The 576,716-nt window shown below is 35.1% G+C and overlaps 17 protein-coding genes and 5 long non-coding RNA genes across 40 annotated transcripts in view; 17 read left to right on the top strand and 5 right to left on the bottom strand.

Annotated features, from left to right (window-relative positions):
• The window catches only part of LOC130012973 (sodium- and chloride-dependent GABA transporter 1-like), a 19,567-nt gene extending 11,498 nt beyond the window's left edge, over positions 1-8,069 (top strand). Inside the window, exons 11-14 of the mRNA XM_056101244.1 lie at positions 4,706-4,806; positions 5,355-5,522; positions 6,439-6,564; positions 7,648-8,069. Coding sequence (XP_055957219.1) covers positions 4,706-4,806; positions 5,355-5,522; positions 6,439-6,543 — 374 coding nt within the window. The 3' untranslated portion in view covers positions 6,544-6,564; positions 7,648-8,069. The remainder of the gene's footprint in view (positions 1-4,705; positions 4,807-5,354; positions 5,523-6,438; positions 6,565-7,647) is intronic.
• Positions 8,070-11,513: 3,444 nt separating this feature from the next.
• LOC130010365 (sodium- and chloride-dependent GABA transporter 1-like) lies at positions 11,514-39,398 on the top strand. Its single transcript, XM_050550503.2, has 14 exons — positions 11,514-11,776; positions 12,325-12,456; positions 17,187-17,523; positions 19,336-19,468; positions 20,064-20,198; positions 21,039-21,142; positions 21,658-21,782; positions 22,555-22,667; positions 31,325-31,456; positions 33,795-33,894; positions 35,541-35,641; positions 36,190-36,357; positions 37,919-38,028; positions 38,719-39,398. The coding sequence occupies exons 1-14, from the start codon at positions 11,623-11,625 to the stop codon at positions 38,723-38,725; spliced, it is 1,851 nt and encodes a 616-aa protein (XP_050406460.1). The 5' UTR covers positions 11,514-11,622; the 3' UTR covers positions 38,726-39,398.
• Positions 39,399-53,290: 13,892 nt separating this feature from the next.
• On the top strand, positions 53,291-55,054 carry LOC130012972 (uncharacterized). The gene is made up of 3 exons (XR_008788223.1): positions 53,291-53,377; positions 54,194-54,326; positions 54,926-55,054. It is a non-coding gene; the product is annotated as an uncharacterized LOC130012972 (long non-coding RNA).
• Positions 55,055-56,177: 1,123 nt separating this feature from the next.
• Positions 56,178-63,640, top strand: LOC130012971 (sodium- and chloride-dependent GABA transporter 1-like). Its single transcript, XM_056101243.1, has 8 exons — positions 56,178-56,277; positions 56,720-56,844; positions 57,618-57,730; positions 58,153-58,284; positions 58,712-58,811; positions 61,800-61,900; positions 62,392-62,559; positions 63,463-63,640. The coding sequence occupies exons 1-8, from the start codon at positions 56,192-56,194 to the stop codon at positions 63,565-63,567; spliced, it is 930 nt and encodes a 309-aa protein (XP_055957218.1). The 5' UTR covers positions 56,178-56,191; the 3' UTR covers positions 63,568-63,640.
• A 17,404-nt stretch (positions 63,641-81,044) lies between these two features.
• LOC126821904 (sodium- and chloride-dependent GABA transporter 1) lies at positions 81,045-102,754 on the top strand. Of its 3 annotated transcripts, XM_050550519.2 has the most exons (15): positions 81,079-81,173; positions 82,387-82,424; positions 91,496-91,662; positions 93,279-93,410; positions 94,225-94,564; positions 94,914-95,046; positions 95,740-95,874; positions 96,001-96,104; positions 96,382-96,506; positions 97,676-97,788; positions 98,235-98,366; positions 99,254-99,353; positions 99,841-99,941; positions 100,150-100,317; positions 100,914-102,754. In XM_050550519.2, the coding sequence occupies exons 3-15, from the start codon at positions 91,500-91,502 to the stop codon at positions 101,001-101,003; spliced, it is 1,836 nt and encodes a 611-aa protein (XP_050406476.1). In that variant the 5' UTR covers positions 81,079-81,173; positions 82,387-82,424; positions 91,496-91,499; the 3' UTR covers positions 101,004-102,754. The 3 variants fall into 3 exon arrangements, with proteins under 3 accessions (XP_055957285.1, XP_050406476.1, XP_055957286.1); XM_056101310.1 differs by lacking the exon at positions 82,387-82,424 and having other exon boundaries at positions 81,045-81,173; positions 100,914-102,753; XM_056101311.1 differs by lacking the exons at positions 96,001-96,104; positions 98,235-98,366; positions 99,254-99,353; ... (1 more) ...; positions 100,150-100,317; positions 100,914-102,754.
• A 10,475-nt stretch (positions 102,755-113,229) lies between these two features.
• LOC126821905 (sodium- and chloride-dependent GABA transporter 1) lies at positions 113,230-140,969 on the top strand. Of its 3 annotated transcripts, none has more exons than XM_050550523.2 (13): positions 113,230-113,368; positions 125,627-125,790; positions 126,398-126,529; positions 126,911-127,247; positions 128,227-128,361; positions 128,913-129,016; positions 130,041-130,165; positions 133,445-133,557; positions 134,859-134,990; positions 138,400-138,499; positions 138,732-138,832; positions 139,452-139,619; positions 140,009-140,969. In XM_050550523.2, the coding sequence occupies exons 6-13, from the start codon at positions 128,931-128,933 to the stop codon at positions 140,096-140,098; spliced, it is 915 nt and encodes a 304-aa protein (XP_050406480.1). In that variant the 5' UTR covers positions 113,230-113,368; positions 125,627-125,790; positions 126,398-126,529; positions 126,911-127,247; positions 128,227-128,361; positions 128,913-128,930; the 3' UTR covers positions 140,099-140,969. The 3 variants fall into 3 exon arrangements, with proteins under 3 accessions (XP_050406480.1, XP_055957287.1, XP_055957288.1); XM_056101312.1 differs by having other exon boundaries at positions 127,737-128,361; XM_056101313.1 differs by lacking the exons at positions 113,230-113,368; positions 125,627-125,790; positions 126,398-126,529; positions 126,911-127,247 and having other exon boundaries at positions 127,265-128,361.
• Positions 140,970-153,768: 12,799 nt separating this feature from the next.
• On the top strand, positions 153,769-159,644 carry LOC126821565 (sodium-dependent proline transporter). Its single transcript, XM_056100943.1, has 6 exons — positions 153,769-153,895; positions 154,851-154,985; positions 157,090-157,193; positions 157,754-157,878; positions 158,303-158,415; positions 159,627-159,644. Exons 1-6 carry the CDS (start codon positions 153,809-153,811, stop codon positions 159,642-159,644), a joined length of 582 nt encoding a protein of 193 aa, XP_055956918.1. The 5' UTR covers positions 153,769-153,808.
• A 14,949-nt stretch (positions 159,645-174,593) lies between these two features.
• LOC126821903 (sodium- and chloride-dependent GABA transporter 1) lies at positions 174,594-201,098 on the top strand. Of its 2 annotated transcripts, XM_050550517.1 has the most exons (14): positions 174,594-174,679; positions 187,882-188,187; positions 188,954-189,085; positions 189,676-189,991; positions 190,659-190,791; positions 191,533-191,667; positions 192,104-192,207; positions 192,652-192,776; positions 193,040-193,152; positions 195,766-195,897; positions 197,002-197,101; positions 198,057-198,157; positions 199,065-199,232; positions 200,086-201,098. In XM_050550517.1, exons 2-14 carry the CDS (start codon positions 187,974-187,976, stop codon positions 200,173-200,175), a joined length of 1,863 nt encoding a protein of 620 aa, XP_050406474.1. In that variant the 5' UTR covers positions 174,594-174,679; positions 187,882-187,973; the 3' UTR covers positions 200,176-201,098. The 2 variants fall into 2 exon arrangements, with proteins under 2 accessions (XP_050406474.1, XP_050406475.1); XM_050550518.1 differs by lacking the exons at positions 195,766-195,897; positions 197,002-197,101; positions 198,057-198,157; positions 199,065-199,232; positions 200,086-201,098 and having other exon boundaries at positions 192,720-192,776.
• Positions 201,099-201,828: 730 nt separating this feature from the next.
• On the top strand, positions 201,829-216,121 carry LOC126821908 (uncharacterized). Of its 2 annotated transcripts, none has more exons than XM_050550528.2 (2): positions 201,829-203,798; positions 214,067-216,121. In XM_050550528.2, the coding sequence occupies exon 2, from the start codon at positions 214,083-214,085 to the stop codon at positions 215,094-215,096; it is 1,014 nt and encodes a 337-aa protein (XP_050406485.1). In that variant the 5' UTR covers positions 201,829-203,798; positions 214,067-214,082; the 3' UTR covers positions 215,097-216,121. The 2 variants fall into 2 exon arrangements, with proteins under 2 accessions (XP_050406485.1, XP_050406484.1); XM_050550527.2 differs by lacking the exon at positions 201,829-203,798 and adding an exon at positions 207,411-207,487.
• A 4,750-nt stretch (positions 216,122-220,871) lies between these two features.
• On the top strand, positions 220,872-223,722 carry LOC126821907 (somatostatin receptor type 4). Its single transcript, XM_050550526.2, has 2 exons — positions 220,872-221,009; positions 221,980-223,722. The coding sequence occupies exon 2, from the start codon at positions 222,001-222,003 to the stop codon at positions 223,030-223,032; it is 1,032 nt and encodes a 343-aa protein (XP_050406483.1). The 5' UTR covers positions 220,872-221,009; positions 221,980-222,000; the 3' UTR covers positions 223,033-223,722.
• Positions 223,723-223,978: 256 nt separating this feature from the next.
• LOC126821911 (uncharacterized) lies at positions 223,979-228,900 on the bottom strand. Its single transcript, XR_007680535.2, has 3 exons — positions 228,771-228,900; positions 227,836-227,956; positions 223,979-224,837 (listed from the first exon to the last, which is right to left on the bottom strand). It is a non-coding gene; the product is annotated as an uncharacterized LOC126821911 (long non-coding RNA).
• A 1,436-nt stretch (positions 228,901-230,336) lies between these two features.
• Positions 230,337-237,023, top strand: LOC126821910 (apoptosis regulatory protein Siva). Its single transcript, XM_050550529.1, has 4 exons — positions 230,337-230,540; positions 231,726-231,989; positions 233,287-233,434; positions 235,121-237,023. Exons 1-4 carry the CDS (start codon positions 230,423-230,425, stop codon positions 235,167-235,169), a joined length of 579 nt encoding a protein of 192 aa, XP_050406486.1. The 5' UTR covers positions 230,337-230,422; the 3' UTR covers positions 235,170-237,023.
• A 1,726-nt stretch (positions 237,024-238,749) lies between these two features.
• Positions 238,750-329,494, bottom strand: LOC126821901 (centrosomal protein of 170 kDa protein B). 6 transcript variants are annotated; one of them, XM_056101459.1, is made up of 15 exons: positions 329,359-329,494; positions 300,075-300,194; positions 288,461-288,550; positions 287,585-287,663; positions 286,586-286,716; positions 281,705-282,053; positions 279,879-279,983; positions 266,605-267,050; positions 265,189-265,708; positions 263,924-264,450; positions 247,298-247,418; positions 245,098-246,752; positions 244,077-244,265; positions 242,552-242,786; positions 238,750-241,842 (listed from the first exon to the last, which is right to left on the bottom strand). In XM_056101459.1, exons 1-15 carry the CDS (start codon positions 329,365-329,367, stop codon positions 241,622-241,624), a joined length of 4,797 nt encoding a protein of 1,598 aa, XP_055957434.1. In that variant the 5' UTR covers positions 329,368-329,494; the 3' UTR covers positions 238,750-241,621. The 6 variants fall into 6 exon arrangements, with proteins under 6 accessions (XP_055957434.1, XP_055957432.1, XP_055957435.1 ...); XM_056101457.1 differs by lacking the exon at positions 329,359-329,494 and adding an exon at positions 314,206-314,374; XM_056101460.1 differs by lacking the exon at positions 329,359-329,494 and adding an exon at positions 306,823-307,026.
• A 15-nt stretch (positions 329,495-329,509) lies between these two features.
• LOC126821906 (serologically defined colon cancer antigen 8 homolog) lies at positions 329,510-349,697 on the top strand. Its single transcript, XM_056101463.1, has 16 exons — positions 329,510-329,689; positions 331,123-331,373; positions 331,617-331,739; positions 332,319-332,441; positions 332,980-333,066; positions 333,201-333,265; positions 334,048-334,206; positions 335,013-335,151; positions 335,703-335,855; positions 337,361-337,495; positions 338,242-338,358; positions 338,771-338,899; positions 339,863-339,995; positions 343,958-344,075; positions 346,672-346,846; positions 347,750-349,697. Exons 1-16 carry the CDS (start codon positions 329,626-329,628, stop codon positions 348,011-348,013), a joined length of 2,235 nt encoding a protein of 744 aa, XP_055957438.1. The 5' UTR covers positions 329,510-329,625; the 3' UTR covers positions 348,014-349,697.
• A 19,558-nt stretch (positions 349,698-369,255) lies between these two features.
• On the top strand, positions 369,256-379,566 carry LOC126821567 (proto-oncogene c-Rel). Its single transcript, XM_050550021.2, has 11 exons — positions 369,256-369,573; positions 370,849-370,989; positions 372,482-372,666; positions 373,069-373,160; positions 373,840-373,968; positions 374,841-374,954; positions 375,077-375,156; positions 376,641-376,809; positions 377,140-377,225; positions 377,684-378,023; positions 379,559-379,566. The coding sequence occupies exons 2-11, from the start codon at positions 370,867-370,869 to the stop codon at positions 379,564-379,566; spliced, it is 1,326 nt and encodes a 441-aa protein (XP_050405978.2). The 5' UTR covers positions 369,256-369,573; positions 370,849-370,866.
• A 13,686-nt stretch (positions 379,567-393,252) lies between these two features.
• LOC126821568 (uncharacterized) lies at positions 393,253-455,489 on the bottom strand. 7 transcript variants are annotated; one of them, XM_056100996.1, is made up of 10 exons: positions 416,717-416,876; positions 413,179-413,373; positions 412,877-412,966; positions 408,591-408,701; positions 406,695-406,790; positions 405,414-405,524; positions 402,651-402,761; positions 401,602-401,670; positions 399,438-399,548; positions 393,253-396,375 (listed from the first exon to the last, which is right to left on the bottom strand). In XM_056100996.1, the coding sequence occupies exons 2-10, from the start codon at positions 413,275-413,277 to the stop codon at positions 395,470-395,472; spliced, it is 1,704 nt and encodes a 567-aa protein (XP_055956971.1). In that variant the 5' UTR covers positions 413,278-413,373; positions 416,717-416,876; the 3' UTR covers positions 393,253-395,469. The 7 variants fall into 7 exon arrangements, 6 of the variants coding, with proteins under 6 accessions (XP_055956971.1, XP_055956972.1, XP_055956968.1 ...); XM_056100997.1 differs by lacking the exon at positions 412,877-412,966 and having other exon boundaries at positions 408,591-408,698; XM_056100993.1 differs by lacking the exons at positions 408,591-408,701; positions 412,877-412,966; positions 413,179-413,373; positions 416,717-416,876 and adding exons at positions 449,819-449,922; positions 455,203-455,489.
• LOC126820364 (uncharacterized) lies at positions 434,015-437,470 on the bottom strand. Its single transcript, XR_007679934.2, has 3 exons — positions 437,326-437,470; positions 435,510-436,138; positions 434,015-434,418 (listed from the first exon to the last, which is right to left on the bottom strand). It is a non-coding gene; the product is annotated as an uncharacterized LOC126820364 (long non-coding RNA).
• LOC126820363 (uncharacterized) lies at positions 451,617-454,859 on the bottom strand. Its single transcript, XR_007679933.2, has 2 exons — positions 454,544-454,859; positions 451,617-453,999 (listed from the first exon to the last, which is right to left on the bottom strand). It is a non-coding gene; the product is annotated as an uncharacterized LOC126820363 (long non-coding RNA).
• Positions 455,490-463,144: 7,655 nt separating the features above from the next.
• On the top strand, positions 463,145-470,555 carry LOC126821686 (uncharacterized). 2 transcript variants are annotated; one of them, XR_008788320.1, is made up of 4 exons: positions 463,145-463,352; positions 463,847-463,915; positions 466,719-466,869; positions 468,975-470,555. It is a non-coding gene; the product is annotated as an uncharacterized LOC126821686 (long non-coding RNA). The 2 variants fall into 2 exon arrangements; XR_007680443.2 differs by lacking the exon at positions 463,145-463,352 and having other exon boundaries at positions 463,368-463,915.
• Positions 470,556-490,354: 19,799 nt separating this feature from the next.
• On the top strand, positions 490,355-527,070 carry LOC126821569 (uncharacterized). The gene is made up of 13 exons (XM_056100942.1): positions 490,355-490,566; positions 491,294-491,410; positions 491,661-491,710; positions 492,054-492,111; positions 493,921-493,964; positions 494,510-494,678; positions 512,648-512,797; positions 513,286-513,438; positions 521,471-521,517; positions 522,208-522,276; positions 523,232-523,483; positions 526,332-526,407; positions 527,027-527,070. The coding sequence occupies exons 1-13, from the start codon at positions 490,440-490,442 to the stop codon at positions 527,068-527,070; spliced, it is 1,356 nt and encodes a 451-aa protein (XP_055956917.1). The 5' UTR covers positions 490,355-490,439.
• Positions 527,071-530,268: 3,198 nt separating this feature from the next.
• LOC126822720 (ral GTPase-activating protein subunit alpha-1) lies at positions 530,269-545,908 on the top strand. The gene is made up of 10 exons (XM_056100789.1): positions 530,269-530,282; positions 531,896-532,003; positions 532,491-532,562; positions 533,044-533,167; positions 534,077-534,232; positions 535,045-535,203; positions 535,570-535,697; positions 536,325-536,440; positions 536,778-536,885; positions 543,280-545,908. Exons 2-10 carry the CDS (start codon positions 531,897-531,899, stop codon positions 543,483-543,485), a joined length of 1,176 nt encoding a protein of 391 aa, XP_055956764.1. The 5' UTR covers positions 530,269-530,282; position 531,896; the 3' UTR covers positions 543,486-545,908.
• Positions 545,909-564,136: 18,228 nt separating this feature from the next.
• LOC126821061 (nose resistant to fluoxetine protein 6) lies at positions 564,137-570,360 on the top strand. Its single transcript, XM_050549366.2, has 8 exons — positions 564,137-564,231; positions 564,549-564,726; positions 565,548-565,630; positions 566,084-566,185; positions 567,131-567,260; positions 568,887-569,079; positions 569,326-569,468; positions 570,217-570,360. Exons 1-8 carry the CDS (start codon positions 564,200-564,202, stop codon positions 570,325-570,327), a joined length of 972 nt encoding a protein of 323 aa, XP_050405323.1. The 5' UTR covers positions 564,137-564,199; the 3' UTR covers positions 570,328-570,360.
• Positions 570,361-576,716: the final 6,356 nt, after the last annotated feature.

The raw sequence follows: 576,716 nt of genomic DNA, 5'->3' as shown, positions 1-576,716 counted from the left end.
AACTAAAATTGGATCTTATTATTGCCAATGATATAATGTACCTTGAATTTTTTATCACGAAGTCTATCGCATCCAGATATTTAAAGCGCGTTTACAATATATTCATTTTTTTGTATCGTAAAATTCATCTTCATTTGACGAACTACACCCAAACTACAGTCAGTGTAAACACGGTTTGGAGACTGTATCTGAACTACAGGGTACATCGAACTACAGTGTACATCATGCTTAAGAGACACTATCTAATATCCAACAGGAAAAATGACGATTAATTTAATATCCGCCAATTGGTGTTGCTGCTATTTTGTATTTTCAAAATTTATCTTCAAATTCAGAGACATCGAAAACCATATAAAGGACATTGCAAAAGTCATATCTTACGTATCTTAAGAGATGCCCTTTTAGTCTACCAAATTTATGTTTTTTTTGTTAAATTGCCTTATACATGTATTACCAAATTCGGTAGCCCTTTTAAAAGAAATGCCCGGCACCACATGGAAAATACATTTCTTTAATTGATGTTTGTCAAATTCGATTTCCGCACATTTCGCGTACATAACCACGATATAATGGTCGAACATTACGTACATCAGATAAACTATTTTTAAAGCCCAAAACTGTTCAACTAGTCTCTTTTAGTTATCAAGCACCTGTTTTATGGGATAATCTACCATTTAGTTTAAGATGTTGTACATCTCTATATTCTTTTAAAAAACAACTTAAATCACATTTATTTAATGAGGCTTTTAACTGACTCTGTATACAATTGTTAACATGTCCATAATCTTGTTGTTTATTTATAATTACATTGTCACTTTGTAAAGTGCCCCTGAACATGTTTTATGAAAGGGCGCGCTATAAATATGCTGTAATAATAATAATAATAATAATATTACCAAATTTGGCGGCCATTATGAAAGAAACGCCCGGCACCATATAACAAATACTTCTTTTTTTTAATTTGACGTTTGTCAAATTCGATTTTTCGGCACATTTCGCTTTCATAACCACTCTGTGTATGAGGAATTTAAAAAGAAATCATTTATAATCCAACGAGTAAATAGTAAAACACACTGATTACGAGATATCGATCTCAGAAAATTCTCCGATTTTGGGTATGATTTTGTTTGATATATTTATCACTGAACCAAACTGCATTGGTTTCTTTTGCATTTTTTTAAGGGTAAAACGTTATATTATCCCTCAACGTCTAATACTGCAAGAAAAAAACAAATTTTGGTATGTAAACCTGTATGAAGCCATGACGTCATAGCTTTTATGGCGTCATAATTGGGACCCAAAATGGCGCCTGGAAATGAGTTGTCGTAACTTTCCCACAGTCTACTCACTCATGTGCTCATCGTTGTATACCAACTAACGTTGAAAAAATCAATTTACGTCGATTTTTGAACATTTTAAAAGCCGTAGTTCGATTCGGCGCCCAAGAAAAGATATAAATATACACCAAAAACATGGCAATCAATCAAGTTGAAGCGTTTTGGCGTAAAACATCTGTTTAGGCGAGATGACGTGTTTTTGGTGTACATGAGTAAGAAATAATGCTACCTGACTAAAATACCCCCCCACCCGCCTTTTGCTTTCGCATGTAGTCATACATATGAGTCTCAAAATAATATAATATATTGTTAAATTATGCTCTTCTCAACTCCCCCGCCCCCGCCGCCGCCCCCTGCTCAATGAGTTATTTTACTTTTATTCTGCCATCTAAATAACTCTATACCCATGACTGGTGTACCAAGTTAAATCCACATCAAAACCCCATTTGTCGATAAGTGTATTTATAATAATCACTTGAACATCCTTGGAGAATTATATCTATTTAGTGAATATTAATACCAAAGAAAGAAAACAACTCTAAATTCTGAATATAAAGTCATCAAATTCTTTTACAGATCTTATTGTGGAAACCCAAAAGTTATATTGCCTTTTTAATCACATTTTTGTTTTTAATGTCAAATACCAAACCATCTCTAATATTGTTTCATTATATAGAATGCAGTGTAATCCTAAACACTAAAGATTTGGCCTGAAAACTTGAAATAATATAGAGGGATCATCAATAATTAATAGTAACATTCGATAATTATAAAAATGTATTATTGTAGGATGAAATCAACCTTTATTTTTAAACATTTAGTGAACATTTCGGATGTTAATGCCTCTTTTATATAAAATGGTTTTATTAATTAATCAATTTTTGTTTTACAAATTTTTAATTTTCTCCATTTTGTTTGATTTTTATGCTATATTTATTTTATCTATCTATAATTATTTGCCTGTGCTTTATCTATTAGTTCCCATTTATATACTGTAGAAAATTTTGAATTCCTAATCTGTTAAAGGGACTATTTTTTCTTAAAAGTATTTCAATTTAGTGCATTATTAATGTCTTTAGTGCTTGGTTTAGTTGATATTAAATTTAGATATATTTAAAATGTATGTTTTGGGACCATGGGGTAGGGATATTGTGAACATATATATTATATTCTCAGTTCTTTTTAAGGTTAATTGTAAAAAAAAATTAAATAGCTTTTTTTGAGGGGTGGAGGGATATTGTTACTATTGAACACAATTTTATTAGTATTGAAATTAACTTTGTTGATTAATATTCCAAATGTCTCGGTGCTTTATTTTTCAATTTAAATAGCTACTTTTTATTTAATAATTGGGAATGGGGGGGGGGGTATTTTTTCATTGTATAACACAATTTTATTAGTATTGGAATTAACTTTGTTTATTAACCTTAGAGATGTCTGTATTGGTATTAATTAGGCATTAATTTATTTTTTCATATCATTTATTGAATAAATAAATAATAATTTAACAAACAAAATTATTATGTCATTTATCAATAATCACAGTTTAAACAGAACGAATGGAAGGGGTTGCATTCGAAAGGTTGCTATACTGGATATAAATTGGTAAAATACAACACACGTTTTTGTTATACACAAGTTTGTACGAAACAACACGAGTTTCAGAAATTTCAACACAAGTTTCAGAAATTTCAACACAAACAAGTTTCAGAAATTTCAACACAAATAATGTGTAGATTTTCACACAAGTTTTGTGTTGTTTCAACATTTAACACAAGTTTTGTGTTGTTTCAACATTTAACACAAGATTGTGTTGTTAAATAGAGACACCTAACTTGTGTTGAAAATAACACAAGTTTGTGTTGTTTCAACACAAGTTTTTTTTCAGTGTATGTTATAGGTTATTTTGATTATTATTCTCTTGCTATATTTAATAGTAGGCGTTTGTGAAGTTTCGTCTTTATTTGAAGGTCTATTGTGTATTTTTGTACTGGTGTATATTGTGTATGTTTGTACACCAAAGGGGTTTATTGTGTATTTCTGTACACCACAGACGAATATTCTATAATTGTTTTAATGTTTTAGTCTCAATAATCGTTCCTTGCACATTGGGCTGATTTACTATATCATTTGAAGTTTGCCAGAATATCACGGGCAGTTGTATGTTGGACATCTTTGAGCTTTTGCAGCTTGGCTCACTATATCAGTGAAAGTTCCTCTCGCCCGAGACCAAATGGAAGATCTTTCACTTCATGTAAAAGGGCAATTGTTATATTACCCTGTATTCTATAGAATCTACCCAGTTGATTGTCTACAAGCACCGTAGTCGAGCATCGAACGGATGAGTGATCTGCATATTAACATAAGAGTGGATTCTATAGAATCTACCCAGTTGATTGTCGACAAGCAGCGTAGTCGCATATCGACCGGATAAGTGATGTGTATATTAACATAAGAGTGCATCGGTCGATTAGCCATTGTGTCCCTTTCATGTATTTCATTCTCTTCAGGGGTTTGGATGTGCGGCTAACAATGCCATCAATATGTGGCTTCCATATCAGTCGTGAGTCGAAGGCCAATCCAATGAACTTAGTCCCTGATTTAAATTCTAGTCTTGTGCCGTCAAATTGAACCCCATTTTCCTATTGTTATCAATCGGATAGAACAGCACTGCTATTGTCTTTCCTTCTGATAATTTCAAACCCCAGTCATTTGCCTATTTCGAAATTTGTTCGAGAGTATATTGCAAATGTCGATTTGTTTTCAATATCTTTTGATGACACCCAAAATGTGGTATCGGTTGAAAAGAGTGCCGATTCGGCATCCTGGAGAGCATAGCTTGGAAGATCGTTTTCAATTTATTTACTCATACAGTTTCCTACTCGTACCCTAATATGTCTATGCCTTTTGTTTAGAAAGTAATCCCTCCACTTATACATGCAGCCTTTGATTTTTGCGTTGTGGAATATTTATACGAAACCGTCCACCCACACTAAGTCAGCTAAAGTAGTCTGCAGTAGACCTATCTGCACGATAGCCACTTTGTTGATTTCTAATAATGGTATTGCTTTCGAAGAAGTACTTATCATACTTATGCATAGGAATAGCTGAAGCAGTATTCCATTCTTGTGGAGTTTTTCGTTCAGAGATTAAATATCTCTAGGACTAGCGTCACTACTTTCTGGAGTAGATTTTGTAGGATTGTGTATTTAACACAGTAAAGCCGTTCTGCACCGTCGCCTTTAGCCCGAAATACTTTTTTAGTTCATCCTCAAGCGCTTACTGTGCATTTTCTGTTTTCTATAGCAACAGATTCTATTAGAAACCGGCGCCTTAAATTTGTATACTTTATATTTTTATATCAACAGGAGCGGATCGTTATTTTGGTGATATGGAAATGATGCTAGGAAAGCGGCCATTGTTCCTGTTTAAGATTCTCTGGAAATTTATAAATCCTTTAATTCTATCTGTAAGTTTTCAGATTAGGTGAACACGAACTCGCACTGGTTTGAGACTATCAGAGAACGTAGTGCTAGTCATTTTATTTATTTATTAGCTTAAAGATCATTATGTCATGGTTAGTGATAAAACTACGTGTTCGTCCATGAAATCCATATTCCAAAATGATATGTATTGTTATATTGATGATCACTTTCTGGGCTTTTTATTTATACCAGCGAAACGAGCATTTCAACCACCGTACTCTCGCACGTGTGGCATCTTGGTTCTTTATTAATTGGAAGATCAGAATACATGTACACGAATAGTTTGCCTCTGTCTTAAAACTCAAGGTGTATGGTAGTGGAATTTCCATGTTATATACTCAAGCCATGTCCGTCCTACCTCGTGGCTTTTTTCTCCGGGTCCTTTGCTTTCCTAGCACTGCCAAAAGAATCCCCCCACACCCACGCGCAAGCATGTTAGTCATGAAATGACCCCCATGAGAGCCCGTTCCATATTTCTTTCTGATTAAGATCAACGTTCAGCTGTTTACCATACCTCAATTTATGATTTCAGGTAATTCTTGTATTTACTCTAGTTCAATATCAACCACCCACTTATGGAGACTATGTGTATCCACCATATGCTAGTGCTATAGGATGGATTATAGCTTTAATATCTGCTGTACCTATACCTATATGGATGATCCGAGAATTCATTACTAGAAAAGGTCCATTGTTACAGGTATACTTAAGAACAGACTAAAAGTTAGTTAATCTCTTTGAGTGACTCGATAAATCAGACTGAAATTCAGGTTTCAATCAATTAGAAATGGGAAATAACTCTTGTGTCATTAAGGTCAATACCCACGCGGAAACAACGTGGATAAGCAATGGATTGAAATACATAAGTACTACGCAAATGTTTAGCTATGTAAAATCATAATTACGGATTCCTTACGTGTATGTATCTGTTCGGTTGTTTTTCTTGATCTAAGTTAAACTGCACATTGATCAAGTTTTTACTGTAAAATGCTTATGGTCAATATTTCGGAGGGCTAGCGACTTAACTCCCAATAAGTTATCTTCAAGTCTCCAAAGTAACTGAATATCGTTCAATCTTTCGCGAATAAAACTTCGCTTACTCTGACAGTAAGTGCAACAAGACAGTACACCTCATTACAAATATTCACAAGAAGCCAATGATACAAATAAATGTCAAATTATAATGCTTATAAAAAATTTTGTGGCCCGGTGGGTAAGGCGGTGGCTCGGCGAGTAAGAAGTTGGCTCGCTAACCTGGAGGTCCCGTGATCAACCCCGGTGCTGGCCGAGAAAGATCATTGGTGATACAGGACAGAGTGTGTGGAATTCGATTTGAGTAGGTCGTAGCGCTGCTGTCCAGACACAATTATTCCCTCATAGCACACTTTCATTAGCTTAGTCGGAGCGGGACAGTGGGAAGTAAAATCCATTTGGTTTCATTTCTGCTGATTATGTGAATAAAGGTTTACTTTGAATACCAAATAGTATTTTACTATAATATGCTTTGTCATTGTTTTCTTGGTGATTATAGTTGCGTTATTTTGTTGGTCCAACAATTGGAGGGCAAAATATTCCACCTGTCCGATTTCAGCACATGTTTTCTTTGTTTATTTCAGAGAATAAAATTATCATTTCAACCCAATGAAAAGTGGGGTCCTGCCAAAGATTATAAACTGGCAATACAATCTGATTGTAAGGAACTACAGAGTATGAAATCTTGAAATAGTACCATCTTCATTCAGGTACACAAAGACGATGTAAAAATAGAATTATTGGTTTTCCTTCCACACCATTTTTCTCTTGTTTTAATTATGCACAGATGAAAAAGTACTACGTATGTTTTTTAAGAACGCACGGTTGGTAATTACGTGATTTGATTACAGTTTTTCAAGGAATATTCAAATCAGATGTAGTAGCCGTGGTGGTTTAGTAAGTAGGACAATAGTTCGCTGCCCTATAGGTCCCGTGTTCGATCTAGGTGTTGGCTGAGAAAGTTAATCGGGATTTCGCGGCGTATATCCCCCTTCGCAGGGACAACGTGTAGCACACACGTTAAAGGACCATTGACAGTTGGTACTCGAGTAGAACCTAGTACCGCTGTCCGGGCAAATGTTTAGTCGTAGCTGACTATACGGCCCCATTTTATTTAATTTCAGATTGTATGTCAAATTTTAAATATATCGACCACGCATGCCATCGTTGAAATAATATAGACATTTTATCTCATTTTACGAGTTAAAATGATTTTTAATATTTTTTATCACCCAATAACACATTCTAGAGTAGATATCGCTTGTGTGATATATTTCATAATCTACTGCGATATCTCCTGAGGAGATATCGCTTTACATGAATTTGATTGGTCAGTTGAAAAGGAACTACTTTTTTTTATTTTCAAAGAACAGTTCATTTCTTATTAAAAGTAACTTTTTTTTTTATCAAAAATGAACTATTGTTATTCAATTGACCTTGATGGAAACACTGGGTCAATATAAAGGACTTTGCAATGGTTGAATTGCTGTCAAAAAATGATGTATCACTACGCCGTAATGTTCAGTAAAAGTGAAATCTACTGCAAAGAATTATATTTATCTATATGTGCATGTAAGTAGGGATTGGATGATAAATAAAATCTCCTTCTCGTCTTTTTTGATATCAAAAAAGACTGGTAGGAGATTCTCTATTTATTAAGTCAAAAGAAGGCTCGTGGGACGTGGGAAATATCTTCTGTAAGAAGAAGGTTATCTCGAATATAAATTATTGAAAATTAATTACATTTATTTTCTTTTTAATTTAATTTTTATTAATTATTGTTTTTATTTCAGAGAATAAAACCATCGTTTTAAAGTAATAATAAAAGAGAGTCTGTACAGGATTATAAACGGACTATAATCTTAAAATCATGTATTCAGATGCTTAAACAGAATATGAAAATTAGAATTCTCTGTTTTACTTTCATACGATTCTATGTGGCGACAAAATACCATAAAGGACGCGGTTAATAACAGAATACACAACGCCGTGTACTGATTTTAAAATGTTCGTTGTGTCTTAAATATGGGATATTAGGATCCCATATTTTCACGATAAGATATTGAATTCTACATTTAATTCGTGTTTTTAATTTCGAATATTATGAATAATATTGAGTTAAAAGTTTAGCTCTTTTAAATTAACAGTAGTGAACTTAAACCTATAAACCTCCTAATTATTACAGGAGTACGGGTTCTTCACGATATTACATTTAGTGTACATTTAATTAATAATACAATATATTATTATAAATTGATCCTTTTTTCTACCCGAGTTTTGTTCTATATTAATGTCCTTTCCATAAGAAATTTAAAAAGACCTTGAAATGGGTTTCCACTAAATTATTTCGTTCACGAACGAAACTTAACTGTTAAGTCTCTTCCGCTTCCAGCTTTGATACTGCTTCATTTTCGCTCCAGTTATGTCAATGATGACACTATATGTTGGGGAATCAAAAACAACGTGCGGTACGTAAAGGCAGGCCTACGTAATAACCATCTTCTTGGAAGAGGGTGACAGTTCAGTTCATATAGTCGCTGATTCAATAAACAGTAGTTTCCAAGTTCGATTCCTTCGTTTCCTGAGGAGGGCCAGGCAAAGAAAAGCGTCTAGGATAAGGCAAAGTTTCCCATATAGCACTCTGCATGGCATCTGTCTGTATTCAGTAGCACGGTTTGTAAAGAAATAAAATGGGATTTAACCTCCTAATGTTTTGCTCCGACTGGGCTAAAGAAGACCGGCATATGATGTGGAAATTTTACCCGGACAGCGGCGCTACGGTCTATTCACATATCGAATTCCAACTGCCAAGGGATTTTTTACGTACACGCCAATGTGTACACGGGACCTCGTTTTTCGTCCCATCCGAACGACTAGAAAGCTGTCCTTGTCATGCCCTCAGTCCTGCACCACTGACAAGGGGAAACCACGCCGGAAAATCCCGATGAACGGTTTGACAGAAAAGTAGGGTGCAAAGAAAAGTAAGACGTTAAAGTAGGATACACCGCGTCATTTTCAAATACAGTTTCGTACTTCTTGAAGCGGTAATTAAAACAGCCAAATACACTTCATTCATTATCGGGTGGGTCTCAGTTTTTTGTTCCTCTCGACTTCCTGTACATACTTTCCTTGACATCCACTGTGGGCGTCGCCCTTGACAAATGAGAGCCAAATTTTAAAAACATCCAAGATGGCAGACTTCGAACCCGAGATATTCTATCTCTAGACTACAGCTACCCTGTTCGGATTTTCATTCCTGTCCGCATAAATAAAGGCCCACTATACGGATAAGCGGTATTTTGCCCTAGCAACCTTTAAATTACAACTCTAAATGGTTCATTGTCATGTTTTCCAGATACGTATACCCAGTTTTAGTCAGAATCTCTAGGAAATACTCAGTCCCCTTTTGACCTTCAACCTAAATTACTTATTAGATACGGCAGAAGATTTTTTATGTTATAAATTTAGACACGGTTATTAATCTGGCACATTCTACGGGAAAATATTTTGTCAGATGTGGAATCGGATTCCCCAGTATTCACTAATGAACATATAATACATTTTTACAGACAATACAGGAGAATTGCAGAAAAAGACACAGCTCCAAGAATACAGTGGAATTAAATAAAGATGCCAAGAGTTAATATGCATTTAAAACCGAGAAAACTGATTGTAGAATTCTCTATGTCATTAAGTACAGAATACGCGCCATCATTTCGGAAAAATAATATCCGAGCAAGATGGCAACCCTGTCCAACTTCCTTTAATCTCTCAACATGCCGTTAGATACTTTATAATTAAATAATATATACCATAAGTTTTTTTAGCATGTGTATAGGTTTAAAGAGACTTTATAGATAATACCTACTTACATAACAAGGCTAGTATTTTGTTCTTGGGGATCAAAGTATTTTCATTTCGGGATAATCAAGCAAGATACGAGCTTATTTACACAATGTTTACCAAAGGTCTATCTGCATTTGCCATAATTCATAAAAATAATGATGGATGTCAAAGCCGAATGTGACAGATTCCACTGTTAAAATATTGATTTAATTTAAATACGCAAAACGCAATCTGTTCTGTTTCAAAAAGGAGTTTAATCGTACTGATTTCACGTTTATGTTTTGGGGCGCAAGTAAAAGAACATTTGGATTTTTAATAATCTTAATTGAAATATTTTGAGTACTAATAATCGCAATATTTTCATTGGCGATAATTTTTCGTTTATTGGTACTAGATATTACTACTAACAAACTAGTACAATTGTTGAATCTGTAAAAACCTCATCACACGTGTGTATGTGGTTCTAATAAAATACATTCTATTTTACTGTCATTTAATTTTAACATGTTTCTTATCATTCAGTGGTTAAAATCACTTCTTCTGGATCCCGAGTTCCGACTACACTAGAACACAAAAGAAAACACCAATATATAGAATACATATTGTTTAATTTGTGGTGAGCGATAAGGCGCGACGACTTGTGGAACCCCGCCGTTTATTTACTAGAATAGATTTGAATCCAATGCCGAGGTAATAATTAAACCAATTGATGTGTTACCATGTAGATCAAATTTACATTTTTTAAAACCATCCCAATAGCTGGTTAAACAAACCAAGGGCTGTTGATAAACCAAATATGACTAACAGGAAGATACTTCTAGCATCTACAGACACTCCAATACAATTAATTAATAACGGAGCCACGACGGATAAGCGAGTAAGAGGCTGGATCGCTACCCTGGAGGTCAAGGGTTCGCTCCCGGTGATGGGCGAGTAAGTTCATCGGAATTTCCCGGCGTGGTTTCCCTTGTCAGTGGTGCAATATGGAGGGCCTGACAAGGGCAGCTGTCTGGTCGTTCGGATGGGACGAAAAGCCGTGGCCCCGTGTTATGGAAGCCTATGCGGCTATTTCAGAAACACGAGGAAACAGGGCGAGAATGCGAGGATCTCGTCCCGAGAACACGAGATTATTTTCACCTCGACTTCTCGCCCTCGTGTTCTCGCCTTTGAAAATCCTCGAGAGCAAAGAAAGATTCGACTGAAGAATCAAAATCGATTACAGAAACAATACTCTCTGTGGTCACATTGGTTATTCCCCCTTTGACGACATATCGAATTTTTTTGTGCAACATATTTACTGTTCTGCCATACCGAATTTTGTGCACCATATTTACTTTTCTGTCAGTCTGTTTAGTCTATTTTTGATAAATAAGTTATTCTAAATCCATATGCACCTAACTGGCTGATGAAGACAGACATAGGCCATACATTGTGTTGTGTGGGACATTTTGCTTAGACGGTTTGATCCCACCTACTCTTATTTTATATAATTTCCTTCCATTGTCGAATGCTGTTTTACATTTTACATTGTCGACTGAAAGGTTCCCGAGAGGATCGAACATAGGATTACTTATCAATTCCCTTTAGTAATTTTACCATGGAAAATTACATAATATGTAAAATATACACTAAAGTGGTAAATTTATTTTCAGAAACATTGACATTTGTTATGAGGTATAATTACATAAACTCTGTCAAATTACACAGCATGAGTTCTTTTTTTATAATGTCATTTTACCAATAATGTAAATTAATTTAATGGTAATTATTTCTGAAAAATAGCTACGATTTAATGCATGTTAATGTTACTGGCGCTATTGTCATTTCACTTCTTTTTCTTTTCGGGTGACATCGTAGACAACCATTTCACAGGCGGTAAACTATTTTCACATAAGAATTTTTTTAGCTTCGAATCAGATAAGATGATTGAAAAAGCGGTAGTATCTATGGTAAAAACCAAACCTTACCGGTTAAAGTGGAAGAATAACTTGGAGTTTTTACTGTCCCTTATTGGATATAGTGTAGGATTGGGTAATATTTGGCGATTCCCGTACCTATGTGCCAGGAACGGCGGAGGTTGGTATTTTTTTTATAAGAAATAATAATAATAATAATAATAATAATTATTATTTCAAAAGCGAAAATTCCGTTAAATTAAGTTTTAGAATTCGGGTTTTTTTTTTATCGCATATAAAATGAAATACTTGATAGCTAGCAAAAGAGCGAACAGGCAAAATCGAGACAATCTATACGGGTACTAATATTTGTGACTAATGTTTGTTTGTCTGTTCATGGTTGACGGCTACACTAGGGCTATCCCAAGGCTGAAATTTGGTGAATAGGAGTAACACGGGCTAGGTGGCGTCGGACTTCCGGTTTTGGAGCGTGCAGTGCCGAGTCATCCGCTAGTGAATATAATAAATGTACAACCTAAATTAAAATAATTAGAAAATAACCATTACACCCACACACAAGCTAGTGCCAGGTGTCCCAGAAAAAGTAAGATTTCTGCTCCAAATTGGCCCATCAAATTAGATATCGCTTTCCCTTGATGATTTATTTTAAATGTTCGGCTTTAATACATTTGTTATACACTATCCCGTTTCGCATTTTCTTTTTTTCAGCTGTGTTCCTTATTCCGTACGCCATATTCATGTTTATAGTGGCGTTTCCACTATCATTTTTGGAACTGTCAATTGGTCAGTTTTCTGGTAAAAGTGCATACGATGTGTGGGATATCTGTCCAGCATTCAGAGGTATAATATATATTAATAACATAAATAATATTCCCAATTTAGATTCTCCTCATTTGCTGTGGTATTCTTGTTTATGTAATATGTCATCCAAGGCTGCGGATCTAGGCTGCGATAAAATGCTGGAATATATCTTTGTTATCATAGTAACTTGCTACCGTCACCCGTGTTTAAATCTATACTAATATTTGTGACTGTCGTTTGTCTGTCTGTCTGTCTGTTCGGGGTTGGCGGCTACACTAGGTCTGCCCCGAGTCTGAAATTTGGGGTATAGGGGTAGCTCGGACCAGGGAGTCTACCACTTCCGGTTTCGGGGTTATGACCCCGAGCGAAGCCGGGCATTCGTCTAGTAATAAATAATATGTTTGTTAGATCGGTTGAATTGCCATGAATGTACTTGTAAAGAACCTCTATCCACTAAATCGTTACTAGACTCATTATTAACATTGTTCGAGCCGGACTCGGAATTTATGTTTTGCCTCGTTTCAAACATTAACGCCATCTGCACATAATTATTACCTTTACAACCAGATAACTTGACTCACTTAACATTACTAGTCCGATTTAAAAAAATAAATGTTATCTGAGCATATGAATGTTAAATATGGCTGTATGGTATATGTGCTGTAACCTCTCTCTTCAAAACAATTAAACGTGAAAGCCCAATTTATTGATAAACTGAGCTAGCTCATTAAAAGAAATCTATTTGTTTACAAAGTAATTACCTTTGCTCTTAAATCGTATCTGTATAAGTTTTAATTCCATACTGGGAAATACAACTGGGAACATATTTTTGTATAAGCTCAAACAACTATTTTGTAGCTGATCCATTCACACACTGATAAATCACAGACATAATTTTGAAAAGGATGCTTTCGTTCATTGGCAGCCAATATAGTTATATCAGGTGGGTTAGTATAAGTGAATAGAGATTGATGCGATGCGTTAATATTAATTTTGCACAAATTAAAGTTTTCTAATATTAACACTACATGTAGATTTTTCTACTTACAACCTATTGCAGTAGTCAACCCTCGAAGGTAACAAAGAATGAAATGAAATTGAGTTTAACATCCTTACTTTTCGGGACAAACCGTGCTAACGAAGACGAGAATACGCTATATGGTGTGCTAAACGGGTTGTTTGTCGATTTCAAACTTGTACGTACACGCCAGCGTATACACGCGCACGTCACATCCGAGCTACTAGACGCCGCCTGGCGTGCAGAGGTTATTCAGAAATGTGAGAATAGAAGATAAAAACATAAAATAAACTCTCTGTTCAAATTAAAGATGCATTATGTAAGATTTAGATAAAGAGGTGACGGTTCTTGCTATTAATAGTTTAAAAATAGACAGTCAAAAATAAATGTTTAAAGTTTCGACAAGAATAGCGAATTATCGAAATTTCGTTAAATGATAAACCTTCAAAGGCCTAATATTTTCGCTCAGAATAAAGTTATTTGAACGAAATTTTCCATATATATTAATTTTGCATTATCTATTTTTTCAACTATTATAGCAAGGACGGCGAGCTCTTTATCTAAATCTTACATAATATATTCTTAAGTAAGCGGTAATTTAAACAATTTAATTTATTTTCGCTCTTTGATTGGGAAATAAGTAATCCTACTTTCGAGGGTATTCAATTCGCCTGCATGAAATCCGAGAACACTCGAAATTACGGGTAAACGTGTATAACCGCCAGTACGATTAGCGGAATGCGAAGTAATCAGAATGAAATAAAATGAAATGGGGTTTAACGTCCTACTGTTTAATCAGAATGAAGTTGATATAAACTACAGATATATTGTTTGACAGATTATGTTTAATTTGTAAGGAAGATCATTTATGTGTGAATAATGTTGATAAATCGGCAATATAGCTATTGTCAACTGATTCGGTTGACGGGGTATAATTATCAACAAATCCTTTCAATGTGAAATTAGATCTCGTGTTCAGTCTGCCAAAAAAATAAATGAATAGTTTGAGATGAAATCGTTTACACTTTACTTAGCGAGGTAAATCGCGATATTATAAAACAAAATGTCTAAAATTTTAACTGACTTGTTTTTACCAGTAAGAGACTATAAATTCGTCTGATTTTCTTTTCTATTATTAACTATTGCAGGTATTGAAAATTCTGTTCATATTTGTGTAGACATCTGTGTTAAATAAGATCTGAACATGACGATTATGCATGAACATATATCATGATCTGTAAATCATGTACCAGTATATCACTGGCCAAGTTCTTTTATATATTAAAATTGTATATTAGTTAATGCCTTTATTATTTCAAAACTAGATCGTTGCAATCCCCTACTGTACATATTACCAGCCAAATCCATTACAAACTAAAGCGGCCCGTAATGTTTCAGAGAATGTACTAGCCTAGTATTTACAATATTTAATTACATTGGTTGTCTGTTGTATTTAGTGTAAAATAATGTGTCAAATATAAAATATGTTTATATAATTCTGTTTGTACAGGTTACTAGATCGATGTCACAACACCCATACTTGTACCCTTTAATCTGTGTGAAAACACCAATTTGTACGTCAAAAATATAATTCGTTATTATAGTGGGGCAACAAAGTGTTACATAACAAGCAATAAAATTGCATGGGAGTCCGCTTAGTGTCATTTATATTAAGAATAGCACTTTAGCCACTAGAATTGTTAAAATGGCCACCATTTTAAAAAATGGCTGCCATTCTCGGCTTTTCTTTCACAGAAATTTAACCACTGGACCGATTGAGAGGATTTCTTTTGTACACCCACATTTACCTGTGGGCATACTATGCTGTCGCACATTTCATTCACTTATATGCTATGAAGTAAACCATTTCCGAGCTACAGTGAAAGGGCCCACTGACGTCAGAGAATAATAGGCGCATTTTCTTTAACTTTTACACAGTTTTTGAAAACAATACCCGTCAAACACCGGGGAACGGTCAGGGGGATGATTTAGCGCCACTAATCTCTAACCAACAGCATCTCCAATGAAACTGAACATGTCCAAACCAATATTTGGGCCGCGTGAATGAAAGCAGCTTATATTAGATGGACATAATGAAATACAACATCAGAGGGAATTGGGTAGGGTTGTATATATACTGAGCGCCATGGAAAATGCATCACTTTTTTTTCACAAATATTTTATTACTAGGTGGTTTTGTATCTATAATATTATGCAATACTATGAAATATTGTTTTCACACAATGCTCCCAAACGCAAAAAATATCGGCCCGTGTGCAAAAAAAAAATTGCACGAGATGCACATGAAAAACCCAATATTCACGTGTGTGAGCCCTTTAAAAGCATGTTTTCAACTTAATGTGCAGTACATGAACTGTGAAACGTCAATCTGTCGTAATTTGTTGTTGGACGTGTGAAGGAATCGAGCTAGAGATGCCGAGACTTACTGAAAATCAACGGAATGAAGCCATGGGAATGTCCAGGGCTGGCATGTCTACACGTGCTATTGCCAGACACTTCAATTGTCATCAGTCCACTATTGTAAGGTTGGTGGAACGTGTTCGAGTTACTGGATAAACACGTGATCGTCAACGCCCTGGTCCACAACGTGTTACAACCCAGGCTCAAGACCGCTACATCCGGGTCACTCATCGTGCACGACGACCTTATGTTGGAGCTATCCTCAGGGATCATCACCGTCAGCGGCGTTTGATATGAGCTCAAGGACACCAGACATGGAGACGAGTACACTGGCAAAGTGTGCTCTTCAGTGATGAGAGTCGCTTTCATCTTTATCACGCTGATGGCCGTCAACGTGTGTGGAGACGTCTTGGGGAACGTCTTGCAGACTGCTGCGTCTTCGAAACGAATCGATGGGGTGGGGGAAGTGTAATGGTGTGAGAAGGCTTCACATTTCATCACTGGACCGCCTTACACATTTGCAGGGGTCGCGTTAATGCTGTAGCCTACCGTGATGATTTCTTGCAACCAATTGTTGTTCCGATGTTTCGCGCGCACCCACAACTTCAGCACTTCCAACAGGATAATGCACGTCCGCATACCGCCCGTTTTAGTATGGACTGCCTGGCTGCTAACAACATCAATGTCTTGGACTGGCCAGCCATGTCTCCGGACATGGCACCGATAGAACATATCTGGGATGAGATTGGACGCCGTCTGTATCGGCGACCACAGATGCTTTAGAAGCTGCTCTTGTCCAAGAATGGAACAATTTGCCCCAGGCCTTCTTTCAAACATTGGTAAATTCCATGCGACGTCGCTGCACAGCGTGCGTAAGAGCCCGTGGAGGACACACGCGCTACTGACATCTGTGTCGTTCTTTTGGTTTTGACCCCTCTGACTTTGTACCGTTGATTACAGATTAAACAACCATAAGTGTACAAATGTGTTGTTATTGATGTGTTCCCATTTGAATATTGTTCACAATAAGAAGCAAAATAAATAAGATATGTTTACAGGATCATTTTGTTATACGAAAAACTAAGTGATGCGTTTTCCATGGCGCTCAGTATATAAATATAGTGTTCTAACTATCAATGTAATACAGTTTTCTTGATTTTGTTCAGCGTGCGCACTGTACGTCTTTGTTTTGAGCGTTAGAAATGTTGTTGATATTGCGATTACACGTTAAAATTTATTATACTACTTTAAAGGTGGTGGGGGGGGGGGGGGTAGAAAAGAAATTATTAAAATGAAATCAAGTTTAATACTTTTGATTTTCTCATTTCAGGTTTAGGAGTAGCAATGGTCATCGTCACAGGCATGATTTGTTTATATTATACCATGACCCTAGCCTGGATTTTATACTATCTGGTCCATTCCTTAATGTCACCGTTACCATGGACGACCTGTGACAATTGGTGGAATACAGACACGTGCTTTGTTCATCAATACAGAACCGACAATTTTACCAGCACTGGTGGGAACCACACCAATAATCTTACAAGCAGTTTACGTAATCTCGTCCAATACGCAACAAACTATTCATCATTGATGAATACAAATGTTTCTTCGACGCATGTGAATATTCCAACCATTGGTCTTACTGCACCTGAAGAATTTTGGAAGTAAGAAACGAAGGTGTGGTACACTACAAAGTGTGTTCTGCAATCATCCGGTTTATAAAATTGCAGTCGGATTTTGCTTGAAAAAGTGTTCATCGCATCATTCATATTACCGGGCATTTTTTGAAAGATTAAAAACGCAGATTGTCCCTTTAATGACCAGTAGGAACAATAATCAGTGACCAGTTAGGAAATAAACTTTCGGTGTACTGATTATCCGATATCCGAATTGATATTGAACTCCATCCAAGTCTTTCCTAGACAAATGATAAGTTTGGATTTAGGACTCCGCTTTCTGAAAATGTGCTGGGTTATATGAGATTGTGGGAGGATATCTGACAATTCAAAAAAATAATTGACTGTCACACTATAAGAAAAAACGAGAAAAATAGAAAAAGTCCGTGCATTATCATGTTTTTATACGCCCACATTTTCATGTGGACGTATTATGCCGTCGCCCCTGTCCGTCCGTCCACAATTTGTTTGTGGACACTCTACAGGTCACAATTCTTATCCGATTTTGACGAAACTTGAAATATAGGTTTATCTCCAAAAGATCTCGGCTGCTTTCGATATTGGCATGTATCGGATCGAAACTTAATGGATTATGGCCCCTGTTTGTACGAAAAATCACGTTTTTAGCTTGTGGACCCTATAGAGGTCATAATATTTATCCGATTTAAAAAACCGTATTATTATATCACCGTTACACCCTAAGGACGACTGAGTTCGAATGTCATGAAAATCGGCCCAAAATTGACAGACAAAATGGCCGCCGTTCGTTCTCAAATAGCGTAAGTATAAGGTATATCAAGGTTGTGGACCCTATAGAGGTCACAATTTTTATCCGATTTTGTTGAAAACTTGAACTGTAAGTTTATAACCCAAAGATCTCGGTTCCTTTCAATATTCGCGCATATCGGACCGTAACTTCCTGAATTATGGCCCCTGATTGTACGAAAAATCGCGTTTTTAGCTTGTGGACCCTATAGAGGTCATAATTTTTATCCGATTTAAAACACCGTATTATTATATCACCGTTACACCCTAAGGACGACTGAGTTCGAATTTCGTGAAAATCGGCCTAAAATTGACAGACAAAATGGCTGCCGTTCGTTCTCAAATAGCGTAAAAATATGGTATATCAAGGTTGTGGACCCTATAGAGGTCACAATTTTTATCCGATTTTGGTGGAACTTGAAATGTAAGTTTATAACCCAAAGATCTCGGTTCCTTTCGATATTCGCGCATATCGGACCGTAACTTCCTGAATTATGGCCCTTGGTTGTAGGAAAAATCACTTTCTTGTTAGCTTGTTCTCTATCCATCTCTCGAAAATGTGGGCGTATCCTGCCTGGCAGCCGCTGGTTATTAAGTATACAATGAATAAACACAAGGGAATGTACGGACTATTTCTATTTTTCTCGTTTTCACTTATCTAGTGACATTCATTTACTTTTTTGAATTATCAGATATCCTCTCACAGCCTTACATAACAACTTTTAGTCTTCGACGGAATTATTAGTGAGCAGAAATTCGCGCGTGTATCTGTTATCACTCGTCACTTCAGTCAGTTATATAGAAAGATAACTCGTGTTTTCCTTTTGCGTTCGTCACTTCCCTTTCTTGAAAATTTCATAATGCATCTATGGCAGCAATGATCTCTGTATTAAAATTATATTTGTAACGTGTTTAACCATTTCTATCAGTACTATCAAATATGTGATAATGACTGGCACCAGATAGGTAACAAATAGGGGTCTCCTAGCATAACAAAACTGAAGCTATGTTTCAATGTCATCTCATATTTTTCAGCTACAATGTATTAAGGATGTCAACTGGATTAGATGATTTAGGCAGTATGCAATGGCAACTGGTTGTTCCACTTATAATTAGTTGGATAATTATATTTCTCTGTATAATAAAAGGTGTCAAATCCGCTGGAAAGGTGTGTGTTTTAAATACCACTTTATCATTGACTTGTGTTTCTGGCTGTCTTATAGATTAAATTTAAAGACATAGGTTATTGTAGAGAATTCCATACCCAGTGAAACCTATGTCATCACAGACATGGGATGTACCATGCAGTAGACAATTACAATCGGCCAACATCAGATGTTGGTGGCCTTTGTTTTCAATCGTTATATTATCTAATATTATCTAAAGAGATATCGCTATTACCCGTGAAATGAAATAAATACGAGCCCATCGATATTTACGGTAGATAAATAAACAGTAATTGTCTACAGGACACAACATTTTAGACTTAAAAGCAAATACAAATTTTCAGACACAAATTGATCCAACAAATATTAATATTTCCAATTCTAACCTAAAATATGTGTATCTATAATTCCTGATAGTTCTTTACTGATTTCACGCCTCTATATTTATTATCTTTAAATCACCAGTCCACGATTGATGATAGAATGTTTCTGTGGATGAATATTAAGGTGAAGATGCTGCCTAGCCTTGGGTTACTTCACATCAACTCTATAAATTATTATTTACCTGCTGGTTTATATTTTACTATTTTTGTTTAGGTGGTATATCTGACAGCTATAGCACCGTACATCATTATTACAATCATTTTAATTAGAGCCGCTACCTTGCCTGGTGCCATAGATGGTGTGAAATTCTACATAATTCCGGATTTTAGTAAATTAGCTAATCCTCAGGTAATGTAATTAATTAAAACTGATATAATTAACAGGTCTACTTAATTTCACATTTTATAAGTAATAAATAAAACAACCATCAGTCGTCTTATGGGAAATAATTTATCATTTGACTATACTGAATATTCTCAGAACAAATACCATTCCAAACAGTTCGGGGTTTTCCTAAATTAAGTAATTCTTCCACATGATAAGGGTTGTTTTAATGCATATCTGTTATTGTTTTATTTCAAGAATTAAATAGTTAATGGATTTCTACAGGATTTCTGATTGTATATTACGTACAATATTTCCGCCAAATACCGATACCGTAATATGCAATAAGCACTAGTTTTATGCAGTTGTGTATTTATACAAAATAAAACATATTCATGATATTTAAACGGTTCATTCTTTTTTAATGCATTCTAATCAATGTAACAATGTTCTTTGTCACGACAGTAAATTGGCAAGTGTAGCACAATCATATTATATGGGCAACACTATCGACCCCGTACCATAGCTCTCAAAATTGTTTGCTTCAAGTCGGACTTCATTGTGTTCTGTTGATACTAAAAGTCAGAAGCTATAGTCTATAGGAATTCTAAATAATACCCTTTTTTCAACTTGCTATATAATTTGATATACAATTTGAAAAGCAAATTGTTTATGAAACGTTTAATAATCTTATATTGTTTTAATAGATTCTTTCATTTGAAACAAAAGCAATGAAAGAAATACATAATAGTACACAAATGAATCTATAAATGTAAAGTTTTAGAAATTGTAGGAATCGACAAGGTGTAGACCAATTCGGCATACCCGCATTGAAAAGTATCTTTATATTTCTTCTTTTTATAGATGTGGGTACAGGCGTTGATGCAAATATTTTATTCAGCGGGGATGGGGTGGGGAGCATTTATCACAATGTCTAGTTATAATAAATTTGACAACAATGTTATGAGGTAAGGATCACTCTCTTTTTTTGTATTTAAACAACTTGACTGATAAAAACCGTGTGGAAAGATGATCAGTCCAGAGTCTTCGGTATTTCCATAATCTAATATTGTTCGTTCAATAAACAAAAGTAGAGAAACATTATTGTGTTCGGTACCGTCTAGCACGTCATAAGTATGTGTTATTCAAAACTGCGCAGCCATTACCACATTGATCTGATCGCTCAGCAAAAATCACACACCGTTGTGTGTTCTGCAACTACACCGGCAATCCTACAGCTCCTTGAATACAGAAGTTCTGTCGCATGTTCTGTTAGAAGTACACCAGAACTAGTCTCTCGTTGAGTTTTAGTTACAATGTGATGGAATGTCACAATTTGTTATACTGTATCTTAAACAACGTGATTAGGTGTAATCACTAGAGTCTATATGCAAATTTAACATAACATAGTCCGGCAATACGTATTTTACTATGTTACTAGACAATTAATTAACATTTGCCACAACGGCTTGCAACATTTCAGGGATACCATCATTTTTTGTATTGTTGGAGAAAGTACAAGTTTTTATGCTGGTTTTGTGGTATTTTCTATCCTTGGCTTCATGTCCCACCAAACTGGTCTAGACATAGCCGAGATTATCCGAACAGGTAAATAATATAACAACTACCAATATTTGGAGCTTTTAACATGTGAACAAATTGTCCGACATTGAGTTAAGTTTTAAAAAATGTCGACAAATTGTCACCGACTGATAAAATGTATCCGTATATATTTCTGCCCTCAGACCTATCTCATTGTCAAAAGATTCGGCGATGATGATGTCTACCAGACACAACTCTAGGTTTAGTTGTTCATTAGATGGCACTACAGAATACATCATTTTCAAAGTCAAGAGAACTGTTAATATCTGTAAAGTACCAAATATAGAAACATTAGTACAAACTATAGAAACATTTTAAAACTTAAGTGGAATGTAGTTTAATGTCAAAGCTACCCAAAGGATTAGAACACTTTCCTTGTCAGGCTCGGAAATAAATTTGACTTAAATTTTGGAATTCAATTTTTATTCTTGGGCACATCTCAAAAACTGTTTAAGATTTCTTAATGACACTTTGTACACATCAATCCCTTTCGTAACTTGCTATACAATTTTATTCCGGGATATATCTCATAAATTATTCAAGCTTTTCAGTCTTTTGATAATAATTCTAAAAAAAAAAAAAAAAAAAATTAGAAAAAAAATTATTAATAATTTCGCGGTGATAATTTAACATTTATGTCTAGACAGCATAATACTATTTGCTTCACATGGAGAGTTTGGCTGTTGATTACCATTAACACAGATATTGATATACTAGTATCTTTTAAACCTATCAAAGTGTGCGGGATGTTGACGACTGTTTTTTTTGTTTTTATTAGGACCTGGGCTAGCTTTCATTGCTTATCCAGAGGCACTTAGTAAGCTACCAATACCTCAATTGTGGGCGGTATTATTTTTCTTGATGCTTGTTTTTGCTGCACTGGATACAATGGTAAGCGATGTGCTTTCTTATAACATGTTGTGCATATTTTTCCAAGACATATTTCTATTTTTAGAATGACAGATATGCCAATATTTATAGTTAGAAAGCCCATATAAATAAATAAAAGAATCCGTCCAGATAAAAAATTCTCCACTTTACTTCATTCTGACATACATTAAATCATATAAGCTAGCTAGCTGTCTGCCTTCTATGGGCGTCTTCAGATATTAATAATGTATACAAAATACTACAAATACGATACATATATACATTCTTAGAATAACAGATTTCCATGACAATGGATTATAAATAATATTAGATAACGTACAACAAAAGGTTTAAAAGTATATAATACATAACATGACATAAATCTACATAGTCTTCCTGGTATAGTTTGACAATGGCCAATATAGGAACAATGAGATGAAATAAAGGTTCATAGACCAATTATCTGGCTATAATAGACCAATTATAGACCAATCTGGCTATAATAAAACTTAACCTTTGGATAATTTACATAATCTTCCTGGTATAATTTGACAATAGAACCATACAGAAGTAAAGAGATTAATTAAATGCCAATAGATCAATTAGGTAATTATGCTGTACATTTATTTATATCCATCTTATTCTCTAATAAACCGATTATAGAGAAATAAAGTTATACAGGGTTTAATGGGATGATGAAATTAACAAAAGAAGACGGGATACCTAAACAGCTTTGCATCCTTTTAAATTGACCGTCCGCGGGTAGGCGTCATCAGGTAGCTTCAAACGCTATGACGCGGCTGTGTTAATTTAGCAAGTCACACAACATGTTCAATGTCTCCAAATAATCTAACTTAATTGATATATGGAAACTCTGTGAAAGTGAACCAATTTACTTCAATTACTATGTTATGTTAATTATAATCGGCCGTGTCATTTCTTCAATTACTATGTTATGTTAATTACACGGTAACATGCATAGTGTGTAGAACTGAGCTCTGATTATTGACTAACTGGCCTCTGCGTTAGAATATGCTTCAAAAGTGTAGAAATGATTAATTGTGGTTACTATTCATGGAAACTCGTGAGAAATATACGTGTTGTCAGTAGTCGCTTAAAACCGTCAGTACTTGCACCATACGTCAGTATTCCTATAAATGGTCAGTAATAATCATAAGGCGACTATTTAAGTCATTTGGTAAGTGAGAGAGAGAGAGAGAGAAATGGGGTTTAACGTCCACTCGACACAAACTAGGTCATTTCGGGACTAACATATGGTTTAATTTTATTTCAATATTTCGCTTGCGCGTAGGGGTCTTTAGCAGTGGGAGGAAACCGGAAGACACGGAGAAAACCCACGAGGTTGGACAGGCGACCCTACTCCTTGCCACGTACAACCGGGGATTCGAAACCACGCCAGTCGACTCAATGACAGACTTTATGATACAGCGCGCGCACGCTAACCATTCAGCCATCACCCCCTCCCCCATTTGGTAAGTATTCCTTACTTGTGTCAGTATACAAAAATAACAGGATTAATTAAACAAACGTGAGTTTGTCAGACGCGTGCGGGAGAAATTGGAAAAAGCTTGACTAATTAAGAAACCGTCAGTATTTAGGCTACCGTTCAGTAGCTGAGTGAAACCGACAGTTATCTTTGATGTGCGTCAGTAAGTGGAACCGTCGCCAGTAGAGCGTGAAATAGTTAAAAATATAAATAAATGGTTAGTATTGTTACTATAAATGATTATAAGTATCCTTAATAAATGAATTATTATATATTAATATTTTCGAATCGGAGGAAATTTTGTAAAAATTAATGGATGGCAGTGACCAATAGGACTATTTGTCGGCGATTTCGATTACACTGAAGATGGTTAGATAGATCGTTTCAATTATAAATATTATAAATAATTCAATTGAAACAGATAATATGATAGCAGATAACAGAAATAATGAATTTCATACACATACATATATACATACATGCATACAAGGATAAATTCTGAGCACCGAAGAATCGTGTGAATATCTATTTACATTTGAGAAATAATAACTATTAAACAATATATATAACCATGAAAATAGTAATAACATATAAGGCACCATATACAATGTTAAAATACAATATGATCGTACGTTACAGAAAAAACAAGCCAACAGTGAGGCTGATGTCCTCCGCCGAAATCCCCAAATAAATAGATGACACATATTAATTAATTGCACATCTATTTTTTTCCAAAGTATCAAGCAATCAAACTGATTATCAACTATACACTAAGTTTCATCACTCTCTATCAGATAGAATCAAAGTTATCTTGTCCCAAAGCATTAAATTGCTTATCTCTGCTTAGCTTTAGCTCGATATGTTAATCATTGAACTCAGTCAAGACGAACATCTACATCAAGTTTAAACATTCTACCTCAATTAGAAGAAGAGTTGCTATGTTCGAAAGTCTTGACCAATCAAAATGCTTATTGCTCGTTAGCCTAAGCAGAAAATTCTCATCATCGAACTTAGTCAAGGTATTGATGTAATGAAACTATACACCAAGGTTCATCACTCTCACTTAATTAGAACTAAAGTTATCGTGTTCCAAAGCATCAACCAATCAAATTGCTTATCTCTGCTTACCCTAAGCAAAAAATGCTAATCTTCGGACTCCATCAAGGCATTGACCTCATAAACCCCTACACCAAGTTTGAACATTCAAGCTTAATTACAAGGAGAGTTATTGTGTTCCAAAGTCTCGGCCAATCAAATTGCTTATCGCTCTGCTTATCCTGAGCAGAAAATGTTCATTATTGAACTTAGTCAAGATATTGATGTAATGAAACTATATACCAAGTTTCATCACACTCACTTAATTGGAACTAAAGTTATCGTGACCCAAAGCATCAACCAATCAAATTGCCTATCTCTGCTTACCTTAAGCAGAAAATGCTTATCTTCACACTCCATCACGGCATTGGCCTAATAAACACCTACACCAAGTTTGAACATTCTAGCTCAATTAGAAGGAGGGTTATTGTGTTCCAAAGTCTCGACCAATCAAATTGCTTATCGCTCTGCTTACCCTGAGCAGAAAATGCTCATCCTCGAACTTAGTCAAGGTACTGATGTAATGAAACTATACACCAAGTTTCATCACTCTCACTTAATTAGAACTAAAGTTATCGTGTTCCAAAGCATCAACCAATCAAATTGCTTATCTCTGCTTACCCTAAGCAAAAAATGCTAATCTTCGGACTCCATCAAGGCATTGACCTCATAAACCCCTACACCAAGTTTGAACATTCAAGCTTAATTACAAGGAGAGTTATTGTGTTCCAAAGTCTCGGCCAATCAAATTGCTTATCGCTCTGCTTATCCTGAGCAGAAAATGTTCATTATTGAACTTAGTCAAGATATTGATGTAATGAAACTATATACCAAGTTTCATCACACTCACTTAATTGGAACTAAAGTTATCGTGACCCAAAGCATCAACCAATCAAATTGCCTATCTCTGCTTACCTTAAGCAGAAAATGCTTATCTTCACACTCCATCACGGCATTGACCTAATAAAAACCTACACCAAGTTTGAACATTCTAGCTCAATTAGAAGGAGGGTTATTGTGTTCCAAAGTCTCGACCAATCAAATTGCTTATCGCTCTGCTTACCCTGAGCAGAAAATGCTCATCCTCGAACTTAGTCAAGGTACTGATGTAATGAAACTATACACCAAGTTTCATCACTCTCACTTAATTGGAACTAAAGTTATCGTGTCCCGAAGCATCAACCAATCAAATTGCTTATCTTTGCTTACCCTAAGCAGAAAATGCTTATCTTCACACTCCATCAAGGCATTGACCTAATAAACACCTACACCAAGTTTGAACATTCTAGCTCAATTAGGAGGGTTATTGTGTTCCAAAGTCTCATCCAATCAAATTGCTTATCGCTCTGCTTACCCTGAGCAGAAAATGCTCATTATCGAACTTAGTCAAGGTATTGATGTAATAAAACTATACACCAAGTTTCATCTCTCTCACTTAATTAGAACTAAAGTTATCGTGTCCCAAAGCATCAACCAATCAAATTGCTTATCTCTGCTTACCCTATGCCGAAAATGCTCATCTTCAAACTCCATCAAGGCATTGACCTAATAAACACCTACACCAAGTTTGAACATTCTAGGTCAATTAGAAGGAGAGTTATTGTGTCCCAAAAAGTGGGACGGACAGACGGACGAACCCATTTTAATAGTCCCCTGCTTTCTTCGAAAGGCGGGGGACAAAAAGAATTTTATACATACAAGTAAACCGAAATTATGAGCACGGAATAGTCTATTGAGTGTGTCATTGAGTAATACTAATCAACTGTCACGGGTCAATGATAAAGCCGTCGACAACTCATTATTTACTCCGAATAGTGGTGATCATTTGATATCTCATATCATCTTTAAAAAAATAATTTATAGGCCTTAAATGGAAATAAACAAAATGGCCAACAATTTTCTTTTCGAAGAGAATTTTATTGGTGGCTGAATTCCGTTTACTGTCGCTTCTTCATACGGAATGCAAACTATGGAATGCATCTTGGATATTATTGTTTAAAATTCTCTTATCACCATGGGTCGAAAAGATGCGAACGACCAACGAACCGAAATGCGACGATTCTCGAGTCTGCCATTGAGTATCATCTGAATTATGTTGATATTTACATCAAAGCCAAAATGCACGAAAGTGAACGTAAGCATTTCTTGACTATGAAATTGATATTTCTATAGGGACTCATATTTTGATAACGTCACGGTACCTGAAAATAATAATATACCTACCGTACACGCAAAATCTTATTTTAATTCACGTGTTAAATGAACACGCGTACAGCTGTGGCGGCTTTTTTTTGATGATTATCCAATCAACAATCTTAATCTCCTGACCACTAGCTGGCACTAAGGTGCTAATTAATTGATGAGATTAACTTATAATATACATGTGCACAACAGACTACTAATGTATAGATTGTTCTTCAGTATAACACTATCATGTGGATGTTGATTACGAAAGGAGTGTGTGGCAGTTTCAGATGGTCCCTGGTGTGTGATTACCGTTTGGCGCAGTTGTAAGAGTCACCTCACACCGTTACAGACGCGGTGTGCATTGACTCCTCGTGATAGGATTTCCCCTAAGATGTTCTTACGGTCAAATCAATATATTATAGACTAATATATATTTACAATATTACCAATATGTCAGACTTCGCATCTTACCGTTTCACGAATAGTCCGTGTCAAGGATATTGCAGTTCGGTTGCTTTATTCAAAAAGATAACTGATATTAAGTAAACTGTAAAATTGATCGCACAAGTCAGAACAGATGAAAAAGCAAGTTAAAGATATCGTTATTTTCTAACACTAAATCACACAGCAACCACGCCATACACTATAAACCTCAGAATGCCTCGTTCTGCATTTTTGTCCAAACGTGGCAAAACATGTTAAAATTTTGCCACATTGTAACGTGGTAAAAACAAAATGCCACGTTTGTCTGGAGTTACAAAAGTTTTTTTTTTAAATTGCCATGTTCTTGGGACGAGGTATTTTGTCCAGAACGAGGCTGTTCACAAGGTTGGATACATGATGTTACAGTTTCATATATCCACTCAATATTTTCAACAATGAGATGTAAGAAATTAAAAACAGCCACGTTCAAAGTTGAGCGAACTCAATAATTGTATTTAGGTCTTTGAACATTATTAATCACAAATATGCCGTTCCTGTTTTATTGGTTGCTCGGCCCAAATGTCGAAGATTTTATTTGAAGGGCTTTTAAAACAAAATTAAGCAGTTTTATTCTCCAAAATATAGTCCAGATCGACCCTTTAAATAAGAATCCAGACGTAGGCCGGTCACCCGAAGGATGAAAATGTAACTAGCATTCTTAATAAAGTTGTTCACTTATATAAACATAAATTGTGTCTATTTCATGTTTCGATGGGATTTAATTGGCCGTTTAGATACTACTTTTGCAATTTTTATACATACAACTAACTGAGTGACAATAACATAAAATTTCATAAGATATATTATTATATAAAAACAGGAACAGCATATTTGTAATTAATAATTTTCAAAGACCTAAAATACAATTATTGATTTCGCTCCGCTTTGAACTTGTCTGTTTTTCATTTCTCCCATCTCTTTGTTGGAAATATTGTGTGAACATATGAAACTGCAACAAAGAATGTAACAAACTCTTTTTATGCGACGAATATCATTTCTAGTCGACTTTGCCTTGTGTTTTTGTCTCTACACAATCGCTTGAAAGTGTCACCAAATAATATTATGCTGTCCTCGATACGCTCGACGAGACTGGTTTGGCTGAACCCCACCCCCAATCCTTGTGAACAGCCTCGTTCTGGACAAAATACCTCGTTGCAAAAACAGGGCAATATAAAAAAAATACGTTTCGGAACTCCAGACAAACGTGGCATTTTGTTTTTACCACGTTACAACGTGGCAAAAATTTTAACACGTTTTTGCCACGCTTGGACAAAAGTGCCGAACAAGGCATTCTGGGGTTTATAGTGATATATTTGTTAATTTTTGCTTAATATTTCTCTCGGTGTAATAATTTAGAACCAAAGAGAATAGTCCATACATTAGTAATGTAGGTCTTGTATATTAAATCTTTTATGGGAATAAATTCTGTTAATTTCACCACCACTTAATTAGCACCTTTGTGTTATAGTGCTCAAGAGATTAAGAATGTTGATTGGGTCAGTAGAGCGTAAAATCATTAACTATATAAATTTCTGGCAAGTTTATTGATAAACTGTAACATTAAAAGAACATTTGTTATCGGTGTGACTTTTGTAGAAGAACTCAAACGAAAATTTCGGATATGTAACTGGCAAATTTTAAGACATAAAAATGCTCTATTTGTTGAAAATATTTTAACAAAAGATTCCCTACAGTGTTCGTCATTTCTGTTAACTTCTCGTGCTTTGAATTGTCTCAGTTTTGAATATATAATATAGTGTAGTTATAAATGTGTGTTTTTTTTATAATTTTCAATGTGCTTTTATATGTAGTTCTACAGCCTTAGTTTAATAAAAAAAATTAATCGTACGGGATATCTACATGACTTTCGAATTTCACAAAAGAGAGATATCCCAAGATCGAACGTTGTACATGGTTTTACTATTTCACCGTCGCATGCAATGTATCGGTTATATTTATCGTGTGCTACATAAAAGAATTTCTAAAATATTAATAGACTCTTCCGTGCTCATAATTTTGGTTTACTTGTATGTATGAAATTCATTTTTATCTGTAACGTACGATCATATTGTGTTTTAACATTGTATACCGTGCCTTATTATATGTTGTTACTATTTGCATCGTTATATATATATTGTTTAATAGTTACTATTTCTCAAATGTAAATAGATATTCACACGATTCTTCAGTGCTCAGAATTTCAGCTTGTATATATGTATGTGTATGAAATTCAATATTATCTGCTATCATATTATCTGTTTCAATAAAATTAGCGAAAGCAGATTGGTGTTGATCTTTTTTTAACCATTAGTTGTCATTCCAAATTTAATAATCCATACAGATATCAAAGTGCCGCCCGCCCCAAAATATGTGCCAATCCGCACGTAACGAGAATAAGAAATTAAATAACAATACACATTGCGCCGTATTCTGCATGGGAAACCCGTTGTAAGAAAGGGAACGGGTACAAATAGTGCGACGAATCAAACCTTGCCACTGAGCATTTAAATTCATATTTAAATATGAAGGTATTTATAATAGATCGATCTATCTAACCATCTTCAGTGTCTTTTACAAACTACGGCGGTAATCGAAATCGTCGACAATAGTCCGTTTGTTCACTGCCATCCATTATTGTTTAAAAAATTTGCTCCAATTCGAGAATATTAATAAATAATAATTAATTTATTCAGGATACTTATAATCACTTATAGTACCAATACTCACCAGAAATTTATATAGTTAACGATTTCACGCTCTACTGGCGACAATTCCACTTACTGGAGCACATCAAAGATAACTGGGGGTTTCACTCAGGTAGTGAACGGTAGCCTAAATACTGACTATAATATATATATTCGGATAAACTCACGTTTGTTTAATTAGTCACGTTATTTTTGTATACCGACACAAGTAAAGAATACTAATCAATTGACATAAATACTCACCTATGATTATTACTGACCATTTATAGGAATACTGACGTACGGTGCAAATACTGACGGGTTTAAGCGACTACTGACAACACGTATATTTCTCACGAGTTTCCATGAGTAGTAACCACAATTAAGCTTTTCTACTTGCTTGATGGATATTCTAACGCAGAAGCCCGTTATTAAAAGCTCTGACACCAGTTCTACACACTATGCATCTTGTAGTGTTATAATGGGCCGTGTCATTACTATGATCTTAAATCGAAAATGCGATCTATCATTTAGATATAAAATAAGTAGTTGAATAATGCTTATATTCCCTTTCAAAAAATGAAATGAGGTTTAACGTCCTACTCTTCTGCTCCGACTGGGATAATAAAGACGGACCTTTCAGAAAACAAACCATTTAATATTTATTTCAACATGTAAGCTATATTAGCAGCAAGATTATTAACAATTTCATTTATTAATAGTTTGTTAATGTGGAAGTATGCGTAACGGCAATAACAGACTTGATCCCAAAATCAACTCCAAAACTACGCTTAATGATTACAGCAGTCACGTGTTTCCTGATGTGTTTGGTTAGTTTGATATTCACATCTCAAGTAAGTTGCATGGATTATTTAAACTGCATTTCTTTTATCAATTTCTTTTTATTCTTATATCTATAAAATTAAAAGCTCGGTTAAAAGACATTATTCACGCAACCATTTTCATGGGATCAAAATTTCAAACTTATTATGGATGCCGTACAGGACTACGCCAGATCATGGGCCAAGAGGGAAGATGTTATCTCTGATACTCTCTCAGATTGGACTAAGTCTATCAGTCCTTTACTTAAACGAAGAATTTATATGCAACGTTTGTTAGTTGATACTAGGCCTAAATCTATTTTCAATGATGTTAGCATTGTTGAAAATCTCAACGCCTTACATGACAAGTATGTCATTGTACCGGCTGACAAAGCGTCCAATAACTTAGTGTTTATATGTAAACGATATTATTATGACTGCCTGTTCAAAGAACTTATTTTCGGGAAATCAATCGGCAGTGCTACGTATAAACGCTCTACGCTTAGTAAGTATGAAATTGTATCCAATCACAGATCTGTATTCACTTCATTTGGTACTCCATGTGGAGATACCTATACAGATCTGCCCTTGTTATATTGGATACCTAAACTACATAAAAATCCCTACAAGGAACGTTTTATAGCAGGTTCATCCCGTAGTTCCACAAAACCACTTTCAAAGGTATTGACATCCATACCATACTAACGACAGTGAAAGAGGGTATTCAAAAATACTGTGACAAAATATACTCTCGTAGTGGTTTTAATCAAATGTGGATATTAAAAAATTCCAAAGAATTACTTGATGGTTTACAATCTAGATCACTTGCTTCAATCTCATCTATACAAACGTTTGACTTTCCTACTTTGTACACTAAAATTCCCCATAGTAAATTAAAAGCTCGGTTAAAAGACATTATTCATAGTGTCTTTTCATCTAAACCAGGAAATGTTAGATATCAATATTTAGTTGTTAATTACAATTCCACATAATTTGTCAAGAACCATAGTGATTCCAAAAGTAAATTCACCGCCAACAAGATAATTCAGATGTTGGATTTTTTAATTGATAATATCTTTGTTGAATTTGGAGGGGAAATTTATCAGCAAGTGGTAGGTATCCCCATGGGCACCAACTGTGCACCTTTGCTTGCTGATTTGTTTCTCTATTCCTACGAAGCCGATTACATACATGCACTTGTAAAATCAAATAAACGATTAGTCAGACATTTTAATTTCACTTATCGATATGTCGATGATGTTCTATCACTGAATAATCCAAAATTTAGTGATTATGTAGAATTCATATCCTGATGAGCTCGAAATTAAATACACCACTGACGGTGACAATTACGCTTCCTTCTTGGATTTGCGTCTCGATTTTGACAATTGCCATAATCTTGGTGTTAAATTGTACAATATACGTGATGACTTTGACTTTCGGATTGTTAACTTTCCATTTATTAGTAGTAACATTCCAATATCACCAGCTTATGGAGTGTTTGTGTCTCAACTAATTCGTTACGCGACAGCTTGTTCATTTTATTCTGATTTTTTAAGTAGATCGAGGCATTTGTCATCTAAGCTTCAACTACAGGGATACTTGCGAACTAAACTTATTAAAACCTTTGAAACATGTCTCTCGCGGCTATTATTCTAGGTATATTTAATTGAGGCGTATACTATCCCTGATAATGTATGTCTACTACATCGTTAACACTGTTCATCACGTGCATTTTGCATACCGATAGTCCATTGGCCAATCACGCTATTTTACCGAGATTTCGCCTAATAGTTTGGATGCAGCTATGGCGGGTGTGGCGCCAGGCAGGTTAATCTTACTCTTCCGAACACCTGTTACCACTGTTTGTCGCGTATTTTGTACACGGTGAACAGTCCATATGCTGATTACACTATTTTGCCTTATAACACTATTTTGTCTTTACCGTTTTTTTAGGACTTCGAATTTTGTGTGATGGTTTGGATTGTTCGTACTTGGTTTTATTTTATTCATTTCTTCAATATTATTTTATCCATTTCTCTAATGTTAAGCCCATTTTCATTCTGGAAGGAAAAAAATAAGTTCTATGGATCATTTAAATGCATCCTCTCTTATGCATTTCTTTTTATTCTGTTATCAGTTTCTTCCAATAAATTTTATTCGTTTATTGGTTTCTTCAATGTTAAGCTCATGGAGTGAATATATTCCAACATTTCCAAACCCAGTATTATAAATACATCCACTTGATTACCTGTTCACTTATTAGAGACCGCCTACGTTTACTACAGCCGAGACCAGTTGGCTTTTCTAGAGATGGTACTTCTTTTCCTGATAATTATATATTAAGTTATTACGTATTCGTTAATTCTAGGCAGGAATATATATATATCAGCTTGTAGATTGGTATATGTCAGCCGTGACTGTCTTTCTAATAACAATTCTGGAGGTTATAATTATTGGATGGATATACGGTAAGTATAGTTAAAATATTTATAATATGTATATTATGTTATAAGTTATTTTGATTATTATTCCCTTGCTATATTTAATAGTAGGCGTTTGTAAAGTTTCGTCTTTATTTGAAGGTCTATTGTGTATTTTTGTACAGGTGTATGTTTGAACACCAAAGGGGTATACTGTGTATTTCTGTACACCACAGACGAATATTATATAATGGTTTTAATGTTTTAGTCTCAATAATCGTTCCTTGCACATTGGGCTGATTTACTATATATCATTTGAAGTTTGCCAGAATATCACGGGCAGTTGTATGTTGGACATCTTTGAGCTTTTGCAGCTTGGCCCACTATATCAGTGAAAGTTCCTCTCACCCGAGATCAAATGGAAGATCTTTCACTTCATGTAAAAGGGCAATTGTTATATTACCATGTATTCTATAGAATCTAACCAGTTGATTATCTACAAGCACCGTAGTCGAGTATCGAACGGATGAGTGATCTGCATATTAACATAAGAGTGCATTTTATAGAATCTATCCAGTTGATTGTCGACAAGCAGCGCAGTCGAGTATCGAACGGATGAGTGATCTGCATATTAACATCTCCCAGTTGATTGTCGACAAGCACCGTAGTCGAGTATCGAACGGATGAGTGATCTGCATATTAACATAAGAGTGCATTCTATAGAATCTACCCAGTTGATTGTCGGCAAGCAGCGTAGTCGCATATCGACCGGATAAGTGATGTGTATATTAACATAAGAGTGCATCCGTCGATTAGCCATTGTGTCCCTTTCATGCATTTCATTCTCTTCAGGGGTTTGGATGTGCGGCTAACAATGCCATCAATATGTGGCTTCCATATCAGTCGTGAGTCGAAGGCCAATCCAATGAACTTAGTCCCTGATTTAAATTCTAGTCTTGTGCCGTCAAATTAAACCCCATTTTCCTATTGTTATCAATCGGATAGAACAGCACTGCTATTGTCTTTCCTTCTGATAATTTCAAACCCCAGTCATTTGCCTATTTCGAAATTAGTTCGAGAGTATATTGCAAATGTCGATTTTTTTTCAATATCTTTTGATGACTCCCAAAATGTGGTATCGTTTGCAAAGAGTGCCGATTCGGCATCCTGGAGAGCATAGTTTGGAAGATCGTTTTCAATTTTTTTACTCGTACCCTAATATGTCTATGCCTTTTGTTTAGAAAGTAATCCCTCCACTTATACATGCAGCCTTTGATTTTTGCGTTGTGGAATATTTATACGAAACCGTCCACCCACACTAAGTCAGCTAAAGTAGTCTGCAGTAGACCTATCTGCACGATAGCCACTTTGTTGATTTCTAATAATGGTATTGCTTTCGAAGAAGTACTTATCATACTTATGCATAGGAATAGCTGAAGCAGTATTCCAATCTTGTGGAGTTTTTCGTTCAGAGATTAAATATCTCTAGGACTAGCGTCACTACTTTCTGGAGTAGATTTTGTAGGATTGTGTATTTAACACAGTAAAGCCGTTCTGCACCGTCGCCTTTAGCCCGAAATACTTTTTTAGTTCATCCTCAAGCGCTTACTGTGCATTTTCTGTTTTCTATAGCAACAGATTCTATTAGAAACCGGCGCCTTAAATTTGTATACTTTATATTTTTATATCAACAGGAGCGGATCGTTATTTTGGTGATATGGAAATGATGCTAGGAAAGCGGCCATTGTTCCTGTTTAAGATTCTCTGGAAATTTATAAATCCTTTAATTCTATCTGTAAGTTTTCAGATTAGGTGAACACGAATTCGCACTGGTTTGAGACTATCAGAGAACGTAGTGCTAGTCATTTTATTTATTTATTAGCTTAATGATCATTATGTCATGGTTAGTGATAAAACTACGTGTTCGTCCATGAAATCCATATTCCAAAATGATATGTATTGTTATATTGATGATCACTTTCTGGGCTTTATATTTATACTAGTGAAACGAGCATTTCAACCACCTTGAAAAAAATCTAATCTCGCACGGGTGGTATCTTGGTTCTTTATTAATTGGAAGATCAGAATACATGTACACGAATACTCTGCCTCTGTGTTAAAACCAAGGTGTATGGTAGTGGAACTTCCATGTTATATACTCAAGTCATGTCCGTCCTACCTCGTGGTTTTTCTCCGGGTCCTCTCTTTTCCTAGCACTGCCAAAGACCTCTACGCGCAAGCATTTGTTAGTCCTGAAATGACCCCCATGAGAGCCCGTTCCATATTTATTTCTGATTACGATCAACGTTCAACTGTTTATCATACTTCAATTCATGATTTCAGGTAATTCTTGTATTTACTCTAGTTCAATATCAACCACCCACTTATGGAAACTATGTGTATCCATCATATGCTAGTGCTATAGGATGGATTATAGCTTTAATATCTGCTGTACCTATACCTATATGGATGATCCTAGAATTCATTACTGGAAAAGGTCCATTGTTACAGGTATACTTAAGAACAGACTATCGAGTGACTCGATAAATCAGACTGAAATTCAGGTTTCGATAAATTAGAAATGGGAAATAACTCTTGCGTCATTAACGTCAATACCCACGCGGAAACAACGTGGATAAGCAATGGATTGAAAAACATAAGTACTACGCAAATGTTTTAGCTATGTAAAATCATAATTACGGATTCCTTACGTGCATGTATCTGTTCGGTTGTTTTTCTTGATCTAAGTTAAACTGCACATTGATCAAGTTTTTACTGTAAAATGCTTATGGTCAATTTTTCGGAGGGCTAGCGACTTAACTCCGAATAGGTTATCTTCAAGTCTCCAGTGTAACTGAATATCGTTCAATCTTTCGCGAATAAAACTTCGCTTACTCTGACAGTAAGTGCAACAAGACCGCACAACTCATAACAAATTTTCACAAGAAGCCAATAATACAAAGAAAAGTCAAATTATACTGCTTATAATTAATTATGTGGCTCGGTGGGTAAGGCGTTTACACGGCGAATAAGAAGTTGGCTCGCTACCCTGGAGGTCCCGTGATCAACCCCGGTGTTGGCCGAGAAAGATCATTGGTTATACAGGACAGAGTGCGTGAAATTCGATATGAGTAGGTCTTAGCGCTGCTGTCCAGACAAAATTATTCCTTCATAGTAAACTTTCATTAGCTAAGGCCCGGTCCCAGTGGCTGATGGACACAAAACGTATGCACAAAAAACACCGCGGACGAGCAAAATTGACGAAAATTTGCGAAAACAGAACGGAAAAGTACGAACGTGGGAAGTATGTAGCGGGGATGTTAAATGGATGTTCATCGGAAGCCTAGCGGATGGAAGTGGATGACGGCTCCGACATCCTTCAATATACCAGATACATCCCAGATACAAACGCTTTGTCCGTTTTGAAAACTTTATATACGAGATGCATACGCTTACATCCTTTCTATTTCCGTGCTACCTACGATGTATAGACGTTCCATGTACCTTACCCCCCCCCCTCTTTCCGTTTTCAGCTGGAGCGGATGTGAGTTGCGAGGATGCCCAGATACAGTGGACGTTTAACGGATGATAACGGACATGGAACGTTTGGTGCTCGTATATGTCGCGCATTTACATCGTACACGGCAGAAAGTTCATCTGTTATAAAAGTTTTGTGCAGCACAAAACGTTTTGCGCGGATGAAATCAAAGTGAACGGATGTTCGATGGATAGACCGTATGGAACACGTATGCAATGAGTACACAACGGATGCATGGCGTTTTCAAACGGAGGGCACGTTTTTTTCCCCGTTTTACATCCTCTTTGCATCCGTAATTGCAGTGGGACCGGGCCTTTAGTCGGAGCGGGACAGTGAGAAGTTAAAATCCATTTCGTTTCATTTCTGCTGATTATGTGAATAACGGGTTACTTTGAATACCAAGTAGTATTTTATTATATGCATTGCCATTATTTTCTTGGTGATTATATTTGCTTTATTTTGTTGGTCCAACAATTGGAGGGCAAAATATTTCACCTATCCGATTTCAGCACATGGTTGCTTTGTTTATTTCAGAGAATAAAATTATCATTTCAACCCAATGAAAAGTGGGGTCCTGCCAAAGATTATAAACTGGCAATACAAGCTGATTGTAAGGAACTACAGAGTATGAAATCTTCATTCAGGTACACAAAGACGATGTAAAAATAGAATTCTTGGTTTTCCTTCCACACCATTCTTCTCTTGTTTTAATTATGCACAGATGAAAAAGTACCACGTACGTTTTTGGAGAACGCACGGTTGGTAATTACGTGATTTGATTACAGTTTTTCAAGGAATATTCAAATCAGATTGGTGTAGTAGCCGTGGTGGTTTAGTAAGTAGGACAATAGCTCGCTGACCTGGGGGTCCCGTGTTCGATCCAGGTTTTGACCGAGAAAGTTAATCGGGATTTCGCGGCGTAATCCCCCTTGGCAAGGGACAACATGTAGTATACACGTTAAAGGACCATTGACAGTTGGTACTCGAGTAGAACCTAGTACCGCTGTCCGGCCAAATGTTTAGTCGTAGCTGACTATACGGTGTATGCCCGTCTTCATCAGCCCAGTTGGAGGCTAAGCCCCATTTCATTTCATTTCAGATTGTATGTAAAATATATCTACCATGCATGCCATCGTTGAAATAATATAGACATTTTATCTTATTTTACGAGTTAAAATGATTTTTAATATTTTTTATCAAGTCAAAAGACGGCTCGTGGGACGTGGGAAATATCTTCTGTAAGTAGAAAGTTATCTTGAATATAATATTATTGAAAATTAATTACATTTATTTTCTTGTTAATTAATTTTTATTAATTATTGTTTTTATTTCAGAGAATAAAACCATCGTTTTAAAGTAATAATAATGAGGGTCTGTACATATTTTCATTGACATCCACGGTGGGCGTCGCCCTTGACAAATGAGAGCCAAATTTTAAAAACATCCAAGATGGCAGGATTCGAACCCGAAATATTCTATCTCTCGACTACAGCTACCCTGTTCTGATGTTAGGCCCACTGTTGAATTATAAAGTTGTTGATCTGTTGAAATATAAAGTTGTTCGGTGTATATCTTTTAAGCGGTAAATAGTTTATTGTCATGTTTTCCAGATACGCATACCCCCCTCCCCCCAGGAAATGTTCAATCCCCTTTCGTCCTTCAACCTAAGTTACTCATTAGATAGGGCGGGAGGTTTTTTGTCATAAATTTAGACACGGTTATTAATCTGGCACATTCTGGGTTTCGTTCTATTAACGGGAAACGAGTACGTTGAAATATTTTGTCAGATGTGAAATCGCATTCCCGAGTACTCACTTCATGAACATAAAATACATTTTTACAGACAATACAGGAGAATTGCAGAAAAATACACAGCTCCAAGAATATGGCAGTATATTTGACTCAAAATTCTAACATGCTGTCGTCTAATTTCTAACGTCTATTCATGTAATTTCTAACTTCTGTAGTTCTGTTCATGTAATTTCTAAATTAAGACAATGTATTATCCAACTTCTTTTTTTGTTCAGTGTCATTTCTATTATTAAGACAAAAAATGTCTACTTTGTTGTCGCTTTACATGTTAAGCATGAAAGTCAAACAAATTTATGATTTTGATACTTCTACTTAGCAACTATTATTATGACGTCGTTTGGTGTTGCCACCGTGTGATCAGGACTATTATGTTGATACCAACGACTCGCTCTTCGTCAGGTTGAATGGTTTGGCGGAGTGTTGAAATAATATGCTGATCAATGTCATTCATTAAGCCTACTGCTCAAAATGGGAAACCAGTGAGCAGTATAATTGAAAAATTATAAGATGAGTATTGCGAAATGTGGAAGATGCGGGTCCGGATAAACCTACCTAAAGGCATGCTCATTATGGTGAATGGTCACAAATGATTTCTCAATAATTTCAATACCCAGTATGTCATTTTATATTGTCTTTATATCTTCATACCACCAAAGAATTCAAAATGTCACCTTTATCTATTCGAAATCCTGAAGATTTTGACGAGCTCGATTGTCAATAAACCTGTAAGGTTGGGGAACTTGCCTAATGCACGTCGGTTTTTTTTATCATTAATATTCACTAGAACCTGAGCATGAAATGTGAAACAAATGGGAAAAAGATATAAATAATTAATAAATAAATAACACTATATTGTATGTTCAGTGTGTAAGCCACTTGCTCAGTAACTAGAAGCTCACGGGTTCAATCTGGGGGTTGGCCGAGACAGTTCTCCGGGTTTTCCAATGTCGTTTACCAGTGTCACTGCCAGTGTCCAGTCGTTCGGAGGGGAGGAAAACTCGAGATGAGATGCTAAGCTATGCAAACGTTGACGTGCACGTAAAAGAATCTTTGAAACTAGGAAATCGAATACGAGTGGCAGAAGTGTCTCTGTTCGGGCAAACATTCCCTTTATAGCAAACTGCAGGGCAATTGCTCGTCTTTATTAACCCCGTTGGTTGGGGTAGGCAAGTAGGACTTTAAACCCCATCCCTTTTGAGCTCATTTTTAGCCGTTGATTTTATCATTAAGTATTGTTTCATATTTTTATTGTGATAAATAACAATAATAATAAAAAAGTGTATTGACTAACTCTGCTTCCGATATGAATGGAATCAATGTGTAATAATATATAAGGGTTGTAGATACGATACTGTTAGTGTCCTGGTGGCTCGGTGAGTAAGACGTTGGCTTGCTAATCTGGGGGTCTCGTTTTTCATCCCGGTGTTGGCTGAGAAAGTTCATATGATTTTCCGGCGTGGTGCAGGACTGAGGGCATATCGTGTTGTGTCATAATGAATCGCGCAGACTATATCTCAGAGGCAGAAAAACAATTAAGTAATCCTATACATTACACTAAATTAGACCAACCCATCTTTAAAGACACCGCAACTTTAATAAACAACATCTTACATGAATTGCAGGATAAGGAATACATAACAGCAAAACAATATGATTATCTATCTGCTAAATCTGATTGCCGACAAAGACATCTCTATACACTACCAAAAATACATAAAAATCCAGAAACAGAATGGTTTATACCTAATAAATTACCCAAGGGACGCCCAATAATATCAGACTGTGGCAGCGAATTATACAACGTATCACAATATATAGACCATTTCTTATTATCCCTAGCATGCCAACACCCATCCTACCTTAAAGACACTAACGATTTCATTCACAAAATCAAACAGTTAAGAGTCCCCGAACACACCATTTTAATATCCATCGACGTACAGAGCATGTACACGAACATTGATAATAACACAGGTATTGAAGCAGTTAGGAAAGTATTTCTTAGGAACCCACAAGCATCCAGGCCGGACGAAGAAATCCTCAAACTAGTCGACATTTGTCTGAGGAGGAATGACTTCGCTTTCAACGACCAAGTATACCTCCAGTCTTCCGGAACTGCGATGTGAAAACGATTTGCCCCAAGTTATGCAAACCTCTTCATGGCGGAGTGGGAAAGGGAAGTTCTGCCACTCTGTCCATTAAAACCAGATTTCTATGGACGCTTTCTAGATGACGTTTTCATAGTCTGGACGTACACACTAGACGAATTTTGGACGTTTTTCAACATTTTGAACAATCATCATTCATCTGTTAAATTAACCGCAAATGTAAGTCATAACAGCACAGATTTTCTTGACACCACCGTCTTTAAAAGTAGCAACACCAAAAACACTGGCGAACTAGAAACTAAAGTATTTTTCAAAGAAACTGATACACATCAACTATTGTTCAAGAGCTCCTTTCACCCCAAACATACCTTCTCTGGCATCATAAAATCTCAGATTCTCCGTTTTCATAGGATATATACTCAGAAGACCGACTTTGAGTCAGCATGTACGCTTGTATTTAGCAAACTAAGAGAAAGAGGATACTCCAAACGCGATCTACGACGTATAAAAAACAACACTCTAGCTGAGCTGGCCGCCAAAGAAACAAATAATATGCAATCAGCAGTTAAAACCAAAACTTGTGTCCATCCAAGATGTCAAACATGCAAAATCTTAAACATATCCGACCATTTCCATAACAAAACATCTGGCACGCAATTCCCAATATTAGACCAACTTTCATGCAATAGTTCAAACATAATTTATCTAATTTCATGCAGACAATGTGACAAGCAATACGTGGGGGAGACTCGAAATGCACTTAGGGAAAGAATTAACGGTCACCGATCAGACATAGTCACCAAAAAAGACAAACCGGTCTAAATTCATTTCAACCAACCAAATCATGATATTTCTGATCTCATTGTCACGTCAATAGAAAAGACCAAGAGCGACCTTGAGACCACAGAAGAAATTAAAACCTTTAGGCTAACAAGAGAAAAATTCTGGATTGACAAATTGAAAACAACAGCCCCCCTAGGTTTGAATATTCATACGGCTATCGCAATAGTCCCTTTTGTAGTTCCATTTACCGCAAGTACATCCAAAATCATCAGAAAACACTATACTGATCTCCAAAAAAATCACCCGAAAATATTCACACAGAAACTTATAATTGCATATTCTAAAAATAAAATTTTTCTTTTTTCTTCAGAAACAATAATACCAGAACACCAGAAGCGCCATCCAAGGAAGACCATCAGTACCACCAACATCAATAAACAGTGAAATCGCCTTTGTATACAAATCTAATGTATTGTTTGTATTTTTAATAAAACTAGGAAATATCACGAACTAACTTTTCATCATCCTAGGTCAGTGCTTATGTGGAGACTTCACCTCTCCCCCAAATTCTTAAACCTAATCTATATATAATCTCGCCAACAATCACGCGCCCTAACCTTATTTACATCTCATTGATTTAGCCATTATTTACGGTGTATTTATCTATCTTAATAGGTTCACCTATTGTAATATGCCGTTTATTTTCATTCGTTATCGTTTGTAAAACTGATTATTCATGATGTCGCTTCATTTTTAATATGCCATAAACTTTTGAATATATCAATATATTTAGGACAAGTAAAGGTCGCCTTGTTTTTGTTGGTGTGTGGTGATAGATGTGTATGTCCAAATGATTCCGTTCGTAAGATTACACGCGATTCTAAAATTTGAAAGAGCTTTAAAATGATGCGACATGATTATATGGTGTAAAATGGCTTTAATTAAATTTAAATGATTTGTTTCACGATTTGGTTTTCTGTCCACAAACACAATGGTGAGATATAACTGATTTTTATTTCAACAGTCAACAGTTTCCACCAACAACGAAAGTACAGTTGATTTCCGGTTTATTTATCGAAATGCTCAGATCCATCTAAATCAATATTTTAGTCGAGTTAATCAAAGAGGGTTAACTCCTTTAAGGTCAGAATAGAAAGCTTCGTTTCGTTTTGAGGTGTGTAATCGTACAGATCTACTCCACTAAGCCACGGGACTTAGACTAGTAATTATTTCCCCTTATTTCATGAATGTAGTGCGAGTTATAAATAGAAAATATTTCCCTTAATTTTTTTCACCTCTTCTTGTATTTTTGGGTTGACTTTTTAGTCTAGAACAGGAGAAAGGGACCAAATTTGCAATTTCATAGCAGTTTTGGGTAATACTGATGATATTACAGCGGAGGGATAGGGGGTGTAAAATGTCTCTGCTGAGCAATCATTGTGTCGGAAGTGAGATTTTCACCCCAGTCAACATCAAATCCCCGTAGCAAAAAATCTAAACGTTTAACCCCCTACAACATTATGATGAGCAGATTGCCAAATGTGGTCCCCATTGTTCCTATAAAGATTGGAACTGACGGAATGTTGAGCAAAACGTTGTAGCCTGTGCTGTTACAGCCATTTAACATTGAAGTCAATTGGTAAATAATAAAAAAACAGAATGAAATATCTCAGACAAAAGACCGAATAGTAATAATAATAACAAAAGTCAAACATACAGACGTTATACATAATTGAAATCAGCGAAACATACTACAGATAGTGATAATACAATTAAATATAAATAAATTAGAAATATATACATTATTTACATAAATCATTCAGTAAATGGACATGAATATGGTTATCTACCCTTATAAAATCAAACGGGAAACGACTGGTTTGTAAACCGTTTTTTGATTGGTTCGTAGATTTTAGCTACACTCAAGGCTAGGGCAGATAATTTGAAATCCTGGAAACCCTATGGATTAACTCCGGGTATAGACCCCTTAATTTCCAATTATACTGACGTCAAACTGTACTGTGCATAGCTTAACATATAATAAACCAATTCCAATTGAAATAAAGATGAAACCTTACCGAATAATTATATTATTTGATTAAATCCAACTGCTATGCGAAATTTCTATTCATTTTAAAATGCAATCCGAACTAGAATCACGCGTTTTCATGTTACTCGAAAATACAGAAAAACTGTTCGGTAAGATAAGATTTCAGTGTTACACTCTTCACGATTTGTAACATAATTACTTATTTTTATGCAAACTGTGATATGTGTTGAAAATTTTGCAATTGAACGTAATTTTACTTCCGCAATCAATTGTGGTGTATCAATTGTAGCCGTGAATAAAAATTATCACGGCTACAAATATTGCAGCTAGTTGAACCCCATTTCATTTCATTAGATTTCATTGACTTCAGTATTCGATTAAGGACACTGCTATAGTGAAACGGATCTTTAAAATATTCGACGTGACCTCCTGTGCAGACTATATAAACAACCAACAGAGCGTATTATTTTCATTAGAACAATTCTCCATTTTAGAATTGCAATTAGCAGACAGGTGAGTTGATTTGTGTAAGGTATCTGTGGATGTGTATTATTATGAAGGAGCAAACGAAACAAATATGTATATATTTCAATGTATATGGACAAAGTTTCTGTGATATAGAAAGTTTGACCAGGAAAATGAGACATACTGTCACCTGTACACGGATTTCTATGGAAATGAATATTTGTCACAAATGACAATCGCAATGGCAATATACATCCAATCGAAGGTTAGATGAATATATATTCTTCCTGTTTGCTATTATCATTAGTGTTATCGTAAAGTGCTACCATTTTGCCCAAGCGGTTGAAATGGGCGTCTTAGTTTATGTGCCTGGGATGGCACTGACGACTGGCCAATAAAAAAAGGATAGAATCCCAAAATAGTGACGCTCGGTGGGTATGGGCGCAAGTTCACTAGCATTGTTTCGTCCTTGTCAGTGGTAAAGCCGTGAAGGTGGGGGGCTGCTGCCCAGGAACATAGTCGCCTGGATGGGTCGAATGCCAATGTGGCTTCGTGGATACCACTAGCAGAAGATTTAAAAGACACCCTAACAGGTGAGAATCGAAACACGAGTAGGTCGTTTTGAAAATTTACACTACGATAACTACAGAAAAGTAAGACGTCAAACACAAAAGGCATATTGATAAGATGTTTACTTCCTGTGTTGCGAAGTGCTGACTGATACGTCTGTTTCATAAGTTACCAATTCAAACTCATTAATTTGGATTACCATCCAGTTTGTTTTATGGTTTGTGGCATCTTAGGAATTTATTAATAAATAAATACATATATGAATTAAAACTTTTGTAAATATATTTATGGCGACATTCAATTTAAGTGTTGGGACAAGATGGTAGCACTTTACAATGGGGTCATTCCGTGTCAAAATACCCTCTTTGGTATTGAAATTTGGTTTAAATGCTCTATATTGGCTCCTAAACTAACGGTTCCAAATCTACGGCCTGTCGAGTTTTGGCATTTCGGCAAAAATGAGCACGACCGCCAATATTCGGGCCCCGAGTTCACAAAGCATTCTCAGACTTAAGTTGAGAATTTACTCAAACTTGTTCACCTTATTTTAACTAAAATATAGCCCTTTATAATAATTTTGTTGTTTGAATGTATGAGATACATCAATAAGAAACTATGTGCAAAGTTTTGTGTTTCTGCATCAAAGATATTTCTCATAAACAGTGATTGAAAGTTGAGCAAATTCTCAACTTAAGTCTGAGAATGCTTTGTGAACTCGGGGCCGGATGGCTAGTTGATCAAAATGCTGAAAGGGTATTTCTCGTCAGTTAATTCATTAATACTTAGTAAAGTATGATGAAAAGAGAATGACTGGTTGTTTGAAGGAGGCCACATGTTCTTTGAACATAATCCTGCTAGAGTACTGATACGGTATCCATGATGGACTTGATTTTACTGAAAAATAAAAATAGTGTACCTTCGCATCTTAGTGTGGGTGTATTTTTTCGTCACCAATGTCCGTCAACATTTGCGGGGGGAGGGGTTAACGCATGCGTGTTGTATCGTAAGGTCTGTTATTGGGTCAACTGGTGTGGTTTCGATTTCCCGACTGTACTTGACAAGGAGTAGGGTCGTCTCTCCAACTTCGTGGGTTTTCTCCGGGTCCTCTGGTTTCCTGCCACTCCAAGCGAGTTATTGAAATGAAATTGAACCATATGTTTATCCTGAAATTAACAGATTGTTTTCAAGATAGGACAAATCATATCCGCTCCTTTTCCGAAAAACTTGTTAACGCGATAGAGATTACAGTTTTAGCGGAGTTTCTTCAACTTGATGCTGTTGATTATTAGGGTAGTGAGAGGATTAAACCTGTTGATATTCAGCGCCCCTTTTGCTGAAAACCTTGTTAACGCGATAAAGATTACCGTTTATACTTGATGCTGTTAATTATTTGGAAAGTGAGAGGATGAATCCTGTTAATAGTCAGCGCCCCGGTTGCGGAAAACCTTGTTAACGCAATGGAGTATAATGTATTTTTCAATTTGACTGTGAAACCTTTGGGGTAATGAGAGGACAGACCCTATCGAGTTACCCTCCGAAATAAAGGCTACAGTTTTTAAACGATTTTATTTAAATTCAATGCGAAGCATTGTGGGGCCATGGGAGGACAAATCGTAACCATCCGTTCCCGAATTCAACATTCAACTTTCCAAAACTTTCCGTTCCGGAGTTACCTCACCGTTTTTTTTCGGAAACCTTTAGCGATGGAGCCTATATAATTTCTTATTATAAAGGACACGAAGGGGTGAACAATTTCGATATTCAGCGTTCTGCCGCCTTCTGTTCTGTAGTTTGGAGGCATAAAGACTACACTCATCAAACTTGGTAAACGCTGCAAGACAACTTTTCAAATCTGGTTATATTTCCCGTATTTCATTTTCACGCTAGTGTGACTATCTTTTGATATTGTGTCAATCTGGTTAAAACAAAGATCCTATTTCGTTTCGTTTTTATAGTTCAAAATTTCGTTTTACTCGTTTTTATAGTTCAAAATTTCGTTTTACTCGTTTTTATAGTTCAAAATTTCGTTTTACTCGTTTTTATAGTTCAAAATTTCGTTTTACTTGTCTTTACTACACTTGGATGTGGAAGAGTTGTTATTTAACTCGTGTTCTGAATGGTGTCAGGGATAAGCCAATGTTACGGCGAGCTTTAGGCGTGTTTTGCACGGAACTGTGGGTAATCCACTAGTAACATCAATACTGATTGGTTAATCAAATGTCTGACGTCATGGGTCATAAGTCGGTCTTTTGACCCCTGACGTGACCTATGGCTATAACTTGTCAGATCTTCATGTAGTGTAGGCCATCGAAAGTATAAAAAAACGAAACGAAATATAAAGGACACGAAGGGGTGAACAATTTCGATATTCAGCGTTCTGCCGCCTTCTGTTCTGTAGTTTGGAGGCATAAAGACTACACTCATCAAACTTGGTAAACGCTGCAAGACAACTTTTCAAATCTGGTTATATTTCCCGTATTTCATTTTCACGCTAGTGTGACTATCTTTTGATATTGTGTCAATCTGGTTAAAACAAAGATCCTATTTCGTTTCGTTTTTATAGTTCAAAATTTCGTTTTACTCGTTTTTATAGTTCAAAATTTCGTTTTACTCGTTTTTATAGTTCAAAATTTCGTTTTACTTGTCTTTACTACACTTGGATGTGGAAGAGTTGTTATTTAACTCGTGTTCTGAATGGTGTCAGGGATAAGCCAATGTTACGGCGAGCTTTAGGCGTGTTTTGCACGGAACTGTGGGTAATCCACTAGTAACATCAATACTGATTGGTTAATCAAATGTCTGACGTCATGGGTCATAAGTCGGTCTTTTGACCCCTGACGTGACCTATGGCTATAACTTGTCAGATCTTCATGTAGTGTAGGCCATCGAAAGTATAAAAAAACGAAACGAAATATAGATCTGTACTTTAATCAGATTGATATTGTGTAGAACCCGTGTTGTGTTAATATTTTCATGTAAGTCATCTGAAGGTCACGTGGGACAATGGGGCAAAGAAAGGATACTCTTTAAAACACCCCTAAGTCAAAATATAACAGAGAGCAGATCAGGGGGGGGGGGGGGGTCCAGGATTTTTTGCAGGAGGGGGTTTGCCAGGCTCCTGTTAAGGAAATTTGACAGTTGACAATGCATGCTGCCATCATCGTCTCTCAATTACGTAGGCATACATACACACTGAGCTTTTTAAAGAGAGAATCCATCATCCCGTTTGACGTCAATTTTTGTAATAAATTAATAGGATCACATTGTGATTCAATTTCATTAATTGTGATATCACACATGTCTATATCATTATTTCGCATTTGAATGCCAATCCCATCCCACCAACTAGGGATAAAGGATAAAGTACTGTTTTACATTTTTTTTTATGTAGCTGAGCAGGGTGGGGTTTTTATGTGTACGTATTATCTCGTCGTCCCTGTCCGTTAGTTCACATTTGTTTGTTGACAATAAACAGGTGACAATTTTTGTCCGATTTTGATGAAACTTAAAATATATGTTATTTCTCAAAGATCTGGCAGCAGGAGCCCTGTTTTGGCACTTGTCGGACCGTCACGTCATGGAGTATTGTCCCTGATTATTACAAAAATTACGTTTTTAACTTGTGGGCCGTTTAGAGGCCGCAGTTTTTAACACGTATCGGACCGTCACTTCCTGGATTTTTACCCCTAATTGTACGAAAATTTCATTTTAGCTTGTGGTCCACAATTTTTATTTGATTTTAAAACCATTCCAATGTACCTTCGTTATACCATAATTATAGATGAGTTCAAATTTCGTGAAAATCGTACAGAAACATCCTGACAAAATTGTCGCTCCCCTTTACGCATATAGTGCACATCATGTAATACAGAGAGTGAGTGAGTGTGTGTGTGAGTGAAAGAGAGGAGAGGCTTTAACGTCCACTCGACACAAAGTCATTTATGAATGTTAATGTTACTGGCGCTATCGTCATTTCACTTCTTCTTTTCGGTTGACATCGCAGTCAATCATTTCACAGGCGGTAAAATATTTTCACATCAGAAATGTTTTAGCTTCGAAACAGATAAGATGATTGAAAAAGCGGGAGTAGCTATGGTAAAAACCAAACCTTACCGGTTAAAGTGGAAGAATAACTTGGAGTTTTTACTGTCCCTTATTGGATATAGTGTAGGATTGGGTAATATTTGGAGGTTCCCGTACCTATGTGCCTTGAACGGCGGAGGTTGGTATTATTTATAAAAAAAAACATAATAATAATAATCATTTCGAAAGCGAAAATTCCGTTAAATTAATTTTGAAAAGTTTTTATCGCATATAAAATGAAATACTTGATAGCTAGCAAAAGAACGAACAGGCAAAATCGAGACAATCTATACGGGTACTAATATTTGTGACTAATGTTTGTTTGTCTGTTCATGGTTGACGGCTACACTAGGGCTATCCCAAGGCTGAAATTTGGTGAATAGGAGTAACATGGGCTTGGTGGCGTTGGACTTCCGGTTTTGGAGCGTGCAGTGCCGAGTCATCCGCTAGTATATATAAAAAATGTACAACCTAAATTAAAATAATTAGAAAATAACCATTACACCCCACACAAGCTAGTGCCAGGTGTCCCAGAAAAAGAAAGCTTTGTGCTCCAAATTGGCCCATCAAATTAGATATCGCTTTCCCTTGATGATTTATTTTAAATGTTCGACTTTAATACATTTGTTATACACTATCCCGTTTCGCATTTTCTTTTTTTTTTCAGCTGTGTTCCTTATTCCGTACGCCATATTTATGTTTTTAGTGGCGTTTCCACTATCATTTTTGGAACTGTCAATTGGTCAGTTGGCTGTATATATGCGCTGTAACCTCCCCCTTCAAATCAATTAAACGTGAAAGCCCAATTTATTGATAAACTGGGTTAGCTCATTAAAGGAAATCTATTTGTTTACAAAGTAATTACCTTTTGCTCTTAAATCGTATGTGTATAAGTTTTAATTCCATGCTGGGTAACAAAGAAATGAAATGAAATTGAGTTTAACGCCCTTACTTTTTGTGTGCTAAACGGGAGATTGCCCACTCTTTGTCGAATTCCAACTGTTTCTTGTACGTGCACGCCAGCGTTTACATGCGCACGTTACATCCGAGCTACTAGACGCCGTCTGGCGTGCAGAGGTTTTTCAGAAATGTGAGAATAGAAGATAAAAACGTAAAATAAACCCTCTGTTCAAATTAAAGATGTGTTATGTAAGATTTAGATAAAGAGGTGACGGTTCTTTCTATTAATAGTTTAAAAATAGACAGTGAAAATGAATGTTTAAAGTTTCGACAAGAATAGCGAAATATCGATAATAAACAAAGTCTCGATTTCCAATCTTTCGTTAAATGATAAAATATTGCGGATGTTCTAATTCAATTAATCTCCAAGCCAGTCAATGGTCTAGAGTGTTGATTATGGCCTTGTTAGATTTAACTCATGCATTTTTAAGTAGGAGTGTTTGTAGATTTAAACAGGCATTATGCAAGGGCTAAATCTGCCTATTACAGATCTTTCTTGAGGCCTGAAATGTTATATACGCTATTGATTAGACATGTATTAACATGGAAAGACCATATCCGATGCGATCGGATAGGTCCGATTTTAAGTAGATTAGAACGGTTCAGCCATTTAATGATTTAATCTAAAAATGGTGAAGCGAGCTAAGCTTCTAACAACCAGCACAAGGGGTTATAATCAGTGCATACATCTTGTCAAACCTTCAAAAGCTTAATATCTTCGCTCAGAATAAAGTAATTTGAACGAAATTTTGCATTAACTATTTTAAAACCAATATAGCATGAACGATGAGCTCTTTATCTAAATTTACATTAATGTATTCTTAAGTAAGCGATAATTTAAATCATTAAATTTAACATCACTCTTTAATTGGGAAATAAGTTAGCCTACTTTCGAGGATATTCAATTCGCCAGCATGAAATCACAGAACACTCGAAATCACGGGTAAACGTGTGTAACCGCCAGTACGATTTTAGCGAAATACGAAGTAATCAGAAGAAAGTTTATATAAACTACAGATATATTGTTTGACAGTTTGTGCCGTATTTGTAAGGAAGATCATTTATGTGTGAATTAATGTTGATAAATCAGCAATATGACAAGGGCAAAATTAGCAATGCAATATAGCTATTGTCAACTGATTCGGTTGACGGGGTATAATTATCAACAAATCCTTTCAATGTGAAATTGGATCTTGTGTTCAGTCTACCAAAAAATAAATAAATAGTTGGAGATAAAAACGTTTAACGAGGTAAATTAAACTATTGCAGGTATTGAAAATGCTGTTCATATTTGTGTAGACATCTGTATTAAATTAGATCTGAACATAACGATTATGCATGGACATATATCATGATCTGTAAATCATGTACCCGTATATCACTGGCCAAGTTCTTTTATATATTAAAATTGTATATTAGTTAATGCCTTTATTATTTCAAAACTAGATCATTGCAATCCCCTACTGTATATATTATTACCAGCCAAATCCATTACAAAATAAAGCGGCTCGTAATGTTTCAGAGAATGTACTAACCTAGTATTTACAATATTTAATTACATTGGTTGTCTGTTGTATATAGTGTAAAATAATGTGTCAAATATAAAATATGTTTATATAATTCTGATTGTACAGGTTACTAGAGATGTCACAACACCCATCAGTGTCAAAACACCAATTTGTACGTCAAAAATATAATTCGTTATTATAGTGGGGCAACAAAGTGTTAAATTACAAGCAATAAAATTGCATGGGAGTCCGTTTAGTATCATTTATATTAAGAATAGCACTTTAGCCACTAGAATTGTTAAAATGGCCACCATTTTACAAGATGGCTGCCATTCTCGGCTTTTCTTTCACAGAAATTTGACCACTGGACCAATTGAGAGGATTTCTTTTGTACACCCACATTTTCTTGTGGGCATACTATGCTGTCGCACATTTCATTCACTTATATGCTGTGAAGTAAACCATTTCCGAGCTACACTGAAAGGGCCCACTGAAGTCAGGATCAGTATTTGTTGGTTTAGTAGAACAATAGGCGCATTTGCTTTAAAGCGAGAATTTCAAATTTTCTAAGAAAGTCAAAACATTTCTATGTCTTTTGCTCAATAGGTTATCAAATCACTATTATACGATCATGGGCATTATTTGCCACCCTTAAAAATCTATGACACAGGAAATAACAACACAATTACCTCCCCTGTTTTGCTATTGACAACATGGGGCAGCCATTTTCCAACGTTGGAATTTGAAGTTAAAAATGATATTTTTGCCAATTTCTCAGCTGGCAATAGCGAATTATAGGATTATTCTTTAACAAGGTAGGACTGTTTATGGATACCATCTATTTTAAGGTTTTATTTTAATACATTTTAAAAATATAACTTGAAAATTTGCAATTTCCGCTTTAACTTTTACACAGTTTTTGAAAACAATACCCGTCAAACACCGGGGAACGGTCAGGGGGTGATTTAGCGCCATTAATCTCTAACAGCAGCAACTCCAATGAAACTGAACATGTCCAAACAAATATTCAAGGGCCACGTGAACGAAAGCAGCTTATATTAGATGTACATAATGAAATACAACATCCCAAGGAATTGGGTAGGGTTGTATATATAAATATAGTGTTCTAACTATCAATGTAATACAGTTTTCTCGATTTCGTTCAGCGTGCGCACTGTACGTCTTTGTTTTGAGCTTTCGAAATGGTGTTGATATTGCGATTACACGTTAAACTTTATTATACTACTTTAAAGGTGGGGGGGGGTAGAAAAGAAACTATTAATTGAATAAAGTTTAATACTTTTGATTTTCTTATTTCAGGTTTAGGAGTAGCAATGATCGTCGTAACAGGCATCGTTTGTTTATATTATACCATGATCCTAGCCTGGATTTTATACTATCTTGTCCATTCTTTTATGTCACCGTTACCATGGACGACCTGTGACAATTGGTGGAATACAGACACGTGCTTTGTTCATCAATACAGAACCGACAATTTTACCAGCACTGGTGGGAACCACACCAATAACCTTACAAGCAGTTTACGTAATCTAGTCCAATACGCAAACTTTTCATCATTGATGAATACAAATGTTTCATCGACGCATGTGAATATTTCAACCATTGGTCTTACTGCACCTGAAGAATTTTGGAAGTAAGCAACGAAGGTGTGGTACACTACAAAGTGTGTTCTGCAATCATCCGGTTTATAAAATTACAGTCCGCTTTAGCTTAAAAAAGTGTTCATCGCATCATTCATATTACCGGGCATTTTTTGAAAGATTGAAAACGCAGATTATCCCTTTAATGACCAATAGGAACAATAATCAGTGACCAGTTAGGAAATAAACTTTCGGTGTACTGATTATCCGATATCCGAATTGATATTAAACTCCGTCCAAGTCTTTCCTAGACAAATGATAAGTTTGGATTGAGGACCCCGCTTTCTGAAAATGTGTTGGGTTAGTCCGTGCATTATCATGTTTTTATTAAGTATAGAATGAATAAAAACAAGGGAATGTACGGGCTATTTCTAATTTTCTCTTATCTAGTGACATTCAGTTACTTTTTTGAATTATCAGATATCCTCTCACAGCCTCACATAACAACTTTTAGTCTTCGACGGAATTATTAGTGAGCAGAAATTCGCGCTTGTATCTGTTATCACTCGTCACTTCAGTCAGTTATATAGAAAGATAACTCGTGTTTTACTTTTGCGTTCGTCACTTCCCTTTCTTGAAAACTTCATAATGCATCTATGGCAGCAATGATCTCTGTATTAAAATTATTTTTGTAACGTGTTTAACCAATTCTATCAGTACTATCACACATGTGATAATGACTGGCACCAATATTGTCCTTATAACCATCAGTGAAAAACTCGTTTTGTCATCACAGATAGGTAACAAATAGGGCTCTCCTAGCATATTAAAACTGAAGCTATGTTTCAATGTCATCTCATATTTTTCAGCTACAATGTATTAAGGATGTCAACTGGATTAGATGATTTAGGCAGTATGCAATGGCAACTGGTTGTTCCACTTATAATTAGTTGGATAATTATATTTCTCTGTATAATAAAAGGTGTCAAATCCGCTGGAAAGGTGTGTGTTTTAAATACTAATTTACCATTGACTTGTGTTTCTGGCTGTCTTATAGGTTAAATTTAAAGACATAGCTTATTGTAGAGAATCCCATACCCAGTGAAACCTATGTCATCACAGACACGGAATGTAGCATGTAGCAGACAATTACAAGCGCCAACATCAGATGTTGGTGGCCTTTGTTTTCAATTGTTATATTATCTAATATTATCTAAAGAGATATCGCTATTACCCGTGAAATGAAATAAATACGAGCCCATCGATATTTACGGTAGATAAATAAACAATAATTGTATAAGCTTACAAGACGCAATATTTTAGACTGAAAAGCAAATACAAATTTCCAGACACAAATTGATCCAACAAATATTAATAATTCCAGTTCGAACCTAAAATATGTGTATCTATAGTTCCTGATAGTTCTTTACTGATTTCACGCCTCTATATTTATTATCTTTAAATCACCAGTCCACGACTGAAGATAGAAAGTTTCTGTGGATGAATATTAAGGTCAAGATGCTGCCTACCCTTGGGTTACTTCACATCAACTCTATAAATTATTATTTATGTGCTGGTTTATATTTTGCTTTTTTATTTAGGTGGTATATCTGACAGCTATAGCACCGTACATCATTATTACAATCATTTTAATTAGAGCCGCTACCTTGCCTGGTGCCATAGATGGTGTGAAATTCTACATAATTCCTGATTTTAGTAAATTAGCTAATCCTCAGGTAATGTAATTAATTAAAACTGATATAATTAACAGGTCTACTTAATTCCAAATTTTTTAAGTAATAAATAAAACAACCATCAGCCGTCTTATGGGAAATAATTTATCATTTGACTATAATGAATATTCTCAGAACAAATACCATTCCAAACAGTTCCTGGTTTTCCTAAATTAAGTTATTTTTCCACATGATAAAGGTTGTTTTAATGCATATCTGTTATTGTTTTATTTCAAGAATCAAATAGTTAATGGAATTCTACAGGATTTCTGATTGTATATTACGTACAATATTTCCACTGTGATTTTGCCAAATACCGATACCGTAATATGCAATAAGCACTAGCTTTATGCAGTTGTGTATTTATACAAAATAAAACATATTCATGATATTTAAACGTTTCATTCTCTTTTAATGCATTCTAATCAATGTAACAATGTTCTTTGTCACGGCAGTAAATTAGCACAATCACATTATATGGGCAACATGGCACGAAAACGAATATATGCAACACTATCGACCCCGTACTATAGCTCTCAAAATTGCTTGCTTCAAGTCGGACTTCATTGTGACTTCACGTTGTGTTCTGTTGATACTAAAACTCAGAAGCTATAGTCTATAGGAATTCTAAATAATACCCTTTTTTCAACTTGCTCGCCCGCGCCGGCTAAACGAAACCAACTTCAAGATTTGCCCAGCTTATCGTAATGATGCCCGAGTAAAACCCACGCGTGTGGTCTTTTAAACACCCCAAATGAGAATACGTCAGAAATGAAATGAATTCTTCCTAATATGTAAACTGTATGAACAATATATATCGAAATTCCTAGAACTAGATATCTGACTTTATGTCTGTTAATTTTCCAATTTGTTAGTCTACCCTACTGTGCTCTCTTGTTGATATATAATTTGAAAAGTAAATTGTTTATAAAACGTTTAATAATCTTATATTGTTTTAATAGATTCTTTCATTTGAAACAAAAACAATGAAAGAAATACATAATAGTACACAAATGAATCTATAAATGTAAAGTTTTAGAAATTGTAGGAATCGACAAGGTGTAGACCAATTCGGCATACCCGCATTGAAAATTATCTTTATATTTCTTTTTATAGATGTGGGTGCAGGCGTTGATGCAAATATTTTATTCAACGGGGATGGGGTGGGGAGGATTTATCACAATGTCTAGTTATAATAAATTTGATAACAATGTTATGAGGTAAGGATCACTCTCTTTTTTTGTATTTAAACAACTTGGCTGATAAAAACCGTGTGGAAAGATGATCAGTCCGGAGTCTTCGGTATTTCCATAATCTAATATTGTTCGTACAATAAACAAATGTAGAGAAACATTATTGTGTTCGGTACCGTCTAGCAAGTCATAAGTATGTGTTATTCAAAACTGCGCAGCCATTACCACATTGATCTGATCGCTCAGCAAAAATCACACATCGGCAATCCTACAGCTCCTTGAATACAGAAGTTCTGTTGCATGTTCTGTTAGAAGTACACCACAATTTGTTATACTGTATCTTAAACAACGTGATTAGGTGTAATCACTAGAGTTTATATGGAAATTCAACATAACATAGTCCGGCAATACGTATTTAACTATGTTACTAGACAATTAACATTTGCCACAACGGCTTGCAACATTTCAGGGATACCATCATTTTTTGTATTGTTGGAGAAGGTACAAGTTTTTATGCTGGTTTTGTGGTATTTTCTATCCTTGGTTTCATGTCCCACCAAACTGGTCTAGACATAGCCGAGATTATCCGTACAGGTAAATAATATAACAACTACCAATATTTGGAGCTTTTAACATGTGAACACATTGTCCGACATTGAGTTAAGTTTTAAAAAATGTCGACAAATTGTCACCGACTGATAAAATTTCTGCGTATATATTTCTGCCCTCAGACCTATCTCATTGTCAAAAGATTCGGCGATGATGATGTCTACCAGACACAACTGTAGGTTTAGATGTTCATTAGATGGCACTACAGAATACATCATTTTCAAAGTTAAGAGAACTGTTAATATTTGTAAAGTACAAAATATAGATATATTTTAAAACTTAAGTGGGATGTAGTTTAATGTCAAAGCTACCCAAAGGATTAGAACACTTTCCTTGTCAGGCTCGGAAACAAATTTGACTTAAATTTTGGAATTCAATTTTTATTCTTGAGCACCTCTCATAAACTGTTTAAGATTTCTTAATGACACTTTGTACACATCAGTCTAGTGGAGTATCTGCACCCGTTACAAATTACCCCTTTCGTAACTTGATATATCTCATAAATTATTCAAGCTTTTCAGTCTTTTGATACTCATTCTTAAAAAAAAAATTAGAAATTTTTTTTTAATAATTTCGCGGTGATAATTTAACACAATAATTGTGTTAAATTATTTATGTCTAGACAGCATAATACTATTTGCTTCACATGCAGATTTTGGCTGTTGATTACCAATAACACAGATATTGATATCCTTGTATCTTTTAAACCTATCAAAGTGTGCGGGATGTTGACGACTGGTTCTTTTTATTTTTATTAGGACCTGGTCTAGCTTTCATTGCTTATCCAGAAGCACTTAGTCAGCTACCAATACCTCAATTATGGGCGGTATTATTTTTCTTGATGCTTGTTTTTGCTGCACTGGATTCAATGGTAAGAGATGCGCTTTCTTATAACATGTTGTGCATATTTTTCCAAGACATATTCCCATTTTTAGATTGATAGATTATACTGTTAGAAAGCCCATATATATAACTTAATTTATATATGGAAACATACTTTTCTCTGTGAAAGTGAACCAATTTTCTTCAATTACTATGTCATGTTAATTAAAATCGGCCGTGCCATTACTATGATCTTAAATCGAAAATGCGATCTATCATTTAGATATAAAATAAGTAGTTGAATAATGCTTATATTCCCTTTCAAAAAATGAAATGAGGTTTAACGTCCTACTGTTCTGCTCCGACTGGGCTAATAAAGACGGACCTTCCACAAAACAAACCATGTAATATTTATTTCAACATGTAAGCTATATTATCGGCAAGATTATTAACAATTTCATTTATTAATAGTTTGTTAATGTGGAAGTATGCGTAACGGCAATAACAGATTTGATCCCAAAATCAACTCCAAAACTACGCTTAATGATTACAGCAGTCACGTGTTTCCTGATGTGTTTGGTTAGTTTGATATTCACATCTCAAGTAAGTTGCATGGATTATTTAAAATGCATTTCTTTTATCAATTTCTTTTTATTCTTATATTCATTTCTTCAATATTATTTTATCCATTTCTCTAATTTTAAGCCCATTTTCATTCTGGAAGGAAACAAATAAGTTCTATGGATCATTTAAATGCATCCTTTCTGATGCATTTCTTTTTATTCTGTTATCAATTTCTTCCAATAAATTTTATTCGTTTATCGGTTTCTTCAATGTTAAGCTCATGAAGTGAATATATTCCAACATTTCCAAACCCAGTATTATAAATACATCCACTTGATTACCTGTTCACTTATTAGAGACCGCCTACGTTTACTACAGTCGAGACCAGTTGGCTTTTCTAGAGATGTTACTTCTTTTCCTAATAATTATTTCTAATATTAAGTTATTACGTATTCGTTAATTTTAGGCAGGAATATATATATATCAGCTTGTAGATTGGTATATGTCAGCCGTGACTGTCTTTCTAATAACAGTTCTGGAAGTTATAATTATTGGATGGATATATGGTAAGTATAGTTAAAATATTTATAATATGTATATTATGTTATAGGTTATTTTGATTATTATTCTCTTACTATATTTAATAGCAAACGTTTGTGAAGTTTCGTCTTTTTTATTTGAAGGTCTATTGTGTATTTTTGTACAGGTGTATATTGTGTATGTTTGTACACCAAAGGGGTATATTGTGTATTTCTGTACACCACAGAAGATATAGTATAATTGTTTTAACCTTTTAGTCCCAAAAATCGTTCCTTGCTGATTTACTATATCAGTTGTATGTTGGACATCTTTCTTTGAGCTTTTGCAGCTTGGCCCACTAAGTTTCTCTCGCCCGAGATCAAGTGGAAGATCTCTCACTTCGTGTAAAAGGTCAATTGTTATATTACCCTATATTCTATGGAATCTACCCAGATGATTGTCGACAAGCACCGTAGTCGAGTATGGAACAGATGAGTGATCTGCATATTAACATAAGAGTGCATTGTCGACAAGCACCGTAGTCGAGTATGGAACAGATGAGTGATCTGCATATTAACATAAGAGTGCATTCTATAGAATCTACCCAGATGATTGTCGACAAGCACCGTAGTCGAGTATCGAACGGATGAGTGCATGATTTGTATATTAACATAAGAGTGTGAATCGGTCCATTCCCCATGTATTTCATTCTGTTAAGGGTTTGGATGTGCAGCTAACAATAATGCCATCGATATGTGACTTCCATGTCAGTCGTGAGTCGAAGGTCATCCAAGGAAGTTAGTCTCTGATTTAAATTCTAGTCTTGTGTCGTCAAATTTAACCCTATTTTCCTATTGTTATCAATCGGATAGAACAGCATTGCTGTTGTCTTTCCTTCCGATATTTTGAAACCCCAATTATTTGCCTACACTATAAACCTCAGAATGCCTCGTTGGGCATTTTTGTCCAAACGTGGCAAAAACGTGCTAATAAAATTTTTGCCACAATTTTGCCATGTTGTAACGTGGTAAAAACAAAATGCCACGTTGGTCTGGTGTTCCAAAACGTATTTTTTTTTAAATTGCCATGTTTTTGGAACGAGGTATTTTGACCAGAACGAGCCTGTTCATAAGTTTGGATACATGATTTTTCAAAAGGGTTGGGGTGGGGTTTAGCCAAACCAAAGTTTCGGCGAGCGTATCGAGGACAGCATAACATTATTTACTGACACTTTGAAGCGATTATGTAGAGAAAAAAAAACACAAGGCATAGTCGACTAGAAATGACATTCTTTGTTGCAGTTTCATATATTCACACATTATTTCCAACAAAGAGATGTGAGAAATGAAAAACAACCAAATTCTTTGTTGCAGTTTCATATGTTCACGCAATATTTCCAACAAAGAGATGTGAGATATGAAAAACAGTCAAATTCAAAGCGGAGCGAACTCAATAATTGTTTTTAGGCCTTTGAATATTATTAATTACAAATATGCTGTTCCTTTTTTTTATATAATAAACGATATTATATTTAATATATCTTATGAAATTTTCTGTAATTGGCACTCAGTTGTATGTATAAAAATTGCAAAAGCAATTAAATTAAAATCCATCGAAAAATGAAATAGGCACAATTTATGTTTATATAATGACATGCAAAGCGGGGCGATGCGAACAACTATATTAAAAATGATAATTACGTTTACATCCTTCAGGTAACCGGCCTACGTCTGGATTCTTATATAAAGGGTCGATCTGGAATATATTTTGGAGAATAAAACTGCTTCATTTTGTGTTAAAAGCCATTAAAATCTTCTACCTTTGGACCGAGCAACTAACTCAATATACATGATACGTTTTCATCTTAAACCCGTCGTTTATTATATAAAAACAGGAACAGCATATTTGGTTTGGCTGAACGCGTATCCAACCTTGTGATCAACCTCGTCCTGGACAAAATACCTCGTTCCAAAAACATGGTAATTTAAAAAAAAAAAACGTTTTGGAACTCCAGACAAGCGTGGCATTTTATTTTTACCACGTTACAACTTGGCAAAATTATGGCAAAAATTTTAATACGTTTTTGCCACGTTTGGACAAAAATGCCGAACGAGGCATTCTGAGGTTTATAGTGCTATTTCGAAATTTGTTCGTAAAAGTGCCGATTGGGCATACTGCCGAGCATAGCTTGGTAGATCGTTTATCATTATATTGTAGAGAATTATATTGTAGAGAATTGGGCTGATGACGGAGCCTTGTCGTGTTCCATTTCAAATTTTTCACTCATGCAGTTTCCTATCCCGTACCCTAATATGCCTATGCGTTTTATTTAGAAAGTCATCTATCCACTTATACATTCAGCCTTTGTGAAGTTTTTGTACAAAACCGTCCAACCACACTAAGTCAAAAGCTTTGGCTAAGTCATAGATAGTGTTTGACTGTAAATACCTTTGTTAAATCATGTTGTAGTCTGATAAAGTGGTATGCAGTAGATACATCTGCAAGATGGCAACTTCGTTGATTTCTAATGATGGTATTGCTTTCGAAGAAGTACTTCAACCTATTTGTGATAACGGTTTTTTTTTAAGTTTACAGAGTGCTGAAATTCGGCTAACAAGTCGATAGGACGATGTTCGTTCTTGTCCTTATCATACTTATGCATAGGAATAACTGAAGTAATATTCCATTCTTGTGGAGTTTTACGTTCAGACCATAAGAGATTAAATATATCTAGGACTGGCGTCAGTACTTTCTCGAGTAGATTGTGTAGCATTGTGTATTTAACACAGTCTAGCCTTTCTGCACCGTCGTGTTGAAATATATCTAGGACTAGCATAGCGTCAGTACTTTCTCGAGTAGATATTTTTAGCATTGGGTATTTAACACAGTCAAGCCCCTCTGCACCGCCGGGCTTAGCTCGCAATGCCCTTTTTTAGTTCATCCTCAAGCGCTTATTGTACATTTTCTGTTTTCTATAGCAACAGATTAGAAACCGGCGCCTTAAATTTGTATACTTTATATTTTTATATCAACAGGAGCGGGTCGTTATTTTGATGATATGGAAATGATGCTAGGAAAGCGACCATTGTTCCTGTTTAAGATTCTCTGGAAATTTATAAATCCTTTAATTCTATCTGTAAGTTTTCAGATTAGGTTAACACGAACTCGCACTGGGTTGAGACTATCAAAGAACGTAGTGCTAGTCATTTTATTTTTTTATTAGCTTAAAGATCATTATGTCATGGTCAGTGACATAAAATCCATATTCCAAAATGATATCTTTATACTAGTGAAACGAGCATTTCAACCACCTTCAAATCTAATCTCGCACGTGTGGTATCTTGGTTCTTTATTAATTGGAAGATCAGAATACATGTACACGAATACTCTGCCTCTGTGTTAAAACCCAATGTGTATGGTAGTGGAACTTCCATGTTATATACTCAAGTCATGTCCGTCCTACCTCATGGCTTTTCTCCGGGTCCTCTCTTTTCCTAGCACTGCCAAAGACCTCTACGCGCAAGCATTTGTTAGTCCTGAAATGACCCCCATGAGAACCCGTTCCATATTTCTTTCTGATTAAGATCAACGTTCAACTGTTTACCATACCTCAATTTATGATTTCAGATAACTCTTGTATTTACTCTAGTTCAGTATCAACCACCCACTTATGGAGACTATGTGTATCCATCATATGCTAGTGCTATAGGATGGATTATAGCTTTAATATCTGCTGTACCTATACCTATATGGATGATCCGAGAATTCATTACTAGAAAAGGTCCATGGTTACAGGTATACTTAAGAATAGACTAAAAGTTAGTTAATCTCCTTGAGTGACTCGATAAATCAGACTGAAATTCAGGTTTCAATAAATTAGAAATGGGAAATAACTCTTGCGTCATTAACGTCAATACCCACGCGGAAACAACGTGGATAAGCAATGGATTGAAAAACATAAGTACTACGCAAATGTTTTAGCTATGTAAAATCATAATTACGGATTCCTTACATGCTGTTTTTCTTGATCTAAGTTAAACTGCACATTGATCAAGTTTTTACTGTAGAATGCTTATGGTCAATATTTCGGAGGGCTAGCGACTTTACTCCTAATAGGTAATCTTCAAGTCTCCAATGTAACTGAATATCGTTCAATCTTTCGCGAATAAAACTTCGCTTACTCTGACAGTAAGTGCAACACGACCGTACACCTCATAACAAATATTCACAAGAAGCCAATGATACAAATAAATGTCAAATTATATTGCTTATAAATAATTTTATGGCCCTGTGGGTAAGGCGTTGACTCGGCGAGTAAGAAGTTGGCTCGCTAACCCGGAGGTCCCGTGATCAACCCCGGTGTTGGCCGAGAAAGATCATTGGTGATACAGGACAGAGTGCGTGGAATTCGATATGAGTAGGTCGTAGCGCTGCTGTCCAGACACAATTATTCCCTCATAGCACACTTTCATTAGTTTAGTCGGAGCGGGACAGTGGGAAGTTAAAATCCATTTGGTTTCATTTCTGCTGATTATGTGAATAAAGGGTTACTTTGAATACCAAATAGTATTTTACTATTATATGCTTTGTCATTGTTTTCTTGGTGATTATAGTTGCGTTATTTTGTTGGTCCAACAATTGGAGGGCAACATATTCCACCTGTCCGATTTCAGCACATGTTTTCTTTGTTTATTTCAGAGAATAAAATTATCATTTCAACCCAATGAAAAGTGGGGTCCTGCCAAAGATTATAAACTCGCAATACAAGCTGATTGTAAGGAACTACAGAGTATGAAATCTTGAAATAGTACCATATTCATTCAGGTACACAAAGACGATGTAAAAATAGAATTGTTGGTTTTCCTTCCACACCATTCTTCTCTTGTTTTAATTATGCACAGATGAAAAAGTACCACTTACGTTTTTTAAGAACGCACGGTTGGAAATTACGTGATTTGATTACAGTTTTTCAAGGAATATTCAAATCAGATTGTCTGTAGTAGCCGTGGTGGTTTAGTAAGTAGGACAATAGCTCGCTGACCTGGGGATCCTGTGTTCGATCCAGTTGTTGACCGAGAAAGTTAATCGGGATTTCGCGGCGTAATTCCCCCTTGGCAAGGGACAACGTATAGGTGTTGTACAGTTGATACTCGAGTAGGACCTAGTACCGCTGTCCTGACAAATGTTTAGTCATAGCTAACTATACGGTGTATGGCCGTCTTCATTAGCAATTTAATTTTTATTAATTATTGTTTTTATTTCAGATAATAAAGCCATCGTTTGAAAGTAATAATAAATGAGGGTCTGTACAGGATTATAAACGGCTATAATCTTAAAATCATGTATTCAGATGCTTAAACATAATATGAAAATTAGAATTCTCTGTTTTACTTTCATACGATTCTATGCGGCGACAAAATACCATAAAGGATGCGGTTAATAACAGAATACACAACGCCGTGTACTGATTTTAATATGTCTTAAATATGGGATATTAGGATCCCATATTTTCACAATGCCGTGTACTGAGTTTAATATGTGTCTTAAATATGGGATATTAGGATCCCATATTTTCACGATACGATATTGAATTCTACATTTAATTCGTGTTTTTAATTTCGAATATTATGAATAATATTGAGTTAAAAGAATAGCTCTTTTAAATTAACAGTAGTGAACTTAAACCTATAAACCTCCTAATCATTACATGAGTACGTGTTCTTCGCGACATTACATTTAGTGTACATTTAATTAATAATACAATATATTATTATAAATTGATACTTTATATATAAATGTCCTTTCCATAAGAAATTGAAAAAGAGCTTGAAATGGGTTTCCACTAAAATATTTCGTTCCCGAACGAAACTTAACTGTTGAGTCTCTTCCGCTTCGACCTTTGACACTGCTTCATTTTCGCTCCAGTTATGTCAATGATGACACTGTATGTCAGGGAATCAACACAACGTGCGGTACGTACAGGTAGGCCTACGTAATCACCATCCTTTTGGAAGAGGGTGACAGTTCAGTTCATATAGTCGCTGATTTACTAAATAGTATTTTCCAGGTTCGATTCCTTCGTTTCCTGAAAATATGGTTTCCACATGTTATTGCTACAGAATGGAGGGCCAGGCAAGGAAAAGCGTCTAGGATAAGACAAAGTTTCCCATATAGCACTCTGAATGGCATCTGTCTGTTTGCAGTAGCACGGTTTGTAAATAAATGAAACAAACGAGGTTGGACAAGCCACACTACTCCTTGTCACGTTCAACCGCCGAACCGGGGAATCGATGTTGAAATTGAAAACAACATCGAACGTGACATTGTTTGCAAATTGAAATACTATTTCAAATATAAGCTAAACCGCAAATGTTGGTTAGCTTGTATTTGAAATAGTATTTGCCAACCATACCCCGTTCGATATTGTTTTCAATTTCAGCATCGATTCCCCGGTTCGGCGGTTGTACGTGACAAGGAGTAGTGGGGCTTGTCCAACCTCGTTGGTTTTCTCCGGGTCTTCCTGTTTCCTCCCACTGCTAGACTCCTCCTCGCAAGCGAATTATTGAAATAAAATTGAACCATATGTATATGTTAGTAACGAAAATGGCCTAATTTTATGGAAGGGTATAATGTCGTTTCCATTGATTATATGTAAAAGGTACAATGTACAATGTCCTAATAACGATAATGATGAAGTTCAAATACCTCTAAGTCAAGAGTTAAATGTAAAACGTCAAATGTTAAGTGTTAAATGACAATTTTTTTGTGGGAAAATGCTTTTTTTTACGTGTCTACATTTTACATTTCTCTCATTACATTTCTCATTTGCGCTCTGTCACATCCCATTTGTCATTCATGCTTTCTACATAGCAACTTTCGCACAACATCAACTTTCATATGCAAATGTAGGATTTCATTTCCAGACGAAGAGAGAGAGAGAGATGGGGTTCAACGACCACTCGACACAAGCTGTCTAGTCGTTAGGATGGGAAGAAAACCCGAGGTCCCGTGTACACATTGGCGTGCACGTAAAAGATCCCTTGACAGTTGGAATTCGATATAACAGTAGGCCGTGGTGCCGCTGTCCGGGCAAAATTTCCCTCATAGCACACTGTATGGCGTATGCCCGTCTTTATTAGCCCAGTTCATTTCATTCCATGTCACATTCGATGTTGTTTTCAAATTCAACACTCCGCCAAACCATTCAACCTGACGAAGAGCGAGTTGTTGGTATCAACAGAATGGTCCCCATCACACGGTGGCAACACCAAACGACGTCATAATGATGGTTGCTAAGTGGAAGTATCAACATTCTAAATTTGTTTGACTTTCATGATTAACATGTAAAGCGACAACAAAGTAGACATTTTTCGTCTTAATAATACAAAAAAGATGAAACGGAATTACAAATAAACAAAAAAACCTAATATATCATTTCGTATGACGAGTTGGTAACATTTAAAAGTTACCATTATATGTGGTAACGTTCACTTTAAGCATCAACACGGAAATAAAACCTGATTCTAAGGTCAGTGGAACAATGTATATTTATAGACGATATCTTACAATTGAGTTCTATGGTGTATTAAGGGTAGACTGGATTCCATCACAGGTTTGTTGTTACGTTTATTTAGCGATTTATACATTCATACCGGGCTTCCATATATTATTCTTATTGAAAACGGGTCTCGATTTTAAACTGCCGAGTCTGATTGAGTCAGATGTAGGTCTACATATAGCAGTGTAAAGTGCATGAGGGAAACTGAAATATTTCGACACGAGTGGATGTCTGGTGGAAATTTACTGTAGTATGTGGCTGATTCATAGAAGAGACCATTGAACACATCGATCGGCGAAGGAACGTAACGCTGAGATATAATAAATAAATAAACACGGTAACAGCTCTTTAGAACTCTATAATTGATTTTAGACTAACGTTATGTGTAGTCACTATCTTAATGTGAGAAGGCCTATAATGCCAGTCATGTGGTGGAAATAAAATGAAATGAAATGAAATGTTGTTTAATGGCACGTCAGCTCCAACCGGGCTATATTGCGCCAAACACATGGTGAATCCAACGAGACAAACTAAAACAATATCTCATAAATGAATTTATATATGTAAATAAAAACAAATATCACAGAAAATATATTAATTAAAAACAAATATAACAAATCTTTTACATATATAAATATTTAAAACGATATACAAGATTAAATATATACAATTAAAATTGGGAATAAAAGTTTGTCTCTTTTAAAAATGTTAGCACTCTATTATATAGCTCCGGTTGGGCAGATAGCTGACGTACTGACTGGCAACGGTAGAATTTAGATCTAATATACTTGAGATGTTTGCACTCAATCAAGATGTGTTTCACTGTCAAAGGAACATGACAGTGAACACATTCCGGTTGAGGCTCTCGCTTCAAAATGAAAATGTGAGTTAAAAAGGTATGACCAATTCGAGAGCGACACAAAAAACCTCATCCCTCCTGTTGGTTCTATAGGAGTTGGGCCAATCTCCTAGAAGAGGCTTAATGTGATGAAGTTTGTTTGTGCCTGCAAGATCCCAAGACCGTTGCCAGCGGCCATATATAAAAGAATTAATGGGGGATTTAAAATCGGTGAATGATAAAAGGAATTTTGATATGGGAAGATCTAAAGCAGACTCGCCAGCTAAGTCTGCCTGATCATTCCCTTTAATATCAACGTGACTGGGGAGCCAGCAAAGGACTGTGTCCTTGCCGATAAACTCGTGTGATAGTAGCAGACGATAAAGAGGACAGAGAATCAGTTAATTTAACGTGTTTTAGAGTAGAAGATGGTTGAATGAATTCCAAAGCCTGAAAGATGGCCTGAAGTTCAGCAGTAAATATGGAAGCAGCAGGTGGAAGTCTGACAGAAATGATTCCAGATGGTGTGACGGTAGCCGAAGCTACCCGATCACCATCTTTGGAACCAACTGTGTAAATCGGAGCATAATCACCATATTTAGACCTCAGCTCTCGAAAGAGAGACTGAAACACCGTGGAACTAGTATCTTTCTTTTTGTTTTTCGTTAGATCTAAATCGATCTTTGGGGGCGATATAGTCCAAGGTGGAGTACAAAACAAAGGGGTATTCGCAATACTGTCATGACTTATGCCGGCCTCTGACAAAAGGGGTTGGATGCGAATACCGAATGATGGAATAACATTAGTTCTCAGTAAATATAGATGTTCATAATAGGGTCTAAATATGGTGTTTAATGAAATATGATTAGGCAGAGATGCAATTCTTGTAGCATACTGCAGTGCAAGTTTATCACGTCTGTCGTGCAATGAGGGCTCGTGCGCCTCGACGTAAAAACTCTGCACTGGAGATGTACGAAATGCTCCTAAACTGATTCTAAGTCCTTGGTTGTGTATGGTGTCAAGCTCTTTGAGATAAGACTCGCGGGCTCGACCCAGTCATGTGGTGGAAAGGAGGCGGGGAACTGGTCATGACAAAGTGTGTCCATATTTCCGAGGTTGGATAATATGCTGATCAATGTCATTAATTAGGCCTACTGCTTAAAATGGGGAACCAGTGAGCAGTGTAATTAAAAAATTATAAGATGAGTATTGCGAAATGTGGAAGATGCGGGTCCGGATATAATGCTGTCTCGGCATGGTTATATGTGGAACTTTTCACAGAAAAGATAATTTAAACCTACCTAAGGGAAAGGTCATTACTAAAGGCATGCTCATTATGGTGAATGGTCACAAATGATTTCTCAATAATTTCAATACCCAGCATGTCATTTTATATTGTCTTTATATCTTCATACCAACAAAGAATTCAAAATGTCACCATTATCTATTCGAAATCCTGAAGATTTTGACGAGCTCGATTGTCAATAAACCTGTAAGGTTGGGGAACTTGCCTAATGCACGTCGGTTTATTTTATCATTAATATTCACTAGAACCTGAGCATGAAATGTGAAACAAATGGGAAAAAGATATAAGTAATTTATATATAAATAACACTACATTGTATGCTCAGTGTGTAAGCCACTTGCTCACTAACTAGAAGCTCACGGGTTCAATTTGGGGGTTGGCCGAGACAGTTCTCCGGGTTTTCCAATGTCGTTTACCAGTGTCATTGCCAGTGTCCAGTCGTTCGCAGGGGAGGAAAACCCGAGATGAGATGCTAAGCTATGTAAACGTTGACGTGCACGTAAAAGAATCTTTGCCACTATGAAATCGAGTAAGAGTAGGCAGAAGTGCCTCTGTCCGGGCAAACATTCCCTTTATAGCAAACTGCAGGGCAATTGCTCGTCTTCATTAACCCCGTTGGTTGGGGTAGGCAAGTATGACTTTAAACCCCATACCTCAATTCGGCATACCGATTTCAGCCAGGGCTATGTGCCCATGACCCCTTTTCAGAATTTGCCCATCAATTTTTCTATAAATACAACATGTATATGAACTCGGAGGTTGGGTAGCCCAATGGTTGAACGCATGCCCATGAACATAAGGTCTAGCACATCTGTCATTGAGTCAAGTAGTGTGGTGTCGATTTCAGCCGGAGCTATGTGCACATGACCCCTTTTCAGGATCTATCCATCAATTTTTCTATAAATACAACATGTATATGAAAACGGAGGTTGGGTAGCCCAATGGTTGAACGCATGCCCGTGATCATAAGGCCTAGCACATATATCATTGAGTCAAGTGGTGTGGTGTCGAGTAGGATTGCTTGTCCAACCTCGTGAGTTTTCCCGGTATCCTCCGGCTTCCTTTCACTGCTAACGACACATGCGAATTATTGAAATATAATTTTGATGCATATGTTAGTCCTGGAATTAGATTGAATTATTCTCATTGAGCTCAGCAAATTTTAATTTACGGTCATTGGTTATATTTACAGAAAACCACATGAAAATAAAACTGTGTGTATTGTGATGCGTAGTGATATTTTCCTGTCAGTTACATGATTATGAATTAAAGCGATTCTTCTGCAATCTTTATTTGTATTTCGTGGTCATTGGTTACACTCAATGGGCGGTCTACGAATTTCGGGCGCATTCATCGTAAACCCGTCGTAGCCCTTTCTTATTGTACATAACAGCTTCCTTTTCGATTCTTTGGCGAATAGTGCCAAATATCGTAAACTTTTCGTGGCTTTATCGGCATCATTCGTGGATAACGTAGTGGCAGTGTATTCGTAACTGAATCCGCGGCATATTCGTAAGCAATTCGCCATATCCGTAACTCATTAATTCGTAACCGAATCGTTTCAATTCGTATAGATGATTCTTTCATTTCGGACCTTTATCATAACCTTAACCTGACACATAAGGCATATTTTGCATCCGATTACCTACGAATTATCGTAACTCTTTCGTAAACTGCTTCGTGGCTTCTTCAGATTCGCTGCGATCTTTTTGATTTTTTTGCCTAATCGCCATGAATTTGGATTCGCCACTATTCGGGGCGATTTGTAGCATTCGAAGCATTCACGCCTGACATTAATCTCTCGAAATTAACACCAGAAAGTCACACGATAAAGTGAATTCGGCTGTAATCGTAAAAAAACATCGTACCATTCGCACGTGCCGTCCGAATGGTTAGCATATCCGCCCTGTATCATAAAGTCTGGCATTGAGTCAACTGGCGTGGTTTCGATTCACCGGTTGTACGTGAGTAGGGTCGCCTGCCCAACCTAGTGGGTTTTCTCCGGGTGCAAGCGAATTATTGAAATAAAATTGAACCATGTGTTAGTCATTCCATTTCATTTAATTTATATTATTAATATACACGAGGTAACAACATGTGTAATTCATGTAATAATATTTATTGCAATACATTCACAATCTCGGACATTTATATCATAGCGAAATTCCATTGTCAGTATACTAAATGAATTTATAGTAAATGTCCATGATCTCCAACGAGGCTTCTATAACTATAATGTAGAATACTATTTCTAACAATTCTCTATCTACGATCGGGTTTGAATAAATGAGCCCATGAGATGACACGGTCCAAGTATTTGAGATACGGTACAAACGTAAAAAAAAAAGAATAGAAAGTTTGTAGAGATTGATGGGGTGGAACTAGCGTTTCTGAGTTCTAGCATATTAGATTTTGTCTTCAAAAATGACTACGAATTTGTTGGAATTTTGCATACCAATCGGTTGTTATTCTGCATTATATTGTCGTGAAATGAAATGAAATGGGGTTTAGCGTCCTACTGTTCTGCACCGACTGGGATAATGCGCCATACATTGTGCTACGAGGAAACGTTTGTTCTTTCGGCGGCACTACGGCCTACTCTTATTTCGAAATCCAACTGTCAAGAATTCATTCACGTGCACACCAATGTGAACCTTTTCTGCAAAACCCGGGACGAACACGATACCTCACAGTTTAAAGGCTGGCAGGGAGCCACGGTGGCTAGGTGGTTAAGACGCTGGCTCGCTAGCCTGGAGGTCGGGTGTTCGATCCCTGCATTGGCCGAGAATGTTCATCGGGATTTTCCGACGTAGTTTCCCCTTGTCAGTGGTGCAGAACGGAGGGCCTGACAAGGACAGCTGTCTAGTCCTTCGGATGATACGAAAAACCGAGTTCCCGTGTATATATTGGAATGCACGTAAAAGATCCCCTGGCAGTTGGAATTCGATATAAGAGTAGGCGATAGAACCGCTGCCCGGGCAAAATTTCCCTCATATGCCCGTCTTCATTAGCCCAGTATAGGAGCAGAACAGTAGGTCGTTAAACCACATTTCATTTCATTTCATTTTAAAAGCTGGCACTACCAAAGTTGAAGCAAAAAGAATTGAAACTTATAATGGGTCAATCTCATATTTCTCTTACCATAGATACATGCAAGTTTAGGTTGAAATAGTGAGGGCCAGCAGGTGCATCCCCCGCCCCTATTCTCCATTTACAAGTTCGCGGGTTCATTAGTCCTCGGGTTCATTAGTCCACCGATATCTATTATTAGGGTTAGGTTAGGGTTAGGATTCATTAGTCCACCGATATCTATTATTAGGGTTAGGGTTAGGTTTATTGATACTCATATTTATAGTATTTCTTATAGCGGCAGATAAGTGCACCCGCGGACTAGTGAACCCCTTCGTTGTTGTCTTCAGCGGTATTTATATTTACCTTTACAGTGTTATCTGATTATTACCCTGATTCTGTAAATACCAAGAAGGTTCGTGCCAGAAAGACTGCTCATGTTTACCGATAAAGGGTTAAGGCACATAAATGACATAAACATACATATTTGAATTAGATATTACGACCTTGAGTAATTTTCCAAAAGCTTTATTCTCAGTATAGATTTGTGTTTGCATTGAATAAACACGTTGCGTTATGGATGACCCGTTTCAACCCAGGGTATAACCGTCACGCTGTCTACACCTGCATAATATAATAGTGTATGGAGTAAACAGTAAGTAAATCGATATAAGAAAGAAAAAATGAAATGGGGTTTAACGTCCTACTGCTCTGCCCCGACTGGGCTAATGAAAGACAGAGAAATCGGATTTATTGCAATAACTCTGTTGTTCGTTGGGATCTTTAGCTGTGGGAGAAAACCCCACGAGGTTGGACAGGCGATCATATCACAATAACAGAACATATGATTACAGTTCACACTTTAGACCACTCGTCCCCCAACTCCTCAAAATCGATTATGGCGGTAGCCTATCTATCTCGAGAAATCCCCCTCTGGCTATTGCTGGATTGGCTTCTGATACTTGAGTTTTTGAGGGCGTGGGTCTATTCTTCCCGTCCAATCAAATCTATCCCAACTACTGCAACATGAGAGCCCTTCATTTAGTCTGGGGTCTTTGACCCCCTAAAACTTTGAACAGTGATTTAAGGTATTAAAAATTGTGAAATTATTGTTCGTTTCCAAACTGTATTGTTTACATTGTATTTGTTTTGATATCCTCGTTTGTCACGCAATTAGTTTTTCTGCAATATTCTGCTATGCACTGGTTAATTGGTCATAATAATATCGTGAGTCATGACGTAACGTTATGTAAACATATTTGGTGCGTTGTTTAAAGCGTAATGATATTGTTACGTAGTTAGCTATTGGTTAAGTTAATCGGACTATTGGCCAGTCATAATTTGGAACAGAAATTTTCTTCCTTTATAGCAGTGTTAAGTGAGATTAGGTATAATCAAACGAAACACGACGCCGTAAATATTTTTTTTTTTATTTTTGTAATAAATAAAATATGGGGTTTAAAGTTTTGTCATTGAGCACCCGCTCATTAAAACCCAGAAAAGGTGTTTTCACGTTATACTTATGCTACTCGAAGGCCATAAAATAGACATATTTTCGAACAATGTCTAAAATCATCTAAAATAGGTCTAATCAGTAACTAGCTAATTAGAGATTAGTAGTTGACTAAGTCTGGCATTCTCAAAGGTCAGATTAGCCAATCTTAGACTAGAATTTCCCTTGGTCACCGATTAAAATTATGTTTTGAAATTTGATTGTAAATCAAACATTTAAATGACTGATTTCATATAATCATTGATTAAAGAGTTTTTGTTTATCATTGACGAAAGGGACCAGAAACAGGGAGTAGATCACAAAAACATGACATTGTGTTTGAGAACCGTGTTTCCCATCCTGGGGTTCAAAGGGATCAGTAGGATGTAAGCAGGGAGAAAAAGTAAAGACATTCAAGTAACTTAGAGTATGAAATTTTTGGTATTGTAGAAATTTTTAGTATTGGGACAGTGAATTTCAGTAGTTGTTATCCGTCATAAAAAATCTCCCTGATTAACGTCCGAATTTATCTTTTTTTTATCACTTTTGTATAAACTTGCAATATTTCTATTTAAAGGGAAAATCAGGGATTTTAACAGAATCTCAGAAACAAAAGTGTACGTATGAAATTTAAGCGCCAAAATATAGAGGAATGGTGTATTTACCTTGTCTCCAACTTTAAGTTCGAAATATTGGGTCGTTTTGACGTCAATGTCCCCTTCTAAGATTTCTATTCAATTTTTTCCTTGGGTGAGACCTGATAATCTATGGCCGGTCCTTTAGAGGTCTATACAGTGCATGGTCCACGTGCTGTAGTTAGTAACGAAATGCACATTTCACCTACACGTTATATTTATAAAATAATAGTGTGGTTTTCCTCATGAAGACTGACGGGTTTAAGTTCTTTCAAAACGTATCACGTATATTGAGTTAGCTGCTCGGCCCAAAGGTAGAGGTTTTTAAGGGCTTTTAACCAGTTTTATTCCCGAAAATAAATTGAGATTGGTCCTTTAAATAAGACGCCAGCCGTAGGCAAGTCACCTGGAAGATGAAAATATAATTTTTATACGCCCACATTGAAATGTGGTCGTATATTGTCGTCGCCCCCGTCCGTCCGTCGGTCCGGCGTCCACAATTGCTTGTGGACGCTCTAGAGGCTAAAGTTAATATCCGATTGACTTTAAATTTATATACAGTTTTTATGGCCATGAGACGAAGAAGCCTATTGATTTTCAGCGATTTCCGATAATTACTGCCAGAGTTATGGCCCTTGATCACTTCAAAAGATCTTGTGGACGCTCTAGAGGCCAAAGTTAATATCTGATTGACTTTAAATTTATACACAGTGTTTAAGGTCATGAGACGAAGAAGCCTATCCATTTTCAGTGATTTTCGATAATTACTGCCAGAGTTATGGCCCTTGATCACTTCAAAAATCCTTGTGGATGCTCTAAAGGCTAAAGTTAATATCTGATAGACTTTAAATTTATACACAGTGTTTGAGGTCACGAGGCGAAGAATCCTATTGATTTTCAAAGATTTCTGATAATTACTGCCAGAGTTATGGCCCTTGATCACTTTGAAAAATCTTGTGGACGCTCTAGAGTCTAAAGTTAATATCTGATTGACTTTAAATTTATACACAGTGTTTAAGGTCATGAGACGACGAAGCCTATTCATTTTCAGTGATTTTCGATAATTACTGCCAGAGTTATGGCCCTTGATCACTTCAAAAGATCTTGTGGATGCTCTAAAGGCTAAAGTTAATATCTGATAGACTTTAAATTTATACACAGTGTTTGAGGTCACGAGGCGAAGAATCCTATTGATTTTCAAAGATTTCTGATAATTACTGCCAAAGTTATGGCCCTTGATCACTTTGAAAAATCTTGTGGACGCTCTAAAGGCCAAAGTTAATATCCGATTGACTTCAGATTGATACACAGAGTTTAAGATCTTGAGACGAACAAGTATATTGATTTTCAATGAATTTTTATGACTTGGAACAGCTAAATCCATGATACAGTATTAAAAGTTTTGTATACAAAACGTTAGCATGGAGCAGAACTTTATAAAAACAAAACAAATTCTAATGGTTTTCTGAGTTGTTGCTCTTAATCAGATTTTAGTGTATTATAAATGTTTCATTACCGAAAAAAGTAAAAATATGCGACAACTCTTGTTGACTGCCCGGACGATTTAGCTGCTGTGGGCGTATGTTTCGTTGCCTGGCAACCTATCTTTAATAAAGTTGTTCGCATCGCCCCGCTTGGCACGACATTATAAAAACATAAAATGTGGCTATTTCATACATCATATCAAGGTTGTAAACTCTCGGTCGTCACTTCAGGAACATGCATCCTTTGCGACTCGATAATTTCTTGCACTTTGTTGGGGGGGGGGGGGGGCGTAAGTCGAAATATATATAATTATAGACAGACAGCGTAAGTTGAGTATATGAAGAGTGTGTATGAATTATGGTGTTAAAAATAAAAATGGGGGGGGGGGGCTTAGTGGGTAAGACGCTGACTCGTTAACCAGGAACTCTCGTGTTCGCTCGCGTTGTTGGCTGAAAAGGTTCATCTTGATTTTCCTGCCTTGTGGATTACCCTTTGTCAGTGGTGCAGAACGCAAGGTGCGAGAAACTGAAATTCGAAATAAGAGTAGTCTGTAGTGCTGCTGTCCTTGATAAAATACTCTGATGGCAAAGTGTATTAGCCCTGTAGATGCAGATAACAAATATGTTAAACCCATTTCATTTCATTTTATTTCAAAATAAATGTTGTTTCATGCTTATTTTGTTTATAAATGCATAACTGAATGCATCATAATGGCGTATCGATGCGTATCCTTCAATTACACCCCTGAGATGACTAATATTTGGGGTGACTTGGTCACAGATTCAAGTACATACAAGTCAACGTTCCAGAATATCACATTTTATTGTATTCTCGAACAACGATTTTAATTAAAACTCAATGATTAGCAAATCAAAGTTTATAAAAATCTTAGTTTACAATTTAGTCAGATTTCAAGAATATGATTGGTCAGAAAAATTAGAGATTAAATCTATGATTAGCGCTAATCTACTTTTGATAATATAGGACATTATCTCATTTGTATCATTCCACCCATTTATTGCTGTAAAAAGACAAAATGTCACATTACAATTGTATTGTAAAAACTAAATGGATTAACAAGAATTCTCGGCAACGTTCACAAGAGAGAATGTCACAATTAAGTATTTAATAGCATTAAAATCAATATTAAGATACAATTGTTTTTGGCCGAACCTAAGCATTGTTAGTGTATTCTAAACGAAATTAAATTAACCCAATTCTGTCAGTTTTTCACCATAATGAGACAGTATGTTACATTATTTAGTAGTAGGGGATTGGGTGGTCGAACGGTTAACGCGTCCGCGTTGGATAATAAGGTCTGTCAATAAGTCAAGTGGCGTAGTTTCGATTCCACGCTTGTACGTCACAAGGAGAAGGTTTGCCTTTTTAACCCCGTCGGTCCCCCGGTTTCCTCCCGCTTGAAATAGAATTGAACCATATGTTAGTCCCAAAATGACATAGTTTGTGTCGAGTAGGCATTAAAGCAGATTTCCCACTCTCACTCTATTTGGTCGTATTTGGTGAGTGTTGGGCTAGATAAATGCATATGGCGATCACCATCTTTAAGTTCCCTGGGACATTTTCAAAAAGAAAATATATTACCGGGTAAAACTATGCTGGAAAGGTCGCAAACGAGTTCTACAAAAAATGGGACATTGACACCATAATAATGTGTTTGACTATTTTCGAGGTCAGAGACGCGACGTAAAACATGTATTAAAGATTAAAAAGTAATTTGGTGTTGACCCAGAAAGTTTATCGGGTTTTTCCAGCGTGGTTTCCCCATGTCTAGTCGTTCGGATGAAATGATAAACCGATGCCCCGTGTACACATTGGCGTGTACCTAAAAGATCCCTTGACAGTTGGAATTCGATATAAGAGTAGGTCGTAGCGCCGCTATCGGGGGAAAATTTCCCTTATAGCACACTGTATGGCGTATGCCCGTCTTCATTAGCCAGTACTCGTTTCAATCAACCAATGTCTAAGCTTCTAGTTTATTGTTAGAATTCTGAATAACAAGAACACCATTTCCATTTTTCTTGTCGGCGATATTATCCGGTGTGGAGGTGGATATTAAGCGCTAAAACGTTCAGTCATTTCAATCTGTATTATTTTACTTTACAGTGATTAGTTACACTTCCCGGGCCTTTTGGTATAGTGTCGCCCCTAAGAACATGAAAAAAGGGAGCAAGAAAAACATGGTATGTGTAGCAGTTTTCCCGGACAGCAGCGCTTTTGCCAAGGCTTCTTTTGCGCGAAAGCCGAGGTATACACAGGTTGACCCCGGTTTTCCGTACCCCCGAATGAAAAAAGACCTGTTCACCTCGACCACATCGGCCCTTCAACAGATGCGATAACGTTAACGAATACAAAATCATCGCGCAACAATATGTTTTTGGCACTTTATTATGTATTGTTTAATGGTCGAGAGAGAGACATTAAGTAATATATTGTAACAACAAGAGGGCTGTATTTGTACAATTTTTTCAGGTGGAACGTAAGTACAGAAGCGCGGTACAACGGAAAAACTGATTGACCATTCATTTTAATAGACCGCCATTTTAATTATCAATGAGAAAGAACCATCGTTAAACCAACTGTAAAAAAACTGATCGACCATTCATTTTAATACACCGCCATTTTAATTATAAATGAGAAAGAACAATCGTTAAACCAACTGTAAAGATCTTGTTCCTTTGAAGTGTTTTCCATAGAGACGATCATAAGTCAAGCGCATAAAAAATTAATTTACCAGGGGACCATGCTCAAATTGTGCCAGACTGACGTCATGGACAGTGATAATGAAGTAGTGGCGGATCTTGAATTTGTGATTAGGGGAGGGGACGATTCAAATTCTACGGCACCATCCACAATCCCACCCCACAAAGAATGTCATCAAATTACAGGCTATAACACTGAGTGCCCCGATAGCACATAGATCGTATTGCCTATATAGTTGTTCGCCGATCGTTATCTCGCCGGATGGCCGTCTTATTCAAGTTAAGCAAACCTTCATGTTATATTATGATTGTTACTGATTTTGTGAATGTTTTTGTGAACCTCCCCCACCCCCTTAAATCCGAGCCTGTAATGAAGGTATGTTCTGCAGTTTGAAGGTAGCTGAACATACCACGACATTCACCTTTAAAGATGACGTAGATAATGTTCAACGAAGACTAACAATTGGTTTTTTTTGTTTTTTTTTAAAAATACTTCTTATCCATCATATGTCACAGCTTTAATTAAGAGTCTAATTCGACCTGTTTCAAGCGGCACCATGGCAGAATGGCGGTAAAAATACGTTCTATTAAAATAGTAATGTACGCCACATAAAAATTTGATCTCGATGTTGGTGCATAAAATGTACTGCAAATGATTATAGAGGCATTAAGACGACGGTCTGCCGATATCACAGAAGCATAAATAATCTTTTGGAATAATACTGGTCGTTTTAGTTTTTGTGTGGTCATAAATTCTAAGTTTTACTTGTATCCTGGTTTGTTATATCTGTAATAGGTCCGCCTCCATTACCCAAGTTGGCACAGAAAGGTAGGACGTTAAATTTAATGTCACTCATTCATCACACTTTACCACTTCTTACCTTAAAGAATGATAATTGGCCCTCTGGCTATGTAGGACACTGATATATTCAACAAAGATATGCTCCATTAACACAGCTTTCTGGCTCGTTAGATTTTTAAGGACCCTGCTTTATTATGCATTGTATTCAAAGATATGGCCCATTAAAACAGAACATATTTAACCTGTTGAGAGCTGTGTGATCTTGTTGGACCTCACAGACCAATGTTTTAAAAATATGAACAATATCTATCTTTTTACAATTCTCATATTTTAAAATATCGTTATCAAATGAATGGTTAATTGCAGCCTTGACACAAAATAATTCAGTACATATTATCACCGTTCAGAAAATAGTTTTTTACGTACGCACCAATATTAACTTTGACTTTCTTATCCCCAAAGAACTGTAACACGAGTAATACATGTTATTTATGAACGACGTGACTATTCATTTCCTCTGGTACCGCAATTTGTTTGAATATCTTGATGGGACTGCTCATTCAAGTCGTATTCTCTATAACACAAAGGAAATAAAAAATAATTTTAATATACCATATTTGTTTTTCATACTGGTAACGTGCATTGGAGACTGAAATTAACTTTTCTGTGAAAGTTTCAGATGCAGATTTCCAGGAATGGTTAGGAGAACGGCTGTTGTAAAGCAATATGTCCGGGGCAAATCTAGTCCTCAGTGTAACGCGCGTACGCCCCATTAAGGGCTAGCCCGTTTGCTGAATAAATAAGACTTTGCACGTCCCAAGCCACAAACGGTCATCCACCAACAAACAGATCTACACAGGCGTCTGTCAATTATGTTCTGACCGGGTAATTTACCTAATATTTCGTAAGATCACGCGGTTTGCGCCTCTCTTTGCATTGCTCTTCGGGTTTATGCTTTGCGACCATATTATTCCCGAAATAAATAAACTCTCGGAACCTTGTTCGCGGCCCAATGGTACGACCCTTTCTGGTTGGTCTGAATTTTTGGAAGACGATTGGAACCAACGTTTTGTTTTAGTCGTCCCGATACGTTCGCCCCTACCCATCTCGAATCCTAGTTATTCGATGAAACGGGCAGCGACCTACATCTTACGACGAAATTTTTGGAGGCAACAACTCCCAAATACGCCATTGGAACAGGAATCACCTTGACTGCTGCAACCAGACTCCCCCGCAAATAGACCATTCTGAACATTATGAAATTGTAATCCCTTTACACAGGCATCTGAGACAGCACGTCAGATAGTGGGAACACACGGAAGATCCATCAGTACCGATACAGTGCGCCGACGTCTAAACATAGATAACATCAATTGCCGTAGACCCTACCCCTTGCCATCGACGTGAGCGTCAATAGTTTGCCCAACAACACCAGAACTGGCGACACAGGCAATGGAGAACTGTTCTGTTCACAGATGAGAGTCGGTATTGCGTATCAACTGCAGATGGCAGGACCAGAATATGGTGTCGACGTGGCCAGCGTTATTCTGACCAATGTGTCATGGAGCGAGACTCATGGGGAGGTCCAAGCATAATGGATTGGGGTGGAATCGGCCTGAACCAGAAAGTGGGTCCTGTGGTGTTCCAAAATCTTGGTCCAGGGAGAGGAGGCGGCATTGCAGCAGTGCGCTACAGCGATCAAGCTCTCAGACCCCACGCCATACCACATTTCGCACGTCATCGAAACAACGTTTTCCAGCATGACAACGCCCGCGCCCACACCGCCAGAGTTACTCGGGACTATCTATAGCAGACAGTGTCAACGTTATGCACTGTCGAGCCCTTAGTCCGGACTTAAACCCGATTGAACATCTTTGGGATGAAATTCAGAGGAGCTTTAATAACGTCGTACCGAGACCAAACACAGCCGATGGATTGCGCCAAGCTTTTCTGAGAGTGTGGTTCCATGTACCAATGGCGTTCATCAATCGTCTGGTCCACTCCATATGTACAGACGTTGCGCTGCTGTTATTGACACTCACGGTGGGCACACCAGATACTGATGTATAGACTGTGTACAGACTCTAAACCTTCCCGTAATGTCTTGGAATTGTGACGAATCAATCACTAATGTGTCAACATACTGTTCACAAAAAAATGCTTTGATCCATCTAGTAAGTCGTTTTCTAGAATGATTTGATTAAAGTGCCTCTCTGATTTTAAAATCTTACTGACGTTGTTTTTGTTGTTTTTTTTTTTTTTCTTTTGCTGTTTAGTATATAAATTATGTCAGTTCATTAAAGTACAACATCCTAACTCATTCTAAACATAACCACTCACGTTCATTTGTAGTTGTTACTCATCCATGACATAATTTTGATTTTGCGACAGTCTTGTCACACCACTCCCCGTCAACACCGGCTTCGGAGTTGGTTGTTTATTCATTCTCCGTGTCTGGAATTCGAACAAATTTTAACTTTTGCAGCTGATAACCGTGACAACCGGTGAGTTTTGTTTTCTTTCAATCTGACTGATTGCGACAAACAATGTTTCTGTTAAATTGGTCAAGATAGACATAATTAGTTTTGAATGAAGTTAATTGTGTTGCACTTAGTACGATAATAATGCCCAACCACACTACTGGTTTTACTTATGTACTTAATTAAAGTTGATTCTCATAAGATATTGACCTGTTTCGGTATCTCGTGAATACAATATTGCTTAAATCAAGCCCCGTTAATGTGGATTACTAATAAACAATCCCCTATTTCTGACAACGGGTTTGTGCGAAACATTCACCGCCCTGTAAGGTTTGTCAATACATGCGCATCACAAATATAGAAGTGACTTTTGGACGTTTTGATCGTCGGTGTGTGAATCTTTGTATTAGAGTGTTGGTATCTGCTATCTTGAAGTTCGGGGTTTATGCATAATACTCATAATATTATGTCGTAGATCGGTGTTTCAGTTTCAAATTTGACAGGAAAGGCAATAAACAGAAGATCATGATTTATTTCTAGCAAACACCGCCCAACACAAAATGGACTTATCTTTTGCGTATTTGATGAAAATTTGTAAAATCAATATTGGGTATTAATTAATCACTAGGAATCTCCAATCAAAAATTAATTAGGGAATGTGTTTTGTTACCATTGCAATGTTAGTTTATTTAACATTCACTAAAAATAAATACATTATTAGAATATAAAAATTACTCTTGAGCGGATTCATATTCCGATTCATAGAAAAACCAAACCGTATTACAACGCTATTTTTCTTGATATGCGAAATAGAAATATTTCATTTCTTAAATAATATATATGTTATAAAACTCCACATTTTCATGCTTTTATGTTGTAATAGTAGGAATTATCCCACGCTTGGTGCGTGATCAAGTGATTTTGAACAGCAGGTATTAAAACGCGTTTACAAATGCTTCGAATCGATAATGAAGCAAATGTATAATCTGTAAAAAATAAAATGACACTAAAAAGGTACTGGCGATAGTGTTAACGTGGATTTCAGGAGCCGAAATTACTTAGTAGAAGATAAGCCCTATGCACTGGTCTCCAGTACTGTCCATTGTGTAGTGGATTAAGCTGGCGAAAAAACGCCTACAAATAGCATTGTCTATAATCTGATTAAAAGCAGATCTCAGTTATATTTCATTTTATTTTTGATGTTGTTCTCCACTGACATCGGACTGTTCCACCAAAGGAGTTATTAAGATGACACTGTCTGCATCGGGAAACTGGGTGAGTTGCCTTCTGTGGACAATTATGCAGATTTAGCTCTTACATAATGCATCTTTAAGAATGACACTCATAAGTTTGCCGACTATAATATTGGTGTAATGTTTGACAACAATTTAGGTAAGGAATCTCTATGTAAACTATGTATGCCGAAGTTTGTCCGAAGGTGTCTACGAAACTTTTTCAAAGCTTGCTATTGGAACACCAAATAATGAGCGAATGGGAATTGAATATAGCTAATGATAAGCATTTTCCTTTTTCCAATCATGACACACACTGTAACTGAATTAGGTGTGGGTGTTGACGACACGGACTTTCTTGCACGAGCGCATGTGGTCGTGCCAAACTGATAGTTGTGATAATAGCATCAAACCTGAGATTGATACAGATGGAGAAGGTGATGCCGACGAGGGTGATACACACTACCTGATCTTTAAGGTGTCATAGTTTCTTCATTAACATATTCACCTTAATATAATATTATTTTTAAATGGTACGTTTTTTTATCTCGACATTGCATTATGATGCTACTATGACGTCTTAGCAACCATTTCCAAGCCACCATTCGCCATCTTGAATTGAATGTACATTTTCTCGCGCAATTCCATTTTGGTAAACTTTTGGTATGTTGATAAGTAAGTACTCTCGATACAAAACCCGCGAGATCCAGTTTTCTGCAAATGTATTACAGACAGGGGTATGTTCCTATGGAGCCGAAACGTTTCCATATTAAGAGAAAATATAAAAGTCAAAATTGACAAATTATCATAGTGAAAATGGTCATTTTCGAGATTTTTCACTTGTAATTATCACATAACACAAAATCACTATATTAGTATCAAAACAAACTAAAAAAATCTAGTTATGTTTTTTCACTTTCTACTTTTCGCCTTTGCAAATTCACTATAACTTTTTTATCTTTGCATTTTCAACCATCAGAATTTCTCCATTGTAATTTCCACCACCAAAATTTCTCCAATCGAACGGACAGAGGGCGTGGTTCCGGGTACACCCGAAGTTGACGTCATAAGTCGTCAGTATTTATAGTCTCGGCTAAAATTACTACTCCATTGGGTTTTTCTTAAGAATTGTCCGATTTTATTTATGTTTTTGGAGAAAAAAAAATGAAATAAATTCGTTGTTATGTCGAACCACTTTTTGTTTAATGAGTTATATCATCGAAATTTGAGGTTGGCTCATTCTCTTAATAGGCCGGATGAATCTTTGACAGCACATCGGCTTGGATGTGCGCGGATTTCTGGCCTATATTTGAAATAAGTAAAACTATAAAAGAGGTGCCTGGCTGCCTTAATCAATTTAAAAAAAAGCTCTACAGTTCTTAGACGATGTAATAAATTGCAAACAAGACAATTAGGGCATGGTAGAGAGTATCTGTAATACTTTTAGTAGAATTTTTGCTCGAGAAATAACATACATGTGATATGTACTTAAAATACTTAAATCAACTTAGGGTTTGAATGACATATTGTGAGCCATAACATAACTGGTTCTATGTCAACAACATGTTAACAGATATCTCATGAGAATATTCTTCATTAAAATTCCATTCCACCATATAAGGGTGGGTTGTCGACGTCATTGGGCTCAATTAACCAATCTCTATAATTATTTACATCATATTTGACCAATTTGATAATTGAATGTCCAAAACCAGTAGATACAAAATTAGGATACTCGTGAGAATTCGCCAGGCTTCTATTAGGTTCCAGAGAGCTTACATCTGAGTTCCTAGAGAGCCGCGAGGCTGGTTAGGGTAGAGAAATGGTTTTAGCTAGTATTGTTATCTATTATGCTTGTATACCTGTATTCAGCTATATATATATATATAAAATATGTAGAAGCAAACTGTCGCATTGTTATTCCTGGTAAGACAAACGTCTTAAGAAACTGTAAGAAGTAAATACACAACGTGAAGCTGAAGTAAAGACAGCTAGAGACAAATTCTAGACGATCACAAGGCTACAGAAATATGTAGTAAGAAAAGATGCATGGGTCGTATGTAGGATGTGGCGACCGGTTTCCTCGTCCGCTCTCCACGCCAGACAAAAGACCTATGGTGCTACATATTCGATTTGGTGCACGTGACTATGAGCTCGAGTATCCTTGAAGAAGATTAGAAGAAAAGGGGATTCTCCCGGCATATTTCCCACATCTAACCAGCGACTGCATAGTCTTACATATTCGATTTGGTGCCGTGCTGAAGTTTCGACCTTTGGGGTAAGAAGTCACTTTAGAAGACGAATACATATTTGAAGACGTTAAGAAGAAAATCTGTACAATCCAGCAACAGAAAAATTCTGGTGGAAAAAAGAAATCTGGTGAACATATTCGAAAAGTTGGGTAAATACATTTTGTTTAGTAAATTAAATGTGTTAAATTTGTTTACAGACCAAATAATATTAATTTAAAGTTAAAATCTGATTAGAAACTAAGTATTTAAAATATAACTGTATAGAGAATAAATTAGAGTCATTCATAAGTTGAGATTGATAGGTTTATTAAACAATATAATATCACTGGTTAGGTGTGTATATTATCAGGTTAACATGACCTGTAGTAAATTTGAGTAAAATTAAAGTTAAAGTGAGGGTCTTTAGGGAGTAGGTTTTAAAAAATAATAATGATAAGGAAACGGAATAAGGAATAAAGAAAGGAACTAATGTTCTCTCCGGATCGCAGTGGAAAGACGGCAGATCTAAGAATGACGTTTGTGAGTGATTAACTCTAGTTTTCAAGATGGCCGTACTTTCTACTGTGATTCGTTAATTTGTGTTTTTTGTTGTTTCGTATACTATATAATTTTAAGGCCCTTAGTCCAGGCCTTAGAGTTGTTGTAATTTAACTTTTGATTAAAAAGTTGGGTTATGTTAAAAATCCCATATGGTTCATCTAGGGATGTTGGTTATAGTTTTCCTGGGAAAAAACTAAAATCAAAGGCTCGTTAAATTGTGAGATTATCGCAAAGTCATTAATACGAGTTTTATAGGAGGTTAAAGTTCAGAATACGACACTTTTTAGAAAAGTGGAGATATACGGTAAATTTTGTCCGTATATAATTTTATGTAATTAAATTTTTGCTTAGAAACGTAATATTAACGTTTAATATATACTGCTAATTGCTTTAAGCTGTCGACATGTACGCAATGATTAGGAATATGTAATTTGACATGAGGTCGAATTATAATAAACAATAGTATTCATACTGTGTTAAATTTGACGGGTGTAAAAGTCACGGATTGCATTAAAATAATATACTATTCAAAAAAAGTAGGGGATATTTGATTTTGGGGGCATAATACTAAAATATCCAAATGACTACGAAAAAAGTCACTATAGAACCTAACAGAAGAAACATTTCCAGTTACATGTGACGCCCAAACGCACCAATAGCTACCGCATGGAATGCATGTGATGCTTGGGATCATCATGGGGGTCCAACCCAAGATTTGCACGACTCTGACTTTGAATGTTACAGTCATTGTGGCATTGAATTCCAGGGTGGAAACATCAGTTTAATTGTTTTAGTGACCAGAAAACAAATTTTGATATGCGTCGGCTTACCCAAAATGAAAGGTTACGTGCCCTTGGCATGCTACAGATCGGCACAACATAGGCGGTTGTGGCGCGGACGATGAATGTTTCTCAGTCTGTCATAAGCAGGCTATGGTCCAGATACCGTGATACACAATCTGTACAGGACAGACCACGTTCAGGTCGACAACTCAAGCCCAGGATCGATTTATCCGTACCTTGGCCTTGAGAAATCGTGTCATCACAGCACATCAGATCAGCGCTCGTCTTCAAACAGACACTGGTGTGAGAGTGAGTGGCCAGACGATTCGGAATCGACTGCATAGGGGTCACCTTCGCGCCCGACGTCCTCGCGTGATCCCTTGTTTGAGAGATCATCACATTCAGGCAAGACGTCGTTGGTGTAGGGATCGTCAACACTGGGATAATCGACGCTGGAGCAATGTGATGTTTTCAGATGAGTCAAGGTTCACTGTTGATTTTTTGGACAGACGTAGGAGGGTGTGGCGTCATCGAAACGAGCGCTTCCAAGACGTTAACGTCATCAGACATGATCGATTTGGGGGTGGTTCTGTTATGGTGTGGGGAGGCATCACTGTTGCTGGAAGAACGGCTTTACATGTTGTTGCAGGGCGTGTTACAGGCCAGTACTACCGGGACAACATCTTGGCAGTCCATGTTGTGCCGTTCGCACGACGTCATGGCCGCCGTTTCATCTTCCAGGATGACAACGCAAGATGTCACAGGGCCAGGATCGTTACAGGTTACCTCCAACAACAGAACATCACCACCTTGGCCAGCACTGAGTCCCGACCTCTCCCCCATCGAGCATGTCTGGGACATGCTTGGACAGAGGTTACGTCAACGTCAACAACGTTCTGCCAATGTCCAAGAACTTGCTGCTGCGTTGCAACAGGAATGGGACAATCTGGACCAAAACGACCTTAGACGTCTCATTAGGAGTATGCCACGTCGGATCAATGCTTGTTTGGCAAACAGAGGAGGATTTACCCGTTACTGACTTGGTTGTGATGCTGTGGTAACTTTGCTGTTTGACCCCGGGTATCATTTTACCCTTATAATGGTCAGTCTGTGCCTTACTTAGTCTAACGATCATTTGGAATAAATCGATGAATATGAACTTCATTTCATTTTGTCATTTGTTTCTTCATCAGTTTCATTAGGTGACTTTAATAACATTTAAAAATCAAATATCCCCTACTTTTTTTTAATAGTATATATAGGATATAGTTAACTGTATGTGTTATTAAAAGTTAGGTATGTTCTAATTGTTTTGTTTATAAAATATCGACTGATGTTCTTGGGGAGTGAGGTGCACATCACTTGCTTTGAACATGATTCTAAGTAATGTTATATAATATTGTGTGTAATTAAAAGGTATATTTTGATTGTTGTGTTTATAAAATACTAATGATGGAATAGGTACTGTAGGATAAAATGGAATGTCATTCATATACTGGCCATATTTGATTGACAGTTCTATTCTAGGTAAAATGTAACACTGGTATTGTCATAAGTGTGAGCTCAGCTTGTGTCAGTGTCAGTCTGATAGGAATGTTTATAAAAAATGAAATACAAAATTGTATAGTGACTAGGTCGAAAGGTCACATTACTGACGGTGAAATATAAAATAACAATGTAGGAATTCTAAAACAGAAACGGAAATTATAAAACAAACGTAATTATAAAATTGTCCATTACTGATCGAGTTAGGTCAAGAGGTCAAAATTAGTTTGAAGATTTATAATTAAAGGGACACATCAAAGTTTATTAATACTTAAATAAAGTTTAATTCTTATTAAGAGTAAGATTTGCTAAAAAATTTTGGAATAATATATTAATAATAATATTAGACTAATATCAAAAAAAAGTTTTAAAAAAAAATAGTAATAGTTAGTTCTTGGTCTGATGGCAATGACATGTTTGATTGACGGATAAAATTGTACCAATCATACTTAGAAGAAAAAAAGAAAGTTTCAACTTGATACTATGGTAGCTGAAACAGACCAATACAAATCCAAGAAGAAGAAATGGTTTACCAGTTTACCAAATTGACATTTCCTGAGACAGAATTTAAAGTGAAACCTGAACTTTATAAATATTATGTGATGTGTTATAGTGTTTTGAAATTAGGACACTTGAAGATTTAAAAAAGACACGTTGTGTTTTCTGTGTTTAGGCTTAGTGGATTTTCGTAGGATTTTACAGTGATAAACTTTTTGGAGAACTTTTGCATGCAACTTTTGATTTTTGATTTTTGATTATATGTGTGTTTGTGTTTTCACAGTTTTGTTATATAGTATAGTATCATTGATATTTGCCTGTTGCATGAATAATTATAGGGTTTAGCACATAGAAGTTTTAAGAGTCTCCTACCTGTTCATTTAGCATAAATCTTGCAAGTGGGGGAGGTGATATATGTTGATTTTCTAGATTTCTGCTACATTTATGAATAGTTATATAATTCTACAGATGTTGGTATGGTTATTATAAAGGATTCAAGGGATCTTTTACCCAACACCGGGCAAAAAGTCTTAAAGAAAGGGACGAATGTAATACTTTTAGTAGAATTTTTTCTCGAGAAGTAACATATTCGCATAATATGTGATAATAATATGTACTTAAAATACTTAAATCAACTTAGGGTTTGAATGACATATTGTGAGCCATAACATAACTGGTTCTATGTCAACAACATGTTAACAGATATCTCATGAGAATATTCTTCATTAAAATTCCATTCCACCATATAAGGGTGGGTTGTCGACGTCATTGGGCTCAATTAACCAATCTCTATAATTATTTACATCATATTTGACCAATTTGATAATTGAATGTCCAAAACCAGTAGATACAAAGTTAGGATACTGGTGAGAATTCGCCAGGCTTCTATTAGGTTCCAGAGAGCTTACATCTGAGTTCCTAGAGAGCCGCGAGGCTGGCTAGGGTAGAGAAATGGTTTTAGCTAGTATTGTTATCTATTATGCTTGTATACCTGTATTCAGCTATATATATATATATATAAAATATGTAGAAGCAAACTGTCGCATTGTTATTCCTGGTACGACAAACGTCTTAAGAAACTGTAAGAAGTAAATACACAACGTGAAGCAGAAGTAAAGACAGCTAGAGACAAATTCTAGACGATCACAAGGCTACAGAAATATGTAGTAAGAAAAGATGTATGGGTCGTATGTAGGATGTGGCGACCGGTTTCCTCGTCCGCTCTCCACGTCAGACAGAAAGACTCATGGTGCTACATATCATCTTTCGTCAGGAAGAGTTGATCCGCCAAAGTTATTTATTCCACAAGAACGGTTACAATATTTAGTTGATAAAGATCTGTAATTTGTAAAAAAAAAATAATTAAAAAGTAAAATATTCCCGAAAAGAGGTTTGAATGATTGTTTCACTGGGTAGGTTGCAGAATATTTTAATTCACCTTTTCAATCGATCATGATAAGGTACGGTAGTTGTCATCGCAAAACATGCAGCAGAGTCTTCCTGTCCACTGTCTATATTAAAATATAATGGATTATGCAGTTGTCATTAAAACATGACAGTAAAGACATAACATTTTTGTTCTTTTCACATTAACATGGAGTTAAATAATGTGAAACTAGAAACAAAAGTTATATTAATTAAAATACAACTAGAAACAAAAGTTGTATTAATTTAAATACAAGGCGGGCCTTATTAGGCCTATATGTACATCTCCGACAAGACTCAAGTGTTAAAAAAAAAACTATATTATTGACGGTCGAATGGTATCATGTTAGTAATAGTTATTTATTTTTAATCATTAGCATTTTATACTTTGGCAAAGCGGAATTTTTTAAAACAAGTATCCGGTAGCCCGGTAGCCAGTATGTAGGCCTAATAAGATTTATGTGGTCTTCAAGAAAAATACAGATGTGACGTCATCTTTTGATGTTGGCATACTAGTACTTCAAGTAAAGTATACCACTATGGTATCTACGATTAAACAATTGCCTACAAATAACATATTACGTTAAATATTGTTTTATGAGTCCGAATCCATTCACTTGATTTGACATGCTTATTGTTTGAAATATATGTGTAGCCTATATTGTGTGTCGTGTCCACGGGTTTGTATTGTGTAATTGTTTATGTGCTATGCGGTCCTCCTGCTCTTACTATTCTTTCAGCTAACCGAAGAACTCCAAATGCATCAGCCGCTTATATCAACGTAGATTTATGAGTCGTGTGCCCATAGTCAGGGAGCATTAATTTTAGTCCAGACGATAAAAACAGATGAGTTATGACGTCTACTTCGGCCGAACTCGGAAACACGCCCCTTTCCTTATATGATCAGTTAGATTGGAGAAATTGTGATAGTCGAAAATTCAATGGAGAAAATCTGATAGTTGAAAATGCAAAGATGAAAAATTTACAGTAAAAAAAACAAAACTAGATTTTTACATTGTTAATTTTTGTCGAGCAATTTTTTTTATGGTAAAGATCCATTAAAATGTATTAAGTGTTAAGTGATTTTTACATGTGAAAAATCTCGAAAATGGCCATTTTTACCATATTGGCTATGATACTTTTGCAATTTTAACCATGATATTTTTTCTTAATATGGCAACGATTCGGCTCCATATGTTCCGTAGATTTACTGATCTAAATTTGTATAGCATACAAGTGTAATATTTATTGACAGTCTTTCCACATTTTATAAATAACTAGCTGTTATTGACATAAAGAAAGGAAGTGAGTTAGTCGGTTCGACGCATGATCTCACATTCCATTTGGACAACAAAAATTTGTACATATACTACTTGACCTACCAGAATAAATGTTGCTTTCATGAATGGAACCTCAACAACAGTAGCAAATTCTGGTTCTTGACTAGAGGCTCTTTACAGATTCGGATACATTGAACAATTTCGATCCATAAAATAGAAACCATATACATTACAATACCATTTGGTTACGTTTATTATTTTTATTACCAGTGACAACATAACATATTTACACTATAAAAACCAGTTGTGTTGTTTTAAGTCATTGATCATTTAGAAATTTATGTCATTTAGAAATTAATTATATAGCAATAATTGTTACACGTAGGCTTTTCGTGTATAAGGACATCAGAGGGGAGTGTCACAGTTGGGACACCTTATTATTACATAATGTAAGTTAAACCTCAGAGACATATGTTACTATACAGCTTTAATCTGGAACAAGGGACATGCATTAGTCTGTTATTGAATCATCAAGTATTTCTGCGCATAATGCTATTGTGGACTAGCTACCGATAAAGTTCGGGATAATTTAGATTGACAAAATGAAATACGAACAACAGTTTGATGGTGCTGTTTTAGTTTTAGTAATAATTCGCCCGCAGTGTTATTTTGTTTTATAACAAAGTGTACCATGTCTTTTGTTTTATAGCAAAATGTGGTATTTATTTTATTTTAGTGAAAATGTGCCATCTTGTTTTAACAATTTGTTGTGATGTTCCTTTTGTTTTATAGAAAAATGAAAACTGAAAAATTTGTTGAAGATCCGGAAACGGAGAAGGAGGCACCAACTCGAATGAAATGGAACCGAAGTTTAGATTTCTTACTTTCCTTGATTGGTTATGGTGTAGGAATTGGTAATATCTGGAGATTCCCTTATTTATGTGCCAAGAATGGGGGAGGTAAAGTAATGATTCATATCTATTTCATAATACAATATTCAAAAGGGTGGCAATATGAATATAGGTTAATACACAATTACTCTGGAATTTCAGTATGGATTGTTCCCACATGAAATTATTAATCAATATGACATGTATCAATCAGCTGTCGTCCCATATCTATCTACTGGGTTTTTTTTTTTTATCAAAGTTGGCGTTTCATCATACCAACGACAGGCGGGTATCGCCCTCGAGGCAGGTTATGCGTACCTTTTTGCCAACACCTGATATCACGTTGCACTATGAACCTTCGTGTTCAGTCCACGTCTTGTTGATCCAGTTTGCCAAATATGTCCATGTTTACTTAAAATTTGTAAATACTCTTGTATATAAGTTAGCTAAAAGTATGACCGAGAGAAATGGGGTTTAATGTAAACTCGATGCAAACATGGTTCAATTTTATTTCAATAATTCGCTCGCACGCAGGGGTCTTTAGCAGTGGGAAGAAACCGGAGGACCCGGAGAAAACCAACGCGGTTACCACCCACAATCGGGGAATCGCAACCACGCCAGTTGACACAATGATATACTTTATCATACAAGGCGCATGCTCTAACCATTCGGTCATCTCCCACCCCAACCGCCACCCCACATTACCATATATGGCAGACCACTAACCATGAAGAGTTTACATGTATTAAAACGTCACTTGATTAATCAACGCCGTGACGTTAAAGTTTAAAGTGCGTGTATCATGCCCCAGAAAAATTAAAATGACAGACGCGTAATAATTTTAATAGCTTATTAAATACAACAAAATAAACACAAAAGTTCTATGAATCAACAATTACTGTATTTTAATCGGAGCCACGTTTCTGCAATGACTCTCTTGTCACTGATACAGAGCGTGTGAAATAGCTTTATTTAACGTCCGCTTCCACCTAAGTGATATCGCAGACAATGTCTGATACAGACAGGAGGAACAAAATATATACAATGTATATTCAAAACATTTGCGAAACCACTTAATATGAGAACGGCGCCATCCATTACGCATCAGTTCTTAATTGTTATCTAAGTAAATGAAATTCTCATCCATCCATCTTACACTGGGCGTCCTTCGGTGGGGGTATGACGTCGCGCTTCATTTGTTTGAGGGTGGGGGAGGAGGTTGCACGGGATATCAGTAGACCTTCTCCTCCGACCCTCTTTTCATGGCCCATATTAAAAGAAAAACATAGTAAATATTTCCCGACACAGCCGAATAGCCCAATTGCATGAATTCACCCTGAAGTCTCCTCCATCCTTTATTGTTGCAATGGACTTAAATGGTAATTGTAAGATGTAATGTTCTGTGACAAACACATATTTCTTTATAGTTTGAATGTATTTTTCAGTTCAAGATTATGAATTTCGCTTGTCATATAATTCCACACCATATTTCTTTTTAGCGCAATGGGGAACCACTATAATCCATCTAACTGAAATCGATATGAGTTGTCTACTCTTTGAAATGAAGAATATTTTGTATTTTCTACGACTTTCAATATTTACCTCGGGTTAAAATCTGAAACAACAACGTTATCGTGTTGCTTGCTGTATTCACAGTTAACTTACTGACCTTTTTTATATTTCAGCGGTGTTTCTCATTCCATATGCTGTATTCATGATTACATTAGCTTTACCGCTGACATTTTTAGAACTTTCCCTTGGACAATATTCTGGAAAAAGTACCTACGATGTTTGGGATTTGTGCCCTGCATTCAGAGGTAAACTTGTCAAATTAATTACAACAGTATGAAAACGAAACTTTTGAAATCAAGGACTGAGTGGTGCAATCAGCAACAATCAAATGGTTTTTTTTCGATAGATTGATCGGGATCTGCTTGTGAGCTAATGTTAGTTTAATTTTTGGTTTACTGTGTTGATAATTGAAAACAAAATTGGTTATATGTCAATACTGGTTTTACCAAGAGACGTAAAGTTTTCCAGAATACAAATCTTCACCCACAAATCAAACTGACCGATAACCTCCTATGAAATAGACAATTTAATTTTTGAGAAAAGAAAATGAAATGAAATGAAATGGAGTTTAACGTCCTACTGTTCTGCTCAAACCCGGGCTAATGAAGACGGGTATACGCCATGCAGTGTGCTATGAGGGGAATTTTGTCCGGACAGCGGCACTACGGCCTACTCTTATATCGAATTCCAACTGTCAAGGGATCTTTTACGTGCACGCCAATGTGTGCACAGGACCTCGTTCTTCGTCCCATCAGAAAGACTAGACAGCTGTCCTTGTCATGCCCTCGGTTTTTGTCCGATCCGAACGACTAGACAGCTGTCCTTGTCAGGCCTGCAACACTGACAAGGGGGGAACAACGCCGGAAAATCTGGATGAACTTTTTCGGCCAATGCAGGGATAGAACACCCGATCTCCAAGCTAGCGAGCAAGTGTCTTACCCACTTAGCCACCGTGACCCCCTAATTTTCGAGATATAAAGACGTCCAGTCATTTGAATCTATAACTTGGTGCAATGGTCGTTAACTATATATATTAAATTCTATCTTGTTCATTTTAAGGTTTGGGTGCTGCTGCAACCGTATTTTCCACCATAAACAGTATGTACTTTAACATGATCCTAGCCTGGATTTTATACTATCTAGTTCATTCCTTCATGTCACCCTTACCATGGACGACCTGTGATAATTGGTGGAATACAGACACGTGCATTGTTAAAACTGTAAAAGAAGTTGCTTTGAATTCATCTATTAACGGAACGGATCAAACATTCACATATGGATTAAATCAAACTTACGGAATTAATGAAACTGGTTATTTAATAAACGAAAATATATTTTCTGTGGTAAACAGTACTAATATTTCAGTAAAACATTTTACAGCATCAGAAGAATTTTGGAAGTAAGTCTAATTGGCTTTCGATTCTTGTTGACGACATAATCCGGGTTCCCAATTAATTTGCCCCCACCTCCCAAAGTTGACCAATCACAAATATTATGTTTACATTTGAAATGAACATAGGCCGCGTACATGTCACAATTTGGCAGCAATGCATTTTTCAAAACATAGTATTACAAGACATAACATGTCAATGTAGTCGACATCTTTTGTAAACAAAATAAATATCGTAAAGCGAAACGCAAAAAGAAACATGTTAATACCCTCCGACAATTGACACATGCCGGCTTTAACATTATTATGAATGCTCACATTGGTTTCTTTATATCAAAGATATTTATTTTCTGTATAGTCACAATGTACTGAGGATATCTGCTGGATTAGGAGATTTTGGTACCATGCAGTGGCATCTTGTTGTAGCAATGGCGGTCGGCTGGCTAATGATATTTGGCTGTATAGTAAAGGGTGTCAAAACAGTTGGAAAGGTCAGTCACTGGTAAAATATTATTCAAAATCAGGTCCCTGTTTCTCGAAATCCTAACTAAAGATAAAATCCAAATTTGAGTAGATACTTCAATTTTGATTGGCTAAGCACTAAAACCAACCCAATTAAATTACTAAAATTTGGATTTTATCTTAGTTAAAATTTCGTGAAACAGGCCCCTGGGTAAGGGCGTAGTGCTTTCATCTTCAGCATACATGCATGCAGTAAAATTGCATTATATTTGCAGTAGCCCACATTCCATCTACCTCATGCATTGTTTGTAAATTTTGTCACAGTCTATGCACTTTTACCCGGGCAGCGTTTCTATGGCCTACGGTTATACCGATTTTCAACTGCTGCCAAAGGATCTTTTACGTGCACGCCAATGTATACACGGAACCTCGGTGTTTCGTCACATCGAACGACTAGACAGCTGCCCTTGTCAGGCCTACCGTCCTGCACCACTGACAAGTGGAAACAACGTCGGACAATTTCGATGAACTTTCTCGGGAAATGCAGGGATCGAATACGCGATCTCCAGGCTAGCGAGCCAGCGTCTTACCCGCGTAGCCACCGTAGCTCCCTTTAGGCATTTAAAGAGGTGCTTTTTTTTACAATATAAAACATTTATATCTCCGCCATACATTTAGTCATGATCTAACTTTTATATAACCTCTATTTTGATTAATTGTAGGTTGTGTATGTGACAGCAACTTTACCTTATGTATTTATTACTATTATCCTGGTTAGAGCTGTTACACTACCTGGTGCCATAGATGGTATCAAATTCTACATTATTCCTGATATTAGTAAACTGGCCAATGTTCAGGTAATTCGAGTTTCAATATCGGGTTTGAAGACTGCTTTTTAATTATTCGCGAATCTAATCCGGATTAGGATTAGTTTAACTCACTTCCTAACATATTATGTGAACTGCGGTGCTGCTATCTTGTAGGTATGGATACAGGCACTGATGCAGATTTTCTTTTCGATGGGAATCGGATGGGGTGGTTTCACCACTATGGCCAGTTATAATAAATTTAATAACAATATATTAAGGTAAGAATATTGTAGGTGACTGCAGTAGCTTCCAGAAACTGTTGGCATCTTAATACAAATACAGGCTTGATTGTTCTTAAATTTCCTTTCAAATTTTGTCTGTTGCTATGCGTGAATTCGTTGATATTTTCAATGCGTTATTATGAATATTGATAACTCCCGAAAACTACCTATAATAAGAAATACATTACATAATTTTAGGCTCATCTTTTCCAGCTTAAAAGTTCACGTTTATATATAATGTGTATGTCTACATTAATATTTGTGTATATTTCAGAGATACCGTCATATACTGTTGTATAGGAGAAGGGACTAGTTTCTATGCAGGATTTGTTGTGTTTTCTGTTCTTGGATTTATGTCTCATAAAACGGGTTCACTGGTTGAAGATATTGTCAACACAGGTAACGTGCTCTTGTAATGACTCTCCAAAGGCCCGAGCTATTTGACAGCATCTATTAGGATTATTTGCTTTAATGGGGTGATTTCGGAGATATAATCCACAATTTGACTAATATATTTATACCATACGACATGTGCTTTTTCAGGAAAAGTAATAAATTATTAACGTTTAAAGACGCTGATCTTGGTTTAATAGTAAGTGCAGGAGAACCGCACTACGGGCCTAATTTCCTTTAGTTATATAATATATTTTAATGTCTTGACGCAACATCAGAATGTAACCAATGATTTTTTCGTGACCATATATCAACGTGAACTTTAACCGACAGGACAGCTCGCAATCTACCGTAAAGTAATTATATACTGTCATCATAAATTATCCTGAAAATAAATGGAAAAAATACGTTTCCGTGTTTATTTTTAAAGATTGTACCGCGTGGGTCCCCCTTGTCAGTCATGCAGGACGGATTGCCTCACAAGGACAGCTGTCTAGTCGTTCGGATGGAACGAAAATCCGAGGTCCCTTGACAGTTGGAATTCGATATAAGAGTAGGCCGCGGTGCCGCTGTCCGGACAAAATTTCCCTTACAGCACACTGTATGGCGTATGCTCGTCTTCATTAGCCCAGTTCGGAGCAGAACAGTAGAACGTTAAACACGATTTCATTTATTTTTATTTAAAGATGCATTATGCACGAGTTAAAGCCGCCTATTGCGAGTCCTATTATTTAGACATTTATTCACAGGACATGCCAAAAACTCTCTTGGATATCGGATTGTCGAGAATATTGTACGAATTACAATTATTCGCTCAGAATAAAGTGCTGTGTCTGAAATGTATCTATTTGTGAATAAATCTTACATAATGTATCTTTAAAGACAGTCATAGCTTAACTGTCTCGTGTTGGGGGTAGATTAGCTTGGACCCCAGGTTACATCGCGATGCACTAGACGAAAGTGGTATCTTCTTGCGGTAAATAGGCAAGACCTCGATTGATTTTATTTTCAGTCGAGTTAAAGGGACAATATTACCACAAAAATACACTCATATACACAAATACACTTACAACGACAAAAAGCGAATAGCCAAAGTATTTTTCGCGGACGCCCCAAAACTGACATGGCATAATGCATTTTACGTTCAGCATTTATAATGACTCCTTTGTTTTCAGGTCCGGGGTTAGCCTTCATTACATACCCCGAAGCATTAAGCCAATTACCATTACCTCAACTATGGGCGGTTCTTTTCTTTTTGATGCTTTTGTTTGTTTCCATAGATTCTATGGTAAGTTTTAATTCTTGGGACAAAATTTCCTCATTACATGTGGCGACACTAATTCTTATTAAGTCTTGTGCCTAGTGGGCGGAAAATGCAATTGTATTTATACTTTCACATTTGTTTGAAAATTTCAATTTTCGCATATTATATTTTAAAAAAAGGTTTAAACCGCCTGAATTGTACATTTATTTTTATTGATATTTAACATATTTACTATTAAATTTTTACATTTTTGAATTAAATTTTTACATTTTTGAATTAAATTTTTACATTTTTGAATTAAATTTTTACATTTTATAAAAAAAATTATTTTATGTTTTCACATTTAAGAAAATGTACAAAAATTATTTCATTCCTCAAGTCACATTTTTGTTTAAAGAAAGAAGTCACAATTTTTCCAAAATATATCAATTAATAATCAAATTTGGTTTTTTTTCAATTTTATTTGTCAGTTTGTTAGTGTAGAGGTCGTTATAACAACTTTAACAGATTTAATACCAAATTTAACATCGAAAACCCGGTTAATGGTTACAGCTAGTACCTGTTTTTTAATGAGCTTATTTACTTTAGTTTATACAACACAAGTAAGTAAACTTTAGTATACAATATAGTAAACATATACACGAATCAGAAAATACAGAAACTTCACTTCGTATAGCTTTAAATTATTTTTAATTATTACGACTTATATAAATAAACCTTTAACGTCCCCAACTGAAAATTAATATAACATGACTGTACATAAATATAGCATGTATGCATATTATAAATCAATGCCCAGTTACTTCTTTATTTTTACCAATCGATTCAGTAGAGTATGCTATGTTAACATATAGTTTCACGGAGACACCTTCTATAAATATATACAATTCACCGAACTCGCGACGTTTATTTTTTTTTTCTTAATGAATTTGGTCTGTGATCTCAAAATATACCAAGGTGAAAATTGGATATTGTTTTGAGTTGTATAATTTATTTTCATTGTTGGTAACATGTGATTGGAATTTAAATAGTAACTCAAACAATTTGTATCTTCATAAACAGGACTGTTGTTTTACAGGTTGCACTAGAGATTGTGCTTTGCGTTACTATGGCGTCAGAGCGCAGGTACACATATAGAGCATATTATGCACCTTCAAAAATTTGAGTTCCCATTGAGAGAGAGAGAAATGGGGTTTAACGTCCACTCGACACAAACCAGGTCATTTCGGGACTAACGTCCACTCGACACAAACCAGGTCATTTCGGGACTAACGTATGGTCTTTTAAAATTTTATTTCAATAATTCGCTTGCGCGTAGGGGTCTTTAGCAGTGGGAAGAAACCGGAGGACCCGGAGAAAACCCACGAGGTTGGACAGGCGACCCTACTCCTTGTCACGTACAACCGGGGATTCGAGTTCCCTTTGAATGTTGCTAGTGTTGAAGATACACCTTGACATTTTATATAAATATTTTTCTTCTATGTTTTAGAATGGTATTTATATTTTTCAACTAGTAGATTGGTACATGGCCGCGCTCACTTTATTTTCAATAACAATTCTAGAAAGTTTCGTTGTAGGATGGTTGTATGGTAAGTGTTTAGAATTCACTCACATTTATCCCTTTATGAAATACAAGTTATATAATTTGTACGAGTACAACTTCTGATTAGTTTGTGGATGGTTGGTTGCGCGGCATGTGTCCATATTTAACATTCTATGAAAAAAAAATGTGCGATGGATCTTTTGTATTTGAATAAATAAATATCACTCAACAAAGTGAATATTTAATGTTGAATTTTGGACTAGTGACACAATGGCCGCCATTGAAATCAATTCTGTAATCGATTAGAAAATAAGTACTCGGTGACTCTTTCTGCTTACAATTGAAGGTTGTTCCCCTTGTCTGGACAAATGAAGGCCATAAATTGACCATTAATCAATGTTCCATACATATTTTGCCATAACAATATTTTATAATTAAAATATGTTATATTATAATAAATACGCTGTCATTTAACCATGACCAAAGTGTCTAATGTGTACAATATTTTGGTACAATATTCACCCTTTCTTCAGGTGCTGATCGATATTTAGATGACCTTGAAATGATGTTAGGAAAGCGTCCACCAGTAATATTTAAATATCTCTGGCGATTTCTAAATCCAATTCTATTAACTGTAAGTATATTAATGTCGATGTATACATTATATGTAAGAAAGGGCGCGTTTCTATTTATTTTTAGTGTCAGATTGAACAGATTGTTGTGTTTTTATTGCCTACAAACATAAGATATATTGGCTATACATAAGTGATTAACTTATTTAATTTAACGTGGTTCATTTATAAATTTTGGTGTTAAACCAAATATATGTTTATTGATTTCAGGTGGTTCTTATATTCACATTGGTAAAATATCAACCACCTACATATGGAGATTATGTATATCCGAATTATGCGCCTGCTCTAGGCTGGATTATTGCCTTGGCATCATGTTTACCTATTCCTATATGGCTTGTGAAGGATATAATAAACAGAAAAGGACCATTGAAACGGGTAAAATACACATGTGTTATATTCAATATATATGGTCATATATAATATTGAATAATTGTCATATTACATTTCAGTATCTTATACTGAATGGACATAACATTTATAATGAACAGTCATCAATGGATATGCATTTATGCTACTTATATATAGAGGATATTTGTCGTTTTAGAGTGAATAACATATTTTATTTCATCGAGAAGCAAGAAAACTTATATTTTCACGAGTGCGTAGCATGAGTGAAAATATAAACGTTTTCTTGCTTAGAGATGAAATAAAATATGTTATTCACGACAAAACGACAAATGTTCTATTTATTTTATGATTTTACAATCATTTTAGGTAAAAACAACATGGACTACTGCTAGCCAGTGGAATAACACTTTTATTTCACTGATAAAACGCGGTATTCCACTACTGATCATAAAATAAATTGAATTAGATAGTCATATTTTGCATCGGATTGACATATGCTAGTTATAAATTGAATTAGATAGTCATATAATGTTTTGGATAGGCATAATACTTGTAGGGTATAAGGTAGGCATGTAGTTAAATGGTCATAGCATGCATTTAACTCTTATATGTTTATTTTTCAGAGGATTAAAACAGCATTTGAGCCCAATAAAAATTGGGGACCTGCTAAAGATTACAAACTGACTTACGACACATCAGAAACAACACTGTGAACTAATATATTTATCTTTTAAAAAAACTCTATATACGCGCAACACATCTTTAGCATACAATCAAATGCGCGTGAATACTTTTGTGGCTTTTAAAAAATTAATGTGAAGTGAAATATTTATATTTATAGGGAACTACGCATCAAGTTAGTGCTAAAACGTTTGTGGAATCTTGGTCGGAACTGGTGATGAAAGGGATCTGTCTTCTTGAAATAGTACCCATATTAAGGTGCCATTAACTATGTGCATAAGACAGTGTTTTCTAATACTTTGGGACTGGTCATGAAACGGAGCTGTCTTGAAATAATACCCAAATTTGACGTATAACGTTAATCCAGTAAAAAGAAATCGAGTGCGAAAACCAATATGCAATATGAAAACAAAATTTTAAAAAAGAAGTGTGTGCAAAATATATATCACATACTTGTCCATTCCAAACAGGGCTACATTGGTCTTGAAATATATTTATTCTCGACTATCAAGTACTCCTGAGTTGGTATCAAGTACTCCTGGGTTGGTTTAGCTTATGTTGTGTTACGTGGCAGTTTAAATGTATGATTCATGGATTTTATTTGAATTTCAGCTCTTCTTAATTGTAATATTTAATAATAGTTTGGGCTGCGATAAATCAGTTTATAGTTTACATAATAAACAATTTTATTTTGCGTTGGATATCTCTCCTTTTGCTGGTTTAAACCTGAATATATTTTCATGCAATCCTTTTATTTGATATTTATTGTTCATTTCTGTGCATTCTTATATCACCATCACAACCTTGCAGTCTAGCTTTGTGTTGTTTCCATTTACAGGATCAAATAATTTCTCTAAGGAGTTTGAATTCAACTGACTTAAAGATGACATATCATTTTGTCGATCTTAATCCGGTTGTCTTGGAGACGTATTTTAATCACTGACTTTAGTTAGACTTTTAATAGGAACGGGCTGTCTTGGTTTAGACTTATTTTAATCAGCGGCTCTAGTTAGACTTTTAAGATAACCTTTGAAGATTTAGATTGTACTACGTTGGTAACGAATCTCGAATAAATTTAAACAAACAAAATTAATTTTCTGGATTATGGCCAGCTTGCGGATTCTCCAGAATTTTTTTAGCTTGTGGATTCTCTAGAGGTCACAATTTCTTTCCTATTTTAAAGACCGTTTAAATACATCACCATTCCACCATAATGAAGATTGAATTCGAATTTCGGGAAAATCGAAATTAAACTGTCCGAAAAAATTGCCGCTCTTTGTACGCAAATTGTGTAGAAGTGTGTAATGTGAAGGTTGTGGACCCTCTAGAGGACACAATTTTTATCCGATTTTGATGAAACTTAAAACATATCTTTATATCCCAAAGATCCCAGTCCTTTTTGATATTTGCGCATTTCAGACAATAACTTTCTGGATTATGGCCCCTGATTGTACAAAAAATCGTTTTTGTTTTTAACTTGTTCTCTATCCATCTCTTGCAAGATGTGGGCATATCCTGCCTGGCAGCCGCTGGTTATTAGATGTCATTAATTAAAATATCTTCACACATGGAGAGTTTGTGATAGCCAACAAGTTACAAGAACCTTTGGTCTCAGTAACCTCACCTGTTGACACACATCTGAAGTTCTGGATAAATGAGTACATCATATGTATCTGGTATTGTATGTCGCATACGCTTCACAAGTTCTTTTAAAATGAATTTACAGATAGTAGTTCGATGTACTGTATTTCACTTTGTCATAAAATGTATTATAGACTCCGGTGTTTGTGCAATAGTGCTTTCTGGAAAAGGATAACGTCGCACGGGTCTCAATAGTGCTGCACCATACCTTGCAGAAGTACTGTAAGGTCTACGAGAACGTCAGCGGTCAATTACATCATTAGTTTTTTCTATGTTTTTGCAACAACCGGCTTATTTTATTTCACCTGCGTAATGTATTGCTCTTGAGCGCATAAACATTCCAGTGTTGCAATAATTCTTCTCTGTGTATACAATACGATTCATTATTGTAGACACATACATTTAAAAACGGACTTAATTAATACAATTTAAAATCAATATCGTGCAATCATTGTAAATTACTACAAATAAGAGAGAGAGAGAGAGAGAGAGGGGGGGGGGGGTAACGTCCACTCGACACAAACTAGTTCATTTTGGGACTAACATATGGTTCAATTTTATTTCAATAATTCGCTTGCGCGTAGGTTTTTTTTTAGCAGTGTGAGGAAACCGGGGGACCCAGACAAAACCCAGGCGATTGTACAGATGCCCAAATTCCTTGTCACGTACAACCGGGGAATCGACACTACGCCAGTTGACTCAATGACAGACCTTATGATACAGCGCGCACGTGCTAACGAGGCGCCCCCCCCCCTACAAATAACCATGATATGATCGTAGTGTTAAGTCTTGTAGCAGTATTATGTACTGTTTGAGACTATTAAACGCCACAGGAGCTTGCTATTATTGGCACCATGGATACCTGTCCTTATTATATAGACAGGCGTTAATAAGTCAGTATAATATCTCATACCGGAATCGATTCAAGCCTATAAACTGGATAAAATATATTTGAGATATATTGACCTTGGGAATTGGGACGTTAATTTCACACTCTAAAGTAAAGAAAAAATAATACCAACACGCATATCTTTTTACCGTATGTGGTACCCGCGATTCCTCAGTGAATAAGACGTTGGTTGGCTAACTTGAAGGTCAGGTGTTCGATCCCCGTGTTGGCCGAGAAAGTCCGTCGTGATTTTCCGACGTGATTCGATCTACCGTGTCAGTTGAACTTCAAAATTAAGAGTGGGCCGTAGCGCCGCTATCCCGACAAATTTCCCCTAATATGCCCGCCTTTATTAGTCCAGTCGGTTCAGAAAAGTGGGGCGTTAAACTCTATTTCATTTTATTTTATTTCTTTATTGTGTACCATATGGTTTTTAAAATATTATCCTTCTCAAAAGACACCTGCTAAATAAACAATCAGGGCAACCTTGGCACAACTTCCGCGAGCCACGTTTGGAAATTTAGTCAAATTCACGAGTGCCCGATGCTCGAGATAATCGCTCGCGATAGTGGTTTTCCATCGCAATAAAGATAAATATCCTAAAATATCATCTTGCTAACCCAATATTTATGCTTCATTGACATTCAGATCGTCTGCTTTTGCCTAAATGACAAGTTACATCCATTTAAATCCACATTTAGAGAGAACAAAATACGCCGTATACAGTTCAAGGTATAGGTGAGGGTTCTTCTCATCCCAATCGATATTCATCTTAACATCATTATCTTTTCTTTGGTTATTTCCCCTTTAAGTCGAAAAGATTCAATGGACTTTTGCTCTTTCTCGTACCCATGTACTTGTTCTATGATGGGGAAGCAATGACGTACTATAGCTACAACAATATTAATCGTGCCTTATCTTGTACAGAGAACGCGAGCTGAATATATAATATTTAGATGAGATGACTAAGGGTGGTCAAGTGAATCACAACGTGTACTTGAGGCTTAAAGAGTTGTTGCAGAATCAGGTAACTGTCTATTATGATTTCCATTCAGTTTAAGGCGTGGAATTGATTCTGTAATACCATCCCTTTTTGTTTTGCTAATTGTGTGACTCGGGACATTGTTTGCATGATTTCGTTCCTTGCACACGCAAGATGATATCGCACAAACTTCTAAAAGCATGTTTTGAATTATTAGAAAACTAAATAAAGGTGTTTAAAGTATAGCTGGGTTTGAAATATTTAATATTTAGTGGAAATGGGTACAGTTTGTATTACTAATACTACACCCGATGTAAACAACGCACGTGTTATCAACACCATGTGATGTCATACGTATAACTATACTGGGCGTGACCGTAAAGGTCAGTTATCATGTACAGAGTTAAAAGAAGGCTTTCTTATTTATTACCCATGTGAAACAGATTGTCATAGCGAAGCAATAGTCCGGTGGCTGAAGGGGCGGGGGGGGGGGGATCGCCACCCGAGCCGTGAATTTATGAGACCAAGTTTTTCTAGACCAGTTTTTCGCGTAGATTCAGAATTTGGGGGGTGATCAGGCGTTTGAGGGGGGTTTTCAAGATATGGGGAGGGGGGTTCCAATGTCTACAATTGGGGGAAAATGTAGTTATGTTGACATAAATGCTGATCATGTTATACAATTATTAATAAAACATAAATTTCCAGGACTGTCCATCTCTAAATAAGTGTTTATGATGCCCCTGGACAACTGTTTTGATTTGTGGCGAATTGGGGTGGGTGGTTGCAGGTGTGCGTGTGTGTATGGAAGGGGGGGGGGGAAATTGGCGGGAAATGAGTTCACGTCGATTTAAATGATGATTTTCTTATAGCTTGATGAAACATCTCTAAATATGTTTATAATATTCCCATTGTGTGGGGATGGACGCCGGGGTGGGTGCCCGCGGGGCTGAGCGGGTTATGGTGGAGGGGGGGGGGGGTAGCATGTTTTTTTTGTGAACAGAAATCATTTGGTTCAAAATTGACCTTAAAGGTGGTTTCTCGTTAGCTTTTTCATTCATTATCTTTTTCGTCATTCAATATATTAAATTTAAATGGTACTTTTCAAGAGATCTGGAAATGTACTGCTGAAAGTGCTTTTTCTCAGACCCAAATATGTCCGTTCCAAACATGTTGTAGGTTTCCCAAATGACTCAAACCTTCGACTCAAACACACCAGTCTGGTCTAATTAATGCTTCCACTTTCAAACGAATTCTTGTTGTTTAGCTGACGGTGCCCTAATCCTATAGAGTGACTATAGACAGACATCAATGATAGCATCTTATGGAATCGTCGGCGTATACTACACTCACGCTCATCACCGACGCGCATGATGTAGCATTGTTTCATGTGTGGACAGTACACAGTACAAGTTACAAGGCTTAAATAGTGAAGTGGGTAGGGAATTGATTCGTCTTTTTTTTCCCATCATAATACCTCGCTCGCCTTGACAATTTTCGAGTCGTATGTTCAACTGGCTTTTTTGCTCGATTTTAAGGCTCTTTTTCAACGATTTTCGAACGTTTACTTAGATGAAAATATCAGCCAAATAGCTCTTGGAATGGCTACAGATGCAAGGAAATGACAGATAGTTGTCTTGGTGCCCCCCCCCCCCCCAAGCGGCGTGCCCCGTCTCCGCGGTCAGTGCCCTCATTTTGCGACGCCCCTGTGATCTCTGATTTTGAATTTTCTGATGAAGACTAAGAATAAACTAATATCTAAACATGTCTCTAATTTACTGTGTATTTTATGTACATTTCCAATTCTCTTCAAAATTACCATTATAATTTAATATTATTATTTGTGATGATGAAATTGGTACTGAACAAAAAATCAATCTGATTAAAAATACAGATGTATATTTCGTTTCGTGTTTCTATACTTTCGATGGCCTACACTACACGAAGAACTGACCAGTTGTACCAGGAGAAAACGAGTGGCTTTTGACCCTGTGACGTCAGACATAGATTAAATTAAATCAGCGTTGACTTTTCTAGGGGTTTACCCACAGTTCCGTGCAGAGCACGCCAAGAACATGCCGTAACAGTCAGTTTCATTACCTAATTCCTCACATCAACTAGACCGCCTGTTATATAACAACTCTTTCAGATCCTAGTGTTGTGAAGACAAGTAAAACGAAATTTTGAACTATAAAAAACGAAACGAAATAGCATCTGTGTGTTTTGTTCAGATTGAACGAAAAAGCTAACGAGAAAACACTTTTCAGGTCAATTTTCAACCGAATGGTTTCTGTCCCCAAAATTACATTTTGTCCACCCCCCTCCCCACCCATACAATGGGAATTTTACACACATATTTAGAGATGTTTAGCGGAATTAAAAAGTAATGTTTTTACCAAGCTCTAAGAAAATCATCATTTAAATCAACGTGAACTCATTTCCCGCCAATTTTAACCCCCCCCCCCCCATACACGCACACCTGCTACCCGCCACGCCACCTCCCAACAAATCACCACAGTTGTCCAGGGGCATCATATACACTTCTTTAGAGATGGACAATCCCAGAAATTTGTGTTTTAGTAATATATAACATGATCATCATTTATATCAACATAATGTCATTTCCCCCAATTGTAGACATTGCCCCCCCCCCCCATATTTCGAAAACACCCCTTCAAACGCCTGATCACCACCCTGATTCAGAATCTACGCAAAAAACTGGCCTAGAAAAACTTGGTCTTATAAATTCACAGCTCGGGTGGCGATTCCCCCCTTCAGCCACCGGACTACAAAGGCCGGAAGGCAAGAAATCTCGCCCCATCGCTTTGAGTTAACAGCGCGAAGGCAATAAGGCAAGATATGGACAAGACGACTTTTTGGTTTCGCAATGATTATTTATTGCCTTCTTGCCATAGTCAAGTGAAACCACGACGGACCGAGATTAGGGCCATTTGTCGCGTTTTTGTGGCTTCGCCTTCGCACTTAATTGACGCGAAGGCAAAATGAAGCGAAAGGTTTGTTACCAGCTTCCATAATGCACAGTTTACCTTCTAATGCCACAAACAGAATTAAGTCCGCATTGCCTGCCTAAAAGTCCGCAAAATATAAGGGACATTAATAAGAGAGTTTGAACAGGGAACTGGTAGACTAGAAGAAATTCCATGTCTAAACGGAATATCAATTCAAAAATGGTCCAATTCCATTCAGAATTTACAAAGATATGATAAATTGAAAATTCGGCATCCAATGCAGACGATATAATAATAGGAATAATCGGATATAGTCAACACACGCCTATGCCTCCTCTATATAAGTTTCGCTGAATATTTAAATGGGCCTCTCTCTAATCACATTGAATCCAAGCAGGGAGAGTATCGATCGTTAATATATTTAGATTTGGGTTTCTTAATTAAATGTTAAATAATGAATTTGTGTATATGTTAGCGTGGAGTAAGCCTTGGAAAATTTTATATTTTCCGAAAAATACAAATCATGCACAGTCTTTAAAGTATACAGGGAAAATATACTGCAGAAAGAAATCCTCTACTAAATTTAAAAGAAACGAATCTTGTTTTCAAAAGGAAAATCTATACATGAATATAGGATTGAGCAAATTTTCAGATTGCATACAAGAGAATGTTCTGTTTAGCTCCCAGATCCCTTTAAATATGCGTACATGCATGTATCAATGAAAACGTTTAGTGCTTTGCGTTAGTTGTTGCCAAAATCAACCTACACAAAACATAAACGGGATTTTGTGATGTCCTCTCATACTCCAACTATTGGGTAAAATGTACTTAAGCCTCCAATCTACAAATCTTGTATTTCACTAGTTTTAAAACTGAAACCGCAAACGGGGAGATAACTCCATGAATTCAAAGTTGAAATTTTTGTGAAAACAAATTTCACAACCCAATTGAGATTTTAAAAATTCCAATTCTTTGTTGCAATAACAATCTTTAATTGGCAAGAATATAATTTTGCGATTTGCATATCTTTAAAACACTTTCAGAAAAAAGATTTATCGTCATTAAAACAGATACGTGTATTTGGTAGTTACAGAAGGGCAATAAAATGTACATTAACTTGATATAAATATAAACAGAATATCCCAATACGTACATAGAATATGTAATGGTCTATTGTTTCACCCTGGCTCTCCCAAAACCCCAATATTCTTCTATCACATCAAATATTTTAAAAAATATATATATGAATATGCACAGATGAATCTTGTCAGTGTTCAATCTCCTTTCTAACCTTACTGTTATAAATGTTTCATTTTACTATGATGTAAGATGTGGGCACCGAAAAAGGGGTGGTGGTGGGAAAACAGGCATTCTAAAAAAGTACGATATATTTAAATTCTAATCGCTGCTCCCTTTATCTTCTTTCGTATTGGACAATCTTACTACCATTTTGAAAATCTACGAAACCTATATATTATGTCGCGCATTACGTTCACATGAATTAGTAAGTATGAATGTACAAACTATCCCGATAATTCAGTGAATTCCGTGAATTTGGAATGGAGCTTCTCGATCGTCAAATTGATCCCTGAAAATCACACCATAAAATACCTTCACAAGAAATATGTGCAGAAAAACGGACGCCGGTGATAACCATATACTTCCACAATTAACATGAATCCAAGAAACATCTCAGATTCTTGCTTGGCGTCGACAGAAAACTATTGGGGTCATGCTAGTGTAGATTTAGAGACTTGGTTTCTGTGACCAGATGATGAAATTTAAAGGTTACATTTGTTATAAGTAGTCATTGACATATAGAAGGCTAGCTAATCAAAGAGATCTACTAGTAAGTGCAGGGGGATTGCACCACACAAAATGTACACAAAAACAAATACACGGACAAGACATCATACTCAGAAAAAACACAGGCTAACAATTAAAAAAAAAGTGAATGGATCCGGGGGATAGCCGTAAGCGTCCATTGCGCTGTACAGTCCCGTGATTCCAAATTACCGTTCTTTGTGGTCAATTATGTGGGGTCTTTACATAAACTACTATGGTTTATTTCACTGCAACGTTTCAACAAGATTTTATAAGTCGTTATCAAGCTCATACACAAATAGCACGGACAGGAAAACCAATTACTGACTGAAAAAAACTTTACAATAGATGTTAACCATTAGGAATTCAAAGATTCTTGTCACCTTCTGCATACTTTTGTTTGGGACAGATAGGTTTTGCAGAACGTAAGTAGAGTTGTAGTATTTGTATTTTATCATATAGTGAAAAGGAGAACTACTCGATGTTATACAACAATAATCGTGCTTTATCTCGTGTAAGGATGGGATTTCAGTATATATTCTGTCGATGAATCACGTAAGTGATATCTGTACATTGTGGTCATAGTCTTAAAACGTCTAGCAGAACCAAGTAAGTTAAACGCTTAGTTCTACCAATGTTCTTTATATATACCAACCAGTTAAGATCTAGTGGTTCTTGTTGCAATAATACTGGTTTTTGTCATATTTTTTTTTAAAAATTGACTATAAAGTTGACCAATATCTAGGAATATTAGTGGTGAGTATTTTGAATCCGAGACTGTTTTTAAAATTATTTTTCCATTTAAGAATATTTCATTGAACATAAGCGAGAACACATTGATATGCATTGTACGATAGGGAATATAAATTATAAGAACGCGAATTGAAATTTCAATAGGTTTCCTCGATATGAACATTTTTTTTTTGTCAAGAATTGTATCCGATATCGTTCACACATAAAAATATGCTCATGAACCAATTTCAACCGTTAAATTTTTTTCCAGATAGAAAGCAAACGGGGCCATGGGTTATGGCTCAGCCGCAAATAGTGATGGCAAAGTCAAGCAGAGGTCACAGGGCGGAGCTGCGGGTGTAGACGTGTTTGTCATAAATGTTGACACCACAAAACAGAACCAAGTATCACCACACCATTTTGAAAAATGCAGGTAGGTAACAAATAAGATAAATGTTACTTCCAAAACTTACCCCAGAAAATAACATACAACCATATAACCCACATTATTACCAGGAAAATGCAAATTAGCGTCATGAAATGAAATGAGATCGGGTTGTAAAATCCAATTAGTGACTTGAAATGAAATGAAATCGGGTTTTGAAATACAATCAGTGACATGAAATGAAATTAGATTTTTAAACCATGTTAACAATGTTCTATGAGGGGAAATTTTGCTCTGACAATGGCACTACGGTCCAAGTTATCTTTCATGTCCTTACAATAGTATACACGGGATCCATTCTTTTCAACGGTACTTATTTCTGAAGAGTAACACAAGGACACAGAAAGACGAAAGAATCGACGTCTCTTATTAAAGTCTCTAGTTGTCATTTAAGGGATTTTTTTTTTAAAAATCCTTTGCAAACTATATATTGAAAGTTGAATCTCTGAAAGTAATATCAGTTCAGAAATGTTTAATGTCCGTTACAAAGATATGATTAGTGATAGTGGCATCTGAAATCTGAATCTTTACATGGGTATTTTTTTTAAAACCAATTTGGTTCGCCGAAAACAGTGAGCAGTACAAATTGAATTAATCTAAACCGGATGTTCGATTTGACATTTCACTAAGCGCTGACGTTCATCGGGATTTTCCAGCATGGTTCTCCTTGTTAGTGGTGCATGATGCGGGACCTGACAAGGATAGCTGTCTAGTCCTTCGGATGTTACAAAAAAACCGAGGTCCCGTGGCGTACATATTAAAGATCCCTTGACAGTTGGAATTCGATTGAAGAGAAGCCGTGGCGCCGCTGTCCGGGCAAAATTTCCCTCATAGTACACTGTATGGCGTATGCCCGTCTTCATTAGCCCAGTCGGAGCAGAACAGTAGGACGTTAAACCCCATTTCATTCATCAAGGCGCCTTGTTACAATTTGCGCTTGGGAGCATAGAGACGACACCAATGTGTACTGGCTTTAAAAACGTTCACCGTGTCTTAAATATTGGATATCAGGAGCCCATATTTTCACAGTCAGACAATATCATCACTATTGATTGAAATGGGCCAATAACTTCTATTTGTAATGTCGAAGAGGGGACTTGGGTGGCCGGGTGGTAAACGCGTGCGCGTTGGATCAAAAGGTTTGTCACTGAGTCAAGCGGCATGGTTTTGAATTCCGCTTGTACGTGGCAAGGCGTAGGGTCGCCTGTCCAACCTCGTGGATTTTCTCCGGGTCCTCCGGTTTCCTCTCACCACTGCTAAAGACCCCTACGCGGAAGCGAATAATTAAAATAAAATTGAACCTTATCTTAGTCCCGAAATGACCTAGTTTGTGTGTGTAATGTCGAAGGGGAGTCTGGATAATATTGTGTTAAAGCATTACGACCTTTAACAGATGTGTATATTTTACATTTATCAGTCAATATACCACCCTTTATTTTGAATAAATGACAGGCCGATGAATAAACTAATCATGCATTATATATCAAAATAAATATATAATTATTGAGGAAAATATCACTAGGTTCGTATGAAACTCATCCACTACAATATTGGCAGAACATTGATTTTAGCTTATCTTTTTTTATGATAATATTGTTATATCGATCGATTTCTCTGACCTCGATGAGAACTCAAGCGGAGAGAGATAAAACATTGTTTATTAGTTAGATATGTAAGATTTTTTAATTTTTTTATTATAATGGTCCTGCTTGTTCATAGTTTTGTTTTAGGATTATTATAAACACCATGCAATATTTAGATAAGCATACTAGCTAATCGATACAAACCCATCTGAATTTGATGAGAAATCTGATTGTATCATTCGTTAGCTGAATAAACAGATGATTGTTGTATTCATATATTATCTCCGTAGGCCGGGACATTTTGGGCAAAGCACAAGACTTTAAGAAAAAATGGTTACTTTGTAATGATTATACTTAAAATCAAAGCGTGCGGTGAAAAATAACAGATTTGGTATTAAAATTCAAGTAAATTAAAATATTTAAAAAGAAAAAAAAACAAAAACAAAAATTTTCTTAAAGGATGGCGAGTGTATATTTGAAGGTTAGTATTTAATATCAATTAGTAGTTAATTCAGTGTACCGTTACCCACCTAGTAGTTAATTCAGTATACCGTTACCTACCCAACTAGAAGTTAATTCAGTATACCGTTACCTTTTTAGTGTTGCTGATTAAAATTATGATAAAAATACAGATTTCAAGAATAACCTTTGTATTGAAAATAACCTTTCTCTTTACAGACCGCCGGGACATTCCAGTCCCACCCCTACCCCCTTCAGCAAAATCTGTAAAACTAAAAATAATTTTGTGGATACCCTTACCAAACCCAAATCATCTATAAAATATCATAAAACAATAAGTTATTTTAAAACTTAACCACTTGGGCGAGAAAGGGTACGGTCAAGGGCTCTACTAACGATATTAAATGATATTTTACTTATCTCCTGAAATCAACCCGACAAAGGATTCGATAGCCATTAACCAATCAATGTGATTAATTTTTTGTAGTAGATAAATAATAAATCGATTGTAGTTATCCCAAATGTTTACAAACATCATTAATGCGGAATATGGACTGAAAGAAATACAATAATACAGAATACAGCTAATGAAAAGACGTGGACGAGCGGTTCACAAACATCATTTATGGACTGAAAGAAATACAATAATACAGAATACAGCTAATGAAAAGACGTGGGCGAGCGGTAGTAATTTTTTTTTCTGTGTTAGAATCATGTATTGACATGATATAACCTGTAATACAAACTATTAGCCTCACACTTTACTGCACTGCCATTTGGGGCTTCGAGTTTTAGCATACACGGATACGGTTGACTTCGTTGCGCACTATACGTTTAGATGTAGATTATTAGCTGAACATATTTTGGTTAACGAAGGTAGGTCTTTTCAAAACATTATTTTTACAAACACAGCATTTAAATATTGTTTAAGTCTTAGTGATTTCCATGGATGTTCTAGTTCCTAACAGAATTTTATTTTAATAGTTGTGTTACTGAATGAACATAACTATGAATAATTACTAAATGTTTTAGTCGTATAAAGTTGCTTGTACGTTAAGGGCAAGGTATATGGACACCATGTTGTCACAATACTTAGCTTTCATGCCTATACGGTTGTATGTACATGTGCCTGGGATGACGACTTTGTAATAGAATATTTACCAAATAATGAACAAATTGCTAAATCAGGACTGCGCAGCTACAAACTTTCTAAATAAAAAAAACAGGAAAATTAAGCTGACTAAAATTTGCCCAGATAAACAAACTTTACCCACACTGAGCAGTTTGAGAGGAGAGTGGTTTATTAATCGGAGCGCCCAGTGTCTGGATAATGTATCTGATACACTATACCCTCCATATGCAATCAACACATTTTCTATATGTGAAGTTTAGTAATTTATTAGTAATAACAAGTTGTGTACTCAAACCTATTGTTTGGATTTGAATATTAAAGATACATTCCTTTAAAGTTAGACATATTTAAATAACCATTGTTTATTACTATAGCCGAATTTCTGTGGAAATTATATTAATTGCTGCAAAGAACAACCTACAAGTTATGAATAGGGAATCCTAATCCATTTCTTATTTAAAGATAGCCACGGAAAGCTGTTTTTTTGTTTAAAACACAGATAGTCATAGACAGCAGAATATTCAAATGAAAACTTGGCTGTTAATCAAATTCCTTCAAGACATCTGATCTCTATCGTGTTCACAAGCTTTTCGGGACACGAAATATTTCTCCGGAACAGAAAGTCCTCGAATGCTGAAAATCAACAAGGTCTATCCTCTTGTATCACAATGCTTCAGTTCAAATTTTAAAATCAATAGGGGTCATACTTTGGCTGAAAAACAAAAGGCACATTTGCGTGCTTTAAAAAAAACATTTTAAAGTTGAAATTCGACATAAGAGTCGGTCGTAGTGCCGCTGTCCGGGCAAAATTTTCCTCATAGCACACTATATGGTGTATGCCCATCTTCATTAGCCCTGTCGGTGCAGAAAACAGTAGGACGTTAAATCCCATTTATTTCATTTGTATCTATATATATATACCTATACCATAGCCCACCACATTCACCAGTAAGAAAAGTCGTTTGTCAAGGATGCGCTTGGCATTTAAAGAGTTCATTCTTATTTTATTTATCGCGATCACTTACTTTCTATAATTCAATTTTTCGTGGTCATAGTTTTCTGTAAAAATAAGTTTTCAGTTTACAGTAGATGACCTACTAAATATTATTTTTAAAACTGTCGAACGTGGGTTCATTGGTTGCTCTAGATTTTATAAACAGTGATAAAATTAATTCATAATTGAATGGCGACCCAGTTAGGTCTAAAACAAAGGTTGGGTTGCAAAGAATTTAATTTGGTGAAAGGCCAGCTGTTGATCTCTACTTTGTTTAAAATCAATGGCCAGTTTAAATTATAACTGACGTAATAGTTATTGGTTCGATAACAAAAAAGTCTCCTAGCTTTACACAAATTATCATTTGATTAACATTTACTTTTACAAGAATAATATGTCACCCATTCTAGTGTCTGTTTAATTCAACGCGTATCTTTTAGGATAAATAATTTGGTGAATAAAATAGGTTTTAAATACATTAGTGTTGGCAAGGATATATCTGCATGGCAAATGTAGGATACGTTTTTAAAACATGAAACTCGTGTGATTTATGTTGGTCATAATTTCAATATTTAATTTCATGTCATGTCTCGCTCGATGTAGAAGATATTTTTCTCTTCATTTACCGAGCTTAAGCTGTCACAATCTTTAGTTAATTAATTTTTTCGGAGGATCTGCAGCCTCGGGGAGAATTTGAAAGATACAATGTTATGGAATGAGAGTAAACAGGGTTTACTTGAAATATCCAGACACTGTAGGTAAGCAAATTCGTCATAGTTTGACGTTGGATTAAACCCACTTTGATTTACGACGAAGAACTAGATACCAGGGAGGCAAAAAAAAAACCAAATAAAAAAACCAAAAAAACCCCAGAAAACAAAAAAAACAACAAAGAACAACAACAATATTTATATCGACTAGAGTCGATTAGTAGCATACACGTTGCCCAATGGCTGAGCGATATGCTTATGAAGTAATGGCGATTAGAACCTGCCCATAGCGTTTAAAAACCTTGTTGAAACTACGTGATTTTTGCAGTTTGGAAGAGGGCGCAAAATCGCAAGTGGGTGCAACAACTCTAAACCCATGACGCACATCACGTCATTGCCTCTTTTTCGCTTAGCCTCAGTGCCTTACAAAATCATGGACACTCAGTGTGTCATTATATATATTTGTATGGTTGCCTTGTTTATAGCTTTATCAGATAGGTACATATGACAACAAGACGGGCCAGATATGTCTGTTCACGGTCAATGATCATCAATGACCCCCCAAAACCTCATCATGTATAGGTTTCGCCGTCTTATATTACTATAATAATAGTCTTTGTTAGCTATTGATTTAAAGTGATCATATACTGTCGTTGTTCTCGCTCAATTCATTAAAAACGCATGTTTCATAAATACTAACCCTATTGAAATTCTGGGGTTTTGGGTAATTATTCCCATTAAGCAGTGATCAATTTCTCCAATGAACTTTGTGTCTGTATGCAGTTCACAAACATTAAATTGGCATCATATCAGCCCAATGAGCGTGTTGAATCAATTACATCACTTCCGGTTTTTATAAAAAAAAAAATTCTCGCTTACGAAATCGTTTTTGCCTGTGTTACAGAGGGGATTATTTCTGAATATATATTTAAGATTTATGGAAACCTTTTTGAAAATCGTTGGCCTTCCCCTTTGAAAGGGCATTATTCTAGGCCAGCGTTTGTATTTTTTCAACAGTTAGGGTTATATTTGATATTGCAATAAAACACGTACTAGATTAAATTTGATGATGAATTCTTGAGACTGCTTATGGGTCTTTAAAATTTAAATTTAACAGGAATAATAAGTTTACGTTTGCGCTCAGAATATGTGGAATTTAGATTCAGTACATCTCTTGTGCATCAATGCAATATTCCAGCGTGTTTTAAGAAATAGTTTTATTCAACTAAGATTTTAATTTTACTGAATCTGATAACAATGGGATCTGCCATGGGGCCGTGGGTTGCGAGTTTATTCGCTAAATAATATTTTTTTATGTATTCTTATTTCATTCACACAAAAATTCATTGTTCGGATTATTGCTTGTTTAGATTTAAATGGGAGTTTAGGACAGGATCGACCTTGTTTGTCATCCGTCAATGTCTAGGACCCCCACACGGTAAATGGTATATCACACTTGTTTGGGTGGTGAGTGTGACTGTGATTTCTACCTTGGCCCTATTATGGACAATTTATGTTCAGAAATAGCTCTTTTGTTGGGTCCTTGTGTTTTCTAAGGGTATTATTATTTTCATATTATTTTGGAGTATAGCGTCTGCTACATGTATTAGATGACTATCTTTTGAATGTGTATATAATAAATACATAATACATATCACCGAGAAACTAATAGCGAAGTTTGAGAAAATTAAGAAATTCGCTTGGCCAAAACATAAACTGATTCAATCTTACAAGGTCAATGGTGTTACGTCTTTATAAGCACACGCATGACTTATGCAACTAATAAAACAAATTATCTCAATTCAATCTCCAAGAATTTTGGCTAATGTATCAGCTTTATGAGACCATCACATTTGAAAGGAGATGTCTCCGGGAGTATGCCTTTTTTTAATAACAAACGGGAGCAAAGAGAATACTTGTCACAACACGTTTAGTGCGAACTTGCTGGTGTATAGGACTGAGGGCCATATAACATACAACAGCCCTGTTTAGGGATTGTATTATATATTTTATTAATGTTAATAACTTGGAAATATAACAATCTGAAATTTAGCAATCTATCATGTGCTTATTGTTATCATTATTCTGAACCTGATACAATATTTCATTAAAATACGACTACAAATTTCATAGATCAATTCAGTGAATATAATTATTAATTTCGATAGCAGTCATCCATATTGCCATATGAAATATTGTTGCCAATTTTTCAAAGACCCCCCCCCCACACACACACACACACCCACACACACACACCAAACACACAAACTATAGACTGGTGCGATGACAATGTATGTTCAAACTGAATGTGTGAGTACAAACAACACATACAATTGTACGTAATATTTATGGGAGTTCATTACGCCAGGTCAAATATGCATTCATAATATATAATCACATATAACCAACTGTCAGACAACCACATACCGTGTTACTGATAAAAAATAGTATACTGGCTGTAAAGTTAAATAAGATAGTTTTCCAGTTGAAAAGTTTAATATTGATTAGTTTATTTTATAAGGTTTTCCTGATACAAATTACATATTAAAGGGACAATCCCCATTTTCACAAGTCTCAGAAATAAAAGTCTGTGTACATATTAAATTTAAACGCTAAAATATAGGGAAATGGTGTATTTACCTTGTCTGAGAATTTCACCTCAAAATATTGAGTCGTTTGGACGTGAACCTCAAAACCACTTAGCCGAACATGTAACCCTTTTAAAATTTCGGGTCTATTTTTTCGATGGGTGACCTGATAACCTATTGCCATTTCTTTCGAGGTCTTTTCTTTGCGTGATTCATATATACTGTACTGAATAACGAATGGTAAATTTCACCTACACGTTATTTTTATAAAACAAAAGTCTGGTTTTATAAGATACCGTATAATGCAGCTTGGGACATCAGTCTCCATTACAAGATGAAGACTGACAGGTATAAGCTGTTTGAAAATGCATCATGTATATTGAGTTAGTTGCTCGGCCCTAAGGTAGGGGTCTTAAGGACTTTTAACACAAAATTATGTTTTATTCTCCAAAATATAATTGAGATTGGACTTTAAATACTAGTAAATTGTATATGTTCGAAATGAAATGAAATGAATACGGTTTAACTTCCTACTTTTGTGCTCCAAGCGGTTTGGTGGTATGAGAGATATTTTGCCAGTAAATCAACTTAATTACAAATGTCAAAGGTTCTGTTACGACTAGACACTGTTCCTTATTAGGCCCTCCGTCTTGCGTCACTGACAAAGGGGAAACCACCCTGGAAAATTCCCGGGAACATTCTTGGCCAACACTGGGTAGCCATATTGACTAAGGCACTGCGGCCCCTGAGTAATAAACTGAACATTTTATCAATTTAAAATCCCGTAGGAACAGATGTCATGATGAAATAATAATAACAACGAGATGATATTGAGTGAAAATAACGAAATATCAATATATACTCTTCAAAAAAAGTAAGGGATATTGAAATGCAAATACCTATGCAGGTTGCGATATGATAAATATAGTCATGGACATTTGGCATGCTTTGAGAGTATGTTCACAGATGAAGAACTTATCGCCCCAACAGCGCCATACACGTGGGAGGTGTTCATTGTCAAATTTGACACTTCAAGGAAGGGTTGCTGAAAACTGCCGCGTGTTGGTTTATCTATCCATGTTTGCTTTCCTATCGGTTCTTGCATAAGATTTACTGTTTAGCGTATCTTTGCTTTAGTGGGTTACGTTTAATTTGATCTGGAGAAGTGTTCGTCGACGTCAACGTCAACCGACAACACTGCAAGAATTAGCCGTGGCACTGCAAGAGAAGTGGGTCAGATTGCCCCAAATTGGACGGTTGATTAGGAGAGAGAGAGAGAGAGAGGCTCAACACAGACTAGGTAATTTCGGGACTAATACATGGTTCAATTTTATTTCACTAATTCGCTTGCGTGTAGGGGTCTTTAGCAGTGGGAGGAAACCGAAAAACCCGGAGAAAACCCAAGAGGACTCCTTCTCACGTACAAAAAGGGAAATCGAAACCATGCCAGGTGACTCAATGACAGACACTTATGATACCACTCGGCCACCCCACAACCCCCCCCCCCCCTCCCCCTACTAATTTTAAAGTAATGTTAGCATTTGTCGTGAATTACGCTGAATACATCGGTGCTGTAATGTAAATCTCGCTAGGAGCTTTTCATTCGAGGTTGAGCAGTCACAGAAGTAAGTTAAACATTTATTAAGAGGTAATTTCAGGATGTATGACTACTACTCTTCCAAGTATAGACTTGCGTGAATGAGGGGAATAAACGTAATTACTTGCACAGATTGATTTGTGTGGGCAGCCATTATCCTTGGCCACTGTTGATTATGTGTTGAGAGGAAATTTAGGAACAAACTGCAATACGAGCAAATTAATTCTACAGGCTCTTTTGACTTTATACCCAGATTGAAAAGTATATTTTTAGTAACATGAGGGGAAAATTACTGGAACTCGCTTAAATTTTTCCTCATGGGAATATGGCGTGCTTTCACGCGAGTGTAGCATGCACACAGTATGGAAGAATAACGTTGTCATTATTACTTCAATGTTCACGGTCCAAAATGCACATTTCAGCTCTTCGAAATACTTATTTTAGTTTTATAATTTTCTCCATTGCGCCACAATACTAATGAATGTCACAGTGTTAAAGTTCGTATGGCTCTATTTTATGGGACCATAAATGTCTCTAAGGCTGCTATTACATAGGGGTATATAGTATACGTGTGACAGTATTGGTTCTTAAATCGAGTTCTTGGATGACAACACTGGTATATACATCTAATAATAGTTTTATTCTGCTTCTTACAATATTAGGTACAAACATCGTGATGTAAACGACCGTAGAACTAACTATATGGAAGGAGTCATGACTTAATTAGCTTGGCTTAGCATGAGTGTGCTAACTCCAGAAGCTGTCGTCTCGTACCGTCTCGTGCCAAGGCGCCCATGGCCTTAGCTCAGTCCTGGCCGGACCTAACTCCTAGCCCTGCCTGGACCTCTCTCGTATCCATTAGGTACCTTGATCTAGGCACCCGCCTAGCATGGCCTCCTGGACCCGCCTGAAGATTCGTTTCTGTTCTGAGTTTATAAACGTATTCGAGACAAAGGAGCTCATTAGACACCTGTCTAATGTATCAAGCATCATATGAAGGTTTAACATTCAATATAGTTTATCAGAAATAGAAAGTTAGATAAGACATGCCAACAACAAGTTATAGTTACGCAATGACATAAGGAATACTACCAAGATCTCCAGCCGGGTATTGATAGCGACAGGTTTATGTTACAATCACTAATACGTATTTTAATATGGCAGGACGCCTCTATGACATAAGTCATTATGTTATATACCTCTCTTTGTTTGAATAAAGTTATGAATTATATGAAATAACTTTTAAAGACTATTACAAAATTAGATACCTATGGAGTCGATAATTACTACTCTTATAAAGATATAAACAACAATAATAATAATGAAAAAATATATAAAAACAAACAACACTCGTAAAATGTCGTATACAAAAATGTCTATAAACAAAAAGAAAAGGTAAATGAAACACACACGAATTTAAAAGTTATATATACATGTAAAATGTCATAATATCCAAAAATGAAAAGGTCAATGAAAAACACACGAACTTGAAAGTTATATACACACAATCGGTCACACACGCGAGTCAATGAAAAAAAAAAAACCAAACGAGATCCTGGAATCACAAACACAGACTACTCTTATTATTCACATAAATGGTGGAATCGCGAACACAAACTACTGTAATTATCTTCTTAGACCGATTATTTGGTGGAATCGCGAACACAAACTACTGTAATTATCTTCTTAGACCGCTACTGCACTGTCGTAGCCAACTGTAGGGGTGGGGTACATATGATGCCCTTCCTCGTTCCAGTAATGTTGAGGGGTCAGAATATTCCCTGCTCCGTTTAGTTCAGCTCTTCTTATTGACCGGTAGTCTTTTCATTTTCCATACCGTCTGGCAAAACGGCGTGTTATGACATGTGCATATGAAGAGTATTAACTGCCACCCGTGCCGAAGTTTTATCATCTGCTTATCATATATATCATGGAGTGAACTTAATTAATAGTTAATCAAATTAGCAAGTGGAACAGATTTGACTTTAGATATCAATCTAACGATATTTACAGTATTATTTACATGGATACAATTGAAATTAGGGAGTCATATTGTTTTATCTCAAGAATAATGAATGATCTGAACACATTTAACCAATCTTAAATAAGATATTTTTGAAAGAACTAACGGTTTATCTCTATAATTTTTAAACACAACACAAAATAAGACGATACGTTCGCTCTTAAATCCGAGCACAACCCTCCTGGGGTTAAACCACTTAACATAAACTTCTCCCGTTACATGTCGGGGCATTTCCCAATAAAACTTTGGGGTATTACAAATAAAACTCTCTACCGTAAATATCGGGTCTCCCGTAAACCTCGGGGCATAAATATATATAGACAAAATAACAACAAAAAAAATTATAAGAGATAAAACCGTTAATACCGTGTGATTAAAGAGCTATATCTCTCAATTAGGATACGCTTAACTCTATTCCAGATAATTAAACAATCATAAAACATTTCACTTCGCAGTTATTAGCCTGATAATACTTAGCTACTACTAAATTTAAAAGCCAAAATATGTGTTCAAAACAACCAATGATAATTCATAATCTTTTAAAAACAACATGACGCATTTTAAAACAAATAATATATATACAATTTTGTTTTAGTCATTTTCCTACAAATAGTTAAGGACTGTTCCACTACTAGCTTGAACGGCAATATATTAAATCTAGTAACTACACCATGATATTTAATAAAGCGTGATGATAAACTGCTGATTTCCCAGTTAAATTATAATACATTATAGCACAATGTCATTATTAACCGGCCATGGTAGGATTAGAAAAAGACTTACCCGTGTAGACTAATATCTGTGGCCTGTGATCTTCTAGTGGTATACGACTTTGCACGTTGCTCTGGTCTACGGCGCCAATTAATATGTGACAGTATTGGTTCTTAAATCGAGTTCTTGGATGACAACACTGGTATATACATCTAATAATAGTTTTATTCTGCTTCTTACAATATTAGGTACAAACATCGTGATGTAAACGACCGTAGAACTAACTATATGGAAGGAGTCATGACTTAATTAGCTTGGCTTAGCATGAGTGTGCTAACTCCAGAAGCTGTCGTCTCGTACCGTCTCGTGCCAAGGCGCCCATGGCCTTAGCTCAGTCCTGGCCGGACCTAACTCCTAGCCCTGCCTGGACCTCTCTCGTATCCATTAGGTACCTTGATCTAGGCACCCGCCTAGCATGGCCTCCTGGACCCGCCTGAAGATTCGTTTCTGTTCTGAGTTTATAAACGTATTCGAGACAAAGGAGCTCATTAGACACCTGTCTAATGTATCAAGCATCATATGAAGGTTTAACATTCAATATAGTTTATCAGACAAAGAAAGTTAGATAAGACATGCCAACAACAAGTTATAGTTACGCAATGACATAAGGAATACTACCAAGATCTCCAGCCGGGTATTGATAGCGACAGGTTTATGTTACAATCACTAATACGTATTTTAATATGGCAGGACGCCTCTATGACATAAGTCATTATGTTATATACGGTATTCGGTATACGTTTAGAGGTATACGCGAATACTTGTGTTCGAACAACAGGAATTTGCTTGTCGGTTTACATCGGACTATACGCGTATAGGGGCACGCTATACGCGTATAGATGGTATCGTGCATGTTCGTTCTTTTTTCGGTGTATATACTTGCTTCAGGGAGGAGTAAATTCCATGAGGTGAGTAGAAAATGGGGTATTTGTATTGTAAAAAGTTCGAATCAAAAGTTCTGAACATTGATGGGCACGTCTCTAGGCATAGATTCTCCTGAACAGTAATTTCCAGTTAACTGCCCGAGCCCAATATTTGAATAAGCCGACACAAAGCCTGACCTACACGCCACCAAGCGGCCATGGGATGTGGCCACGAATTTGACCAATTGTGTTCTGATTGAATCCTGATGGGTACCAAAATCGGTGGGGAAAATAACTGACTAGGCCAGTATACCTACGTATAGTATATCAATCTGTTTTACAGAGGATTGCGAAAGTTTTCTAATATCTCTGTAAAAGATGACTACCTTTAACACGTGACGTCTCATCACTCGGCGTCAATCACTGGCTCAATGGCGTGTGCATTGTTTACATAAGACGTTACTAGTTCGGGCGGAATGGAGTCTTTTACTCATTTTAATACCCATTTACACTAAATAGGAAATAATTTTTACCTAATAATAATAATGTTTTAGAATTTAATTTGTCGGAGGAAAAAAGTTAATATGTGTGGCTCATTAAGTCGCATCGATGTCATGCTTATCAGTGATTGTCGCGGCCTAGCGAATATTCACTTCTGATCTGCAGTGTGATAGTATATGCCGTGTAAACCGCCGCGTCCGTTTTTTGTTACTTTATCAACTTATGTTGATATTTTCTTATATCAAAAAAGACTGGTAGGAGAATCTCTATTTATATTCAAATTCGTAAAAAATAAATTTGTAATTTCTAATCTATTATGTTCGATGAAATACGCGAACAGTCCAAACTGAACGATAATTTTTTACGCCGAATTAGCCCATCCTTCATGTTTTTTAATTATTAGTTTTGTAAATCAGTCATTAGTATATACTGCCGCATTGTACCATATTTTATACTGCTGCATTGTACCATATTTTAAAACGTTCATTGTGTGGGATATTAGGATCCCACATTTTCAAGGACACATAACAACATCAATATGAATTGAAATGGGCCAATATTCAATTTTAATTTGTGTTTTTAATTTCGAATATTATGGAAAATATTGAGTTAGAGACTTGGCTCCTTTAAAATACAGAATACGCTTTTCAATAAAAAAAAAAATGCAGTGTAAGAGAGTCATGTATTGGTTATTATGCACATTACACTTGTCCGTTCTGCATTTTACATTATAGACAAGTGTATTTCGGACTTTGCATAATAGAACATGTAATAGAATTACGGCGAACCTCATTTGCATACGAACAAAAGTGTAGATTAGGACGGAAATCAATCTACAAGGTTAAGGTCAGTGACTCAGTAGACGAGGGCGTTACTCTGTTCTCTGGTTGGAGGCAGACCACCATTTCATTCTGCGCGTGAATTATACCTGGGAATTTTATTTTGCACCATGAAATAGTTACATTTAAGATTTCAAGGATTTCTAAAACTTGTTTTTTTTTTTATGGCTAAACATAGAATCCTATGAAATGTCTTCCTAATGAGTCCACACCCCTAATGAAATGGATATATTGTAGATGTGTTTTTTTGCAGCTAAATGTTCTTCATTTTTAATGTAAATCTATCATTTGTGGAGATCTTGTAATATATGGCACTTACAGAGCAATAAAATATAAATTAATAGCCTTTCCATTCCCCTTTTATGCTATGAATTATGTCATAACTGATTTTTATATTGTGGACGTTCCAGAGGCTAAAGTTAATATCCGATTGACTTTAAATTTAGACGAAGACGGCTATTGATTTTCAGCGATTTCCGATAATTACTGCCAGAGTTATGGCCCTTGATCACTTCAAAAATCTTGTGGACGTTCTAGAGGCCAAAGTTAATATCCGATTGACTTTAAATTTAGACACAGTGTTTGAGGTCACGGGACGAAGAATCTTATTGATTTTCAACGATTTCCGATAATTACTGCCAAAGTTATGGCCCTTGATCACTTTGAAAAATCTTGTGACGCTCTAGAGGCTCAAGTTATCATCCGATTGACTTCAGATTGATACACATAGTTTAAGATCTTGAGACGAACAAGTATATTGATTTTCAATGATTTTTTATGACTTGAACAGCTATAAATCCATGATATTAAAAGTTTTGTATACTAAACGTTAGCATGGGGCAGAACTTTATAAAAACCAAACAAATTCTAATGGTTTTTTGATTATTACTTCATAAGTTGTTACTCTTAATCAGATTTTAGTGTATTATAAATTTTTCATTACCGAAAAAAGTAAAAATATGCGACAACACTTGTTGACTGCACGGACTATTTAGCTGCTGTGGACGTATGTTTCGTTGCCTGGCAACATATCTTTTCACTTCATGTTGTCAGGAAGTGGATGGCATATGTTTATTTGTTACCGTGATTTATTGATAAATACCTATACCTTTACAGCAAAATGAAAACCCCAAAAGATGACGGCAAAGACAGCATCGAAGAGGAGCCAACTCGGATGAAATGGAAGAGAAGTCTTGATTTTCTACTATCGCTGATCGGATATGGTGTGGGAATTGGCAATATCTGGAGGTTTCCTTATTTATGTGCTAAAAACGGCGGAGGTGATATTTATATTTGCTAGATATTTATGTTTTATTTTTTGTTTCTGTAGAGGGTTCATACAAAAAACACATTAATCCTGTATTTAATCTTTGTGGAAAACAAAGTATACCATTTATTTGAGCTATAAGATATTGACTCTTTCCGGAAAACTGAGTTTACTATATCTAACAATGAAGAGCAATTCTTGTTTATTGAAATATTGATATGAATATTTTAATTTTTCATCCGTTTTTCTAATAGTCGGTATTCAAGATTAAGTTTACCATGTCAGTGAAAGGAGAGCAATATGTGGTTATTGAAAATCAAAGGGCGTGTGGCTCTATTTTTTGGAATCTTAAAGTAGACCAAAACGTATCTAATAGATTAATATAACATCAATGTATAATGTGATTTATATTCATTTTAAAAAAAAACAAAAAAAAAAAAAACCAATGTAAATTACACGCTGTGTCTTAAATATTGGATATCTGAATCCCATATGTTCACGGCAAGATAACAACTACAATGATGAATGGAATGGACCAATTTGTGTTTTTAGTTTCGAATATTATGGAAAATATTGAGTTACAGATGGATCTCCTTTAATAAGAATATTTTAATTTTCAGCCGTGTTTCTAATACCCTATGCAATATTCATGATTTTGTTGGCTTTACCACTGACGTTTTTAGAATTATCTATTGGGCAGTATTCCGGTAAAAGTACCTTCGACGTATGGGATATTTGTCCTGCCTTCAGAGGTAAGATTGGGTGTGAATACTAATAAATTTTAAAAAAATACATTTCTTTTACGAGTACACACCAATACTAACAAGGACAGTATCTAGCACATTGGCGTGTACGTAAAAGAGCCCTTTGTCATAGTACACGATATGGCGTATCCCCGTATTAGCCCAGTCAGTGCCGAAAAGTAGGATGTTAAACCCCATTTCTCATTTCAATATCTAGGAATAATCGTGTTGTGTCCTAATAAACGTCAAGGACGTTTTAGTGGCTCTTCCGCATTATGAGAGAAAACAAAAAGCGCTGTTCAAATGCTCAAATTCTAAAAAATCTGTTCACTCACTATACCCTGTTAAATGTACTTGATTGAATTAAGAGGTAAAAAATGACTATTTCAGGACTGGGTGTGGCTGCAACTTTTCTTTCTGGAATTAACAGTATGTACTTCAACATGATCCTTGCCTGGATTTTATACTATCTGGTTCATTCCTTCATGTCACCCTTACCATGGACGACCTGTGATAATTGGTGGAATACAGACAACTGTTTGTTACAAACCTACGTAACCGCAAATTCTACTTTAAACGAAACGAATATAATTTATCAACCTGGAATAAATGAGACTTCTGGACTTCACCAAGCGTATGGATATGGGATAAATCTAACTACGGATTCCATGACAAACGACACAAATAGTTCTATAAAACATACAACTGCTTCTGAAGAATTCTGGAAGTAAGTATAATGAAATCATATGTATATATTAGAATATGTAATACATTTTGGGAATCCGCGGTTTTTTGTTTAGCGTTTTATATTTTGGTGCTAAGATAGTGTTTTCATTTAGCCAATCAAATGACTCATCCATATTTTATGCTTTAATTTTTTTTTGCTTAAAATCAAATCAACAATATGCTGAGAACTAATGCGGATATGTATTAAGAATGGGTACTAGTCTATAAAATTCTGCGACTGTAATTTTACGATGCTGCCACCTTTCCAGGCATACTCAAACATTCATCATTTAGAGATCTTTGAAGGGAATAAAAGGGCCTCTCTTTATTTATTCTCCCATTTTGTTTGTAACATCAATTGTCAGGTGTAAGAAGTCCCCATACAAATGAGAAGTTGTACCAGATGTTCCAGAAAAAGTAACATAGCAGATATTAATATCACATTGATGCCCTTTTGTATGCATGTATTGACATGAACCTTTTTGTTCAGCCACAATGTGTTGCGGAAATCTGAAGGATTAGATGACATCGGTGCTATGCAATGGCACCTGGTTGTAGCATTGGTTGTTGGATGGTTGATGATTTTTCTCTGTATAGTAAAAGGAGTGAAATCGGTCGGAAAGGTTTGTTGGGCAGCTTACATCACCTACTAATATCTTGCAGTCCAATGATAACGTTCATAGGGTTTAAACATGGGGGTGTTTTTTTAAATTAAATGTTGTTGCTATATAGCTTTAAAGATGGATTTTAAAAATAAAAAAAAAACTGTTGTTGCTTTATCCACCTTTAAGATTTGTTTTGTGTACAATTTTATGGGTATGATTGAATTAATGCACAATAAAGCTTTTGCGATCATTATTTTAAAGTTTTAGTTTTTGTAGAGATGATGCTGACCTAAAGTTATATAATCGAGCTCTTGCTTGATATATAATATATTGTTATTGTAGCATTGATCTCAACATAGTCCTTCTTTATTGTAGGTTGTGTATGTGACAGCAACATTGCCATATGTATTTATTACTATTATATTGGTTAGAGCTGTTACACTACCTGGTGCCATAGATGGTATCAAATTCTACATTATTCCAGATTTCAGTAAACTGGCTAACATTCAGGTATCTTGAACATTTATATGGAGAGAGAGAGAGAGAGAGAGAGAGAGAGTTTAACGTTCACTCGACACAGACTAGGACATTTCGGGGCTACCTTATGGTTTAATTTTATTTCAATAATTCGCTTTAGCAGTGGTAGGAAACCGGAGGACCCGGAGAAAACCCACGAGGTTAGACAGGCAACCCTACACCTTGTCACGTACAACCGGGGATTCGAAACCACGCCAGTTGACTCAATGACAGGCCGTATGATACCAGCGCGCACGTGCTAACCATTCGGCCACCCCCACCCCTCCGGGTGGTGTCTATCTGTATGTCTCCAGTGGCCCCCGTTTCACCAACATTTGCTTCATGATCAAATCATCACCAAAGCTTGTGGTTATACCAGCATGGATGTCTCGTAGTGTCAACTGGAAAAGAAGTGGAATAGGTTTATCACTTGAATCATTATAGGGAACGAACAACAAACGAACGATAACTCAACGAAAACCTCAGCATAACATTGCTTCTTCCATGTTTCTGTAGTTAATGTACCCCAACATCTCATTTTGTAGGTATGGATTCAGGCACTGATGCAGATTTTCTTTTCGATGGGAATCGGATGGGGTGGTTTCACCACTATGGCCAGTTATAATAAATTTAATAATAATATATTAAGGTAAGAAACAGCTGGGTGTTTTATTAGAATGGAGCCAAATATCCCCAGTACTTCCTGTCTCCTCTTATTTGATCAGATGCATTTGTCTTAAAAAAGGTTTTCATTGGCACATTTCACTTTTAAGACTCAATGTTTTTATTTATTAGCTGAAATCTGAAATATACCATATAATTTTACCGTTTAGCAAAATGACGACCGCATTCGTTTAAAGTTACAATTTCATATTTTCTAAGAAAGTCAAAACATAATTATTTCTATGACTTTTGCTCAATAGGTTGTCAACTCACTATTATACGACCATAGGTGTCATTCTCACACTTAAAACTCATTTACACCGGAAATAATAACACAATTACCTCCCAATCACCCCCCTTGTTTTCTATTCTCCACCATGGAGTAGCTATCCTCAAACGTTTGAATTTGAAGAGGAAAATGATATTTTTGCCAATTTCTCAACTGACAATAGTGAATTATAGGATTAATAGGATTATTCTTTAACAAAGTAGGACTGTTTATAGATACCATCTATTTTAAGGCTTTATTGTAATAAATTTTAAAAATATAACGTAAAAATATGAAATTGCAACTTTAAGTTTATATGAATAAGACGTGAGCGTTGCAGTATATTTCAATAACTTGATAATCTGATGTAAAATATCCTAGTGAATATTTCCAATAATAAATTAGGGGCCTAGCGGTATTCTACTGGCCTCCCGGGCAATATTTTCCTTGTTCGAATCAGGATATTTCAAAGCCGTTTCTTTTTCGTGTCAGTAATACATTAGAATATGTTCCATGTCAGGAATAGTACAATATAAAATGTCCCATGTCAGTAATACCATAGAATATGTCCCGTGTCACTAATACACCTACGGAAAAATGTCCCTTTTCCATGGGTTTAATAGGAACAGACAGCCGTGGTTGAAAGTCAGGCTTATTTTGTTTTCACACAAAACTAAATACATATTAATAACAATTATAATTTTGTCGTTGTACTGAGAAAAGACTGTTTTGTATTTTATAGGGATTCAATTATTTACTGTATTGTTGGAGAGGGGACTAGTTTCTATGCAGGGTTTGTTGTGTTTTCTGTACTAGGATTTATGTCCCATAAAACCGGTTCAAACGTCTCGGATATAGTGAAAACAGGTTAGTACACATTTGTGCACTCTCATTGTAAACATATTTTTCTCGTATGGTTAAAGGGGACAACACGTCAAAATAAAAATCAAACCTTTCATAAACCGAGATTGAAATTGCCTGTTTTGTCACGTTTGTTGCCTGAAAATTATTTTCTTTATTGGGCTACTTTCAGCATGTTCTCCTATTTTACCCCCACCCCGAGGCCTGCTATGTTTCAGGAGTTCTTGCAGCCACCCGCTGAAATTGTTTCGTCGAAGTCTTCAAGTTTAATAATGAGAGTAGAACGGACGACATTTATGCATGTTATGATATTAATGAAACTAAACCTCTAATTCAGTGTCATCCATAATATTCAAAATTAAAAACATAAATTAGGATTAGACGTTAGCCCATTTGAATCGATATTTATGTTGTGATATTATTGTGAAAACATTTACAAAATGAATGTATTAAGATTGGTGGGCTTTAAACTGCATTTCTTGTATATACTGTCACGTAGATGTATTTATCACGGGCCACTGGCAAACTGTGAAAACTGTCACCTGAATAAAGGTGACTGAAAGATGTGCTCACAAATAATGCAAGTATAATTGGAGGATCTAGAGCACAAGTGATCTAACAACCAACTAAAACGGTTGGTAGTTAGATCACTTGTGCTCTAGACCGTCCAATTATACATAGATTTGCAAGAACAGATTTGACGCATAATAGAATTATAAAACGTTTAAAGAAGCTAAATCGCTAATATTTTGGACCTAGAGTCGCAACACATATAATAATGTAATATGAATTTATATAAACTGTTTTACATTCAATCGTGTCCGTTTTACTGTAAATTGTCATCAGTTATGTTCGCCGAAATACGCCAGAAGTCTCAACCGCAAGTCAGTTTCTAGCGTCTGGTTATTCCAGTCAACACCGATATTATTTATTGCGCATGCTCTCCAAATAAGAATATGATATGACTTGGGGAATATGTCTAGCCTCATTCTTTGAGCACCTTGTTACAAGTGGCGCTGAAACGCATTATGGTACACGATTCGTGAACCAATGGTAAAATGTTTATTTTGTCTTAAATATTGGATATCAGAAGCCCATCTTTTCCAGGTAAGATCACAACACCAATGCTGATTTAAATTGCAAAACAATTCGTGTTTTCAATGTCGAAGATATTGGATGATATTGAGTTACGGACTTAGCTACTTTAACATCACAAGCATTCAAACCATTATATTATTGCGGAGTTCTAAACGTATAAAGTATTCAGGTTTTTTGTATATTATAAAGAAGTGTTACATCGGTAGTGATATCTGGTTTCATAGCATTATGTAGTATACAACAACAATATTTTATTAAATAAAGGCATGTTACTCAGTCTGTATTAACAGGGGAGTAAGTTAATACTTTACATAATATAGAAAATCATAACTAAATAACATTTTTTTTATATATTCAATGTACATGAAATAGGAAGTCAGGCGGTCCGAATAATCTGTTTCATACATTAAAGGAGGCCAATCTCTAACTCGGTATCATCCACAGCCATTGACAATGCAAACACGACTTATTGGTTAATTTAAATCAACATTAATGTTGTTATCTTTCCGTGAAAAGTTGAGCTTTTGATATCTAATATTTAGGACAAAATGAAAACTTTAAAACTGGCACTCGAATGCTTTCTAGCGCCATTTGTAATAAAGCGACTCGATGAACGAGGCTTAACATATCCCACGGGAGAATATTATCGGTGTAGACTTGAACAATCAGACGCCAAAGACTGCCATTTAATTTGGACTCTTTGCGTATTTCGGCGAACATAACTGATTAGAATTTACAGTAAAAAACAGAAACAATTGAATGTAAATCAGTTTATACATCCATATTACATATGCGCTGCGACCCATTTGTGTCAATTTCTAGATGTCAAAGAGATTTAGCCCCTTTAAGACATTCCCAATACAAATTCCGTTAATAAATTGTAATAAAAAATGTATGTATCCAATACGTCTCTGTGGGTCAGTGATTCTTAACCCGGGTGTGTCGCGAGAGCTTCCTAAGTGTGCTACGAAATTTTGAACGGCGCACTAAGAAAATGTGAAAAACCACGTGATCCCAATTGAGTATTCACTGGTGTCTGCTGATAAGTTCATAGCTGTGTTTTTTTTTATTTAGTTTGAGGCATTCTACATGTATGTGTCTACGGTTGTATTCCGTCTGACTTACCAGGTTTTATTTTAAAGATTTAAATTGCCAAACAAAAAAGGTTGAGAACCACTGCTGTAGGTGATGTTTTGGGAATAATATTTAAATTAAACTAAATACTAAATTTTAAACAATTAAACAGAACGAATTCTTTTAAACAACAGAATATATATGGTTTAAATGGTCTACGTACATCACGTACATTATGGAAATAATAAATAGGATATATTTTATCTATATGTGGCGCTTTCCTAAAACACAAATACGGTATGTTTATTTATATGACATGTTCATAATACACAAAATGCGTACATTTCTTTCAATAATAATTAGGATGACATCCTCCGTGTGTGGCGCTTTCCTAAAACACAAAAGGTGTACTTTTCTTAAAATAATAATTAGGATATATTTATCCATATGTGACACTTTACTGAAACACAAAAGGCGTGTACTGTTTTGAAAAATAATAAATACGGTATGTTATTTAATTCCTAAAACACGAAAGGTGTATTTTCCTTTAAATAGTAATTGGGGAATATTTATGTAGATTTAACACTTTCCTAAAACACAAAAGACGTATTTTTCTTTAAATAGTAAATATGGTATGTTATTTAATTCCTAAAACACAAAAGACGTATTTTTCTTTAAATAGTAAATATGGTATGTTATTTAATTCCTAAAACACAAAAGGCGTACTTTCCTTTAAATATTAGATAAGGTCAGTTTATGTGACATTTACTTGAAACACAAAATGCGTACTTTCCTTTAATTAGTAAATAGGGTATTTTTTTTCCTAAAACATAAAGGCGTAGCCTACTAAAAATTTTTAGTAAATATGGTACGTTATTTAATTCCTAAAACACGAAAGGCGTATTTTCCTTTAAACACTTGGGGTATATTTATCTAGATTTGACACTTTAAAAAAATAAATAAATAAATAATGTTACGGGTATTTAATTTCTAAGACACAAAAGGTGTGCTTTCCTTTAAATAATAAGTAATGTATATGTGTATCTATACGTGCCACTTTCCTAAAACACACCTTGGACATAATTTTTCTAATATTTATAATTCTATTTACAGGCCCAGGGTTAGCGTTTATTACCTATCCGGAAGCCTTGAGCCAGTTGCCACTTCCACAGTTATGGGCAGTTCTCTTCTTTCTCATGCTGTTGTTTGTAGCCATCGATTCAATGGTAATCTTCTTTTAAACTTGGAGTTTTTTTATGTACAAAATGTCCTCTCTAATAATACTCATCATTGCCATTCAATGTTATCACTGTCTTGAACACCCAGTTTCATTGCCAATAACTGTCAGTAATAGTCACGTTTCTCATGTAATAAAATACAAAAGTATTCCTTATATATTTGTCCTCATTCAGTGTTTTAATCTTTAACATCTCAAACATATATATATATATATATATATAATTTAAACAATTTATTGACTGTTGTCGTTATAAATGTAAATGTCATTTAAATATACATTAAGTAAGGGTTAGATGAAGAGCTGGTCGTTATTGCTATAACAGTTCAAAATAGATAGTGCAAAATGAATATATTGAAAATATCATTCAAATTACTTTATTCTGAGCCAAGTTATCACTGTTTATAGTTGTGACAAGATGTGTGCATTAATTGTGTATTATCATAACCACGGTACTGGTATATTCGATCCTTAGCCTCGCTTCCCCATTTATAAATTAAATAATTAAATGGCCGAACCGTTTTAATCTAGTTAATATCGAGAGTTGATTATGGTCTTGTCATGTTAATAGATGTCTAATTAATAATTTATACAACATTTAACGTCGAGAGAAAGATCTGCAATAGGCAAATTTAGCTCTTGAATAATGTATCTTTAAAAGTACAGTGTTATACGCCCACATATTCATATGGACGTAAATTGTCGTTGCCCCAGTCCCCCGTCCACAGTTTGTTTATGCACAGTCTACAGGTCACAATTTTCATCCGATTTTGACGAAACTTGAAATATGGGTTTATCTCTCAACGATCTCAGGTTCTTTCGAAATTGGCCTGCATCGAATCATAATTTCATGGATTATTGCCCCTGATTGTACGAAAAATCACGTTTTTAGCTTCTTGGACACTATAGATGTCACACCTTTTATCTGATTTTGATAAAACTTTTGAGTCCCTGTCGATATTCGCACATGTCGGACTGCAACGTCCTGGGTTATGTCCCCTGATGATTGTACGAAAAATCTTGTTTTTGGCTTGTGGACCCTCTAGAGGTTACAACTTTTATCCGATTTTAATGAAACTTAAAATATATGCTTATATCCCCAAGATATTGGTTTATTTTGATATTGTCGCATGATTGTCGGACTGTAACATCCTGGATTATGGCCCCTGATTGTACGAAAAATCGCTGTTTTCGTTTTTCTCTGTCACCCATCTCTTGCAAAATGTGGGCGTATCTTGCATGGCAACCGCTTGTTTAATATTTTGATTTAATGTTTCTTTTATCTTTCAGTTTGTAAGTGTTGAAGTATGTGTAACAACTGTAACTGATTTAATACCAAATATCAAATCTAGAGCACGATTAATGGTTACAGCTGGCACCTGTTTCTTAATGTTTCTATTTACATTGATTTATACCACACAGGTAAATATACATGATGGTATTCATTAAAGGGCCAATCTGAATTATATTTTGGAGAATAAAACTGCTTAATTCTGTGTTAAAAGCCCCTAAAATCCCCTACCATAGGGCAGAGCAACTAACTCAGTATACATGATACGTTTTCAAACAACTTACTTCTGGAAATGGAGACCGGTGTCTCAAGCTGTATTATACGGTATCGGATAAAACCAGACTTTTATTTTATAAAAAATAACGTGTTCAGCACGTGGGTGATACACTGTATAGACGTCTAAAGGAACAGCAATAGATTATTAGGTCACCCAACGAAAAAACTGACCCGAAATCTTAAAAAGGTTACGTGTCCGGATAAGCGATGTAGGCGTTTACGTCCAAACGACTCTATATTGTGAGCTGAAATTTTGAGACAAGGTAAATACATCATTCCTCTATATTTTGGCGTTTAAATTTCATACGTACATGAACTTCTATTTCTGAGACTCTTTTAAAATCGGAATGGTCCCTTTAAACCTTACGCGTACCGTTTGTCCTGTTTTGTTGAAATATTAATTGTCAGTTAAATTGACACTGTGTATTTGTTAAGATGTCAGATTTCATTAACAGACATTTTTATTAGTAAAAGGTTTAGGTTTATAAGTCAATGTTATCAGTGTACGAATATGAACCGAGAGAGAAATGGGGTTTAACGTCCACTCGACACAAACTAAGCCATTTCGGGACTTACATATGGTTTAATTTTATTTCAATAATTCGCTTGTGCCTAAGGGTCTGTAGCAGTGGGAGGAAACCGGAGGACCCTGAAAAAACCCATGAGATTGGACAGGCGACCCTACTCCTTGTCACGTACAACCGGGGATTCGAAAACCACGCCAGTTGACTCAATGACAGGCTTTACGATACAGCGCGCACGTGCTAACCATTCGGCCATCCACCCCCCACCCCCCCAAGAATATGAACTAACGATGGTGGCGTAATACGACATCATATAACGACCTGGGGTTTTTCCGTAAGATACACCACAGGGGACAGTGATTAATAGAACAGATATTATCAAAATACTTAATATTAGTCACCTCGAACGTTAAAGATACATTCCCAGGAAATTTATCGGGTAATTATTTCCAATAACCTTATGACAAATTTGGTATAGAAAGTACAGACACTCAATCTTGCTAGAAAATTACTGGATTTCCCTGAAAAACACCAAGACCAAAATGTGTGAGTATCCCGTTAAATAAGCCTGCCTGTCTTTTCGATCGAATTTGGGGTGGTTGTGAGATAAAATGAGCGAACTAAATGCCCAGTAGACGTGAGAATAATTAGAGAAATAAACGCCCAGTAGACTCTGTGATTAAACGGCGGAAAAAGAAGTCTATGTTTCGGATGTTATCTAATTGTTTTACGGCTTGATCCAAGCTAAAAGTGTTCTCAACTTGATTATTTACGATTTAATTAAGAAAAAAATCAAAATATCATCGGTGAAAAATATAGGTGGTTCTGGCTTGATTGGCTTTATCCCGTTAATATCGCCTGCAGTAGATGCCAAAGACTGACAAATGTTCAATTCATCATATCTTTGTAAATAGTGAACGGAATTGAACGCATGTCGATTGACGTCCTTAGAAATTCAACTTTCACAATAGTGTAGTTAGCAAGACGTCACTTCCGCTGCAGACAAAAATAGAAAGGTGGATATGAAGAATTGAAGCCTAAAAATACTGATCACACGGATGTTGCTTCATGCAAAGCAATCAATAAATAAAACTAGGAATTTGAACCTAAGAAAATAACCTAGAAATCATACATTAATTTGCTCAAATTCTGATCAACTGCGAACCATACCCTATTATAGGAATATTTTCAAACTTTAGCATCACAAAATGGTAATAAAGTCAAATTTTAGACCCCGTCTCTGACTACTGAAATGATTACGGTGATAAGAGAGTAATGCGGTTTGAAGTCAACACAATTTCCGCTTTATCATAAAGTCTGTCATTGAGTCGACTGGCGTGGTTTCGAATTCCCGGTTGTACGTGACAAGGAGTAGGGTCGCCTGTCCAACCTCGTGGGTTTTCTCCGGGTCCTCCGGTTTCCTCCCACTGCTAAAGACCCCTACGCGCAAGCGAATTATTGAAATAAAATTAAACCATATGTTAGTCCCGAAATGACCTAGTTTGTGTCGAGTGGACGTTAAACCCCACTTCTCTCTCCCTCTCTCTCTCTCAACACAATTTCCCGATCATTTTGAAACGTGTTTACGTACACGTCAATATTTCAATTATTTTCCCTTCATTTTGTCTGCAGTTTAATCAAATTTACTAAAATAGACCGAAATTATAACTATAATATATTGTCTATACAAATTAGATAGTATGTCAAGTTCGAGACAAGTCTGCGGAGCATAGCTGAGTTGTAAGGATTTAACTCAATTTACAAATTTCTTTACTAATTAGTTTATTGAGTTTAAAGGCTCAATACCACTCTTGTTGTAACTGAATAGTATGTCCCAATCTTTATTCTGGTCAACAAATTGTACTATTTTACAATATTCCAGTTAATTGATGATACAAATTTCATCTTAACACACCTAATTTAAACAATTGGAAAAATTCAACTAAATGATTTGAAAAGCCTAACGTAAAGCTTTTCAAATGTGACTTGGATTTAAAAACATTTTCGAACACTCTGGACAAGTAAAATAGGATTTAATGGATAATTTACACAACAGGTAGGATACTTAAACATCTAATACTTAGAATAAGGCTATTATTTATTTTCTGGAGCTGTCAAGCCAGCAAGAGTGTTATTGTCCCTTTAATACAATAATATTCAAACTTACAATTTTTTGGCGACAATAGTAATGTCTCTTAAGGAATTAGTAACGAGATTTAATATAATGAATTCAGTATAGTGCGTATGAATAATATTATTTATTTTGATTATTCCCCTTGTATATAACCTAGCTTACTTTATAATGGATATTCCCTCGCTGTTTATCACACGATATATAGATAATACCTTTAAAGTTTGCATGATCACAATAAATTTTATTTGGCCATAATTACTTGCATACTGTTGTCACTATAGACCGCCCATAGTTTCGCATTTTTATCATATTTATTTCAACAGCGGTAATTATTGAAGGTAATATTTATACATGCATACATTTTAGTAAATATCCCCGGTTGTACGTGACAAGGAGTAGGGTTGCCTGTCAAACCTCGTGGGTTGTTTTTTCGGGTCCTCCGGTTTCCTCCCACTGCTAAAGACCCCTACGTGCAAGCGAATTATTAGTCCCGAAGTGACCTAGTCTGTGCCGAGTGGACGTTAACACCCCCCCCCCCTCTCTCTCTCTCTCTCTCTCTCTCTCTTTAGTAAATATATGTACCGTTAATTTATGTTTAAATTTTAGGCTGGAATCTATATCTTTCAATTAGTAGACTGGTACATGGCAGCTATAACACTTATTTTAATAACTATACTAGAAAGTATTGTTATTGGTTGGATGTATGGTAAGTAAAAAATAACCGTTAGACATTCCCAATGGGCAATTTCTAACCGAATTATTTGGGAGGACGATAATCATAAAAACTTTTGTAGAGTTCCTGTCCCATCTATCATCTATTTTTAAATGAATCGCTATAGTTGATGGTTAGGGTTGTGGGGCTTTTTTGGGGTGGGGGGGGGATTAGGTAATTGTTTTAACACATTCTCGCTGGTGACATTTCTAATTTTATTTTTCAGGCGCTGATCGCTATTTAGATGACCTTCAAATGATGTTGGGAAAGCGGCCGTCCATACTTTTTAAATATCTCTGGCGTTTTTTAAATCCACTTATATTAATCGTACGTTACTTCACTATATATTTTTAGCCCAACCACGAACTGGCTAATATCATACCCCTTGCCCGTTTTTGAAATCCAGTTATATTAAGTGTACGTTACTTTACTAGTCATCGAACGGACTAATATCATACCCCTTGCCCGTCGCCTGGCTACGTGCACATTGACGTGTGCGTAAATGAGGCCAAATCACAATTCCATGTATAGTGCACGTACTGCATAGCGTAAGACCGTCTACATTAGCTTGGTTGGTGCAGACAAGAAGGACTTTAAACCCGATTCATTTTCTCGTATGAGTGTTGGCTTTTTTAAAAGTTGCTTGGCCATTGTTTTCAGAGGTAATAGAACTATTTTGATAGCGACTGTTGGGCGATTACGACCCCTTTGGGCTCTTGTTTAAAACATTATATATGTCTTTGACAATAGAGATTGTACTTGTATAAAATCAACTGACGAATATGTATAAATTATTGTTACACATTATATCACGCGAATCCACGTTCTGTGTCTGATCCACTGACATCTCTTAATTGGTTTGCTGTTTTACAATTTTATATTTTATATGCTAAAATGTGTTTTGTTTGTCAAATATGTAAAGTAATTATATTTGAATTGATTTCAGTTGGTTCTGATTTCTACATTAGTTAGATATCAACCACCTACCTATGGAGAATATGTATTTCCACCATACGCTAGTGGTATTGGTTGGGTCATAGCTCTATCCTCTGCTGTACCCATACCAATATGGATTGGAAAAGAGATTATGCAACGGAAAGGTACCTTAGCTCAGGTAGGCATGTAATATTTAATTCTAACACAGACTTGTTGGGATTGTATGTCTAGATCTGACGTGGAGACGTTCAGCGAGGTTTTATTTGCGGGTTATTGCCCCTGTCTTCGAAACCTGCTAAACTGTGTATAATGACAGAATATTTCTGGGGTTTTCTTTTTTTGGGGGGGGGGGGGTTAATTTACTAGACTTGTTTATTTAATCCTAAGGCTAAACACTAACACTAACTAAACACTTAAAATGCGATGTAAATATTGCTAGGCGTATCTTTATTGCCTAACAACGCTATGTTTTGAAATTTTAATTATATTATTGGACCATCTGTGTTGTTAACACCTTAACTTAGTGGCTAATCTTTTTGTCATACATATATATTTGTACATTTTCAGAAGATTAAAGCATCTTTTAAACCTAATGCAAACTGGGGTCCTGCTAAAGATTACAAGTTGGCTTATGAATCATCAGAAACAGAGATGTAATGGTATAAACAAAAACAATGCTCACATAATCAAAGGGATATAAACATATCATATTCATAAAATTAACAGGACATCAATGAGCCATTTTGTTAATCTGACATTTTGTTAATTTGTTAATTCCGTGGGATACTAGATTATTTTTGTTTAGGTAGACGCATTTTATTAATACATGTAATATGGATATTATATTTCCAATCAATCATAAATCCTTAGTTAGACAGAGGAGGGTCAGTGGGTGGTAGAATGATCTAAACATCCGCTTTAGATCATACGATCTGTCACACGATCATACGGTCAGGTGGTATGGTTTAGATCCCAAGTGGCGTGGTTTGTGCTTGGCAAGGAATATTGTCACATGCTTTATCTCGTGGGTTTTCTACGAGTTCTCTGTTTTCCTACCATATGTTAGTCCCATAAGGAAATAGTTTATTTTCGAGTAGATGTTAAACCCCATTTCTCTTTCTCTTGTTTTTTATTTAGATAAAATTATAGCTATGCATTTATAACTAGTGGATAAAATTATAGCTATGCATTTATAACTAGTGGATAAAATTTATAAGCTTTTACACATTTTTTGTATAATACATTAATGTTATGGTTTATATTGTTTTAATTTTGAATTTAAATGTCTAAACATTATATATTTTTACATTCATCATAAATGTATGATGGAGACAAATTCCTCGAACTTGCTATGTTAATTTGTTTTGGCAATATGTATTCAAAATACTGGCTCAGAACTATTAATGTGTATCTAGAGAAAAAAATACTAACATATTTATTTCAGTTGTACTTTGTATTCACTTATTACAATGTATCTAGTAAAAATGTACCTTGTATTCACTTTAAAATAATTGAAATGTATCTAGAAAAAAATATACCCATACATTTTTCAGTTGTATTTTGTATTCACTTTAAAATCATTACAATTTATCTAGAAAAATATACTAATATATTTTTTCAGTTGTACATTGTTTGTATTCACTTCAAAAATATTACAATACATCCAGAAAAAAAAATCTAATTATTTTTTCTGTTGTACCTTGTATTCACTTTAAAAATATTAGAATATATCTAGAAAAAAAATACTAATATTACTAATATATTTTTCAGTTGTACCTTGTATTCACTTATTACAATGTATCTAGAAAACAATTATTAAATTATTTTTTTCATTGTACTTTGTATTCAGTGTATTTATAAAACGATAGCCACTTACAATGTGGAAATACACCCGCAAAGGGGCTCTTACATAAATGTTAACTAAATTTGATAAGGAACAACTTTAAGAGATTTGATCTCTGATTTCTGGACACATACTATCTCTGAAACGTAAAGTCCTGAAATGCTTAAAATCAACAGGTTCATCCCTTCTCTTATCCCAATGCATCACAACCATATCTGGTGGAATGTAGACATGTGTACACGGGAGTGAGGGTGGGGGGCATTCACCGAAATATCGCCGAACAAACAAACGTGCTAATCATTTTAGCCGTTTTTGGCTTCTAATCCTTCATAACAACTCTGTCATTTTGATGAAAATGATAAACTAATACTAAATAATAAATAGTTCCGATCAGGCCTGAAAAAGATACGATGCCAGGATACTTACACCATGCACAGTTTTAGCTGCACACTATGGCGAAAATCATAAAAAAAAACACCCCCAAAAAACAAACAAAACTTTAGAAAACAAAACGTGTCTGAAACATGTAATGAGATTCTGAATATTCGACTTATTTCAATATTTAGAATTCAGACAAATACACAACAATAGCAGGCACTGATTTATCATTAGCCAATCATGTAAATTTTGGAGGAAATGCTATGCAGGTTGTCCTGGGAAGTATTACAGCACGAAATTGGTATCCCTTTCCCCATTTGCATGGTGATCTTTGTTGACCTTTTGGTGTAGAATCGAAGAAAAGGGTTTGAATATGTGGGGCGGAAAGTTGGATGTTTACTTGTCAGTGTCACTCCTTCCAGCTTGTGTATGATAAACCTCATATGTGCTTTTGAGCATGCGGGTTACACGTGTTTCCCCATATGTGGTGTGGTAAAAGGTGTTCTACCTCGTCTAAGGGACGAGAATTGTCAATGGGGAAATCATATCATTGGTGATCTGTGGCCATACATATCGGTGCATTTCCCATTTAAGGTGTACCATATGCTCCAAGGGGATGGGGGCGTATATCTTTAGCAAATAAAAACAGACAGATTCTGCTGTTTCTGGCGATAGAAAAGGCAAATAGATACCAACTTACCAGAAAGCATGAGAGTGGAAACACAGTTCCAGTAAAACTTAAACTAAACATCACACGGGAGATAACTACATGTTGAAGCCATAGCAGTGTAACATATAGTCTCATTGCTCATTGCTTTCAATGTTAAATGGCTGTAACATCACAGACTGTAGCTTATTGCTCAACTCTCCGTTAGGTTTTGTAGGGATTGACGGCTTAGACCTTTTGCTAGCTCTGCACATAGACACTTTACACCCCCTCTCCCTCCGCTATAATATAATCAGTATTACCCAAAACTGCTATGAAATTGCAAATTTGATGATCTTTTTTCTCTAATTCTAGACCAATAACGTCAACAAAAAATACAGCAAAAGGATGGGGGTAGAATAATTAAGGAAAAATGGTTAATTTAAAACTGGAAATAATTACTAGTCCATATACATATATACACCTCAAGGGAGTCAATTACAACTGTACAATAAACCAATACCTTTTACATACCATATCTACAAATCAGTTGGGATACAAAACGATGTATTCAGATACAAATGGATATAATGCCCCCAACATCATTATGTACATGCAATATAGGTACATGTATAAATGATCGAAAAATAATACAGCCTCTCTACGCTCGGCAGTTGTAGCCTTTATTGTCAACAATTAAACACAGCAAATACCTGCTTATTATTTCTTTGGATCCAGTGCATCTAAATAAATGTTAATATTTTAAAGCGATAATTTCATATTTTCTAAGAAAGTCAAAACATAATTATTTCTATGTCTTTTGCTCAATAGGTTGTCAACTCACTATTATACGATCAAACGTATTATTCTCCCACTTAAAAATCCTTTGACCCCGGTAATAACACAATTACCTCCCTTGTTTTTCTATTACCGCCCCCCCCCCCCCCCATGGAATAGCTATCTTCAAACGTTTGAATTTGAAGTTAAAAATGATATTTTGCCAATTTCTCAACTGGCAATAGTGAATTATAGGATTAATAGGATTATTCTTTAACAAAGTAGGACTGTTTATAGATACCATATATTGTAAGGTTTTATTTTAATACATTTTAAAAATATAACTTAAAAATATGAAATTGAAACTTTAAATGAGAGAATAAAGTCTAAATTTGACGAAAGCTATGGAGCACTTTGTCACATCGTGTATACATTGGTGTTCACGTAAAAGATAATTACAATTCGACAGACCGTAGTGCCGCTGTCATAGCAAACTGTATGTCTTCATTAGCCCAGCTGGTGTAGAACAACCCCATTTCATTTAATTTCATTTAATGAAGATAGTAACTATGTTTGAATTTAACAAAATCTGAACTGCCTTCTTGTAACTTTACAGTGCGATCTGTCAGTATACGTGCAACAGGAGCGCACTACATGCGAACAAATATTATAGCACAAATCTGCAGACAGGAAGCAAACTACACAGACATTACATGAAACAAATTATTATCAAATCAAGTAATTTGACCCGCTGGCCACCAGTGAGCGTCCACTGTGCTGTACAGTCCCGAGCCTCTAGTGATACAGAATTCATTCAAAATATCAACCGCTCTTAACACACTCTGTTATTTTAAGGTCCCAGAAAATAGAGCTATACACCCTTTAATAGAAAATACAGGAGGATCGCACTACGCGCAAACTAATCTGAAAAGCCAAACTGCGGACATTGCAAACAATAACCGACAAATAAATCAAATTACAGACTTGGTATAGCGGAGTGGCTAGTTATCAGGTTGTCCGGTACTTCGGTATAAATACACAACAAAAACAAAACCATACGCGTATACTAGATATAAAAAATTATGTAGGGTTTGTTGAATAATACTCTTGCAGACATAGAGGGAGAGAAATGGGGTTTAACGTCCACTCGACATATGGTTTGATTTTATTTCAATAATTCGCTTGGGCGTAGGGGTCTTTCGAAGTGGGAGGAAACCGGAGAACCCGGAAAAAACCCACGAGGTTGGACAGGCGACCCTACTCCTTGTCACGTACAGCCGGGGATTCGAAACCACGCCAGTTGACTCAATGACAGGTCTTATGGTACAGTGCACACCCCCTCCCCCTCCCTGCAACGCAATAACTCAATTTGGAGCCATTACAAAACAGGACACGAAGTAGGTGCGTAACCGATGTGGTTTCACTCGAATATCTAAAACTGAGTACCATGTCACACTGCCACACCGGGGCTGTCCAGGATTGTCATGTTGTTATTCTAAAAGTAGTACTCTTAGGATTTGCAATTGTTATTGCATGAGGTACTACTGCACTAATAATTCCACACATTATATATATATGTACATTTGTTTGTCATTCTGAATTATTTCATCATAACAAAGTTGCTAAATATACTCAGTTTTACGTGACTATAAATAATCTAGATATGCATTATACTACATTGTACTTAAACTGGACCTGACTGGATTCGTTAACCTCGAATTAAAGAGAGAGAGAGAGAGAGAGAGAGGTGGGGGTGAGGCTAACGTCCACTTGATACAAACAAGGTCATTTAAGGACTAATAGAAAGCTTATTGATATGGAGGAACCACACAAAACATCTCAGCCCAGTCATAAATCAATTTTCCAGGAAGTAATTTCTGGCTGCCACTTAAAGCAAAGTATTGGACTTGTCTCACTAATAAAAATATCACGCTTCAATTTGAAATGTTTACGTTGTTTTATAGTTTTAAACGGTGCTTTTATTTTAATGGAAATTGATAATAGAAAATGTACATTTTTCATTTTATCAAATTTATCTTCTGCTTTCGAACGGTGGACCCTTCCATTCTTCTACGTAGACATCAATTTAAATTCGGTATTTATGGCGGCTCTGCATTGAATCTTTTAGAAAGCTATCTTGTGGGTAGAAAACAGTGTATTTGTAAATCGTCCGCTGAATCTATTTTGTCATCTGGGGTTCCTCAAGGTTCTGTTCTTGGTCCGATATTATTTACCCTCTATACATCACCATTAGGTGATATTGTCAGATAATATGACCTCAGCTTTCATTTGTATGCCGATAATACTCACTTGTATATTTCAGTTACACCTAATTTTCCATGATCTTCTTTCAATTTATCAAAATTGCAACTTGAGAACTGTATTAGTGAAATTAGAAAATGGATGCCAAAAACTTTCTAAAATTGAATGATGATAAAACCGAATATTTGTTATTAGGCTCAAGGCATCAATTAAGTAAATTTGCACATGATAACCCCTTGTTGTAATTGGTAATTGTGATGTATTTTCATCTTATTCTGCTCGTAATATTGGCGTAATCTTTGATAGTTTTATGCTTATGGGTGCTCAAGTAAATAATATATTTGTAAATTGTGCTATTTTAATATCAGAAATATAGGTAAAAACGTATATTTTAACTGTAGAGACCACAAAGTCACTTGATAATTATCTGGTCACTTCTCGATTAGGTAACTTTAATTCACTTTTAGTTGGTTTACCTTTAAGGCTTATAGATAAATTACAAAAAGTACAGAATACTGCAGCTATACTTGTTACTTTAACTAAGAAATGTGACCACATAACTCCTGTTTTATATAATTTACACTGGTTACCTGTTAAATATCGAATTGATTTTAAGATTATATTACTTACTTTTAAATGTTTAAATAATTAAGCTCCTGTTTACCTCTCAGATCTTTTAAAGCTTTATTCACCTGACCGAATATTACGTACATCAGATAAACTACCTTTAAAGCCCAAAACTGTTCAACTAGTCTCCTATGGTCAGCGCTCATTTAGTTATCAAGCGCCTGCTTTATGGAATAGTCTACCATTTAGTTTAAGATGTTGTACATCTCTTTATTCTTTTAAAAAACAACTTAAAACACATTTATTTAATCAGGCTTCTAACTGACTGTATACAATCGTTAACATGTCCATAATCTTGTTGTTTATTTATGGTTACAGTGTCACTTTGTAAAGTGCCCCTGAACATGTTATATGAAAGGCGCACTATAAATATGCTGTAATAATAATAATAATAATAATAATAATAACTATAAATACACTTCCTGCTTTACAGAAAATATAAATGGGATATACGGTCGTTGGCGTGCTTTTTACATTATTCAAGGTCTGATCGGATCATTGTCGAGTAGGAAGAGTATGATCGTTGCATCAGATTATTTAGTACGATAAAAGAAATGCCCTTCAATAACTCCCCGTAAACGTTGATAAATAGCTGGTTTGCAACGATTACGAAAATCCGAAATAGTCACGTTTGTCTAACAGCCAAACCTTTCTTCACAAATACGTTTATTCATCGTGACGTAGGTGAGACTATAAAAAGCTGAACATCAGTTTTATCTGCCTCTTTGATTTGGATGAGGAAATACCTGAAGTTGGCATACATGTATATACCTCTATCTATCCTAAACAATGTACCCATTCAGGGAAAAAATACCCCTTTGTAAAGAATAGATGGCCATGTGATAAAGGTGTTGAATCGCTCCGATTAAACACAGCTTGAACAGCTAGCAAAGCGTAATCCCGGCTTCTGAAATCAGAGTCCAAAGTGTCGCTACGTTTATTATGGGCAGTTTCTGGTGTGGTGCATGTAGCGTGGTATGCTTGTTTGTATTTAAACCACGGGGTTGTTGATTATATTAGACCCAAGATTATTTTTTTACAAATCAGCTTCTGTTGCTGTAATTCAAGTCCAAACTCCCAATCCGTTTGTCTATAGGTAGGGTATGCTTGCGCTGTCTAGAACACATGATGTTCACATAGCTATCAATTTTGGGTGAATTAAATTGGTGTTCATGATAGAGCATTAATTATTGTTTATCTCCTGTGACTGACATTAGCTATAAGCCAGTGTTTACTTATCCAGACCAAGTTGTGTATGGGGTTTCACGAAAGGCATTACTTTATTGTTTGGAAATAACTATCCTTTTCAAGTTGTGTATGGGGTTTCACGAAAGTCATTATTTTCTTGTTTGGAAATAACTATCTTTTTCAAAACATTAATTTTCGTGAAACGTCTAAACATTTAGTTTAGTATCAGGACCTTCTAATGAAATAGAGAGAGAGAGAGAGAGAATTGGGGTTTAACGTCCACTCAACACAAACTAGGTCATTTCGCGACTAACACATGGTTTTTAATTTTATTTCAATAGGGGTCTTTAGTAGTGGGAGGAAACCGGAGGACCCGGAGAAAACCCACGAGGTTGGACAGGCTAGCCTACTTCTTGTCACGTACAACCTGGGAATCGAAACCACGCTAGTTGCGAAATGACAGACCTTATGATACGACGCGCATTTGCTAACCATTTGGCCATCCAACCCCCCTCTAATGAAATAAATTCAATGGAAATAAATCTCCCTTAAAGTGGGCAAATAATATGTTTACATCGTCTTGCTATGCAAATCCGGTTTTTGATTATTTAAAAAGCCTACAATGGCTAAAACCAGTAATATTTATTAACGTTGAGTTTGATTTATTATATTCAGATCGTACAGAGACCAAGGAATTTCCTGTAGAATTCTATTCTTAGACAAACTAAGGAACGTATAGAGCAATCGTGTTCTTGTACACACCAATGCCCAAACTAGGGAAACGTTAGAAGGGCCCAGATCGTTTTGAAACTAAGGAGGAATTTATATCTTGTACAAACCGGGATCTATGAACCAATAAAGCTGAATAGTACTTCAGATCTTCCAGGTACCTAGAGAGTTCGTTCGTTCCTAAAGTTATACGTCCACTTCCACCATAGATGATATCGTAGAGAGGAGATAAGATCAAGGAATCGACAAGGCGAACTGTAAGTACGTATTCTTTAAAATTTGTTTTAGGAGAACACCGTCCATTCACATAATTTTCTCCCTAACTGTCCCCAGTTTCTTCGGTGGTGTTAGAAACTCCGTTGCTCGACTTGATACCGTCCATAATTATCTGGATTGTTCAGATTCGGGTGCTTTTCGGGGTGGGCAATTCCTAAATATCCACATTACAGAGCATTTTAAATTAGTCACAGACGTATGTTCAGTATGTGCTATTAATAGTTTATATAACATACTTAATGAATTCATTAGCATGCGTGTTAAGACGAAAGCGGACAACTGTCAATGACCTATTTTAGAGATGCTTGAAACAAGATTCGATTGCTAAGTAGTGGCGACGTGGACACCCCTATAATTTTTCTGTATTTGCAAGTCAATCTTAGCGATGCCCCAATTTTAAAGCGTCATTAGGTAAGATTAGATAAAGATTTGACAGTTTCAGCTATAATAGCTTCAAAACAGATAATAAAAAGAGAATATGCTAAAGATTTCAGCCAAAATAATTCACCCTGAGCCTAGATATTCCTATATAATTATAGTCTAGCCTCGATTGTCATTACTACCGTTGTTATGATAATAAACAAAGTCTCGATTATCCATTTTACGGTAATCGCATCGACAACTAAACGTATTTAAATCTACTTATATCGCAGTCATCCAATGGCACCGAGGGTTGATTATGATCTCGGTAAAGTAATTAATATCTAATTAATTATTTATATAAAATTTCAGGTCTAAAAAAAGACCTGCAATAAGCAGATTTAGCTTTTGCATAATGTATGTTGAGTTATAATATTATTCATAAAATGAATGTTAGCAAATTAATTTCGTTAAGCGAATATATATAGATGGCAATTATGAGCAAAGTTATCACCCTTGTCATGCTGTAAATACATCATAATCCGTCAGGAATGAGTTAAAATATTGAACACTAAACCAAATTAACACCAATCAAATAAAAACTTCCAATATACTTATATTACAATCATATTCACTATTCTACTGAGTTATGGGTAATATTCCACACTGTGGTTGCATTCTTTTTTATTTTATCTAAAGCTGGTGAATTTTAATCAAATCTGTTATGGCCTTAATGTTGCATATCAGAGTAGTGAATATGATTGTAATATAAGTATATTGGAACATATATTTGGATTATTATTGATCTCACATAAACTTTATTAAAGAAAAAATAGAGTGTGTATGGAGAGAGGGGGTAGTTTTGATCCTATAAGCTTAAACGTGACCATCCTCTTTATCCCTAATAGTCTCATTCCGTTCTACCCCATTTACACCTTGGTTAATCTATGGGGGAGACACGTCTTCAAGTTATCTGCCCTTGATGATTGTGCTATTTTTATCTACCAATACCATAATAGTTAATTGCAAAGGAAGTTGGTAAGGGGGGGGGGGGGGGTAAAGTAAGCAAAACACAAAGGTTCCCGTCCAAGAGACAATGTTATGAATAAGCCAGAAAGTAGCCTAAATGTCCACATAATACTAAATGTATTTTAACAACAAATTACAATTATTTTATAATAAATTAATGAAGACCGGGCAATGTAAATGAATTAGAAATATATATATTATTTACATAAATCATTCAGTAAATATAAATGATTTAGAACTATATAAATTATTTACATAAATCATTCAGTAAATGGACATGAATAGGGTTATCTATACTTATGAAAACGAACGCGACATGAAGCCCGTTTCATTGGGACACAGCTCAATTAAACATTTCTACGTGAAAGTGTAGGGCGAAGGTTATTTTTAGTCTTTTTCTCCTTTCCCCCTTTAGCATGGCGATTTTTGTTGACTTTTTGATTTAGAATCGAAGAAAAGGATTTGAAAATACATTTTCTGCCAGGTTTTGGTGAATATTCATGATTTTGAGGCGGAAAGATACAAGACTTGAGAGGTTGGTATGGTCGGAATGTAGGGCCGAAAAGTGCATGTTAAGTTGTCTCTACTTCCAGCTTGTATATCTCAAGTTTTTCATGGTGAACCTCATACATGCTTTTGGGCAAGAGTTTGCCACATGTTGTTCTATCTGTGGCAGAAAGCGTTCTACCCAACGAAAATTTGGGAAAAAGTTAGAGCCGGTTTAAGAGACGAGAATTAACATTAAAGTCAATGGGGAAATCATTAGTGATCTGTGGGCATTTATAATAGACTTTAACCCAGGGCAGATAATTTGAAATCGTGGAAAAACCTGCGGATTAACCCAGGGTATAGTGGAGTAGAACGGAATGAGACCACTGGGGATACCGAGGATGGAACGTGACAAAGAGTAAGATCGAATTCCAGCAGCCGACTGTCAAGGGTTCTTTTACGTGCACGCCAGTCTGTACACAGGCCCTTGACTTTTCGTCCCATCCGAATGACTATACGTCCCATCCGAATGACTATGCGTTGTCACTTGGGCTACTGTATCCACGAGCAATAAGTTAAAGATGGTGTCCAGGGTATTTCTTTTACTTTGTCCAAATTTATATCTAAAGAACACTTTTCAAACCCTTCATTTGTGGAATGTGAATGACTAAATGGCTGTAAATCTTCCAACGGATTAGGTCTTTAATGCCAGAAGTACTTTCGGTGCCCCATTATGAAATTATAATGGAAGTCATGGAATAGAAACAATCAGACGGTCTTATCTTTATTCAATAAAACAAACTAATTTTATTAGCGTTCTAATAATTTTATTAAATTTAAATGAGTCAAATGTTTGTTAGCCTACTGACGCATTGGACCTTTAACTCCAGAAGCACTTTTTGTGCCCCATTATGGAAACCATTGAACATAAACAATAAGATGTCGTTAGCGTTTAATATAACTAATTGGGCGTTATTATAATGTGGACCATGTTCATAAAGCGCAAATGAATTGAAACGAAACGCTGTTTAACGCCCTACCTTTTGCGGAAAAAAAGCGTGAATGACTATTTTATCTTTTTATTTTTTTATTTTATATTTAAATAGACGCCATTGTTTGCGGTTGAAATGGGCGTGCAAGAAGAAACAGATGTTCAAAACGGATTGCTACCTGAAGAAAATCATCGAAATGTTGTCAAAGCAAAGGATATAATTAATACCAAAAACACCAGAAAGCCGGAAAGAGTTCATTGGGGAAGAAGCCTTGAATTTTTGCTTTCGCTCATAGGATATGGCGTTGGGCTCGGTAATATATGGAGATTCCCATATTTATGTGCTAAAAATGGCGGAGGTAAAAAAATAAGTTAATAATTTTTGTGTCTTTCAGGTAAAGAAATTGAACTTCAACCCGCTTATGTTGATGTTATGACGTTATCTACCATTTTTTTAAATCAAAAATAATGTATTTGAAATGGACAGAAGACCTAGAAATGTTTTTAGCATAATACTGCTCAAATATTTTCTAATTAAAACGCATTATTTAAGATTTAGATAAAGAAAAGGGTATATATTGATAATTTCAGTCTAATTACTTTATTCTTACCGAAGTTATGACTGTTGTTACGATAATAACCAAAATCTCGATTATCCAATCTTAAATCAAATTATCAACTATCGACCGTGTATAACATTTGAGGCCAAACGAATGATCTGCAATAGGCAGATTTGTCTCTTACATAATGAATCTTTAAGATAATATCCCTTTTTTATTTAGGAGAATAAAAACAATAAATCTAGTTCAGGGGCCGGTAAAGATGGAATCAACATCTCCAGTACAAAAAGTTTGAGACCTAGAAGTAATAGATATCTGATCGGGATCCCCAAAAAATGCTGTTAAATAGATTGTTTTTAAATTCCGCCATTTCTGAATTCCTTCCACGTGTCCACAGCCGTGGTCATTTTGTAATGCTGTAATGGAGGCCCAAATCTCAGTGCAAGACCTTTATTTCAGCTGTTATGCCCGCAGAACATGGAAGCGTCTATAATCTTGGTACATCAATCTTGGATACCCATTTTGTGCTTGTATTGAAGGCATGTACTGCGATATGCATTTAAAGTGAATTGGCCGTGGCCGGAAAATGGTGACTTTTGTCCATCTCAGAAATGAAATGGGGTTTAACGTCCTACTGTTTTGCTCCGAACCATCTCAGAAATAGGTTAATTTCCAAAGTTGACCACTCAGAAGGATCCATACAGTTTTATACTCATGTTGTGCTTGTACTCAGATTTGTATTGAAGGCATATTAGGTTAATCCTCAAAATTGACTACACAGAAGAAACCAATTTGGGTGGTAATGTGAACATCGCCCCCTAGTGGTGTTCCCAACAATTGCGTTTTCGGGAGTCCCAATCAATATTTACTAATTCCAGACCTAAATGCCACTGTTGAATAAAGGTATTAATTCTGAAAGTCTTCTTGTAACATTAAACCATGCTCTCTCATCACGTTAACTTTTATTTCAGCCGTTTTCCTGATACCGTATTTCATTTTCATGGTGTTGATAGGATTTCCTCTAACTTTCATGGAATTAGCACTTGGGCAATTTTCTGGAAAAAGTGCCTACGATATATGGGATATATGTCCAGCGTTTAGAGGTGAATTGTTTTTGCTACCCCACCCCCTGTTATTAATTGTGTGTTTAATTTAATTTTATCAAAACGAAAGATATGTTAGCGAGCATACGCCAACAGTTGCTAAATCGCCCGGAATTCGACAAGGATTATTATTATTTTTTGGGGTATTTAATGGGAGCATAAACAAGGCTGAATACTTTCGTTAAAGAAGGACCATAACTCTAGAAGTATTTAACGATACGTATTGAAATTAAATATGCTTCTTCGTCTATGTATTAGAATGTATTAAATTCGCTCAAATATGTATTTTAGGACTAGGTGTTGCTATGAGCAGTGTTGCAGCTTTGTGCTGTCTTTACTACAATACGATTCTCTCTTGGATTTTGTACTACTTTGTCCATTCCTTTATGTCACCGTTACCATGGACAACATGTGACAACTGGTGGAACACAGATAACTGCTTTGTGAGGAACAAATTACAAGAAAATTCCACAATTATCAGTAATAACACACATTACTTCAGTAATGACAATGAAACTATGGTACTGCTCAGTACGGCTGATAATAACATTTCTAGAAGGATCACAGCCACAGAAGAATTTTGGAAGTGAGTTGTTTGGGGTTTTGTTTGGCAAAACAAACGGCCAAAATGAGTTGCTTTTTCCTGATCCTTTTACTCAAATAAAAAGATTTTTTAAAAACTTAGAAATGAAGTTCATTATTACAGTCACTAGCCTATAGTCGAACATCAATGCTATAATCTCGTGTAGCAGATCCTGGGCTTAATTTAGAATGGCTGTGGCCTGAAAAAGCATCTGCAGCGTTTGATTTTCTCAAATGTTCTGAGACAGGCCGATGGACCTACCGCTGTGTGCTTTTCTCACATTCTGGAGTCCCTCTTGCTGAGAAGTCGTTGTTGAAAGTCATATTTTACAACATAACCATATATTTTATAGACTGACCCATTGCCTTCATTGTCCATTTTCTGGCAAATTCTTAGCTCAAAATCAAAACCAACGGAAGCATATTAATTTTAAGCCATTTATTAATGTGGTTCTTTTTCTTTCTTTTTTTCTTTTATTAGTAACCATTTGCTAGTGATATCTAGTGGGTTATCTGATTTTGGAACTATGCAATGGCATTTAGTATTAGCCTTGATTGCTGCATGGGTCTCCATATTTCTTTGTATAGTAAAGGGTGTCAAATCAGTTGGAAAGGTAAAATTACTTTATTTTATTTACAAATTATTTAGAAACACTAACTCCATAATATCATATAGTCCACAGGGGTAGCTGATGGTGAGAGGGGTGTTTCTGGCCTTCAGAGTTTTTCAAACGAGTTCGTCAATTGGCACGGATGGACTAAATACAGCCCTCAACGAGTTATCTGTCCATAATGCATTCACACCTCAAAAATGCCGCTTCTGGACAATTTTCTCTGGGTTTTCTTTTTTGGCTTATATAGCAGTATGCAGCTTTTAAATGGCAAGACGAGTGACTCAATACAAATGAAATGAAATGAATTGGGGTTTAACATTCTACTCTTCTGCTCCGAACTGGGCTAATGAAGACGGGCATTCGCCATACAGAGGGAAATTTTGCCCGGACAGCGGCACTACGACCAACTCTTATATCAAATTCCAACTGTCAAGGGATCTTTTACGTGCATACCAATGTATACACGGGACCTCGGTTTTTCGTTTAACCCGAAGGACTAGACAGCTGTCCTTGTCAGGCCCTCTGTTCTGCACCACTGACAAGGGGAAACCACGTCGGAAAATCCAGATGAACTTTCTCGGTCAATGCAGAAATCGAACACCCGACATCCAGGCTAGCAAGCCAGCGTCTTAACCACCCAGCCACCGTGGCTCGGTTTTTTCGTCTCACCCGAAGGACTAGACAGCTGTCCTTGTCAGGCCCTCTGTTCTGCACCACTGACAAGGGGAAACCACGTCGGAAAATCCAGATGAACTTTCTCGGCCAATGCAGAAATCGAACACCCGACATCCAGGCTAGCAAGCCAGCGTCTTAACCACCCAGCCACCGTGGCTCCCATACCACCATATACTTCCTCATTGTGAAAAACTGGCAGATTGTTTGTATTATACACACAAAAAAATATTTTGGTAGTATCAGGGAAATTGTCTTGCACGTATGTCTATTGTAATTTTAGGTGGTGTACGTTACGGCAACATTTCCCTACGTTATAATAGTTATCCTGTTCGTAAGAGCCGTTACACTTCCCGGAGCAATCAAAGGTATAGAGTTCTATCTCATACCAGATTTCTCCAAACTCGTCGATTTGCAGGTAAGTTTGAACTTGTAAGTATACTATTCAAAAAAAGTAGGGGATATTTGATTTTGGGGGCATAATACTAAAATATGCAAATGACTACGAAAAAAGTCACTATAGAACCTAACAGAAGAAACATTTCCAGTTACATGTGACGCCCAAACGCACCAATAGCTACCGCATGGAATGCAGGTGATGCTTGGGATCATCATGGGGGTCCAATCCAAGATTTGCACGACTCTGACTTTGAATGTTACAGTCATTGTGGCATTGAATTCCAGGGTGGAAACATCAGTTTAATTGTTTTAGTGACCAGAAAACAAATTTTGATATGCGTCGGCTTACCCAAAATGAAAGGTTACGTGCCCTTGGCATGCTACAGATCGGCACAACACAGGCGGTTGTGGCGCGGACGATGAATGTTTCTCAGTCTGTCATAAGCAGGCTATGGTCCAGATACCGTGATACACAATCTGTACAGGACAGACCACGCTCAGGTCGACCAAGGGCGACAACTCAAGCCCAGGATCGATTTATCCGTACCTTGGCCTTGAGAAATCGTGTCATCACAGCAAATCAGATCAGCGCTCGTCTTCAAACAGACACTGGTGTGAGAGTGAGTGGCCAGACGATTCGGAATCGACTGCATAGGGGTCACCTTCGCGCCCGACGTCCTCGCGTGATCCCTTGTTTGAGAGATCATCACATTCAGGCAAGACGTCGTTGGTGTAGGGATCGTCAACACTGGGATAATCGACGCTGGAGCAATGTGATGTTTTCAGATGAGTCAAGGTTCACTGTTGATTTTTTGGACAGACGTAGGAGGGTGTGGCGTCGTCGAAACGAGCGCTTCCAAGACGTTAACGTCATCAGACATGATCGATTTGGGGGTGGTTCTGTTATGGTGTGGGGAGGCATCACTGTTGCTGGAAGAACGGCTTTACATGTTGTTGCAGGGCGTGTTACAGGCCAGTACTACCGGGACAACATCTTGGCAGTCCATGTTGTGCCGTTCGCACGACGTCATGGCCGCCGTTTCATCTTCCAGGATGACAACGCAAGATGTCACAGGGCCAGGATCGTTACAGGTTACCTCCAACAACAGAACATCACCACATTACCTTGGCCAGCACTGAGTCCCGACCTCTCCCCCATCGAGCATGTCTGGGACATGCTTGGACAGAGGTTACGTCAACGTCAACAACGTCCTGCCAATGTCCAAGAACTTGCTGCTGCGTTGCAACAGGAATGGGACAATCTGGACCAAAATGACCTTAGACGTCTCATTAGGAGTATGCCACGTCGGATCAATGCTTGTTTGGCAAACAGAGGAGGATTTACCCGTTACTGACTTGGTTGTGATGCTGTGGTAACTTTGCTGTTTGACCCCGGGTATCATTTTACCCTTATAATGGTCAGTCTGTGCCTTACTTAGTCTAACGATCATTTGGAATAAATAGATGAATGTGAACTTCATTTCATTTTGTCATTTGTTTCTTCGTCAGTTTCATTAGGTGACTTTAATAACACTTAAAAATCAAATATCCCCTACTTTTTTTGAATAGTATATTATAGCTATTTGTTAAAGAAGTACTAGCGTACTATAGGCCAGAAACAGAGTATGACGTCATCGCAGCCATCGACTGTTTTGGAAGAGCGTCGCTCCAAGAACAACACCAAGAACAAGATGGGTAGCGTTTTGGGACCAGTCCTTGATCCAATAAAATTTGAATACATTGATGCTAGGTTTGTCTTACCATTCTCTACTTCCATCAGTAAGAATAACTGATCTGAAATCTGTTTAAAGTACTCTCTCTCTCTCTGATCACATACCAAATGTTTAAACGGCATGTTTTAAGAACTAAGAATTACGATTTCAACCCCATCCCATATAATTCAAAACTCCAATCCCAAGCTAATACAGCATTACTGCTATCGTGATATGTTGATAAAATAAACTTATCTTAGATAAAGGACTGATCGTTCTTGCTATGCTAGTTTGTAAAAAGACCTGCAATAGGCATAGTTAGCTCTTACATAATGCATCTTTAAAAGGAGGCGTAACGTTGTATTTATTATAAAATATTAAAAGCTAACGATATTAAACTTAAAATTTTAGATGTGGACTGAAGCCTTACTGCAGCTGTTCTTCTCGTTGGGAATGGGGTGGGGAGGATTTATAACAATGGCCAGTTACAATAAATTTAACAATAATATCTTGAGGTAAGTAATAATAGAACGGGGTTGAATTTTGTTTGTTAGCATTGTTCTTGAAGTTAGCATGGAATAATTACACGATGGATTATTAGATCTATAGGCAATTAACTACCCCTACCCACAATGATTTCATGTTTTATACAATTTCTAAGGTTGGTAGGTTTTCTCTGGATCATCGACTTTCCTAACTATGCTAAGCACACAGTGCATTTGTTATTCCCGAAATGATCATCTTTACACCGAGTCGTCTACACCAAGTGAGTAACTTGGTTCATGGCAATTTCCTGATCTTATTGGCATTATGTTATGGTACCCATATCTGTGTTAGACTCTTTTGAAAAACATTTTATATTTCAGTTCTCGAAACGAACAATAATCAATATATCCTATATAATTTCACAAAGCAAAAAAAAAACAAAAAAATGTATTCTTCATTTCCTCAAAACGCAACATAAACATAATCAAAACATTATATCCCATATAATGCTCAAATACTTCAGGAACGCCAGGCTGATGATGATCTGCGGAGAGATCTGTATGCTAATCCATTCTTTTGATATTTTCAGAGATACTGTTATATATTGTGTCATTGGCGAAGGAACAAGTATATTGGCTGGTTTTGTGGTATTTTCTGTGCTTGGTTTTATGTCATATGAAACTGGGCTGGAAATCGTCGATATTATTAGAACAGGTGATTATTCTATTAAGACAAATTAACTTGTGTTGCATCATTTGTTGATTCTATAAATTTCGTGTATTATAAACATTAGTTTGTGTTGCATGATTTGGTGAGAATTGTTTTGGGCCTATTGATATAGGGTATAACGCATATTAGTTTGTGTTACATGATTTGTTATGATTCTATAGAAATTGTTGATAAATGTTGTGTATAATGTGCCTATTACATGCTAACTTGTGTTGCATGATTTGTTAGGACTTTATGATTCTACAAATATCATGCATTTGTTATATTGTGTATTTTGATAGAGAATATATATTTCATTACTTTTCAATATCTTTAGCACAGGTCGATGGGTTTTTGTCCGTTTATTGGTATTTGTATATAAGAAAAATATATTTCGTATATTGAACTTTTTAAATGGATATTTTTGAAGGACCTGGACTGGCTTTCATTGCTTATCCCGAAGCTCTGAGTCAACTTCCATTACCACAGTTATGGGCAGTTCTTTTCTTCTTGATGCTCTTATTGGTGGCCTTAGACACAATGGTAATAATATCTAGATACTTAACTTATTTTATAATTGTCAGTATTATACACTATTACAAGCAAAATAAACACTTTTAGACACTGGTTTAATTCATCCGATTTACTTGAAGAATCACTCTATTCAGTTCAATATGAGGTTTTGTGGTACTATATTTTACCTAATTATACTTGAAGGAAAATAGAAATATGTTTTTATATATATATTGAAATGTAAATACCTATGCAGGTTGTGATATGGTAAATAGGCATGGACACTTGACATGCTTTGAGTGTATGTTCACAGATGAAGAACGTATCGCCCCAACAGAACCACTAAGCTGCATGTGCGGCACGCAATAGCGTCATACACGTGGGAGGGGTTCATTGTCAAATTTAAAACTTCAAGGAAGGGTTGATGAAAACTGTCGCGTGCTGGTTTATCCTATCCATGTTTGCTCTCCTATCGGTTCTAGTATAAGATTTGCTGTTTAGCGTATCTTTGCTTTAGTGTGTTACGTTTAATTTGCAATGAGAGTCTTCAACATGATGAACGTCTACGTGCTATTGGCATGCTTCAAATGAGTTCTACACAACGAGCAGTAGCCAACATGCTTAATGTGTCACAGTCTGTCAGCAGACTGTGGAACCGGTACCAACAAACACAATTTTGATGATAGACCTCGTTCAGGTCGTCCTAGAGCCACTACACAAACCAAGGATGGATACATTCGTACATAGGTCCTGTAAAATCGAGGAAAACGTGTGGCTGCGTGGCACAGATAGTTCTGCCCTTTGCTCAACGTGCAGGTCGACTTTTCATCTTTCAAGATGACAAGGCCCGTGCCCACCGCGCCCGTGTCGTGAATGACTACCTCCAGCGTCACCATATTGTCCATATGCCTTGGCAAGCCTTGAGTCCTGACCTTTCCGCCATAGAGCATGTCTGGGACATGATCGGGAGACGTGTTCGTCGACGTCAACGGACAACACTGCAAGAATTGGCCGTGGCACTGCAAGAGGAGTGGGTCAGATTGCCCCAAAATAGTGATTGGACGGTTGATTAGGAGCATATGCCACGACGAATTGCTGAATGTCTGAGGATTGGTGGAGCAATTGCTCATTATTTAGACAAAAATCAAAAACGTCCATTTTCACTTTTGACAGTGTATCTGTTTGCGAGTGAAATGGGGCCGTTAGATAAGTCGCCAATATGAACTGTTTTTATGTGTAAGCAATTGGCCTGTTATTAACATACACTGGTTATCTCTAATAAAAACAGCAGTGCATTTCCGCAGTTTTGTATTGTTTCTGAATATCCCCTACTTCTTTTGAAGAGTATATTATAGTTTTATTATGTAAAATAGTTTGTAAATGTGGAATATATTTTTAAATGCAAAAAGAAATATTTTCTTTTAAAAAATAGATTTTTATGTAAATAGTTTGTAAATGTATTTTTAAATGAAAAAGAAAGTTGTTTTTATACATTTTTCTTTTAAAAATAGATTTTTATGTAAACAGTTTGTAACTGTATTTTTAAACGAAAACGAAAGTTGTTTTTATACATTTTTTTTATGTAAAATAGTTTGTTAATGTGGAAGTGGTTATTACAACTATAGTTGATTTAATACCAAATGCCACTGATAAGATTCGAATGATTGTTACTGCTGTTACCTGTTTCATCATGTTTCTCATAACCTTAATTTATGCTACTCAGGTAAGATATTTTAAATGGCTAAACTATCTTGACTTAGGTAAAAAATGAAATTCTCGATTTGATTGGTATTTCATGTTGATTGGTTTTGTGGGGGTGACAATCTGTCCTCGTTGAATATTTTACGTCTATAAATAAATAATACTGTGTCATGCTGTCGACACAGTAAGACAAAAGGGAAATTCAAATTCAGTACGCAAACGGACTTCCGTTTAGTTTTTTGAAAGTATTTTGAACTCCAAAACAAGAGCTTAGCAATATCTAGCCTTACGTTTTAGCTTTACGATTTTCACTGTATGGCGTATGCCCGTCTTCATTAGCCCAGTATAGGAGCAGAACAGTAGGACGTTAAACCCCATTTCATTCATTCATTCATTCTTTTTACGAATCTTGAATCCTTTTGTTAAGACATGTTTTGTTTAACTGGGAGACCACGGTATCAACATTTCCCGTTGACAATATGATAGATGGTAATTAGTAGGAAGAGGGGGGGGGGGGGCGAATGGTTCGCACGTGCGCGCTATATTATAAGGTCTGTCATTGAGTCAACTGGCGTGGTTTAGATTCCCCGGTTGTACGTGACAAGGAGTAGGGTCGCCTGTCCAATTTCGTGGGTTTTCTCCGGGTCATCCATATGTTAGTTCCGAAATGACTTAGTTTGTGTCGAATGGACGTTACCCCCCCCCCCTCTCTCTCTCTATTAAGTAATTAAAAGGTCGCATCCTACTGGAGTTACGTCCCTTTTATACGAAACTTTTCAGCTCTTGTATGTCTTGACTCTAATTTCATTTTTTTTATTTTTCCAAATCTACATAGCCTTGATTAGTATTACATGTAGATTATATTTTGTTGTTTTAGGCGGGTATTTATATCTTTCAACTTGTAGACTGGTATTTTGCAGCAATTACACTTTACATAATTACTATTTTAGAGAGCATTACTATAGGTTGGATATACGGTAAGTTATAAAGCATTTTTATGCTGTTTTGCGTAAATTGTGCATACGACATTAAAGAACAAGAATGAGTTTGTTGTTTAGTACTTTGTATATAAAATATATATACAAAAATCAGCCTTTTAATTAAATACTCAAAGCCATTAAAAACGCAATGCCAAATTCAAAGTTTATTTACTGCAACAACTTTTAACAAATGTACATAACAATTGACAAAATCGGGATAACAAGCATCTGTGGATAATTTCATGAAAGAATTCACTACAAATGCACAAAATCGAAACGTCAGAGAACCATGAAACAAAGCAGGGGTCAGCGGAAGTCAATATCGGTTATGTACACCCTTGGCTCTTACTTAGTTTAAACATATTTTATTGCAAATAATTTACAAAGGGATTAGGACAATTTATAAAAATTATGAACCTTCTCCCAGGGAATAGAATAATATAATATTATATAATATATGATGGCAGAACAAACGTTTAACATACAGCTATATACAATATGTACACGTATTTATAATTATCTATCATCTATTTATTGTTTTGATATATAAGAGTCAATTAGATCATTACCATTTTACTAAATTAAGCATCTAATATAAACTATAATCATAAATATGTTTTTATCTAAATAAAGTGATAAATATGAGTGTGTGATTGTGGGGATGTACATTAATCAATAAAGAATTAAAACCAAGTTTATAATATACTATTAAAACTTTTTGTGCTGGAAATATAACGTTGAAAGGCAAGAAATATTTTCTTGATTAAAATGTTGGCATGGACTGGCCCAGATGTCTCACTACACGCTGTGGGATTGTTTGCCAATGATTTTGGAGTGCCTGTACCAACTCTGCAACAGTTCGTGGTGGCACGGTTTGAGTTCAACCCCGTCGTCCAAGTTCATCCCAAAGGTGTTCGATCGGGTTCATGTCGTGAGACATAGCGGGCCAATCCATAACACGGACTTGATGATTGTTCAGAAAGTCTCTTGTCAACCTGGCAGTTTGGAGTCGGGCGTTGTCATGCTGAAAAACCATCTGTCGACGGAGGCCATGTTGAGCCAGCAATGGAAGCAACACCGGACGAAGGATGGCCTTAACATAATGTTGAGCGTTGAGATTGCCGTGGACCACCAGCAGCTGGGACAGGAAATTGACGTTGATAGCGGCCCAAACCATGACACCACCTCCCCCGAAGCTGACTGGAACCAGTTGCGCAGATGCTGTAGTCGGATGTGGCGATCTTGAGCAGCGGCTGTCACATGTGGCCCTCCATGTTGGGGTCGATCGGCAACTCTTTCAGTGGCGTGGAAGCGTTGTCTGGGGCGAGCAATGGTCGATGGGTGGGCATTGAAGTATCTGGCGACGGCTACCTGTGGAGCCCCCTGATCCAGCATGCTCTGTTCCTGTTTTCTTGTGTAATTGCGTGGCATTTTTCCGAAGTGATGAATGTTGAAATTTTTTATCTGTATTTAAAGTGCCAGAGTGCAGGGAATACACGTGCAAAATGTGTGACATGGGACTGCTTAAAATCGTGAAAAAAGACAATTGTTGCGTTTGCACGAACAAAATTCATTACCGGGAACTGATATTGGGTTCAAACCCAGAACTCCACAAAAAGAGACCCATCACAAGTTTCACCTATGTGCCATCAGATAAGAAAGCCCAAGAAAACGTTTACCAGAAATATTTCACGAATTACGCATTGCGTTTTTAATGGTTTTGTGTAAAGGATGAGTGTTGGGGATGCTCACGCTGGGCGAATTGAATTAGGTCTGTTTAATAACATAATGTATCTCCAAATTATATGTGAGATACATATAATAACAAGCGTTGAAATTGTAAACTATCAATCTAAAAATGATGTGCATGAGGAAGCTAAGAACAAATAAACAATTCCTATTAGAGTATCATGATTTAGGCAAAATGACATTTATAATGTTTATTCACTAAAATAATTAATGGTTACATATTCTAATAGGATTTAACAAGCGGTTGCCATGCAAGATACGCCCACATTTTGCAAGAGACGGGCAGAGAACAAGCTCAAAAAAGAAGTGATTTTTCGTACAATCAAGGGCCATAATTCAGGAAGTTACGATCCGATATGCATGAATATATTTTTGGGATATAAACATGTATTTCAAGTTTCATCAAAATCGAATCAAAATTGTGTCCTCTCTCTAGAGGGTCCAAAACCTTAATATACCATATATTTACAATATTTGCGCACGAGGGGCAGCCATGTTGTCCGTCAGTTTTGGTCCGAGGGATCACATCCTAAAAACGCGACTTTTCGTACAATCAAGGGCCATAATTCTGGCAGTTACTATCCAATATGCGCGAATATCGAAAGGAACCAAGATCTTTGGGTTATAAATATGTAATTTAAGTTTCATCAAAATCGGATCAAAATTGTGGCCTCTAAAGGATCCACAACCTTGATATACCATATATTTACAATATTTGCGAGCAAGAGGCGGCCATTTGGTCTGTCAATTTTGATCCGATTTCCACGAAATTGGAACTCAGCCATCATAATTGTGTAACGGTGATATATTCGAACGTTTGTTTAAATCGGTTAATAATTGTGACCACAAGCTAAAAACACGATTTTTCGTACAATCAGGGGCCACAATTCAGGAAGTTGCGATCCGATGTGCGCGAATATTGAAAGCAACCAAGATCTTTGGAATATAAACATGCATTTCAAGTTTCATCAAAATCGGCACAAAATTGTGACCCCACAACCTTAATATACCAGATGTTTACATAATTTACGTAAAAACGGCGTCCATTTTGTCTAGCAGTTTTGGTCCGATTTTCACGAAATTCGAACTCAACCTTCATTACGGTGTAACGGGGATATATTCAAACGGTGTTTTAAATCGGATAATAATTGTGACCTATAGAGCGACCCCAAGCTAAAAACGCCATTTTTCGTACAATCAGGGGCCATAATTCAAGAAGTTACATCCGATATGCACGAATGTCGAAAGTAACCAAGATCTTTGGGTTATAAACATGCATTTCAAGTTTCATCAAAATCGGATTAAAATTGTGACCTCTACAGGGTCCACAACATTGATATACCATATTTACGCTATTTGATTTTTACGAAATTAGAACTCAACCATCCTTAGGGTGTAACGGTGATATATTCAAACGTTTGGGTTTTTTTAAATTGGATAAGAATTATGACCGCTATAGGGTCCACAAGTTAAAAACTCAACCATCCTTAGGGTGTAACGGTGATATATTCAAACGTTTGGTTTTTTTTAAATTGGATAAGAATTATGACCGCTATAGGGTCCACAAGTTAAAAACGCGATTTTTCGTACAATCAGGGGCCATAATTCAGGAAGTTACGATTCGATATGCACGAATATCGAAAGGAACCGAGATCTTTGAGTTGTAAACTTACATTTCAAGTTCCATCAAAATCAGAAGACCAGCGGCTGCCAGACAGGATACGCCCACATTTTCGAGAGATGGATAGAGAACAAGCTAAAAAGAAAGTGATTTTTCATACAATCAAGGGCCATAATTCAGGAAATTACACTTCGATATGCGCAAATGTCGAAAGGAACCGAGATCTTTGCGTTATAAACTTACATTTCAAGCTTTAACAAAATCGGATAAAAATTGTGACCTCTATAGGGTCCACAACCTTGATATACCATATTTTTACGCTATTTGAGAACGAAGGGCGGCCATTTTGTCTGTCAGTTTTGGGCCGATTTTCACGAAATTCGAACTCAGCCGTCCTTAGGTTGTAACGGTGATATAATAATACGTTTTTTTTTAAATCGGATAAAAAATTATGACCTCTATAGGGTCCACAAGCTGAGAATGCGAATTTTCGTACAATCAGGGGCCATAATTCAGGAAGTTACGTCAAAATCGGATAAGAATTGTGACCTGTAGAGAGTCCACAAACAATTGTGGACGGACGGACGTCCAGACATATAAACGTCCGGACGGACAGGGGCGACGACAATATAAGTCCACATGAAAATGTGGGCGTATAAAAATTGTGACCTCTAGAGGGTCCACAACCTTGATATACCATATTTTTACGCTATTTGAGAACGGTTTTTTAAATCGGATAAAAATTATGACCTCTATAGGGTCCATAAGCAAAAAACGTGATTTTTCGTACAATTAGGGACCATAATTCTGGAAGTTACTGTCCGATATGCGCGAATATTGAAAGGAACTGAGATCTTTGGGTTATAAACTTACATTTCAAGTTTCAACAAAATCGGATAAAAATTGTGATCTCTATAGGGTCCACAACCTTGATATACCATATTTTTACGCTATTTGAGAACGATGAGCGGCCATTTTGTCAGTCAGTTTTGGTCCGATTTTCACGAAATTCGATCACAGTCATCCTTAGGGGCCATAATTCAGGAAGTTATGGTCCGATATAAACATATATTACAAGTTTAAACCAAATCGGATAAAAATTGTGACCTCTACAGTGTTCACAAGCTAAAAACGTGATGATTTTTCGTACAATCAAGAGCCATAATCTATGAAGTTACAGTTACAATAACGAAAGGAACCGAGATCTTAGGGCGATAAAACTATATTTCAAGTTTCGTTGAAATCGGATAAAAATTGTGACCTCTAGAGTGTTCACAAACAAATGAGGACGGACGGACGTACGGACAGGGGCGACGACAATATACGTCCACATGAAAACAACTAGATTGGAATTTACGCAAATAAATTTGGGGGTGAGGATGGGTATGTGACATAGACTAAATCTTGAATTTGAACACTTTTCCAGGAGCTGATAGATATTTTGATGATATAGAAATGATGTTAGGAAAACGTCCAAATGTACTACTGAAATATATTTGGCGCTTTGTCAACCCAATTATATTAAGCGTAAGTAGGTTACCATCACCTGTTATTAGTACATTATCTGAACGTATTTCTATATTAAAACTTATTCATAATGATGTAACGCCCTTCATTGTTACATTTAGTATTTTCAGAAAAGGATCGCCGCGTTATCACACAATTTCAGTTACACAATACATACCCCATGTCGGCTTATTAATATAGTGAACAAATTATAGACACACTGGCATCCATTCTGTGCGCCAGATTTACTTGGTAGGACATTAACTTCTTGAAAGGCTGTACTTTAGATATCAAAGTATGTATAATGTTGTATACATGGTCCCGTGTATGCATTAGCGTGCACGTAAAATAACCCCTGACACTTGGAATTCTACAAAAGCGTAGGCCGTAGCGCCACCATGTTCTTGCAAAACCTCCCCCACAGCACATTGTCTGATGTGCGTACGATGTTAAACACCTATTCATTTCAGATGCAGCGTTTTATTATCTATACTAGGCCTTGATCTATAAATCCAATCTTTTATCTCATGGGAAGCAACTCTGTGTTTCTTAAGAATTCGAAATTTCATGACCAGGTGTATACTTACTAGGTATGTTCCCATATACTTCAGTATCATGTTACATACGGTCGAAACTTTATTTTAACATTCAGTTGTAACTCGTGGACCGTCTGTCTAAATATTTACAAATACTTTCCCAAAAATAAAAATAAAACCTCATTTCATTAATTTTAATACCAAAAACATGTGTGGAAAGATGTACCATTTCCAAAACAGAAAATAAATTTTTTTTTTATTTCAGATAATTCTTGTTTTCACTTTAGCAACATATAAACCTCCATCTTATGGCGAATATCATTACCCAGCTTATGCAATAGGCATCGGGTGGTTTTTTGCAATTGTTTCGGCGTTACCTATACCTATTTGGTTAGTGAGAGAAGTGTTTTCACGAAAAGGTCCCTTGATAGAGGTAGGTTTCTTTTTGTTTTCCTTTTTTAAAGATGCATTATGTAAGATTTAGAAAATAGCTGATCGTTCTTAGTATAATAATACTAATGCAAAATGAATATATTGAAAATTTCATTCAAATTACTTTAATCTAAGCAAATTTATCACCGTTCGAAGTTTTGACCAGATATGGCATAGATTGTTTATTATCGTAACAAAGGTACTTGTCATTCGAGACTTAGTGTGGCTTGGCCATTTTAAAACTAAGTCATTAAATGTCAACCGTTTTTTAATCTGTCTAAATCTCCGCCATCCGAATTTATAGAGTTTTGAATATAGGCAGCTAAATAACAGTTTATATAACTTTTGAAGCCAAAAAAAAAAAATCTGTAAAAGACAGATTTAGCTCTTACATAATGCACCTTTAATGCGTTTTGATTGAAATGATATTTGGAAATGTATACAATACAAATTTAATGAACTCATCAAAGAAAATGAAATGAAATGGGGTTTAACGTCCTACTGATCTGCTCCGACTGGGCTAATGTAGACGGGTATACGGTGTGCTATGAGCGAAATTGTTTCCGGACAGCGGCGCTACTGTGTACACGGGACCTCGGTTTTTTGTCTCATCCGAACGACTAGAGAACTGCCCTTGCCAGGCTTTCCATCCCAAAGAACTTTCTCGGCCAACACCGGGAGCGAACCCGCGACCATCTGGCGAGAGAGCCAGCGTCTTACCAAATATAGAAAAACAAGAGATATATTTGGTTCTAAAATTTCTCGGAATATAATTATTGTATTGTGCACGATTTTGGTTATCACAGATAGAGTACACGTCCCGAACTAGATCATATCAGAGAAGAACACAACATATCCGTATTTTACCAATTCGGTTGCGCGCCGATTGCCTCAACTAACAGTGGTTGGAAGCCAGATAACCCGGGGTATACACACCGGGATAGGTTTAGAGCAGCCCAAGATCGAAAGCACTATTCTTGACAGGACCACTGATTAAAAGCGTACGTTTTCAACTTCTCGGATACCCATGCCTACCAAATTATATTGTCAAAGAGCAATTATCATGTTTCAAAGTCACCATGTTTGGTCTATTAAAAAAACTTATTCTAATTTACTACTCAAGATTTCTTCTGAAGTAAGATCCGGGATAATAAAAGAACACTATTTTCTGGTAATAGTAATTAATTAATTCATTAATTAAAGGCAATATTTATTTCCTTTCAGAGAATAAAAGATTCTTTTCGACCAAATGAAAAATGGGTACCTGCGAATGAATACGAACTAACAGTACAATTAGAAGAAACTGGAATATAGGAATTGATATTATTACTGTCATTTAATGAATGAATTATAATTTAAGAAACAAATTTATTGATATGTCATTTATCAAACGTCAGAGTTTAAACAGAGCAAAAAGGAGCAGTACTGCATGGGAAAGGTTGCTATACTGGATATAAATTGGGAAAATACCACACAAGTATGTCGATGGTCATACACAAGTTTGTATGGAACCACACACGTTTCATAAACTTCAACACAAGTTTATAACATTTGAACACAAGTGATGTGTAGATTTTCACACAAGCTTGTTTTTTTTTTTGATAAATTTTAACACAAGTTTTGTGTTGTTTCCACATTTAACACAAGTTTGTGTTGTTTCAGCACATTTTTTTTTCAGTGTAGAATTAATTCATTGTTTTGCTATATATTATGTCCTCCATTTTTAAATAAATTTATTGCTATGTCATTTTTCAAACTTTAGAGTTTAAACAAAGCAAAAGGAGCAGTACTGTATGGGAAGGGTTGCTATACTGGATATAAATTGGGAAAATACAACACAACACAAGTATGTCGGTGGTCATATACAAGTTTATATGAAACCACACAAGTTTCATAAATTTCAACACAAGCTTCATAAATCTCAACACAAGCTTCAGACATTTTAACACAAGTGATGCGTAGATTTTCACACAAATTTTTAACACAAGCTTGTGTTGTTTAATAAATTTTGATAAGTTTTGTGTTGTTTCCACATTTAACACAAGTTTGTGTTGTTTCAACACAAGTTTGTGTTGTTAAATAGAGACACCTAACTTGTGTTGAAAATATCCCAAATTTGTGTTGTTTCAACACTGGTTACTAGTGTAAAATTAAGTCATTGTTTTGTTATATTATGTCCATCATTTATAAATAGAAAATTTATGAAATATACTTTGAATGTAATTCATCCTGATACAATATGCATACAAATACTAAATGTACTAAATCAAAGACAAAGGGGTCATAAAGAAAAATCCAAATTTTGAAGAAAAAAAACAGTCAGCGGACTAAAGTAATATCAGGTTCCCATTGAGTAGTAATCAGAAATGGGATCTGAGTTAAAGGCCCATAGAATATAATCTATATCTAATAGATGTCGTGGAATTTGTCTCTATAAAACACAGGTTCTCGCGATTTTAACTATTAGAAAATGCACAACGTGAAGACCATGGAGAAGGTACAACATATAAGTATAAATAGATAATTCAGAATATCAAAGAAGAAACCAAGATCAACAATATCGCCTTACGAAAACGCAAGCGCGTCGGGGGGAGGAGGGCATCGCACACAAGAATTACACAAGACAAACCTATGGGTATGATTGATACAATACACAGACACCACAAACAATAAACGCATATCAGATTAAGTGAATGGATAAAAGGGGGGCAAGCCGTAAGCGTCCATACGCCCACAGGATTCACTCAAAATGAAAATAAAAAAATAATGGAGGCAAATGGAGAAAAAGGGGAATATTGTTCAAACTTGTATCATACTAGCCTATATTATGATCGATTATGTGTTACAAAAAATATCAATTTTAAAAAAAAAACTTTTATAAAATACAATTTTCGGGAAATGAAGTAAATGCCAATTAAACTTACATGGATTATATGGTAGTGAAACACTATATATTCATAGAGAGAGAAAAGAAATGGGGTTTAACGTCCACTCGACACAAACTAGGTCATTTCGGAACTAATATATGGTTTAATTGTATTTCAATAATTCGCTTGCGCGTAGGGGTTTTAGCAGTGGGGGGGAACCGGATGACCCGGAGAAAACCCACGAGGTTGGACAGGCGACCCTACTCCTTGTCACGTACAACCGGGGATTCGAAACCACACAATATATTCAAGTATATTAATTGTTTCTAATTGAGAAAAACTAATATTAGTAATACTGAATACAAGGGAGTAATCGAAAAAGACATGCAATTAATCCTGTATGACGTTACGTAAGGCGGTTGACTAACTTATAGTTGCAAAAATTGACGTAAGATATAAAAGTGCCAAGTGGGCTGTCGTGCCGCTGTCCGGACAAAATTTCCCTCATAGCACAATGTATTACGTATGCCGGTCCCCATTAACCAAGAGGACAGAACAGTAGGACGTTAAACTCCATTTCATTTCACAATGGATGACAAATTATGTATTTAACAGTATGACTTTATTTCCTCTGTTGTATGTACGACTTCGAACATATGTAACTATGGTTAAATTTGTAGTTTTCGTTAGGCGGCAATTTCGTAAAATAAAGAATTTAATTCCACCATAGAAAGTGAGACGCCTGCTATTGTGTTGACAACTTTTTTTTTTTAAGAAAAGGAAAAATGTTGAAATTATTATCGCACATTTACTTTAATAACATGTCATTTTCTTGTTCGTCAGAAAAGAGTGGGCGAAAAGCTACTAGTGAAGTTGCTGCTTATTATCACATATTTATTTTAGTAACTTGTTTGGGAATTTTCCTTTGTTTTACCTTTTCCGTATGTCAGACAAGAGGAGATGCATCCTACGCTATTGGCTGAATGGCTGAATTATATGTCGTTTAGGGTTGGAATGTAATAAAGAAAACAACTGTAACCTGTGTTGGTATCTCATTTATAAGCATTCAGGGAATATGTATAATATTTGCTGACTTTTATCAGGGAATATGTATAATCCCTGAAAATTTCAGGGAATATACATACTCACTGAGTGAATCAGGGAATATACATAATCACTGAAATTTTCAGGGATTATACATATTCCCTGATTATACATATTAACTGTAACATATATAACACTTTACTGAACGTTTCAACAGATGTCGTAGAGATGCTTCCGCGTTGAACAACAAAACAGAAGAAGAAAGAAGAAGAACATCGCGAACAATACGCGCCACACACAAAGACATCTTTAAGTATAAAAAAATAACATTACTTTAAGGTGAATCGAGGGCCGTCCTCATTAGCCGAGTCGATGCAGAAGAATGGGACCTTAAAGCGATAATTTCATATTTTCTAAGAAAGTCAAAACATAATTATTTCTATGTCGTTTGCTCAATAGGTTGTCAACTCACTATTATACGATCATAGGTATTATTCTCCCACTTAAAAATCCTTTGACCACGGAAATAATAACACAATTACCTCCCTTGTTTTTCTATTCACCCCCCCCCCCCCCTCATGGAATAGCTATCTCCAAACGTTTGAATTGGAAGTAGAACATGATATTTTTGCCAATTGCTCAACTAGCAATAGTGAATTAAAGGATTAATAGGATTATCCTTAACAAGGTAGGACTGTTTATAGATACCATCTATTTTAAGGCTTTGTTTTAATAAATTTTAAAAATATAACTTTAAAATATAAAATTGCAACTTTAAAAGCCCTTTTCATGTTCGTGAATCCATAACTGGGTGCCTCTATACCTATAAGGTTACTGGCGTGGTGAAAAATTTCCGATTGGATTGAATTTTAAAAGCAAATATGGACAGAGGTGACTTTCGAAATGGTAATGGTTTTATTGTATTTTACCACATTTTTAAAAATTACTCTAGCAACCCTACAATTACAGAATCATTGGAACTCCACACACCAGTTAACAAGAGCAGTCTGTTTATAAACGAAATGCTGTTGGTAGACTTGCAAATTGTTATGATCCGTAATTTGAATCCTAAAACATCTTTATCTCAGCAATTGATGGCCAGATGTATCTTAATTTTGGAGCAGCATAGTCATATACAATGCCCTTTAAAGGAAAATGAAATGAAAAGAAATGGGGTTTAACGTCCTACTGTTCTGCTCCTAACCTGGGCTAATGAAGACGGGCATACGCCATACAGTGTGCTATGAGGGAAATTTTGCCCGGGCAGCGGCACTATCGCCTACTCTTATATCGAATTCCAACTGCCAGGGGATCTTTTACGTGCATTCCAATATATACACGGGACCTCGGTTTTTCGTCTCATCCGATGGACTAGACAGCTGTCCTTGTCACGCCCTCCGTCCTGCATCACTGACAAGGGGAACCACGCCGGGAAATCTGGATGAACTTTCTCGGCCAATGCAGGGATCGAACACCCGACCTCCAGGCTAGCGAGCCAGCGCCTTACCCACTTAGCCACGTGATCCCCCCCTTTAAAGGAGCTAAACCTTTAACTCAATATTTTCCAAAGAATAGAACTATAAGCCTTAGAGCTATAAGCCCTATAAACCTATATTAACATTTTCATCATTTGAAACCTTTCATTTTCGAATATTATGGAAATATTGAGTTAGAGACTTAGCTCCTTTAATATCTAAAACAGTGAAGCAAACAATTGTGGTCTGGAACCAAATGGCAAACTAATAAATTATTACCTCCCGTAAATGGCTATTTAAAGCAAGTTATATTCTACTGTATCGAAACAACTATCTAACTATGCAATTAGGACGAAACGACCGCAAGCCAAACCCACTCCCCGGTTCGATGTTCCAAAAAAACTAGGTCAATACCGCGAAGTAAATAAACCACGATTTTTCAAGAGAGAAAGATTTATGTAGCTTGATCTGAAATTACATCGCACGCGGTAGAAATTAAAGGGATGACATTTCCAGGTAGGTCGCTAAGTTTTAACCACTTTAATTAAAAACTGAAGAAACAGCAAGCACTTTTCAGGTCGTAGTGTCATCTTGCACGGACTAAATTAACGCACATGCTGCTCTACTTTTTTATAACCTTATAATCAACAATTATTGGCTAAAACGTACATGTTACTGTAATATGAATGTATGAAAGTGTTTTAGGTAGAATTTCTAAATCAAATTATTGTAATTTCTAATCAATTATTTTCGGTGAAATACCCGGACAGTCAAAATTAAACTCCAGACGTTTACGTATGCTTAGTCCATTCTACACGTTTGTTTAATTATTATTTTGTCGTTTATGAATCAATCGGTACTAATTACTGCTCCACTGTCTTTTTATGATATGATTTAATTTGTTCATCACAATCTGGCAAAATACAGATCTATATTTCGTTCCGTTTTTTTATACTTTCTATGGCCTACACTACATGAAGATCTGACCGGTTGTACTGGAAGGAAGCGTCAGGGTTCGTACGAGCGGCTTTTCACCCTATGACGTAAGGCATTGATCAATCACAAAGCCGTATATATAGGGCTTTGATCAATCAGCGTTGACGTTACTAGAGGTTTACCCACAGTTCCGTGCATCAAACGCCAAGAACTCGCCGTAACAGACCGTTTCATTGACTAATCCCTCACTTCAACCAGAACGCCGGTAATATAATATCCCTTCCAGATCCTATTGTAGTGAAGACAAGTGAAACGAATTTTTTAACTATAAAAACGAAACGAAATAGGATCTGTGTTTTAATCATTGTGTTCATCACAAATGGCACCTGAAACCATAGAATACTCGACTCGAGTAGTGATTATAAATTGTTCACTATGTCTGAAATATTGGATATAAGGATCCTATATTTTCACAGCAAGATAATAACATCAATATTGGTCGAAACGGACCAATATTGAATTCTAATTCATGTTTTTAATTTCAAATATTATTGAAAATATATAGTTAGAGGTTTCGTTCCTTTAATATTGGCCCAGTTCTGTATACAAAGATATGATGAACTCAAAATATTCACCATCCTTCCCAGACTATATCGTCAAAACAAGCCAGCACCATATGTAATCTTCGCTATAATCTTTGATTTCCTATTATACCGGGGGGATCAGGTGGCTAAGTGGGTAAGGCGCTGGCTCGTTAGCCTGGAGGTCGGGTGTTCGATTCCTGCATTGGCCGAGAAAGTTCATCCAGATTTTCCGGCGTGGTTCCCCCTTGTCAGCGATGCAGGACGGAGGGCCTGACAAGGACAGCTGTCTAGTCCTTCGGTTGAGACGAAAAACCGAGGTCCCGTGTATACATTGGAATCCACTAAAAGGTTCCCTGGCAGTTGGAATTCGATATAAGAGTAGGCGATGGTGCCGCTGCCCGGGCAAAAGTTCCCTCATAGCACACTGCATGGCGTATGCCCGTCTTCATTAGCCCAGCATAGGAGCAGAACAGTAGGACGTTAAACCCCATTTCATTTCATTCATTTCCTATTATACCGTTAATATTTTGATTTTATTTTTTAAATTAATGTTCAACAATTCATTTAAATACATTTTAGCGCGAACAATGCCATGATAAAATAGATATTGTACAATAAATGCAAATTACGATCGACGGCTTTACTGTGTAACACCTTTAGGAAATTTACGGTAAATGCCTAACACGTTCTAATGACTGTCATATGTCAAACAATGAATATTTTAAGCATTGCCATTTTGTCATCATAAATACCATAAGTTCTTTTTATTTCAGTATATGACGACCTTAGCTAAGATCTAATTGTATCAGGATTATAATTTGGAACGCGTCGGTTTGTTTTTAGTAACAAGTGCTAACTCCTAGGTAAGAATATACACTTTGTTTTTGTCTAATTTCTGTGATTTCTTTCTGTTCTTGTTCAGTTAAAAATGATTTTGATCCTTTGAGTTAAAATATAGTGTTGATATGATGTATTATTGTGATAGGAGATGGTCATGTTCTATATGATTAAAACTTTTGTTCGGAAAGATTTAGCGGAACTCGGATTGCTTATGAATTTTAGATCAAATTCTAACTTAAGCGCAACATCAAAATTTAACACTTGCTTGATTGGGAATGGGCCATGTCCTATACTATTGGAATTTTTGTTTGGAAAGATTTAGCGGAACTTTTTGATCAATTTTAGTTTAAAGTTTAACGTAAACATACATTATAGGAGATTAGATAAAGAGCTGGTAGTTCTCACTATATAATAGTTAAAAACTAGATAATGTAAAGGAAATTTGCTTAAAATGTCAGTCAAATTGATCCACTCTGAACCGAGTATTTAGCGATTGAATTTTGGGCCTAGCCTCGACCATCATTACTAAAGTCGGTACGATTAAAAAAAAAGGTCTCGATTATCCATTTTTTTTATTGAATCAGAAGCAGCAAACCGGGTTCTAATCCAGTAAATATTGCAAGCTAGCGATGCCACCGAGTCTTAATTATGGTCTGGCAGATTAAGATCTTGCATAATGTATGTTTAAGCGTAACACCCAAATTTGCCCCTTTTAGCTAAGAAATATTTTCCAAAAGAAACAGATTTAAAGTAGCTTAATCTCTAAATCACTCAGTATTTTCCATAATATTCGAAATTAGAAACACGAATTGAAATTCGATAGTAATCCATTTCAATTTATATTAATGTTGTTATCTTGCCGTGAAAATATGGGATCCTACTATCAAATATTAAAGACACAATGGACATTTTATAATAAGTACACGAGTCGTGTATACTATGGTTTCGGGCGACATTTGTTGTGAAGAAAGACAAAAAGATAATTAAACTAGTGTAGAATGGTCTAATTAATCGTAAACGGCTGTCGTTCAGTTTAGACTGGGGGGTTGGATGGCCGAATGGTTAGCACGTGCGCGCTGCGCTGTATCATACGGTCTGTCATTGAGTCAAGTGGCGGGGTTTCGATTCCCTGGCTGTACGTGACAAGGAGTAGGGTCGCCTGTCCAACCTCGTGGGTTTTCTCCGGGTCCTCCGGTTTCCTCCCACTGCTAAAGACCCCTACGCACAAGCGAATTATTGAAATAAAATTGAACCATATGTTAGTCCCGAAATGACCTAGTTTGTGTCGAGTGGACGTTAAACCCAATTTCTCTCTCACTCTCTCCCTCGTCACCCAAGCTGGGGTCCTCAAATATGTTTTGGGGTCGTGACCGACAACTCTGAAACTATTGAAAAAATGTTATGTTTTCATGAAAAATGTCATTCTCTGATATATACACCTATTGCCGCATTACCAATTGTCATTCCTCAATTTTTCAAAAATGGTTTATGGAATGGGGTCGCAACCAAAAAGTTGGGAACCACTGCGTTAACCCAACTATGAAAATAATAAGGGCAACTGTGTTTAACGCCCACTTAATAAAGTTACGTATACATAAAGATTGATGAACGCAATGATTTTCACTAGTTTCTTTTTCTTCAAAAATATTAGTGTATGAAGGTAGAATGGGTTTGGGTAATGTGTCTCTTGTAGAATTTTTTCACAATACGGACAATCCAGCTACCGAACAATACAATACATGAAGGTAGAATGGGTTTGGGTAAAGTTTCTCATGTAGAATTTTCTCACTAGCCCCGGCTAATCCAGCTACCGAATAATACATTATGCGTACTTAAAACGGAGTTATCATTTTTTATAAAACAAACCACCCTCCACCCCCACTCCCATCCCCCAGCACCAATCTTCGAGAAATATTGCTAGATCGAATGCCTATTGCTCAAGATTACGGTAGCTGATTACCAAACATTTTTTTTTCTCCCGGATAAACTGACGCCAGAAGATATATAGTTGGCCCAAGGCAAGTCTTTAACTACAATTTAATTATGACATAAATATAAGGTATTAAGTTACAATACCCTTAGGATTAATTTATTTCAAGAACACCTACCGTACACATATTTACTCTAAATGTCAAGCTGGATCCAGTGCGGTTTTTTTAGTGCTTACTACATTAAAGTAGATTACTTTTAAATAACATTTTATACGCCAATAGTTCATTGCGGGCGTATTATGTCGCGAACCTGTCCGTCCGTCCGTCAATAATTGGCATGTGAATTCGTTAGTGACTTCTGCTTTTGACGGATTCTTTTCAGATTTGGTGTGAAATGAATGAAATAAAATAGGGTCCTGAAAAATAGTGGTTATAAGAGGACGAAACCTGTCGATATAGCCAGGTGGCTGAAGGGTGGGTGTGTGTGTATGTGTATGGGGGGGGGGGGGGGGGTCGCCACCCGAACTGTGAATTTTTGAGATGAAGTTTTTCTAGACCAGTTGTTTGCTTAGATTCCGAATTTGAGTGGTGATCAGGCTTTTGAGGGGGCGTTTTCGAAATGGGGGGGGGGGGGCACATATACAATTGGGGGAAATGTGATTATGTTGACATGAATGATGATCACGTTATTGTATAATAATAAAACATAAATTTCTAGGACTGTCCATCTCGAAATAAGTGTTTAAAATCCTTCTGGACAACTGTTTTGATTTGTGGCGAGGTGGGGTGGGTGGTTGCAGGGGTGCATGTGTGGAAGGGGGGAATGGGGGTAAAATTGGCGGGAAATGAGTTCACGTTGATTTAAATGATGATTTTCTCAGAGCTTGATGAAATATCTCTATAGGTGTATAAGATTCCGATTGTGTGGGGGTGGGCGCCGGGGTGGGTGCCTGTGCGTGGGGGCGGGGAAACATATATTTTTGTGGACAGAAATCATTTGGTTCAAAATTGACCTTAAAAGTGATTTCTCGTTAGCTTTTTCATTCAGTGCCTATTTCTTCATTCAATATATTAAATTATAATGGTACTTTTCAAGAGATCTGGAAATAAAAATCAAAAGCACAGTACATCAGAGACATGTTTAGATATTAGTTTATTCTTAGTCTTCATCAGAAGATTCAAAATCAGCGAGATAAATTTCTTCTTGGTTGCTTACCATCAACTTGCATATCCTTTGGATATGCTTCAGATACCAATTCACATTGTAAATCTTCATTCCAGCCATGCAGCGAAAGACCACTACGACAAGGTGGTAATAAAGAAAGGCCTGTTATTTTTTTACCCAGAAAAAGCTTTTTTCTAGCGTCATCTACTGATGTAAGTCGCCTTCAGCGACATTTTCTTCCTGTGCCCGTTTCATTATCGATCAAAATATGTATTTTTGGATCATCGTTTGCGAGGAGAATGATTGGGATGTCTTTTTCGCCCGAGCAAGAAAGCAAAATACAATTTGTTTTAGCGCCTCCATTAATTTGCAACACGAAGAGGAGTAGGTAAGCTATTTTGGTGGGTTGTTGTCAGTTCTAGGATATTCTCGACACTTTCAATACTAATCTTAATATATTTTTGGCCCAATCAAGATTAGTGTCGAGAATATCTCAGTCTGCATGCTTTCAGTGGTAATGAATATCTGTCTTGTTTTTTCAAGATAATTCCAGCTTTTTAACAATTTTTAAAGAGCTGGGACAGACAAATGATATTTCTGATAACGTAATTGCTGGCTTAGAAAAAATTGTTTGTACCATGTACGGCGAAAGGCGACTTACATCAGTAGATGACACTAGAAGAAAGATTTTCTGGGGGAATTTTAATTGTTTCCTTCTTTATTACCATTACCAGTAGTCTTTTGATGTACATTAAACGCAACAATTATGTTGCAACAATATGGAGACATACTGCAAAACCAATGACTGAACAAGATGACCCTGCGATACAAGGCTGGAATGAATGGGTATCTGAATCATTTCCAAAGGAGATATTTATCCCGCTCATATCATGAACTTTGATTTTGAATCTTCTGATGAAGACTATAAGAATAAACTAACTTCTAAATTTGTCTCTTGTTTACTGTGGGTTTTTTATTTACATTTCCAGATCTCTTGAAAAGTACCAATTATAATTTAATATTTTGAATGAAGAAATAGGCACTGAACGAAAAAGCTTACGAGAAACTACTTTTAAGGTCATGTAGTGTATGTCATCGAAAGAATAAAAAAAAACGAAACGAAATATAGATCTGTTTTAATCAGATTGCATTATAATTTAATATTTTGAGTGACGAAATTAGTACTGAAGGAAAGAAAGCTAACGAGAAGCCACTATTCAGGTCAATTTTGAACCAAGTGGTTTCTGTCCCCAAAAATACATCCGCCATCATGCTTGAGCTCTCTAAATCAAAGCGCAGTAAGGTCCTTGAATCTGAGAACACGATTTGTTGAAGCAGTGGAATCTGTCAAGGATGGACAAGGGTTGCGATAAACTACAAAACTTTGGCGATTGTATTGTGTAATGACGCAGTACAGTCGTCATTGAAGATCAAAGCGAACTGCGTGAACATATTGTAGACGTAGCCACAACATATAAAGGCGTCTTGGGGTCGCATTCAGAAATTGTCCCCTGCAACTGGCGTGCAATTGATAGCGCTCTGGATACGGATACGCTTTTTGGGCTTGTTTCAGCTGAGATTATCATGCTTGCTATACGTCCAAAGCCATGCGTTCGTGTTACAACCCCACGTCCACTGGCCCCACGCACCCGTTGGTGTATAAATACAGCATCAACGTTTATATACAATCAGTGTACATCTGCCGCTAACAGGCAGAATGTTATAGGCTGGTGTCCAGGTCGCAGGAGGCCCCATTTTTATGCACGTCGCACTGTGTAATGAGCGAGTATACTACAGGGATCCACAGCGGCGGAAACTTGGATGCACCGAGAGCACAGTGGGATCACACTGATGATCAAACTGGTGAAGCATTGAATCGCAGGTCAACCTACTGTAAGCTACCTCTTTTTATGGATTTCACAATGCGATGTCACTGTACTTTGCTTAGAAAAATACGGTCAGGAAGCGTAAAGAGGTCGACGGTAGATCGCAGCAGAGTATGACAGTTGCAATAACACCACTTGCCTTATTGTACGCTCCACTGAACATGCAACATTAAACGTTAATAGATGTTATAAATTAAGATTTTTGAAATGATCTTTTCCCCACATAAACAAGCCCTAGGGTGAATTATTACTCATTTCTGGATAATACGAAGTCATCTATGTATATTAACTGTTGTTAACATAGAAATCTATTTATTAACTTCCTTGTCGTATACTGGTCAAAAGTCTACTTGCAACTGGCCTATCCACAACGGTAAGGTATTTATTATTAATAATTTACAGCAACGTATCTGTTTTCTTTATAGCTCTAGCACAATTCAAAATATATTTAAATTTCGAATATTTATGTTACTTTTTGGAAAAAGTAGGGTCCCACACATCCAAATTTAACCTCTAATTTGGTTTTACCTGGGGAGGTGTCGACTGTCCAAACATGAATTTCTGAATGATGACGAAACAGGCATGGGGAACGTGCGAGTATTCATTCGAGCAAATATTCACTATATGTGGCCATGCACGTGGTAAAATTGAAATGAAATAGTGTTTAACATCCTACAGTGTGCTATGAGGGAAATTTTGCCCGGCCAGCGGGACTATGCCCTACTCTTATATCGAATTCCAACTACCAAGGATCTTTTACGTGCACTCCAATGTATACACGGGACCCCGGTTTTTTCGTAGGTACATATCACCATGGACCGTGTATAGATGGACAGGCAACACCCACGAAGCCTTTAGAATTCTGTGCCGCGGCAAAAGAGAGACCTGACAATCGTGACTAAATTAAATTAGCTCCCCTTGCCCAAATACCTGTATTAAGTTTAAAAGCAAGGAAACAGAAATCAATTCATAGTATTTTTATTAATCTTGCTACTCTTTTTTTTGAAACCCATACATTGATACACTACTAACTGATGATTGGGGTATAAATATATCAACACATCGTCTTTGTTTACTTCGGACGCGCCTATGTGAATCCGAAAAAAAACGTCGAGTTTTTCTTAAAAACAAATCTACTAAAACACTCTTTTAATTTTTACTTCTGCACAATTAATCATCATTCCGGACAGTATTATACCTGAACTTTATTTTCATAACTTTAAAATCCTTCATACATACGGGAATTTGGAGTATTAAGCAAAACCAAAATGCTTACAAAACCTACGAAAATATTGAAATCGATAATTTCACAATTTTCAACTCCTGCATTTGGAAATTTCAAAGTTTCAAACTGGACAAATTCGTCACTACCGGATAGGAATACTTATCAGGTTGAAAAATTACCGTGTAACTATAAGAATACCGTAAATTCCAGGGAGGAGTTCGAGAAATTATTCAGTATAAAATCCCGCAATGTCAAAAATCACATCGCTTGATTTGCCGTTGACATTGAGATCTGGACGTGTCTCGCGCGAGCGGCAGAGAATCCAACAAACGGGACTCGTTGCCTGTCCATCTATACACGGTCCATGATATCACTTACCGTCATACAGTCGAGGCTAGATGAAAGAGTAACGCAACCTTTCGAGGTTTGCCGAGTAGCCAAGTTAGAAAATTAACAAATTGTTTCTTATTTTAAATTTGCTACAGGGAATTAACCGAAACTAAGGGTAGTCTCGGTTGACCAGATTTACTGTTTGAAACTACCGACTTTTAGGGTAACGGGGGGAAACAAATTGACCGAAGAAGAACTCTTTTAAACTGTTGTCAGTCGACTGGATTAGCAGGGATGGCGCTCAACAATGGTCTATATATTAGTAGTAAAAGATGACGAGATCGTTTAAGGTGCTTATGAGAACTCTCACAAGCAAATATTGGGTTTATCGATCAAAATAGAAGTGTATGCTGAACGAAAAGGATACATCGTTTTAGTGTTTGAGGTGAAATGACTTATATGTTTTACATATTTTGTTAATCCGGTGGGCCTAGTCTGGTAGCTATTAGATTTGGTTTTGATTAATCCATTGTTGATCGTTTTGACTACAGTAGACGATAAGCACAGTGTATCAGAGGCTATAGTAGCGAGTCTATATCGACGGCTTTGCACCAATGGGCGTGGCCTCGTAGCTGAGGTCATAGTTCTGAGGCTATTCTTATGGTATTTTGTGCCTTTACATGTACTTTGTTTTGTAATATCCAAACGAGTGATATTGTAATGTGGCTAACAACTTTGGATTCCTTCCAGCATTCGGGTCAATGTAAAATAATGCATTGATGTTTATTTATTTGGCACATTGTAAGGGGAATGGTCTTCTATCAGTAAATATGCCAGCGAACAACATTATGTGCTTACGAACCACTAAGTCAAGGCCTTCTGACTTATGTCAGAATAGATTATATTACTTTGCATCATCAGAATAAGAGTAATGATTTACACATAATTCCTAGCACCTTGCACCATCAAAAAAGAGTAATGATTTCCACGTAATTCATAGCAGTTTACTTTTTTGTTGGGTTGTAATAAAAGGATCATGGAGACACGCGGTCTATTTTATTTGTATTGTGAAATCAGAACAAAATAGCATTTTTTGCTGGTTGATTCACTTGTGGCTTAAATTATATGGAAGACGATTCAGGTCTTTATTAAACAAATGTGCCATCCACCAGATTCCAAAGATATACAGGAGACCAATTATTGTTACTGATTGACTTTCAACTCTTTAATTTTCTCAGTTTGGGGGTGGGGGTGGGGGCTTTTTGAATTACGTCGCTGTCGATGAATTGGTAAGATTGGCACACGCTAAATGTACGATATATTCTAGAAAGTACCATTCACAGTCTGGGTGGGTTTTTTTTAAAAATATCTCGCTATATGGGACAGAGACCCCCCCCCCCCCTCTCCTCCCCAACAGTCATGGTGGTGGTCATTCGGGGGGCCAGATTCGGATGCTTCGGGCCCCAGTCCGTCCTAGAGGGAAGGTGTTTAATCAGCATGCTATTATACTTAAAGGGTATTAGGTAAGATTAGATAAAGAGCTGGCAGTACTCGCTATAGTAGGTAAAACATAGATAATGAGAACAAAATATGCTGAAAATTTCAGTCAAATTGCTTCACTCTGAACTGAGATATTAGCGATTTAATTTTAGGCTAGCCTCGATCGTCATTACTAACGTTGGTACGATACTAAACGAAGTCTCCATTATCCATTTATACGTTAAATCATCCATCACAAAATGTGTTCAAATTCACTAAATACCGAAGGCTAACGATGGTATCGAGAGTTGATTATGGTCTAGATAAGTTAATTCATGTCTAATTAATAGTTTAGACAAAGAAAGACCTGCAATAGACAGATTTAGCTCTTGCATAATGTATGGTTATGTTAAAGATACATTCCCACGAAAGATAGTTATTATTCCAATAAAAGTATGCACGTTTTGGTATATATGTTGAAAGTTGGGACGCCCAGTCTTACTAGAAAAATACTGGGTTCCCTGTAAATGGCAGTCCGTCTCATCAAGTGACGTAAGTAGCGCTTCTCTTGTGTTGATCTAATGGCTAATGATAAGGTGCCCCACCATAAATAAATATCTCCAAATATCTCGACAATTACACCACAATATCTATAGATACACCAAGCCTTAAATCAGTTTCAAACATTTATAGTCACTAAATAAACGGTCATGTTGTACTTAATCAGCTATGACCATTTAAACATCCATAAATAATACACTGAAAGATGGTTATTTGGCGGCCATAACAACATCCGAGCACATGTGAGTAAAAAATAGGTTACGTGGCCGTGTTTTGAAAGTAGTCTCGCTTAACCAATCTACCGACCATTCTACGTTCATTGACAGGTCGGGATAATCAAGACTACTTTTTAACTAAACATAACAGAAAGTTGGAACAAGAAATTAAATTTAGAAACACGCACGTTGGGCAAATCAACAATTGTTTTAAGAACCTTGTAAAAGTAAAATGAAACTACTGCTAGTATCATTTTCTTGCCCAACGCAAGTATTTCGGCGATATTATTAGTACTAAACCAAAAGATGCTACTCCTAACGGTACAGTTAATGATAAAGCAATTTAAAAAATAAAACGAGCGTAATTTCTAAAGCTACTGTAATAACCAATAATCTAAATATTACAGCTATTCAGAATCGTCAACAATAGATTTTTTACGGCTGTAATAGTTGATAGATGTGTAGAGAATTGCACGTGCGATGGGTATTTATAGTATCATAGACTCTACCGCTGAGTATTATCATACTGCGTAGTAACCGAGAAAACACTTCGAGAAAAGCCACTGAAGCGTGTACATTCGCCGTGTCGAGACCAACTTTCTGTACGGAAAATTTTGGGTGCACGGGTCACCCTACTAATGAATGAGGGAAATTTATGGCAATACAGTATCTTGCTAAGTTTGATCAAAGCACGTATAATACAACAACACAGTGAATGAATTGAAAATGAGCATTTATTAATATATAAGTATGATTGTAATGATTATTGAACAATTTCTAATATATTTTGAAATACGATAACATATATAATAAAAGTACAAATTATCTTATACTGTAATCATCAAAGATGGGGATAAAAAAAACGCCAATCCCTAAAACTAAAAGCTAATTAAAACTAATTAACAATTTTGTTTTAATGGTATATATATTTGTATAAACAGTATGAAGGAAAGTTGGCATTGGATAACCAAAGAATTTACTTAGGCCTCGATATGATAAATGAATAACGACTAGCAACAAATACAAGCCGAAATTGGATTCATCCCCAGTCAAGTCACGTGAAAAACAAAACTGTTTATTTCAATAATTCGCTTGCGCTTAGGGGTCTCTTTAGCAGTGGGAGGAAACCGGAGGACCCGGAGAAAACCCACGAGGTTGGACAGGCGACCCTACTCCTTGCCACGTACAACCGGGGATTCGAAACCACGCCAGTCGATTCAATGACAGACTTTATGATACAGCGCGTGCACGCTAACCATTCAGCCATCCAACCCCCATGACAGACTGGAAGATGATTATTATGGAGCGGAATTTCCCCCATAATTCTAACTCCTAACCTAGTTGTGCGTATGCTAATGCTTACTTCTATGCATGTAACTTCTTACTAACACATATTAAATTGGCTATTTACACATGTAAAAATGCTAATTTATATAACTTATTTTTTAAATATTGCAGTTAGAATTTTTATTTTGTTCTATTTCCAGTATTACATTTAATTTATTGTAGTCTGTATAATTTCGTTAACATTTTGACATTTCACAAATGTTTAGCGGTAAAGCCGTCATAATTCTAAGCTGATTAGGGACATGTAAAATCTCGCCCTTTTCATAACTCGACAGATAAAAATCATAAAATATTTTACGTACAAAAGCAAATTATTCTAGATATTTTTCAGATGAATAAATAAGCTACCTTTTCGTGCATTTGCCCTAATACGGCCTTATCGATTGATTTAGCTTCAATTGTTCATGTTCCCAATGAGCCACCATAAAATTGTAAACAGTGCCGTCGGTTACCAAAATGAGCTTAGAATTATAGCTTCTTTACCGCGAAACATTTGTAAAATGTCAAAATGTTAACGAAACTAAACTGCCTACAATAAATTAAAAGTAATAATGGAAATAGAACAAAATACAAATTCTAACTGCAATATTTAAAAAAATAAAAAGTGTTAGTAAAAAGTTACATGCATAGAAGTAAGCATATTAGCATACGCATAACTAGTTAGGAGTTAGAATTATGGGGGAAATTTCGCTCCATAGATTATAATCCATTCATGATTGAGAGATTTACTCCCACTGTGCGAGTTTTATTGTTTAGGGATTAATCAAATAATTAACGATACATCAATGGGGATTAGTTAGGGTTAAGGGTTTACCAGAGGATTAACAGTTTAATTTAATATTAAAACTGACACAGTGGGAGTACCCCGATTGAGACTATTTGTGTTTAACAAGACATTATCAAACAAACATCCACAGTAAATCTACTCATTATCATTAACGATATCATAATTTCGTACACACTTTATTTTTTAGCGAATGCTATTTCCTCTTTCACATTAAACTGTTTTCAGTAAAAAAAAATATGCTTAATGAATCAAACTAGGATATATGGACTTTTGTTCATTGAGGTAGACTGGGGTGGGGCAGGGGTGTACAAGAGTTGCATCGCGCATCTGAATCGGTGGGTGAGAGCAAATGTGGAAGGTATGAAATTATGTGTTGAATAAGGAATTTGTCGCAATAGATGGTTGACTAATTAATTGTGATAGATAATCAATGTAAGCATGTAATTTGTAATCTACATTATTTACTAAACCAACCGTGTGTACAAGAGTTGCATCGCGCATCTGAATCGGTGGGTGAGAGCAAATGTGAGAGGTATGAAATTATGTGTTGAATAAGGAATGTGTCGCAATAGATGGTTGGCTAATTAATTGTGATAGATAATCAATGTAAGCATGTAATTTGTAATCTACATTACTTACTAAACCAACCGTGCTTCCAAATGTCTTTAAATGGCAGTTCGAGAAGAGTGTGATTTGGCATTTTGAACCGCGATAGGCGGGATTCTTCTTCACATGTGCTCCTGTAAAAATAAAAATAAATTTCTTAAGATTCAAAAACCGCAGCGTTTTATTATGCTGTGCACAGAAGTTAAATAATTTATTTTATCACCCAATAATACATTCTACAGTAGATATCGCTCGTGTGATAAAATTCATAATCTACTGCGATATCTTCTTTACATAAATTTGATTCATCAATCAAATAGGACCTACTTTTTTATTTTCAAGGAACAGTTCATTTTTTATTAACAGTAACTTCTATCTTATTAAAAAGTAACTATGTTTATTTAATTGACCATGATAGAAACACTGGGTCAATATAAAAGATTCTCTATGTCATTGATATAGCGAGCGGTGTTATTTAGGCTAGGAAACCAAGTCCAATTTATCGTTCTATTATGGAGTAGACACTTGAAAACTATTCTCGTTTCAGTAGGGATAGGTCTGTGTATGACAAGTGAAACTGGACAACAAAGTCTTTTCAATTCCATTTGTATGGTCTACACTGTAACAAAAACAAAATCGGTAAAAAAAAAGAAACGTAAAAAGTTCCGTAAACAAAAATTGACAGAAAATGTTTATTCGTATTTGTTTTTCCTGTAATTTACAGAAATTCCTTCAATTAACATAAATTCCATTTTCAAATATAGAAAGAAAAATCCTGGCAATTTTTGTTTCCAGAGCATGAAAGTGAAAAAAAATGGTATCGAATTAGAGGCAATTAACTCTTCACTGTTGTAGCGTGCCCCAGGGCTTACCATTGACTTAAAGGACAATATTGGTGCCAGTCATTATCACATATGTGATAGAGCTGGTTGAACACATTCCAAATATAATTTTAACACAGAGATCATTGCTACGATAGCTGAGTAATACGGGTTTCCTGAATCGGAAGTGACTAACGCCAAAGGAAAACACGAGTCTATATAACTGACTGATGTGACGAGTGATAACAGATACACGGTCGAATTTCTGCTTACTAATAATTCCTCCCAAGACCAAAAGTTGTTATATGGGACTGTTAGAGGATACCTGACAATTCAATAAAGTAATTGAATGTCATTAGTGAAGAGAACACGAAAAAAATAGAAATAGTCCGTACCTTCCCTTGTTTATATTCATTCTATACCTTATAAAAACATGGTAATGCACGGACTTTTTCTGTTTTTCTTTCGTGTTCTCTTATCTAGTGGCAGTCAATTCTTTTTATGAATTGTCAGATATCCTCTCACAGTCTCACACAACAACTTTTTCCTTTGGCGTTCGTCACTTCCGATTCAGGAAACCTGTATTACTCAGCTATCGTAGCAATGATCTCTGTGTTAAAATTATATTTGGAACGTGTTTAATTAGTTCTATCAAATATGTGATAATGACTGACACCAATATTGTCCTTTAATACGCAACCTCTTTCCGCTAACAGAAGAATACGGAATATCCTAGTCCTGTTCGGTAGACGAGAGCAAGGTATATAGACCTGTTTCAGATATATGTAAATGCTATAATCAGACCTCAAGTCAGGACACACTTAAGATGTAATATTGTTTCTATATTTATTATTATGCATTCTACTTTATAGGTATCTGTGTTTACAACTAGTTACTGTTTATACACTCTGATGTTCTAGTAATATTGTGGCTACCAATTTAGTATAATTTATATTTTTCCACAATGGAGATACAAAGGGAAAAGTTTGAATTATTAACAAACACAGATTACCAAAATGGAATTCCAAATGGATACAATTTGGAAACTAAGAACAACGAGAGCCCCAAAAGAATGAAGTGGAAGAGAGGGATAGAGTTTTTGCTTTCTCTCATTGGTTATAATGTCGGACTGGGAAATATTTGGCGATTTCCATACCTGTGCGCCAAAAATGGTGGAGGTAAACTCATATATATTTTTTGTGTCATCATACAACTGTGTTCCAAATTTTCACCTCCTAATATATATTTTTTAAAGTGGGAGTAGCCACAATGTTATATTTAAATGAACTGGGGTTTAACGTCCTACTTTTCTGCATCAACCGGGATACTGAAGAGGGGCATATAAGATTCAATGTGCTATTGGGGTGGGGTGCGATAGCCTTCTCGGTTGTTTTTTTTTCAATTTCGAACTATTAGGTCTATTTAACGTGTTGCCAATGCTCTTTTGGTTAATGAGCTAGTACCATACCCATCGAGTGCTGTAAGACAATATTATTATTTTGCGAAGTACAGAACAACAGCATTATTATTGTGTCTTGGTTACGTGATCGTGTTTTCTTTATCGGACATCGGAAACAGGTTGTTTTTTTTTTTTTAAAAATCCTATATGATTTGATTTATACAGTTAATATGTTCATGTTCAACTAGACAGCATTAAAACTTGTATCCGCCAATCTATCGCTGGAATATTTAGATGTTTTAATGTTCAGATTACGAGTAGTATTTTAGAGGTTTTCTGTAATTATAAATCTGTCGTTATTTTGAATATGCATATTTTTTTTTACTTAAAGTAATAATGTGTTTTGAACAGTGCTCCATATAATTCCATTACCCAAAAGGGTCCGAAATGACAAAAAATCTACTAGGTTACAATTCAGAAATTATAAGTTATTTGTATCATATTGAATCACAATTTTTCTGATAATATATGTTTTCTCAATTCAGCTGTATTCCTTATTCCTTACGTGATTTTCATGTTGGTCGTAGCATTTCCGCTAACCTTTATGGAACTGACTCTTGGTCAGTTTTCAGGAAAGAGTGCCTATGACGTGTGGGATATATGCCCAGCACTACGAGGTAAATATATAATTAATATAAATATAATATCATAAAAGAGTCAGCCATTAATATATTTATATACGAGTTGCGTGTGCATATTACGTTATACATGGACAGAGCGGTCTGGTTAGTCCGAATGGGCTAAGGCCTTCAATATTTATTTATCATTCGTGCACTGCAATCTAGAAAAGTGGACATACATTCGTAATTAAGTCCGTCGTATCAGATGAGTTTTTGCCTACCATTACGTTGTCTGCAGTTCCACCATTTCGTTCTCCACAAAGGGGTCGGGTGTTTTAGTGATGTAAGGCGTGCGCGTGAAATCACAAGGTCTGCCATTGAGTCAGGTGGCTTGGTTTCGCCCCCCCCCCCCCCCCCCGCTTATACGTGGCAAGGAGTAGGGTCGCCTGTCCAACCTTGTGGGTTTTCTCCGGGTCCTCCGGTCTCGCCCCTCCCACTACGCACAAGCGAACTATTGATATAAAATTGAACCATATGTTAGTCCCGAAATGACCTAGTTCTCTCTTTTTTAGCCCGAAGCGTTATACATTCGCTTAACCCGACATCTTGGATTACATAAATCACATAACATGTTGTTAACGTTTCAGGTGTGGGTGTATCTATGGCATGTGTTGCGACATTGTGCTGTCTATATTTTAATACCATTTTGTCGTGGATATTATACTACCTGGTCCATTCTTTTATGTCACCACTACCATGGACAACTTGTGGAAATACATGGAACTCAGATACGTGTTTCGTGCGGCACAAAATTCAAGACAATTCAACGATGAATCGTAGTTATATAATATTTAATGAAACACATTTTAATAACGAAACTTCAACAAACTTCAGCTATGTTAATGCTTCTGTGTTGGACAATAGTAGCTCTACATTAAACACTGCCCCCGAAGAATTTTGGAAGTGAGTTGTTTTTAGTTTTGTTCTAAAAGATGCATTATGTGAGATTTGGATAAAGAGCTGGACGGTCTTGCTATAGTAATTCAAAATAAGATAAAGAAAATATTAAAAATTTTAATCAAATTACTTTATGAGTATTTGAAGTTTTGACAAGCTTTAGCTTAGCCTAAATAGTCTTGATTGTTTTGAGTACCATTATTGCGAGGATAACAAAGTCTCGATCATCCATTTTAACGTTAACTTATGAAATGGCCATCCGATGATCTAGACGTGTGAATAAATAATTTATGATCACGATTGTCCATTTTAAAGTTAACTTATAAAATGGCCATCCGTTGATCTAGACATGTGAATAAATAATTTATATACCATTTGAAGCCAGAAAAAAGGCCTGCATTAGAGAGATTTAGCTCACACATAATGCTTGTTTAAGATTATCCAACAATTAGAAACGCAACAACAACCAAGTCTCGTCCGGTTCTCCGGCTCTTCAGACTGATAATGACCCTGGCGGTGCCCAAGCAGTTATTGAAATAATGCCATACATTAGTCCCTAAAGTATCTCATTAGTGTTAAGTGGACATTAGCCTCACCCCTCTTTCTCTCTCTCTCTCTCTCTCTCTCTCGAACCTGTTGATAATTTTGTGTAATCCACTCTTGTTCATTTCAGTAACAATTTGCTTGTAATATCCAGTGGACTAAGTGATATTGGAACCCTGCAATGGCATCTAGTACTAGCATTGCTTGCAGCATGGGTTATTATATTTCTGTGTATCATCAAAGGTGTCCGATCTGTCGGGAAGGTAATTTTAGATATTATGTAAGTTTGGGAAATAAAACCCCAATGCCATTGTTAGGTATGCATGTCAAATGATTTTCAGCAAAATCAAGTGTATCATGATTATTATTGTTAAACTTAGTACTATGGTAAAAGTTAATTTTCATACTGTCGGTACTCTATATGTTAGTTTGGAACTGTCCCGTGTACAAATTGGCGTGCACGTAAAAGATCCCTTGGCAGTTGGAATTCGATATAAGAGTAGGCCGTAGAGCCGCTGCCCGGGCAAAATTTCACTCATAGCATACTGTATGGCGCATGCCCGTCTTCATTAGCCCAGTTTAGGAGCAAAACAGTAGGACGTTAAACCCCATTTCATTTCATTTTCATTTAATTTGGAACTTCTACTGCCCTCATTGCCACGGTGATCCATGGCAGACAATTTCCTAATCAACTTCTATATGTCACATGTGACATTATTCTCTTTATACTCCAACCCGTATGTTCTTTTATTAAAAAATACAAATCGTCTTAAATAAATTTTGCAATTTCTAGTTATTCTGTGTTCATTCATTCTATAATATTGTCAGAATACATTATAGTGCTCGCAGTCTGTCTAATAGCTTATAATAATGTTAATTATATATATTTTGTTATGCAGGGAGTCAACATAGTTCCATGCCAGTTCTCTAATCCAAGTTCAGTTTTTTTAATAACAGTATTGTTTATAAGAAAATAAATTTATACATTTTGCAATTATATTTAGGTTGTATACTTCACAGCGACAGCACCATACATTATTTTAACAATAATATTAATTAGAGCTGTAACCTTACCCGGTGCTCTCAGAGGTATAGAATTCTACTTGATTCCAGATTTCAGTAAACTCATGGATATACAGGTATACTAGTTTTACTGATAAATCTTGAATACATATTTATATACCATAATTTGTTATCCGGAAGATGATTACTAAAATGGTTTCTTAATATCCAAATACTGTGTTGGCAAATATAAATTAATTCTTTGGAAATTAATTTTTTACAAAAATCTATGCCGATATTTGTGACTGTCGCTTGTTTGTCAGTCTGTCTGACTGTTCAGGTTTGGCGGCCACACTATAAGGCTGATCCGAGGCAGAAATTTGGTGTATAGAGGTAGCTCGGACCCGGGAGCAGCACAGCCCTGGTGGCGATGGCCTAAAACTTCCGGTTTCGGAATTATGCTACTTCCGGTCAATGACTATGCCCATGCTACACCGGGTCAACCGCTAGTATAATTGCAAATGGCTGGGACGTTTTCATTTTTTATCATTCATTTACATTTTATTATTCTAGATATGGACTGAATCCTTGCTACAGCTTTTTTTCTCAATGGGTATGGGATGGGGAGCATTCATCACGATGGCAAGTTATAATAAATTTAACAATAACGTTATGAGGTATGTTGGCAAAATGTGGATGAACAAACTTCTGAGAATTTGGAAAATGTAACAAATAATATCCGTCAGAGAATGCGACCACAGAGAACAAAATTGCTGTTTTCTGTTACATTATTGTTCGATGAGTATGGTACATTCACTAGCTAGGAGGTATCGGATTAGATCCCGGTTGTCGGCGAGAAAGTTAGTTGATTTTCCAGTCTGGTCTTCCCAAGGAATTATGTTTTGTCGTTGGGGTTGGACAAAAAACCAAGGTCAACCCATGTACAAATAGACGCACACTTCACAAAACCCTTAACATTGCATGGCACGCCCGATTGGTGCACATATTTAATTTCAGATAAAGGCAGAACTACTAATTGTGTGGGCAATAATCGACGTATACTTGGAGCTTAATTATATTTCTCTTTTTACATGAAATGAACACCGTTTATTGTATTTCAGAGATACTATAGTATTTTGTATTATTGGCGAAGGTACAAGTTTCTTGGCCGGTTTTGTTGTATTTTCAGTATTAGGCTATATGTCCTATGAAACTGGATTAGAAGTCGCGGATATTATAAGAACAGGTATATATAATCTTTTTGATCCTGGCAAAATCAGTCTTATTAACTATACAAACAGTTCATAAAATGTGTAATTTATGAGATAGGATTTCTCTTTCACCTTACTGATCTTAACTAAATACAATGGCGAAAGGTAGACTTGAGAAGAAAAGACGCATCCGTTAAGGAAGACATTAACAAAAAAATCAATTTGACATTGTGTTGTTTCTTTTGAAGAAAACTTTGTTGAAAGATGAACAAATTAATGTACATTGTAACTATTACAGGCCCAGGTCTGGCTTTTATAACATACCCAGAAGCACTCAGCCAACTTCCGGTGCCGCAACTGTGGGCTGTACTATTCTTTTTGATGCTTTTACTTATGGCTTTAGATAGTATGGTAAGTTTTGGAATCTTCAAGGAAAATATTGGTGCCAGTCATTATCACATATGTGATATAACTGGTTAAACACGGTCCAAATATTATTTTATCACAGAGATCATTGCTACGATAGATGCGTAATCAATGTTTCAACAATCGGAAGTGACGAACGCAAAAGGAAAACACGAGTTATCTCTCTATATAACTGGCTGATAAGACGGGTGATAACAGGTACATGGGCGAATGAGCAGAAATTCGCCCATGTATTTGTTATTACTCGTTACTTCCGTCAGTTATATAGAGGGATAACTCGTGTTTTCCTTTTGCGTTTTTCACTTCCGATTGTTGAAATGATCTCTGTCTTAAAATTATATTTGGAACGTGTTTAACCAGTTCTATCACATGTGATAATGACTGACACCAATAATGTCCTTTAAAACGGGAGAGGTCTGGCGTTTAAACGTCAAGAAGGTGTGGCTAAATACATTTCGTGTACAACAGCCATTCGAGATACAGGACATAAAAGCACTAGTATGGGGTTGACATGACCAATGCTCATCGCCTCTCTCTCTCTCTCTCCCTCTCTCTCTCTCTCGCTCTCTCTCTCTATCTGTGACATATGATTAGAGATGTTTCTCACAGTCTCATATTACTATATACCGCTCCATGATACCAACTGTTGGTTTCCATAGTAACGCCAGTTCTACTGCTTGTTGCGTAATATCAAGTAGCTGATATTACTTATACACATCTGACTCTGTATCAAAGTACTTTACCAGAGGTACATAACTGCTGACATGTGCCGATATGAGTACCTAAAACTACTTATCTTCTATATCAAAATATTTTACCCGAGTTACGTAATTTTGGAAATCATATTCGAACGGCCCAGTATCTACAGATATGTTCTCTTGATACATTGTGGCATTTCAAATAAATATTTAAACATTTTTATCAACCGATATACAGTGGAATCGGGATAATCGCCTTTAATTTAGCAATAAGCATATTTACTGTATCGGGTGAAATCCAATACAGCTCTATAATATTTTTTAATACTTTAGTTTATAAAAAAAACGAAACGAAATAGGATACATATTTTAAAAGATTAGGTCAAATCGTATCTCACTTTAATCACTTAAACTGCATTCATTGTGAAAGGATTTTATATTTTTAAGACGTTCGGAATGTTGACTTATATAAAACACAGTGCTTTATATTTGTTGAAAAGGTTCTTAATGCACCATGATTATATTTCTGATGCATTAGATTAATTGCTAATATAATGTGAAATTTAGAAAGAAGAAGAAAAACAGCTCTCATAAAGGATAAATATGGTAAAATAATATGTTTTAAATGACACTTTGAAAGAAAGTAGGCTATTGAACTACTGAAGGCATGGTTGCGTTTTTATATTATGGCATTGCTATTAAACATACATTATACAAGAGCTAAATCTGCCTATTTCAGGTCTTTCTTTAGGCCTGAAATGTTATCTAAATTATTAATTAGACATTAATTAACTTATCCAGACCATAATCAAGTCTCTGTGCCATTGCTAACCTGCGATATTTATTGGATAATGATCTGATTTGCTGATCAACTTTCATTCGTGGATAATCGAGACTATGTTTTTTATCGTACCGACTTTAATAATGATGATCGATGCTAGGCCGAAAATTAAATCGCTAAATTCTCGATTCACAGTGGATCAATTTGACTGACATTTTCAGCAAATTCCTTTTACATTATCTAGTTTTTAACTATTACAGTGAAAACTGCCAGCTCGTTATCTAATCTCCCATAATGTATCTTTAACCATATTTTTGTAAAAGGATTCAAGTAGTAATATTTTTTTCTAGGCGCTGTGAAAAAAAGCGTTGTAAATCATAGCTGCGACAAATTTTTTTGTTATCTAAACAATTTATCAACTGATATAACCTTGTATCTCAACTAGTTTTTCTTCGTACGTTTTTTTATATATTATTTACTTTCACTCTAGAAAGAATAGCATTGTTATTAAAATGTGATTTGTGTAAAACAACAAACAACTGTTGTGATGGATTAACATAGTGATATTTTCTCAAGAGTATTTTATTTATACTGGCCGGCGACCTTTCTACCGAATTCCAACTGTCATTTTTCCTTCACTACTAATTATTCTTGTCATCGAACAGAGCTAAACACATAATTTAGTTTTAAGTAGGAGTTGAGGAGAGAGAATTGGGGGATTTGCTCTGAGGACCTTTTTGTTATATATAGACCTGTGTTAGTCTATTCCAATATTACACAAATTGATTATTTAACATTTAATTAAGAAAACAAAATCAAAATAATTTCCTAGCTTGGATGCAAACATGCCTATGATTAAATTTTCATGAAGAACAAAATGACGGTGGGCTTATTACATAGCGAACAGCCTAGATCGATAAAATTTCAATTTCACATATCTTTGTAAATACGGGACGGAAATGAACCATTTTCGGGCTGATATTCGTATTCTAGATTTATATTTCAGAATATTGTAGTTTGCAAGGGATTCCTATAGCACTAAATGACGCACCCAGAATATATGTATAGCATTACGGGCGTTCAGCCCCTTGTTACAATTACGATGATGATGTTTTGTAGTTTGTTAATGTGGAAGTCTGTGTTACAACTATAGTTGATTTAATACCAAAGTCAACTGATAAAACAAGAATGTTTATCACTGCTGTTACCTGTTTCGTCATGTTTCTCATAACTTTAATTTATGCTACTCAGGTAAGAATTATCTAATTTTAAAAGTGCAGTATGTAAGAGGTACATCTGCGATATTCACATGACAAGCCCATAATCATCAACGTAGAATTATTAACACGTACATGTATAAACTAATATTTAATGAATTAACCGAATAGAAGACTTGCCTGTAAATGACATTTGAAATACACGCCTTCTCGTACTCGTATTATCAGCACATTGCATTTTTACGTTTCGTTATGAATTTCCCGGTAGTTCTGAGTTTTGCACCAAAATAAAAAAAAAAAATTCACGGTAAATAAAGGAATTATGATCATCAAGTCGCATTATCCCTATTTTTTGACGTTCGCCATTCGCCGTTTTAGGAAAATCACAGCCACCGAATCAGACCCCGATAAGCACACCGAGCAAGTATGTATTATGAACCCTGCCTTGTGTAATCCGCAGTAAGCGGTCAGAAATGTTGGATTTCAGTGAACAATTTCCCCCAAAATATGTTGCATAACGTTTGGGGGAACCTTCAACGATTTACTCGCCGGAACATAAAGGGGGGTAACTCCAAAACTTACAATCGAAATTCCATAATAAAAATGGGCTAATGAAGACGGGCATACGCCATACAGTGTACTATAAGGGAAATCTGAAACAATGGTTGGGTTTTTTTTGTGTGGCATTTCGGGTGCCACTGAAAATTCCACTACACTTTCTCGGCCAACACCGGGAGCGAACCCGCGACCTCCAGGCTAGCGAGACACCGTCTTGCTCACTTTTCTTGCGTGGCTCCCGAAATGCCACAATAAAAAATCCCACCATGTTTTCGGAATTTCCATCCAGAGCTTTATCCTCTGTCACCTATTATGGGATAGCATATGCATGTCGTACTTATTGCACACAGTTACAGGAATCAATCGGCATGCTTCGATATATTCCGATTTTTTTCTGCATGTGCAGAATATATTTGATCATTGCATAATAACAGAATAGTATGATACAATTTATAAAAATACTAGTGTCATATATTTGGAGATATGTTTTTAAAAAAAACCTATTATATTGACCGTTGTCTGAGATAAAAAAAAAAACAGAATCCACGGTACCTAATAATATTTTATTTTATGCTTTCAGGCAGCAATTTATATTTTTCAATTGGTAGACTGGTATTTTGCAGCTATAACTCTTTATCTTATTACTATACTAGAAAGTATTGTTATAGGTTGGATATATGGTAAGTCAGCTTTATAACTGTATTAGAAAATATTGTTATAGGTTGGATATGTGGTAAGTCAGTTTTATAACTGTATTAGGGGGTCACGGTGGCTAAGTGGGTACGACGCTGGCTCGTTAGCCTGGAGGTCGGGTGTTCGATCCCTGCATTGGCCGAGAAAGTTCATCCAGATTTTCTGGCGTGGTTTCCCCTGCAGTGATGCAGGACGGAGGGCCTGACAAGGACAGCTATCTAGTCGTTCGGATGGGACGACAAACCGTTGTCCCGTGTACACATTGGCGTGCACGTAAAAGATCCCTTGGCAGTTGAAATTCAATGTAAGAGTAGGCCCGGGCAAAATTTCCCCCATAGCACACTGTATGGCGTACCCCCCGTCTTCATTAGCCCAGTTTGGGAGCAGAACAGTAGGACGTTAAACCCCATTTCATTTCATTTTTATAACTGTATTAGATATTAGAAAGTATTGTTACAGACTGGATATGGGATACTACAGTTTTGCTAATATTGTTATCTTACAAAGGTGTCAATGATCATAACGTGGCAATTACTGATTTTTTAACCTCGAAAGTGTGTTAGTGACCTTAACCTGGTATTTGTTACTTGTCTCATATCTTCATTAAATTCCAACAGCCAATGGTTCTTTTACGTACACGCCAGCGTGTACATTGGTCTCTTGACCCATTCCAACAACTAGACACTGTTGTTATCTTACAAAGGTGTCAATGATCATAACGTGGCAATTACTGATTTTTTAACCTCGAAAGTGTGTTAGTGACCTTAACCTGGCATTTGTCACTTGTCTCATATCTTCATTAAATTCCAACAGCCAATGGTTCTTTTACGTACACGCCAGCGTGTACATTGGTCTCTTGACCCATTCCAACAACTAGACACTGTTTCTTGCAAGCCCCCCCCCCCCACCCGTCCTTTCCCACTGATTGCTTTAATGTTTCAGGTGCTGATAGATATTTTGCTGATATAGAAATGATGTTAGGAAAACGACCGCCTATTCTATTAAAATACATATGGCGTTTTGTCAACCCAGTTATACTAGTTGTAAGTTATGCTAAATAATTACTGATTGAATAGTAAAACATAATATTCCATAAACAGTACACAGTAATCATTACTTATGACAGAATAATATACTAGTTGTACGGTATGCTAAATATAATTACTGACAGAACAGAGAGAGAGAGAGAGAGAAATGGGGTTTAACGTCCACTCGACACAAACTAGGTCATTTCGGGACTAACATATGGTTTAATTTTATTTACATAATTCGCTTGCGCGTAGGGGTCTTTAGCAGTGGGAGGAAACCGGGGGACCCGAAGAAAACCCACGAGGTTGGACAGGCGACCCTACTCCTTGCCACGTACAACCGGGGATTCGAAACCACGCCAGTCGACTCAATGGCAGACTTTATGATACAACGGGCGCACGCTAACCATTCAGCCATCCAACCCCCCTGACAGAACAGTAAAACATAATATTCCATAACCATTACACAATAATATTATTATACTGTTGAACAGTAAAACATAATACTCCATAAACAGTACACAAGAATTATTATAATACTGTTGGACAGTAAAACATACTATTCTATAAACAGTACACAATAATTATCAGTATACTGTTGAATAGATAAACATAAGCATGTCATGAACAGAATAATTATACTGTTTAACAGAAAAACATAATATGTCATAAACAGTACACCATAATTATTATTATACGGTTGAACAGAAAAAACGTAATATGTCATAAACAGTACACCATTATTATACTGTTGAACAGAAAAAACATAATATGTCATAAACATTACACAATAATTATTATTATACTGTAGAAGAGTAAAATACAATATGTCATAATCATTACACAATAATTATAATTATACTAGAACAGAATATTTTATTGTTTTCTTTTTATAGATGAAATTACATATTTCATGTTTCAGACTATTTTAGTTTTTACGCTGGTTAAATACAAACCGCCATCTTATGGTGATTACCATTACCCTGCTTATGCTAGTGTCTTTGGCTGGATTTTAGCTATCATTTCCTCCATACCTATACCCATATGGTTTGTTAAAGAAGTCTTTTCACGAAAGGGTTCAATAATCCAGGTATGTAGTATTTGAACTAAGCATTTACATATTCATTGATTAAAACTAGATCAATATCTGTCTATATACCAAGATTTTAATGTAGTCGTGTATTGCCGTGTCGCATGTTCGGCCATTTGACGTCCACATTCTTGCGAACACCTGAAATGCATATTAATTGTGCATTTTGTCATGAATTTGCATGAACTATTTATCTTATCAAACTATTTCTGATATGATTTTTATGACTTTGCTTGATAAAGACGTGAGATCCCTCGTCGAAACGTCTCATATTATAGTAATAAACTCAGTAATTCTGTTTCCATTAAAGTTGCACCTTGTGTTCTGTAAATAACTTGGGTTTGGTGCTTTATATTGAATTGAGTATGGCTGAACCAGTTGATGATCTATCTCAAAATGTGTCTCCCACATAAAGCTTAATTATTGGACACCTTATAACTAATGAATCAGCCGTTACACTGGCCAGATCCTTAATAACAGTCAGCGATCTCTGGTGACCACTATCATAGGTATCCCCCTTTTATATTGACTCATGCTAGTACAAAACAGGTTACAATGTTTAATCTATTCTTCTGAATATATTCTGAAATGCCCAACTCCGGTGATTTCAACAGTAATACATCTTTGTTATGAAATCCTGCAAGCGAAAAAAAAAGCTATACAATTATAGTGTAATAGATTTCCGTGATTTCTTGTGAAGTCTTCTGGAGTTCGGCAACTGAAAGTTGTGTGAAATAGAAACTAAACCATTGACAATGATTGAAAGGAATAAAAAGAGCTAAATATATTTGATATAGAGAAATGTATAGTAACATATAGTAAATATATAATAACATATAATTTTTTTTTTCAGAGAATCCGTGACTCCTTTAAACCCAATGAAAGATGGGGTCCTTCAAATGATTACAATCTAACCAAGAACACACCAGAATCTCCGTTCTAAATTATAAATTATATTAAAGATACATTATGGGAGATAAGATAAAGAGCTGACAGTTCTCGCTATAATAGTTAAAAAATAGATAATGTAAAGGTAATTTGTTGAAAATTTCAGTCAAATTGGTCCACTATGAACCGAGATATCAGCTTTGTAAATTTCCGCCTAGCCTCGTTCATCATTACTAAAGTTAGTACGTTAAAAAGCATAGTCTGGATTATCCATTGTTTTGAATTAATTATCAATGAGCGTTTGCAGCAGATAGGAATCTAATCCAGTCGATATCGAAGGCTAGCCTTGACATCGAGAGTTGATTATGGTCTGGATAAGTTAAGAAAGACCTGCGATAGGCAGATTTAGCTCTTGCATAATGCATGTTTAATACTATTATTCTGTATATTACCATCGATTATGAGCGGGGTGGGGGATATCATGGAAGTTGTTATACCGGATGAGAGAGAGGGAGAGAGAGAGAGCGAGAGAGAGAGATAGGGGGTAACGTCCACTCGACACAAACAAGGTCATTTCGGGACTAACACACGGTTCAGTTTTATTTCATTAATTCGCTTGCGCGTTGGGGTCTTTAGCAGTGGAAGGAAATCGGGGGACCCGGAGAAAACCCACCAGGTTGGACAGACGAACCTACTCCTTGTCACCTGACACAATGACAGACCTTATGATGCAACGCACACGCGTTAACTATTCGGCCCCAATCCCCAACCCTCAGTAGGGAGACAGAGAGCATTCGATGGGTTGTCTTGTTTGTATGATTTCTAATTCATGCCCGTTTACTTCATGATACCCCCATCTCATTAATGTGAGTCTTTACTCAAATATGTCGGAAAATGATAATTCAAATACTTTACTTCGAATCTAGACCAAACAGTCAATAAATATTACCCTGGTAACCTGTTCAGGGGAAATAATTACTAATCGTAGTCCATATTAGGATGCAGACCTCTTTTCGTTTCTGTGTTAATCTATGCCTGCCTGGGTTTGTTTTAATTCCAACCACAGCAGGCGGAGATAGCATGTAACAAGGCTAAGCACGTATATCACCGTAACAAACCTTTAACTGTGTTATCGTCACGCCCAATATTCACCACATCGGTGGTCTGAATCATATTACATGTATTGAAATAGTACTCTCCCCTTCATCATATATTACTGAAATGAAATTAAATGAAATGAAATGAAATGGGGTTGAACGTCCTACTGTTCTGCTCCTATACTGGGCTAATGAAGACAGGTATACGCCATGCAGTGTGCTATGAGGGAAATTTTGCCCGGGCAGCGGCACTATCGCCTACTCTTATATCGAATTCCAACTGCCAGGGGATCTTTTACGTTCATTCCAATATATACACGGGGCCTCGGTCTTTCGTCCCATCCGAACGACTAGACAGCTGTCCTTGTCAGGCCCTCCATCCTGCATCACTGACAAGGGGGAACCACGCATATATTACTAAAATATATTACTGGTCGAATGAACACAGGTATGTGCCATACAGTGTGCGATGAGAGAAATATTGCCCATACAGCGGTGCTACGGTCTACTCTGATTTTGAATTCTAACTATCAAGGGTTGTTTTTTGTTTTTGTTTTTTTTTTTGGGGGGGGGGGGTTAATGTGCATGGCAATGTGTACAACGGGACCTAAATTTTTCGTAACGCGCGAACGAGTACACGTTGTCAGGTGTCAGGCCTTCCGTTCTACGCCATTGACAAAGGAGAACCGTGCTGGAATATCCCAATGAACTGTCTCGACCAACACCGGGGTCCAACACTGAACTTTCCCACTGAGCCACTACGGCTCTCTATATTATTGGATAAAGACAATATTGTAAGAGGGGTAGAAAACAAACATGCATCTACTTATAATAGACCGGGGTTATTTATTGTCAATTATAGTGTACGACTGTTTTGTTGGTCCTGCAAGTTCCCAGATATGGCTTTTCGTAAGGGATTAAAAAAGGTTGAATATATTATTAATTATTCAGGACTTGAGTATGCTGTTTGTCAGTGTGAGATACATTAAAAGAAAATTAATCATTTTGGCTGAATGATAACATGAATGGCAAGTTGATGCAACCGGAGTACCTTGTCCAACGTCCAGCGATCGTGCACAAATGTTCAATAAAAGTAATATTTGAGCGAAACATACACACATTTTGTTGAGGCGCATTAAAAGAAATGAAATGAAATGGGGTTCTGCTCCGACTGGGCTAATAAAGACGGACATACGCCATGCACTGGGCTATCAGTCAAATTTTGCCAGGGCAGCGGCACTATGGCCTACTCTCATATCGAAATCCAACTGCGAAGGGATCTTTTACGCCAATGTATACACGGGATCTCGGTTTTCTGTCCCATCCAAACGACTAGACAGCTGCCCTTGTCAGGCCCTCCATCCTGCACCATTAACTTCCTCGGCCAATGCAGGGATCGAACACGCGACCTCCAGGCTAGCGAGCCAACATCTTACCCACTTAGCCATCGTAGCCCCGCGTATTAAAAGGGCAGTATTTTTTCAAAATATTCGAAATTAAAAACACAAATATGAATTCTATATCGGTGAATTTCAATCAATGTTAATGTTGAAATCTTGACATGAAAATATGGTATCCTAATATATAAACAAGACAATGCGGAAGTAATTAGTAATGGCTAATTCACAAACGACAAAATAATAACCCAACTTATTGTAAACAACAATAAAAGTGAATGATAATGATGTTACATAGTAAAATGTGACTTTGTTCTTCGAGGAGTCGCGATCTGATCCTGGATCTCGAATGGGGTCGCCACCCAAAATAGGTTGGGAACCTATGCTCTAGAGCATCGGATGGCGGAGATTTAAACAAATTGAAATACGATCGAACTTTAATAATTTTATTTTATTGCTACGCTAATAAACAATCTGCGCTACATCTTCCAACACCCATAACTTCACTCAGAATAAAGTAAATGGAATGAAATCTACAATATATTCATTTTTCATTATCTTTTTTTGAACTATTATAGCAAGAACGGTCATCCCTTTATCTAAATCGAACATAATGCATCTTTAAAGATCAGTCAAATGCATTACTATCCTATAAAGATTGATTTAAAATATCGCACCAAATTTGTTACCCAATGACACGTACCGTCAATTTGTTACCCAGTGATATGTACCGTCAATTTGTTACCCAATAACACGTTCCCTCATGGTTGTTCTTTTGCTGTCCATGCTGAATCTACCTTTAGAGTTCTGGAGTAAGTTTTGATCGTCTCGCAACATTGTAACAAATAAATGGTTTCGTTCAACCAAGTAGAGCTAATAGGGCAATGAAACACCTGTCGTACTGTATAATATAGACCATTGTTCTCACTAAAAAGGTTTTTAAGTTGGTGTTTATAAACTGTACGTTCACCATGAACTGAATATTATATATGAAATAGAACATCGACGCCATATTAGCTTCTCAACTTTATACTCTAAATCAAATATTGTTCATTCGTTGTACGCACTGGTTGCAGATGTACGAATTTCAAATTTTCCAAAAGAATCAATATTTTCTATTGACATGTTTATAAATTATAGATTGTTTGTTGTCGAGTATTTAAATTTAAGGAAGAACGAGAAAGGTATAGTTCAGAATCTTTACAGAGATTGATTGAGCTTTCTGTTATCTATATTAATATTTATGACTGTCGATGGTCTGTTTGTTTGTCTGTCTGTTCAGGGTTGGCGGCTACACTAGGGCTGTCCCGAGGTTGATTGAAATTTGGTGAATAGGGGTAGCTCGGACCGGGGAGTAACATAGGTCTGTTGGCGATGGACTACCATATCCTGTTTCGGAGGTATGCTATTTTCGGTTCATGGAGAGAGAGGGGGTTGGTTGGGGTTAGATGGGGTGGGGGGGGGGGCACTCAAAACAAACACTAAGCAGGTTTAATTTCCACTCAACACAAAAGCTTGAACGTAGTAATGTTTTATAAAGAAAAATTATGGGCACATTTCGTACAATCTCAAAATTTGACTGAATGGTTGTATAAATATGATACTTTTTCTCGAACGAAATTTGGTTATCGTGATATTGTATGTAACGGTTAAATTGGTGTGTAAACATATAAAATATAAAGATGCAAGAAAGATTCATTTGTCAGCTGTACACGTCTAGATTGCAACATGGTAACAGGTGTAGCCATATACTGTTTTATACAAACTATTGAACAATAAAAACTGATATGAATGGAATCAATGTGTAATAATATATAAAGGTTGTAGATACGATACTGTTAGTGTCCTGGTGGCTCAGTGAGTAAGACGTTGGCTTGCTAATCTGGGGGTCGTGTTTTTGATCCCGGTGTTGGCCGAGAAAGTTCATATGATTTTACGGCGTGGTCCCCCCCCCCTTGTCAGTGGTGCAGGACTGAGGGCATATTGGGAGAGAGGGAGGGAGGGATACGACCACTCGATATAAACTCCACTAAGTTCAAAACAGGAAAGATCTATCACCCAATTATTCACTGGTTAGCTAAGGCCAACTTCAAGTTTGGTCAAAGGTCACGCGTTGTAAACCCTAACCTTGGACCAAGCCCTAATGCATACCCCAACCCTGATCTATAATCTCGCCAACGTGCCCTAACCTTATTTACATCTCATTGATTTAGCCATTATTTACGGTGTATTTATCTATCTTAATAGGTTCACCTTTTTTAATATGCCGTTTGTTTTGAGTCGTTCTCGTTTGTAAAATTGATTATTCATTATTTCGCTTCATTTGTAACCGTTTGTTTTGGGTCGTTATCGTTTGTAAAATTGATTATTCATTATTTCGCTTCATTTGTAATATACAATAAAATTTTGAATATATCAATATATTTAGGACAAGTAAAGGTCACCTTGTTTTTGTTGGTGTGTGGTGATAGATGTGTAGTATCCAAATGTTTCCGTTCGTAAGATTACACGCGAATCTAAAATTTGAAAGAACTTTAAAATGATGCGACATATATGATTGTGTAAAATAGCTTTAATTAAATTTAATGGTGAGATATAACTGATTTTTATTTCAACAGTCAACAGTTTCCACCAACAACGAAAGTAAAGTTGATTTCCGTTTGTTTATTCGAAGTTCTCAGATCAACCTAAATATTTTAGTCGAGTGAATCAAAGAGGGTTAACTCCTTTAAGGTCAGAACAGAAAGCTTCGTTTCGTTTTGAGGTGTGTAATCGTCCTCGGTATCACGAGGGGTATCGTACAGTTCTACTCCACTTATGTAAGCCATGGGTCCATTCACGGGGTCTTCACTAATTCAAATTACTTACCAGTTTTAACGTCATTGTTTAAGTTCACCACAATAATCTGGACTTAGACTAGTAATTATTTCCCCCTATTTCAGGAATGTAGTGCGAGTTATAAATAGACAATATTTCCCTTAATTTTTTTCTCCCCTTTTCTTGTATTTTTTGTTTGACTTTTTAGTCTAGAATTGGAGAAAGGGGATCAAATTTGCAATTTCATAGCAGTTTTGGGTAATACTGATGATATTACAGCGGAGGGATAGGGGGTGTAAAGTGTCTCTGCTGAGCAATCATTGTGTAGGAAGTGAGATTGTCACCCCAGTCAACATCGAATCCCCGTAGCAAAAAATCTAAACGTTTAACCCCCTACAACATTATGATGAGCAGATTGCCAAATGTGGTCCCCATTGTGCCTATAAAGATTGGAACGAACGGAATATTGAGCAAAAAGCTGTAGCCTGTGCTGTTACAGCCATTTAACATTGAAGTCAATTGGTAAATAATAAACATAACAGAATGAAATATTTCAGACAAAAACCGAATAGTAATAATAATAACAAAAGTCAAACATACAGATGTTATACATAATTGAAATCAGCGAAACATACTACAGATTTTGATAATACAATTAAATATAAATAAATTATAAATATATACATTATTTACATAAATCATTCAGTAAATGGACATGAATATGGTTATCTACCCTTATCAAAACAAACGGGAAACGACTGGTTTGTAAACTGTTTTTTGATTGGTTCATAGATTTTAGCTACTCAAGGCTAAGGCAGGTAATTTGAAATTGTGGAAACCCTATGGATTAACTCAGGGTATAGTGGAGTAGAACGGAAAAGTACACTGCTGATACAAAGGATGACCTGGCATTTGAAATTCGAAATAAGAGTAGGTCGTAGGGCCTTTTTCCGTGTAAAATTCAACTTACAGCAAACCAGTCGGAACAGAACAGTAGTGGACCGTCATAAGGTCTTCCTTTGAGCTCCTTTGAGCATGTTTTGTAGTCATTTGACTACAAAAATGTTACTGACTTATAGTCTAGACCCCGTAATTTCCAATTACACTGGACCCAAACTGGACTGTGCATAGCTTAACATATAATAAACCAATTCCAATTGAAATAAAGATGAAACCTTACCGAATAATTATATTATTTGATTAAATCCAACTGCTATGCGAAATGTCTATTCATTTTAAAATGCAATCCGAACTAGAATCACGTGTTTTCATGTTACTCGAAAATACAGAAAAACTGTTCGGTAAGATAAGATTTCAGTGTTCCACTCTTCACGATTTGTAACATATAGAGAATCTTCTACCAGTCTTTTTTGATGTCAAAAAAAGACGAGTAGGAGATTTTATTTATCACCCAATCCCTTCTTACATGCACAAATAGATAGATATAATTCTGTGCTGTAGATTTAACTTTTACTAAACATTATGGCGTAGCGATACATCATTTTTTGACAGCAATTCAACCATGGCAAAGCCCTTTATATTGACCCAGTGTTTCCATCAAGGTCAATTGAATAACAATAGTTCATTTTTAATTTAAAAAAAGCTACTTTAAATAAGAAATGAACACTTCTTTGAAAATAAAAAAGTAGTTCCTTATCAACTGACCAATCAAATTCATGTAAATATATCACACAAGCGATATCTACTGTAGAATGTATTATTGAGTGATAAAGTTACTTATTTTTATGCAAACTGTGATGATATGTGTTGAAAATTTTGCAATTGAACGTAATTTTACTTCCACAAAACATCGAATTGTGTATCAAGTGTAGCCGTTAATAAAAATTATCACGGCTACAAATATTGCAGCTAGTTGAATCCCATTTCATTTCATTAAATTTCATTGACTTCAGTATTCGATTAAGGACACTGCTATAGTGAAACGGATCTTTAAAATATTCGCCGTGACATCCCGTGCAGACTATATAAACAACCAACAGAGCGTATTATTTTCATTAGAATAATTCTCCATTTTAGAATTGCAATTAACAGACAGGTAAGTTGATGCGTGTAAGGTATCTGTGGATGTGTATTATTATGAAGGAGCAAACGAAACAAATATGCATTTCAATGTATATGGACATAGTTTCTGTGATATAGAAAATTTGACCACGAAAATGAGACATACTGTCATCTGTACACGGATTTTTATGGAAATGAATATTTGTCACAAATAAAAATCGCAATCGCAATATATATCCAATCGAAGGTTAGATGAATATATATTCTTCTTGTTTTCTATTATCATTAGTGTCATCGTAAAGTGTTACCATTTTGCCCAAGCCGTTGAAATGGGCGTCTTAATTTATGTGCCTGGGATGACACTGACTACTGACCAATAAAAAAAAGAGAGAGAGAGAGAGAGAGAGAAATGGGGTTTAACGTCCACTCGACACAAACTAGGTCATTTCGGGACTAACATATGTTGTTAAATTTTATTTCAATAATTCGCTTGCGCGAAAGGGTCTTTAGGAGTGGGAGGAAACCGGAGGACCCGGAGAAAACCCACGAGATTGGACAGGCGACCCTACTCCTTGTCACGTACAACCGGGGATTCGAAACCACGCCAGTTGACTCAATGACAGACTTTATGATACAGCGCGCACGTGCTGACCATTCGGCCATCCACCCCCCCCCCCCCCCAAAAGGATAGAATCCCAAAATAGTGACGCTCGGTAGCTCGATGGGCATGGGCACAAGTTCACTAACCCGGTTCGATTCTAGCATGGTTTCGTCCTTGTCAGTGGTAAAGCCGTGAAGGACGGAGGGGCTGCTGCCCAGGAACTATGCCTAGTCGCCTGGATGGGTCGAATGACAATGTTGCTCCATGGATACCACTAGCAGAACATTTAAAAGACACCCTGACAGGTGAGAATCGAAACACGAGTAGGTCGTTTTGAAAATTTACACTACGATATCTACAGAAAAGTAAGACGTCAAACACAAAAGGCATATCGATAAGATGTTTACTTCCTTTGTTGCGCAGTGCTGACTGATACGTCGGTTTCATAAGTTACCAATTCAAACTCATTAGTTTGGATTACCATCCAGTTTGTTTTATGGTTTTGTGGCATCTTAGGAATTTATTGATAAATAAATACATATATGAATTAACACTTTTGTAAATATATTTATGGCGACATACATTTTAAGTGTTGGGACAAGATGGTAGCAAATTTGTTTTAGTGGCATTTAGTAACTGGATGAGAATAACACATGACACAATTATATGGAATACAAGTTACTTGAAGAGTTTATTACAGCGACGTTTCGACGAGGATTCTCCCGTCTTTATCAAGCAAAAAATAACCATCATAGTGCAATGAGGATATATATACAAAATATGGAACAAAGACAAACATCTATATACAATCAGAGATAACCATTTGGAAACCATCAAAGGGGGTGGGAAGCCATAAGGGTAGGTCTAGTGAACTATGTACAAAGAAAACATGGTAATAAAGGCAGCTAGATTGGTCGGTGACTATGCTTTCACAGAACGAACCTACTAAAGGACCATATAGAGAAGCCATATTGTGAAATAACATGAGATTATCCGGTACAAATCAATTAGGCATTTAAAAAAAGTTGAATGCATGGTTTTAACAAAATTGATATACATAAATTGTCTTTAAAAAATCCAGATTTATGAATATGTTTAAGAATTGTAAAAAAAAAAAAAAAAAAATTAAACCTATAACATATAAAGGATATACCAAAAAAGGTTGAGTGAAATTGTTAAGATAGACGTGAAAAGCATTGGGTGTTAAGAAATTCAATAAGTATATGTATAGTACTTAAAGTACAAAGTAATTATGCAAAAAAAACATGTGAAGATTCATTTGCAAAAGCATTTTTGAACATTATTCCCCCAAGACATTTATGGATTTCTTTACACTAGTAAGCCACAGGCCCCTATTTCCCATACAGTTACATTCACAATAATAATCCTGGTTATTTTTTATATTTATGAATACGGTTTCTTTTATTCATTTCTCACAGCATGTATGCCCTATGTTCATAATTGTTCCACAATGTTCAAAAATGCTTTTGCAAATGAATCTTCACATGTTTTTTTTTGCATAATTACTTTGTACTTTAAGTACTATACATATACTTATTGAATTTCTTTTGCATAATTACTTTGTACTTTAAGTACTATACATATACTTATTGAATTTCTTAACACCCAATGCTTTTCACGTCTATCTTAACAATTTCATTCAACCAACCTTTTTTTGTATATCCTTTATATGTTATAGGTTTCATTTTTTTTTTTTTTTTTTTACAATTCTTAAACATATTCATAAATCTGGATTTTTTTAAGACAATTTATGTATATCAATTTTGTTAAAACCATGCATTCAACTTTTTTAAATGCCTAATTGATTTGTACCGGATAATCTCATGTTATTTCACAATATGGCTTCTCTATATGGTCCTTTAGTAGGTTCGTTCTGTGAAAGCATAGTCACCGACCAATCTAGCTGCCTTTATTACCATGTTTTCTTTGTACATAGTTCACTAGACCTACCCTTATGGCTTCCCACCCCCTTTGATGGTTTCCAAATGGTTATCTCTGATTGTATATAGATGTTTGTCTTTGTTCCATATTTTGTATATATATCCTCATTGCACTATGATGGTTATTTTTTGCTTGATAAAGACGGGAGAATCCTCGTCGAAACGTCGCTGTAATAAACTCTTCAAGTAACTTGTATTCCATATAATTGTGTCATGTGTTAAGATGGTAGCACTTTACAATGGGGCCATTCCAGTCCTTTATGTTTATAAAATTGTGCGGGAGACATAAAAAGCTCCTGATACCTTGAATATATGCAGTTTAAAAGTAAACAAAAACGTGAAAGTAGTTTATTAATCTCAATATTTAGGAGAGCGATTTAGCTTATTTGCAGGAGTATTTAATGACTCCTTCGAAGGAAAGCCGACGTGCGTCGAGAGGAGCAGGAGCGAAAGCTCCCCCTAAACGTGAAGGACTGTCATTCCGTGTCAAAATACCCTCTTCGGTTTTATTGAAATTTGTTTTAAATGCTTTATTTTGGCTCCTAAACTAACGGTTCCAAATCTACGGCCCGTTGAATTTTGGCATTTTGGCAAAAATGAGCACGGCCGCCAATGTTCAGATGGCCAGTTGATCAAAATGCTGAAAGGGTATTTCTCGTCAGTTAATTCATTAATACTTAGTAAAGTATGATGAAAAGAGAATGACTGGTTGTTTGAAGGAGGCTACAGTTTCTTTGAACATAATCCTGCTAGAAGTACACTGATAAGGTATCCATGATGGACTTGATTTTACTGAAAAATAAAAATAGTGTACTTTCGCATCTTTGTGTTTTTTGTACACAAATGTCCGCCAACATTTGTGGGGGGAGGTGGTGTAAATGGTTAACGCATGTGTGTTGTATCGTAAGGTCTGTTATTGGGTTAACTGGCGTGGTTTCGATTCCCCGACTGTACGTGACAAGGAGTAAGGTCGCCTCTCCAACTTCGTGGGTTTTCTCCGGGTCCTCAGGTTTCCTCCCACTCCAAGCGAGTAATTGAAATGAAATTGAACCATATGTTTATCCCGAAATTAACAGATTATTTTCAAGATAGGACAAATCCTATCCGCTCCTTTTCCGAAAAACTTGTTAACGCGATAGAGATTACAGTTTTAGCGGAGTTTCTTCAACCTGATGCTGTTGATTATTAGGGTAGTGAGAGGATTAAACCTGTTGATATTCAGCGCCCCGGTTGCGGAAAACCTTGTTAACGCAATGGAGTATAATGTATTTTTCAATTTGACTGTGAAACATTTGGGGTAATGAGAGGACAGACCCTATCGAGTTACCCTCCGAAAATCTTATAAAGGCTACAGTTTTTTTAAACGATTTTATTCAAATTCAATGCGAAGCATTGTGGGGCCTTGGGAGGACAAATCGTGACCATCCGTTCCCGAATTCAATTTTCAACTTTCAACAACTTTCCGTTCCGGAGTTACCCCACCTCTTTTTTCGAAAACCTTTAGCGATTGAGCCTATATAATTTCTAATCATAAAGGACACGAAGGGGTGAACAATTTCGATATTCAGCGTTCTGCCGCCTTCTGTTCTGTAGTTTGGAGGCATAAAGACTACACTCATCAAACTTGGTAAACGCTGCAAGACAACTTTTCAAATTTGGTAAACGCTGCCATGGGTATATGTCCATGGGTGTATTTAACAGTAGAGCGTTAGACCGTATTTCATTTTCACGCTTGTGTGACTATCTTTTGATATTGTGTAGGACCGGTGTAGTGTTAATATTTTCATGTAAGTCACTTGAAGGTCACTTGGGACAATGGGGCAAAGAAAGGATACTCTTTAAAACACCCCTAAATCAAAATATAACAGAGGGCAGATCAGGGGCGGATCCAGGAATTTTTGCAGGAGGGGGTTTGCCAGGCTCCTGTTAAGGAAATTTGACAGTTGACAATGCATGCTGCCATCATCGTCTCTCAATTACGTAGGCATACATACACACTGAGCTTTTTAAAGAGAGAATCCATCATCCCGTTTGACGTCAATTTTTATAATAAATTAATAGGATCACATTGTCTATATCATTATTTCGCATATTGAATGCCAATCCCATCCCACCAACTGGTGATAAAGGATAAAGCACACGACCGTTACACTTTTCTCATAAAGTGCTATTTTACATTTTTTGTATGTAGCTGAGCTGGGTGGGGGTTTTATGTGAACGCATTATGTCGTCGTCCCTGTCCGTTAGTTCACATTTGTTTGTTGACACTCCACAGGTGACAATTTTTGTCCGATTTTGATGAAACTTAAAATATATGTTATTTCTCAAAGATCTGGCAGCAGGGGCCCTGTTTTGGAACGTGTCGGACCGTCACGTCATGAATTATTATCCCTGATTATTACCAAAATTTGCGCGCGCTGTATCATAAAGTCTGTCATTGAGTCGACTGGCGTGGTTTCGAATCCCCGGTTGTACGTGACAAGGAGTAGGGTCGCCTGTCCAACCTCGTGGGTTTTCTCCGGGTCCTCCGGTTTCCTCCCACTGCTAAAGACCCCTGCGCGCAAGCGAATTATTGAAATAAAATTAAACCATATGTTAGTCCCAAAATGACCTAGTTTGTGTTGAGTGGACGTTAAACCCCACTTCTCTCTCTCTCTATTACCAAAATTACGTTTTCAACTTGTGGGCCGTTTAGAGGCCGCAGTTTTTAACACGTATCTGACCGTCACTTCCTGGATTTTTACCCCTAATTGTACGAAAATTTCGTTTTAGCCTGTGGTCCACAATTTTATTTGATTTTTAAACCATTCCAATGTATCTTCGTTATACCATAATTATAGATGAGTTCAAATTTCGTGAAAATCGTACAGAAACTCCCTGACAAAATGGTCGCTCCCCTTTACGCATATAGTGCACATCCTGTAATACAGAGAGGGAGAGTGAGTGAGTGTGCGTGTGTGTGTGAGTGAGTGAGTGAGTGAGAGAGAGAGAGGAGAGGCTTTAACGTCCACTCGACACAAATTAAGTCATTTCGGAACTAACAGATGGCTCAATTTTATTCCAATAATTCGCTTACGCGTAGGGGTCTTTAGCAGTGGGAGGAAACCGGAGGACTCGGAGAAAACCGACGATGTTGTACATGCGACCCTACTCCTTGTCACGTAAAGGATCTTGTGGGGGTTAATTTTGGCGTGTTCCAGTTTTATGCTCGCTTTTCCGAAGGCTATATTTTTAAACAAATTCCTTTCAGGTTTTGTTTGAAGCATTGGGGTCATAAAAGGGCCAACCCTAACGATATTTCGTTACAGGGTTATGTCCCCTTAGCCGAAAACGTGAATGCGATCATGGTCACCGTTTTTAGCAGATCTTTTTTAGATTAAGTGTGAAGCATTGGGTTCATGAGAGGACGAACTCTGTCAATATTCATCGATCTGCAACCTTCCGTTACGGAGTTCGTCCCTTCTCCGAAAACCTGCTTAATGCGATAGAGACTGCAGTTTTAAACGGATTTATTTCAAATTTGTGTAGCATTTGGGTCGTGAGAGGAGACGAACTCTATCGATATGCAGAGATCCATGACATTCTGTTTCGAAGCGCCCCCCTCTCCTTTTCCGAAAAACTTGTGAACGAGATACAGGTTATAGTTTTAAACATACTTTCTGTAATTATATGTGACGCATTGGAACAATGAGACGATGAGACTTTTGGTTTCCTTGTTCTTCGTCCATGCATTGCAAAATGTGGACGTATCTTGCATGGCAACCGCGCTTGTTCAATTTTGGTGTAAAGAATTGGGGTTATGAGAGGACGAACCCTATCGATAATTATTCACTCTTCGCCGAAAACTGTCAACACGATAGAGGCTACGTTTTTAACAGACTTTGTCAAGCTGATGAACATGATAGAGAATTTTGGGGAGGCATAAAGAAAGGATCCTTATCAAATTTGGTCAACATCCCAACATCTTAAGAAAATATGTTAGCTATTAAGTGAAGTTCCAAAATTAAACTTTAGATGCTATACTAATAAATGGGTGTTTTCTTCATTACAGTTGTCGTAAATACAGGATGATTGACAAAAGTGGTGTTCCAGACCGTGATGGTCAGCCAAAGTCGATGTACCTATATCTAGCAGCAGTAGATTTCGTAGCTTTAGCTGGATTGGTCGGGAATATATTTCTGTTTTTCCTGATGTTTCGTTCCGTGTTAAAACATGTTTCGTTCTCGGTTTACCTGGTCTACTTGGCCGTTGTACAAAGCATTGTACTCTTGCAAACATCCATGGAAGACACTCTCGACCACGGATTTAATGTCCTGGACCAATTTATGGAACCTATTTGTCGACCGTGGTTGCAGCTGTCGGACACGACAAGATTTGCGTCAACGTGGCTGGTACTTGCTTTGACTTTGGATAGATGTATTGCTTTATTTGTCACTAAATACAAGGCTGTCTTCTGTACTAGAAAGGTCAGTCATGGAATATGCATATTTACCATTGCGGTTTGTTTTGCTTTAAGTCTTCCAGGCAATGTGACTCCAAGAATTAACCATGGCAACAGCAGTGATTACAATGACGACGGTGACGATGTTGACTCTTGTCCAAACGATCTGTTGGTTTATAAATTTGTTACAGCCGGCATTTTCCATACTCTTGTTCCGGTTTCAATCTGCTGTGTTTTGGATATCGTCATATTGATTCTACTGAAGCGTGTCGTGCTCAACATAGATGTGGACCCCGAGGATTCGGCAGCCGTATTGAGTGCCAACCAGGCCGTAAAAGTTAAACGATGTCTGGTGGCACTCTGTTGTCTGGCCGTGCTAACGCTAGTCCCAATCGCCATAGTCGAATCTATCGAGAGCTTTTCTTCCAACGAAACGGCAGTGGAGAATGCAGGGGAAGCCTGGAGATTTTTTAACATTATTTTGCTTGTCAACTACGGGCAGAATTTCTACATCATTATGGCCATGTCCTTGTATATGCGATGTCTATTTGAGCAAATGATATGCCGCGATAAAGCTCGTTATAAACAGCAAGAAGAACTAGTTATGATATTATCACCAAATGACAATGCTTTTCTTTAGATTTTTATTTTTATGGGGTATAAATGTTACGGTTTAAAGGTATGTTTAACAAAATTTCATAACAAATGAAATTTAAAACGCTGTTTTAAACACGGGTTAATGTTTAGGCCAAGTGCCGATATTTTACTGTTTAAGGTTTAATTCCAGCGCGATAGCGTTTATGTATTTTAATTGGTGTTGGTAAATATAGAAATTCGTACAATTGATGAAGAAGAACTGTGTATATAAATACTCTCGAGGAATAAAGGAGACACCTCTGTTATTATGGTACTTAGTGTGTCTTCATTTACCTCGTTACAAGATGCATTAGAAATTGTTTTAATTACTAATCATGCGTGTTTCTAATGGATGTGTTGAAGTTATCGCTTCTCTTGTAACCTATGGAACTGATATACATTGTAATATGGTGTAAGGTTATATCGTTTACTGAATATAATTCCTAATAAATGCAAACAAATTAAACATGGAGAGATAGGGGGTAAGGTGGGGAGGATGTATAACATAGTGCCGGCTTTTTAAAACGAAAATCGCCTGCGCACAGAGATCTTCAGAAGAGTGTATGTGTGTTTGGTTGGGGAAGGGGGGGGGACATCCTGTTAGACTGGCGACACTAATCTTCGCACGTACGAATCTGAGTTGAAAGAATGCTGGGACTTATGCTACAGTGCACGCAGAGCAGTCCCTATACCGCCCGTCAAGAAGTAAAATTGTATTCGTAGGAATCGTTAATAAATTTAAGCAATAATAATTGGAATAGTGGCGCCCTTTGCTTAACACCTGTTACATTTTTCAGGTAACTAGTATAATAACTTTCATAAAAAAATACATCGATTTTATCATAATTAAATTGTAACAACGTAGATTGGTCAAATTTATACAAATTTATATCTACTTTGCCCAGTTTTAAAAAGCGAACTATTGTTATTGGATTATATATAAAAAATAAATACACTACACTTAACGAACACAAAACAATAGCAGTAATATTAATATTGCAATAAAAGGTATCTATTTTTTTCGCAACATATTCTATTGATGGTGAATAATTTTATATAATGTAAAAGATAATAATTATATCTGGTGTATGATGACTATAAATATGATGATTTAAATTTCCAACATGATCCATCAATATATTTGCATTAATTTATGAATTTCCTTTATTTAATTAAAATCAATATTCTGCATATATTTTCCAGTATAAGCTTAACACTTGCTCGACCTTGACCTTTTGTCTTGTTAACGTTTATGTGAAATGAATATCATGGTGGATATGTATGAACCCTGATAGTCAGAGCATATCAATATTACTAGTTTCCCATTTCGTGATATTCTCAACAGAGACATCCAACCATATCATTTTTCACTACTTGGTGTCTATAAACCTTTTGATTAAATTGACAAAAATGTGAAATAATAGAAGCCAACTTCTTGTTTTATAATAGCAGAATATATTAACCACACCTCGACTTTCTGAATCCAGACCCGATTTTATACTAAAGTTGTATTGCCGTCGCAAATATTTCACCATAGATATATTAAAAGAGAAATTAATTTCATCATCGGTAATTTACCCGTCAATTACATCCGAAACTTAATTATCATTAGACAGTAACAGCATGATGCGGTCTTCAATTGTTTTGTCCTCCGATAAGTTAAGTTATACCATTTCTTCATCTACCCATATATTAAAGGGCGCATGGCTTCATTCTTCGGAATCTTAAAATAGGCAGAAATGGATCTAAAAGTACACTAAACAAAATTTGAATGTATATAAAGTGATTTATATTCTATTTTTAAACAAGATATAGTAATTTCTAATCAATTGTGTTCGGTGAAATACAATCCAAATTGAACGAAAGTCGTTTATGCCTACTTAGTCCCATATTCCTGAAGCAATGGCCCGAGAAATCCCTCTCTAACGATTGCTAGATTGACTTCTGATACTTGGGCTTTTGAGGGAGTGTGTCTATTCTTCCCGTTCAATCAAATCTATTCCAAGTACAGCAACATGACAGTCCTTCGTTTAACCTGGGGTCTTCCCTAAAACTTTGAACAGTGATTTAAGGTATTAAAAATGCGCATGACTTAGTCCATTTTCTTTATTAGTATTTTGTTGTTTGTGATCAGCCATTACTAATTACTTTTGCATTATCTGTGTTCATTACAAATGGTACCCGAAACCATAGAATACACGACTTGTGTACAATTATACAATATTCATTATGTCTTAAATATTGGATGTCATGATCCCATATTTTCACGACAAGGTAACACCATGAATATTGATTGATATGGATCAATATTGAATTCTATTCATGTTTTTAATTTTACGTATTATGGATAATATTGAGTTAGAGGTTTGGCTCAAGTTTTACCATTTTATCGTATATCCATAAATTAAGATTCATCGTTTTATTTACACATGTGTCAAGTATTTCTCAATTTCATCATGTATCGACACACATAAGATACCCATTTCATCGTTAAAGGGCTAGTCACTGCACATGACCGAAAATGGCGCCAATGGACAAACCCAAACCCGTGAAGTATCCTATAGCCCACGAACTGACTATGACGTCATCACAGCTATTTTAGAAGTGACATCAGGTCGGTCGGAGCCCTGGGACTTTTTTTTTCGAATTGTATCGGCTCCAAGAAAAACAAGAAGAAGAAAAGGTGAGTAGCAAGGTAACCAGTTCCTGTTCCAATACGTTTTTTTCCCTATCTCACTTAAATTTCGTCAGTTTAGTGTTGGCCTTCAATGGTATTACGCCCTTTAATAATGTAATACCACAAAAGTATTCTTCTTTTAGGAGTAGTTACACATCTGAATAATTATTGAGACGAGAAAGAAAGGATAGGCCTACACCCCCATGGTTATAACCCGCCTAGCGAATATTCACTGCTGATCAGTGTGGTTATAACCGCCAAGGCCTATAACCTCCGTTTGAACTGTAGATACGCAGGGAGAAATAGTAATCTATATAGACATTAGCTTTTGATCCTTGTGATTACGTTGGAAATCGTTGGATGTAACAAAGTATGACTCGACTTTATAATCTATTCTTCACTCCGATAAGCCGTATACCACGTAAGATGGCCTATGATAGTGTCAGAAATCAAATTGTTTCTATTTGGCTAAAACATGTTTGATTCAGTACAACAATGCCGTTCGAATGGTGATCTGTAAAAATCTGAGATACTTAAACCTTGAATCTATTTGGGCATAAGGCGACTCGTGTATAGGAAAACGCCACATTTTATATATATAAAAAAAGAAAACTTCAAGTTCATAAACTAGAAATGAGATCGTCTAAATGAAAATTTAATTCCTAAAGCATGGCTAAAGCTTTTTAATATATTTAAGCCCAAAACATGCCAAAATAAGTCCTATTGTTTATACAGATCGGAGTGGTATTTGATTGAAAGTAGTGCCGACTCTGGGTCCTTAAACCAAGAATTGCCTTCTCAGCCAGATCGCATGCACAAATTACTTGGTAGAGACCATCCAGCTTCCGATAATACAGGTGGGAGCGGTCACATCTTACGGTCAAACACGTAGTTGACCGTATAATTAAACGTAGTTAGACGTCGTGGTTAATCGTATTTCAACATAGTCATAGATGTAATTTTGACTTCAAGAAACCCATAATTTGACCGTGATAAGCACAAACATTTTCAACTTGTTCAAAATATCTTAATGGTGATCTTGGATGAAACGACCCTACCGTGACCGTAGTTTGAAAGTAGTTGACCCTAGTTGACCGTAATGAACCTTACCTTGAACGTACCGTACGTGACCGTAGCAACATGGCACTACCGTTGACACTACGGTCAAATGGGATCAACAACGGGCAACTACGTGCGAGACCGTAAGGTGCGACTGCGGCTTTAACCAGAATTACATATAGATTTTCTACTATTTTTTATAGTTTGTTGAAGACAGCCCTAAATCGTGAAAGGGGGAGCGAGGGTGGGAAAGAGAAAGGGGATGCTACAAGAACTTAGAAGATTTGAAATTCATCATAATTCTAGCAATACCGTGAGGGGAGAGAGAGATCGGGTTAACGGTCACTTGACCCAAATTAGGTCTAACAATGATATGGTTCATTTTATTTCAATAATTCTCTTGCGAGTATGGGTCTTTTTGCAGTTGGAGGAAATCAGAGGACCTGGCGAAAGCCCACCAAGTTGGAAGGCAACCCTACTCATTGTCACCTACAAGGCGGAATCGAAACCACACCACTTGATTCAATGCCAGACCTTTTGACCTAACGCATTTAACCTAACCATTCAGCCAACCAACCGCATGATCCCGAGAATACCATGTCTCTTTCACCCGCGAACGACAAGAATGGTTATTAATTTTAGAATGAATATTCTTCAATGATTATTTATTTTTGCAAGAACAATTATTCATTTTTGCAAGAACAATTATTCATTTTTGCAAGAACAATTAATCATTTTTGCAAGAACAATTAATCATTTTTGCAAGAACAATTAATCATTTTTGCAAGAACAATATTTCATTTTTGCAATAACATGCAGGAACAATTGTTCACTTTTTGCAAGAACATGCAACAACAATTATTCATTTTTGTAAAAACGAGTTTTCATTTTTGCGAGAATAACTATTTATATTTGGAAGAATGATTATTATTTATTTTTCCAAGAATTGTGGGTATAAATATTAATATTACGATTCGTCGTTTTAAATCAAATTTAAGATAAGATCCCTATATAATTTATTATCGTACTTAAAATGACATCAATTGGGTCAGTGAACAATGATAATACACCTGAACTATAAGGATTCTTTAATGTAAACATTGTAGCCATATATTATATAAGGGTTTACCTTTAAAGGCTAACTATATCACCACGTTTGACAAGTTGTATAAAGAACGAAAAATGAATGGCGGGTACATTTAGATTTTGGAGAGTTTAAACTAAATTCCAGAAACTTAGCCGGGTATTAAGACGTGTTTTCCCTTAATATTACTTCCCAGGAGCCCCACCTCGTCGGCGAAATAACGCATCATCTTGAAATGAAATGAAATGAAATGGCGTTTACCATCCTACAGCTCTGTTCCGAATGTGCTAAAGAAGACGAGCATAATTCACCCAGTGTGCTATAGGTGAAGTTTTGCCAGGACAGCGGCGCTACGCATACTGCCAATGATTCTTTTATGTACACATTGGTGTACACTGGCCCTTCTTTTTATCACCCATCTGAACATACATGTATATACGTTGTCCCTTGCCAGGCGCTCTGTCCTACATCACTGGCACCCTCATCTTTCAGGCTGATCACGCCACTACTAGGGATTTGCAGATCATTTCACAGTGGTTAAAGGTTATTTTATGTGTACATCGGTGGGTGTACCTCGCGTCTCTATAGATACTATAATGGTTTTCTCGGCCTACATAAAATTGTGGATGAGAACACGAGGGATTCTTGTCCCTAGATTTCGAACCGCTCGACCACAAATTATAGTTTTCAATCCATTTCATTTCGAAGATGGAAAAACTCGTTTTGACACAGTGAGAAGGGTTTATGTGATATAACACTGGCGACCCGGTGATGTGCGACGTATTTGTAGAAAAAATTTCTTTATTGAGATAAAAACTCTTGTTCTTCACAATTGGCAAGAAAACTCTTTGGTAAGATCATCCCTGTTTACAGATGACTGAGTTCTTTATTTTGCGTTTAACCTGTCGTACTAAAGAGGGCCTTTAGTGGTTCACCCAAATGTACGTACGTAGAGAGTCTATAGGAAGACGAGAGAAATCTTTCCCCGGGACATAGTCTTTAGTTATCGTAGCGTGATCAAGGCTATGTGCAGAGATTTTTTTGTCACTCAGCTTGTTACTTGTAAATACCTTTGTGTGATTTAAATAATAAATAAGGTAAGTAATTTAACAATGAAAACTACCTATATTTACATAATTGTTGAGTGAATTACACATGCACACTCACGATTGATGCTCGGGTGTTTTGCACGCATTGGGGTCATTGACAAGGGGCCTTATGTGGGATTGACATGATGACATTACATACTGAGGATGGACAGTCGTAAAATATGTTATGGTCTATAATGTTTGGGTGCAGAGCTAGACGCAGGATTTTTATGACTGCATTTTTTATTGTTGTTTCTATCTTCTTTCTCAGTAAGCCTAACATAAGCATGTTAATCTTTTTAGCCATTTGGATGGAAAGGAAAACGAGTCCGTGGTTTTCAATTGGTAGCACGTTATAAAACCACTGCCTTTTGGAACTGGGCATAAGAGTAAGCTGCTCTTGAGGCAGCTTTCCTGGCATGGCTTATACCTGCCTTCATCGGCTCGAGCAGTAGTGCGATAAACTGGTGCCTTTCCCCCTCGAGTCCCATGAATAAGGAACAGGACTAAATCGGCTATAAGCTCAAATATCAACACTGTGAATGCTTGCATGACAAAATCTAAGTAGGAAGGACGGTATCGGGATTAATTTGAAATAAAATGGGGTTTAACATCCTGCTGTTCTATACGAGAGAGAGATGGGGTTTAACGTCCACTCGACACAGATTAGGTCATTTCGTGACTAACATATAGTTTAATTTTATTTCAATAATTTGCTTGCGCGTAGGGGTATTTAGCAGTGGGAGGAAACCGGGGGACCCAGAGAAAACCGGGGATTCGAAACCACGTTAGTTGACTCAATGACAGGCCTCATGATACAGCGCGCACGTGCTAACCATATACCCCCCTCCCCCGAAATAATGCAATGATGAAGATGGTAGAATTAATCTAAAGGCACGCTTCGATATTACTCGGCGGTTCTTTACAATTATCTAAAATGATTTTAATTATTACTGTTCTCGTTTTCATTTTTTAACAGCTATTGTGAATACCTTAAAGTATGAATAATACAACAGATGCTCCGGACTTCGATCCTAATAATGGTAGAAATGAGCCGGATTATATGTACGTATATCTCGCAGCAGTAGATATTGTGGCTATAACCGGTTTAGTTGGAAACATATTTTTGTTTTTCATGATGTTTCGCTCGGCATTGAAACACGTATCTTTCTCGGTATACTTGAGTTACTTAGCTGTGATACAAAGCATTGTACTACTGCAGATAGCCACAGAAGACACCCTGGATCACGGATTTTATATCCTGGATGAATTTCTAGAACCGATTTGTCGTCCATGGGTACTGCTTATGGACACCACCAGGTTTGCCTCGACATGGTTGGTTCTGGCGCTGACCATTGACAGATGTATAGCCATATTCTTTACCAAATATAAAGAGGCCTTCTGCTCCAGGAAGGTTAGCCATGGAGTATGTCTAACAATAATCGCAATCTGTTTGTTGTTGAGTCTTCCTGGAAATGTGACCCCGCGGGTTCAACACGATAATAGTACTGATCACGAAGAAGACGATGGTCCAACAACATGTCCGAACGATTATGAGGTCTATAGATTTATAATGAGTGGAGTTTTTCACACGCTTGTTCCAGTTTTGATCTGTTGCGTGCTGGATGTCATCATCTTGTTCAAAGTAAAACGAGCTGTTCAAAGAGTGGCGGTAAACCTCGAAACCCCACCGGAGGCGGTAGCAGTCAACGTCAGCCAAGCTGAGAAAGTCAAATGGTGCTTAGTTGCTCTATGCTGTTTAGCGGTAGTGACGCTGTTTCCAATCGCTATTATCGAATCTATTGAGAATTTTTCTTCGGATGAAACAGCCGTGGAGAATGCAGGAGAGGCTTGGAGGTTTTTCAACATCGTTTTGCTCATCAATTATGGCCAGAACTTCTACATCGTCATTATCATGTCCCTTTATATGAGGTGTCTCTTTAAACAGATGTTATGCGGTGAAAAGGTTCGGTATAAAAGACCACAGGAATTTGATACGATATTGTCCGCTTCAGACAACAATTTTCTTTAATAAAAAATTGTTTCCGGCTAACAGTTCAAGTACATTCTTCAATTTACCAAATAAATGATCGTAACAACACAATGTCCAAAATCCGAAAAAAAGTTGGTTACTGTTATTAGCAAGAGATGGACTCTTCTGTAATTACTCAAAGTTACTACTTATAAGATTCATATTTAAAGCAATATGTACTATTCTATTGAAGTTTAACTTCCTCTCAATAGAATGAAGTCATGGAATATTTTTTATTATTTTGGATCTGAACAGTGACAACATGGCGTAAAATCACAGGATCGAACAGACGTATACATGGATGATAGACTTGTGAACCGCGACCAACGCCTTATAGCCTTCTCGATTGACAAAGAACACAATCTGATGATTAATAATTCTATATTTTACAAACGGGAATGGTTATTTTAAGTACTCTGAAATTTTAATAATAGTGTTAAAACTAGTGATTAACAGTTTTTGATATGAAGAGTATATAGGACCTTATACTTAATAACCCATGTAATAAAACAGTATATAGGACCTTATACTTAATAACCCATGTAATAAAACATCAATATATTATAATTATAGCAATAATATTCACATGACCGTTCAATAATCCATGTAATGAGGTAGCTATACTTTTGTTATATTTTAATGAAAGTGATAATATGCACACTATCTTTATGTTTAATAACCCATGTAATGAAGCAGATATACTGCTGTTATATTTCGATTAAAGTGATAGTATTCACAGGAATTAAGCATTGTTGACTAAGAATTTATTTAATAGAACGGACGTACAGGACGTGCCATAGAACGTCTTTTTTTTATTATTAATTAGACATTTATTAAAGTTACAATTTCATATTTTCTAAGAAAGTCAAAACATAATTATTTCTATGTCTTTTGTTCAATGGGTTGTCAACTCACTATTATATGATCTTAGGTTATCTTTCTCACACTTAAAAATCTTCACACCGGAAATATTAACACAATTACCTCCCTTGTTTTCCTGTTCCCCATCATGGAATAGCTATCTTCAAACGTTTGAATTTAAAGTTGAAAATGATATTTTTGCCAATTTCTCAACTGGCAGTAGTGAATTATAAGATTAATAGGATTATTCTTTAACAAGGTAGGGCTGTTTATAGATACCATCTATTTTAGGGCTTTATTTTAATACATTTTAAAAATATAACTTAAAAATATGAAATTGTAACTTTAACATGACAAGCCTGTAATCAACTCCCTAATCCATGTGTGGAACTAATCTCGGTCACGGTATCTGTTTGATTCTAGTTCAGTAATATGAAACTTTTATATCGAATTCTGTCAAGGGTTCTTTTACCTGCATGCCAACGTCCCATCCGAACGACTAGACACTGTCCTTTTCATTTAACCCAAGCACTAGATATATGCTCGACTATCAAATAATAATATTGGTAACTAACTACATAATGTGAAATTACATTTAAAGCAATAAACAAAAAGGGGGTCAACGCCATGGATTTTTAATATGGAGGATTTAATATTTTATTTATTTCTTAAAGAGTTTTTCGAACACGGCATGCAATCTTGACTGCTGTTCGAATGCTTGATCTGCTGCTCTCTTCGGCCGCTCATATGGATAATCCGGTAGAGTTACAGCTGACATATCCGCGTTGTTTTCGGAAACATCTTTTGCTCCATTTTCATTCAGGTCTCGTCTTTTCCGGTCACGTGTTGTTCTACAGCTTAAGTCTACTGTTTGACCAGTTTCCAGTATAAGTTCCAAGCATTGGTCTGTTATTTCAATGCAGTTTTCACCATCCAGTTTACCACTGAAATATAATTTGTTAATATCTATACATTGTCCGCGTGCTGCTTTTCCTTTGGGGTTGGGGGGTATATAACAAGTTTTCAACACAAACATAAAAAAAATGGCCAACGTTAACTCAGTTAGTGGGCGCTGGCTCACTAACCAAGAAAGTTCCAGGAGATTTTTCTGCCTGGTTTTCCCTTGTCAGTTGTGCGGGGCAGAGGGTCTTGAAAATTAGAGCGTCTATTTGTATAGAGGTACTGTGTATATCAAAACAGTAGGTCGTAGCACAGGGTATGGCAGTGGTTCCCATCATTTTGTTGGTTGCGACCCCATTCTAGAAACTATAGCAACTCATCGCACCCCCCCCCCCCCCCACGAGATTATAAAATGCCCATAGACAACTCTTGTAAAACGGGGGGTCGGGGTGGCCTAGCGGTCTAGAGTGTTGAGCTTGGATCTCTAGCTGGCCGGTGACCTCTGGCTTGCGCTCCCTGGCGTGAACGTATGTGGCTTGGAGACGCCTTTTCAACCTCGTGGGTTTACCCCTGAACCCCCGTTTCCTCCCATAGAAAAGCCCCTGCGCGTGTTCTAAGATAATGAAAATGAAAATAAGAAAACTTGTCTGCGATATCACTTTCGATGGAAGCAGACCTTAAACACTAAGAACAACAACAACTTGTAAAACAATGGCCGAAGATTTATAGAGGAGTGCTATTAAGTGATAAACAAGTATGGTTTATGGTTTAACCATACAGTGCCTGTGCGTCTAAATGGGGCTTAGTACTTATTGGCTAGATTATGTTTAACAGTTTGGTGAACTGTTATATCGACGGCCGTGTAATTAAATACATCGTGCCTGGATGACTATATTACTTTTCTTTGAATTAAACACAACCATGACACATATTTTTCTCTATGACAATAGTATACTATCCCCTATCACAATAGTATACTATCCCCTATCACAATAGTATACTAGCCCCTATCTTCATCTAGTTATAATCTAATGGCGTCGACAATATAAAATATGGCCATACTAAAAAGCTAATAAATAAAATGAAATTACATATAACTAAGTTAATATATGATTATATTTAAGTCAACATTTGAGTAAATGGTCATTTTAACTTATTTAATGTAGTGTCGAGTCAACATTAAATTGAGTTATTGGTAATGAAACGAAACAGAATTTATATTTTAACCTTCCGTCTTTATTAGCCCAGCTGGTGCACAAACACAGAATGTTAAACTACATTTCATTCAATCATTCCCACTCTACTTTGTCAACTAGTCTAATATTGAATATCCCATTTAATGTGCTATTAGGAACATTTTGCCCAGACAGTGATGTTTCCGCTCATCCTTCATGAAATGCTAAAGAGTACAAAGGTGGACCTCGGCTTTTTGCCCCTCCGAAAGACGACGTTTTTTCCTTGCCAGACCTTCCATATCATATCACTAATAAGGAAAAATTTCTCGGTCATCATAAGGACCTCCTGATTAATGAGCCAGCGTCGTAGTCACTTGAATCCCCCCCCACCCCACCCCTCTCTCTCTCTCTCTTCCTCTCTCTATCTCTAGCTGGCCGTTTTAACGCATGCTTCCATTCTAGTGATATCGCAGTCATCGTGGCTTGGGGGGGTTACATTTTAGGATTACTCCCTGCGAGAGACCCAGTGGTGCAAATAAAATAATTATTTTGTGTATAATCGGTTATCGTCTTATAATAATAATAAACTCCTTTGAGCTGATGTATACTCATGATGGATTAATATTACTATAATATATATAAGTATTCAGGTTTCTATATACAAGAGGTAACTGACCCGCTACAATATTATTTTATTATTTTGAAATGCAACATCTGGAAATAGACATTGTTATATTTGGGAGATATCCTTTGTCAACAATGTTTTTTAATTTTAATATTTAATGATACATAAAAGTTACCGATAAAACGCCGAAAATGAAACATAAAGTCAATTTTTTGTTTAAAATGTTGATTTTGTGCATAAAATGTTGACATAAGGATGTAGAAACAAGAATCATTAGTTTAGAATGTTGCGTTCGTGTCTAAAATGTTCAAACTGGAATGTAGAAACTAGAATCATGGATAGTGTCCCATTTGGTCTTCCATAGGATTTAGTCATAGATTGTAACCACCTGAATCGATTACAGATAAAACTCATTTGTCACACAACTTGTCCACACAGCTTCGCTTTGATAGCTCAGTATATGAATTTGGACAAATTTTATCTTTAAATGAAATGGGCTTTAACGTGCTACTGTTCTACTCCGACTTGGCTAATGAAGACCGGCATACGCCATACGGTGTACTGTGAGAGAAATTTCAGTAACTTTTTAATTAGAAAGCCTAAATGTAGACCACACCTTCCCAATATTGAAGGTTTATCCAGATTTTCCTCGGTTCTCAAACCGAGAACATTTTGGCGGAAAAGGCGGTAGTCCACGGTTTGACTACGGTAACACTACCGTTTACAATGGTGGAAGCACTGTAACTTCTGCATATTTTGTTCACAGGCCGTCGGTCGGGTAATGGTGAGTTTTACCCCGTGCTGCCAGCACCGCCGTTCCGTTCTTGTGGACAATTCGTTTATCACCAAAACAACTGATCATGACAAATAGAAACCACGAGGTTGTTCTATGCGTAGGCTTAATCGAACTTATTTTTCATAATAGAACATGTACAGGATATATAAATTTCTGCTCGCCCTCCCTCACGAATCGTAGGGGTTACAAAATATGGTTTTAATTAATTGTAAATGGCTAAATCTATTTGTTAAAGCCAGCCCAATTTTTGTCAAGGCCGCCTAGATGTAAATAAGGTTAGGACACGTGATTGTTGGCGAGATTGTAGGTTAAGCATTGGTTAGGCACAGGGTTAGATTTAGGATTAGCGCTAGCCCTGTTTACATCTCGTAACCTATGACGAAAAATTGAGCTGGCCTTACCATTTAGCACTAAACATTGTAAATACAGCTGATATTTATACACACCTGCAACAGTACCGTTTATTATTTTTACACATACAGGTAACACCACATTGTTCATCAGTTATACCTCCTTCATCTAATGTATGGGCTGGCATTAAACACGTCATCTGGGCATGGTTATTAACTGTAAAAATAAATATATTTGAAAGAATAAATTATAAGTGGGTAACCGTGTTTTTTTTTGTTTTTTTGTTTTTGTGGGCAACCATAATAACCCCTTGTTAAACATACATTATGCAAGAGCTAAATCTGCCTATTGCAGGTATTTGTTATCTAAATTATTAATTAGACATTAATTAACTTATCCAGACCATAATCAACTCTCGATTTCATCGCTAGCCTGCGATATTAACTGGATTAGGATCCAATTTCCTGCTCAATTTAATGGATAATTGAGACTATGTTTTTTTTATCGTACCGACTTTAGTAATGATGATCGAGGCTAGGCCGAAAATTCAATTGCTAAATTCCGGTTCTGAGTAGATCAATTTGACTGAAATTTTCAGCAAATACCCTTTACCTTATCTAGTTTTTAACTATTATAGTGAGAACTGCCAGCTCTTTATGTAATCTCCCATAATGTATCTTTATACTTGTACAAATAACAAGTATCATAAGATAAAACAATATTCAAAAGAGTTACCCCACACTCCTTTATTTAGATCTGATGTGTTATCTGAACCTCTTTTGTGACGACAAGAGCGAGCCACAGTTTTGTAATTCCCAAATCGATTTATATCACTGATCATGTCGGAAAATCGTGTGGGCTTTTCTTTAGTTCGCGTGTATTGATCAAGAATCATCAATAGTATTTTGCAGAAGAGGGGAGCAGAGGTCTTTTACAATGGTGTGTTTGCAAGTAATTGCTATGGCACTAAAATGACGCATCGAGACTTTAAAGAACTAATATGGAATTCCTAGCAATAGAATAATCTTACCTTTCCTTAAAGTTGATAAATACTGGAAATGACAGCCATTGTGGTCACTTTTGGTCAGCTCACATTGAAGAATAAGAACAAGAAGAAACTCAAAAATTCTTGCCATCGTCGCCTTTGTGCTTTAACAACGTTCTAAATAAGTTTACAGAACCGGGTATGTATTATGTATTTTATTTTCAGAGACGGGGACATATTGACTAATTGACAAGAAAGAGGTATTATATTCTATTTAAGAATCCCGTTAACATAATAACTTAAAATTAATATCTACAACAGATGTGAACAAACAACTTAAAATGTCATAAACCTCCAAACGCGAATCTTGATGTTAGAGCAGTTGGGGATCAATCACATATACTCTGCGAAATTTAATGCACATCATATTGTGGGTAGGCGTACGGTATATTTTTTATGTTGTGATCTTACCGGGAAAAGATGGGCTTCTGATATCTTTTATTTAAGACAAATTAAACATTAATTTACCACCGGTACACGAATCGTGTACCATACTGCCTTTCAGCATCATTAGTAACACGGGATTCGAAGAACGGTGAAAGACATTTTCCACAAGTCATGTCAAACGTTGACGCTATATTCGTATCTGGAAGCATGCCCAATAAATATTATCGGTGTAGACTGGAATAACCAGACTCTAGAGATTGCCATTCCATTGAGACATAACTGATTAGAAATTATAGCAAAAAACAGAAACGATTGAATGTAAATCAATTTATATACATTCATATTAGGCTACATTATTATATGTGTTGCGACCCATTTGTGTCAATTTCTATGTCTCAAACATTAGCGATTTAGCTCCTGTAACTGTCAAAGGAAAGTGCCAACCTCCCCCATGTAGGCAATAGGCCTATACTGCATCTAAAGAAATCAACGTGGAAGCGCGCTTGATGGTGGGGGAACTTAGTTAAAACCTAAAACATTTCTCGTCTTGCTATCCCCAAATGCTAAGCCTATAATCCTTTCATAAATTATTTTATTTTTTATAATTTAATAATATTGTTTAATTTTGGCGACAAATTAACTGCCTTGTTAATGCAGAAGATTAAATAAATACGGTATCCAGAAAAATTCATTTCAATGTTTAAATATCCAAGACAATTAAAGCAAAATTCGTTTATAGACCAATTTCTTTTTTTTTCTTCTGAAGCCACCTAGGCCTACCTGAATGTTAAAACACAACGACCATTTATTTTACGGTATGGAATACAAACAGGCAATGATTTATTATACATTTAGCCGGCAGAAAGGTTCGTTTTTGTTGCGATCATGGCCACGTGCCTACTGAAAACTGAATTAATCGATTTACTGAAATGATCTCTATTTTTGCTTATTAATATGAAGAAAACAATTTCTTTCAAAATTATTTCTTTCTTTAATCGAATTATTTGAATAGGCCTATGGCCTGTACTATCATAGAAATATATTTCTATGTGTGCTATCACAGAGTAAAAATACACTTTTACTCTCTGGTACTATCACCAAACTGCGATCCTCGGCGTCTGGATTGTTATGAGAAGGGAGGTAATTCTGTTTTACGGGCACCGGAAGAAGCTATTCTTGCAGCTCGAGAATCTAAACACTTCTATTGTTTTTGAGAAACAACAGGGGCTTGTTAGGGTAATAAAGTCAAGATGCCAAAGAGAACAAATCCATTTGGTGACAGCTCACCACTACAATTTAAGACTCATGTGGGAACAAAAGAAATTGACATGGGCGTGTGTCATCAGCAGAATATGAAGCAAGTCTATGGTAATATATATGGGATTATAATCATAATGTCATTCACTCACTCCGACTGACATTTCATAAAGTATTTTTATAAAGAATAAAGATACAGAACTTTTCTAATTGATGATGCTGATGTCTGTCTGATACATGTAGATACATTATGGCATGCAACTTATGAAAGATAAATATATAATTGATGTCCAGGAATTTAAGCCGTGGGTGAGAGGCGTCCGGGTGGAGGTGACGTCAAGTCTGGCGTGAGGTCAGGGGGGGGGGGGGGATTATAGGCCTACCCGATAATTTTATTGAATGAGAAGCGCTGAGTATTTAGATGTATAAGGTGGAGGGGAGTGAGGCGAAATCAGCAATAATGCTTTACATGTTAATTGTAATTGCATGACATTTTTTCGATGAATGTAAGGGAAAGATAATATGCAGGGGAGGGTCAGGATTTGTCCACTCAACAGACATCTGCATATAGGTCCAATGAGTTCACAGTAATTGGAATATACAAACAAATATATTAAATGATCAACAAAAACTAAATTGCATTCCACTTTCTGACTTTCCCATCACAGATGTGGCCAGATGTGTCATGTAGAGTAAGCTAACATTGAGTGCCTTGGTTCTGTGTCCTGGTATTTTAAGCTTAGTTCCCCGTGTAATGCTATTTTACACTTAGTTTCCCATATCTTTTGGGTAGCCTATCCTATGGTACCATAAACAGCTAGCCGGCTGTTTTCATTAGTCACTTGCTTCAAAGTTGTTTACTGAAATGAAATTAGGTTTAACGTCAAACTGTTCTTCTCCGACTGGACTATTGAAGATGTGCATACGCCATACAGTGTGCTATGAGGGAAATTTTGCCCTACTCTTATATCGAATTCCAACTGCCAAGGGATCTTTTGCGTGCATGTCAATGTGTAATGGGAAATTGTTTTTTTTGTGCCATTCAAATGACAAGACAGCTGTCCTTGTCAGGCCCTCCCTCATGCACCACTGACAAGGGCAAATCAGTTTGCTGGAGCATACTCCATTTTCTTCAACTGAAATGGAAACTTGTCTTTATTATACTGTTGTAGCATTCATATTGTTAGCACTATCACACTGTATGGAATTATTTATGGTAGAACAAGACTCTTTGAACAATTTTGTAATGTTTTGGATTCTGAAATTATTTAGCCAATCTACCTTTTTTTTTTGCAGAAAAAACAAAAGATTTATTATTCAAAGGTGCACAAAAACAGGAATCGGTGTATAATATTGATGCTAACTCCAACCATATTTTAGAACCAGAACCGTTACAAATGACAACTGATCTACCTGCCGGTCAAATGTGTTTTGATAAAGATGGTCAATTAACAACTACCTCTACTGTTAATCAAAGTCACTCTATAGATTCTAATATGTGTATGTCCATTGAAAATCAGTCAAATCAATTTAAGTTTGGTAAACAGAAACAGTCACAAGGTAAGTGCTGCAATCTTTTTCAAATAAAATCATAGTGGTCTGAAAAGCCTTCTAAATTGGCATAACTAATAGTTGTTTTAGGTAATTTGATGTGTACTAAATCTTTTAATTTGCTAAATACACAGCGAAATCCTTAAAATTAGTCCCCCAGTGATAAACATTTTAAATTTCTAAATGCATATCAGAAAGAGAGACAATCATTGTAATTCTTTATTCTGGCCAACCAGACACTTGACAATGCAGACTTTAAATTTGGATCTCAAAATATAGTAAATAAGCCTAGTTGCAATACAAGTGAAATACATGTATTGTGTTCTGAAAGATAAGCATACTGGTACCCTGAACACGACCTGCAGAAAAATTATTTCCTTAAATGGGCATTATGGAAGATTAGAATAAAAGCTGACAGTTCTCGCTATAATAGTTAAAATATAGATAATAAAAACAGGATATGTTAAAAATTTCAGTCAAATTGCATTGCTTTACTCTGAACCCAGATATTAGCAATTCAGTTTTGGGCTAGCCTCAAACGTCATTACTACTGTTGGTACAATAAAAAACAAAGTCTTGGTTATCCATTTTTACGTTAAATCAACCGTCATTAAAGATATTCACGTTGATTATGGCCTCGATAAGGTAATTAATGTTTAATTAATAATCTAGATAATGTTTCAGGCCTATAGAAAGACATGCAATAGGCAGATTTAGCTCTTGCGTAATGCATGATTAATAATCAGAAATGATCACTTATATGATATTTGGATAGTCCAATAAAAATAGTGGGTTTATGGATTTAAGCTAATGGCCTATTTATCTTGTGTAAAATTTTTATTTCAAAATATTCAGTCTTTTGGAAATAATGACAAGGGTTACATTGTAACCTGTTTAAGAAATTTCACTCATCAATTGTAATCATCCTGAATGATGTCTTTCTATTTTCACCAAAGCAGTACCAAAGTTATGGCCCATGATTGATACAATTGATAACAAACCCGTGTTAATCAGACTCACTATACTTTTTATATACACAGTTCAAGTATTTCCTGATTTCGTATTACTTTTTGGGGATTTTTCCTATCGAGTTTGGATGTTTTCAGAGTTATTGCCCATGACTTATGATTTTTAGTTAAAGGATATTATCTTATTGTACTCATTGGTGGTTTTAACAAACACTCACGTAAAATAAAGTAGTTCAATTCTTTCTATATTTAGGAAATCTAAGGCTATTTTGTTACTGATATTATACATATTTTTTTCTCACCTATATTATTAGTTAAATTGATTATTTCATTTTCAGATCCCAATGCCTGTTTTAGTTGTAGAAAGCCAGTTATACCTCATCTTAAAATCCGATGTCATTTCTGTGACAAGATTGTATGTTCTACATGTAGCAGAAACTGTGATGACTGTACACACACTTATTGTCAGATGTGTTCTGTATTAAAGTAAGTTAATTAAAGATCCATTATGTAATATATAGATAAAGAGCTGGTCGTTCTTGCTATGATACATATAGTTCAAAAATAGATAACGAAAATTTCAGTCAAATTATTTTCTTCTGTGCAAATTTATGAGTGCTTGAAGTTTTGACCAAATGTATAGCACAGATTGTTTATAATGGTAGGAATATAATGATGGCCCATAGAGTTATTATGGGCTTGTCTTGTTAAAGGGCCAATCCCGATAATATTTTGGAGAATAAAACTGTTTAATTTTGTGTTAAAATCCCTTAAAATCCTCTATCCTCTACCTTAGGGCCGAGCAACTAACTCAAGTTATGTGATGCGTTTTCGAACAACTTAAACCCGTCAGTCTTCATCTGGAAATGGAAATACGTGTCCCACCCTGTATAATGCGGTCTGGATAAAACCAGACTTTTATTTATAAAAATAATTGTATAGGTGAAATTTACCTTCCGTTATCAAGTACAGCACATGGGTCATTCATTGTATAGACCTCTAAAGGAACGGGAATCGATTATCAGGTCACTCAACGATAAATTTGACCCGAAATCTTAAAAGGGTTACGTGTCCAGATAAGCAGTTTTGACATTCACGTCCAAACGACTCAATATTTTGAGCTGAAAGTTTGAGACAAGGTAAATACACCATTCCTCTATATTTTGGCATTTAAATTTCATAAGTACTCAGACTTTAATTTTTGAGACTCTGTTCAAATCGGGATAGTCCCTTTAATAAATGTTTAAATAATGATTTTTATAACATTTATAACAAGAAAAAAGACCTGCATAATGCTTCTTTAATGAAGTCATAATTCAAATTATTTTCTTCTTTTGCTTTTTTTCTGTTGCACAAAATGAGATTTGTTATTATCTTTCATTAAAGATTTAAAACAAATAATAAAGTTGGTATTTTTGATTAAAGATAATTATAAAAATGTTTTTACTTTTACTTAGATTTAGTTCTTAAATGATTTAAATTTTTAATGTGTTGTGTATACCTATTTGAAATGGGCTTTACCGTCATACTTTCTATGGTAATAAAAATTGACAAGCACCAAGTACTGTGTCCTATGAGGGAAATTCTGGCTGGACAGCATCATTTCCACTTCTTCATCAAATTTCAACTGTCAAGTGTTCTTTTTCAGGCGTCTGCTCAACCTCGTGGATTTTCTCCAGATCCTCCGGGTTCCTTCCACCTCTAAAGACCCCTACATGCAGCGAATTATTGAAATAAAATTGCACCATATGTTTAGTCCCGAAATGACCTTGTTTGTGTTAAATGGACATTAAACTTCATTTCTGTCTGTCTATCTTTTCTTATCGGGCACTGCAACATAAAATAATAATAATAATTGATCATTTATATAGCGCCGAATATCCAACACGAGACCTCAGTTTTCTGAATGACTTTCCTTGCTCAGCCCTTCATCCTACACCACACTTGAATATCCTAGGCATTTTCTCAGCCAACACCTGGTTCGGTCCTTGGAACATTTTTTCGCTGAGCTACCATGGCATATATATAATCAAACGCTAAATAATTAGAAAAAGGGAAATAACTGCATTTATCTTTTTCATTATGAAGTATTTTCTTATAATTTTAAAAAGAATTTCACCTTCTTTGAAACCTTGTATCTCAAAGTACAACAATATTTATTTATTATTTCAGTTATGATGAAGCTATGGAAAGGGCTTTCTGTTTTAATTGCTCATCATGAAATGACGTGGAACAGTTGGGAGTAAAAGGAGTGGATCTCAAAGTGCTGTAATTGATAAATGTTGAGAAATGACATGTGCAATGTCCAGTGCAGATTTTTTTTTTCTACCATGAGCACATTATCTCACAGAAATGAAATTATTATTATTCATTAATCATATGACAGTTGTGTTTGATGTTATTCACAAAAATTCACAAAACTCAGCCGTATACTTATATCATTATTACTCGTCTTCTGCTTTCATATAGTTATTTTGAGACGGGACGATTTACCCAATAATACCCAATACTAATTAAGTACTACCACATTATCGTCAAAAACTAATATAATACTTCAATTATATAAAAACAAAATTGAGTTAATTCGTGGAAAACATGCAAAAAAATGTACGACAAACGTGATTGTCAATGTCTCGCTATTATCCCCATTGATCCCCCAATACTTACAAATATTAACTCATGCTATCAAGAAACAATCCATTTATGTAAAATAATAGGCCAATATTACAAAAAGATGAGATAAAAGTACAATTAATTGGATAATGATTTGTTAGTTTATTTTAAAAAAATTATTTATTCAATGTTTAGCCATTTCATTTATAACTAATACTAATTGATATTTCAAATGTTTACACATTTTATAGGAATTATCTCATTGATATTGAAGTGATTGAAGAATTTTGTCAGTTTTGGATAATCATAAAGTAGTATTTTGTAGTATTAGTTTAGAACTGGGAGGTATTTGGTCATATTTTGCGAGTCTTTCAGACAGTTGTGCTACTGGGTACTGATACTATAAATAGACTCTTCCAGTTTATTGTAAATATTTGCTAATTCCACAAATTATGTGAATTTTGTTTTTGCATAATTCAACAAGTGTGCTAGTTTCTCTCAATAATGAGTTAGTATGTGGTGGTATTTAGTAGTATTTAATTAATATTGGGTAAATCGCCCTGTCAGTTATTTTGTAGCAATATACATGATGTATATACTAGTCAAACTATTCAGAAATTTACAGTGTTCATCTTCTATTAATTAACAGTTTTAATGCTCTAATCCACAATATTAGTTGGTTTGTTTTGGTGATAAAACTTTGTTGTGATAAAACAGAATTTCAAGTTTTGATACAGTTTTCAAAAATTAAAAATCTCATTTAACAGAATTCTTAGCTGTCTGAAAAAGAAATAAAATATAAAAAGACGGATTGTCCAGCCAATGCTGATGAAAACAACCAACAAGGGCCATAACCCTGGCAGTAATTATCTGAAATTGTTGAAAACCAATAGGCTTCTTTATTTGTCTACTGACCATAAACAGTTAAACACTTTATTAGTTTACAGTGAATTGGATGATAACTTTAGTCTCTAGAGTGTTCAAAAGACTTTTCAAAGTGATCAATGGACATAAATATGGCCGCCATTATCGGAAATTGCTGAAAAATCTACCAGCCTCTTCGTCTCATGATCTTAAATACTGTGTAATTATACCATAAAATCAAAGTAATTTCAATGTGGGCGTAGAAAAATTGTTCTTTCATGTGCATTTGATCTTTACATTTTCCTTTATTATAGCTCATAATTTCATGTAGAAAGTCTTTATATAATGTACTGTAGCTTTAAACTATTTTCAAGCAATGTTTTAATGCATCTTATTTCCACCAGTAGAATTGTGAAGGGGAGATAACTTAGAGTTTAGAGAAAAACGGTTGTTGAATGATACTGTACTATACATTGAATTTGTTGATTTATTTTTTTTCATATTTCCATACAATTGTACATATATGTATATATATAGTGTACACCATTTATGAATTCATAATAAAAGTTCAAATTTAGTTTTCTTGAACAAATTTAAATGTTTCACTTTGTTCTTGTATTCATTATTCAGTTTGAAAAATACAGAGTGGATTTATTGGAGCACGAGAATACAACAGGATCAGGACCATAGCATTTGCTTCTGTTTACATAATCAAATTGAAGAGACTGGATAATCCATATTGAATTGGAAATAAATATTGTCCGAAAAAGTTACTCAAATTTATACTACATAAAACATTTAAATGCATACATAAACGCATAGTAAATAGATTTTAATGTTTTAATTAAGAAACTACTTATTTTTATTTCTTTATCAATGTAAAATCTAAGTGTTCAGGGCTATTTCTAATGAATCCTGTTCTTCAGTATTCTTAGAGACACATAGAAATGTACTAACATTCAAATACTAAGCTTGCCCTTCATTGTATGCTACAACTGTATCCAAATTAGGCACAGATACATCTAGTCTGAACTCCATATATTTCATACTGGTTAAGGTTACCAGAAAATATTATTCTATATTTCATAATGGTTAAGGCTACCAGAAAATATTAACTAGTATGTCAACCCATTTTACTGTTGTTCTGAAGTGAAATGGAGTTTAACATCCTAATTTTCTGGATATGAAGGAAATTGTGCTATCAGGGCCCGGGTTGTGGCATTTCTGCCTACTCTTCATTCAAACTGTCATGGTTTCTTTTACATGTATGCCAACATGTACACAGGCCCTCCAGTTTTACGTTCCATCCAAACAACTTTACACACTGAGCCAATGTGCCTCCCTCAAGTAGTTCTATTAAGCAGGTTGACTTTTCTTAAATTACTGTGTTCTGGCCTCACTTTTTCCCTTCCTGTTAAACACGCATTATGCAAGAGCTAAATCTGCCTATCGCAGGTCTTTTTTTAGGCCTGAAATCTTATCTAAATTATTAATTAGACATTAATTAACTTGTCCAGACCATAATCAACTCTCGATGTCAAGACTAGCCTTCGATATCGACTGGATTAGAATCCTATATGCTGCAAACGCTCATTGATAATTAAATGAAAACAATGGATAATCGAGACTATGCTTTTTAACGTACTAACTTTAGTAAAGATGAACGAGGCTAGACGGAAATTTACAAAGCTGATATCTCGGTTCATAGTGGACCAACTTGACTGAAATTTTCAACAAATTACCTTTACATTATCTAGTTTTTAACTATTATAGCGAGAACTGTCAACTCTTTATCTAATCTCCCATAATGTATCTTTAAGACAGTACCTCTACTTTCTGAAATCAAGACAATCATTAGGTTCCAGAATTAAATTTTACCCAATCAGGCAAAAGGTTTCAATTGTGTTGCGCCAGCTGAATATGTTCCTATCTCAATGAATCAACATAGCTGTAAGACTAGATTATGTCACGAGGAACGTTCCAGATTAACAATTTAAGTAACCCCCAAGGTTATGAAGACAGGCATAGACCATTCAGTGTGCTCTGACTCTGAGGACAGTTTTGTAATTGAATTTCAACTGTCAAGGGCTCTTTTCTGTGCACGCCAAGGTGTACAAAGGATCCATTTTTTTCATCCCATGCGATTGACTAGACACTGTTCCTTGCCAGGCCCTCCGTGCTTCACCTCAGCACCTTTCTCGACCAACACCAGGTTGGAACCTGAGACCTCCAGGTTAGCGAGTCATAGACCTACCCAATGAGCCACCTCGACTATCCAATTCTGATAAGCCAAATTCATAATTGACAAAAGAATTACAACCACATTATGGTTTTATTTCATAATTTAATGAATCTTTTGTTGCAATTGTATCACTGAATTAAATTTTAACAACACTTTATGAATGAATGTTTTTTTAAAAGCGGACTATAAACTGTAATTATACAACAGACATGAAGCTAAACAAAACAATTATATACATCTAATACATACATACATACGTATACATTATTAAACAGTACTTGAGCCAGGCCATGGAATGGATTACTTGCGACATACATGGGCATATATTATACATTAAACACTTGGGTCTTATGAAAATTTAATCTGACAATTTAGTGGTTGGTACATCAAGCATGATCATATTGGTTTGTGATAAAATGAAATGAGGTTTTAAGTCTCACTTTTCTGCACCAACCTGGCCAATGTCGACGGGCACGTCTTGTATTGTACTATGAGAGAGGAAATGTACCATAACAGCAGCAATACGGTCAACTATTATTTCTACTAAAGACTGCCAGGGATCTTTAACGTGCTGCCAATGATATTCAAAGGACCTTGGTTTTTCATCTCAGACAAAGGACAAACCAGGCTGGAAAATCCGGAGAAGCTTTAACAGCCAAAACTGGTAAGGAGTAGCGATTATATTGTTGAGAAATGAAGACCACTGTTTTTAACTAGCAGATTATTTAATATCTATGCATACTGAATCTAATATCTAATGCATTCATTAACAATAAAACTGGTTACTTATTTAATGTCACAGTTTAAAGATTTATAATAAATCCACTTCTTGTACATAAATAAATATACATTTGCATACTTGTGATTACCCCACATAATAATTCAATTAAGAATGTAATGGAAAATATTACCTTATGAAGGAGTTATCTCCCCTTATCCATAATCAGTACATGAATTTAAGTATTTATACAAGATATCAGCAGGAACCTCCCATTCTAAATGCTTTATCTTCTGTACACAATCTGCGGATTGTTGGTAAGGGATCAAAACCAAAATTTTTTCTATACAAGGGCAAAACACAACCATTTATAAGTTTAGCCTATTGTTTTTGTAATTTTTAAATCAACTTCACCGATACCAGTATATTTAAAATTTCCAATGGACACCAGGATAGTGTTTAATGGGAAATGATTCACCGTACAAGTGATCTTGTACAGAATATAAAACATAGAATGAGGCTGTCCACCTTATAATAAATATTACAAATTGATAAGGATTAGATATTTCCCTTTAATCAGAGGCGTTTTTACGAGAAAACAAATTGGTTTCGTTTGCTTTTTCTCGTTTTGTACATGATTAGGTATCAAGTTGGTATTCGAATCGGTTCTTGCAAACGCGACGAGTTGCCTCACAAGATGGCTGAAGACTGAAAAATTGAGAAAAAATGTAAAAAAATTCATTTTTCTAGATTCTGTTCTTGAAAACACAGCCCTCCTCAAAAAAAGAGAAGTTGTACCAGTTATCTGTTCCCTAACGCCCCATATTCGTATTAGAAATTACATGAAAAGGGGGATTTTTACGTGAAATTCAAAGAAAATGAACTAATCATCAATCCCGCTGGTGATCAAGTTGGAAGATTTGCACAATTAATTTGTAAATCATCGTGGTAAAATCATCGACAGTTATGTTAAACCAATCAGTATAATTTTTGCCGTAAACGTGATTGAATGGGATTTGCAAATTGATTAACCATAATCATTAGCTCGTAAAAATGCCTCATATTTCTCATTCCTGGCCGACCTAAATAACAAATCTTTTAAAAGAATCCTAATAATAATAATATCAATAATAATAATTATAATAATATAAAACTATCACAGAAAGACATGGGGAATTTCTTTTCTCTCATATACAAGTAACTTAAATATAGTATAAATACACTGACAAATTACTATCAATTGCACAATCTGACTTGAGTTCCTTTCTTTTTAAAATAGGTTTCTTTGTCATCTATACACATTGTACTTTCAATTAAAGGGCGACAAGACATTATCTTTTAAATAACAAACTGTGACAATGGGAGCTTTTAAAATTACTTATTTTTTGTGGGATCAATAGAACGGGAAAACCAGACTTAAACTCAATAACTGCACTTGCGCAGTGCCACAATCTGTTTTCTCCAAAGAAATGGGTACTCACAAAAATTAATTTCACCATTATCATGAGGATTGAGGATCATATTGCCTAAATCAAGATTAAGGTTCACATTATTTTGGCAATATGGTGGAAATATTATATTCAAGACCTGTATTTATTGCCGCAGGAAAACGGCTCTCCTACTGCCTTGCCACCCTTTTAAAGATACACAAATGACAAAAATCATTAACAAAAACATATATCACAGAATCCTGTGGGTGTAATAGTCATTAAAAACTGGGTAGTATATATATACCTACTTTTAATATCAATATTTGCAGACTTAACAGGTTTACAGAAATATCTAATATCGGAATATGTAAAAATATTTTCATAAATTACAACAATAAATAGCTTTAAAAGCAGTGAAGAAAAAGCTGCTATGTTTGCAGACATTGGGGCAGATTGAATAAAGTTCCCAACATATAATAATCATTATGATACACTTGACCTTTAACCCTACACAAAATGAAAGATATGCTCGATTTTTTCAGATGATGAAGTGGTATTGATATCAATTACTATTAAATTATGCAAGACATAACATTTACAGAAATAAATTTGATCAATCTTGTTCACCATTCAATATATTCTTATCCCATACTCAAAACGACATTATAAATGTTTTAAACAAACAAGCATGAAATGAAGATGAGAAGCCATTTACCTGAGGTAAATTGAAGCCATTTTAAACTGAAGACATGAAATACATAGACGTGAATACATTAACCGGTTTATATTAATAGTTGTTTAAACATTTAATAAAATTCTTCTTCTTCTACTTCTCCACATTCGGCCATATCGGGAGATTCTGTGTCCTCGTCAAAACAATTATCATTTGGGTTGTCAATCGGTTGAAACTCAGTAATTTCTCGACTAAGTCGGTTGATCTGTTGAAAATACTTTTGTTTCTCTCGATGCGACACACCAGAAATATCTGCTACATTATTTTCATCAGGGAATAGAACAGCTTTCACAGCTAAAAATAGAAATGACAAAGATGTTAATTTCATTTGATTTATCGGTGTCTGGCTGTCTAAAAGATACTCTTTATTTTGATCAGACAACTATTGGGAGTAACTGAAGTATAATTGTTAAGTGTCAAGGAATGAAACTTTTGTCAATGTTATAAAAAATGAGTCTCACTTCCTATATTATCACAAAATTTAACCAATTCGACTAATAATAATATTCATTTTTTGAGCCAAATCCATCCACAAGCATGCTCAAAGTGTTTCAAAGTAAATATATATATATAGAGAGAGAAATGGGGTTTAACGTCCACTCGACACAAACTAGGTCATTTCGGGACTAACATATGGTTTAATTTTATTTCAATAATTCGCTTACGCGTAGGTTCTTTAGCAGTGGGAGGAAACCGGAGGACCCGGAGAAAACCCACGAGGTTGGACAGTAAATATATAGAATTTTGTCTAGATAAAAGGTTGTTTGAACACATTAGTTCTTTATTGTGATTTGAAACTTTTGTTTTCCTATTGTGAATATGTTGAGGTTAATTGTTCCACAGCTCTGGTCTAGAATTCCTTCTAAGTAGAAATAAATTATTCCTGAATTTCAGAATTAAATGTTAATATCCGTCATTGTTTGAAAATGGCAAATTTAAGCCTTTTAATCTCAAATCAGCCAAAATTGTCTAAGAGATTATAAAATACACAGGTATTACCTACCATGATTTTGGTGTTCAATGCGTCGTAGGTTTTTCAAAATTCCTGCCAATTCTTGATTAGCTGACTTCCATGCTGGAAATTCACTTTTACCAGGTTGATCAAGGAAATCATCAATAGGAGAGGGTGTAGATGTCAATCTATTGTCATCTTGTAATTTGTGAAGGATTCTATCCATATCGGTTTTCATTTTAAGTGAAAGTTGATATATTGATGTGACCAGTAATGGATTATAAGACTGAAAGTACACAAATAATAATAATAATACATTCTGACAGAGTTTAACATCCACATGTTTCAATAATTCATGTGCACACAGTAGTCTTTAGGTGATCAAGGAAACAAGAGAAAATCCATGTGGTTAAGCATTAGAACCTTACTGATCTGAACAGTGCATATAATTTCGAGCAGATCGCATGAGAATTTTGTCGAGCATTTACATGATTATACAATTTAAGCAAAGTGCTAACACTATAGAAGTAATTAACAGAAATTGTTGAAATTTCATAGACTTCTCAGTCCACTGATATAAAATTTGAATAGCTCTAGTACACATATAAATTTTAAGCAGATCACATGTTAACTTGTCAGTAGAGCATTCACAAGATTCTATACAGTGAGCAATCACTCTAGAAGTAATCAATGGAAATGGTTACAATTTCATAGGTTTCCTCGTTTCCCAAATATTAATTTGAATAATACAAATTTCAAACAGATCTTGGACAATCATCTAGTACTTTACTTGAACAAGAAAATATTTTATAGATCACTATATTAGCATGCACAATAAAACAACACCCAAACTGAAAAATTCAGAACTTGATGATAAATACCAGCAGATGTAAAAAAACACACTAAAAAAAAATGATCTAAATGTAGTTGGTTTTTTTAACAGCAAAGTACCAACATTCCCACATAACATGCATAAAATAATATTAAAATATTAAAAATCTCCAGTGTATTGAAATAGAATAACATTATGAGTAAAATAACGTCTCCCGGATGCTGTGGATTATGGCCCAGGGTATATTAGAATTAGTATCATCCATCTTAATGATATATTCGTGCTGTGACATTAAGTTTTTACCAATACTTCAATAATGTCCATTTTTTGTTCATGGTTATACAACGATCCATTTATTTTTTATTATACATGGATCCCATGTACTTTTTGTTAATAGTTATACATGGATCCCATTTACTTTTTATTAATGGTTACACATCAATCCCATTTATTTTTTGTTAATGGTTATACATCTATCCCATTTATTCTTTGTTAATGGTAATACATCGATCCCATTCTTTTGTTGTTAATGGTTATACATCGATCCCATTTATTTTTTGTTAATGATTATACATTGATCCATTTATTTTAGTTTTGGTTAATGGTTATACATCAATCCCATTATTTTTTGTTAATGGTTACACTTTGATGCCATTATTGATCCCATTATTTTTGTTAATGATATACATGGATCCTTTTATTAGTGTTAGTTAATTAGTTTAAAGTTTCGAATTTGAAACCAACCTCTGCACGGTGTAAGCCATTTTGTTGGCTACTTTGATCATTGTATTCAATAGCCCCAAACGTACTTCTGCGACTGCGTGGAAGGGATGGAGATCTCTGTAAGGGAGAAGCTGACATCTGTTTAGGGGAAGGTGTGGTGAAGGCCGATTTACGAACATTATCGGCTAAAGTCATACTTCGACTCAATTCCTACAACACAACACAATATCACACAAAATGAGAAAATAAAAAAAAATAAAACATAATTATGATGATGAAAACATAATAAAACTAAAATAAAATATTATGGAACAAAATTAATAATAAATGAAAAGAAAACTAAATTTTTGATATAAATAATGGATGCCATAAATCACCTAGTAAGACAACATAGAAATCTAAACTTCTTTCAAAAATAGGAAAATTGTATAAATTGATCACATACATCTAAACAGTAATTTTTGCTTATAAATTGATAATAAATGAAAAGGAAACTAATTTTTATTATTGATAATGGATGCTATAAATCAACTTTAGTAGGTACAATGTAGATAACACAAAAATTTAGATTTCTTTCGGATCCTATAAAACCAAAACGAAAATATTGTACTGATGATTGAATACATCTAAAAAATACATCCAAATTTTTGATATCGATAATGGATGCTATAAATCATCTCATAACAAATATGTCAACATAGAAATTTAGATTTCTTTCACATCCCATCAACCGCAAAATTGTACCAAGTGATCAAATATATCTAAAAGGTAATCTTCTCTAAGAAATGAATCATAGTAAAATTTGACCTCTAGCTCTACGTAGTATTTCCGGTCTTTTTAGATACTAAACTTAAAAATCCAACCAAAACAGCGTAAAAATTTATCTGTGGTTATATGGCGTATTAAAAGCGTGATGAAAGAAAATAAAAAATAATTGGGCAAACTTGCTGAACTCTAGGCTACGATTAACACACACAATAGTCCACCCAATACTACACACAAACAATATATACCAGTAGTACGTATATAATAGATAACTTACCTGTGCTGAATGGGAGGAAAACTCCTCTTCATCGGCACTATGAGACATCCGATCACTACGAAGAGTATTACCAATAGGAATGAAAGCACAGCGTACAGCATCCTCATTAAAATTGTCTATGGCCTCATTGGCTATTGCACTCACATCTTCTACACTTGATGTGGATTCAGATCTATATGTTCCCTTCCTCACACGACCAGATAGTTCTGCGGCAGTTGTAAATGATGAGGAGCGTGTCATTCTACTGAGAGAGGTTGTGTTATGCTCGTCATTTGTCTTAGTTTTTGCAGCTTTAGATTTAGCCTTGGCGTCTGCTACTGCCTTCCTTGGGTCGTAATCCTTCCGCCTTTTCCATGCAGCGGTTTTAGGCGAATTCGTCCGACTGGCCGGTTGAGACTGGCTACCAGCTTTACTTCCTTTCACTGACAGGTCTGTCTTCTTTAGCTGGGATTTCAATGTTTTAAGATCCGCCCGGCGTTTGCTATTTTCAACTGGTGCTGGTCCTGAAGCAGTTCTCGTCAATCTCAGACTATGGCGTCCACCATCACTTCTTGTCAGATCTGTTTTAGATGAATTCGTCGATGATTTCACATTCAGACTTTTACGGGAATTAGTATCCCTTTGGATTGATTGTGAAGCTTTTGCATTCGCTTGACTCTTTTTCACAATGTGAGCTCCAAGACTGGCATCAGTTCTGCTGGTATTAGGACGAGAGGTTGATTTACTAGTGGTTGCAGAGCGGGCTGAGGAGGTTGTAATACTAGATGATGAAGAGCGAGTGGTGTCACTGGGTGTAGTTGTAGTTTCAGAACCCATCGCTCTACTTCTACGTAGTAGAAAAGATCGATTTGGTCTTGTATGACTCATAGGTGCCTTGTTTTGGCTCTTCAAACTCTCTGTGTCCGAATCCGTTCTGACGCTCTCTGAATCGCCAAAGTCACCAAGACTGTGTCTTTGCATCAAACTTTTAGATCGTGGTGTGCTTGTCAATGATTTGGTGCGAAGTGGTGGTTTTTTAGCACTAGGACCTGATGGTGGTTTACTATAACTAGATCGTTCTGTTGGACTGGGTGTGTCTCTTGGACTAGATGTTGTACAACTAGATTGATAAGAATCGCGGGGGCTAGAAGTTTTCTTTTCCGATAAACAATTTCTAGGACTTTTATAGTCAAATGAATTTCGTTTGTAACTTTCATTTCCATTCACCAGAGCAACGGTACTAGAAACATCAGTGTCTGAATCATACTCAAAACTATGTCCATTAATACGCTTCGTAGCCATCCGTGCCTCCATGGCAGCCATGACAGTTTCAGTGTCTTTTAAAAGTGTTTGAGTATCCAAACTACCCATTGATCGCGACGAGTCACAAACACTGTAAGATTTTTTATCCTTGCCAGACTCTGAACCACTATCACTGTGAGTTCTGGACATGCTGCTGATATTTGGATGCGAGTTCCTCACAACTGCAGGACTGGATATTGTGACGGTTTTACAACGTTCATTAACATTAAGTCTAGGAGTATCTTCTCCTGACAAATGACTAGATTCGCTTCTTACAGAACTAGTATCACCATAACTAGTTGGAACACTTGGCAGACGGCGACCGGTACCGGGACGTTTTCTACTAATCCCTTTAACTGCTGAACCATCTTGACCTACAAGAAAAAAGAAATATGAAAGAACTTACACAGACCTTGCCTGCTGTAATTTTGTTTTTAAACTAAATATAATACTCCGGCAGCTAGCAGCTTTGTATTTGTTTAAAAAACATTATCACCTGAAACTTGTCCCGCAGCAATAAGTAAATAACCTAACCTGTCCTTGAGAAAGTGCATCATAAAACTTTTAGATCCATTCTTGCGTCTGGAGTGATATTGATATATACTTAATGCCTGGGAGCAACTCAGTCATTTAACAAGTTCTGAGGTTACGTATTGTTGGCTCAATACTTGTCAAAAAAAAACCATCAGTCATGTACTAACTTTTAGTCTTTATACAATAAAACTTGAGTCACAAAGTGAATAAAAGATGAAAGCCATTAATTCAAATATATAAATCAATGTATTACCTACAGGATAAATATTTTTAAATAAATACTATCCCAAAGTTCAACAATCAGACACCCAAAATAATCTCTTTCATATCTTATCTACTTATCGAAACATCAGATGTTCAAAAAATTAATATGCAATTTTCTTACTGGCTTCATGCTCCAATCTCTCCGAACTGATCTTGTTAGCAGATTTTTGATTGGTCAGGTTAGCTAACTGTGACATCCAAATGGGTACTTCTCCATCTTGTACTGACGCCATCTTGTACTCCTATTATAAAGAAATAAATCATGTAGAAATATGATGACTTTATAGTTTATACTATATAGAAAATATCAACCATAACATAACATGTCCATCCTTTCTTGTCATGTCTATTATACTACACATCATGTATCACACTTAGCACACACGCGGTACAAATTTCCTTTTTTTTTTTATAAAAAACAATAAAGAAAGAACATCAATTTGATCATTTAATTGTAAAGTTGAGTCACATTTTTGAAGACTTCCAGTCTGGTGTTTATAATATTAATAATATTATTGTTGATGTTATTTTTTATATGTTATTCTATATGTTACATCAAACAACTGAACCAATGTCAATTACAATTATTCAGATTGACAGCTAAACCATTATCAATTATTTAGATCAACAGCTAAACTATATTAATTATTCAGATCAACAACTAAACCATTATCAATTACAATTATTCAGACCAACAGCAGCTGAATCTGAATGTGAAAAACATTTTATACAATTTGATTTCTAATCAATTAAAAGACATTGAAGTGTTTTGAAAACCATTTCTAGTCAGTAAAACTATAATTTAAGATTTGTCGCTGTTTGAATATACAATTGTATTAGAGTTGTTCAAATTAAATTGTATGCAAAACTTGTGACTAATCTTCCAATTCATGTCCGAGACATAGATGTCTTTAAGATTTATTACAACTTGTAGATTATAACAGTTTTCCAAGAGGTAACCAAGATTCTCATGGAAAATGATTTGCTTGAAGAAGGCTAATTCTTGATTTTTTTTTTATAATAAAGGGAATTGTGGGTGGTTTTGTATATGATGGTAATTAGTAATTACATTTAATTTTTGAGTTTTAAGTGACAATGCTGCTTTATATTTGAACCTCTTCCATTTTCTTTTGTGAAGGTTTGATTTTTTGAATTGTGCACATTAAGTATACCGGTATTTAGTTAAACAATATTTGATAAATTTCACCGGTAAATACAACTCAAATATTTAAATGAATGGGAACTCTTGAACTCTCTACTCCTCTTAATTCACAATTCGACAGTTTGAACGAAAATTAATGGGCCAGTAAATTTTCTCACAAAATTCAATACTTTTTTTTGTTTAGTTCCACACAATTTGTTCCTTTTGCTTGAGTACAATTCAAACGCCATTGTCCATTTTTTATTATATTTACTTGTACTGATGATATTGTATATGTGTGGGTAGAAACATCAAAGGGCATGGGGGTCTATTGGTATTCTATTGAATATGGTAAGTATATTGTTGTTAGTGAATAATACGTACAACATTCCCGTTTAAAGGATATTGACATTGACGACACTTTGTCGTAAATACATAACTGCTTCCTACACAAATACAGCGTTCTTCCTCTTTGAAATTTGAGTGAACTGAACTGAACTGATATTTCCCCTTTGAATATTTTCTGTAGTCAAATTAATATTCTTGGTAACATGAAAGCTACCAGGTAATGGGTGTCCCTTTTTCGCCACTGTTGAACTCATTAAAATGTAAGTGACAAACAGATGGTGACAATATTTAACACAGAGAGAGAGAGAGAGAGAGAGAGAAAGTTTAACAGATTACTCAACACAAACTAGGTCATTATGGGACTAACACATGGTTTATTTCAACAATTTGCTTGCACGTAGGGGTCTTCAGCTAACTGGATGCAAAACATCCGATCGAATATTTGCCACTGTGGGACATAATTTGTCAAACTAGTCCTTGTAATGAATCAGAATTGAACATGGGTATACATACAGTGTGGGCAATTATGAACCTTTATTCCTGATAACGATGATACAATTTTTAAATTGCCTGTGACATACCTAGAACCTCCTAATAATGAAATTGAGCTAAGCCCTCCTAGAAGGGCCAGAACATCATTCATTTCTTTAATAACTAACAGTTTGTTCTTTGTCACTTCAACAGATTTGGTTAAAATATATCAATGAATGGACCTAGTGTATGTATTCTTATTTGATTTACTGGTATGTAAAATATATTCATAACCCATCAATGGGGCCATGTATGTCTTATTTCTTTCTTTATACAAGTGATTTCTAGCCAACACCTTCATTCATTTCACATGTTATTATACTGTATGTTATTATTGGAATCTGTTCATTAATATAGCCAATTAAAAAGTTGGAATGTTACAAACTTATAACATGTTTGGCACAACATTCATCATGTTCATTATACTTTATGTTAATTAGTAGGTAATTAGTGTCATGTCTTTGATTGGTTATCATTAACTAAGTTGTTGTTATTGTTGTTCACATTAAATGACAATTTAGTATAGTAGTGGTATAACATTCATAATAACACAACTTTATGGATTTTCTACCTGTAAGAGATTTGAAACATAGCATGAAATAAAGTCAGGAGTAGTAAATAAATCCATAAATTTATGTTATCATGAATGTATATAATCTCCCATCATTTGTTTTATTAATGTATCGGATCATTTGCTTGATAAAAGACTACAGAATGCTGGTCGAAACATTGCTTAGTAACAAAGAGTATAAATAGATGGAATCTCTAATAAGAATATCAGTCCAAAAAATGGTTTAATTCTGTTCAGTATTTACAAAGTTATGAGGAATTGAAATTTCACTGATTTATGCTGCTCACTACATCAACATAAGCACTGCTGTCATTTTGTTGTCCACATAGGTCTGTTTTAATTCTGATTGCATCCAAGCCACGAAATAATCTAGTGTAGGTATTTTGTTTTTGTTTTCTTAATTAAATGTTAAATAATCAATCAGAGTACATATTGGCGTTGATTAAGTTGTAAGAAATTTGATATTTTAGTAAAAAATAACCAATTGTGCATCGTTACTTTAAAGTAATTCACTAACAGAAATCTATAATTTAATATCAACTAGAAATCTGTATCATATCAATATTATCATAAGAAATATATGACACCCAAAAGATTTAACCTTTTCACCCTACAAACATACTTAACCAAATAAAAATGTCAACCATCTATAACATACAACTTCTTATTTATTTAATTATACACTTACCCTACACGCTTGATATATTCAAAATGGTGTCAAACAGTATATAAGTGGAATTTTAATTACAAAGTTTGACATTCAATATACTTTAAAGGAAATTAAGATAAAAAGAATCAATTTGATTTTCAATAGAATTTCACCCATTTATCTCGAGCAATTTAAGGTGTAAAAAATCTACACATCAATCATATAGAAGTGTTCATTGGTTATTTCTATTACCACTGTTTAATTCACACATCAGTGGAAATTATCCCTCAATTTAAACTAGGTAAACTTTTCTGTTTATATACCGGAGCTCACATTTTAATAGTACATGATTTTATTTCCCAGTTCAGATTGACTGGTATAGAACTTGACCTTGCTGACAATATACTAGTCAGTCAATATACATGTGAAATAACATAGTTTTTGAAAATTAAAGCATAAACACTACAAACTTTTAACAATCTAGCAAGTTTTCAAAACACTTACATACAAATAAAATGAAAGTTCTTCTGGTCAGTAAATAACCATCTAACAATTCGTAAGTTTATAAAAGAAAAGATGGAAATGGACAGGAGGAAAACATTATAAAAATACCCTTAAGATGGACAACATGAAAAAGAGGGAGACCATAAGCAACTTTGAGAAGGACATAAAATGTAGGCGTATAATAAAAGTTCTTCTATTTTCAAACATTTTTCCTGTTTTAAATGTTGAGTTTATCAAATATGCAAAAATATTGTCTAGCTGGCAAGATTTTAAAGTGAACCCCTGTTGTTACCTATCTTAATAAAGGGTCAACAACTCCTAACCTAATTATTCTAAAACCACACAATTATGACAGTTATAACAGTTATAACGGTTAATGGGTTAAATAAATTTTATGAATAACATATCAATTTAAAGATATAATTCCAAGTAGTTATTTCCTGTTGTTTTCCTGTAACATACATCAACATCACATGATGGCAACCCATCAAATTACTACTTGATTCATAAAATAATCAAACTATTGTTACGGAAATATGGTAGTGTGTCACTTAGTAAGCAGTATATTGTTTGTATATAACATAGTTGTAATCAAGTCTACCAGTACTTAAAGCCAACTATTTAAAACTCAAAATCAGCACCAGTAAATATGTAACCATATACATATATAATCAGCTTGAAAATGTCTATTACAGACACTATGCTCTGCATATTCCTGAAGCAATGGCCTGAGAAATCCCTTTTTCAGTGGGATTACGTCTAATCAAACGAAACACTGCGAGGAATGACAAAGGGTTTAAAACTATAAAATGAAATGAAATGGAGTTTGTATCTCGTCAACACAATAGTTTGATCAAATTGAGAAAGAAATTTGGTAATATTTTACATGCACAACACAAGCAAGGAGAATTTTGCCTGGACAGTGACATTTCCGCCCATTCTTCATCGATTTATGTGCTCTTTTACATGTACATGCATGCTATTAATGTTTACATGATTTGGCCTACGTTTTCCCTTTGTTCTAAAGATTAGGCATACTTTTCTTGTCAGCTCTGGATGCTTAAAACTATAGAGTATATTTATGAAAGATTTAAATAAAGAACTGTGTCTCTTTATAAAATTCAAATTCATACCTGTTTGGTCAAATTCCCAGTTTAAATTGAGTAAGTTAGAATATATCTGTCTGTGTAGCTAACTACCCATCTATCTAAAGACATCACCTTACTTATTGTATACACATGACAACCACTACATTAATCTTTCTCCTCACATATCTTACACCACCATTAACATTCAAAGGTCATCATTATAAACCCATTTGTTTTAGTCAACTCTTATTTACATATCATTTCCATAGTATACAATATAACTAGCCATTTCTGTATTCCAATTTTATAGTCTCTTAATGACTTTCTAATAAATTTCTAAGTAACTGACCATTTCTGTATTAAAATCTGATTGTATCTCATTGACTTTTGTGGTAAATAAATTTCTTCTAAATAACTGACCAATTCACCTATTTGACCTCACAAATACCTGGTGCACCTGTTCACTAAGAATGTCAAAGAAATAATAGTACCTATATGTAAAACGCGAAAATACATTAATTATTCTATGTTTCACCTATATCCATGTCCGATTTATCATGTAAATGTAAATCATCTCTAATTTCTATTCATGATTTTGATGATGCCTCTAGCAATATACATATAGATAACTCAAAATTTATTCACTATATTTAATAAGATAATCTCCAAAGATATTCACCATAAATATTCAGAGGATCTCAAAAGATATTCACCTTAAATAATCAGAGGATCTCAAAAGATATTAACCATAAATAATCAGAGGATCTCAAAAGATATTCACCATAAATAATCAGAGGATCTCAAAAGATATATTGATGAGGAGTACAAGACGAAGGTCCAAAATACGCAGAAACAAGTATTGACTTATACCTCGAAAAATACAGTACCAGCTTGCCAGAATAAATATTAAGAGTTTAAGACAAACCACAATCAAATGTACTTGGTTCTTGAATTGTTCAAATCAATTTATTTTTTCTCAGGTTATGCCATTTAAAATTTACATTTCACACCACCATCTTTGTGTGTCTTATAATAATTCTGCCATCTTTTTCATATTGGCTAACTCATTCTTTACAATTATACCAAAATTTTTACATGAAAATAATACATAATTTAGACTATGTCAACTATCGTGAATGTTGTGCCTTTAAAGTTATTTCAAGTAATCTTCATAAATATTCCTTAAAAAAATTTAAATTTGGTGGACGATTTGATGATATACCAAGTAAGAATTTCAGCGCCAACTCTTGCAAAAAATCTGCATACTGTGTGCATCATTTGGAGAATTAATTCTATTTTCAGCATAGTAACAGTAACTGTAGAACTCAATAGCATGTAGCATGAGAACCTGCATAGAAATGTCACCAAAACATAGGAACATGTAGGATGAAACTATATCTATCTTGAATGAGTCAGCCAAACAATCTCACTACATAGTTTTATACATGTCAGGGTAATCATGGAACAGAACAGGATCTGATCCTTTCAAATCAAAAACATATTTTATTTTTTCATCAATTTAAAGTAGTATTTACTGATAGGTAAATCAGATACTTATGCTGTTCAACAGGTTAACTACCTATACTGGTCTTCAAGAAGGAATTATAGTTTTTTTAAACAATTAGATAAATCAAGTTAAAACAAAATCTTTGTCAGGTTTATTTCTTCAAGTTTTATTAAAAAGAACATAACCTGCAAGTTAAAATTCTATCTAAATCAACATCCATTCAAAATAAATGTTTGCAAACATTTCTATCTTATATAATGAATAATACAGTAGTAAGAAGACATTGTAAAAATGTTGTCATTAAGTAAATAAACATAATAACTTGAAACCCAAAATATACTTACACCATATCGTAATGAAGGAAACATCCTATTATTCCATATATAACAACTACACTAAATGTATATTCCAGAACACTACCACTGTTTAACACCCATGTATAAAGTATGTTTAAATTATAAATCACATGAAGAAGGCCATGTACTATAACTAGTTAAACATGTACCATACTAGTTAGTATAATCTTGTCTTTAATACAACATACTACAATCATGCTATAATTACCTTTCATGCTTAATCAGTTTAACATGATTTAATCAGGTAATAAGCTAGCACTAATTACTACGTGTAGTACATGTAATTATTATCACACCTAATCCCAGCTAATCTCTAATATACATTAATCAAATGTACCATAATAGTCCCCACTTCAAATATCTTATATACTTTACTTACAATAAATCATTTTCAGACATGTATTTATGTAAATAAATTAAAATGAATCAAATTCCTCCAGATAGCAGAATCTCCATCATCTCTTCTTAAACAATACAGTCAAAGAATCTATTACTTGTACAATACTCACAATTTAAATGCAAACTCTTTCTATAACAAATTTCATGGAATGTAGACATACAATAGTCAAATTCTGTACCAATTTTATAACAATAATAGTCTAAACGAGTAACAGAAGTAATAATATCAATCACAATATTTTAAAATATGCATGAGGAAACAACAAAATATAAATTTAACGGCATAATTTGCTTATTTCTACACCTTAATTTTCATACACCTTTAGCTTTAGTAAAATAATTCTAACATCCTTATCAATCATCTTTATTCATGATAAATACAACTAGTTGTTTCTTATAACTGTCATAACTTCACATTCACATTCTACAAGTTTTCATTTGACATTTAACCTACAACCTTGTAAAATCAATCTCAGATACATGCTTACTAGCATAAATATATCTAAAATAAATGCAATGTCATTTGGTTGTAAAATTTAACACATATGTACATTTTATGGTCTAATCCTTCAATTCTCACATTACTCACAGTATACCATTTTTAAAGATTGAATGTTATATAAAATAACCTTTACCTACTTCATAATACATAAAGGGAAATATTATAAACATTATATTATTTTCTTAAAGATGCATTAGGTAAGAATTAGATAAAGAGCTGGCTGTTCTCGCTAGAATACTTCCAAAGAAGATAATGAGAAATGAATATATTGAAAATTCCAGTCAAATTATTATATTCTGAGCGACGTTATGAGTGTTTGAAGTCCAGAAGTCCTACGGAGTTGATTATGGACTTGTCATGTGAATAAACGCCTAAAAGTTAATTCATTTAACATTTGAAGCTAGAAAAAAATCTATTATAGGCCTAGGCAGAATTAGTTCTTCTTATATAATTCATCTTTAAGATTAAAAATCAGGAATGATATATGACAATTAAGACAAACCCATAGAATATGCAAAGTACATGTCTACTTACTTCATCCTCTCTTAAAGTTATAAAACATATCTAAGAAAACTGCAAGCCAAACAAATTTGACCGTCTGCCAAAAAGTTGACAACAGATGGCAACAACCCAATGATACACTTCACTTATTTTATCTATCTTTATCTTAAACGTGGGTCACGATAAATCAATTTCCACTAATCCTTTAGTCCACAGGGTTTTCAATTTACACTGGGAGAATGACTAGAGTTGACAATGTAGTGGTTAAAAGCTCTCGCTGGCTAACCCAATATACTTCACATCCATTTTAAGACCCATTGTTGTATAAAAGACCTCCAATGATTTATTCATTTTTACTGTTAGCCTTTGAAAAATTAGCTACTTGGAAACCAGTTGAGTTGTCCAAAATTTATGGAGAAGGTCCACCTATTTCTATAGATAGATATACTAGATAAACAATGACAAGTACTAGAATCAACTTTCAAGATGTCACACTCAATTAAAGATTGTGTTCATGACAGAACCCAAACTAACAATTGTCAATTAGAAAGGGCAGAAACATGTGATAGATATTTTTGACATGCAAAATAAACAAATTTTACCGATTTTTACACTTGGGGACACCATATTGGAAGATCTAGTAGTACTGATGATGATGATGTCCCCAACATATTCTTTAATCTATGGTAACATCCTATCTATATCTATCATTATCTATCCATTGTTAGATTATAGAAACTGATAGATTATTTTCTTTAAAAGTAAACAGAAACATACTGGGCAATTGCTTAAGAAGAAGAAGTAATGAAGACATGTTCACTCCTTTGGGTCAATTGTCACATAATCATGTTTCTTTAAATTACAAAACCAGCAAAACTAAGTCAATAGAAAAGGTTGTCTTATTTTTTTTCAAATTGCCATCTAGACACTCCAAGGAGAAAAACAAGAAAAATCTAAATTTGAATTATTAATTTATAAACCATGAGCTCCTCAAATATAAATTCATAGGTCTCTATTTATTAATAGGTGTTCGCATTAAAACAGAAAATTACGAATCCAAATAAAAAAAACAAAACCAATTTATGGAAGCTTACCCGTAATTTCTTATATTTCTCCAGATTACACAAACGTCTGTTGTTCATGATGAAAGCTTGGTTGTAACTCCTATTACTACTACTGCACACAGAGAGACACGGAATGTGTGTGCACCAGCTAAAAGTCGGCCTTCAAAAAATTGTTCACAGAGTTTCTCTCATGTACAAACATTTAGAAGCGAGCAAACAGATGTGGTAGATAATCAAGCCAACAGTGTATGATGGGACTATAAGATAGAGTATGAACTATAAATAAATAAGTTCCAAGTTAACAGCCTACCTTTTTAACAATATAATATTAACATGTACCGATACATGTACAACCTATAAGGCTAAGTATTTCCCATCCCTACACGAAACTAAATCCTGCAGATGTGAAAAAATACCCGAACCTTTTGCTTAGAAAAACATGTACTGCGCACTGTACAACTTCACAAGCATCCCTGTGGATATTAAACTTCTCCATAATATATTATCTAAAATTCTGTTAACCATATTTAATGATATGATAAGAGTTATTTGATATACATGTAAATAGTATGTACCATATAGATATCAAAATATTCAATTCTGAATAAAAAAATTCAAATTTATTTCGCAATTTACTGTGATTCAATCAAAAATTTACATTATGAATCCAAAATTTTAGTTTGAAGTAAAATTTATATAAGCAATATTGTTTTTATAAAAACCAACAATGTCCAGAGTTAAAAAGTATCTTCTACAAATTTATTGAATCTTACAAACCAAAGAAAAAATGTAGGGGGTGCCCAAGTTCAGATTTTGTCATTGATACCGTATGGTAAAAAGGTTTTCAATCTAATGATCCAATGATAACTGGACAAATCGCTTATTTTTATCTACCAAATTTTACAAACCTATAAAATTTCCTACTTCTTTTCCTGGTAAAATGTTTGAAATTTCCATTTGCCTAAATTTAAACCTGACATCAGATAAATCCATTTATTTTCTTATGCATAGTGGAGTTTAAAAATTGACATACACTTGAGAAAAAAAGCCCACATCACACCATTATCTGCACAGAGGAAGTCCTGCAAGTTTTCTTCAACTAACACATGCTGTTCGTATATCATCTATTAAACACTGCTTTAAACATATTATATATTAATCATTCAGTCATATTTTTAAAGTGATGTGATGATTCACCATCCTGAATAATTATGACAATTCCAATTGAACTTTGTAAATAAAACCATGGCATTAATAAACCATGTTGGCCTACTGTAGTATTAACAAAGAAATATTATTTGATCTTCTCAAATAAAAGTTGCATCCGATGTTCTAGAAGCATGAAGCGTAAAATGTACCACACTGATCACTACACACAGCTCAACCCAGCAATGGTTGTTACTTGTATAAATAATTATTTTGTTTTATTTTCCTTCTACTTGTAAATTATTCTAAATAAAACCTGTAACTTGAATAAAGTGAGTCAATCTGTACTGTTGGTCAACATTAAGAAAAAAAATACTTAAATATTCTGAACAATTAGATTCAGCCTACATCCTCATCCATTATGTATGTACGTACGTAAGCCTACTTGGTCAAACAAGGATGGAGTCGAAATGACTGAAGTTTGCTACTATTTACTTTTTGAAATAACAATACTACGCTTTGTATAAGAAATAGTTTTTCAGAATAGAAAACAACTTTATCCTTTTCAACTCATTCTAAATATCAAAGATCAATAAACAGACAAATGTCATTTCACATTTGCATGAAAGATGTCCTCACATAATGCAATTAAGAGCATAAAAGAACACTTCAACAAATGTTTAACATCTTTTGTTTCAACTGCTTCAATGGCATTTAGAATTGAACTGAACATGCTGGAGACAATTCTATGGAATATAATTACTGTTTAAACCAGTTTTTCAAGCAAATGATAGCCATAAATATTCCGATGCACAGGGTATATCATGGTTCAATATGAGAAAAATCAAATAGTTCAGATTTTCCAACATTTCATAAAGATAAACAAAGCTTGACATATCTTGAGACATGATTGGCGTTTAAAGATCATCAATGATCCCTAATCAATGTCAAGTTTCTAAGAGAAAGTCTATTGATTTAACATCGCCATATTTATATGTCTTAGGTGAATAAAGAAAATGTAATGATAATAATTCTGCAATCCTTTTCATACATGTCAGTCCATTCTTTATTAATGTGTTTTAAAACTTTCATATATTATATAATATAACTACAATCTTTACATCATACATAATTTGGACTTTTTATATTAATATATGAACAATTTGCCATGTGCCTTTAAGGCATGTATGTGTATCTGCAAGTATTTGTGATTAGTTTTCATTCTAAATATAGATACACAAATTCTTCAGAGCAATTGTATTAAAAGTAATGGAGAGTGGATATTTTAGAAGGTGATAAGACTGAGTTGTCCATCATAACCTTTTAGCCTTTCTCCAATTACCAGTCATACTTTATCAACATCCAAATCTCCTTTTATATTTATCCACACAAAGAAATGTCAACCAATTGGAACCAAATACTGAGGTGACTTCACGCCAAGAAAATGTTAATCTGGTGTGAGATTAGAAAGGAAAACTGTATAATTATACCACACCATATCGTTCTGTCTTCTTGTGTTTACATTAATCTAAGGTTTATTGTTGTCTATTTATTTAAGCCTCATAAATCAGGAATTAAGTGAACTTTTTATTATCTATTTATATAAACATACCTATATCATTATTTTACCTGGTGATTCACCATAAAACTATTTCTAATCTAAATCAAATCATTGAAGTAAATTATAAAATGAAGCCTTTTGCCTGTAATCGTTTTTTTTTTTCACAGTAGTTTATTTCTAAAGTTTTATTGCTTAAAGCCTCGATGTGCCAGATGGCTAATTGTCAATTTCCTTTTTAAAATTTAAAAAAAAAAATATAGGCTGAAATGTTTTCTTTGGATAGTAATCTTGACAATTAAATTTTCAAGAAAAAGGTTTATTAATGCTATCTTGACCTCAATGTTCATGGATACAAATGATTTATCCTTATTAGCAGACTGACGTTCTGAGACGAGAACTTTAGATAGCCATAATGTATGTTAAAATTTAATGAATTTAATCATCTTGTATATTGTACAAAAAATTCAAATGATGCTCAGTAAAATTTCAGTAAAACTGATTTTATGTTGGTATTCACAATAATTTATTTTTCTGTCTTAATTGAACAAATCCTGAGTATTTAGCAATTTTGAATTTTAAATTAAGTATAAATAGAAAATGCAGAGACAAACTTTTACCACACCAAAGACAGAACAGACAATACTAGAATATAGAGTACACTGATGACAGTAAGCTACATAAATTAATTACAAACAGGTTTTAAATAAAGAAAGTTCAGCAATTTTAACTAACAGTTGATGTACATACCTTATTTTAGAAAAGTTTCGAATGTCAAACTTGCACTGTAAATGTTATTCCTAAAGTAGAATCTGTGATTCAGAAGTTTTATCCTTCTACTAAATCTTACAAAAGTCAAACTGGATTAGAAGCCAGCAGAAACACTTGCCAATTTTCAACTCCCCTAGTAACAGTATAGTTAAATAAATTAACGGACTGGGTTGGTCCAAGTCTTACTTTCACACTATCCCTATTGATGTCTATTTAAAACCACTTGCTATCGGGCAGTAGTATAAAGAGCATAGATCACACACAAAATACCCATTCAATGAATTAGTTCCGGCAAGATTTTAAGTGGTGGGAACAGATAAAAAAAAAGAAAGCCTTTGACAGGAGCGAGACCACTGGTTACAATACCTTTACATACCCTACTTAACACTTAAATAAAGACAAGCTTACCTTATCAATACAGAAAAAGGAGTTAAAAAGGTAAATACCTACAGGTATATCAAATCGTCAACTATTAACCTTTAAGGGACTGTTTACATTGTAAATTAAAGTCTGACACATAACATAGTACACTACATGTTTGCACAGAGTTTATCCTAAATATCCCAACAAATTTACATTTCTTCTTACCTTGTAACATCATATAAGTACTTTAATCTCTCTATACATGTAATTAGAATAATATTTTCACATGTATATCAACTTGATATATGAAGTGTCAATCATCAATCATTAAGAATTTGTCAATGTCAATTAAAATGGTAGTAAAACACTATATAATAAATCCTTTTCCGTGACATTTCGAGGACCTCACATACACATTTTCCAATTGACCCTAAATTGAAAATCTTGAAATTTCCAAGAATAACACATAGTGATAACAATTACTTGAACAAACAGCTATTATGGTTAAATTTATACTTCAAAGATATGTTTATTAAAGTCTCTAACTCAATATCATCCAAAGTCTTCGACATTGAAAGCACGAATTATTTGTCAATTTAAATCAACATTGATGTTGTGATCTTACTGGGAAAAGATGGGCTTTTGATATCCAAGATAAAATAAACATTTTACCATTGGTACACAATTCATGTGCTATAACGAGTTTCAGCGCCATTCGTAACAAGGGACTCGAAGTACGAGGCTAGACATATTCCACAAGTCATGTCAAACGGTGACGTCATATTCTTATCTAGAGAGCATGCGCAATAAACACTATCTGTGTAGACTGTAATAACTAGACGCTAGAGATTGCCATTTGATTGAGACTTCTGGCATATTTCGCCGAAAATAATTGATTAGAAATTACAGTAAAAACAGAAACGACTGAATGTAAATCAGTTTATATACATTCACATTACATTATTATATGCATTGAAACCCATTTCCGTCAATTTCTAGGTTCAAATTTCTTTTTTCTAACGAACTCTTTTTATACTAATACAAATGGAATGCATCTGTCAAAAAATATCTTCAAACAGTAAACAATTACCTGAACTCTTAATACATGTAGGTAATGTTGAGTGTTGGGACAGATTCTAGTCTAGCACTAGTAACCTCAAATAAATCCTTTATTCTAAAAGGTCTAACACACTCTGGGAAAGTACATGTATAGTCATTAAAATACTAGAAACGTCTGATCAAAATCTATTTTCAGTCTTCAATAAAAGCACACAGGCAATTATTGTTTTTATTATCCGAGACGGTCTTCTATAATTAAATGCAGCTTGATTGATCTCAGAACTGAAGATTTGATTGGCTTTCGACAACAAAAGCAAAAAAAAATTTTACAGTGAAAAGTGGTCGGTAAAAAAGATCTGAGAAATTAGGCCAAGTACAACTTTTTGGGAATTCAATGTTAAGTTCTAGTACATACCATATGACAGAAATAAATTCTTTCTCCAATATAAGTATAATATATCCTAGAAAGTGGACTATCCAGGTAATTACAGGATGGTGTTACATACTATAATACATATATAAGTGTAATTACCTGTAACTATGTAATGATAAAACTACTGACAACCAAATATTTATGGTATGTAGTCCACTGGGTCATTCAATATAGACCATCTGTGAAATCAGCATTAGGAATATTGAAATCAACATTTTAATATACATGTATACTGCAATAAATATTGTATAAACACAATGTATGTATATCTTGTATCTAAGGTATGTTTGTAAGTATTGATCATACACTATGTCTTTGATGGCTTAATATACATAACCTTTATATACAGTGTTGACATTATGTACTTATTTACCTACATAAATATTTAAATCTAATCAATATCTACCTGGCAATAGAAGAATAATCTATATTATTATTCCATCAGAAAACTCAACACAGAAAATCTTGATAAGATACAACTGAGCACGTTAATAATCGATTAAAATCAAATCAAATGAAGTGTATAATATCTTATGTTTCCTTTGAATTCATTTAAAAGTAATAAGCTTTTAGGATAGATAGGATCTTCTAAAGCAACCTTTTAATCATGTCTATACACTAAATAAAGGGACAACACACCAGAGTGAGATTTAAATATCGCGATTCTTAGTAATCCTACTGTAATTACCTGTACATTCATTTGAAGTTTACATTAATTTCTTTTGATTTCACATTGTCATCTTGTGTGTCTAATATACATAATGTACTAATGAATGGTTAGCAGTGTGTAACTAAATTATTCAATTCATTTTACTATCTAAGTCTATAATTTTATTTTTCCTGGTAATTTCAGATAAAAGTAGGTTTTATGGGTCGAATAAACAGGTTAATTTATCTTTTAATATTTACGACTTAACACCTGATAATGCCCAGAACTATAATTATTTTTGTCCACATCCTGTTTCACAAAAGAATACTCTCTGGTTTCACAATTATTGTCTTGTTTAAAGGGGTCAACAAAAAATTACGCTTTTTGAATAAAATCACTGCTGACAAAAAAGTTGTCATATTGCCAAGACTTGTAGACTATTATAACTCAAAGATTGATTTGTTTTAGTTTAGTGTCTACAGTTTTTATATAAGTTTAGTCTCTATGTAAAATATTATTTTCTAATTCCCCTCTGTTATTTATCAAAATGTGTGAGGTATTAATTATTTTTCACTTTGTGTATACCTGTACTGTGTTCACCTCTTGTAATTCAAGGCATTACGCCATTAGCGAATGAAGTAGGTTATTGTTTCAAGGCCCAATATTAAATAAACAGTAAACATAGACCACACACAATAAAAAAAATATAGGTTGTGGTCTTTACAGAAAACATATGTCCAAAAGTTATCAAAATCATAACATAAAGGTCACACTACTTTGTAATGACTTAACACTGTCATATTAATTTCTCTTATAATAGTAGGCTGACATCTGAAGAATGACTCATTTCGATCCACGAAATCCTCAAATATTGAAGTCATGATAGCATCTAATCCAGCTTTTTTTTTGTATAGGTGTCTAAATTATTAGCAAAACCACTTTTTGGCCCTTATTTTAGTTAAATTTAAACATGCATTATGCAAGAGCTAAATCTGCCTATTGTAGGTCTTTCTTTAGGCCTGAAATGTTATACTGTAAACTATTAATTAGACATTAATTAACGTATCCAGACCATAATCAACTCTCGATGTCAACGCTAGCCTGCGATATTTGTTGGATTATGATGCGATTTGCTACACAACTTTCCTTCTCGATTTAACGATTAAATGGATAATCGAGACTATGATTTTTGTCCTACTGACTTTAGTAATGATGACCGAGGCTATGCGAAACTTTCGTTCGCTTATTTCTCGGTTCAGATTGGATCAATTTGACTGAAATTTTCAACAAATTGCCTTTACATTATCTAGTTCTTAACTATTATAGCGAGAACTGCCAACTCGTTATCAAATCTCCCATAATGTATCTTTAAAAAATGAAAATGTTTATTGGACTTCTGTTGCATTCTTCCTTAAACAGAATTTTCCAATACTTATCAAATCTGTAATGTTCCATTCAATCTTTAGAAGCAATTTTTTTGGTAGAAGCGTTGATATAATGGTATACATGCTCAATGTTCTGTGACTGATATGGAAGATCATCAATATCGGCTAAAACCACACCGCATCCTGAAATCTCAAAAAATAATTTTAAACAGTAAATCTTACCTCAATAATAAGACGTTGGTCTTCATAAATTCCATTACACAGATCTTCAGGGTAGCTACCATCTTGAACATCCAGACTCATCTGTCTAGTAAATTCATCTGTTGGCGTGCTGTTTTGGGTACCGGTGCCATCAGAAACATTGACCTCTGTGATCTGTAATTCATTATCTCCTATAACACCAGACATCTTCATCCATTCCTCTTGGTCTATAACACCAAAAACTTCATCAATCCTCCTTCGAGCAGCTTCTTCTTCGTCTTTAGCTTCCTCTGTTTCTATGGTATACGTTCCTGCATCGCTTAACTTATCTTCTGGACTAGTACAGGAAATTCTCTTTGGTTCTTCGTCATTATTTATGGATATATCATCACCACTTTTCACACCAACTGCAGTTTCTTTGGTCCCTTCGAACATTTTATCAATAAGATATGATGTGGTGTCAGAATAATTAGAAGGACTGATATTACCGCCATCCACGGATCTCAATACTGGCGATTGTTTAGAGGTGGACTTTACTGGTCTGGATCCTAAATTTGGAAAGAACAAATTTAGTCACACAGCGCTTTCTCTTGTTTTTCCTTGTTAGATCCATCATCCCACACCACAAAGGGTATTCCAAGCATCATAAGACTTTCTCTTTCAGCATTGGATTGAACAGCATGGTTTCCCCTTATTAGTTGTGCAGGATGAAGGACTGACAAGGACAGCTGTCTAGACGTTTGGATAGGATAAAAAACTGAGGTCCTGTGTACACATTGTCGTGCACGTAAAAGATCCCTTGGCATTTGGAATTTCATATAAGAGTGAGGGTAGCGCCGTTGTCCGGGCAAAATTTCCCTCATAGCACACTGTATGGCATATGCCTGTCTTCATTAGCCAAGTCGGAGCAGAACAGTAGGATGTTAAACCCCATTTCATTTTATTTGACTTGGATTGAACCAGGGACCTTCTGGTAAGTGAACCAGAAACATACTCCATGTGGCTTCTGCTAAAACTTATGAGACATCAATTTAATTCAACAGTTTAGTATAACATTTCTACAACATTGGTATATCACAGCCTACAAAATTATTTATTATAAAAATAATGATAGTATACCATTTCTGCCCCTACCCTTCTCCTCTAGTTGTGTTTTACAGAACACAAAAAAAGAGAGTTGCCTCCCTTCACACATTTGGCTGGAATAACCTAAACAGTATATCAGGGGTGCTGTGGTAATTGATAATAAATTTTATTACATGTATAACACCTATATGAACACTTACCAACATTTCTATTTTCATCACAAATTATTCTTTCTTGCTGAGGTGACTTCCGCCTGTCTTGTTGAGGTGATCTACGTCTGTCTTGCTGTGGGGATCTCCGTCGATCTTGTTTTGGGGATTTTCGTACAGATAATTCACCTTTAACCTCTTCAACAGGGGATTTATGTTGTGTCCGTTTTGATCTCTCGGCTAATGGAGACATTCTCGTATTCTTTGTTCTTGTCTCGTCTACAGAAGATTTTCTTGCTTTTGTCCGCGCCTCTTCAAGAGGAGATTTACGAGTAGAACTCCGTAGTTCCTTTCGAGTCATACTTTTATTAGAATCCTCCTCAGATTTTGGGGTTGAACTTTTACCCCTGGATTCCTCACCTACAGATTTCCGCCGTGAGTAAGGTTTCTTTTGAATGTCTGATTTGCGAGAAGCACTAATTTGCTCGGAAGATTTCCTGGATTTTTTAGACTCTGTAAATCCACAAACATCTTCTACTTTTTTATGCTGACTAGACCCAATCTCCGAATCCTGAAGAAAATAAAACGTATATTGGGAAAACTGGTATAGATAAAAGAAATTTCCTCCTTTAATTCATCAAAATGTACACTCAATTCAGGAAGTGAAGAATCTACTTAAAGCGGAAATTGCAAATTTTCTAAGAAAGTCAAAACGTAATTATTTCTATGTCTTTTGCTCAATAGGTTGTCAACTCACAATTATACGATCATAGGTGTCATTCTCACACTTAAGATTCATTTAGACAGGAAATAATAACACAATTACCTCCCAATTACCCCCCTTGTTTTCTATTCCCCACCATGGAGTAGCGATATTCAAACGTTTAAAAAAGAAGAGGAAAATGATATTTTTGCCAATTTCTCAGCTGGCAATAGTGAATTATAGGATTAATAGGATTATTCTTTAACAAGGTAGGACTGTTTATGGATACCATCTATTTTCAGGCTTTATTTTAATAAATTTTAAAAATATAACTTAAAAATTTGCAATTTCCGCTTTAAAGTCTTACTTGGGAGTTTTATTTCACATAGAAAGATCCTACAAAATCGCATACAAATGGCTACTTTTCCAGCCTCGTACAATTCCTAATTAATGAGGAAGAAGTCATATTTGCCCAATTCTGGTAAAAAATTACTTGGGATAACAGAAAATATACTTCAAATTTATACTACATTGACATATCTTAATGAGAAATTTTGGAGTAATATTGGAAACAAATTTTCAACATTTTATCATGAAGTGGGCCTATAAAATTTAAAGAAGACTTCCTTTGATGCATGTTGATAGTAATGTTTAACCAAATTTGTTGATTTTCTCACAATGATATCATTGATGATCGTATCAAAGACATTTGTTCGGATCACTGTACATGTAAATATATAAAGTATGGGTATGTTTAAACTTACAGGTGACTTGTTTTTTTCCTTTCTTGCATTAACTTCACTCTGACGTTCCTGAAATCTTTCCTTTAATCTAGAGGGCATTAAATCACTCAAATTCCCCGAATTTTTATTCTTTTTCTGTTTTGTGTCCTCTCCAAAGTCTATTGTAAACACCATGCTAGAATCAACCGATTTGCCTTTTGTCTTTTGTAAAGTTTTATCTTTATTATCCAACTCGTTGGTATCTGGAGGTGAAAGCAAACTGTCTTTAGACAGTGACGATGCAACACTTTGTTGGGGCGTTTCATTCTTTTCATCCACTAAATCATTCATTGGTATCTCCATGTAGGTCTGTTGATATCGTGGATCTGTTTTATATTTCTCCATTTTGGCGACTTCTATCTCTCTCTGTTTTTTTTGTATCTCTAAACTTGAAGGTCGATCTGATGAATCTTTATTCTCATGGTCATCTGAAATAGATAAATATAAAGTAAGATTTAAAAACATCCACCATCTACAACCATTTAAAGACATTCATGTCAAGTTCACAAAGCAAGTTAAAGCATATAACTCCTTTTGGGTTCTATTACCATTTTGGGTAAAATCAGAATTTGAACTGAATGTGGCATCAATTAACAGTAAATTACAGGTTACCACCAAAGAACTGATCCATATCAACCACAACCCAGGTTATCACTGGAACATAATTGCATTACATAAAATCAATGTGATCAGTTATATAAAGTAGAAAGTTATAGGATTATCAAGACACATGTCTATAAATCAATTCAAATTATATCTATTCTAGACAAAATGATAAACTATATGATTTGGTAACACAGATTTTTGTAATTTAAATAACATAAATATGAAACTTATCATCCATTATAGTTCAACATTAACTTATAATATACATTTAAAGGTTAAGTAAATTCCAGCGTCACTATATAATGTAAGTTTACATTGTGGCTACTCATTGGTAAATATTCAGAATTTTCACCTTTAAGTAAGTATGATATTTCTAGGTAAAATCTAATAGTTTATTATGTTTTATCCAGTTTTTATTCTTGAAAGGAATAGATTAGATGAACACACCCTACTATCAAGGTATGCCAAAGTATCGTATGACAATTATGACAAAAATTTAACAACACATTTTTCTTATTTCTCATTACTACTGTACATTCATTGACAAACTTCATTATTCAAAAAAAAACTTAACAAAACACAGACCCAGACAGATGAATGTTTAACGCTAATTGGCGCCGACAATTCCAATCCATTTTAAAGTAATTATTGGTCTTCTGACAATGATGAAATGTAAGAATTTTTTCTGTAAATTATCCTATAAACTTAAACTACTGCCATATGGAATTCTGCCAAATCTTTGTATTCAACACCCAAGTAAAACATTTTATACGGATTTGTAAAATAAAATAAGTAGACAAGGATTTGATGTGATGGTGACTCACAACAAGTTTTAGGTAATAATCTAGTCAAATGGCTGAGGAGACAGTTCCATCAATTTAAATTGTCCCCAGTTCTCTTTTAAATAAAAGTAATACTGCATGAACTGACAGCGATCAATGAGCAAATAGGATTCCATGCATACCAAAGATAAGGCCAAATTGATTTTTAGCTCTTCAGAATCTTGATAAATTACCTTGTGTGAGGGCTATTTGTATATTAAAATTTAAGCTTGAAAACTTGAAGATCTGAGCTATTGAAAAGAGAAACCAAGGTTTTTTAAAACTTTTTATTGCCCAAAAGAAATAGGAAGAAAAATTTAAATTTGAATATGCGTCCTCGAATAATTAAAATATAGCACCATTTTTATTCCTATGTGTCCAAGAGATAAAGATGGCTGTCTGATATTAATGAATAAAAACCAGAATAAATGTAAAAGGACCATAACTTAGAATTGATCAATTTGAATAATTCTTTGGGCCATATTGTTTTAAAATAAAAGTATTTTTGACTTTGTATTGTCTAAACTCTATATTTAACCCCTTATTCTAGCACGTTGGGGCATGAATTTTAAAAATAATCACTATAGCCTGAAATAATTTCTTCATATTCTGCTTGGTCTGTTGTTATATATAATCAGAGTACCCTACACTTAATCCAACTAAAATATAGATTTGTGCTTTTATACCAAGTCATATAACCAATAAAACTGTGGTTTAAAGCCTTCTCTACTTTTGTTTTCTTCACTACCAAACTGTTAAATATGGATTATGTATTGCAGGTCTTTTTTCCTGACTTTAAAAATTATTATCTACACATTTATTCACATGACAAGCCTAGAATCAAATCTGGAGTCCATCGGATGGAGGAGATTTAAATGTATTTGAACACCTGCAAGATTTTTAATGATAAAATGGATAAGCTAGGTTTAGTCAAGTACCGTTGCTACGATAATAAACCATCTACGCTATACATGTATCTTCCAACACCCATATTTTGCTCCGAATAAAGTAATTTGAATGAAATTTTCAATATCGATTTTTTAACTATTATTTATAGCAACACCGGCCAGCGCTTTTTCTAAATCTTACATAATGCATCTTTAAATAAGTGCAAATTAAAAAGAACATACAGCAGAAGTGAAGCAACCCCAGGGATATATCAATAATCTAACCTCTCTGATATATAACAGTCTGCCAACATACGATCACTAATATTGGCAGCTTAATGCACACACACACACAAGTCTAAAAGCTATTTTCACAGATAAATTTTTTCACCACCTTCCCAAAATATCTGACGTGTGCTTATAGCAATAAATGTAACATACTAGATGGGAGATGAAACTAAACAATCACAGACGTAAAAGTTCCTTCAGGTCGGCTGACAAATTATAGAATTTCTTCAAGTAAACATTTTTTCCCCAATCCCCACAATAAAAACCAACAATGATTTATATTCCTGTTTGTTTGAAGTTAAAAGGGAAATTATGCATAGTAAAAAAAATATATCTTTGAATAAAATCTGAAGAGTTATTGTTACTGAAACTTGAAATACCTGTTCTACCAGTATTAATGAAATGGAAAGAAATTTAAGATATAACTCTTGTCTGAATACAATAAATCTGAGATATAACTCTTGTTTGAATATAATAAACAAGAGATATAACTCTTGCCTGAATATAATAAACCTGAGATATAACTCTTGTCTGAATATAATAAACCTAAGATATAACTCTTGTTTGAATATAATAAACCTGAGATATAACTCTTGTCTGAATATAATAAAACTGAGATATAACTCTTCAACTCTTGTCTGAATACAATTAACAGGAGATATAACTATAACTCTTGTCTAAATATAATAAACCTGAGATATAACTCTTGTCTGAATATAATAAACCTGAGATATAACTCTTGTCTGAATATAATAAACCTGAGATATAACTCTTTTTTGAATATAATAAACCTGAGATATAACTCTTGTCTGAATATAATAAAACTGAGATATAACTCTTCAACTCTTGTCTGAATACAATTAACAGGAGATATAACTATAACTCTTGTCTAAATATAATAAACCTGAGATATAACTCTTGTCTGAATATAATAAAACTGAGATATAACTCTTCAACTCTTGTCTGAATACAATTAACAGGAGATATAACTATAACTCTTGTCTAAATATAATAAACCTGAGATATAACTCTTGTCTGAATATAATAAACCTGAGATATAACTCTTGTCTGAATATAATAAACCTGAGATATAACTCTTTTTTGAATATAATAAACCTGAGATATAACTCTTGTCTGAATATAACAAGCCAACAGTGAGGCTGATGTCCCCCGCCGAAATAGGAAAATAATTAGAGGACACATATAAATTTATCACAAATTATCTTTTACAAAGTATTGAACAATCAAACAGTTCAACCAATCAAATTGCTTATCTCTGCTTACCCTAAGCGGAAAATGCTCATCTTCGAACTCCATCAAGGCATTGACCTAATCAACACATACACCAAGTTTGAACATTCTAGCTCAATTAGGAAGAGAGTTATCGTGCCCCAAAGTATCAACCAATCAAATTGCTTATCTCTGCTTACCCTAAGCGGAAAATGCTCATCTTCGAACTCCATCAAGGCATTGACCTAATAAACACATACACCAAGTTTGAACATTCTAGCTCAATTAAAAGTTATCGTGTCCCAAAGCATCAACCAATCAAATTGCTTATCTCTGCTTACCCTAAGCGGAAAATGCTCATCTTCGAACTCCATCAAGGCATTGACCTAATCAACACATACACCAAGTTTGAACATTCTAGCCCAATTAGGAAGAGAGTTATCGTATCCCAAAGCATCAACCAATCAAATTGCTTATCTCTGCTTACCCTAAGCGGAAAATGCTCATCTTCGAACTCCATCAAGGCATTGACCTAATAAACACATACACCAAGTTTGAACATTCTAGCTCAATTAGGAAGAGAGTTATTGTGTCCCAAAAAGTGTGACGGACAGACAGACGGACGGACAGACGGACAGACAGACGGACAGACAGACAGACGGACGAACCCATTTTAATAGTCCCCTGCTTTCTTCGAAAGGCGGGGGACAATAAAACTGAGATATAACTCTTCAACTCTTGTCTGAATACAATTAACAGGAGATATAACTATAACTCTTGTCTAAATATAATAAACCTGAGATATAACTCCTGTCTGAATCGAATAAACCTATCAACTTGAATAAGATGATCTAATAAATTTTACAAGGTATTTGTTCAATTATTTAACTAACTTGCCTGGAAGTTTCTATTTGTATTTGGTCACCAAAATGGCTTGAATGGGGTTCTTTGCAATTCAGAACACTTCTTCTACAATATCACCTGATGAGAGCGACTGTTTAATGCACGAACTATCCCATTATACAGCATAAGATTAATATACAGAGATACACTTAACCATATTATACCTGAATCTACTATGATCTAAGAAGCAAAAACTCTTTGATGTTTTAATATCACCAATACCCACACCATACACTGTAGACCACGCTTAAACATATAGGGTTAACACACCTCGGTCATATTGTGGTTAAAACAATAGACACTGACACCTATCTCAATGATTTACATAGTAGGTGAAATAGCTACAGTAATATACAGAGTACCTGGCATACCAATACTGTGTTACTCCCTTTAAGATAAACAAATTAACTAACATATGCTGAACACAATGCCTCTATATAACCCTGACTTATATAATTAGTGACCATAAGGGACTTACAGGTTCCTTCAACTATGGTTCACTTATTTCATTATAGATAAAACTCTAAACACTCTATCCAAAAGAAATCAATGTATTAGTGGGACCATATGAGATCCAATATTTTGTTCTTAAAGATCATCAGTGCTTCAAGATCGTCAGATCAGAACATAATGACCATAAGAGAGGCAGAATACAGAATATCAATGATAAACCATAACACAGAACTTCAAAGTTGCACCATAACACAGAAATCCATTGGGGATATTGAACCATAGAATTTCAATGGTGAACCATAGAATTTCAATGGTGAACCATAGAATTTCAATGGTAAACCATAGAATTTCAATAGAATTTCAATGGTGAACCATAGAATTTCAATAGAATTTCAATGGTGAACCATAGAATTTCAATGGTGATCATGAACCATAAAATCATAGAAATTCAGTTGGGACACATTGTGAATCTTTAGGGTACATAAAAAGAACAATCTTTATACTGTATCACATTAAAGGTGCGTTGACAAGATTCTCTAACATACAGTAATGACTTTTTCTAATGATCAGAAATGGTTAAAATTCTGAATAATGCTTATAAATATCAACTAGAACAGGTGATAAGTTACAAAGAGAACAGGGTCCATAATTCTAGAAGTCATTACTGGAAATTGTTGAAATTCATAGAATTCTTTGTTTTGGGTATTTGAACAAGGGATATAAATGTCAAGAAGCACTTTCATCTTGGCATGCCCTATTGTAATTACCCCCATACCATTGGCAAATAGATATATCACAACTGGGTACCTGGATCTATAATGAATTATAGAGTGATCAAACCCAATGAAGTGGTGCTCTCAGTGGTGCTATCACAATTTGTCTAACACATCAACATTAAGAACACATTAAATATCCATGGTGTTTTACATACAGACTACAGCATAAAATATACTGTTATTATAGAGAAGCTCCTATTGCTGTCTTAACCTGGTTTACAAACATTCAAAGACACATAAACTTAGAATTTACAGTATAAGCTAATCAGCCATCACATGCCTCCCATCTCTAAAAGAAATATCCCATGTGAAGTCTTGACATCAAAGAGAAATGTAAAATCAAACAAAATACCCTTAGTTGTTGTTGAATTTAAGGAATTCTGTTAAATGTAAACATTTATTTCTGAAGCAGTGCTTGAAATATTTGCAAATTACCTACATCTATATCTTAGTTCACTTAAAGTGGTTGACATGTAATGACACACACAAGGAAACACTTAAGCTATGTTCACACTGATTTTACCCTGAACCAGACGAACAAGCCTGGAAATCTGGCATCCGTCACAAACATTGCCAGGGACAAATTTAGGTTTTCCCAGACACAATCCCATTGGTGTTTGTCATTTTATCCAGCAGAGAATATAGGTTTAAGGTGTGTGAGCATTAATTTGTTTCATATAAAATGTGGGATCTAGATCTAAAGCCTCAGGTAGTAAAGTAAACTCAAAGCAGACTGCAGAGACTCCTTAATCCATGTTTCAGACACACTGCTTGCAGCAAGGTACATACAACACTGACTAGAAATGGATAACAATAGATCTTCACATTCCAGTTCATGCAACATTTAAGCATCACTTATCTATTTTGTCTGCTTAAATAAATTCTAATCTTCTGAATGTGAACACAAACATTGATCCGAACCTATATACTCCAGGTAATTATTAATATGAACACAGCCATAGATCAAGTATATGGATGTAGCTAAAATTCTGTAAAAATTGGTCATCGAGTAAACAAAGCTTATTATGTGTCAGTAGAGTAAAATAGAATTTGAGTAGAAATCTAACCTTTAAAATTGTCGACTAACAGATGCAGATAGTTAAAGGTTGTTATATCAAAAAGGTCAGAGGTCAGTATGATCGGATAATCTTACAGACTAGTGGTTGTACAATATATATTATATCTGTATGAGGACGATCTGACATAGCTCGATTATTCTAACACTGATCAATATTTTGTAGCAGTTGCGGCTCATCCTATTTCAAAATATCAAACTAAATACCTTATCATTTTATGGCTAAAGAAAATATCATGGAAAAAAAATATTTATCGGAGCACTAAAATATGTAGGATTACTGTCTGTCTCTCACCTATCTGTTCACGTCCTTCTTACCACACTTTCTCCAAACATCTTAAAATAATGAATCTCTAATCCTTTGATGAAGAGATCAATTAATTCCTGCACCACAACTGGATGGTAAATACATAATATAACTCAGCACTCAATACATCATCAACATGTGCGTATTTATGATACTAATCTTTCACAGTTCTATTTTTGCCTGCAATATTTATTGTGTCTGTAGAATTTTGGCAAAGCCATCTGTAGATCTATTTTCGACAATTCATAACTGTATATTATTATAGTAGACATGCCAACAGCATTAAACAAATCAATATTAAAACTAAAAGCTCAGATATTTCAACAATATGCAACAGAATGTTTATCAGTAGAACATTTAAAAAATACACATCCATGCTTCAAAGCACCTATTTATTCAAATATTACATTTAATATCTCATCAACAATATACATGTAGATAGTGTGATTCAAAAGTCTCATCACATAAAAACTTTGGAAATGATGTCCATATGATTGATTTTTTTCATTCACCCTCATAATATTATGTTGCTGTAACTATACAAGTTATTTTAAAATTATATGAACATTCAATAACTCACCATCTATATACAGTGCAATTCAAAAGTCCATAAAAACAAAACTTTGGAATTGAAGTCACACTTTGATTAATTTTCTTCATTTTAATAACATGTCCATTATCATCTTGCAGTAACCTGTACATAGCATGGATACTGTGGTCAAGTCATTTAAAAATTTGAAACAGATTCCAAGCAAAATGTTGCTTCGTTCATTGTTCAATTAAAATATATTATAAAACATAATTATTGAGCTTTTCGCCTGCACTTTTACACTATTCCATCTCCAAAAAAATACCTGACATAACTCAGAAATAAAAACAACTTCATCTTGTATTATTTATAAACACACGGCAGTCAAGACATGCCTCATTACAATTAGCTAACTTCATATCAAGATGTAGAAAATCAATCTTCTCCGCCGTAACTACGTAATTTACAGGTAACACAAGGTTATAAGTACGAAGCTTCATGGAATTGTTTTTCATTAGGTGATGAACTGAAGCAGTTGCCAAAATTATCTTCAGTCAGTAGAGTAATTTACAAACTTATTTTCTCATTATCTTAATTAAAACTCATGATAAAAAAAAAATATCGAATCTGTTTTCTATCTAAATCTGAAAGCCTTAACAATCACTTCAGCTAAAGGTATGATATTGAGATGGAATGGGGAGCCAGATCAGTTCAATTATTTTCACCAATTCTCCAGAATACACAACACTCCAACATTGATTGCTAGAGATATTTTGGTTGATAATACTGGATAGTGAATACAGCATAAAGATTATCATAAAGACAACATGTCAAACCATTTATAAATAAACAAAATAAGCAAGGTACAAACACCAACCCCTGGTTAACTTCATGTTTTTCATCAAGTTTCTGGTAGTTTATCTATACTTTATGGTTTATTATCAACATTACATCAAATTATCACCTTAATGATGTGTGATATAGTTTTCTCTATGATGTTTAGATATAGTCTTTATGGTAGTTTAGATTACAGAATCTGATAACAACTGGACATACTCATCATATCATGATACATTTGTAGTCTACATGAAAGTAAGTTTACACAAAAAAAACAGCAGGTGTAATATGCCCCTTGTTTAGCAATGGCACCAGTATTTAACTCATCAAATAAAAAAGTAATGTAAAATATACAACAAATGATGACATTTTGTCAATTGAGAAAAACTTAATCTAAAATTTAATTAGAATCCATGACATCTTATTTCAATTTTTTAATTTTTATTGCATTCAAAGGCCAACATTCCAGAGGCCAACAATATTTTCTTAGATTACAGATAATGCATGAACTATAATCAGTTTCTATACACAAATATTTTAATTTAATTCAATGTGGTTATATTCCTTATTAATATCTTAAGTTACATACAAATCATTACAAGTTCTTGAGAAAGATGCATTTCATGCAAACTTTTCCCATTAATGTGCTAAACCATTTGAAAGGGTGACACATTTGATCTTGTAGATAAACCCATTGGATAACATATGCATGATTTCTACATCACACACCTTTGAAGTTCATACCTCTCTGAATACATGCTGACAAGTTTTAAAGGTGCAAAGCTGTCTAAATTCCAATTTTTTTCTCTTGTTAATTTCTACGTTTTAAAATACTGTAGTGCAGTTTGTAGAAATTGAATATTTTAATATATAAATAGACTTGTCAATAGAGTTATGTTTCTTGGCTCTGCCATGTTTATATTGATGGAGTAGTGCCAAGTAAAACAATTAGACGGCTGTTGATTAGGTTAATACAATTATAACATGTACGTGATGAGCTCCATAAAACATGTACCTGTAAGTTAATTAATAGCCCTTGACATATTTTAATACAAGTCATCACAGCACAGACCAACCTAAAACCAAAATAAATCATCTTCAGAGTTGAAAATGTAGAGGCTGGAGAGATTGAACTACGTATATAATTTGATTTCACCCTTTCCATGCTATGAAGACTTTGACTTTTACCATTTTATCCTAGGCACAAAGCATGTCTTGACTTTTAGCATTTGGATAATTTAATCGCATCTTAGAATTTGTATCTATCCCATCTGTAACCACAATTAACTAACTTTTCTTACATCTAATAATATAAATCCTAATGGCAAAAAATATGCCACTAGAAAAGCCTATGAATTCAAATGGATCACACTTTTATCTATTTTATGTTATCTGAGTTTAGCTTCATGCCTAATAATATTTCTATTATTAATTTAATAATAAATTTATCTAATCAATATGTTATACGTCCACAATAGATATAAAGGGCATTGAATAAAACTATTTTGTAAATATCAATTATTAATATCTTACATTATATGCCTACATAAAGTGCATAAAATTTGAACATTATGATAAAAATATCAAGTCAATTTGATCAAGTTTATAAAAGAAGCACACATGATCACAAAATAACAATAGATGTTTAAAAGGATCACACTGGGTTGTTTTCTTTTTTTGATGCATGATATCTAATTCAATATTGACTATTTCAACATTACACCTCGTGAACTTAAATTAAGCAAATAAAATTTATATATAACACAATTGTATATAAACAAAGAGATTTACTTACTTAATAACAACAGGTATTATTTACACTGAACATTGACTCCTAATGTTTTTACAAGTCAACTTAACTTAAAAATAACTGGGAGTTCTGTTACTGTTCCACACAGAAGCACATCCTTAAACAATCTAAAACGCAATAACGCTGTTTTTAACACAGTATAGTCAATATAAAATGTGTGCCACTATATACGCTGACTCTATAACTACACTGATTAGAAGAAAATCCTGGCATTCTCTTGGAGGTTAACTCGACACTAACAAGGTGCCAGTCCTGAAAGGCTTCCAAATATTTACAGAATTAATGTGTAATTCTCCCAGAGAACTTGAACAAACAAAAGTTAATGTATAAACACTGTGAAAAATATCTACATTATATTCCTGCCACCTGTTGGCTGCAGAAACACTACAAGAACTGGAACCAAATTCTAAACTTTCATGTATTCTCCAATTTATATTACTCCACTCCTATAGAATCGGTCAGCCTGCTAGCTGGAAAATTACATCCAATATGAGTCAGCCACTTGTGCCAATAAAGATGTCATCAATGTAGCTGAAAATTTGAAGCAGCCACATGTTCTCCTCTACCACCGCTGGGTCTGTTTGTCAGAGTGGTAATAATGTGTCAGTTCTAAATATATCCCAATTATATCATAAACAGTACAAGAGGTTTCTATGGAATGTACATGTACAATGCTCCCACTTGACTATAGTGTATCCTGTTTTGCAGAATAACTATTTATATTAAAGGAGAAAATGGAAGGGAGAGAGAGAAATGGGGTTTAACGTCCACTCGACACAAACTAGGTCATTTTGGGACTAACATATGGTTCAATTTTATTTCAATGAGAAAACCCACGTACAACCAGGGAATCGAAACCACGCCAGTTGACTCAATGACAGAAGTAGTGATACAACGCGCACGCGCTGACAATTCAGCCACTTAATAGAACTAAAGGACTAGCATCCTACTTTTCTGCACCAGCGAGGCTAATGAAAATAGGCATTTAGCTTGGACATTGCCATTTCTGCTTGCTCTTTATCAAATTCCAACTGTCAAGGATTCTTTTATGTGAACTCCATCGTATACATGTTTACAATCATGACTGCAAAAGATCTTGAAGAAACACTCAAGATCAAGCAGACGGTATTAATCGTCCCAAGAATGGGGTTAACCCAATCTGATTAAAATACAGATCTATATTTCGTTTCGTTTTTTTATACTTTCGATGGCCTACACTACATGAAGATCTGACAAGTTATAGCGATAGGTCACGTCAGGGGTCAAAAGACCGACTTTTGACCTATGACGTCAGACATTTGATTAACCAATCAGCATTGATGTTACTAGTGGACTACCCACAGTTCCGGGCAAAAAAGGTCAAACACTCGATTCGACAGACACTTTGATTGGCTGACCCCTCATTTCAAGCAGAACACATGTTAAATAAGTCTTCCAGATTCAAGTGTAGTAAAGACAAGTAAAACGAAATTTTGAACTATAAAAACGAAACGAAATAGGATCTATGTTTTAATCAGATTGGGGTTAACCCACAGTGCAGCATTTTAGATCATTGGAGACCCATTCTACAAAATATCTACCGAAATTCAGATTTGAAAGTACAGAAATTCATCATATCCAGGCCAACACAATTATGGCTGTGTGCCAATGGCAAGACAATGAATTTGCAAATAAATACTATTTTATATGAAAAACACATGATTTAAATAATATATTTCTATTGCTAAAAGGTATATGGACAATGTATTTTGTCCCATAGCTAAACAGACAAACATGTTGTTATTAGTAGGCTACCTACTGGTATATTCTCACAATATCAAATGATTACAATCATCAAATAATGTTGATACCAAATCATCCACTACTGTAGTTCCTATACTAAATTGTAAATACCAATATTTATTTTGTAATTGAACTGGATACATGTATATACAGGACACAAATTAAATGGGGTTTAACGTCCTACTGTTCTGACACAGGACACAATAATATGGAATAATTTATCCCCTAGTCTTTATCAAGCAAGCATAGTCAAAATTATATTCCATAGAATTGATACCTGTGTATATCTTTTGTTAACAGCAAAGTTCAATGACCTACGGTAAATTGTATATATTCTTATAAAGTATATCACAGGGGGGAAAAATGTATTATATACAAATATCAAAGTGAAAACCTAAATAACCAATATCTAATTATCACATAACCAATAGTAAATAATATAATAATGACACCTTATATCACACAGACGGCTGATTCTATTACCTTTATATTATTATTCAATAAAAGTAATAAAATATAGTATATCATACCTAACATCTAGTATATCACTGGTCAATGAAATGCTTGAACAAGAGCCAAATAAAACTAATGTTGACACTTGCTTGCCTGTGATCTGGTCTCAGTCAATAGAACATTGTAACTCTGAGCTACCATTCAATTCTTATAGAAGTCATTGATTTTTGGTTAGTTTTCAGCCTTGTTAGTCCACAAATTCTAAGCATTTCAATCAAATGTCTATTGAATATCTACACATAGTGGGTAATATACTTACTTACATCAGACCTACAGCAGTGGTTCAATATAAATACCTCATTATCTATTCACTCACACTAAACATCACAGGACTGATACCAGTTGAAATGATAAGATAGTCAGGTCCATGGTGACAATAGATTAAATACAATTAAATCTACATAAGAGTAAGACACTGCCCTCAAGGGGGGTAGCTTACCTTCTCTCTTGGGGTTCAGGGTATTGCCATTGCTATTTATTTCATTTTCTCCCCACCAGTCTGGCTGGCCATATAATGCACTGGTTTTCTTGGCTGTTTCCAACTCTGTCAATGCAGAAATGTACACAGGAAGTTAACAACGAGCATGCTCACAGTCTACAACGTTAGTCATAAAGACTTCACAGACTATGGTTATTTGAGCTACATGTAAAGTCTGCCACTGTGCTGTTCTCAAATGACATGCAGTGGTTTTTTACTGTAAATTCCTCAAATTGGTTCGAACTTTTCAGAAATAAAACAATTCACCAGAGTAACATGTATTGATCAAATTCTAACAATAGGCCAAACGTCAGTCGCTAATCAATATATGATAAGTATATATATACATGTTTGTATATTAATCGATTAGTTTTATTGTGACACATACAATAAAATATTTTAACATGAATCATATAAACAAGACTGATATATTATTGAAAATTAAAATTTATCATGAGTCAGTTTTATTGACTTTTTAAAAGATAAAATTTAGAATTATTATGACAGTCATTATAATATCTGAAAAGCTCCCCATAAAATATTCCTGCAAGTTCAGGCTAAATCCATCAAATCATTTTCTCAATATATGCTAATAACTACAACACTTCTCTGTAACATTATATCAAGTGGACCTAATTTTAAGTCAAATTTTGTTTTTAAAATTTAAAATAATGAAGAAATGAAAACATGCAAGTCATAGAGTGATGAGTTCATATGATGTTTAATGGCCTTAAAATACACTTTTTAAAGAGATATTGTCACGTACTCTCACCCAGCAAATAAATGTTCTTAATTTTGATACTATCAAATTCAGAATAATTCTTGTCACACCTAATTATTGAGAATAAAAGTACGGCCCCAATTAGACAGTTTTTTTTTTCATGAGAGTTTGTTAAACTCCTTAAAACTAAAAAGTCTGTATTTCTATTATAGTAGTAAGTGCAGGGGGACTGCACGACACACAATTTACACAAAACAAATCTAGCCGTAAGCATCCATTGCACTAATAGCTTAGCCGATTTATTCAATATTTTACATAGAATCTAAATCTGATAATGCTTGACGTAACTGTATAGTCAAATCATGTCTAATCTAAAACTATTTGCTCAACAAACCCTGATGACCCCCAAAGTGCTTGTGCTTTTTAACTCAAGTCATTGGAATAACATTTTATTGATATATAATCCAAAATAATCTTTTGTGTGTTTCTTATCAAAAACATAATCCATTGTCTTATCACAAGAGAGCAAATTCTTTGGAGGGCAAGACACTTTGTTTTAAGATCAGCTTCTAATATAATGCTCCACAACAATCATGAATTATGAAAACATTAGCTGGCAAATTTACAGACTACTGATAGCAGCAAAAAGCTTTATAATTTAGAATTTTGAAGGTGTGGCAATCAATGACTTCGGACTGCCTAGAAATCATTAATGATGTTCCCTATCTGAATGATGTGACTTCTTAAAATCTTGTGAATGATGATGCTTTTATTTTTTATATTAACTGATTGACGATTCTTTTTCTCATCCTATTTAAATGATGTCGCTCTTTTTATTTATCCTATCCTAATGACATTTGTTTTTTAATATCCTATTTGAATGATGTGACAAGTTTTAATCCTACATGTATCTATCTAAATGATGTTGCTTTTTTTTTTTAAAAAAATCCTATCTGAACGACGTTGCTTTTTTTTTTTATCCTATCTGAACAATACTGTCTGTGCCCTATGTATGTTGTATACATCTTTAAAGCTCTATTTCAAATTACAATTCTAAATGTCTTACCTTCAAGAATAATTTTTCCATGAACATGAGAAATACCATTTTCCGAGGTGGAATCCTGGTTTAAGTACACATCATATTCATAAGTTTTTGATTCTGGTTTGTCAGCAACAGTGGTGTAAGTAGGTGGTACCGGGTCAGGCACTTGATTACACAGTGGCATAAACTCATGATTGTAATTATCGTTACTGAGAGGCACTGGAAAGGTTGGGTCAGATGAGACAATGTTATATCCATTATTTTCTGGCATTATCCCACCAGCATTGAGGCGTCGTAACTTCACTTGCGGCCAGGTTAAGGCAATATCCGGGTGACCTTGAACTGTCATACAATTTGGTCCATCAATTATACCCTGAAATATAAAAATTTGTTAGTTAGGTGGATCTGGGACAAAACAGTTTTTAAAAAAATGTCACTAAAATCTGTAAGTGACAAAATCTTGTTTTTTTTAAAATGTCGCTCGAATCTGAGCTTCGAATATTGTGGTCTTAAAACTTCTCAGACAAACTCTTTCACACCTGAACAATACACATGATGCTGATCATCATTAGCTTGCGATTTTCAAAAAATCTGAAATAAATATATCTCTGAATATAAACTTCTTAGTTGCTCGAGCGCAGATTTGAAACTAATTTGAAGAAATAGGTATGGTAAAGGATGGCCAATTATTCACCTGCGAATGATATCACCATGACATCATATATATTTAAAAGCTGTCACGATTAGAGTAATGAGAAAATATAAACATGCATGATTCACCAATCTTAATCAATATTACCACAGTTGAAATCAATCAATATGTTTTTAGCAACATCACACCAGTCTCCAGGCAGTATAATATACCATAACTTATCAACATATTATAATAAATATAATGTAGATTTCTATTCTTGATTATTGTCTACATCGATGACTTCAGGCTAAAATTTAAACTTTCGTTTTTGAAAATCAACTACATTCTCCTAGCTCTTTTTTAAACTCAAATGAAACTCGGATAATCATTGGGTCCACAGCTTGATTCACTTTATTGGATTGCCTGTACGTACATGCTATATTAATGTATTGTTTGTTCCATGTTTTATTGAGCAATTAACATCACTTAAAAACTGTGAAAAGTTACACAATGTCAATATTTACCATTGTACCTATACTGGAATCTATGGGTTATAATGGAATATTGACTTGGGTCTGAGTTTAACAATCCTGGAGACCAGTAATAAACTGTGCAACATTATTATTTCCCAAAAAAATATACGTCATTTTCATATAATTTAATTTTAGATGGATAAATATAAAAACATAATGAAATAGATAATAGGTAGCCATAATGTGGCATACCAGGGATATATTGTAAAGCTGACAATGAACAGTTCCGTACAAATTTAACCTAAAATCCTGGTGTCATTCACAAAATATTTAACATCACATTACTATAACTGATTCAAACTTTGTAACTTAATTCCTATTAGATTTTGTGTAATTTGAAAAGTTTCATATTCAAATTATTAATTCCTACCTGTTGAATACACTATGAGTATGACCTTTCAATAAGCCAGGTTTATAATAACAGATCCAAGAAAATCTGGTAGTATATTATAGTTTGTAATTATAAACAAAGAATACTATATACTATGAATAGTATATTGTTTACAGATTAATCATTAAACTATGTGATCTGGCAACATCAACAGGGATTAAGGATAATCAGACGTTCCTTTCACAGTGATTGAGAGCAGATTAACGGATTAGAAACAGGCTTATCAATCATTGTATTCATTAATCAGTAGACTAGATCAAGTGTCTAGTATCAAGTAGACTAGATCATATCAAGTGTACATTTGTATTCATTAACCCAGTAGACTACCAATAGATAATGTGTCTGGGGGTGGGCATAAAATTACCATATGTATTCATTTGCAATTAGACTAAAAGAATTGTTAAATTCCGTTTTGAGTCCCATCACCCCATTTGCTAAGTTTTATTTATGTTATTGTATGTTATATTGTGATTACGAATATATGAACTATACTTTATCCTACTAATAATTACATTTTAGTGAATCATACTCGGTTTTTAGTTTGTTTTTGTTTTTGAAGTTAAATCAATATTAAGGAAGGTGTGTCAGTATTTTTTGTAATTAAACAGGCATTATTACTTTAAACCTCCATGAAAATATCCAACTGAAATGACTTTAAGCTGATCTAAATAAAGCCCCAATGTGCATAGAATAAAAAATTAAATAAAGAGTTATTCAAATAGATTAATTTTAACTTAACTTATGGGCATTTAAAGTTTACATTGGTTTCTACAGATTTTACTCCACCATCTTAATGTGTCTTAGATAAATTTGTGTCTTAGATAAATTAAGTAACAATAATTAAAAAAAAAATTATACTCAGATGTGCTTAATTACATAACAACATGTGTTTGACTTTAAATTTATATGAACAGTTTGGCTTGTTGTGCCTTTAAAGCAATACACATTTATTTTCAACTCAAAAAATCTAAAAATCTGAACATTGATTTGATCAATTTGAACAGAAAACATATCAAAGCAACGGATAGAGATTTGTGATTCAAACAGTAAAGTATAGATGAAATTGAAAAATATCTTTCTATCAATAGGCAACAATCTCCATGAAGTGATACTAATTACTAACACTTTTAAAACATGATTCATGTTGTAAGGATCACAAAGAATGGAGCAGCATTTCAATAGATGCAACATGTGTAAAGCAATTTAAATGTATGTCATTTAATGTTCTGGAAAAAACTAAGTTTTTATTTATAAAGGCGTCTGCAAACATGACAAAATCTTCTTTTCAATTAAATGTTAACTTAAATTTGGGATTAACTAATAGAACAACATTAATTCATCAATAAACACAAGCGAATTGTGCACAGATGTCATATGACGTCATTCTGTAGTTATTTATTTTTTCTATCATGAAAATGTTTAATGGTTTTTCTGGATACATCATCTACATACAATTCACTTTATTGACAACTGAGTCATTTGTAACAGTTGATGATAAATGAATTTGATTTAGGTGAAAAATGAAATTGTAGTTTAACAACGAAAAATTAAAAGCACATTCAGTTGCCATATATATCCAACATAATCTTTTGATAATTATATAACCCCTAGGTTCTTCAATAACTAATAAGTCTGGAATGGTTTTTCAATCTTTTAATTACTGGAACTTATATTTTATAAATAACAATAATTCAATACATAAAATGTACACTTCCAGCACAGTGGAGGACCAACCTCGCTGCTACTAAGTCGGGTGACCTAATGACTTGCCTATTGATGTACATTAGCCTTTTTACATTGTAACTATAAATGGATAAGCTAAAGATCAAAACATATATTATACAGGATTATCACTAGAGACATTAACATAAATAAACTAATTAGCTTCTACCCTGATCGATATTAACCATATCACATTACTAAATACCATCTAAAACTGACTGGTCATAATTAATTGAGAGTAAATATTTCTTTCTTTCTAAGGTATAAAAGTGTATAATTTATGATTTTACAATGTATTTATATTTATGTAAATTAATTCCGAAGATGAATTTATATAAGCTCTGGTTTGCTTTCAGATCCAATAATTATATATTTTATATGTAAATATTTATTGAATAAATACTGTTATGAAAAAAGAGGATAAATTCTACGATTTGTGGATAAAGACCATGAAATTTGGTTCTAAATAGCATAATAATATATCACATTGTATTTCTTTAACATTTGAAAATGTGATCTTAACCAATTGTTGCTTGATCTTGTGTCCACATATATGTATAAAATTACCATGTATTGACAATAAATGCAAATATAATTCTTGTTAGTTCTTTTTATAAAAGAAAATATCTTAATTGCTAAATTTTTTAGATCCATTGACTAATTATCTACTTTATTCTATAACTCATTGTACTGATCAAGCCAATTCTTTCATCGATGTCTGTGTCCTTCAATTGTTCAGCTAGCAGCAAGTCTCTTTAAGTGCACGATTAAATGGTGTGGTTTGATTTTCTCAGCCTTGTCTGGCTACCACAGCCACTTAACATGTAGTTAACGGTATAGTATATTTTCTTGTGACTATATTGACCGATTGACTGAAGTAATAGGGTGAAAGTGAGATGTTTAATGTGAGGGCGAGGCATATTTGTTTTATTCTTCACGTTCTCACCTTTTACCACGACTAGCATGTGACCAGACAGGCTATTGTCAGTTTAGCTCGGTCAAACACAGGCTACACACACATAACCTCGTTAAAATTCATCACAGAAATAATTATTATAATTTGACAAGAGTATGTGTAAATCCAACAATAATCAACTGATTATCTCCCCATTCAATAAATAGGTGATATGTACATCCAGGAAAACTTCATTACTAAACACAGATAAAAAGACTATAACAATAAGCACCCAACCAAAGCCAAATCTAAATGTCAAGGTTGATCAAAAAAACTAGAATTTAACATCGAGGGTCCATTCAGATGAAACTGGTGGTAAGTGACAGTAGAAAGTAAGCATGCCCTGTATTGTGCATGACTAAATGATCATCAGAAATTTCATTTACACACAGAAAACAATTTCTCTTGCCTTCCCTCTCAATTAAGGTTCTGATACTCGCTTTTTATATCTAATTTGATCTAACTTAATTAACGTCAGTGATAAATCGTACATCCTTGTTTGATTTTATAGCAGTATAATGTTAGGTCAGAGAAAATTACTTGATTCTTCTAGAGAGATATCTACTTAGACATGGCTATTTAAATGCTGGCAGATCATGATTAAATAGTCTAGATTACCTGGTAGTGTTCTGGCGTGATGAGATATGTATAGAAAACATTTTACACTTACCTGGGTTGAGTTTCTTACAGAAGGATTAGTGATAATGGCTGCTTTATTATTCGAATTAGGCACACGTCCTTGAGTAGTATCACAGGCACTATCCGGGTGACCACCCTGCTCCACTCTATATATTGGTGAATGTAAGTTTGTCAAGGAAAGTAAAATTATTGATGAAATTCAAATTAATTTATTGGCAATCTGATATAAAATTACAAATATTTCAAACCATATTCATTTGACAAAGATGTATTGTTGAAATTTTAAACATCAGATTTTAGTACCAATTTTGGAAGTTCATTAAAAAAGAAAGTTACCTTGAATGTCAAGATTGAAATATCAATATCTAGTAATACATGCTGTAATGAGAAATTCAAAATCACATAAATGAGCTGCCAGTTGCATAATTTTATGAATCAAAAGCTCTCATGTGGAAGACACTCTGAAACCTTTATGCTAATCCTATGCAACTATATGCAGTCATGTGATACAATTACCTAATTCCATGCTATAAGAGCCTAGATATAGACATGTCTATATAAAATGCTTAAGTTATTGGGGTAAAAGATTGTCTCAATTACCACATTTTAGTATGGTTGAAAAATATTTCCCTTAATTGCATATTCCCATTAAGCAAAGCAAATCTAGAGATCAATTCCGGGCAGCTCAATATTTTGCTGTAAGACTATTAGTCAAGCTATTTGGAATATTTATTCACATTTTAACTTTTCAATTGTACTACTATTGTAATAAAAGTAACACAATGTAATACTGTAATAAAAGTAAAACAATGTAATACTGTAATAAAAGTAACACAATGTAATACTGTAATAAAAGTAAAACAATGTAATATTGTAATAAAAGTAACACAATGTAATACTGTAATAAAAGTAAAACAATGTAATATTGTAATAAAAGTAAAACAATGTAATATTGTAATAAAAGTAAAACAATGTAATATTGTAATAAAAGTAAAACAATGTACAATTGTAAATAGTAATAAAAGGATATCATGACCAAGTTGTACAGTATCCATGTGATTTAAAGTCACGTATTCTTGTTCTTGGATTCTTGTACTATTTACATATGTCTGAAATAAAGATAAGTTGACAGGCATTGAAACACATTACTAACAGCAGCTAGGTAGCCCAAAATGGTTGTCGCATTTCTATTCTTAAAATATTATATACCGCACATACAAGACACTTGTGCTATCATAAACAAAACATGTACCAACAATCTTTAACAGTTCAAATGTTAAATCATTGTAAATCAATAGGATCTGAGGTCTGATAAACATAAACACTGTGTATAAATTTTTTAGGAAAGTAATCTGGCTGATGGACAGACGTATGAGCAGGGGCAACAACATAGCAACCACACTGCAAAAGTACTCAATAATAATACTCAAGATTTATAAAACTGGAAATTTTCATTGATAAAGAGAGAGAGAGAGAGAAATAGGGTTTAACGTCCACTCGACACAAACCAAGGTCATTTCTGGACTAACATATGGTATCATTTTATTTCAATAATTCGCTTGCACGTAGGGGTCTTTAGCAGTGGGAGGAAACTGAAGAACCCGGAGAAAACCCATGAGCTTAGACAGGCGACCCTACTCCTTGTCACGTACAACCCGGGAATCGAAACCACGCCAGTTGACTCAATGACAAGACTTTATGATATAGCACGCACGTGCTACCCATTCGGCCATTCAACCCCCTCAATGATAAACAGGAAAGCCTAATTATACAATCAAATTTTCAAACATCAGAATTGAAAAAAAGATAAAAATAGAAAGATACAACCATTTTCTTTGAATACAGACAATGTATTCTGACCAAAATAGTTTCTTAGTTTATATCCAGTTAACTAACTTAAACTTACCTTATTTATTGAACTGAGATCTTTAATTTTGAACTTAGAAAGGAACACATCATATGTTAACACAGCATGTCGTTTATCAACTGTGTCCGACTGAAAAATAAAATATAACACACAAATAAGTTACGACTTCAACATATATTTTCAGCTAGACATTTTAATACACATTTTCCATAACAAGATTATTAGCCCAAACCAATCTAAGTTGTTTGCATTGTATATAATGCAAATTCATATATGATAGGTAAGTTTATATTATTCCACCAGGTACATATGAACGAAACAAGAGCCTTGACACAGATACAGGTATTTTGTACGCCTAGCCCTGAAAACATTTCGCACAAAATTTGGCACAATATACCTTGGTTTTCAGAAAGAAAAAAAAAACTTTTTACACTCTGTCAGGTCAGGCAATACACATTGGTAGTGCTTGAGACAAAATTGTTTGGTTGCGTCGGTACATATATTATTACCTACAATTATACCTCACACATCAAATATTAACCTCTTAAATCGTTTACAACAATCAATATCTATGCAATCTTATATTAAATATCTAGTAGCAATAAGTAATCGAGTGTTGATTTAATAAACCCAACCGTTTTGTTCAATATGAAATCCTATCATAAAAGTAAGTCTCACATGTACATGTATAATATCTAATTGAATTGGCTAGTAGCCAGTTTAGGTCATCAGATGAAAACCAGTCTAGCCTCGGTCATAGCATAATATCAATAATGTACGATTGTATTCGATTACAGCTGCGTTAATTCAATTTCTTGCTATGTCCAATTGAACGTCTTACATACTATGGATTCAAAAGTTACATAAATTGTTGCAGAAGGACTTTTATTAATGTAAATGGAACAGAGTGTTACATAACCCCATTGTTAACGGAATACTTATGTCCATATTACTTTTCTTATGATAATCTATATTAGGAAAAACATAATAGAATTTTTTGCCGAGTTCATATGTTCTTATTATTTTTATCTGTTTAGGTGAGGATATTAACTTGCATTCAAATTGGTGAATAAACTTGCTTAGTGCAGAGGTCTTAAAGCTATTATGCTTCACAGGACTTTTCAATAGTCTAACAAAGCTAAAGTGAGAATAGAGAATAGAATTTCATAGCGTCACTAGTGGCAAGTGGCAAGTTATTAGATTATAATCCTGTTTTATTTCCTGTATATGGGTGAAACTTTTGGCACTACTTTTCAAACGATTTCTCAATATCAAAAAAACCTAATATTTTATTTTAAACTTTTCCTTCAAAAACTTCAAGGAAGAATCAGTTATCAACATCATATCATGAGGCCTTGCATACCAAATCCAAAATGTCAAATTTGTTTCCATGGAAACACAAAAACTATTAAATCGGAGAAATGACTATTCAGCAAAAGGTACAACTACTATAATATGTTGATGTTGTTTATAAGTTTCACTAAGATACAGCTTAAAAATAACTTACAATTTAAATGAACATAATGAGAATTTACAGCAATACCATTAGTTTATCAGAGATTTTTGTGACTAAAACAGTTTTGCATTGTATTAAACTAAAATTTACTGTAATGGTATATACAAAATAAAATGTCGTCTCCCTCAAAGTTTCACCTACTCAACATTGTAAAATACTGCCACTACGTGTACAGGTCTTATAACATGTATGGTAAAAACTCAATCCATCATTTCAACACAGAGATTTTTGTGACTAAAGCTGTTCTATGTTTAAGTGTATGTACAAGATGGTATGTCAACTCCTCCAGAGTTACACCTATTGTCAAATATTGGAGACATGTAGCTATCTTATAGCATGTACGATTAAAACTTGAGTCTGTTTTAAACTACTTATGCATGTCTTAAAAGTTTGTGTGTATCCACCCTGTCTTATTTATTTAACTCACCTATTCCATCAATATACACAGTATACAATGATGGCAACTAGTTTAAATGGCTGCACACCAAAAAACAAAAAATTCAAATAATTTACTTTAACTTTAATACGTATTTGTTGACATGTAAAACTAAACTTGGAGAAACATTTCTTTTTTCCTGGTGAATTTGTCAGGGGGACTCTAATACAGTGTCATTTTTCAGTTTTCTACTAAATGCAGAATACACAAATAACTGTCAGGCAAATTACGATGTTAGAGGTGTTAACGCATCAAACAGTAGTACTTGTAGGACTTGCAAGTAAAATGTTGCCTAGTTGTACGAACACATTTGTGTGCGGATGGTATTGGATGAAGAGTTGGTGGTAACGCCACTATACCGAGGCACAGCTCTCTTCTTTAGAATCACTAAATGACCATTGAAAAAATAAATGAAATGAAACAAAACGGAGTCTAACATCCTACTGTTCTGATCTGACTGGGCTAATGAAGACAGGCATACGCCATGCAGTGTGCCATGAGGTAAATTTTGCATGATCAAAAATTGTGTTGACGAGACGTGTTAAACTCTATTCTTTTCGTTTATCAAACAGTGTTCATAATAAATGGGATCCTTCCTACACAAGTGTTGCATCCATTTCAGAAAGACTTTTTTTCTAAAAATGTTATAAAACAGGAAATAAAGATCTCAACTCAAAATATTTATCAAGTTATTAGAGATGCATTATCATGCTCACCAAGACATTATATGTAATTAAACATATCATATTCAAAATAACCTAAAACTATTGAAATACTATATGAGCACTGACTTTTTTGTGTAAGGTATTTTTCAGACGTGTTCGTTAAATTACTTAAAACCACTAAACATTTGTATGACTTAAAAGTCTAAAAAGTTAAAGCAAATGTAACTTAAAAGTTTAAAAAACTTAAAACAAATGCAATTAAACAACAGCTTAAAAACCACAAAAAATTTGTATGCCTTAAAAATTTTAAAAGTTAAAACTGTAACTGAACAATGCCTTAAAAAACATCATAAATTTGTACGACTTGTAAACTGAAAGTTAAAATGTGTACATCTTTGAGGTGACTTGGAGAATTTATCTCATATTTTGTATGCAATCTCTTGTAACTGTCTGGTCCAATCAGAGCAAATCAAAAATTATTTTTTCACCAACCAGCGAATCTCTAATGCTTTCCTTAATCAAATTATAAGAGTTTTCTAGTAAATATTTACAGACACATAGCAAAGATAAAACACTATTAAGTATTAGTACAGTATTGTCTATATACATATTGTTAACTACCAGAATATCAGGTGTTCTATGACCCTGCTTCGCACACAACACATGGAATAAAATGATGGTTTAACATCAGACTTTTCTGCACCAAATGGGTTAATGAAGACAACAATATACCATGCAGTGTGCTAAAGGAAGGAAATTTTGCAGCGTTTCCACCTACTTTTCATCAATTTTCATGCACTCCAGTGTACATGGGACCTCATTTTTTTTTATCCCATCTAAACAACTAGATGCTGTTCATTGGCAGGCCCTCGGTTCTGCAACAATGACAAGGGGAGAACACACTGAACAATCCTGAGGTACTTTCTTCACAAACACTATGATTTAAACCATGATGTTCTGGTTAGGGAGCTAGTGCCTTACTATACGGTACTGGAGTGATAGTTTAGACTTGATTGTAGCAGACTAGGCAAAGTCCGCTGAAAAAGTCACTGTCCATACATGTACCAGTTGTTAACTACATGTACGTGAAATTTCAAAATAATAATTGAAATGTAATCTCAGGCATTCTAGAACGAGTAGAAACCATTAAATCTTTACATCGGTGAGAATAAAAAAAACAAAAAAACCCATCAAAGTCCACCCGTCTGTGTAAATATTTTTCATGCACTTAAAGAACTCTTGGAAGTTGGAATTCAATGAAAAATATGTAGAAATGCCACTGTTTAGGCAATGTTCTCACCATGGCATTGCACATTATAATGGAACATACCATATGTTAATCTCAAAATGACCAAAGTAATGTGCTGATCAGATATTGAACCCCATTCCAATCCATTCTATACATCTATGATTATAATTTCCTTATACATTTTGATTCCATCCTATATTCTTCTGACCTCCATGTTAGTACATGAATTCCAGTCAGTATAATGACAGACATTGACACGTGTATATCTACAAGATGACATGTTTAATTACACTATTATACACTGACAAGTTGATGTACATTTCGTGGTAAGAATTCTGTCAATCTACCATCTTACTACAAATGTTAAAACCACTTACCTAAACCATATACATTCCTTCACTACGCCATACAAAGTCTTAAAACCTGTGTACAAAAATACCCACAAAATAGCGAAACGAAAACAGGATCAATCTCAAAGTGGAGCTGGACTCGTCTGAACTAGGAAAGGAAACAGACTGAGAAACTGGATCATCAATAACCAAACGAAAATATAGAAAGTGACTTTGATGGTTGCCAAGAGTCTAAATATCAAGCTCTCTGTGAACACCTAATATCCAAGGTGGGTTGTTATTCTTCTTTTTATCTATTTCTGACGTAGAAAAACAAGTTGTATTTTTGTCCATAGGTAAAACAGTATATATCATTTGATTATTACTTTATGATGGCAGTTTATGTGGCATTAGAGAGAGAAATCATACATTAATGTTGCTGGTTTATTTAATTCACCACCAGAGTCTCAGCTAAATTTATCTTAACTAGTAGAAGGCAGTTTATTTATCTGTTATATTTTTTCTTTGTTGAAATGTGAGAAACTAGAGTTTCATGCTGTGTTTTTGTTTAAAGAGATAAATATATCTTACTATGAAGATTTATAGTAAGTAAAACTTATCTTACTAGAGATTTATAATAAGTAAAACGTATCTTCTTAAAACATGCACTAGTTCAACTTTGACCCCTCTCTTAATCTTGAAAATACATCTTAATCTGTCAAATTAACTACTATAATCTTTACAACCTTTCAACTCCCCTCCATGACTACCCGTCAATTACTAAAATGCTTTATAAATATTTTATCTTTACGGCTACTAAATTATAAAGTATACAATAAATTAATGAGTCACAACTATCAATATAAGTATTGGCAAAATTATTTTAGGGGAGCCACAGCGGTTCGGTGAGTATAACACTGGCTCATTAATCAAGCCGTCCCAGGTTTCATCCCAGGGTTGTCTCAGAAAATTACCTTGGATTTTTAAGCCTTGTTCCCCCTTGTCAGAAGTGCACAGTGAAAATCCAAGGTTCACCTGCATACCTTTAAGTTTGAAATGAAATGGGGTTTAACATCCTTCTGGGCTAATGAAGATGGGCATACGCCATACAGTGTGCTATGAGGGAAACTTTGCCCCGACAGCGGCATTACAGCCTAGTCTTATATCGAATTCCAACTGCCCAAGGAATCTTTTACGTGCACGCGATTGTGTACACAGGACCTTGGTTTTTCGTATCATCCAAACCACTATATGTTGTCCCTTGCCAGGCCCTCCGTCCTATACCACTGATAAGGAGGAGAAGTGTCATAAAATCCTGATAATCTTTCTCGGCCAATGCAGTGATCAACACAGGACATATTTATTTAATCTACTGCGTAGAGATAAAGTGGGATTTATTGCAGGAGGGGACATACAATCTGCAAAAAAAGTCATGAGGTTAGGCAGGTGACCGAATAATCCTTGTTATATACAAGTGTGGGTTCGAACCAGTGATGGGATTTCAAAATTTTTCTTGTCGGACATTTTACCGAAAATAAAGGGGCATAACTCTTATCGTTATTTAAGCAGACGAATTCGTACCACAATCAAAAGTCACATGTCAAAATATTCAAATCCCATACGTAATAAAAATAGGTGAACCTCGCTATTTTTCATATTTAATTCCCGTACAGTATTCAATTCATACCACAATTAAAAATCACATGTCAACAAAATATTCAAATCCCGTACGTAATAAAAATTGGTGACCTCGCTATTTTTCACACTTAATTCCCGTACGGCATTCAAATTTATGTCAGTAAATGTCCTACAAAATTAAGCATTTTCGTAATATGTTGAATGAAAGCTTGCCGATCCTGCTTCGGCATCAAATTCACAACCATAGTATTCCTTTAGAATTACGTGTCTTCGTTTATACGGCAGCAAATGAATGCAGAACTTCTGAAAAAGTTAAATCACTTGTAAACAGGCATTCGCTAACTTCAGCGAATAACACTCTTTCATAGTCACGACAGAGTGACGGGCATCATTGGCAACACAGCAGAATGATTGACATGCTTCTTAATTCCCGCCTACAAATACGTTAGAATTTCTGCTCATATAGCTCCTCCCCTTTTTGTTATTTTGCTGGGTGCGGTATAGCATCAGCGTACGGCGTACTAGTCTCGGTCACCCAGAAACTCCTAGTCTTCAACATATTCGTAGAATATTTTTCTGGATAATAGAGACTAATAGCCTACGTGACTCACATCACACAGCTTCATAGGAAGCACTGCCTAATAATATTATGTTAAGCAATATTCGTGCCGCGCTCGAGATCAAGGGAAAGTGCCACTGTGGATGAGAATTTCTATATGGATTCTTAAAAGACGTAAAAGATATCATAGACAAAATGACTCTTCCGATATGTGACATCTATGATTAATTTATTATAGATGCTCTCGGCTCACATCAATGCGATTAAGATGCCCGACAATTGAGAAACCACGCGGTAAACGGTGGACTAAAATTATAATCATTCTTATTGAATTGATGAATAGTCCGACAAAAGGAAAGCAATGACTTGTTTAAGATTAGATTGATGAATTGTCCGACAAAGGATTAAGTCAGTCAATCAAGGCAGATTAAGTAGTTAATCAAGGTAGGTTTAGACGGTATAACACGATAAATACGTTAATCACTTAATTACCTAATAAACCCAGCGTATTATCGACGATAATCGGGTTGAGTGGTAGTTATACACTCAGTAAACTATCTTAATTTCGGAATTTTGAATATTATTCACCATGTCTTGATGTCCGATTGGGCATATTCCCGGTCGGACAATTTTGGGCGTTTGGAAAAAAGATTCGGACAAGTCCGGAATATACGGGCAAAATCCCATCACTGGTTCGAACCCATGACCAGCATAGATAACAGGCCTTTGTCTATTCGGCCACCCAAAATCTCCATTTAATTTTAATTATTGTCCCATCTGAATTTCCAATCCACCAGACTAGTTTGTAAGACTATAATAAAACCATTCTGTCCAGATTTAAGGGAAACATAATGAACAATCCCATAACCCCTAATCAACATTCTGATATCCTAATCAAACCTGCGTTCACAGCTAGACCTTGGATCCAAATTTTTCACCAGAGGATGTGAATTTTCTAAAATTTTATTAGTCTTTCAATACATCAAACATGTTGATAGAGTGAATCGTGACAAAGCAACATAGATGGCAATTCTATTGTGTCAACATCCAAATGTTTTTCCTTCCACAACTCATAAAAAATTCAAGGGCTTACGATAAATGTTATCAACAAAAACCAGAGAAACGATTATCAAGCACAATTTTCTCTCGTTTGTCATTTCACGTTGACCTCAGAAACTAAAGCAAGTATGTGAGAATCAAACTATCACCTGAGATAAAACAAGTCCTTGTGGCTGTGTTAACACATCTTTCCGTGTCTTAAACAGTATTACACCCACTATTTCCTGTTGGTACTTTGACCGTCTGCCGACTATAATCACACCAGTTAATGATGACCACAATCCCTTGCCAAAAGTAAACATTGAAAATTTTTCTGTATAAATAAAGTAGACTAGTCAATTATACATATGTTTACACAAGATTTTGTGATTTTTCCTGTTGTCTATACATTTACATACATGTATCAACAATATCAACACATTTACATATCAACAATGACAACTTGTGTGGATCTGTTAATAGTTTGAACATTTTGCAAAATCAAAATAAATGGTTATTATGTAACTCAAATTTTTGTCTTGGTGTACATACCCACAGGTTCTCTTCAGTAACTTCTGTGAAACCAAAACCATTACTTAATTTTGATTAATCAATGGAATATTTTCATTCACAAGATCTTTTTAGAAACAAATTCTGAACACACACTATATAATATTAAGACAAGCAGGATAGCTTATAGCTTCATGCGCTTATGGAATTCACCATGTTGGAGGGCCTATTAAACTGAATTAGTTGAAAATAGACAAAGCTGTGGTCATTAAATGCAATGAACACCTTTCCCTGTCTGTCAAAAGAATGTCCACACGGTGCAGAAAAGCAGGACGTTAAACCCCATTTCATTTCATTTCATAAGAATGTTGATACATGTACAAGAAAATTTCATCAAACTATTCAATGTTCATTGATTATTTAGTGATTTGCCTAGAAGTAGGTAGAACCTATAAAGCAAAGAATACCCAGTCCTTAGTCTTAATCCCTTCTACTGTCAAGAAAAACCCTTCCACCGACATGATATCAAAGATAAATTCAAACATACTGGAAAATACCAAAACTCATAAATTGATTTCAAAAATTTGAATTGACATAACTTTACTAAATACTGTTACAAACCCTTTAATATCAATTATATCAGAAACAGAAACTTTTATCAAATCATACACAAATAGCCCTCCCAGAAAACTCTCTATCAGTATTAGTCTGGCTAAATTCTTACTTGGTCTTGATGATCTGTTTACACTTAGGGGTCATACATCGAAGGTCACTCAACAATAAGGTATCGAGTATAAAAATCAATCAGTGGTTAGTGAGATATATAAGAGGATCGTATCAGTTTACACAGAATCATATTGATTACTAACAAACACTGGACCTAGATACACGCATCACATGTAATCCAATCATCCCTTCTCATTCTTCTTAATGCATTTTTTTTAAAACCTTTATCCACAACATCAACATAGACAACATACTTATGGATATGCTCAGATCCATTTGAAACTTAACAAACATTGTATATATCTAGCAAATTGTTTGGCCGGTTTGGAGTGTACCCTACAACATGAACCTTTCTGGAATCAACATTTCTATATTTCTATATATATATGCACATTTTTCATACATTAAATTAGTTTGCATTAAATTTACTTGAATACAAGACTATAGACAGGATGAACTGACTTCCTTGCAAGGTGCCATTGGAAACTCTTTAGCTCAGATTTTCTTTTTCAAAAATCTTGCTGGAATTATTCAACTACCAATGGAAGGAATCGTCATCAAATTTAATTAATATTTAATTGTTACATTGGGCATTTTAATCTGACGATGCATGAAATTCACAGATTTGAGATGTATTTATTGTCGTATACAATAACTGCACAAAAAAATACTGACAGAATACACAATACAAAATATATAACAGAAACATTAAATGGTTGGGGGAAGAGATGAAAAATATTAATCTTGTACTAATATTCCACCATGGCATGAAAATATGTCAGAGATGGTTCATTTCAATTTCATTGTATGGACCTGATTGGAAATTATGACTGAGTAGATAGCCCAGCAAGTTCTCTAATCTTACTTTCAGGAAGAGGGGTTTCCCATAAGCCTAGTCTATTTCCCAATCATATTTCAGATATTCTACGCTACTCAACAAAAGAAATTGTTGATGTCCCTCCCATTTGTTAAACTGTCTGGACCTGATCAGAAATTATGACTAACTTGATAGTCCAGCAAGTTCTCTCATCCAAGATACTTTTAGGAAAAGGGGTTTCACATAAACCTAGCCTATTTCCCAATTGTATTTCAGATATTCTAGGCTACTGAAAAATTGTTGATGTCCCTTCCATTTGTTAATAACTGTCTGGACCTGATCAGAAATTATGACTGAATTCATAGCCCATCAGGTTCTCTCATTTAAGATACTTTTAGGAAAAGGGGTTTCACATAAGCCTAGCCTATTACCTAATCATATTTCAGATATTCTAGGTTACTGTAAAAAAAAAAATGTTGATGCCCCTCCCATATTAAAGAAGATTTGGTTGATATTTTCGGCAAACATACAACCAAATAGACTAAATATATATACAATTCTATAACATGTCAGTAACAGCTGGAGAAGCCTGTCTTAAAAAACAAAATATATCAATAAATATGTAGAAATAATCAAACCTCCAATACCTTTAAAACGTCTTACTATATCCTTTTAAACCGGAGTCACGATTAATAATGAATACAGTCTATTTAATGACATGGGTTGTCCCCTCTAGTAAGCATCATGAAGTATTGTTAAAGGGGGGACATCTCAAGTCAAGCATATAAAAGACCTAACTGTGTAAACAAACGAACATGTAGATCTAGCTATTATACTAGGACTATCTGTATATCTATAAGCTACCTGTCAAGTTAAACAGGTTTCTATAGATAGTATAATATACCTCTAGGTCATTCTACATTATATCACAGGTAGCAGTAAAGGGAAATAACCACTATTTATTAAGTTCTTTGACATCCTTGGTACAACATTAACAACCATACATGTACATGTATGTACCAATACATCCCAAGTTCATTCTTTTATTATTGTCTGAGTTGATGATTTTAAGAAAATGGATATATATATTGAATTTGTATCAGAAACTGACTATAAAACATCTAACTCATGCAATAATCGAATAAAATGGTGTTTAACAAGTCTTATTGCTCTACTCAGACTCGGCTTATGAAGACGGGCATATGCCATACAGTGTGCCATGAGAGGAATTTTGCCTGGACAGCAGTGCTACGGCCTATTCTTATTACAAGGATTCTCTTATGTGCATGTCAATGTGTACACAAAACCTCAGTTTCTCGTCTCATCCGAACGACTGTACGTTGTCCCTTGCCGGGCCCTCTGTCCTGCATCATTGACAAGAGGAAACCATGCCAGAAAAACCTGATAAAACTTTCTTGAACAACACTGTTATAGACCATGGGACCTCAAGGTTAACAAGCCAAAGTCTTTCTCACTTAGCCAATACCTCTCCCACAATAATCAAACACTGCTCCTTGGTTCTTCGTAGTATAAAAAAAACGCCCCAAAGATGCAAATGCAAGTTCGGTAGGAATTTGAAGCAAAGGAAGAAAAACGTAAAACAAATTATTTTCTCAGAAATTGAATGACTCTCACGCAGGCAATACCCTTCAGTTCACAAGGCTACCGATTCCGGTCTTGAAACTTATGGAATTTGTATCCTCGATAGTGTCAGGATGAACATGATGGTTCTTTTTTATCCACTAATGAACAATCACACCAAAGACATGGGGGTGATTGTGCAACATGCTATCTGAATATCGATCAGGGTCTATCTCATAACTATTTTCAAAAGCGATTTGATCATGCTTCAACATTGTGGAATATTGTTTATAATTTTAACCTACACACTACAATCAACACAATTACATGTACCGTACATCAATACAAGACTTTCAACCTCATTTTTACTTCAAATTTTTGGTAGCAAACAGTGTTCTAAAACAGGAGAAAACTGACAAAATTGCAGTTGTAACAGACCAAAGAATCGCCCCCCCCCCCCCACCCAAGCAGATGATCGGTTAATTTGGTATAAAATGTAAGGCAAATTAAATGTTGTTGTAGGTAGTTGTAGCATAGTTTCATTTTATTGCAAACCTTTCCCAATAACGCATAAATCTGAATAACTTACCTTGACTTGTACGTCACAATGTTCTCTTCCCATGAATAACATTGTTCTTGGTATACGACTTCTGTGTCCATTACTCTCTACAAGATACCAATCATCAGGCAGCGGTTCCTGGTCCAACTCCTGAAATTATAACATATCATTCCAATTACTCCAATATTCACCATAATATACAAAATACAGAAAAACCAGCCAAATATACATATGATTCCAATCAATCAAATATTCACCATAAACACATGGAAAACATAAAAATTCTAACAATCTCACAGGTTCTCCATGCCATCTGCTATCAACATCTAACTGGAATATTTTTATCTAGTAATTCTGAGACATGTATTCATGATCCATTACGTTAATCAATCAATCTCATAGGTTCTGTCCCCTCTGCTATCAACAACTAACAGGATAATCTTTATCTGGGACTTCCCGAAACATGTTCATCATCCACTACATTAATCAATCTCATCATAGGTTCCATTCCATCTGCTATTTACAATAAAGTGAAATGTTTTTTTTGTACTCTGCGATCTTTATGCATGGTTAAATGACTGAAGTATATACCATACGGTTTTGAAAATTTAATTTTAATTTGAACATCTTAGAATTCAGTTCAGATAATTTGATATAACTGATTATGGCAATTTTTTTAAATGATATCGTAAAAATAGCAAATCACCAACATACTTTTAACTGAAATTCAGGTGCACTCAGCAAGTGAAAAATAAAATCGATTTTTAACAGCATGATACGAAGAGACTTGGCTGTTTCGTTTTGGTAAAACTCCAAAAATTTCAAACGAAAGTCAATCTGTTCAGAACTTTTCCACTGTTGTACAGGTGAGAAAAAAAACAGCTCATGGACGTCTGTGCAGACATGACTTTAACCACAATGTCCATCGTATGACAGGTCCAACAATAACCCCTACATCTCTCTTCCTTGTACTAAACTGTGGCTTAAGACATGTTTTAAAGAGGACGAAATATTGAGTGTGTGTCTTGGTGAGACAAGACATTTGATGTAAAGGCATGAAACAGGTCATTATGCTTATTTCCTCTCGTTAAGTAAGAAAATGTCAACATACTCATTGCATGCACTAATTTTTAAAACACACTCTTCACGCACACAATTACACTTTCACAAAATACAGTCAAAATATCTATAATGACTCACAAATTACACAAGTTAAATTATATCATGAATGAGTTCTACTGGACAGTATTATTATACTATCAATGTTTAAATAAAGTAAGTACAGTATTTAACGATATCAACAATCATCAAACATTTTTATTCTATTTTAAAACTTTCTCACAGTCAATTTGGTATAAAAAATGTATGATTGCGCTATAGTGTACAAATGGTACATAGAGTGTGATTATTCACCTACAGTATTTATAGACAGTGTCTGACATTAAATTTCAATCAAAATTCTCTTTTCTTAGATCAATAGAACACATCTAGTCTCCTGTTAATTATCGCAGGATAATGATATACTAATTAATGTCAACTGGGCTTAAATCCAAAAATTAATTGCATAGAATTTGCTGTACAAGTTATCCATAATGATTTACATGTGGCTTGATGTAAATAACTGATTAGTAGACCTTGTCATAAGGAATTATGAGGAGATCATTCGATCAAGGTGTGTAGTCGAGTTGAGTCGAGAATGTGTAGAGGGCCACTGTGGGTGAAAAAGGCACTGGCTCACCCACAAGAGTTCAATTATGGTGTTGGACAGGGAAGTTCCTTTGGACTTTTCAGCATGGATTCTCCTTGTCAGTGGTACAGGAAAGAAATCCTGGCAAGGACATTGTCTGATGGTTGTGTGCACATAAAACAATCCATGGCACATAAAAGAATAGTAGGCAGAAACACCACTGTCCAGGCAAAATATTTTTCATACCCATCCTCGGTATCCACAGTGGTCTCATTTCATTCCACTCCACTTACCCCTGGGTTCATCCATGGGGGAGATACGTATTCAAATTATCTACCCTTGATGACTGTGCTACTTTTATTGACCAATCATAGATAATTTCTGGCTTGGATTCAATCGGATTAAAAAGAAACTACAGTTTATATCCTAAAATAATGTTTGCAATGGATGCTGAATGTTGACAAATATTCAATTCATTATAAATATTGAATTGAATTTAACCACTTTTGGAACAATATTCAGTTTAGAGATTCAATTTTCATGGTATTACAGTTTGCAAGGGATTATCAATCCCTCAAATGAAATTCAGAGATTTAAGTTGAGGGAAAGTGTTTACAGAAAGGTCTGAGTAGTGAAACTTACTAAGTTTAAAGCTTGTGAAAAGCTTGTGAAGAGAATGTGGTTTATGTTAGCAACCAGGAGTAATTAGTAACCAGAAAACTAAGACATTAAACCCCATTTCCTTTCATTTCTTAATAAAATGAAATGGGGTTTAACGTCCTACTGTTTTGCTCCGAACTGGGCTAATGAAGACAGATTTCTTAATAAACATCAAAAATTTTGACACAAAAATCACAAAGTCAGAATATGTTCTGATCAAAAAATATGCATTCATTGTAGGTATATTTATTTCTTATTTTAAAATACCTATCTATATCATGAGAATATGAATATTTAATAGATTGTTATTATGCATGTATATCATATCAATAATATCATTCATTTGTTGATTATTAAAGATAAAGTATAAACCCCATGTATTATCTGATAAACCTAAGGTCAAGAATGTAGTAAATATTTAGTATAATCCCTCAGAACCTTATCTATCTATGTTTACCTACAGATTATCTCTAATAAAATAAACCAGTCTTTATCTACTGATTCACAGTATTACAGACTTGTATATTACAAAGCTTTACTTATTCAGTTTCAACAAATTGACATTTAAATGGGGGGCAAATATAAAAGAACAAATGTTATTCACACATACTTTTAAATATTAAAGATACATTATAGGAGATTCGACAACGAGTTGGCAGTTCTCACTATAATAGTTAAAAACAATTTTAAAGGCAATTTGCTGAAAATTTCATTCAAATTGATCCACTATGAACCGAGAACTAAGCGATTGAAATTTCCGCCTAGCCTCGATCATCATTACTAAAGTCAGTATCATAAACAGCATAGTCTCGATTATCCATTTAATCGTTAAATCTTGAAGGAAAGTTATGCAGTAAATTGGCTCATAATCCACAAAAGATCGCAGGCTAGCGATGCCATCGAGAGTTGATTATAGTCTGGATAGGTTAATTAATGTCTAATTAATAATTTAGATAACATTTCAGGACTAAAGAAAGACCTGCAAATGGACAGATTTGCATAATGTATGTTTAATCATCTCTTCTGCATATAATAATATAATACAAGTAGTTGTCGAACCATACATGCTAAAATCCAAGATCTTTGGGATATAAGCATATTCGTAGTTTCATCAAAATCCGAAAAAAATTCTGACCACAAATATGAATGGACAGAAGCAACGGCACAATATACATGTACTTCCACATGAAAATGTGAGCGTATAATAAGGATGGTACAATCTGTTTCATGATCTAATTCCACTTTTTACTAGAATCTGCTGGGGAAAGAAAATAGAGAATCAAATCCCATACCAGTGTACAAAATTAGCATCAAAGAAATCTTGAGTCTGACGGCCAACTACATTTTTTTTGTAAAAAAAGATGTCAGATATTAATGTTATCGCACTGCAAATAACATCCAAATTTCATCTGCTAAATAAAACCAGCACTGTCTTTATTGAATGTAAATATAGATGCAAGGTTACTTGGTTTAAAGAAGCTAAATCGCTAATATTTGGGAACTAGAAATTGACACAAATGGGTTGCAACGCATACAATTATGTAATATGAATGTACATAAACTGATTTACATTCATTTGTTTCTGTTTTTACTGCAGTTTCTAATCAGTTAAATTATGTTCGGCGAAATACACCAGGAATCTCAATCGAATGGCCATCTCTAGCGTCTGGTTATTCAAGTCTACACCGAAGGTATTTATTGCGTGCATGCTCTCCAGATAAGAATATGGCATCACCGTTCGACGTGACTTGTGGAATATGTCTAGCCTCGTTCTTCAAGTCCCTTGTTACAAATGGCACTGAAAAGCATTATGGTACACGATTCATGTACCAATGGTAAAATGTGACTTTTGTCTTAAATATTAGATATCAGAAGCCCATCTTTTCCCAGTAAGATCACATCAATGTTGATTTAAATTGACAAATAATTTGTGTTTTCAATGTCAAAGACTTTGGATGGTATTGAGTTAGAGACATAGCTACTTTAAATTGTGTTTCTATTCATATTACATTATTTGAAGCCCCCAGAAAGTCCTGTAGCTGAAAAGGCAGATTTAGCTTTTGCATGATGGCATCTTTAAAATCAATGAAAATTCTGTTTTCTAGAATTATTTTAGGTCAAACATTGAGGAATTTTATTGAAGGTTGGTACACTAGTGCTTGGTATGTCCAAGGCAGTCACAATACGATATGTATTGCAATTCAGCTGCTACGATATGATACGATAACCAGGTCAATATTTACCAAGGAAACAACAGGATAAATGAACAATTGATATTTTTAGTATTGCAGATGTCAAAGAACTAAAACTGTCTCAAATCACGCTATTGATGTGGATCAAAAAAAGGACCAAATCAATTTACCTGTGTTTGTGTACCCACAGTACCTATGGATAATGTGTGATGTGGATAATTAAGAGGGACAGGTATTTACTGAAGCGACAAAAAAACATAAAAAAAAATCGCGATATATCTATTGATCAATACGCGAATTGTGAAAAGGCGAATCTCGATACATCAATTCAACGATATATCGTGCCAGGACTATGGTACACTGCTGCATAAAACATAGTTATTTATCAAGATTTTTGGCAAATTATTTATTTTACTTTTTCATCCAGTTATGACAAACTTGTCGCCCGGCCCCTGTACCTATATACAGAGTACACCAATAACATATTTAAATCGTACCAGTTTCTAAAGACCTGATAAAAATAATGAATGTAGTCATTGTTTTAAACCATGGTGATTCCTGGCATGATCGAATGAAAATATTAAATAACTTGTAAATAAATACTGTATTCTACACTGATTGCCAATTGCATTTTTTGGACAATATTTAATCTCACGGCTTAAGATTCAGATTAAAAATCAATTTCAGTAAAAATCAAAGGTGGTGCTGGCTTGTGTTGACTATATATACATGTTTATATCCAATATGTCATCTGCAGTGGATGTCAAATGTTGACACATTTTCAATTATCATAATTGAACCATTTTTGGATTGATATTACCCTACTTTTAGAGATTTAACTTTCACAACATTGTAGTTTGCAAGGGATTAACAAACGTGCAGCTCAGTGGTTCTGTTGGGGCGACAAGTTCTTCATCTGTGAACATACTCTCAAAGCATGTCAAGTGTCCATGACTATTTATCATATCACAACCTGCATAGGTATTTGCATTTTAATATCCCCTACTTTTTTTTGAAGAGTATATATTCATATTCAACAGTCGAATACTAAATATAGAATCATTACTATTGTATATTTATCAACTAAATGTTGGAGTTGTTTTTCCTGATATATCTCAAGGAGATTAACTCCACATAACACCCAAGGTTTTATTTGTATAAGTTTTAAGCAATTAACACAATCAATAGGGTGTTGTCATACATGTATGGTAATGAGTTTGTTGGTGAGTTGTTTTTGCTTGTGAATCAAATATCAGACTAGTTTCTGTATCCTGTCATCGAATATTTAAAACCAAAGATGATGTCACCGTGTTAGAAGAAACAACCCAATCAATTTAGTTTTCCCATATCAGATGATTGATCTATAAAAAATACATGAAGTATAGAATGTGTATTTTTATCAGTTGTATATAGATGTAGATAGAATCGGCCAGTACAAGCGATGGAATTCAGTTGGAATTCAGTCGTACACACACTGTAAAACACATTGATTTTTTTGCTGCAATTGTGTCTCGACCTTTGGATAATAGAATATTCTGATTTCTATGAACAAGTAACAATCCTTTCATAATAAATCCCATTTCATGTTGTTAAAATAATTTACAGTTGTAATTCAAAGTTGTATCCTATAATTGGTATCATACAGATGTATTTAACCAAGTCATTCTTTATCTACATGAGGCATGTATGACAATTTGGGTGTAGTTACATTTGTACTTTAAACTGTACAATCCACATTTGTAAAACTGACAGAAGGATCACTACCTGTAATCATGTACATATATAGAGCTAGTCTAAATCTACTCTTTCCTGGCCCAAGTACTATAGGTTTATTATTTCTACTCTTTCCAAGGATTCGGATGACCCTGGGCCTGTCAGTCAATAGGTGCATTACTGTGCATAGCCTGGTGTATTACTGTGCAGGGACAGATCCCTTGAGACATTTTAGGAATATCTGAAGACCCCCTTCATAAGCGTATTTATTCTGTTCAATCATATTTCCCGTATTAGCAGCATTCAGACCAAACGTGCATGCCACATTGTTCAAATAGGCAAATACCAACAATATCTTACTGAATTTTACTCTCAGATCCCATTTTTCCTGTGGACCTCCTGCAGACCTCTTTGACTACAGTGCACAGACGCCCCAATTTTTTCAATGCCACCCCAGGTTAAGAAACACCAATCAAGAGACTACTATAGGACATTGATAAAGGTCTACGAGAAGACAATAACTTACCATATTCTCACTGAATTAACGTGTATTATTATATTCCAACAGTTATATAAACAGGTAGTTTTATCTAAATATAGATGAATACAAAACATCCCACACAAAAAACACACTAATCTTCAATTTCTATGGAATCTGGAATATCCACTGGCAAATTAATATCACATTAGCTGGAACACACATGTTGCTATCCAAATAATACACACATTGTACGCGATTACTCTCAGGTGTGGGCTAAAGACTTGCATCATTAAGTTAAATAAGCCATCAATCGAGTCTTTCTCATACATGAATTATTAGAAAAGCTTGTGCAGTGTTCACTTAAAAGTAATAGAGAACTAACGGATTCGATATCATAATATACATGTATGTAAAGCACTTACGTTTAAAAGCAATATAAAGTTTAAATCATGTTTACCCATAAGTCTTGATCTACTTAATATATATATAAGCTTGTACTTATCAAACGATTAGTGAAAGATTTGAGGTATTTGATTGCTTCACCACTGTACGTGTGTTTATAATATATAAAGGTAAAATGTATGTTTATTATGACTACATGTGATTATGATTTATAATAAGTACACTCCCTTGAAATTTGACGTAACTCACTTCTGCTTAGTTAACAATTGTCAACAACAAAAGAATATATACAAGTATCGCATAGTGCAGTATTTTGAAATGCACTGTTGTACAATTTGAATTGAAATCAAATGGAGTTAAGGTCATACTTTTCTGCCATGCAGTTTGTTACATGTACATATGAATGAGGAAAATTTTGTTGGGATAACAACATCTTCATTGAGTTAGAACAGAGAGAGAGAGAGATGGGGTTTAATATACACTCAACACAAACTAGGTCATTTCGGGACTAACATGGTTCAATTTAATTTTATAATATATCAAATTCATGTCCCATTTTCTTTAATCCGATTTTAGTTTCTGCATTATAAATTCTTAAGATTTAAAGTCTATACAGCCTAGGATTCATTCTAGCATACAAAACAGCACAGTGACTTTTAATCATTTGTCAACAATATTCATGTATGTAAAATATGGAAATTATAGGGAGTGATTTTCAAATCAAGATTCAAGTATTCGAGCTTGAACAAGCACCTTTAAAAACAATGACTGGTGAAACACTGAAACAGATCATTTCACTGTTTCAAATAGGGACACTACTAGGGTGACTATTTACCTTGTCACATGATCTGAAACTAGGGGGGGAAATAGAATGCAACACAAGAATTTATCTTACATGTACTTTGAATGTAATATTAATATATAAAGAGAATTATAACCAAAGCTTGAAGTCGCTGATTGTTATTTGCATTTTTTGGGCAATATATAATTTTTTAACTCCCTGAATCCACACTAAAAATGTACTCAAATTGATTATTTAAAGATACTTTCCCAGAAAACTATTTATCGGGTGTTTATTTCAATGAAAGTATGTCAAATTTGGTAAATATGGAAAGTACAGACACCCAATCTTACAATTTGTAACAAGGGACTCAAAGAAAGAGGCTAGACATATTCCACCAGTTATGTCAAACGGTAATGATATATTCTTATCTGGAGAGCATGCGCAATAAATACTGTCAGTGTAGACTGGAATAACCAGACGCGAGAGATTGCCATTCGATTGAGACTTCTGGCGTATTTCGCCGCACATCACATAACTGATTTGAAATTAGAGTAAAATGGAAACGATTGAATGTAAATCAGTTTATATACATTCATATTACATTATATATATGCGTTGCGACCCATTTGTGTCAATTTCTAGGTCCCAAATATTGGCGATTTAGCTACTTTAATACATGTATATCTCTTGTCCATACAGAAAGAAGCCACGGTTGCTCAGTGTGTATGGCACTGGCTCATTAACCAGGTGGTCTGGGGTTTGATCCCAGTTTAGGCCAGGAAAGTACTTCAGGATTTCCCTTTGTTTCCCCTTTCCATGGTGCAGGATGGAAGGCCTGGCAATGAACAATGTCTAATCGTTTGGATATGATGTAAAACTGAGAATCTGTGTACCTTTGGCCTACTAATATAGCACACCGCATAACTTATGCCGACCCTATGTTCATATAGCCTGGTTGTTGCAGAACAGGTAGGCAGTTAAACACCATTTTACTTCAATTACAGAATAGCCTCCATTAATCAGCACCATATTTAATCAATAAAAGTAGATTAAACAATGTTACATCATGCATGAACATTAAAAGGTCAATGTTATGTCAACTTTGACACATAAATTCCATGTATAGGTCAATACTCCTTATTTCAGGACATATATCGCATCTGAGCTGAATTTCTCACTGTTCAAACATTGGGTTTTTATTTTGTATACATATTGTAAATAGACTTACAAGTGTTCAATACATGTGGAATGTTAACAATGTCTGTAAGACATTTCTACTGTAAACAGTCTGAAACAGTAACAGTTTTTAAATGAATGAAATGGGGTTTAATGTCCTTACTGTTCTGCTCCTACTGGGCTAATGAAGACGGGCATATATACAGTGTGCTATGGGTGAAATCTTGTCCGGGCAGTGGTGCTATGACCTACTCTTATATCGAATTCTAGCTGCCAAGGGATCTTCTACGTACATGCCAATGTGTATACAAGATCTCAGTTTTTCGACCCATCCAAACGACCATACATTGTCCCATGCCAAGATCTCTGTCCTGTACTATTGACAAGGGGGAACCACGACAGAAAATCCAGATGAATTTCTCGGTCGATACAGCGACTGAACACAGGACCTCCAGGTTAGTGAGCTAACATCTTACTCACTGAGCCACTGTGGCTCTGTAAGAATTCTATAAGAATTACATCACATACATTTACATATTTAGAATTTTTAGGGTTTCATATAGATTAACACTGTTGTTTCATGATAATGAAATAATTACATGGTAAATTTTTAGTGGGTTCTAAAGGGATACCCCCATGGTTATTTATAGATAAACAAGCAGATACTTCAATCTACTATATCACAGTTTGACCTCACCCATGAACTCGGATAAGATGTCAAATAGGGAATAAGCATGCGAAGAAAATACTTTGCACCTATTCAATTTTTTTATTTACTGGCTTATTTCTCTTTTATTAAAACTGCTGGTCATCCCATGCAAACTAAAACATTACTAATGTTTAACCTATAAAGGTATATCAGTTACAGCATTGTTGATATCCACTCAGTATTTATAAAGATGAATTGAAATTTCTTAATACTAATATTCAGCATCATCTGCAGATGAATTTTTACATTAAAACTCAAGATATATTTGTTCTATATTTCCCTTATTCAAATGTTCTTCTCATATATGTCACAGACAGAAATTTACATGGTAGATCAGTCTAGTTTTACCAATAACCGCTCACATGAAGAATGTATAAAGTATGTTTCTCATTAATACATATGAATGACAGTTACATGTACCCGGATCAGCTTTTAGAACAATTCTAGACACCCCTGTTTAAGCACCACCCCACTTTAAAGAATGCATTCATGTAAGTGACATCAATATCACCTGATGTTTCAACATGGCGTCTCCAAGCTTAAAACGACAGATCAACATTGTTGTGTTTTTGTCCCTTTAAATTGACAATCGTTAGTTCTGGTTCTAACAGTAACGTTGTGAAAGTAACTTTTAAATTTAAACTATAAAAATAAGTGTACCATCACCTTTAAAGTTTCTATCTACGTGTACATTAAGTTCGGTTTATGGAGATGTTTACAGACATACATCAAATTTTTAATACAATCTTTTAGTATAGCATCAAATTTGTTTTTGGATCCAAATACAAGAAATATATTATTTTATTTATTTACAACTGAAGTATATTATGTACACAAGGTATATGATACATTATCTGGAAGTGGGAAACAGGAGAAGCTGACGATTAAAAATGGATACAAAAATAAATGTATCTTTGAGATGATTAATACATGTATACACCCAGGTTGTGAGAGTTTGTTGTATATATAGAATACCTGTACAGTGTCTTGTAAACATGAACTAAATAAGATATAGATAGTATATATAAAATGATTCAGGTGTTACAATATCTCACCTGTCTTATACCGTGTCATATGGTCGTAAAATATACTTAACATCACATAAAATATATACTCTATTTCCTCCTATATTATACATTTCAATGTCATTCACAAATATAATTCGCTTTGTGAGGTGTGTTTCAAGTTTATTTTTTCGTCACCACCAATAGTATTTTTTCAACATTAATTGAAGAAATTAGTAAATGGATGGTTGCATGTATTCACTGATTATATATCAAATACATATTAACTATATTTAATACAACTTTAACACAAATATATATATTTTTTTCATTTTTTAAAGAAAACAGTAAAGTATGTTAATGATGCCATAAAAATTGTACTTAACATTGGGTGGTATTCATTAAAAAATAGATCAAAGACTGGCCATTTTCATTTTTTTGTTCTATGTTTCAATAGGTTTTGTAATGGACACAGCATAGTTTGGTCTGTATAAAGTAATGACATTTTAAAACATGACTGTTAATGTATATATACATGTTACCTTGTGCATACAGATTTTGATTATGTAACAAAAAAGGAAATGTTAGTGTAATTTGCGTAACATTTAAATACGGAGAGCAATTCTCTGTTACAATTTCCATAACAAACACACATTGAAAACTTTATTCAGATCAATTAAAAGGTAACCGCTGACACATCTGTTACTCTATGACAGATTATACATGTAGATTACGTCTTCATTAAAATCATTATTTCAATATTTTCTTGACTTTTAAGATTCTCAACAGAGGTTAACCTGTGTTCGAAATGAAATAAAATGAAATGAAATGAGGTTTAACGGGAATAACGTCCTACTGTTCTTCTCCGAACTGGGCTAATGAAGACGGGCATACGCCATACATTGTGCTATGAGGGAAACTATGGCCTACTCTTATATCGAATTCCAACTGTCAAGGGATCTTTTACGTGCACGCCAATGTGCACACAGGACCTCAGTTTTCCAACCCATTCAAATGACTAGACAGCTGTCCTGGCATGCACATAAACAAAGTTGACAAGGAAAGTGTTGCCTTGTCTTCCAGATGGGATGTAAAACCGAGGTCCGTATGTGTACACATTGGCATGCTCAGAAAAGATATCTTAAAAGTTGGAATTTGGTGAAGTATATATATACAAAAAATGAACGGCATCCAGTCTTTGTTAAAGTAACAGTTGTAGGTGAAGATGGCACTGTACAGACAAAACTCCTCCAGCCTAAAATTTCACATGTGACCACAAAACATGGACCGTGTGTGATTATTAGCCTCAAACTGACAAAGACATAAAACTTCATTTCTTTCCTTTGCTGTTTAGAGAAAGTTTATTTTTCACAGATCACACGTACCCAGTAACATGCATTAAACTCAGAATAACTTTAATTCCATGTAGGTGTAGTGTAAACATGTAGTGCTGTGTTTATATATTAATATCTTATGTTTTCAATGTCATAGTGAACACTCTATATTTACATAGCTACCCTACCTACACAGGTTTAAACTTTAAACACTGCCTCAAGGTAAATATGTGCAATATCATTTACCATTTGCATTCTAATCTAAATTAAATTAGATAATATCGGTAATAATAGCTCAAAGCTTTCATCTTAAACATGGTGGTTTCTTCTAAAACATACATAACCGTATTATACTCATGACAAGACATCATAATTTATAGTCATGTAAACTGGTATCAAATGAGTTTTGTATTAAAATAGAAATATGTACAATACTGAATCCATATTCTACTACTCCCTTCCAATTTTTATGTACTTTTTATCTATGGGATCACTCCCAACTCAATTAAAATGGCACATGTTTTCTTAATTCAATCTTATCCTTTTCAATTTAAAATTCTTGTTGACCATGATATTATAAATTAAATGTCACCACCTTTAATCATGTATGAAGAGAGATACAGTGTCATTGAGTATAAAAGTTTTAGATAAGATTAAGATTTCAGGACTTATAGAGTGACAGTATGGTTATTTTGACATTTATATACACACAATTGTCTTCTTTCTCTGAAGAATATTTGTGAAAAGCATGAAATTTTTTATTTTGTGTATTTCTAGTAGTAGTCCACAGTCATTAAAAACAATAGCAAAACAACAAACAATTAATAAAGATGCATTATGTAAGAGCTAAATCAACCTATTGCTGTTCTTTATTTTGGCCTCAAATGTTATATAGACATTTATTCACATGACAAGCCTATACTCAACTCTCTAGACCATAGGGTGGTGGAGATTTAAATGAATTAATTTAAAACAGTCACCATTTAATCATTTAATTTACAGATGGCAAATTAAGGCTAAGTCTTGAATAACAAGTACCCTTGTTATGATAATAAACAATCTACACCATATCTTGTCAAAACTTTAACGGTCATAACTTTGATCAGAATAAAGTAATTTAAAAGAAATTTATCACAAGGTATGTGTAATTTTTGCCACACGTATTTGGTTTCATTGCTCAAGTCATGCGGGTTGTTGTCCAATCAAATACTGGATAGACAATCATTAGTGGTGTCATGTACTTAGCTATTTTTGGTGAATGATAGGTGACGCTCGATTCACAGTCCAGAACGTCCCGAATTGACAGAAATGCAATCGAGTGACACAGAATTCAGTCCTGTCACCGTTCTGTCAGTCCCGACTACGGAGGTGGTGTGAGTAGAATCATGACATTGTTAAACGCAACGAATATGTTTCGGCTGCATAGTTGGTTGAGATATTCAGTCGACGCATGCTTTGTAGCCCGAAATAACCCTTTTCACTCGATTGTCACTATTTTTAGGATTGAGAGAATTCAATTCCGGGACGTTCAATCAAGTACCCGCTTTTTGATGTGCAACATTCTGACAAATAGGTTCAACAGAATTGACAGAAATGCAATCGAGTGACACAGAATTCAGTCCTGTCACCGTTCTGTCAGTCCCGACTAGGGAGGTGGTGTGAGTAGAATCATGACATTGTTAATAAACGCAAAGAATATGTTTCGGCTGCATAGTTGGTTGAGATATTCAGTCGACGCATGCGTTGTAGCCCGAAATAACCCTTTTCACTCGATTGTCACTGTTTTTAGGATTGAGAGAATTCAATTCCGGGACGTTCAATCAAGTACCCGCTTTTTGATATGCAACATTCTGACAAATAGGTTCAACCTTTCTGGGCAGATAAATTTGAGGTCATGGACTGTCTGGCAAGCCCACAAAACATTATCAAAACAACAGTCATAGTTTATAACATCCTTATTTATACTCATTAATAATTGTACAAAATTAACTACGTCACAAAGTTAAGCTGTCAACTTACCTTGATTTCTTGTCTTATTTTCAATTTATTTGAAACGCCGTATTTTTCTTGCAGCTTCACAATTAATTTTTCAGCTTTTTTGCGGATACCCTCCATTTTTCTATTAAGTAACAACCATGTTATTCATGATTCAGAATACAACATGGAGGCTACACTTCTGCTTGAGATGTTCATTTTTGACACAACATATATATATATTTATTTAAAACAAAGATTGACTTTATGCAGCAATAACTTTCTAAATGTACAAAAATCCAAGAATGAATAAACATATCCGTCATAATTTTAACATCTCATGAAAAAAACGTCCTCAGAAAGTGCAGACAGCTAAGACAGCCATGAAAACATAATCCTGGCTAATATATATTTTGATAACATCCAACTGTTCACTTATTTTAAGCAACATAATGTTTATAAATTATGCTTCAAAGTTTATGTTATGTTCATCAGATTTCTGTTTTCTTTGAGCTCATTAATAATTTATATCACATTTCAAAAGTTGGTAGTAATTTTCACGGCTGCATTCATCACTGATTACTCCGATTGCAAAACAGTAGTGTTGCGTTCATCTCAAACTTGTTTAAACATATTCCTTGATGTTGCATGTAGGAAATTACAAACTACAAGAAAAAATGCCTGTCAACCCTGAAAAACAAATCCTTCGACCTCCATGGAGAATTTATTCAAGGCCAGTACAAAATACACTTCAAAAATCAATAACAAACAGAGTTGTGTTGCCAAAAAATGTCCTAAACTTTGTTTCGAAAAATTTACTCAAAATTTAATAATCCACCTGTATCTCACCTCTATCCTATAGAGATCAAACATTGGACAATCAAATCAAATCAAACGTAATACGGTAATAATAAAAACCCAGTCCTATTGATTCTAGTACCATCGAAAAATTTCAAATGCACTAGAATGACAAGACAGGTCAAATATTAAGGTCAGCAGAAGTATCCAATCATTTTTTACCTCCTAAAACTTTTAAGCTTCACATTATCCAAGAGAAACAAGTCCTGGCAGTTTAACATGAACTCTAGTTCAAATTCCTAACATACACAGAGACCTACACAAACATCACTTTCAGCTTGATACAGGTATAATCAAGTTAACAGCTAATTATTAAACAACAGATTATGAATTATAATATTCATAATCCCATTAAGTTTCATTGTTATTATAAGCTATCTCTTCATATAACCTGTAATCCTTGAGTCTCACTGAATTAGATACTATAGGTAACTTCTCACTGGCAAAGTACTCTATATAACAGTTTTCATGTACCTTCTGCTATGCTCTTTTACACTTTATAAAACGAAAACATGTTTAAATGACAGTCTTTCCAAGAAGATCAGCACCTTGGTTTTTTGCTACCATCGAAAGTTAAACAAATCACCATTCCTAGGTTCAGTTAAAATCCAAAATTAGCCGACAGATTACAAGTGCGAAACGAAAATCCTTCCTTAGGTATGTTCTTGGTAGCTATGAAAACAATGTCATCACCTTATAGTACCCAAGTTAGCCATCAGCTTTCACCTTACGGAACACTATTCAGTTATTTAATACAGCTGAGAAAAATAACAGGTACCGGTACACACATTATAATGTTAGGATATATACATGTAGTTCTGACAGAGACAGGTAAAAAGATAATCATAGCCGGCTAGAAATACACACTTCACAAAAAAACACACCTTCACGTACATGTCTACAGCACTAATACAAGAAAGCTTACAGCTCTATTCTACCTATAGATAACCATCTTTTACTTCAATTACACGTTTAACAAACACACACTAAAATCCAGAAATTCCACAGCACCCCATACCTGCTAATAATATTCCATATTAAATTTGCATATTACTCTCATGATGATAGTCTTATTATTAAACAGTCATAAATTCTAATTCCGAAACAACGGCAACATCAAAGCATTCCTTTCTTTTACTATAAATCAAAGTACTTTTTGCACCGAAACCACTAATAAAAAATTTCTAAGAATGGAATAATGACTGTAATTAAACGCCAGTAGTAATAATTCGGGTAATTAGATTTCATTTAAGCATATATTTTGTCTCCTAAGCAATAGTAGGTGGTTAATGGCTGAACCCTGCTGTCTACCAATACATGGCTGTCAAAATAAACCTACAAAATCTTTAACATCTTTTCATTAACATTTTTAATATGAATTAAAGTTATTCATACTTGATATATAGAACATAATTAAACCCAAATATTTTCACAGACTATTAAATTATGAACTGCCGTGTTCGCACAATACGCTGATCTACAATTCTATTTGTATTTATAAATGCTCATTTAGACAGATTATATACCACATTTAGATCTATTATTTTTACCAATTAGTAGAAGTTAATAGGACAAATCGGCTAGCCTACCAATACCATAATTGTATATTACATTTCTAACTCATTTAGTCCATAATCCATATTAATTAATTATGAGATAACATCCTATTCCTTCATTGGATAACTATATATGAATATTTTTGTCGTCTACCTGTTGTAATGATTGGTATATTGGAAAACTGAAGATACAGGTCACAAAGGTACAAGAACTCCCATCTGGAGACATCCAATCGAGTTGAGGATTACTCAAACTTAAAAGCTATACATGGGTGTGACGTTCTAAACAATACATTTGTAGATATATTTGCCAACACTTATCTGCAAATCTTCAAGCATGCTACTTGAAAGTAACCACCTTTGAATCATTTTGAGACTTTAATACACATCTATCAACAACAATTTTCAACGGATCACCTGGCCAAGTACATACCAATACATATCCAGCAGATTTTTAACAAAATAAACAATGTATGGACAGTTTACAGCAACCAAGACCAGCAGTTGAGTCAGGTAGGACAAGAGTTTTTGATTATTTCCATACAGTGTACCAGGTACATATATAAATAAGATAGATATCTATATCCATATATTAATAAACCTATTTGTAAACTATAAGTCAAGGATGAAGAACAATGAGAATCCTAAACCGCTGACCAATAAAAACCAGGTTCTTCTCTCTATGCCTCACTTGACATCAATACAATCACATATCACATCTTCTGTTTAAATAGCAGTTCAATTTCTTTTTATGGGTACCGGTATTAAAATCTATATTCATAATTATATTATCGGTATGCTCTAAGTTTTAATCATTTCTACCACTATTTCTCACATTCCAATCTGAGGATATTAGAAAGTTTAATAAAGTAAAAAGATTAAGACTAAAATAAATAATACTTTACTAGACTGCACCTGCATTACTAATTAAAAACGTAATAATAAAACTTATCATTTCAACTTTTAGTTTGATTGCCTTGACTAGATTTATTCATCTTGTATTCTGTTTCATTGATGGAAACATAATACTTTAAACTGGAACACCCTTTCCTTGAATCAGTATTCCACACAAATACTAGAGGCAAAATAATACTTTTTAACAAGAAATCAACACTTACTTGCCTATTGAACAAAGTTATACCAACCCTTTAACATCAAATGGCTTAGTCACATCTGCTTCAGCGTGCACAGAATTTAAACTAAAAACTGCATTTACTTGATTGAGAATTAAAATTCCAGTAAGATTCAATGACTTATCTTTACCAACTAAACTTAAATTTGTAGACAGAATCCGAGACATTTACTTATTAGAAGTGTTTGCATAAGTACAGAAGCCAAACAGTGATACATGTATATATGATGATTTTTTTTTAAAATTCATTCAACTACAATTACAGCTATACGTAGTATTTTGAAATTTTAACCTGAAATTTCAAGATAATATGGTGGTAAAGAGGCAGTTGCAATACAGAAGGACGATTTACCCAATACTACCCAAACCCAATACCACCAAATACTAATTAAATACTACCAAATACTACCTTATTATTGTTAAAAACTAACATAATAATTCAATTATATAAAAAAAAAAATTGAAACATGTACACAGTCTTTCCTCACTTGTTACTGATAATTTCTCCTCCTGCAAGCCATACACATAAAAAAATTGTATATTTTTAAACAGTTCTCAAACTTAAACTTTACAGTACACACCAATAACGTCTATCTATACTATTCCATAGATGTACATATACATACTGTATACATATACAGAACTTGACCACACAAACAGAAAACAAACAATATTTATAAACAGCTCTAGAAATACTATTCCAAAGCAAAATCTCATCGGAATAAATCCACAACTATGAATTGCACTGTACATTTGATGCAAATTCTTTACATTGACTACTAATCGACTAATTAGTTTAGGTCAATTGATAGAAATTAAGCACAGCTGTCATCTAGTTCTGTAAATATAACAACACTATGTATACTGATCTCCTATTGAGTTACTATATGTACCAACATTCTTGTGTAGGGAAAGAGATGACAGTTACTGAAACTACTATATTATCCTATTAGGGGTGAGTATGTGGTGGAGGCCACCCACACACACAGAATTTGGTACATTAAATACAAAGAATCGAATGGAATGGGGTTTAATGTCTTGTCAGCACTATAACCGGGTCATTTTCAGACAAACTTATGGTCATTTTTTTCTATAGTTATACATATGTGCAAACAGCAGCATTTATGCCTTCTCTGCTTCGACTTCTGTCAAGGGTTCTTTGACGTGCACGGCAATGAGTACATGAATATCAGTTTTTAGTACCATGAGGATGACCAGGTGCACCTTCTTTGTCAACCTTGCAGACTCCACCCTTGAAAAATTATGATGGTTCTTCTCAGTCCACAGGGACACTTAACTGCATGTACCATGACCTCCATTAGATATTTATCTGACATGTACGAATAATAAATCAAAAATTATCATTGCATCTACCTACACATTCATTGTACAGCAACTCAATAATAAATGTTAACATATTCCAAATAAATCTTGAACCTTTTTCTGGACTGTTTTAGTTCTCAAGAAATTCCATGTTCACTAAAAAAACTAGCTTAGTTCAACACAGGAACACACAAAAAAAAGAAATCATGGGAAAATGTTGAGTATGTTATCTGTAAATGTGAAAACATATCCAAACATACATACATGTACTACCAGTACTGATCAATTACAAACATTTGTAGGTATATAAAACATACAATATAAGTAAAAGGAAGGATCTATGTATTGTATGGTAAATGACAGTATACATGTAGGGGTGATCTGTATACAAATAGATTTGATCCTATCTTTTATCAATTATAATGATAATGGAGGTATATATATGGCCTTAATACCAATATTACTTAATACTATTATATTATTAGTAGTAATATTACTTCATACAGTTATATCAATTTAACACTGATGAATGGATTATGTACATACCATAAATTTACACTTTTTTCTGTCAAATCTCAAGGTGAGAACAGCAAATAGATAAAATCTGGACCTCTTGTCTCGAGTACATTAACTTAAAGAGTCCGTCCAAGATTTCACAAGAAATCATAAATAAAAGTAAATCAAACACCAAAATGTGACAATTTTGCCTATTTAATTTTATACCAAAATATTGATTTATTTGGGAATGATTGCCAAATAGACTTAACTATGGTGTTTTATTTCAGCCACTTTCCACTTCGACTTTGAAAAATGCATAGCGCAGTGTAAAGTTCACGTCGCACATTGCTTTTTTCAATGTTAAAGCCATGTCGACTTTTTAACACATCGCCCTTTAAAAAGCACTGTGTAGCGTCGCCTTTTTTTAATATACACAGTTTTTTAAAATTATATTTTATGTATAGATTGACTTTCCTTTTCAAAGGCTACTTGGGAAATGACTGGAATAGAACACTATACTTAACAGTCATAGGGAACTTACATGTATACATGTACGGGGAATATTATTCTTTCATTATATACATGTAGCACTTGGACTTTATGACCAGGGCTGTCGGTAATTTTTCACAGTTGATTAGCAGTTTTTCAGTGTCAACATAAAACACCTAAATAACAAGATATTACTTTTGTTCAAAACACATATGATTAGATTCCATTCTTAGATTTTTTAGCACTGCCACAAGTATTTGTGATAGTTTGTGAATGTGATGTAGACATTTAGTTGGGTCTTATGTATGAAGCCAATTCTTGACAGTGACTTCCGAAGCCCCAATCATTTTAATTGTTATTTTTTCGTTACGTTAGAAATCTTCGTTAGAAAACAATTTCGTTTGCTTTTTATCGTGTATTACTATTTTTGTTCAATCAGGCGCACCTCGATTAACTAGACACACGCGATATAAACAATAATATTTTACGGGAATTTTTACTTTGATTTATCATTTTACAATACGCTAACATATATTTATTTTTTTATATTTTATTTACAATACGTGGGGGAACACTGGATTTATTTCTTTCAAAATGAATATGATATAATTACTTGATGTCTCACAACGTGAGTGGTACTACTTGATTGCCTATTTCCGGTTTAATAGTCCCTATTCATAGAGTTATGTCCATGTATTATATAGTACCGTATAATGAATTGTGTCTGGGTAGTTCGAGAAGAAAATGTCACACGGAGAATTGAGTTTTGTTTATAAAATTTTATTCAACATTTTATACACGTTGAAAGTGTTGAGAAAGCCTTCTAGTCTTCAAATGTGGATTATCCTTGTGTCAATATCCAAAATGACAGGCATATTAATGATTTAGCAACGGACAAAATATGTATCGCAAATTGCGCTGCGATACTGGTTGTCGGCAGCCCTGTTTATGACTGCAGTGAGCATTGACTACTATAGAAATGGTTATCCTGGTATTTGTATTTACAGTGTAGAATTTGGGGATTTACAGCCAACCTCTCATGGAAGCTCCAAGTTTCAAGTCCTTTGAGGAAAATATTCAAGCTTCAAATAATTGAATAGGATTGCATAGATAATCATTATTGTAAATACCGGTAATGTTTTTTGTGGGTTTTTTTATCCAATCAGATTATTCCATTTTTAACTAGTTTTATTCATTAAAATATATCCCTGCTCTCTCCTTTTAGGCCTCTGTAGTATTTTGGATATTTTTTTAATGCAAGGATACAAAAACCCACTAGCATTTTAAATATTTTTATTGTGGAGTAATTGTGATACGAGTGCCATCCAGAAAAAAAAACAAGGGCAGAGTTTGACATGTAAATGATTATAACTTGTTGGAGATAAATAACATGTAAATAACATTAGTACAATGTTCTATCATTTTCGTAATTCCATTTTTACATAGTTAAACATCTAAATGTAAATAATATCTGATAATGTTACATAGTAAAAGTATATTACGTCCCATGTTTTTCCAGTTCAATTAATTACAATCTGACTGGTTCAATTACTAAATGCAGGCGAAGCATAGGTGTATATATTTTCTTTTTTTTAGTCAATTAGTGTTGATACTTGACAGTTAACATAGAGGCTAATTACGGTTCAAACTTAATCAGTACTGATCATACATGTACATAAAGGCTCTGATCAGTTTCAACAAATATTTATGTATAAAATGTCTAATTCATCAGATACACACATCATCAATAATAATCATTATTATAAATTCTTCTGCTACATGTATCTACCTTATTGGATACCAAGTTCCAAGCATATAACTCTGTCAAGAATAGGCTAAGCATGTTATTCTTTATCAGGGCACAGTGTAAATGGGGCTTAAAGCTGCTCGTCAAGATATTGTCACTGTCAGTCATGTCATAGTTAGGGAAATACCAGATATGTCTGTATATACCAGATCATTAAATCTAGATGCTGATTTTACATGTAAATAAATAAAGATGAAATATCTTGACAGTTAGAAAATGTACATACCGGTACACAGTTTTTCTGACATGTACAGAAGGAGAGATGGGGTTTAAAGCTTACTCAACACAAACCATGTCATATGGTATAAATTTATTTCAATAATTAAAATGCATGTACACTTTAGCATTGAGAGGAAACCAGATGACCTGGAGAAAACCCACAAGGTTAGGCAGGCAATCCTACCAGTTGTCCCTTCGGATCGAAGTCACGCCACTCGACTGAATGTTCTAAAGCCCATGTGTTACACCATTTGTCCACCAAACCCCCTTTTCTTAAAGATACATTACCGGCTACAAACTGTGTGATTTGATGATATATTTAGACTAAAAACATATTCAAACTAATTAATTTATCATAATTTAGCTTCAAATCCTTCTGAAAACATTGCAATTGTCAGGGAATACCTGGCTATAAAAACTCGATCAAAAGCGGTCATGTTTGTGTTACGTGACACAACGGGTGTGATGTCGGAGGAGAATTCATGGCATGCAAAAGACGATGTTGCCTTTATCACTAACTATTTATTACAAATATCGAAGCCTAATTAAATTCTTGGATTATCCACTGCCCGTGTCTTTTTCCATGTTTTTTTATCTCAGAAAGTGTTGTACGTCTAACTCTTCATAAAGTTTATCAACATGTACATCAAGTGCTCAATCTCCCAGGCAACCTTCGACGTCACGCTTGCAGACACTCCTAATCTTCGGTCTTTCGGTTAGGGAACACGTACATTTTTGTCCTGTATACGCTCCATGAGTGTTTTTCAGGGAATCCAGTATTTTTCTAGTAAGATTGGATATTTCTACTTCCATATACATGTATACCAAAATTGCCATACTTTTATTGGAAATAACCACCTGATAAATGCTTTTCTGGGAACGTAGCTTTAAAGGTAAATCTGTCTATTCATACAATATATTTTTGTTTAGGTTAAGTTACCCGTACCATTACATGTATATTGTATCAACTGTTATAACATCACCACAACCTTAGAGTACATATTATACTGCTTTAGGCAGGTTTATAGTCATAAAAATATTCTGTACATAGACTGTATAACATGTAGACTTGCAAGCACACTGTGTTTACTATATTTTACTGTTTCTATATACAGGTAAACCTTGTTCACATATATTTTTACCTGAATATATTTTTATCTACACTACACTATTCAGATCTGGGTTCATTCAAACACTCATTGCTGTTGGACCTCCTATTAAGCTTACTTTAATCTTTAAATTGTGGGCATTGTGATGAATGGGTAGTTTATAGTTTCTAAACATGGATCCTTAATTCTGTCTATCCAGCAGATAACCAAATCCCAAGATAATGAAATGTGTTGACAACACAGTAATATATTTTTAGAGCAATATACTATATATAATTCAAGCTTTTACCGTAACAGCCCTTCTTCATTAGCCATGATGGATCATTAAAGTATGTTGATAAAACCCATTTGAACCAATCCTGGAAATCAGGCACCTGTCACAGACAATGGCAGATACAAATTCTAAGGTGTTTGACATTTTGTCTAGCACTGATTTGTATTTTTTCTGTGTTTTTATTGATATTTATAATACATGTCGATTCCAACATAAATGTCCAGTAACTAGTTCATTTGCGTCTGACTTTGTATCAGGTACATGTACATCTAAAACCGTTATTTCCAGGTCGAACCATTTTATACCTAAACAGTGTGAAAAATTTTTTTTGCATGGGTTATATTCTTTTCTTGTTGTGTAGTACAAGAAACAGATTCATTTTGCGATGACAATTAAACCTAATGGAATGTGATGAGTTTTTTTTGTTTTCTATTTAAATATTAAATAACATTAATCCGATCAAAGAATATTAAAAAAAAAAATAAAAAAAGAGATACATTGTATGGAAAATATATTGATCCTAAATATTTGCCATCTCTAGAGATATGAAAAATCACCCAAAATAATGCAAATATTTATTACTTAAACAGAATCAAATATTCAAATAGCATGATTGAATAATACTTTGAATATTCAAAGAGTAAAATCACTATTCGACCAAACCACTACCGGAAAGCTTCATCCAAGTTCTGCTTTCTGTACACATGTACATATACTTTACATACCTATAATTTATAATAGAGGGCTAACTAACACTATGAAACTTGTAACGCTTGTACATGTATAGTTGCAACATTCAAAATTATAAGACTGGTTTTTTTTGTATGTCTTGCCTTTATACTTTATGAGATTGTACATACATGTATTAACTGTAAGCATTGTACATTTAGGTATTTATAGGTATTTTCAGTTTGAATATTTCAATTTTAAAGCATGCAAATTGAATGAAGGGTATTTCTCAGTCATTTTTTTTTTTTAAAAATGTCTGTCAATTAATGACTGGTAAAAATGACTGGAAAAAATGGTTGAAATAAAAAGCTAGGAGTGTTTAGTATAGATATTAGACTAAAATATAAACAATCACCTACCATTCTCATTCTAATGTTTCCATAAAAATATATATTTGTGAGACTAGCCATTAGATTTAATATAAATCACATACATGTTGTGTTAAAGCTGGTAGAAACATTTAATCATTCTAGTAACAAGTTCAGGTACTACATTATACACTAAACATGACATATCTGAGAGGTCACTGGTCTAGACTTTATCAGGTAAAATCAAACAACCATGACCACTAATTGCTAGTTCCTATCATAATTAGTCACACTGACCATGAAATTTGTCACACATTGGTTTCCCCTCTTATTAAAAATTTAAGAGAAATAAAGTTGGAATATGTATTCAGTTTTATTTGAGACATGAAGAATGTTTGAAATATACATGTCAACAAAAGTAACAATTTACACATTACATGTACTTTGTACTTTATGTCTGTTTGCAATCAGTTATTGTATTTTAAGGCAAGCGATTGCTCTCGAGTGCCTGTCGCTGCTCACCTGAATGTTGACCGAGGTGAGGTTTTTCTCCCTCCCCCTAAAATTGAAAATCGCCCTCCTTTACAAAGAAAGTCATCGGGGGTTTATTATCATTTATGAAACCAGGAATGACCCCATGGCATTACACGCAGTTATTGATCTTCAGAACCATTTCCCCACACACACAACTACATGTAATATCAGATCACTCTCCTTAATTTTTAAATCACTCTTATCGATACTGGAAGAGCTTTTTTAGGGGAGCGATTTTTTCAATTGTTGACTGAGAGGAGCTGTTTTTCGACTCTCCTCTAAAATACAAACAACGACTATTGCAATAAGGAAAGAATTACTACTAATTATAAGGTCACAGTTATATAATTGATCCAGAAGTGTAACTGCAAGTTATTCTGATTTTATCCAGGCCTTCATGTACATCAACGTCATCAACTTCTACAAAACATCTGTTTTTGAAAATCAAAAGATGGGAGTGGAGGTGTGTAACGGCTGGAGAATACATGTAGTTGGTACCGGCCCTGACTACATGTCTACAGTAAAATTATATTTGAGCCAGCATTAATTTGAATATTTCTGCAAAATACTATAGTTTGTTTCAACTTTCGAAACCAACCAAATAACAAGCAATTCATCCTTTTTACATACAGTTTACACTGAAAATAAATGTTCTGTAACTAATGACTGACTTGTCCTCACAAGCATAAAACTGAATGACACAAATAAATCAAATTTTATAGTACTTATTGTCTCCAATTATCTATAATAAATAATATTGATATACATTTCTTTTTATTCTTACATACAATTATCATTTAATCAATGTAATTTTACCGACATACACATCGTTAACAAAAACTTTTCAAGTAGGCATTATAATATACATGGGGGTAAGAACATCCATTAAGAGGGAAAATATTATTATTAGGTTAAATGGTGACAACAATACCCTAACTTGTTAGGATTAGCATCTTGTTATGTACAATCAATCATGCTTGAATATAAGATATTGTTGTATATGGTTGAATGGGTTAGACACCTGTATAAACCGTATGAGTGAACTTATCCCACTCCTTACAAATGGTCACCTATATGTATACCATAATGTCTGTAAAAACATCATCAAAATAATAATGCTTTAATTTTTCATTTTATACAATCCTGTTTTCATCTGCCAATGAATTATGACAATATTTTTTTTAATGCAGTACTTTTAAAGATACATTCCCGGGTACAAACTGGCTGATTTGATGATATATTTGGATTAAAAACATATTCAAACTAATTAATTTATCATAATTTTGCTTCAAATCCTTCTCAAAACATTGCAATTGTCAGGGAATACCCGGCTATAAAAAATCAATCAAAAGGGGTCATGTTTGTGTCACGTGACACAACGGGTGCGAAGTCAGAGAAAAATTTGTTGCATACACAAGACGATGTTGCCTTTATCGCTGACTATTTATTACAAATATCGAAGCCTAATTAAATTGTCGGATTATCCACTGCCGCGTCTTTTTCCATGATTTTTACCTCAGAAAGTGTTGTACGTTTAACTCTTCATAAAGTTTATCAACATGTACATCAAGCGCTCAATCTCTGCGTGCAGACACTCCTAATCTTCGGTCTTTCGGTTAGGGAACACATACATTTTTGTCCTGTATGCGCTCCATGAGTGTTTTTCAGGGAATTCAGTATTTTTCAAGTAAGATTGGATATTTCTACTTTCCATATATACCAAAATTGCCATACTTTTATTGGAAATAACCACCCGATAAATACTTTTCTGGGAAAGTAGCTTTAATAGTAATATCGTACTAAAGTCCAGACATTTATAATGGCTTTGAATGTAACTTTTTTTTAAGATTTACTTTGATGTACTTGGTTGATCAAAAGCTGACAAAAGCTTCTAAAAACAAATACATTTTAAATTGTATCCCACCTTTTGTTAAGAGTTATAGCTTTCTCACAGACTAATGCCAATTAATTTCTGTTTCAGAAGAGCATATAACAGTAAGCACATACATGTACTGTTATGTAATTTAATAACATGTATATGATATCAATAGTTGGTATTATAATTACAAAGTCCAAACTTTCTTATGAAAAAGGAAAATAATGGATGTTGGTCTGTACAGTCTACACATAAATAAACATGTGCATTCACTTGTCTACTACTGAATTAACTTGATTAAATTTTAAAATTCATTTAAAATTAAGTATAACTTCATCAAACAAATAAACAATGAAATCAAAGATACATTGTACATTGTTTAAGATTTTAGTTTTGAAACTAAATTTCAAGTGAAGACTAAGTAATTTTTTTAATGTACAGTATGGTATTTGTATGTGGTAAAATCAGCGAGAAACCACTCCACTCAATAAAGATATAAGGAAGGTATAAGAAAGACAACCACTTATATGCCCCAGTGCTCTAATATAAACTATAAAACCTATCTCTTTATTTCTGTCTGATTCTCACTGTTTGCCAGAAATTTAACGCTCATATTTTATATAATACTATCATTAGATAAACTCTCACTTGACATGATAGTAAGTTTGATAAGACACAGGCCATACTCTAGAAGCTAACTTTACACTGAATTAAATCTGACTGGAGCAGCCAACTGGGGATAAAAATATATCTTAATCTTCTCTAACTCTTATCAATCCATTTCCATATGTTTGAAAGTCAATCTTTACAATAAATATAAACTATCATTTTCCATTTCATCTCATAAAAAATTGTTTTCTTGCTTTAGACACATGAAGTAAATGTATGATCCATTTGAATGAAATGAATTAATTTAAAAAGCATAGGCCAAGTTGATTTTTAAAAGAGTGATCAGAGACTTTTTCACTAAAATCGCAATTTGTAATATTCAATTTATGTTGATAAATTGATAAAATTTACAACCATTCCATTTTAATCCACACATCTACAAGCAGACCTTACTTTATATAACAATAGTGTTACTATTAGATGACTTATTTTTTTTTAATTTGGGGGAATTTGTTTTCAAGTTACCCAGTAAAAATTATTATCTAACTAAATCAACCATCAAGATTTCTTCTGGAGAATTTTTCACCAAAAATCTTCTTATGTCAGGAATTGCCCATTCTGTGCAATATTTGACATTTACTGCAAAATAAAACACGTTCTTTGGTACATAAATATATGTTCATGTACCTTATGCTCAATAGCTTATTACATTATACATGTATAGCTCAAATTTAAAATGTATAGCTCATTTATCAATTATAAAAATTCAAATTAAAAATTGACTAACAAAAAATAAAATTGGGTTATGAATCAATTTTAATTTGCATAACCTTTTTAAATTACATGTAAGTCACCCGGAGAAGACTGGAAGCACTCAGAACTACTTACCATTATAATTATCTGCAATTAAGGATACCCGTACTGTACTATGAAATGGAGACATAAGTTTTGCCAAGTTCAATTTATGACCCTTCCCTTGATGTGGGAGTATTATTTTAATCTTAAAGAGGATTATCTGAGTTGATTAACAGCTTAGAGGTAGACAAAGAAGCAATACATGTATAAATCAAATCTAAACAGATTAGCCTATATAATTGTGGCTGTTCTTTTTATTTACTTTCTTACTGAAACATAAGGTTTAAATTTGCTTGGGTTGACCATTGTACAATAATAATCTCTTAGTTATTTTGTATGCAGTTCTTTCTACTACTATAGAATATTGATTTCTCTGTTTTTAGGTTAGTCAGTCATGCAATCTACTAGGATTGAGTCAATAATGAGTGAATGATATAGCTGACTATCTCTTCAAATAGGCAGTACACTTACGGGAATGGGTATGGGGCCTAGGGCACATGTATTGCTCTTAATTGATATGAATGCACTAAATTATGCATTCTATATATTATAAATAGGGTCCATGCTTGTACAATTACTAATTCAAATTAGACTCTAATACAAATATATTAAGCAATGTATGTTTTGTTTTGTTTCTCTCGATTCTCTGGCTTTTTTTTTTTTTGGCTTTTTTTTAATTTTAAATAAAGCAAGACATGATTTTGTTGTCTCAACAAATGAATCAATTCATTGACAATTTGCCAAATCCTAAGTATATACATTGGCTTCTTCAACAAGTGGTTCCCCATACTGAGATTCGTGTGTGACACAATACACCACACTCGATATTCATTTTTCAATCCACAAGTTGCACAAGACAAGAGACAGTCATTGAATGATATCATCATTGTCTCTGAGTCTGATACAAGCTGCTTCTACTCGACTGGATTTGGTTTATTTTTTCACTCTAATATTTTGTCAATCCCAAATATTTGTCTCTCAATATGTTATCAAACTAAAACAAGGTTAAAATACCCACTAACCTCATCCATTGTCTTTCATGCAACCTATATTTACAGCTAAAACGTGCCAATTCTCTTTCCTGTCCAAATACAGTGGAGTATCCAGTACGGTATCGACTTTGATGCCCCGCCTTCTTTCTTTCAGTCTGTCTGCTCGTGCCACATTTAATCCTTTACGCATGTCTGTTGACGGATGTAAACTTCCGGTATCGAATTTGCCGGATGGAAAAAAAAACGTCTGTGATCACAAAAATTCACATTTACTTCTAATGAGTGGATTTTAAAAATATGTACAGTTTTGAAGAATACGATGCAGATGATGAAGTTCATAAATATCAGCGCTCGATAAGAGGTTGAGTATAATAGGCCTAATTAGTTTTACTTCAGATTTGTTCACGTAAAAAAGTTGAGTAAATGTAAACATGTCAAAACATGACAAATTCAAACTGAAATCATCAATCGACCAAAAGATAAGGTAACGCATCCCTGGACCTGTCGTGTTTCGAATTAAGGAATACAATGGCATGTTGGTGCTATCTGGCGTAATCTTCGTGAATCTCGATAACTTAAACTGAACAAAAACTACCATATTTTTCTCTCAAACAACTATCTGAGTATCTCACCTGGCATCTGAGACTGAGGTCTGGTTCCACCCATGATCAGACCCATGTCACTGTCAGAGACAATGTACATAATATAATACTTAAAGAAGCTAAATCGCTAACATTTGGGACCTAGAAATTGACAAAAGTGGGTCGCAACGCATATAATACTGTACTATGAATGTATATAAACTGATTTACATTCAATGGCTTCCGTTTTTACTCCAATTTCAAATCAGTTATGTTCGGCAAAATAAGCCAGCAGTCTCGAGCGAGTGCAAATTTCTAGCGTCTGGTTATTCCAGTCTACATACGCCGTTTGATTTGGTGCAGTGTGTCTAGCCTTGTCCCTCGAGTCTCTTGATAGAACTGGCGCTGAAGCGCATTATGGTACACGATTCGTGTACCAATGGTAAAATGTTTATTTTGTCTTAAATATTGGATATCAAAAGCCAATCTTTTTCCGGTAAGATCACAACATGAATGTTGATTTAATTTGACAAATAAATCGTGTTTTCAATGTTGAAGATTTTGGATGATATTGAGTTAGAGACTTAGCTACTTTAATAATAGTCATTTGGATGGGACATAAAACTGTGATCCTGTTTAGGCAGTTAAAATTTGAAATAAGACTAAGATTCCTGGGCCAAGTCAGTGAAGAACTGATGGAAGTTCAACCTCATTTCATTTTTTCATTTCATTTCGATAACAAAAATGAATATTATTACCGATGAGGATTTGTTCAGATCTCATGCACAGTAAACCATGTATGGCTTATATGCCATTATTATTATAATACAAGAGACTGATCAGTAATGATAAGGGATTTAGATCTGTTTTTTTTTTTAACTCAAAATGACACCCTGTTATTTTTATTTGACAAAATAATGTGATGAACCAGGGAAATATATATTGCCAGTATTAAACCACTGATACCGTCTGGTGTAACTTGAAATAGTGTTTAATTGTCATTCTAATGCCCAGGTATTGCAGCAACTCTGTACAATGTACAGTGTACATACAGTGTACACTGTATTTGTATGTTTTAGTGATTGTGGAAGAGAAATGTATTAGGTTGTTTGCTGTCTTTGTAGAAATATAATATAAAAGAAATATGTGTACATTTTTCTAGCCTACAAAGAGTCATAGAAATTATTGATATTTATACTTTGATATATTCCAGATAGAGCCAATGACAGCATAAATGAGTTGAAAGAATCACTACATGCAACACCAAGAAGAAACCTTTCTCCTCCTAGAAGTGCAAAGTCTCCTACCCATGGCTCAGCAAGACATGGTTCTCCAATTAAAGCTAAAGATGATTTGATAAAAGCTGTTCATCCTAGAACATTGACATGGCATGACCTGGAAAATCGTCCACCAAAATATCGAGATGCTGCTCAACAACTTCGTCAAATGTTACAAGATAAGGAGGTAACTTTGTCATTTCTCTTTGGCTCAGGTGTGTCTTAATAGGGAGAAAAATATTGTTTAACATGATCTACTTAACAGACTCTAGGTCATTTGTGACTAAAAACATATGGTACATCTTTATTTCATGAATTGGCTTGTGCACAAACCTTGTTAATCTTCATCTTTTAGAACTAACTATACATTATTTATTATTATTACATTTATTTATTTAAAAATGATCTCTAATTCATCTCTACTTCTTAGGTCCCAGAAAAAGAGAACTCCATACCACGTGGACCTCTTCCAACTGCAGAAGAAGCAGCACAGATATTACAGAATCAAGTTGGCTATACCAATCAACTTGAAGCGGAAAACAGATATATTAAGGTAAACTTATACAGACAAAAAATTCACAAATACATATAATAACGATTTAAAATGAATTCAGCGGGGCTGTTGAAATAGCAGTCCCACCTTGATGACTAGTGAAAAAACAATAAGACCCAGACAAGTAATTTTTATCAGTATATTGTCCGCTGGCACGTTAATACTACTTGATTAGAAGCATTTGTGAATTTTAAATCATGTCACTGGATGTACAGTGTAATATTCTTTAATAATAGCCCTGAATATAATTAATATTTGTTAAGAAAGACTCTTCTGCAAATGTCCTTAATGAAATGGCAACAGGAATGAACTGTGGTGGTCTAAGGGGAGATAATATGACTTTAGGGTGCTTAAGTTTGAATTACTTCCCTTTAATTCACACACTCCCACATGATTACCACCTGATAGAATCAAGCATTTCCCATACATGTATTTAGGTTTTATAGAATGTATTTTAATTTCTGGATAGAATAATAACATATAAAGAAGCAATTTTCAACTTAATAAAATATGAGAACCAAGTTATTTTGCTGACGAAACTAGCAAAGCATATACTGGTAATTATTTTCATTAATTCAGGAAGAGTTGGCGGTTTTACAACTAAAATTATCAGAAATACTAGAAGAAAATAAGAATCTTCATCAAGAATTAAAAACAACAGTTATACATGAGATCATCAGGGAAGGTGGTGATATTAATAAGGTAACTTCTCTATTTTATTATTTAACTCACTGTTTAATTGGAATCTCAGTAGCTGTGATTGAGGTCATGCACATAGAAGGGTATGCATACACTTTGAAAATACATGATACCACATTCCAAATATGATTGTTTTCTGTTTGAGAGGTGATGTTTAAAAAAATTGCACTGTTCTATGGTCATAGTCTCCTTTCCTTAGTATGTTCGGTTGTACATTTTGATGTAAAAGTATGACTTCTGATGATTACATTTTGTAATTTCCCAGTTCTCGTTTTTCAGGGTGTGTCTACATTGCTTACAAGGATAGAATGTCTAGTAGTTTGATAAAAAAGAGAAACGTTTAACCTATATACATAATAGCGTGCCTGTATAGAACTCATGGAAATTCTACCCATTCACATTTCTCACATAACTATTGACATGAAATTTATGATAAATCAGTCTCAAACGGATGAAATTAATATTTTGATGCTTTAAACTTCATTTCATTTCATTCTAACTGATTATTTGATTGTAAAGATTAGTTATTGTGTTTTTCAAGTTAACTGGAGCTTTAGATGACGTTGTTAAAGATGTTATTAATACAGGAATGTCTCGTACCGACTATAAAAGATGGCAAATTGAACTGGTAAGTTGTAATTTTGTGTGTAAATTTTTAAAAATGTATTATAATGGTAATATGGAGAGAAAAGCTATTAATAATTGAAACTTTATTTATATAACAGTATCAAACTCTGAAGTTTTATTAACTTTTTTTTTCAGGAAAGATTGAGTTCCTTGCATGCTGCAAAAACAGAACGGTTAGAAACACAGTTACTACATGCAAGGTAGGTTGACACCAAAATGGTAATTGTTAGTTACTTTTTTTTTTTCATACTTATATAATCTTCAATTTTTCATCCGTAATAAGTGCCCCTTGATTTAGTAAAAGGATAAGTGCTCATGCCGATTGGTTAGTACGTGCGCGTTGTATCATAAGGTCTGTGATTGAGTCAACTTCCATGGTTTTGATTCCCCGGTTGTACATGACAAGGAGTGGGATCGCCTGTCCAACCTCATGGGTTTTTTCCGGGTCCTCTCATGCTGTTAACATTAAACATGGTAGATTTCTTAAAACTTATAGATGATGAAATAAAACTACTCAACAAATTAAAGAGTACATAATACAGCATAGGTAACCCAATATCATATCAAATCAACCTGACTCACGAGACAGCTTTTCTTATATTCAAAGATATTTCTTTATATTATCATGTTTTTTATTATGGAATGTTTTATATACCACAGGTTTCATGACAAAGTGTTGGAATGCTCTTAACAATAACAGTATAAAATCATATAAAACAAATGGTTTACAAAAATATGGCATCTCTATAAAATAATAAAACAGATAAATTACACTAAAGCTTGTAAAAATAAGTGATTTCAAAGTTAATAAGATATGACATCTGCGAATATAAATCGTAAGTTCGAACGACAGCAATAAAGTTTGTTACGAGAAGGATCTTTCTCCATATGACCTTAGTCAGATATTTGTTGATTTCTTTGTTATTTTTGCTTGTATTAGAAATTCAATTTAATTTGTTTTTGTTCTGTCATTTTGTTTTAGAAATGAAGTCCATAAATATGAACAGACTGTTGAAGATTTGAAATCTCAGATTAGAATGCATGATACAATACCAACACATGAAAATGGTTTGATAGTTAATACTTTTCTCTCTGATACACAGAGAAATTTTCATCAACAAGCTATTGATAGAATTACAAAGTAAGTTGCCATTTTGATAGCTAATACTTTTCTCTCAGACACACAGAGAAATTTTCATCAACAAGCTATTGATAGAATTACAAAGTAAGTTGCCACTTTATGACTGGTAGATCAAGTAGTAATAGGTCATTAGTTCCAAAATATAGATAACTTAGTTCGCCTGAAAGATTGAAATGTGCTCAGTTGTCTCGACACAGGCCTGACATCATGTCACTGAACGGTATTTCACCATACGAATATTCAAATAACCAGCTTTGGTTAAACTAACCTACTATTGGCCCTACAAGATTGGTTACCAATTTGAATTAATTGGAATTTTTCCACCCAATCAAGCTTCTAGTGATTTTCGGGATTAAATGGACATGTATGGTGATCAAATTGTTATTTCAAATGTAAGATACTTAGGTTAAATTTGCACTAAATTTTGTCTACAATTTGATTTTACATTAATCGAAGAGGCTTTGCACCTTTAATTGGATAGTAGTAACTGCATTGTTAAGAAATGAAATGGGGTTTAACGCTTTGTGGAAGATTTTGCCTGGACAGCAGCTCAATGACCTACTCTTTTTTGGGATTTCCAAGTTTAACATGCTGCCAATGGTATTCGCAGGATGTTTTTTTTTTATCTCATCCAAATCACTAGACACTACTGACAAGAGGAAAACAGATGGAAAGTTATGTCAGGAGCTCATGGTTAGGCAGCCAGGACCATATTGAATGAATCACCATGTGTCCTCATTTTTTAAATTATTAAGATTAACATCTATTACTTTTTTAAGTATATGATGTATATAAATGTTTTTTAGAGAGAGAGATGAATTAATGGAACATTGTATGAGTTTAAAAACTAGATTAACAGATATGACGAGAAGAGAAGAAGAAGCTTATCAACAGATGAAGAAAGGAATAGAATTAGTAGAACAAGCTCAATTAGAACAAACAGAGGTAAATTATCATAATATATTAAACTTTATTAATATTAAGTAATGTGTACAGTTTTTAAGATTTTTGACAAATGACATATCTAATACAGTAACATAACATCAAAGGGAATGCAACTGGTCAGTCATGATTCATAGGGATGGCCAAAATCACTCTTTGATATTTTACAGTTTAAAAAAAAATTCCACCAGTTTCTAAGGTCTTTTCTTATTAGCAATGGCCATACTGTATTGTATTAAATTAATTGTGATTGGGTGACAAAATGGCTTTTGTGCTACACAATTACAGATTCTTACACATTTCCCGTCTTTCACCTATTATATCTTATAGAGAACTATCATTGTATTTGTTATCACTGACACTTGTTATTTTATACATGTGTTGTTCTTATGTTGATGTATTAAACTTACAGATAGTGTAACAAATGGTAACAGTTGGCCAGATGCTCTCTCTCAAATATAAGGCTTTGCTGTTAACCATGCTGATTTAGTAATATTTTGTTGAAATATTAATGTATAAGCCCATATTGATATTTTATTTGATTTGAATTTCAGGCTTTAGTACAGAAAGAACAGTTTGCTGATGAGTTAAGTAATATGAGAGATAGATTTGAAGCTCATGTAACAGATACACATCGTAAGATGGAAATGGAGAGACAATCTGCTAGAAATGAAAATAAAGCTATCATAGATGATTTAAATAAAAAGGTACAAATTCTATAAAATATAATGTATGTTAGGAATAAAATGAAATAGGTTTAATGTCTTGCTCTTGAAGATGGGCGCATGCCATATAGTTTGCTATGAGGAGGAATTTTTGACCAGACCCGAGTTCACAAAGCTTTCTTAGACTTAAACATACATTATGCAAGAGCAAAATCTGATTATTGCAAGTCTTAATTTAGGCTTCAGATGTTATAGAAATTATAAATTAGATCTTTATTTAAACAACAAGCACAAAATCAACTCTGTATACCCACGGATGGCTCGGCTACAGCTCGGATTTAAATAGGATTTCACTTATCAATTAATTCAAATATGGCGCATCCTGATGAGAATACGTCAGTTAGATCGAGGCTAAATGATAGAGTGTACTAAGCGAGGCCGCTGTAGAGCGTTTCCGCGTGCCATTGAAAACTTTACTTGATAATCACGATCAGCCACGGTGAAGGCACATTTCACTACCATTTCTAGTCAAATATTACAACGATGATAACTATGTTCAGAATAAAGTAATTTGACTGAAATTTTCAAAATATTCATCTTTCATCATCTACTTTTGAACTGTTATAGCAAGAATGGCCAATTCTCTGTAAAAATCTCCCATAATGTATCTTTAATTTAAGAATTTACTCAACTTTCAATCACTGTTTATGAGAAATACCTTTGTTCCAGAAACACAAAACTTATTGATGTATTCGATACATTAAAACAACAGAAGTTTTATAAAGGGCTATATTTTTAGTCAAATTAAGGCAAACAATTTTGAGAAAAATTCTTAACTTAAGTCTGATGATGCTTTGTGAACTCTGGGCCTGGTTTTAAAAATCCAGCTCTGACAGAAGGGCAGCCATGCTGGATAATCATAAAAAACTTGAACTCTAGACCTCCGGGTCAGTGAGTTAGTTCTATACTCACTGAGCCACCATGGCTCCCTCTGTAAAATATGTTTTGGATGCAAAGAAGTGATTTGTTTTAATGATGCATTATCACTTCTGCTGAGGTCTTCACTTGAGTTGACTGTATGGTAACATCCAAGATAAATCTGTGAGTCACTGTAAATATGGAGATGTTTAAAGTTGCAATTTACATAGTGTACACATTTTTTTTTTGGTGGTGACAAATTTTAATCGATGCTTGTTTAAAATACCTTAATCTAAGTAGGCCAATGCTTGAATTTTTGATAACTAGTTCAGCCAAAGATTATGGTTTATATCTTATTAAACAAATAAATACATTTATTTTCTTGGTGAGAGTGATAAAGTCTCTTTAAGTTGGAAAATCAGAGGCAAACTTTAAGACTATTACAGCATGACTGGATCGTTGCTCTTCAACTTTCCATATTCATGGTTGGGGGTTGGGGAAGTGTTTGCTCAATTTATTACATAACTAACTGACCACTTTAAGATATTACATTTTCTATGGGTCAGGTTACTACACCTTGTGTATTTCTTATGTAAATACTAGTCAACACATAATTTTAATTACTGTAGTTAAAAGAAGTAACAGAACATTATACTGTATTACAACATGAAATGGAGAGAACCGAGAGACAGAAAACATCTTTATCTAATGAACTTGATGAAATCAAGGCAGAACTTAGAAAATGTGATAGAGAAGTTACAATGGTAATACACTAGTTCAATTAAATAATATTTGTAGTTTAGTCTCCTACTACCAGAATTTATTGATTCTAAAAACTATTGCTTAGTCAGGAACACAAGATCATTGAAGCTACACAAGTCATAAAATTTCTTAAACTCATGACCCAAAAAGCATCCCAAAAGATATTTTTGAAATTTACGTTGATGAATAACTTCACTAGTTGATATAGAATTTAAATTGTACTGTAACCTCACCTGTTGCTTAATTAGTTAAGTTGATAAATTACTTCACTTATTGCTACCTGACTAATATTTTAGGTCAGTGCCTAACAAGATTGGGGCAGTATCTTCCTCATAGATTGAAAATATAGTATATCAGTAGCAAATATCTTTCTTAGATATCGATGTTCTGGAAATTAAGAATACATCATTGATAATTGCGTATAAATGATCCATTCCCTGGTTGTATGTGACAAGGAGTAGGGTCGCCCCTCCAACCTTGTGGGTTTACTCCGGGTCCTCCGGTTTCCTCCCACTGCTAAAGACCCCTACGAGCAAGCGAATTATTGAAATAAAATTGAACCATGTGTTAGTCCCGAAATGACCTAGTTTGTGTTAGTGGACGTTAAACCCCATTTCTCACTATCTCTCTATAAATCATCCCTTAAGTTTACCATTTTCCATCATATACACATCTAAGTGAAATTGCTTAGTAAATTTTTCTGATGTAAACTTATTGATGGAGAATAAACAATGTTGTTGTGTTGTAGATGTCTGAGATGTATAGAACGGAAACAACTAGTACATCTATACATAGATCAACAGCTGTACAAGATGCTGCCAAGATGAGATGTCAACTTGATCAATTACATAAACAAAATGATGAGGTTAGTATCTTTCATTATACACTAGAAAATCTCTAATTAATGGTTAATTAGGACATATACTCTAAATCTCTAAATCTAAAATTTAATGTTATCTGAAAATATGCTTCCGAAAAATTAATAACTATTTTACTTGATTTTAATGAAATAAGAAGTCTATCTCAAAATACTAGATAATGGATTTCAAAAATATACTTGACACTTTATGACAATAACCTTTATTTCTATTGCAACCCAGATGTATTGATGAATAAATCATAAAAAATCTACTAACTCAATTTTCAAAGAAATTATAAAACTATATTTCAAATATTAGAAATGTTGAATATATTTGATTTATTGTTTTTCCTTCAAATATCATTTATTACTACCAACCTATCATGATATCATCAATTTTATCATGATATACGTGCAGGAAAAGAGTAGAAAGAAGACAGAAATTGATGAATTACGCAGACGTTTAAATACCGCTGAAAGAGAATTAGTAAACGCTAAAGAAGAGTGTATTCATCTAACAACTAATACTCAAGCTTTAGAACGAGAAGTAAGTTGTATTTCACAGATAAATATTGCATTCATATAAAGCAGTTTTGGGATTCAATTATTTTATTTGTGTGCTGCCTTCTGTCTTGTCACAGTAAGTTTGCTTCTAATAGAGGTATAATACTTAAACGTGGTGAATGTCTTGACTGAGTACGATGATAAGAAATTCCTGCTAAGGCTGTACAGAGATAAGCAATTTGATTTGTTAATGCCTGGAATATGATAATTTTGATTTTAATTGAGTGATAGTGATGAAATTTGGTGTATTGTATTGTTACATCACCACCGTGGCCAAGTTCGATAATGAGCATTTCCTGCTCCGGTCATGTACAGTTTTTTATGAGTGTTATCTGTTTAGTTTTTAAGTCTGACTGAGGGTATGAAGTAGCTATACAAGTTGCATTAAAATCTCATTAATACTGTATGCTGTTACATCCGGATTTGGTCTATTATAGAAATGATTCAATCTGTTCAAACCTTACCAAATACCAGTTCAGTATAGTTAAAGATACATTATGTAAGATTTAGACAAAGAGCTGACCATTCTTGCTTTTATACTTAACAAATAGATAATTTAAAATGAAAATATTGAAAATTTCATTCAAATCACTTTATTCTCAGCCAAATTATCACTGTTTGGGACTGGTATATTCAAGACTTAGCCTCGCTTTCCCATTTTTAAATTAAATTTTTGAATGGTGAACCGTTCTGATCTAGTTAAAATCTCGAGTATCCGATGCCATCGAGAGTCGATTATGCTCTTGTTTTGTTAATAAATATCTAATTAATAGTTTATATAACATTTCAGGCCTAAAGAAAGACGTGCAATGGGCAGATTTAGCTCTTGCATAATGTATGTTTAAAGGTTTACTACTAATGATTATATTAAGATCAGTTTCAAGCTTGATACATACAAGTGTGTATTATGAAAATATTTCTATCATGTATTTTTTTTTTTTTCTAGTTACATTTAGCCAAACTATCACGCCACAGTGTAGAACAAGGTAGAAGTGAAGATATGAAGGCTGTATCTAAACAAGCTAAACAACGAGAAAATGAATTAAATAGTGTTATTGCTGAAATGGAGGATAAAAATTGTAAGTTCATCAGGTTTCTGCTCTATTAATATATTTACACACCTCCAGACTATATCTCCCATAGCAACTATTAATGTGTTATGATGTTTATTCCCCGTATCAACCATCTGTAAAGTCATTATTGGTTGATATTGATTTAATAATTTGAATTTCATGTACACAAAATGAGCAGTGGTTGATATTGGATAACTATCACTCACAAGTGGCGATATTCTAGTTTGTGTCGAAGTGACAATAATCTAGTTTGTGTCGAAGTGACAATAATCTAGTTTGTGTCGATGTGACAATAATCTAGTTTGTGTCGATGTGTAGTCAAATAGCAACCTATTTCCATGAAGCCTGCCGGGTTTATTTCGAATAATAACATGGAAAATGGTTGCTATCTACAACATCCAGATACAAGGGGAAAAGATTGTTTCTTTTTCCGATTCCCCGGTTGTACGTGACCAGGAATAGGGTTGCCTGTCCAACCTCGTGGGTTTTCTTTAGGTTCTCCAGTTTCCTTCCACTGCTACGTGCAAGCAAATTATTGAAATAAAATTGAACCATATTACCAAGTTTGTGTAGAGTGGACGTAAATCCGATTTCTCTTTCCCTCTCTTGTGTTGTTTCTTTTTCCCAGCTTCATTGTTGATTGAAAATCTTGATGAGAGGACCAGACAGGGGGGTTCTATTTCTAGGAACATGACAAGGAGTAGACCGGGTCGTCTGTCCAAGTTCATGGGTTTTCTCTGGGTCCTCCAATCTCCTCCCATATCTAAAGACTCTTACGTGCAAATGAATTATTGAAATTAAATTGAATCATAAGTTACTCTCGAAATGACATAGTTTGTGTCAAGTGGCGGTTAAATACCATTTTTCTCTTATTTCTTGAATCATCGTGTTCAGCAATTGGGGTTCCAAAACCATCTCGTTCAGCAATCTTATTTATGGAAACATGTCAAGTTTTTCCTCATATCGTCGGTGAAGTGTCAAAAGGGTGTATCTTGGGGAAATTAGTCAAATTCACTTTTTTGCATTTTGTAAATCTCCCAATTAATATGCACATTTCTGTCTAAGCTGTGTATCTCTATACCAATTAGAACTGTTCTGGGTATCATGTGTCTAAATTTTGTATCTTGATTTGTGGAAATTTTGAAATGCAAAAGGTTCTATTTCTTAATCTTTAGAAATTCTTAGATACACCCTTTTGACACTTCACCGACGATATGTGTTATTGGATGTAAAATGTGTTTAACTATTATAGTTAAAGATGCATTATGTAAGATTTAGATAAAGAGCGGGCCCTTCTGCTATATAATAGTTCCAAAATAGATAATTCAAAATTACTGCATTGAAAATTTCATTGAAATTACTTTATTTTGCACAATGTGATCATGGTTTTGACAAGATGTGACATAGATTGTTTATTATTGTAGCAACGTTACTTGTTAATCGAGACTCTGCCTTGCTTCCCCCTTTTTTTAATAAAAATCATTAAATGGCAATCTCTTTTCAATCCATTTAAATCTCCACCATCTGATGTGAATAAATGTCTAAATAATAATTCATATAACATTTGTAGCTGAAATAAAAACCTACAATAGGCAGATTTAGCTCTTGCTTAATGTATCTTTAGCATAGTATATATTTTTTGTCCCCCGCCTTTCGAAGAAAGCAGGGGACTATTAAAATGAGTTCGCATGTCTGTCAATCCGTCCGTCCGTCCATCCGTCACACTTTTTGGGACATAATAACTCTATTTCTAATTGAGCTAGAATGTTCAAACTTGGTGTAGGTGTTTATTAGGGTAAGCAGAGATAAGCAATTTGATTGGTTGATGCTTTGGGGACAATAACTTTGGTTTTAATTAAGCGACAGTGATGAAGCTCCGAGTATAGATTCATTATATCATTACCTTGACTAAGTTTGATGATGAGTCTGTTCTGCTTAGGCTAAGGATCTATAAGCAATTTGATTGGTTGAGACTTTGGAACAGAACAACACTGCTTTTAATTGAGGTAGAATGTTTAAACTTGATGAAGATGTTTATTAGGAGAATGTCTTGACTGAGTTCAATGATCAGCATTTCGTGGCTAAAGGTAAATAGAGGTAAGCAATTTCATTGGTCGATGCTTTGGAACAAGGTAACTTTGATTCTATCTGATAGAGACTGATGAAACTTAGTGTATAGTTGATAATCAGTTTGATTGCTTGATACTTTTGAAAAAAAATAAATGTGCGTTTAATTAAAATGTGTCATCTATTTATTTTGGGATTTCGGCGGGGGACATCAGCCTCGCTGTTGACTTGTTTTTTTTACTTTTGTGAATCATTAGAGATAATTACATGATGTATTTTTACGTTGCGTTGAGACCCCCAAGAGTTCAGTTCACCATGACCTGACATCATCTTCTGATGGACTAGTTTAATTATTCATTGGTTGCGATTTAATGTCATTAGAAAGATTTTTAACCAATTAATTCTCGAGTTCCTGAAACTTAGCAGGCATCCACACAGGGTTTCCCATGTCGGAACATAAACCAGTGAATGTCCTGGCCAGAGAACTAGCTACTTATTTTATTGTATTACAATGTTGCTTTCTTGGATTTATCTTCAATATTCAACCGTGTATATGTACCAGAAATCAATGTGGCTCAGTGAGTAAGACACTATCTCGCTAGCCTGGAGGTACCGGATCCACTCTGAGACGTTCCTCAGTTTTATCTGCCTTGGTTACCCCTGGTCAGTTGTGTAGGACGGAGGGCCTGGCAAGGACAGTGTCTTGTCATTTGGAGATCCCAGGTATACATTGGCGTGCACATAAAAAATACCTTGACAGTTGGAATTTAATATAAGAGTATGCTGTTACACCACTGTCCTGGCAAAATTCATAGTTAGTTGGGTGGCCGATTGATTTACACATGTGCGCTGTATCATACGGCCTGTCATTGAGTCAACTGGCGTGGTTTTGAATCCCCGGTTGTACGTGACAAGGAGTAGGGTCGCCAGTCCAACCTCGTGGGTTTTCTCCGGGTCCTCCAGTTTCCTCCCACTGTTAAAAGACCCCTGCGCGCAAGCGAATTATTGAAATAAATTAAACCATATGTTAGTCCCGAAATTATCTAATTTGTGTCGAGTGGACGTTAAACCCCATTTCTCTCTCTCTTTTTGTTTGACACCTTCATCGCTGGCATTGTTAATGGAGCTAAATCGCTAATATTTGGGACCTAGGAATTGACCCAAATGGGTCGCAACGCATATAATAATGTTATCTGATTGTATATGAACTGATTTACATTCAATTGTTTCCGTTTTGACTCTTAATTTCAAATCAGTTATGTCTAGCGACATACGGCATGAGTCTCAACCAAAGGGAAATTTCTAGCATCTGGTTATTCCAGTCTATTGCGCATGCTCTCCAGATAAGATGTGGCGTCACCGTTTGACATGAGTTGTGGAATATGTCTAGCCTCGTTCTTTCTGGTCACTTGTTACAAATGATGCTGAAATGCACTATGGTACACGATTCGTGTACCAATGGTAAAATGTTTAGTTTGTCTTAAATATTGGATATCAGAAGCCTACCTTTTCCCGGTAAGATCACAACATCAATGTTGATTTGAATTGACAAATAATTTGTGTTTTCAACGTGTAAGACTTTGGATGATATTGCAATCAAGATTATAAATGTACTTAGCAAATGCAGCCACTCATGTTCATGAGTAATTCAGAATGACAAGCAATCAGAATATTGTAATGTGTACTTGGGCATCAACATGACAATTAATGAACCCCCTTGATATACACATTATCCTTCAGCTGATCCCCAGCCATTAAATATTTGAATAAAAAAAACAAGATTATGCTTTCTCTTTTTGAAGTAGGACAAAGCCCACTCAGCCTTTTGATTTCATACAATATTACAAGTTTTTTTTAACTATAAAAACTCCTCATGATATTGTTGAATAATTTCTTAACAGCTCAAGTGCATGCAGAAATGGATACTATGCTGAATAAACAGAATAGACTGATTCTTAAATTACGAGATGAATGTAGAAAACAGGCCACTCAACTGGATAAAATGACCAAAAAACACCGGTAAACATGACATTTTTTTTATCTCCTTTATGTAATGATTAGTATTGTTAACAAGCCCACACTTAGATTATGATGTAGAAGTCTTTTCAATGATTTAACCTTTTTGAATTATTGAAGGTAATATTACCACAAAATGCTTTCATGTTTTAAGTCCAGACCCCCAAAAAAGGAGATTATATTTTTTCAAATAGCTTTTATTTTCCCAGACAATGTCAATAATGTCATTGTAAAGTTTGAGAAAGTTTTTAACAATTACCAGTGAAGTACTAAATCATTCTTGGATTGTCAGATGGAATGTCGCAAAAGAATAGTTGTTTTATGGATTTTTCGATTGCAAGGTAAACAGTCCTCTGCATAAATTTGATACAAAGTGAATCTAAGAGTCTACATAGTATAAATAAGAGATAATATTCAAATGTTTTTGAGAAAAGGATTTTTGGGGTGTTTTGTTCTGACCTAGGGGATTATTAATTATGCAGACTATATAAATATATATTATATAAATATATATTAAATGTCAAATATTTCTATATGTTTTGCCAACTTCCAACATCATTGATAAAAAAAGCTATACATTGATTTTTTTTTTTTTTGGCCTAACGGGCACATGTATTGTATTTAAAGAGGCATAATTCAAGGAATAAATCTTTCTTTAGGTCTTAAATGTTATATCAGTTACTAATTAGACATTTATGAACATGACAAGAACATAATCAGCTCTCAATGCCATCGGATGGATCTAATTTTAAGTAGATTAGAACAGTTCAGCCATTTAATGATTTAATTTAAAAATGAGAAGCGAGACTAACCCTCAAACAACCAGCACCTTGGTTACAATAATAAATAATCGATGCACACATCTTGTCAAAACTACAAACATTGGTAACTTCGCTCAGAATAAGGTACATGTAATTTGAATAAAATTTTCAATAGTTTCATTTTGCATTATCTATTTTTGAACTAATATAGCAAGAACGGCCAGAACTTTATCTAAATCTAACATAATGTATCTTTAAATGTCAAAATATCACTTTATGTTTTGCCAACATCGTTGTTTGAAAGAGCTAAACCTCTTGGATTTATTTTGTTTTGGCCTGATAAGCTTTTAATTACCATTATGTAGGCCATGTTTGCCAACAACTACCGGTAAACCTCTTTGAATTTGGTCAAAATATAGGATTGGATTGATCTGATGCAAATTTTAGATTTGGTCTTAAACTATCGACAATGGTTCTAGCTTTACGCCAACGTAAACCGTTTTCTATATTCCTCACACTAATCTGTTATTATAAGGGAAAATATTATTAACTATAGACGATGACCTCTTTTCTATAATAACAGTAAATGTCTATCCAACCCTTTTTATACGCCCACATCAAAATGTAGTCATATATTGCCGCCACCCCCGTCCGTCCTTTGTTCACGATTTCTTGTGAACACTCTACAGACTACATTTATCATCTGATTGTTATCATATTTATATGTTGTTTACATTAGTGAGATGAAGAATCATCTTTCAGTAACAAAAGTTATCATCCGATCTGTATGAAATTTATGTGCATCATTTACATTAATGAAACGAAGAAGTCGATTGAATTTCAGCAATTTCTGTTAATTACTTCTAGAGTTAGGGCCCTTGTTTTACTTTGTGGAGGCTCGAACGACAAAAGTTATCATCCTATCTGTATGGAATTTATATGCATTATTTGAATTAATAAAACCAAAATCCTGTCAAATTTCAACATTTTCTGTGAATTACTTCCAGAGTTAAGGCCCTTGTTTCAGGTTATAGTACCTTGTGAACCCTCAAATGACGAAAGTTATACTTTGGTCAGTGAATCCATCAATGTATGATCCAGTTATTATTTTAATATCTACCAGTAGGCCTACCTGTAATACATACTGAGCATGGAAGACGCTCGATTGACAAACATGCCTAGATTGTCTTCTTTCGCCACAAGTGTTAATTTTTACTAAAGCAGCTTACTAAACCTGTTATGAATAATCAGCAAGCTTGTTTTGTTTTTTACCGGATTATCAAAATTACCTTTTAATGTACTAATTAGGCTACACAGATTATGAACCAAATTGCCGATTCTCCCTAAGGTATGACTGTTGTTCTAGCCAACAAGCAAGTTGATTTACTTCTTAATTAACAAGTAATAATTAACCTGTTGTAATTTAGCCAGAAGTAGATTGATTTAAGATACCATAGTGGCTGATTCATTGTTTTACCAATCGGCTAGATTAAACATCAATCAGCTCAAGCCGACAAAAAAAAAAGCCGATTAAGAACACTGGTCTGATCTGTATGAAATTGTCTTGTCAGCCCCCATTACCTACAAGAGAATAAATATGCAATTTGGCTGCTGTTGCCTTGCCACCTATCTTCTAAATTCCCTACACTTACCTGATTGGGACATCACATGATAATCAAATAAAATATAGTTTTATAATCATTAATATAGATATTGTGCAATATGTTCCCTACATTTGATGTGACATTTTCAAATAAATACATCATCCTTTGTTTGTCTTTGATTTCTGTTGGTGTATTTTAAAGACTTTACAAAATGTTTTTTTTCCTTGATTTTAGATCTGAAGTTGGTAAATTATCGCGTGAAAATGAAGAAATGAGACTGAGATTAGAACGTAGTGTAGCTAGACTATCAACATTAGATGATCAATCAGATCAACATGCTCAAGTTCATGATAAAATGTCTGAACGGTTAAAGATGATGGATGAACATGCCCAACATCAGTCACAACAGGTAAATATATACCTTATTTAATGTAATTAACACCTCTGTCTTGTAAATATATACCTTATTTAATGTAATAAACACCTCTGAATAGTTGCGATATATATAGTATCATCTTCTGTGGGTGCATGCCTTTTCACCTAAAATTCTTATTCTTACTTGATTGAGTATTCCATAAGTCACAAGTTATATTGATATCTTTTAAAGTCAAGGAACATGGGGGTAGGAAGCTTAATGATCGGTTTAAGACAGTGTACTGCTGCAGATCACAAGATTATTTTCAGTATAAGCAGAGGAACTAATCTTGTGATTTTATGCTGCAAAGAATAGTGTTGTCTGCCTTACTCGTTGATGATAAGTTTAATATTTCTTCGTTTACTGTTGTACATTTACCTGTATGCAATTTATATCTATATGTCTAGTTGCGCATAAACTTTGTTCTATTTATGGTGGTGGGGGTGGATGGTCGAATGGTTAGCACGTGCGCACTGTATCATAAGTTCTGTCATTGAGTCAACTGGCATGGTTTTGATTCCCAGCTGTATGTGACAAGGAGTAGGGTCGTCTGTCCAACCTCATGGGTTTTCTCCGGGTCCTAGACACCTACACGCAAGCGAATTATTGAAATGAAATTGAATCATGTGTTAGTCCTAAAATGACCCAGTTTGTGTCAATTGGACGTTAAACCCCATTTCTCTCTCTCTCTCTCTCTCTCTCTCTCTCTCTTTCTTTGTTTATGGTGGTATGCTAATAAAGCTGTTCAATGACTGTGATTATGTTGAGTTTAATAGTTGATTCAGTATGGGTACATGTATCTAATTTCCTCCAATGGTCAACCTTTTTTAGCTGCTTTATTCACACTGGTAAAAGCTTTGAAGTGAGTCACTTATTTTCACACGTTTTGTCTTTCAGTTAATTCAGATTCTCGCCAAACAGACGCGTTTAATGAGAGATCGACAGTTATTAGCTCGTGAATTAGACTTTTTACGATCACAGATTGGTCAGTTAGATAAATATAATACAGTTAAACTGAGTTCATCTTGTGTTGCCTTGGTAAATGAAATATTGGATGGTATCAGTAAAGAAGAAAGACTTGGTGGTGGATTAACAATCGACTCAGAATTTATTCGACCAACAGCTTCCTCAGATCAAGTTGATATTGATGAATTAATGTAAAAGTTAAAAGAGAAAAATTAATTTAAATTAAGAGTAACTATTTACGTTGAATGAAGATGATCAATAAGGCAATGTTTTACTGTTTTAACACCAGACATTCCATGGAGTTTATTTCACAAATTTAAATCCTGTTGAAATTATGGCTAATGAAAACAGGCATATGCCATACAGTGGTGTGCTGTAAGGGAAAGTTTGTCAGGACAGCGGTGCTACAGACTACTCTTTTTTTCGGATTCCAACTGTCAAGAGTTGTTTTATGTGCACTCAATATGTACTCATGACCTGGGTTTTTCATACCATCCGAACAACTATGTCCCTTGTTAGACCCTCCATCTTACACCACTGACAAGGGGTGACACTATGAAGTAGGACACATTTATTTCCCCTCATTTCAGTACCTATGAAGATAGTACCAGCTATTTATAGATAATTCTTTCTCCGATTTCTCTGTCATGGAAGCAGGTGTTAGACACCTACAAGCAATCTTATACATGTATCTGCCCTTTTACATGCCAATAGAATCAATAAAAAAGCTTTGAGTTTTTGACAGATTTTGCTTGATATTGATAATTTTATGATGGACAGATAAGAATGCAAATAGCTTGATCTTTCACTAGGACAATTCACAAAAGCACTGTTTTAATCTGGGATTCTGTTTCCAAATTTTGCATGTAGGCATTTATAGTTGGGGTTAAAAGAGGCCAGAGTTATGTCACCAGAATTCGTCCACTTCAGTAAATATGGTCATTAAGCTTCCATTCATTTATTGGACTTTAATTACAAATATTTCTTAGGTCATTATGTAGCATATCGTGTTCTGAATAATGTCTATGATTAGTATAAAAAAAGTAAGTGCACCTTGCTATTTTCCATATTTAATTCTTGTACCTGAATCAAGTTCATGTCAGTAACATTTCTGAATAATTACATTGTACGATAGAAAATGAAATCAAAATGTTCATGATAAGTAAACACTGTTTGTTTTCTTTATAAAATGCTATTTTAAAATTACATCGGTTGTTTAATCACTTGTAAAAAGTCATGGCCACTTCTGCGTATTACCAGGTCTGTCATTTGCTTACTTGATTTTGACTTGTATTTCAATCCATTTTACTAGTGCTTGATTAATGTAAAGGCTGTTGTTAATGTGTAATTAAACACATTGATCAGAGTATTAAAGAAAAGCCTTAAAAAAAAATGAACCAGCTTGCACAAAAAATAAATCAGATTTATTGTTAATATATTTCACTAAGATGGCAGTTTGAAACCTGTGTTTAAGTTTAAAATTTATTTTTGAACCAAAAATTTTTTTTTTTAATATAAGTAAATCTGATTGTGCATAGTCTCAAACTTTATTTGGACTCTTTATTCAGGTATGTTGAGGTAAACATAATTATTAAATCCATACATTCAGGATATATTTGAAAATTTTATTGCATAAATATTTACAAAATAAAGCAACATCTATAAAACCCCTAAAATAATGTGTCTATATGGTTATATCACAATATCAGCTCCTTCTTTAAATATACAAAAGTGTACTATAAATACTCTTATCTATACAGTTTTGTCAAATGATTTCTATGTATATGTTTATGAATGTGTATAAATAAGTGAAATTGCCGTCTATACTGTGATATTTATTGTATTTATGTTTTTATTTATTATATTCTATTATATACATGTATTATATTTGTTGACATGTAGATTAAAGATAATAAATTATTAGACAATAGTAATACTTAAAGCCACTGATTTTCAATCCATTGCAAATTATAATATTTTGAAAGTTGGATTTCTAAAAGGAACATCATCCAAAGAATGGTTCAATTGCAATTCAATATTTCCAAAGATATGATAATTATGTTTGCAACATTCAGCATCCTCTACAGATAATATAAACAATCCAGTGCCACCTTTAAAAGTTGAGTAAAACCTTTTGGGTCTCGTAGATATTATGGTTTTGCTTTCTTAATTAAATGTTAAATAATCAATTTGAGTACATTTTAACATGGATAACATGTTGAAACTTTAGATATTTAATAAAAATGAACGATTAGGATCGGAGACATTGAATCACCGCGAAGCCTGACGGACAATAATTCTACAACAATACAAATTTTCTTCATGGCAGAGTTTTTCATTTTGGTTTCGAGAATGCCTGGTAAAGTTTGTTTCAGAATGGATCGTAAACCTTTAAAATAATTTCTTTGGATCATATCAAATTCATCATTTTTTTATTTGAATTGGAGTAAGTAGGTAACTTTCATTCTATGAATACCTGTATATGTGACGTATTATTTAGCTACAGACATCTTTCTGACAGTTATTTTATGATAATCTATATGACTCAAGAATATAGAGATGCTTATAATACAATAAGGTGTGTTTCATTGAAAGATAGCTGTCAAAATAGATTCCATGGGCGTTATAGTGAAGCCCTTCAATCTAATGAAATGAAATGGGGTTTAACGTCCTATCTGCACCAACTGGGCTAATGAAGACGGTCTTAAATCTAAGATACAGGGGACTTGCTAAAATGCAGGTGTACATGTACTTCCATCAAGCTCTTTATGTAATAGAATTATTATTGTTTACATTTAGTTCATCAGATTTTCTGGCGTGGTTTCCCCTTGTCATTGGTGAAGGACAGAGGACCTGACAAGGATAGCTGTGTAGTCGTTCGAATCGAAAAAAAAAACCTGAGGTCCTGTGTACATATTGGCTTGTATGTAAAAGATCCCTTGGCAGTTGGAATTCGAGTAGGCCATAGCACCACTATCCGGGCAAAATTTCCCTCTTAGCACACGGCATGATGTATTCCCGTCTTCATTAGCCCAGTAGGAACAGAACAGTAGGACGTTATATCCAATTTCAACTGTTTATTATTACTCCCTTCTACATCACACAACTGCCACATAAATGTGCATTACATAGAACAAGACATTATAACATTTACATAATAAAATTACATAAAGTTCATACTTGATAAAAATATAAATAAAAAAATTGTTATTCAGATAATATGACATTTAATTAAAATTAATCTACCAATTTAAAAGGTCGCTGGATCACACCCAAGACCTGGTCATACCAGACTATTAAAAACTCACTGAAAAAGGATCAGTTCAGTTCTTTATTTATTTTGAGTATAAATCTCATCAGTATGGCACTTTAAAGATGCATCATGTAAGAGCTACATGTATGGTATATCTGTCTATTGAAGGTTTTTTGGCCATAACCAACCCTCTAGTGTATAGTATTGATTTTTAATGGATTGAAACTTGATCACGATTTAATAATTTAAAGAGCACATCAAATGAGAAAACATATATACGTGTAGCCAATGGTTACTATGTACACATTAGGCAAGTTCACGCCAATCTGATTATAATTGTGTGTGTGAAATAGCTTTCTTTAACGTCCGCTTCCACCGAGGTTATAATTATTCGACATATATGTTTAAATATCGGACACACAAAAAATTTTCAATTTCAACCTTAATCCGGGTGATTGGCTGGTGACTTCACAAGGACCACACATAGAATACACTATTTTGAACGTATCGCTGTCTATACCCACCGCCAGTTGACTAGTGTTTATTGACGGCTCAATTAACTGACCTAACCAATATTTCAATATAATTAACTACATCAGCAGCTACATCACTCAAAGTCAAAGAATTTTACGAAATAAAATGGTTACAGATAAACATGGTGTGGCGGCACAGAACTCGGACCCAGCGGTCAAGTGTGTGACAGCATCGTCACGTTCACGCTTGGTAAAGGACTGCAATGGGCAGTAGATAAGTATCGCGAAGTATTTTGAACGTTATAAGTACTTCCATTGATTTGGGGTGTTATATACTAATAGGATTTGACTTGTTTCTACATGCTGTCGGCTGACTTCAAGGAGATTAAAATGTCCGACAACGGAGAAACCTTGAGGTAACCACGTAGATTAAAGATACATATGGGAGATTTTTATAAGGAGTTAGCCATTCTTGCTATAACAGTTCAAAAATAGATGATGAAAGAAGAATCTTTTGAAACTTTCAGTCAAATTACTTTATTCTGAACATATACTATTCAAAAAAAGTAGGGGATATTTGATTTTGGGGGGATAATACTAAAATATACAAATGACTACGAAAAAAGTCACTATAGAACCTAACAGAAGAAACATTTCCAGTTGCATGTGACGCCCAAACGCACCAATAGCTACCGCATGGAATGCAGGTGATGCTTGGGATCATCATGGGGGTCCAACCCAAGATTTGCACGACTCTGACTTTGAATGTTACAGTCATTGTGGCATTGAATTCCAGGGTGGAAACATCAGTTTAATTGTTTTAGTGACCAGAAAACAAATTTTGATATGCGTCGGCTTACCCAAAATGAAAGGTTACGTGCCCTTGGCATGCTACAGATCGGCACAACACAGGCGGTTGTGGCGCGGACGATGAATGTTTCTCAGTCTGTCATAAGCAGGCTATGGTCCAGATACCGTGATACACAATCTGTACAGGACAGACCACGCTCAGGTCGACCAAGGGCGACAACTCAAGCCCAGGATCGATTTATCCGTACCTTGGCCTTGAGAAATCGTGTCATCACAGCAAATCAGATCAGCGCTCGTCTTCAAACAGACACTGGTGTGAGAGTGAGTGGCCAGACGATTCGGAATCGACTGCATAGGGGTCACCTTCGCGCCCGACGTCCTCGCGTGATCCCTTGTTTGAGAGATCATCACATTCAGGCAAGACGTCGTTGGTGTAGGGATCGTGAACACTGGGATAATCGACGCTGGAGCAATGTGATGTTTTCAGATGAGTCAAGGTTCACTATTGATTTTTTGGACAGACGTAGGAGGGTGTGGCGTCGTCGAAACGAGCGCTTCCAAGACGTTAACGTCATCAGACATGATCGATTTGGGGGTGGTTCTGTTATGGTGTGGGGAGTCATCACTGTTGCTGGAAGAACGGCTTTACATGTTGTTGCAGGGCGTGTTACAGGCCAGTACTACCGGGACAACATCTTGGCAGTCCATGTTGTGCCGTTCGAACGACGTCATGGCCGCCGTTTCATCTTCCAGGATGACAACGCAAGATGTCACAGGGCCAGGATCGTTACAGGTTACCTCCAACAACAGAACATCACCACATTACCTTGGCCAGCACTGAGTCCCGACCTCTCCCCCATCGAGCATGTCTGGGACATGCTTGGACAGAGGTTACGTCAACGTCAACAACGTCCTGCCAATGTCCAAGAACTTGCTGCTGCGTTGCAACAGGAATGGGACAATCTGGACCAAAATGACCTTAGACGTCTCATTAGGAGTATGCCACGTCGGATCAATGCTTGTTTGGCAAACAGAGGAGGATTTACCCGTTACTGACTTGGTTGTGATGCTGTGGTAACTTTGCTGTTTGACCCCGGGTATCATTTTACCCTTATAATGGTCAGTCTGTGCCTTACTTAGTCTAACGATCATTTGGAATAAATCGATGAATGTGAACTTCATTTCATTTTGTCATTTGTTTCTTCGTCAGTTTCATTAGGTGACTTTAATAACACTTAAAAATCAAATATCCCCTACTTTTTTTGAATAGTATAGTTATCACCAGTGTAATTTTTGACTAGAAATGGGATTGAATTCCATCTTCACCGATTCTTAGTATGGCCGATCGTTTGATTGACAGGCGTTAACTCCACCTACATAATCTCTGCTGTCTTTTGTCTGCTGTCATATCCGAATTTGTGTTTTACCTTTTTGGATTTTTATAACAATAGGACAAAATGAGTGAGAGGGTAAATTTTCATTCTTACTTGTATTTTGGGCATGCATTAACTCAATTGAATATAGGACATAATATTATGATAAATCTATAGGCCTACACCAGTGGCGTCGTGCCTATTGGGGAAATAACAATATTTTTATTGATATTATTAAGACAGAAGACCTGTCCGTCTGTCATCAAACGGTCTACAGGAATTGTATAATTTGTCATTATCTGTGTTTAGTTTATTGAACTTTAAATAGTTTAGATGTCATTTATTAAGGCATCGCCCAATGTTCAGCGGCCTCGCTTCGTACACTCTCACTCGGCAAACCTCGGCAGATTCCGGTACCCTACATCTAGCCTCGGCTGTATGACAGTAAGTGATATGTACCTACGCCTATACATTTGCGATGCGGCACCGGTTTACTTATAAGGGAAACTTGCCCGCGTTTAGAAAGAAGTTCTCAAAATTGTGTCGTTCGAAGAGTGTGCAGAATTTTCAGTGCAAATTTGTCCTTGTCTAAAGAAAATCGGATAAACTTGAAAGAAAAACAGCTTCAAACTTTGAAAATTTTGTAAGATAAAACATTCTTCAAATACGTCATCAATGACGTCATTGGTCGTCATGGACAACGTCATTGTAATCCGGGAACTTGAAAGTAGTTCTAATGGCGGGCTTTGTCATACAGCCGAGATTAGATGTAGGGTACTGGAATCTGTTGAGGTTTGCCGAGTGCGTACACTCTATCATTTTGCCTCGATCCGGGAGTATGACGTCAACGTAACGGTTAATCTCCGCTCACGACGCCATTTAAAATTAAATCAGTCAACGAAATCCCGTTTAAATCCAAGCTGAATCCAAGCTATCCGTGGGTCTACAGAGTTGATTTTGTGCTTGTTGTGTAAATAAAGATCTAATTTATAATTTTTATGACATCTGAAGCCTAAATAAAGACTTGCAATAATCAGATTTAGCTCTTGCATAATGTATGTTTAATTGTTTTATTTAATCAGGGGATTACGGAATCCGTCATCGCGGCGTGTATAACCGTTCCTACTATGCATTCGGTCACTGTGACGTCACTTTCGTCTGGGGGGGGGGGGGATTAAGAGTGTTTCGATAATTGGCAAAGACGTTTTTACCGGGGATCTATATTTATTTGCAACTTTGAGTGAAGATGGCTCAAATTGGTGTGAACTTGCCGTAACGTGTATAGAGTAACCACTGGCTATACATACATGTAACATTGTTTTCTCACTTGATGTGCTCTTTAATTTCAACATGAATAATTGAGACGTATTATCGTAGCAATGAAAATTGAGATAACAGTGTTACTATCAAAACTTCAAACACTCTAACTTGCCCAGAATAAAGTAATTATAATAATTTGAAATATTATAATAGAACGACCTGCTCTTTATCCAAGTCTTACAAAATGTATATTTAATTAAATGATATTTTTTATAGTGACAAAATAAAAATATTGTTACCCATTTGTATATAACCTCTTGTAACATGTTTGATTGTATCATTGTTTGATAACGGTGAGTGGTTAAGACGCTGGCTCGCTAGCCTGGAGGTCGGGTATTCGATCCCTGTAATGACCGAGAAAGTTCATCGAGATTTTCCGGCGTGGTGTCCCCTTGTCAGTGATGCAGGACGGATGAACTGACAAGGACAGCTGTCTAGTCGTTCGGATGGGACGAAAAACCTAGGTCCCGTGTACGTAAAAGATCCCTTGATAGTTGGAATTCGATATAAGAGTGGGTCGTAGTGCCGCTGCCCGGGCAAAATTTCCCTCATAGAGTTCGGAGCAGAACAGTAGGACGACGTTGAACCTCATTTCATTTCATTTCATTTTGATAACTGTGATAGTACCTTTATTGAAACTGTGCAGTTAATAAACCTAGTGAATGTTATCCATAAAGCTGTTTGTTATTAATAAAAATAATAACACAACATTTTTCTTTTATCTAACAATTTTGATATAATTTTTAAAAAATCACTACCCCAGTTTAGAAAAATTTATTCTGCAACTTTGTGACCTATTCATAAAAAAACTCAAACATCATCGAATTAATAATAGCCCCAAAACAGCCATATTTAGGTTGAATATTGGATATATCTCAAGTAAGTCTGTAATGTGTAACATATATGAAGCAGTATGTATTTTTTTGTAGCGGATAGTATTTTTAGCTTTTAAAGTTCTTACTCAAAAACTCCTCGATACCTTATTATTTGATCTTAATAGTCCGTATTGATTTTTCTATTATGTTCCGTGGTTTAAAAGAAAAGTACCAGAATGTCAGAGGCGAACCTTTTATATTTAGAAATATGAATTGCTTTCGTTTATATTAACTTCCTTGAATGACATTGTATTATTCAACGCTGGAAAAAAATCTTCAATAGACAAAGACAGTGTTAAAGCAATGTTTTTGGTTTCTTGAGACTCAGAATTGTAGTACTGTATAGCCAATCAAATTTTCTATACACGGATTACAATAATATTACGATTACTTTAAGAGTACACAAGAAATTATAATATAGATATTAGTCTATTGGACAATCAAATACCCCCACCCCCCTCAAAAAATATATAAGAAATATATAAATCTTAATAAGTTGGTCTGTATTATTAATTTTGTCCGTGAATCTTCCCGAACTCCAAACTGATCCAGTGCCAACTATTGATTCATTCTCTGTCCTATTTGCCAGAAGCATCATTGTCCGCTGACAAGGAATATTTTCACTTGGTACACATTTTGATTAGATCAAAGTTAGACTGCTTCGGAATAAGATTTACCCGAAAAATTAATTCTCACGGAAAATGGCTTAGAAATGTCTATAAATTAGGTGTAAGGTGGTGTACTCGCTTGTATACAAAGGTGTAGTTTAAACCATTTCACATCTATATAATATTATAAACCTTTTAACAGCAACAGTAATCACCAAGTCAGTTGTTCATATTAGCAATTGCATGAAGCATTCGGGAAAATCCATCAAGTCATTTTTCACTTAATTCTATGAAGAAGTACATGCAAAATGAACAAAGGCGGTGTTGCCAGTATGATTTGTACAGGGCTGGCAAAGGTTTTGAGTAGTGTCGAATGAAAATTCGTTGCAGGAATCGTTGAGTGTAGATCTTCCACAGCTGATCATGTTGTTTACCTGAGCTTCATAACCTGTCAGTGATTTGTTAGCTGTGCAGGAGATGGATCTAGTGGTGGCAATCATGTAGACTAATCCTACAATAGAGGAAGAAAGGGAACAAACGTTAATCAATTTATACAAATGAGACTCAAATGGCAAATTAAGTGACATTTTTATCGACAAAAGAGTTACAAGGGTATTTTCTGCTGACGGTTATTACCACACTGATCAGCAGTGAATATTCGCTAGGCCTCTACAATCACTGATAAGGATGACATCAATGCGACTTAATGAGTCTCAAATATTAACATTTTTCCACCGATGAATTAAATTCTAAAACATTTTTTTGATGTATTAGAAAAATAAATAAAGACATTTGACGTATTTGTAGATAACAATTATTTCCTATTTAGTGTAAATGGGTATTAAAATGACTAAAAGGCAGAATTCTGACCGAAGCAGTAACGTCTTATGTAAACAATGCACGCGCCATTCAGCCAATCTTGACGCCGCGTGCTGTGACGGCACGTGTTAAAGACAGTCATCTTTTACAGAGATATTAGAGGACTCGTAATTCTCTGTGAAATATTAGAGGACTCGTAATTCTCTGTGAAACAGATTGGGTTATTACATTGCCTGGCTGCGTGATTCCATAAAGGGAACTTTTGGTAAATTGGTCCTGATGAAATCCATTACCTACATTTACCCTTTAACTTTTATCAGATCATTTAAACCGGATTTGGGAAGTTTTCTCTATCGTAGCCTTAGACAACAATAATTCCTATCATTAAAGCTGAACTCCGATTACAAAACTAGTTGTATTTGCAAGAACATTCAAGAATTGGTCAATAGAAGGGAAAAATATTATAAGTGTAGTTGGCAAAATAAAGTTCCCGAAGTTCAATAAAACATTAATTTTGGTTTTCTTTTTTATTAAATACCATGAATTTGCATCGACACGACTATATGGATTAAAACATTTTGCCTGGAGCCACAGCTGCTTGACAAAATATCGTCTTGTTGGCAAAATAAAGTGTCAGAAATAATATAATAAAACACTAATTTTACTTTTCTTTTAATGGAATTCAGCGACTTTGTACTGATTGGAATTCGGGCATAGACTATAACGTTGTGTATGTCGAAAATAAACCATCTCTCCCTCGGATTGATATGATAGAGTACACTGCAGGTAATTTCTTTCCTAATCTATTAATATCACCGGTCTTGTTATTTTCCAAATACCATCTTTCGCTTTGAAAGTAATCAATTTAATTTTTTGAAAAACAAACATTTGACTACTGGGCGCTAGACACTTTATAAATACCCCCCTTTCAAATAGCATGTTTTAATTCAATTTATCTGGAATGAAACAGAATTGATTATATCTTTAGAAGTCAAAGACATTACACGCGCTCTTACACACATCCGTCAAGAAAAGTCTTTTAAATGGATAAAGTTCTATACCTCTGTATAAAAATAATAGATTTGTTATGAAAGTAAACGGTTATGTGACAAATGAATTTTCAGTCCACACTGGTACTAAACGGAGCCGTGTCCTTTGCTTGCATTCTGCACACAGGGAACTATCAACTTTGAGAATAGATCTCTGTCCTGAATGACCTTCAATTTGAAAAAATTAGGGTTCTTATTCTATGCTATTACATCGTTCATACACATAAAGACTAAATAAACATTCTCAATTTCATTATATGGAAATGAAAGTGGAATAAATACATAATACATAGTGTTTTCGACTAAAATCGTCGATGTAAGAATTAAAATGTCGGTTAACCAGCTTCGTGGCTGTTCCCAGGCGGGGCTAATTGTAAACAGCACAAGTTTCGTTATACTGTATATGCTTTGCTCGAATATAATATTATTTGAAATTAAGACCCACCTGGAAGCGGATACAGGAATTCTGAAAAGGGGGCGGAGTGGAAACGGGTTTGGTATACCAAGCAAAGTGATGCAAAAAAAATTGGACCTTTATCTGATCATTTTTTACTGAATAAAGTGAACTGAATAGTGTAATTTGTTAAATTTTGTGAAATTCTTGGAATGCCACGGCTAGCATAAATTCGGAATTCCTAACTTCGACACCTAACCAGTAACATCCCTGAAGAAAAAACGCATATCTGTAACGCTATTAGTTATTACAAAGATCAGTTTCGTACATACATGATTTATTTACATCGGAGGGTGGAGGGGGGTGGATGGCTGAATGGTTAGCACGTGCGCGTTTGATCATAAAGTCTGTCATTGAGTCAACTGGCGTGGTTTCGAATCCCTGGTTGTACGTGACAAGGAGTAGGGTCGCCTGCCCAACCTCCGGTTTCCCCCCACTGCTAAAGACCCCTACGCGCAAGCGAATTATTGAAATAAAATTTAAAAACATATGTTAGTCCCGAAATGACCTAGTTTGTGTAGAGTGGACGTTAAACCCATCTCTCTCTCTCTCTCTCTCTCTCTCTCTCTCTCTCTCTCCATCGGGAACAGAATGTGAAACAGCTACATAAATACAACAGGAACATCCATACATCAGGAACCTAAACCAAACATGAACATGGTATATCAAAAGTTCTAGATAACCATTCAGCCCTTAAAATCTGTCACGGCAGCGGTTGAACTCAGCCGCCGGTGGTTGGAGGGGCAAAGCTGGGGCAAAGTCCAAGGTTAAGGGGCAAAAGGCGCGAGCTTTAACTAGAGGTGGGGGGGGGGCTGCCCCGGAAATGTTTGAAAAACAGTCTGTCGGAAATGCAGTCTAGCAGTATTTCTGGCACTGGTCGCCGAGGTAAATAGATCTGACCAGATACCACCTGTCCTCTGACCGACCACTAGTTTATCCGATCAGAGTGAAACTTGTCAAATGAAGGGACTTGCCAGACCGTTTCATTGGCTTATCCCTGACACCATACAGAACACGAGTTAAAGGCTCAATACCACTCTTGTTGTAACTGAATAATATGTCCCAATCTTTATTCTGGTCAACAAATTGTACTATTTTACAATATCCCAATTAATTGGTGATACAAATTTCATCTTAACACACCTAATTAAAAAAATTGGAAAAATTCAACTAAATGATTTGAAAAGCCTAACGTAAACCTTTTCAAATGTGACTTGGATTTAAAAATATTTTCGAACCCTCTGGACAAGTAAAATAGGATGTAATGGATAATTTACACACCAGGTAGGACACTTAAACATCTAGTACTTAAAATAAGGCTATTATTTATTTTCTGGAGCTGTCAAGCCAGCAAGAGTGTTATTGTCCCTTTAAATAACAACTCTTCCAGATTCAAGTGTAGTAAAGGCAAGTAAAACGAAATTTTGAACTATAAAAACGAAACGAAATAGGATCTGTGTTTTAACCAAATGTAGTAAAGACAAGTAAAACGAAATTTTGAACTATAAAAACGAAACGAAATAGGATCTGTGTTTTAACCAGATTGATATCTTGAGAATATAGACTCGAATTCCCGAGGCTGTTAACTCAGGATGGAACTATCTCAGGAGAAATTATCAGGAGATCCCGAGAATATTTAATAGAGATTTCGAGAAAATTACCAGTTATCACGGGATTTCGCGGAAGAATCACAGTATCTCGACACCTTCTACAAGATTTTGCATGTAATGGAGCACTTTGTCGCACATTATCAAGTAAAAATCCTGACGTATTTCATTTTAGTGAATAGAAAACTATTTACAATCCACTGAAATAAATTATCATTTTATCGCTATTTAGATCTCTTTTTTAAAACACAGTTTATGTGTTCTTTTTTATTACAATAGTACCACATTAATATTGCACGGCATTCTTCTTGTAGGCTTTTATTGACTGTCACGCTTATAGCCATACTTGTCAGCCAACCAGCAGTTAAACAAAAGAATATACTCATGCAATGGCCATCTCTTATCTGGCGTAGCAAATAGAGAGAGAGAGAGAGAGAGAGAGAGAGAGAGAGAGAAATGGGGTTTAACGTCCACTCGACACAACTAGGTCATTTCGGGACTAACATATGGTTTAATTTTATTTCAATAATTCGCTTGTGCATAGGGGTCTTTAGCAGTGGGAGGAAACCGGAGGACCCGGAGAAAACCCACGAGGTTGGACAGGCGACCCTACTCCTTGTCACGTACAACCGGGACTTCGAAATCACGCCAGTCGACTGAATGACAGACTTTATGATACAGCGCGCGCACGCTAACCATTCAACCATCCCCCCAGCCCCGCGTAGCAAATAGAATCATTTTGTAAGTTTTAGACATCAAGGGGTTTTTTTAACCACAAAGCGAAAATGAAGCATTTTGTTCATTAGATTATTTTATATGGGGCGTTGCTACTGTCGCCTGGACCTTCTTCGATAACAAATGATATTTCTCCACCCTCCTTGTTTCGAGATAATTATGAACGTCCGAATCAATTTTGATAAAAAACATCGCTTGATTTATTTATTGTCAATATTTGCTGATAAATGAATGTTGTTTCAGTAGACTGAACTGCATATGTGTAATAAGTACTAATAGTATAAAATTAACTTATTTTTAAGATGGTACATACATTAATAAAGAAATTGAGTTTGCCACTTGGAACTAAAGGCATCCAATCGTAGCTAAAAACAAGCACATCAGTATATCTCAGCGTTTTTAGTTACGTTCTCGTAGCTAGGACCTTCCATAATCCCAACCTCACCCCACCAACCCTCTTGATAGGGCTGTACTCATATACGGAAGGGTTCATTTGAAGAGTTCGGTTTGCCGGAAGATGGTAAATAACAAAAGGTTGAAAGCTAATAAGCCTGGAAGAACGTTGCATGTAAATTCAATCTGATTAAAATACTGATCTATATTTCGTTTCGGATTTTTTATACTTTCGATGGCCTACACTACATGAATATCTGACCGGTTTTAACGGTAAGTCGCGTCAGAGGTCATACGAGAGGCTTTTGACCCTATGACGTCAGACCTTTGATTAACCAACCAGCATTGACGTTACTAGTGGATTACCCACCGTAACAGACCGTTTCTCTGGCTAAGCTCTTATTCAGAACACGACAATGATAACAACTCTTCCAGATCCTAGTGTAGTCAAGACAAGTAAAACGAAATTTTGAACTATAAAAAACAAAACGAAATAGGATCTGTGTTTTAATCAGATTGTTGTAAATTATAAACCTATGTCGTTTAAACCAGATAATTATGTTGTAGTCGTCTATCATGGTATAATCTCAACCATTTTGCTTGATAAAGCAGATATTATGCGTATAAACCTGGGGTTGGGTGGCCGAATGGTTAGCGTGCGCGCGCTGTATCATAAAGTCTGTCATTGAGTCGACTGGCGTGGTTTCGAATCCCCGGTTGTACGTGGCAAGGAGTAGGGTCGCCTGTCCAACCTCGTGGGTTTTTTCCGGGTCCTCCGGTTTCCTCCCACTGCTAAAGACCCCTACGCGCAAGCGAATTATGTAAATAAAATTAAACCATATTTTAGTCCCGAAATGACCTAGTTTGTGTCGAGTGGACGTTAAACCCAATTTCTCTCTCTCTCTCTCTCTCTCTCTGTAGATAAATATTGTCCCATTTGTGGAGTATGCGTATTGTTGCAGCTTATTGCGGCATTAAATCTGACTTCAAAATCGATATCTAATCATTATAAACTTTATTTTTTCCAAGGACACGATCCTTTTTAGAGGCATATTATTCATTACGAGAACCGTCGTTACCAAGGAAATACTCAGGGATACCACGTCGAGCTCTATTACAGTCAGTTCTTTTGTAATATCGCTTGTTCCGTCAAAGGCTTCCAGCGTGTAAACAACCATCAGTAAAATAACAAAGGAATAAGCGGTTTTGCAAGGCAGTGCTATTTAATAAAACATGGAAAACATTAGCAGGACTGTTCGTTACTTGTGATGGAACTAGAACTTTAAACATGCATTATGCAAGAGCTAAATCTGCCTATTGCGGGTCTTTCTTCAGGCCTGAAATGTTTTCTAAATTATTAATTAACTGACCCAGGCCTTAATCAACTCTCGATGGCATCAGATTTCTCCGATATTAAATAGATTAGAATGGTTCAACGATACTTTGATTTAATCAAATGTGGAGGACCGAGACTTAGCTTCGATCAACCAGTACGGTGGCTGAAATTATTGCACACGTCTGTCAAACCTTCAAAGGCTAATATCTTCGCTTGCAATAGAGTAATTTGAATGAAATTTTCAAATTATTCATTTTACATCATCTACTTTCGAACTATTATAGCAAGAATAGCTAGTTCTTTATCTAAATCTTACATAATGTATCTTTAATAAATCACAAATAGTACATAAATGGCCACACTAAAAATTTAATGTTTTCGATCCCAGGGTTGAACGGACGTTAAAACGTGTTATAGTTTATTGCTCTATCCAGTTACTAAATGCCTCTAAAAGATGACGTTTCAAAATAATATTATTAAAGGGTAATCTGTTTACATTTAGTTTCATTTTTTTGGTTACATCGGTTATATCTTAGCACTGGTTTTTTTTATCTTTGACGCTAGATGTATAACGAAGGCAGATTGATACCCCACATAAAAAAACAAGACATAAAAGCCATTAAAAACTGACATTTGTTTTTATTCTAGACTCAAACCAAAGAGGTCTAATGATTTTAAAGGGACACTAGCCCTACGATTATGGTTATACTACGTGTAATGCGAGATAGTTTCCGCCTACTCTACATCTTTCAAGGGTTCGTTTACCCTTGAAAATTGAAGTTAAATGCGATTGAATACAAATTTTGCAAATAAATCTTGAATGTGTCTGACAGAACTTAACAAATGAAACCATGTTTTACTAGCAAAGACACCCATATCGACAGCGTCTATATAAATGGCATGATTGAAACACTTGGCTTATAATCAAGACCCCAAAACGGGACATCCATCCATGAGTTTGCTTACTAAGTGATCGCAGTCTGATGGTACATAAGATTCCTGCTTGAAAATAAAATCAAACCAAAATTATAACAAATAGTCATTTTATGACAATGTATAAAAAAAACCAGGCGGATAATTTATGTCAGTTTCATTAAAATTTACTTGTTGCAATATGATTTTAAGAACGGAACTTACCTGTGCACATTAACATCAACATCAAGGTATTTACAAACAATACTCGCAACATTTTGGATTTAATCGGGAGTTTATAAATCTTTTCAATTTAGATTTTAAGTTTATGAAACGTTTATATCTCTTCTCGGATGGAAAATTTGCGAGTTAATGTCGACACGAACGTTAATATATATGTATATCGTATGTAGGCAGGCCTATCGGTTGTCAGGATGTAATCACGGTACGTCCTGTCAACGAAAAATCAATATATCACCGTGAAACCCGGCCTACAAATGTCATTGTTTCGCTAGACTTAATTGAAAAAAGGAGCTTTTCGAAATGCTATATCAATATTGCTTATATTTATAATGAATGAGAATTTTGCTTCAAACAAAAGAAGCTGTTGGTTTTTGTCACAAAAGGTGTCTTTTCATAAACAGATATACAAGTAGGGAATATTGGTACTGGGTGCTGCTCCAGATTTATTTAAAGCCATTCTTGTTGCCTAAACTACAACATCCCTATAACCTACAGCAGTATCTGAAATCGTACTAAATTAACAGTGAATTTATCAAATTGTGTTTCATTTCATCTCAATATTTGACCATTTTTAACACAAATGCGTAACATGAAAAGAAAACGCACAATAAAAAAAGAAAAAAAAAAGAAACAAAATAAAAAAAAAACGCATTGTCTTCGTCTCACCGTATAGATTATTTTAATCTCTCCTATATGTGAGCCATGCATTTGTGACAGCTATTATTATAGTATGCAACCATATCATATGTATATATAATAAATACCAACGACGAGCACGGAGACGTGGTTTATACAAGGCACAGAGCATATCAATATCTCCCATAAATTTATTATAAACTTCAACTATATGGGGTCCTATTACGTCAACATTAGTTTTATTTGACCTGACATACCACACTTTTTGGTTCTATACCAACATAATTGCAAACAAAATTTAGGCCTACAGCCTTATTATCATACCATCAATCATATAGTGATAACAGCCTTAAAGGAGCTAAGTCTCTAACTCAATATCATCAAAAATCTTCAACATTGAAAACACGATTTATTTGTAAAATTACATCAACATTCATGTTGTGATCTTACCGGAAAAAGATGGGCTTTTGATATCCAATATTTAAGACAAAATAAACATTTTACCATTGGTACACGAATCGTGTACCATAATGCGCTTCAGCCCCAGTTGTATCAAGAGACTCGAGGGACGAGGCTAGATACATTGCACCATATCAAACGGCGTATGTAGACTGGAATAACCAGACGCTAGAAATTTGCACTCGCTTGAGACTGCTGGCTTATTTCGCCGAACATAACTGATTTGAAATTGGAGTAAAAACGGAAACCATTGAATGTAAATCAGTTTATATACATTCATATTACAGTATTATATGCGTTGCGACCCACTTTTGTCAATTTCTAGGTCCAAAATGTTAGCGATTTAGCTCCTTTAACAGTGTCAACTCTATAATCAGTAGAACCCCCTCCCTTTTTTCTTTAGTTCTTTTTCGGGGAGAAGCGTGCAATTTTTTCATTCTGTTTGCCCTTTTTGTACCCACATAAAAAAAGCCATTTGCTTTCAGTTCTTCTAAAAGAGGTAAACCAGTGAGAAAACTGCGAATATTTTAAAATTACGTCTATTTGGAGGTGATTTTGTTAGACTCAAGACTATCTCCCCTCCCCTTCCAAATAATGATGGTTCAGGGGTACCAGTGTCAGGTCTTCTGTCCTGATATACCCCAAAATCACAAAGGAAACCAGATACACCGCTTCCGCCCCTCATCTTAAAACCTCATGTGTGTGACTTACCTGGCACGCACTGCTTCATATTTGAGCGACCTTTAAAGGGGACGATAATTTCGTCAACTGAATGACATTCTTTGGGTGTATTTTTCAGGCAAGAAGTCGTCTTTCTGTTGTTGAATCTATGGTCGAAATTTCCAAACTTTGTCAGCTTGTTTCTCGCTATCAGTGACATTATTATCTACAAAATATATATTTGTCATGAGGATTTGAAATCTCGAACGAGATATGACATCTACAATGGAAGCATAGTGGAATTTTTGTTGCCAATAGCAACGAATGTTGCCAATCTTAACTAAGCTCATGATAGATAAACCCCCAGAAATTGCTCTATTATGTATTCACAGAAACTATTTTTTTGTGTACTATATAAATTAGTTTAAAAGGTCAGAGTCTTGCATGCTGTCAGTGACGTAGTCTTTGTAGTACGAGTATGCAGTTTTGTTCATTTGGGGATTGGGTTCTAGGATTTCATCAGGAAGAAACGTAGTTTCCGGGGGTTCTAAATCAACTTTTCCCCAATGATACCGATCATTTATTGTAAATGCTGCTGATTCTTCATCTGGTTCGCTGTCTGAAGTATCATCAACGATATTCGATTGAGCTAGGTTGTCATGTATTTGAAATTCTCTGTGATTGGTCACCTAAGATCACTTTTGTCTGCATTTAATTTTTCAAGAAAATCTTTTACTGTGAAAAATCGGGGCTGAGTGAAAACAGAAATGTTATGCTTGGAGGTGATTCGTGGGTGGGTTGGGGTGCATGAAACAGAAATAAAGCTAACGAAGTCGGTTATATGCGCTACGCAAAGGACTATGAGGGAATTTCTGTTGCTGGAAAGTCAATTTCATTATCCGTTAGCAAACGAACAGATAAAGTTAATCCAAAAGAAGTCTGATTGTTCATTGGCTGAATTTTTAAATCCAAAGTACATGTTTAACAACTTCATAGAAGTCAGTATTAACAAGAAACTGCAGACAGTGGGACAACTGTGCAATCTGTTCGCAAAACTTGATTAAAGACAAAAAGATAACTGTAGAATTTACTACAGAAAACACTATAAAAAAATCTTTAGGAAAAATCATGGGATTTGCACTACAGAAACTGTAGAATATTTGGGACCATTATTTCCTACAAGACCCCAACATTTTGTAGAATACTATAGAATTTCATCCTATAGAAAATGGAATAGCCTCCCATTGGTCAAACCCTCTAGAATGTTCTATAGAAAATTACACTGGTAGTCCATGACATTTCGCTAAGGCTATATCTAATGCCATCGTTAAACAGATAGCGGAGAGAGAGAGAGAGAGAGAGAGAGATGGGGTTTAGCGTCCACTCGACACAAACTAGGTCATTTCGGGACTAACACCAACAGATTGTGTGGTTGAGGGCCCACCTGCCAGGAGTCAAAGAGGGCATATTTTACATCATTTAAAATGGTGAATTTCACAAACACTTTAGGAAGGGGCTCCAACTGACACCCGTCCCTAGGTGAGACTGGGTGCCAGGTGTCACGTTCCACATGATGATCCCGGACTGCTGTTTTACAGTAGGTATTTTAGAACTATCGTCGGCTCATTCGCCTGTGTTTAAATTAAGCCCTATTGGTTCAATTTGCAAAAAATCAGAATATAGTCTATTACAATTAAAAATTTAATGATTAATTAAAAAGTAATTCGTTAACTTCTTATCTTTTCCAGTGTATAATAAATTGTCATCTAACAAAATGCCACACCCACCTCCCAAATGTTTTTTCGCTAAACACCATGTACCTTAAATTCTATTGGCTGAAAACGGTGTCATATTTTATTTAAAGGTAGTCTAATATTATTATATTACATCATGGATCGTATATATGTACCTGACATCGTTTCTGGCATATAGCCAAAATATAGGGGAATCCCCTTACGCGCATTGCACACCCGTATAGTGAGGCCTCGCAATCGAGTGGGTCATTCCGTGTTGAGCTGCTGCACATGAAGGAGATTTAACGGTTTGAAAGAAAAACGATGTTTGATAGATAAGAAACTATTTTTCATTCATATAAGGTGAGTAAATAACCATTTTTATTTTAGATTGAACAGGGAGCTACAGTTTGAATTGCTTTATTTGACTTCCTATCAGAAAATGGCCACCGAACTTTGCTTTGGGGTTGTAGTAACAAATACGCAAGTTATTCAAAGAGAATTATATTCCAAGGATCCATGGCCTTTATTTTATTAATTGCGAAGATATTTAGATGTCTTTGAAAGTATTGGAGACTGAAAATATGAATAATTCACATCTCTATGAAAATAAATCGGGTTTCCCCAGTAATTCATTGTATACTCAGTGAAAATATTACATTACAAATTGATCCTGAAAGAACCGCTGATTCAATGTCCAAACAAATGAATAAAGTGAAGTGGAGTTGTTAATGATTTAGCATTGTTTATGATCGCCAGGGTATTAGATATTTTTTAACAGTACTGAACGTTGTTTGTGTATCTTGTGCTACTTTTCTACAATTAGAGAGGGTATTTCCGAATGTGTATCTTGTGCTACTTTTCTATAATTAGAAAGGGTATTTCCGAATGTAGGACGTTTCGACCAGTTGAGATTTCCTTAAAGACATTTCGGCCTAATATATTTCGTGCTAGAATTTTTCGTCCACTCTTTTTTTTTTTTTTAAAAAATAAGAAGATAAGAAGACGTTTCGGCCATTTGTTTTATGTATTCTTCAACAGATTCATTTGTTTTTATTTTCTCATCAAAAGATTTATTTGTTTGTTTTCTCCTACAGATTTTTTCTTTTGTGTGTATTATACTTTAAGTGGGCTTGAGTATATCTGTGCAATTACAAGCTCAGCCAAATATTGAGAAATTATATTAATGTAAAAACTAAATCTTTTGAAACTTTAGGATAAAAGTGGTTGGTCTTGTTTGATGTCTTAATTAATTAATCAATCAATCATAAATTAATTAGTTTTTATTAACTATGAATACTATTGTCTAGCAAAATTTAGTAAGCATATAGCTATTTCCGGTACGCCCTATAAATGCTTCAAGAACTTACTTCACTCACTTTCAAAACATTTTTTTCATAAATAATAATAATAAAATAAAAGAATTCATTAATTTTTGAGATGAACACTAAAAAAAGATAAAATTTGAATTCATTGGTAAAAAATTTTCTACATTGTTTTGTAAAATTGGCCGAAACGTCTGTTAGCCGAAATGTCTATAGGCCGAAATAACTCAAGCCGAAACGTCTAGTGACCGAAACGTCTATCCACCGGTATTTCCAATTCAATCCACTGCGAAAGTGCGTGTTATTTATAGACCGCCACCTTTCTCACTCTTTCTCGTTTTTCTTGCCTTTTGCGTAACGACTTCTGTTGACTTTTGGTGGGAATCAAAGAATAGGGTTTGATTTGACATTTTCTGCCAGGATTTGGTGTATATTCATGATTTTTAGTCGGAAGAATAACGGAGTTACAGTGCAGGTTCATTATCATCCATGATGCATGATGATGTTCGACGGCCTACTTCAAATTTTTGTATGATCGCAAAATTACCATGGTCAACCTGACATAATTTATTGACAAAGGGATCATATTATTTGTATACAGCTAAAACAGAAATAAGACTTGAGTTTTGTATTGGGAATTCCAAAACAGACGGAACTGGCCGTGAATCTATAATTAGAAAGGGTAATTCCAAGTTTTAAATATTTATATCTCTGTATAACATAACAATCAGGTAAGAGTAAAGGAATGGAAGGTTTTGGTCGGATTCCATAATCGTCCACCACTCACATTAACAGCATAGCATCAACAGTGCAATGATTTAATTAGTGCAGTCTGATATAGATACATGTGTAGGCTATATAAAATACATGTATGTCTATGTTACCTATGTATGTAAGATAACTTTTATCATGCTCTTCTCAAATAAATACTGTATGATAAATAACATACCATGTACTCATTTAAAGGGCGTATGGCTCTATATTTTGGAACCTTAAAATAGACAAAAATGACTCCAAAAGCACATACTAATGGTGTAATATGAATGTATTTAAAATGATTTGTCTTCAAGTTTTGAAAAAAATATTGTAATTTCTAATCAGTTATGTTCGGTGAAATACGTGCACAGTTCAAATTGAACGACAGTTGTTTACTCCTGCTTAGTGCATTTTAAAATTATTTTGACGCCTGTGAATCAGCCTTTACTAATTATACTTCCACATTGTGTTGTAGGATATGTTTTTATTTGTCCATTACAAAATGTCACTCGAAAACCATAGGGTACTTTCGTGTACTGATGTTAATTGTGTCTTAACTATTGGATATTATATCAATTCTGAATTCTAATTTGTGTTTTTTAATTCAAATATTATGGAAAATATTGAGTTAGAGACTTGGGTCCTTTCAGTAGGTGAGCATATGGATTTGTGATAATTAAGATAATATCAGGAAGTTTTTGGGGGTATGATCAAATGATTAACATTTATGTTCTTGGTTGGAATAATAAATGCCCCTACTTACTACTGAAACCTCGTTAGTTGTTAATATTGAATTAAAATTTGGTTAAAGTATTAGAATAAACTTCACAAAATAGAGAGAGAAAGAGAGAGAGAGAGAAATGGGGTTTAACATCAACACAAACTAGGTCATTTCGGGACTAACACATGGTTCAATTTTATTTCAATAATTCACTTGCGCGTAGGGGTCTTTAGCAGAGGTTGGACAGGCGACCCTGCTCCTTGTCACATACAACCAGGGAATCGAAACCCCGCCAGTTGACTCAATAACAGACCGTATGATACAGCGTGCACGTTCTAAACATTTGGCCATCCACCCCCATCTTCACAAAATAGTTGACACATAGGTCCCTCCCAATTGTGGACATTAATTTATTTAGGATACATCAATGTGTACAGTGTAATTATAAGTGCTGGTGAATGATGTAGGCTTTCTTTTTAGAACCAAAGTATTTCAAAGATGGCAGATGAAAAGAAGATATTTATTGAGCTGGGCAGAGACTGTCGGTATCAGAAGTTCAGATACCCGACTGAAAAAAGAACGGGTAAAAAACAACATGCCAATAAATTAATGACCATTACAGTAAGTAGACTACTTATTTCTTATGTAGACTATACACTATCTTGTTTTGTCATACTTTTTTCGTTTATTTATTTTCATCAGAATTATTATTTCAGATACAGCCAGTACATTATCCACAGGAATCTGACCTTCTTTCTGTATATATGTATACACAATACCCAACTAAACTATATATGATATATTTATTATTTATTGTTTAGTTGTGTATTGTGTATGAATCTATACAGATAGAAGGTCAGATTCCTGTGATTATTTAGAGGCCCATGAAGCCCCAGTCGGCCCATTTCAGATATATTATAGTTCAGTGCACTTATAGTAGATTATTATTGTATGGTCTCAATGTCGTTGCACGGGGGGGGGGGGGGGGGGGGGGGGGGGGGCACATAAAAATTCTCTCAGCGGCCCTGTTGTAAAGCCACAGAGAGCAGTCAACTGCAAACTGACTGAAAGAATTATTATTTATTATTAGAACCATGTTCAAAATAACACCACATATAGGCCTATTTACAATATGAATCCCATTTGTCTTGTTGTCTTGTGAGTTAAATTTGCTAGATACACTTACAGATATACAGCAAAACTACAAACCATGGCATTGAATAGTAGCCACTCCTCAAAATATTTATGATGAAAGGGAGATAAATCCATTGAATCTTTGTATACCACAAACCAATTTAACAACATTTTTCAAACAGATATTATGTGGGCCTACATTTACTGACATTATTTAATGTAGGGTACTTAACCAAAATACAAAACATTTTAATGCTAGTTCTTCCTTTGGCCTTTTTATCATATTAACCAAATGGAAATGTCTTTGAAAGTTTTTAATGGCACACTCATGGTTAAGTTCTGGACCTTATGCACAGTGTATTAATAATGAGTGATATACTTCCTCACAAGTCAATCAATTATTAGGACCATGTAAATACAGATATTTGTTCGCAAAAACAGTATATTTTATAAGATAATTCAATCCATGCACATTTTTTTTAAAGGGGGGGGGAAGGGATGGCCGAATGGTTAGCATGTGTGCATTGTATCATAAGGTCTGCCATTGAGTCAACTGACTTGGTTTTGATTCTCCGGTTGTACTTGACAAGGAGTAGGGTCGGCTGTCCAACCTCTAGTTTCGATTCCCCGGTTGTACTTGACAAGGAGTAGAGTCACCTGTCCAACCTCATGGGTTTTCTCTGGGTCCTCCGGTTTACTCCCACTGCTAAAGACCCCTACGCCCAAGCAAACAATTGATATAAAATTGAACCATATGTTAGTCCCGAAATGACCTAGTTTGTGTCAAGTGGACATTAAACTCTCTCTCTCTCTCTCTCTCTCTCTCTCTCTCTCTCTCATTTTTTGATTAATTCAAATGTTAACAGATGCCATTATAATGTAATAACATGTATGAATTGAATTATAAAAGTTAAAAAATGAATATATTTTCTATAAATAAGCTATGTACATAATGAGTAATTTCTTTCTTTTGTTTCAGTTAAAGAATATACAAGAATCGGATGTGGAAGACAAAATGAAAGTTTCAATATTTTGTGTTACTGATGATCAAGAGCACCGACTACATCCTAATACCTTATTAGGTAAAAACTGCCAGAAGGGTTTTTACCAATCTGCATCTAAAACCAATATAGACAAGAACAGCGAAAGAGACTATAAATTTGAGTAAGTTACCTTTGTTCCTCAATGAATTATAGGTCAGCAAGTGACATTTCGTTTTTAAAAGACTGGTCCCACTTGTCAGGGGTATTGTATGCGGGGGTGTCATGTCAAGTGTACTATTGTCCTCTAATAGGAATTGTCATAAAACAAGAACTCTTCTTGTTTCTGTCATTGCATAATATGTGAAAATATTAAATAAATTGAAGGGTCTCAAAATGGTTGAGGTGTTTACTCCATTTCTTTGCTTTTATTACCCAGCTTTACCTTCCGCCCATTAATTCCTATACCTGATTATTGTTTTATTTCATGTTAAGTAGTAACAGGTGTTGTGTATACCACTTCTAGAGTATTTGAGAAGTTCATATATAGCTAAAAAAATTTGATGTTTTCCAATATCTCTTCTAGTATACCATATCTGTACATATTGCGAACCAAGAATAATGAAAAGATGAAAACATTGAGTGAGACAGCAAAATTATTACCTGAAACTTTTAAAAGTAAGTAATTATTATGTACATTTGATAGACCTATTTAAAGATGCATTATGTAAGAGCTAAATCTGCCTATGGCAGGTCTTTTTTCTGGTTCAAAAATAAAATTATTATTTAGACATTTATTCACATGACATGCCCATAATCAACTTTCTAGAGTATTGGATGGCTGAGTTATTGAATGGATTAGAACACCTGCACCAATTTAGTAATTTAATGTTAAAGTGGTTTATTACCGTATCAACTATCAACAATACTTGACAATTGGGACTATTTAAGCTACATGTTGTCAAAACTTCGAACACTCATAACTTTGCTCAAAATAAAGTAATTTTCATTCTATTCATTTTGCATTATCTATTTTTGAACAATTATAGCAAGAAAGACCAGTTCTTTACTGCGATATTACTGAAATTTTGAACATCACAATAACCGTAGCGACCCTAGTGCATAATTTGAGTAATCATATGGTAAATACATCATTACCTGTTACCGGTATTCATTTTTTTATTATAAAAGTTAACTTTAATCAGGGTTTTATGAGGCCTGTCATAATTAGTAGCAAGGTTTAGAAGTTTGTTTTCGAAATAGCCTCTAAATTATGAGATTCCATACAATGTTTTCATCCAAAAAACATATTTCCGACTTTCGGTATATTTATTTAATGCTATGTGCTTACTTTCAGGTAGTTTTGTTGATGATAAAAATTTCTATAAAGAAATAAAAACAGATAGTGTATGTTTAAGAGTTGTGGTGGAATTTGGTGACACAGTGCTGTCCGAATTATCTGAAAGAATAACTCACCATGATGGCGGTATGTTTTGGATACTTCACTAATTATGTGATTTAATAGTTGTTTTTAATCGGAATTCAGTATGCATGATCTTTCCAGAACATCTTATATTATTATTGTTGTATTATATCTATAAACTCCTGATTTTATGTTTTATCTATGAATGTACATTTTACTATCCTTCTATATGCTTGGGTGGTTGGATGGCTGAATGGTTAGCATGTGCGCGCTGTATCATTAGGTCTGTCATTGAGCCAACTGACCTGGTTTTTCTCTGGGTCCTCCGGTTGTACGTGACAAGGAGTAGGGTCGCCTGTCCAACCTCGTGGGTTTTCTCCGGGTCCACCAGTTTCCTTCCACTGCTAAAGACCTACGCACAAGCGAATTATTGAAATAAAATTGAACCATATGTTAGTCCCAAAATGAACTAGTTTGTGTGGAGTGGATGTTGAACCCCATTTATCTCTCTCTCTCTCTCTCTCTCTCTCTCTCTATATATATATATATATATATATATATATTACTTGCATTCTAAATTTAATTGGGGCATTGGTTCCCCATACATATTCTGGATATTTTTGGTCTCATACATGTAGCTGCATATTGTGACAGATGACATGCATGGGGCAGGGTATGCTTTAGTGTTACTATCATTAGACTTTGAAAGTAATGATGTCCTGTGGCAGGTTCATGTTGCTGTTCTGGGTTAATTTGATCCATTAGATTATTTTTTATTTCAAAAGGCTTTGCCATTGATATTTATTGCCTTTGTTCTTCCTTGTTTTTATTGGGCCATGTCCATTACTGTTACAGTGCATTTTTCCTATGCATGGCAATTCCATTTTATTTGGATAAGTGTTTTGAAGAATAAATGACTGAATTTTTTCCTTAAGGTGAAAAAGTGAAGCTTAATATTATAAAAGTTACTCAGTATTCTTTTGAAGCTGCCAGTGGAGGAGATGTGGATTTGTTCACAGAAGATAAGATCGGACCAAATATTACACCAGGTATGCATACATGTATAGTAAATCTAATTCATGACAATTTATAACAATTAATATTGTTTTATAGGTTATCTTGGTATAGTATATTTATAATAGAGTTTTTTGTCTTTACTGATATATTGCAGGAGATTATGAGGTACGCGTAAAAACAAATAAATGGGAATCAGAATGGAAATCTTTGACGTCTGAGGACATTCTGTATAAGGTAGGCCTACTATTAATTAAAGATGCATTATGTAAGATTTAGGTAAAGAGCTAGCCATTCACTCAGAATTGAACTTAAAGATACATTATGTAAGACTTAGATAAAGAACTTGCTGTTCCTGCAAAAATCGTTCAAAAATAGATAATGCAAAATGAATATAGTGAAAATGGTTGGTAGAAACGCAGCTGTTTGGTCAAAATTTCCCTCTTAGCTCCTTACAGAACAGTAAGTAAAGCCTGACGCAGACGATGGAATATTTTACCCGAACAATTTGTTCACCGTCTGCGGGTTAAAAAAACAGGATTAAAAATGTTCCAACAAAATGTTTGTGAAAACAAACTTCTTAGATATTTGGAAATTGTTATCATATGACATTCAAAATGGCAACCATTACTGAAGAAATTTGGACCCATGTTGTCCAACATTGCCGCCCTATATAATTATTATAATCCTAACTCTAACCCCAATTTGAAAATAGACTTATTACCTCCGATCCTACTGAAACGGCGACTTGAGTGAAATTTTGGTTGGCGGAAAAAGAACAAATTATGCCGACAGAAATAAAAAAGATTCTGATTTTATGTGGAGCTTGTTTGAGCTAAAACACTTGTTTGCTTGCGGGCAATGGTTGTTGTCTGCAGACAACATAAACACAAATGCACCCTTATCCGCATTAGGCTTTACATGTAAAAAATTTGTGAAGGGAGACAACTTCATTTATAGACGTATTGAAATTAGTTTCACCTATTTCTATTACACTGGTGTCACACTTGGCTCCTGTCTTTGCCTATATGAAGGGAAATTTGTTAAATTCTATGCTTAAATGTCTTTCTAAAGATTTAATGTAAAATGCAAACTGTAAAAGTAATTTTTTAATTATACCAGCTGAAACTTTTATAGGCCATACATCTATATTAGACAACTTTACAACATTAATTCAACATTTCTGTGACATCCCTCATTTGTGTGTGGTTCATATGATGATATTTAGAAAAAGTAAAAGACAAATATGATATGTGACTTGGTGCAAATATTAAATTTAAGGAATGCTTACCCTTTCTAGAACACCTTGTAACACTTCTGCGGGGGGGGGGGGGGCTTGTTCAGGAATTTCAGCAGGTGATGTTGGGGGTCCAAGATGGAGAAAACATCTAGTTTTATAAAATTAGAAGCTCTGAGACAATACTTCTTCTCAATTAGGTACACACTGTACACATATAGGATTAGACAGTATTTGGGCCAAAATGGTGGAAATGCTTCGCACTTTATTTTGATGAATGCAGTAGAAAACAATAGCTCTGTGTAAGCATGGAGGGGTCCACTATCCCCCCACCTCTGGACATGAGTTCTGACTGACAAACAGTTGCTATACTAAGTATTATTTACAATCTCAGCTTACTTACATAAAAATTTTGCAGTTTATTCTGAAAATTGTAAACTTCAGTTCTGATGTGTGATTCCGTTTGTAATATTTTTTTTTCAAGAGGGTGGTTAACTATAAAGTTCCACCATATAACAATCAAGAAAGAATTAGTGAAGATGTGACAGGAGAAATAGAATTAAAGTGTTTGAAGAATGGCACCTCTTGCCAAATAGACATAATCTACAGACCATGTCATGCTGATAGAAAGAGGAAGATGCTTCCTTATCCAGGTTTGATAAAATTATCTAATTGTGCACTGAGGGTTTGATTGATCGTCTCTCTGTTTGTCACACTTTGTGTTATATACACATCCGACAGTCATTTCACAAGAAGTTTAATTAAAACTTCTGCCACAAAGATCAAAAAATATAGAAATCCCCCAGACCAATGTTGATATTTTTACCATATTTGAAACACCTGGTATCACTTTCCCTAATGAGGACTTCAGCTGCATGATTTTACTGAATTTTTAATTGCAGATTATAAACAATAAATATGCACCATTTTTTTTTAAACCTGCGAAATCCAACTTATTAAAGATACTCTTTGTGTATTTTCAGATAATCCTGCGGCCTGTAAAAAACCTCGTATAGGTACGATATTTTTATTTTTGCTATTTATAGACCAGCCATATACAACCAAAAATGTTTGATGTTCTTGTCAACCATGGTCAGGGAGTGGGGTGGGGTCATGTGGTATCTACATGTGCTTTATATCATAATTGTAAATTGTTAGTCCCAAAATGACCTAGTTTATGGATGTTATGTTTTACCCAATTTCTATCCCTCTTTTTTAACATGGTGAGTAGTGAAATTCCAAAGTAAAAACATTTATAAAACAGATCATTTCAGTATTTTTTATTTTAAATCTATTTTAGGTAAACAAATATATGAATATATTTCTGATTCTGAATCCACTTCGCCTGCAGAACCAGATGATGTTCCACAACTAGCAGGTTCCAGTGTTGTAGAACATAACAGAAATCATATTGCAACAGATTCTGAAACTGGATCCAGCTATTTTGTTTCCAATGGCATCGAGATACACATTCCACCTGATTCTGACATATTGGAAGTGGCAAGTGGTTCAAATATATATTTACAGGATGAAGCTCTTAGCAGTGTAAATAAAACTATTATATTATTTGAAGCTCAAGATAAAGAAGCTACGGTGGAAGATGGACAAACTTATTTAGTGAATAATGGTGGTAGAAATTTTCGACATGGAGCAGAAGAACAAACTCATGCCCGGTCTCATATAACAGAATCAGAACAAATGGATACCAGTGTTCAACTACCAAACATTCCATCCCTCACTGACATAGATAAAGAAAAATATCCTTCAATGGAGCCTCCAAATGAACATCAGCAAGAAACACAGAGAATGGAAGAAATTTCGATGCAGAATCAGGTCTGTTTGAATAGTACAGATTTGTCAATGATTGGTAATTCTGCTACTTCATGTTTAAACTTAGACAGTGTAGACTTACAGAACGGTTGCAAGGATTTAGTACAGTATATACAAAATGTACGGAACTCTACAGTAAAAAGTTGATCTGGGCAGTTAGAAACATAGATATACTTTGTATTACCGTAAACAATATTATTGTTAACATTAGGTAATCAAGGGAGATAACTGATATGGTGTGATGAATATGTTTCTTTACGTAACTGTAAGTATTCTGTAATCAATAGCCTACTTTTTGTGAACATGTTAGCTGTACAAAATGCAACTGTTCTGTAATTAAATCTTCAGCAGGAATTTAGCTAGTTAAAAGAGACCATTTTAGTTAGTAATAGGTTGCGCTACCAACAACTTGGGTGGACTTTTGTCATTCATGCAAAATCATGTTGACGAAATCTGGATGATAAAACCTACTACTGCTTTAAAGGTAGGCTAATATGATGAAGTGAGAGTTTGAAATTAAGCTTGGTAATAATAATACATACATTATGTGGATCGTAGACAATCTGAACACTTATCCATATAGACAGGCCAGGAATAACGATCTTTGATTTACCAGACCAAATATCTGGCACTGTTGAAAACATTTTAATCTTTGTGCCAGATATTTATTAAAAAATATCAACCACAGAAAAAAGAAAAATTGTTGTTTGAAAAAATGACATTCTCCAGAAGAATTGTGCCAAATAGCCTGAATTTGTGCTTGACAGTGACAGGTGTTATATATAAGTCGCAGAGTATTCAAAGTTATTTATGAGTGAATTGTTGTTTTGTTCTGCACTGTGATAAGTGCCAGTAGTGATTACAACATTATTAATATATACCAGTATATGTATCATTGTCTTGTGAAATTTATAGAAGCATACAGACTAGTGCTGAAAAATTTATGTTGAACAAAATAAATTGGATGAAAATGAGACAGTTAAAATGTTCTAAAGAAAGAGATATTAAATAGTGTTCGGATATTATTTTGACAAGAAATAAATTTTTGTTCCTTTAAAATAAGTTAATTTTGTTTTAGTCCCATGTGATATTTGTGTAATTCAACCTGTTTTCTGCTGCATGTATTTCTGCTGTCTCATTTCTGCCATTTTTGATTGTCTGTCTGGCAGACTCTGTCATGTATTTATTTTATATTTTGTTCGGCAGCTATGTATATAATTATTACGTTTACAGTATTTTGTTTTAAACATATACCGTTTGGATACAAAAATAAAGTGGAAAACCCCTTCTGAGGAGAATGAGAGCTTAAATTCCCACCATTTATATTCCTAGATTTTACATAATACTTCAACAGGTGTAAATAGTTTTAAGTGCTATTAGTAAATTATATATTTGGATACTAAACAAAAAGTGTTTTTAGTAAATTATATATTTGGATACTTAACAAAAAGTGCTATTAGTAAATTACATGTCTACATATATTTACTATAAAAGTGCTATTAAGTATTAGTAAATTATATATACCGATACCTGCTTAGTAAAAAGTGCTATTATTATTTGCTTTTATTTTAGATTGTTGATTATTTAATGTTTTTATCTGCATTTTTGTTAGCAATTAAAATGTTTTAAAAAAATATATGATCTATATTTCCATGATCTAAAACCATGTTTTTTGTAGTTTAAATGCCCATTTTGAGTTTAATTCATACATGTACATACACAAACAAATCTGATCTTTGAGTTTATATTACTTATCAATTGATGGAAATGATGTCAGATTGGGTACAAAGAGAACTGTTTTGTTGAATTCGTAAATTAATTTGTAAAGCAATCAAATTAAAAATGTACCATTATTAATACTTAAGTGCCATATAATGTATATTTTATTAAATTGTTAAAACATGTATAGTTACATATCACATTTTTTAATTATTAAAGATGTATTTAACAAAAAATAACAAATGTAAAAAAAAATTGGAAAATAGATAGAAATGTATATTTTTAAATTGAAATTGTGCAATATTTCTGTGCAATCCAAATACAAATTTAAGACAATATAGTTGATCAAATGGTTCAAAACTGGTTTGAACATCGAAAACCAGTACTTTTATTTAATTAATAATTGATAGAAATGATAAGGAAATGAAATATTGAATATCATTATAAATTATAGGTAAAAATAGATCCATTAAATCTTAACTGGGTACATTTTGAAAATAAATGCCAAATGCCATATATTTTTAGAAGTGGCATAGAACAAATCATGACTTTTATAAAGCCATATTACTATAGCCATGTGTATAGATTACTGTATCTCTAATTTCTCGCTAGTGACAATTAAAATAGTTTTATTACAGTAAGCCCCTTTATCTTGATTTTTTTTTTTCTTTCTTGAATTTAGCATTTAAACTGGCCAAATCCTTTAGCATGTTGAGATATGTTTGTACAATGCGTTTTGTGGCAAGCGTTGCATGTTTATTCTTTGTTGCCCTTTTACCAAACTGCAATGTGATAGAAGTTTTACACAACGCTCCTGCAACTGCAAAGTCTTTTTTCATTATCCATTTAACTTTCAATTATTCACTTGTATTGTTTTATGTTTGAGGCTTTTTATACTTCGGTAAGGTTTTCGTTGTTTACTCGCGTCACTCGAGTCGACTCCATTGCCGAGTTTACCCGGGTGAAACATCCCGAACGGTCCGAGTAGTTCGAGTAGTCACATGACATCAAAACAGTTAAGACGTCAGTATGTGATCGAGAGACAGGCTTTTTTGCATATAGGATGCCATATGCGACTCGAGTCAGTCATGTGACCAACTCGATTCAAAACGCGAACGGTCTGGTGTCGACTCGAGTGACTCGGGTGAACAACGAAAACCTTACCTTAATGTATTTTAATGTATATCTAATGATAATAATTATAATATGTGATATATATATGCTGTATTGTATATTATTTGAGCTTTTAAATAACACTGTATATTTAGAAGCAGATATTAAACATTTTTATTGGTATGCACTGTAACAAGAAATCTATGAAAAAAAATATTAAAAGTTACAGAAACAAAAATTACCAGGAGAAAGTTTTATCTATATATTTGTTTTTCATGTAATTTACAGAATTTCCATTTTCAAATTAATAAGAAAAAAGAAATTCCTGGTATTTTTTGTTTCCAGTACATTTTTAAAAAATACATGTAGGCCTATTTCAAATTCCAAACACCACAAAATAGCCCTAAATTAAAAAATTATTAAGACAAGTAGGGCTATTAAAAGTTTGAGTCATTGTAAATTTTAAAGCACACGAAAAGATGATTCTTAAAAAAACCCAGCATGCTTTGAACATGGTACATTATAAGAGAGGAAAAGAAAATCATCTCAAATATTTGATACTGCAGGGAGCCATTAAAATTTAAAGGTGTGATATAAATAGGCTAAGACTTGAAATATATTAACTTCGAACAAATTCACTCACTTCTCAACAGAATAAGCCACATTGAACACTTTGCGTGTGGTCTTCGCATATGCAAACAGAAATAATTTGTAAATTTTTGGACATTCCGATATTTATTTACATAAAATACAGTATTAAATCCATTATAAAATGAAATGAAACATGTTGTCCCCAAAGTTCACAGAAATTTTCTGATTAATACTGAATACTCCATAGAAATACACCTAATGTGAGGATAAAATTCACACTTCTAACATATTTTCTAATAAAAAAAAGAAAACAATGATTAAGAAAATTAAAAGAGTTAAATAACGGAATTCAGCCACCTAGGAAATGGATAATTTTTACAGTGTAAGCTTACTCTGTCAAGAAAGGCTTACCACACCTTTGTTAAAGATGTAGACAAGTACTATTATATATTTAAATATTTTTAGCTGGAGGTACAATATTGTAGTACAGAGCCCTGTTACTGTCACATTAATTGGCTTTTGTGTTTGAGTGGTATTGAAATTGACTGGTTAAAGAATTTACCCATCAGATTTCATAATATTAGGTAGGCCTATTTCAAAGAATTTAACCGTGAACAAAATACATGTATTTAAATTATTTTTTAAAGTATAAAACCACTTTAAAAAATGGATTTATAAATTGGGATTAGGTTCAAATGGTCTTTTTCTTTGAAATAAATGTCTTTGAGATGAATTTGAGATGGACAAAATATTTGAGAATTGACTTACATGTCTAAATATGAAGAACAGTAATCATCTGCTATAGATTTGTAAATATATAGTTAATTTAATCTGTACAAACTTTGTGTATTTATTTGAATATATATTAAAAATAACACCAGGTTTTTAACCAAATTTCTCAGAACTAGATCATGATTGGTTCAATTTCGTAAACTACTTTTACATAAATATAATTTAGAAATTATTTCACATTATTCAATTAGCATAATATATATTTGAACTTATTTCACAGTTGCATATATTGCTCAATTGCAGCTACCATTTCCGCAAATAGGGCCTTTTCTTTTGAACTACAAGATAGGGAGATAGCTGGTTTATATACCATAAAGATATAGGTTGTTATGTTTTATACAAAGATATAAATTGTTATGTTTTCAATATATTGTTAAAAAGATACATAATGTAATTAAAAATTTTAAAGGTCACTGGATATTACCAAATTTATATATTGTCCATTACAAAAAATATTACATTGTTTCCGAGTTTTACTGCTATAAGACTATTTGGAAAGTTTTAAAGTAAGATTTAAGTACAAGCAGGTCTAATCCGACCAGGAGTCTCATTTTCTTAAGACAAACAAATCTATCACAGACAGCTGGGTCAAGTGTCAAAATTACTTTTGATTCTGTTCATACACTTGACCATATGTTGCAGATGTTTGTCATTTGACTATGGTTGTACAAAAAACTTTATGATATCTAAAATAAAGACTTTAAAGTATTCTGTGTTTTATTTTTCGTACTGACAACACTATGACACCCCAATCCCAAAGTTTATTCCAAAGATCAACTGGAGTTAGTAGGACTGTCTGGTTTCGAGTTTTAGTTTGGACTTCTTGTATTTGGACTACATTAGTTTAATTACACAGACTTGCCAAGCTCCAGTGAAGAAAATTCTTGAGTTTGGCCGAGTGCAGACGGTGAAAATTGCGCGAGACGCATTTCCAGACAATAAATTTCCATAAGAGATTTTGACAATTTGTTATATTGCAGCTCAATTTATGAGAAAGAGTAAGCTTCAGAGTAAAGCCCCGTTTACACTTGGCCGCGATAAGCCTGCCGTTCTGGGCACGGTACCAGGCCGCGATAAATTTCAAGAAATTGACCTGTTTACATTACTCAATAAAATAACCGGTCTCAGAACCGTGCCAAGCACGCTAAATGTGGAACTCTTCGCAGAAAAGTTAATTTCAGCCCCTATACAAATTTCCCAGATGAAAACAATTATGATGGTTTATTTACTTTGAGCAGCCATTTTGACAGGTCAAGGTTCATTTGGCGCATGCGCAGTAATCCGTGCTCAGACTGGTTAGCGAAAGAGAGAGAAATGGGGTTTAACGTCCACTCGACACAAACTAGGTCATTTCGGGATTAACATATAGTGGACAGGCGATCCTACTCCTTGTCACGTACAACCGGGAATCGAAACCCCGCCAGTTGACTCAATGACAGACTTTATGATACAGCGCGCAGAGACCGGTTAGCGTTTACACTACAAAAATTTAAAGCGAGCCGGTCCTGGTACCGTTCCGAGACCACCTCATTTCAGAGGGCCAGATTGGCACCGTACCTGGCGCGGCACGCTTAAGTTTAACCTGTTTACACTACAAAAAAGCGAAGAGTGCCGTGCCTGGTACCGTGCCTGGTACGCTTAAAATTTGTAATATTGACGTGTGTGTAGGCCTATGTATCTAGTATTTGCAGATCTAGGCTTTTGAGAATGTCGTGAGATTTCTAAAATCTTCGGGATATAGTCCATATTTCGTGAGATTAAAGAAAATGACAGAACTGCTAAAACGATAGAAAACCACATTGTTTTAAATCTTTATTTTGGCAATGACATTCTTGCAATTTTACACATGATATTTTCTCGTAAGATGACCAGGATTCGGCTTCATACAAAATATTCGTGATCATCTTCAGCTTTGTTCAATTTTGCAGTTTAAAATACACTTTCCTGTAGCCGTGAAGGTGGGGGATATGGAGGAACCTAATAAGGACCTACGTCATCTAAATCCGGCACTGACTTTCTAGGACTGTGACTGTCTCGGAAAGGGTGTAAAACCTAAAATACTTTATGGGTGTACGAACCTAATAATAAAATGGTATTATAAATCGGTTGATAATTACGGTCTGTAGCCGCCAGGGTTTTCAAAAATTCTTATCTAGGAATGCGGATAGGAATTCGCGCTCTATCTCGGGATTCCCCAAAACGATGATTGTAAATAGGCGCGATTCTCACTTGCTGCGGAATATGAAGTTATAAAGCTGAATTAGTTCGTGAATTCAGTTAGGCAGTCGGGGAGCCCTGCCACCCTACTTCCTACCAGCCCGCGTACAACCATACAACTTTAAGCCGTACAGGTAATTTTGATGCGCCGCCAAAATGTAGCCTAGAATTCCTGTCTAATTATCCGACGTAGTTTATAAGCAGACAAGAAAGATAGGCGTAACCAAAGCCCTATGTAGGGAAAGTTACGACAACTCATTTACAGGCGCCATTTTGGGTCCCAACTATGACGCCATAAAAACTATGACGTCATGAAAGAGTGTTTTATTTTTTTCTTGGTATAAAGTTTTACGGGCTATAATTTATCCTAAAAAAATTGCAAAAGAAACCAATGCAATTTGGTTCAATGATAATATGTCAGACAAAATCAAGACAAAATGACACGATTAACGTAATTCAATTTGGCGTTCTTCAGGAATTATCGAGAGCGCTATATCGTAATCAGCGTCTTTCAGTGGTGGTAGGATAAATAATTTATTTTTAAATTCCTCAAACACAGAGTGGTTATGCAAGCGATGTGTGTCGAAAAATCGAATTTGACAAACATCAATTTAAAAATGTATTTTTCATTTGATTTTTCATTTGGTGGAGGGCATTTCTTTCAAAATGAGTTGAAGTGAGAAAAGCACCCGATAAGCCCCGGGTTGAAGTGAGAAAAACACCTGATAAGCACTGGGTTGAAGTGAGAAAAACACCCGATAAGCACCGGTTTGAAGTGAGCAAAACACTCGATAAGCGATGAGTTGAAGTGAGAAAAACACCAGATAAGCACTGGGTTGAAGTGAGAAAACACCCGATAAGCACCGGTTTAAAGTGAGCAAAACACTCGATAAGTGAGAAAAACACCTCCTATCCTATGACTTCTATTCCATGTCCGTTTAATCTTGTAATAATTTCACGATCTTCAATGTAACTAGGCAAGTTCATAAAGGATACAACAACCGTAGTTTGACATAATCTATCACATAGAAATTTATCATCACCAATGTTCAAACCCTCCCATAGCAACTTAGAATTTTCCTCGTTATTAACCGTCACTTCATAATGTGTTGGAGATCTCGGGATACAGGCAAAACATGATCCTTCACCACAAACATTTTCTACTGCCTCGATCAAATCCACAATATTTACTTTCGAAAAATTTGAAGTTCTTACTTTCACAACACACTCCTTCTTAAATGAGCGCTTTTCACCACCATTCGATGATGGTTGAACAGGGCGAGACAAAGACATATCTGAGTAGACTCACAAAGAGTCAGGGCCAAACCACAATTCCTGCTGTTGGGACCAATCTATTGAAAATTCTGCTGTGATAGCTATTCTGACGAAAAAGTCCGCTTTGGTGGTTATTCTGCCGAATAATTCTGTTGTGATGGATAATTCCTGATATGATTGATAATCTAATGAAAAATCTAACCACAATTCCTGCTGTGGTAACCAATCTGAAAACAAATTCTCCTGTGGTGGTTATTCTCCCGAAAAATTCTGCTGGGCCAAACATTCATACATCAAATAAACTACTTTTAAAGGCCAAACCTGTTCAGCTTGTCTCTTATGGTCGGGGCTCTTAGATTTCAAGCGCCTGTTTTATGGAATAATCTTCCATTTAGTATAAAATCGTGTACATCTCTATATTCTTTAAAAAAACAGCCTACCACGTTTATTTAAACAGGTTTTAACTGGCACTGTATACAAATGTTAATATGTCTATAATGTTGCTGGTTTGTTCCTTGAATGACATTTAGAAGTAGAGGTACAATATTCATAATAACACAACTTTATGGATTTACTACTTCTTAGTTATTCATTATTGATCATTGCTTGATAAAGATACTTGTAAGAGTATTGAAACGTTGCATGTAATAAACTAAGAAGTAGTAAATCCATAAAGTTGTGTTATTATGAATGTTGCTGGTTGTTTTTTTTATTGTTATTTTTATATGATTACATTGTCACTTTGAAAAGTGCCCCTGAACACGATTTATGAAAGCGCGCACTATAAATATGCTGTAATAATAATAAATATGCTGTAATAGTAATAAATATGCTGTAATAGTAACCTATAGAAAATCTTATTGTTGGGACGAATCTATAGAACATCCTGCTGCGAGGGCCAAACTAAACCAATATAAATCAGTCCTGCTTTGGGGGATGGGTGGGTGGTGTCAATCTATAGAATAATGGTGTGGGCACCAATCTTAAGAAAAATTTGGCTGTGAAAGCCAAACTGAACAAAACTCCCGATGTGATGGATAATCTAAAGAAAACTCCTGTTGTGGGGGCTAATCCGAATAAAAATGCTGCTGTGAGGGGGGCAATCTATATAAAATCATTGGGTCCATACAAATACTAATATTATTATAAAAATATAAATAGACGGGACCGTGCAATCCTTACAAAATCGTGATGTAAGCGCTAATCTACAGAAAAATCCCGCTGGGGGTAATCTGAGCAAAATCCCCGCCGTGAGGGATAACCTAAAGAAAAGTCTGTTGTTGTGGCCGATGAAGAAAATCCTGCTGTGACACCAATCTGAATAAAAAATCTTGTCTTGGGGTCAATCTAAATATAAAAAAATCCTACTGTGGGAGAAAATCTAAGATATAAATATGATGTGTGTGTGTGTGTGTTGGGGGGGGGGGGGCGTTTGTATATGGTGTATATCGAGGACACACATCTGAATACACACCTTCTAATCGTGGACCCGTGTCAACTGAGGACGTCCTCTGTTCAACCGAGGACTTTTTAAAATAAATCCAGGACTGTAACGATGTTCAGAAGCCCGGATCTAATATAACGTTTGATTTTAAGGTCCCACTGCTAAAGACCCCTACGCGCAAGTGAATTATTGAAATAAAATTAAACCATATGTTAGTCTCGAAATGACCTAGTTTGTCTCTCTCTCTCTCTCTCTCTCTCTCTCTCTCATATAAGATTATTGACGAAATAATAAGGATAAAATAATAAATAATCAACAATTGAAATATTAATAAGTCGCGCAATTTCAAGTAGTGACACTTGTTACAAAAAAGTAGGAGATATTCAGAAACAATATACAACTGCGTAAATGCACTACTGTTTTTATTAGATGTAACCAGTGTATGTTAATAACAGGCCAATTGCCTACAGTTTAACATAAACAGGTCATATGGGCGGCTTATCTGACAGCACTATTTCACTCGCAAAGAGATATACTGTCAAAAGTGAAAATGGGCGTTTTTGATTTTTGTCTTAATAATGAGTAATTGCTTCACCAATCCTCAGACATTCAGCAATTAGTCGTGGCAAGCTCCTAATCAACCATCCAATCACGATTTGTGGCAATCTGAACGACTCCTCTTGTAGTGCCACGGCCAATTCTTGCCATGTTGTCGGTTGACGAACATGTTTCCCGATCAAATTGAACGTAACACACTTAAGCAAAGATTCGCTAAACAGTAAATCGTATGCAAGAACCGATAGGAAGGCAAACATTGATAGGATAAACCAGCACGCGGCAGTTTTCATCAACCCTGCCTTGAAGTGTCAAATTTGACAATGAACCCCTCCCACGTGTATGGCGCTATTTCAGTGGGTCTGTTGGGGCGATATGTTCTTCATCTGTGAACATACCCCCAAAGCATGTCAAGTGTCCATGACTATTTATCATATCGAGCCATGTGGACCCATCGGCAGGCCACGGGAGAACTTCGAAAAGTTTCAATGCTTCTATTGTCAGGAAAACAGATCGGAGAGGTATGAGGGAAATTTTGCCCGGGCAGCGGCGCTACGGCCTACTCTTATATCGAATTCCAACTGCCATGGGATCTTTTACGTGCACGCCAATGTGTACACGGGACCTCGGTTTTCCGTCCCACCCGAACGACTAGACAGTTGTCCCTGTTAGGCCATCCATCCTGCATCACTTACAGGGGAAACCGCGCCGGGAAATCTGGATGAACTTTCTCGGTCAATGCAGGGATCGAAAACCCGACCTCCAGGCTAGCGAGCCAGCGTCTTACCCACTTAGCCACGTGATCCCCCAGATCCACAAGGAAACTCTGGAGATGATTCCCTGGAGCTTCCGCGAAATATTTGTTTCCCCGGGGCATTGCCGAAGCATCGGCGATGTCTTGCTAGTTAAATTGGGAATGCCTCGGTGAACAAGTATTTCGCGGAAACTTCAGGGAAGCATCCCCGAGTTTCCCCGTCGGGAAAACATCGACAAATTTTCAATACAAGCTTTGAGAGTTTTCGCAGTTATCCCGAGGCCTCCCGATGGTTCAATACATAATAGTTAAACTCGTCTTGTTATGAAAATCTTTTAAACATTTAGATTGATAACAAATTTCTTTTTAAATTCCTAAAACACAGAGTGGTTAAGCAAGCGAAATGTGCCGAAAAGTCGAATTCGACAAACATCAATTTAAAAAATATAATTTTAATATGGTGCCGAGCATTTCCTTCAAAATGGCTACCAAATGTGGTAATATAATGTCATATATAGAGGTTATGCAAGCGAAATGTGCCGAAAAATCAAATTTGACAAACATCAATTAAAAAAATGTATTTTTTATATCTTTTAAAATGGCTGCCAAATTTGGTAATGTAATGCCATTTAAAAATACACCATAAATTTGGTAATAAAGGGGCAGCGATAGTCTCGTAAAATATGAAATGAAATGGGGTTTAACGTCCTACTGTTGCGTAATTTATTACTTGTTGGATATTACTTGTAAAATGTCATTTTCACGGTTTTCGATGTTGCCGGGTTCAATACTGATCTCAAAAATGAATCCTTGATGGCAGAAATTCAAAATGGCTGGCAAAATCTAATCCCAATTTTTGTAATATATCTTATATATGTATTGGGTTTAACTCTGATCTCAAAAATAAATTTCAAATATTCTCGATTGCAGAAATTCAAGATGACCGGCAAAACGAAATCCAAATAGGTGGAATTTTAATTAATCGTCATGTTTTTCCGTTGGATATGGCTTGTAATATGTCTTATGGGTTTGGTGGTTGCTAGGTTCAATTTCTTTCTGAAAAAATAATTATGAATGGTCCAGATGGTGTAAATTTAAAACGACGATCAAATTAGAAACCAAAATGGCGATGTGTGTCCTTTTGGATATTGCTTTTAAAATAAGGGTTTTAAGGTTACTAAATTCAATATTGGGTTCAAAACTTAATTTCAGATAGGATTGTCACACACCAAATTTGTGCGGAAGCTAGAAACATCAGGACAAATTACAGAAAACATTTTTTACGGTCAGTTTTATAAAAGCAAGGAGATAACTCCCTCCCCAAATAGAGTGGGAACCCCTCGCGGGGCCTAGTTCATGGATCTCGACAAATGAATATGATTTTTACGATATGTTAATCCCGAAATGACATAGTTTCTTTTAAATGAATATATTCGTAACGCGCTTTAAATATCTGGATGCGATAGACTTGGTGTAGAAAATTCTAGGTAAATTAAAAAGGTTCGTTCTCACTTTCCCAGCAGATTTTCCTACTAATAAAGCGGATTAGGGATTAGTTATAGATTAGTAAGTTATACTCTGTTTTAATTATTGCATGAACAGTTCAATTTAATATTAATATGAAAAAGACTATAGTTTTTAACACCATTGTTACCCTAATTAGTACTGGTCTAAATATTTTACCTGGAAAACAATAGCTGCTGCGAAAGTGAGAACACCCCATTAAAATGTTAGCAATAATAAATAGCAACACACTGTTAACCAACTATATTTTTGACTCAGATTTAGACACAGAAGATGATATTGTTTGAGGTAAAAATCAATGTGGAATGTAGGCTACTCATCAATATCTATTAGTTGACACAGCCACTTAGGGTGACCTTGGGTTGAACCCTGGTGGTTGAGGGAGATTAGAATTAGATGCGAGAGAGAGAGAGAGAAATGGGGTTTAACGTCCACTCGACACAAACTAGGTCATTTCGGGACTAACATATGGTTTAATTTTATTTCAATAATTCGCTTGCGCGTAGGGGTCTTTAGCAGTGGGAGGAAACCGGAGAATTAGATGCCCATGCTTAACCATTTTGTATCCTCCAAGAATTAGCATATGGGTTGACATATTCATTATGGCATGTTGTTCGTCTTCGGTACTGCTATCAATATAGTGGCTAACTTTGGTGCTCCCTTGGTATTAAGGTGTGTTAGACCATTATAGAGTGATTGTTCAAATTCATGATTGACATTATTCAAGAATAGATCATTTGTTTTAATTAATTATATACACTGAACATGGTGTTTAGGCATACTTGATGAAGTGCTTTGTTGAGTTCCGTAATGCCTTTATTTTCCTGTGGGTTTCCTCTTGGTAGGAGCTCTATAAACTTCACATCAGCCTGGGGGAACATTATATTTGTAGTTCTTATTAAAAATATTTCTATTCTTTATAAAATCATTTCTAGAACAAACACAATTATTATTAAACCATATATTTTGTCCCCCGCCTTTCGAAGAAAGCATGGGAGTATCAAAATTGGTTCGTCAGTCCGTCTGTCTGTTTGTCCGCCACACTTCTATTTGAGCTAGAATGTTCAAACTTTGTGTAGGTGTTTATTAGTTCGATGCCTTGTTGGACTTCGAAGATGAGAATTGTCTGCTAAAGGTAAGCAGAGATAAGCAATTTGATTTGGTTGATGCTTTTGGACACGATAACTTTGTTATAATTAAGTGAGAGCTATGAAACTCCGAGTATAGATTCATTATTATCATTACCATGACTAAGTCTTATGTTTATGAGGATAGTTTGCTTAGGCTTTAAGGAGCAACAGTCAAGACTTTGGAACATAACAACTCTGCTTTTAATTGATTCAGAATGTTTAAACTTGATGTTGATGTCCATTAGATGAATGTCTTCACCGAGTTCAATGATTAACATTTCCAGCTAAAGGTAGGCAGGGCTAAGCAATTTCTTTGACTTTGATTCTATCTGATAGAGAGTGATGAAACTTAGTGTATAGCTGATAATAATCAGATTGACTGCTCGATACTTTTGAAAAAAATTAACGTGAAATTAATTAGTATGTGTCATCTATTTATTTCGGAATTTCGGCGGGGGACATCAGCTCCACCTTTGGCTTGTTATAACTATGATATTTGTGATAGGGATTCCTCTGATTTGTTTTTGTGGAACCAACAACGTTATAACTAGACTCAAACAACTTTGAAGACAGTCTATTGTTTTTGTTATTGATAGTACCCTGGTTTGGAATAAAATACTCTTCGTTTAATACATTATCAAATACATTCAAATTGTCTGTTATGGTTGACCGTAAGACATCGAGCTTGTCCTGACCCCATTCAAGATAAGGGGTGTAACTCACAATGTTCTCTGTCATACAATGGGGTCTTCCCATATCGCCGACTCACCGAGTTTTGGAAAGTCGACCGCGGCACCCTTTGATGGGATTAAAACGGATTAAAAGCGTTAATGTGGCATGGACCAGTCATTATTAATATAGTTCACTGAAATTGATTTTTATCAGAAGTCGACTCACTCACTAATTAATAAAATTAATTGGAAAAGCTCATCCTAATATTTTTGAAGTGAGGGCATTTTTGCAAGAAGAGCAAAAGACGATTGAAATTCAGTTACTGCAGTATGCAAGTGGCCAGCGACAACCACCCAAAAAGAAAAAAAATACACCGATATCAACAGGAAGATTGAAGATTCCAAGCATAGCTATGAACAAGGAAGACTGAATTTATTAGAATTTTTGGACTATGTTGGACACTTTATGCGTGCAAAAATTTAAAATTGTGTTATGTTAGGTGTTAAAGATTGTTATAAATTTTAAAAAAAAATTAATGCTCCCAAAATTATCTGCTTAATGAGGTTTTATCCTTCAGCTTGGGTCTATCTTAGCCACTCATTCCCATCACGTCGACCAAAATTTTTCCCCTAAAACTCGATGAGTCGGCGATATGGGAATGAACCCATACAATATGAGGTGAGGGGCCTTTTTTTACATTTAAACAGAGATGTAGTGAAGCGTGATCAGAAAATTTTAAAAAATCTAGTACAATGAAATTATTAACATACTTCAATGAATCAGCATTTATAAGAAAATAATCAATTAAACTACTTCCGTTTCTAGTACAAGAAGTATATTTATCAGACTCTAACCGTCCATTCGGGGATCACGTGGCTAAGTGGGTAAGACGCTGGCTCGCTAGCCATGAGGTCGGGTGTTCGATCCTTGCATTGGCCGAGAAAGTTCATCCAGATTTTCCAGCGTGGTTTCCCCTTGTCAGTGATGCAGGACGGAGGGCTTGACAAGGACAGCTGTCTAGTCGTTTGGATGGGACGAAAAACCGAGGTCTCGTGTACACATTGGCGTGCACGTAAAAGATCCCTTGGCAGTTGGAATTCGATATAAGAGTAGGCCGTAGTGCCGCTGCCCGGGCAAAATTCCCCTCATAGCACACTGTATGGCGTATGCCCGTCTTCATTAGCCCAGTTTAGGAGCAGAACAGTAGGACGTTAAACCCCATTTCATTTCATTTCTTTTCTAACCGTCCATTCAATATACAGAGTTCCGTTTATACATACTTGTCAGAGCTTTTTTTTCCAAAATGATTTAACACTTCATCGTGAGAAATTCGTTCAAGTAAGATTAACTCTGTGTACAAACAGTCGTGCAGATGATTATTATAAAGTCACCGTTAGTAGCTGTTCTTGAGAATATTCCAAATCTGGAGTAAAAAGATTGTAACCGGTCTATCTCATCAAAGAAATCAACATCGTTCGTGTGAAAGAATATATCTTTATATACATTCATATTGCATTAATTGTCGTCTATTTCAAGCTCTACATTGCATTTAAAATTTCAATTATTACCACATACTTTTACCTTTTGATGTGCATGTTATGATTAATTTCGGGGTGGCCGACAGCTAAAGATCTCTGAGACTTTGGCTCATTGTACCTGCATCCCAGGGGTTACAAAAATCATTTAATTGTGTATAGCCCTGTTCCTTCGAAACTTATAGTAGCTAAGTCCCTAACTCAATATCATCCAAAATCTTCGACATTGAAAACACGAATTATTTGTCAATTTAAATCAAAATTGATGTCGTGATCTTACCGGGAAAAGATAACCTTCTGATATCCAATATTTAAGACAAAATAAACATTTTACAATTGGTACACGAATCGTGTACCATAATGCGTTTCAGCGCTATTTGTAATAAGGGACTCGAAAAACGAGGCTAGGCATATTCCACAAGTCATGTCAAACGGTGACGGTATATTCTTATCTGTAGAGCATGCCCAATAAATACTATCGGCGTAGACTGGAAAAACCAGACGCTAGAGATTGAAATTTGATTGAGAATACTGCCGTATTTGGCCGAATCTAACTGATTAGAAATTACAGTAAAAACAGAAACGATGTTATGTAAATCAATTTATATACATTCATATTACATTATTATATGCGTTCCGACCCACTATGTGTCAATTTCTAGGTCCCAAATATTAGCGACCTAGCTCCTTTAAAATGGAATGGGGTTTAACGTTCTACTGTTCTGCTCCTAAACTGGGCTAATGAAGACGGGCATACGCCATACAGTTTGCTATGAGGGGAATTGTGCCCGGGCAGCGGCACTATCGCCTACTCTTATATCGAATTCCATCTGCCAGGGGATCTTTTACGTCCATTCCAATATATACACGGGACCTCGGTTTTTCGTCTCATCCGAAGGACTAAACAGCTGTCCTTGTCAGGCCCTCAGTCCTGCATCACTGACAAGGGGAAACCACGCCGGAAAATCTGGATGAACTTTCTCGGCCAATGCAGGGATCGAACACCCGACCTCCAGGCTAGCGAGCCAGCGTCTTACCCACTTAGCCACGTGGTCCCTTCACTGAAATATAAATGTATATAAACTGATTTAGACGTACATTCAATTTCTATACGCCAACATTTCAGCGTGTGTGTAGTGTAGTCTCCCCTATCCAACATGATTCAAGAATCAAATTTATGGAAATATAAATGCACATAGAATCACATTCAACTGATATATTACTAGTTGGCAACAAAAAGAAATACAACAAGAGCGAATAATATTATAAATCGGCACAACATTTTAATAGCCCGGTCTCCCGCAAGCAATAAATGAACCTTTATAAAACATAAAAGCAATAAAACCTTTACAATAAATGGTATGAATTTAGAATGGACATATAGTAGTGATAACCCCGAGCATCACTGACAAAGGGAAAGAAAAACGATCAAATTCGTGTGGTACAAAACTATTAAATGACGGGGGTTGGGGTATTTAAAGTGAACACACCTGTCTTAATACAAATTCCAGATATTTTACGTATCACTAAAAAGTACGTTCACTTCTCTTTTCAAATATTTAAATAATTTGCTGGCACATTTATATTTACATATTTTGAAAAAATGAAATGAAATGAAATGGTGTTTAACGTCCTACTGTTCTACTCCGACTGGGCTAATGAAGACGGGCATACGCCATACAGTTTTGTATGAGGGATGCACCACCGACAAGGTGAAACCACGTCAGAAATTTCCGATGAACTTTCTCGGCCAATACAGGGATCGAACACGCGACCTCCAGGCTAGCGAGCCAGCGTCTTACCTACTTAGCCAGCGTGGCCCCGGTGATATTCCAGAAGAGGGCAGGGATTGCATCTACGTCTTGTCTACACTAGGGACATTATCTAGTGATTTTTCCGAGAAAAAAAAACCCATTAGCAAAGTCGATTAAAATGGACAATTTGTTAAATTAAATCAGTTTCCGTTTCATAAGTTCGAGCAATATTACGGACAGTGACCTCGAATAGGTCACATGTCGCCAGTGTAATTCTGACATCGGCTAATGATTAACCGAATAACTACTATCTTGTTTTAGCTATCTTTTTCACGAATCCTCGTTTATCCTGATGATGTTCTTGAAGGCAATGGTGGAATAGGTTTGAATTGATAAGGATGGCAATGTTTATGATGGTTTGAATGTTGAAGTAGTATAAGTGGGGATAGCAGAGGATTTCGATAGAATGACGGATTTATTGTACGAGCGATGACAGAGGAATCCTAAATAAAACCAATCACCTGATCTATGAAGCTGTATTTCTACCGTAGGCTTAAAAAGTGCTCGACCTACTTTGGAATAAATAGCATAAATCACTTGTTGATCTGTATTCATTAAAGATTGTTCCAACAGTATTTCTACAGAGTTCTTAAAAATACGAATAAATTTCTTGGTTACCTCTTTACTAGCTAATGTCATTCCTCCTCCAACCCACAAGCTATTCTTCAGAAAAATAGATGACAGTGTAATATTCTGATTAAATTCACGGACTTGCGTATACGAAATTTTTGTTTTGTTAAAATTATCTGGCAACACTAATTTGAAATCCTTTTTGCACCCAACTATGTCACGAAAATATCCAATATCCAACCAAGAAAAATAAGGGGTGGAGAAATAGTCTTTTGAAATGGCATTATGTAGACATTCATATTTAGCATGTTGGGCACATGAATACTCTGGAACCACAGTGTTAGGGTGGAACTTGGGATAGGATTCAGGTGAGTATATTTGTTCGATTCTGTTTTTAAGCCCAAATGACCACATATATTTTCTGTCCAGTACAACAATTTTTGTTATATTCATTAAATGTTTTCTTAGATTCTTGAAGATATCTGCCGTTTTCTGTTCGTCGACATAAACAACTAGAGGGTTGTTTAGGTACCGGAAAGATGTCATCCACTTTAGGTAACGGTCTGGAGTAAATTTAATAGCCGATCCTTTGATGAAACTACCAATATTGAAATAGGCTGTTACTACGGTGATTTCATTTTCTGGTTGTGTGCTGAGAAACCATTTGGAGTTTGGACAATACTCCTGAAAGATAAAGATATGTTGGCTGAATTACCATCACCCTATTGTGCTACAATATGATACGCACACATTTTGCAAGAGATGGACAGAGAACAGGCTAAACAAAAGGGGATTTTTCATACAATCAAGGGCCATAATCCAGGAAATGGCGGTCCAATATGCGCGAATATCGAAAGGGACTGAGGTCTATGGGATATAAACATATGTTAAGTTTCATCAAAATCGGATAAATATTCTTACTCTAGAGGGTTCACAACCGTGGCAATACATACTTTTACAAGGTTTATTTGAGTGGTAGACAGATTCTAAGCCTAAAATATTAAGTTGAAATACAGTTTTTCCTAAGTTATATAATTCTGGTTTTAAAGGCTATTAACGGATGCTCTTGATATCAAGTCTCCGGTCTTAATAGAACCAACGGCTGCCAGGCAGGATACGCCCACATTTTGCAAAAGATGGACATAGAACAAGCTAAAAACAAACGGGGCAATACTCCAGAAAGTTATGGTTTGAAATGCGCAAGTATCAAAAGGGACTGAGATCTTTGGGATATAATTGTGACCTCTAGAGGGTCCACAACCTTCGTATTGCATACTTTTACACAATTTGCGTACAAAGAGCGGACATTTTGTAGGGCAGTTTCATTTCGATTTTCCAGAAATTCGAATTCAACATTCATTATGGTGGAATGGTGATATATTTAAACGTTTTTTTAAAATCCGATATATTGGAACATTTTTTTTAAATCGGATAATAATTGTGACCTCTAGAGGGTCAAAAGCTAAAAACTGATTTTTCGTACAATCAGGGACAGGGGCCATAATTCAGGAAGTTATGATCCGATACGCGCGAATATGAACCAACATTTTGGGGTTATAAACATGCATTTCAAGTTTCATCAAAATCGGATCAAAATTGTGACCTCTAGAGAGTCCACAACTTTGATATACCAGATGTTATACACTACTTGTGTAAGAAGGACGGCCATTTTGTCCGGCAGTTTTAGTCCGATTTTCACGAAATTGGAACTCAGCCAAAATTACGGCGCAATGGTGATATATTTGAACGTTTTTATAAATCGGATAATAATTGTGACCTCTAGAGGGACCTGAAGCTAAAAACGCGATTTTTCGTACAATCAGGGGCCATAATTCAGGAAGTTACAATCCGATATGCGCGAATATCGAAAGGATCCGAGATCTTTGGGTTATAAACTGATATTTCAGGTTTCAACAAAATCGGATAAAAATTGCGACCTGTAGAGGGATCAAAAGCTAAAAACGCGATTTTTCGTACAATCAGGGGCCATAATTCAGGAAGTTACAATCCGATATGCGCGAATATCGAAAGGAACAATATCTTTGGGTTATAAACTTTTATTTCAAGTTTCATCAAAATCAGAAGAAAATTTTGACCTCCAGGGAGTCCACAACCTTGATTTATCATATTTTTACGCTATTTGAGTGCGAGGGGCGGCCATTTTGTCTGTCAGTTTTGGTCCGATTTTTACGAAATTCGAATTCATCCATCCTTAGGGTGTAACGGTGACAGATTCAAACGTTTTTTTTAAATCGGATACAAAATTATAACCTCTATAGGATCCACAAGCTAAAACGCGATTTTTCGTACAATCAGGGGCCATAATTCAGGAAGTTACGATCCGATATGCGCGAATATCGAAAGGATCCGAGATCTTTGGGTTATAAACTTATATTTCAGGTTTCAACAAAATCGGATGAAAATTGTGACCTGTAGAGTGTCCACAAACAATTGTGGACGGACGGACGGACGACCGGACGGACAGGGGCGACGACAATATACGTCCACATAGTTATGAGTGTAAATCGGTAAATAAACCCCAAATATCTACAATCCTGTAGATGTTGCCGCAGGCGAGTAACTTCACAGAAATTGAATGTTTATTTGGAATGTTTATATTATTACATTGCATTATGCAAAATGGCCGTTGGAAATATACATAATCCTTGCGATGTTCCGTGTAGGACGGTTAATTTATCTGTTTGACAGAAAATGGTAATGTACTCTATAAGTCTATTAGATTAGGAGATGTCAGTGTTGTGAACATTGGCTGCATGCTCTGAAATATATTTATCGAATTACCAAATGAAGACAACCATATCACAAATAATCAAATTGTTAGCTATGTAACCAACAGCAACATATCTTGTACGCGTCATTAGAAGGGTCTTCAAAATCTCCACCAGGGAATACGTCTGGCATGGTTTTTAGCAAGATAGGACTGAAATCTGCGGTCGTAACTAAGCATCCATTAGTAGGATGAAGGCAAGTTTTTGCTCTAGGTAACGGATGCACAGACTGGCGGCTTCTAAATACGGGAAGATCAGCCTAACCTCCCCTAACGGTAGAGGCTCGGTCATGGTGTTGTAAGTGTCTCGCACGATTGCAAGCTGGATATGTTTACCGTACCAGATACGCTTACAGGCGCCCAGTACATTCACTTTGTCATGGAATCGCTGGTTATCCCCCATTTTGACAACCACGCACTCGCCATAAGGCCTGTTTACATGCACGACATCGCCAAACCTATCGTTCTCGGGCACTACTGGTCTGTACGTAACAAAATGTTGTGACGACTGTACCATGGCTAGCCATGAATCTGGATTTAAATGGAGCAAATATTATGTACAAGCAATGTACAAAATTTGAAAGATTTGGAAGCAGCATTATACTGGGAGTAGCAACAGTTGCCGACGTTTCAAAGTAGGGGTGAGGCACAGGCTTGAAGCCGCCACCCAGACATGGTAAGTCTACACACTACTGAATCATTAGGACATGGAAGTCATAAAGGCAAACAATGTGAAATCACAAGAGCCACCTTGACGTGCTTAACGCACTCTTAGAATTTTTTTTTTTATATCAAAAACATCGGTTCCTTGGCAATTTCATTACAACATCAACGTATGTGTATGTTGATTAGCATATTGTTGTTTTGGCGATTAAATTCATATCAATAATTCGAAATATTGAGGGGGTGGGGGGTGTATAATAATATGTTCTCTAGGATGTATTGGCAGATATATCACCTTTCTAATTGGTAACGGTTCTATGTTCTGTTTCGAAACTGTCGTCGTCACAAGGGAGTAGTTTCTGGCGACTGTAAAATTACTTTCATTATTTTCTGCAATAACTTTCCTCTGAAATAGAACAAAATGGATGGACCACTATGAAGTTTCAGTGTTAACCGCGTTATCGGTCTTAAATGACAATGTTGGTGTCAGTCAATATTACTTATGCGATAGAACTGGTTAAACACATTTCAAATATAGGTTTATCCGTAACAAAGATTTCAAGAACCAGGAAGTGTCGCAAAAAAGGAAAGCACGAGTTATCCTTACTATTGAAGTAGGGAGTGATGACAGACACACCACTAATCCCACATCCCCACTCAGTCACAAACTTGCAAGTTGTAGAGCATTTCCGACAGTCTATTTTTTTAAATTTTAATGGCGAGGTCCCCAACGGCCTCGCTACTTTGGCGCTCACAAGGGGAATTCGTTGAGGTTCGCAAGTCTGTTCGTTTGACATTTTGTTCTCTAGTCGGATAAACTAGTGATCAGGCGACGGACAGTATCTGGTCAGATCTATTTACCTCGACGTTCGGTGCCTGGAAGAATACTGTAAGACAGCATTTCCGGCAGTCTATTTCTCAAAATTTTCTGCGTGGGCTTCGTCGTGATTCGTAAGTCCGTTCGTTTGACACTTTACCTCATCGATCAGTGCCTGAAATACTGCCAGGCTGCATTTCCGGCAACCTGTTTTTCAAAATCTTCTGGGGGAGGCCCCCTACCCCTAGTTGAAGCTCATGCCTTTGCCCCCTTAACCTTGGACTTTGCCCCAGCTTTGCCCCTCCAATCACCGACGGCTGGCGCCGCCACTGGCGCATGCGCAAGGGTCTTTTCTTTGGTTGAAAACCGGAGTACCCGGATTAAACCCACGAGGTTGAGAAGGCGCCAATATCTCCAACAGTTGTTTCTACTGACGATGTTTTTATATTACACATTTCTATTGAAGTCACAATATACTCGTACCCTGGTTCAAGGTCAAGCATGAAATCCTCCAATTGACTAAATTACTTTCCAGATTAGCCCAACAATCCCAGCAAATATGAAAGTGTTTCGGCAATATGGGAATGCCTTGACAAAAAAATAATTTCGACGGGGTTCCTTCTAATGGTTAACTAAATATTCTCAAAACAAATAATCTAAAAAAAACCCTCCTGGCTGCAGAGTTGTTGCAAATATGGTGAAGGACAAACGGTATGCCGTCGGCAATGGGTGACGACAATGGACTACCGCATAAAATGGGGGCGTACAAAAATAACAGCGCAGACAAAAATGTAAAACGTGATTAGTATTTACTAAATTTTAGACAATTGCTTTACATTTAAGTGCATAATTAACCGGAAGTACATGATCCAGTATATAGGCTAAACCGTAATGGCAGATGTAGATGTTCAAAATACATTTCTTCCATTTTCAGTACGCCGGTTAATGGTGTATATTCAAGTATAAATTCATATTCAGCAATAATTATAGTTCTGGAAAACGGTTGCAACATGGACAGTTCTGTATACTAATCTTCCAAACAGAACTCCGGTCTTAATAGAAAAACTGAAATGACAAAATTGTTTACATAGCTGTTCTTGGATTAACTGATCAGTTAGAATTCATCCCCGATGAAGATGAAGAGTACGTGTTAAACTGTTAATTAGTTTAAAATAAATAAACATTATTTCTCATCAATTGCTGTAATGATCCAGTAAATAAAATAGGCCGAGAGAGGTTATTATAGCAGTTAAAGGACAAATTTCATACCGTCCTTACTGATTGAATAGAATATTGCACACATAACTCAAAAAGTGCAAAACGTGGTATAGACTTGAAGGTATTGGGTTTCAAAACCAAATCCATTCCTAACATAGTTATGAGTATAAATCGATAAATAAATCCTTTGTCAAGAAAACGATTTTCCCAAATATCTACAACCCTGTAGATGTTGCTGCAGGCGAGTAACTTCACAGAAATTGAATGTTTATTTGGAATGTTTATATTATTACATTGCATTATGCAAAATGGTCGTTAGAAATATACATATTCCTTGCGATGTTCCGTGTAGGACGGTTCATTTATCTGTTTGACAGAAAATGGTAACGACTCTGAAACATAAACTATAAGTCTACCGGCCTACCTTTGTTGGTGGTGTTAAATTGTGTATTAGATTATGAGATGTCAGTGTTGTATACATTGGCTGCATGCTCTGAAATATATTTATCGAATTACCAAATGAAGACAACCATATCACAAATAAACAAATTCTTAGCTATGTAACCAACAGCAACATGTCTTGTACGCGTCATTAGAAGGGTCATCAAAATCTCCACCAGGGAATACGTCTGGCATGGTATTTAGCAAGGTAGGACTGAAATCTGCGGTCGTAACTAGGCATCCATTAGTAGGATGAAAGCAAGTTTTTGCTCTAGGTCACGGATGGACGAATTAGGGGGTGGATGCACAGACTGTCGGCTTATACACACAGGAAGATCAGCCTAACCGCTCCTTACGGTAGAGGCTCGGTGATAGTGTGGGCATATGTCTAGCACGATTGCAAGCTGTATATGGTTAAAATACTATACTCTTACGTCTTACAGTTGACCACTACATTCACATTGTCATGGAATCTGTTGTCATACCACATTTTGACAACCACGCACTTGCTATAAGGCCTGTTTATATGGACGACAAGGCAATACTGGCCTGCCTAACAAAATGTTGTGACTACTGTATCGTGGCTAGGCATGAGACTAGATTTAAATCCAATGGAGCAAATATTATGTACAGGCAATGTACAAAATTTGCAAGAGGTAGAATCAGCATTATACTGAGAGTGGCAACGGTTGCCCGACGTTTCAAAGGAGTAGTGAGGCACAGGCTGGAAGCCGCCACCCAGACATGATGAGCTACACACCACTGAAGCATTAGGATACGGGTGTCATGTAGGTAAACAATGAGACGTTTAACCACAAGAGCCACCTTGACATGCTTAATGAACTCTTAAAATGTATTTGATTTTTGATGGAAAGCAGTGCCATCGGTTCCTTGGCAATTTCGTCATTAAAACATAAACGTAACTAATAACCGTCCTTTATGTTGATTAGTATATTGTTGTTTTATCGAATAAATGCATATTTATCATTCGAGTTGTGTGTGTGTGTGGGGTGGGGGGCGATAGTATATCACCTTTCTAATTGGTAACGGTTCATTATTCGGTTTTGAAATTGTTGTTGTTCCAGTGAAGTAGCTTCTGGAGACTGTAAAGTTACTCTTATATTTTTCTGCAAAATCTATGCTCTGAAAAAGAACAAATTTGAGCGTATAACATTTTTGATTTGCCCACCTTGAAGTGTCAATGCTCCGCAAGTGTCCGGTCTTAATAGAAAAACTGAAATGACAAAACTGTTTACATAGCTGTTCTTGGATTAACTGATCAGTAAGAATTAATCCCCGATGAAGATGAAGAGTACGTGTTAAACTGTTAATTAGTTTAAAATAAATAAACATTATTTCTCATCAATTGCTGTAATGATCCAGTAAATAAAATAGGCCGAGAGAGGTTATTATAGCAGTTAAAGGACAAATTTCATACCGCCCTTACTGATTGAATAAAATATTGCATATATAACTCAAAAAGTGCAAAACGTGGTATAGACTTGAAGGTATTGGGTTTCAAACCCAAATCCATTCCTAACATAATTATGAGTATAAATCGATAAATAAATCCTTTGTCAAGAAAACGATTTCCCCAAATATCTACAACCCTGTAGATGTTGCCGAAGGCGAGTAACTTCACAGAAATTGAATGTTTATTTGGAATGTTTATATTATTACATTGCATTATGCAAAATGGTCGTTGGAAATATACATATTCCTTGCGATGTTCCGTGTAGGACGGTTCATTTATCTGTTTGACAGGAAATGGTAATGTACTCTGAAACATAAACTATAAGTCTACCGGCCTATCTTTGTTGGTGGTGTTAAATTGTGTATTAGATTATGAGATGTCAGTGTTGTATACATTGGCTGCATGCTCTGAAATATATTTATCGAATTATCAAATGAAGACAACCATATCACAAATAAACAAATTGTTAGCTATGTAACCAACAGCAACATATCTTGTACGCGTCATTAGAAGGGTCTTCAAAATCTTCACCAGGGAATACGTCTGGCATGGTTTTTAGGAAGATAGGACTGAAATCTGCGGTCGTAACTAGGCATCCATTAGTAGGCTGAAGGCAAGTTTTTGCTCTAGGTAACGGATGGACGAATTAGTGTGTGGATGCACAGACTGGCGGCTTCTAAATACAGGAAGATCAGCCTAACCTCCCTTAACGGTAGAGGCTCGGTCATTGCAAGCTGGATATGTTTACCGTAACAGATACGCTTACAGGCGCCCAGTACATAAACTTTGTCATGGAATCGCTGGTTATCTCCCATTTTGACAACCACGCACTCGCCATAAGGCCTGTTTACATGCACGACATCGCCAAACCTATCGTTCTCGGGCACTACTGGTCTGTAACATGGCTAGCCATGAATCTTGATTTAAATCCAAAGGAGCAAATATTATGTACAGGCAATGTACAAAATTTGAAAGATTTGGAAGCAGCATTATACTGGGAGTAGCAACAGTTGCCGACGTTTCAAAGGAGGGGTGAGACAGACGCTGGAAGCCGCCACCCAGACATGGTGAGCCTACACACTAATCTGGTCTGCCCTCTGTTTGCCCCCCCCCCAAAAAAAAATTAGGAAATTAAAAAAAGTATTTGTGATACGTTTCGGTGAATAAATACCACATCCCCACTCAGTCATAAACTTGCATGTTGTAGAGCATTTCCGACAGTCTATTTATCAAAATTTTCTTGGCGAAGTCCCCAATGAACTCGCTACTTTGGCGCTCACAAGGTGAATTCGTTGAGGTGCGCAAGTCCGTTCGTTTGACATTTTGTTCTCTAGTCGGATAAACTAGTGATCAGACGACGGACGGTATCTGGTCAGATCTATTTACCTCGACGATCGGTGCCTGACAGAATACTGTAAGACAGCATTTCCGGCAGTCTATTTTTCAAAATTTTCTGGGGGAGGACTACCTACTTTGACGCTCTTGAGTGGGCTTCGTCGTGATTCGCAAGTCCATTCGTTTGACACTTTCCGGCAACCTTTTTTTCAAAATTTTCTGGGGGAGGCCCCCTACCCCTAGTTGAAGCTCGTGTCTTTGCCCCCTTGACCTTGGACTTTGTCCCAGCTTTGCCCCTCCAATCACAGACGGATGGCACCGCCACTGGCGCATGCGCAAGGGTCTTTTCTTTGGTTGGAAACCGGAGTACCCGGATTAAACCCACGAGGTTGAGAAGGCGCCAATGGCTAACTAAATATTCTCAAAACAAATAATCTAAAAAAAACCTCCTGGCTGCAGAGTTATTGCAAATATGGTGAAGGACAAACGGTATGCCGTCGGCAATGGGTGACGACAATGGACTACCGCAAAAAATGGGGGCGTACAAAAATAACAACGCAAACAAAAATGTTAAACGTGATTAGTATTAACTAAATTTTAGACAATTGCTTTACATTTAAGTACATAATTAACCGGAAGTACATGATCCAGTATGTTGGCTAAACCGTAATGACATACTTTCCACGTTCGTTCTTTTCCGTTCTGTTTTCGCAAATTTTCCTCAATTTTGTCCATTTCAGGAGCGGATGAAAATGGATGGAGCCATCCCCGAAAGTTTGCTCGTCCGCTGTGTCCTTTTTGCATACGTTTTGTGTCCATCGGCCACTGGGACCGGGCCTTTAATGGTGTATATTCAAGTATAAATTCATATTCATCAATAATTATAGTTCTGGAAAACGGTTGCAACACGGAACCGTGTGGACAGTTCTGTATACTAATCTTCCAAACAGAACTGGGGTGTAAGGGCATATATATATATATATCACCTTTCTAATTGGTAACGGTTCATTATTCGGTTTTGAAATTGTTGAAGTTCCAATGGAGTAGTTTCTGGTGAGTGTAAAATTACTTTTATTTTTTTCTGCATTAACTATAGTCTGAAAAAGAACAAAATGGGGCACCATTTTCTGGGATTAATTTATCAGTAAGATATCATCCCCGAGTGAAGATGAAGAGACCGAAAATGGTAATGTACATGTACTCGGAAATATAAAATAAAAGTGTAACTGCCTACCTCTGTTGGTATTAAATTGTGTATTAGATTAGGAGTTGCCAGTGTTGTATATAGCGGCTGCATGCTTTGAAATATATTTATCGAATTATCAGAAATAAACAAATTGTTAGCTATGTAACCAACAGCAACATATCTTGTACGCGCGATTATTTGTTGGTCATCAAAATCTCCACCAGGGAATATGTCTGGCATGGTTTTTAGCAAGATATGACTGAAATCTGCGGTCGTAACTGAGCATCCATTAGTAGGATGAAAGCAAGTTTTTGCTCTAGGTCACGGATGGACGAATTAGTGGGTGGATGCACAGACTGGCGGCTTATACACACAGGAAGATCAGCCTAACCGCTCCTTACGGTAGAGGCTCGGTGATAGTGTGGGCATATGTCTAGCACGATTGCAAGCTGTATATGGTTAAAATACTATACTCTTACGTCTTACAGTTGACCAATACATTCACATTGTCATGGAATCTGTTGTCATACCACATTTTGACAACCACGCACTTGCTATAAGGCCTGTTTATATGGACGACAAGGCAATACTGGCCTGCCTTACAAAATGTTGTGACTACTGTATCGTGGCTAGGCATGAGACTAGATTTAAATCCAATGGAACAAATATTATGTACAGGCAATGTACAAAATTTGCAAGAGGTAGAATCAGCATTATACTGAGAGTGGCAACGGTTGCCCGACGTTTCAAAGGAGTAGTGAGGCACAGGCTGGAATCCGCCACCCAGACATGATGAGCTACACACCACTGAAGCATTAGGATACGGGTGTCATGTAGGTAAACAATGAGACGTTTAACCACAAGAGCCACCTTGACATGCTTAATGAACTCTTAAAATGTATTTGTTTTTTGATGGAAAGCAGTGCCATCGGTTCCTTGGCAATTTCGTCATTAAAACATAAACGTAACTAATAACCGTCCTTTATGTTGATTAGTATATTGTTGTTTTATCGAATAAATGCATATGTATTATTCGAGTTGTGTGTGTGTGTGTGTGGGGGGGGGGGGGGTAGTATATCACCTTTCTAATTGGTAACGGTTCATTATTCGGTTTTGAAATTGTTGTTCCAGTGGAGACTGTAAAGTTACTCTTATATTTTTCTGCAAAATCTATGCTCTGAAAAAAAAAACAAATTTGAGCGTATAACATTTTTGATTTGCCCACCTTGATGTGTCAATGCTCCGCAAGTTTCCGGTCTTAATAGAAAAACTGAAATGACAAAATTGTTTACATAGCTGTTCTTGGATTAACTGATCAGTTAGAATTTATCCCCGATGAAGATGAAGAGTACGTGTTAAACTGTTAATTAGTTTAAAATAAATAAACATTATTTCTCATCAATTGCTGTAATGATCCAGTAAATAAAATAGGCCGAGAGAGGTTATTATAGCAGTTAAAGGACAAATTTCATACCGTCCTTACTGATTGAATAGAATATTGCACACATAACTCAAAAAGTGCAAAACGTGGTATAGACTTGAAGGTATTGGGTTTCAAAACCAAATCCATTCCTAACATAGTTATGAGTATAAATCGATAAATAAATCCTTTGTCAAGAAAACGATTTTCCCAAATATCTACAACCCTGTAGATGTTGCTGCAGGCGAGTAACTTCATAGAAATTGAATGTTTATTTGGAATGTTTATATTATTACATTGCATTATGCAAAATGGTCGTTAGAAATATACATATTCCTTGCGATGTTCCGTGTAGGACGGTTCATTTATCTGTTTGACAGAAAATGGTAACGACTCTGAAACATAAACTATAAGTCTACCGGCCTACCTTTGTTGGTGGTGTTAAATTGTGTATTAGATTATATTTATCGAATTACCAAATGAAGACAACCATATCACAAATAAACAAATTCTTAGCTATGTAACCAACAGCAACATATCTTGTACGCGTCATTAGAAGGGTCATCAAAATCTCCACCAGGGAATACGTCTGGCATGGTATTTAGCAAGATAGGACTGAAATCTGCGGTCGTAACTAGGCATCCATTAGTAGGATGAAAGCAAGTTTTTGCTCTAGGTCACGGATGGACGAATTAGTGGATGGATGCACAGACTGGCGGCTTATACACACAGGAAGATCAGCCTAACCGCTCCTTACGGTTAGGATGAAAGCAAGTTTTTGCTCTAGGTCACGGATGGACGAATTAGTGGGTGGATGCACAGACTGGCGGCTTATACACACAGGAAGATCAGCCTAACCGCTCCTTACGGTAGAGGCTCGGTGATAGTGTGGGCATATGTCTAGCACGATTGCAAGCTGTATATGGTTAAAATACTATACTCTTACGTCTTACAGTTGACCACTACATTCACATTGTCATGGAATCTGTTGTCATACCACATTTTGACAACCACGCACTTGCTATAAGGCCTGTTTATATGGACGACAAGGCAATACTGGCCTGCCTTACAAAATGTTGTGACTACTGTATCGTGGCTAGGCATGAGACTAGATTTAAATCCAATGGAGCAAATATTATGTACAGGCAATGTACAAAATTTGCAAGAGGTAGAATCAGCATTGTACTGAGAGTGGCAACGGTTGCCCGACGTTTCAAAGGAGGGGTGAGGCACAGGCTGGAAGCCGCCACTCAGACATTATGAGCCTACACACTACTGAAGCATTAGGATACAGGTGTCATGTAGGTAAACAATGTGACGTTTAACCACAAGAGCCACCTTGACATGCTTAATGAACTCTTAAAATGTATTTGTTTTTTGATGGAAAACAGTGCCATCGGTTCCTTGGCAATTTCGTCATTAAACCATAAACATAACTAATAACCGCCCTGTATGTTGATTAGTATATTGTTGTTTTATCGAATAAATTCATATTTATCATTCGAGTTGTGTGTGTGTGTGTGTTGTGGTGTGTGTGTGTACTGGCAGATATATCACCTTTCTAATTGGTAACTGTTCTGTCTTCTGTTTTGAAATTGTTTTCGTCACAAGGGAGTAATTTCTGGCGACTGTAAAATTACTTTCATTTTTTTCTGCAATAACTGTCTTCTAAAATAGAACAAAGTTGGATGGACAGGTATGAAGTTTCAGTACTAACCGCGTTATAAATCTTAAAGGACGATGTTGGTGATAAAACTGGTTAAACACATTTCAAATATACTAAACAGCAAAAAAAAAAAAAAAAAAAAAAAAAAAAAAAAAAAATTACGGCTAATTGCTTTTCATTAGTATTGCTACTTTACATAATTTACTGTTCAGAAAGATCCCGTGTTTCACTTTCCTTATCGACACAGTTGTCATATACTAATCAGCAAAAAAAACAAAACAACGTCAGTACGATTTCAAAATCAGAGAGGCACTTTAATCAAATCATTCTATGAAACGACTTACTAAATGGATCAAAGCAATTTTTTGTGAACAGTATGTTGACACATTAGTGATTAAACATACATTATGCAAGAGCTAAATACGATTATTGCAAGTCTTTATTTAGGCTTCAGATGTCAAAGAAATTATAGATTAGATCTTTATTTACACAAGCTCAAAAACCAACTCTGTAGACCCACGGATGGCTTCGATTCGGCTTGGATTTAAACAGGATTTCATTGATTGATTAAATTTTTAAAAGGCGTCGTAAGCGGCGATTAACCGTTACGTTGACGTCATACGTTGACGGAAATTTTAGATCGAGGCTAAATGTTAGAGTGTACGAAGCGAGTCCGCTGTTGAGCGAGGCCACTTGTCAGTCAGTTTGATTGAAAGTTCAGTATATACGGCCTTGATATTATGTTTAGTTGTGGTTAAAATGGGAGTTTGGATGTCGGTATTATACGGTATTATGTCGGTTTTGGTCTCGGTACGACGTTATTAAGTCTCATCTGTATTTCATCCCAAAGATGTTCAATCGGGTTTAAGGGCTGGCAAGTACATAACGTTGACACCATTCTGCTGTAGGTAGTCCCGAGTAACTCTGGAGGTGTGGGCACGGGCGTTGTCATGCTGGAAAACGTTGTTTCCATAACGTGCGAAATGAGGTATGACGTGGGGTCTGAGAGCTTGATCGATGTAGCGCACTGCTGTGATGTCGCCCCCTCTCCCTGGACCAAGATTTTGGAACACCACAGGACCCACTCTCTGGTTCAGGCCGATTCCACCCCAAACCATTATGATCGGACCTCCCTATCAGTCTCATTCCATGACACATTGGTCAGAATAATGCTGGCCGCGTCCACGCCATATTCTGGTCCTGCCAGTTCTGGTGTTGTTGGGCAAACTGTAAACGTTCACGTCGATGGAGAGGGTTGAGGATCGGTTCACAGTAAGGTCTACGGCAATGGATGTTCTCTCTGGTGAGACGTCGGCACACTGTATCGGTACTGATGGGTCTTCCGTTTGTTCCCACTGTCTGACGTGCTGTCTCAGATGCCTGTGTGAAGGGATTCTGCACGTGTTTTCGCACAACATGGCGGTCTTGTCGCCTTGTGGTAACTCTTGGTCTACCAGTTCGGGGGCGATCATCCGCGGTGTTGGTGGCCCGAAAGCGTTGCTGAAGCCTATAGATGGTCCGAACATTGACCTGGAAGTAATTGGCAACGGCGCCTGGTTCCTCTGAGCTGTCGTGAGTCGTGACATGCTACTGACGTTGTAGTGTGAATGATTCAACCAGGTATGGGGGTGCATTTTATAGGGCTGGTCCCGGTGAACAGCACGTGCAGCATGAGAACACATTACAATCTCAGAAGTCAGGTTGCGTTTTTGATGACATTTCCTGGGTTCAATTCTGTGTTTGGGAAGGTGTGATCACAAATATACAATAAAAACATTGGCAAGTTTCATGCAATGCGTCTATTCAGAGTAACATACCAACCTGACGTTTCTTTTGCTGCTTAGTATCCGTAACAAAGAATTGAAAAATCAGGAAGTGACGCAAAACAAGGGGTTATCCTTACTATTGAAGTAGAGAGCGATAACAGACACATAGTTTTAATCATTAATAAATTCCTTTTCTATCAACTCATCGCGTGACTTGCAAACAACTCCAACAAAGGTCAAATACTTGGACGTGACCCTACTCATGTGTTTATTCAACAAATAGAATCATTTAGAGAGCAGGGAATTAAAATATATTATTATAACGTTATAGACGTTTTGAATACAAAATTTAATGACACATAACATAATATATACACGTCTATCATATATGGAATTTAACTACCGTATACCTTATTTGTCATTTTAAACTCTAATATAATGACTACACGGATAATCTCGCAAATTTATCGCGTCATTTATTTCAATTCCTCTGTGAGAAAATGTCCCCTAAATACACCTACACGCATCCACGCCACATATACACATATACTGGCACTTCGTTTTCCAGAACTTTAACCGTATACTCAAAGATTAAATAACTCATTTTAGCCTTAACTTGGCTAACATCATAATTAAGACCTATACACAAAGTCTTAAAACTCAACTGTATATATAGACAAAAAAACCAACATAATACAAAATTCAAATCTTGACTAAGTACTTCAAGACTATAATAACGAACCTAGCAGTCTGGTCGTCTATGGTTTACTGGCGTGGATACTTTTCGAGGTCTCTACTCTTAGATTTCACGTTGTGTACTTAATTACAGCAGCCAAATCGTATGTTTATCAGGAACAACAAGTGGTTCTTATATACGTTTTTATATCCAAGCAATAGTCTACATAATACTTAATAATAACAGGTCTTTCATTCTCTCAACTTACGCCTGCAAAGTCTAGCCAGTGTAGCTAGACTTCTGGAAACACTATGCCATGGTCTTCTCCGAATCCCAATGGCATCTGATTTTCTAAACTTAATTTTGGCCGTTTATCTTCCCCGATTTCTCCTATGAATTGGAAGATTGGTCAATCAAGTCCAATGACGTAGGGAATAGCCAAATATGGACAGTAGGCTTGAGAGAATATCCGGTAAATTTCGTTTAAAGTGCAATCACAAAATCAGTTGAAAACAGATATAATGTGTTTAGGACAACCAAAAAGATAAATTCCCCCCTATAGGTTATTTTAAGATATCAAAGTTTCGTCTATTTCCGTTGGATTACGTGACGTCTAACTTGTTTATGATTTTAGAACCAATATTAGGTCGAGGCCATAATATTGTTACATATAATCCATTCATAACGGTATATTATCACAAAGTCATGTTAATTATAATTCTACAGTCTACGCCACCTAGAATGGACATAGCAATCCTCTGTTTGACTATATGTACGCGATCTTTATTGTAAGCTATCCAGATTGTATTTCAGACCTGATTTGCACATATTAAGCCCCTTTGTAATTTTCGTTTTCGTGGGTGCGGTATTTCAGAGAAATACCTCATATCACTTCCCATGTCAGGAGTTAACATGCATAACCAGTTTTTGTTTTAGTTTTGTATATAAATATAATTGTTGATGAATACAGATAGTCTGGTTTGCGAAATTCCATTTTTGCGCAAATCTGACAACTTTTAGACTTCAACGCAATTATCAGTGAGATGAAAATTGACTGCGTATCTGTTATCACTCTCTACTTCAATAGTAAGGATAACTCGTGTTTTACAGTTTTGCGTCACGTCCTGATTCTTCAAATCTTCGTTTCAGATTAACCGTAGCAAATTATATATTTGGAATGCGTGTTTAAACCAGGTCTATTACATATGTAATATTGGCTGGCACCAATATTGTCCTTTAATAGAAAAATTGAAATGGCCAAATTGTTGTAATGATTATATCAACACTATTATTATCTGCTAGGCTATAAGTTACATAAGAAATGAAATGAAATGTGCTTTAAAGTCCTACTTTTCTGCTCCGACGGGGCTATGAAGACGGGCATACGCCATGCAGTGTGCGATGAGAGAAATTTTGTCCGTACAGTGTCGCTACGGCCTGCTCTCATTTTGAATTCCAACTGTCAAGGGTTATTTTCGTTTTTTGTCCCATCCGAACGACTAGATACTGTCCTTCTTAAGCTCTATGCCCTGCACCATTGACAAGAGGAAACCGCGCCGAAAAATTCCGAGCAACGTTCTCGGCCAACACCGGGTTCCTGAGCTAATGCGAGACCTCCTGGTTAGCGAGCCAGTGCCTTACCCACTGCGCCACCCCGACTCCCTAAAGTTACATAAAAAGTTTTACAGTTTTATGGTAGTATCATTGTCCAGTATATTTGTTACGTAAATACCACCTTTATAATTAGATTATTTGGTTTTGATCTTGTGGTGCCAATGGAATGGTTTCTGCTGACTGTAAATTTACTTGTTTCATTAAATATGCCCTAAATTGGAAACAAAAGTGGTTACTGTTACCCTAACGGTTAAAATATCTGGGCGTATTAAAATGAATAGGTATTATGTGAAATTAAGTGGGCGTATTAAAATGATTAATTATTATGTGAATTAAGGTTTTAAATCAAATGAAAATTTAGTTTTTGAAATATAAAATTCTGCTCGATCATTAAAATAATCCAAATTCTAATAATGTACTTACCATATCTAAGATAAAACCAATAATAATGCTTGCTGTCGCCAGAATAAACAACAACCGCCATGCTGATTTGTTCTTTACTTTAAATTTAGACAACGTCATTTGAATTTCAGTCTATTAAAAGGAGAGCGGATACAACACACTCTGTAGAGCTGTCACCAATAAATCCTTCGTTTAAATCCAGTTATTGGTCGATATCTAACTTGTGTCAAGCAAAAACATAAAATAGGAAAGAAAAAAACATTTCACCCAACTGCTCCACCCTCGTAGAGCAGGTCTCATCACGCAGCGATTATCCAATCCAGTCCTAAATAATGACAGGGGCAAAAGCTCTCATACTTTTGGGGTTACCGCTTTTGCCTGCATAAAATCTGAATACAAATTTTTCAACGCTATATATGTTACAATCAATGTCTACAATCAGGCAATGTGTACATTGCCTAATGAGGCCAGTCATTGTGTACATTGCCTAAAATTTCCAGGCATTGTGTACATTGCCTGATTAATTAGCCCAATTATTGTACACATTGACTGATTGTTGAAGAGCGGTTATTGAGAAGACTAGATTACCACAGGTTTCGTTCTGTGATCACATCTGCGTTAGTCTACCACTTCGGGTTTCGGAGTTATGACCCCCGAGCGAAGCCGGTCTGTTCGGGGTTGGCTGCTACACTAGGTCTGTCCCGCGTCTGAAATTTGGGGTATAGGGGTAGCTCGGACCAGGAAGTAACATAGGCCAGGTGGCGTTAGTCTACCACTTCCGGTTTGGTAGTTATGACCCCCGATATGACCCTCATATCAACCCGAACGCGGGTCACATAAAAACAACTCTTCCAGATTCTAGTATAGTAAAGACAATTAAAACGAAATTTTGAACTATAAAAAACTCAAAAGAAATAGGATCTGTTTTTTAATCAGATTGTGTTAAGCTTGTCTGAAAATTTCAACTCATAATATTGAGTCGGTTTACGTAACCGGTTTACGTAACATTTTTAAGATTTTGGGTCAAAGCTTTCGTTGGGTGAGCTGGAAAACATAACAATTCCATACCAAACGTAATCTTTTAAATTGAAGAGTTATACAAATTGAGTCGTTTGGGTTTAAAAAAAAATTTGTTTTTTTTAAACAATATTTTTATTCAGGTTGTCTGAATGGGATTGGGGAATAGGCTTAGGCTATGTAAAACCCCTCTCCCTTAGTTATCACGTATAACCATGGCCAAACGTTGCGGATCTAGAAAGACACATTTATATACGAGACGATGGCAAATTATATGGAGTATGTCCGTTTTCATTAGCCCAGTCGGAGCGGAGCAGTACGTTAAATAAACCCAATTTCATTTCTCACCCCCACCCTCCCCCTTAAGCAATGTATATCACGTATGTGTTTAGTTCAGTAAACTAACCCAAGTCAAACTAGGGAAAAAGCAACATTTTCAGGATAACCAACCCTCATGAGTTATTGCAATATAAGAGTGTTTGAACATTGATACCTTGTATATACGGGAGAATTCGCAACAACGCTTGCTTGAACAAATCAATGTCCGAGTACCCACCAAGTACAGTCCCGGCAAATTACAACAAAGAATTCTATCAATGAGGTCCACAAATCTAGAGCATTGTCGTAAATTCTAATAAAGTGAGAATTCAATTACTTGAAAAAGTTTAAACCGTAGGTTCCAATTAGGACCTACACTGTAGACTTTCAACTAACAGTACGTTTTGGGTATTTGTCTCTATAATAATGTATACTTTCGTATAGAGGACAACAAAATAATAATAAGGAAAACAGATATTTTGTTGGGTAGACTTTCAACTAACAGTACGTTTTGGGTATTTGTCTCTATAATAACGTATACTTTCGTATAGAGGACAACACAATAATAATAAGGAAAACAGATATTTTGTTGGGTATAACGAAGTGAGATTTTTGTTTTTGTTTTTGCCTATTCTCTGTGATTAATAAGGGGTGGTTGGTGTGTGTGTGTGTGTGTGTGTGTGGGGGGGGGGGGGCGTTAGTGCGGCGTGATAATTACTGTTTAGTGTGTGTCCTTTTAGTGTGTAATACTGCTTATATTGTAGTTACGTATATATAAATGTACAGTGTATTTCAATAAATAAATAAAGAATTCAATTTCTTAAAATTAAAGATGATTGTATCCAAAGTAGGGCCACGGGCCTAAAATAATACCGTGTATTCCAAAAACTTGACTTGAAGATATAATAAAGGTAACACTTGGAATATTTCCAACCACTTTGAATAAAAAGCCTGGCGGTACGGAGAAAGCTTGACACGCCTAGCTTCCATGAAATATGAAATACATAAGTGTTTAGATAACCGATGGTATATTAATAAGTCACGCGTTACAATTACGTATCGGGTTTCCCCAGTAAATATTAAAGATGCATTACGTAAGACCTAATTCTCCCCATTATAGGTTTTCATTTTGGCTTTAAATGTTATATAATTACTATTCAGACATTTATTTACATGAAAAGCCTATAATCAACTCTCTAGCTCACCGGGTGGCGCAGATGAACAAATGGATTAAAATACGATTGCCATTTAATGATATAATTCAAAAATGGGGTAGCAAGACTGGGTCTCGATTAACAAGTAACGTTGCTAGGATAATGAAGACTTAAATGTTGAAAAATAAGAATATGTTAGATATATATATATATAAAATGAAATGAAATGAAATGGGGTTTAACGTCTTACTGTTCTGCTCCTAACCTGGGCTAATGAAGACGGGCATACGCCATACAGTGTGCTATGAGGGAAATTTTGCCCGGACAGCGGCACTACGGCCTACTCTTATATCGAATTCCAACTGCCAAGGGATCTTTTACGTGCACGCCAATGTGTACACGGGACCTCGGTTTTTCGTCCCATCCGAACGACTAGACAGCTTTCCTTGTCATATATATATATATAAACAGGATTACAATTTTAAATGGCACTTTTACTATAGATGCATTAATATATGCACATTTATTAGATAAAGTGCTGTTAGTTCTTACTATAATAGTTAAGAACTAGATAATGTAAAGGAAATTTGCTGAAATTTCAGTCAACTTGAATTAATCAGAAGCAGCAGACCGGGTTCTAATCCAGTAAATATCGCAGGCTAGCGATGACATCGAGCGTTGATTATGGTCAAGCCAAGTGATCTAAATACCGACTTTATCGTCTTGATAACTTTAAACATCATTTACTCAAATTATATTGGAACCAAGATTTCTATAAATTAGTGTAGTAGGAAGTGATTCAGGTTGTCGAAATGGATTATTATTATCTTTATATATGTTTGGTTGGTTGGGTGCAAGATGGAGGGCCATAGATTGTGAATGATCCAAGTATACATGGATTAATAATTCAGAAAGTCATAATAGAATTTCGCTTTTGAAAATATTTAGATCAGTAAATGTTACTTTAAATATTAAAGGGACTTTTCCGATTTGAACAGATCGTCTCAAAAATAAAAGTCTGAGTACGATTGAAATTTAAGCTCCAAAATATAGAGGAATGGTGTGTTTACCTTGTCTCAATCATTCAGCTCACAATATTTAGTAGTTTGGACGTGAACTTCACAAATGCTTATCCGGACACGTAACCCTTTTAAGATTTCTGGTCATTTTTTCGTTGGGTGACCTGATAATCGATTCCCATTCCTTTAGAGGTCTATACAATGAATGACCCATGTGCTGTACTTGATAACCGAAGGTAAATTTCACCTACACAGTATTTTTATAAAGTAAAGGTCTGGTTTATCCATAAGCCATATAATAGAGTTTGGGACACCGGTCTCCATTTCCAGATGAAGACTGACAGGTTAAATTGTCTGAAAACGTATCACAAATATTGAGTTAGTTGCTCGGCCCTTTGGTGGAGGATTTTAAGGGATTTTAACACAAAATTAAGCAGTTTTATTCTCCTACATATTATTGGGATTGGCCCTTTAACATATTTCGAGGAATAGACACATAGGGGATTAACTTAATTTACTTGAAATTTGGACTTTTAAGCCCTCCAGATAATATACTTGGTGTTCTGTTTCATTGTGTAATATTTTATGTCAGGACAGGTTTGATATGTATAGGAGAGATTCACGTAACTGTTATTTAAATTTGAATTATATTATATTTCACTAAAGTAAATATATCTAGTTAAACAGTTAAACAGAGAAATGTCCCTCTTGTGTAAAAGTTCGTGTCCGGGTATCTTGAACGAAACTATTATTTATTTAAACTAAATTATATTATATTTCACTATTGTTAATTCTTTTATATATTGTATTGTCCTTCTTGATCAACGAATCCGTATTTTATTATTTTATCAAAACTGTATCCATTATTGGTTATATATCATAACAAGATTATATATTGAAATATTGTTTTAACTTATGTTATATAATTTAATTTTATTTTATTTAAATTTCAACATTCAGAAAGAAACATAATACGAATCAATATGCCTATATACAGGCACAGATTAAGATTAAAACAAACAAAAAACTAGTCGGGGGGCAGGGGGGACCCTATCGAAATTCAAACGCCATACAGTGTTCTATGAAGAAAAAAATTCCCGGACAGCCGCCCACAGGCCTACTCTTATATTTAATTCAAACTGTCAGGGTTCTTAAAAGTGCGCGCAAATGTGTCCACTAGGCAAAACCTAGTAACTCACTTTTTTTTTTTTATCAAAATTGAGTTAGGACCAAATTTGTAGTTACTAATGTGTGTGCTTCCTGTTGTTGTACTAGATATTCCAATCTTTTCATTTTGTAAGCAGTTACACCCATGGCACAACCTAGCAACTTCCTTCATTTCCCTAGTATGCCACAGTAAAACCTAGTAACTCAATTGTCCAATCAGATTGCTTGAAACAAAGATGGCAGCCCCCGTTGTTTCAATTTATTATTAGAATATGTTTAGTTTTCTTTGAATATACATAAATTACATTATGTTTTCGACAAATCGGGGGAGGAAGTTAGTACAACTGGCCTTGGAAAATGCAAAATAAGTATTTTTTAAGACCCTATTTATTTATAGTGAGAATCAATAGACTGCTTGGGTCCTGGCTTAGTCCTAGAAAAGTAGAACGTGGTCTATGCATGGCTGATAAATAATTGAATGCAGTGCCCAATACATGACAATGTGCATGCAGAAGGTGACAGGTCTGTGCTATGACACATAACCAGCCGGTTTATGTATGGTGTAGGCCCTGCATGTTTGTTTGTTATGGGAAAGGCCTCAATATAGGCCTAAAGCCTTTTGTTTATCTACTAAGTTATCTTGGTTGGTGTATAAACTGCCTATCTTCTCTAGCGTATATTCAGTCTTGGTACTATATAAAGAGAATACCCTTTGACATATAATAATGTTTTTGATCCCCACCTTTCTTTTCACCCGCCAGTCTGTCCGATCAAATGTACGGTGGAAAGTTTGGGACACAATAACTCTTTATTCACAACACGTATCCGCCATTTTGAATTTTGACATCACAGTGACGTCACAGTTCCGCCATTTTGTATTCTGACGTCACGGTGACGTCGTACATTACTTTTTACATCATTTCTGGAATCCTTGGTATCACTTTCCTATATGTTGATAATACATTTCTAGGCTGTAAAATTGATATTTTTGAAGTTATAAATGGTTTTCAGTTTCATTATGTTGACCCAGGGGGTCAAAATTTCAAAATGCTGTAAAAAAATTTGCTCAACTCCGGTCGGCGGGGAAAATTTTTCTGGAACACTAGGGACATAGTTGTTTCAGAAAATGAAGAAATCATTTGGGTAGGAATTTCTTCCCACAAAGCTGGATTTGTCACCTTCTCCAACCAGCCTACTAGGTCTGCCCCGAGTCTGAAATTTGGGATATAGGGGTAGCTCGGACCGAGGAGTAGCATAGGCCAGGTGGCGTTAGTCTACCACTTCCGGTTTCGGAGTTATGACCCCTCGCGAGCGAAGTCTGTCTGTTCGGGGTTGGCGGCTACATCTACCCCGAGTCTGAAATTTGGGGTATAGGGATAGCTCGGACCGGGGAGTAACATAGGCCAGGTGGCGTTAGTCTACCACTTCCGGTTTCGGAGTTTTGACCCCCGAGCGAAGCCGGTCTGTTCGGGGTTGGCGGCTACACTAGGTCTGCCCCGAGTCCGAAATTTGGGGTATAGGGGTAGCACGGACCGGGGAGTAAAATAGGCTAGGTGGCGTTAGTCTACCACTTCCGGTTTCGGAGTTATGACCCCTCGAGAAGTCTGTCTGTTCGGGGTTGGCGGCTACACTAGGTCTGCCCCGAGTCTGAAATTTGGGATATAGGGATAGCTCGGACCGAGGAGTAACATAGGCCAGGTGGCGTTAGTCTACCACTTCCGGTTTCGGAGTTATGACCCCCGAGCGAAGCCGGTCTGTTCGGGGTTGGCGGCTACACTAGGTCTGCCCCGAGTCCGAAATTTGGGGTATAGGGGTAGCTCGGACCGGGGAGTAACATAGGCCAGGTGGCGTTAGTCTACCACTTTCGGTTTCGGAGTTATGACTCCGAGCGAAGCCGGATATCCTGATAGTAATATATATTAACATTAGAAGATCAAGTGCCCACCCTGCTTTAGTATTGAGCCCTATATATACCTTATGCAGAATTTACATACGTCCTTAAACTGGGACATTTTTTCTTCACTGCATGAATATGATGTTGAAAAATAGATAGCCTAAACATCAACAGGTTATCTTTTTCTCTTTGTGTGCACAATTACAAGCTGGCAAGATGCATTCTCATTTGATCGCTAATCAGGGCCGGTTGTAGAAAATGTGCGGCCCAGTTTAGATGGCTCGAAGTTACAAGATATGAATACATTGCAGGATATAAATAACTTTAACTAGGCCTATATTCAGGGCTCCAACAAGCCTATGTAGCGCCCCAGGGCAAAAGTTTCGGTGACGCCCCCCACCCTTCCATACTATAACTACTTTATCTATATAACTATTTATCAAATCAACTTATATGTAAATTTTTTATGTTTATTTCCCCTTCAACTCTCCATTTGATTGAAAAGACCTATAAAATATCTTGGAAAAATCATAATTCTACCTTATCTATTTGCTAAAATATGAACTGGTTTACACAGGTTTAGGGGAAGCAAGCGAAGGCCCAAATCTAGTCTTCTCAATAACCGCTCTTCAACAATCAGTCAATGTGTACAATAATTGGGCTAATTAATCAGGCAATGTACACAATGCCTGGAAATTTTAGGCAATGTACACAATGACTGGCCTCATTAGGCAATGTACACATTGACTGGTTATTTCAGGCATTGTACACATTGCCTGATTGTAGACATTGACTGTAACATATATATATTTGTGACTGTCGTTTGTCTGTCTGTCTGTCTGTCTGTCTGTTCGAGGTTGGCGGCTACACTAGGTCTGCCCCGAGTCTGAAATTTGGGGTATAGGGGTAGCTCGGACCGGGTAGTAACATAGACCAGGTGGCGTTAGTCTACCACTTCGGGTTTCGGAGTTAAGACCCCCGAGCGAAGCCGGTCTGTTCGGGGTTGGCTGCTACACTAGGTCTGTCCCGCGTCTGAAATTTGGGGTATAGGGGTAGCTCGGACCAGGGAGTAACATAGGCTAGGTGGCGTTAGTCTACCACTTCCGGTTTGGTAGTTATAACCCCCGATCGAAGTCTGTCTGTTCGGGGTTGGCGGCTACATCTGCCCCGAGTCTGAAATTTCGGGTATAGGGGTAGCTCGGACCGGGGAGTAACATAGGCCAGGTGGCGTTAGTCTACCACTTCCGGTTTCGGGGTTATGACCCCCGAGCGAAGCCGGTCTGTTCGGGGTTGGCTGCTACACTAGGTCTGTCCCGCGTCTGAAATTTGGGGTATAGGGGTAGCTCGGACCAGGGAGTAACATAGGCCAGGTGGCGTTAGTCTACCACTTCCGGTTTCGGAGTTATGACCCCTCGCGAGCGAAGTCTGTCTGTTCGGGGTTGGCGGCTACATCTGCCCCGAGTCTGAAATTTGGGGTATAGGGATAGCTCGGACCGGGGAGTAACATAGGCCAGGTGGCGTTAGTCTACCACTTCCGGTTTCGGAGTTTTGACCCCCGAGCGAAGCCGGTCTGTTCGGGGTTGGCGGCTACACTAGGTCTGCCCCGAGTCCGAAATTTGGGGTATAGGGGTAGCTCGGACCGGGGAGTAACATAGGCCAGGTGGCGTTAGTCTACCACTTTCGGTTTCGGAGTTATGACTCCGAGCGAAGCCGGGTATCCTGATAGTAATATATATTAACATTAGAAGATCAAATGCCCACCCTGCTTTAGTATTGAGCCCTATATATACCTTATGCAGAATTTACATACGTCCTTAAACTGGGACATTTTTTCTTCACTGCATGAATATGATGTTGAAAAATAGATAGCCTAAACATCAACAGGTTATCTTTTTCTCTTTGTGTGCACAATTACAAGCTGGCAAGATGCATTCTCATTTGATCGCTAATCAGGGCCGGTTGTAGAAAATGTGCGGCCCAGTTTAGATGGCTCGAAGTTACAAGATATGAATACATTGCAGGATATAAATAACTTTAACTAGGCCTATATTCAGGGCTCCAACAAGCCTATGTAGCGCCCCAGGGCAAAAGTTTCGGTGACGCCCCCCACCCTTCCATACTATAACTACTTTATCTATATAACTATTTATCAAATCAACTTATATGTAAATTTTTTATGTTTATTTCCCCTTCAACTCTCCATTTGATTGAAAAAACCTATAAAATATCTTGGAAAAATCATAATTCTACCCTCTCTATTTGCTAAAATATGAACTGGTTTACACAGGTTTAGGGGAAGCGAAGGCCGGTGATTTGCTATCTCAGCCTCTAAAGAGGCTAGTCCATAAATATTCAAAAAGATCCCCCTTTGATATTTCTGGTATGCACTTAGATAATTTGTCGCCCCAAGAAGTGTCACCGTGCTTATAGTCATTCATATTTAAGGCCAACTATGTTTTACTTCACAATTAGTAATTGATCAATACCCCATTTGTCGGGGAATCCGTCAATTGTGCCAAAAATCGGTCCTGTCTCTAATGTTAATATGGTGTTGGAAAAACCATAATCAAACCTCAATTACTACGTAAATATCGTTTAATTCATTAATCAAAAGACGTCGAAAAACACATAAAATAAATTGTATTACTTTTATATCTTATATCTGCACCAGATTTCTCTGTATTGTTATCACGATCATGTCTCGTAAACGCGATTAAAGGGGATAAAGGTGTTTAAATGGATATCTCTTATTTATCGATGATTACAGCACACTGTGTTTTCATCTTAAAGAGCCAATCCCGATAATATTTTGGAGAATAAAACTGCTTAATTTTATAAAACTCCTTAAAATCCCGTACCTAAGGGCCGAGCAACTAATTCAATATTTGTGAAATGTTTTCAATTACCTTACACCCGTCAGTCTTCATCTGGAAATGGAGACCGGTGTCCCAAACTGTATTATGTGGTGTCTGGATAAAACCAGACTTTTATTTTATAAAAACAATGTGTAGGAGAAATTTACCTTTCGTTATCCAGTACGGCACATATGGGTCATTCACTGTATAGACCTGTAAAGGAACGGCGATAGATTATCAGTTCATCCAACGAAAAAATTGACCAGAAATTTTAGGGTTACGTGTCCGGATAAGCATTTTTGACGTTCACGTCTAAACAACTCAATATTTTGAGCTGAAATTTTGAGACAGGGTAAATAAACCATTACTCTATATTTTGGCGCTTAAATTTCATACGAACTCGGACTTTTATTTTTGAGACTCTTTTCAAATCGGGATAGTCCCTTTAAATTGCCAGTTTATAAAATTTCACACATGCATTATTATACACAAAATATTATTCGCAAATCAAATATTTATTCCGTAACTAATACGATTTATTCAATTATTACAATTAACAAGAATATAAATGAATAGTTTAAACGTAATTGTCAATATTCAATTTAGCTTTCGATCTAAAAAAACATAAAAAGAACTTTATGTCAATTTGCATAAAACTGCTTTCCGGCGAGATAAAGATTAGCAACAACTATAGGCAATGCGATCTATGTTCTACCCGGCCACTCAGTATTATAGCCAGTATTTTGTTGACATGCATTGTGGGGTGGGATTGTGGATGGCGCTCTAGATCCCCCCTCCCCCGGTATTCACAGCTTCTAGATCCACTGCTGTTAATAGTGCTTTGAAGGGAGCCAAAACATTTATACGCCCACATTTTAAAGTTGTCGTATATTCAGGGCCGGACGAAGCTTACATGTATATTTATTTATGGTACATCAACTAAATATTGGGGGCTCCTTTAATATTGGGCTCCTGGCTGCATCCCAGTCAACCCCCAAATTAAATACTCAGTATATTACATATGCGTTGTTATCTGAAATTTTGTTATTAGTACCACTAGCGCGTGTGTCGTGGGGCGATAGACTGTACAGATGTTCGGTCAACTCTCACAAAACAGGCAAAATTGACAGGCAGGTCTCAAGATTCTGTCCTATATTGTCTGTTCCTCACGTTCTCAACATTTAGCTTCTAGCAATGACCTCAATAAGGCTGGCATACGTTATGTGGAGAAGCTTGCCCGGACAGCGGCGCTACAGCCTACACTTACATCGAATTCCAACTGCCAAGGGATCTTTCACTTCCACGCCAATGAGTACGATTGAACTCGTTTTTTTGTCCCACCCGAACAGCTATACGTTGTGCCTTGCCAGGCCCTATGACCTACACTACTGACAACACAAAGATCGAACACGGAACCTCCAGGTTAGCTAGTCAATGTCTTACTCATGTAGCCACCGTGGCTCCCTATGGATCTTGGATATGGTTAGCTTTCAGACGGTAAATAAATCTTTGAATTTTTTAAGGGCAAAACTCCGAATTTTTAAAGGGCAAAACAACTTCCGAGACAATACTCGAAAAGTCAAAATGATAGTTCACTATATCGCCATCAATCTAAAAGTTTATCACAGAAAACATTTTGTTAACGCGAATTGCACATATTCAAATCTGGCGCCATCTTACTGACATGCATAATTACAAAAGTCGAAAGTCGACATCACGCTACACAAGCCAAAATACGAGTCGAAAAGTAAAGTCACGAAAAAATGAGGGGCGTTATTATCGAGTATGTATTATCGTGATGTGCTTATTTCTTAATTTTCTATTTTCGCTTGAGTAGCGTACTGTTGTTACTGCTTCTGTTCGATTTTCGCTTTCTAAAGGGGGCTAATGGTGGTTATAGGCTTCCCTTTCCTTAGGCTGCTATTACATAGGGGTGTACGGTATTCTGTATACGTTTAGAGGTATACGCGAATACTTGTGTTCGAACAACAGGAATTTGCTTAGCGGTTTACATCGGACTATACGCGTATAGGGGCACGCTACACTGTTAAAAATATTTTGGTTATTTTACCCTAAAATTACGGGCAGCAAAAGTTGCCCCTAGATCATAGGTAAAATTACACAATTAGTTATTTAACATTTTACTGTAAAAGGACATATATTTTGTAAAATACATCACAATGTTAATTTGCATTTCTTGTAAAAATACATCACACTGTTAATTTACACATTTTGTTAAAAAAAACAACCTAAATATTGGTAATTTTACATGCAGGATTCGAGCAACATTTGCTGAGACTCAGTTAGCAACCAGTAGTTCTAGTGTAAAATATTTCGTATTAACATTACTTCAATATATACTGAATATCAATAATCCTGTTTGGAAAACGAGAGCAGTGTTCCAGGCTTTCAGATGCAAGCTCGCGATTGTTTTTTTTTATACATTTAAGAAAATACTTACAAACTGATTAACGTACGATAAATATCAATACACTTTATTGATCTTATAAATAATGGACACTAGATATACATGACATGCAATATACCCGAATTTACAAGATGTGATTGTCCATATTATGGTTTCAAATTGAAATGAATACTATAAAATGATGATTATTAGGAATGTTTCGTTGCTATGGAATAATAAAATAAAACAAGAGATAGTAAATTTACCGATTACGATAACTACCAATAAGTAAATTTACAAAATAACGTAAATAAACGTACATCTGTAAAATGACATGCTGGCTATGTTTTTTCCCGTTCAATATTGAAATATTACATAATAAGCATGTATTTTTACCGAATTTCGAATGTGCCTTTTGAATATTGGTAAATATTCCTAACATTTTAAGGAAAAAACAAATACTTTAACTGCTGTAGTTTTACTTATATTTCTTAGCTAAAAGTAAATTACATAATAATGTGAATAAACGTAAAATCTGTAAAGTTACGTGCTTGCTTCGTTACTTTCAGTTCATTTTTATTACATAATATGTATTTTTATCGGATTGAATATGTCTTTGATTTCATCGCGCTTATTGTCAAAAACACATGAAAGACGATAAACATACACGAAACTCGGTAAAAATACACCAGACTTGGTAAAAGTAGTATATGTTGTAAAATATACCGACAATTGAGGTACAAAAATCACTTGTACTACTGTAATTTTACATAAATTTCTGACAGTGATCTGATGGTTGTCGTAACATCATTCGCTATTTGGTTGTGGACTTCAACAATCACTGTTAATTGGTTGTGTGTTGAGAAATGTTAACAAAAATATTTCAATTTTTGATTTTATTACTATTGAATAAAACATTTCTGTACTGTATTTTGACGTTACGTTTGTAAAATGAATTTTTTCAGGGTAAAATCACCTGTATAATATGGGGCTTTTGCGACTGTTTGTACTATCACTCCTATTTTGGTGTAATAAAACATACGTATGTAAAATAACATACAACTACGTAAATATTTTACCATATTCTTATGGTAAATTAACATTTATTTCTAACAGTATATACGCGTATGTATCGTACCTGTTCGTTCTTTTTTCGGTGTATATTCGCTGCAGGGAGGAGTAAATTCCATGAGGTGAGTAGAAAATGGGGCATTTATGTTGTAAAAAGTTCGAATCAAAAGTTCTGAACATTGATGGGCATATGTCTAGGCATGGAAGACTATTCTAGATTCTCCTGAACAGTGATTTCTAGTTAACTGCCCACTCCCCATATTGGAATGAGCCGACTCAAAACCTGACATTTACGCCACCATGCTTCAGGCCTCCGCAAGTAGAAACCAAGCCAGAGTTTCCTCTTGGTCTGAATCCATTCTGTCCGGATATGAATGAGGATACCAAATCGGTGGGAAACATAACAGACCAGGCCAGTATACCTACGTATAGTATATGCCGTGTAAACCGCTGTGCCTGTTTACCGTTTACCGTAAATCGTATACCACAATGTAATTGCAGGCAATCTCATTAAAATACAGATCTATATTTCGTTTCGTTTTTTTTATACTTTCGATGGCCTACACTACATGAAGATCTGACAAGTTATAACGATAGGTCACGTCAGGGGTCAAAAGACCGACTTTTGACCTATGACGTCAAACCAATCAGCATTGATGTTACTAGTGGATTACACACAGTTCCGGGCAAAAAAGGTCAAACACTCGATTCGACAGACCATTTGATTGGCTGACCCCTCATTTCAAGCAGAATACGAGTTAAATAACAAGTCTTCCAGATCCAAGTGTAGTAAAGACAAGTAAAACGAAATTTTGAACTATAAAAACGAAACGAAATAGGATCTGTGTTTTAACCAGATTGAATTGCAGCCTAATAGACACATATTCTATTATCTATTTTACTATCAGACTGTCGATAACAAGATATAATATTATCTCATTTTTCCTGGTTGATAATATATAATTGTAACTTCCACTTAAAGTAACTAAGTCTCTAAGTCTAAATCAATATCATCCAAGGTCTTACAAGCTGTAAATACGAATTATTTGTCAGTTCAAATCAACATTGATGTTGTGATCTTTACCAGGAAAAGATTGGCTTCTGATATCCAATATTCAAGACAAAATAATCATTTTACCATTGGTACACGAATCGTGTACCATAGTGCGTTTCAGCGTCATTTGCAACAAGTGACCAGAAAGAATGAGGCTAGAAATATTCAACAACTTTTGTCAAACGGTGACCTCATATCTTATCTGGAGAGCATGCGCAATAGACTGGAATAATAAGACGCTAGAAATTGCTATTCGGTTGAGACTCCTGCTGTATTTCGCTGGACATGACTGATTTGAAATTAGTCAAAACGGAAACAATTGAATGTAAATCAGTTTAAATACAATCAGATTACATTATTATTTCTATGTCCCAAATATTAGCGATTTAGCTCCTTTAAACTCATAGATAAACTTCGAAAGGTCCAAAAGTCGGCGGCACGATTGATTTCTCGAACAAAGTGTTCGTTACATATCACCCTGTCTTATACTCTCTGGTTTCGAAACCCCGGTTGTACGTGACAAGGAGTTGGGTCGCCTGTCCAATCTCGTGGGTTTTCTCCGGGTCCTCCGGTTTCCTCCCACTGCTAAAGACCCCTACGCGCAAGCGAATTATTGAAATAAAATTAAATCATATGTTAGGATTGTGAGGATTAAAGGTGGTGACAAATGCAATTATATTGTGATTTGTATCCTTTATCTTTACCTGCCTTAATTCCGTTATCGGTATTTTAATAGCCCTTTGAATTCCGTCATTAATTAATGTGGAGGGATATTTGCGGGCTAGCAGAAATTCTCTCAATTCCCGTAGTCTTTGAAATTTAGTTATTGTGTTAGACACAATGGTACAGATACTCCTGGCCAAATTATAGGGTACAGCCGTTTTTATGTGTTTAGGGTGACACGAATTGAATTCGACATATTGTTTAGTATCAGTATCTTTATAATATATATCAGAGTCAATAATGTACACGTGACCTAGGTTTTTCGTCCATCCGAATGACTAGACAGCTGTCCTTGTCAGACCCTTCGTCCTACATCACTGACAAGGGGAATTTTACCATCAATTTTTTTTAAGAGTGTTGGATATTGAACTGGGGATGCAATCAAATGGATTTTCTGCAATGGCATTCTTAAATTAATTTTATGGGCGTCAACATCTTGTTTTAGGACCAGTTAGACTATGTTTATGATAATATAAAAGACCGGATAATCTAGCCGATGACCTATTATTCTCAAATGTTGACAACGCATCCAGACTAATATTCGTAGAATATTTTTCTGGATGATAGAGACTATGACCTGGTTGAAGGTCAAGCATGAATCCGACAACTTTGTAATTCCTCCAATTCACTAAATGACTTTCCAGCAAATGTTAAAGGGTTTGGCAACATAGGCAAAAAAATCGATGGGGTTCTTTCTTATGGCTAAATATTTTCAAACAAATCTAAGAAACCTCCTGACTGCAGAGTTATTGCAAATATGACGAAGGAAATGGGTGACGACAATGTACTTCCGCATAAAATGTGGTTGTACAAAAATAACAGCGCGGATAAAAGTGTTAAACGTGATTTGTATCAAATAAATTTTAGACAATTGCTTTACATTTACGTGCATAAATAACCGGAAGTACATAAACCAGTATGTAGGCTAAACCGTAATGACAAGGGTAATGGGGTTCAGTCGTGTACATAACTAAAAACAACCAATTCAAAAAGAATATTTACTCCTGGAGTGTATCGAGGAATGCCGATTGTTACCAACTGATGTCCCGGTGACCTGGATGTTCATTTTATAATTAGCATATTACTAATTAATGTAGTTGAGCTATATAGATTACCAATCAATTAAACTCATATTCAGTTAGCAAATTTGAAATTGCACTGTAAACAAATAATCTACATTTCAGTAATATCCATAATATTTGTCTGATGCACCGTTGCCTGTCTTGTAATATGGCATACGTTTTTGTATAGCAAAAACTATCAGTTTCTAACACTATAAAATCCGAGGTGACCCGGTTTATCTGAGAGGCAGACAGATTCTATAAGCCTAAATATTACGGTAAAATACAGTTTTTACTAAATTATAGTTCTGGTATGCGCTTGATATCAAGTTAACGCTGACCCAAGAAGGTTAATTCTCCCAAGACAGCTCCCGTTCAATGATGTTCAAAATACAGTTCTTTATTATCAATTTCGCAAATACGCAGGATAAATAGAGAATCTCCTACCAGTTGATAAAGTAACAAAAAACGAGGCTCTGTCGAGTTTTTTTTTACTTTATCAACGAGTGTTGATATTTTTTGATATCAAAAAAGACGAGTAGGAGATTTTATTTATCACCCAATCCCTTCTTACATGCACAAATAGATAAATATAATTAGGCGGAGGACTGGGAAGTCCTAACTAGCTTTGTTTTCAAAAGTCGTTGCAACTCACCGCTGTGGAAAGTTTCAATATTTATTTCTCGAGAAATAAGCCTAATGTGTTGTAAACAAAACTGTCACACTCCAATTTATGTGCCAGAAACGTTTTAAACAAATAATCTAAACGACAGCATTTTTTTGTCCTCGCAATAATAAAAGTAGTGAGACGGCGAGCTTTCAGCCAATGAAAATCTAGTAAATAGCGAATATCAGTAAATACACGTGACCTTAAGGAGAATTTAATCGATCACTGTCGTTGTTTTCCTATAATATAATTAGGTCGATTTTTTTTAGCCAAACTCGTTGTTAATCATATTTCTTATGAAAAGAAAGTGCGCGCTATTAATACTGGTATTTACCGGTGTCGGCTAACATGTAATAAGTGCATAAATGTGAAAGATTTAGATCAGCAATGACTCATTGGGTAGAGTGTCCAACTGACAGCTGCTCACCACTTGGCGATTATGTGCCGTGTTTTCGGACCCTCCACCCCACAAAACGGAAATTCCTAATGCCCGACCACATCCATACCAAAGGCACCCCTAATAAGGTTTGACAATGTAATAACAATGTAAAAACTGATGTTTTTTGGACAGTTATTTGTGTTTGCTAAATTATGACTCTTTGAAATTAATGCATAGGTATAATACAGGCTGTGTTCTAATAACTGGCTAAAATGTCCCTTCCCACATAACAATATGATGTTAATTTTACGTTACATTTACGTAAAAATGGTCAGTCAGTTTACCATCATTTTGCTCATCTTTTTAACGATAATTTTACGTCAGGAAATGACGTTAATCTAACGTAAACTTTACGTCATTTTCTGACGTAAATCTAACGTAAACTTTACGTCATTTTCTGACGTAAATCTAACGTAAAATTTGCGTAAAGTTTACGTCCTTTTCGTTAGATTTACGTCAGAAAATGACGTAAACTTTACGTTAGATTTACGTCAGAAAATGATGTAAATATAACGTAAAAATGACGTAAACTTTACGCTAGATTAACGTCATTTCCTGACGTTAAATTGTCGTTAAAAGGATGAGCAAAATGATGGATATCTAACCGATCATTATACCGTAAATCTAACATTAAATTAACATCATTTACGGATGCAATTCTAAAGTCAAATTTTGATGAGCATTAAAACCTTCAAAATTATTCATTATTTGCGGCAGTAAATGGGAAGTACATTCAACCAATAATCAAATTTTCCTGACCCGTGGGTGAGGCTAAAAGTTGAGTGGTCCAACGTGTGCGCTTTAGATCATAAGGTCTGTCATTGAGTCAAGTGGTTTGTTTCCACACCCAACTTGAACATGGGTTTTCTCTGGGTCCTCCTACTACTAAAGATTCCTGGTGCGGATGAATTATTCAACTTGAATTGAATCACTTAGTCCCAAAGGACAGTTTATGTCTATTGGATGTTTTACCCCATTGCTCTCTATCTACCCATAACCAGTCAGAATTCTAAATGTATTGCACAGAAAAGTTAAAAATCTAGCAGAATTATATGACAAAATATACTACAAGTATGTATACATATACTTTATTTAAAAGACAAAAATATAATGTTATAAAATACAAAATACACATTTAAATATTAACAGTTTTTATCCACAGCTGTTTGAGAAATGAAGACGGGCATATGCCACACAGTGTGCAGAGCTATGGCGTACTCTTATATAAAATTCCAACTGCCAAGGGATCTTTCACACACACACACACACTTGAGTTTACACTGTACCTTGGTTTTTTTGTCCCTTCCGTATGACTAGTCAGCCATCCATGTCAGGTCCTCTGTCCGGCATCACTGACACGGGAAAATGTTCAAGAAAAAGGTCTACATTAGCGCTATGAAAGTGTTGATATGCATATAAGAAAGAAAAAACTGGGATATTGACCAAATTGGGCCAAAACCTATAGCCTCTATCTTATTTGCTCAAGGTATTGATGGAATAGAAGTTAACTTTGGAATGAGTGAAATGAAATGGGTTTAATGTCCTATTCCGACAGGGCTAATGACATGGAAATATGCTATACAGTGTCCTATTATGGAATTTTATCCAGACAGCGGCGCTAAAGCCTACTCTTATATCGAATTCAAACTGCCAAGGGATCTTTCACGTGCACACCAATGTGTGCACAGGACCTCGATCATTCGTACCATCCAAACGACTAGACTAGGGAGAATTAACCAAGGAAAGCAAAGTCCTGAAAAGCTGTATATTGATAATGCTTGTCCTCTCACAATCGGAATGATTCACATTTCACACCCAGTGTACGGACAAACAGGGCCAAAATTGATATGTGGGTGTATAAAAAAAGATATATACTACACCAATATTACATGTGTTGCAGAATTGGTTTAACACATTTCAAATATAATTGTAACACGGATATTTGCAATGGTTGATCCATGACAAAAGATTTGAAATATTTTGAAGAGACGCAAAAGGTTACGCCATACAGTGTGCTATGAGGGAAATTTTGCCCGGGCAGCAGCGCTATGGCCTACTCTTGTATCGAATTCCAACTGCCAGGGGATCTTTTATGTGCACGCCAATGTGTACACTGGACCTTGTTTTTTTTGTCCCATCCAAACGACTAGACAACTGTCTTCGTCAGGCCCTCCGTCCTGCATCACTGACATTGGCCGAGAAAGTTACTCCAGATTTTCGGGTGTGGTTCTCCCTTGTCAGTGATGCAGGACAGAGGGCTAGACAAGACAGCTGTCTAGTCATTAAAATGGGACAAAAAAATGAGGTCCCATGTACACATTGGCGTGCACGTACAAGAGCCCTTGAAGTTAGAATTCGATATAAGAGAAGGCCATAGTGCCACTGTCCGGGCAAAATTTCCCACATAGCACACTGTATGGCGTATGTCCATCTTCATTAGCCCAGTTCAGAGCAAAACAGTAGGACATTAAACTTTCATTTCACTAGCCACAGCTCTGTTTTCTTTCAACAAAGGGAGGGGGGTGGTGGATGGCTGAATGGTTAGCGTGCGCGCGCTGTATCATAAAGTCTGTCATTGAGTCGAATGGCGTGGTTTCGAAACCCCGGTTGTACGTGGCAAGGAGTAGGGTCGCCTGTCCAACCTCGTGGGTTTTCTCCGGGTCCTTCGGTTTCCTCCCACTGCTAAAGACCCCTACGCGCAAGCGAATTATGTAAATAAAAAATTAAACCATATGTTAGTCCCGAAATGACCTAGTTTGTGTCGAGTGGACGGTAAACCCCATTTCTCTCTCTCTCGTTCACCAAAGGGGGGGATCAAGTGGCTAAGTGGGTAAGACGCTGGCTCGCTAGCCTGGAGATCGGGTGTTCGATCCCTGTATTGGCCGAGAAAGTTCATCCTGATTTTCCGGCGTGGTTTCCCTTGTCAGTGATGCAGGACGGAGGAACTGACAGAGGGACAGCTGTCTAGTCGTTATGGGACGAAAAACCGAGGTCCCGTGTAGACATTGGCGTGCACGTAAAAGATCCCTTGGCAGTTGGAATTCGATATAAGAGTAGGCCGTAGCCCCGCTGCCCAGGAAAAATTTCCCTCATAGTACACTGTATGGCATATGCTCGTCTTCATTAGCCCAGGTTAGGAGCAGAACAGTAGGACGTTAAACCCCATTTCATTTCATTTCATTTCTTTCACCAAAGACCACATAAATACTTCATTTAGCACTTGTCATTTGAAACAGTTATAGCCTATGTCTTGTCTGGAAGAGGGGGCATCATCACATTACCATACAGGGTATAAGTCGATGTTGAGTATAAGTCAAATTGCCAAATTTTACATTTTTCCAACCTACTTCCATAATTAAGTAGAGGCGGTATATAAGACTAATGTTTTTCAACTCCATGAGTTTCGGGATTGTTATCCTAGTCTAATACCGTGCCGGTGTACGCCGAAGAAAAGTTGGGCCATATAAATAATGAGGGTATGGGACAGTTGTCAATAACACTTGCATTTATAAACAAACATGAATCGTGATGACGAATTAGGATTCAATAAAAAAAACAACATAGATATGGCCCATGAAGAGAGAAATTTTACAATAAAAAAAATTAAGAGTGTTGGATATTGAACTGACACTGCAATCAAATGGATTTTCGGAAATGGCATTCTTATATAAATTTCATGGGCGTCAACATCTTGTTTTAGGACTAGTTACCTCCCTTAGACTTTGTTTATGATAATGTAAAAGACCGGATAATCTAGCCTATGACCGATTATTCTCAAATGTTGACAACGCAACCACACTAATATTCGTAGAATATAGAATATTTTTTTCTAGATGATAGAGACTAATAATATGCCAACATTGAAATGTGTGCATAAATATGGTATATACTTAACTACACCAATATTATACCTATGTCATAGAATTTGTTACACACATTACAAATATAATCTTAATAGAGATCTTTGCTATGGTTGATCTATCAATAAAAATTGGAAGATTTGTAAGGAACGCAAAAGGTTATTGTTTACTGGCTGCAGCAGGGAGCAATAACAGGAACACAGATGATTTTCAACTCACTGATACAACTCAGTTTAGACTTTAAGCCAAAGAGCTGTTATATAATACTGTGACAGGATATCTGCTCTAAACTAACTAGTCATCAAAGAATTGACTGTCAAAAGTTCAGACAGAAAGTATTTTAGGCCTACAATGCTTGTAAAGCTTTGGCCTACATTCTGATGATATTTGTGCTACCATAGATACATATATATTTATATCATTACATTATGTGACAAGTAGTAGTGTTTGGCAAGTAGTAGTGTTGTCTAACTTTCATTATAAAGCCCATATAAATCTTTTTAGAACTTCTTTGTCATTACTGCCACCAAGGGTGCTCAAATATACATGTAGGATCTGTAAAAAAAATAAAAAAATAAAAAGCAACTTTATACTCCCAAAAAAAAACGTAATTGGGTTAAACGGCCTACTGTTTAGCTCCAACTGGGCTGACAGCCAACCTACTGTGGATCTGTAATGAAATGGGGTTCAACATCATACTGTGCTGCTCAAACAGGGCTAAAGAAGTTGGACAAATGCTTGAAAGTGTGCTGTGATGGAAATTTTGACTGGCCGTGTGTACAAAAGAGCTTGGTTTTTTGTCCTATCCGAACAACTGTACATTAGCCCTTACCAGCCCCTCTGTCTTGCACCAGTTAAAAGAGGAACCATGCCAGAAAATCCTGATGAACTTTCTTGGCCACTACAAGAAAAAATAAGCAGGGGAGTAGGACTGAAACCTTTATGTACAAGTATGTACGGGCAAACTTGTTATTTAATGTTATATCATTTAAATAGGCCTATGTATATAAGCTTAAAGTCTTGATTATCCATTTTTCAATTAAATTAAATCATTAACATTAACCGCCAGTGTTTGAATATGTGAACATCTCGAGCACCCGATGGCATTGAGACTTGATTATAGACTTAGCAAGTTAATACATTAAAATGTCTTATAAAAAATTTTAACATTTACAGTCTCAAGAAATACCTACTTAACCTACGTACAATATATAGATTTAGCTCTTGCATTATGCATTATTAAATTTGCAAAAATATCAGTACAATAACAACAAAAAAACCCAACCTGAAACACCCATAAAAATGTTTAGAAAATACTACATGTACTTATATTATAATTAGCACAGCCTGAATATTAACAGTCTACATCATTAATAAATTCGTTATGTGTTTGATAATTTTTTAATCCAGATTTTTTAAAAACAATTTTGGAACCAGTATTACTTTCGATAACTTAAAGCAATGTTGATTTTGTTTATGAATAGTATGGTTTACGGACAATGTAACTGCATCGTGTTAAAAACAAATACTGACTGTCTGATATACAAAGTTGCGTGCAAACTTTTTCCACGGCCAGATTATTTTTTTATCAACATTAGATCTATCGGTATACTGTCAACGGAAGTTCGCATAAAAAGTGCATTTACCTTCAACTTTACTTTGCTGAATCCAAAATCGTCTGTGTATGTGTGGAATAGCTTTATTTAACTTTAAATCACGGCATCATTTCTTCTTTGGGAAAAATAATAACCTATGCCGCCATTTTAAATCCCAGAATTCCGTACGTTCCGGTCAAACGAACAAACAAAAAATATTTAATAAATAATAAAAGCAATTTAGATAAATAACAACAATAACCGTAACCTATAAAAAAATATTGTAATGTGAATAGAAATAATATGATATAAACCGATTTAAACACAATCATCAACCGTGAACAGATCGTGACCTTGACCTTGCCCGAGACGATAAAAATATATTTGTACATCTATGTAGCTCTAAAAATGGCGACTGTTCGTTTGAAAGGCCTGTAATATTTCTGATAATGAATCTATTCATATAATTTGTTTGTATACGCTCTACTATATTTTATATGAGGTTACATAATTACGTCATATTAAAAGAATAATCAAATCGGGGAATTTTAATTTTCAGAGATAGGTCTTTTATCGAGAGACGATAAATATATGGACTCATATAGCTAGAGTAGATCTCTATGTTAATTGACTGGGTCATTATTATCTATTTTTCAGATTCATAACTTAAAAAAATGGAACTAGTCTTGGTCCAACCTTTATTTTTATATGGTTTTACAACTTATATAATTAAGTGTTGAACTTTTAAATTCGAAATAAAAAAACGGCAACAATCGACTCATGACCTATTTTATATATTGTATATGTAGACAGTCGCCATTTTGAATGACATTAACAACACACATTGATTTAAGCAATATTTTATTTAGATAGTTTCATATTAAGAACTAAATTTTCAAAAATTTAAGGATTCATGAACAAGGCCAAAGGTTATTATAATTGATCTCCATATTGTTAATGGTAATACAATTCCAAGAATGTACACTTGTACAAACATACATGAAGGCCTTATATAAATAATGATCATGAATTTTATATTTACTGGTACAAGGATCATTAATTTTATATTTACTGGTGCAAGGTTGATGAAGGCCTTATATAAATAATGATCATGAATATTATATTTACTGGTCCAAGGATCATTAAGTTTATATTTACTGGTGCAAGGTACTACATTTAATAACTTTATTTATAAAAAACAATTAATGCATTGTCGGCCTATGAATTTTATATTTACTGGTGAAAGGATCATTAATTTTATATTTACTGGTGCAAGGTACTATATTTAATAAATTTAATTATAAAAACACTTCATGCATAGTCGGCCTAGGTGTGGACTACTCCGAACATTTGGACAGTGATAACCTTTTAGTAGAGAACAACTTTGCTTTATGAAACAGTTTCCGACAATCAATCATTATTTGTTTTGTCAAATTTTTGGGTATCAAAATTGAGAGAGAGAGAAATGGGGTTTAACGTTCACTTGACTCGATGATACAACAAAAAACACAATTACTATTTTAATTAAAGCGACATTTCGTTGAGGGTTCTCTCAACGTTTTCAAGTAAATGATGCTCAATAGTCAACGGGTGCACTCGTCCGCTTGCCAGCCTATCTTTTATAGTCCCATTGGTGCAGAAAAGTAGGAAAATTAAATAAAATTAAATGAGATTAAACATCCTACTGTTTTGCTCTGAGTGAGCTAATGAAGACAGGCATACACTATATACAGTGTACTATGACGGAAACTTTGCACGGATAGCGGCACTATGGCCTACTCTGATATTGAATTACAACTGTCGGAGTGTCTTTTACGTGCATGCCAATATGTACATGAGGACTTGATTTTTTGTATGACCCAAACACCTATACCTTATCCCTTGCCAGATCCTCCGCCCTGCCACAGTCCATAGAAAATTTTCGTCATAGCACTCTGCATTGCGTATGACTATCTTCAATAGTCCGATTGGTGCAGAAAAGTATGAAAATGAATTTTAAATGGGGTTTGAAAATCCTACTATTTTGTTCCAAGTGGGCTAATGTAGAAGGGCATATGCTATACTGGTTAAAATGTTGTGATTTCGGGTTAAAATGCCGTGATGTTGGGTTATCGGTTTACGAATGGTGATATCAGTCACCATATCTACTGGGTTTCTTTAATACTCATATTTATAGTATTTTATAGAGTCAGACTAGTGGACTAGTGAATGCACGGATTAGTGCACCCACGGACTAGTGAACCCACAGACTAGTAATTGGTAATGATGGAAAAGTGTGTAAAGACCTGTTTTACAGGTTGGCGTGCACTTAGAACTATTGGTAATGACTATATGCGGAAATGCTGCTCTCCAGGCAAAATGTCTTTCCTAGCACATCGTCATTAGTAAGTGCGGTAATGCTGCTGTCCAGGCAAAATTTCTGTCATAGCACATCTTCATTACTAATTTTGATAAAGCCACGGTGGCTAAGTGCGTAAGATGCTGGCTCGGTAATCCGGAGGGCACGTGTTCGATCCCTGCATTGGTGGAGAAAGTTCATCAGGATTTTCCGACATGGTTTCCCCTTGTCAGAGGTGCAGGAACAAGGACAGTAGTCTAGTCACTCAGATGGGACAAAAAACCGAGGTACCATGTATACATTGGCTTGCACGAAAAGATCCCTTGGCAGTTGGATTCGATATTAGTAGGCCATAGTGCCGCTGCTGGGGCAAAATTTCCCTCATAGCACATTGTATGGTATGTACCTGTCTTCATCAGGACAAACCTACATGAGGAAAAACCTACATTTCACAAACTTAGTAATTAGTAACGGGGGGGTTGGATGGCTGAATGGTTAGTGTGCGGGCGCTGTATCATAAAGTCTGTCATTGAGTTGACTGGCGTGGTTTCGGATCCCCGGTTGTACGTGACAAGGAGTAGGGTCGCCTGTCCAACCTCCGGTTTTCTCCCACTGCTAAAGACCCCTACGCGCAAGCGAATTATGTAAATAAAAATTAAACCATGTTAGTCCCAAAATGACCTAGTTTGTGTCGAGTAGACGTTAAACCCCATTTCTCTCTCTCTCTCTCTAGTAATTAGTAACACACTGGCTAGCAAATGAGGGGTTTAATTTCCGTGTTGGTCGAGAAAAATGAAATGAAATCGGGTTTAACGTCCTACTGTTCTGCTCCTAAACTGAGCTAATGAAGACGAGCATACGCCATACAGTATGCTATGAAGGAAATTTTGCCCAGGCAGCGGCGCTATGGCCTACTCTTATATCAAGTTCCAACTACCAAGGGATCTTTCATGTGCACTCCTGTGTGTACACGTGACCTCAGTTTTTCATCCCTGACTAGACAGCTGTTCTTGTCAGGCCCACCGTCCTGTATCACTGACAAGGGGAAAACACGCAGGAAAATCTGGATGAACTTTCTCAGCCAATGCAGGGATCGAACACCCGACCTCCAGGCTAGCGAGTCAGCGTCTTACCCACTTAGCCAACGTGATCCCCATGTTGGTCGAGAAAGTTCCCTTTGTTAGTAGTGGTGTAGGACAGAGGACCTCAAAAAAACAGTGTCTAGTCCATCACGTGGGTGTGCACGTAAAAGAACCCTTGACATTTGGAATTTGAAATGATAGTAGATCATTCATTCATTCAGTTTCTCTTTGTGTGTCACCTACAGACCGCAACTACTAAAGGAGCTAGATCTCTATTCTTGGGCACTTAGAAATGGATACAAAATGTAATGAAATGAAATGGGGTTTAACGTCCAACTGTTCTGCTCCGAACTGGGCTAATGCAGATGGCCATACACCATACAGTGTGTTATGAGGGAAATTTTGCCCTGACAGTGGCACTACGGCCTACTCTTATATCGAATTCCAACTGTCAAGGGATCTTTTACATGCATGCCAATGTGTACACGGGACCTCGGGTTTTTTTTTATCCCATCTGAACAACTAGACAGCTGTCCTTGTCAGACTCTCCGTCCTGCATCACTGACAAGGGGAAACCACGCCGGAAATCTGGATGAACTTTCTTGGCCAATGCAGGGATCGAACACCCGACCTCCAGGCTAGCGAGCCAGGGTCTTACCCATTTTAATGACTAGACAGCTGTCTTGTCAGGCCCTTAATTGTTAGTATCATGACATTAAACTGACATTTGTTTTACGTTTTACAACTAATATCAGGTTTATGTTAGAAAACTAACGTTAGATTTATGTTAGAAAACTAAAGTTAGATTTATGTTATAAAATTAACATTAGATTTACGTTAGAAAACTAACGTTAAATTAACGGTTAAAATTATGACATAAAACTAACACTAACGTTAGATTTACGTCAGAAAACTAACGTTAGATTTACGTCAGAAAACTAACGTTAGATTTACGTCAGAAAACTAACCATAAACTAACGGTTAGAAACCTGATGTAAATTTTACTTTAGATCAACGTTAGAATTATAACCAATAATACATATATAATTATTTTGTCTGAATTCCGACTATATATCAATTGTTAGAATGTGCACACACTTGTAATGTTATTTAATCAAGAAGTATTCAAAGGGAAAAAAATTGGTTAGTAATCCGTCATAAAGTTTACGTTACATTTACGTCATTTTCTGACGTAAAAGTAACCATAACCATTATGACGTAAAAGTAACGTAAATTTAACCAAAGAATTTTACCATTATTGGACGCTAACCAAAATCTAACCATAATGACGTAAACTTTACGTAAATCTAACCATCAATGTTAACTGGGTTGTTTGTCAATTCCCCTATTTTAAAAAATATATATAGACTACTTGGTCTTGCTCAAAGGAGCGGTCTTTGGGAGTGGTCTTGCTCAAAGGAGCGGTCTATGGGAGTTTTAAAAATAAATTATTTTTTTTAACTTTATTTATTAAAGATAATTGGATTATAGAGCAGGTAAGCCCACTCTCCAAAAAAATAAAAAAAACCAAACAGATATAAATATTACAATCAAAACATAATGAAATTACAATAATAAATCAAATACATAAATATACACATATATATATTACATACACTCACACACTCATGTACACACTACACATACACTAATTCATTGATAATTAACAACTGAGAAAAAATGTACCATAATAGACTAAAATAAATATGTATGCTGCACATGTCTGATATATAAATAAATAATTAAGATTTTTAATACATGTAGTTCAAAAATTAAACATTTAATATTACTGTAATGACTTTAATTGACAAAAGTTCTGATTTTAATGAAAATGAATATGGAAAAAACAGTATGTACAAGCTCTGTTGATAAGATATGAATTTATAGGCTTGAATCAGCATACAATAGGTATGTAAAAACATATATACAAAGTCATTTTAAAATTTAATAAAACATGTTGATTTTGATTTTATAATTATACTAAATCATTCATGGACTAAAGTGTACAAAATATGCATAATGAATTTGTTATGGTTAATATATGTTATAGCGAGTTCAATGATAGGTTCAATATTAACAAAGATTACTTGAATTGTAAAACTGTTCAAAATTTAAACTCGACTAATGATACAGATTTAAAACATTAGTTTTACTGAAATGAAATGGGGATTAACATCCTACTGTTTTGCTCCGATCTGGGCTAATGAAGACGGGCATACGCCATACAGTGTGCTATGAGGGAAATTTTGCCCGGACAGCAGCACTACGGCCTACTCTTATATCGAATTCCAACTGTCAAGGGATCTTTTACGTGCACACCAATGTGTACACGGGACCTCGGTTTTTCGTCCCATCCGAACGACTAGACAGCTGTCCTTGTCGGCCCCTCCGTCCTGCATCACTGACAAGGGAGAACCACGCCGGAAAATCTGGATGAACTTTCTCGGCCAATGCAGGGATCGAACACCCTACCTCCAGACTAGCCATTAGTTTTACTATAAAATAAAACAAAATTATAATCTGATGGAATAACTTGATTTTAAAAATATCAGAAATCAAGATAAAAAAAATCAATAAACTTCAGCCGATCATAAGGGACAGACACAAAAAAAATCCATGATGTAAGAGTTATAAACTATGTGAGAATGTAGCATTCAACTGCGGATAAAATCCATGCTCCCATATATTGCTTTAATTTTAGTAATGCCAGGTTAAAGGTGTACAAAGAATTGGGGATAGAAAATCATTTTAAAGAAAAGGAAAAAATAATAATACTTTTTAAACAGATATTTGTTGATGTAATAATGAAAATATATATATTTATTTTTTATTGAGAATGTATTGATTATTATTATAGTTTTTACATTCAACATTCTTCTTCATCATCATGATCATCATCATTATCATCCATAGCCATCTCTGTGGGTGTAGGTGTGGAATTTTGACAGTCTTTACATCCACATAGATCTGTAAAGGAAAGAGCAGCAACTTTACACGAACATCTACAATTAATACAATTGTGTGATAGATTAAATTATCTTTGCTCAATTAACAATATATTACCAGTAATATAGTAACTTAGCTCAGACTTCCTGGGTGAATATTAATTTTTAAACTATAATTCTTGCATGATATTTATACTAAAATATATCGCCTAAAACTACGAAGCCCAATTAACTGGCCCACTAGATCCCTACATCTAAATTTTTTTGAGCAATGCAATCTCTAAATGAAATCAAAATCTAAAATTGCTCATTTAAATAGCATTTCCGCCTGTAGGATCAATAATCTTTGCAGATCTTTTCACGGCTTAGACTAATTGCCTTTGATTTTTCTGTAAAGGCTATTCCAAACTATGCTCCCACAAGACGGCAGGTTTTGTTTTAGACCAATCACCGACGGAATATAAATTTGACAAAGTTCCATGGAACCTGACTAAAATGATTCTAATAAGAATGTAATTTTAAATATTATGTGCTGTACTCCATATTTCTAATATTACTTTATTGAAAATGATATTTCATAACCCTTGACATTGTAATTAATGACTAATGTAATTTGTTAGTTATGTTTCATAAAAATGTTTTGCCCTTCACCAGTTTAGGCTTCGGTTTTGTTTTAAAACTTGAAAGTTTGCCCACCACTGCAAGTACTTTATATATTTCTTAACAACAACCAACGTGAACAATCACAGCCTCGAAATAATTTAAATACTAAGACTAAGAAAATAATAATAATAAAGTAACTAATAATAACATACAAACATACCTTCGAACGCATCTCGATACGAGATTGCAATGTTTTTTTCTTCTTCATCCAAAGTCTGCCACTGTTTTGAATATTCCACACAATGCCTCCAGGTGTTGTCGTTAAAAACCAGTAACTTGCAGGGCTGTGTTGCATTCTGATGAATAAGGCACTTCATTTTTCTGGTCAGAATACCTCGAATGCCAGAACAATGTGTCCTTGTTGACTATAAACGCCATGATTGAAGGATCGGGGCTAATAGTTTTCTTTATTTTGATTGGCCAAAATGGCACTCGGCATTGATCATAGTGCGTATTCCTACGCGTGTAATGTTTATTTTTTTAGGTGATTAGGTTAAAAAGAATTCCATTTTTAAAAAATAATTATTAAATACTGGCACATGCTGAATGTGTGGAGATATGTTTTTTTAAATGAGTATAAAGAGACGTGTAATTTAAAAAATTAAAATCTCCCACAGAGGTTGTTGCAACGAACTTGAACGATAAATGTCTTCGGTCTTTCGCCTAAATTCTTTACTGTAGATTTCACTTTTAATGAACAATACGGCGTAGTGATACATCATTTTTTGACAGCAATTCAACCATCGAAAGTCCTTTATATTGACCCAGTGTTTCCGTCAAGGTCAATTGCATAACAATAGTTCATTTTTAATAAAAAAAAAAAGTTACCTTTAATAAGAAATGAACTGTTCTTAGAAAATAAAAAAGGAGATATCGCAGTAGATTATGAAATATATCACACAAGCGATATCTACTGTAGAATGTATTATTGGGTGATAAAACATACTCCTCACAGTGTTTGTTTGATTAGAGCGGATCCCACTAAACACTGCTTTAATGGAAGCAAATTTCTGTTCCATATTATGACTGGTCAATAGTCCTATTAACAACCAATAGCTAACTGCGTAACAATATCGTTACATTTTAAACAAAGCTCCAAATTGGACCAAATATGTTTACATAACGTTATGCCCAATTAATCAGTGCATATCAGAATATTGCAGAAAAACTAATTGCATGACAAACGAGGCTATCAACACGAATACAATGTAAACAATACTGTATTGAGAAGAAGAATACTTTCACCGTTTTTAATAACTTAAATCACTGTCCAAAGTTTTAGGGAAGACCCCAGATTAAAGGAAGGGCTGTCATATCGCTGTACATGTACTTGGGATAGATTTGATTGAACGGGAAGAATACACACACTCCCTCAAAAGCTCAAGTATCAGATGCCAATCCAGCAAGAGGCAGAGAGGGATTTCTCGGACCATTGCTTCAGGAATATGGGGATATAAAGGGTGTGCTATGTAGAAAGTGGATTTAATTAAGGGTCATCGCATTCGGTGGTTTCTATGCTGTGTTCTATAAATACGAGTGTTGGAGAAATAAACAAGCTGTTAGTCAATCTATATTAATGGGAAAAACAGAATTAATTTATCACACAAGCGATTTCTACTGTAGAATGTATTATTGGGTGATAAGCTATTATAGGCTATTAAGTTACATATAGGCCCTATTTATATTAGCTTCTCGTCACATTATCTGTATTCTGATACTGCGTGTGATCTATACATATAGTATTATGTATATCAGCCTTCGTATTTTCCATAAATTCCATATGCTAGTCAAAACCTGAAGTCAATGTTTTATACATTATTATAAAATTGTAATAAATATGTTTTACATGATTGAATAAAATAAAATCTACAATTTAAAACGGTACAATAATAGTGGATTGGACGCCCTTCAAATCACTTAAAATGTAACAATTTCTTGTTGAACAAGTGTCACTCGTCAAATTTTGTTTCCAATGCAGCAAATTCTAATATGTGTCCAAATAACAAAACCTACTGGACTAGTTTCTTGTGTTGTATTTAGGTTATTATTTTTAAAAATATATTCAAAAAGAATACGTCTTTTACAAATTTCAATATAATCACAAATAAGTGATTATTTTGATACACACTGTCATACACGATGCCAAGATGGGTATTAATGGTTTGTATTTGAAGAATAAATTATACAAGAGAAAAATATGTCAAATAACGCCTTTCTCAGTTACTGCTTTGGAGAAGATCATTTGATAAGTTACGTGATCAGCCCTGAACACCGTTTCGATATGTTATCATTCTTGAATAAATGGGATGGGGAGTATGCTTAATTAGGGGATCGATTGATGGATTATAGCCACCGCCTTATGCCGATTTTATGTGTGGTGCATTTACAGTCTTTTAAAGCTCTATTCTTACATATAGTAATTAAATGCTAAGGGTACGCGACTGAGTTCTCCATTTATTTCCATTTATTAAGGGCGTAGTTATCGAAATATTGAGGCTTAACGTGTTCTAATTTATAGATCTAAATATTTAATAAAGTCACATTCGTATGATTGAAGTCTGTTTATTTCTGAATATCCAAAATGGATTTTTTAAGGCGTAATGTTATATTTAAGTTACGTTTAAAGGGACAATAACACTCTTGCTGACTTGACAGCCCCAGAAAATAAAAAAATAGCCTTATTCTAAGTACTAGATGTGTTAGTGTCCTACCTGTTGTGTAAATTATCCTTAAAAATCCTATTTTACTTGTCCAAAGGGTTCAAAAATATTTTTAAATCCAAGTCATATTTGAAATCCTTTATGTCAGGTTTTTTAAATCATTTAGTTGAATTTTTCCAATTTTTTTAAATTAGGTGTGTTAAGATGAATTTTGTATCATCAATTAATTGGAATATTGTTAAATAGTACAATTTATTGACCAGAATAAAGATTAGGGCATATTATTCAGTTACAACAAGAGTGGTATTGAGCCTTTAAGGATAATTTTTATTTAGCATTTCGCTCCAGATTTTTTCGTTCAGAAAATGAATTAGTGATTTATTGCAAAGGGTGGACTGGGTTAATTTTAATTTAAATAGTGATGCGAATATATTGATATTAGTTAAAGATCTTTTAGTTATTTCGATTTTTTACTCTTGTTCCCATTTACCAATAGCCACAGGTGTTATATATAACGGATTGATCCGCGCAGAATTTTTTAGGCCTGTTCATTTTAAATATGCTTATACCAAGATGTGGGTAAATGTTTATTTTTTACCAGAAAAGTTCCACTTTTCAGAAGTTTCTGTCGACTGACGTACTGTTTACATAAAGTTTACAATATTAATCAGTTCAGTTGAATATCGTTTCAAAATCATGCATGATAACTTTTTTATTTATCTTTGATCCTTCAAATATAATTTGGTTCTTCGAGTGTATCAAGTTATAATCAGCATGGTTTTTTTTATATGAGCGTCAATTTTTAAATTGGATAATAAATATTTTTTAAAGCTTCAGGTCCTAGTTTTTATGTATCTACCATAAATAATAGTCGGAGCATGTCATAGAATTGGATAATAAATATTTTTTAAAGCTTCAGGTCCTAGTTTTTATGTATCTACCATAAATAATAGTCGGAGCATGTCATAGAATATCTGGATTTAAGTATACCAAAATTTAAAGAAATATGCCCAGTATTTATTGCCAGTTTAAAATATTGTGCCATTCAGGCATGACTGTCGAAATTGTCACGAGCACGCAGGTTTTTCAGGCTAAAATCTTAACAGAAAACGTATTGTCCAAAACATGATGGAACATGTTCACTATTAGACTGTCTAAATTTTACAATGTTAGATTTCAAACTATAAATATTACACGAAGCATGCGTATTATGAAATATTAATGTATTAAAAGTGACACAAACTATCAAATTTACTTACATGAACGATTAATAGTAAATATAAAATATCATTCTGTTAAACATATCCAAAATATGCCAGGTGTCACATATGATAAATATTGGGATTTTCATAATTATTACCGGTAAATAAAGTTCAATTTATTCACATATATACTCAGCCAAATTAAAAACTTGACACTGATGAATTTCAACAAAATTTTTTTTTCTGGTAAGTCAAATAAATTTTAAAGTGTTTCTAACGATAGTAAGTAGTAAGAAGCCTTTAATTTCATAAAATTGTAAAGTCACGTGGATCACGTGACTTTTGAGCATATAAAGATGAAAAACCTGAAAAACACGTGCAAACACAAACTCGTGAGGTCAATCGATGCAAGTTTGCTTAAACTGAACACGCACACGTAACTTGAACTGGAAAAACAAATTAAAATTGTTATTTTCATCTTTGTTAGAAAATGCCGCGCCTTTCAAATGTAGAACGTCTACGTGCTATAGGTAGGCTCTATGCTGGTCAGTCTGTGGTCACTGTTGCAAGAGCCTTTAATTGTTCACGCCAGACAATAATTAATCTTAGAATGAGAGTGCTTCTAACTGGAACTATTGCCGACCGCCCAAGGGCGGGAGCGCCACGTGTGACGTCACTCCAGGAAGATCAAGCAATACGATTACGACATCTTAGAAACAGATTTGTCACTGCAACCTCCACAAGTAGAGAGATGTTTGGTGGAAGGGTAACTGCACAAACTGTTCGAAATCGCTTGCAGACTGCTGGTCTTCGAGCTCGGAGGCCCTATAATGGACCAATATTGACACCTCTTCATCGCCGTAACCGACTTGTGTGGGCCACAAGACACATAAGATTTACTCAAAGACAGTGGAATTCGGTTGTCTTTAGTGACGAATCTCGATTCACTTTGAGATTTGCCGATGGCAGGGCCCGAGTGTACCGCAGACGAGGTGAACGTTACGCTCAAGTGTGCGTCAGAGAAGTTGACCGATTTGGTGGCGGCAGCGTCATGGTTTGGGGTTCTTTTTGTGCACATGGACGTTCTCGTCTTGTTGTTGTCCAAGGGAACTTGCTGTCCAGTACAGGGATCAGATTTTGCAACCTGTTCTTCTTCCGTTTAAGCAGAGACATGGACCTGGACTAACGTTTCAACAAGACAATGCTCGACCCCATACAGCAATTGCTACCCAGAATTTTTTAAGAAATGGCGGTGTCCAAGTCCTGGATTGGCCGTCGCTTAGCCCCGACCTTAATCCTATTGAACACATCTGGGACAAACTGGGTCGACGTGTTCGTCAGCAAGTGAATCCACCACTGACGTTGCAAGACCTTCAACATGTTCTTGCTGAGCAGTGGCGACGTCTTCCTCTGGTAGTGTTTACTAATGTTCTGAGATCCATGAGAAGACGTTGTGTGGCAGTACGAGACGCTAGAGGAGGCCACAACCGTTACTAAACACTTTATTCCGATTGTTCTCCAAGTCTGTGAATTTCATTTTGGGGGGTACTGTGACATCACGAACGTTATCAATGTCAAGGACTTTCGGCGAGACGTATTCTTGCTTTCTGTTGATGTCAAGGTCGTCTGTGCACAACATAACACTAAAATAGTTGCCTTAAACCAAATATTAAAAATCTAGTCCCAAAAATCCCGAGTGTCAAGTTTTTAATTTGGCTGAGTATATATTGGAATCATCTAGCTTTGGATGAATATTACTTGGCCTGACTCCCTATTGATATGTAAATAAATTTTCACATTTTATGACCGATAAAACTGATCATCATGCAAATGTTTAATTAGAACAAAAAATAAGTATACTAACGTTAATATACTATGTTGAATCATTTAATCTATAGTGTTCTTCTAAAGAATCTAGCTCGTCGAATAAGTTTATTCTTACTCTTAAGGCCACCTGCAGATTTCGCCAAGGTCACGAGATGTAAACAGGGCTCGGGCATGTGATTGTTGCCGGGGACTGTAGGTTAGGGTGGACATATTATTTAGACCTAATCCTTCTTCTTCCTTCTGCTTTTGCAAACACACTATAACCATTAAAATACCAAATACCAACATTTGTCTACTGTTGGGTTTGCATAGGCCCTATTGATAAGACCTAGATTTTTTTTTTTTTTTTTTTTTTGGGGGGGGGGGGGGTGGCCATCAACCAACAGTGTGTTCTTTTAGTATTTTTCGGTTTTTCATAATTTTAGGCTTACATTCTGTGTTTTTCATATTTATGATAACTGGTTTTGATCTGTCGACGAACTTTGATAGAAGTTCACGATTTGGCTCCATCTATATTAGACAGCTTCTAATGAAATTTTATTCCAGGTTAAGTATGCATTTGATGTCAGGACTAATACTCTAATATTCATTTTTCGAGAGTATTGCTCATTAGTCAAAAAAAAAAAAAAAAAATACGGCGTTATATAACAACTTTTCGACTTCAACGGAATTATCAGGGAGATGCATTGGAGGTTCTTGGTGAGATGAGAACCGATTGTGTATCTTTTATCGCTTTCTACTTCAGAACTTGCGTTTTACATTTTTTTGCGTCACTTCCTGATTAACCGTAGCAAGGTCTCCGTATTAAAATTATATTTGGAATGTCCTTAACCAGGCCTATCACATATCTGTTATATTGGCTGACACCAAAATTGTCCTTTAATAGAAAGCGAAGTTTTCCCCGGCCTACTGTAATTTCGAATTCCATCTGTCAAGAGTTATTTTCGATTTTTTTTGTCCCATCTGAGGAACTTTCTTGGCCAACACCGGTCCCCGAACGAATCTGAGACCTCCAAGTTAGCGAGCCAGCGCCTTTCTCACTGAGCCACCGCGGCCCCCTAAAGTTAAATAGAAAACATTTAGTACTGTGGTTGTATATCATTTTCTTGTATCTACTATCTATATACCACCTTTATTATTGTATTATTTGGTTTAATTTAAACTTGTGGTGCCAATGGAATGGTTGGTTTCTGCTTACTGTAAAATTACTTGTTTCATTAAATATGCCCTAAATTGGAAACACAAGTGGTTACTGTTACCCTAACGCTTAAAATATCTGGGTGTATTAAAATGAATAGTTATTATCTGAAATTAAGTGGGCGTATTATATTATGTTAAATTAAGTGGGCGTATTAAAACGATTAGTTATTATGTGAAATTAAGTGGGCGTATTAAAATGATTAGTTATTATGTGAAATAAAGTTTTAAATCAAATGAAAATTTACTTTTTGAAAGATAAAATTCTACCCGATTTTTAAAATGACCCAGTTTGAAAAGTTCAATTCTGGATTGCCAAGTCCTGTCGACACATTATGCATTATTTCTCGTATAACAAAAGCATATATTTATTTTTATCAAAAAGCTTAATAAATAATGTCTAGCCCTAACTGTCTCTAGATTTAAAATACATGTAATGTACTTACCTCGTCTAAGATATAATTAATAATAATCATTGCTGTCGCCAGAATAAACAATAACAACCATGCTGATTTGTTCTTTACTTTATACGTCATTTGAATTCCAATCTCTAAAAAGAACGGATACAACCCACTCTACACAACGTAAAGTTGTCACCAATACATCTGCCATTCGTAATTTCTACTTTTCGCCCCTTCAGATCGCGATAATCGATAAGTAGAAGTTACGAAAAATGTAAGGCAAACATCGACTCGAAAATAGAAAATAAAAAAATAAACACACTGCGATATTAGCGCCTCTCGTTTTTTTCGGGTTGCATTTAGGCTTGCCATAGAACTAGAACACTAACGGGAACGCCCACTCGGTGACGTATAACGGTGATGACATAATTATGTTGTACATCGCATGCGCGAAGTCAATAAGGCACAAGTAACTTCCGGCCGTATGTCAACATGGCAGAAGCGTACGACGTCCTGGAATTTCAAGAACTTGACGGTGTAATAGATGTAAGTTATTCATAATTTTAATGAGTTTTTTTTAAATTAGTTATATAACATACCATCGGGAGTATAAACCATTTATTTTCGGACATTAAATTATCCGAACACACGTTTGTGTATCATTTTCTACTACATATTATAAAATTATTATTAATAAATTATGATGACATTCACATTTTATTTTTTTTATTTATTGTTTTGTGTATATTGTTGTTAGCCTTTGGCATGTCCGTGCCAGTTTTGGCTGGTTTCCCAGTGCCCTTTTCTTGTTTATAACAAGGGGTTTTACATAGGCTAAGCCTGTTCCCCAATCCCATTCAGACATCTTGAATAAAAATATTGTTTATAAAAAAAAAATGTGTATTCTTTACTACAGCTTTTCTTTGCTAAAGATTTGTTTGAGACATCTCAACCTGTCGTTCCAGTAGCATCCGTAAGTTTTCTACATATACAACATACATGCATATAGTCACATAGTGTTCGTAGCAAATGGGCAAGTTATGAAACTCATTATAGTCTCGACCATGTCTATATATTTTTTTTCTTCTCAAACGATCAAATTGCTTTGGAAATGAAATGAAATGGGGTTTAACGTCCTACTGTTCTGCTCCTATGCTGGGCTAATGAAGACGGGCATACGCCATAAGGTGTGATTTAAGGGAAATTTTGCCCGGGCAGCGGCTCTATCACCTATTCTTATATCGAATTCCAACTGCCACGGGATCTTTTACGTGCATTCCAATGTATACAGGTGACCTCAGGTTTTCGTATCATCCGAAGGATTAGACAGCTGTCCTTGTCAGGCCCTCCTTACTGCATCACTGAAAAGGGGGAACCACGCCGGAAAATCTCGGCCAATGCAGGGATCGAACACCCGACCTCCAGGCTAGCGAGCCAGCGTCTTACCCACTTAGCCACGTGATCCCAAATTGCTTTGGAACAGTTTCTTTTATTTTGTATAATATTTACTTTAAAGGGACAATAACACTCTTGCTGGCTTGAAAGCTCCAGAAAATAAATAATATCTCTATCTAAGTACTAGATGTTTAAGTGTCCCACCTGTTGTGTAAATTATCCATTACATCCTATTTTACTTGTCCAGAGGGTTCGAAAATATTTTTAAATCGAAGTTTCATTTGAAAAGGTTTACGTTAGACGTTTCAAACCATTATGTTGAATTTTTTAAATAAGGTGTGTTAAGATGAAATTTGTATCATCAATTAATTGAAATATTCTAAAATAGCCTTCAAAGGCTAATATCTTCGCTCGCAATAGAGTAATTTGAATGAAATTTTCAAATTAGTCATTTTACATTTTTTATCTTCGAACTATTATAGCAAGAATGGCTAGCTCTTTATCAAAATCTTACATAATGTATATTTAAGAATAATTTAATACATTTATAAAGCTCACACATTACAAGTTGTGCACCTGTATAAAATTTATATAAATTTTGTTATCATTGTTAATATTTTATACTGAGATGCAATAAAAATAATACATCACTTTTATAAATGGATGAATGTAAATCTTGTTTGAAATGAATCCAGGTTTAACGCCCTACTTAGTACTTTTCAGCTCAATTTTGTTTTAAAGATTTGCTTTAATCTTGCAATTAAGGATGTAACAACATCATATTACGATGATAACATGTGAGAATGTTTTGAAGATTGCGTAAACGCACCCCGAACAATTCTCAATCAAAAAAATTAAACCCAACAGAATCAGTATGTTGATTTTTCTGGTACACACGTGGGGTATATAATGCAGCTTTTAAAAAGCTAGGTTTTGTGGAAGGTGCAAAGTTATGCCACGTCATCTCAGAGGTGCTATTTCATTGCGTCTCGATATATTTTGTTTACTATTATCAACCTGGCCCCAAGTTCACAAAGCATTCCCAGACTTAAGAATTTGCTCAACCTTCAATCACTGTTTTTGAGAAATATCTTTGATCCAGAAACACAAAACTTTGCACAGTTTCTTATTGATATATTTACATTAAAACAACAATAGTTAGTAAAGTGCTATATTTGAGTTAAAATAAGACAAACAATTTTGAGTAAAACCTTAACTTAAGACTGAGAATGCTTTGTGAACTTGGGGCCTTGTTTTCTTTTCATTACTTATTAACTACAATACAGTAATAACAAGAAATAAAAAATCTGTGAAATGTGTGAAATGCTTGCAGCAAAGTGCTGTAAATAAAATACCTGACATCACTGATCACAGTTTAACTCTATAACTTCTCATTTGACCTCAAATCTATGTGGAGTCGAGTCAGTTGGAAGAAATAAATCAAAATGGAGTGAAATCTACATTTTAATCAAATTCATACCACATGATTATATTCTATCACTGTTTGCTCGTTTATATGGCAACTATATATTATTGCTAAGCTATTTTTGAATTGTAAATTACATTTACAAGTATGTAAATATTGATTCTTTGAATTATATATTGTCAATCAAAATCTGAATATGCAATGTGCTATGTAGCCATATATGTGAAATAAACTATTATTATTACTATTTACTTTCTCTGTAAATCTCTGTTAATCTGTCGACAACTTAAACAAATTTCTTTTTGAGTGTCCTCAACAAAACTATTACATACAGAAGCAAGTACACAGCTTTCGTAATTTCTATGTTGACTTATTTGTGTTCATGAAAATATCAACCTGTCTGATATATCTTACAGTTGTAGGCTGACATTGAGAATAAGACTGTAAATGTTTTGATGTTATGCCCCCACATATCTTCATATTCTCAACAGTTCTTATAAGTAAATCTATAGATGTAACTTTAATTTGAACAGGAAACAAAAATTATTATACTGTACTTCACAATTCAAGTCCTTGTCAATGGTTAAATGGTATGTTACACTTTTATCTTCAGTTTTAAACAGATAGATATAATCACTTGAAGACTGACATAGCCACAAAGCAGACATTTGACATAAAAATGATTTCTGCAACATCTGAAAGGTTACTTCGTTCATATGTAAACATTGAGTTTCCTCGGTTTTCCTTGGACTCTGAATAAAATAGACAAATTCATAAAATTCAATTAAAACAAGAAGAATTGGATTCTGATACATGTATTCATAATTTTCTCAGTTTCTGAATAAAATCGAAAAAATTACAAAAGTAAATATAAAGAAGAATCGGATATTCATACAAGTATTTATAAATAAAATTATGGGAGATTACAGAAAGAGCTAGCAGTTCTCATTATAATAGTTAAAAAATAGATAATGTAAAGGGAATTTGCTGAAAATTTCAGTCAAATTCATCCACCCTGAACCAAGTATTTAATGATTAAATTTTGGGCCTAGCCTCGATCAGCATTACTATAGTCGGTACGATAAAAAAAACCCATGGTCTCGATTATCGATTTTTTGATTTAATCAGAAGTAGCAGACTGGGCTCTAATTCAGTATATATCACAGGCTAGCGATGCCATCGAGCGTTGATTATGGTCTGGATAAGTTAATTAATGTCTAATTAATAATTTAGATAACATTCCAGGCCTAAAGAAAGACCTGCAATTGACAGATTTAGCTCTTGCATAATGTCTGTTTAATATTGATGAATTAAATGTTCATATACTGATCTTTTATTAAGGTTGATAGTCTCCCTAACCCTTCTTTTAATCTTCGATATGTGGACCCAGAATTTTTGTAAACATCTGAAATATTCATAAAATCAAAATAAAAAGGTTCCTACATACAAAACAAAAGGTTCAGATATAATTAATTTTTTTTCCATGCTTGTTGATTATTCATACCGGGAACAAGATTATTTCGGAATTTAAAAGTAAAAGGATTTGACAGGTCAAGGTCAGTCATAAATAAATATACAATTTTAATTTTTATGGGGCTGCTCAGTTAAAACTTTGACCTTTAAAAAAAAATAATAATTAGTAATTCATAAAATTAAAGTAAAAGAAGATTGTTGAGAGAGAATCGTCATGCTGTCACACACTCATCGGGTGTAGTATTCGTCAATTTCATAACAAATTGCAAGTAGACTAGGCCTAGCTACGGCACTAATGTAAACAAACCTATATGCATACAACTTTGATGAGAGAAAGGGTAAATTCTAACGGGCAAACATGAAAATACAGACATTCAGCTAGTATGGGTTTAACTTAACTTCATTGTAGGTTGTCAGGGTGGACTGCCAACTAGAATCTACATAATTAATTTCTTTTGATTTGAGTTTTCACTTACTTTTTCAACGAAATAATCCGGCTCAACGTGTCTTGAACATATTGTCAAGGTCTTGTCATTTATCGGGTCTGATCTGGTAGACTGTATGATACGTAATGATTCTCTCTCCACTCTATGTTGTTTTTGGGTAAGCGATAGAATGATCAACCCCGATTTCTTTTATTGCAGGCGGAACATCCGAACAAAACACAATTCGCGTCAGGCATTTTGTTAGTGCGAGCAGAAACCGGAAGTAAGCTGTGCCCGATATCAGCGTCAGAGGCCCGCCGTCACATAAGGTAGTGACGTCACACGGTGGGCGTTCCCGTTAGTATTCTAGTTCTATGGGCTTGCTTAGCGTGACTTTCGACTTCATCATAGTTTGTATCAGTAATTGAAGGCGTCAACACGCAAACCAAGCAAACATTCAACTCGAAAACTAGAAATTCGGAAATTAAAACACTGCGATATTAGCGACCTATCATTTTGGCTTACTGTGGTTGTGTCGTCTTTTCGTGTTTCGCCTTAGAAGTTGTTGTGTCTCTACACTCCAGATCACAATTAAATCCGTGTAATTTACGTTAACAAAATAGAATGTGTGATAAAATCCAATATTGGTGGCTTTCATTTACGAGAATATTAATATGGTGTTGAAAAATCATAATCAAACTTCAACTTACTATATCGTTTAATGTTGATCTGTTTTCGTTTGGTGTATTCATATATGCACAGAAAAGGGAAATGATTTATATCCTTGTAGTGCGTGATCACATTAGGCACATCTATTGTCTCTCGACCTTCCTTATCTACGCCAGATATTGTTGTATAACTACCACGTCTCGTAAACGCGATTAAATGGACAAAATGTGTCGCAACGCCTATACCAGCGGTTGCCAGGCATGATAAGCCCACATTTTGCAAGAGATAGATAGAGAACGAGCGATTTTCCGTACAATCAGGGATCATAATCCAGGAAGTTATGGTCTGAAATACACGAATATCGAAAGGGACTGAGATATTTGGGTGTAACGCGACATTCGTACAACCAGGGGTCATAATCCAGGATGTTACGGTGCAAAATGCGCAAATATCGAAAGGAACCAAGATCTTTGGATTATAATCATACATTTCAAGTTTCATCAAAGTCGGATGCAAATTATGACTTCTAGAGTGTTCACAACCTTGGTATTACATACTTTTACACTATTTGCGTACAAAAAGCAGCCATTTTGTCCAGCAGTTTTGGTCCAATTTTCACGAAATTCGATCACAACTATCATTAAGGATCCACGGTGATATACTTAAACGTTTTTTTTAAATCGGATAAAAAATGTGACCTCTAGAGGGGCCACAAGCTAGAAAAGATATTTTTCGTAAAACCAAGGGCCATAATTCAATAAGTTACGTTTCGATATGTGCGAATGTTGAAATTAAGCAAGATCTTTGGGTAATCAAAATGTATTTCAGGTTTCATCAAAATCGGATCAAAATTGTGACTTCTAGAGGCTCCACAACTTTGATAAACCATATTTTTTTTACACTAATTGCTTACGAGGGGTGGCAATTTTTTCCGGCAGTTTTGGTCTGATTTTCACGAAATTCGAACTCAACCATCATCATGGTGTAACGGTCACATAATGTAACGTTTTTATTTTTTAATCGGATAAAATTGTGGCCTCTAGAGGGGCCATAACCTGCGAATATCGAAAGGAACCAAGATCTTTGGGTTATAAACATGCATATTGAAATATGGGATATGTTTAACCCCGTTCATCGCATCCCTTCATACAACTGGTGCTCGAGAGTATTTTGACACACGATATCTGTGCCAATTTTAACATTTTGTCTTAAATATTGGATATCAGAAGCGTGCGCACTGTATCATAAGGTCTGTCATTGAGTCAACTGGCGTGGTTTCGATTATAAGGTTGTACGTGACAAGGAGTAGTAGGGTCGCCTATTCAACCCCGAGGGTTTTCTCCCAGTCCTTCTAATTATTGAAATAAAATTGAACCAGATGACAATCCCAAAATGACCTAGTTTGTGTCGAGTGGACGTTAAAACCCATCTCTCTCTCTCTCCCTTTAAGGAAGATAATATCTCATATTTGGCGCTGATTACAGCTCTCTCTTCATCTTTAAATGGCCGGTTTATAAAATTTCACACAAGCACTATTATGCAGAAAATATTATTCACAAATAAAATATATATTCCTCAACTAAGTAATACGATGTATTCATTTATTACAACTAACAATAATGTAACTGAATAGCTTAAACTTAATTGTCAATAGTAATAAATATTGAATTTACCACGCCCACTTTCTGTTAATATTTTGTCTGTAAATACTCTACAGGTTTTAATTATTAATGGATTTTGTTCACGTTTGGGGTAATAAATCACCCAATAACAGAGTTGTACATATTTATACCCCCCCCCCCTTTTTTTTAGGGCAGAGCCACGCCCATTTGTTTTGTTTATCGTCTAAAGGCTGCAATTATGAATGGATCATCTTGGAACTTGGCATATTTATGGCTTATACCATAAGCACTGCAAATATTGATTTTGGTACTTGTCTGACCCCCAAGGACGGTGTAAATTTCTTTTTGTTAATATTTAGTATGTAAATTTTGCAAGACAAAACCAAACTCCTAGCCAATTCATATTTTATTCTTGTCATTTTAAACATGTGCCATTTCAATCAAAGCAGGAATGTGGACGTACCATGCAGTGGTAGCTTTGCTCTTGTCGAGAATAGATTTAACATTGGCTAATGTCCAGATACCGGAAATACAACTAGTTTCCAGTCAGAGGCTAAAACAATAATTGAGGGTTAAATGATTTCATATTGAATAAGCTTTGATAATTAATATCATCAGATCAGGGGATCACGTGGCTAAGTGGGTAAGACCCTGGCTCGCTAGCCTGGAGGTCGGGTGTTCGATCCCTGCATTGGCCGAGAAAGTTCATCCAGATTTTCCGGCATGGTTCCCCCTTGTCAGTGATGCAGGACGGAGGGCCTGACAAGGGCAGCTGTCTAGTCCTTCGGATGAGACGAAAAACCGAGGTCCCGTGTATACATTGGAATGCACGTAAAAGATCCCTTGGCAGTTGGAATTCGATATAAGAGTAGGCGATAGTGCCGCTGCCCGGGCAAAATTTCCCTCATAGCACACTGTATAGCGTATGCCCGTCTTCATTAGCCCAGCATAGGAGCAGAACAGTATGACGTTAAACCCCATTTCATTTCATTTTCATCAGATCAACATTTGGTATCATGTCATTAACTTATTTAAGGGCTGGTACAATCGTTTCAGTGGAATTGGTATTTCTTGCTTTTTAATAATACATTTTCTGATATTCCTAATTAAAGTGATATATTCCTTCCGGAGTTTCCCGAAGTCCCGCCAATCACAATCTGAATTTTGTTGTGAAGTATATTTTTCGTGTCCAATTTCCGCTGTTCTTCCAAATTTGATCAGGATATGTCTTTTCAACAGCAGAAAAAGAAAGTTCTCGGAAAACAGAGCAATGAACGGGTGTCCGAAAAGATCCAAGAGGATTTACAAGGTGGACTAAGAAGAATCAGATCCAATACTTGTTTTCAAATTAATGAGTTGGTTCTATAACTCCTTTCATAAAAATATAGATTATTGCAAAGAATTGTTTGTATTCATGTTAATGTTAAAATTCGGAAAAAAAAAGTTATTTTGGATATCGTCAGTGCTTTGAACGTACATTTATACGCCCACTTTTTAAAGTGGTCATATATTCAGGGTCGGATTAAGCTTACATAGGGTTCCTGGCTAAAAATGTCACCGGGGTCCTTGCCACAACAGTGAAAAGAGGACATGCATTCTTGTTGCCATACCGTAGTTGCGAAAATTGTATGTTCCCCTTGTTTAGCTACAGAAACATAATATGACAGCCCAGTCAGCCCCACCCCACCCCTTTAACCAGACCCAGCGTATGTATATTGCCTTCACGGTGTCTGTTTGAAATTATAGAGAGGGGCACATTGGCAAATCTTAATTTATCCATGGCTTATAAGCTTGTATAAAAAAGAACTTTATAATTTAGTTATCGACTTGGTTGTCTTACTTGACAGTACGTGGCTTCGTTTCGAGGCATTGTACAAGCTTTACATGCCGATGTAAACACACCATCCACACATTGTTTCGGTTCTTTATTAAAGGGACAATAACACTCTTGCTGGCTTGACAGCTCCAGAAAATAAAAAAAATAGCCTTATTCTAAGTACTAGATGTGTTAGTGTCTTACCTGTTGTATAAATTATCCATTAAATCCTATTTTACTTGTCCAGAGGGTTAAACAATATTTTAAATCAAAGTCACATTTGAAAAGCCTTACGTCAGGCTATTCAAAATATTTAGTTGAATTTTTCCAATTTTTAAAATTAGGTGTGTTAAGATGAAATTTGTATCATCAATTAATTGGAATATTGTAAAATAGTGCAATTTGTTGACCAGAATAAAGATTGGGACATATTATTCAGTTACAACAAGAGTGGTATTGAGCCTTTAAAGATTCATTATGGAAGATTAGATAAATAGCTGGCAGGTCTCATTATAATAGTTAAAAACTAGATTCTGTAAAGGGAATATGCCGGAAATTTGGGTCTAAGCCGAGAATACTTTATTTTAAAATCACTGAAGCTTCGATTGTCATTGTTACCGCTGTCACGCTAATTAACAAAGTCTTGGTTATCCTTTTTGGTTATGGTTTGTTCATGTTAATAAATGTCTAATTAATACAGTAGTTTATATAACATTTCAGGCCTAAAGAAAGACCTGCAATAAGGCAGGTTTATCGATTGCATAATGCATTTTTAATATGTAAACGGGATCCCGGTTTTTGGTCCCATCCGAACTATTAGGGAGCTAAGGAAGTCCCGGCTCCATACCCCGGTGTTAGCCGAGAACGTTCCTCGGAATTTTCAAGTGTGGTTTCTCCTTGCCAGTGGCGAAAAAGGGTTCGTGGCGGGCAGTATGTCATGGATAAAGAACACAATTAGCAGAAATAATTATTTTTTGGAGCTTGGTTATGGAACCGAACATCTTGGAAATGTGAAATATGAAATATGATAGTCCGTCAATCGATGCGCAGTTCTCCATGAACAAAGAGAGAGAGAGAAATGGGGTTTAACGTCCACACGACACAAACTAGGTCATTTCGGGACTAACATATGGTTTAATTTTATTTACATAATTCGCTTGCGCGTAGGGGTCTTCAGCAGCGGGAGGAAACCGGAGGACCCGGAGAAAACCCACGAGGTTGGACTTGCCACGTACAACCGGGGATTCGAAACCACGCCAGTCGACTCAATGACAGACTTTATGATACAGCGCGCGCACGCTTTTTTTTTTTTTCTTGTAAGTATGTTTATTCAGATATTAAAATACATACAGACATGTCACACATGAATAAACAAAAACATACGAAAAATATTTACACTTATACATATGAAAGAGTGAATAGGTAGGTTTTAAAAACATATTTTTATGAGGTTTATAGATATGCACAGTGTAAATATTTACAGTGTTTACATTAAAAGTAATTAAAAGGGTAATTTACAAAGTAAAAGTCGAGAGTATATACAAACTCTTTCAAAAATCTAATTTAATATTTCCATTATTTTCATATATTATAAGGACTGACGGCTTAATGAACTTATTAATAAAATGATGCTTATTATTCGTAAAAATATTACTAATATTGTATAAATTATCTTTTAATATATTTTTAAACATTATAAGCGGCGCTTATAAATAGCTTGTCTTGCCGATGATAAAACAACATTGGAAAGTTCATCATGACTGTTGTTATCAGAAGTGGATTGAATACCAAACAGTAAACTTGTTTTAAATACATCACTATTCATTGGTGAATTTGATATATCGAGTATTATCTCCTTAATTAGATCTAAAATATTTACAAGACTATTACATTCTAAAAACATATGAATAATATTTTCTATATCTACTTTACAAACAGGACATACATTAGAATCAATAATATTAACTTTATGTAATTTATCCATAGACCAAATATCTTGTGGAACTTTTGTGGTGAAAACCACCACAGACCCAAAACACTCTATCAAAATTATTCTAAGTCGAAAATCTTGTGGAATGTAGTACCACACAGGCACAGAGGGGTGTCCGAGAAGAAATTTTTGAAAAAACTGATATTTTTTCTAAGTTCAATATCTTGTGGAACTCTTGTGGTGAAAAACACCACAGACCCAAAACACTCTATCAAAATTATTCTAAGTCGAAAATCTTGTGGAATGTAGTACCACGCAGGCATATAGGGAGGTCTGAGAAGAAATTTTTTGAAAAAAAATGATTTTGTTTTCTAAGTTCAATATCTTGTGGAACTCTTGTGGTGAAAAACACCACAGATTAATATATTTTGTAGAATATATTTTCCCCACATCTTACAAGATGATAGGATAAACTATTATTGTTCCAGCGAAATAAAAAGGACATGTTTCATAAATATTTCATTGTCCACTTTTCCAAACGCCCCCAAACCTTGTCATGTCTATATAATTTGTTTATATATCATTACAGATAATGTTGTTAAAAATGATACGGAGGTTTAGTGTCTCTATCATTGCATTGCAAGTGAAATTTGGCCCAGACATCGGCGTTTTTGCCTTCTTAATTTGTAAACGGACAAATCCTCGTTATTCGTCCAATATCGATTACCTTAATTTATATTTATTAATATCAAGACCAAATTACGTTATATTAGCTTTGTTATTACTTATAATGGTTGTATATTATGATTTGCATTTATGTGGGGGTGGGGTGGTGGGGTGGATGGCCAAATGGTTAGCACGTGGGCGCTGTATCATAAAGCCTGTCATTGAGTCAACTGGCGTGGTTTTGAATCCCCGGTTGTACGTGACAAGGAGTAGGGTCGCCTGTCCAATCTCGTGGGTTTTCCCCGGGTCCTCCGGTTTCCTCCCACTGCTAAAGACCCCTACGCGCAAGCGAATTATCGAAATAAAACTAAACCATATGTTAGTCTCGAAATGACCTAGTTTGTGTCGAGTGGACGTTAAACCCCATTTCTCTCTCTCTCTTGCATTTATGTTTATCTAGCCTATATTTTAAATTTTTGATATATCAGAACCGATTTGACATACTACTGAAATTGTAATTATTTATACATTATATCCGATATTTCTGTAATGTTATTATCAACACATCAATTCCATTGCGACACTTTTTCAATCACATTATTAATTATTATAACTTGGAAATAAATCAAACTGTTCTAGAAATGTTGGAAGAATTAAAAGCATTCATGAAATTTCCTTAATTTATCATACTGACTAGGGTGTTGTATAAATCATGTATAAAGAAAATAAATTGCTTTTAAATCGAACTAATTCAAAATACCTAGCTATACTGTATATTGAAGTAAATTCTATTTATGATCATAAACTCCATTGCATTAGTAGTTGGTGATAGAAACAAATACCGTATTTTCTTACAGTGTAGAGATAGTGTAAACTATTCGACGTTTGGGCTAATCCTTAACATATTAATACATTAGTTATATATTTTGAAAACGTTGCTTACCCGATTAACATTAAGATTCCCACAATAGAATTCACGAACCCTCCGCTATATCCACGATTATGCTATACTGCATATGCTCGATGACCGTAGATTAAAAATAAAATGCTACATCTAACGGATTGACCAAAACCAGTCCATCGGTTCGACCTATATAGATAAGGATTAACGTCAACTTCAACTGAGCTTGATATCGCAGATACGCATTTCTTGAAAGGCAAGTCAAGAGAGAAAAAAGAATTGTACATGTATATTTTATTACAATAATTCGCTTCTGCCACCCGATCCGCCTATTATTAGCCTGCTAGTAGTAGAGAGTTGTTAGTCATTTTTAGATGCTCGTAGCAGCGCTAAGGGTGCCTCTGCGCCTCTGGGGGTAAATTGTTAGCCGCTACAGTAACAACTAACAAGGGCAGCCTTTGTTATCTACTATAGTAGCAACTAACAAGGGCCGTATAGTTTTTATTTTCCTAATAAATAAATCGAGACTTGGAAAACTAACTTTATTCCCATTTTCTGGTTATTGACGAAATGTGGACTTATTTAATAAACAACTAAATTACTCATATTTTACTGCGGCCAAAATATTTATGAATAATACTAAAATAGGGATTAAAGATGAGATTTTGTGTAGATAATCAAGGCCCTATCCTATTTATAGGAGGAAACTGTGCGCTGTATGCATATATATTATTATTTAATGAACTTTCTTTTCAGAGGTCCCTATATTCTAATTTCGACAATTATAACATATACACTGTACATTGCATAAACTTCTCTCGAACAGTTCTGAGTCGCTTTTTGATCCACCATTTTATAATTTGCTCCCTTTACTATAGGAGTATTCTTCCCGTCTTAATGGATGTTTTGGTACATTAAAATCTGATCTTATCTATTATCTATTCCAATCGTATTTCTGACTATAGCAGTAACGATTTGTAGGCCTACTAATTTAATAAAAATAAAAAAAACCCACGTAATTTGTCCTTTCGTTTTAAATGTATCGAACGTTAAATTGTTATTCGTAATATCTCTTTTCAATGCTAAAGTATGAAAACATTTGTTAGCTATGTAAATTCATCAAATCAAAAGTTCTAGAAAGATTTGGAATATTCTGATTCTGTAACAAATGTAAATTTATATTTCGGTCATTTTTGAAAATAGTGAGTTACTAGGGATTCGTCGTGGCCTAGATTCCGATTTGACTTTTAATGGAGGTATAACCGTGGCTGTAACAGGGACTTTCTTCTTGTCAAAATTTTATATCGAATGCAGCTAAGTCAATTTATTATGTCACACAATTAATTATTATCTTTAATCCAGTCAAAAACTGGAACTATTTTGCGATATGGTTCCATTTCGAGCGGTGATCTGGTTATGCGACGCGTTTACCCGAATAATTCGCTTTCAGAATCTGATTATTCTGTTACCAATTTAATAATATAATTTAAAAAAAACAAAACTGTTTAGGATTATCTTATTTACGGAAGAGAACGTGTAATGGGTCGAATGTCTCGTCAATACAATATCAGACATTCTGAGATTAATTTGTTTTTATCGTTAGATAAATTTATCGTCTCAAGGAATGAGGCCGAAAGTTTTGAAACTGAATCAATCGGGTTGACTGAAAAAAAAAACAAAAAAAAAAAACCCTAAGCATGTCGCCACGGCCATGGCATCATTATATCTAACCTTTTATGCTTTTATGAAGTCAAAGAACACGTTGATTTGTTTCGCGACCTATACATAGGCCTACAGTATTTGTTTAAAGACCCAAACGGTAAGTATTTCATATAGTTTATTAATAATTAAATTTTTCTATACATAGCCTACTAGATCTACTTCCTCTCACAGCCAAATGTGTATAGAACCAAAACTTTGAACTTAAAAGGCCAGGCAAATTTTCTGATTTCATGTAACAATGCGTTGTTATTTATTGTTACTGTTATTAGGGCCTATTATATTAGTTATTTCTTATTATAAGGGCCTGTGTTGAAGAAATTCCCTTACTGAAAAAGAAGACAATGATGCAAAATTAGATATCATTTTTCGATTTTTACAAAATAGATTGAATGTGAAAACAGGACGAAAGCAAAAAGATAGGCAACGTATGACATATTAAATTATTGCGGCTTTAGTTTTAGTCTACTTTTAGACACTTTAGTCTTACTGAGCTGGAAGGAATTAACAGTGTGACCTGCTCTAGTAGTCATTCAGTTGTTTTGTTTCGTAACGGTCACTCACGGACAAAGTCTTCTGTCAATTCCTGTCCGTCCTTATTATTATTAAGCCACAATATGAAAATACAACTCTTTTAGCCATTACCACAGTCTCTGTCTAAGGCTATTTTGGAGTCTTTTCCTTCTATTTTCACTGTATTTCTTTGTTTGCCAAAAGGAATCATTTTCCACAACATTTGATAATAGGCTATATATTGATAATAATCTATCACCATTTTCAAGTGTTTTGAATCACAAAATTCTATTTAAAAAAAGCAAAAAATTTGATTATTATTATTTATGTACAGTTCTATGGATTGCAATTACCAGTGCTGCTTATTACTGAGCGATGTTTCGAGTAGGGAAGCCCAGTCGAAACATCGCTCAGTAATAAGCAGTAATTGTATTCCAGAGAATTGTGACCTGTATATTCCAGTTCAATTACTAAATGCGATTGAAACAATTCAGTATTTTCTTATTGAAGCTTTCCATTTGGACTGATAGGAATGGTCAAAGAATTTTGTCTGCGAGATACAGTTCTGACAGGAATTAGTCATTCAGATGGTACGATAAACAAGTTCCCCTGTACACGGCATGCACGTACCGGTAACTAAAAGAACCTTTTACAGTTTGAAATTGAAATAAGAGTAGGCGGGCAAACCAAAATTTCTTTATACATGTACTAGTACACTGCATGTCAGATATCGGTTTCATTATTCTCTGGTGTGGTTACCCCATGTCAGTGGTGCAGGACAGGGGCCTGACCAGGACAGCTGTCTAGTCATTTGGATGGGACAAAAAACAAGGTCACATGTTCACATTGGCGTGCACGTAAAAGATGCCGTGGCAGTTGGAATTGGATATATAACTTGTAAGAGTAGGTCATAGTGCAGCTGTCCGGGCAAAATTTCACTCATATCATGTACTCATCTTCATTAACCCAGGCGGAAAAGAACAGTAGGACATTAAACCCAATTTCATTTCATCTCCGTCTTCCATAGCTCGAATAATCCCATTTGGAATTTAATTCCCCAAACAACCTTCAATTGTTGTTTTCTACATTCTACACTAGTGGGATTAGTTGCAGAAAGTATGACAATAAACACCCCATTTCATTTCTTTAGTATAAATTGTCATGTAATTTTGTCCATGCTATCAGTCTATCTATCCATTTCATATAGTTTACGTTTGTGCCTTTTTAGAAATGAAATGAAATGAAATGAAATGGAGTTTAACGTCCTACTGTTCTACTCCAAACTGGGCTAATGAAGACAGGCATATGCCATACAGTGTGCTATGAGGGGAGATTTTGCCTGGACAGTGGCGCTACGGCCTACTCTTATATTGAATTCCAACTGTCAAGTGATCTTTAACGTGCACGTCAATGTGTACATGGGACCTCAGGTTTTTGTACCATCCGAACGACTAGACAGCTGTCCTTGTCAGGCCCTCCATCCTGCTTCACTGACAAGGGGAAACATGGACTGGTAACAATGAGTGAACGAAGGGAGGAGGGTGGCTGGTACATAAGTTTACCTTACATATAAAAAAGAAAAACAGTCCATGGACCCAATAACTATTCCTAAGCACATGTGTATGTCATTAGTAAGGGAAAGTGAGGTAATGTTAAATATTATGTTAATTTTGGAAATTTAATTTGTAAACAAATTAATCGCCACCCAGATTCTTTCCATAGAAAAAGCTAAGCTTATTATTACTGCACCAAGTTATTAGTAAAGGTTAGATTATCTGTACAAATTTACCAGCACACAAAGACTCTCCTTTTATATTATAGTGCGTTCAGACGTTGACATTGAACTGGATTGAATATCGTCTGAACACAAAGGTGGGACCAAATAAACCAGTTTAACAACCCCACCTGTAGCCGTCTTAAAATCTCTGGCTCCAGCTTGCTTTGGGCATGCACAGTACCGTAAACTATAGCCTGTTCCTGGCAAAATGACGACATGTGCAACAGCATTCGGTCTTAAATACCCTGCAATTTTGAACTAGTTTGAATATAAGCTTCTGAATAGGCTACCAGAAGGAAATAAACATTTTAAACCCACTTACTTTACAATTTTCTCAAGCTAAAAATAAATTTGGGGGTTAAACTGACCAGAAATAGAACAGACAGATCCAGTTTGTGGCGATTTACAACGTACAAGGACATTGATGCATCTCAGAATAGTTTCTGTAAACTATAGGCCTAAACATGCACAAGGCCTCCAATCTAATTCTGAATTGGCCTTTTGTGTAGTGAAGTGAAGGTTAACCAATGCGGTATTTTTAACTATGTTAGTGTACATGTACATGGCAGTAGCTAAATAATTTTTCACATTATGTTTTATTTATATTTTTTAGAAGTTGATTTGGAGAAAAATAAAGCTCCTTAAGCAGAGAAAAGACACAAGAATGTATTGATGTTGGATGTTTAAGTTGAAAAAATCAAACTAAAGACTTCAGCAGAAGTGAAATGATCCCAAAAAGAACTTAAGGGGGGAATATGTTTCAAGTAATTTCTTTATACTTTCTAATTATGTGCCTTCATTTCAACTTACAGATACATTATGTAAGATTTAGATAGAGAGCTAGCCATTCTTGCTATAATAGTTCGAAAATAGATAATGTAAAATGAATAATATTGAAAATTTCATTCAAATTGCTTTATTGCCAGCGAAGATATTAGAATTTGAAGTTTTGAAAAGACGTGTGCAATAATTGCATCGACCGTACTGGTTGTTCAAAGCTAAGTCTCGCTCCTCCTTTTTAAGATTAAATCAAAATATGGCTGAACTGTTCTAATCTAGCTAATATCAGAGAAATCAGATGACATCAAGAGATGATTAGTTAAACTTACATTATGCAAGAGCTAAATCTGCCTATTGCAGGTCTTTCTTTAGCCTGAAAAGTTATCTAAATTATTAATAAGATATTAATAAACTGATCCAGACCATAATCAACTCTTGATGCCATGGGATGTCTCCGATATTAAATAGATTAGAACGGTTCAGCCGTATTTCGATTTAATTTAGAATTGGAGTATCAAGGCTTAGCTTAAGTAAAGTGGTTGCAATTAATGCACACATCTTGTCAAACTTCAAAGGATCATATCTTCATTCGCAATAGAGTAATTTACAGGAAATTTCAATTTATTCATTTTACATCATCTATTTTCAAACTGTTATAGCAATAATGGCTAGCTCTTTATCTAAATCTTACATAATGTATTTTTAATTAATGTCTAATTAATAATTTAGAAAACATTTCAGGCCTAAAGAAAGACTTGCAATAGGCAGATTTAGCTCATGCATAATGTATGTTTAATGGTTGTTACTGTACAATATACTTCATAAACACCCTACAGGTCAGAATTTCTGTAAGGGTTTGGCTAGTTCGAAGAGTCACCCAACCATCACTTTGTTAACGTTCACTGTGTATTATTTTGTGAATCTTGTATTGTGAACTCTCTAAAAAAAATTATTGTCCCCCGCCTTTCGAAGAAAGCAGGGAACTATTAAAATGGGTTCGTTTGTCTGTCTGTCTGTCCGTCAGTTTGTCTGTCCGTCACACTTTTTGGGACACAATAACTCTCTTTCTAATTGAGGTAGAATATTCAAACTTGGTGACAGTGTAGGTGTTTATTAGGTCAATACCTAATAAAGATGAGTGCAAAGATGAGCATTTTCTGCTTAGGTTAAGTAGAGATAAGCAAATTGATTGAGTGATGAAGCTTGATGTATAATTTCATTACATCAATACCTTGACTATGTTCGATAATGAGCATTTTCTGCTCAGGGTAAGCAGAGCGATAAGCTATTTGATTGGCAGAGATTTTAGAACACAATAACTCTCCTTCTAATTGAGCTATAATGTTCAAACTTCTTGTAGATGTTTATTAGGTCAATGCCTTAATGGAGTTCGAAGATGAGCACTTTCTGCCTAGGGTAAGCAGAGATAAGCAATTTGATTGGTTGATGCTTTGGGACACGATAACTTTAGTTCTAATTAAGTGAGAGTGATGAAACTTGGTGTATAGTTTCATTACATCAATACCTTGACTAAGTTCGATAATGAGCATGTTCGGGGTAAGCAGAGCGATAAGCAATTTGATTGGTCGAGACTTTGGAACACAATACCTATCATTTTAATTGAGTTAGAATGTTCACACTTGCCGTAGGTGTTTAGAAGATGAGAATCTTCTACTTAGGGTAAGCAGAGATAAGCAATTTGATTGGTTGATGCTTTGGGACACGATAACTTTAGTTCTAATTATGTGAGAGCGATGAAACTCCTAATATATTAATCCAATAAACTGAAATCAAGGCCTGAAATGTATTACTAGATTGTAAAAATGGATAAGTACTGCAAAGTTTAAGCAGTACCTTGTTACAGGAGTATTTCCGGCTGCATGAACGGTCATGTCCTCTGTATTCACTTCACCTGTGTTGTCATTTTTAGATTTAATGGCATTTATATTAATATTGGAGCCCTGGAGAAGACCATCCTGGTTGATTTTCAGGTGATCTATATTGGTATTATAATTCATGCTGATCATATAATGTGATGGGTTGTGTACTGTATGTAACATAAATTATCTGATCAAATATATCATTGTAGGGAATAATGAAATCTAGAGAAGAATACCAGAAGAAAAATGGTACAGGAGAAATTTCAAGATCTAGATTGGTAAAATGCTTTCTAGATGGAGCTTAGTAAATGCATTTCAAGATTGAGCTTATTAAAAATTGAATTCTAGAAATAGAAACCTTTGATTACCGTGCACCACAAGCTTTTGCTTACGATAATGTCGAATCATTTTGGTGTTGCAGAAATTGCAAAAGAGTGGATGGCGTCATATCTACAAAACAGGAGTTTTCATGTAAAAGTTAAGAATGATTTCTCCGATGTAAAACATGTAAATTTTTCAGTTCCACAAGGTAGCATCAATGGTCCGATCTACTTTATCTGCTATACCAGTACACTAGCATCCTGCATCAGACACAATCAAACATTAGTTGGCTACGCCGATGACCACAGCTTGTATGACAGTTTTAAAGCCGGAGATCTTGATGCAGAATCTCATATTGCTTCCCGCGTATCAGAGTCCTTAGACGACGTTAAAATCTGGATGCTGCATAATCGACTAAAGATGAACGACGAAAAAACTGAGGTTATTATCTTCGGTGGTAGCCGTTAGCTCCACAAGTCTACCATCCACGAATTAAGAGTTGGGGATTCTGTAGTTGGGTCTTCATCCCGTGTTAAATTCCTGGGGATGCATTTGGACGAAAACTTAAACTTAAAGAGTCATTTTGCCCAGAAGACTTGTTGTGCTGCTTCGGCAATGTTCAACTTGCGGAAATTGAGTCCGTTTCTTTCGCGAGAATCATCTCTTCAAATTGCCAGTTCTTTAGTTTTCTCCCATATGGATTACAGAAATAGTCTGCTCTGTGGTTTGCCAGCAACTACTCTTCAACCTCTCCAACGAATTCAAAATTTTACTGCAAAGCTAATTCTTGGTGTTAATTACGGCCATAGCTCGACTGGTGCTCTGAAAGAACTTCATATATTGCCAGTTGAAGTCCGATGCCAATTCAAGCTACTGGTACTGGTGTATAAGTGTCTCCACAACCTTGCCCCTGTCTACCTTTCTGAATTATTGCAGTCCCAAACTTCATCATGCAATATGAGATCGTCATCAAAAAACATTTATACCCAAGACAAAAAGTAAAACATTTGCAGACAGATCGTTCAGTGTGCTAGGACCGCAGCTCTGGAATACCCTTCCAGAAAGTGTGAAACAATGTCAAAACTGTAACGGATTTTAAAAAGAAACTCAAAACATATTTTTTTCGTAAAGCATTTCTTTAACGTTTGTGTAAGACTTTGTGAAGCGCCATTGAATGCATGGCAGTAATGTGCACTATATCAAATGTAATATGTTATGTTATGTTATGTTATTACATCGTTTCTTCACAGACAGTTGAGTTGATGATAATGTAACAATAAAGAACTTTTTTCATTGGATCTTATTATTTCATTACAAATTTTGAATGTAAATACATGTAACATTTTGTTTTATATTTTGAAATATTGTATATATTATGGAAAATTGTGATAATTGTTTATTAATTTTGAAATATCTAGACTGTGATTTGGTTTTAATTCATGCATATGTAACGTAATCATTATTGATTAAACTTTGTGAAATAATTAGATCAGTTTTTTACGCCCACATTTTGATGTGGACGTATATTGTTGTCGTCCCTGTCTGTCTGTCCGTCCACGATTTGTTTTTGGGTGGACACGCTACAGGTCACAATTTTAATATAGGTTTATTGTCCAAAGATGTCTGTTTCTTTCGATATTGACATGTATCGGACTGTAACTTTATGGATTATGGCCCCTGATTGTACAAAAAATCACGTTTTTAGCTTGTGGACACTCCAGAGGTCACAAGTCTTATCCGATTTTGATGAAACTTAAAACGTATGTTTACAACCCAAACATCTCGGTTTCTTTCGAAACTATTCAAATATATCATGGTTACACCCTAATGATGGTTGAATTCGAATTTCGTGAAAATGGACGCTCCTTGTGCGATAATAGTGGAAAAGTATGTAATGTTTTAAAGAGGTCACAGTTTTTATCCGATATTGATGAAACTTAAATAATATGTTTATATCCAAAGGATCTCTGTTCCAGTAGATATTCACATATATCGAACCATAGCTTCCTGAATTATGTCCCCTGATTGTACAAAAAACACGTTTTTAGCTTGTGGACCCTCTTGAGGTCATAAAGACGCTCTAAAGGCTAAAGTTATAATCCAATTGACTTATACAAGAGGGGGGTTGGATGGCCGAATGGTTAGCATGTGCCCGCTGTATCAGAAAGCCTGTCATTGAGTCAACTGGGGTGGTTTCGAATCCCCGGTCGTACGTGACAAGGAGTAGAGTCGCCTGTCCAACCTTGTTGGTTTTCTTCGGGTCCTCCGATTTCCCCCCACTGCTAAAGACCCCTATGCGCAAGTGAATTATTGAAATAAAATTAAACCATGTTAGTCCCGAAATGACCTAGTTTGTGTCGAGTGGACGTTTAACCCCATTTCTCTCTCTCTCTCTCTTATACAAGATGTAAGTGTTATGGCCATCAGACGAAAAAAACCCATTGATTTTCAGTGACTACCAATAATTACTGGCAGAGTTATAGCCCTCACTGACATTGAAACATATTGTGGACTCTCTACAGGCTAATTACTTTATTACTTATTAATAGGTTGTTTCTTTTGATCAGCTTTTGTGTCATTTTGATGTTTCCACCTGCAAAACAACAAATATGACCCATACGGACTTCTCCGAAGACAAAGGTGCTGTGGGCGCATGTTTAGTTGCCAGTCAACCTATCTTTTGATAAACTTGAGACAAGTTTGCAATCAGCATGAGGCAATTAGCTACAATTAAATGTATAGTTAAACACACAGTTTAACGCTACAATTGATATAGTAATTCTATCACAATAGTGAAGACTGGACCACTAAAGTAGTTACTTTGTGGTAATGCGATTTACATTTTCAAAGCGGTGTTTCTTATAATTCGAAAGCCGCCATGACACCGGCCAGATGAAATAAGTTCGGTAGGCGAAAAATTACTCGTAGCAGTTTGGTTTCATATCATATAATTATGCGGTAAGGCTTCACCTTTATTTCAATGGGAATTGGTTTATTATATGTTAAGCTATGTACAGTACAGTTTTGGGCCAGTTTATGTATAAATTAAGGGAGCTGTAGGTCAGTAACCTTTTTGTAGTCATTTGACTAAAAAACTTACGCAAAGGAACTCCGCAGGACGAGCTACTACTGTGGCTGGAGTAAGGCGGAAGACATCAGTAGTGGAACCATCTCTACCCAACCAGTAGCCTAGTGGGTTTTCGTCGGGTTCTCCATATTGACTGACTGAGATACACATAACTACCGGTAACATCGATCGCACAAAAAGGTTACGGAATATGCGTTGGGAGGATTACAAAATGAAATGCGGTTTTACGTCCTACTTTTCTGCACCAACTGCAGGTGATACTGAAGACGAGCATACGACATGCATTGTGCTATGTGGGAAATTTTATCCGGATATCAAATCACACGGCCTACTCTTTTTCAACAACTCAACTGTCAATCAAGGGTTCTTTTACTTGATTACCAACGTGTAAGGCTAGACACTGTCTGCATCACTGACAAGTGGAAACCGCGATTGGAAATCCCAAGAAACTTCCTCGGCCAGCACCTAGATCGGATACCCTGATTAATGAACCAGCGTCTTACACCGTGGCTCGTTGGGAGGATTACGTCTCCTCACCCACAAACGTATAAATGCATAATTATATGACGGATTTATCATGTTCTTTGGCGTGAATGTGTGTGAATTTCACAAAATGGTATATCTATACTTACACAATTCGAGAGTCGGCCGTCGTAACCCTAAAATACCGTGCACAAATGCATGTAATACGCATTTAGGGTGTGTGCCGATTACAAAATTGCCATGTTAAACGCGTAAGGTGTGTGGGGATAATATAATTGCCATAATATATTAACTGGCTGCTACAGTTATCTTGTTTGGTGTAAGTTTTCCATACCGATCGATCTGTTATTCCCCAAAAAACCCAAATCATGGGCGCAAATATATGTACTACACATAGGACGTGTGCCTGCCACAATTACTTTAATTTGTGTGAATTTTCCATACCGATCCATCTGTACTTGACATATTACTATATTAATGTCGGCCATAGTAATCCTGATAATAATAATAATGATATCGTTTATTTGTAAAGCGCGTTAATACAGAACAAAAACAGTTTCTAAGGCGCTGTTGGTTATATTCACTGATTATTTACAGATCAGGGTTTTGAAACAAGAATGTTTTGAGTTGAGATTTAAAATGGCCCACAGAGGGTAATTGTTTCATTGACTGTGGTAGTCATTCCAAAGAAAAGGGCTAGTATAAGAAAGGGTACGTTTTCCAAGTTGTAAGTTAATAGCTGGAGATTTTAGAATATGTTTTTTCTGAGAACGAAGATTTCTGCTGGTGGTATAGGGTTCTACAAGACTTTTTATATGAGATGGAGCTTGGCCGTTTAACGCTTTGCAGATAAAGAGGAGTAAATTGAACTTAATTCTTTGCTGAATTGGGAACCAATGTAGAGATTGCAATACCGTGGAGATGTGTTGCTATTTCTAGTTTTAGTGAGGCACCGAGCTGCTGAATTTTGAACATGACGTAGTTTGTTAATCTGATAGTCTGGTAAGCCGTATAGTAAACCATTTTGGTAACCTAGTTTAGTTGAGATGTATGCGTGAATGAGTTCTCCTTTATTTACATAAATGGGATAGCGTTGGATCTTTCAAATTCGATGTATATGATAGAAGGTGGTGGAGCAAATACTTTGTATGTGATCGTTCAACGATTGGTTCGAGTCTAATACAGCACCAATATTTCGAGAGTTATAGAATCCTGTTGGATTTCTTTAATAATGGTTTAACAATGGCTTTTCCATTAAATATTAATGTCTGTTACAATTATTTTAATTTGTGTAAATTTTCCATATCGATCAATCTGTACATGACATATACTAAGCAGCAAACGAAACGTCGGGTTGGTATGTTAATCTGAATAGACGCATTGCATAAAATATGTCAAATGTTTTTATTATTTGTGACCACATCTCCAACCTTACCTGAGCAATAAGGCTCCTTCTCAAACACGGAATTGAACCCAGGAAATATTCTCAAAAACGCAACCTGACTTCTGAGATGGTAATGTGTTCTCCATGATTTTCAAGTAACTCATGCTGCACGTGCTGTTCACCGGGACCAGTCCTATAAAATGCACCCCATACCTGGTTGAATCATTCACACTACAACGTCAGCAGCATGCCACGACTCACGACAGCTCAGAGGGACCAGGCGCTTGGAAGACTCGACGCTCGCCACACTGCCCAAGCCGTTGCCAATCACTTACAGGTCAATGTTCGGACCATCTACAGGCTTCAGCAACGCTTTCGAGTCACCAACACCACGGATGATCGCCCCCCGAACTGGTAGACCACGGGTTACAAGGCCTAAAGACTGCCATGTTCTGCGACAGCAATTGTAGAATCCCTTCACACAGGCGTCTGAGACAGCACGTCAGACAGTGGGAACACACGGAAGACCCATTAGTACCGATACAGTGCGCCGACGTCTTAACAGAGAGAACATCCATTGCCGTAGACCTTACCGTGGACCGATCCCCATCCAACGCCATCGACGTGAACGTCTACAGTTTACCCAACAACACCAGAACTGGTGAGACAGACAGTGGAGAACGATTTTTTTTAACAGATAAGAGTAGGTATTGCTATCAACTGCGGATGGCAGGACAAGAATATGCCGTTGAGGTGGCCAGTGTTATTCTGACCAATGTGTCATGTGTCATGCTTTGATCCATTTAGTAAGTCGTTTTCTAGAATGATTTAATTAAAGTGCCTCTCTGATTTTGAAATCGTGCTGACATTTATCAAATTGCCATTGAATATTAATTGTCTGCTACAATTATTTTAATTTATGTGAATTTTTCATATCTATTTTCCTTCAAAATAGCAAGTTTTCTCAATTTATGAAGAATTACAACAAGAAATATAATATCGACATCCTTTTATTAATCAATCAATAAATTATAGCTGATAAAATGAACAAATTATTCACACCATAATTGATAAAATGACAATAAACTATCTACAATATAGTTAACAAAATAAAATCGCCAATAAATCAATCACACTATAGTTGATAAAATAAACAATATATTAATTTCACTACAGTTGTTAAAATGAGCAAAATAAATTATTTTCACTTTAGTTGATAAAATGAGCAAATCATTATTCACAGTATAATCAATAAAATGAGAAATAAATTATTCACACTATAGTTCATATGAACAATAAGTTATTTTAACTAATGAGCAATACGCCATGTACACTATAGTTGATTAAATGAAAAAATTATACATACAGTCAATAAGCTGATAAACACTTCATAACACTGAATAAACTATGTATCAATGCACTCAATATGTTTATAACCCTTTATCAATACAGTCAATATTGTGATCAACAAAATTTAACAATACACTTGATACACTATAGTTGATAAAATGAACATATTATTCACACTATAGTTAAGAAAATAAACATAAAATTATTTACAGTAATATTGATAAAAGTTTGTAATAAGCTGATAAACAAACATTTCTTAACACTTAATAAATTTTATCATCCAAATACATTCTACAGTAGATATCGCTTGTGTGATATATTTCATAATCTACTGCGATATCTCCTAAGGAGATATCGCTTTACATGAATTTGATTGGTCAGTTGAAAAGGAACTACTTTTTTTATTTTCAAAGAACAGTTCATTTCTTATTAAACGTAACTTTTTTTTTTATTAAAAATGAACTATTGTTATTCAATAGACCTTGATGGAAACACTGGGTCAATATAAAAGACTTTGCAATGGTTGAATTGCTGTCAAAAATGATGTATCACTACGCCGTAATGTTCAGTAAAAGTGAAATCTACAGCAAAGAATTATATTTATCTATTTGTGGATGTAAGAAGGGATTGGGTGATACATTAAATCATCTACTCGTCTTTTTTTATATCAAAAAATATCAACACTCGTTGATAAAGTAAAAAAAACTCGGCAGAGCCTTGTTTTTTGTTACCTTATTAACTTGTGTCGGTGGAGTTAACGCCTGTCAATCAAACGATCGGCCATTCTCTGAGATGGCGAAGAGAGAGTTGACGCCTATTTCTAGTCAAAAATTACAATGGTGATAACTTTGTTCAGAATAAAGTAATTTGACTGAAATTTTCAATATAGTCCTCTTTCATCATCTATTTTTGGACTTTTACTGCAAGAATGGCCAACTCTCTATTAAAATCTCCCATAATGTATCTTTAAGACACATAATTTTAAAAGAAGGGATTGGGTGATAAATTAAATAAAATCACCTACTCGTCTTTTTTTATATCAAAAAATATCAACACTCGTTGATAAAGTAAAAAAAAACTCGGCAGAGCCTTGTTTTTTGTTACTTTATCAACTTGTGTTGATATTTTTTGATATTAAAAAAGACTGATAAGAGATTCTCTATATGTATCAATGCACTCAACAAGTTTATAACACTTTATCTAATGCAGTCAATATGGTGATCAACAAAAGTTATCAATACAATCGATAAGTTGATAAAAAATTATTTTTCAGTACACTAAATATGTTTTTTCACCCAATTCTTTATCAATAGCCTACACTCAATATGTTGATAAACAGTACACTCAATATGTTGATAAACAGACTATTTATCAATACACTCGGTAAATGAACTATTAGTCAACACATGTACACATTCTATATCTTTATCATTATCTCCGTCATCATCATCTTCATAATAGTCAAACAAAGTGCTTTCTGTGAAATCATCCGCAAGAACAATTTTCCGAACATGTTTTATATTTTTGCATATTATCACTTTAGGCATTAAACAAACCTGTTCTGTTTGTAAACTGTGAGACAATGTTGAGGCATTAGCAGCTCCTTCAGATTTCTAGTAATCAGTTAATTTGTCCAGTTGAAGTAGCTCTTCTTCTCGGAGTGTATCATAGTAATAATTTATTAACGGGTGTAGAGAATTAGATGTTACACTGTATTCAAATGTATCTGTTTTTTGCTGAAGATTTCCCTTATGGTATTTGTTGTGTTGTTAGGTAAGTTTAGTGATCTTTAGTTAATACTGATTTTCTTCAGTTGCCTTCCAGCCTTGACTCCTGTAAAAAACAAATAGTATTTTTGAAGAAAAAGTAAGTAAGATAATAATAACCAAGGTGTGTATTAAGATAAAAGATAAGGTACCAAATATATGAGAACTGAGGGTATTAAGTGATCATTTAGCATTTCAAAGCAGGACGACAGGATTTCAACTAAACAGGACGATAGGATTTCAAAGAACTTAAAAAATATTTTAACATACATTATGCACGAGCTAAATCTGATTATTACAAGTCTTTATTTAGACTTCAGATGTCATAGAAATTATAAATTAGATCTTTATTTATACAACAAGCACAAAATCAACTCTGTAGACCCACGGATGGCTTGGATTTAAACAGGATTTCATTGATTGATTAAATTTTTAAATGGCGTCGTAAGCGGAGATTAAATTTTTAAATGGCGTCGTAAGCGGAGATTAACCGTTAAGTTGACGTCATACTCCCGGAAATTTAAGATCGAGGCTAAATGATAGAGTGTACGAAGCTAGGCCGCTGTTGAGCGATGCCGCATGTCAGTCAATGTGATTGAAAGTTCGATATATACAGCTATAATTATCCTCATTTTTTGGTTCATTCTTTTCAAACTTTCGCTTCTTATATATATATTAAAAGTCTTATTTTTAATTTGTAGTAAAAATAAATGTGATACGAATTGAATTGTGCAACCCCATCTCAAACCGAATAGGCTAACGGTACCACAGTCATTGAAAATGTTACTTGATAATCAAGATTATGTAGGTGGAGTTAACGCCTGTCAATCAAACGATCGGCCATTCTCGGAGACGGCGAAGAAAGAGTTGACGCCTATTTCTAGTCAAAAATTACAATGGTGATAACTTTGTTCAGAATAAAGTAATTTGACTGAAATTTTCAATATAGTCCTCTTTCATCATCTATTTTTGGACTTTTACAGCAAGAATGGCCAACTCTCTATTAAAATCTCCCATAATGTATCTTTAAGACACATAATTTTAAAAGTATTATTTTGCTCAGTGAATTGCTCAGCGATACTGATACCCATTTAATCTATTCCTTACTTGTCACTGTGGTGACTAGCTTTGTGATCGTCATTCTACTACAGCTAGGCCTATTCACTTTTGGTCCTACTTTGTTTAATTGAATGTGGTTGTAAGCATTCTAGTTAATTCATGGCTTGGAATAGGCCCAGTTACTGGATCCCACAGAAAATTGTTACCTAGGCTGTGAACTGTGTGATGACCCAATTACTGGGGCCACGTGTATTGAAAAGATTAAAGATACATTATTGTCATTATGCAAGATATAGATAAAGAGCAGGCCGTTCTTATTATAATAGTTTGAAAATAGATAATGCAAAATGAATATATTGAAAATTTCGTTCAAATTACTCTATTGCAAGCAAAGATATTAGCCTTTGAAGGTTTGACAAGACATGTACAATAATTGCAACCACCGTACCGTACTGGTTGTTCGAAGCTAAGTCTCGCTCCTTCATTTCTAAATTAAATCAAAATATGGCTGAACCGTTCTAATCTAGTTAATATCAGAGATATCCGATGGTATCAAGAGTTGATTTTATGCTTGTCATGTAAATAAATGTCTAATTAATAGTTTATATAATATAACATTTCAGGTCTAAAGAAAAACCTGCAATAGGCAGATTGAGCTCTTGAATAACGTATGTTTAAGTGATTAATTCTTTGCAACATACAGAATTTTCAATATTGAGACTGATGAAGGTGCGAACCTGAAGCATTGCTTTCCTCCATTGATAATTTTTTTACCTCATCTTTTGACAAATCTAAAATAAATACATTACAGGAGTATTACGATATGAAGAATCCATCATGCCCAATGATAGTGTTATGGACCAGACAAAACAGACATGTAACTAAATTTTGGGTGGAGTAACCATTACTGGTGCCATCTTACAGCAGATGGGAACAAATAAAATCTGACCTGTCAAGCATACATTAAACATGTACTATTAGTAAAGAACTACACGATTTTAAAAAACACAAGAAATATCTGTAGTCCTGATGTAGGATGAAAGGATTATAGTAATGTTGTAAACACAAAAAAAACTGTAATCCGTAAGCATATTGAAGAAAAAAAACAATTAAAGATTTTGAACAAGGAATAATTTGAAAATTTCAGTAAAATTACTGCATTCAGTGTAGTCTCTATTTTCATTGCTACTGTTTGTTACGATATACACAAAGTCTTGTACATCCATTTTTAAATTAGATTATTAAATGGCAATTCCGTTTCAATCTGTTCATAATCACAAGGTTGATTATGGGCTTTATTCTGACGTGGTTTCATCTTGTCAGTGGTGCAGGACGAAGGGGGAGGCCTGACAAGGACAACTGTCTAGTCATTCAGATGAGATGAAAAACCGAGGTCCTGTTTATACATTGGCTTGCACGTAAAAGATTCCTTGGCAGTTGGAATTCGATATAAGAGTAGGCCATAGTGCCGCTGCCCGGGCAAAATTTCCCTCAAAGCACCCTGTATGGCCTATGCCCTTGTACATTAGCCCAGTATAGGAGAAAAACAATAGAACGTTAAACCCCAATTCATTTCATTTTTGATTATGTGATCAAGGACCGTAACTCTGGCAGTAATTATCAGAAATCGTTGAAAATTAAGACTTCTTCGTCTCATGACCTGCAATGAAATGAAATGGGGTTTAAAGTCCTATATCATGTATCATGACCTTAAACACTATAAATTCAATGTCAATACGATAATAAGGACCATAACTTTCACTGAAAATTTATAGGCTTCTTTGTCTCATGACCTTAAAAACTGTTTATCAATCGGATATTAACTTTAATAGACTTGTGGATGTACAGACGGCCAGACAATAATATGCCCACATTTCAGTTTTGGCGTATAAAAAAAAGTAGTCTATCTGTCCATTCATGAATTCTGATACACCATCCACTGGCATTGGTTTATTTACATCATATTCGGGAGGTCAGGGGAGAGAGAAATGGGGTTTAACGTCCACTCGACACAAACTAGGTCATTTCGGGACTAACAAATGGTTTAATTTTATTTCAATAATTCGCATGCGCTTAGGGGTCTTTAGCAGTGGGAGGAAAACGGAGGACCCGGAGAAAACCCACGAGGTTGGACAGGCAACCCTACTCCTTGTCACGTACAACCGGGGATTCGAAACCACGCCTGTCGACTGACTCGACTCAATGACAGACTTTATGATACAGCGCGTGCAGGGGAGGTCAGGGATACAGTACAATGTTCAATAGCTACAATAGGCATAACCATTTGGATTGATATACTCATTTATCAGTTATTGTTGAGAGGAAGTGTGATCTATTCTGAACTCTGAGCTAGGCCTACATCCTCTGTAAAATGAAATGAAATTTTAATAATGTTTCTTAACACCCGAAGCAAGCAAAGGACTGTTTAGTTATCGACTGAAACTTTATTATGAGTACACTTTTAATTCTATAGGTCGATTCAGATTATTCTTTGACAATACGAAAGAAAAACATTAATTATATATTACCGTACGGTACCAGGTAATGTGAACAAAAAGTGCTATCAGGTGTTCTAAAAAGAATAAGTACGCCCCCCCTGCATATGCTGCACACATACATATGACTTGCTGTTCAGTTCGCTAATTAGCATGAATAGAAAGGCCCAGCCTAGAGTCGCATTATAAATGCTTTTATAGATCAGTATATGCTTTGCCATTGGAATTTGTTAAACCACAAAAACAGGCTATAATGTTTCTGGTTGAATTTTGCATGGAACAGTGCCTAGTTGCTTGGATGGAAAGAAAAATGCGTCCTGCACATAGAACTAAAAGAACCCTACAGACAGAATTCCAAAAAAGAGTAAGCTTACGTAGGCTACATTAGTGTCACTCTGTCCAAAATTTGCCTCATCATAACATATTGATAGACGATAGTGTATGCCTTCTTCATTAGCCCAGAAAGAGCAGAAAAGTAGGATGTTAAACCCCATTTCAGCATTTCATTTCATTTTGTTTCATCATCATATTAATATCTTCAAAATTCATATCATCAAAATCCATATCATCAGAAATGGCATTAGTACCAGTAGGTCTACATAGTTAACATAGGCCTAGTTTAGTAGTTTAGGCTACAAGTACAAGTAGGCTTCAAACCTAGTACGGCCAAATACTAATAGTGCTTGATCTTGATGGCAGTAGGAATATTGTTTAGCACTATCTCACAAAATCTGTCATTTGAGCCTAACACGGCGTGCATGGGTCGACTGTCAAGTGAATTTAACAATAGGCCTATTAGTCCCGAAATGATTTAGGCCTAGTTTAATGGTTTGTGTCAAGTGGTCGAGACGAGTGGACTTTAAAGGAGCTAAATCAAGTAAATCGCTAATGTTTGGGACCTAGAAATTGACCCAAATGGGTCGCAACAAATAATAATGTAATCTGATTGTATATAAATAAACTGATTTACATTCAATTGTTTCCGTTTTGACTCTAATTTCAAATCAGTTATCTCCAGCGAAATATGGCATGAGTCTCAACCGAATCGCTATTTCTAGTATCTGGTTATTTCAGTCTATTGCGCATGCTCTCATGGCGTCACCGTTTGATATGAGTATTCAGTTGTGGAATATGTCTAGCCTCGGTCCTTTGTTACAAATGACAATCAAACGTACTATGGCACCGTACACGATTCGTGTACCAATGCAATGGTAAAATATTTATTTTATTTTAAATATTGGGTATCAGAAGCTTACCTTTTCCCGGTAAGATCACAACATCAATGTTGATTTGAATTGACAAATAATTCGTGTTTTCAACGAGTAAGACTTTGGTGGATGATATTGAATTAGACTTAGAGACTAAGTTAGTTTAGCTAATCTTAGTTAGACTTAATCCCCATCTGCCATCTGGCATCTGGCATCTCTCTGTCCCGAGTCCGAGTCTCTCTCTGTCTCTCTAACTATTAAAGCCCAGTCTTTGGATGGGTTTTATCCCCTGTTTAAGTCTGATCTTTTATAAAATAAAGTAAGATACCGGTACCTCGTATTTTGGATTTTCTAAGTTTTAAGTATTAATATGGCGCTCTTTCCCGCCTTGTTGACCTTGGACCTTGTCCAAAAGAGCGCAGGAAAGTAGTTCGAGAGACAGCGTAACCCTAGTAACTCACAATGCGATTCTTGAAGACGATTTCCGTTCATGAAATGAAATGATTGGGGTTTAATGTCCTACTGTTCGGCCCCGACTGGGCTAATGAAGACGGGCATACGCCATACAGTGTGCTATGAAGGAAAATATTGCCCGGGCAGTGGAAATATGGCCTAGGCCTACTCTTATATCGAATTCCAACTGCCAAGGGATCTTTAACGTGCATGCCAATGTATACACGAACGACTAGACAACTGTTCTTGTCAGGCCTTCCGTCTTGCACCACTGACAATTAAGGGGAAACCATGTCGAATAAACCCGATGAAATTCTTGGCCAATGCAGGGAACGAAGATTCCCGTTCATGGAGAAATGAAATGGGATTTAACAATAACATCATATAGACCCAATGCAGCATGCAGTATGCTATTGGGGTGAGGGGGGGGGGCGGTTTTCGGCGGTACTGGGTACGGCGTACTCTTATTTCGATTCAAAACTGAAGGATTCCTCTACGTGGACGCGGGACCTCCTTTCTGTCCCATCTGGACGACTATATAGCTTTTCCTTGAGGCACTCCGCCCTGTCCTACTGACAAGGGTAAACTTTGCCTAAAAATCACGACGGATTCACACCGGGAGCAAACTCCAGACCCCCCTCCAGCCTAATAATAAGCAGTACGGTATTTGTGTTGCATATAATCTTTTAGTGTGACCTGTATATTCCAGTTCAATTACCGAATGCTATTAAAACAATTTATTAATTACTGCACTCCATAGTCTTTTACGCTATAGACTAATCTACACCCAGGTTCAACGCTACGGGTTCGATCCCCCGGTAACATACAGTGGCGAGGATCGACGGGCGGTAGGCTATATATTTTAGGCCAAAGTTTTTTGAAAGATTTGTTCTAACTTGGAAGATTGTTCGGGTCGTCATAAGAAGGCAGTCTATACAAATTCTATCTTTTATTCCCATTTATCGGAGATCGAGAAAATAATGATTTATAAATAAGCTAATAGCGGATAGGTCTACTAACTATTACAGCCTTTGTTGGTTGCTAATAGTAGATAACAAAGGCTGCCCTTGTTAGTTGTTACTGTAGCGGCTAACAATTTACCCCCAGAGGCGCAGAGGCACCCTTAGCGCTGCTACGAGCATCTAAAAATGACTAACAACTTTCTACTATTAGCAGGCTAATAATAGGCGGATCAGGTGCTTCTGCGGACCAAGGAAAACCTAACAGTGTTAATATGTCGACGCTACTATGGGGGTTGTTTAACGTCTTACTGTTTTGCTCCGACGGAGATATGCCATACAGTGTGTTATAAGGGAAATTGTACCCGGACAGCGGCGCTACGTCATACTCTTATATTGAATTCCAACTGCCAAGAGATATCATTGTCAACCCCACAGACACGAGGAAATCACGCCCGAAAATTCCCGATGAAATTTTTCGGCCAACACCGAGATCGTACCCGCTACCTTCAGGCTAGCGTGCGAGCATCTTACCCACTTAGCAACCGTGGCTCCAAGACCCTTTGTGGGGGGGGGGGGGCGAATGGTTAGCACGTGCGGGCTGTATCATACTCTTAAGGTCTGTCATTGAGTCAACTGGCGTGGTTTCGATTCCCCGGTTGTACGTGACAGGAAGTGGAGTCGCCTGTCGAACCTCGTGGGTTTTCTCTGGGTGCTCCGGTTTCCTCCCACTGGCAAAGACCCCTACGTGCATGCGAATTACTGAAATAAAATTGAACCGTATGTTAGTTCATGACCTAGTTTGTGTCGAGTGGACGTTACCCCCCCACTCTCTCTCTCCCTCTCTCTCCAAGTCCCTAGTCCTTGTGATAGGACCCATACCTTGCATTATATTGATAACAGGCTCTGGGAGATCTTAATTAACAAAACGTAACTTACATTATCCATTATTGTTTGAGCAAAATCAAATAAATCAGAATATATCAGGCGCTTGGATACAGAATTATTTCAACATTAAGCACGGCCGAATTATATCGACCGATATATCTCGGCGAGGTAATGTCGACCAAAACTGTCTCTAGACTACAGGTAATCTTTCGTGTGCGCTGGACTTAAATCAGTGAGTCCCAACGTGGGACGCACGCCCCACTAGGGGATAATTTGAATATTTAGATGTACAACTTTGAAAATGATGATATGAGAAAAAAGTTCACTTGTTCCCTTATTACTTTTATCCCAACTGTTAGAAATACAAAATGATGAGTCTGTTAAAACTCTCTTCAAATAAAAGGAACTATGATGTGGATCTGTAATGAGGTAGAAACAAAATACCCAATTTCCATTAGTTTGGCAAGAAAACTACTGTTGCGATCCCTATCCTCTAGTTACTCTAGTAACGAAAATATGAGAGTCCTAGTACCTGGCGAATAGAGTAACTACCCATCCTCCTATTTGGTAGAATGTGGTTTTAGTGCTGTGAGTGACTTATTATTGAAAAAGCAAATCGACTGGCCGTCACTAAACGAGGAGACTTAAGACTGGAACTGACTAAATTAGAGTGGTTTAATCTCACTGTGCCCCCCAATCAACTGGTGTTATAGGGTAGTGGTGTGAAAATTTAAGTAAACAAAGGATTATAGACTTTATCCTTATTAGTACTGTTCACCTAGTTAAAATTTAATTATTTTAATGATTAAAATATATAAGTTAAGTTCATGTGTCATTGGTTAACGAGTATCTTAAATATTATTCACCTACCTTTCATTCAGACAGTACTCATAAATCAATCAAATATATGATTAGAAACTCACTATCATTATATAAGGATAGTTGTCACCCTCAATTACATTATATCTTTTAAAATGGCTCAAGTTCGCATAGGGTTTATTCCTAATTCTCAAGGAGGTAAAAATTTAGTTAATTTGGGGTATAAGTACAGAGTAAAATATACTAAACCCAATAGCAACAGCAGACTTTTACTGAAAATACAATAGTTCAATTGGATAACGGGGGCCGATTGCCCCCTAAAAGACGAAAATATAAAAGAGTAGAAGAATCTATTAATGATCTAAAAATCAAACTGTTAAATGGAGTAAAAAGTGCAATTGAATATACTGACGCCATATCACATTTAGTAGGGTTATGATTTATGTTTGATACATGTATTTGTTGTTACTTTTATGAAATTTATTGTGAATAAAGTTGTTAATTAGTTTAAACCTAGTAGTTTAAAAAAAACAGACTATACTTTTAACACCATTGTATTCGATAATCCCCTTGCTTGATTAATTCCCCCATGAGAACAATAGCAGGGGGCACAGTGAGATGTCCCCATTAGAGTCTCGTATAAAAACACTTTGCAGTAAACACCAATCTGTAAAAATTGCAACAGAATTAATTTCACTGGAATATGCAAATTAGACACCCCGGTCATGACTGAAAAACACACTTTTAGTCTAAACTCAAAAAAACATTTGCAATAACCTGAAAAATCAAGTTCCCACACACATTTTAGCAAGACCAAAGAATGTAACAAAAGTATCTGTACCTCACTATGAATAACATTTAACTGATTGCATTAGTACCACAGCACTGCTGTCACGAGGGGGAGGGGGCGTCACATAGCCCAGATGGAAACAAATTATCAAAACATTATCATCAGATTTGTCTAAAATTGGTTTCGGAGTCGCTACAGCTATGTCCTTTGCAGTCACCGCAAGCATATTAGTGCAGCCCAGTCGATTTTTCTTTGCAAGGACACCGAGTCGGTGCCATACCACTCAATCATATTTTAAGTACGTGAGATATGACTTCTCTTCAATGTGTGAATCAAAACATTAATTAAAGATACAATATGGTCGCGAAGACCATAGTACTAGTTTCCGTCTAACGCCGAAGACATGTTTTAAGTAAAAACATGGAATAAATAATATTGATATTATGAGAAGTAAAACCCCTTGAGAACGAGACATCATTGTACAATAAAAACTTCATGCATAAAATATTTGAATATATGATTACATACGATCAACGACCTGCTTCAATCTGTATCAAAGAAAAACACAAATAAACAAAAATCAAAATAAAGTTCTTTACTGCCCTTCTAAGTCCTATAATAATTCCTTTTAACCTACTAAACACAGATAAACATAACTCAAATCTAAAAGTTCGTTGATTCTTGAAGTGTCCTACATGTAATTCCAAACATTATAACAGTTCATTTCTAATTTGTAAAGTTCAGTTTTCACTTTAAATTCTGCAATTCATCATCTTGGATTTCCATGCCAGCATAGTCTCAAGCTGAAAACTTTCTTTTTCTTCTAAGTATGATTGGTTTGGTGGGCAAAGTACAATTTTATCCGTCAATCCAAAACATGTCATTGCCATTAGACCAGGAACTATATATATATAACTATTCTTAATATAAAACTCTATATTAGTCTAACATTATAACACTATAAACCTCAGAATGCCTCGTTCGGCATTTTTGTCCAAACGTGGCAAAAACGTGTTAAAATTTTTGCCACAATTTTGATTTCGCTCCGCTTTGAACTTGACTGTTTTTCATTTCTCACATCTCTTTGTTGGAAATATTGTGTGGACATATGAAACTGCAACAAAAAAATGTAACAAACTCTTTATATGTCATTTCTAGACTTTGGTTTGGCTGAACCCCACCCCCAACCCTTTTGAAAAAGTATGTATCCATCCTTGTGAACAGCCTTGTTCTGGAGAAAATATCTCGTACCAAAAACATAGCAATTTTTTTTTTTTTAAAAAAACCGTTTTGGATCTACAGACAAACGTGGCATTTTGTTTTTGCCACGTTACAACGTGGCAAAATTGTGGCAAAAATTATAACACGTTTTTGCCACGCTTGGACAAAAATGCCGAAATTATTAACTCTTACTCTAAATAAAATTAAACCTTCATTTAATTATTAATAAACTGTGATATGTCTCTTGAATCATCAGAATTTTAAAACGGTACTTTTTTTAAAAATAAATTATAAATCTACAAACTAACAAACTCTAGAGATTGCACAACAAATTGTCACTTCTGCAGTCGTTAAACTACCAGAAGGAACAGCTACATAGCTTCAACCTCAAACGTACTATACGACGTTTCAAGAATACTACCAGGAAACCCGGTACCTCTACCACCAACTCCACAGGCCATAAAAATACCAGACCAATACAAAGAAACTTTTAATGGGGAACCTGGCAGCGGTACAAACAATCCAGCTAGACTTTTACTGTATTCAACAGAGACCAATTGAAGGTCCTTACTTCAACCAGTCATCGGTTTGCTGACGAGACATTTAAATTTGCACCTGAATATTTTACCAGGTTTACGCCATACATGCTCTTATCGACAACCACATAGATCTACGTGTCTATACAAACTGAACCTATATAATTGTATATCAATGATTAGTGATGTATGATGATAATAATAAAGAATATTTAAGTCATACTTATTGCAAATGTTTTTGGAGATTGGACTATATAGTCCAGTCAATTGATGATTTGTACTCCCAAAAATTGCAAGAAAACGTTTATTGAGGTATACTTTATAAAATCCCAAAAGTTTACCAAATTTTGCGCACCGGAATCAATGGCCTAATCAATGTACAAGAAAATCCTAAACTGTTGTTTTTAGAACCCTAAAGATGCTGTTGGGGCCATTCTTTCATTTGAATATGTAGCCATTAATGTTAACTGGTCCCTTAAATTGGTAAAATGGCCGACATTCGCTCCTTCAATGCACAAAAAAATCTTAACTGTTTGGTTTAAGACCCTATAAGTGTAATACGAACATATAAATTAATGTTTTTGGGCCCATTCTTTCATTTGAAGATAAATCCTGGCGTGTTCACTTGTTCCTTAAAGCGGTAAAATCCAAGATGGCTGACATTTGCCTAACCAATGTACACCAAAAATCTAAACGGTTGGGTTTTTAAAAGATCGTATTAATGTATATACGTGTATAATGAACATATAAATTTATGCTTTAGGGGTCATTCTTTCATATGACGACATACCCAGTGGTGTTAACTTGTCCCTTATACCGTTTTAGGGGACCGAGAACCCAAATTTACGAATAGGCTTTACCCTGCCCTGCTTCATCATAATATAGCACCTTTAGTATCTGAAATACGGTCATAAATGGAATGCGATTTGGCACGTAAGCTTCCAAGAATTATTTCACAGTGGGGTTACCATTCGGTAGAATAGAAATGAAAAGCCACACCCTTACTTAAAGTAGCCTGTGCAGCATAATTCAGCATAATGTATTGAACTTTGGCCTTACCAAGGCGCAGATTTAGGGGGGGGGGCATGAGACAAAGTCCCCTCAGACCCAGTCCAAAACAATTATAAGACGTTTTCTGAATTATTTTCGAGGCTAGGGCGCTCGATTCCATTGTTAACTTTCTTCCAATCCTCTATTGCCTTATACTATCTTATCGCTATCTGAATTTTTTTAACGCCTACGGCGCTCGATTCCGTGACGTCATCTTTCTTCCACTCCTCTATTGTCTTCTACTATCTTTTCACTATCATATTTACGGTTATAGTGAATCCTCCTTTTAGTACCACTAGTGAGTGGGTCGTGGGCGACAGACTGTACAAATGTTCTGTCAACTCTCACAAGACAGGTGGAATTGGCAGGCAGGCCACGAGATTTTGTCCCAGTTCTTATCCTGTTGTTCACAAGACTGTATACTACTGTTCTGTCAACTCTCACAAATCAGGCGGAATTGACAGGCAGATCTCGAGATTCTGTCCCATTGACTGCCATTTCTGATCCTCTCGTTCAAATGAATTTGCACCCCCCCCCCCCCCCCCGAATATCTCAAAAGCCAGGATATTGACTCAAATTCTCCCGTTCAAGTTACTCAGTCTTATAGCTACTGCCCCTACGGTTCACAAAATATTAATAACAAAATCGATAACAATCATAATAAGTGACATAAACTTTATGTCAACTTGAATAGAACTGAGATAACGATCTGCGAACAACTAAATAGGCAATAGGATCTATGTTCTATCGGGACGCTCAGTATTAGAGCCATTGTTTTGTTGACATTCATTGTGGGGTGGGATTATTGTTGGCACCCTAGATTTGGGTTCGCGTCAACATGTTTTGCTTTAGGGGATTCCCCGAAAATGGTATAAGGAACCACTTAACACCACTGGGCATATCTTCAAATGAAAGAATGACCCCAAAAACATTAATTTAGAGACATATAAATTGCCATTTTATGATAAAACAGTGCAGAGTTGTGCCCCTTTGTAGATCTGGATTCTGGCCAGCATGTTTAAATCTGGGGTAATGAAATCCCGAAATCCCCGAAGATGGTTTAAGAAAGCACCGGACATCTATGAAAACAATGCCATACAGAAGTTTGACCCTGACAACCTAATGCATGGCGTCGATTTGGTGTGTTTCTCTTAAACATTGACGACTTTGTGTTTGTCTGAAGTTGTACCTTTTAAAGGAAAATGACTTAAAAATTTGGGATTTTCCGGTACTCCAATTTTGGTAAACTTTTAGGATGTCTTTCAGTAAACCCAACGCTACCAAAAAACCTTTTCTTGCAATTTTTTTGATCCTCTTTTTGTTCATAAATTGACTGGACTATTGTACGTGCTGTTCTCCTAGTGTTTTTCGTTACTCTTGATTCTGAAGTTATGGATCACTTCCATTTTTAAGTATTTCTTGTTCTCCTTTCGCGCAAATAGTGCGGGGGGGGGGGGCGTGCGTCGTTTGTGCCCCCCCCCCCCCCCCCCCCGAATCCGCGCTTGTTATCATTTAGCACTTTAGGGCGATAACGTAATTGAATACGGTGTAATATTGCTAGGGTGGCATTAGTTTTAACGAAATGGCCAAAAGAATTTAATTTAAATACGTGTAAGTTTAACTGAAAACAGGATCTTTAAATAATGCGGTTGTATTCCTCATGTAATTTGACACTTTCATCCAGAGTTATCCTCATCGACGCATGCGCTCTTCGTCATAATTTCTGCCATTGAATGAAAAGAGATGTTGAAAAAAACAAAATGGATTAAATGGATTTGGGGTATGCAAGAAGAGGATTAGCCAAATGTCTTCGGCACTTTCTATGTTTAGAAAGTCGGCCAGTCATGGCGATGTTAAAAAGTCGGCTCAAAAGGTAGCAGACCCAAAGAAAGATACGGCAACAAGGTTGAAGCACCTGCGGACAGTTTTGGGTAAGTGCAACTAGCCTACAAACAGAAACTTAACTTTTTAGAAACTGTCAAAATTATTTGTTGCGCCTATGGTAAGATATTGACCTAATCACATTATATCAAGAACTGTCAGTTACTGTGTCACTATTTTACAACGTAGATCAAACTCCGAACCGAACTAGAGAATCAATTGCATTGGATGAATGAACGAAAAATCTGAAATCTAAATAAGTAGGCCTAATGTCATCAGTTGCTTGATAAGACAAATGCTCCCAGTTTGAACTGTATACCCCAGCAACCATTTCTGATAGGTGCTCCCTGTTTTCAAGTTTGTTGCTCCCTCCAAATCCACATTTTTCAGGAATTTTATGTTTGGACTTTGGGGGCGTGGTTGTAAGCACTCCACAGGGACTTTCTCACAAGTACATGTAATAGGTATAATATAAATAATATATAGGCCTAAGTGTTTCCAGAACTAGTAAAGCTAAATTAAACAGAATATGCAATATTCCATTATGTTATGATTTCAACCATTAATTGATTACATACTGTAGCCTCCAAGTGTGGTGATATGATGGAGGGTTGTTTTGTAGTCCTGGACATTCAAGCGATATTGTCTATCCAAAAAGAATCCTGCAGATGGAAACATGAGTTCCCTACACTTAAGTTATTTATACAATACATACATACATGTATAGATATGAGTTTTTTATGAATGTAAATTGATGTTCTGTTGTGTATTTTACAGAAACCTACAGATATGATGTTCAGGAAGCCAAAAGATTTTTTCAAGATAATTATTCTCATATTTATTACATTTTCTATGATAACTTTAGTACGATTGAAGCAGACTTGAAACAGAGGGGTATGTACATGTAATAATTTATGCTGAATTTCTACCTTACACATAAGATGTGTAAGTCAATTTGATTTATCAAAGTTCTAAAACACAATTTTAAAAAGTCAGTAAACATTACTCTCTTTGTACAAGCATTAATTGAGCTGTATGCTGTACATTTATGTTTACTACGGTACCGATATGTTAACTCATTTGTCAGATCGTACCGTTGAAAATTAAATATGTGATCCTTACAGTTCTTTTGATTGTTTTTCAGCGAATAAAGCCCATAGAGAAGAACTTGAGTCAATATTGGTCATTTTTGAGGTAAAATCTTTTACTCATTAATGCTTATGCTCAGAAATTTATATTGTACTACCTGTATGGAATCCGACATGTATATAGTAGAGATAAGGAGTTTAACTAAAGTTGATCTTTCAATAAATTGTATCGCTAAGGGAGTCGTTATAATATTCATGCCAGGTTTTGAGAATCGATTTACTCAAAATGATTTAAATAGATTTATATATATTATGCACAACACTTGTTTGATTGGACAAATTAAAAGTTATTTATTGAAATGTAAGTGTTAGGGTGCATGTACATTGGTTTTGATTTTAACACTCAACACCAGGGTCTTTGGTAATAATAATAAAAAAATGTTTTGCAGAGAATATTGTATTTGATACCAGAACTAATACACAAAAGATGGATGTTTCACAGTATTGGTAAGTGCAATGTTGACGTTTTCAATATAACATTATTGCAATAGACAGTGGGGCCTGCATCAAATTTTAACACTCATCTAATACAAGTATATTGAATGCTGCATTTATATCAGGCCTATTTTATTTTTTTCAACCAAACTTCAAGCTTAAACATTTGTTTAATAATTAGTTAAATTTAATTTAAACATACATGTAATAAAAAGTAAATATTTTTACCTAATTAATTTTACAAAGATGTCATGTGTACCAGTGATTGCAACTGCTGAGTGACATTCCATCGCAGACCTGTTTGTTTCAGTATATTTATATTGTTGGGGTCAGTATTCTAGGCCTATTTTGATATCGTAAAGTAAACAGTTGCCTAATTACAAATTTGGGTTTCAAAATTCCAGAATAAACCTGGTTATTTGTATGATTAAATGATAAATTGTTAATGTTATGGCTTCGCTAATATTCACCAGATTGTAGGAGTGTATTGTAGGAAACATTATGACCTTCAGACCTGTAAAACAAACCTGACTGTCTGTTAAATGTCTTTAGAAATCATAACAGGAGCCGAAATTCAGAGGTCTAAAAAAATCCCTGATGCTCAATATGGTTTTTGTAAAACCCTTGTCAGATATGATATATTAGGGTCACACTATATCAAATAATTTGTCAGTGGATTTCAACATCTGTGTTAAGCTCACATGTATGTATTGTAATAAAGTATTGTATAGTGACTTGTCAGTGTATTTGTTTGATAATGAAAGTTCTATTTATATGGTGGCTCATCCCAGTGTGGCTGTGAAGGTTCCTCAGGGATTTTCGTTGTGTTTCTCCTTTGTCGGTGATGCAGGATGGAAGGCCTGATAAGGACAGTGTCCAGTTGTTCACATTGAACAAAAAAACCAAGGCATATTGATGTGAACGTAAAAGAACCTCGAAAAGTTGGAATTCAGTTGTCAGTGCAAAATTTCACTGTATGCCCGTTTTCATTTGGGGGAGGGGGGATGGTTAGCATGTACGTGTTGTATCATAAGGTCTCTGTTATTGAGCCAACTGGCGTGGTTTCGATTCCCCTGTTGTACGTGACAAGGAGTAGCCTCGCCTATCCAACCTCGTGGGTTTTCTCCAGATCTTCCGGTTTCCTCCCACTGCTAAAGACCCCTATGCGCAATTGAAATAAACTTGAACCATATGTTAGTCTCAAAATGACCTAGTTTGTGTCGAGTGGACGTTAAACCCCATTTCTCTCTCTCTCTCCAATATATTATATGTATCTGTTGATTAGAGAATATATAAACAGCACACTCTAATACAGGAGTGTCAAACATGTGATCCGTGGAACAAATTTCAACAAACTTAAGTGTCGATAATTTTTAGAAACTAGAGATGGAAATCTCTAACTTCTGTACTATATGTCATAGATATAATCTAAGTTGTATGTAATACAAAAAAACGTTATGTTCAATATTATTTCTTGGCAACTTGAAAACCAGTCTACAAAAATTACCCATGTCAAGGACGTTTGGCTTTGTTTTCCGAATTCAGTAAAGTTCTGGGACGTTTGACTTAATCTTGATATTTTGTATATCTCCGGCCAACTTGATGTAAAATTTTAGTTCATGTGGCCCCTGAATCGAATGAGTTTAACACCCCTGCACAAATACCTTATGGACCCTCTGTTGAACTATGCAATTTATTGCAGATCAGTGATTATTGGTAAGGATCAAAACTACCTGAGAAATAGTCTTTGGTGTGTATAGGCCTTTACTATTGTTGTAAGATGGTTGTACTACATGTATGTAATTTTATTTGTTTACACAGGTGGAATTTTGAAAAAGTTACTACATCCAGGAAATTGTATAAAGGTATGATACATAAAATTAAATAAATTTGCTTCTAAAAGTTAATCTACAATTAAGTTTGGGGAATGGACATCAGCATATAAACGTTCCATTATTTCAATTCAGTCGGAGTATGGTCACCTGTCCAACCTCGTGTGTTTTCTCCGGGCCCTCTGCTTTCCTCCCACTGTTAAAGAGCCCTACGCGCAAGCGAATTATTGAAATAAAATTCAACCATGTGTTAGTCTAGAAATGACCTATTTGTGTCGAGTGGATGTTAAACCCCATTTCTCTCTCTTTCTTATTAGCCCACTCGGTGAAGAAAAGCAGAACGTTAAACCCCTTTCCGTTTCGTTTCTTTTCAAATTTGCATCATTAATACATCTAGAATAGAACTGACCATAGTTTTGATTTGTATTTGAAGGTTTTAAATGTGGAGAATAAGCTGTCATCAAAAGGTTGCATAGCACATTTTCTTAGCTGTCCAAGCAGTATTATTTCATTAGCTGTCCAAGCAGTATTATTTTATTAGCTGTCCAAGCAGTATTATTTCATTATTTTAATTCCAGTTAAGAAGAGAAGGAATGAGACTCTACATCATATGGTATCAAATTTTACAAGACAATGCGTCTGAAGAATGTCATCAGATATTTCTGCAATTAGTTCCAGGATTAGGAGATGGGCAGCACCAAGAAGCTTTGTTAAATCGAATTCCAACAACACCTGATAGTAAGTCTTGTGAATTACCTCTCTGTTTATTTTTTTGTGTCGGAAAGTGAAGAGTGCTTAATAAACCTCATGTTCTAGATGTTCTTATCTCTCTACAGTGTACATGTATGTGTGTAGATGTAGTATTTTATTATAAGCTACTTTATGTAGTTCAGCAGGAACATTTTGGTAAAATCCCTTTTTGTTTTTATAGGAATTCAGTTTTATTTCTATACTTGGTTAAGAGGTAAATCAATGTATTGTGATATAAGAGCTTGACAGATTTTAATTTAAAGCATTATTTCAAATTTATTCAAATATATACCAGTATAGAAGACCTGCTGTATGCATGTAAAACAGAATGCTAAGAGTATATTTAACTATTGACTTTTGAGTTTTCCTGGTATATTGGGATGTTATACCTGAGTATCTCATGTGCCAAACAGAATGAACTGTGAAGTGGATTATGACAATGTTGGGCCAGTGTGGTGCCAGTATATAAAACTCAATATGCCAGTCAATTACCAATGTCAGTTCCTATATTTACAGTACATATGCCATATACTTGAATTTGAAACCTTTTTTTTTCTGTTAAATTCGTCTTTTTTCTCATAAATCCTGTTGATGAGGTTTTGAAGTGTCTGTAATGAGCTGTACTGTAACCATGGAGATGATGCTGAAATGTCTATGCAATCATTCACATGATCAACTGTGGTTAATGTCATTGAGTTTAGAAGGATCAGTTTTATTATTAAGTATAATTATTTGATTCTAACAATTCAAACAGGATTTCCTTGTATTTACAAAGAGGTATTGTCACTTTTCAACAAGGAAATAAATTTGTTTTATTTTTATATCATATTCAAAATAACAATAACCGCTTTGTTCTATAATGTTATTTTGGCACATGGACAATATAAAGGTGCTGAAATAGAAACAATGGACATATTCTTCATTCGATAAGATTCTCACATTATAATGAACTTTTATTGATCTACTATCAGACTATACCAATCATTAAAGAGATAAATCTGCCTATTTCAGGTCTTTTTTTAGGCCTTCAATATTACAGGGTTCCCGCGGTCCTTGAAAATCCTTGAATATCCTTAAATTTAAAATGTCATTTTCAAGGTCTTGAATATCCTTGAATTTCGCGGAAATAGGAAAATATCCTTGAATTTCAGTTGAGATCCTTAATTTTGTTTCAAATGTCTTCAATTCCTTTTAAATATGAGATTATAACGATAGTTGGTAATGTTTTGGTTATTTTTAAGATGAAAAATTCTTTAGGCTAAAAAATGTCATTGAAAATCCTTGAATTTGACGTATATTTATCATTGAATATCCTTGAAAAAATGTTTGCCGAAGCCGCGGGAACCCTGTATTATATAATTTTATTAACATGACAAGACCATAATCAACGCTCTAGGTCATTGGATGGCACCAATTTTGAGTAGATTAGATTGGTTTGGCCATTTAATAAATTTATTGATTTAATTTAAAAATGGAGAAGTGAGGCCTTGTCTCGAACAACCAGTACAGTGGTTACGATAATACACAATCAATGCACACATCTTGTCAAAACTACAAACATTGATAACTTCTATCAGAATAAAGTAATTTAAATAAAATATTTTTAATACATGTATATTCATTTTGCATTATCTATTTTTGAACTATTATAGCAAGAACGGCCAGCTCTTTATCTAAATTGTAAATCTTACATAATGATTCTCAATTTAATCCTCTGTTAACAGCTATGTATGCTATTCTTTAACATCAACCATTAGCTAAAATGTCTTCTATACTTGTCTGTGTCCGCTAATTTGTCCAGGCTGTTTGGACCAGGAACTGGGAGCCAAAGGCTACTCATCTTGTTGTTCTTGAGGATGACACTCTTCAAAAAAAGTCTAAAGCCAAACACAAATGAGTCAACATTTATGTCGACCAACAAAAATACCAAACAAATATTTTTGTTTTCTTGTCCACACACGATGAACGAATGTTTTAGGTCGAACAATAAGTCTAGCACAACATAAAATCACCACGAACATGGTAACATAGACGAACAAATCTTTTAGGTCGAACAATATCTAGCGCCAAATGATGTATATACATTAACATACATCATTGCAACCGCAACATAAATCATGTGATTTCAAAATGGTATACATATCACATGATATGTATTTCTTTGCTTATAGTTATGCAGCATAGTTCGATCCTAGCCATCTTTGAAAATGCAGTTAGGAAAAATGTGCCAGTTTTAAGGCTTGGAAATTTAATAGGATGTATATATGTGATAGGGCAAGACAAGTTACAATATTTTGATGGCTATATTGTATCTCTTGTTGATAGTTGTTGTGTATGTGAATAGGGTGAGGTTATTTTCCGAACTTTGATAAGACATACAATATTTTGATGGTTATAACTTATATTGTATCTCTTGTTGATATATTATTAGTGTATTTGAATAGTGATACTCTTGACATTTTTGCGCAGTGCTTGCCCCATGTGTGTTTTTATGGTAATCCAGTATTTTTCTAAAAGATTGAGCATCTCTACTTTCCATATTGCCAAATTTGCCATACTTTTATTGGAAGTAACTACCCTTAAATACTTTTGTGAGAATGTACATGTATCTTTAACATGTTGTATTTTATTCTTCCATTATTTTAGTACATAAAAAATACAAGCCTAAATTAATTTTATTCTTTTATAAGCAATACTGAATGAACCTAGATATTTTTTTCTTGAATGTGCAATAATGTTCTTTTCATCGGCTGAACATATATAGTACTAGTGGAACAGATCAACCATTTTGAAAACAAAACTTTCACAGTCTAGAAGCTGTCCCTGTACCGGTACTTGATTTGGTTCTATAGTAACACTCAGGGTAATGAACCATGGGCTCCATGTCGGCCGTATATGCCGGTCGGGACCGAGGGCTCTGGAAAATGACCGAAACTGGATCAGACCCGTAGGTCATTTTGTGCTAAATCATAAAATCCCGGGATACGAAGAAACTCCGTGCGTGTCTTGATGTAAACTTTCAGGTATAATAAAATTAACAGTGTTCAGTAGTCCACGGATGGAAACCATTGCCAATTAATTATCCTTGTGTATATTGCTCTAATCACAATCAAAAGAGGATTAACATCAAACAGATTAAAAGCTTAACATTTAATGACTTTAATTAGCTGAATTTGGTTTTTAATTAATTAGTACTGTGTGATTCTTAAAACTGAGTTGTTACAGCATATTTGCCGACTTTCATCGCTCGTGTAGCCACATTTACTGTATCAACATCAAACAAATTAAAAACTTTACATTGATGTCTTCACTTGATAACTAGAGTTAATCATGCGAATGATATATATATCAGAATTGCTTTACATCATTTCAAAATTATGTGTGTTTTTAATCCTGTTGTTGTCTTTTATGTAATAACTTCTTGACGTTAATTTGCTTGACACAATGAACTTTTACACTTGCTGCCATTATGGTACATGTGCAATTATCTTTATACATGTATGTTATCGAGTGAAATTACTAGAACGATATTGTTTGAGCTTCCCAAATATTAATACGAGTTAATATATTGATAAGTTTAAAAAATATGTTAATTGTTGTACATTTTTATGACTTTGAATTATTTAAATGCGTTAATCATTCGAACGTGTATGGAGAAATAGTCAACAGTCCAACTCGTCACGTATGCAGTACGCAATGGTTAATTAAAAGAACTATGGCCAAATTAAGTGGACCCATGCTATTTTTTTGTTCATGGACCATAAAAGCTGCCATGACAACAATAAGTATGCTACTCAAAAGTGCTGTGCATTATTTCATTATAGCGTCCATTCATTGATGTGAATTGAAAACTTCATTTAAACAAATTTGTTCATTCTTATTTTGTTTTCTTGTCTCCAGTTGAGAAAACAGATCCCTTTCTAAGTCCTCTCAGTAAGTCTGATTCCAAATTTTTTGATTTAATAACTTTTAATTAAATTAAATGTTCATTTGGGTTCTTATTTTGGCATGGCATTTATTTTCTGTTAGATTTCAATCTGTTATTAAATGTGATATTCTCATAGATAAATAAATGTAAAGCTTATGTTATAATTAAATTAATAATTGCTCCTTGACATTATAATAACACATGTTACGTTGATTTCATAACAATCTGATTAAAAATACAGATCTATATTTCGTTTCGTTTCTTTTTTATACTTTCGATGGCTTACGCTACATGAAGATCTGACCAGCTGTAGTGGAAGGTCGTGTCAGGGGTCATACAAGCGGCTTTTGACCCTATGACGTCAGACATTGATTAATCAGTCGGTGTTAACGTTTCTAGTGGATTACCCACAGTTCCGTGCATCGCACACTAAGAACTTGCTGTAACAGACCGTTTCATCGGCTAATCCCTCACATCAACCAGAACGCAGCTTACACAACAACTCTTCGAGATCCTAGTGTTGTGAAGACAAGTAAAACAGAATTTTGAACTATAAAGATATGTGTTTTAATCAGATTGTTTCATAACATCCTAATTTAATTGATTGATGTGATTGCTTATTATTAATGATTGAAAGTTTGTATCTACTTTTGTTTTAATTTTTACATGTATGTGCCCACATTGAATTGTGGTGACTATTGTTGTCTTCTCCTGTCCGTCTGTCAACAACAATTTTATGTGAACACTCCACTACCAACTAAATTTATCAATCAATCTTGTCCAAATTTATATATGTTGTTTCAACAATTGCTGTTAATTTCAGGTGTAGTTATATAGTTATTGTCCTTGTTTCACTTCCAGTACAAATTATTCAGATTAGTGAAATTTACATGCATTATTGAAATTAGTGAGACAAAGAATCCTATTGAATTTCAATAATTTTTGTTTATCAATTCTAGAGTTATGTCCCTTATTCACTTTGTAAAATCTTGTGAATCGTCTATCTGCTGTGGACATATGTTATATTGCCTGGTAACCCATCTTTCCTTTTGGAGTGATTACTAGCTTTTGGATAAATTCCCAAGCTATATTGATTTGTGAAGATTTTATATTGGTACACAAATGTGATTGTGTCCCACAAGAATAAGTACAATAATTTTAGTGTTTTAAAAGCCATTTCTCACAGCATAATATATAACTTTACATATGTTACAAATAAATAATAGTTATGAATACTTATCTTCAGAAAATAAAGATGACATAGCTTGCTATATTATAATGTGTCATATATAAACACTATACTGAGTATGAATTGTTAAATGGTTTAGTTTTATGATACAGAGTAGTATTAGATTAAATATTCCTGGCTATGCATCCTGTTCTCATTTAGCTATCAACAATTTATAAAGTTTTATGATTTTGTTTTATCATTAATTTGAATGAATTCATGAATTGCATGTAAACTTGACATTCACTGTATAAATATCCAATTTCCTTATGATACCAAAACATGTACGTTGCCTAACAAATGCAAGTAAAGTCTTAAAATTTATGTATAAGCTTTGCTGATGCATGTGTGTGGCTGTTTGAACCAGATAAAAGGGATATTAGTATTTTTATTACCCGCATCAAACCTACTTGTTGCTAGTATTTAGTTTATCCATATGGCAATTGTCCCATTCCTCTCCTGGCCATTTCCCATTGCTCAAGCTGCATCCAAAGTATAAATCCAAAATATAGATTGATGAATTAAGTTTACCACAGGGAGAACAGGTTATTGAAATCAATGAAAATGTAAAGGCAAAGATAATTTTATTTTAGATAAGTTACCTGTCACAAAAATGTTAAAACTGAAAGTATATAATTTATGCGTATAAATTTCCTTTGCTAGTACACATATTACATTATTTGTCATTGTTTTATTTAGAAAAGAAAATTATTTTTATATTCAATTTAATAAATTATGTCAAGTTTAAAATTCACATTTTAGCTTGCAGTGGAATGATAGCAGCAGGGGAAATAACTCCAATTTTACCATCTATTGGTGAGAAAATGCCTGACAATATCACAAAGTATTTTCTAGATGCTCTATTAGCTTGCTTGGTATCAGAGGTGAGCAAATTAGACCTTTCAGAAAATTCCTAATTAATGTACATTTATAATTAATTGATCTAAAAGTCTAAATATATTTGATCGAAAGAGTTTACGTTTTTTGTAAAAAAAATAGTGATCCAACATGCTAGCTTCTTCTAGGATCTTAACTCAGTGCTGATTTTACTATTCAAATATTCTAATTCATTATTTGAATGATATTTGAATATTCGCTTCAGTTTAAATGATAACAAGATACCATAGAAAACATAAGTTAGATACCATCTTGGTCTTAATGTTAGTGGATATAAATGAGTTACCATTCAGAGGTTGACAGATTATTTAGAAATTATTTGACCAAGATGCTTTTTACTTAGTAATACTACTTTTGCATGATCTGAAAGTCTAAATATATTGTGCCTTTGCACTGTCACTGATATATATGATGCTTCTTTCTGAATTTGAAATATTAATATTATGGATATGATATTAAATTATTTCATCCTCCCCTTTTTTTTAGGTGGTGAAGATTGAATGGATGAATAAAGAAATGAAAGAAAGCAGCTTTATCTTTCTCTTTAATAAATTTAAACAGTTTTATCTCCCTTGGCTGTTACCGAATATTCAACGTGATCGAGATATTTATGAACCTGTACTAGGTAAGATCACCAGAATTCATATAGACAACTGATAGCATTTAAATTTCCCTACACAGTTCTATTTATTTGACATATACTTTAATTTTATAAATTTAGTTACCTAAGATTTCACTTATACTGGTAATTGCAATCAGCAAAGTACAAATAGTAATAATACATGTTAGGATGAGTGGAAAATCGTAGCATCCATAGATAGTACTATTAGTTCACTACAAGAACAATATTTACTGTTGTGTGGAGGGTCAAGTGATATAATGAGTGCGCTTTATATCATAAGGCTTGTTATCTGAAAAAGTCATGGATACTAGCCTTCCTAACCTCAAGGATTTTCTCTAGGTACCTCTAAAGGCCACTGCACGGAAGTAAATTATTGATATAAAAATGACCTCATGGGTTTTCTCCGGGTCCTCCGGTTTCCTCCCACTGCTAAAGACCCTAAGCGCAAGCGAATTATTGAAATAAAATTAAACCATATGTTAGTCCCGCAATGACCTGATTTGTGTTGAGTGGATGTTAAACCCATCCCTCTCTCTCTCTCTCTCTCTCCCTCCCTCTCTCCCTCTCTCTCTGGTTAGTGTCAAGTGGACGTTAAACTCCTCCTCTTATTACTGCTGTCTGTAGATATTTCATATATCTTTGGAGGAGACATTAAATTATTTAATATACTATTTTTTCCAGACTTGCCCAGAATGCGTTCCATGGAAGAAATGGGAAGACAGGATCGACCAATAAATGTCTCAGAATGTCGCGATTCTTTTATACGTTGGTTGGCTAACTTCACATTGATGAGTAAAAAACCTTTAGCGACACCTGCACATAATAAGTAAGATTTATTTTGAAGATCAATTTTTGTCCAGTGGAGAGTCTTTTTTGTATGAATGTGGTCAGCAACATATCGTTACTACTCTTTAAATAATTACAATTAGCTTGTTGGCGTGGGACGTTTCTGTATTGCATGATTTTTGGTTGGCTGTGTATATTAGCAAACGTCAAATAATAATTAATGTCAAGGAATGAAACCCATGTGTGCTGAAGCATTGGTGGTTGTGTTGGGGATTGTGGTCATTCCAAGATAAGCAGGATCTACACGTATCTGGAGGTTTAGAAAACAAGGGAGGCAACTCGCCTTCAAATCCCTATATCTTGATTATATCCCTTAGACCTGGATATTTTTACAGTTAAAATAGAAGCAGCTTAAACCACAAATTGTTAGCTGTGTGGTAGTTGTCCCAGAAAACTAAATGTTGCTCTAGAAAGAGAAAGTTACTGTGGCTAGTGAATGACACCTGTCACAACTTCCTGAAAATAATTTTATCCTTTTCAGTGAATAGACAATCATTGAAGTACTTTTTTTTTTCTTAGCTTTTTTCATGTCTTACTAATTGAAAACAAACATAAAAATTATGCTACTAGTGACAAATAAGATTAACTATTTCTCTTGGTCTTATTTTCAGAGGCATATTCAGACCGATACTAACTGATGCAAGCTCAACAACAAGTAATTCTGAGGATGAAAAACGAGAAAGTTCTGAGTTAAAGGAAGACACTACAGACAATGTTCCTGGAAGTAATACCAGTACATTGTCTGCTGGTACCCAATATTCAGAAAAAGATTTGCACAACTTGTCTCATGAAGAACACACCTTGTCAGAATATGAAATTGTGCGATCTGTTCTGTTTTCAACCCGAGAGAATGTTAACATCATTCATGAATGTTTTAGACAGGTTTGTGAATTTAAATTAACTTTGCAGGCTCTTAAATTGATTCCATTAAAACAATTTCTAATCAAGTATTTGAAGATAACCTTAATTGAAGATGTCTCAAAAAATGTTGAAATACATTATCTATTTTCTTCCAGGCTCTTTTGTTTTCATTTCAACATGCAGACGCTATAAGAAGAGTTATAACTGTTTATAAGGAATGGTTTCAGGTAAGCTTTATACGTCATCATTTAAAACATTTCATAATCTGATATATTCTTTATTATGACATTATAATGAGCATGGCTTTACAGATTACATAAATATTCTCAATATTATTATATAGTCTCCTTTAACTATGTATTTCATTTATGTTATCAAAATATTTAAGACACGTTCTAATTTAAACTGGTTATATGTAAAAAAAAAACCAGTAATACACAAATGGATACAGATTTTTTTCCTATCTTTAGCTTTTCGGTTTATTTTTGTTAGGTTTATGTAAAAGCTTATTATTATTTTCTTAGAATACATTGTACCTATTATCATTATTACGCATTTGTTTTTTTCACTAATTGTTTACTGCATGATTTCTTGTTTATTTTTGAATTTTTTCATTAACATATAAATTTTGGTTTGGGATTTTATAACATGCTTCCCCCAATATAGGAAAAAAACCTTTATATTATTATTAAAAAGTTAATATGAAAACTAAATCTAGCTCCAAAGAAAATGGTCTCAAATTGAAATTTTCATGGAAGGATATCTGATATTTGCAGATTAGTCTCTTAAGCTAAATACTTATGCAAAAGTTTATTGCTACAACAATAGCATGTGCATGATAAATTATAATAGTAAGTATTTTTCCTCCCAGCATGTAGATAAAAGACCTGTGTTCATGTGTGAACCTTTGAGTGAGGTTGAGGTTTTAGATCGTGGCAGTACGCCCGATTTGTTACACAGTAGTTTATCAGACATCGTGGAAGAGGGCTCATCTGATGTATGTATCATATACTCATAATCATCTTCTTTTCCTTTTTTTATGTCTGCATTCAAATGTGGTTGTTTATTGTCATGGCTCCCGTCTGTAGTCAATTTCTTATGTACACTATACACGTATACAGACTACATTTCTCATCTAATCTTTATTAGTGTGAAAAAGAAGCCTGTTGTGTTGTATTTCAGCGATTTCTGGTATCAACCTTCAGAGTTATTGCCCTTTATCACTTTTGAACACTCTAATGACGACAATTATCATTCAGTCTGATAAATTTATATTATATCTCTACTATAAAGTCTATAATATGTATTATTAAAATTAGTGAAATTTCTATTATATCTCTATAATATGTATTATTAAAATTAATGAAATGAAAGAGTTAAAAAACTTTTCCGTTAATACCTCTAGAGTTATGGCCTTTCTTCACTTTGCAGAATTCTGTTAAAACTCATGAGAGAATAGTTATCATCTGATCTGCTTGGAATGAATATATTCCCATTTTCTCTATGTGCACTGTTTAGACAACAGAACTGAAGAATGAAATTTCAACACTCCAATGTTCCTTTTTAGAAACAAAAGTTATCATCTGATCTACTTCATATTTATGTTCTCTGTTTCAATTATTGAGATGATTAAGTTTACCAAATAACTATTTCTGATAATTATTTTTAGAGTTCTTGCCCTTGATTACGTACATGTAGTGGAATCTTTTCAATGCTCTAATGATATTTTACAGAACAAAATTTTTGCTTTTTATTTATCAAAAGATTTACAGGAATTAGCTGCTGTGGGCATATGTTTCTTTAACTGGCAACCTATCTTTACAATTTCTTTATTTTATTTTATTTTTGATTTTTTTAGGCGAATTATTTTTCTTTTTTTTTCCTTTTTTTTTTGTAGATATAAATTTTTCTTTTTTTTATATCCATGTATCAAATTGAACATTCTATGATCTTAAATGATTCTAATATGTGTCTTTTTTTTCTTTTTTTTAAAAGTCGGTTTGCAGCAATGTTGTGCTAAAATATAGATTCATATCGTGAATATCAATTGTTTAACTGTTCTTAATGTTCAATAATTTCTCTTCATTTGTTCAAGAATTAAATGTTTAATAGATGTAAGAATTAAAAAGAATTATCATTAAAGGCACTTTTTAAGTTTTTTTTTTTTTTTTTTGCATGCACTTGATTTTGGTTTTTTGACTAGTTGACTAATGATTTATTTGATTTGATTAGCATGAAAGTTTTTTATTAATCATTTGAATAATATTTTAAATGGATTTACTTGTCTCAAGTACTGATTTATTATAGGTACATCTACCTACATGCTTTCTTAAAAACAATTTTCAGGAGTCTCCGAATGCCAGTAATCTGTCTATGGCTCGACAAGGTTTGTTCCCTGAAGGGACAGATAAACCAAGGTATATTCGCAATGCGTCTTATCTGGGTGCTGTGCAAGAATTGGCTGACGAAGGTAGTGATAATAAACAGTTTGATGTGCGAGCAGGAATGCAGAAGATCTTACAAGTTTTTATAACAAACTCTGCAAATATATTCCTGCTTGAAACAACAGATGATTGTTCACTTCAAGAGCAGGTAGGAATTTACGTCAGCCATCATTCACAAAATTTCTCATCTTGTGTGCTAACTCATCATTGCCCTTTGGTTCCTAAATTTTTTTTGATATATTCTATAATCGGAGGTGTTTACTGTAGTGCAGTAATTATTTTCTTCTATTAAAAGATGGAGTATTTTACACTGTAACCTGGGTATCACTTAATCTTGTGTATCTAGCACAAATTTCTTTCACATTCGTTTAATATCAAATCTTTGTTTAAAAATTTGTAAAAATCATTTAAAATCACCCAAAATCATCTAGTTTGTACCTGTGTAAAGTTTGAAGCTGATTGATTAATTTTGATAATGAGTGTCCAATTTCCTGACCACTGTTTAAAAATAAATCATTCTTTTCATTATACATCAATAATCAGTTGGGTTGTTTATTTGTTAACATTGATCAAGAAAACTGGACAAAAGTACAAATTGGATGATTTTTGGGGATTTTTACGAATTTCTAAACAAATATTTGAAATTAAACGAATGCTAAATACACAAGATTAAATTATTACCGGGTTACAGTGTTATTAACTATAATAGTGTTCTAAAATAAAAAGCAGTGCTAAAACCAATAAAATCCATAAGAGAAATTGACTTAGTTTATATATATGTTCATGAGACTAATTAGGAGCCTATAATATATTTCGAATAGCTAAAGTTATCATTATCAGGTTTGGTGTATGTTAGCGCTAGGAAGAACTAGAAGCCTATCAAAATTTAATTATTTTTCATGAGTTGTTCTTTTTGACTAGTTTGTATTGTCTTGTTAATGCTGCCATTACCTTTAAAGATTGTAAAGCAACAGGCTTTATGGACTGGTCAGATGACTCGGCCACTGTAGTCATACTATGAATTGATTTGTATAGAAGAAAGATTGATATTAATTAATTGTTTGATTGTAAATAATATTTTCAGGTTGATTTGTGTAAAAGAGTGTTGAATATTTATAGATATTTAGTGATGAATGTTACGCTCAATCAAAGTACATGGTAAGTCTATTACAAATGGTCTTCCAACTCAGTCAAAACTGTATATTTATATGAAATGTAACATCCTACTGTTCTACTCCTACTGGGCTAATGATAAAACACTATAATACTCAATAGACAAATTGAAATTTCGATCATTCTTCTTTTATACTTAGCTTCTTTTATATTTATATGAAACTAGCAGGATACCTGGCTTCGCTCGGGGGTCATAACTCCGAAACCGGAAGTGGTAGACTAATGCCACCTGGCCTATGTTACTCCCCGGTCCGAGCTGCCCCTATACCCCTATACTCGGGGCAGATGTAGCCGCCAACCCCGAACAGACTTCGCTCGGGGGTCATAACTCCGAAACCGGAAGTGGTAGACTAACGCCACCTGGCCTATGTTACTCCCCGGTCAGAGCTACTCCTATACCCCAAATTTCAGACTTGGGGGCAGACCTAGTGTAGCCGCCAACCCCGAACAGACAGACTTTGCTCGGGGGTCATAACTCTGAAACCGGAAGTGGTAGACTAACGCCACCTGGCCTATGTTACTCCCCGGTCCGAGCTATTCCTATACCCCAAATTTCAGAGTCGGGGCAGACCTTGTGTAGCCGCCAACCCCGAACAGACCGGCTTCGCTCGGGGGTCATAACTCCGAAACCGGAAGTGGTAGACTAACGCCACCTGGCCTATGTTACTCCCCGGTCCGAGCTTCCCCTATACCCCAAATTTCAGACTCGGGGCAGACCTAGTGTAGCCGCCAACCCCGAACAGACAGACAGACAGACAGAAAGACAGACAGACAAACGACAGTCACAAATATATATATAGATGTAACATCCTACTGTTCTACTTCTACTGGGCTAATGATAGAACACGGTAATACTCAATAGACAAATTGAAATTTCGATCATTCTTTTATACTTAGCTTCAAATTAAAATATCTATAGATGAACGTCAGAAAAGTCCCCAGGACATCCATTTAAAACATCGCTTTACTATCAGGTGTCTGGGTAATGTAGCCTATGCCACATAACTCATCATTGTGTATACCCTGAAATATACAGTAAGCATATATTATATACTATTGTCGTGTATTGTCAGGGTTCTGAAACAAAGTTTGTTTTTCGCAAATTAGTTTCTTTTTTTATGGTATTTTCTCCAATCTCATTTAAGATGTCCCATTTTTTTTTATTCTTTCAGGGAACAAATGTTAGTGGTATTACTACGTGTTACGTCGGGTGTATTAAAATTACATCCACCCTCTGAAAGACATAAAAGTTTGGGTGGCCGCTTAGCACAGCCTATCTTTCAGGTAAAAGATGAAAGTTTTTCTGATGGCCGTATACCCTTGAATAGGTGATCAAACTTCAAAGGCTAATTGTCAAGCTAACATTAGATTTTTTCCCAGCTGAGAAATATATAAATGTCACTCAATTTAAATTCCAGGGAATTGAAACATATGCATGTAAATTAAATTACATAATAAAAAGAAAATATAAAATCTGAGATTTATTTTCTGTATTAATAATAGGTTTAAATTTCTGTAAGACAAGACAAAAAAATTGATAGAAACGGTCATATTTTTAGATTTGAATATAGTACATGTAATGTATGTTTCCACTCAATGCATTGTTTGTTACATTTTAGACTTTAATAGTAACGTGGATTAAAGCTAACTTGAATGTATTAATACCAGTTGAACTGTGGGATGAATTTCTACAAGTTCTAGCTTCACTAACATCTTGGATGGAGGTTGTCAAAGAATGGGCTGTAAGTCTATTTTAAAGTATACAATTTTATGCACCCACATTAAAGCTGTGGACGCACATTGTTGTCGCCCGGCTGTCCATCTGTTGATCCACAGTACACAATGTCATTTGAACACTCTACAAGCTGCTTTTATGATCTGATTGATAAAATGTTGTATTTATATTTTTTTTTTACATTAGTACGGTGAAGAAACCTATAGAATTTCTGTGATTTTGTTGAATTTTGTTTGCGCTCTTTACGTCAGAAGTTATCATCTGATCTGTTTGAAATATTTATGTATTGTTCAGATCAGTGAGACACAAAAGCCGTTAATTGTTTATAGGGTGATGGTCCTTGGTCACTTTGTAATATATTTGTATGATCTGAGTCATTATTCTCTTAAAATTCAAATACACAAGGCTCTCTAATAAATTGTACATGTAACCAGGTCTTTGGTATCCCCAGTGGCATTGTTGCGTTCTACTCCACTACGCCCTGGGTCCATTCACAGGGTTTTCACGATTTCAAATTATCTGCCCTTGATCGTAGGTTGAATCTATGAACCAATTAAAGAAACAGTTTACATACTAGCCTTATCGTCATTGTTTATGTTCACTACAACAATCACAGTTGCAAAAAAATGTGAGTTACTTCCCTTTGCCCACTCGATTGTTCAATAAAAATAGCACAAGTATCAATAGCGGATAATATGACTACATGTCTCTCGCATAAATGGACCCAGGGGTTAGTGTAGTAGAATGGAACGATACTACTGGGTATACCGAGGATGATGTAACCATAGGAATTACTTGATGTTAGATTTAGTACAGCCTAAGTAAAGAATCACTGAGGCATTAAACCGTATCGTTAAATTCTTTGTAACAGCAACGTCAGAATTTGAATTAACGATTCTATTTTATTGTGTTTGTAGAAAACTATGGAAACATTAACACGAGTTTTAGCCAATCAAGTGTATGGTCTGCATCTATATGATCTACCATTAGAACGATTGAGTGAACAAAAGGAGAAGCGAAAAAGGGGAAAAGGTATTACAACGATTGTCTCTTGGGTTTTATTTCATTTCTCTTATGTGTTAGCTATTTGTTGGTAATAATGCACTTTTTTTGTTGTGATCAGAATGAGGGCAGAACAGAAGTACTATTGGATACTATGATTGAACATGGTGTTTATTGCGGTATTTTTATGACTGGTTGTCATTGTTCAAAGTGTAATACCATTTGTACACTACTCAGCTACTAATTGGCAGGATATACTGTTTTGCCGAACAAGAGCAATGGCTGTAAATGGAGCACACTGTTCCCACTGTCCATAGAGAATAACACTCATTAGTGTTTAATACAATTTTAAATACAATTACATAATTCTTGGGAGGTTGGATGACCGAATAGTTAGCATGTGCACATTATATCATAAGGTCTGTAATTGAGTCAACTGGCATGGTTTCGATTCCCTGGTTGTATGTGACAAGGAGTAGGGTCGCCTGTCCAACCTCGTGGGTTTTCTCCGGGTCCTCTGGTTTCTTCCCACTGCTAAAAACCCCTATGCGCAAGCCAATTATTGAATTAAAATTGAACCATATGTTAGTCCCGAAAAGACCTAGTGTAACAGTCATGGTGAATCTCAAGTCACTATGTTCTACCGAGATTTCACTGCACCTACTGCCAAATTGTATGGTGTGGTGATATTTATTACTTGTTAGAGGTAGCACCTGCGGGAATGACTAGTACAATGTTGCTTAGTTGTATGGGTGGGAAGGAAATAAAAGTCTAATCGTATATACAGTGGTGTGCATGTAAAAAAATAAAATAAAAATGAGAAGTATTATGATTTCTATATAATGTATTGTGTTCTAAAATTTCAAACTGTGAAAATATTTTTAAGAATAAAGAAATTTTTGAATTTGAATTTGCAGAATCCCGATCTAGGTCAGTATGTGATAAAGGATTTTCCCGTAGCTGGGGACGGAATGAATCAGGAAGTACATTGAGAGGTTCAACTAACTCGGCACCCAGCTCCGATTCCCCTTTTGAAAGAGGAAAGTATCGAAGTGATGGCAGTATGAAATCAAAACATGAACTTCACAAGCAGCTTTCATTGAGTGGTGAGCCTTCACCGGCACACTCGCGTGCAGGCTCAGATCCCTCAGAAATCATGTTACGTAGCTGCAGTGAAGGAAATATTGCGGATCCCAGGGAACTTCTGGAAAAATTGAGAGGTAGGAATTTAATTGTAGTACTAATTGTTGTTTTAAAATTTACAGACAGGCATGACTACATGTAAAGCATGAATTGTAACATAAGTGACGTTCAGTTATTTTTTTTTTTTATTTGTCGTTATATGAAACTATGCCATTTAGCAATTGACACACCTAATATTAAACGCAAAAACATATGTAACAAAATTACTATTTTAATTAAAGTGGCGTTTTGTTGAAGGTTGTCTCAACATTGTCAAGCCAATGATGGTTTATGCAAAAGCAAGTAACAACAAATTAACAAATAATCATCAAAAACGTCGCTTTAATTAAAATAATAATTGTGTTCCATATTATTTTTTGTGTCTTTTACTTATTTGTAGTTACTTAAGGATTATAATTAAGGAATATTCATTTGACTTAGAGATTAACTGAAATGTACCAGGTCAACTATGTTTTCAAATCTATTCGAACTCATTTTTAACTATTCGTTATTTGATAAAACTAATAGAATTTGGCCTGATTTCTCATATCAATTCAATTAAATCAATGAATGTTCAAAAATAAACAAAAGAAGAATATTTTTGATTTGAACAATTTACAGTATTTACAAATTTGAATATGCACTCAAAACAGTCAAAAGTGACTATTTTGATTGAATCAGATATTTGAATAGGATATAAATATAGACATAGAATATTCAAATAGTATTTGAATATTGACTTAGAATATTCGAATAGCATTTGCGTATTGACTTAGAATATTCGAATAGCATTTGACTATTGACTTAAAATATTTTTGAATAGTATTTGAATATTGACTTAGAATATTCAAATAGTAAATCATCATTGGATGTGACCACTATTGTCGAAATCGTTGCCCATATCTGTACATTTAAGATATTTTGTCCTATTTTACAGTAAAACTAATAAAATGCAAACCTTTAAATATATTGTTATTCACCTCCCCCACAGCTAGCTAGCTTCATGGCACACTTAATTATGAATTTATTTAAAAGAACTATCTCTTTGTGTAGTTTAGCTTTTAAGCTTGCATTAAATTAAATCTTGTTATTTAAGTATTTATTAAACTGGCCCCTTTGAAAACCACAATTCATGAATATGAATAAACTCACAAACCTTGTTGGGTTTCGTTATTCACTTTTGTTTTTATACTGCTGCATGCTTGTTCAATTGATGCTGAATAATTGGTGCTTTATTCAGGAGCAAGTTTCGATAATGAAGAAACGAGCCCAACTTCTGGCATGCCTGCATGTGATAACCCCCTTTCTCCTACAGAATCAGGTAGGTTTTTGGTTACATGTACTGTTAAGAGAAAATCATGTAAATTTGTATGTTCAGTTATTATATTCTTATCTCAGTTAAATTCCTCCTCTGTATATGAATATTTGTAATATAATTGTTCTTTCATGGCAATGTTAAACCTTGGCATCGGCCTGAACTATATCACAATTGTGTTACAGTTATAATAAACAGGTTGTCAGTCGTATCCCATATTTAACCCATGGCTTGCTTTGCTTTATACCCTGGATTAATAAAAAAAATGATATTTAGTGTAAAATTTTCTTTAATACCAGATAAGGAATTATCAAGATATTTCAGTTCAAAAGTAAAAAAAATCTGAAAATGTAAGATTTTAAGATGTTAGAACATCAAGATTAAGTCTTGTGTGGACTTCAATTGATGTGATAAAAAAACCACTATAAATCTCAATGGTATTGGTTTTAGTTGAAATAAAGTGCCTTAATAATCTTATAAAAAAATCTATTTCAAATTGTTAAATATCAATATCTTTTGAGGCTGATACCTTAACATACCTATCAACTTGGATAGAACGAAAAACAAGTTAAAGGGTGCAAGTGGTAGATTAGGTAAAGTTTTGAACAGTTGGCAGAAATGTTGCCGTCTTGGCAAAATTCTAACCATCACATTTTACCCACTAGTCTCAAATTGATTGTGATTACCGGTAAATTTATTTCCTGATATTAAACATTATTCATTTGCTATAAAGGTGCTACAGCAGCTATGGAAGATGATGAAGTAGCTAGAATAACTACAACAAGTACATGCACAGCTGAACTAGCTAATGGGCAATTTATAGAATGTAGTGCAGATGATATGAGTCTGGATAAATCAGACTATGATCATCTTACATCCAGAGGTAACAAGCATTCTATACTAATTTCTGTTGAAATAAGTGTTTATCTACATGCATAAAAAAACAAAAAAAACTCAAGTTAAAAGGAAATGTCTCGGGTATATATTTTAGTGTAGTCGGTACAGAAAAGTAGGACATTAAACCCCATTTCATTTCATATTTTAATGGGTCAATTTGTTTAAGTTAATCTGTGGTAAGTGATCATCTTGATTACCAAGTCACTCATTAACAGTGGAATTTCTTATCTAACCCCAGTAAGCATATGGCTCAATATTTTGAACTGAAACTTGCTGGAGTTCTTTCTTCACATTTTCGTGTGTGATTTGTGTAATGAATTCTACTTTAATCAATGGGAACCCTGTGAAATCTGGGACTGCCTCTTTAATTATTTTCTTGAAAGCAAGGTGCAAGGTTTTTGTGACGTACTTTGCTCAGTATACATGTTTAATTTGCATAAATATGGTTAATTGATGTGTAATTATTTGTTGAAGTGTCGAGAAGTCCATCTCCTGTATCACAGTCTGGATCAGCATCACCTTCACCGACCAGTGAAATGACAATCCCTCATAAAGATAGCCCTACACCAGATAGAGATAGTCTACATATTGACATGATGGCAGGAGCTGATGAAAGCAGATCAGGAGGTAAGTAATAAACGTTACCTTTATTTACATTGTTATCCTCTGATTTTTTTTAAATGAAAATGTGAGCTCACCAAATTCACTGTGTCACAGAGGTAGGAAAGTTCAAGCAGCATTTGAGTACATTTCAGTCCAGCTCAGGTTCAGTCTGTGCTGGTGGAAAAGATGATAAACTGCAATAGAAATGGACTGGATGATAAAGAATTCAAACTATTTCCTGTGTAATTTTATGTTTCTATTCCTCTCATGTAATGTAATCTGCGGCATCTTTGTTAAATTTTCAGGGGATCATTTTATGTAACTTATATACATGTAATTTTTAATTTGGTTTATGATAAATAGAGAATCTCCTATGAGTCATCTTTTTGATATAAAAAAATATCAACACAAGTCGATAAAGTAAAAAAAACGAGGCTCTGCCAGGGAGTGGTGATATTTTTTGATATCAAAAAAGACGATAGGAGATTTTATTTATCACCCAATCCTTTCTTACATGCACATAAATAAATAAATATAATTCTTTGCTATAGATGTCACTTTTACTGAACCTGATTACATTACCGCGTAGTGATACATCATTTTTTCACAGCAATTCAACCATTGTAAAGTCCTTTATATTGACCCAGTGTTTCCATCAAGGTCAATTAAATAAAAATAGTTCATTTTTAATAAAAAAAGATGTTACTTTAAATAAAAAATGAACTGTTCTTTGAAATAAAAAAAGTAGTTCCTTTTCAACTTACCAATCAAATTCAAGTAAAGCGATATCTCTTAAGGGGATATCGCAGTAGATTATGCAATTTATCACACAAGCGATATCTTCTGTAGAATATATTATTGGGTGCTAAAAAAATTTAATTATGTGTCAACCCATCTTATGTGTTTTGAGGAATGGGACTGTGGGTCCAGTGAATGATGTATTTAAACTTTCATTTTTTTAAGATTTAAATGAATCAAAAAGTGTTTTATGTGGTGGTACCGTGACAGGGTGGATGCCTGATGTGGCTGTTATTTTATGGAAAAGGATGCTAGGATGTCTGGGTGATGTAAATAAAATTGAAGACCCTATAATTCATGCATCTGTTTTTGAGTATTTGAGTGATCTGCAAGATACCCTTCATAGGGTAAGAACATTACTTTTTCCTGAAAATTAAATTTTTAACATAGTGCTTAGTGATATTGTAAAACATAAAATTATCAAATGATGTAAATAAGGACATCTGTTTGGAATGAATGCTTTGTGCATTGTCATGTGTTTAGAAATTATCTGCCTATGAAGGCAGATTAACGTGGTTTCAAATAAAATTATCCCCTATAAATAACACATGACCATGGTAGTTGACAAATGTCCACAATAACTAACACATGGCGATGGTGATTGACAATTGTCTACACAATAACTAACACATGACCATGATGGTTGACAATTGTCCATAATAACTAACACATGACCATGGTGATTGACAATTGTCTACAATAGCTAACACATGACCATGATGGTTGACAATTTTCCACAATAACTAACACATGACCATGATGGTTGACAATTGTCCACAATAACTAACACATGACCATGATGATTGACAATGATCCCCTATAAATAACACATGACCATGGTAGTTGACAATTGTCCACAATAACTAACACATGGCGATGGTGATTGACAATTGTCTACACAATAACTAACACATGACCATGATGGTTGACAATTGTCCATAATAACTAACACATGACCATGGTGATTGACAATTGTTTACAATAGCTAACACATGACCATGATGGTTGACAATTTTCCACAATAACTAACACATGACCATGATGGTTGACAATTGTCCACAATAACTATGACATGACCAAGATGGTTAACAATTTTCCGCTCTAATTTATTCATATCTAAAACCTATTTTAAACCTACATTGTAATATGAATGTCTAAATTGTTTTAGACTCTAGTTCTGCTAATATATTGACGCCTGAAAATACCTATAAATGTTACAATTCTTTTTAGATGCGAGAAAATCTTGGTGTTACGGTTGACAACATGATATCCCCTGCAACTCCAGTTCTCATCCCCCATCAACAGAAATTTGCTGCCTGGCTTTTTGAGGTAAGTTTTCATATTGATGTGCAATATTTCAGTGACTAATATTCTTCTTATAAAGATATCACAGAATGAGATACAGGTTGTTGATAAAATTTTTAAAAATTTGGCAGATTGTTCATTTGCGTATAAGACAACCTGCATGATTTTCCTGATTTATTTATCGTAATCTTTGAAAACATATTGTGGAGTTACCTTTCCTTTCACATTTTCACTGTTGTTTTTGTGGCTTGTGGATGTATCCGTAGGTCTGATATTTGATATTTATCTGTTTCTGTTTACAGTGTTTAAAACTCGACAACAGATACAAAGAAGGCAAATTATTAGCTTATCAACAATTGTGTCAGATTATGTTACAGCGACATGATATAACTCCGTCTCTAGAAATATTATCACAGTATTATAATGTTTTACATCACGGTTTAGTCTCACCGGATCAGGTTAGTAATATAATGTTTTACATCATGGTTTAGTCTCACCAGATCAGGTTTGTATTATAATGTTTTACATCATGGTTTAGTTTCGCCAGATCAGGTTAGTAATATAATGTTTTACATCATGGTTTAGTCTCACCAGATCAGGTTAGTAATATAATGTTTTACATCATGGTTTAGTCTCACCAGATCAGGTTAGTATTATAATGTTTTACATCATGGTTTAGTCTCACCGGATCAGGTTAGTATTATAATGTTTTACATCATGGTTTAGTCTCACCAGATCAGGTTAGTAAATATAATGTTTTACATCAGAGTTTAGTCTCACCAGATCAGGTTAGTATTATAATGTTTTACATCACAGTTTAGTCTCACCGAATCAGGTTAGTATTATAATGTTTTACATCACGGTTTAGTCTCACCGGATCAGGTTAGTATTTAATGAAGTGTTATCACAATATTATTTATGTTTTATATGTTGAGATTAGATCAATATTATATTAGCAGTATGGTTACATTATTAAATCAAGATTCAGTATCATAGTTTAGGTTACTATTTTATCACAGTATATGCTTTACATCTCAGTTTAGTGTCGTTGTTATATATCATGGGGGGTGGATGACCGAATGATTAGAACGTGCGTGCTGTATCATAAGGTCTGTTACTGGGTCAACTGGCATGTTTTTTTATTCCCCGGTTCTTCGTGACAAGGAGTAGGGTTGCCTGTCCAACCTCGTGGGTTTTCTCCAGGGCATCCAGTTTCCTCCCACTTCTCTCTCTCTCTTTCTATATCATAGGTTAGACTCGTAGATCATTTTAGTATTATAATAGCCATATTAACATAATATTGCATTATAATTTTGTGTCACTGATTGGGTCAGTATAGTTAAAACTGTCTAAAAAGAATTAATGTCTTCCAGTATGGATCCCTTTGAATATCTATCACAATACGAATTTTGACATATCAGTATTTTTACTCTGCTTTCATTTTGTTTGCAGCCAATATTTTAAATCCAATATCTACCTGTGTCAATTTCTTAATTGATGTGTTCATTTTGTTTCAGGATGTGGCCAATGTTTTAATTCGTAATTGTGGGCCCAAATATTTTGGTTGTTCACTTCCAGCTTCTCATTTATTGATGTTAGATTTTATATATGCAGCTAAGACTATAATTACTGCTATGGATGTTAGAGAGGTTAGTATCTTTTAAAATAACGTACTGCTATACTTCCACTTGGATTTTATTTTACATTCTTTATAAAATTATTTTGAAATAAAACAAAAACAAATTCTTAGTATCCTACTTCTAGAGCATTTCTGGTACTAAAATTTTGAAAAATGGAATTTTGGATTTTTGTTTTTTTCTTTTTTTTTAGCCTCCAAGAGCAGAAGCTGTTTCAATGTTAGGTTCTTTGATATGTTTTCCTAATCATTTTCATGAGATGCCAGTTCTCAAACCTAATTCTGTAGAAAGAATGATTTTAACACGTGGTGATATGAAGGTAATGAATATATTTTGATTATATTAAATAGAGGAAACACATTTTGTAATCTATATAAAGAAATCAAAGATGTGTGTATGTATACTATTCAAAAAAAGTAGGGGATATTTGATTTTGGGGGCATAATTAGGGTGGCCCATGCACCTACAGAAATACAGTCAACCGCTGATAGTTCGAGACTACCACTGAAGCGTGCACATTCGCCGTGTCGAGGCCAACTTTCTGACAGTATGATACTATAAATAGCCATGGCACGTGCAATTCTCTACAAATCTATCAACTATTACAGCCGTAAAAAATTTATTGTTGACGATTTTGAATAGCAGTAAAATTAAGCTTCTTGGTTATTACAGCAGATTTAGAAATTACGTTTGTTTCATTTTTTAAATCGCTTTATCATTAACTGTACCGTTAAGAGCGGCATCTTTTGGTTTAGTACAAATACTATCTCTGAAACACTCGGGTTAGACAGGAACATGATACTAGCAGTAGTTTCATTTTACTTTTACAAGCTTCTTAAAACAATTGTTGAGCTAGCTAACGTGCTCATTTCTTAATTCAATTTCTTGTTCTAGCTTTCTGTTATGTTTCGTAAAAAAGTAGTCTTGATTATCCCAACCTGTCAATCAGCCTTAGAATGGTCGATAGACTGGTTAAGCGACTCTAATTTCAAAACAAGTGCACGTAACCTATCTTTTACTCAAAAGTGTCTGGATGTTATGGACGACACATGGAACCAGTTTTCAGTCTATTATTTATAGATGATTAATGGTCATAGCTTATTAAGTACAACATGATCGTTTATTTAGTGACTATAATTGTGTGAAACTGATTTGAGGCTTGGCATATATATAAATATTGTGGCGAAATTGTCGAGATATATGGAGATATTTATTTATGGTGGGTCACCCTAGCATAATACTAAAATATGCAAATGACTACGAAAAAAGTCACTATAGAACCTAACAGAAGAAACATTTCCAGTTACATGTGACGCCCAAACGCACCAATAGCTACCGCATGGAATGCAGGTGATGCTTGGGATCATCATGGGGGTCCAACCCAAGATTTGCACGACTCTGACTTTGAATGTTACAGTCATTGTGGCATTGAATTCCAGGGTGGAAACATCAGTTTAATTGTTTTAGTGACCAGAAAACAAATTTTGATATGCGTCGGCTTACCCAAAATGAAAGGTTACGTGCCCTTGGCATGCTACAGATCGGCACAACACAGGCGGTTGTGGCGCGGACGATGAATATTTCTCAGTCTGTCATAAGCAGGCTATGGTCCAGATACCTCGATACACAATCTGTACAGGACAGACCACGCTCAGGTCGACCAAGGGCGACAACTCAAGCCCAGGATCGATTTATCCGTACCTTGGCCTTGAGAAATCGTGTCATCACAGCAAATCAGATCAGCGCTCGTCTTCAAACAGACACTGGTGTGAGAGTGAGTGGCCAGACGATTCGGAATCGACTGCATAGGGGTCACCTTCGCGCCCGACGTCCTCGCGTGATCCCTTGTTTGAGAGATCATCACATTCAGGCAAGACGTCGTTGGTGTAGGGATCGTCAACACTGGGATAATCGACGCTGAAGCAATGTGATGTTTTCAGATGAGTCAAGGTTCACTGTTGATTTTTTGGACAGACGTAGGAGGGTGTGGCGTCGTCGAAACGAGCGCTTCCAAGACGTTAACGTCATCAGACATGATCGATTTGGGGGTGGTTCTGTTATGGTGTGGGGAGGCATCACTGTTGCTGGAAGAACGGCTTTACATGTTGTTGCAGGGCGTGTTACAGGCCAGTACTACCGGGACAACATCTTGGCAGTCCATGTTGTGCCGTTCGCACGACGTCATGGCCGCCGTTTCATCTTCCAGGATGACAACGCAAGATGTCACAGGGCCAGGATCGTTACAGGTTACCTCCAACAACAGAACATCACCACATTACCTTGGCCAGCACTGAGTCCTGACCTCTCCCCCATCGAGCATGTCTGGGACATGCTTGGACAGAGGTTACGTCAACGTCAACAACGTCCTGCCAATGTCCAAGAACTTGCTGCTGCGTTGCAACAGGAATGGGACAATCTGGACCAAAATGACCTTAGACGTCTCATTAGGAGTATGCCACGTCGGATCAATGCTTGTTTGGCAAACAGAGGAGGATTTACCCGTTACTGACTTGGTTGTGATGCTGTGGTAACTTTGCTGTTTGACCCCGGGTATCATTTTACCCTTATAATGGTCAGTCTGTGCCTTACTTAGTCTAACGATCATTTGGAATAAATCGATGAATGTGAACTTCATTTCATTTTGTCATTTGTTTCTTCGTCAGTTTCATTAGGTGACTTTAATAACACTTAAAAATCAAATATCCCCTACTTTTTTTGAATAGTATATGTTCAGCCATCACGTTTCATAGCAGCAATCCACCCCGAAATATGTGGGCCTAAATTAACCAGCATGACCCTGTGAATGTTTCAGGCCATGATTTATGAATTTCAATATAATTTATTAGTTAATGCACAGCCAAAAATCTGTGCTGCAGCTAAACTGTTTTACTGCAATTAACGGTTAACGGGAGGTAACTCTGTTTATTGTGGTAATTAAGTTTAATAATAGTAATGGATGATGTAAACTAGCGGGAAAGAGTGTAAGAATGGAGCTGGGTATCGGACTGGTATAATAATAACAACTTGTTAAACAATTCTGGATTGGTTGAAGGCATAGCTAGCCTATAGGTTATTTATTTATATCAGAAAGAGTCAAAAGTATTTACTATTTTAATTTAAAGAATTGTTGTTGCTTAATTAAGCCATTCGTGTATGAAAGAAATTACATTAAACGGGCGGGCTTGTACAAAAAGATAACAGATTTATTATTACTTTAATTGTCTAAGATGGCAGTAGGAAATCAAAACAAACCTGTGTAAACCTCTTTCAAAAGCATTTTGATCCATATATTATACAAATAATCAATTCTAACTTCAGTTATTGCCATTTAATCTTAGGAAAACATTCACTTATTTTGAATATACATTTAATCTGTTTTCAGAACCATATCATTGATTCATTACTAGTAGCAGGAAAACGAGAGCCAGCTGGTCTGGCTAGGTAAATATTCAATGTCAATTAAATTTGTCAAATGCAAGAAATAAAATAGACTGTATACAGTCTTTGTTTCATTTTATTTTATTGTCTTTTCATTTTTAATTTTTCACTTTATTTTGCCACTGTAAGGACTTACCTTTTGTGCAGTGGATAGATTTGTCCAAATTATACCATGGGGTGATTTTGTGTTACTGATTTTGTATCTGTTGTATCTTCTTTAGACTTCCCTTTCAAATAATTACAGTGAATATTATGCTGCTGTCATTGACTTCCAATTTTTTATCTATGCATTATATTTTGTTTTACTTCAGATGTGTAGCTGTTAGTAGTATTGGTATCTTTTTATATGAAGAGCTCACACATGGAACTCTTCACCCTAAAATCAAAGATGGTATAGACATCCTTTTGGCAGCTTTAAAGGTATCCCTTTTTAAAGATTAAAAAAAAAATAGCTTTGACAGAAAATATCAGAACTTTATACATGTTTTTCTGTAATGACTGTAGAAGGCTGGTTTTGAAAGATGGCCATTAATTAAAGCTAAATCTGCCAATTGATGGTCTTTATTTTGACTTCAAATGTTATATAAGTTATTATTTAGACATTTATTCACATCACAAGCCTATAAACACCTCTCTAGATCATCGGATGGCCAAGATTTAAATGGATTAGAACACCTGCGAGATTTAAAAATTTAGTTATAAAAAGGATAATTTTATTGTGACTTAGTTTCAATTTATTGGATTGTTAGAATAAAATGTATTGCTTATGCAATGAATCTATTATGAATATATCTTTCTATTTTGTATTATTTAGTGTGTAAACCGCAAAGTGGCAAAAGTAGCATCAGACATGTTGATGTTATTGTGTGATCATACAGATAAACTGCTCACTTATCATACGTATTTACCTAAAAAGATTGTAGAGGTAAGTTTTCATTAACCCTTTCAACCCAGTTGTTCAAACCTGGATTATATTATAGGACTTCAATAGTCTTTTGGACACCTTCGTGAATTGATCTCTTATATACATTTCTATTTTAACATTGAGACATTTATCAATCTAGCAGTATTACTATGTCAGTGGTAACACATGAAATGAAAAGAAATGAAATGGATTATAACGACATACTGTTCTGATCTGACTGGGCTATTAAAGATGGGCATACGACATACAGGGTACTAAAAGGGAAATTTTGCCTGGTCAGCAGCACTATTGCCTACACTTATATTGAATTCCAACTGCCAAGGGATCTTTTACGTGCATGCCAATGTATACACGGGACATCATTTTTCGTTCCGTCCTAATGACAAGACAGCTGTAATTGTCAGGTCTTCATCCTGCGCCACTGATAATGGGAAACCACACCGGAAAATCTTAATAAACTTTCTCAAGCCAATACAGGGATCAAACACTCAACCTCCATTCTAGCGAGCCAGCATCTTACCCTTTTAGCCACCCTGGCTCTGTGGTAACACTCAGTCAGTATTTTAAAGGGTTAGTGAATCCATAATATCACATTATGTAAAGACATTTCAGATCAAGAATTTCTGTTTAATAATGTTAGAGGTAAATTGTGTATTTGTTTAAATGAAATGATTTTGTGTTTTTCTACAGGTGATAATATCTACTATATCAAGTTTAATTTCTACACAGGAGAGTTCTTCACAAGAAGAGGAGAAAAGGGTACATACAGCTAAATTATGTTTTGCGTTAATTTTCTACTTATCAATGGCATTAAAATAGTTTTTTTTCTTTTTTATAAGACTGCATTATCAAGCCTCAACCATGCATAACAATAAATGCAAATTGTGTTCACTCTTACAGATATATTTCTAAATATGTAACCATTGATAGGAAAATATATTCAGAACTACAAAGTAAAATACGAATAACACATCAGTCTATTTTTACAAAGAAAAGTGGATGAGCATGTTAACAAGAGCTCACATCACTAGGCAACAAGGGACAACAGCTTGTGCTGACATTTGGTTGACAATCTATAATAATTAAAATGTTTTAATTTTTTGTTGGTTTATTGTGCATAGAAATATACACTCAAATGAAAATATATTTTGTGGGCAAATAGATAACATATCTTTAATTACGGTAGCAAATTAGGATGCTTTATGTTATGTTATAGTTGTAACAACTGATGATAAAAGGGAAAGGATCTTAGAATGTATAAAATTCTATTTTTGACTTGTATTATAGTTGATTGTTCTGATGATGTTCAGCCTGGTTGAATGGTGTATGAAAATACCTGTATACTTGTTAATGGAGACTACTGATACAGATCGTAGCTGTTTATATAAAGTCTTCAGGGTATGGGTTATTTTTATTTGCCCATATTTAATGTTGACAAATATTCTTGTTACCTTTGTTTGGTCAGAATTTACCAATTTGGGTTATAAGGAAGACCCCCTAAAATAATTCATAATTTTCAATTGCATATTGCAGAATTATCCCCCTGTTTACGTTTACATTTATAAAGACTTGTGCGTTGCTAGAGAAAACCAGATTCTGTTGAAAAACCAGTTGCCTATTTTTCAGGGAAACATTGATTAGAAAATAAAAGATATGTTTGTTTTATTTGCTTAATATGCAAAAACTATAATTGATTACTTTTACATTATTTCAGGTTCTTCACTCAGCTGTGACAGGCCATAGTACTACCTCTTTACCTCGCAGTGCTAACTCACTCTCTGATTTCATGCAGGATTCAGATTTCAGCAACGTCACAGACAACAATCCAGCAGTTGTTAATAGTTCTCCTAAATCTCACACATCAGAGAGTATATTAGAAGATGTAACTAATCTGCCTGAAGCACCAAATGTGTTCGATCCTCCTTGTAAACCTGAAACAGATATTGTTAAATTGGCAGCAAGAACAGTAAGTCTATTAAGAGCTAATTGGCACTCAGACTTTCAGAGTAAAGAGGGGACTTTTATCTTGGATTTGCCTGCTGGCCAACCATCTGTCAGGCACATGGCTCTGAACACAATAAGTCTGCTTCTAATTGAGGAAGAATGTTCAAACTTGGTGTAGATCTTGGGTGTCAAACATGTGACCCATGCACAAATTTCAACAAATTGATGTGTCGATAATTCTTAGAAACTAGCAGTGGAAATCATTTATTATTGTTTTCTGGTTTCAGTAAAACTCGTACTGTATGTCATAGACATATCTTAGTTGTATGTAATACAAGAGAATATTGTGTTCAATATTATTTCTTGGCAATTTGGAAACCAGTCTAGTTTTGTTTTATCTTCATATTTTTGTATATCTCTGGCCCACTTGATGTAAAAATTTTAGTTCATGTGGTCCCTGAATCAAAATGAGTTTGACACCCCTTATGTAGATGTTCATTAGGTGGATGTACATATTTACTGATGAGAGATGAGCTATTTTAGTTGTCAACCCTTTGGAACATGATAACTTTGATGGTAATTGATGTATAGTTTCTTCATATCAATACCAAATGGTTAAGGAGAGTGACAAGCAATTTGAGAAATGAAAATGAAATGAAATGGGGTCCTACTGTTCTGCTCCTATACTGGGCTAATGAAGACGGGCATATGCCATACAGTGTGCTATGAGGGAAATTTTGCCTGAGCAGCGGCACTATCACCTACTCTTATATCAAATTCCAACTGCCAGGGGATCTTTTACGTGCATTCCAATATATACACGGGAGCTCGGTTTTTCATCTCATCCGAAGGACTAGACAGCTGTCCTTGTCAGGCCCTCCGTTCTGCACCACTGACATGGGGAAACCACGTCGGAAAATCTGGATGTGACAAGCAATTTGAGTGGAAATCTTTCAAATGTAGCCAAATATTTAATTTATTTCAGTTAATGAAACATCTTGTAAACCATCTATGTCATTTTCCTATGGGATCTGGTCCAGCACGTCTTAATACATTAGTACAAGAACAGCACGATATACCAGATTATTTAGATGAAGATTTAAAACCTGATATCTTTTCTGCTGCAAATGTACAGGTAAATTATTTTTAACATATAATTAAATAACTGTAGTAGTGTATTTCATGAATTCTGTGATAGAATTAAAAGCAAGAATTAGTCAGACAGGCTATCTATATTCAATATTCTTGTGTAGTAAAAGAAACCCAAAATTTTTGGATTTTAGGTAGTTATTAAAACTGTAGATCGTATGCCTGTTCTTTAAATTTGCTTCTGGTAAATACTAGGAGGTTCAGTTTGCAACTCCATGATAATACATTGATTCCTTAATTCATGGAGCGTTGGATGGCCGAATGGTTAGCATGTGCGCTCTGTATCGTAAGGTCTGTTATTGAGTCATCTGGGCTGGTTTCGATTCCCCAGTTGTACATGACAAGGAGTAGGGTTGCCTGTCCAACCTCTTGAGTTTCTCCAGGTCCTCCGGTTTCCCCCCACTGCTAAAGACCCCTATGAGCATGCGAATTATGGAAATTGAACCATGTTTTAGTCCCGAAATGACCTTGTTTGTGTTGAGTGGACCGTTAAACTCTCTCTCTGTCTGTCTGTCTCTCTCTCTCTCTCTCTCGCCTTCCTGTGATTAGGATGGCAGCCGCATAGGATATATTCTCATGGGCATGTGGTATGAAATGTCACTGCACCACCAAATGGAATAATCCATTTTTTCTGCTTACACAAATTCTGATTCTTTAATATTCATTTGAATAAGTGTGAAATGAACTTAATATTTGCCAACAATCAGCTAATTTTATAAGCCTAGTACAAGAGTATCCGTTCTGTATTACTTTAACTTACTAGATCTATTGTCTTTCTTTTCAGTTTTTTGTTTTAAATCGTCGTTGTTTGGTCTCTTTTGTGGAACTTCCAGCAAAGGTAATGTAGATATGATTTATATGAAGTTTTGTGTGAAACAATAAATTGGTGACTTACCTCTTTTAGTAAATTTATTGACCTGAGGTGTGGCTTATTAATGAAAGACTTAATAATAATAATAATAATAATAAATTTGTATAGCGCTGAGTGCTCCAGCTAACAAGCTGCTCCAGGGTGCTCTTCATAGTCAAAATACATACAATGTACATACAATACAAAGAACAGATTTTGCTGTTTAAGAAATCGCTTGCTACATTGGGACTTTTTGTAGCCTACCATTTCCAAACATTGTAAAATTATTCTCTGATGGACGACTCTGTTTCTACTGACTGGGGATTTACTAAGACAATGGAGGCAAGTCTGAGATTATACATTGAATTTGAAGTATGTAGATTTATAATGTATACATGATTCATCCCTTAAAGATACATTGTGCAAGAGCTAAATCTGCCTATTGCAGGTCTTTCTTTAGGTGTGAAATGTTCTCTAAATTATTACTTAGACATTAATTTATTTCTCCAGACCATAATCAACTTTCAATGCCATCGCTAGCCTGCGATATTTACTGGATTAGGATCCAATCTACTGCTCTACGCTCATTCATGATTAAATCAAGAAATGGATAATTAAGACTATGTTTTTTATCATACCGACTTTAGTAATAATGATCGAGGCTAGGCCCAAAATTCAATAACTGAATTCTCGGTTCAGCGTGGATCAATTTGACTGAAATTTTCAGCAAATTCCCTTTACATTATCTAGTTTTTAACTATAGCTCTTTATCTGATCTCCCATAATTTTTGTTTAAGTTTGAGATCGTTTACATGTGTTAGCTATATCTGGTAATCAATTGTCTTGTAAAACAGAAGGTATAAATTTTCAGGAAGCACCAGGTGGTGGAGTAACAGCAGGATTAACTACAGCTAAAACAGTATGTCGTGTAATAGTTCGAGATGTTGGTGGAAACTTTTGTTGGGAAAGTTCTGTATTGTACAGCCCCCCTTGGTGTAAAAAGGGTTCGTCTTTACACAGTAAGTGAACATGCATATAATTTGCATTTTACCCTTTTCCAAGGTTTTAACTCTTTACGGGGGGGTGGGGGGGGAGTGGCCGAATGTTTAATGTGTAACCATTTGATCATAATGTCTGTATTTGAGTCAAGTGGCATGGTTTCAAATTTCCCGCTTGTACGTGACATGGAGTCGGGTCACCTGCCCAACCTTGTGGGTTTTCTCCGGGTCCTCTGATTTCCTCTCACCGTTAAAGACCACTATGCGCAAGCGAATTATTGATATAGAATTGAACCATGTTAGTTCCGAAATGACCTAGTTTGTTTCGAATTAAAGTTGAACCCAATTCTCTCGCTCTTTAACTCTTAACTTGGACAAACCAGTGACAGCGGCTCCTTGTTTTCATTATACTGTTGGCGAGCAAATGTTAGCCTCATTGTGACACATTATGCAACACAGTCTCCCATTGTTGATGGTATATGTTGGTAATCTGATTGACAATGGGAAGAAAACATTTGCATATTTAAATGGGATATATCTTGAGAATTCTGCCAACATTTACTTTTAGGCACCTCACATTTTATTAGTTATGGCTACTTTCCTGAAGAATGATCGAAAAACTGAATTTTCTAAAGAGGTATTCTAGATGAAAAATATTCTTTAGTTATAAGAGTTAAATTCCAACTAGACCTCCAAAATTTGTTTAAAGTCACAATGGCTGAGTATGATTGAGAGAGCTGGTAATGGAATTATATATGAAAAACATCTAATGTGAACATTTACATTTTTGCCTTAAGAACAAACTTAACATGACAGGATATTGTAAGATATATTATTTGTTTTAAACAGATGCTCAATTATTGTTGGGAAAGACAACAGAATCAGAACTTGAACCATTACTTATACAAGAAGATTCTGACATAGCTTTACCTGCACCTTTGGTTAAACGTGGCGCGAATATTTTACCTATGTTTGAGAATACAGGGGAAGATGACAATCTAGATGATGTAAGTACTTTAACTATGTTAGCATTTGTAATATACTATTCAAAAAAAGTAGGGGATATTTGATTTTTAAGTGTTATTAAAGTCACCTAATGAAACTGACGAAGAAACAAATGACAAAATGAAATGAAGTTCACATTCATCGATTTATTCCAAATGATCGTTAGACTAAGTAAGGCACAGACTGACCATTATAAGGGTAAAATGATACCCGGGGTCAAACAGCAAAGTTACCACAGCATCACAACCAAGTCAGTAACGGGTAAATCCTCCTCTGTTTGCCAAACAAGCATTGATCCGACGTGGCATACTCCTAATGAGACGTCTAAGGTCATTTTGGTCCAGATTGTCCCATTCCTGTTGCAACACAGCAGCAAGTTCTTGGACATTGGCAGGACGTTGTTGACGTTGACGTAACCTCTGTCCAAGCATGTCCCAGACATGCTCGATCGGGGAGAGGTCGGGGCTCAGTGCTCGCCAACATAATGTGGTGATGTTCTGTTGTTGGAGGTAACCTGTAACGATCCTGGCCCTGTGACATCTTGCGTTGTCATCCTGGAAGATGAAACGGCGGCCATGACGTCGTGCGAACGGCACAACATGGACTGCCAAGATGTTGTCCCGGTAGTACTGGCCTGTAACACGCCCTGCAACAGCATGTAAAGCCTTTCTTCCAGCAACAGTGATGCCTCCCCACACCATAACAGAACCACCCCCAAATCGATCATGTCTGATGACGTTAACGTCTTGGAAGCGCTCGTTTCGACGACGCCACACCCTCCTACGTCTGTCCAAAAAATCAACAGTGAACCTTGACTCATCTGAAAACATCACATTGCTCCAGCGTCGATTTTCCCAGTGTTGACGATCCCTACACCAACGACGTCTTGCCTGAATGTGATGATCTCTCAAACAAGGGATCACGCGAGGACGTTGGGCGCGAAGGTGACCCCCATGCAGTCGATTCCGAATCGTCTGGCCACTCACTCTCACACCAGTGTCTGTTTGAAGACGAGCGCTGATCTGATTTGCTGTGATGACACGATTTCTCAAGGCCAAGGTACGGATAAATCGATCCTGGGCTTGAGTTGTCGCCCTTGGTCGACCTGAGCGTGGTCTGTCCTGTACAGATTGTGTATCACGGTATCTGGACCATAGCCTGCTTATGACAGACTGAGAAACATTCATCGTCCGCGCCACAACCGCCTGTGTTGTGCCGATCTGTAGCATGCCAAGGGCACGTAACCTTTCATTTTGGGTAAGCCGACGCATATCAAAATTTGTTTTCTGGTCACTAAAACAATTAAACTGATGTTTATACCCTGGAATTCAATGCCACAATGACTGTAACATTCAAAGTCAGAGTCGTGCAAATCTTGGGTTGGACCCCCATGATGATCCCAAGCATCACCTGCATTCCATGCGGTAGCTATTGGTGCGTTTGGGCGTCACATGTAACTGGAAATGTTTCTTCTGTTAGGTTCTATAGTGACTTTTTTCGTAGTCATTTGCATATTTTAGTATTATGCCCCCAAAATCAAATATCCCCTACTTTTTTTGAATAGTATATATATCTATAAGAAATATTTATTAATCAAGACTATTACTATTCAGTTGTAATGAATTAATCTAGACCCAAATGCTGAGTTGTTTTTGCTCCAGGAACTGGTACCCAAGCTCCACTCGTCTTGTTGTTCTTGTGGCCACTCTCTTCGAAAAAAGCATAAGACTCTGACAATTCATGTACGATGGACATGAAACTTGGGTTGCTTAGTTCTTAAACAATGATGCATCGACTGACGGACTTAGATGGCTGTGATGATGTCATACTCAGTTCATGGTCCATAGTACACTCATAATTGTTGTTTTAGTTCGGTTTGCAAGTTTGACTGAACATTACCCATTTTGCCAAAACTTGGTTTAAGAATATGTAAATTGTTATATTCTAGTTACTATGTTATATTGGGCATACAAGCCCGGAGTGTTTATTAAGGCTTGGCAAACCATTGAACATTAATCCGCCCATACCAGAAGACTTGTGTGATCAGGCTGAAGGAATGATGACGTCCATGGTACTAGATCAGAGACAAGCAGAATTAGAGTATTATAAACATCACAAGGCAGATGTTAGGTAGGCTCAGATTTTATTGTCAGTATTCTTGTTATAACATCTTTGATGCTGATTCAATTTGAAAATAAGACAAATTTATCCTTAAAGATGCATTATGTAAGAGTTAAATCTGCCTATTTCAGGTTTTTTTCTGGCTTGAAATTTTATACAAATTGTTATTTAGACAAGCTTGTACTTGTAGTCAACTCTCTTGAACACTGGATGATGGAGATATTAAATGGATTAGACAGTGTCTGCAATATCTTGATCAAATGTTAAAATGGAAAATTCAGAAGTCATTTATTATGGTACTTGACAATCAAGACTACATTCACTATTTCTTATCAAAACTTCAAACATTAATAACTTTGCTGAGAATAAAGTAATCTGACTTAATTTTCAATATATTCATTTTTCATTATCTAATTTTATCTGAATCTCACATAATGCATCTTTAAAATTATATAAAAATTGATCAATATCAATATAAACCGACCTTATCAAAAACATGTCATCACTTATTGCACAGATATCAAGAGAATAAAATTTATCCAGCGGCATCTAGAGTCAAATGTTCGATGAAAGACGATGGATTTCTGAGAATTCAATATGGAAACGGTGGTTTCTATACTATATCTTAGACTTTATTATGATTATTAAACCAATTGAATTGATTTATTTAAAATGCTCAGACAAAGGGAAATAAAGCTGTAAGTGATATTATATTGGTGTCAAGATAATCTTTTATTTCATCACTGTGTATGGTCTTTTTACACCTGCATGCCATTGTAGTAAAATTAAAGTGTAGATCACAAATTTTGTTAATAAAAAAAGAACATGCCTCTTTGGTTTAAATGATAAATGTATATTGAAAGTTCCTAACTTCTTTTTAATCACCTTCATTTGGTCATTTCATGTTTTCCAACTCCCTTGTGAAATGAGTTGAAATTTGCCAACATGGAAGACTGTTTTATGTCAATTTTGCATTAAATATTCATCAAAATTTTATACATCATATCTTTTCTTTTCTACTTGTATTATCTAGCTGTATTTTAATTTAAGTTTTGTAAACTCGGCAGATTCATTGTGAAAGTAAAAACTATTTTTGTCAAATGTGACATATTGCTCATGTCCATCCCTTTTTTCAGTCATTGTGAGCACTCATCAACAGCTACATGTACTTTTATCATCCTATCCTTTCACAATATATATATGATTACATTAGTGAGACGTAAAAGAATATTCAAATAACTTCTGAAGTTATTGCCCTTACCATTGTAGAATCATGTGAACGGGCAATTTCTGTTAATTATTTCTATAGTTATCCTTGCTCAATTATTAGAAACTTGTGAACACTCTAGCAAAAATCATGATACGATCTACTTTTTATCTTTGTTTTGATTATTACTTTGAATAACAATTACAACCTTTTCTTATTATTAGTTAAAGAGTTATTGTCCTTTATTTATACTAAAGAATCTTGTAAATACGCCATTTACCAAAACATTCAGTATTCGGCAACCTTTATTGACTGTTAGGATGACTTAGCTATTACTGAGGGCATATATTTCGTTGTCTGCCAATCTGTTTGTACAAGCTTTGATTGTTAATTTAAAGATTTAAGATAAATTTTCATTTTTTTTCTTTTATTTATACATCTGGCAGCTTTTGTGAACCTGGGGCATATTCACAAATACTTAAAATATTTTAAAATGTTTGTGAAAAAAAAACCTTGTTCTATTATTTGAATTTTCTGAATTAAGTAGACCAATCTCGAGCCACCATTGAAAAAACATTTAACTTAAAGTCAATTGAGGATTTCTAATCCCTTGCAGACTGTGATATTGTGAAAGTTGAATATCTTAAAGGAATATTAGTCCAAAAAATAGTTTTATTTCATTAAGTATTTATAAAGATATGATGCATTCAAAAATTTGTCAACATTCAACATCCTCTGAATATGATAGACGTGATTTTGCCAAAAAGTCAGTGGTACCTATAATCTTCATTTAGGGTTACACAGTTCATATTTTATCTGTAATGTGTGGTGTTAAATGACAGGATTTTTGTATTTACCATTTTTAGTGTCATTATATCTAATTAACCATGCATTGAATGAATTGTTTGTAAATGTATGAATTAACTCAATAAATGAAACATGCAAAAAATAAGATGGGACATGTTGGCATCTCAAGTTTTGTTAGAGACTTATAATTCTTGTTTGATTGATTTGCACTAATACTTTGATAACGATCCATCCATTTGATCTAATAATTTTAAAGTGATGAATTTTATAAATATTACTTATATTAAATTGTTACAGTATGTTGGCCAAACCAGAACTACCTGATGAGATGGAGGATCCTATATCACCATTTCAGATGTGTCGTATGTTATTAGATCAAATGGGACTGATGTCATGGGAAAAAAGGTAAATTTAAGCTCCTATAAATGTCTATATTTTGAAGAAAAAAAAACTATTTTGAAAAATATGCTTTATTTTGAAAAATATGCTTTATTTTGAAAAATATGCTTTATTTTGAAAAATATGCTTTATTTTGAAAAATATGCTTTATTTTGAAAAATATGCTTTATGTTGAAGCTTTATTTTGAAAAATATGCCTTAATTTTGATATGTACATAGCCTTTTTCTTTTCAAATATACATAGCCTTTTTCTTTTCAAATATACATATGCTTTATTTTCAAATATACATATGCTTTATTTTCAAATATACATATGCTTTATTTTCAAATATACATATGCTTTATTTTCAAATATACATATGCTTTATTTTCAAATAAGCTTGAAAATATTCACTCTTTTAGTAATTAATTTAATTAAATGTGTTCAATGTTTAATATATATGTTTCTAGTTAAGAAATGTGCTTATGTTTAAAATATATGTTTCTATTAAAGATGTCAGTTTGATTTACTGAAGAAGACTGATAAATTGTTGAGAGAACTTAAAAATTTGGACAACCAAAAATGGTATGTAAGATAAATCTTTATTTTATTTTCATGTCCATGTACAATAGACCCAATGAAATATTCTATGAATAATCTATACACTTCTTTAGGACTAGTGATGTGCCAATAGGGCTACTATCGGTTTTACCAATATCAGAAGTTGATAGCATAGATATCGGCCAATACAGATACAATTACCAATGGTGACTGAATAAAAACCATTACCTGTTAAAATGCCTCGAATGTCATGATAACTGATGTAGATATATGTCATTGTTAGTTGGGAAACAGAGGATACTATTTTTTTTCGGGAATCAAACACGAGCTCGATATTTATAGAAGAAATATTTAGGCCACACTTTTTACACAGTTAAACCTATACACCATCTATTGAGAACTTAATTATTTGCATGACAACCCATCTGTACTATTGTAAATGCAATACAAGAATTGTTTACAGTTGATTTTTAATTTTCTCTATTAATTGTATTTTGTTATTTAGTCGGGAAACTCACAAGATAGCTGTCATTTATGTTGCTACTGGTCAAGAAGATAAGAATTCTATTTTATCGAATACCTCTGGTAGTCGGGACTTTGAGAGCTTTGTAGCTGGTCTAGGTTGGGAGGTTAGTATCTGTAACTAATCAGTGGCGGCGCCAGCCGTCGGTGATTGGAGGGGCAAAGCTGGGGCAAAGTCCAAGGTTAAGGGGGCAAAGGCACGAGCTTCAACAAGGGGTAGGGGGCCTCCCCCAGAAAATTTTGAAAAACAGGTTGCCGGAAATGCAGCCTGGCAGTATTTCAGGCACTGATCGATAAGGTAAAGTGTCAAACGAACGGACTTGCGAATCACGACGAAGCCCACTCACGGGCGTCAAAGTAGGGAGTCCTCCCCCCAAAAATTTTGAAAAATAGACTGCCGGAAATGCTGTCTTACAGTATTCTGTCGGGCACCGATCGTCGAGATAAATAGATCTGCCCAGATACCGTTCGTCGCCTGATCACTAGTTTATATCCGACTAGAGAACAAAATGTCAAACGAACAGACTTGCGAACCTCAACGAATTTCCCTTGTGAGCGCCCAAGTAGCGAGTCCATTGGGGACCTCGCCAAGAAAATTTTGAAAAATAGACTGTCGGAAATGCTCTACACCATGCAAGTTTATGACTGAGTGGGGATGTGGGATTTATTCACCGTAGAAGGTATTGATTACCGAAACGTATCACAAATACTTTTTTTTATTTTCTAAAATTATTGGGGGGGCAAACAGAGGGCAGACCAGATTAATGGGGGGGGCAAATGCCCCCCCTTGCCCCCCCCTCCCCCTGTTTAATTTTCTTCACTCCAATAGCAGAATAGAAAAGATATTAATTGCCATTTAATATTTTGTGATGTACTGGGTTTGATTTGATACCCTTCTGAGTTTTTGTTCATTAGTCAACTGTCACTAAATCTCTTGTGGGGTTAAAAACCAAATCTTCATCAGGGTAGACTTTGCTATGAGTATCTTAAACATGTTATTTGTTGTTATATACCAGGTGGATCTGGAGTTACATCAGGGATTTATAGGTGGTTTACAGAAAAATAAAACAACAGGTGATACAGCTCCATACTACGCAACATCAACCTGTGAAGTAATATTTCATGTGTCGACTAGAATACCTGTTGGTACAGATGAATCAAAACATGTCAAGGTAATTAGAACTTGGATTGCTCAAAATTTCCCAAAACTACTGCTATACTTGTAGCGCCTCAAAGGTATTTGTAGTGGGGTGACAATTTAGTCTTCATTGAAAATTTTATGTCCATAAATTAGCAGTGTTCTTTTCTATTTGATTAAAATACAGATCTATATTTCGTTCCATTTTTTTTATATCTTCGATCGCCTGCACTGTATGAAGATCTGACCAGTTGTAGTGAGAGGTCGCGTCAGGGGTCATACGGGCAACTTTTGACCTGTGACGTCAGGCATTTGATTAACCAATCAGCATTGATATTTATAGCAGGTTACTCACAGACCGTTTCATTTGCTAATCCCTCACATCAAGCAGAACATTTGTTATATAACAACTCTTCCAGATCCTAGTGTAGTAAAGACAAGTAAAACGAAATTTGAACAACAAAAAATGAAACGAAAGAGGGTCTGTGTTTTAATCAGCTTGAAGCAGTGTTGAGATATAATCGATTTTGTGTTTGACTTAATTTTATCAAAATTTAAACTATAATTAGCAAACACAAAACTTTCATCATATAAAGCTTTCCCCATCAATAATTGAAATATCAAAGAGTAAAAGACTATAAAACATACTTCTGGAAAACAACTACTGATATGTTTAGGTGAAGTATGGAACTCTCAAGTTTATCAAGGTGTTTTCCATAAGTATGTGTTTACTCAATCCAGTTTACTAATTGCCACTAAAAGATTATAAAAAAAGAGGTTTATTTCCTTTAAATTGATAGCTAATGAGAAAAACAAAAGTTTAGTTATATGAAATTTGATTTGTAGATGCGACATCTTGGTAATGATGAAGTACATATAGTATGGTCTGAACACACTAGAGACTATCGACGTGGAATAATACCTACAGAGTTTGGTGATGTTATAATCATTATATATCCTTTAAGTTGTGGTTTATACAGAATACAGATCAACAGAAAATCAGAGGTTAGTATTCTTGTGGAAGATAGCTCAAATAATTGGAATATACATAACAGAAATTATAGGTCAAATATACTCAATTCTGGAGACTCTTATTTAACGACACAATCTATGCTCTTGTAAAAGATGAAACTCGTCGGTAATTTATTAGTTCTTTAAAAAAAATGTTTAATAAGAGATATTTTCTAATTAACATGTATTTTTAAAAAAATAACTTGTTTCAAATAGAAGTTTATATTCGATTCACAATTTTGTTTTAGTTTTCTTGGATGATATCACATGCCTTTGTCCAAAATGTACATTTGATGTTGATTAGCAACTTAATTAAACTGTTCAATGTTTTGAAAATTCTATTTGTTTTTTTTTCTTCAGGTGCCATATTTTGGACCTCTATTTGATGGTGCAATAGTAGACAGTAAAGTTTTACCTGGTCTGGTTCGAGCTACAGCCATTAATGCTAGTCGTATTAAGCGATCACTTATGCCTTTCTTTCATTCTTTGTATCCTTTATTCACCAACACATAACATTAAACCCAAGTTTACTAAATGTCATTGTGCTTGATAACGATAAGAGGATACTTGTCGAAACGTCGTGCTATTAGAATAAAACCAGTGATTGTTTACCATAAAAATTGTGTTCTTTTATAGCAAATGGGTAGTTTAGAAATGGGTTTAATTTGTAATATATCGGCTTTATTGGATCATGTAGAAGGTGAATTATTTAATGCATCAGTTAATTTTTATTTTTGATGACCACCAACCAAGCAGATTGGGTGATTTTTAAGAGTTAAAGGAAGAACGGTATGAGTAGGGAACATGGTACAACAGTGGAATTGGTTTTTACCAGTATTTATATTATTCAATTTAATATATTTGATTGTCAAATTTTACGTTTAGGAAAAAAAAAATATGATTTGAACATTGGGTCAAGGTAGGAGGGTGGTCAACCACCAAAATAGATATCACTTTACATTTATTTTTGCGGACAGGAATAATCTAGGGTTTTTTTTGTCAGAAATGTAAAACAAATTGAGCAGATGTGTGTTTCTTCAGGCAATTTTTACAATAGATTCGCAGACAAATTTGTTATTGCATATGTGTTTAAGATTTTCTTAATGGCTGCTTAGTTACGAGGAGCGTGCCAAGTGCCTGGAGACAATCATACAACAGAATACAGAAAATACAACATTTGAAGATTTTGCAGCTTATATTTTTGCCCCAGTTTTACCCACAAATTCAGCAAGTAAGTTTGACTTTACTTATTTTTGGGGATCATTTCTAAGAACAGATTCATTTCGCATTTTTTCAAAATATGTTCTTAGAAATTAATTCGTCAGTTTTTGAAATTGCATTATTATTATAAAATTGTTTAATTGGTATTTTGTATATAGGAAGAAATGATAAACAATAAAAAAAACTTTGAATATACTATTATGTGAATAATGGTATTTCAACAGAATAAAAAAAAAAATACATTTCTTATCACTTCTCCAAATCTTATAAAATGTTAGGGAAAAGAAGTTGGATTACACCCAATAATGCTTGTGTGTGTATGGTAATGTTTTAACTTTATTTTACAGTTGTGGATACAACAGTGCCCTCAGAAACAAGTAGTGGTAGTTTATCAGATACTATATTATCAGATATATCAGGCGTGGCTTCACCATCTACATTACGACAGGGCCGAGGTAGGAAGATTCAGTCGGCATTATGGCATAAGGGACTGGATAATCTAACCTTTTTATAGCTTTACTAACAATTGACAGTCTCTTTTATTAAGTCTCAAATACAAATGCATCAAATCTGACTTTTAGGGAGATTTTTTTGTGAATTACCAATGAAATTCTACACATTAATATATTTGACTTTCTCGATCTTCAGAAAAATATTCATGTGTTTGAGGCTTAATTGAAATTGCTTTCCTGCCAATTGCAACATTTGTTCATCCCTATGAGAATTTATGTGTCGATATGAAAAGGCTATGTTCATTCTCAAGAACTCCTTTAAAATCTTTAGTCTGATTTGGTTAAATTCCCACTTAAGTTTTTGTTAAAGCAGTTTTAAAGTGCAAATTTATCTAATTTCAAAGAAAAGATTAAAGTAAGAAAATGATTGATGAATTTCATTGAAAAAATATAAGTGTGGATATCTTTGATGAACAAATGTCAGTAATTGTTATTGCTATTGCTTTTCAAGATGGATCAGGGTCGATTTAAAAACCAGGTAAATAATACAGCTACCCGGTACATGTATTTTTATTTTGAGTTTTTTTAATCTTTTTTTTCAACTGAATCTGGTAATATTTACGATGTGCAAATGAAAAAGTCTTCAGATCACTAAGAAACTATGTCGGAAATATATGCCTAGACTGGATTTATTTAATTTTGTGTAATTTTAGTGCCGTAAGCCCATATAATGCTGTATAATTTACCTTTTGTTCTTATTAGATCTTGAATAAAGAGATTCTGTAATAACAGTTTCATTATGATGATCTTTGAAACATTACTTTTATGAACAAGTACTGGATAGAAAAACATCATGCTAAATCTGTTACAATAGAATGCTATCTTCGACTGTCAATCTGCTTATAATTAGCCTTTGGAGATGGTGTTATATTATGTTAGTGTTGATTTGAAATCTACACCATTTGAAAAGATATAGAACCAATATTAAGGGTTTCACACATCACAGTTTTTGTAAAAAAAAAAAAAGACCAATATAGTTTACTTTTAAACTGAAATATTTTGTTTTTTAGTGAAATAATTTAGAAAATAAACAATATCAAATTACACAATAAGTTTGAAAATTCCTGGTCTTTTTACAAGCATTTAAATTGAATTTGGTGTAGGTTTGATTTTATATTTTAAATTCCAGTTTTACTTTTCGGTTCATTTTAATCATTTCACTTTTATAAGATATCTTTATATACATTTAAATATATAATTTAAGTATATGCACTATGTTTTAATTTTCATTTCAATTTATTTTTAATACAAGTATGTGGTACATTCATCAAATTAACATTCATGATATAATAATCTATGTACATTATTCATATTCCCATCTTTCCTTTGAAGTACAGCAGTATACTAAATATAACTGTAGCATACTACAAGCAAGTAAATGTAGATCTAACCATCATGATTATTAATCAGTACCACAATATAATATTAACCCTTTGAAGTTTAAACCCATCTGTATAGGGTATCCAGTTATCATCATAGAGACTATAGCTGTTTCTAGTTTGTATTCTAGCACGTAAATTGATAAAGGAATGATTGTCTGACATTGTTATACTCAGTATTTATCAATGTTATATTGCTGTGACATAGGGAGAATTGATAATTTATCAATCTAGGATGTACGTTACTTTTCCAAGGGTTCAGCTAGAGGCAAGAACATCATATGAGTTTTGGGCTCAAGGGTGTTTTTGACACAGTAGTTTAGAGGCAGAAAAAACAAGTTGAGTTTTGGACTTGAGGGTTTCGAGGCAGGAATATCTTATGAGTTTTGGGCTCAAGGGTTTAGAGGCAGCTATATCTTGACAGCCCATCTTGATAAATAGTTAATAAATTATATGATGCTGATATAAAGTAATATATTACATGTAAGAATACATTATATATGTCAATATTTATCATTTTATATCATATTTTCTTTTATTTTATATCATATTTTCTTTTATCAGTAAGCTGTTGGTATTGAATCATATCATATTTTTAAGTATACAAAGTCGTAATAGTTTGTGTATATAGCTATATAAAGCAACATTATAATATTTTCATTGTTCTATAACTTATATTATTCATTGCATACATGTATTTCTTCTGTCTCTCACAATATAAAAAAAAGTTACAAACAATGCAGACACTCTAACATTGACAAAGACACTTGAATGACCAGACACTATAAATGAAGTAGTAGAAATCGAGTAAACTGTTTTACTTTCTTTGGTTTTGGTTTCTTTGATAAAATTTTGAGATTTTTTTAAAGTCAAACGTTGAAATATCATTTAGATGCTCTACATTAAATATAAATATCATGTCGATTCCTTTTACCAGAAACCCAGTCTTTAAACACATGTATATTTCTTGTATTTTATTGTTTAATACTCAGTTGATAGTGTATTATATGTAGTTTAATTTTATCCGTCCAGAAAATGCTGTGCATATCAGATTTTTGTTGTAATTAAAATCATAAAAGTTTTAACAGTGTCTGAGCTCTTTAACAGTGTTATAATCAATAACAGTTAGTCAGGCATAGCTTTCAATAAGAGAAGTTAATTTTACTTTCATTAGAACCTAACCTTTTTTCCAAAATTTGACTTATGCATAACAACTATATAAAGGATTTAAGTTGTTTTTAAAAAAATTTATAAACTTTTTATATTTTAATAGACAGCTTTTCGATAAAAGATTGGGGAAATTCTGTACTTTTATCATTTACTGGTAATATCTGTTTTAGAATTAAAATATTTTATGAGATGGAAGAATTATTTTTCAGCATAATTTGTATTCGCATTATCACATGTATATCCTACTCAATCCTTTATCCTATTACTATTATACATAATTGTTATATCATATTGTTTTTATTATTCATTGTAATTTATTAATTAATTTTTTCTTCACTTTAATTGTACATATTTCACATTTGTATAATAATGAAAGGAATTAATAAAAGTACAACAAAAGTTGAACCTCAATATTAATATATGGCTAATCAAACGGGACAGTTTTTGGAATCGCACCAGCTGTTATCTAAATGTATCAGTTCTTTTAATTATAGAGAACAGCAATGTTTCCCTGGATATTGCCCTTTTACATAACAGCACAATTACTTAATTGATTTGGTTATTTATCACTTAATTGTAGTTCACCATCATCATACAGCACCTGGAGCCATTTTTTGGCCGACTGCAGGATTGCGACGACAGCAGACCACAAGCTCAACATGCACTGATTTTGACACCCTTTAAAGGTGATGGTTGCTAGTTGCTGTGATAATGCCAGTCTTGAAAGTCTTTGTATATAGCTGTAGTAGTTCTGATATATGTCAAAATAATATACGACTAACCAATTTGGAATTCATAGAACAGCTGTACTATAAGATAAAACATTTAACTGTTATTATTGAAAAACCAAGTTTGATTCTTCATTTTTCATGAAATTTCTAAGAAAATAAAAAGAAAAGCTACTGAATACAATGGACTTTTCAGAGTCAATACCATTTTTGACATGCTTGTGGATACATTACGTATTTAAATTAAGTCATGCCATTGCTCAAAGCATATATAATTATATAAAGATTAGTGTTGAGTAACTATTCTGGGAATTCTAATTTGTGTTGTGGTTTGATAGATATTTTATTTCAGTTTTGATGGCCTTGTAGATAAATCTTGAAGTGTTATGGTGACCCAAGACTACTAACTATTATGGTTCTGTTATTTCACCACAAAAACTCACATCATCATCATCAGTACTATCACATTTGGGTTTATTAGATAACTCTTATTGCATGGTTAGTAACAGTGTAATGTGAACTAACCTTATCCAGCTAATAATCTTGATCACAGTGTTTATCATCAGTCTTAAAAAACTATCTTGATGGACCCAGACCAAAAGGACCAAATACAACAGAGAGCTTATTCATTATTTATTTATACCATTCATTGATTCAGTTTCCCCCGATACCCACCACAATAAATCAGTATTAAAAACTGAATCTTATTTCAGTTTGAATATACCATTCTTAATTAAGTACCTTTTAATTCAAGTCTTCCACTGAAATACATTCAATTCTTCCATTGGAATCTGATCATTTTTTATAATAAAGGCGAAACAACAAATTCCTTTTCTTGTTGAGACTAAGATAAGGTTTAATATGGTATTGGATATTATCAGTTGTTAACTAGTTGTTTTTCAATGTTTTAAGCCACAGACCTTATATGGATTCATAGATAAGAACAGTGGTAATATTTTTCTTCGACAGCAGCAGTATCAATGTTGCCGGTGGTTTAACTCATTGGGTGGTGGTAAAATTTTTATTAAAATTCATCTTTCATCATTCTACTTTTACCATATATATTTTTGAATTTAGCTTAACAAGGATATATTGAAATAAATGGTAAGTCGTTATTGTGAAACCCATCTTTTAAACTAACTTCATCTTTTATTTAGTTCAGGTCACATTATTTGATTATTTTGTTTTGCATGAATTAATTAAAATTTATTTGAATGTTTATCTCCTGTTTGTTTATTTTTTTAGTTGCTTAATCATGCATGCTGTGATATTCTTTTGCATTTTTTTAAAGTTTGAGATTATGTTATGTATTATGTTAACATGTTTTTCATTGTTTTCACGTTTAGTTTTTATGTCCTTCAATAGGATTGGCACACACTTTGTATTTTGTAATATTGCATAACTTCTTTCATCCATTTAATATACTATGGGGAAAATTTTACTCTCTAATGTGCTACTAGTAAAAGCCAGAAAACCAAGTCATAATGAATGTTAGACGTTGTGTGAGAGTAAATTGCGTCTCAATCCCCCACCCCACCCCTTTCAAACAGAAAAAGATTGAATTTGTTTTATGTTGATATACTTTTCGACTTAGACTTTGTAGAAAATATGTATTGTTTCTTTATATTATGACCTGTTATAGCGTATTATGTGTAGGGAAATGTATTACATATTGAAAATCAGAGTGGTGGGTGAACTAACATTGAAGAAAAAATTACTTAACCTGCAAGAGAATGGACAGGCATTATACACTGGCTATTGCTTTATTGGACAATCAACATACTCTTACCAGACTTTATGGCCTATTGGTCGTCAGTCTTAACAAGCGGCTGGTACGCATTGTTCCCCGTAAGCGATGCCTTAAACTTGGAGAAACTCAAAAAAATTAATATGATTCTCTGCTTAAATAACCGAAAAATTCATTGTTCTAATTCTCTGCATATATCAAATTTTAACTGGATTTCATTTTTTTCTTAGTTATTTGTTTTGCACAGGGGTCTTTTGTTTTCTTATTTATTTTTAATAGTATGTATCGTATATTGTTAACGCATGATTCCGTCATCTCTTCATAATTCCACATGGACATTCCACTGGTCAGACTTCTCTGCGGATCTTTCTTTTTTCATTCACGTGGATTGTTCATTCACGTGGATTGTTCATTCACAGGGATTGTTCTTTGGGTTACGAGGAAGATGCCTATCAAATTGTAAATATGATACAGGACAGGGTTCCTTATTTTCAAATAGCTGTTGGAAGAACCTTATCGAATTTCACAGGGATTCGGTTGGGGTTTTTTTTTACAACTTGGTGAGGTTGTTGTTAGTGTCACAAACAAAAACTCTGTCGATATTTAGAATCCGTGCAGTTTCGTCTTTGTGGAATTGTTGAAAACTCTGTTACTTTTCATAAAGCATGAATTCAATTGGAATTCGCATAATTTTGGACGATTATTCCAGGGTCATCTCTCTATTTACAATTGGGCTGTGTAGATTTTTTAACTGCGTATTATAACTAGCAAAGGCGACTGCTGATAATGGGTGTAACGGGGCTGGTGACGTAATCTCGATGCATTTATCATTGTATACTTATTTAAGAACTTCTATTAAGCCAGGAGTCCAGGATTGTCTGCATTGTACACCATCTTTTACATAGCATGTGGATGTTCTAGATTGAAAATTGGTTTGCAACCTCATTAATTTGACGAATTGACATATATAAATATATGTATATTGTTGTATTTGTCTTAAAAATACAATATTTCACTTTTCCTGCAAATTGGCATTCACACATGTATAACATTGACACCTGAAACCAAGTGTTGAATTATAAACGTGTTGATTTCTGATAGAGCATGTATTAAATATATTTTAATGCCTAAGACATTAATAGGTTATATATATATATATGATTTCCACAACGCCCTTTAGATTTAAAACATATCTTTACTCATGTGCATACAGCATCTTCTAGCATACATATTTTTATTGCCTTTTCCATATTTCAAAAATGATTTGCATGTATATTTCATATTAAAATGTCCCTTCTCCTATTTCATTTCAGGCGGTGATTCTGGCCCGGAGAAGATCGAGCGTGAAAAATCGGATTCATCAATTTTACGAACTGCTAAACGGTTCTCCATGAAAGCTCGTAGGTCATCAACGCATCGTATGAGTACCTCCAACTCTCCCCCAGAGACACCCACTCTTTCAAAAAGTAAAGGAAGCGTGAAAGAAAAGAAGATAATAACCAAAGAAATGCATATTTAAGTTGCATGTACAAAAGTAGCTTTTATTTATTAATTGTCGAAAGCAGTTTTATTTTTTAACACAGGGACCTCTTGTACTTATGTGAAAAAAATAATAAGAATAAATCATTGCTGATAACAGGAGAATACCCTCCTTATTAATTTGTTAATCATAAAAAACGCAAGAGATTTTTTTTTATGTTAACCATTACATTGCAAAACAAAATGTTTAACAGGATTTGGGTAAAAAATGATGTCTATTTTCTAAATGAACTCTATTTAATATCATTTTCTGTTTCTATTCATGAAGTAGAAACTGTATATTTTCTAAAAGAACTCTATTTAATATCATTTTCTGTTTCTATTTATGAAGTAGAAACTGTATATTTGAGACCGAAACTGTATATTTGAGACCGAAACTGTATATTTGAAACCTAAAATGTTTTCTTATTGCCAGTCCGCTTTTCTAAATTCAAAAAGATATTATTATGATAGATAAAGTAACATGTATTTAATAGTTGTAGTTACATATTATTAACTTAAACGACATTTTATTATTAAAGAATTATTTTTTTAAATATACCACTCAGATTGTGTCAAAATTGATTTAAAATGTGCAATATAAATGACAATACAATGGGATTGTACTTGTAGGCACTTGCAAGAATTTCCCCCTAACATGTAATTTATTATATATATATATATTATTTTTTTTCAAATATGGACAAATCTAACAAACCGTTCTTTGTATTTAACTTGGTGCCGTGACCAGGATATTTTCTAAAATCATCAGATTTTAAAGGTAACTTAATTCGTTTATTTATTTTATTTATTTTTTCGACTTTGAGCTTCAATCAGTCGGTCTCTTGCAAAAAGTCTAAATCTTACATGTGTTGAAATGTTTGGTAAGACCGATTAGAGGGGAAGATGTATGTATTTAAGATCTTAATACATAAAATGCCTAAATTTGAAGAGTAGGGAATAGTATTTAATATTTAGCCATTTCTACTAAATAAATATATATATACTCATACTACCAATGTACATATATATATTATCATAGTTATACTTGCACATATAATATTTTTAGCTAGAAATTTAGAATCTCTACTATGGCTTATTCATAATTATACAGTTGTTATTGTTGTCCTGTATTAATTTGCACCATGTTTCACTAATCATGATTCTAAATTGGCATAGCCGACTCGATAGATGTATCGTATAGTTGGATAATTTGACGGCATTGTTTAAAGACAAAGACTTTAGTGGAAAATGTTATTCTGAAAAAGCTTTCGTGTTTTATATCACATAGCTAACAAGTACCTATATTTTTTTTAAAGCACGTTCTCTATCTTAATATTAAAGCGTATGATGTACTGGATTATTTTTATGTAAACATGATGTGTTGTAAATTGATTTATTTATATAAAAGTGACATATTTATTTTATAATGATCAGTATTTGTAACAATGAAACTGCAGGTTTCATTAAATGAAAAATGTCCCTCGTCCTTTTTGACCTAATTCTTTTTCTAGTTTTTATCTATCAGAACATGTATACTTTGAATTATAACAATTTCCGGCCCTTTCTCTGATTTTGAATACATTGTTAATTAAAATGAAACTCAAAGTTAGGTGTAAAGTTCGATTCCCGCTGGCATCAGTCATATGAATTTTTGTTTCAGTCTAGCTGGATCAAAAAGAAGCACACATTGTATTTGATCACCATGTAAGTCTTGTGTTCCAATATTAAGCCCCATTCACACCTTATGGAAAGTGTGACCTAGTCTTGAATCAATCTACTGAAAGAGGTATCATTTTGTATTTCAACGAGCACTTATGTTTTTTCATGATAAAAGCAGAAAAGCCCAGCTGGATAAACAAATAAAATGTTTCCGAACACAGGAATTCTTTGGAAGGACTGAATTAAATTCCAGAGGACCAAGACAACTACATGTACGTTTATTATAAAACACAGCTGGGACATGTCATTCCGATTGATGCCTAGTGGGAATAGGACCTCAATCAATATTAAAAATCTGATAGCATTAGTTGTTGATTTGGTGTGCGTGCACAGTAACATGTACCATGCGACCCGCTTTACCAAACACTGATGCAGGCTTACGATATCGTTCTTAATATTTGAGCATGCCTATATAATCGATTTATCGAATAACTTGTACTATTATTGTCAAAATTGGTTGTGAAGAGACAAACATAAAGCAGCATTGAGCTTAGTTTTAGTATTCCTTCCCAAACGAAACCACGTGAATATTAAACTTGTTGTGACAAGTTACCTATATAACTCATAAGTAAATTGTATTTGTTGATTGATGTTTTAGTCTAGATTGTTGTTGTTGTTGTTGTTTGAATTTATTTATTCATTAAATTTTGATAATATATTGCTAATATTAAATTTGTTCATTGGAATAAATATTTCAATGTATTTGAATTAGTTGCTTACTTTTTATTTTCCCGCATTAAATATACTGAGCGCCATGAAAAACGCATCACTTTTTTTTCTCAAATATTTTATTACTAGGTGGTTTTGTATGTATAATTTTATGCAATACTATGAACTATTGTTTCACACAACGCTCCCAAACGCAAAAAAATATCGGCCCGTGTGCACAAAAAAAAATTGCACGAGATGCACATGAAAAACCCAATATTCACGTGCAGCATTGTGTGAGAGCCCTTTAAAAGCATGTTTTCAACTTAATGTGCAGTACATGAACTGTGAAACGTCAATCTGCCGTAATTTGTTGTTGGACGTGTGAAGGAATCGAGCTAGAGATGCCGAGACTTACTGAAAATCAACGGAATGAAGCCATGGAAATGTCCAGGGCTGGCATGTCTACACCTGCTATTGCAAGACACTTCAATTGTCATCAGTCCACTATTGTAAGGTTGGTGGAACGTGTTGGAGTTACTGGATCAACACGTGACCGTCAACGTCCTGGTCCACAACGCGTTACAACCCAGGCTTAAGACCGCTACATCCGGGTCACTCATCTGCGTGACTGATTCCGCCCAGCGACTCGAACAGGTGCAGCAGTCGTCGGAAGACAAGGACCAGTAAGTGCCAACACCGTAAGACGTCGTCTAAGAGAAGTAGGACTCCGTGCACGACGACCTTATGTTGGAGCTATCCTCAGGGATCATCACCGTCTGCGGCGTTTGATATGGGCTCAAGGACACCAGACATGGAGAAGAGTAGACTGGCAAAGTGTGCTCTTCAGTGATGAGAGTCGCTTTCATCTTTATCACGCTGATGGCCGTCAACGTGTGTGGAGACGTCTTGGGGAACGTCTTGCAGACTGCTGCGTCTTCGAAACGAATCGATGGGGTGGGGGAAGTGTAATGGTGTCGGGAGGCTTCACATTTCATCACCGGACCGCCCTACACATTTGCAGGGGTCGCGTTAATGCTGTAGCCTACCGTGATGATGTCTTGCAACCAATTGTTGTTCCGATGTTTCGAGCGCACCCACAACTTCAGCACTTCCAACAGGATAATGCACGTCCGCATACCGCCCGTTTTAATATGGACTACCTGGCTGCTAAAAACATCAGTGTCTTGGACTGGCCAGCCATGTCTCCGGACATGGCACCGATAGAACATGTCTGGGATGAGATTGGACGCCGTCTGTATCGGAGACCACAGATGCACACCATTGCTGCTTTAGAAGCTGCTCTTGTCCAAGAATGGAACAATTTGCCCCAGGCCTTCTTTTAAACATTGGTAAATTCCATGCGACGTCGCTGCACAGCGTGCGTAAGAGCCCGTGGAGGACACACTCGCTACTGACATCTGTGTCGTACTTTTGGTTTTGACCCCTCTGACTTTGTACCCTTGATTACAGATTAAACATCCATAAGTGTACAAATGTGTTGTTATTGATGTGTTCCCATTTGAATATTGTTCACAATAAGAAGCAAAATAAATAAGATGTTTACAGGATCATTTTGTTATACGAAAAACTAAGTGATGCGTTTTCCATGGCGCTCAGTACATATCCATGTATATTGTCGTCAACCATATTGGTTGTTCTTTCTTTGGTTGCCGCTGCTGGTTGGTCTTTAACGTCTGCTTCCACAATGAATATCGCAGACAATGGTGTATGCCCTGAACAACTTTGTTTACGTTTGTAGAAAAATCCGTGTAGGCCAACTTTGACGGGACAAAGAGCGGGAGACAATATTAAAACATTCTCGATGGAATTATGTGATTTGGATTATTTCAGGATAAGGAAAGCAATAAACGATATAATGGCAACTTTACTCCGTCACAAAGGGCTGGGGGGATTGCTTCCTTGTACCTGGGTATGGCTAGTTTCGAAACGCCACCGCTGGTTAGACTACTTTGCTTTGTTAACACAAGATGTTGACTATTGTAGGCCCTACATCATGGAATGTAAATTAACTCGTTCTAAATCACAGGCTCAAGTATTATTAACCGAGTTCGTTACTCATGAATTTGGTTATCTCTCATATGAATATGAACGTAATAAACATTAGGAATAATAGATAGTCTCGCTTTAATGTTATTTTTGAAAGAACAATTCCTTTCAACAAACATACCTGGTTTTTTTTTTTTGGAATGCAACTTCTTAGCCTCGGCTGGATGTTATTTTTTGAAAGATTTAAAAAGCGACCGTGTTCAAATAGTTTCTATCTTGAAGGGACAATAACACTCTTGCTGACTTGACAGCTCCAGAAAGTAAAAAAATAACCTTATTCTAAGTACTAGATGTGTTAGTGTCTTACCTGTTGTGTAAATTATCCATTAAATCCTATTTTACTTGTCCAGAGGGTTCAAAAATATTTTTAAATCCAAGTCACATTTGAAAAGCTTTACGTCAGGCTTTTCAAATCATTAAGTTGAATTTTTCCAATTTTTTAAATTAGGTGTGTTAAGATGAAATTTGTATCAACCATTAATTGGAATATTGTAAAAGTACAATTTGTTGACCAGAATAAAGATTGGGGCATATTATTCAGTTACAACAAGAGTGGTATTGAGCCTTTAATAGTCCAGGCTGATTTACGGTCGTCTGAATATTGCTAAAATTCATAAATAATTATATTGAAAATGTTTCAGTTTCACGTGACTACTGATCTAGCGATTATTTCGCAAACAATCTATTGATAGGATTTTGTTAGGCTGTATAAATGAATAATAAAATATTATTAATTTTAAATCACGTGAACAGGCTTCATTTTAAACCATTAAAAATGTGGCCGCACTATGGGTCGAAAACCAGGCCTAAAATTTGTCATAATTTAAACTTTTTAAAAACGGCCAAGATAAATGATATCGACTTATATTCATGTGTGTTTTATCTGTTCGATATGACACTAATTTAGTTATGACTAAGTATTTGAAATTGGCTAACTTTATCTTAACGCTACAGTAATCGTTTTTGTATGCCCACAATTTCACCCCTGTCCGCCCGTCAATCATACAGGTCATAATTTTTATCTGATTTTAACCGCCAATACTATATACCGGAAAACACCATGTTATACTGAATACCGGGAAACCACCAAATACCGGAAAACACCCTAAATAGGTAACACAGAGCCTGGTCCGCTGTTTGCGGGGAGTTAGGGTTAGAGCTAGGGTTAGGTTTTTCCGCTGTTTTCTAGAGGACCAGTGGTGGGTTAGGGTTAGGTTTTTCCGGTGTTTTGCAGGGGACAAGGCTCCGAGTTACCTATTTAGCATGTTTTTGGTATTTCGTGTGTTTTCCGGTATTTAGTGTGTTTTCCGGTATTTAGTGTTTTTCCGGTATTAAGTATAACATGGTGTTTTCCGGGTGTTTTTCGGTGTTTTCCGGTATATAGTATAGCCCATTTTAACGAAACTTGACATATAGGCGTATCTCCCAAAGATCCGGTTCCTTTCTTAATTGGCATGTAACGGACCGTAACTTCATGGATTATTGCCCCTGATTGTTCGAAAATCACGTTTTTAGCTTGTGGACGCCCGATTTTGATGAAACTTGACATGTTTATTTATAACCGAAACATCTCGGTTCCTTTCGATATAAGCGCATATCGGACCGTAACTTCCTGGATTATGGCCCTTGATTCTACGAAATATTGCGTTTTTAACTTGTGGTCCCTCTAGAGTCACAATTTCTATCCCATTTACAAAAAAAACCCGTTCTAATTTTTTGGAAATGAGACCGAAACTACCGGACAAAATGGCCGCTTCTCGGACGCAAATAGTGTAAAAGTATGGCATTTCAAGGTTGTGGACCCTCTAGAGAACACGATAGTTATCTGATTTTGATGAAACCTTAATTTTTTGTTTAAGACACAAGGATCTCGGTTCCTTTCGATAATCACGCATATCGGAACGTTACTTCCTGGATTATAGCCCCTGATTGTTCGAAAAATTACGTTTTTAGCTCGTGGACCCTCTAGAAGTCAAAATTTGTATTCAATTTTAAAAAACCGTTGAAATGTATCAACGTTCCACCTCAATGAAGGTTGAGATCGACTTTCATAAAAATCCGACTGAAACTACCGGACAAAATGATTACTCCTCGCACGCATATAGTGGACTCTCTAGAAGTCACAGTTTTTATCCGATCTTGATGAAACTGCTTGACAAAATGTCTGCTACGTGTACACAAATAGTCTAAAAGTATGTAATATCAAGGTTATGGACCCTCTAGAAGTCGCAGCTTTTGTCCAATTTTGATGAAACTTAAAATATATGTCTATATTCGTTCATATCGGACTGTAACCTCATGGATTATGACCCTGCTTATTCTGTCTATCTCTTGCAAAATGTGGGCGTATCTTGCCTGGCAATCGCGGGTTTAATTTTATATCTTACTAGCAATTGACCCGGCGTAACACGGTCAGATCTGAATATTAAGGCCACCTGCAGATTTCCTCAAGGGTTGGCGCTAGCCTGGCTTACATCTCGTGACTTTGGGGAAATCTTCATCGAGGTCCACAATTGGCTGTGGACACTATAGAGACTACATTATCCTGTTATTGCCTGGTCGACCTGAAACTTGTTTTATATTGTTCTGTTTGAGAAGTATCTAATTGTTGTGTTCATAAATAATTACTCTGGAACCCAGTATTCTTAACTAAATTATATAATATCCAGTAAGGAAATCAAGTAAGATAAACTATAAATTATGTATTTAAACACATTTAAAAGTTTTTAAGTCTTAATTTCCACAATTTACATTTTCTTCATTGCACTCTGAACTCAGTGATAGCCTGCCTCATGTTATCTGAAATGGTATCTTGTTAAAATGATATACGTGAACAGTACACAAATATTAACATATCTGTGCTATTGACTCCTCAACTATTTTGCCAAAAACCTACTAAATTCTAGTTATTGCTGTGAGAACGAATCACTCGAAAATTTCATGGTATTCGTCGTATCCGATATATTAACGGCCACTCTAAAAGTCGCCACCCCTCCCCGTCAAACCATTCACTATCTTCACAGACCTTCAAATAATATAGAGTTATTGACCAATCTGGATGAACAATACAACATCGATGAATTATTACCCTTTTGAAGGCAAGCCAACTGCACAATTTTATTGAAACTTGTTGGATTTTAATATTATGTCACAAGAAAGTACATTATGATTATTATTGGGTGATTACAGTTCAGATTTCGAGGACCTTTTATATATCGACACCAATCTTAGAAAACTCCAATTCCATGAAACCCAATCTGAAAAAAAACCCGTATTTGACATATCTGGGCCCTGATTCACGAAATCTTAACTAAAGATAAAATCCAAATTTTAGTAGATACTTCAGTTTTGATTGGCTAAGCACTAAAATCAATCTAATATTATCCAATCAAATAACTAAAATTTTGATTTTATCTTAGTTAAAATTTCGTGAATAAGGCCCCAGAAAACAAATTTAACTGAGAAAACGTTTTACTCGATATTTAAGTTTCATTAAACACCAGATACTAATACTAACAAACTTCTTAAAGGTTTATATTGAACCTTTGTTTTCATATTTCAGCTGGTGACCAGTGGCCCCAATTTTATCGACCACCCAGTGTTATCTTCTGCTTCTGAAATCTGGGTAATAACTGATATGATAATGCCATTTAGCTATAAACATGGTTAATGTACTTTCGTATTTGTAATACGGATATATATATTAGCTAATTTGAGATAAAATAATATTTACAACACTTCAAATATTATAAAAAGGTAAAACGAATATATATATATATATATTCCTATAAGTTTGTCTGTTACATTATTACAGCTGATTCCATTGTACATCATATATCGTTAATTATTTATAAGCCAAAAACGCTATATTAAAAGTTAGATATTTTTTTATATTCATTTATCACTTATCATTATAATTTGAAGCTTAAATTATCAAAACTTAAATATTACAACGTTACATTTCCCAATTCTGCATGGAAAAAGAAAACGACAGATTTTCCAGAATCAAAATTCTGAAATTGCGAATTATTTACCCCGGTATTGGCGACTGGAAACTGCAAGTTTTCACAAACCAGACAGCTACATTTTGACTTGCCAATAAAATTAACAACATCCACTTTTCCATCCACGCTGAAAATTTCAAAGCGATCCCATAAGTTGTTGCTGAATGTCCGTAAGCAGATTGGTTTCCGGTCCAAAAACCCCATTTCTTCACTGGTTTTCCAATGGACTAGGACAGCAATGGTAATTTTGACACAGTGCGTTAATTTGTAAACAGCTCTGTATCAAGTGATGTTTTTGAGGGAGATGTTTGATAATCGCATTCTTAAAGTACTAAGGTTGATCTCGGTTATATAAAGTACTACATCCAGAATCTGAAGTAGAGGCTTGGTAGGAATCAGATCGTGTTTGAACGATGTCGGTTTTGGCTTCAGGATTAATTTCTGAAGTTCATATTCCTGAAATCATGATAAAGTTTTCAAGCATTTTGTTAGAATTTGTTGTAGGGTGATTTAATGTATAGTTTTGATTTAAGTTTTGGGCGTATACTAGCTGCATTGTCCCTGAAGAATTGGTTGAATTCCTAATGAAATTTTTTGGAACAACATTGATTCTTCTCGCCTCAGTCTAGTTCCCAAACGACTTTTCGAGAGAATGATATATAATATTTCACATGCCAAACACAAAGTCATAAATTTTGAAAAATTAAAATGACTTTGAAACCTAAAATCTTTTTGAGGGATCTCATATAAAAACGATCATATGAAGTAGAATGACAGTACTGTGTTCAACACTCGGCAGTTTACTATAAGTATGTTATGAGGTGTGGGGGACTTCGGTGGGGGTGACATATGATTGTAGAATTGGCTAAATAAAATAAAGTAGTTAACGTTAATTAAACTATTTAATTGTAAAACTATTATTACATTGGTCTATGGTAGCAAATCCTAATAAGGATAACATCATACGTTTTACCATACATGGTTGCATATTTTTATTTCTGTATACAGTGCAAAGTACACGGCACCGATAAACAGTCCTATTTCTTATTTTAGAGTTTACATCACTTACAAACTATCTTATCTTAGTTTTATTAACTAAATATATTTACACAAGTGAGTTAAGTTATGATGAAAGAACTGTGTCAAACACCTGATATTTACTTTTTTACTTAGTTACATATAAATTTATATACTTTAATATAAATCAAAGACCACCATATTAGGCTATATAAGATCGTGTGATATTGCTCGGCAACAGATTAAGATAACGGGTAGTCTATCTTGATTCATTATCAGGACTAGACCACCAATACTAAACAACAAAGTTAGAGGTGAGTAGGTTTAATGCGAATTAAATATCCCAACCATTATTGTGATATGAAATGAAATGAAATGGAATTTAGCGTCCTACTGTTGACTGTTCTGCTCCGAACTGGGTTAATGAAGACGGGCATACGCCATACAGTGTGCTATGAGGGAAATTTTGCCCGGACAGCGGCACTACGGCCTATTCTTATCGAATTCCAACTGTCAAGGGATCTTTTACGCCAATGTCTACACGGGACCTCGGTTTTTCGTCCCACCCAAACGACTAGACTGCTATTCTTGTCAGGCCTTCCGTCCTGCATCACTGACAAGGGGGAAGCACGCCGGAAAATCTTGATGAACTTTCTCGGCCAATGCAGGGATCGAACACCCGACCTCCAGGCTAGCGAGCCAGCGTCTTACCCACTTAGCCACCGTGATGTGCTGATTATCAATATTAGTAGTAGATATTGTTGGGAATAAAGATGAAATTTGGTTTAACGTTCGACTGTTCTACAACGACTGGGCTAACGATGACGGGGCATACGCCATACAGTGTGCTATGAGGGAAGTTTGGTCCGGACAGCGGCACTACGGCTCTCTCTTATACCGAATTCCAACTGCCAAGAGTTCTTTTACGTGTACGAAGGTGTGTACACGGGAACTCGTTTTTTCGTCCCACCCGAATGACTATACGTTGTCCCTTGCCAGACCCTCCGTCATACGCCGGAAAGGGAGATCCACGCCAGACAATCCCGATGAACATTCTCGGTCAACAGATGGATCGAACACGGGGCCCCTAGGTTAGTCTTATTCACTGAGCCACCGTGACTCCCATGCATATCCAAACCAGTGTACTTAGTTTCAAAAACGAAATAAGCGACAAATTTGCTTTAGAATTCCGTATTTCTAACTTTAATCAAACTTTAGCTGAACATTATCAGCGGAGTTTTTCGAGTACATTATTCATACTAATTGTTTAAATAACGAAACGTGAAAAATAGAATGAACCGATTTCTAGCCATTCAAAACTATTTAAAACGTGAATAATTTGTGAGTTTAAACTAAAATAGGTATCGTATGTTTTACAAAAACTTCAAATAATATTCTTTCAATAATATTCACGAAATTCCGTATAGGCACCCAGCTCTCTAGTTACGCCGCATTGGTTTTAAAGCGGGCGACATAACTATATATGGCAGTAATATTGATAAAAATAAAAATTTAATCAGCGATATCTCTTTAATAAAACAATATACTTTTACAAATTTGTTCATATCCGATATAAACTCTACAGGACATTTAAATATTTATCAACTTTCAGCTTTATTCCACCGTCTTCATTAGGACAGTCGGGGAAGTGCAGTGGGACGTTAAACCCCATTTCATGTTTATTCCCAACAATATGTACTACAGTATCTGTCTAATACTAATAATCAGCGTATGCCTATATTTAGAATTAGCGTATAAAGACTGGTCGAACATGTCCAAACAGCTTGATTAGCTTTGATTAAAAAGGATATAGTTTTCTTCATATTGACGAAAAATATAAATCTGATTAAAATACAGATCTATATTTCGTTTCGTTTTTTTTATACTTTCGATGGCCTACACTAACTTGGTAAAGACAAGTAAAACGAAATTTTGAACTATAAAAACGAAGCGAAATAGGATCTGTGTTTTAACCAGATTGCGAAAAATGTAAATATATTTTAAGACAATTCATATTTGTGTCCATCTTCCTTACTTATAGATCAGAAAACATTTCTTCCGACCTATCAATCAGACGTCATCGTTTTATTTTGATTGCGGCATATAGGGCATGGGTTTGTGTTAAATAAACCGAGAAGTATGTTGGGTGGGGGGGGGGCACTGTATGACTGTTTTTGTTTCTATATAACCATCATTGGCTTTGATAGTAAGTAGGTAAAACTAGAATATACAAAGCCAGCGAAAAATTTATGCTTGATTGTTCACGATCACAAGGTCTGTCAATGAATCAAGTGTCGTTGTTTCGATTGTCAGATTGTACGTGACAATGATTAAACTGACTTTTCAATCTTCTGTGTTTCTTATGGTTCTCCGGTTTCCTCGAACTGCTACAGACACCTGTAGCGAATCATTGAAATAAAATTAAACCGTATGTTAGTCTCGAATGACCTAGTTTTTGTCGACTGGAAGTTAATCCCCATTTCACCCTCTCTTGATTGTTAACTCTATCTGGGATATCTAATCTATCTATACTAATATTTGTGACTGACGTTTGTCTGTTTGTCTGTCTGTTCGGGGTTGGCGGCTACACTAGGTCTGCCCCGAGTCTGAAATTTGGGGTATAGGGGTAGCCGGACCGGGGAGTAACATAGGCCGGTTTCGGGGTTATGACCCCCGAGCGAAGCCGGGCATTCTTCTAGTATTACATAAAGAACCGAATTTATTGCATTTTCGTAACTAACGCTCTCTGGGTGGATGCACTAAACACTTTTTGATTAAAAGGGAAATCCCAATATAATAATAGTACTTGACAGTTGATTAGTTTCAAATAGATAAAAACAGAGAAAGTTATCAAAGTCTAATGTTATTTCAAGATATCAAACTGGGGACATGACATTAGCATTAACTAGAGATAGATAGTATATCGCGGTCATGTGGACAGAACATTCACAAATTGTTTATGACTATACGTCTATAAACAAAATAATTTTTTAAGGAGAAGTCGAGTCGTTACAATTTAAAATATATATTAGCCAAGAGGTTAGTCTTTTATTAGCACTTATAAACCTGTAACGGTAAATCTCTTTGATCTTTGGGGTATATTCTATGTCTGGAATAACTTGCAGTCTGATAATCTTTGGATATAATATACAGGGGAATGTGAGGTTATTCTTCTGAAAGTTTTTCTTAAAACCTGTAACAGGTTATTCTTCCAGGGTAGGATTTTTTTCCATAAGAAATAATGATCTAAGGTTTTTCTAAGAGAATTCTGGGATATTCTCATCTTGCGTACATGTAAACATAGACGGTTTATAAGCAAGATAAAATCCTCAACTTCGGTTATGCTGGGAAAGAAAGACTTCAGAAAAAGCCCTCGACAGAAAAACCTCGGCCTTTCGGCCACGCTTTTTCTTTTTTACGGTTTATTTTCTTCAGTCTTTCTTTTCCCAGCATAACCCCAGTCTCGTGCTTTATCCTACACATCAATACCCGGTATGTGACGTCATATGGGGTACAGGATCACTGTAAGTCAAGAAATCAGTCACGCGCGTTATATCTGCTTTGATTAACCTGTTTATGGTTAAGAAAATTTATCTCTTTAGGGTTTATTAATAAAACACCTTTTAACACTTGTTACTTATTAAACAATATTTTTAGTGTTTATTGATAAGACCCCATCTAATTCTGTTTACTATATTAAACAAATTTTTTGGGAATCTTTATTGCTTACAGTAATCATCCAACAAACTGTAAATGGGTATTTCACAAATTTAAAATATTACTTGAACCATTGATTGGATTATTATAATGCCCTTTTAATAGAATGTTTATAAACGCCGAATAGGCTAGAGCATTCGAGTTATAGCGATGGCTCAGTCAGTTAGACGTTCGCTCACTATGGTAGAGATAACTTGTTCGATCCCGATTTTAGCCTAGTAGGTTCATCGGAATTTTCCGACGTGGCTCCCCCTTGTCCGCCTTATTAGTCCTGTTTTTGGCAGAACAATAGGACGTTACCCCCCACCCCGCGCCCATTTCATTTTGAGTTATGGCCCATAATATTCAATCACAGTTGCTGGTGGGTGTAGATTTCATTTTTGTCCGGCAATGATATGTTTAATTGAGAATGAGTTTTAAGGTTGCATAAACGTAACTCCTTTGAGACACATGGATTCATGTTAGTATATAAACTCGATTTTGTCATATGTTTATCTACTAACTGCTAAATTGTTAATCATTGACAAGTCAATATTTAAAACTATCTGTGGTATCAAAATAGCTTAAAGTTTAAATTATGTTATATTATTTTGTAAACATAGGTTTTATTTAATCTAAAAATGTTCTTTATATTTTAAGTGGTTTGTCTGAAAACCGAAAAACGGAATGGTACCGAACCGAGTTGTCATCTGCCTTGTGGTCAGTCTTTTTATTGGATTTGGACTTACTAAAGATTCAGTCACACAAGATTCCAGCCAGCTCGTAAACAACAAATTACTAACACAATTTAGTAATGGAAGTTCAAATACACCAGAGATAACAAAACAGCCAAGCACTAGTAAAGGAAGTTCAAGTACACAAGGAATAACGAAACAGCCAAGCACTAGTAATGGAATTTCAAGTATACCAGGAATAACGAAACAGCCAAGCACTAGTAAAGGTAGTTCAGATACAACATTAATAACGAAACAGCCAAGCACTGGTAATGGAAGTTCAAGTACATCAGGTATAACGATACAGCCAACCATTAGTAATGGGAATTCTAGTCAACCAGGATTATTGCACTTGTTACAGGAACTGCAACCAGGAATAATGCAATTATTACAACCGTTACTTGGTAACGGAAACTCAAGTCAACCAGGAATAGTGCAAATGTTACAGCCTTTCCTTGGTAATGGAAATTCTAATCAATCAGGAATAATGCAATGGTTGCAGCCTCTCCTTGGTAATGTAAATTCGAGTCAAACAGGAAACAACCCCTTAACTTCATTAGTATCATCGCTATTGGGAAACGGGAATTCGGGAAATAACCCCCTAATGCAAATGTTACAGTCACTCCAAGGAAATTCTAATCAACCAGGGAACAATCCTATGACAGGGAGTGGACTCAATCTACAAAATTTTATGCAGTTTCTACCAATACTTCAGGGAAATTATAGTCAAATCCCGACTCTCCTCTTTAGTATGCTAAAGGATCAAATATCTGGGAATAGTCAGTGTTCGCAAGATGTTAAAGCAGTTCTGACTAGTTTACAGGGATTTGAAATGTGGGCATTACAAAGTAAGTTCACCTTTAATTTCAATTAAAGCTTGAATTAGTTTTATAATCTATGGAATCATATCCCATGACATTAACACTGGTTCCTAGGGTAGATGCTTTATAGAATTCTTGCCGCCGCTTATATTTATTTGATATTTCCTGTAATAGCCTTTGATTGGGCGAGATAATTTAGAGTTCCACTTGAAATTTAAGAGAATACGGCATATGCCATCGAGGTTTAGTGACTTGACTCTTAACATTTCGGTGTTTTTACAATACAAGCATCGACGAAACAATAACACCACACAGTGGCTTACCCAGTTCGAGTCCCTGGTCCGCTCAATAAATGTATACTAATATTTGTGTCGACTGTCTGTCTGCCTGTCTCTCTGTTCAGGGTTGGCGGCTACACTAGAGCTTCCGAGGCTAAAATTGTGTGTATAGAAGTAACTCGGACCGGGGAGTAACATAGGCCTGATGGCGATGACTTAGCACTTCCGGAGTTATGCTATTTCCGGTTCATTGCTACACCCGTGTTACGCCTGGTCAGTCGCTACTGTATAAAAAGTTAACTAATGAAAGTGAATGTTATAATTGGCTCCAGATATGCGCGCCACAAATCACCAATGATTGACACCCCCATAACCTAACCAAATAACCTGCGTCCGCCACTGTCACTACTGTTTATTAATGTACCAAATTATTATTGTGTTTTTGTACATTTTTATTATTGGTGTTCATTATTTACTAATCTTCTTTTTTCATTTCAATAAAAATAAAACACTTAGTGTTCGACAGTTCCGGAAAGTTACCAAAGGGCATTTTGCAAGGTACACTGACATTTCTTGGTAGTTATGACGACTGCATCAAAATAAACCAAGTGATACCAATACCTAACTCTGATGGACACCAGATTCAGGGTGCATACGCTAAAATATCTTTAAGTCTTCCAAAGTCTATATCACCTTTAATACCAGCTGGATTGTTTGTAAGTCTTTAAATAATATTATCGAGACAAAGTAAGCACCCCTAAGCATTGGCGTAGCGAGGGGGTGGGGGTGGGAGCTCCAGGCCATCCAAGCCCCCCCCCCTCCTCTCTTCTTCGCAAACATCCTGGCTACGCCACTGCCCCTATGGTTGACAAAAAAATAATAACAAAATCAATAACAATCAGAATATGACATGAACTTTATGCCAACTTGTATAAAACTGCCAACCTATTCACAGCTTCTAGATCCGCTACTTCAAACGTTCATAAACCCTAGCATGAAGATCAACCGTATCTGGACGGTATGAACTGCCATTGTGCGAAAGTCTTTACCGTCATGTGAAATTAAAACAATACGGAGAATTTTTATTCTTCGCATTGTTTTAATTTCAGATTAGTCAGAGCTATGTATCGCATTTTGATGATTCAGCCCCACAGCACTTTTGTTCACAGGTCTTTCTTTAGACCTGAAATTTTATCTAAATTAGAATAAGACATTAATTAACTTATCCAGACCATATTCAACCCTCGGTGACATCGCTTGCCTGTGATATTTAGCGGATTGGAATACATTTTGTGAAGGATGTAATTAAACGTAAAACTGGATAATCGAGACTTTGTTTTTATCGTACTGACTTTAGAAATGATAAAAGAGGCTAGCCTAAAATTCAAAAGCTAATCTCGGTTCAGAGTGGAGCAATTTAACTGAAATATTCAACATATTCTATTTACGTTATCTTTTTTTAACTATTGTAGCCAAAACTTCAATTTTTTTACCCAATCTCCCATAATGCCCCTTCAATACATACTAATGTGGATAACCGTTATAAATAGGGGCAAATGTGCTAAAACAATATACTTTAAAGGGTTATTGAAGCCTTGTTGTTGGTACGCTCCAGTGTGTTAGGAAATAAATACATGGAGTAAAAACATAACTGGCACACCCTGAACTCAAAATCATCAACGTAATTCTTGAACATGTTTGTTAATATTTTAGGCACTTGGACCTCCTTCCTTAAGATGGGACGTGTGTATACCAAACTCATGCAAAAAGGTGAATATGACAGCTGCGTTGAATACACGTAAGTAGATTATTACCCCTTTGTGATAATGTCATAATACGGGGTCTAATCGCCGCTCGCATTCTCTCTGCTCTTTTCTTCTTGGCGAAGGTATTGGAAACCACGGGATTGCTCTGGAGCAACGTCTAACTAGCTTTGAAGATTGATATCGAAAGACAAAAGAACCCGAGTATCACTGAAATATTATTGTATCCCAAACACCTAGGAAAATATTTGAATGAAATGAATATATATTTTTGTTATTATTTACAACATGTAAATTTATTTAAACTGGCACCATTGGAAACCTTGTGGGAAATTCCTGAAAGTTTTATTTAGCAGTGGTATTTAATTCTGAAGGGATGCTCGTCCTTTGTTTCTGCTAAAGATCTCCCAATAGGACATTTTTGTACACCACAACGTAGTAATCATGCCCCTCCCCTCTCATGTCAATTATTAAGATTTATAAATGTAAAAATAAGCTGGAAAAAAACATCGCCGTCCATCAGTAATTTGGCAGAATGTGAAAAATTTGAAACTATATAACATAATAATTATAGTTTATATTTTTCAGAGCAATTAAAAGCTGTGGGTATGGCTGTTAGTTCAGTAGAGTTTGTAGAAGTTATATCTATGAAGGGAGATACGGGTGCTATTGTTACAGTGTGAGTTGGTGGTGATACTCTTATTTTTAATCCTATTCAGAAAATCGGTTACTATTCACCTATTACAATAATTATTGTATACTAGATGTCGATCTGCATGCCGTTGCACGGACAGAGTCCTAAACCAGAAGTAGTACTATATAATGAAATTTATAACACTAAGGAACCTATAGTAAAAGAAAACATTGTTGAAATACAGGTGTGGTTTTATTTTAAAGGCACTATAAGAAAATTGCTGTACCACCAATGGGATTGGAGCTTTCATCATTTCGTTTCATCATATTATCTATTTCTTTTCCAGATTTGTTTACAGCGTTTTTGGTCTTCTATGTCTACTTGGTACATTACTGGATCTGGTTCAATCAAGATATACTTTTCACTCGAAAAACAGGAAATCTCTAGGACACACAGACAATTTAGGAAACGGGGAAGTCGTCACAACAATAAGTGACAAAATCCCTTTAAATGAGACTAATATGGTTTCTGTAAATGGAGACGTCGGCATAGACAACCCTGCCATATCCTTAACATCAATAAGCGTCGACTCCAACCATGACGTCGAACGTAATAATCAAAATGGAGGAGTCAAGGCCAATGGTGTAGCACTGTCTAATGGCAATCTTAAACATTTTGATGTAAAACAGACAACTCCTGGTGAGCAATCGGTAATAATTACAGGGAAGATCCGGATATATTAAGTAAAGGCACAATTTGATTTCGAAACGCACGCCATAAATTGACCACTTATTGGTCGAATAAATATATCGGAAAGAATTTCGATTATATACTCTTCCAAAAAAGTAGAGGATATTCAGAAACAATACAAAACTGCGGAAATGCACTTCTGTTTTTATTAGAGGTAACCAGTGTATGTTAATAACAGGCCAATTGCCTACACATGAACATAAACAGTTCATATGGGCGGCTTATCTGACGGCCCCATTTCACTCGCAAAGCGATACACTGTCAAAAGTGAAAATTTGTCTTAATAATGAGTAATTGCTCAACCAATCTTCAGACATTCAGCAATTCGTCGTGGCATGCTCCTAATCAACCGTCCAATCTCGATTTGGGGCAATCTGACCCACTCCTCTGGCAGTGCCACGGCCAATTCTTGCAGTGTTGTCGGATGACGTTGACGTCGACGAACAAGTCTCCCTATCAAATTAAACGTAACACACTAAAACAAAAATACGCTAAACAGTAAATCTTATGCAAGAACCGATAGAAGAGCAAACATGGGTAGATAAACCAGCACGCGGCAGTTTTCATCAACCCTTCCCTGAAGTGTCAAATTTGACAATGAACCCCTCCCACGTGTATGGCGCTATTGCGTGTCTCATGTGCAGCTCAGTGGTTCTGTTGGGGCGATAAGTTCTTCATCTGTGAATATACTCTCAAAGCATGTCAAGTGTCCATGGCTATTTATCATATCACAACCTGCAGAGATATTTGTATTTCAATATCCCCTACTTTTTTTTTAAGAGTATATTTGTGTTTTAGATTACTAATACCTTGATATCGATATTATTTTCAGAAATTGGAAAATGTAGTCAAATATTACTGACCTTCTCTATTATTCGTAATGGAAAGAAGATTCTGGACTGTTCAACCCCATCTGGTACATTAAGTTGTTTACATGGAATTAGAGTATTGAGTATGACCTGGGTTTTATTAGGCCATTTTATAATGCAACTACTCGGTGTTGTGGGTAGGTATAAATATTTATTTTGCACCTTTTCAATGATTATTATTTGTAAATGTCATCGTTTGTTGTCCTCTCACACTAAGGTAATTTTTTCGAAATTCTAGCCGATTATCGCCAGTTGTTAGCTAGTATTATAACTTAATGACTTCATACGCCAGTGCAAGTTTGGGACTATAGTAGTTATAGGTTCTTGTCTGACGTATCTTGTCCTTGAGTAATGTGTCTTGTCAGTTTGTGGTGTGTTTTGTTCGTGTGTAATGTGTATTGTCCTTAGTGATGTATCTTGTTAGTATGTAATGTGTCTTGTCTTTGTGTAATGTGTCTTGTCCTTTGTGATGTATCTTGTTAGTATGTGTCTTGTCTGTGTGTTATGTATCTGTCTGTGTGGGATGTATTTTGTTCGCGTGTAATGTATCTTGTTCATGTGTAATGTGTCTTGTTCGTGTGTGATGTGTCTTGTTCGTGTATGATAATGTATCTTGTTCATGTGGGACGTATCTTGTTCGTGGGTTTGTCTTTGGGATTTATGTTGTCCTTGTTTCGGGGAAGACGTTGTGTTTAAATATGCAAATAAAACACTACCATGCGCCGTATGTGTTTAACTTAAGCAAAATATATTGAGCCATTTGGAAATGATCGGGAAAAGTGGGAATTGCGATACTTGGGAATATTCGATACCATTTGTGAAGTTCCGAGTCGTGCTTAAAATTCTGTTACTGCAAGTTTGACCACAAGTCGTTAATCCTCACCCGTCTGTTTCAGAAATAAATTTGTATGATTTTTCTGTAACAATCAATAGGATTCGAACATATAAAAGCAAATAATGTTTTAAAATATCTATCTATTATGACTGCGTTTGTATGTTGTAAATTATATAAAAAGACGTCGGATTTCTTTGGATTTACTATTACCATTATGACAGACCTAAAACAAGTACAATACAAGTTTATCTCCGTTTCAGAAAATAAAATGGATTTTTTTGGTAGAATGGGCGACTTCACGTTTCAAATCATTACAAATGGAACGCTGTCTGTAGACAGCTTCTTCCTTCTAAGGTACGATATGTTTACTTCATTATAGACATTACTATAATACCACCCCATCTATAATCCCTTACCGTGTCTATCTGTAGACAGGTTCTTCCTTCCATGGTACTATATATTAATTTAATTATAGACATTACTATAATACCACCCCATCTATAATCCCTTACCGTCTCTGTCCGTAGACAACTCCTTCCTTCCAAGGTACTATATATTAACTTAATTATAGACATTACTATAATACCACCCCATCTATAATCCCTTACCGTTTCTGCCTGTAGACAGCTTCTTCCTTCCAAGGTACTATATGCTAACTTATTTATAGACATTAGATATTACTATGTACCATCCCATTTATAATACCCTAGGGTCTGTTTGTCAGTTTTGAAATCCAATACGCGGATGTACATAGCCAAAATACAGATGTTGTACTGGACTAACTGTTACCGTATGATTCTCTTCCAGTGGACTTCTAGTGTCGTACCTCTTTCTTCGAGAAATTTCTAAAACTGGAAAGGTGACCGGAAAACAGATGGCGTTGTATTATTTCCATAGATACTGGAGGTAGGAATTGATGTATTTGATATCATATCCTTTGTAACTATACATTATATAAAACTGCTACTTAGATTTCATTGGCTCGTAGTATTGTGCAACATTTCTAGATCCGATAAAAGTAATCAATACAAACAATCTAAGCTTTAAATGGTCATAACTAAAGTTTGATTAATCGAACTAAACAATCGTTGGACCAGAAATTGTAACAAATGGAATTGCTTATACTTTTGGTTGTGTATATTTAACTTGATTCTGGCGTGCTGGAGCTTCAAGGTCTACTGATCCTATGTACATAATATTTAAAATCAATAATTTATTTACAGGTTGACACCACTCTACATGCTTGTCATTCTATTCTATACCCATCTTACTAAGTACTTAATGGACGGTCCACAGGTAGCGACGGCTGTAGGAATAGGAGCAGAACAGAACTGTAAAGATTATTGGTGGACAAATCTTTTGTACATTAACAATTTATATAAATCGGACTCAACAGAAATGGTTAGTATAAAGTAGGGGTTGGGGTGGCGTGTCTGGTGAGAGAGAGGGTGAGAAATTGAGTTTTTCGTCATCTCGACACAAACTCGACACAAACTAGGTCACTTCGGGACTAACAAATGATTCAATTTTATTTCATTAATTGACTTGCGCGTAGGGTTCTTTAGCATTGGGAGGAAACCGGGGGACCCGGAAAAAACCCACGAGGATGGACAGGCGACTATACTCCTTGTCACGTACAACCGTGGAATCGAATCCACGCCAGTTTACTCAATGACAGACGTAATGATACAACGCGTACGCGCTAATCATTTGGCCACCCATCCCCGGCGTTTCTGGTAATTATCAATTTATATCGTTTGGACTCAGAACTGGTAAGTATATAGTAGGGATTGGGGTGGCGTGTCTGGTAATGGAGAAAGGGATCACTACAATTTTTCAGACAAATTTAATGAATCTTGATAGTGCCGCAGACGAAAATCGAAGATGGTGGCTATTTTCAAGATGTATCATCTTCCGGCAGCAAAATATCATTTTGTGCAAGGAAATCACAACAAATTGTCATATTTGATAGAGTTTGGAAACAAGTAATACATGTAGAATTTTTTAAGTGTTTGAAGAGTTTTTGAATTACCTTGAAGACATCCTGTACGTTACTTAAGTCTTAAGTACAACCATGTAAATTTTAGTGCGTAGTTGTGACTCATTAGTCCTGTTCTAAGATCCCATTTATTCTGCAATTCGTGTTAAATGTATATGAGGAAAATGTAAAAAGAACGAAATCGAAATTCAATTTTGCTTATTCTGGATACTTTATTTGGCAGTGTATGGCCTGGTCGTGGTATCTAGCAAATGATATGCAGTTTTATGTCATTAGTCCGCTGGCATTAATTCCACTAGCTCTAGGGTGAGTATGCAATTAAATTTCTTATCCGTGTCGTTTGATTTAACAGTGTATGAGCTGGTCTAGTTTTTTAGCGAATGATATGCAGTTTTATGTCATAAGTACACTAGCATAAATTCCACTAGCTGTAGGGTAACTATATACAAAAATACAATATACACATCAACATATGTGATATAGTACTTATACTTAACGAGAAGCCCAGTCGCTGATATTTGTATATATGTTATTCATTATCTGAAATAATTTCAAGAATGCGCAGCCCGAAATATGTATTGTTTCGACTAAATTTAGCCAACTACGACGAGTGCTTCGAGTTTATGAGGGGGGCTGTTAATCACTGTAAATGAACAAACAAGGGACATGCATACGTAAAGGGTTCAGGGGTACACATGCGTATTGTACAGACATTACCATATAAATCACTCTATCTTTTTCTTTTTTTTCTTTAACCAGGTACAATGTTATTGGTATACTAGTACTACTGGGACTGGTTGCATCGCAGATTATTTCAACTGGTTATATAACATGGAATATTAACTTCGCGGGTTTCTTACAGTGAGTAGAAATTTATTGTAGGAATTAGTTTGATGACCTTGAAACATACCCTATTACTTCAATCTAACGTCTCAGTCGATAAAAAAACCCAGTACTTATGTACTTTTTTAGTTTTAAATAGTGGTGTAGAATGTTTCTAAACTTGGTAAATTTCACGCGGGTACGCTTCGGGGGCTAATGGGGATACAAGAAATACAGTTCTAAAGTTCTGGTGGTGGTGGGGGCGGACCTTCTTTAAAGAAGGTGGACCTAATATAAAGGTTTAGTCCGTTTGTTATCAAAGCTGAGACGTCCTCCTTGTAGTGAATATCAGTTGCTACACTTGCACATCCAAAGCCTGGAATGTAACGAAATAGAAACTTTACTCTTTCCGACAGAATTTGGGTATACGTAGAATTCGTACTAAAGACTACTACTGTAATGTGCTAAAATAGGTCGATGTAACATTGGTATTGGTTTTCGGATTATTTGTATTGGTTCTTAATTGCCTATTTCGTGAGCCGTGCTGGTTCCGGGTTCAATTTTGGTATAGGCTGCGAAAGTTCTTGGACGAAGGACTGCACATGGTCGTTAGACAAAACGAAATGAAATGGTGTTTAAGGCCCTGCTTTCGATGAAACGAAAAAAAAACGTTGTATACGTTGGCGTGCATGTAAAAGAAACTTTTGCAGTTGGAATGCAATTTCCATCATAGCCTAGCACACTTTATGTCGTATGCCCGTCTTTATTAGCTCGAAAAGTAGGTCGTTGAGCCCAGGTTTATACATTCATTCATTCAAATTCAAATGGCCTGACATTAACCCTAAAACGTATGCTCGGGCTGAAATGTGTCGGTCCGAAAATTTAAAATTCTCGATCTTTTTTGGGGAACCAGATAATTATCGTTGTGTGTATTGTTATGACTCATTATAAATTTTATTTTTATTATTTTAACTATCCAAACAGACAAGGTGCATTTGGAAAATTTTTTGAACAGGTTTATGTGAAACCTTATAGCAGAGTTGGTGTATACGCCATTGGTTTGATTCTTGGTTTCATCATTCACAAGACCAAAGGGAAACGGAAGATTCCTAAGGTATAATAATAGCCTGATGAGCTCGAAATTAGAAACACCACTGACAGTGACAATTACGCTTCCTACTTGGATCTGCGTCTCGATTTTGACAATTGCCATAAACTGAGTGTTAAATTGTACGATAAACGTGATGACTTTGACTTTCCGATTGGTAACTTTCCATTTATTAGTAGTAACATTCCAATATCACCAGGTTATGGAGTGTTTGTGTCTCAGCTAATTCGTTACGCGAGAGCTTGTTCCTTTTATTCTGATTTTTTAAGTAGATCGAGGCATTTGTCATCTAAGCTTCAACTACAAGGATACTTGCGCACTAAACTTATTAAAACCTTTAAAAAGTTTTATGGCCGTCATATTGATTTGATTGGTAAATATAACGTGTCTCTCTCGGCTATTATTCTAGATATATTTAATTGACACGTATACCATTACTATCTCCCTGATAATGTCTACTACATCGTTAACACAGTTCATCGCGTGCATTTTGCATACCGATAGTTCATTGGCCTATCACGCTATGTTGCCGACATTTCGCGTAATAGTTTGGATGCAGCTATGGCGGGTGTGGCGCCAGGCAGGGTAAGCTTACTCTTCCGGACACCTGTTACCATTGTTTGTCGTGTATTTTGTACACGAGGAGCAGTCAATTTGCTGATTACACTATTTTTCTTGAATACACTATTTTGCCTATAACGTTTTTTTAGGACTTCGAATTCTGTCTTATGGTTTGGATTGTTCGTACTTGGTTTTATTTTATTTAATTCTTTAAACTGATCGCACAATGTAGAAGAACTGTAAATCAAGACTTTGAGCAAACTGAATACAGGGATCCACACTGACTGTAGTATAGATATATTTTAGAAAAAACAAATAAGGCAATCAGTGTATTAATTATATATATAGTAAATAGATAGGCCGCTTTTTCACAAAGCTTTCTCAGTTAAGAATTTAAACAACTTTCAATCACTGTTTATGAGAAATATCTTTGATCCAGAAACATAAAACTTTGCACACAGTTTCTTATTGGTGTATCTGATACATTAGAACAAAAATGTTTTATAAAGTGCTATATTTTAGTTAAAATAAGGTGAACAATTTTGAGTGAATTCTTAACTTAAGTCTGAGAATGCTTTGTGAGCTCGTGTCTTGATAGATTCCACACACTTTGAGTTCTTTGTTCCTAAAGGAAGAGAATATCATAGGGTTTGTACGAACGAAGGAGCAAGGTCTGTGCCCAAGTGTTTTAAGTATATAATTAGATACCGTTAAATAATATTCATTTTGCGATCTGAGCGTTCCTTGTGGTTTGTCATATGGGCTGTTATATTAAGTCATTTCTGCGCAATACAAAGAAGTTTAAAATTGATTCCGTTTCTGACCGAGACCCAAAGAAGATGTTTCATGTATTTTGTTTTATGGGGTGTTCTGGTACACTGAAAAACAACCACAGCTACATTTGATGCCGTTGAATTATTTTTATCGATAAATGAATTTGCATAGATATGTAGGACCGTACAACGTTTAATTAATAAGAACTTGAAAATAACAGCAAATGATGTAATCATACTTCTGTATGGACATCATAACATCTACGAGTATTCATATCACGTAAATTGTATTTTTCAGTTAATTTTAGTGATTGGTAGTATAATTGCTGCTGTATTCGGTCTCTTATCAACATATTTAACTTATGATAATTACAAAGTAGATGGACACAAATGGACAAATGAATACTTTATGGCACAAGAAACACTTTACCGACCTGCTTGGGCTATTGCTGTTGCCTGGATGATTTTCGTTTGTGTTAATGGATACGGAGGTAAATCATTTTTTGATAGTTTGTTTGTCCATTATTCTTATTTTTAATAAATATTTATCCATGATCTTTACACCCTGAATACTGTTTTTGAAGAGTGATCAGACCAGGGTTCATTTATACCAGTAAGAGAATAGACTTTGTTTTTCCTAATTAACGACATTTAATTCTTTGGGCTTTTTCCTGTTATTTCTGTTAGCACCAAACATCATCAGTAAACAATCGTAACTTAAAAACTTTTCTTTTTAGGTATTGTTAATAGCTTTTTATCATGGAGTGCCTGGATACCACTGTCTAGATTAACGTATGGAGCATATTTAGTTCATCTTATAATTCTGTCAGCTGAAACAGAAAGCATCAGATCTTTTGCATATATAGATATGTATTATATGGTAAGTTTAACACAGTTTATCCCACGGGAGCCATTTTCCCATAATACAATAGTCAGGTATTGAAACAATGCTCAATTGTGGCAAATTACGCACTGTATGCGCCCTGTGTGTATATCAGATGCTAATTCTATGTGTCTGTTCATTCTCGATGAGAATTTAAGGACTGATCCCCAGTGGCTTAAATGAGACCAACTAAAAGGCTTCATCCCATGTTAAGGTTGAGGAGTAACCCCGAAGATAAAGCAGGCTGTTCCATGTCCCAGCTGGACCTAACATTCAAACAAAACTTACCTTATGCTAGTAATGCGATTTTTTGAAATTTGATATATTGTTTTGATAATATTATTCAAGACCGATCGCATCTTTTTGATCAATACTATTTGTATTCATGAAGGGCCTTTGATCTTTGTAGCCAACAATTTCTGTTTTACTTTTTGTATTAAAAGCCGCAAAATCCCAAACTTAAATTGAACCAAAACTAAGCTAGATAATTAGAACTTCAAAATAGGGGCTGAAAAGTATTTTTGGTTATGATGCCATCTTGGACTCAATTTTCATGGACATATAAATGAGACCCCCCCCCCCCCCAGTCCCCTGTGTACTGACCAGTACAAGGGTTCAGTAAGTGATGACGTGAAATCTATAAGAAATAAAGTAAACTTACGTTAGGATAGTTCGATTTCCTATTTTTGTAATACTAATTTTATTGTCTTTAGTCTAAATGTCTATGTGAAATTTATATTTGCAGATCAATGGTTTTATGGGAACATTTGCACTGACGTTTGCAGTTAGTTTTATCTTGGCTTTATTAATCGAGGCACCATGTTTGGGGTTGGAGAAAATATTTATTAAAAAATAGACATTATCCAACATTTGTCACGCCATCGGTCACTGAACTAGATCATCCTTTCAATTACAATAAGTACAAGTCTACTTTTTTAGAAATGGCTTATTGGTGGTATTAGTCTACCTTTCATAAATGGCTGATTGGTGGTATTAGTCTACTTTTCATACATGGCTGATTGGTTGTAATGGTCTACTTTTCATACATGGCTGCTTGGTGGTATTAATCATTTTTTCATAAATGGCTGATTGGTGGTATTAGTCTACTTTTCATAAGGGCTGATTGGTGGTATTAGTGTAGTTTTCATAAATGGCTAATTGGTGGAATTAGTCCACTTTTCATACATGGCTGATTGACTGTAAAAGTCTATTTTTTATAAATGGTTGATTGATTGTAATAGTCTACTCTTCATTAATGGCTGGTTGGTGGTATTAGTCTACTTGTCATAAATGACTGATTGATCGTAGTAATCTACCTTTCATAAATGACTGATTGGTGGTATTAGTCTACTTGTCATAAATGGCTGATTGGTGTTTATAGTCTCCTTTTTTTTATAAATAGCTGATTGGTTGCAATAGTTTACTTTTCATTAATGGCTGAATTGTTTTAAATGTCTACTTTTTTTTAAATAAATGGCTGATTGATTGTGCTACGAATTTGTACATATTATTAAAAATAAAGCGGTATATAATACTATGTAAATAAATATATTGGATTTTAATTTTTCATTTTAGAGTTTTCTTATTTATCTTTAATTTGATCAGCGAAATAAAAGGTTTTATACTTTTGGGGCAGAGGGGTGCGGGGGTCTGCTCAAACAACTTGTGATATTTAAAAGACTTGCACTATTTAAGTAATCTGTACTATTTATAAAAATTTTGATTTGATTTTATTTTTGTCTGTCTGATGGAATACATTCAATTTGCATTCTAACCAAATTTAAACGAGGGGTTCACGCAAACGATTTATAGCGAACGTAATCCTTACCTTGACCAAATTTTTAATTAAAAAATGTAGAATGTACTTTGTTAGGCTATCAATATTAATAACTTCACTATGAGAAAATGCCCACACTTGCTGTGTAATCTTTAATCCAAACTGATGTTGGATATAAGTGATTCAATCTTGTATTGTCTAGGGTTTTTTTTTTGCTAACAGTCATTATTAAGTTAGTATATTGAAGATACGTATACGATTAATATTTGGTTGATGGAAAACGACGAAGCATGAACCAACATGAAATGTTTAGAATGGAATGTGCTATTTAACTTCGTAAAGTTTAAAAAGCAAATTAATTAATTTTACATACTTTAACATCTAGTTATTTCTTACGACATTACCTAAGATATTTATAGCCAATTGTTTAAAGATACATTATGGGAAATTAGCTAGCAGTTCTCATTATAATAGTTAAAAACTAGATAATGTAAAGCCAATTTGCTGAAAATTTCAGTCAAATTGATCCACTCTGAATATTGGGGCTAGTCTCAATTATCATTACTAAAATCGGTAGGATAAAAAACATAGTCTCGATTATCCATTTTTTGATTTTATTATGAATGTAAGTCGAACAGCAAATCGGAACCTAATCCAATAAACATCGCAGGCTAGCAATGTCATCGAGAGTTGATTATGGTCTGGATAAGTTAATTAATGTTTAATTAATAATTTAGATAACATTTCAGGTCTAAAGAAAGACCTGCAATAGGCAGATTTAGCTCTTGCTTAATGTATGTTTAATAAAACCCGCATTGTCGTTAGTTTGCAGGTGTGAAAACACTGTAACCAATATCACATCATTACATACAAGATTGGTAATCTTTAACCCAAGCTTATGCTGGATGAGGGTGATCCATTGTTTACTTAAAGGCTCAATACCACTCTTGTTGTAACTGAATAATATGTCCCAATTTTCATTCTGGTCAACAAAATGTACTATTTTACAATATTCCAATTAATTGATGATACAAATTTCATCTTAACACACCTAATTTAAAAAAATGGAAAAATTCAACTAAATGATTTGAAAAGCCTAACGTAAACCTTTTCAAATGTGACTTGGATTTAAAAATATTTTCGAACCCTCTGGACAAGTAAAATAGGATGGAATGGATAATTTACACAACAGGTAGGACACTTAAACATCTAATACTTAGAATAAGGCTTTTTTTTCTGGAGCTGTCAAGCCAGCAAGAGTGTTATTGTCCCTTTAATGACTAACAACCAACCATTAAATGGGTGCAAGAGGGTCGCACTAAACAAACGCTGAAGTTGTGAACCGCTTTAAAGGACTTTTAACCAACGTTTAACTATATGGAACTTATTGGATGAACAGTTTTTCACAGTATGTAAATAATCCACGGGTCCAGCTATGTTGCTTTTACCGCTAGCACGTCGATTTTCCACATAATGCAAGCGGATTCTCTCCCCCCCCCCCCACGTTTTTTTTCTATCCTCACTGATGACGCCAAACATCAGTCAGTTGGACCTCCTGTTTTAAATTGTTTTATCATAACAAAAGGAGAAGATGACCCTCTCTTCTCACGACAGCGATTTTATAAGTGTGTTTAAGGTGACTTTTTGATATATAAGGACTTTTTTATTTTGTGTTTTTACCAATGTCCAACCCTTTATGAGTGAATAGTTTAATTAAATCAACCTGTCCATAATGTCATATTTAAAGGCTCAATACCACTCTTGTTGTAACTGAATAATATGTCCCAATCTTTATTCTGGTCAACAAATTGTACTATTTTACAATATTCCAGTTAATTAATGATACAAATTTCATCTTAACACACCTAATTTAAAAAATTGGAAAAATTCAACTAAATGATTTGAAAAGCCAAACGTAAAGCTTTTCAAATGTGACTTGGATTTAAAAACATTTTCAAACCCTCTGGACAAGTAAATTATGATTTAATGGATAATTTACACAACAGGTAGGATACTTAAACATCTAATACTTAGAATAAGGCTATTATTTATTTTCTGGAGCTGTCAAGCCAGCAAGAGTGTTATTGTCCCTTTAATGTATTGGGCGTTAAATCTGTAATAACAACAATCTATTTGATTTCGTATTTTTATAGTTAAAAAAGTTAAAAGTTTCGTTTTACTTGTCTTTACTACACTAGCATCTGGAAGAGTTGTTATATAACCCGCGTTCTGGTGGATGTGAGGGCCAGTGAAACGGTCTCTTGTAGCGAGTTCATCAACAGTGATTGGTTAATAGAATGTCTGACGTTATAGCGTCAAACGCCACTCGTATAACCCCTGACACGCCCCCATCCACCCACTACAGCTGGTCAGTTCGTCATGTAGTAGAGACCATCAAAAGCACAAAAACCCAACCCGAAACGAAATATAATCAGATTGGTTTACTCCTTGCAGATTTGCAAAAGTTAACTGATCCTATACAGTCTTGTTTAGTAATTTACGCTTTTACCAAAATAAAGCAGACAAACGAGGACAGAAACTTAACCGAACCACCGGATAGCAGATGCCAAAATAAACAGGACCCTTCCCTATACCCCCCCCCCCCCCCCGGTTCAAATTGTTATTATCCAAGAAACGACCCAAACCGCTTCCCCAGACGAACGGTAGCAATCGGTAGAACAACTATATTATTATTATATTTACTTGTTGTGTATTATATGTATGGACATGCTGTCATTACCGTAAAAACAAGTCATCCAGTTTATATTGGAAACAATCACTAATAGTTTCGACAAGTATCCTCTTATCGTTATCATAAGTTGACGCTTGTCGTAATGTGCTTTTAGAATAAAAACTAGTGATTGTTTCCCATGAAAACTGTGTTCTATTAATGTGTTTCCCGATCGCTAAATGTCACTCAAAGATTACACTACTGACATATGGGTCAACAATTATGCCTCAGGGCCCTTATTCACGAAAACTTAAACTAAGATACAATCGAAATTTTAAGAAATACTGCAATTCGATTGGCTGACCAATATGCAAATTGGATATATGCAAATTGATTTTACTGGTCAGCCAATCGAATTGCAGTATTTCTTAAAATTTCGATTGTATCTTAGTTTAAGTTTTCGTGAATAAGGGCCCTGATTTGTTCGAGTTTAAAATGTAGGTTTATATTTCTTACATGTTATAGCTAACTACTGATATTCCAGATAATGTTATCTGTGCGATATGAATGGAATGGATGAGGGTCTAATGTTTGTCAAAACATTACTTCAGTCATTTCGAAACAAACATTTGGTATAATATTAATTTATGTGGAAAACTTAGCGCTTCAATATCCAACTGACAAACGTTGCTTTATGTACACGTCAATACATGTATTTGTACAAACACAAGATCTTCTTGTCCCACACAGGAATTTGCACCCGGGTCATTCTAGCTGGGGTGCGACTTGAACTAACTTTATCCTAAACTACAGTAATCATTTCTAAAGTTTATGTTATTTATTCCCAGCCCTTCCACAAGGAAATGCATGGGGCTATCTTAAACATTCATCTGTATACATCCATACTGAAATACAGTTGTAAATATGCCTTGTCCTTGTCTTGTGTTTTCTTATATCGACTAAAAATATGGGATTACACCTAACCGGGGCCAAATTTAGACACTCCTCACGAATGTTACGCCATCTTCTCTATAGACAGCCAAAAAGCAAAGCAATACAGTGACGTCAGTGGAAAATCGATGTCGAAAATGAACTTTTTATGCCCAAAGATTGACTGCAGTGATGCCAGTAGAAAACATCGGAGTGCACGTGAAAGATCCCTTCGCAGTTTGAATTGGATACGAGTAGGCAAAATTTCTCTCATAGCACACTGGGAAATTGTTCTTCTATGGGACCAAATACATGTTTATATATACTGAATGAGAAAAGGATGGTAATCTTATATTGAACACAATGTTTTTACATAATGTTATAATACAGATAAATAGTTCAGCAGCTAATAATGTTCGATGTCACTAGTAAATTGTTGGCAGCAATTACTTGTAAATATATGAAAACTTTAAACTGCAATAATTTATTGCCTACAGTTATTAAGTTATGACTTGTAACATTGAAAACTGCCCAACATGCTTATTGTTATTGCACAGAAAACCCAAACCCACTTCTCTATATGATTTCTACTAAAACTAGTGTAAACCAGCAAAAGTGTGCAATAACATAGAACATGTCTTATTATTGCACGGTTAAGCTCCACCCAATCTACTAGAGGGAAAACAATCTGCTTATTCAACGAAAAGAACAAAGGAAGATTTCTCATCCATGTTACAAATCACATTTCTTGGTTTCATAATAATGCTAAAAGTCTTGCATGTTTAAGTTTGTTGAACTGTTATCTTTTGGTTTTTTTATATATATATTATGATGTTGCTGTTGATTCTATGATTTATGTATAAATGTACATTTGGGTATATTAGTAGATCTGAATTTGTTCAATAAATTTTAATTTAAAAAAAAAAAAAAAAAAAAAAAAAAAAAGCGGAGAAACAAATTATTAGCCAGCAACACAATATAAATTTTAAAGAAGAAATATCTATAATTAGAGACCAAAAGAAACCTGCCAACATAGAGAAATCAAAAGATCCTGTAAATTATATAAATTAGATCCATTTATTAATGAAGACAATTTATTAAGAGTTGGTGAGAGAAGATGGAAATCAGGTTTATCAAGGGACATAACTCATCCCGTAATAATCCCTAAAGAAAGTTATCTGACCCGCCTGATGATATATTTTCATGGGAAGACTCCCCCGATCCTAATTAAGATTTTGCATATTTAGTCACTATCGAAAGTCTGATGACCCCCTATACTACACCAAATTGTCTTTGTCATATTGATACGTTTACGTTTGATAACATAAAACATGTGGTGTAACATACACATTACTCGTGTTAATTATATTATAAACACAAGATTTTGTAATTCTGCACCAGTTTGGGTTACTACAATACAAAGAACACAAGTTTGTGTTATTGCATTAGAAAAGAACACAAGTTTGTGTTGATGGTGAATATTTTAATACAGAATGGCCTCAAACTTGGCTTTAACAAATCGTCGATTGGGAACACATAATCTAGTAGTAGGATGAGGAACATTTACAAATGAAATGCAGCAAATATGAAAATCTGTGCGACGCCAATTTTGTAGCAGGAATGCGATAGTCTTATTGTAACAGCACACCTCGTTACGCAGGCAGCCAAACACAAATGAACAGAGGTGTGATGCTCTGCGCAATCTTCTGGGATTAAGTCGCAAGTCTTTTACTAAATGTGTACCGGAATAATCAACAAATTTAACATACAAGTTTTAGGGTTCAATGAATTATCTTTATATCATCATTTAGTTGACAGACAATTCTAAGTTGATTATATGATGAATATCAAGTTGAATATACACACA

Source organism: Patella vulgata, chromosome 5, assembly GCF_932274485.2.
Source record: "Patella vulgata chromosome 5, xgPatVulg1.2, whole genome shotgun sequence".
In the NCBI taxonomy this organism is placed as follows: Eukaryota; Metazoa; Mollusca; class Gastropoda; family Patellidae; genus Patella; species Patella vulgata.
Note: the sequence above shows the minus strand (reverse complement) of the source record. Positions and strands in the feature narration are given on the sequence as shown.

Coding starts and splice junctions, on each gene's coding strand:
- LOC130010365 (XM_050550503.2), top strand. CDS start 11,623: ATGATTGAAAAAGCGGTAGTATCTATGGTAAAAACCAAACCTTACCGG. Junction 11,777..12,324: donor ATGTGCCAGGAACGGCGGAG/GTTGGTATTTTT, acceptor TCTTTTTTTCAG/CTGTGTTCCTTATTCCGTAC. Junction 22,668..31,324: donor TTGCTGCACTGGATACAATG/GTAAGCGATGTG, acceptor ATTTATTAATAG/TTTGTTAATGTGGAAGTATG.
- LOC130012971 (XM_056101243.1), top strand. CDS start 56,192: ATGCAAATATTTTATTCAACGGGGATGGGGTGGGGAGGATTTATCACA. Junction 61,901..62,391: donor TAAATCCTTTAATTCTATCT/GTAAGTTTTCAG, acceptor TTATGATTTCAG/ATAACTCTTGTATTTACTCT. Junction 62,560..63,462: donor GAAAAGGTCCATGGTTACAG/GTATACTTAAGA, acceptor TGTTTATTTCAG/AGAATAAAATTATCATTTCA.
- LOC126821904 (XM_050550519.2), top strand. CDS start 91,500: ATGAAAACTGAAAAATTTGTTGAAGATCCGGAAACGGAGAAGGAGGCA. Junction 95,047..95,739: donor GTGTCAAAACAGTTGGAAAG/GTCAGTCACTGG, acceptor GATTAATTGTAG/GTTGTGTATGTGACAGCAAC. Junction 97,789..98,234: donor TTGTTTCCATAGATTCTATG/GTAAGTTTTAAT, acceptor TTTATTTGTCAG/TTTGTTAGTGTAGAGGTCGT.
- LOC126821905 (XM_050550523.2), top strand. CDS start 128,931: ATGCAGATTTTCTTTTCGATGGGAATCGGATGGGGTGGTTTCACCACT. Junction 138,833..139,451: donor TAAATCCACTTATATTAATC/GTACGTTACTTC, acceptor AATTGATTTCAG/TTGGTTCTGATTTCTACATT. Junction 139,620..140,008: donor GGAAAGGTACCTTAGCTCAG/GTAGGCATGTAA, acceptor GTACATTTTCAG/AAGATTAAAGCATCTTTTAA.
- LOC126821565 (XM_056100943.1), top strand. CDS start 153,809: ATGCAATGGCATTTAGTATTAGCCTTGATTGCTGCATGGGTCTCCATA. Junction 153,896..154,850: donor GTGTCAAATCAGTTGGAAAG/GTAAAATTACTT, acceptor TTGTAATTTTAG/GTGGTGTACGTTACGGCAAC. Junction 157,194..157,753: donor TTTAACAATAATATCTTGAG/GTAAGTAATAAT, acceptor TGATATTTTCAG/AGATACTGTTATATATTGTG.
- LOC126821903 (XM_050550517.1), top strand. CDS start 187,974: ATGGAGATACAAAGGGAAAAGTTTGAATTATTAACAAACACAGATTAC. Junction 191,668..192,103: donor GTAAACTCATGGATATACAG/GTATACTAGTTT, acceptor TTATTATTCTAG/ATATGGACTGAATCCTTGCT. Junction 197,102..198,056: donor TGTTATAGGTTGGATATATG/GTAAGTCAGCTT, acceptor TTAATGTTTCAG/GTGCTGATAGATATTTTGCT.
- LOC126821908 (XM_050550528.2), top strand. CDS start 214,083: ATGATTGACAAAAGTGGTGTTCCAGACCGTGATGGTCAGCCAAAGTCG.
- LOC126821907 (XM_050550526.2), top strand. CDS start 222,001: ATGAATAATACAACAGATGCTCCGGACTTCGATCCTAATAATGGTAGA.
- LOC126821910 (XM_050550529.1), top strand. CDS start 230,423: ATGCCAAAGAGAACAAATCCATTTGGTGACAGCTCACCACTACAATTT. Junction 231,990..233,286: donor TAAACAGAAACAGTCACAAG/GTAAGTGCTGCA, acceptor TTTCATTTTCAG/ATCCCAATGCCTGTTTTAGT. Junction 233,435..235,120: donor CAGATGTGTTCTGTATTAAA/GTAAGTTAATTA, acceptor TTATTATTTCAG/TTATGATGAAGCTATGGAAA.
- LOC126821901 (XM_056101457.1), bottom strand. CDS start 314,301: ATGGAGGGTATCCGCAAAAAAGCTGAAAAATTAATTGTGAAGCTGCAA. Junction 267,051..279,878: donor CCTGAACCCCAAGAGAGAAG/GTAAGCTACCCC, acceptor TATCTATTTCAG/ATGACCATGAGAATAAAGAT. Junction 264,451..265,188: donor TGATGAAAATAGAAATGTTG/GTAAGTGTTCAT, acceptor TTCCAAATTTAG/GATCCAGACCAGTAAAGTCC.
- LOC126821906 (XM_056101463.1), top strand. CDS start 329,626: ATGTACAGTTTTGAAGAATACGATGCAGATGATGAAGTTCATAAATAT. Junction 331,740..332,318: donor CGGAAAACAGATATATTAAG/GTAAACTTATAC, acceptor TCATTAATTCAG/GAAGAGTTGGCGGTTTTACA. Junction 337,496..338,241: donor GTGATAGAGAAGTTACAATG/GTAATACACTAG, acceptor GTTGTGTTGTAG/ATGTCTGAGATGTATAGAAC.
- LOC126821567 (XM_050550021.2), top strand. CDS start 370,867: ATGGCAGATGAAAAGAAGATATTTATTGAGCTGGGCAGAGACTGTCGG. Junction 373,969..374,840: donor AATAACTCACCATGATGGCG/GTATGTTTTGGA, acceptor TTTTTCCTTAAG/GTGAAAAAGTGAAGCTTAAT. Junction 377,226..377,683: donor AGCCATATACAACCAAAAAT/GTTTGATGTTCT, acceptor ATATATTTACAG/GATGAAGCTCTTAGCAGTGT.
- LOC126821568 (XM_056100993.1), bottom strand. CDS start 455,488: ATGATCCCTGATTGTACGGAAAATCGCTCGTTCTCTATCTATCTCTTG. Junction 406,791..449,818: donor TTAATTATATCTTAGACGAG/GTAAGTACATTA, acceptor TTTTTTTTTCAG/AGCATAGATTTTGCAGAAAA. Junction 396,376..399,437: donor AACCGTTACCAATTAGAAAG/GTGATATATCTG, acceptor TTTATCTTTCAG/GAGTATTGTCCAAACTCCAA.
- LOC126821569 (XM_056100942.1), top strand. CDS start 490,440: ATGTCTTCGGCACTTTCTATGTTTAGAAAGTCGGCCAGTCATGGCGAT. Junction 490,567..491,293: donor GCACCTGCGGACAGTTTTGG/GTAAGTGCAACT, acceptor TGTATTTTACAG/AAACCTACAGATATGATGTT. Junction 491,411..491,660: donor AGCAGACTTGAAACAGAGGG/GTATGTACATGT, acceptor ATTGTTTTTCAG/CGAATAAAGCCCATAGAGAA.
- LOC126822720 (XM_056100789.1), top strand. CDS start 531,897: ATGTTGGCCAAACCAGAACTACCTGATGAGATGGAGGATCCTATATCA. Junction 534,233..535,044: donor ATGAATCAAAACATGTCAAG/GTAATTAGAACT, acceptor TTTGATTTGTAG/ATGCGACATCTTGGTAATGA. Junction 535,698..536,324: donor ATGCCTTTCTTTCATTCTTT/GTATCCTTTATT, acceptor ATGGCTGCTTAG/TTACGAGGAGCGTGCCAAGT.
- LOC126821061 (XM_050549366.2), top strand. CDS start 564,200: ATGGCGTTGTATTATTTCCATAGATACTGGAG. Junction 569,080..569,325: donor TTGTGTTAATGGATACGGAG/GTAAATCATTTT, acceptor TTTTCTTTTTAG/GTATTGTTAATAGCTTTTTA. Junction 569,469..570,216: donor ATATAGATATGTATTATATG/GTAAGTTTAACA, acceptor TTATATTTGCAG/ATCAATGGTTTTATGGGAAC.